The following is a 576,716-nucleotide window of genomic DNA, read 5'->3' as shown; positions in this document are numbered from 1 at the left end:
AAAGATATATATAGATGGACTAGCTTCCGCCCACGACTTTGTACGTGCATCGCCGTTTTTCCCCGTTCCCGCAAGAATTTCGGGAAATTCTTTCTTAGGGGACGCCTACGTTATGACATCTACCTGCATGCCAAATTTCAGCCCGTTACGTCCAGTGGTTTGGGCTGTGCGTTGATAGATCACTATATCAGTCACCTTTGTGTATTATGTATAAAATATAGATGTAATTGATCCCTGTACCCGCATGGATCACATATTGACTGAAGACTGAAGGTTTACTTTATAGTTACTTTACTTTAATATTTGTGTTGAGTCAACTACCGAGTAGGTAGTTAGGAACCTAAATTACATGTGGGTTTTCTAATATAACCAATAAATTAATTAAAATAAATTTTATAGGTAGGTAATAAGATGCATTTGTTTTCAATCAGTTTCTTAATGAATTTATCGAATTAATTTATATATTTTCTGGTCTTCATTGTACTTTATACTAGCTTTGCCCTGCGGTTTCATCCGCATTACTATGCTCCAATTGGCCCTAGCGTACCTAATTAGGGTCAACTCATCTAATTCTGTGACAAAACAGAATATGAAAAAAAAAAAACAGGTTAAACTGTATAAATTTTATTTTTATTTTTAATAGGATCATTAATCAGTCTTCTATTTATCATATGAGCAAGTGTAATCTTAACATATATGAATTATCTCAGCGTTAAAATGAGCTTAATCAAACCGCGATGACTTGTCTAATTCTGTGACAATCACTATAATTCGGTGATAGTACTTCCCTAATTCTGTTATAATCGAATTAAGCGAGTATTTATTATTTTTTAACACAAAAGTAACAAAAAAATAAAATTAATATAAAATATAACATATTGAAAGTAATAATTATGTATTTATTAATCAACGAGAAACTATCAAAAGAGGGTAACAATAAAAAACAATATTGGACTTTATAAATTGATTGTGTGTAGTGTGTACGGTCTCATTTTTGTTTGCATAATACAAATATAAATAATTAATAAAAATAATTAATGCAAATTTAAATAATTAATGTAATGTACTAACATAGTAATTAAGAAATTACTAACAAGTGGACCTATGTTGTTCTATTAATAAATAAATTATTAAATTATTATTATTAATTATTATACTTTGAATTGCGGATGTCAGGGTTGTTTCATTATATTTTCTATTTTTATTTTTGTCTTCCTCCATGCTGTCTAAAATAAAAAAATAACGGACTTTTTTAAAATGCTTGAAAGCTATCCTAATTTTTTACCTGAGTAAAAATAAATATTTTCTGACTTAAACTACTAACGTATACGTACTGAAGACAATTATTAATACACGAATTGAAAATAATAAAAGTTTGCTTGGTTAATTCGGTGACACTGTTTTGAGTTGCAATCTTGAGAATCGTTAACTTTTTGAACCCAGGAAATAAGGTATTATGCAAAAACAAATGAAAAATTACTAAAACCTTTGTCGGTATCAACAAATATATGTTTTTAACAATTAATTGTCAAAGTATCATGAACTTTAACCCACGTTTTCTATTTAAAATTAATTAAATAATGACAGCATAGTCGCACGCTACCGGTGAAACGTCAAACATGGCGGGCGCAATGACAAATCCCTTGATTGTTACTATTTCACTCGCACGATCTTAACAAAAATTTGTACACGAAAAGAAGCTTTATTACCCTACCATAGGGTTAATTTTAATGTATTGGATATTACTCCTATAACGCTGTGTAAGAGTCCAAACGTTGTATCTCCGAATTAAGTGAGTCACACAATTAGGTGAGTTTACCCTACCTATATGATGGGAACAGTGCCAGTACTCTGTAGCTTTCCTCTATAAAATAGACTATCTCACACTGGATTTTTTTTTTCAAATCGGATCCGTAGTTCTTGATATTAGCGCGTTCAAAGCTCTATAATATTTTTAATACAGATTTGATTTCTTGTAATGTTACGGTACGGACACATTGATCAGTGAAATATAGCCTGCCTCTCATACCAATCTCTCTTAATTTGTTTTATTTAGAAGCCCTGTAGACAATCAGTTTGATCAACATCTCCCGAACAAAGGCAGACGCTAGTCTCTAATTCGTATGTATAGATAAACTCTGGTAAATCTCCTCATTTTATTCAAATCCCCTGTCTCAGACCCACAAGTCGGTGGATCTTAAGTCGGTGAGACACTACAGATCTGATATATGGGGTTCTTTTATCAATCTTGATATGAATACTAATTTATAGCTTGAAATTACGTGCACCATTTTTTTAAGTTGTACCTTATACTTTACTCATCCATACTTCCATACTAATATTATAAATGCGAAAGTAACTCTGTCTGTCTGTTACTCAATCACGCCATAACTACTGAACCAATTTGCATGAAATTTGGTATAGATATATTTTGATACCCGAGAAAGGACATAGGCTACATTTTACTCCGGGATATAGGATAGGTTTTATCCTGGAAATCCCACGGGAACGGGAACTATGCCGGTTTTTCTTTGACTGCGCGGGCGAAGCTGCGGGTGGAAAGACAGTATTCTTATAAATTATATTATTTATTTTGTTCCATGATTCAAACTAAACTATCTGCTAAGTTGCCTGCTCTAACACAAAAAAATCATTCATAAATTCATATTTATTTATACATATTTTTGAATTAATAATTCTGGGTACCTAACTAACAAAATAATTTAGTATATAAAAAAATACTGTAAAAAAGTAATGTACATAGTAACTACATTTTCAACATTCAGATTAGTAACTAGAATTTTTTTTAACTGAATTTTTTTAATAGTACCTACTTAATAATGTGTGATTAGGCAGTAGGCATAGATACATTTATCCAACAGTAATCTATAAGCATAGAAAAATACATCTATATAATATATTGTGTTTTTAGGGAGGCAATATGAAAACAAAAGCTGTAAAGCTATTAGAGTCACTAGCAAAAGCTTTGAAAAACTAAAAGCGCTTTTATTGAAACTTGTAGTTTTGTTGGATAAGACTAAACTTTCACATCAGTTGTTGGAAACTTTAATTTGATGTTGTTAAGGTTTCGTGTTGATATCACATACGAGTTGAGAGTTACACGTACCTATTACCTACGTTATATTCACTTTCATGCCTGTGAAAAGTTATGCAATCTATACATATAATAAATCTGTAGAAGGGTTAATCTTAATTTTTCAGTTTTATCCATAGACGGCCTAGCCGTATTTGGGTCCAATAGATATTTATAAGATGTCATTGTTATAGTTACACAAAATGGAGAAATAAACCATCCACGCGAAGACCGACATCCGCGCAGACGGAGTCGCGGGCGTAAGGCAGTGTGTCTTATTTTTATGAATACTATTTAAATTACTAAAATAGATTATCACTCATATATGATTGTGGACGTCATAAATAAATATCTTTTTTCTTGTTGAAATCTATCTATACTTAGATTGTCCTTGACTTCTTATTCCCTCAGCTTCTTATTTTAATATTTGTTAAATATGCAATGAAGTTTATTTCTGGAATGGATTTTACATACAATATGTTGACTTTATGCATAACAAAAGCAAAATAAATGCTAACTGTTAAATGAAGACTGACACAAAAGTTTTTCACCACCAAAAGTTGTTTGTGTACAGCTCGTCACGTTATCACGTGACAGATGTTCCACATGTAAATGTTTCTCTCCTATTTCAGCCTTTTACCCATAAAAGGAAGTTAGCGTTCCCTTCAAAAAGGTTCATATTTCTGTCTGTATTTCATATTAGAATTATCTTATTTTGCATATTATTTAACATGAGGGTTTAGGTCTATTTAAGTATTGGTAGATGGATAAAATATTCAGAGACAACGGCTAGTATCTAACCGTTTTTTTTTCAGAAACATAACTTATATTCCCTTTTGAATTATTAATGTTCGATTTCATATTTTATAAACTGATTCCAGAATAACCCCAATCTATAAATATCACGAAACGAATCCGACACGATTCAAGTTGGAGTTGACAAAGTTTTGTTTGTTACTGTGTAATGGCTTTCCCGGATTGTAATCATAATCAAATATTATCGTTATTAAAATCTGTTTGTTTCATTCTGAATTCATCGGGGTAGTATTCAAAATGCATCTCGTATAAAATTTTGCTACGTATTATTGCAATTTGTTATACCCATATTTTTACAGATAACGGAATACAAAAGGTATAATTTTATGAAGAGCACTGTTGACATGAATATATATGAATTATGAAAATAAAGGATTGATATCGAGATATTCCAATTGTATGAACCATAAACCTACTGCTATAAAATAACAGACATTATTTCATTTTATTACAAACGAGCGACTGATTAATTGAGGTTGACATGTTTTCACCTTCATGAAATAAAACAACACCTCGAACATATTTGATATTTCTACTCTAAATTACCATAAAAAAAAACGGTAGAGTTTTGCGTGTCTTGAATTCAAATGAGTTATTTTATAAAAGTAAAATAATTTTCCATATGATCTTCTCAGTATTCTATTTATGGAAACAAAATGATTGGAAAATCTGCTCAGTAGAGGAGAATTAACACCTACTCTCGTATTCCACAGAGAGTTGTTAAAAGGTACAATTTTTCCAGCATTCATAAATATATTTTTCTTTCAAAGGACAATAAGTCACAATGAATATTAAAATTATGCCGACGCACAGAAATTTACGTTCCTCGATGTAATGAATCAAACAGGTAAATAATACTTGTGAAATGCACAGTAAATAGATCTATTTTTCCTGTATTCAAGCAATGTGGCTGCTACATTAAAAATCATTTTGTAGCGCATAATTTGAAATTAGTACTTTTACTTTCATTGATGTAGGTATTTTAATTTTTAATAGACCATATGACCACAACTTAAGGGTGTTAAGGGGCGTTCAATGGGTTTTCAGGCTTAATCTTGGGATCTCATTTGTGTCGCAATTCTCCAGAAGCCATCGGTTTACCGTTGATCCTCGGATTACAATAGATATCCGAACAACAATTTTAATTTACACTGTCCGTTGTAAATACGCCTTTTATACCGTTAACCTTAATCATTTTTTCAGTCATGATCAAATATTCATCTTGGAAATCTTTAATGGACTTCCGAATTTCTTTCGTTATATTATGAATGAATAACATTCCAAAAATACATTATTTTAGGATATAATTACATTGGTTCTTTTAAAAACAACATGAACAATGTTTTTGTAAAACATTTACTGTGTAATCCTTGGAGAAAAAACAGAAAATTGAAATTCATGCGCAAAATTGTTAATTGGGTTAACGAAAATGTTATGATAATCATTATTATGCGGTTTCACATGGGTGGATGGGTTATTATTCCCTTGAGGAAGGATGAAGATTTGGGTGGCTCGAACGCAAATATTAAACTTCAGGTGAAAATGACATCGCTTTTATTACAACTTGTGTCATATTGATTGATTTTTAAAACCCTTGTTTGATATTTTTACCTTTTCAGAATTATCTATTTCGACAAAAGTTTTAATCGATAAGAGATCGGGAATGTTTCAGTTAAAAGAAAAATATTAACTGGCGATGTGGTTTCTGAGGTAACAAACAAAAAATTTCTGTTGCAATGACTGTTGAATTATAAGTGTTATTAACTTTGCATTTATTTTCTTAGTAAAATAATAATTGAATATATGGGAAAATACTACTGTAACTTTACTCGATATTCATGACACCAGCGCGATGAATTTAATTTATCATTTTCGCAGTCACGTAAGCTCTCATATATGAGCATACGCGGAGAAAACCCGAATCTGTGTATTGAAACACATTACCGTAATTACTTCATTTACCCCATATGAGTTATGATTATGATGATATTAATTATGAAACTTTACCATAATAATCACGAATACTGCATGTATTGTTAAGAAAATTTATAAGACGGATAAATGTCTTACTAAACTAAGATAAAGAGTGTCATATCGGAAAATCCAAGACTTGGCATGCGATGCAGTGCTACGCTGATACGGCGCCAATTTAATATGTGAGCAATAACCTTTACGGTTATGCTTCAATTTAATTTAACATCTTCTTTATCGTCATTTGTTCTTTATAAGTAATTAATCCATTAATTTGAGTCAAATGTGTGAAAGTAAAAAAATCATTACTATTTATGTACTACGTCTACTAAAAGTGCATTGCGGATATTTAACTATCTACAATTCGCCAGCAAAAACTATATTGGTACTAGTTTAAACAAAAAGAGAACAGTGAGTAGTAAACATAGAGCCAATAAATGTCTAGTTGTGAAAAGTCTGTTAGGACTAAAATAAATCGCCAGCAATTTTAAACCGGAAGGGTTGATGAAATGTAGAGCGCACTGGGCAAATACTGATAACATAATTCATAAAGTTCTATAAAGTCATAATAATATGCCATAATCTCGTTACGTAATATTTTAGCGAAGCGGTGGTATTCTTTCATAAAAGTGGCTTCTGAATTTTACGACCCGATAAAGTTTTGGCATTGAGTGCGCGTGAAAATAACCGAATTAGGAAGTTCGAATCAACTGCCGATTATAGTCTTGTTGGTAAACATTTGGGGTTATTTTAACATTTCCTGCATAATAGTCTCGCCAAACTTATTAGACATAAGAATTTTAATATTGACACTGACTATACTCTTAGCACGCACAAAATTTTATTTGATTGATTAATTCATCATTATTTGTTGAAACGAACTAATCTCAGGAGCTACCGGTTCAAATTGAATAATTGTGTTTGTGTTATTATTCCATTTATCGAGAAAAGTTCTACAACGTGACGCTACGACCAATACAAAAGAGGATACCTAACAAAGAAATAGGTGAAAACTGCGAAACAATAATATCATTTATGAAAGCAGATGAAGTTCCATTATTAGACTAGTTTTGTTTACATTTACCCGTTTTGGGAAGGCTAAATTACAATTAACAATTCGAAACTAAATCAGTGGTGTTAAGAATTTATGTCAATTTATCAAAGTCAATGTTCAATAAATTTCGGTAGACGCCAAAGTAAATCAGATCACTCACTACACAGTAGTCAACTTGAATATATTGTAAACACTTGATGTCACCGAGGCACATTCTGTATTGTGTTTATTCGTACGTGAAATAAACGTATATATAAAATTATCATGTGTGACGTGGTAATTGGTAGCGTTGTGGTCATTGTCATGGCTAATGTATGTTTTCAATGGTGACAGAGTGTAAGTCCCTTAGAAACGCTCAACTCAACTATTCCAGTCGAAAGCGTGGTTCGGTCGAAGCAGGTCGCTCCCATGCCTTCCCGTCTCGGCTCCATAAAAATTGCTTACTAACTCTAGATAATTAAAGTGATCATAATTTATTTCATGTTTCAATTTCTGGAACTTGTGAATATTTGATTCGAATTTGAGAAAAGGTACGTACAACTTAGCATTTCAACTTTTGTGTATATTTGTTTGTTTTCTTTCAGATGTAGGCGGGTTGTTTGAATAATGTTTAATATTTTGCAGTTGATAAAATGTACAGACCTATAATATTAAATATGAGAAACATTATTAATAAAGGGTAGGTACCTACTTTGTTAGGCACACTGTTGTGTTCTAACTTTTTTAACCAATAAATGTAATGATACTAAATAAAATTCAAAAAGCACTATTAAATCATGAAGCATTATTTAGCTGTTATTTTGTTTTATTTTTTTATTTAAGAAAAAATCTTTAGCTTTGGGTAGTTGGTATAAAAGTTACAAATTAATAAGCGATTAAAGTATATAATTATGCCAAAATAGCTACCCTAAAAGATGTTGTTCTGCTCTATTGCCCCGTTTTCGTGATTTCTCTCCATAAGAACATTCCCAATACAAAAACGTAAAAAAATTCCCGAATTCGTCCAGCCGTTCTCGAGTTTCGAAACCCATTTGCGATTCATTTTTGTTATAAAAATGATACTTCGTTCGTTTTAGTGCTACCCAGTATGTTCGGATTGAATCTTTATTTTTTATAGATCAATTACATTTTCTTGATATTGCTTTTTTACATTGGCTACCTTCAGTTTTTTTTACTTTTTAAGATATGCTTAAAAGTATAACAAAGACAAAGCATAGAAGAAAAATAAATTTTAATGATTTCATTTTCAAGCTTGCGATCTGTTCCGGCATCTCTCGTAGTACATATCTAGCATATAACAGAGATGACGAAATATTCAACATTGAAAAGATTTTTGAGATCGGTCAAAAAAAACCAATTACTCTTCAGCTTCATATTATTATATACTTATCAGTATAGATTAGCATTGTTAGATACGACTTCAATGACACCTTCATATAGTACAAATTAATTTCATACAACAAAATCCAATATGGAACAACTAAAGTACAAGATAAAACCTTTAAAGATACACATGCTGAAAAGCTAAGCCTAAATATAATCAGTTGAACGGAAGTATTCTAGTTTCACGTCTCTCCTGCAGAGAAATCGGTGTCGTTATTACGGATTAAATAACTGAGGAAGGATTTTATTTTGATTTTGCATCGATCGCGATGTTTGCTAATGTTAAATTAAATATATATAAAAATAGATCATAAGACGGTCTCTTAAACGTAACTTAAAATTATAATCTGTTTTATATTACTCTAGTGTATAATTTTACGAGAATACAGCCTTATTAAGAAATTTTGAAATAACTTGGTACGGTCGCTGAAAAATGGGATATCAGTATGAATAATATAATAATAATATAATGAGTGTTTTAAATCCCTTTAAAGTATTTTTCTTTTGTTATGAATGAAGTATGTCATTATAAAAGTTATTTGAAAAATTTTTGTTTTATGAATGCCTACGCCAAGTTTACGCGCTACCACGCCTACTTACATGCAAGATATTTTACAACAAACAACAAAGCCCAATTGGATTTTAGTCAATAGTCTCGCTTTAACGTTTTTTAAGGACATTTGATTGCATCACAATTTATATTTAGCGATTTATTAATATGAATATTGAATACCTTTATACATCCTAGTATCTACAGTATTTAAAGTCTTGCTGCAAACTATTTGCAGCGAACATAAACAATTTTAGCTAATGGCATAAACTTATGCAGATGTAGTACATCATTCCATCACCTGAGCATCGTTGAATAATCTTGAGCTAATAATATTATAAATTCTATTTTTGATACAGGGCTAATTTTATAAATTTAAACTAATCTTATTTTATACAAACCTTTGGTTCACTTAAACTTAAACACAAACATTTATCTATTCAATTAGACCTCGTCTACCAGTAATTTTGAATCGACATAACATATTTTTACAATTTACCATATGCATGCATAAATCATAAAACATTCCTTTTTAAAAAACGATATACAATATTATTATGTTTATTTCATCTTTTTACGTTTAACAAATATTTATCTCGGAAAATGACATCTCTGTATTTACGGGCCCGGATGGAAGAAAATATTATTGCAAAGTTTATTTTGCTCTATTTAACACGCATAAGTATATTTGATAGTAGTGATCCGCCCCGGCTTCGCCCGTTATTATAGGACATTATTACACAAGTCGACCTAGTCCCACAGTAAGCTCAATTAAGGCTTGTGTTGTGGGTACTAGGCGACGATAAATATAATATTTAATAAATACATATTATATAGATAATAACACCCAGACCCAAGAACAAATAATTGAGTTCATCACACAAATATTTGCCCAGACCGGGGTTCGAACCCGGGACCGTCGGCTCAGTAGGCAGTTACTTTACCACTGCGCCAACCGCGTCGTCAAATGTCGCCCTGGTACATATTTCGCAATAAAAGGTAGCCTATGTCCTTTCTCGGGTATCAAAATATCTCCATACCACATGCAAATTGGTTCAGTAGTTTAGGACAGACAGAGTTACTTTCGCATTTATAATATTAATATGGATTACTGTGACGTGTGACGTCTCGTTCCTTCTACTCTACATACGTGGGCTTGTATGATATGCAAATAAATATTATAATAATTATTCATGAAAATTTGCATAAAAATTGTATCTAGGTACAATTACTTTCAGCATCATTCAAAAATGCCTTGAGGCTCTTTAAACTCTTCCAAATTGAGGGAGCTTCCTTCTTGGAAACGAAAAAAAAATTGTTTATTACCGGAAAAGAACATTTCATACTTTTCAGATTATAATATCTTGAATTAATTGCTTTTTAATACATTTTTGATATTAAAAACGGCACCTGATTACATGTTAAGTCGAAACAAAGTAAACTTGATTAAAATTGCATATTTTGATTACCACACGTTTTACGTAATAAAAACATTATTTTTAACAAATCTCGTAGTTTTAAAAGCAAGTTAAGTATAAGCATTGTTTTCATCTCAAGATGAGGTTGGCTCACATTCAATGCAGTTTCATCTAAAAATCGATTTTAGTCGTAAACGTGATGTCGGTTCATTGTTACTACTTTAATCTCTATGGGCCCTGTGTTGATAAATATGATACGTTTTTATATTATTATTTTTGCACTGGCATAGTTAATACGAAACCAAAGTACGAAACTTGATGGTCAGTACAAAACCTTACTTCTGAAACAAAAATGTTGTGTGGTTTTATGAATCCACGGTAAAAGTGAAACTTTTTTCACACTATAGACATTTAACTAAAAATTATCGTATTTGTACGATAATTATCGTACGTATCGTGCGTCACGCGACATGCGCTACACAGACCAAAAAGTTTGACACGATGTAATAAAAGTTTCACTTTAAAAAAACATTTGTTCTTGTTAAAGACTAAAGTCTATCGATTTTTGAACACACAATTTGTATTTTTGTATTAGTTATTTCTTAGGTTATTTCTATCAAATTCACTTCGCATTGCAGTAAATTGTGCTCTAGATTCAGATTCATTTATTTTATAAAATACGTGTTATACGAATAAATATCTTGACAATTTAACATGAACGCGATGTTGTGAATGCTATACTCAATAATTAACGAACCTAGTTTAAACTTTAGCTGTTTGATTCCCACAGAGCATTTCGGTATAAGTATTTCCTTTAACTGGTAACACAGACATAGAACAAATAGTATCTTATACAATCTATTTAATGAACTTGCCTTAGTAACCAACATTACCAACGAGAACTTATGTATTTATCCTCAAAATAGAACTTTGATGAAGCAAGTTGTAGGATTGTAGCTGAGCAAACGATAATAAGTTTTTCTTTGAATTCCTTCAGATGATAAATGAAATAAATGAACTGATGTATTTTGTTTTGTAATTTTTGTGCAAAAATTAGATAGTGGGTGTAAAGGCAGCTTGTAGCGTTGGCATATTTTGAGCCCACAAAAAGGAAAACTTTTTCATTTCACCGTAAGACGTAAAGAAACTGTACAAAAAGAAAGTTAGAAAACATCTGATTCATACATTTTTGCAATCACGTGTTGAAGAAAAATGAGTATTTACAAATAATAATGGAATATGAGCAGGAAAATTGAACGACAAAAATAATAAAGCAATCACGTTTGAATCATCAAACACAACTTAAACGAAGCCATTTATATGATAATGCATTATCGTCAATACTTATTCACGGGTACAAAATGATCACTAATTTTGCAATAGTTTTTCGAGTTATGCTATCAATATGCAATAATAATAAGTCTTACCATAAAAAAATTATGGATTTTTGTTAGAGTGTGTTAATCAATTTAATAATGATAATATTAAAATATAATACTACGCCATCAATATGTCTTTAAGCTTTGTTGCATCTAAACTAATGTTATGAAGCTGAAGAGTTTGTTTGTTTGTTTGAACACGCTAATCTCAGGAACTACTGGTCCGATTTGAAAAATTCTTTCGGTGTTAGATAGCCCATTCATCGAGAAGGCTTATAATATATAGCATAACGCTAAGACTAACAGGAGCGGAGCCACGCGGGTGAAACCGCGGAGCGCAGCTAGTAATAAAATAAGTTTGCTCCAACGATGTACAGATAAGAATAAAATAAAAATTGTAACAATCTATTTTTAATATTGAAGATAGCACTTTTAAGTGGCTGAATGGTATCATTTATAAGGTACCTACAGCTCATTATTATACCAGGTACTCTAGATTAGTTCGTAGATAATAATAACAGCTAATGAGAGTTGCAATATTACTTTACATTAACTCAGCAGTATAATATGGTGCATAATGCTAATAAAAGCTTGATCACAAATCACAATGTTATCTATCTATAAATTGGTTCGTTAACTCTCCTAAATTACATTCGAGTATTCAATTTTCTAAATTTTACCGAATATCTGTTATTTGATTATTATTATTTTTAAAATTTAAAACATGGAACTGAAAAAGTGGAGATTTATTTCATACAAGCCTCTCGATCCTGCTCGACCCGTCATAAAAACATAAATAGTTTTAATACTTTTTTCGCTCAGTAATAATTAATTTTCACTCACAAACTGAAAAATTAAGATTTTTTTCTATTTATTTTGCTAGGATAAAAAGTATCCTCTTTTATGCCCAGTATAATAAGTTTCATTTAAATCGAACCGTTAGTTTTCACGTGATGCCTGAACATACAGACAGACTGACAAAAATTTTAATATACTCTATATTTGGGTTCATAATCACATATTTGGGTTTGGTTCCGCCCCCCCCCCCCCCCCTGCTATTTATTTTTTCGATATTTTACATGTACAGAATTGACCCTTTTACGGATTTATTATACAGGGTGTCCCACTAAGTATTGGTATTCGTTGTGTGCGCGATGACAGCGCCCCTAGTGGCCGCAACTATTCAGGACTTGTCATCTGTCAAATCATGTCAACTAGATGATAAGATATTTTTGTGATATTGATTTTCGACTAGTTTTTCAACGAATTTGAAAAAAATAGTGTAAAACAAATAAAATAGGACTGTAATTTTGTAACGCTTATTATTATTATTATAGTGTACTAGGTTAAATTTCCTACTTTTTTCTCTTCACAGCAGCTATCCATTTTTGTCTTTGTTGTAATGTCCACTTTGATGTTGGAAACGAATAAAACTTGCATGAACTGCTTTTCCCATTGTTTTTACAATTTACGACACAGCATGTACTATGACCCATATCGCAAATTTTTACGTTTTTACTTAAAATTATAAAGGAAGTTATGAAAATAAAGCAATTTGACACATGACAGCCCAGAATTAATTCACATTTCTGCCACGTCGTGCGTTGCGATCGATTTGCCGTTCCCCACCACCCACTTCGCACATAGTCAATACTAAGCGTGAAGTGACTTGTAGTTTTGCATACACTGAACTCGTAAAAAATACGTAAACAACGAAATTACGTCAAAAATTTATGCTAATTTTTGACGTAAATTCGTTGTTTACGTATTTTATACGCATATACCGCTTCGCTAATGTGAACATTTTGTCTATGAAAACATAATCTTAAATGATAGCTCACGTGCTGGTGGCAAAGTTGGGCGGGTTGCTTGTTATGGGTGTACACATAGAGTTAGAAGAATTCATCTTTTTGAAAAAAAAGCGTCTGGAACTTTATAAGTATTTTTATAAACTCAGCGTATGCAAAACTATAACCTCCTTTGAGCTTAGTATACCAACAGTGGGACAGCCTGTATATGTACCTATAGATTTTATATGGGATGTCGTATATGTTTAGATTTTATATGGGATTCGCGTATCATTTAGGTATGTAGAACAGTAGAAAAGTATAGTTAATAGGGTTAGTATTCATAAATTATAAGAAAAGGAAATGTCCATTAACTCTACTTTAGTAGAACGTATAGTTATTACTTTTGCGATGCGACACTGCTTTTTATAGCCGTTGTACAACCACAAATCCTTTACAATAAACGACAATGTAAAGGTAATTTTATATAATAGAAAAAGAAAAGAGAAGATGTGTCCCAAAGGTCATTAGCGACTAGGATATTTGATTGTATTGTCAACCACATAGTATCTGGGTGTGATTATGAGATCTGAGGATTAACTGCAGAGTTTTGGTGTCGCTTGGAAAATTCTGATAGGAACGTTATCTAATTTGTATTTAGGTACTTGTTTGTTAACAATTCTTAACTATTAAGAAAATTTCAATTTAAAAAATTACCTTACCTTCTCGTTTAAAAAATGTAAATACGAATACTGCTGGCTGAAATAAATTTTGAATTTCATGATGCCAATTTCGTCAGTTGCATCTGCGGTCGTGTGTGGACGCATGGGTGCGATAGCGGCTGTTAAATTTCCACTAATAAATATGCAGTTAAGTTTCTGTTAAGATTATCATTTCGGATTTATATGTTTATAACAAACACCCATTTCTGAATGAGAAATAAGGTTATATGAAAAGATTTTTGTGAAAATTTGCCTTCAAATAATTGTTATTTAACCCATTTTACTTTCCCAAATTTAGATAACTAAGTAAGAATATGAATATTTAGTATCTAATTTTTATCTACACTAATACATAAAGAGGAAAACTTTGTTTGTTTGATTGTAATGAATAGGCTCATAAACTACTGGACCGATTTTAAAAATTCTTTCACCATTCGAAAGCTACATTATCCACGACTAATATAGGCTAGGTTTTATCTCGGAAACCCTATAGGAACGGGAACTATGCGGGTTTTTCTTTAAAAACGCGGGCGAAGCCGCAGGCGGAAAGCTAGTTTATTTATAACTTTATAAGTTCTCTCTATCCTACTGATATAGGTACGTTTATAAATAGAATATAGGCTATATAATATTAACTAGATCTCATAGACAATGCATAGACATAAATAAAATATATATTGAAAAACATTCAATGGATGGATAACCTTGTCGTCTATAATACTCTGAATGAATGCTATTTTTACCGTTCATGCTGGGGATAGAGAAGTAGTTACCAACTCCGTGAAGTAGAAACAATTAGCAAGATTTCCAGTGCTGGCTCGCTTAAGCAAGATAATAGGTCAAGGAGGAAACATTCCGAAAACTTGCTCAAAGGATTTCGATTTGGAACCACTTAGCTTTAGTGATTGCGTTTTAAGTTTCACAGTTTCTCTACAATTACGCGACTCTCGTTATATGTAGATACTTAAAGTGAACGAATTCATGTCTAGTTATTTAATTAATTGCTAGCAAAACCATTTTTGGAATGTGAAATAAACATATAATTGTTCATTAATTGTTAATTTCAGCGAATAATAAATGAAGGCCAAGATTATGATGTCCAATAAATCCAAAAACATGTAGGTACTTAAGAATAATGTAAGACATCTTTCCGTATAAATAAAGTAGGATTTCGTTGGTATGGATAGAGGTAAATAAGATGCTGAAATTTACGTTTGAAGTGCCCTCAGATGTTCAACACAGTAAAAGCGGGTTTCCAGAAAATAAGGCCGCAGTAATCGAACAATGTTTTCAAAAGCAGAAAAGAACGATTCATATAATATTTATATTTGTGTGAAATATATCCCATTGAAATTATTCCCTCAAAAAAAAACTGTTCCAAGAAACGTATTTTGGGATACAACTAGCGCAGACGATGAATAATATAATTGAACCCTTTCGTATTTATTATCTTCAATTACATGAGGGTTTGACCGGATCAATCAAAAAATTGTATTCAATTTATTAGTATAAGCTTCGATTTATAGCACCATGTCTGCAACTTGAGAAAACAATATTTTTTTATGTATTTTAGGTAGAAATAGTTTAAAATAGAAATTCCTTGAAAAGGACTCGAGAGTCCACACAAATTGTTCAACCATTTTAAAAGCTCTTTAAATGAAATTGGAATTTTTAACTATATGAAGTGAGTAGCAACGTTACGCTTACGCTTGGAAACCGAGGGCGGTAGACAATAAGGGAGAATGTTGGAGCGGAATAATTCGTACACAATAATCTTTATGAGCGGATTTTGCATTGTCTCTCCGAAACTTTCAATATACGTTTATAAATTTTAATTGTTCTTTATGTAATATGGGATCCTCGTTGATGGATTTTTTTAATTGCAAGCAACTTAAATCTAGTGTGTCTGCAATACGATTGTTTTCAGACATAACTCCTTCTATTAAATATACTGATTGATTAAATATTTTATTTTATATTTATAGACGATGTTTACGTAGAAATCGACTAAAATAATCGTTTTACCCACCTCAAATGGACTGTTTAATTATTTCTTGGAAGGTGAGGTTTTCCACGGTATAGCAACATTACTTGAAAACATCCCACGTATGTTACAAATACCATTACCAATTAGTTATTGAATGAAAAGGCATGTCCATATAGAGAACTAATTAAATTCGTACCCAACAAAACCAAAATCGTTAACTGTATCGTTTATAGTCTAAACTCTACGGTACTGTTATTTGTAATATTATGCAAACATTGACCTAAAATTCAATTCAGAATATGTCTCTGCGGTCGTCGATACCGGGTTTTCATATTTATGTTTCTAATTTAAATAAAAAATTCATGAAACATATTTTTGGTAATTTTATTTAATACTAGCTGTGCAGCTGTGCTCCGCGGTTTCACCCGCTTTACTCCACTCCTGTCGGTCTATAGCCTTCCTCGATAAATGGGCTATCTAACACCGAGAGAATTTTTCAAATCGGACCAGTAAGTAGTTCCTGAGATTAGCGCGTTCAAACAAACAAACTCTTCAGCTTTATAATATTAGTATAGATTGTGTTTCATGTTCTATTATTAGATTCATAATTACACCTGTATGTAAATCATGTCATAAAAATTGTAAGTTTAAGGAAAAATGCAGTATAAAAGGCATTTATTTATACGGAAGGCTAGAGAAGACATTCATAATAAACCCTTGTGATGCTTATGTTTTAATTCTGTAAACTTTTCATACTGTTATTTGTTATATTTAGATCAGGTTTAGGTAATAGTAAGAAGCATACTACATTACTGCAGCGTAATACAGGAATTTCAAAAGCTTCTTATTACGTTCACCTGTGTGGGTGCGAACTGCGAACTTAATAAGAACTAAGTAAACTAAGTACAGTAGAAACATGAAACTTAACTCGATCGTTTGTGAGCTGGACTTGGGTAACGTAATGTAGCTTTAGCTTAACTGTAAACATGAATTTTAAGGTTTTAAAGTTAGTGGATTCTTAGTTAAATTTCATATTTATGAATACAAATAAGTTAGTAATAACAACTGTATTATGTATAACGTCTCTACCGAACTGAATTGAAATGCTAATAATTGGATATTTAAATTCATTGTCATCGCTTTAACTTCTGTTTTTAATTTGAAATTTTTATTGGTATTATACCGTAAAACAAAGCTATTACTTAAATCAATATACATATATTTAAAACTCAAAGGTGACTGATATAGTGATCTATCAACGCACAGCCCAAACCACTGGACGGATCGGGCTGAAATTTGGCATGCAGGTAGATGTTAGGATGGAGGCGTCCCCTAAGAAAGGATTTTGATCAATTCTACCCCCAAGGGGATAAAATAGGGGATGAAAATTTATATCATGTTTATTTATCCTTTCCACGCAGGCGAAGCTGCGGGCGACAGCTAGTTTAATATAAAATAAGTTAGACTCAAATAAATTGTACTATTTTCCTTCTCGTAAAATTTTATTTTCTGATATTTAAAGCTACTCATGGAGATTATGAGGGTATGAAAGACGTTAACATAACAATAGATTATTGATTTTATAGAAACGAACCAGACGAATAAATTGAAAAGTAAAATGTTGGATATGTTTCAGTTTTGCACAAATCAAATCCAAGTTAAGCCATAACAGCATACAATAACGCTGGCAACCTGCTGTTCAACACATTGTCAGAATTGTCCATTGTGTGGAAGCTCTAGTTTACGTACCGTCTATAAAATTATATGATTCTTGTAACTCAGTTCAATATGCTCCTATCCCACCCATTTACTTAAAGAATATAAGACGAAATTTGCAAAGAATATTCCACTTGCTTTATTGTTATTCTATGAAGGTAAATGTAAATTTTCTCTCGAGCTCTGGGGGTGCATTGAGAAATTAACATGTCAGAGTTGATGAATACGGCCTATATTTAGGACAATATCACGTAAATATCAAGGGTAATGATATGGATGAAGGCAAGTGTGAAGGAAAAGCGTAAAACGAAAATTCGATTAGACGAGCATGGGTTAGCAATATTCGAGAACTTTGTTTCTATACATTATGATATCGAATAAGTTCAATAACAAAATTGTTTCAAAAAGGATACTAATTGAGATATCGTTTAAAGAGTTTACACATTAATTAGGCTTTTTATGTTGGAAATTAAAGTTGTTTAGGAATTAATCGAATTAAAATTTAAAAACAATGCTAATTTTATTTTATGTGTCCATATTATATTAGTTTTCTGATACATATAAAACATACATATAATATAATCTATATGCAAACAACTATTAAATAATAGTGTGAAAAAAATCATAAAATTTAAATTTATTATTAAAACGTAACATTTTCTTGAAAATTATTTCATAAACGGAAATAGTATGTATGAAACTTCGTCATGTAAGTTCAAACTGCATTTCTGTGTTTCATCTAGTTTTAGTATGACTTTAGAGTGCTTTACGTCTTTGAAGCAGCTAGTACGAAGATATTAAAATGCAATGTTTATTTCAAAATATATTTACTAACTAGGTACGTTCAAGTAGTAATTTATATGCAAAGTTTATAGAACTATGTATAATTATTTAAGTTGTATTTTATATTTGTGTGAACCATTATAATCATTTCTGTGATATATTTCATACTTCGGTATTTCAAAAATAATTGTTCTGTACTATGGCCCCAATTTTCGTGCTTTTTTTCTTCATAATACAAATAAATAAAGAAATAAATAATAAAAAAAGGTTCTAATGGAGAAAGTGAAGTCCCGTGTCCCCGTAGTGGGGTAAGGGGCAGATGCATTATGCATACATCTGTTTCACTGATCGATTTTCTTTAGGGACAAGTAGGTGATCAGCCTTCTGTGTCCTACCAGACGGAGACATTTTTTTTTTTTTTTCTTCGTCTCCACCGGGAATCGAACCCAGGACCCCTCGGTTCTACGCTCACGCGTCAACCACTGTACCAAGGAGGCGGTCGGTGGTTTTTCTAATGGAGAGAAGACACGTAAATTATGTTCCTTAACAAAACAGCTAAACAAATTGCAGAACTGGTCGAGCCGTTCTTGAGTTTTACGTTTTGCAGGACATTTATCTATTCATTTTTATTATATTAATTTTTTCCATATTCTCTAGCTCAATGTTATACTACAGCGTACATTTGCATAATTTTTTTCTTAAGAAAATGTCTTGAATTATTTATTCCCGTTCAATGAACTGATTTACGTCATTTAATAAATGAATTAAAGTTGTGTTGTCATGGTGTACATTATTATGTACCTACGCATAATAACCATATATATAGGGCACACATATATAGGGCATAGGTACATATGGATAATGTCATTTAAATACTGTTTTTATTCTATGTATAATGTATATCCTTGATTACTACTTCGCCATTTCGGGAAATGGCCATTCTTTCCATAAAGGAAATTGAATGTTGTTTCGCAATGAAGTGTTCAGTAGCAACTAAGGACTATACATATATACAATGGAGTTACATAATCCAACGAGCTTATTGCCCAACAATCTCACTCTCGCCAATTTTTCAATAGAGATTATTGCTTGCGTTCACGTTGTGACAGTTATATTATCAAGTACCATTTGTATTAGTTACATTCCTGTAGATAGAATAAAATAAAGCCCAGGAATTCAACTTATTGGACATTGAGCAACAATTTTGAAGACATATTATAGTTTAATACGAGGAGCTATTGCGAAAAACTTCTTCCAATATTTCCGTATAAAAGTTTCAAATGAAATTTCTATCAAATATTGACGTGCCACAAAAGGAATTTTGGAATGGATCGTTCATTTTTTGTGTCTTTGAAACGGGAGTGGTCAAAGCAAATATTGCGGTATAACACAAACATTGAATATTTAACTATAACTCTTTTTGTGTGAAAAATATATATGAATTTGAATTTAGGCTATATTTTGTAGTAACAATAGACATGAGGATTATATTTTATGAAAGGATTTTGTCGCGTAAAGCTTATTTAAAAATAAAACTACAAATATATTTTCATTAGGTACCTACAATCATAAAGAGTGTGTCATTATTTTTGACGTGACAACGTCTTATAATTCGATAGAGCCGGCTGCACGCACGAAAAAACATGACTCATGCGGCGTTACCTCGCTCTGAGTCGTTCCATGGCATAGGCTTGAAGTGCTAGCGATAGCGCGGAACGAGCGACAAAGAAGCACAATCGGCCTTAAGACGTTGTCACGTTCAACTATCGTCAGTAAACCGACTTTACAGACAACTATTTTTTTTTCTTTACAACCTAATACCTATTACCTAGTTTAATAGGTTTCAACTTTAATAACTTTATAAGATAATTATTATTAGCATAAAATAACACCTTAATGTAAATATAAAAACTTTGTACAGGTACAAAGCTTTTGAAATGGTGAAATATTTTATTCCCTAAGAAAATCCTCTAACATCAAAGATTTTTCAGATCCGTCGGGATCAGTCGGAATGAAATTGTGTTATAAATTGTGAATTCTGTTATTAGGATAAGTTAAAAAAATAAAGAAAAGATTGGTTTAACAAGACTGAATTGATGTAATCATATTGCTTGTCAATGTACATTAGTTAACTAAGGGCCGACATGTAAGTAACAAGTTATGTACTGTGAACTTTTATATTAGGTTGGTAATGCTGTACTCAAATCCATCTCCACCACAAGGAACTTTCAATGGAATTAACACTGTATCTCGTTTCTCATTTACTTTCTTTTAATAAAGCGGAAAACGAAAAACGAGCGCCTGACATTAACAGAAATGTACTTTAACGTATTTCTAGAGAATCATTTAAAATTTTATACATGTTTTTGTTTGGTTGTTCTCATTGCGCGGAATTTTAAAATCATATTTTACTTTTATTAAAAATGTAAATTGATTAAAATTTAATCAAGCTCTTGTCGAGTTTCAATTAGATTCCTTTGAGATATATATTTAAGAGCGAGATTTATTGAGTGCACCTAATTTTATTTGGATTCGGCAAATGTCGTATTTTCTTCAGTACGAGGATTTCAATCTACAATTCTGCATAAAACATTAGCTTTTAAGTGACAATAAGTGTAATATTGATGCTTTTATTCCTCGGTTGCTTTTTCAATTACAGATTTACATATTCAATGATAGCATCACTTCACAACGCTTCATTTTAAATGTATCCTATGCCATAAAATATTGTATACAGTTTATTTGTTAGTTGTCTCTTAACATACATATTGTTCTTATTAGTACCTCACATTGTTATTAAGTTCAATAGTGGCTACTCGACTAATCACTGCCAATCAATCTTCACAATATCGATTTCTTTGAAAAAGAATTTCAACGAGTTCATTACAGTAACAAAGGGTTCGTGTTCTCATTTGGGATGAATATTTGCTTTTCCAATTTTACTTTACTACTCTCATAGTTGATTGCTTTAATTTCATTGTGTTGTATTGTTGTTAAGTGAAGATTTCGTAATTTTATTTTTGCTAGAACAGAATCAAAATGTTTTACAGAGAGTAGGTATCTACTTACGCGTCTAGAATAATTAGCCGCCTGGCTTGCAGTTTGAAAAGCTCATAAAAACAATAAATAGATGATATAAGTTATACGATTAACTACTTTATACTATATACGATTAACTACTTTATCTGTAGAAGGGTCAATTCTGTACATTGAAAATATTGAAAAAATAAATAGCAGGGGGTGTTACTGGATCGATACCAAACCCAAATATGTGATTCAAAAAGTTTTTGTCTGTCTGTCGGTTTGTGAAGACATCACATGAAAACTACCGGTTCGATTACGATGAAACTTGGTATAATTATTATACCTTATTATCCTGGGCGTAAAATAGGATACTTTTTATCCTGGAAAAATACGTAGAAAAAAAATTAATCTTAATTTTTCAGTTTTATCCATAGACGTTGTTCTGTAAAACCGCGAACACACGTTGCGTATTATTATAGGCCTAGCCGTATTTGGGTCCAATAGATATTTATAAGATGTCATTGTCAGAGTTACTCAAAATGGAGAAATAAACCATCCACGCGAAGACCGACATACGCGCGGACGGAGTCGCGGGCGGAAGCTAGTACTTAATAATGTTGAGCATCGTGGGTTTAATTGCAATCTATGACTATGCAATTTTTTTCGGTATATTGTTTCCATTGTCAAGAAATATAGGCATATTTTTTTTTGCAAAAATAAAAAAGGTTGACTACAATTGATTGCAATGTGTCAATTCATGTTCTGGCAGTAGGTATTAGTAATGACGTCGTTAGCAACTATAACAACAGCTATTACTATAGCTTAATGGAACCACACATTAATCAAGGATTAGAAGAACCTAGTCATTAACCTTTATATAAGGACTCCGACCACTAATAAAAACTTTCCTTCCCACGGATATACTATTTTTGTATAATATCCGCAATAACACGTATATTTTTGGAGTATAATAAAGTTTTTCTACGTTGAATACCTGCCAATAGTTTAAATTTAAGATATTCACATGTGCAAGTAAAATTCATTGCTCCATAAATATTATTGATGGTCTTCGTCATCAATCATATTGACTGCTAGCATTGAATTGCCTCGTACAAACAAATGAATAAATTTATACAGCTTAAACTTAATCATAAAATACGTGTTTAATTTTGAAGCGTAGGTAAGTAGGTATTGCGTATATCTTATGAAAATAACAGCATTTAATTGATTTACATTTTTTTTGGGTCAAAAACCACAGTGTCATCACAGAGATGTAGACAATTACATATACTTTCGTTTCTTATAAATAATAATCTATTAAAAGTAAATAAATATGCAGTAGATGCACATACATCTGTTCCACTAATCAATTTTCATTACGTACAACTTACAAGTAGGTGATTAACCTTGTGTCCTACCAGACCAAGTCATTTTAACTATATCACAACCAGCTCTAAACTTGCGCGCTAACCGCTCTACCAAGGAACGTCGACAAGTAGATGAAATATATTATTAACAAATATACCTAGACATTATGAAGCACCTTGTCATTGTGAAACTTCCTTAGGTACATAAACAGATACGTGAGAGTTTCATAGTTGTCCAACTTATAATAACAGCCAGTAGGTACTTTGCTGCTATAAATTTAAAATGCAAACGTACATCATATTCATTGCAGTTTTATATGAAAACTTTAATGCTTCGTTATTTATTGAGAAATTGTTTCAAAAATTAGATCCGTTTACACATTTCCTGTGCATTTGTACAATATTTATTATGTAGTTATGTAGGTTGTTTACTAACTAGTTTTTACCAAATTGTGGATCTTTTTTAACTATACCTACATATTTAAATTTCTGACGGTAATTCATTGATAATAGATACCAACTTCGTATATGTATAATTTGTCGAGAATATTAAATAGAAAATAATTTTTCATTCAATTTCTAGTATTTCAGCCTGGACCATTACTTTTTATTTATAAAGAATATAAAACCCAAATTCAAACTTAATCTTACACGTAGTTCTGAACACATTTTCCATAATGCTGCTATTTTATAATGGGAAACGAACAACTATGCGAAAATAATATAACCTACTTATAAGAATTAGGTATTTGAATAATTTCTAAGCTCTAGAGAATTCTTAATAAACTCTGAGTTGGCTAAGCGCCCGTTGATAAGGTTAAGATATAGCTTGGAACTAACTGTGTACTGTTTTGTTTATTGCTGCAGAAACTTAAATTGATACTGGGTATTATAATTGTCTAGAAAAATAATGTCCTCTTTAAGATACACTTGGAAATGTTATTATTTTAGTAAAGAAGGATAATGTGATTATTAGGAACGTCACAGAATATTACCATAGATTTTAATTTAATAAGTGCAGTCGCGCCAACTTACGATAGAGCCAAAAATCGATTGATTAAAGTAGAAATCAAATGAAAAAAACATACGATTTCTGGCAAAATTATCGATCCAGTTTCAGTATTATTTCACATATTTTTCTAATACATTAGATAAATATCGCCCTTTATAAATTTATAAAGTGAAGAGTGATAGATCGATTATCGCCTTTCGAAGCATTCATCTTCGTGATGCAATTACCTACTATCTACAAAAGTTTCAAGTTTATCGGTTGCGAGTTACTTGATATTTGCAATAATCTTAATATATATAAATCTCGTGTCACAATGTTTGTCTTCAATGGACTCCTAAACCACTTAACCGATTATAATAAAATTCGCACACCATGTGCAGTTCGATCCAACTTGAGAGATAGGATAGTTTAAATCTCAAATCGTTTTAGAGAAGGCGGGCGAAGCCGCGGGCGGTAAGCTAGTCTGCTATAAAATTATACGTCAAGCTATTTATAGTGTTGAACAAATTATTTTGAAAGGTATTGTATAACTAGCTATTGAGAACTTGAACTTTCAATAATTAAAGTAACTAGTAACTTAATATACTACCTCTCTCGCTATACTACCTCTATAATTCATGCTGGATTTATAATAACTTCATTTTTTTATATAATATTTACATTTTCTTTTCACTACATAGGTAGTATAAAACAAAGTCGCTTTCTCTGTCCTATGCCCGTACGTACGTACGTATGCTTAGATCTTTAAAACTACGCAACGGATTTTGATGCGGTTTTTTTAACAGACAGAGTGATTCAAGAGGAAAGTTTTACTATTTGATTTATTAAGTTTTCGTCAAAGTGAGCAAATCCGCGGGTGGAAAGCTAGTCAAATTATATAATCCATTTACAACTTATATAGTATATTATTATGTTTAATAGCTTAGCTGTTAAATATTTATTCACGATCTAAACATTAATTATTTTCGCAGAGCTAATGTGAGACACAAGTTATTAAGTAAATGGTAATACATTTCTCGTAGTCTTGATTAAATCATTACAAATTCTCCTTTAATAGACCTGCTGATATTAAATTTATCTTAATAGAATAGATTGTATGGATGTAACGACAAGTAATTATTACTACGGTACCACCGGTACATTAATTGTAGGTATAATAAGTATTTTACATTATATAATTTGAATAAAGATATAAATTTTATTCGTTATTTTATTCAATGGGAAGTCGAGCTTTCGAGCTAAATGAAAAAGAAAACGCATTATTATAATGTTCGTACTCATAAACATTTATTAAAAGTATCTCATTTTATCTAGAATTAATTTAGTATTACGTACATTTAGACGCTAGCTTACCATTGTCAGAATTAATATAATACAATATTTTTTTTATCTTGAATGTTTCTGCAAACTAGAAGAGGTAAGTTTAAGCGGAAAAAAAGCTATTAATCAAAATGTTGAGCTTATAATATTTGTCCACATTTAATATATTTATTTACAATGGCAGTTTTTTTGTGTATTGTATGATCTGTCTAATTACTAGAAGACATTTTAATTTATTTTGTTATATAAATCGACTTATCATGTGATCAGTTTATTTATATGATCAGTATTCAGTGGATTCAACCTGCAACTGTAAAATAAATAATTAAAACATTTAAGATTTCTTATTAATGTTTACGTTATCATTTCTTCTTTAAACTTTAATAAATTCATTATTCGTCAAGGGAAGGCGATCCCTCACAAACTTTTGCGTACCTAATTAATACGCCCTTAATGGGAGCAATTTATTCGTTGCTACGAAGTTCTACAGTACCTATAATTTTATATTTTGTTTCAGATAAACCGCAGTGTATCAAATGTTCCAAAATGACTAACAACTCGCAAACGTTGTTGGATATATTCAACGAGATACTAGCTGCATCCGGGAACTCTTCGGATATAAACAGCATTGATGAAAGCAGAATACTCTCCGTGCTAAAGGAGCAGGCGTCGAAAGAGAGAAGTAAAGAGAACATTGGTTCTGTACTCGTGCAAGTTGTGAACGATGCCAAGCTTAATATTCCTATGAAACCTGATACGTGTGGTTATTGTGAAGGTGATTTCAGAGACGTTGTGGAAGCCTACAATAACATTCACGGCTACGTAAGCCTTATAGTAAGTGGAGTATATATTTAATACATTAAATTGTTAAGCAGACGTACAATAGGTATTATATTATTTACTTTTGGTATATTTCAGAATAACTACTTATTTTATCTCATAAATGCACATTATACCTACACGTATAAAATAACAAACACATAAGAAAAAATAAACCTTACCGTATGTTATAATCTCAACGTGGAAGCGATAAGTTATCAAATGGCTGTCATGTTAGTCTTAATTGTTAGTTACTGTGATGCTGATGTTTTGATTTAGATAGTGTCGATAACATTTTTGATAAGGGTAATAGAAACACTCTTTATTAGTAATTTATTTAAAGGTAAATAAGTTTTCCACTCACACTTAACACAAAGTTGAATGTGTACACGAAATTTGTATAATTGGGTGATTTATGAACAATATATTCATTTGTTAGTTGACCTTTTAAGCTCATCTTCAGTATGCATATGGAAGAAAAATAAACAATAAATATTCGATGAAGGCGTTTATCAGAGATCAAATCAAACCCACGTGTTTCAGTTTATTTATAAGCAAAATTAGCAGATATTTTAAAGTTGAGAATAATCTTGTTTATCGGATTTATTCTGTTATTTTTATTTAACCCCGAGTAAACTGCCAAGGTTGTTTTCATCACGACACGCGAATAGACGCTAAATATTAATTAGAAACAATGGCGCTATAGTTAAGTTTAGATGGCGCTAAAATCCGTGTAATAAGGTTCAAGTTAGCTCGGTATAAATTCAATTTATTACGTCAAATAAAACATCGAATGGTAATTCGTTTGCAAATCTGCCCACAGAGTTGTGATAATTCGACGTGACGATGTAGAAAGCATTTAATACGTATACATAAATCATTCTTATTCTGCTCTCAAATTTTTTGGACGTGTGGCAATAAAACTCTAACAGCCACCATATATTGTGAGACTAGGAAAAATAAACACAAAAACGAAATAAATTGAGTTCAATAAAATATATTCCCTGTCATAAACATTTAAGAACATATTTGTTGGTTTATTTTCGTTTATATTTCAATACTCAAAGTTAATAAAGTCGAGTTTGGAGTTTACTAATTAAAATAAATTATTCTAGCGTTATAATAATTAATAACTTCGTATAACTTAGCAAACAATGAGGACTAATATTACGGCTTGACATTATTTTCATTTTTGGACAAACTTTAGTTTAATTTAATTTAAAACAAAGCTTGTGATTAATTATTATGTTTAAATATAATTATCTTATTATTATTGGATGTCATTATATTTTCAAAAACATTTATTGGACAACTAGCATATCAAATACATTGTTCCCAAATAACATACATAATACATAATTATTCATCAAACATGGATACTGGATATCTCCATAGAAATCTATATAGAGGATTTATCTACTGTGATTTTTCTCTTTAACGTCGTAGAATATTGAAAGCTTTTATAAAAGATGTTTTACTGTACAAGTATTTATTTGAAGACCGATCTTATCCCAATGGACGCGTTTTTGAATGATTGGATTTTTACATTAAGTACTATCGCAACGGATATATATGTTTTAGTATTTATTTAGAAACCGATTTTATCCCAATGGACGCGTTTTAAGTTGGATCCTTTTCCACGCTTTCAACTGCCTTTCAACAACATTTGAAAGCGCTACTTGAATAAATACCTCCAACGTTCAAACTTTTGCATTTAACACATACACATGAACTGAAAAACGAGCATATAGACGAGGTGTTTCATGTTAAATGAGATAAAGTTTTTAGTTTATATTTTCTTTCATTTGATTATGTTTAATGCGTTCCGCCTCATAAAATACAGTACTCCAGAATTAATAATGCGCATGCAAATCTTCGCTAATTGTCGTATTTCCAAAATGTATTTCATTAGACTCAACAAATTTTACTAAATTATGCATGAAGAAAATGCATTTAACCACTCTATATACATATCGTCTTCGGACGCTCCGGGAATATGATAGTTAGGTACCGAACTGTGACGAAGATTTCTATGCGCATTTATATCGCTTTTGGAGTACTTTACATTATACATTTATTGTTTTTGAGTGGATCGATTAAAAATGGGGTTAAATATTTTATTTGAGAATTCAGGCATTCATATTAAATCGCTTATTAAGTAATTAAGTATTAAAGCAATGATTTAAACTCAGTTTGATTTCTAAAAATCAATGGCGAATATATAAATAATCCATATTATATCTAATAAGATAAGGCATGATCACAAAAAAGGAAAACGTGTCAGATTTTTTATAAATTACTTAATGGGAATCTAAAACACACCCCAAGTTTACATAACTTTTCAGTTATTCTATTTTTACTTGGGTTTTTGAGCAAAGGAGATAGAACTGTTTACTTTTATTGCTTATTAATTGTTACGTTCGTGTCCACGTAAATAGGTTAGCTGAGAATTTCCTCCAATCTTGCGTTGCATACAGCGATTTAGGCCACATAGCTCCTTGAAGACGGAATACCTGCTTCTGGTTTAAGGAGATTTTGGAAACACCCACTCTATTTGTATTGCGATTCTAGTGTTTATAATTTAATGTCTTCCCATTATATTATGTTCTTTTATATACCTTCTTATTTATAAAGTAAAATGGCAAGAAAATATGTGTGTTCGTTTATTTTCTAGTTGTTATTATAATGAGATACTTAGAAAAAATGTTGTGTGGTTTTATGAAACCACGGTTAAAGTGAAACTTTTTTTCACACTATAGACATTTAACTAAAAATTATCGTATTTGTACGATATTTATCGTACGTATCGTGCGTCGCGCGACACTACACAGACCAAAAAGTTTGAGACGATGTAATGTAATAAAAGTTTCACTTTATAAATTGGCTTTGATTATTCTATTTTACTTTCGGATTATTACATCAGCTACAACGTACAAAAGGAAAGAACCCACAGGCTGAAGCTATTATATTTAACAAGTTCTCTAAGACTACGCCCATGCTGTAAAAGTTTAATAGTCTTATAACTATGTTTCAAGGAGGTGTGTCGTGATAAAACACAAAATTATGTTTCCGTTAGTCACCCAGAAATATATCTGAAAATAGTTTCAGCAATTTTTGCTCGCTTCATAGGTATAGGAAAAGAAAAGGATATACTAAAAATGAAAAATAATAAGTACAGCTGCCATTTTTTTAAAAATGCTCCTCGTATTTATTAATTAGCCAGCTAGTTATATATTTTACTTTTAGATATAGACCGGCTGCAAAAATAATACCTACATGATATATTTATTTTTTATTTATTTATTTATAATCTTTATTGCATACAAAACATAAATACACACACACACAGACAGGACATTTGATGCAAAGGGCGGCTTTCTTGCTATACCTACAACGCAAAGTTTTAGTTTATTTCTTCATCTTTCAGATGGATTTTCCGCGCCATATATCTGATTCTTTCGATCGTTTGCATATTAAATGGTCGTTTAGAAATTATGTTGAAAGTGTTGAAACTTGAAAGCTCTCAACTAGATACCTCTACTGCAGAATTAAAATTATATATAAGTATAATAAATATAATATTTATTCGTGTATTATATCGGTTCAAACAGTCATAAGTATTTGCATCATTATAGCTTATAACCCGTTATTTACAGACATACAGAGGGTAAACAAAATCAATATTAACCGCTTCGATATTCCAACCAAAAATATAGATTAGTATAATAAAATTATATATTTTAACAACTTCTACTTCTTGCATTCATAGTATGATAAATGGCAGCTTCTACAAATATTTCTTTTTAATATATTTTATCCCACGGCATTAGGTAGTTTCTATAATAACGTTTTAGAAGAAAGTGAAGCCATTAATATTTTATTTATTTTGAAATAAATCTAAAATACTAGAATCACGGATGTATATAGATTAAATTTCATATCGTAGCTTGGCTAGATCGCCGTTAAATCTCAAATCTATATTTATACAAGGAAAATACATATTGACCTTTGAGTTAGCGTACCTAGTGGAATCTAATCAACCCGTATTTATTGGCTAGGTAGTATAATTTTTCACACCAGTAAACCCGTATGTAGGACACGTTCATTAAGGTCTCAAAGGACCAGATTATAAGACGTAAAAAGTTATAATAAATATTAATATAATTTGCCCAGCTTTAAATATCAGTAACATAAGTTATTTGCTATATTTTGTTTTTAAACATTGGTATAAACATCAACTAGTATAAATTGTTAACTAAAATTCGTTAAAACATTTTAGAGGATAGGATAGTTGTGTAAAATACTAGTACATATTTCACTTAATTTAATAAATAGTCAACTTACGTACAAACAACTGTACATCTTATTTGAAATAAATAGTCATTATGTTAAAATGAACAGCACGTATATTAAAATTAACTTGAAATTCATATTGACGTTTTCGGTTTTCTGGGAAAACCTCACTATCATTTCAATATAGGTACTATGGAATGAGAGCTCTATTGTGAATCGAGTCGACTTATTCTGAATTTTACATGATATTTAAACTGCCTAATTAAATTACCCTTTATTACTGCAAAGACACTACAAACTACTACAAAAATCTTATACTAATACATGCCGTTGACATTATTCCTTATTTATTCCTATATTATATTGTATATTATTTTAAAAACTAAACTACCTAAAGAGATATAAATTACTTGTCTCTGTTTGTCTATCTTTCTGTGTTTTATGTAAAACTTCTGTATGTGTGTGTAATAAAGAATAATATATTTAACTATCTCTCTATAAATCTGAGTTGAAGATACATTTTTAAAGACATTAGAAAAGTGGCCACAACGATTTATATTTGAAATGGCGCCATTTTCTTATCGTACCGTTTACAAACGACGTAGCAAAACGCATAACACTCACCATGTTTCGCTCAATAACCTCAGATAAAGCTAGATATTGTATTTTCTATTTATTTAAATAGTTCTATGTATCAACATTATCCCTTCTATCGTGAAGCTTTCTTTCTTGTTTGGATGATGGATGACCACGATGAATAGTTTAACTTGATACGATAATAATAAAATTAACCTTTATAATATTTGTAAGTATACATATTTTATATTGTTAAGCTATTCCAACTTAAAAGATTATTTTTTATAATATGCACTAGATAAAAAACCAACTGTTTATGGAAAGCAAACCACTAATGCGTGAAAGCATGAAGAAACATTTTTTTATTATTATTTTTCTGTAATAAAAAAAAGTTTATTGAAATCAAATTAGTACGTACCTTTTATGGAATATATGGATAATTGAATACATTACGATTGGTATGTGTTGTGAATTTCATTATACATACTTATGGAGAGATGCGACAGCTCGCTTATTAAATTCTATTTCCATGAATCATTAATGTATATATTGTATGCGCTATAGAATAGGTTTGTTGACTCCGATTGCATAATTAGGCATAATATATTATGACCAGTGTGATTCAATGCACGAAATTATAATTCAAATAAACCCTCTGGTATCATAGAGAAACCTTAAAATATTTAATGCTACTTTGACAGATTGGAAAATGGGATGTGACCTATTTACCTACCTTTTGTTCCAGAGGATAGTAAAGCTAAAGTGCCTTTCCTGGTAACTTCGTAATTATTCCGTAGGGCTTCTTTGCAACTGTTTCCTGTCTAGCCTATGCAATTTGTCAAATGCATGAAGGTATGTAAATATACCTACTCACATTCAGTCTTCATTCTTTGTTCTGTTGTCTTAAAATGTAAAGAAACCCTAGTATACGCAGAACATTGTACATTTTCAAATTGTCTACAATCATTGTATTCATTTTATACTCATTATAATATTCACCACTAATACTTTTGTCTGTGGTTAAACTCTAAAATAAAGTTTAAATAAACGCTTATAAACTAATTTTCTAGTAACGGGGTTCAGAACCTCTAACGTTCTATTAAAATAATAAAATTATTCCTGAATATTCACATGTAGCAAAATGAGCTTCTTAAAAATATGACGGTAATAATTATGCGGAGCTTTTTAAAGAAGCGACTGGCTCATAAAAGGGGAAATATTCGGTACTAGGGAAGTTGTCTAGAATGAGTATTATTTATTATAATAGGCATCAAAATGTCCGCTGTGCAAGTTACTGCTCGTGTAAATAATTATGAGACATGTTCGCTTGAATATTTGGTAGATAGTTGTATAACTTCCTTCGCTGTGAATATTTATGAGGAGTTCGTCTTATGACACAATATGCCATTTGAATTACTTACACACGAAAAAGTTGTACAAAAAGAAAAATATTTAGGGATGATTACTATCATTTTTTATAAAGTTATCATGTTAGGTTAAACAACCATCTACTTAAGCAATGAAAAAAAACTAATGGTACTTATTAACGATAATACTACTGTTACTGCCCGTTCTGAAACTCCAAGTGTAGGTGTCAGACTATTTTAATAACAATGTTAAGAAAAGCAAACACTTCAATCATAAATTAATGAATTCATCAGATTGATTCAGACACTGGAAAATCTGTTTAACAATGAACATAATATAATTAATTTACGAGATGAAGCCGTGAAGAACAAATACTTACCGTGTAATGTGCTGTGAAATATTCAACAAGAACAAATTGCATTTTAACCGTCCGCGTCTCAAAGGAAGCGTCGTCGCAGAGATTGCAACAACGCAATCAAGAGTCTCACAAATAGCGGGAAACTGGGCTAAGTTCATTCTACTTTTGCATTAATTTTCGTATGAAATTTCTATAGAAATTAGATATTTTACTATCAGTGGTTCTTTGATTAGCATTATAATTAGAAACTGGAATGAAGGGTTGAAACAATTTTTGTTTGACAACGGCTTGAAAGCTTAAAGAAAAAATGCTTGAAGTTTAATAACGAAGAAAGTATTAATAATTATATTATTAACTAGCTGTGCCCGCGACTTCGTCCGCGTGGAATAGTGACTGCATAGTAGTTACTACTTAACTTTTATTGAATAAACACGTACTACCATAAATAATTAAAAAAACTTTTAAGTAAAATTTATTACTATACTGAGCTAAAAAGATAAATGTCTAACTAATAAATTTTCTACGTAAAATTTATTTTAAATTATGTCATATCATTTTTAGGCACCAGGAGGGAAAGGAGCAAATTTATTTTCCTTCCTTCCTTGTATGGATGTTTTTGACAATATCTTAGATATTGTGCAGCAAATGAGTGCCGAGACAAACGTCAAAACGCAAAGGAATCGAATCCGCTATCGATACTAATTGACATAAGCGTACAGATGATGTTTTACTAAAGATTTGTTCACCCTACCAACGACGACGACGATCACGAACAAAATTTTCATCCAGTCGCAATTTAATAAAATTGTGCAAAACACATCATACGCTTATGACAATTATTATCGTAGCGGATTCCTTCTATTCCTTTGCATTTTGACGTTTGTCTCAGCGCTCATCTTTCCTGTCTCGCGCCTGTAGTAACTAAACCGTTTAGACTGTGCAATAAAAATTAAATTAAAAAAAAAACCCAACGCAACGAAGAAAAGTGCATAGAAAAAGGAATAAATAATTTCACAAACTTCCCGAAGATCTTTAAAAATAAATACCATTTTAAATATTTATAAAAATAAAAAAAACAAAGTCGTCGGGGCTGCCATACCATCATTATCATATTATCATAATTTTAAAGATCGTCGGGAAGTTTGTAAAATTATTTATTCCTTTTTCTTCATTGCGTTGGGTTTTTTTTTTAATTTTTAAACTTCGGTTTCTTATTTTCATGTAATATTTTCAAGTGAGCGAGACCTACCTTTACCTCCATAATACATTCCTACATCATATTGATATCTATAAGTTTGTTGCTCCTTGACACCTTTTAAGTTGTGCCGTAACCGTGCACAAATTGTAATGGACCACAGTGGCAAAAGAAGTGGTATATTTAAGAAAAAAATTGCCAAGCGCCGCGCCAGGCCTATGTGGCTTTGAGTAGAATTCAAAATTTCCAGGGTGTGGCTATCCTCTCGCTTCCATATCCCCCTCTTCTTTCACAGACTTTCAACCTTTCCATCCCTAGTGTAGTAAATGGCAGAACCGATTTTTATGTAAACCATATTATCTAATTGTACCTATATGTACACGACATATCCTTTCGTTTGATGCTCCATTTGGTTTATTTACCTAACCACTGTCACCCCTAAAGTGTAATAAACGGATGAACCGATTTCGATAAAACATTACTAATTGTAATTCACACTTGCTCTTTCATATTTTGATATGCCGCTTGAGATATTATTTGACCACATTCGATTATTGTTTATTCCCACTTTTACCACTGTAATCTGTGCTGTAATCTAATAAATGGAAAAACCGATTTGGATAAAAATAGAACTTTAACTGTACTTCACCCGTTATGCACTTTCATTTGATATGTCACTTAGGTATACTTGACAACAATCGTTTCTTTCATTCCAACTTTTACCAATATATAGGTATAGTAAATGGATGAACCGATTTTGATTAAATATGTCCAATTATACTTTACACGTCATGCACTTTCATTTCATATGTCACTTGAGTCAAAATTCATTTTTTTATTACCTAAAACTTTTATATCGTATATCAAATAAATGGATGAACCGATTTTGATAAAATTTGATTTATTGTTACTGATAGGTCGTTCGCTTCCATTTAATATATCACTAAAGTATATTCGATAACTTTAGTTATTTTCATTCCTACTTTTACCTTTATATGTATACCTAGGTATAATAAATGGATTAACCTATTTTGATATAATATTATGTAGTTTATCTAAAAACCAGCGTCGGAAAATATGCTGCCTAACAAAAAAACCGCATCTAATTACCTGCTAGCGAGCTACGGTGGCACAAACAGATACACACATAGACACACATAGCGGTCAAACACTTATCACCCATCTTTTCGGGGGTTAAAAATATTATAATACGACATATTTTAAAGGACATTTTATGTATAAAATTTACCTAAAAATAATCATAATTTTAATTTGACCCCTCCCCCCCTACTACCTCAGCTTACCCCCCCACCCCTACCCCACCCTTGGGGACTTTCGATATGATCACATGGACATTTTATAGAAATAACTTACGTTTTAACGTACACTGTATTATAATAGTGTACCATAGAATGCCTTAGCAAATGTTCGCCGTGAATACTTAAATGGTCATAACTTTTTTATTTATAAACCGATTGACATGAAATAAACACTAAATGTTAAATGAAGATTACCACAATATATTAATGAAAACCGCATTTAAATCGGATAAGCCGTTTCTGAGATTAGCGTGTTCAAACATACAGACAAACAGACAAACGGACAAACAGACAAACAGACAAAAAAAATTTTAACGACAGTTTTGGGTTGGGATCGATTTAGTAATAACCCCTGCTAGTTTTTTTTTACATATTTTCATTGTACAGACACCACTTTTCTAGAATTTTATTATATGTATTGATGATGATGATGATGACTGATTATGGATACATCATTTATATTTTAGAAGTTACCCGACACCCGATATAATAATTAATTATTACTTGACTACGGCGGCGGGTACTGAGTAAGTACTCATTGAAATTTCAAACCAAATTAGTTTCAGCAGTTTGTAGAGTCAGGTTGTGGAGAAATCAAGAATCTCATTTTATAAATTTCATTCTTATGATAATAATAACCTTGAGGAAGTCATTAAATAACGATTTTTGACATTGAAAGTATGTATAAATTCTTGCAATACATAATATCTTTCAAATTTTATTTTCTCGTTAACTTCCTGAATCGATGTAGATATTGAAATTACATTTCGAATATTGGCAAATAATTAATATACCTAGTATTGGCCTGCGAACTTTTTATAAACAAGTCATGATAAGACTTCGTTTCTCATTTCGTAAATGAAAATATATGTTGTTAGATCTTGTAGGACAATAAGCGAGGAAAAGGTACGAACGTAGACATCTGTTATCCAGAAAGGTTGTAGGTATATCTAGAATTGCTGGTATAATCTCATTTTTATATTCACATAATATTTATTACGTATTTATTAATAAAAAAACGACGTGTGGCACTGGGGGACTGCCGCGGTAAAGCTATTGCATGCTATGCCTTCAAGCCACACCTCCGCCCGTCGGAGTGGGGAGCGTGAGGTTTTTTCGTTACGGAATTTCTCGATTCGGTCCCCACGCTCAAGGTCCGCGATAGAAGCTATGCAATCTATAAAAAAATTGAGATTAACATTTGTTGTGTAGTGATTGTTTCGTGATTTTATGTTATTTAATAAAACTTTTTAAATGCAAGCCATGAATAGGTACATAGTTTATTTATTTATTTAAATAAATAAAAACAAAGTATCTCCTTAATTATCATTGCGCACACATGTTGATTACAATTTACTAAGGATAACGCAAATATGGTAATATCTAAAATCGATCCATTAACATAAACTTAAACGGAATCTTAATTTATAGTCTGTTTGCATAAGGCTTAGAATAATAGCGTCTATTACTCTAAAGGTCTAGATATATTATCTAGGTCTCTGTAACGTGAAAGGATAAAAGCATATTACGTAAGTGAAAGAAAATGTTTGTTGAAAATCTTGTCGCGTGAGCGGTGAGACACATCGATCTTTTAGTTAACGACAACTCCATTATTTTAAATTTAGTTACCTATATCATGAACAAGACGTATAACTTCTTTCATTGGATTTAGAACACGCTTGATTTGTACTTGTTCTTTATCTGTTTTGTTTGATAATATTGTGATACGATTACTATAGTTGAATTTATATTTTTGGTTTTTATGGCATTCAAATGCTTTATAAATATAAATTTTTATAGAATAGAAAAAATTCGATCACGAAGCGGGACTCGAACCCTGACCAACTGATTCGATTGCTCTGGCGGGTCACGAGTGGCTGAGTTGGTCAGGCATCCGCCCCAGAATGGCACGAAAGAATGCGGGTTCGAGTCCCGCCTCGTGATCGAATTTTTTCTATCTATACATATAATAAATCTGTAGAAGGGTCAATTCTGTACATTGAAAATATATAAAAAATTAATAGGAGAGGGTGTTACTGGATCGATACCAAGCCCAAATATGTGATTAAAAAATTTTTTGTCTGTATGTTCAGGCATCACGTGAAAACTAACGGTTCGATTTCGATGAAACTTGGTATAATTATACCTTATTATCCTGGGCATAAAATAGGATACTTTTTATCCCGGAAAAATACGTAGAAAAAAAATCTTAATTTTTCTTAATTTTTCCGCGCGGACGGAGTCGCGGGCGGAAGCTAGTTCTTTATAAATTTATACGATTACTATAAACAAAGTTTTAGAGCAATTGTTTATTAAATTCGGTCCAATGATAGTTATAGATAGTAGTGGTTTTAATTATAAGATGGTAGTTACCACATTAAATACTATTGTGGTATAAAATACAGTTTTGGTTAATTTGTGTTTAATTCTATGATAATTCATCATGAAATATAAATTGTATGACGAGGAATTTTATATCAAATAAGAGTATTTAATAAATCGGTATGGATAATTAAATATTATTGTAATTAAATATCATGTTAATAACAAGCTCTATCAAAATGTATCTTTGATAAAATATGTGTTGTATTCATTATATATTATATGGAACTGTTGCTATTGTAAACAAAAGGAAAATATGAAAATGAAATATCTCAATTTTTCCTAAAAGATTATAGTACCATCCTTATTAGTGAAACGTATTCAGTATTATTCGCTATGGAAATTATATAGATCACATTTGAAATTGCTGATAATATAATATCATCTCAATGCCATCTATCAATGCTGAAACATGTGCATTGATCGTATCGCATAGCTCTTATGAAAAATGTTAAGAGCGTCTTCCACGTGTAAACCTACGCAATATGGATTTGTTTACTAATTGTTGTTAATAAGAAATGAAAGGGAAGAAAAGCGTTATAAAATTAACATAAATGCTTAGTAATAGTGACCGCGATTCAAGTGATAGTGAAGGAAAAACGCTGACTCAAAGCTTTCCAGACATCGGTAACGTCTTACTAACACATCTATTATATAAAGATGTTTTACAGTAATTTTGTGTAGGTACAGTAAGTGTTGTATGTGCCTACTGAATACATTCACTGTTTTCAGCTGAAAAAGTGAATGTATTCAGTAGGCAAAGTAGTCAGTTCAGTAGAAAAAGTATTTTGATATTCTAAAAACACTGAACGGTTTTTAATTGCTTTATGTTGTTTCATTACATTTCAAAATATAACCTACTAGCTTTCCACCCGCGGCATCGCCCGCATAGTTCCCGTTCCCGTGGGATTTCCGGGATAAAACCTATTCTATTTCCCGGGGTAAAAAGTAGCCTATGTCCTTTCTCGGGTATCGAAATATCTCTATACCAAATTTCATGCAAATTGATTCAGTAGTTAAGGCGTGATTTAGTAACAGACAGACAGACAGAGTTACTTTCGCATTTATAATATTAGTATGGATAATTAATTATGATTGAGATATTGACCATAGCGCTTAGTAGTGATTGGAAATATAAATAGTGGAGACATTTACCAAATTAATACCGTCCCAAATCTGTAATATATTTACGGCATTTGTGTGTATTCTAAAATTATATTTTTCAGTACCTTAATCTATAAGATAACTAATAAATTAAATACACATATAATAATTAATAACTTAAGGTATTTATAATTTATTATTTAAAGTTGCTTTCGAAAATATTTTATTTAATGATTATAGTTTATCCTTGAATTATTGTGATAGGCAACATCAAATTTAATTATTTTACGTATAAATATCAAAGAACTATTCAAATGTAGGTCTTTGATACTATAATTATTTATTAATTAGTGTCTGTTCAAAGAAATTTGATTTCACGATCAAACGAAGCTTACTAACCATTAGTTCTATAATCCTCATTTTGAGACATTTCAATTTCAATATTTATAATCTAAAGAAAATCTAACATAAACCTAACAACGGACAAAAAGCGTGAGTAACGAAATATTCTATTATATTTTATGGACTTAATAGTAATCATCATAGTGCCTAGACATCATTTCATGTAGTTACATGACGAAATGAATATCCTACTGCGTTACTGTTGTTGACGCTATTTGAGTTTTTGATACACATTGTTATATTTTAAATGCTTGTACAAAAATAATGTCAAAACATTACGGTTTAAATTTTATAGAAAGGCTTTTTTATCAGTCACTATCCGTTATTTGCACATATTTTAATTGAATATTTATATTCTAGTGCTCACGGATCAAGTGTTATTTTCAACAATTTTATTTGAAATTCTCAAGCGTACTGAAAGCAATATCCGTTTAATATAAAAATACCGGCAACGGATAGCAAAATAGGATTCTACCCTAGATTTATGCTTTAGCGCTAGGTTCTGGTTTTAATTAATTACATAATATTCCATGCACGAAAGGATTCCTTCAGAATAAATTATTTTAATTCCATTTGAATACATATTTATATTTATTGCTGCTGCTGTTTTGTTTTAACTATGGAGAAATAATAAAGATAAAAGATAAGTAACGATGAATAATAAAAGCTTAGGAAATAGACAGACATCGAGCGGAACATACAAAGCGTTCTTTAATCTTTCAATAGCAATAGAATATTACTAAGTTTATTCAGTTTCAAATGGACATAGATTGGCGTCACAATACGTTTCTAGAAAGAAGATTAGTGGTAAATAGATCCATTTCAATAGGTAGATTTATATGTTATATTGTAAGTAGTTGCACAAACGTATATTTCTCCTTTTGCTCTAAGCAATAAAGTTTTGTGGTCTTTTTCGTGGAAACATTTAATTAAATCTACTGGTAACATTAATTGATTCCTAAAAAGGGCAGAAATTCTGAAAACAATTAGTACATACGCCTTAAATGTAAAGTAACTATATGAACCCAAATGTTAAAACAATGCCTTTTCTAGCAGTAGGTAGGCATTTATTTTGTACGCACTTAGCGTAGCGTAAGGTTAGACTGATTTAAATTTTAATAATAGATATATCTATTACATATAATCTAATAAAATAAAATTATTCCACCAACACTTTATTTTATCTTTCACTTCACACTCTATTGAAATAAATATTGTACAGTTAAGTTTTACAAACTAGATTTCCTGCGTAGCGAAAGCATTTTTGTGGAAAAGCTCGGATAATCATTTGAACTAGTTTCTGTTTGCTTTATTAGTCCTTTGCGAGGGACAAAACAACATTTTCAACATCTGTTAAATTTATTCCATAAGCTCCTACAAGGAATACGTAGGCAGTTTACTTTTTATCCCATTGATTTTTGATAACTCATCTTTTTAACCGTTACTTATTTTGCAATATACCTATTTTATGATTTTCTTTCTATGTATTGTTATTAAATGTGAACATTTATACAATAACAATACAAGTAAATTTAAGAAGCCGTTTTATTACACCATACGAACAGTTTTATAAATATTTATTAAAAATCATCGGTATTAGTCTACTTACACTCAAGGTATATCGTAGTAGAAAATACGAGAAATTTTATTCACCAACTCCAGATACACTACAAGTAACATAACCCAATGATCATGATTAGGTATTTCTTGTTACAATTACAATAAAATATTTTCAAAAAATATTTTTGAATTTATACTTCTTTTGGCGCGATGGAGAAAAATGATGAGAGTGAATTTACGATGCGCGCGCACACCGACACCTAAACTTAACAGCATGAAGTTAGTTCTAGGTGGTATGAAAATTGATAACTATGTTCAAGTTGTATATTCTAGTATTTTTTTCCATACACCAAAGAAGTATAACTTCTAACGCGTGTACATAAGTACACACACTTTTTTTTTTTGTTCCAGGTATGTACGATAGGTGTCCTAGCAAACACGATGAACGTGGCCGTGCTGACGCGTCGCGACATGGCGGCCGCTCCGATCAACCGCCTTTTGAAATGGCTGGCTGTTGCTGACGTCTTCGTCATGCTTGAATACGTCCCTTTCGCTATTTATAAATACCTGGTACTGGCGTTTGCATTTATTTTTATTGAAATGCGTTTATACTGTTATGCGCAGCTTTAAAGAAAACTTAGTCACTTGTAGAATTATTATTTTAAAGCCGGTTTACCTACTTCTGAAACGACTTAAGAAATCAACGTCGTCTTAATCAATTTAAGACGTTGTTAATGATCATCAATTGTGAATGATTATAAATCAAGTCATTCAAAAATATCATCACAGTTGACAGATATGTACTACGTACATAATATCATTCTACGACATTATTGAAATTTAAATTAATTGTAGAGGCTATTTATTCCTTATAATTTTTCTCAGAAAAGAATTCTGAATGATTCAATCTGTGCATAACGGAAACGGAATATTAAAAAACTTTAATATCTCCGACCTCGGAAGAACGATATGCACTTTTTCACTTTTATTTGATAAATCTCAATTCACGGTCGAAAAAATAAGAGCGCGTAAACTATTTTATTAACCTATAGGTAATCTATATGAATACTTATTAAATATTTTCAAATGTTATGCAATTTAATATAAAATTATGTTCTGTGCAATAAATATATGTAACACTATTCCTGACTCCTGTTATTGAAATGAAACTCGTATTTTAATAAATTCATGAATCCTAAGTTATAATTGTAAAGCAATCAAAACTAACAATAACCAATAGACAAATAAATAGATATTTAAACCATACGAGACAAATATTAAATTTCGTATCTAAAACAGCAAATAATGTTGAATTATGTACTGAATATTTATTTGTTATTTTAATTTCAGATACTTCCAGAGACGTTGGATTTTTCTTATTCGTGGGCCATGTATCTTTTATTTCACATGCATTTTGCCCAAATACTACATACCGCTTCAATATGCCTGACGCTCTCATTAGCTATATGGAGGTACATCGCCATAAAGTAAGTGCTTTTGCATCTATTTTACGTATTTCCATCAGGAATATAAAAAGTGGTCATAAAATTCATTCTAGAGAAAGCCGTTACGACGAAGTTAAGAGTTAAGTTTTTATTGTTCTCTTGGAATATTAATTTGATTTATAATGAAGTGAGGCAGCGAGAAAATGTATAACAATGATTTTTTTTCTTTTAGGTACTCTGATAGGAGCCATATTTTATGTACGGAGAGGCGCTGCAGTGTGGCCATATTGAGCAGCTTCATTCTACCGCCAATATTATGCATTCCCACGTTCATGGTGAGACCATTGCTTTAGAAATTTGCATTACTTTTGTTTATTCGCAAATATATAGCGAGAAGAATTTAATTAAAATAGCTATTGATATAGATTCCCGAAGAAAGGAAAGGGCTCATCTTTTAAATTAAAAAACTCAGCGCTAAAGTTTTTGCTATAAGTTCTAGTTAAATAGATGAGAAGATGACCGAACTGTGATAACTTAATTTTAAAGAAAGATTGTAGCTGTAGGGGGCTGTCCATTAATCACGTGAGGCTCGAAAGGGGGGGAGGGGTCCATCAAAAAATCACGAAATATCACCAGGGGGAGGGGGGGGGGGGGTAAAGTAATATATCACATGTATTTATTTTTTCGGCAAGCGCGCGAACGCGATACTCAGCCGAAAAGCGGCGTTACGTGTATTTGTCAAACGCATACAACTTTCCGCATTTCTTTCATTATTTTTATGTCATTCAAAAACAAACTGCAATCTTTCTGTCTACCTCTGAACGTTTATTATAGAAGCATTTAATTTTCTATAACAAAACTAGATGATACTTATACCAGTATTTTTTTATAAATAAAAAATTGATTCTTTGCAGGTACGAAAAAATACACGTGATATAGGGGGGCAGGGGAGGGGTAGTCTTAAACCTCACCACGTATCACCAAGGGGGAGGGGGGGTCAAAAAATACCAAAAAAAAAACATCACGTGATTAATGGATGGCCCTAGGTACTTTGAGAAAATTAAACGTAGAATTTATGTTTCCCTTCATAAATGAATTAGGAGATCGTAGATGTCACACTGTGATTTAATAGATTTGATGTTGTTTTAGTAGTCAAATTGTAAATTTTACATGTACTTGAATACCTATATTAATTAGTATTTCAAAAATATTACAAAGACTTAAATATGCTGTGACACATTCTATCGTATAGTTGCTATTGCACTTAATGCAATATTATAATTGTTCGCGCAAAATGGAATGTATCTGCTTTAAATACAATGTATGTAAATTATCATCGAATGCTTTCAATTTCTTTTATTCGGCAGGTATTTGACATCCACACAAAGAACATCAGCGACACAAATGGCCATGCTGATATCGTGTACCACGTCGATTCTAACAGCCAAGGCAGTTTATATCAAACCAATTTCTGGGTACATTCTGTTCTCATAAAATTGTTACCGTGTTCGATCCTGACTGTTATAAGCATGTGGCTTATTAGAGCATTGTACAATGCTAATCAACATCAGAAGAATTTAAGGAATTACAGCGCCTGTCCAGCTGCCGAGAAAATGGTCAAAAGACAGCACAAAGCCGATAAGAGAACGGATAGAACAACTAAAATGCTGCTTGCAGTTTTATTGCTTTTCCTGGTGACGGAATTACCGCAGGGGATTTTGGGCCTTATGAGTGGATTACTGGGGTCGTGTTTCTTTAAACGTTGTTACGGATTATTCGGCGAATTGATGGACTTCCTCGCTTTGTTGAATGGAGCGATAAACTTTATCTTGTATTGCTCAATGTCACGGCAGTTCCGGCAGACGTTCCGACAGTTGCTACTGCAGAAACACTTCGGCAGATTCCTTCCGGCGACTGCTTCTCACTCGGACACCCACAAGGAGAATACGTTAGTATATCTACATTATTCCTACTGCTTTACACTTCATTCACTTTGCTTATATAGATGCACCCACCAGTCATGAAGAAATCAAGTACGTACTTTGTGTCATAATGATAAATATTGAGATCGTCAATTCAAAGGATTTCTGCAAGCATGGTCACTCAAATTCTATGTAACTAATATAAATTAAGTCTATAAATTTAATTTATATGCTATAATGAAGAAGCTAGCTTTGAAATTATTTTCCTCCCTACAGGTACACGGAAAAGATAAAAAGATAACTACAGCAGGCCACCGAAATTTGAGTTACTATGTGAGTAAATCGTACATTTCTACGATGATTATTTTCGTGAATTGCAAACATAAAGCTTATCTAGCTTATATATTTTGTTTATGTGCCGTATTTTCACAATTTATTAGATTTTTATTAGCAAAAAAAGAAATTATCAAACTATAAAAAGGAAATGTGATTGCAAGAGCGTTTAATCAGCATGTACTTAATAGAATGTTACAAAGTATCATAACTTCGTGTCTAAATAAAATGAAAAACTAACACGTTTTTATTGATTCAACGGAAATATGCTTGTGCTATTTGATTACGGAATTATGTTCTTATAGTAAAATTATTATTATAATATATAGAAATACCCCTGCTAACTGCTTTGCTGTGTGGAAAGTACTTGAAAATTTTAGAAGTAAAAGTTACACGGCGTGTAACTTTTAATTTCTCATTTTGCCCTCTTGCTCTTTTTTTTTGTTTGTTAAAAACCTTGAGCCAGATTTTATAGGGCTTTCTTCAAAATCTGCGGATTTACAAACACCCTCTCAACCCTTATAAAATTAAGGCTGGAATATTAAAGATTCTCTCAGTGGATGACTTTATCATTAGAGAAATTCAACGTCTAAATTTCATACTTCTAGCTTCAGCGGGTTAGTTGCGGTGATTAAGAATCAGCATATTGTTTAATAAAGCAAAAACGTCAAGATCCTGTTAAAAAAATACCATTTCCACTTGAAATGAAAATTGGATGAATTTTCTAAATTCTTGCAAAAACTTATAACTTAAAAATTTTATATTTTTTAACTGCTCCTTCCTCATGTCTTCAATAATAGATAAAATTTATATTGAAGGAAGGAAGTGTTACTGTAGTTTTTATCAAATGGCGAATTGAAACAAATTGTGAAAAAAAAAGACAAACATTATTAAAACAATCCACAAGTGATGGATGAAGAAAGAATTCAAATAGGTTATGAATGTCCCTCCTTTTGTCACTTATTCGTTGGTCCTTTATGAAAAATTCCTCGTAAAGAACCCAGAATAAGGTACGACAAGTTGTCGAATTTCATTTGTCCTTCTTGTTGTCGTATTAAGGAAAAATTTCTGACAAATTACTCCGCAGTTAAAAAAAAAAAAACTTCATCAAAAATTATTTAGATGTAGGTAATATAATTATAAATAATTAGTATGTTTAATTGCCTTAGTAGGTGCATAATGTTTGTAATTTACAATTTCAGCAATGTTTTATTTCTTGAAACAATAAATCTATGCAATTGTGTATGCTTCGTAGCTAACCCGATCCCTTTGTCTAGTAAATCTGCTTCGGTAGTTTCGATCCTAAGTGGATAGCAAGATTAGCGGAAAATTGAGTGTTACCTTAGGTTACGACGACCGATTTCATCACTTCTTAGTGCATCTAAATAGTTAACAAATCTATTTACGTTAATAGGCTAGAGCAAGTTTTTTTTTTTTATTTACAGACGAAATATATTTTTTTATATGCTAAATTCTGAGATTTCTCATGTGGAAAGCTGAAAAATGAGGGACGCATTGGGATTGAAAGCAATTGCAGAAGTTTTAAATCAAAACATATAACTTCAGCCCTAATCACTACTTTGTTTCCGTCTTCCGCCGCCGAAATAACTAAAAGGCAAAAGTGACATCAGACCGGCCCCTTTTTAATTAAATAATGTCTCATGATATTTACAAGGCCATTGAACCTTATTTTTTATGACAATAACCTCTCAAATAGATCATATCAAATTCGTATTGACGATGTCACAAATAACCGAGCTATTAATACATCTTTATTGTAAAGATATCTTATGACTCTCTTTTGTTTCAGGGCAAAAACTTCAGTACCTTGAGGCCGAGCCTTGCAGGGTAATGCTCCCGTTGTGTGTGAACATTACCTGTGACGATACTGTTAAATACTCAAGAGTGAATGTGTTAAAAATAGCTTTAAGAAAGTTTTTATTTACGTAATTGATTTAAGAATTTTTATGAGTTGTGCATTGATTTTGTAAATATACATATTTTAAGTTTTTTATTATACACATAAATATGATGTTAGGAAATAATATGAGTGATTTGTTATTCTGCGAAAATTTGAACTTTTGGTATAATATGATGGACACAAACAAGTGGTAAAGAAGAGAGTTTATGAGTTAATGAATGTCGTCTCGATTCATGCGTCACTGTGAGCGCACACACTAAAATCGAATATGCATAGTGTAGGTATACGTTTTCTCCATTAGTTCGGCTATTGTTTACAAAAATGGTATTCTATGACCAAGCACAATAGAAAATTAATGAGCTATAATGTCATGTGAAAGGATAAAAAGGCGTAGTTATTTTCGAATTGTCGATTGTTATTTATAATCTTTTATTCGTTTATCTTACCTATATCATCGATTAAATCGAAATTAAATTAATTAAATTTGGCAGTAAATCATTATAATACTATCTATGATGGTCATGCTATTTAGTTCCTGTAGATATAATAACATATTTATTAATTTAATACTTTCCATTTTTTACATTTTGTATAATAGTTTACATGTATAAGCCGCAATGCGTTAAATAAAATTTAAAGCATGCGTAAGCTCGTCTAATATATTTATTAAAAAAATAATAGATAAGGGTTGTCTTTGTAACGACAAGCCAAATTAGGTATGAATAATAATGCTTATAGTTTGTTTGCCAAGTTGGCACAAAAACCTGAATGTTGTATAACTGACATCGGTTTTAACTGTCGAAATAAATTTAAAGACCGTTGTAATTTTTGAAAAAAAAAAAGAAAATAACTGTGCGATCGTAAATATGCGTGTATGTTCCCTTGGTTTTGTATCTGGTATGTTTTTGTAGTATGAAATATGTTGGCTTTTGAATCGTAATTCTTAAAATTATATTTGAAAGATACAATTCTTCTCATAATTGATGAAATGTTTGAGTTAGCTTGATTCAAATTACCTATTAGATAACTAAGCAAGTAGTTTCTAATTTCTAGTCGTTGCAACAGTATCTAAGAAAATGTGTAATTAATTATTTAAGGAAAAGATTTATATTTTTAAATAAGCTGTATACGAATAATTCTCTATTGAGTAAGCCATAATCCTAAACATTTTGAATAAATATATGTATGTAAAATGATATGATAGCGTTATATATATGTTTTTGTTTCTAGTGTTTATAGATAAGTTTCGAATAGTTGAGTACTCATACAAGCGTTTTTATTTTATTACAGAGCTTTAGTTTATAATAATTTGTGATTTAAATAATATTTATATTCACGATGTACAATATTTATTGTTAGAATATTGAAAATTATGTACCAATTAAATATATGTATGTACATAAACTTGTAAATTGCGTGCTCTCGATGCATTTCCTATTCCAACACAAAAACACGATTATTGTTATTATGAAAATAATTTATGGAATAAATAAACCCTAATACATATTCTTTTTACATTTTCTGCTTCGTGAGAAAAATAGATTTCATAAATTGCTTCGAGAGAACGCTATCAATCCAAGCAGGAAAAACCTAGTTGATAATTTGTATAAGATGTCTCCATGTCAACGAATACGTAAAAAATAAAGATAAGAAAGAAAATAAATGTTGAAATTTGTTTGAGCATTTTTATTTTTTCCTTTTTAAAATATGTCACTCATCACATCCAAGCTTACATTTCTTAATAATTATTAGTAATATTTCTGGGTAGTAAAATCGTCGCAAATGTTGAGTTTTAATGTCCAACAAAGGCCCAAAGACTGTTACTGCGACCCTTCCCCAGATAAATAGAAACTTAAAGTGAAAACAAATTACGTTTTGATATGTTAAGGAGGCTATTTGACCTATGGTTGATAGCATTTAAATCACGTTACATTTCATAAAATTATTTCATATAATATATCATGGCGTTTTCTAATTTAGTTATTTCGCACGCCCATAATATGAAGTTATTAAGCACTTACAACATTGATGCACAAAAACTTAATATTATTGAAAATATAGAGAGACTCATCAGAGACTCTTGCCCGAAATAGATTGAATATATAAGCCTGAGATCACCAGCCTCCTTCGCGGATATCATACGATAAGAGGTTTACACAATATAAATTTATAAAGCATTTGAATGCCATTACCAAAAATATCAAATTCAACAGGTTTACATAAGTTAAAGTATGTACTTTATACACAATGGAAATCGAAGTGTGTATTATAGAAATATATAAAAAAAATAATTCTGAGTCAAATAAATGCGTTTGCAGTGTGGTTGTTCATAATGTTTATAGAAATAAAACAAGAGAAAATCTTTTGAATATGCAAGGAAAGATGCAAGGTTATATTTGAAATGGTTTTGACAAAATAAGCAGCTCTGTCCCTACTAAATTATTATTTACTGTGGTGAAAACACAACAATTGTACAGAGACCACGACTTTAATTTCGCAGTTGAAACAACAGAATCGAAATATTTTAACGATTTTCATTTATTTAATATTATTCTCAAATTCAAACAATTCTATACAATGTCGTTGAACCCTCACAATAGCTTATAACTATAATCTGGCTATTGAAAAGATTAATATCAACCATTTCTTTTGATAGCTCATGACCTTGTGTTTATTTAATCTTTAGTTGCTAGGGCCCTCTCAGTGTGTCCATTGTAATATCATTTAGCTGACCTTAAACGAAAATATAATTTACTGAACTTGTTTCGTTTATATTCGTTATATTTCAGTAACAAATAGATAGTTATTATAAGCAATTATGTGTATTTATAACCTGCCTTTGTTATGATACTTTATTCCTACGTAAACTGGAGATCATTAAATATATGCCCATTCATCCACAATAATCTCATATTTTTGCTGTATAATATTATTATGAAATCTCATGTAACCGAAAACTCTATTATATCATAAAGAAAAAAATTGTAATTTGGTCCAATTTTAAACAAAGGCTTTTATTTTGAGTTTAAATTAAGAGTAAAAATAAAAAGTTGCGTACGCCTATACGAAGGTTATGTTCAACTATTGAATGCTATCTATAAAACTTATTTAATACCTATCCATACTAAAATTATAAATGCGAAAGTAACTCTGTCTGTCTGTCTGTTACTCAATCACGCCTTAACTACTGAACCAATTTGCATGAAATTTGGTATAGAGATATTTCGACACCCGAGAAAGGACATAGGCTACTTTTTTCCTCAGGAAATAGGATAGGTTTTATCCTGGAAATCCCACGGAAACGGGAACTATGCGGATTTTTCTTTGACTGCACGGGCGAAGCTGCGGGTGGAAAGCTAGTAATTTTATAAACTTATATGCAAAAGTGACTCTATGTTTCTGTTACGTTTTCTCACCTGCGTAGCTGAACAGAACTGGTATTAACTGTGATTACCTAAATAAAGGGTGGACTGTAATTTATACTCTTTGTGGTAAAAAGAATTGAACGAAGTCGCGGGTGCAATCTTGTTAATCGAAGTTAAATATTTTATAAGAATCACTGATGCAAACTGAGAAATTAATCGAATTCATCTTGAAAGGTCGTGCTCGTGTTTATTTTTTCTAAGTTCTCGGAAGCATAAAAATAAGCCCTTCTATACGTTGTAAAGCAATTTACAATCCAGTGAATAGAGATAAATTAAATTTAGACCTTTAGTTCTGTCGACTTTCAGCTAGGAACTGCCCACAACATCGTCCGATTAAAGTTTGTATTCAACCCTAATTTATGTTACCTATAGGGTAGGCAGCCGCAAACCAAAGCAGGTGACGTAGTAATAATTAATTAAAGCAAAAACTATCGCTGGATTTTTATTTGGTTTTATAATTAATTTAATAATAATTTGTAATCAAATTCTTGCAAATAAACATAATTTGAATTTTGAATTTGAATAGTATGTAGTATTTAATAATTGGTGTGGTGGGTCAGTAGGGAAAATCTAAACCGATTGCAGTCTAAAAGGATTCCGAAATTACGAGCGTGTAAAGGTTGATTACGAAATTTATCTGTATAATTTAAGCCTAGATCTTCCAATATGCCAGTGCTCTGGCAGTGGGAATGAATAAATATGTCTGTCTTTAAAAATAGCCCGGCAATAATGACGTTAATAAAATGGTCTGTTTATGGGCGCTATCGTATTTAGGTCACTCCCCAAAGGGTCAACGTAAAGCAATAATGTATAAATTAGATAAACGAATAAGAGTGCTTGAAATTCTCCACCTTACCTTTCCTTTCCAACGACACTATTATTCCTTTTTAACATGAGAAGTCCGACTCTTGTCGTACTAGGCTTTGGACATTCGACTCTAATGTGTATGAAAATTGAGTTGATTCATAGTGTTTACGTATCTTTCTGAAAGTTTAATTTATGTAATGAAATTATTTAGGTATCTACTCGTATATTCTTTATTTTGAATGTCCTGAAAATTTTAATGAAAATGTGTATGATTTAATATCAGCATTTTCAATGCTTTGTTCCTGTCTAAACATTGCAGTATTTATATGAGTTTTAAAATGAATAAAATTAAACTAGGATTTGTTGCCTCAGGGCCATAGGGATAGGATTTCATTCTTTTCATTACAGATAGTCTAGACTATAGTCGTTAACTAGCTATAATGTTACTAATGTTAGAGTTATTTAATTCCATTTTTTATTTCAAAAATATTATATTTTACACAAACGCAATTGAGCAAGCCAAGCATTATAATTATTCTAAAATAATTTAGTCTTGTTCCAACTCAAATGTTAACTTCGGAAGTTGTAAGGAAGGCTTCGGAAGTTGAGAAGTAGCAGAATATACAAAAATGTAAATATAATATTTCAGAATATATATAGGTACTTATTTTGCTCCATTATTTTAAGATATTATGGGTGAGAAAATATAGTAAGAAATAAGCTTTTTAATATCTAGATGAGTTTTCGTAGTCATTCAGTGATCACCTTGCTTCAATGATAACAAAATTAGCTCGCTCATATATTAATTTTGAGCTCAGAATAAAAATTACCGTTTTTCAAGAGATAGTGATGGTGTTAAACTATAAATAAGGTGTTAAACTATATCTATTTATGTTACTGTAAATAATCTTCGCAAGGAACTACGTTAAAAATTTACAGAAAAGGTAAGGATATGCGATACCTGCAAAATAAACCTGATACATATCATGTAAAATACATTTTAACTGATAAAACTTTGTACATTTTCCCAATTTGCATATATTTGTTTTAGTTTAGAATTGCATGCACCCATTAGCTATAAAAATATCATAAATATTTATGAAGCACAGTTATTTTGCTCAATAAAATGCGCCAGAATAAATTATTTATCATAATCGTCATGGTAATATTATAATTACGTGCAACGAACCCATTTTGTCCTTTCATCTCTTTAACATCGGTGTTTAGGTTTTCAATATCTAATAATTGTTAATAAGTAAATAATATAGGTCCTATAGTTTCATCCATATTCCATATGTCTGGGGATGGGTATAATAATAATATTTATTCAGGTTACGGATTACCTTTGTACGAATTTTAATTTATTTTCAGAATTACCAAGAAATCAACATTCGGTTGATTAAAATTAAAGGTATTCGTATAAAATGAATTCTTATTTCATCTGGTCTATCACAATGTTATCACAGATTTTATAATGGTAGCTCTCAATAATTAATGAAAAAATGAAATACAAAAAAGCACGAAAGTGGACTTTTAACTTATCACCAAGTTTATCTTGACGCGTTTGACACAAAAAAATTAAATAAATTATGTCAGAGAAGCGTAAGTAAGCGCATTATTTCAAACCATTGAACTCAAGTTGGGTGATTTTTATAATGTTGATTGGAATTTTTGCTGAAAAGTTAATAGAATGAGAGGTGCTTCTCACAGGTCAATACATTATGCATACATCGATTGGAGTAGCTAGCAGTGAAATTAACCTAACTTCTTCTAGTATGTTAGTTAAATGGTCAACTATCTACTAAACGAAAAGTATTAATATTGAAAAAAATAAATACCAAATTACTTACCAAAAAAAATAAGAACGTTAACAATGTCCTTATTTTCTTTGTAATTATTAAATGAATTGTCATAAATATGAACAAATGTTAATCACAAGGTTAATCATTGTATATTTATCTGCTCCTAAGAAGGTATTTAAGTATCCATTATTATACTATACATATAAACTTTCATGACATGAGTGACGAAAGAGTAGACTTTCGGAACGTGACAAACCTTCTGTTTCAAAAAGTTTTATTTAACCGCACTTGTTTGCAGAAATGACTAGCTATTTCTGTACAACTCTTTTTATGACGTTCATCGAAATGGTATAAAGAAAGGTTTATTTAATGTTGATCAAATGATTTCTACTATAACAGTTTCTTTCAAAACATGAGAAGATTAAACAAGGCATTAAAGTACAAACTAACTACTTAGTTATTAGTTATGAAACATAAACAGGGAATTTGCTGACTAAGCAAATGAATTACAAATGAAGATCCCTTTGTTCAACGTCAACTAGAAAGATGTCAAAATATTTAAAATGTGGTCTCGTATTTCTCTTCTATGATATTTTTAGAACCCCTTCAAAGTTAAACTAATGAATCTTTATAAGTCTAGTGTAAGACGTCTAGACTGAGTTTGAAATATCTCAGAAATCCTTCCCAGGTGTGAGGGTCTAGTGCTGAATAATGAATTTTGTTTTAGATAGTAGGTAATTGTTGTCTGAATAGGAGATAGCCGCGAGACAGTAAACTGAAATAGCTACAAAATCATATATTATGTGTAATAGTAATAGTAATGTTTTTTATAATGAATTATAGAAACAAAACGATTGGTATATCGTCATGTATTTTTAATTATGAATTTCAGTTAAATTAAAGATCCTTCGGGTTGAGAACCGATTCAATATTATTTCACACCTCATTATTATACCTCATATTCAGAGGCGGCTCGTGACAAAATTTTATGGGTGTTCACTTGAAATAAAACACTGAAAATACATGGTGTAAAGCAGTACAATTTAATTAAAAAAATACTTATAAAGGAAATGCATACGTCTTTCTTTTTGGTGTGCAAAAATATCTATAACTTGACACAATCTATTAACCTTCGTAAAATATGTATGTTTTCATCGACACGGTCATTGAACTCGCGTATTGACTTTCGGTACGCGGAATCTAGTGCTTTACGAATGTCTTGTCGTCCGATAGACGCCAATTGCAGTTCATTCGACAAATGGTACCTACCGAGATTGTGAATGTTTTTTCATCTTGATTGAAAGATGAGCTAAGTCGTCAACGCCCGTTTCAGTCCAAGCACTCTCACCTCCGCCGGCCGCGCCCGCTTCAAATAAAAGACACGGAAAACAAAATAGTTTGTTGCTTTCATGTTCATCACAACCACACAACCACGGTGTTTTCACATATTGTTCGGATTTAAACACACGCGTATATGCTTTCGTTTTTGTCGTACATTTTTTCGTAAGGTCAAGTTCAGGCCGTGGCGGTCCCTTAGCTTTCAATTCGAGCCGAATTTGTAACGTTTTAACACACTTTTTAATGAACGCCACATTATAATTGTCCATTTTAACACTCACAAGTAATACTGATAACTACAGGCTATTTCAACAGTCAACACGTATCTTATGATTTTAATTAGAAAATTCCCGAATAAACATTCGCGCGCGTGCAGTCAAGTTGACTAGAGTGTTTGTTTATATAGGCAACGTCGCGCGAAATCGCTGTCTTGTACGGGCGCGCGGTAAAAACGAACCGGCAACGTTTGCGGGAGCGGCGCTCCGAATTTTGCTATTTTTTCATAGAAAATCTTCTGTTTCACGCGCAGGACTCTGACAAAACTATCTCTTTCACTCCTATTGGATTTCGTATTAGAAATGGTACTAAATATTTTTTCATTGGAGCGCAATCGTGAGCGCTCCGCTACGCGCGTTTTATAATACAGTATTATACCTACAGGTGTATGGGATGATGGAATGATGGATATATTCATTGGTATTGCCGATAGTTTTTTACGATTACGGTTGATTTTAAATAGTAATAATTAATATTAATAATGAAATTAAGGAGTATGATTTTATTATAATTATTTATGGGAGTTCACTGCACCAGCGCTCCTTAGGGCAAGCCGCCTCTGCTCATATTTCGTCCATTTCATACCGACGCGACTGTATGTCAATGTGTCCAACAAGACTTATTAGTCTGAACGCGTAAAACCGGTGTCATTATGACAAAAGGCTTTGTTTTTTGTTAAAGGCGAAATTAAATTGCCGAAATATTTTAGAATTTCAAAATATTTCAATCGACCCAATATCATATTGTTTAAAATCAATATATTTTATTTGTTCTTAAGATCTGATTACTATATTCTAGTTTCCGTTTCCACGCAAGCTGATATCACAGATAGTAGTAATATCCGCTTTTGTGATTGTAGCGGAGGTCATTTAAAGAAATTGTCCGAGTGCATTTAGCAATTGTTTAGACTTGGCACCACGCCCAGCTGACCTCCGGACACCGGATTGCTGTTGAATTTCCAACGTTTGCAAGTCCATTCGCTTATTCCGAGGTAATCTCCGATAGTTGAAAACTTCCAACGTTGAATATCAATTTCCCTTTTCTTCAGTCTGTGGATGGATTTATATTCTAAGAAATGCTATGAATATAATAGAATATAAAAAATAATAACTACTTATACAATGATTCGTAGAAATAGGTATAACGACCCACCGGGGAATTAAGATTCTAGACAAAACATTTACGTTAAACTTTTAATCTTTTTACTTATACTGCTAAGCTATAGATAATGAAAAGAGGACGCCTACGTGAAATTATTATCAACACATCATGTATGCAATATCGTGAATTGCTTCGCGCCTCTGGATTCCCAATTGAGACTGTAGGCAAAGACTATCAAAATAGGAAGGAATTCAAATTAACATTTGATGTCCGGCTATTTCGCACATATTTTATGCAGTCATTAAACATTAGAGATGTTAATTAATTTTTAAGCTATTGCATAGCTTCTATCGCGGACCTGGAGCGCGGGGACCGAATCGAGAAATACCGTAACGAAAAAACCTCATGCTTCCCACTCCGACGGGCGGCGGTGTGGCTTGAAGGCATAGCATGCAATAGCTTTTACCGCGGCAGTCCCCGAGTGCCACACGTAGTTTTTTTTCATATAATGGTGGGAGTGAGTGTCCTCTTTGTGTTCTACGGCTTTGGCACCTATCATTCAGTTCTACATTTACGCGTAGCACATCCGATTCGAGCAGTAAGCAGTCTTAATATTTCTTTAAAATTGATAAAAGAAAACATTTAATATTTTTCATCAAATAGTCAATTATTGACTTATGAGATCGGGCGATTAAGGCATAATTGTTAGGAATAAAAAGCTTGAAACGTAAACGTTAAATGCTTATTATCGGGCACCTTGTATATTTTTTACGCTCTCATCAATTATAACTCTTTTAAATTTGAATTCTTCAACAAAGGAATATAATTCGAATAGCTGTCCTTAGATTTTCAGTGGCGCTTGTTCGAATTAAAACGGAATTCTACACGAATAGATCTTTTGAATCGGAAAGAAATTTAATTAAAACTGTTGTTACATTGGGATCATATTCAATTGGTCTTAGAATTTATTCGACGCTGGAATATTTTATTAACTAGCTTTACTATTCCTGTATAACATAATAAATTTAATTTTCTTTTCAATATTATATTTATTTTATTAAATAATGGAGAATAAAATGTATTATACAATGAAGAGAAGTTCTATCGCTTTATCATAACAACAACAACAAGCATTATATTTTTCAAAAAAGTAAATAAATTTTATATAATCTTCCACTTGCTATGCTTGCAGTTGATGTGGCTTTTAAATAGTACATAATATGTTCCATATTATGTATACTTTGATATTTAGGATGTTATATTGGAGATCTTTTATATCGTTATTTCTTAGGAAAATTCGATTTCTATAGGCCTTCATGTCTTAAAGATGAATGTGGTCTTTCAATATGACATGGTTGCCAAAATTCGAAGCAAGCTCCCATTTAATACTATTCAAGAACCGTTCGACTTCCTCTCGAGATTAATTGGGACTTCGCGATAGCCATTATTCTTGTTTTGGCCTCCAGTCTAAAATTATAGCAGCTTCAGTCTTCACACATAGATCACTATACGAACCTAAAACGCTTCGTTCTTATTAATTTTCTTGTTCCCATAATAATGCTTGCGCTTTTCAGCTACAACTAAATTAAATCTGCACTTATTTCATAAAGCGATAGGTATGTATTTGTTCTAAAATCATATTAATACGAATAAACCTGAAAGATTTTTTATAGAAACTTGCGATAAATTATACCTTTTAGAATTCTACGGTTTAGAACGAGAACAATAAAAAGATATGAACATAAAAACATTTTTATTTCACTATCATTTGACCTGCATTGCAAATTGCAGTTCTTATATCATGAATAATTTAATATTCACCACTTTAATGCCCCTATTGATATTCTGGCTTCATTTGTTTAGAGGCTAATTAAAACAATTGTAGAATATTATTTAAGTTTTACCTTAAAATAATAAGTCTACGGAGATTACAAAGCTAATACTTAGAGACAAATGAATTTAAATGTGTATTGCTGTCTGATATAATATATAAACCTCCAAAACTGCTGATTATAATTATGTACGTAAATATATTATTTAAAGGTTCATCTGCTTAATATTTTAGTGATTCATATAATATTTCGTTATGTATATATTAAGTACTAGCTTTCCACCCGCGGCATCGCCCGCGCAGTTTAAGAAAAACCCGCATATTTCCCGTTCCCGTGGGATTTCCGGGATAAAACCTATCCTATGTCCTTTCTCGAGTATCAAAATATCTCTATACCAAATTTCATGCAAATCGATTCTGTAGTTAAGGCGTGATTGAGTAACAGACAGACAGACAGAGTTACTTTCGCATTTATAATATTAGTATGGATTTACATATTTATATCCGTAAAAAATATGTAGGTCTGAACATTTAGAGCAAGCGCACACGAGCAACTTTTGTCTCCGCAACTATTTTGTATCTCGCATCAACTCTATGGGCTAGAGTTCACAAATATTATTTTGGAAAGGAGATAAACTTAATCATATTTCCCTTCCGTTTCCTAGCAAAGATTCTTAATTACCTGGTTGGTAATGGTTCCTGAACAATTGCAAGCATTCGTAACGAAAGGTAAAAAAATATGATCCATTTTATTTCAAAATGAAAACATATCACATATTCAGATTTATAATATATATATAAGAAATGATTAAAATGCTAAATCTACATTCAAGGATAAAATTAAAAATATATTAAAGGGTAAGAGGAAAAAATAAGCAAAAGTCAATTATGCGATCTGCATGGTATGAAATTGCCTTGTTTGAAAAGGTGAAACACGCCTGAAACATGGTATGATGAGATTTTCCTTTTAAAAATATGCTTTTATCGTCGTTAAATTACGTTATATTATTTATTAATTATCCGTTAATTGAAGCTCGTGTCCGTCCCTCGCTCGATCGGATTAAGCAAGCGAAAGATAGCTTATAATTTTTCAATACTCTTTATTTATTTTGGAACGGTTGAGTTGATTGTAAGAAATGAACTGCAGAATTGATTTATTTTAAGTCTTTGAATATTGATAATCTTGCCAATAGTTTCGCTCGTGTGAATTTCATGTTATCGCGCATTACCGGTTCATCATACCCGTGTAAACATTATATTTCATTCTCTTTGAATTTAGTTTTCGTTATTTACTGAAAATATTTTGACAATATTTATGGTAATGCTATTAAGAACTCAGATCAACACATGAATAAAACTCAATTAAGGAAATAAATATTTCCATTGTTTTTGGAAAAGTCTGTTAAATAGACTCATTCCTCCAAAATGCCTTAAAATTTAAAGGAAAAGCAAATAGTATCAATTTATTTTATTTCTTGTTATTCAAATATTTTACTATAGTAGAAAATCTTATATTTTTTTATATTTTATGTCGCAGACAGGTGTTATACGAGTAGGATCAAATGTTGGTAGAATAGTGTCTTTCAAAAGATTTCATTTTTAAAACTTACTAGGAACGTCTTTTCTGCTGTGTTATATCTTCTTTCTACAGAAAATAATGATTATATATAATTATTATAATATTATATATTTTGTTATGATTTTAAAAACACCCTGTTTTATATGTTTGAAGTTATCTGATATTATGCTCGTGTGATTTTATGACTGCGGTCTCTTATAAATAAGTCATTTTAAATTCAGCGAATTCATAATAAAAATGGTGTGTAGAGTCGTCTAAATTTTATTTAAACGCAGTTGTTTTCTATACATTTTCAGAGTTATTGGAGTTCATAGTACCTACTTATTTGTATATAAATTTTGTAGATATATAGTTATTATAACCTTTAACGCAAAGACAGCTAATCGGATCTGTCTCAAATTTGGTACAGAGGTAGACTATAGTCTGGATTATCACATAGGTACCACGTGTACAACTGCGGCCTTGAGCGAGTGTTCAATGTTAATATTCATCAATGGATCTTTTAAGACGCTCTAATAAATTGCAATGAGCGGGTCTACAAAGCGAGCTACTCGTTCTACGGGGACTCGACTATTGTACATTCAATGTCCAAAGTTTCTTAACTGACAATTATGCGATGCACAGCGGTGACGTATTTCACCCATACAATTTCAGCAAATTGATACCGACGTGGCTCTAACTTGCATTGCAGGATAAGGGATTCATCTAATTATATTGCAAACACTGCTTAAAAGAAATGATAATGATGTTGAAATCGAGGCGCAAATTATGCGCACTTGAATTGGCTCAGGGATGTAGAGGTACGGACTGGCTTCTCACTTTTCTAATGAGAATTTCAAAAGAAAAATAGGAATATCTGATTATAGGTCATGTTGTTGAAGAGGGTTGAGCGTGCCTCGAGTGCGACAGTCATCAAGTTTGAAGCACCTCGGTTCATCTGCAAGACGCCAGTACTAAAGTCGTATTAAATTCTTACAAAATTACGTTCTTTGATCACGCTTTCTCGCGTTTCAAATACAACAACCGAAATTCTTCATATTTAAGTAGAGTATTTATGTAAAACTGTTTAGCACGTTTTTTTAGCTAGTATGCATATCTACTGTTCATGTTAAAATATAGATCTCTATTTTATATTCTTACAACAACAACAATGACTATTTCTTTGAAATGAAGAATAATTACCTAAATTATTTTATACGCTACACGTGTTTTTTTCATAAAAAGTGCAGTAATTGTGTGTTTTTATTACGAGTTTTTTTATAATTTGTTATTGTATTAATTGTGTTTTTTACACAGAATTTTTATAACTGCTAATAACTTTATTACAACTTGAAGATATAAATACATATAATATAATCTGATTCCAATTATTAAACCACAATAGAAAGGCGTGAAAATACGGCTTAGGGAGGCTGAAACGAGAGACGGTAATGAGAAACCGCATAGTTACGAGACATAAGTGGGAGGAAAGCCGTAATATCACAGATTTCCCTGTATTTGATTTTACACTGTATTAGTAATATTTGCAAGATACAATAATCCTTATTAATATCTGGAATTAATTCATGTACCAAGGTACTATAAAAAAAGATGAAATTAAAATAAAATTTAAACATAGCTTTTGTATTCGTGAAAAATACCGTTTAGGTATATTCGATCAATCCTTAATACTGCACCCATAATATGCATTATAATTTAATAAAATATTCTTGCTGTGTATTCTTATCCAGTCTATAATCTTCTTTTATGTTTAAATTCGACATACCTACATATTTAAAATAATGCTAATATTTATATAATGTAACATTCTTTCGTAACAAGCATCATATTGATCTTATCTGTGCTTATAATTTATAACATCCGCTACCAGGAAAATAAAAATTATATTAAAATTAGTAATTACCTACGCCTTGATTGCTGAATGTAAACAATACTGATAATTTTAATTTGTTTCATTTTATATGAGAGACAATTTTGTATAGGATAATATTTAATGTTTATTTCATAAATTGACCGTTGATTTTCAGAAGAGGGACAAAATTAAAAACATAAATAATATCTTATAGAAATAGTTTATTAGTTCAAATTCCTGTTTTATGTCATTTTCTTAGAAGTCTAGGATAAAAGGGAAAATCATGTACAAATGGAATAACCGTAAACGTGATCCAGCCCTGCGGCTGGTCTTAAGTCCACATTAGTTTCCTCGGCCATTGCCGGAAAAGCAATCGGTCAAGGAAGGATTTCAGTTTCTTTCAGTTTATCTTTTATTTGGATACAGAGAGCTATTTTTGTTTACAACAAAAATTGATGGCCCCAAATTACTTATAGTACCTACTTACATATAGCCAAATAAAATTTATGATTAATTTTGATAAGTCGGGTCTCTTTTAATAAATGTGTTGGTTATACCGATACAAATTCATATAAAAATAGATAGTCCATTTTGAGTTATTTTCAAAATTATAATATACCTATTTCTACGTTTCGAAGAAAACATCATTTAATGTGAATAAATATTGTGAATGAATCCATTAAATTTGCACATGTACAAGTAGGGTACGAAATAAGATTCGTTAATATTATAACATATAGTTTCGGCAAAGCTGTTTGATTTCATATCTATTTGATGAAACCACTCATTTTGTTCATTTGCGGCGGGAGTCAGCTGGTGACAATATTCCATACGATACTGTATTGAACTCGAGAAGTAAATAAAACGAATTGGTTTTTGTGTCACGTATTGGAATGTGATATGAAATTCCATTGTTGCACGGTATACATTGCTGCTTTTAGTGGTGTCAATGTTAGAGCTAAATGAGTATGATACGTCATTGTAAGGTCAATAAACCGGGGAGAGCCTTAAAACGTCTAGGCGTTGCCGTGCCTCATTAACTGCAAACGAAATTATAATATGTATGTATTTTCTTAAGATTAAGACAAAATGTTATAAATGTTAAAATTTTTGGGCTCGTAATTACTAGTATTATAGAGAATTATGAATATTTTAATATTGTAATCTAATTTTTTCAATGAAACAACGTTTTTATTTCAATAGCTTTATTTAATCAACTATTCACATATATAGATAGCTCTGTATAATTGCAACAAAATTAGTATTTACTCGTTTCAAGCAGAGTATTTTTCAACGAAAGCCTTGAAGTCATTTTCATATTTTCCTTCAGAATCGTACTTTTTGCGCAGTTTCTCCCAATCTTCGGGCAGCTTCTCCATCACGGCTTTCATCACTTTAGCGACGAGGACCTTTTGTTGGTCAGTGCATTTAGCACACGACGTTTGCACTGCTTCAGGCGCCAACTCTGTAACATACAAGTTTAACAACCTTTAATTACAATTACAACATAATAATCTTTATTTTAAATTTTCATGAAAGATCATTCAAACTCGTTTGAAGTGGTCGTTTTATAACGATAATAAGGAGCTAGTTATGTGCATACGCTTTCATTATACAAGATTCAATACTTTAAGGAAAAATTTATAAGCCTCTCATGACAGGTTCCAAAACTTCTGGATGTTCTGTTAAGCTTTAACCTTTCAATTGAAATAACAATTGGTAATATGAATATTTACTTCAAAGAGTTAAATTGACTATCAGGAACATTATAAGCAAGAGTTGAAACCACTTTGTCTTACTAATGACACAAAACACACATTTCAATCATTAATTATTCCAATATGACCTACCTTTAATTTCGCTCATTTCAGGAGTGCACTTGCCCTCATCTTCGAAGCATAGAACATTTGACTTCATCAGCCTTTCGTTACCGATGAGCTCATCAATATTGAAGTTATTATATCGGTCACTGTAATGATCGTCAGGCCTTGCAGCCACGAACGCTACCAAGGCACACAGCACTGCTAGGAGTTTCATTTCTGAAAACATTGACATATCCGAATTAATTTTACTTTTTAACGACAAGATGTCTTGGTAATAAGGTGTTCTTAGAGCTAGCGCGCAAGAGCAACTTTTGTATCCGCAACTATTTTGTCTCTCCATACAACTCTATGGGCTAGTAAGAAAGTGCGCGCACATTGCATCGCAACTCCCCATAGAGATGATGGGAGAGAAAAGTAGTTGCGGAGACAAAAGTTGCTCTTGCACGCTATCTCTTAATTTTACTATTTTGTTAAAGATTTTCAAACAGTGCATGTTGAAGTTTTGAACAAAACAATTGTAATTACAATATTATCCTTTTAGCAAGTATCATAACAGAAATCGTATCGTCTTGGGTATTTGAGGTACCTACCTATAAAAACGCATATTTTATTACCATTACTCTGAAAAGGTTATTTCCCGGTTCTACGAGTATAACGTATTGTCACGAACAATTTACTTTATATCTTCACTTGTTTGTTCACAAAACAAAAGACGTAACGGAAAAGTTGTTTAAAATAGAATTAATTAAATCTTATTCCAACAGGCGTTCTAATGCGAAAATTGATTATTGTGAACCGGTCTTGGTGAGAGGTCAAATTTCAATTAAATATTCTGGTTTTGAACAAAATACAAGGATTCTCATTTTTATTTTATTTAGTTGTATAGTACAATCCTTTGACCTTCTCGATATCTCTTATGCTCAACGTCGATTTGAATTTTAATTAAAAAATCTGAATTAAAACCTAAGATTTACTTCCCATATATTGATATTCTGAGTGCATTGCTTATTAAGAAAGGATGTTTGCATCAAAGCCTTCAGGCTAAGCCATTAATATGCAGGTCAGTAACGCGTCTATTCTCAGAAGATAGAGGCAGTAAATACATGGGCTCCTAACATTCTGAACGGCCTCATTGGGACAACAATTGAAGTGGTTTATGGGGCTCTATTTTTGTAATTTCAAGGGATTCTACTGTAATCCGTACAGTGTACTTAAATATTTCAACTACTAATATTTTGAATATGTTGATGAAATCTGGTGTTTTAATTTAATTGTTAAGGTTGTATTAATTCAAATTCAAATAATTGCAATATTATTTACAAATAATAAATAGATATTATATGAAACTGAAATATCGCAATTTGTTACGATTTAAGTAATAAGTAAGTTAATAAGTAAGCTGCAGCAATAATAGAGTCATAGAGTCAATCAATGGCTCCATTTTAATTATTTTATCTGACTTTAAAATGAAAACGCAATGTCAAATATTTAGCTAGGCTAAATGAACATTTTTATGCAGTTAAAATATATAAAATGCAGTTAAAATATATTATGGATAAAAATCATATTATGCATTTAAAATCGTTATTAATTTTTATTTTCAACTCAGAGTATTTGTGATCTGCTTCAATGTGATCAAATATCACGTTTAAGTTAACCACTAAATACAAAAGTATTTCAGCCTCAAATCGCGGTTTTCAGAATTGTTAAACGTATAAACTAAATATTATACTTTAATACCCACTTGGTTAATATTTTATAAACACAATAATCCACAAAGTGAAGTCACAATGTTTATTATCCAACACACACTTAGCTTATGCTACTGCAGATGATTCTACGTCTTTATATATGATTGAAGTATTCCGGTCTCTGACTTTGAACTGAAGTTAATTAACGAAAATACCCAAAAAAACTTGCATTCAATATCATCGTTAGTCATTTAAGAATTTCATTTTTTCTCGGGAATATTAAGGTTTTTATTCAATAATTAATTTGGACTTTACGTTGTTTCTCGAAACATTATATTATTGTGTTTATGCACATGCAAGAATTAATGTGATTATGCAAACATGATTGAAATAAAAAACGAATTATTATTTTTGCAAAATATATAAAAATTTACTCTAACAACATCTAGCAATCCAGCAAAGTGAATGAAAAAAATATAGATCGATTTTACGTTAAGCAAAGTAAAATTTATTTTGATGAGGGTCGGGTTTACTTCTGTTTTCTAACAAAAATATATTACCATTTTCTAAAAATCACTTGACTCACGGGATGGCATTCCTTAATATAGGTATATATTACTCGAAAACATTTCAATAAAATATCTATATTTTCATGATCAAAAGGAACGTTCGTAACTAACAAATTACTTGTATAGTGAACACATATATCAATTGAAGATAAGAGGAAATATTGCCTCTTGCGAATACTGTATCGCACCATTAGAACAAACGTTTTTTGCATGATTGATTACAATTGATGGAAAAGTACAATATACAGACGACAACAGAGTAACGTCTGAGAGTCTTTAGAAGTTCATATCAGTAACAATAGCGTTCTTTGATATTAGTTTTTGATCTTATTCTGACAGTAAGGCCTTTATTTAAATTCATGAATTGTGATATGTAGAGGGTGTCCTACTGTTGGTATACTAAGCTCAAAGGAGGTTATAGTTTTGCATACGCTGAGTTCGTAAAAAATACTTATAAAAATTCCAGACGCATATTTTTTTCAAATAGATGAATTCTTAAAACTCTATGTGTGCACCCATAACAAGCAACCCGCCCACCTTTGCCTCCAGCACGTGAGCCTATAGCGAAGCGGTATATGCCGGTTGCGCGAAGCTAGAGAAGAAAACATGGATTTTCAGGAAAAATTTAGCAATAAATTTTTGACGTAATTTTCTTGTTTAAAAGTATTTTTTACGTGATCAGTGTATGCAAAACTACAAGTCCCTTCGCGCTTAGTATACCAATTGTGGGACACCCTGTATATACTTCCTCTACATACATAGTCTATACATTTAATATTTTCTAACCATACAGATTGATATAAAGGCGCGGGTGAAAAATTTGACTCTAAGGTATACCTACTACTATATAATATTGTACCAATATTTACCTAATAGCAATTTATTTAGATTTGTGAATAATTATTTGTTCACATTACTAACATAAAAAAATCAGTTATCATTAGTAGTTGTTTTTTAAAGGTTTGGTTAATTAGATGATCTCAAGGCCTAAACTGCAGATTTATGCATAAGATAAATGTAATATGTGTTTTTGTTAACAACTTTGCTTTTTATCTTGTGACTTTTGATAAAAAGTTATTTTTAACGCTTTTGCTCTCAATGCTGCAATTATGTTTAATGAGTCATCTAAAGTGAAGTAAAATTTACAAATTCTTTATCTACCTACAATTTGATTTGTATAACAAACTTAGAAATCATATTGTTTAAAAAAATTCAAAATTAACGTCTCAATGTACTTAGGTAATAGTGATCGTTATCGATCCAAGAAAATAAAAAGAAAGAGCTTTTTAATTAATGCTATTATATAAAGTACCTTACTATTAACTTTTTCCAGTTACACAAAGTACTTTTTGTTCTAGAATTTGAATGACACTCCTACACATTAATAATTTCGTTTGTCGCAAAACATATTTCTTGGGCTGACCCTTATGATGAAATCTAAATTGGACTTTGGCCACTTTTATATGGAGATGTGCGTAAAATATTCAAATGTGAGTGGCTCGCAAAGAAGAAAAAGCACTTTCACGCGGCCAAAGGACTACAATAATTATTTAATACATTACTATGTTCAAATGTGAACTCGGACAAAAGCGTTGGAAACATTTGCAATTCTTCTGTTCATTTCACGCCTCAATTCGTTTAAGTGTGAGATATATTACCTTGTATATAACAATAATTATGTTGACGTGCTTTATATACACATCTTCAGCGAAGCGGAGTAAAATTGGTTTGCAAGATTTCATGTATTTGCAATTATAGGTATGACGCTTTTAGAAAAAATAATCAATACACTTCAAGATATTGCCTAAAAAGTGTGCTAATTTGTTAAGCAACCACGTGCATTTTGCTCATATTGCATCATATAAAATCATAAAAATAGGCTAAAATAAAAATCGAAAACGAATTATTTAATAATGAAATTTCTGATTTTCCAAATAAAAAAATTTTGCTAAATTTTGGTTTTCAAACTAAAGCCCTGTAATTATTAAATACATATTTTAACTCAGAACTTAACGTTGCCACGCGTTTTCTTGACAAGCCGACGCTAGGAGCGACTCGCGCAAACGGGAACGGGATGACAGCAAAAGGGTCTCAGCACACATATGGGATCGGAAAGGGATCGTAACCGTATCGCCTCGAGCCGTTCAGAATGGTTTGTATTAAACTCCCTACTGCAACGCACACTAATCGGAATAGTAACGTAATCGCCTCCCCTCGGAACAGGCTCCGAACTTGCAATTCCAGCGCTAACGGCTCATCGTCCCCGCGCTTACGTCTCTCCGTCCCCGCGCTTACGTCTCTGCCTGCTACGACTTGCCGTACTTACCGTTTTTAGGCGTAACGCCGGTGTCGCCTAGCCGTAGCCGAGTTGACGTACAGGCGCTGCTGATACGCTTTCGTCACGTGCATACGGTAGGTTGACGCCTGGTTGACAGCGAGGCGAAAGGCGTTACGGTTACGATCCCTTTCCGATCCCATATGTGTGCTGAGACCTAAACAATGACAATGCAAGCAATGACTTGGGGCAAGATCGACCCTTTCTGACGCGAATTTTATCTGAAATCGTACACTTTTGTACACAGATAAGTGGAATTTAATTACTTTTGAAAGCAGTATTTAGAGATTATATTCAATAATTACTATGTAGAGTGATGAAAAAGTGATGAAAAGTGGAAATTTGTGTAGCATGCTTTATATTGCATTGAATCTATTTATATTATCATATTTCAATTTTAATTCTTTACTTTTTATTGTACTGTACTTCTATGTTGGAATGATTACTGCAGTTCACATCTAACCTCGAATTTACTAATTAAAAAACTACGAGTGACTGAATTCAGAAAAATATTAATGTCAAGTAATTCATTTACCTATGGTTCGCTTCCAACTTTGTTTTAATTTATTTTTTTATGTTCTACAAATTTGATATCAATCAGGTAAATTTGAAGTAAATCCATGTACTTAGTTCTTTTTGAGATTAGCCCGGACATACATACAGACAAACAAACAAAAATTCTAAAAAACAATATTTTGGGTATGGTATCTATCATATATTCATGGTATGTATCATGCCACAACTCACAAGTACTCTTTCAGATATTCAATGTACAGTTTTGACTTTCCTACAATTTTATTATATGCATAGATGTTTCTCAGACTACTTGAAACAATATAATACAACAAACTATATACATAGACTATATAAATATAATAAAAAAAAATTATATTGCATTTCCACGGTACTGTTTATAGTAGATACCTAGGTAAAAATAACGGAGTTTTTTTTATTAATACCAATTTTCGAAATTACTAGGTACATTATAATATTAAAAAGAATATATTAAAAAGATATATTATATTCACAAAACAAATTGTAACTCATAAAATATCTTCCTTGATTTATATGTAACGTGCAGTACGTACGTTGTACGTTGTAGAAAAACTACTAGTAGTGGAATTCTAGTGGAAAATATCAAGTGTTTGAATGTGAATGTCTAGCCTAAGCCGAGTTCAAGCGATAAAATATATTTTTTATTTATTTAACTACTAGCTTTCCACCCGCGGCATCGCCCGCGCAGTCAAAGAAAAACCCGCATAATTCCCGTTCCCGTGGGATTTCCGGAATAAAACCTATCCTATGTCCTTTCTCGGGTATCAAAATATCTTTATACCAAATTTCATGCAAATCGGTTCAGTAGTTAAGGCGTGATTGAGTAACAGACAGACAGACATACAGAGTTACTTTCGCATTTATAATATTAGTATAGATTTTATGTACCATTACATTACATAATATGTATTAAAATAAATAGAAAACATGCATAGCACATAAGGCAACCTTATCGCTTATCAGCGATCTCTTCCAGGCTGCCCAAGGTAAAGTATAATGAATTAATGATTTATAGGTACACGGGCGGCAATGAAAGTAAAGATAATAGAGAATGAACTAAATACATATTTGAAAAAGAAGAATACTCAAATAACTCGAATACTCAAATACTCGAATACTCAAATACTCGAATACTCAAATACCTAACTCGAAAATAACAATGGTTTTAATTATTTTCATAAAATATATTTATTTTTATTGTAAATTATAATATAACTGTGCTGCTTTTTGTACATAAGATGGCATGATTTGTTTAAAATTATTCAAATATTCTATTAATTGGATTTTATAACATTTAATGTTAGTTTTTTCATTTGTTTATTACAATAATTTATTAAGAGTGTATTTATTTTTCATCGTACGTGTTTTTTAATTGAATTACTTCATTAATTGTATATTTTAGTAGTTTTACATTTTAAAATTTGTATTATTTAGGTAATTATCTGGTTTTATGATAACAGCACATAATATTAGAACATTGTTTTAGGATATTCATTATTGACATAATTATAACCATCATATGTGCACAAATTTTGGTGTTTGCATAGAGATTTAAATCCAATGCATTCTTAAAAAAGGATAACTTTCCACTATAAATGTAAATAATGTTCATTCAGAGAAATCAATTCGTTTTCCTCTTTTGATATTCATGACAAGAAATAAATATACAATCTTTCCGAAGGGTCAGAATTTATTGTAACATCGTTTGCTTTTGACATAATGTGATAACTTGATGCAATATGATTGGAACTTGATGATGATTATATAAATCCAGCAGCAGTTTCCAGTATTCTAGATAAGATTTATCCGATAAACAGCACTCTTTATACTATAATATATGTAAACAGTTAAGTAGTTAAGGCAGTTAGTTCAATTCGTTTTTCAGAATATTCTTGATGTTGTCGACATTTTAAGGACGTGGTATGGAAGTTATTATTTTCTATCTGTCGTATATTAAAATATCGCTTAGTCAATTTCTGTAGATATCAGATATTATTGTGTACTTGAATAACTCGTAAATTTCATTCGTTTTTTTTTATAGTGGGGAAATCTTCCAAAGATACCCACGGCCCCCGGGGAAGGAGCCGTGGGTTATATCGGATTCTTACCCACTAAAACCCCACTGTGTTCCGTCGAGCCGCTTTAATGATGGGGCCGCGGGTATTGATTAGAATTCTTCCGTACCTACCAATGTTATTAAATCAACACTATCAAATGAATGAATAAGATACTTATAATAGAAAGTTTAATTCAGGACACAAAAATAACACACATATTTCAATTTATAAAACTGATAAGTTGTGATTATTTTCTTGGTTGATTAACATTTAGCCTACAACCTTCATAAGTCCGCAAAATTTTCCAAAGTTCATACAGTTCGTTTATGAATCAAGCTCATAATATTTTTTCTAAGGATTGAAACAAAACAATGTATTTTAAGATATTAGAACAATTGATATTGAGAAAAAATAAAAAGATATTTCCAAGGTCTCAACTAATTGAACAGAATATGAAAAATCTTTTTTTCAGTAGCCTTGTTTTGTTCACTAATAATAATTAATATTGTCTTATGATTAATTGTTTATTTTATACTACAAAAACTGGGTAAATTAATTTTTCTCTAAATGTGTTCTTCTATCTATTTTAACGCGTTAACTTTTTGTCCTTTCTTAAATTGTTGTCATTACGAATAATCATGATCACCTTTTAAGCTACGGATGTAAACAAATGATTCAGCAAAACTAAACGATTACAATTGCGTGGATTATGTGATTTTACGATAGTGCAATCTCAGTAGAGTTGTAAGCCAATTGTGAAAACGTTGTCGATAATTCAATAGCCTCTTGAGGCCGTTTAAACTAGATAGGAAGGTGACAATTTTCTCCGCTATCATTATTGTCATATCCAAGGTATCGCAAGACGATTAGGTAATTTTACAACAAAATACTGACATATTACATGTGTAGTGCAATCTTTTAATTATTATTAATTTATTTATCAACTGTCAATAAATATCCATGTCTATATAAAAAAAAAAAACAGAATTAAGTTGCTATGTCGATAGTTGGATCATCGATTAGTTTACAGCACTAAATCTCAGCCTAATGCTATTCGTGAGTTGTGCTGTTAGACAAGGCTAATTACTGACACTAAGACGGGCTCGTGGGGTCGCTTAATTAAGGTCGTCACGATAAGGGTTGCGTTGACTCAACGAAAAAGTTACACCCTACTCTCTTTTGTTAAATCCGCACTGTATGCTTTGAAGTTTTGGCACAGGATTGAGGTTCAAGGTCGATGTTATGACGGAAATGCCTCGTTTGGCGTCATACTACTGAATTTATCTTTGGTTTAACATTAATTGCGACGAATAACTTCGTGGGTATTTGTATTCTTTATCTTTAGTATGTTTTGTTATGTCTTAAAGTTACTTGAAGGTCGAACTCAGTACTTGTTTTGCTTCGTTGCTTTATTGCTAAACGACTCGTTTTGCTTGCTTCAATTATGATAGAGTTAACCAAAAGGCGAATAACTCTTATATGTTTGACATATGTATCAGCTTTCCTGTATATGTGTTTCTGTATTGGTCTAAATATTTATATCTAATTATTTGATAATTAATTAGAAGTTGTTTTTTGGGTTACATTAGGCTTGGGTTATATTGATAACTTATTGTCTAATGCTTAAAAGCATTCATTTGACAAAGGTATTTAAAATGATTTCTATTTCCACTTAGATACATTTTCACGGTAGGTATTTTTAATTTGTATCGACTTTAATCTGGTTATCCATTAATGCTCAATGAATATTGTTTGTTTGAAGTACTTATTAACGAGTTTTAGGTATAAAAGGTCGTTTTAATTTTTTGACAAAAAATATAGCTAACTCATTAAAAGTTTATAAATATCTGGTTGAATTAAGTTCATTTTATTTTACACTTGATCAAAAATTTTATCGTTTATTTATATTACTAAACGATTATTTATTTTTTTCATTTTCCATTTTTAAATATGATTTTGAGATACCTAATAATATTTATTGCTCATTAATATCTATGAAATCTTACAAATCAACATACTATTGTTGCACAATCTATGAATTCAATAAACGATGTTATCAAGATACAATGGTAAAAAATATACGAAAAGCGCATATTGAAACGCATTATTCCTCAAGGTAAAGGTAATTAGTGCAACAGAGAATTAATTATAAGTTGTTATCTATTCATAATAATTTTGGGTATCTCTCAATGTTAAATTAATTGCGATTTATTAATATACTAGCTCCACCCTAAGTTACTTTCCTGCAGAAAAAATTACGCTTATTACAAAAAAATGTGTGCGTGTACTAATGTACACACGTAAGAAGTGAAACTTCTTTATGACGTTATTTTTCAAAAAATAATTTAATATATGAAACTTTACAGAAATGCGTCATCGAATCACGCGTGGTAAGGATAAGAAAAAGATGGCGCGTAACGGAAAAATGTCACGCATAACGAAAAAATGTTACACTAAATTTATTTCCAGCCCCGATAAAAAAGTTTCACTTCAAAAAGTAAATAGTAGATTTTTTATTTTCACAACTTCAAGGGACAATAAACTTGAATATTCGATGTAAATTTCAGCTCGATACCTCCACGCGTTTCTGAGATAAAGGGATTTAACAGACAGACAGACGGACCTTTCGCTTAGTATCCATCCATCATATTCATTTTATTACACTTTTATAACGCCCTTTACAAGCATGTAATACATCAGAAAAAACATAACGACGAATCTTGTAGTTTTGAATGAATGAATGAATGAATGAATGAATACTTTATTTGCACCAGTAACAAAATAATAACAAAAAACCCAGACAATAGAAAAAAGTAGTAAAGTAGAATCTTGTAGTTAGTCTATCTATCTCCTAGTTTTCAGAAATGTTTAAAAATTGATGATTATATATCGGATATTGAGCTTTGATATCCTTTTCGAATTTCTACTTTTCTATTATATTTAAATTTCTTGTATAAAGTATATTTTCCGCTCGCGCTGCCATATTGGGAAAATGACATTGTAAAGCTGTTCTTGCCTTCTGACAAAATAAACTAAGTAAAGAAAATTTACAAACAATTCACGTCACAATATTTTTCGCAAAATCTATAGTTTCGATGTTCGAGCGCTTCGTGGGATATCTTTTTTTCACACGTACGCGTTCGTCGTAGGCATGTATTTTTTGATGATATTTCCGAGTCATTTTACAAGAATTTTCCTTGTAAAACGTAATGTAATGTAACTGTGAATGTAACCTACGCTGGGCGAACGAGCGAAGTGTAGTGAAGTATTCATTTTTAGCAAAGCATATGTGCGTTACCTATGTATTTATTTACGCAACGTAATATTTATATAATACGCATAATACGTACGTATAATATATATTTACGTTTACGAGTAAGTTAATCTTAATAATACAAAATAATAAATTTTTGTTGTGAACGTACCATAATTCATGCGAATGCTTTTTAGCCTTGTAACATGTACTTGTGTTTTTTTGTTCAGTTCTCAAAAATAACAATTTGCAAGAAACAATAGAGTTGTTTTATTACAAAATTCGAGCTTAATTGTTTTAAAATCCGATAATAGTGGAAAATAACTTAAACTTGGACAATAGTTTTTTTCCTTTAATATTCTAAAAGAGACCACAATTATGTTTATTTTTTATATTATTAACATCATTGAATTCACACACCTTGGAGAGTTCCATAAATCAATAATATTTTTTACCAAATTATTTTTCTAAAAGGTCCTTTCATAATTTTTCGTGTCTCTCGAATATTCACGATTCATTCGTTTATGAATACAGGAATAATTTTATAAAGTATTAAGTGCTAGGTAATGACCGACCCTTATAATTTAATTACGTCACGCTTAAACATCAACAACATTCGAGTCCTTCGATGTTCTTTCATAGGAAATTGATTGAAAAGGGAGAAGTTAATAAATAAATTAACGAATGCTCGTGACGCGTTCCTTATTTGTTTGTTATTGTATTTAAGACTAATTTTTAACATGCGTATTTTAATACCACCATACAAATATCATATTTATTAATAGTTAGTGTAATTTAATTTTTTTATTTAAAACATAACATTTCCATCATAAAGATTTTCCTATATAAAAAATCTAAAAGAATGATTTGTGCATAAAATGATTGAAATGTAGGAAGGTAATGAACCAAGAATAAAACAGCAAAATAAAAAGAAAAATATTAGATATAAAAATAAATATTGTATTTGATGAACACCTTGAATTTTCCACAGGAGTTTGTTTAAATCCTTAATAATTTTACACTCGTTATAATGTTTATTTTTAGGAGCGTGACTAGAGCCCTCTTAATTATGTCAGCTTCAGAGTTGAGAGAAATCTGTGTGGTAAAATAAAATTACATTAAAAATTATATTCCACTAGATCCTATGAAAAACGTATATTTAAAACAAACTTTCTACAGCGTACTTGCTCAATTTTTTTAGTACGTACTTAGTAGAAGTTATGTACGTTTGTTCAACTTTAGACAAACTAGTTAATTTAGTTCAACAATAAATTTCAAAAACCTATGTTGAATTTGTTTTCATTGTAAATTAAAGTTCCTTTTATAGGTAACTAGCGGACCGCCCCGGCTTCGCCCGTGGTACATGTTTTCGTTTTCTCTCCATAAGAACCATCCTCGTACTTCAAGAAATACTATAAAAAAGAATAATCGACATCAGTCCACCCGTTAACGCGTTATGCCGTGACCAAGGGAAATATGGTTTCATTTTTACTTTTAATTAGAGAATATTAATTATTATTACAGATACATTAATATTCACCGGTATTATGTGGTATGTACCAGTATTATCCAAAGTACTTGGAAGTTACGTTAGTTGGACAGATAGAGAATTGTAAAATACATGCAAGCAACGATGTGCAACGATGCGTCGTTAATATGAGATGATCTTCGATTTCCAGGCGATAATTGTAGTATAATAAAACTTAATTGTACATTCATATGACATTCATGTGAAATCGATCAGTGAAACAGATGTAGGTATGCATAATGCATCTGCCTCTTATCTCACTTGGGGACACGGGAAGTCACTTTATATGACGTAGTACAAGTAAAAACATGGAAACGTATCGTCAAGGAAAGCATTTCAGAAGGGATCGGTGTAACATCTAATGAGAAAAGTTAACATGTACCATTAGTTAAAAGCTTTGCGGGCATAGTTGTGATAGTTGTAACACGATACTTACGTTGTAAGGTTTATTAGCCATCAAATTCAATGAAAAGGGTCGAATATATCAGTTTATATACATCGAAATTAATAGAAGTTATTCATCTTAAAATATATGTTGGTATATAATAAAGAAAAATAAGTTCAAGATGAAACAATGAACAACATATTTTCAAAACAACACAAACTAATAATATTAAAATTTGTCACGCCTGCAATGACCGATAAACACCAATTGTTACACAAGGAATGATGTTATTATCTTTCGTTGGCCATGATTTCAATAAACGGTTGAAATCCGACCAATAACAGATAGCCAGGACAGGCCTAAGACATGCCTAGTAAGTAGACCACTACTACGAGTCAATTGAATATTTTTGAATCGAGATGGAATAAAAATCAATGAAACTTTTTAACAATTAACAATTCATTTTAAATTTAACCGCAGACAGATGGATTGTTATAATAAAATTTCATCCTCGATAAAAAGTTTTGTCGGGCTAAATTCAACAGCTCGACTGACCAATTTAAATAAAATATAGTTGAAGCGTAAAGCTATTGTTGTAATATTTATCTTTTACCCCGCGTTTTGCTAACGGGGCTTTATTGGGATACGATAATATCATGTACAATCAATTTACATATTAACAAATTCTAATTCTGTATGTATATAGCATCCTTGGCAAAATTAAAGGCGTTAACTGGTTTGTGTAATTAGAAGTCAATGGGCGTTACAGGGTATGTTAAATAATATCACGAAAACAGCTCAGTTATTACGTAATCTTGTAATTTTAACTCATAAATTAAGCAATAAACAGTATCTTTATATGATGGTGATGTGATCAAAGTTGTGATACTTTAGGAGTATTTATAAATGTGGGTTAAATCAAAGTGTAGGTATTCTGTATGTTATAAGGCTTCTTCTATTGATATTTTGAAGTATAATGAACATGTATATTATTACTAGGATTTCCCGACGATTTCAATTCGACCTTCTCATCTAAAGTCTCACCTTCATACGATTATATGCTTCGTGAATTCAACAAAATGGCATTGTAAATGTACAAAATATATCTGTATAAATAAGTATACCTACTTTTCTTAGCGGAAATGTACATTTGTGAATACCACACCCACTGCGTATAAATGTTTAGATAAACAATGTTTCTTATAAAAACTGAGCGTTACAAATGTCACCAATTTATTAAGACCGTGAAGACAAATCCTCTCATTACTTTTTTAATTCAGATTAGGAAGTCCTTTCTTTTTCTAAATTTATATAGAATAAACAATATACTTACTTACTTAATTACCACTTACTTACCAACAACAAAAATGCCAATTAAAATTTATAAAACCTTCATGAAATTAAATATGATATGATAAAAAGGTTCTTCATATTATGATGTTACTGATACATAAAAAGGGGAAATATGCCAACAAGGCAAATAGCCTTTGTAAGCGTCTCACGACATCCACGCGAAGCTGAGTAATAAAAAAAAAATATAAAAATAAACACTAGTTTATCATCCAGAGCAAAAGGTGCAAAACATATTTTGTCACAAAAATTTAGCGTCGTTACCCTTAGAGTGAGATATAGCGTGGGCGCATTGCCGTGTCTGAGCTGTTTGCACGTCAGGTGTCTCTCAAAAGGTAGGTATTGCAACCCACTCCTGCTTCGATTTTACAAAATAGAACCATGCAAAGTATTCTTTGTTGTGAGAATGGGAATCAAGAGTACAAATATATATTTTTAGATCATGAGGTACTTACGATGAAATGCATTTCACATCTATAGAAAGAATTTTAAGATACTGATCTTTCTTTCTTTTAGTTGTAATTCCATCAGCAAACAGAAAATCTATAAATATATTCTATTTAGGGAGATAGAACAGACTTTGTTGTTATTTACAATAATATAAAAGGTGAGTAATTTACGTCGGAGCGTGATAATTAGTGCGCCGTGCATACATCTGGCATCTGGAACGGAGCCAAGAGGAGGACCATTAATGTCCGCAATAATTTTTTTTTTACACACCCTGCTTTTGGCAAATCTCTAATACTATCATACTCACATATAATTATTATAGAAGAGGATCCAATTATCATTTTAGTAGACATTTCATAATTGCACACCAATAGCGAATATGAGAATTTTATGCCTTCTGAATTCGAAAATTATTATTTTATATCACACTAGCTTTCCACCTGTCAAGAAAAACCCGCTTAGTTCCCGTTCCCGTGGGATTTCCGGGATAAAACCTAGCCTATGTTAGTCGTGGATAATGTAACTTTCGAATGGTGAAAGAATTTTTAAAATCGGTTCAGTAGTTTATGTGCCTATTCATTACAATCAAACAAACAAACAAACAAAGTTTTCCTCTTTATAATAATGTGCAGACTACAGATCTAAATGAACTGTGTGATTTTGATAAAGGATATTCAATTCAGTTCTATTATAATATAAAATATAGTATTTAGAAAGGAGTTTAAAATATCAGTCAACAGTTTACAGCGTAGAGTGAAGCAATGAGCCCTAAAGGGTCCAGTTGTTAAACTCTTTTAAAGGGTCATTCAGTTACGCCGAAAACTTTCATTATAAAATTGAGTATATAACTATTGGATTTATTGTATCTTTTAATCCTCAACAAGTACTAGAATTCCTTCCTCCACTCATTGAGACCGTTATTGGACACTTGGGGAAATAATCGGATATCCTTATCTACAGGTTCGTTGTACATAATGTTAAATTTAATACTTTTATCCCATTTCACATGATCAAATGGGATTATTTTCACAATAATTGAGCATAAAATGTATATGTATAACATAATACTAAGAGATATTTTAATATACTCCAAGGGTAATTGTATCCTGTCCTGGAAAATGATCTCCATTTATGTCTATTTCTTTGTTACGAAAATATCTTTAGAATTCAATATATGTGGGATATTCTTTTTCCCAGAGATACTGAATCGAGCCTTGACTTCTAATGCTCGCAAATAGCTTGTTTACGTTCAGTTAGATACTATTTCAATAGGCAATCATTTCAAAATCAAACAAAATTATTTTTTCAACGCATAAAATATTCGAATAGATTATTAAATATTCTTCAATTCTTGAACTTGACTTCGATTTTCCTGCGTTATTTTTGCGTTAAAAGATTATTTATCTTATTTATCGATATTTAATTTGTTTCATCTTGAAGCCTTGTTTAGTTTTTTTATTTTTTAGTTAGTTTGTGCGTAGTTACGCACTAAACACAACCTGGTTTACAAATTCGAGTTCCAATAGTAGGTGATAAGAAATAGATGATGATATTCTTATCACGGATCGTGTTTGCACCCTGGGCACGGGCCAATTTACATTTTCTTCAATTTAGTGAACACCGACTGGAATTTCTTATTGATTCACTTAATAAAAAATAACACCCATCCAAGGTGTGAAAGTTCTGTCCTTCATTAAATTATTGAAGTTTAAAGATATTTTAAAAACTGCATGTTGTGAAAATTTTGAATGATAGCGTTTTAGTATACAACTTCTTTTCAAATTAATTCCATTTATTTTTCAATCGTTGGTTAAAACTTATTCTTCGGATAACGTATTAAACTATGTTATTTCAAAAATGCATTTTAATTGTCCGGATTTGACAGTTTGATGGTGACATTTTAATATTATCGTGTAATACTTTATTGGACGGATAAGTTTTAACCAAGGATTGAAAAATCGGGCCTATAGTATAATAATTGTTACTATGCTCACGGTATATCAATGGGCTTTAGTGGTATTAAAAAGATCTGCCTTAATATATTTCATTAAAACTAATACCAATGCAATTTAATTACTTATAAAAAAAATATCATATGTCATTATCATAGTATGAGATGAACCGAGATCGACCTCGTAAAGCTTTAAATTATTATAAATGTTCTATATCAAATGTTTCTATCATCGAATAAAAGTTCATTCCCAAATATAAATAGAAAACGAGAATCTCTACTATAGCTAGATTGTAGGTTTGAGTCAATAAACTGTTTAAATACTGGTAGATTAATTGTACTGACTCGGTTACAAATTTCCTCCACTGTTTTATCGTGGCCTATAACTTCTGCTGTTCAAATACGTAATTTCGATGTAATTAATTAATCTGTTTATGGTATTTGATACCTCAGTACGTATAATTGATTTATGTAAATTATATAGTTGATGATATCGAATATAGCTTTGTGATATTTGAAAAAATAATCATAAATATGGGAACAGAAATTAATAGCGGCTAATTAAAATTGAAACTGGGATATATAATTACAGTAAACAATTATATATATGCACAAGCATGTGTGCAGTGTCCATCATCCTAATAGTTTGCAAAATGTATCATGCAAAATATAAGTTAATTCGATGTTGGAAGGTTACCTAAAGCTCTTAAAATGACAATAATATGTGTAAGAAGGGAAACACGTCTTGTTATTGTGCTACAACTCATATCTTATCCTGAGACTATCATAACAAAATGTTGAGGGTGCTTATGGGCATAGCATAAGGTGAAGTGCCTTATTTATTTATTTATTTATTTATTATTTGCGATTCAATTAAAAAAGAGTTTCATAGAACCTTGATATAGTGTAAAAAAGAGTTCTGGCAAAAAAGTAGAGGCAATTTATACTAGTGAGCCAACTGAGGTTTCACGTTTAATAATAATTATTACAAATCATAACTACATTGCTGAAGTAAGGGTTAAGACATACTTTGTAATTATCCGTACGAATTGAAGGCTGTCTTTCTTATATAATAAACAAACAAATTATACTTTAACAAAAAAAATGTTGTAGACTAGTTTGCCGTTATCATAGTATCTCATATCACATCAGTATTTAATTATTTTATTTTTTTGACCTATTTTCTGATGGATTGTCTATATGTCTATAAGCAATAATTTTTTGAGCAATTTTTCATTGAGCCTAACTATAGCTTAAATAAAACAGTTATATTACTACAGTTCTTTCTATTTAATCGATCATTAAATTGCCAAACAACATTGGTCTAACTGTGTATTTACTAATATATATGTATCTACGATTAACAGCTGACAGTAGGTTATGCATGATCCGGAATTTCTGAAATCGGATTAACATTTCATCAGATTACTTCACACAAGCATACCATAGATAGGAAACTTAAGCTATAACAGTGTTAGTTTAGATGTAGATACCGATAGAAGTATCTAACGCTATTGGAGACTTACAGCGTTAGGTACTAGGTGTTTATTTTATAGTTATTACTATTGGTTCTCGTTAATTCTATGAAAATAGCCCGTAAACGTTGTTCAGGACACTATAAATTGCATTAAAGCTTAAGCTTTCGTAAACACACAGATTTGTGGTTCTATTTAGTGCGCTTTTTATGATCTCTTAGCATGGTCTTTATGAAGTTATAATAGGTTAGCATATTGTGAATAAAGTAAAAGTTTATATTGTTTCGATTTACAAAACATTCATAGCTAATAATTATTACTGTGACAGCGATCGCATTGACCGTAAGTCTTCAAAAAGTGACCATGCTCTTCATTAACATCACTCAATGACCTCCAGAACAGATTCAGCCGCTTCAGAGTTAAGCTAGAACAGAAAAGCTTTGCTTTTTTTATAATTAAACAAAGTAGTTTATATATAAAAGTAAAGTTTGTTATTAATTGAAGCTTTGTCAATGTTCTAACATAAATTAAGAAAATAAAAATTTAGATACGGTCGAAAAATATTTTCTTAGACTTTAAAATTCGCATTTCATCCCGGTACGAGCGAGAGATAAGAAGCTGTCAAATTAGTAGTTAATTGCGTTGTGTGTTAATTTATGTAAATAGGGCCGACTTAATTAACACATTACGTGTTTCGTCTTTTACGTGTTTCGTCTTTCTAACAATTCCCAAAACACGGATACCCTACCCTATGGGTTTAAACATTCTCCGGGATGTCTTCCTCTGATTTACAAGGCTTTACCTAGAGAGTGAAAAATGATCCGACCATATTATGCAGGCGGTCGAGCTCGCAATAAATATTACAGGTTGAAATATTATGTGTGTCAACACGATCTCTTGTATATGAAAATGGATTATTTCACGCTGGCATTTTTTTCAATTACCAAACAATATTATGTCTTTTTGTGAACACAGTCTATAAAAAAACTTTAACACCAGATTAACTTTATCACGCGAGTTTTCAAGCTCTAGGGAAAAGTATATTCGTATGGTTTTTTGATTGAAAGAACAATAAACATAAATATTTAAATACATACAGTTGTTTAGATTTATAGCTATATGAGTATAATTGATAATATTTGAAATTTTAACTGCTGAATATCTATCGAATTGTTTAATAATAACGTACAAATAGCTGGTAAAATTAATAGAGTTCTAGTAATTTTTTGTTGTGTAGTGGATTAGATTCTTATGTAAAAGGGCTATTCTCAATTAATTTTCCCATTGAGTGAAGTAAAAGATTAAATTGAGTGAATGATATCAGACGATAAAAACAGTAAATTAATCTTCTTCATATCCCGTTAAGTGGCCTAATACTTCCAAGCATTCGTAAAAAAGACCATATATCATCAGGATAACGATTGACTCATGTCAATCCTCATGTGAGTTTTGTGCGAAATAAAGTCTGTAATGAAATTTTACCTTCACAACCTTTTACGCCTAGATCCGAGACAGCGTTCCAACTGGCAGACGTCCAAAAGATTGATAGCTGCGAGGGTGTACTATTGCATAATGGCTTATATCTGTCAATGGTTTGATAGCAAAAAATTCATACGAAACCAATCGTAATTGAATTCGCTAGACCAAAGTACCGTGCAAAAGTCATTACATCGAAACGTCAACAGAGTCGACACAGAGTCGGTCGATTTTACTGTTGACTCGAACCGTTTCCGTCCTTTGTGTGAAGCTTTTTGGCCAGCGTTTGTACGACACTATTGTGATTAAAATCTAGATTCTGTAAAATGTAACAACATGTAGCCTCCAGGGGTATAGTTTGTGTATGTACTTGCTCTGTGACATATAAAGTTAATCACTTTCAAATACAACAACACATTACAATAAAAAAAAATAATGGTAATCTTTTATACATAACAACATAAATTGTCCTGTCTTCGCACAATCTGCCAAACGTATGAAATTTATATAAAGTTTTCTTCATTTATAAGTAATTTAGGCGTGATTTTTTTTAGTTTTCGTCCTCCTGATAATAATACAGAATACCTAATCGAAATCAGTCCAGCCGTTTAGTGTGGCAGCATGGCCAAGGGAAATGGGGAAAAAATTACAATGAACAAAGTGTTGGAACAAACTTACACATATTGTATTATAAAGCTGAAGAGTTCGTTTGTTTGTTTGCTTGAACGCGCTAATCTCAGGAACTACTGGTCCGATTTGAAAAATTCTTTCAGTGTTAGATAAGCATCGAAGAAAGCTATAGGCTATAATATATACATACGCTTAGACCAACAGGAGCGCAGTCACGCGGGTGAAACCGCGGAGCGGAGGTAGTTACATAAATGGTTGCGTTAAAGGTGGAAAATATTGCTATTGAGAGCATTTTGTGACATTATTCACATAACAAGACGCCAGCAAGAACTTTATACATTACTGCAAAACCTAAAAGTATATGATCCGCAACATACGCAAAAGAAAATAAAGTAACAATAGCAGTAATGTAACACGTAACAATGCAGAATGCCGTTAATCAGCAAGTCGCTGTGCCAAACGTGATGGGAGGAGACAATACGTCGCCAAACTGTTACTTAGTTCAATATAAAGTGAATTAGTTAATTTTCATTTTACTCTTTTAAATTTAACTCAGATTCGTGTTATTTTTGTTAGCTTAATGTAAATTGGCCTTTAAGTGTGGATTTGTGCCAATCAAAACTTGGATAATCTGAAAAGATTATAGAATGGCAAGAAGATTAAGAAATGGGTTTTGCTGTACTTTATTCAATTAATAAGATAAAAATAATCTTAATTAACGATTTACTACGAATTGTCATGTAAAAAAACAATGTTTCTGGTAAAAATTTAAAGATCCATAGTAAAATTATAAATGCGAAAGTAACGCTGTCTGTCTCTTTTTCACGCATAAACCACTAAACGGATTTGGATAACTTTGGCAGAGAAGTATTTTGAGACGTGAGAAAGCGCAAAAGATAGGTTTTATCCCGGAAATTTTCAAGGAAACGGGAAATATGCGGGATTTTCCATTGAATTACAAAAGACCCAAATCACATGGAAAGCTTAATTTAACAAAAAGCTCAAATTACATGAAGAGATTAATTTCAAAAAAGCTCAAATCACATGGAAAGCTTAATTTCACAAAAAGCTTAAATCACATGGAAAGCTTAATTTCACAAAAAGCTCAAATCACATGGAGAGCTAAATTTAACGAAAAGCTCAAATCACATGGAAAGCTAAATTTAACAAAAAGCTCAAGTCACGTTATAAGTTGTTAAAAGGGACTTAATCCGTGTTATATTTGTTTTATTGGGTATTCTTTATTATATTATTTGTTACTCTCACGCGAACATTATACGGATTTTGATGAAACTTTACAGTGATGTAGCTTAATATGTAGACTTTTATATACATATATAAGATATAGAAATACTTGATTTATCCGTGAGTTCTTCATAGAAGAAACCACGCGGTGTAGCTAGTATAAATTTCAATGGGAAACGACATAATCATGGGTCACATTAATTATAGCTTTTTCTAATAGCTTAGTGGTAATAAATCTATGTTAATTGTTAGGTTGTCATAGATTATTTAGACGGATAATTACATTAAAGTAAAAGCTTTTCACTAGGAGTAGGTACAAAATAATCATAAAATAATGCAAATGTAAGCTAATGTAGGTATGTGTATGTTAATTAGTTTAATTTAGTTACCTATTATTCATTTTTTTTGTCAAATTTTTAAGAGTACTAAATTTAATAGATTTTCAGTGCTTATAAGAACTAATTCCTTCTTGAACGGTAGTTATTTATTATTACTTCGTATGACAGAGCTATAGTATACGAGTTTACGAGTGTTGAGTTTTATGTAATTTTAAAGATGCAAGAACATTTTCCAAGATTCAGTTTCATTTGTAGGTACTCATTAAAAGCGTTATTTAGTTGTTACAGTTATTATCTATACTCAGCGTTTAGTAATGATCATATCTGTTATATTTTACTTGTAAAATAATGTAAATAAGACAAGTGGAAACGCGCTCTCTGTATGAAGTTTCCGAACTGCATATATCCCAGCCCCCCTAGACAAGTGGCTTTCTATTAGCGTAACGTTTGATAGAATAGATTATGAATGTATGAGATTGACGTAAGCTGTCGATACATTTATCTACAGCTTATGTCAATCTCATACATTCATAATCTATTCTATCAAACTATCGAAACTAACTAAACGAAAGCCACTTGTCTAACCCCCCAGGAGATTTAGATATTTCGATATTAAATAAAAACCTTTTATTTAACTGTAGAATATTGATTTATCATTGGATTTGATTTATATTAGAGGCTAATATTCCATTGTAAATTATAGGTATTTTATATTTTCTATTATACAGGATTATCATAAATTCTAGTTATCATTAAAGAGTTTTATTCTAGTAAATGCAGATTAATACTTTGAAACCTCAATTTCTGGGAAAAGTCGAAGGTTTTGTATGAAATCTCGTTAAGGCTTTATGAACCGAAAAGCTTAGAAATTCGTGCAGTATTCATTATTGAGCGAATAATATCAAAACCTTTGTATCATAATAATCACTTTGTTCTAATCTAGAATCTCTCAATTGGGATAAAATTTATCCCTTCATATTTTTCATTAAAAACCGACCTCTCCTGTAGCATTCAGGTAATCATTTACATACTAGGCATAACACACTTGCCCATAATTTGGGTTTCCCATACATTTCTATGTAGACCATACAAACGTTGGCGTTGCTACAGGTAATAAAGAACTATTTTTATCTCATAACAACGCTTCAATAGAGCAGTAGTTGAGGTGCCCTATTGTCAAGTGGTTATGCAACGGACTCCAGCTCAAATTGTCATTACAGATATTACGCAAGATTGCAGCACAATAAAGTCTTTCGAGTTTCGATACTTCTATTGTGTTATGAAATATTATGTTCTAACTCTATTCCACTATTCTTTATTACCACTTTTATTAGCTTTTGTAGATTTTTATTTGGCTCCATTGTAGCGATAAGCATTTGATGTGAATTATTGAGTATAAATAATTATCACAGAACGTTTAATTACTTTAAAAGTTATAACTTACTTGTTAATGAGAAAGAAGCCTTTTGCCTTCATACAATCACGACGGCGTTGTACCTCACTGCCTTATATATTATCCATCAGGATCATTTATGGTGTGTTTATGGTACATCAGGATCCATAAAAATACAAATTAATAATTATGAGTTGAATATACGCCCTGCTACCTAATTTAAACTTGCACACAACACTAGAAACACAAAGTTTACCTACCACTAAACTATACAAATTTAAATTTAAAGGGATCAGAAAAAGGGAAAAAAACGGACATCGTCTAAAAGATTAGGTACTATGTAAAACAAGATATATTTTATCTTCACTATCATATTTTTATGGTAGGCTGCAATTAGATAGACATAATTCTTCAATCATTTAATAATAATCGTTATTACTACACCCAAAAGCAAAATATACTTGAACATTTTACCAACTTAAATTGTGCTTCAATTTCTTCAACTTCAAGCAAACTTGAAATTCAGAAATACGAATGTAAGGAAATTACAATGTTCCGTCGAACGAACATTTCACCTTCAAGCACTTTAACTTGTAGGGGCTACAAAGAAAGGCATTTGTTATTGACGTATTTTATAATAATAGAATTGATAAAGCTTTGTAAACTCTCAATTTAAGGAATGCTTATTCAATCGATATGATTTTCTGAAATTTCCGCTATTACGAGTGTTCCTTATCGACTCTAATGAATGTTAAATTTTACTTGATGCGTCTTTTAAACACATTACATACTTAATCCTTAATTTAAGTACCGTTAGAAATAATTCAACTCATCAACACAATAATTAAGTCCCCAAGATTAACGTTAATTCGTGTATAATTATTGCTGTAGATTAAAATATCTTTCATCCAGGTAAAACATTTATTATTATCTTAAAATATGTACAATAAGAGTAATTAATTACATTAATTTTATAATAATAATGAGCATTAACTTGCGTTAGAAGTAAAACGCGTACAAGAGAAACGATGGGTTTATCTTTTAAACTACCTTAGGAGCTATAGTTTACTTAACAAATAAAAATTATTCACTGGTTTAACGAAAAATAATAAAGCTTTTCAAAATAATATATAAATACATGAATATTTTGAGACTAGATATCGGTACACCAAAAAGGTACAAGTACATATATTTTTGCAATGGAAATGCTAATGTAATTAATGGACGCGCTTTTTGTGCCAGTCTTTTTTTTATCTGCTAAATTAACAAAGTAATTTTGAGCGAATTACGGCATTTATCCTATTTAGTATATTCAAAACGATATTAGATATGCTAAGATTTCACCTGTTTACACAGAACAGTCAAGCATACATAGGAACTTGATAAAATATACAAACATACAAAATCAAATTTACATTAATCATACACTTAAAACTACATTAAATCTATGATACTTAATACAAATTCGTTTCAAAAATCCTCATTATTTACCCGTTTACATTTATACGTAATCATTTAATATCACGATAATATTTGTTTACAATTATGGAACAACTGAATGAGCCTATTAAGTGATAAAATTACTTATGGATTATATTAAATACATCGGTAATTACATTGTAAAACCACTTCATTGTTTGTGAAGAGGCAACTGATCATGCTGCGGTATTTGTAATTGTATTTGTGGTTGCTGACCGCTTAACTGAATACGCGCTACTCTTTGATAACCGTTCACAATAATTGTTTATTCTCCCATTAATAATATAATAATAAAGGTTAATTTGTTGAGAAAAAATTCAGATTTATTTTCAGGGTATGTAATATGTATGTATCAGTGCTTTCCCAAATCAGCCACTCTATGTTTATTGATTTTGTAATACTAGATACTTATAAAGGAAGTAATAATTGTGACAATAAGAGACAATATTTAAGTAGTATTTAAGGATCTTAAAACACCAATATTTCTAATTCGGTTCCATGATTAAAGTTAAATTTTAAAATTAAAAGTGATATTAAAAACAATATAACCTAATACCATCCTAATACATAGTTTATTGTACATGTAACGCCCTGAGATGTTATAATATTGTAGTGCCAAATAAATAATAAAAACCTTAGATCTCAGAGGTAACATCAAAGGGAATATCTTCTATCATCCAATTACATTGTTTGTTATAGAAATTGAAGCTTTCTCTGTAAGCGTAATCAGCTTCATTACGCATCTTTGAAGTGTTTAGCAAAAGTTATATAAAACTGAATTATTTAACGTCTTATGTATATATTACGTGAGATCTAATAGCAGATTATTTTCTAAACGTATTAAATACTTATAGGACGAATTTTAAGATACCCTATCTCAAATTATATACAGTTATTTAGACAAATTGCTGCAAGACGTATGCATGTTTCTCTTGTACGATCTTCTCTCACGGAACCGAAGTTTTCGCTCTGAAAAATAAACAAGTCACTTTATTGACAATATCGTTCGCTAAATTATAATAAACTAAAACTGTTATTATCATAAACAACCGGTTGTTTGTTTCTGTTACCCGTCCGAAAACAATCTTTAGTAAACAGTACTACGAATTCAGTCTTTTTGGATGCCAATCAATTTTTGGAAGATGTAAACAGGGAATCGAGTTATAATCATTGCCTTTGTAGATTAACAAACTGGAGATCAATAGATAAATTATTTATAAAGTGTGATTCATTTCCTTTATGTAAACATGAAATGTATCGTTTTAAATGTTTAATAAAATTAAATGTTGTATTTAAATTAAACCGTATTAAAATGTGTCTAATTTGGCAACTAAACATATTTAACTGTGCTGAGTTGCTTAACCCGAATTATTTGTAAAATAAAAACGTTTAATTGAAAAAAATAATAAATTTAGTGTTTTGGTTTAACATGAAAACTACTGAAGCATGAACAAATAACAGTTGAATCAGTACAATGATTACTAGGGTCGCGGACTATTCTATGAAATTCCAACAATAATTCAACACAGAATAATAAAGCTACATACGCATTGGTTGTCGTCGTTAATTATTTATCACTATGTACCTAGGTATTACTTATTCACATAGTAAATATGATTGTTTGAAACAAACTTATCATTGTATATAGTTCAGAGTAGAGTAGGTTTTATATTATTATATATGGTCCAGCTTGATGAATTACCTACACTAAAATATATTGTACAGTGATTATAAAAAAAGCTAATGGCATATCTTGGTTGAAAAATGAAAATCAATTTATTATGCCGATATTTTGACCGTCAATGGTATATTGAGTATTGCTACTCTTAAAATGTTGTAATGCTATAATATGAAATATACATACGTATTCAATCCATCCGAGTGAGATGGCTGCGGTGGCGGCCACCTATGTAAATGCGCGCGCCACATCAACTGACGAAAAGTCATTCGGAACTGCCTCGACATTGAACAATACAGAACAAAGTTAATGGCCCCGTTCAGTAGTGCCAATGCATCCATCAGCTCGCCAAACAGATCGTAGCACCGCTTGAAGAAACATCGTCCTAAAGCCCCGCTCATAAGACCCAAAATCGCTTGTGGTAGCTCCGTCACGAGGAACAAAAGCAGTACAGCCACTAGCATTTTCGTGGTTCTGTTTGTTCTCTTGTCGCCTTTGCACTGACGTTTTATAGACTTGTCATTAGCGCATGCATTGTTTATACGGATCCTCTTTTGATGCTCATTGGCGTTGTAGACCTCTCTTATTAGCCAGATGCTAATGACCGTCAGAATACAGCAGGGTAGCAATTTGATTACGACGGCATGGACCCAAAAGTTTATCTTGAATAATTGACCTTCTTCATCGGAATCTACGTGATAAAGTATCATGGGACCATTTGGTTCTAGCACAACCGCTGTGTGAATATCGAATACCTGTTGAATATAAATTGCATATTATTATTTGTATAATTCCAATAGAACTTTAGTTCCGTATTTACCTAGTAACCAGTAGTAACTAGAACAGCTGGAAACAAGTAATTAGCTCGATGTAAATAATATTTTTTATTATCTAACCTTAAAACAAATAGCAAAGCAAAAGCAAACTTGCAAAGTATATAACTTTGGAATTATATTATTTATTTAAAAATAAGAATTAATTCAATAGATATAAAGCGATGGATTAATTTCAACATGATTAATTGTTTTCCGACTTCCTGGAAGCGGTGATAATTTTTGATTATTACTAAATTTAACTTTGTAAATTGGGCCGTCAAAAGTAGTTAAATGTCCTCGTAATCGAAAACACGAACTTTCTTTTATCCTGGCGCTATTCAGAATTAATTTACGTGCCGGGCAATTCCGAGCCAACAGTAAAATAGTCACATTAATTCCTAGTATTCAACCAGAAAGGATTTGTCAATACCGACTGAAGAGCGCTAGATACCTATACTAATTAAAACGAATGTACGTATGAACAATTTTTACAGGAATTTATCAGCAAAAATAACAAATTCCACGAAAATTGACGGTTTGATACGTAGGTACCCTACATCAGACAAATATCGGAAAATAGGACAATGAAACGAAATTCATTTTTAAGAAGATTAATTTATTTTTAAAAATTTGACGGGTCCGAGCGTTGGGTCCGAAGGATCAATCGTTGCAAAAAAATAAATTGGTAGGCATGAAAATACCAATGAGGAAATAAATAATTGAACCATTCTTCGTAATCGTATTATTTGCACACAGTCCCAAGAATGTTATGCCTCATTAATTATTTTGGAACAAGGAAATCAGACTTATTGGAAACACAATCCAATTAATCAAATTAAAAGAACGTTTGTAAATTCTAAATTTTTCCGTACGAAGTACTCACCAGGAATGTGGGGATACATAGAAGGGGCGGTAATATAAAGCTGCTGAGGATAGCTGTGCTACATCGTCGCTCTGTACATAGTACATGACTCCTGTCCGAATACCTGATAGGAAATATAAAAAATCTGACATACAAAATTTTTACAGATATAAAAATACAAAATCTATAAAATAATATATAAATCTGCTTTTAAAAATACTTCTGAGCAATCTCCCAAACAAAATTAAGTGAAATTAAATTAAATGAATGATTGGTTTTGTATAAAATATTTCGTAATCGAAACCTGAAATTTGATACAATTAACAAGTTGAATCGAAATATTTATTACATTTTCCCGCAACAATAACACAAATAAATAACACCACAATATCATAAAACTTACAAATCTGTTACAAGTCTGCGATGGAGAGAATTCGTGAAATGGCTTTGTCATATTTTAATTTAGAACTTAATCTATTATTTCTTATTATTTTAGGTATTGTTGAGATAGTTAAACGACTCTATGATTGATTATAAAGATATTTTTTAAGTTATACATAAATATATGCCTTTGTTAATTATATTGCCACTGGCATGATTATAATAACCTATAAAAGCATGTAGTCAGTCAGTATTTTGGGCTAGCTAATCATACTTATTAACTTAATTATTATTAATCTGTAAAATCTTTCTTTTGACTGACTAAATTTTGTTTTAATTGGTTTTGAAGTGAAGGATATTGCGATTTCTTTCCTTCTTCTGCAGATTTCCTCTCAATCAAAAAAGTTGAGTTTACTAGCACGTTTAATTAATATTAAATATGATATTTGTTATTTTGTTTTCGAATTATATTTTCAGGGTCAAAATATTAAACTTTATGACTTAAACAAATGCTTTAGTAATATTAATGTCATGCTGTTCCTTCGAGACACTCAATTAATGTTGTAATTAAAATTATTTTTCATCAATTTTCCAGGAAGCAGCGATTGTATAAATATTAAAATAGTTGAAAGGAATTGAAAAGGATAGACCCTTTTGTGGATACAATTCATTCAGTTTATTCTGAAATACTTATGAGTAGGCGTATACACAGTTCTATTTGAAAGAGATAAGCAGGAAAAAGGACAAAAGATAAATAGAAATCGTATGTTATCTTTAGACCACTTTAATATATAAAGTGAGCCGATTGACGGTAAATCGTAGTACTTATCTACTTAAATAAACTTAGACGAATGTATTAAGGACTTTAAAGTGACTCAATCCCACATTTTTGATTAAAATTCAAATCTTTAGACCACTTTAATATATAAAGTGAGCCGATTGACGGTAAATCGTAGTACTTATCTACTTAAATAAACTTAGACGAATGTATTAAGGACTTTAAAGTGACTCAATCCCACATTTTTGATTAAAATTCAAATTGTATAATGGGAGTTAATGGTCGTTTACTTTCAAATTGTTTTCTCAAATTCCAAAATAGTAAGAATAGTTTTTCTATTTTCCTATGCTTAGGAATTGTAGAAAGATCATAAAGTACCTACAATGTGTCTTAACGTAAAAGATGCACAAAATCAATACCCTCGTGCTAAGCTAAAACAGAACCCAATTTAAAACACACATAGAGAATAAACTTTAAAATTCTAAAAGAATAAACTAAATCCACGTTTAGTTACAGATCGTGCCCATCAAACATTCACTTACTTTATAGCCACGTATCTCCAGATAGCGAGGGAAAGTGTCAGACAAATGGACGCCGTGTGAAAAATCTGTGCGAAATGCATGTGGAACAGGAGATATGCCGCCCACTTGTAGGGCATCTCACGTTGCCCGGGTAATATCTACGGAAAATATCGAGTTTATGGGAACCATTGATTTCAATTGACTATGGTTTATTTATATATTCTTTATTGCAGACACAAAATTTGACAAAAGCAGGATATTATGGGAAGCAATTGGCGGTTTAGCTAATTTTATAATTTGTAAATAAAGTAATTTAAGTTTTTATTTTATGATTCATATTATTTTATTTATAACTAACGGTACTGATAACAGATGTCTAACTGATGAGTTTACAAGTAAATTGATATTTGAATATTTCATTAGCAGTGAGAAATAAGATGGCATGTGAAACTTAAATTTACTTTTCCAATTATATTAAATACTAGATTTCCACCCGCGGCTTCGCCCGCGTTTGCAAAGGAAAACCCGCATAGTTCCCGTTCCCGTGGGATTTCCGGGATAAAAACTATCATATGTGTTAATCCAAGTTACCCTCTATATGTGTGCTAAATTTCATTGTAATCAGTTCAGTAGTTTTTACGTGAAAGAGTAACAAACATCCATACATACATACTTACAAACTTTCGCCTTTATAATATATATTAGATTCGATTAGATTAATACCATTAATATTCTTTAATTATATAATTTGAGTAACCCTATTTTATTAAGTAATAAAGATGCAAACCTCACTCAGAAATAAATACCAACACATGCAGTAAATGAATACAACTGCATTAAAATCATTCAACATAAATATTTGCTCTAAATTTGTTAGAGCGCATGAGTTTGTTATTACAGCACGCTGTAACGTGAACTTTGTGTATTTATTAAAAAACTTCTTGATACATAAATCAAATGGAATCGGTAGCTATTTATCTAGCGTCTAGACCTATAATAGATATATCACTTCGCATTATTGTTTATGGTGCAGTACTTTTCTAAAATTCTACAGTTTGTTTTACTAAAAGCAACGCATGACTACCGATAAATATGATCGATAGAACCTTTTGATTTATTGTCAATGTTTTAAGAACTATAAAGGATATCGTCTAGACGGGAGATATTGAAACGAGGGTCGGGTAATTTAATTTAAATACATTATTTGTTCTTACACTGTAGGTAATGGATTTCAATATTGACAATACGGACAATACATTGCTGATATTGTTTTACCAGACTCTGTATTATGATTGAACTCTAAACCCAATAGATTAGTCTATTGCCATTTATGTAGATCTACAGTCTACATGTATGTAAGAAATACAATATAACAATATTGTATTTCTTCTTATTCTGTTTAATAATTATTAATGTTTAAACATTAGTAAGTAAAACGCAATAAACGATTTCAATAAAACTATCATTTCTTTAGGTACCCTGAATGTAGGAAATTGTACACGTCCGCATACATATAAGAATAATATTACTTACCAAATATCTATAAATCGCAAAGGGCACATACTCCATCATAACGAACACATCAGCCACGGCCAGCCACTTCAGCAATCTGTTGATCGGCGCTGCAGCGAGGTCGCGCCGAGTCAGCACCGCTACGTTCAACGCGTTTGCTAGTGAACCGAAGAAACAAACCTGCCAACGTATTATACACTTTATTTTCACCGTGATAAGCTCTTATTTTGTACTTACATGTATATTGAATGCGTAATTATTAGGTCAATTAAATTTCATGGTAAAGTATGAACTACAGGCTGTTACGTCGTAGCCAGATCGTGTGGCGTAGCACAGCTACGTTGAAAGTTTAGATAAACAATCTCTGAGAGTCCATTCATATTCATATATTCATGAGGGTAAAACAACTTCGATATATTTTAAATTGCGTAATAAAATTATAATATGATTTCGTGCTTATAATAGAAAATATCAAAATAAATATATATTTACATGAATAAGAAACTGAAATTTTAATACAATTATTGAATACACAAATGCAATGCGTCGTTCACGCGGTGTGAAATTTTTTATCATCAAACGGTCTCTTGCTCATTAGGTATAATATTCACATTTATTGGCCTGAAATTATTTCTGAATAAAACAATAGTATAAGTTGGTCGGTCGTTTACTAATGAACTAAAGGAACGAGAATATTTGACACACTTTGAGTAGGTTCCTATACTTTAAATGTTGATTACTCAAAAGTTATCTACATTATTTTAGCGCTACCAAAAAGGAGCAGTTTGTTGATAAGGTACCTACTAACTACGTAATATTCTCGTTTTATTGTATCCAAAATTTACTTTTATATTTACATTTATTACCATTTTATACAATTATGTTGAAATATAAATATACATTTAAAAAAAATTTAATGGTCAAGAAAAAATCATAATAATGTTATTTTTGTTTCACGTGTCCTATAAGCCCTATTTATTATTAAAGATTTACAAATATAAATATTTGCTATAATTTAGAGGCTTCACTGGAATATCTACATACTCGCAATGGCTCTTTATGTCCATCAGCCACAATTTAGGGATACATTATTAGAGCTATGCGATACATATAGCTATCATTGAAATTCCACACTGAAACTGTATTCGATCCGACCTGAACACGAGTTTAACATAGTTTTAGTCTTAATGCACTAGTTCCTACTCGTGTATGTAGGCCACTCTATGATAACATATTATAGTAATACTTAAATAACATTCATATTTTCAGTGAAGTACTATCTTAGTTTTTGTATTAATTAAGTTATTTTTTATGCCAATAGGGCTTGATATCCATCAAAAAAACCGTTCAAAATTTTCTAAAAGACAAATATAATAAAACTTAAAATAATATAAAAGGGTTATATTTTTAGAAGTTATTTAACTTTGATTATGAATATCTTTATTTTTCAATACATATTTTGAACTTTAGCAAGTCAAAATCAGAGGAGAAAAGCAAAAGGGTCTTCGAATTATTTACGACTGACGCATGTGAACTTCAAACTTCAAAGAAATTTAAGAAGATGATGTAATTAGAAATTATAAACTTTGTCGTAATTAAATTATATTTCAGGTACAGATTAAAGTTCTACTGTGAACTAATCCATATTAAATTTAAAACAAATAAGAGTTTTGTGATGTAAAATACACACATAGCAGCGTAACAAATTCGTCTATCTGATTTACCTTTTTGGAAGCGCGAAATTCAATTACTTAATCTAAACTGAAATGTATAGTCACAGTTAATTTTCTCTCGTTCCATGCTACAATTTTATATACCTATCCGAATAAAAATTTACACCGTAAAAACATTTTATTCGTTATCTACTTAAAATATCAGAGGAAATTCGCTGCGCCAAACACGAATGTGCAAGATATTTATCAGCATCGCATCGCCCGGTAATGAGAATGGTAATCTAGATGTTTAAGATATTTTACGATATTTTTGTGTTTTTGTCTAGACGAAGGTATTCTAATAAGGGCGTACGTCAGCAATTTTAATGCGCATTAGCGTCTATCAAAGTGGTGGCTGTGACTAAATCCAATTATAGAACTTTCTAGTTGATTGTAGTTTACACCGAGGACTAGCGACTTGATTGGGGACCGTCTTAACAGTAAAGCCGTTTTGTGGTCGCATCAAACACCATCGCTCATTGGGACAGTATCCCCCTGATGTTGTAAATGAGAGGATTCTGAAGATGTTTGAATAGTTTAGATAACTCAATCACACGGATGATGACTGTAGCCGCTGTTTTGTAATTTTGTATGAAATTGGCTTAAATGATCACTCCAAAACTTTGGGCAAAGGTTTCTTGCCGACCGCTTCGTGTCAAAGGCGATTACAAGCATTTTTTTTATATTATAGGAATAATAATAAAAAACAGTGATGGAAAAGTAGGTACGAGTTATAAATGTTTTCCCTAATTTGGAACATTAATTATTAACGCAATATTCAGCATATAACCTTAATTTCATCCAGCTCAGAGACTCTTTTTAACGAAAGTTTATAGAAGTTTAAAATAACTTCATGGGAAGCTAGAGTTGCAAATAGGGAGAAAAGATAGCTGACTAAACAGTTGATCATAAATCACAGTCAGTCTAACGTGACTATGAAAAATATGAGAGCGGTGATGTCAATCCGTCGATCAGCGGAGCATCGAGATCATAGACAAATGGTTATAATTATTTCCTGTTTCATTAATTTATCAAACCATTATTCATTTTGATACGGAATAATAACAAATGACTACTGAAATGTTATCAAATGATATATATTTATTTAAGACACTTCATTGTACAGTAATAACAACAGATACATGGAAACAACAACAACAACATGGAAACCATGAACATAGTAAATGTTAAATAGACGGCATTATTGCTTAAAGCAATGTCTTCTAGACAATCATAAAATTTAAAGAACACGTACGATGATGTTTTTGTAAAAAATAAGGATAAAGAATAAAGATGTAAGAAATTAAAGTGCGACTAACGTAAAAATGTAAACAAACATCGTACTCAATACTTATGTAAAATAAATTGAAAGTAAATAATAAAAGTAGATCAATTACTCCAAATACATCAGCAAATAATCGGAAGGGAAGCATTAACGAGCTTAATTGATGTTATTTGATATTGTTGCTCTTGAAAACTTGTTAAGAGCCACATATGGATGTGTGTGTTTACAGCCTTTATTTACTTTACCTACTTCTACAAAGGATGCTTTTAGTTAAGTATTTGTTATTTTGTGCAAAGATAAAACTTTCAAAAAGAAAATCTGTACTCTCTTATAGATTACTAGTTTTTGCCCGCACCCGCTTTGTCTAAAACCTAATAAATTATACACTTAAACCTTTCTATTGAATCTGTGTTAAAAAAACTGCAAAATCCGTTGCGTAATTTTAAAGATTTAAGCATACAAAGGGATATAGAAAGCGACTGATTCCTTCCTTCCTCTTAATAAATTATTTACCCTAATATTTTTTTTTCCGTTTTCTTTTATATTCATACAAAGGAAAAGATCTAAGACTGACCAAAAAATTCGAAATCAATTTTTGACAGTTACAAATCAAGTTTCTTCGTCTTATTTTCTTATTCTTAATATTCCTCGGACCGTACTCAATTCAATAATTTTCTTCTTCAAAATATTTGGTACCTATATTGTTGTATTATTCATACCTACATACATTACGATTGTATTTTTTAACATCGCAAGATATAAATCACTACATAGTATAAAACAAAGTCGCTTTCTCTGTCCCTATGTCCCTATGTCCCTTTGTATGCTTAAATCTTTAAAACTACGCAACGGATTTTGATGCGGTTTTTTATAATAGATAGAGTGATTCAAGAGAAAGGTTTTAATACATAATTTATTAGGTTTTAGACAAAGCGGGCGAAGCCGTGGGCGGTGAGCTAGTTTATAATAGGTAAAAAAGTTTAAAAAGAAACGAGCAGAAACACCCTTAAAGTATCGCAAACAAGATAATAACTGCATCAAAATTCAGGGAAAAGTTAAAAATATCATTTGGAAATTGGATTTTCTTGGCACATCCTTGGCCTCTGTTTTGAAGCTGAAAACAAGTTAAAAAGCTTTTCATAATTAGTAGAATGTTATAACTATTTGCAATGAAGAATAATGTGTGAAAATTAATTAAATTTACAATTTAGGTTATGTTTTCAGTTGAAATTGACGCAAGCACTTTCGCGTGGGTCTGGTATCATCACCATATATTTTTATAGACTGCCCTAATTACCCTAATAATCATTTGTGGTTTGACCTAAGTTTCTTTTCAAATAATAGTGTTTTACAGTTGCGTATAAAAAGATAAGAGATATGTAGCTATTAAAAAAGTTAATTCTTCAAGTTACAACAGTATCTAAACTCTATCAATAAAAATAATTTCGAAAACTACTCCGAAAAGTATTCATGATATTCATGTTTTACTATGAAATATAAATATGACTTATTTAGATAAATACTAGCATGTATATATTTTTCCTGTCTTTAAGCATATAACCAACTATAAGAATAATCCTTATACCTTATTAATAATATTATTTCGCAAGGAGAGAAAGCTAGCAGAATAAATAAAATAATGTAAACAAGGCAAGTGTCTATTACTGTAAAAATCTAAAGAATGCCAAACTAAAAGAACCCAAAAAGCTTGATTAAGATTGAAGTCTCAAAGGGGCAGATGTATTTTACATACCGTATACTGATTAAAGAAGAGCTGGCCTGAAAATAAATTCGCAACCGTTTGTAGTACCTACTAAGATATTTACACTTTATTAAAATAAAAATAAGGTTTTGTTTTTATAATTACCTTATAAAATTAAGTTTTCCCGCGTTAATCTCTGGAACAGCTTAATCGATAAAATTGGACGTACACTCAATAAAAGATTGTTATTCATCACGAAATTCACGTAAAATCCATAGCAAGGAAAGTTTGCTTAAATTATTATAAACTAGCTTCCGCCCGCGACTCCGTCCGCGCAGGAAAATTAAGAAAAAATAAGATTTATTTATTTTTCTACGTATTTTTCCGGGATAAAAAGTATCCTATTTTATGCCCAGGATAATAAGGTATAATTATACCAAGTTTCATCGAAATCGAACCGTTAGTTTTCACGTGATGCCTTCACATACAGACAGACAGACAGACAGACAGACAGACAGACAGACAAAAATTTTTTTAATCACATATTTGGGTTTGGTATCGATCCAGTAACACCCCCTGCTATTTATTTTTTCAATATTTTCAATGTACAGAATTGACCCTTCTACAGATTTATTATATGTATAGATACTAAACTCGTAGATATACAGTAGATACAAAACTTTAACAAAATATAAACTCCTCTCAAGAATATATCAAGTTGCGGTCACGCCTTGTTCTGATCCCGTCTGTAATTTATTTTATGATCCTTGTTAGATAATAATTTAAAGACAAACATTTATATTCAGATCTTCGCTCGGTGTATCCTCAATAGATTAATTATTTCAAGCCTCATTGAATTTATAGTTTTTTTTTTGGTATAATTATATTACTTGTTTGTTAGTACGTGTATTACTAGTTCTATTAATAGACCACCTTAAAATTATTGTGTGGTCTATTTAGATACTAGAAAAAAAGGTTTATTTAGTTTAGACACGTTTAGATAACATCAACACATTAATGAAGAGTGTCATTGATTGATTAAAAAATAAATTGGTGAACAAACCCATCGATAAATTGATATTGCATTATCATTGACGAACGGACACACCTCTTTAATTTGGAAAAAAATGTAAGAGGACCTGACACTTTACTAATCATGGTCTCGCATGTTGTTGACAAGATATTGATTACATCGAAATTTACGTAATTCTCCCTGCAATAATCAAAATGGAAAAATTGCACTTAAAAGTTTTCTCGCTTTAGGTTTTATTTCTTTCATTCCATCGCAACTAAAAGTTAATTTTTCATAGGTCGTAACAGAAGCATTAAGTTAAATAGAGTTATAAAACTCGTCTGACAAAGATATTAAAGTATCATAACGTTAAACAAGTTAAAACGCAGTTGTTACATTCACCTAAAGTTAAATAATAGTAAATTGACAAACGTATTTATAGAAATAACCTTTTGATATTTTGGGCATTTATGAAACAATGGAAAACTCTTTTAGGGAAAACGTATCATTGCATTTTCAGTATGAAGTAGGTACATTGACAGCAGATGAAATAATACTTACAATGAGACTGATGTATCCATGTATGCTATTGTATGCCAGGATCAAGTCGCGTAGGTTGCCATCGCAATAATTGCAGCTCGGTTCTGCGGCCTTTGTCAAGTTCAATTTCGAGCGCCATCCGTCCACTAATTTAACCAATGTGCCAAAATCAATTGACTCGTGGTGAGTTTTCGTCGAGCGTTCCTTCAGAGCCGAGAGAAATTGTGACATATTAATAGTCTTATTCCCGTCCGTGCTTTCGGTCGCAAACAACATTTCCTCAAACAAATTCGTCAAGGCTTGTGTGATGTTGGATGTCGCGCTTTCTTCGTTGGCCATTTTCTCGAGTCTCAATAAGTATTCATAGCTTCCTTTGGTATGAAGAACATGTATGAGCAAGAATCACTGGTTTCAAGTGAATATCTCCGAGGAGCTGCAAAGAAAGCATCATCTTAATATTGTAACAAGATTTATGTACGAGCTATACGCTGCCGCTCGTAGGAACTTAATTGAATTTATAATGTTATCTGTATGTGTTTCATATAAGCTCTATTTTTGGGAATGTATACAACATTAACATGAAGAAAATTATAAGTGCTATTAGGGGAAATCAAATTTACTCCCACGAAAATAACGTGTCTGCGAGCCGCGTAGATAAAAACCTAATTAGTTTAGACTTTGAAATGATAAAAATAATTCAAGAGTATATTCTATACAAGAAAAAAATAGGCAACAAGCTTGCTTCGAAATAACTTCTCTCTGATATAAAATCAGTCAAAGAATTATGTATAATTGAAATCACGATTTGTAGAAGAACGAAATGAATGCCATACCCTATACAGTATACTCTCATCATTATAATTACATTGAACACTATTCGAACATCTAAATAAAAGAAAACAGGCATTGAAGTGCAAATAACACACGTTAAAATACATTACGTCTGTATCGGAAACTCAATAAGGAAACGTTAGATTTAATCTCGCATGAAAGCTTCGCTCTACAGATGTAGTAGAGTATTTTATCACTGAGCAATTTTTACACTTTATAAAAGAGACTATCTACACATTTTTTAATACTTGTAAAAGAGATTAGAAAGTATGTTATTTATTATATAAATAGATTAAATATTACAACAAAGATCCTAATAGTTTGAGCTTTCAGCTCACGACATAATGATGGATCATTTTCATGAATAACAAACTCTGTTATATTTTAAATATCTGTTAAATGATGTAGCGGTAATATTAAACTGTAGTTTAAATAATAAGCAAAACATAAATCTAACTTTTATGACGTATACAATCCGGTATATGAGTCAGGAGAATTTCGTCGGAAGTTGTAATTTTTCATGTCACAGATCAAATGAAAGATAAATCCCGCTCACTTTATATAGCACATGAATTATTCAAAATTATATACATACATTTTGTTCAGTCTATAAAAACATGTTGAATTAATGTGTGAACATATTGTTATGATTGGCCTTGTTATTTCAATGGCTCAGTGGGATTTGGGTTTACATACCAAAAAATAGGCTATGGTACTCTTATCTGTATTTGGCATATCAATAAAAGTAAACGTAAAATAATAATAATATTTTTTTGCCTCCAAAAGTATACATATAGTGTTTTTTGAGTTACCTACTTTTATTTAAATCTATAAAATAAATAAAATAAATAAATAAACGTTTATTGTCAACATAACACAAATACACCAGAGCATGAGATTTTACACAATATAAACACACACACACATAATATACACACATTAAATTTATCATCAATAAGTAAGTAAGGTACTGGGCATTTTCATGTTGACAAAAGGGACCAACTCAGTATTCGGCACGAATGATAATAAAACCATTCGTGCCACTGATTTTCAGTGGCCCCTAATGACACTTGGAGTTGACAATTACGAAATACAAAAAATAATATTAATAATAAAAAACGAAATTAAAACAAAAACAAAAATTAAACAAATAAAACACGACATTAACAATACTTGCAATTAAAATAGTAACAGAAATTAGAAAAAAAAAATACATTAAAACAGCCAAATAAAAATAAAAAAGGTCTAAAAACAAACAAAAGCTTTTAAAACGTACAAAAAATAAAATAACAATAAACAAACAGAGCATAGCATATTAAAATAAAATATATAAAAATATAAGAACTTATCAAAAAAATTGGCTAAACCTAATGAAAGCTTTAGCTGCCAAACTAAGCTTGTAATATAGCACTCGCTAAACCCACTCTGACCGTTTTATAATGTATCCTTAATGATAAGGTTCTTAATTATAAATGTATAAGCCTTAAGAAAGGCTATGAAGCAGCGAGTGCGTAAGTGTATGTGTGTGTACATGTGTGTGGGTGTGTATAAACACACACAACAGAACTTGAAATAAATTTTCTGTTTCGTCAAAAAAAAATTAAAATTTTACGCTTCAATCATTACTCCATAAATATTATTCGATTGTTATAAGCGTTTGTTCTTTTTGCCGGGCGAGGTCTTTTTCCTAGAAATTGGATCGAACTGACGGCTTCTATAATTCGTGTAATTTTATGCCTTCTAAAAATTATAAGCGGTCAAACCATCTGTTTATTTTCCAGTATTTCCAGAAACTAAATTTCATACAGCTTTGTTCAAAGCTTTTATAATTACTTAATAGGCGAATAATACGAATAAAACCTTTCGGCAAAAACAAGGTACTTAAACTAATATTTATACCCAATCATAGAATACCAATACCGAGATAACGCAGGAAACATGAGCTTTATATAAGATTTAGATGTCTGAGTTGAGACTAATAAATGGCAGGATTTGAAGGCCGATTAAATAAAATCAATCAATGCAACAGATGTTAAAAAATCTGCCTTCAATATTAGTATAGAATATATTATAGTCTAACGTGCCCATATTATAGTTCCTATAAACAAACTCACGTAGTAACAAACTTACAAAGTTTATATTGTTTAAATTGTAATTTATTAGTAAACATTAGTTTAAAGTAAGAAGGATGTGGTATTTATATTTGATTTTTTTTTAATCTGTTGCCTTTAAGATATTTCAAAATCAACCTTAAGCAACAGACTATAAGGATTAAAATTAGATAACTGATTGGAGAGCAAACTTCCTCACCTGTTACAGACATTTTCATTATATAATTTGCCGTGTCAATACCCATTCTAGAAATATCTTTATTGAACAAATTTATACGATTTATAATCAACGAAGCTATATTTATTTCATAAGACTATTGAATATCATTATTATTTTCTTAATTAAAATTTCGCAAGATCATATTTACGCTTCTACTTACTTTAGACATATTATGAAATATTAAACTGTATACAAATTAATAAATTTATAACTAAATTTAATACTTTTAAAGCTAGAAAATAAATTTATATCGAAGAAGAGAAACAAAACAAATGTAATTCGTAGTAAAATAATCGATGTTTCTTTTTGTGGTGATTATTTACTGACAAGCAGTAAAAAATATTAGACATGAAACTTCATACCTAAAATCTAGCCAATTCCTGTGATCCATAAAATTCTTCTTTTAACACTATTCTATATAACAGTGCAGATAAAAATATAGCGAGTTTACACCGAGGCGCCTGTTAGTTAACGTCGATCAATTTATTTGCGTTTTAAAAATAATTGCACGGAAAGCTTTCGCTTTTATTTTTTACTAGATGACACGACAGACGTCGTTCTGTGAAAAGCAAAATCGGTTGCGTTATATGATACGGGGATTGTAATTTTTATGAATGATTTTGAGAAAGCTATTTACCAAAAAATGTGTTGCTTCGTAGTCGTAATTGAGCTTTTCGCTTTTTTTATTTTATATACCATACGTATTATTTAGGTATATCTGAATAAGTAAATATATTTTCTAGATATGCTTTGGAATCGTTTTTCAAAACATCTGGATTTGTTTTTTCTATTCATCCAGAAATTACTCGAGTCTGTCAATAGGATTACTTTTTCGCCAAAAGAATCTTAGAAAACTCATTACTGGTTAATTTTCCAAGCCACCAATTCGAAACGTTTAACGTACATAAATCTAATAGGTTATCATAATTCTAATGTTATATAATACTAGCTGCTGCCCGCAGCTTCGCCTGCGTGGAATAGATAAATAAAGATGATACAAATTTTCATCCCCAATTTTATCCCCTTGGGGGTAGAATTGATCAAAATCCTTTCTTAGGGGATGCCTCCGTCCTAACATCTCCCTGCATGCCAAATTTCAGCCCGATCCGTCCCGTGGTTTGGTCTGTGCGTTGATAGATCACTATATCAATCACCTTTGAGTTTTATATATTTATAGATTTTAGTTAATAAATGTGTAGCCTCGTAAGTTTAGTTTATTTATAATAATATGTTTCAGAATAAGTAGACAAAACATACAATCATAACAGAGCTTTAGTATTGTTTCTTCAGATTTTCAAAGCACCGAATTCACTTCGTTCCCTTATTGTTTAGAAATTTTCTATCACATATTGTTTAGGGCAAATAGTAATGTACTTATGGCCTTTGTTAGTGTATACTTAATACACTAACAATGTCTAAACAAATGGAATATTATGTTTCATCTTCAGTTTAAATTAAATTGCTAGATTAAATCATAATTCTGAAATTGTAAGTAAACTGTTTACATGACTCATATAAAATGTCAGAATAACAATAAATTCTATGAACGCAACTATGAATTGTACATTGTAATAATATAGGTATTTTAAAAGGGTGAAAATTCGAAGAATACAAGAGGTTACAATACAAAATTTAAATATACAATGAGAGTTAATTTAAATATTAAATTATCATCAAATCCTACTGAATATATCTATCAATGCCTGAATAATTCTATGTATCTACATAATATTCTATGACAACAAATCTTATTTATTCTTGTTGTAACCACGTAATATTAAAGTTTATAGACCGTGTTATGTATTCAAAAGTAAACTGCGTTTATTACAAATTTTCAGAACGTACTAAACAAAGTACTTCTGTCGTAAAACAATAGGCTCTTTTTATGAGCTTGCTATGATACCACTAATAAATTAACCTGGATTAGTCTGACGCTGCCTTGTTTGGTAATCGTATTTCTTGGCGGTTTCTATTTTCGCAAATCTATATTTTAGTACGCATAAACTGAGTATTTAGACGGTCATAAATCTCTTTTATACCATCTTCAATTACTGCGTAATTGGTAAGAATCGTTAAAGTATAATTTTATTATTTTATTCGTGAATTTTTAATGAGATACGAATGTTTATTAATAGTCTAAAGTTATTGTCTAGACGTACCCACACAATACTCTTCTTTTCATGTGTTTGTAATTCAATTATTATAATTTTTCATATTTGGTTGGTAGTGAAACACTTATTAAATTTGGTGTAAGTAAACGATTATAAGAAAACAAACAATAAATGTTTCGTTATATGTTCCAGTGGTTCCAGTGTTTCGTTATATATGGAGATTTTATAAAACTTTTTTGTGATGTGTATCTACAACTTTGCTAATAAATTATATATTGTATAGTTCGTATTGATTAACCCGATTTTTGGCACAAATTCTGCTCCTTGGTAGAAATAAACAAACGTCCAAAAGCATCCGCAGTAATCAGTCAATAAGATGTTATTCAATAAAGGATATGAGACAATAGGACGAGAAAGAGGATTTTCTTCTATATGACAAAATAAAAACAATATTTATGTTTTATCCCATATAATACCATCAGGGGCAATTGTTCTAAAACAATGAAAATTCGATGTTTTTGTTACATGGTTTGTATGGCGAGCTCTCATTTCTCATGTTATAATACTTTTAACTGATTCCTGCCAGGTGACACTGACACATTTAATTGTTTTGTCTTCGTGTACAGTTGGGATAATCTATGTTTACGCGAGTGGTTTTAATTTAGAGTGCTCTTTATCAAGCGGACAAGCATGATAATGGATAAAAAATACCACTATAATTTTTGATAGCGTTTAATAAATATTTTACGTATATATTATATTTACCACCATCATAGCTTTATACTTCCATACTTTATTTCCGCCCTTTCCAGTTATATTTTCAACAACAAGGAGTACACCTTTTTCATACAGATTTATAGCTAGTCGTCGTATAAGTAGGTAGGAAGAATTCTTATAGAATACTAAGTAATATCAGTCTTATGAATAACAAATTGATCTTTTTAAACATAACAGTTCAATATAAAGTACCCTAAGGTCGTATACGAGTGGTTGCTCGTAAGCAGCAAGGCCGCCTATATACCAAAAAAACCTTTTGCGGAGTTCTAAAATATATACCTCATATAATATATGATATATCTGATATCACAAATATAAGATTACAAGTGGAATCACGTTCAGAGAAATACAATTTATATCATGTTAAGTTGCTAAACGCTACACTCACAACAAGAAAATAAAAATAACAAGCGAAGTGTCTCTAGTTGTAATAGTACGATAGTTTTATAATATTATCTGTGTTAATACTGTAATAGTGTGGAATATAAAATGAAAGGAAGAAGGAAGTCGGCGAATTGGAATGATGAAATAACGACTGCATCTTAGTTTAATAATATGCTGTTTATTAATTCAATATGCAAATCAATTCAGTGAAATAATGGAAACACAATAAGATCAATAATTCTATACATTTATGCCTCATCAAGAGTAAAGCTCTTTTATTTATTGCTCTATTATTAAGAAAATATTATTATTTTTTTATTATTTATAAACTATCAATGAATCAATGCGAAAGTAACTTTCTTTCTATCAATTTTAATGTGAACACGTTTTCACGGCTAAGCCACTGAACCTTTAAATTTGCTACAGATGACTAAACCTTAGGAAAGGACATAGGCCTCGCAATATGACAAAAAACAAACATTTTGGGAGCGAAACGAGGTTTGAAATATGTGTGGGAAACGGCTATCTGGGATAACGTGAAATATACGAGAGAATATAATAAAATATTTCAACTTCTTTGTGGGCACAAAATAAGAAATTCTTATTGTAAGTAATTCATTACATATTAAATTAAATTTGTAATAAATTATTTCAATTCAAAACGAGGACGACTCTTTGTGGCAAGGAAGTATCCATCCAATATACTCGGATTCTGATTTATTAATATTGAAGATTGCCGGGAACCATAATTAATTGCTATATCACTTTCACGAGACAGGATTTTTAAACTAGCTTAACGCCGCGGCTCCGTCTGCTTTGATGGTAAATTATCTCTTTTGTTTACCTCCTTCTTATTGATAAAAACGTGAATAATGGTTTGAGATTAAATTTAAGCAATTATTTTATATTGGTAAAATATAACGTGCAAGATGTACTTATGTATAGTAAAAAAATGGAAAATGTTAATTTATCTCCAATGTGTATAAAATTTTACATCCATACTAATATTATAAATGCGAAAGTACCTAACTCTGTCTGTCTGTTACTCAATCACGCCTTAACTACTAAACCAATTTGCATGAAATTTGGTATAGAGATATTTTGATACCTGAGAAAGGACATAGGATAGGGATAAGGATAGGTTTTATCCCGGAAATTCCACGGGAACGGGAACTATGCGGGTTTTTCTTTGACTGCTCAGGCGATGCCGCGGGTGGAAAGCTAGTTATAAATAAATTTAAATATCAAAAGAATTTCATTATGAACAATAGACATCACGTATCCCAGATTCATATCATAATATCACATCAAAGAGAAATTAAATTCTTTATAGTGTGCGATGTATTGGAATATAAAGCAGGTTATGAAATAATGTTATTATGTTCAAAGTTAATAAAAGTACTTTTTTGATCTCAAGACAAGAAAAATAATACGTATGTAACAAAAAAAAATACGTACCCAATGAAAATATCAAATAGTTATGGTCAGCGGATATGACGTAATTAGGTATAACTAAAAATAAACACAAATCACAATAAACAAAGTGCCAATGTCGCTACGGTCACACTTTCTTTGAAGATAGCTTGACAACCAAACAACAATCATTAATTATTGTCGTTTTATAAGCAGAAATTAGTTATCTTATGATTATACCAAATCCAGTGATGACTTACACAATCCAGGAAGCATTTAAATCTAAATAATTACCTCGTTATTCGCCAAACATTACAGCTAGTTATGCTAACTTTTCAAAGTAAAATTAAATATTTTTCTAACGTGATTGATTAAATCTAAATCTCGGTAATTATCACCTTATAACAATACATTCGAAACAATCATTACACTATTATAATAGATATATATTAAACTAGGTATAAAAATGAAACAAACTCACATTCATAGCGGATCCAACAAGATTTTTACAGAGTTCACATCACCAAGATCCACTTTTAGATTTTACGATCCAATATTGTTCATGTAACGGGAAATCTCTCCCGCCCTTTCACACCGCTCGCTAGCCACAGTCGAACTGAGTTCTAACAGTTGCTTCGGGAACGCGCTATCATTTTCACCTATTCTCAATTGGATAACTCTTGCATTAATTTGTAAAACTGAGCACTTAATTAATTCCGTTCGTCGAGATACGTTCATGCTTTCTAAAACATGGAATTGCAAACTTTTGCTGTAAAATTATTTCTAAGGTTCATAAAAGGCTTTCAAGCCGCGTATAAAAGGTGTGGAAGCGATCTGCATAATATAATAATAAAAAGCTTTGATGAAACCCTGTTATTATTTTTAATGTGAACGTGTTTGGTGGTTTCTAAATCCTTTACGTTTCAAAAGAAAGATTGATGTGCTTTTTATCAGGAATAGGTACGAATATCACGCAATCGAAACCGCGGTATCTAAGTGATTTATTTTTCAGGCATATAATATGCAATGTTTATTAGATAATAGAAGTTATAAATAACTTGATTGTGCGTTTATTTGAATCGATTTCACAATAAGATGTCATTTAGCTAGCTGATAGCTCAATGATGTCGTTAACAGAATCCGATTATAATAATTAATAATTCGATTAACACTGAGAATAATGAATGGGTTCTTAGCAAATAAATAAATATAATATGATTTATGGCAATATAATGGAAATGGGAATGCGGAAAAATGTTTTTTTTTGAAGTGACTTCTATAGGCGCGTTGAGAGTAAAATTTCAAGATCGCGTCTTTTCAATATCGTCACGTCTGCGTCATGGAGTAAGGCGACGATGTTGCTATCTTTGAAGAAAGAAAGAAGTTTCACTTCTGACAAATGTGATCGGCACACACGCTCCTTTTCTATCTCTACGCAAATACATTATTTTATAATAGCTCCTACATAGCCTTATTTAGTTTTAAATAGCATCGCACATTTATTATGCATTCATCCTTATTAACATTGCTTTTACAGTTTATAAAGGATTGTTTTATCCTTGAAAAGTGAAGCTTTTCTTCTGTATTAATATATTTTATATATTTATACACTATTAAAATGTAAATGTATATTTGTTTAACATAGTTTAAATTTAATTTGTTAAAAAGTAAATAATAAAAGAAAAATTTAGTTCGTGTTTATGTTTCATTATCGGCTCTTATCAAACGGCCACATTAAATAATAAATAAAATGTATAATCCTTTTAGCCAAACATTTTTTTTTCGTATCAAAACAAGTCAAGACTCAAGACAACATAAATATGTTGTATCATTTGTAGTATTACATTGAAATTGGATTGTTCCAGCACTTATTCCTTTGCGGGGAAAAAATAACAGCACTGCGAATCTAGCCATCAAAGTGTAACGTCGGGAAGTAAAATATGCTTGAATAATACGCGAGTTACTTTCAACACACATGGTTTTCCAAAATAAGCTCAAGATTAATGCCTACGATATGATACCTATTTATGAGAAACGATATAAAAGCTTTAGCAGAAATAATAAAGTTTTTATTGACTATAACGTACAAACTGTTTTGCTTTCTATTATCCTTTTTATTTAAAAAAAAACCTCAATTTTGAGTGAAGGATACATTCTTCTAAGTACAGAAAACATAAGAAGGTAATAAGATCTGTCAGTACCATTGCCCATTGATTTCCCTTTAAATTGAATGGAAAGGAACAAGGTTGCACCCTGTAGGTAATATATATTATATGAGCGTTATTTCCGCGATATTAAAGGGAAACAACCTTCGAGCATGACCCAATTGACAAAACAAGGATATCGGCGAAACATATCTGTACATATAATAAATCTGTAGAAGGGTCAATTCTGTACATTGAAAATATTGAAAAAATATATAGCAGCTGGATCGATACGAAATCCAAATATGTGATAAAAAAAAATTTTGTCTGTCTGTCTGTATGTGAAGGCATTACGTGAAAACTAACGGTTCAATTTCGATAAAACTTGGTATAATTATACCTTATTATCCTAGGCATAAAATATAGTTCAGGATACATCGCCCATTTTTGCAAGTGACTACTATCAAGCTGATTTTCCGTTTGTAGCTTTATTTTGATGAGACACCGAATAATTTCGTGTACAAAACTCTCAATTGTGGTAGCTAACAGAGATAACAAGGATAAAATTTTTTGATTTGATGGTTCTCAAATATTTATTACGCAATTTGTAGGACAATATGTCTGTTGAATTATATAAACATTAACTAAGTGAAAACAAAAAAAATCAGCTTGTTAGTAATCATTTATGATGACCTCGTTATCGATACACTTTGGAAAGGGGGACTCTTTGAACTAACCATAGATTTTGTAGGACAAATATTTTTTCGAATAATTTAGGTAATTATCTTGAGATTGAACAAAAAAAAAATCATTCAGTTAGTAATAAATATTTGAGAACCATGAAATCAAAAATTTTTATCCTTGTTATCTCTGTTAGCTACCACAATCGAGACTTTCGTACACGAAATTATTGGGCGTCTCATCAAAATAAAGCTACAAACGGAAAATTAGCTTGATAGTAGTCACTTGCAAAAATGGGCGATGTATCCTGAATACTATACTTTACGGATACTTTTTATAGGTAGAAAAAAAAAATCTTAATTTTTCGCGCGGACAGAGTCGCGGGCGGAAGCTAGTATAACATAAAAACTATGAAAATATAGCCATAATTACGACATTCCACTAGATTGCATACTTACAAACTCCGTATTTGATCAACATTCATAGAATATTCGATGTTATACATTTTATATCAGGCAATTATGCTTACAATTATCTGAGCTTTGTGGTTTCGATGTAAACAAAATACATACAATAAACATTTCTGTTGTTTTAATCGGGGAAAATTGCAAGTAAACTATTTCATAAGAACCATTCAAATAATTCTTCACTATAGTTTAAGCTTTCAGATTTATTTTTAAATAGCTAAAGATTTTCTGAGCTAGATTACGAGTGGCCGGTTGAAGACGCTTTAGAAATTTACTCAAATGCAGTAATACGCTATTTATGGCACCGTTCTATCTGGAAAATAGATTAATATTTTTCCTTTTTTAACCGACTTCAAAAAAAAAGGAGGAGGTTATCAATTCGGCCGGTATGTTTTTTTTTATGTATGTACACCGATTACTCCGAGGTTTCTGAACCGATTTACGTGATTCTTTTTTTGTTCGATGCGGGATGGTGTCGAATTGGTCCCATAAAAATTTTATTCGGATAGGCCCAGTAGTTTTTATTTTATGAGCATTTTTGTCTGTAGGTTTTGTAAATTTGTAAATTTTGCAAGTGCAAGTTTGAAGTCGGTTGTTTTTGACGCAGTTATCACTTGTTTCTTGGATTTATACGCGTTTTATGAACAAGGTGTTTGAGATAATTGAAACGTGAGCTTGCTGTTAGTGATTTCTGAGTAATAATTATATAATATATACATAAATTACATAATTTATTTGTTTATTTAAACAGTTTTGATAAACTGGTTTCAAAACTAGTTCCACAGATGTTACACACATCTTACACTAAGGTGTAGATGTGTGTAACATCTGTGGAACTGGTCAGATAAGTCTGACTATAGGATTAATGTCTTACTTAATTCCCTATTACTTTTTTGTTATATAAGGAAAAAAATATCTTTATATTGATACTTTTTCTTTCACATACACTTTTATAAAATGATAATTATTACTATTCATGTATAAAAGGACTCTCATATAAACCTAATCTAAAAACAACAACCAATTTTGAATGAATGAATGAATGAATGAGAACTTTATTGTACACACCAAATTACAGACATTACATAAAAAAGAATACACATAAATTGCACAATGGGCGACCTTATGGCTACAGAGCCATCTCTTCCAGGTAACCCAACCAAGGAAAGAAATGACAAAAACAACGAATACAGGTAGGTGGTGTATACTGAAGCACTGAAGCAATAAATACATAAAAATAAATAAAATAAAGTAACTATACATTTTGCGACATTAATAAATGTATACAATATAAATATATACATAATAATAATTATAACAAATAAATACAGATAAGGGAAAGTACATAAATATATAAGGTCATCACTTAATTAAAGAGATGTAGTAATTAAAAAGCAAGTTTTTGAAAGCATCGATGGATCTCGCTTTGCGTATAGCTATTGGTAAGTCATTCCATAGTCTAATAGCCTTCACTGTAAATGAGGAATTGAAAAATTTAGTTTTATGTGTGGGTACATTAAGGAGATAAGTATCACTGGATCTCAGATTTAATCCGTGATTACTTGCGTACTCAAAGTTGTTTTTTAAGTAGGGTGGGGTTCTGGGATCGAATAATATTCCGTACAACAGATGCAGCACATGAGCATCCCGGCGATATCTGATAGGTAGCCATTTCAACCTGCGACGATAAGCAGAGACATGGTCATACTTACGCAACCCGAAGAAAAAACGGATGCATAAGTTCTGAAATCGCTCAAGCTTATCAAGCTGGATTCCAGCTAGGTCACAGAAACTGACATCAGCGTAGTCGAGGATGGGAAGAAGGAGTGATTGCGCTAACAAAATTTTGGTCGGAATCGGAAGAAAGTTTCGTAATCGCTTAAGGGAGTGGTATGCCGCAAATAACTTTTTACTAACATGTTTCATGTGCTCATGCCAGGAAAGTGTAGAGTCTATATGGACACCTAGGTTTTTAACAGACTGACTGAAAGGGATTTTAGTGTCGTCAACGTAAACGGATGGTAAATTATCCCATACAATTTTTGACTTAAACTGCGGACTTCCAATAATAATAGTCTGCGTTTTGTGGGGATTAATTTTAAGGCCATACAGCTTGCTCCACCTAACGATAAAATCGAGATCAGTATTAGTTGAGTGAATGGCTGCAGGCAAATCCGACAAAGAAGAATGTATATAAATCTGGAGATCATCAGCATACATGTGGTACCGGGATGAAATGTTGCTCGTAATGGAGTTTATGAAAAGTGAGAAAAGAAGAGGAGAGAGGACACCACCTTGTGGTACACCTGCAGTCAGATAACTCCAGGATGAGATGGACTCGTCTAGCTTTATCCTCTGCCGGCGACCATGCAAAAAGCTACGAAACCACTCTAACACCGACGCAGATATGTTGATAGAACGCAGCACACTCAAAAGTACGTCATAGTCAATACAATTAAATGCATTACTAAAATCTAGCAATGTTAGTATCGTGAGCTGCTTATTATCCATACCTAACCGAATGTCATCAGTTATTTTTACTAAAGCAGTAGCCGTACTATGCCCGGGGCGGAAACCGGATTGTAGAGGATTGAGTATGGAGTTCGAGTTTAGGAAAATACTTAATTGGTGATGGATAAGTCTTTCAAGAACTTTGGAGAGGAAAGGAAGAATGGATATAGGACGGTAATCAGATAGTGAGCTAGCATTCGATTTCTTAGGAAGTGGGATAACATTGGCGTCTTTCCAAACTTCAGGGAATGTGCTGGACGAGATAGAGTGGTTAAGGATGTTGGTGATTGTAGGAAGGATGATGTCAAGGATAGGAACGATCATAGCACGGCTAATATTGTCACAACCGACAGCTTTAGAAGATATGGATAATATGTTCTTCTTAACATCGCATTCGGTGAAAGGTGAGATGTTAAAAGGGTTATCAGAAGAATAAGGTAAGGATGAAAGGAAATTAAGGGTAGCCTGTTTATCGACACTGTCAAACAGGACTGGAGGAGTGGAAAAGTGTGCATTTAACTGGTCGATATTCAGGTTCGTAGATGACACTTTAGGTTGTTTGCCTACTCCAAGCGTTTTAAGAAATTTCCACACAAAACATGGATCACCATTTTCAATGGATGAATGAATATGGCGGCGCTGTGCATCCCGGCACACAGTATTGCAACGATTCCTCAGTCTTACATACCTCTCCCTCGCCTCATCAGAAGGACACGATTTTAATTGAGATTTGGCTTGGTTTTTTAAGTTCAGTTGCGATTTAATTTCCTCAGTGAGCCAAGGTGCAGGCAAGTGTTTTAGCTTCACTGGACGTGCTGGAGCGTGAATGTCGTAGAGCTGCGTAAGAAAGGAGTTAAATAGCATTACTTTATCATTAAGGTTTTCACAGCATTGTACTGCATTCCAATCCATCTTAATCGCATCAGCACAGAGATTTTCATGATTCATACGACCAAAACTTCGCTGCATAGCAATTTGGGGCTTGGATTTGGGAGGACGGAGTTTGTAGGAAAGGAAAATAAGATTGTGATAGGAGAAGGCATCTGCTGCACACTGTCCATGCTGAGAGATAAAGTCTATGTTGGATACGATTATAAGGTCAAGCAAGGAAGGTGCACAGTTAGGGAAATGATGCGTGGGATTAAGAGGGAGGATGTGAAGATTATAGGAGTCCACAATAGATAGTAGTTTATTAGAGCGAGAGTCATTTTTTAGCAAACAGGTATTGAAGTCACCCATAATTATGGTGTGACTGTATGAAGGAGAAAGATTAAGAAGGAGATCATCAAAAGTAGGAAAATAGTCTATGGAAGAGGAAGGACTATAGATAACGCCTAATAAAATTTTAGTGTGGGAAATGCAGACCTCTAAGAAAAGGTATTCGACCGTGGCTGCAGGTGTGGGTTCTGGCGAAGAGCTGATAATAGTGAACGGCATGTGATTGCGTAGATAAATAGCGACACCTCCTCCGCCCCTGCAGGCACGATCGTTACGTATCAGATGGAAACCGGGTAAAGAGTAACAGGAGGAAGGTAAGGAGGGCTTCAGCCAGGTTTCCGATACAAGGATAGCTTGGACATTACTCGACTCGAATGAGGCTAGGAAATCAGTATAATGTGCCGGAATGCTCTGTGCGTTAATATGTACGACATTAAAAGTTTTAGAGGTTGAAGGAAAATAATTATTTAGTGACGTATTAAGAGGAATATAGGACGTACTACTGAGAAAACTTTCCATTGAACAGTCAGAGACTGATGGTAATGACACGAACTCGTCGCTCATAATGCTCTCATTGGATGACATTATTATACTTATATTACAAACCTTAATGTGTATATATATATAAATAAATTATCCTTTAAGTTTAACAGTAATAAGTTACAGTGCAAAATAATAGATACTATAAACAAAATTAAACACTAAATTACAAATGCAAAACAAAATAATAGGTATATAAAAGATGCAGTTACTATAAAATACTAATAAAATATATATATATTATATTTGCAATACTTAACTTGATTATAGTTTTTTTCTTAAATTAAACTAAAATTTTGAATTTACCAGAACCTTCCAGTATAATTTATAAAAATGACAACACCAAGAACCCTGTACACATTGTCAAATAACAACTGACATCTAACAACAATAAACAATATTATAAAGTTTGACAGCACTTGACATAAGACAATAAATATTAAAGATACACTTGCTCAATGTAAATAAACAATTTACAAAAGAAAATGAATAACAATTATAAACTATGCTTATGATTTATGAATACTAATATACTAAGTTATTATGTGCTCACAGATTTGAAGAATTTTATCTATACTAATTAAACTTCAGCCAGAATTACAGCATCTTCACCTTTAAAACAAATAATAAATCGCTATGATTGACAGTGATAGTGTTTCATACAATGTATTATTCTACTACACATTAAACAAACTAAATTTATGTTAGAAACATTATAGGTAACAGTTCCAAAAGAAACTATGACAATGGTAAAACTATGAATATGAAAAACTATTGAATGAATCAAATAAATATGTGTAAACTAAGAGTATGTATCATTATAGAAAACATATAAAAAGTTTCTGTAGAAAAGTAAGCATTAGAATAAAGAAATAACAAAAGAAGAAAAGAAAACTTGACCCAGTATCGTACACTTCATTGTTAAATAATAAAAGACATACTACTTAATTTGTTTTTGCACTCTTCTGGCCCTGGAGTTTTGTTGAGTCAATAACCTCTGAGAAGTGCAAGCGGAAGCAGAAATGGTTTGTCCCTCACCATCTAAATTTTGTGGTTGTAAAGCGTCTATGTCAGCAATTGTGCTTATTCGTTGGCGAACACCATCAGCATTGATCACAATTTTGTGCAACAGTAACGCAAAATGTTGTTATTTTTTCCAAAATATAGCAAGATACAGTTCAATATTTTTTCCATTAGTTAGGTACATTTTATTTTTAGCTTCCGTACTGAGAATCAAATCCCTAATCAATCGAAATGCGCGAAGTCGTGTTATATTTTGTTACATTAACTTCAAATACCTACTCTCTTACATTATTCGCGTTTCGCTTTGATTTCATTTGACTACTGCGAAAGGAAATACACAAAGAACAAATAAGAAATAACTCAGTGTATTTGTACCTTTAATGAATCAAATAATTGCAATTTCGTTAAGGAAAAATATGTTTTGTTTCACTTTGTATTATTATTTTTCTTTTCTTATAGGTACCGGTTGTTACATTTTTTCTTTGGAAACATGAACTGTCAATCGTTAGATAAAATTTCGATTTCCTAGAAAGGGTACAGCCGTAAGTGCTTTGGCGTATCCTTTCTGGTTTTTATTTCTGTTTCATTCCACTTTTGCCTTTTATCTGGCACTCTACGTTCGTTTCAGTAACTATGACATGTTGCCATTTTTCATAAGCATATAAGCAAATTATAATTAATTTCATATCCAAATAAGAAACTAATCATAATATGAATAATTGAAACTCAAGTTCGTATTCATACTCAGTAGCACAGAATATTTTAAACGTCTAGGCTATCATTTGGCATATATTAAATTATATTTAGTGCTCTTATTTTTTTTATTAAGAGCCAGCCTACGAAAGGGTTTATCCGTCTATATCGCGATAAATCCTTTAATACCATAATATTATGTTGTAATTCCAGGTATGACGCCGTTAGCACGTTTTGAATGTTCATAGGCGGCGTATATGCTTTACAATGCGCTATTAAGCTACTGCTCTATTCACATTTTTACGTCTCATTTCACATATACTTACGTTACAATTTATTATTTTCATTTTTTGTGTGAAAGTGACTATAGTATAGCAGTATTTTAAAGGGATTTTGTGGCTTGTAGTTATTAAATAGTTGATTTTCACAATAGAACTTAGTTTATTCACAGAGCACAATACTTCTCCGGGAGCTGGCCAAAAGAAGAAGGACATAAGCATAGTGACATATAGACACCAGAACCAAAAAGAAAAATAACCGAAATGGGTGCGTTAAATGTATACTTTAGCAAGTATAGTTCCGTAGTCATTGTCTACAGTGTAGCTACGAATTCCGTAGCACTTTGCTTAAGGTGCGACTAAGTTCACAAGTAACTTTAATTGATATTTTACTATTAGAGTAATAATACTAGTTTACAGATTTAGATTTGATATTTGAATTGAATGGGTACTGATTTATAAAATATTGGATGGATTTTTAAAGTTATTATTTTAGAAATATGTTTTGACACGCCCAGTATACAATTAATGAAATACAATAATATAGGAATATATTTTATTTAGCAATAATAAAGACGAAAAAAATTAAAAGGAGCATTTATAGAAGCATGATGAAAGGATAAAAATTGTATTGAATATAAAAAAAAATATTAATGGCAACTACAATAAAACAAAAGAAACAATAAAAAAAATCTAAATATAACTTTTCTTGTCATCTTTAAGGTCTTGAAGAAATATTGGAACTACGTTTGAGTGAAATGAATTATTCTCAACGGCTTTCGTATAAATTTTATTATTGTTTCTTAAACTTCGATTCCACACTAATAAACTTTATTATTTTATTTTCTTATCTTAGAATATAGAAATTAACTTAAAAAAATACAAAATCATCAAAAGCTATTGCTAAAGTAAGTTTATGATCCTTATTGACTTATTAAGTTTATAATAGATATAAAGCGTTATTAAGTAATAAGTAAACAAGTGTAGTGGCCATGAATTTAGATAGTACCTAAAGTGTCTACAAATCACTTCTGAATCCCGCGCGGTTTCAGCAGATTTAAAAGCTTTTCATAATAATCCGATAGTCTCTTACTGGGCATCGTAGCAAAACAACACTAACACTTTGAAAATAAACAAAAAACGCAGCTTAGCAGATGTGCCATATATCACGCGTGAACGTATTGTTTTTATTTAATATAGGCGAATAAATAGCTTTGCATCGTAACATGAAATGGGTAACAAATTATAGGTACATTTTTAGATTCGATACGTGAGAATTTTAAGTAAGTTATACTTACGTACCTACTGTTTTATAATGTACTATGATTTTATGTATTATTTACATACCTATGTAATCTGTTGTCAGTAGGAACTAGGTACCTAATGAATGAAGAATAAAGTTAAAATAATGCGACAAAATGTGTCAATAAAATGATGGGCGAAGAAAAAAATGTATTTGAGCGAAAAATGTTACATAGAATTAAAAATTCTTCGTCTTTCAGCTTTACCTTCATAAGCTTCTTTCAATAGTTTAAAACAGGGGTTCTATGGAAGTTCCTAAGTACTCTAACTTTACCCCAACTTTTATAAAAACAGCAAAGTCAAAAATACCTGAACTGGTAAAGCTGACAATATGTCTAAAGTTTATAATGCCAATAAATTATTGTATTATAACTAGGTTCTGGGTTATTAAAATTCTATCGTCTCATTCTAACGACTTTCAGTTTCAGGACTTAATTGTTCATATTGCTATGTACCTAATATATACTTTGTATACTAAAGAAAAAATATGGAATGCATTCAGCGAGTCGAAAATAACGTCAATATAGATACCGCCATGAAATCTCTAAAGACGTAAGAGAAGACGACCCGCTGCATGTTAATATAGCGTATAAATAGATATCGCACCTTCGGTAGAACAAGGGCACAATTACAGTTTTTGCAATTTTACAGGAGAGCCATTTTAAGATATTTGTAGTACTTAATGTGGTCTAGCTATGATAATAATTTTTTTATGGTTGTTCTGCTTTGTATGACATAAACTATGTACTATATTCTTTTAGGTGTATCGTTTACAAATATTAAAAACTGCTAGTTTTTTTTTAATAATATTTTTTTCTTAAGTAGGTGTACATTTGTGCCCTTGTTCCACCAACAAGAAAATTAATTTGTAAATATGGCCATATCTAAAGCTTTAAGTTAATAATTTTGGAATGATAATAACGTGTTTTTTTGTATAAATGTTTTATTTTCTTAAACACTTTAGAAAGCCGCAGTACTTTATCACAAAAATAGAGATCAAAACTTACTAATCAGCCATTACACATCTTCAACAATCTGAAACTATTATGTTTCCTAGCAAAATTCTTTGGAATCGCTTTAAAAATTGGAATAATATTATATTAAGATAACAGAACAAGAAAGAATCATAATTCAATTCCTTGACATTAAATAATTCCTCCTTTTTCGTGGCATTTTTTATAAGGCTTATGTATTCTGCCGGAGTGCATATTGAAATTGATATTGGGCCAGCTTTTTTTGCACGTTTTACATTCCAGAATGGACGGCATCGGCTTTATGCTGGGTCCCCTAATTTATGTATGATCGATTTTATAGGCAATGTGTTCACAGCAAAATAATACATTCCAAAAACAAATTTGAAAAAGAAAAATAATTATTTACGAATAAATATCTTACTAATATTATTATTTATTATGTAAACTCGAAAGTTTTTGAGGATAGATTTGTGGGTGTGAGGGTATGTTTGTTGTATTTTGATTGGCAGTCCTATCGTTTAAATTTCTAAAAAACTAACTTGTTTTTTTGCTCTCTACAGCAATTATCGGAATAAAATGTTACTTTTAAGACCATGGAGTATAACAAATCTTGGACAGACAAGGGCACAATTGTCTGAACGACTTTGTCCTCCCAATTTTTAAATCGTAAACTAGGCATAAGTGTGACAGATATGGCCTTGTCGTTCCAGAAATCAAAAACATTATAGGGCATATTTACATAAACGACGTTAGCGCTCCAAGTGACAGCTAGCTCAGTCCCCGCCGATGGCACAACTAACCAATGAGACTTTGTCTCGCCAAGAGAGAAACAAAATAGCGCCAAAATGACAACGCCACTATTTCAATCTGGCTGTTTTTTGTAGGAATTAAACGAATGTCTTTGTCCCTCCAGTTGAAAGGGCCTTTTTAAAGCATTTCTGCATATTTAAGTCATTTTGGCAATTTATGACAATTATGCCCTTGTTCTACCGAAGGTGCGATATCGTGTCACAGCAGCCAATCTACATATTATACTAGTCACCTGCAAAATTATATTATGAGCGTATGTATGCGTGCAAATACAGTTGCACTCTATTCATAACTCTCATAATCCTATGTGATGGAGAAAGATTAGGCAGATCGACCGCGTTCAGCATCTACTATTTTCGATATTTTGATGTTTGAATAGAAATACTTCATTAGTATTTTAATTTTTTAATAATTTTAGAAGCTTGGCAGCTCGATGGCAGAACAAAGGTTTTAAAATCGGTGAGCATCGATTAACAAACCTTCGCTTTGCTGATGATATTGTTCTCTTTTCCTCCACAGCCTCTGAGCTACAAACAATGCTCGAAGACCTGAGTGATGCAAGCCTCAGGGTCGGTCTTCAGATGAACATGACCAAAACAAAGCTTATGACTAACAGCACCAAAACCACCATCGTTGTCGAGGGTGGGTCGGTTGCATATGTCGATGAGTATACTTACCTTGGCCAAATAGTTTCTTTTCAAGCAAGGCAGGATCAAGAAGTTGCCAAACGCATTGAAAACGCTTGGAGAAGCTTTTGGTCGATGAAAGAGCTGATGAAAGGAGACTTGCCTCTTTCACTAAAACGAAGGCTCATGGACATGTGCATCTTGCCCATCCTCACCTACGGTGCACAGACTTGGTCATTGACTGATCGCCAAAAGTCCGCACTTGGGGTTTGCCAAAGATCAATGGAGCGCAGCATTTTGGGCGTAAAGCTTTCTGATCGTATTCAAAATAAAACGCTACGCTCAATAAAATTAACTGCGTTAAAAACAACCGACTTCAAAAACGGAAAAGTAAAAAATAAAAAAGATTTGATATTATTAATTACTACATAATATTATTTAGATGTGCTATTTATTAAATAGGTTTGATGTCGGTGCACGGGCTTAATACTAAGTGCTTAGTGTTTGGCACCGACTTCAAACCTATTTAATAAATAGCACATCTAAATAATATGTAGTAATTAATAATATCAAATCTTTTTTATTTTTTACTTTTCCGTTTTTGAAGTCGGTTGTTTTTAACGCAGTTAATTTTATTTAATACTTTTTAGTGTAATTTTCAACACGAATCAAACGAGCTCAAACTCGATAAAGTTGAGTCAATATATTACTGAGTTCCTATGGCCACCTTCCGATTCCATCATCAAATCAGCTCTATGTCATGATAATGTTTCATCGCTATCCAATTTACATACGTATACAAAATTTCAGCTCAATCGGTTATCGGGAAGTGAATCAAAGTTACTTGCTACATTCCAATTAAGTCATCGAGTACAGACAAAAATGCTCATAAAATAAAAACTACTGGGCCTAGCCGAATAAAATTTTTATGGGACCAATTCGACACCATCCCGCATCGAACAAAAAAAGAATCACGTAAATCGGTTCAGAAACCTCGGAGTAATCGGTGTACATACATAAAAAAAAAAAAAAAAAAAAAAAATATACCGGCCGAATTGATAACCTCCTCCTTTTTTTTGAAGTCGGTTAAAAACACAGATTGTCGACGTAGCCCATAAAGCTGCCGAGCTCAAATAGAACTGGGCTGGACATGTTTGCCGAATGTCCGAAGAGTTGTGGGCAAAAATCACCACTATGTGGATCCCCGACAATGGAAAAAGGCTGCGTGGAAGGCCCAAAATCAGATGGCGCGACGAACTGGACTCTCATTGCAAGGAATGGACTAAAATTGCTCACAATAGGAAAACGTGGATGAAGGGAAGAGAGGCCTTTGCCCAGCAGTGGGACAGCCATGGCTGAATAATAATAAATAATAATAAATAAAATAATAAAACAACTGGGCGGCGTTTCAATAAATCTACCATTTAGCTGGAGTCTTTACTAGAACAAATGTAGGTATTATATAGTGCCGAGGGGGTCGCGGAAGAATTCTAACAAATACCCGCGGCCCCCTCATTAAAGCGGCTCGACGGAACACAGTGGGTAAGAATCCGACATAGCCCACGGCTCCTTCCCCGGGGGCCGTGGGTATCTTTGGAAGATTTCCCCACTATAAAAAAAGGTATTATATAGTAGTATAAGGACATAATATGTAGATATGTACGCGTACATTAGACACGTACTTTGCTAAAATATGTAATCATGATATTAAGTGTACCTACGAATTGAATTTCTGCGAATCTCATAAACATAAAGTAAATAGTTAAGGTACTCTAAGAGTTCGTACAAAGGCGAAACGTATAGGTACCTTAAAACATTATTCTACATCAGACTACATAGTCTATGCCTCCTAAACATCTAATGAATGTCAAGTAGAGCCCTTATTTCATGGAAAAAATAAATGTTGAACATAAAAAATGTATGCCTCGTGATTCCATTGTATAAATCTATACTATCTATACTTATAAAACTGAATAATATTATTAAACTGAAGAGTTTTTGTTTGATTGCACTAATCTCAGGAATTACTGGTCCGATTTGAAAAATTATTTCGGTGTTAGATTGCCCATTTATCGAGAAAGGCTATTATCACCACGCGGGGCACAGCTAGAAATTTTATAATATATGCGGTATAAAAAAGCTTTGAAACTATCGTATTATTAATTACTTATTAATGACAATGTTGTTGTTAAGAGCAATTATCTTCTCAAAGATAATATATATTATATAATACAGAGCTGTATCGTTAAAATGAGTCTCCCGGCCCACAGGTGCGGCATCATTTTAACTAATGGCCTGCTAACAGAATTAATTTTGCGCCTACTTGTACATATCATTTTGCCCTTTCAGGTCAATGAAACTGGTATTCTAATATTAGACAATATAATAACTACATGCTATCTGATGAAGATATTAAGTACGTTTAGAATTTATAATTAGGAATTGAAGAAATAAGTAGTTGAAAAAAAATTCGTCATTTTAATATTAAAATTTTACATTAGTAAAGGTAACGTGACGTAACTTTGATGACCGTGTATGCGTCTTACGATTTATATGGAAACATAGCTATCCATTATCGGAAATAAGGAAGAGTTGAATATAACAAAAGTAAAAAGTAGTATTAAATGATCACACAACTTGAGATAGGTACCTAATATTTGTATCAAACAATTTTGATTATCGTGAAAATCATTATGCACGATGTTTCATTACTGCATCTTTACAACAAGACAGAATTAAGTCGAGAAGAAAAAGTCTTTTCACCCATCAAATGCTACTAAGAAATAAATGTTATTCAAACAGAAAACAATGCTTTGGTCGGATTTTTTTATTCACATTATTATTTTAAATTATATCACAAAATGTTGTTGTTAAAATCACATTAAGTATCCGTCATATGTCACCAATATTAAACGCTTCGCTTTAATGTGACAGCTTATAAATTGAATTAATTATAACGCGATCAAATTGTACATAAAGTTGGATATCCACCAATAAAATATGAATAAACATATTTCTATAAGACTCTACAATGCGAATAGTATAAAAACGGCTTGTCAATTTGCTGGTATTAAATGTAAATAAGGAACTTATTTATTTAAAGCTTACAAGCAACGGTTAAGAAGTAAGCCATTAAAATTACTGTCCTCTCATTATTTTTTGTAAACGAATCGTTTTTTCCTTAGTCCAAACAGCTGAAGTCGTAATGAGAATTTATACGCACAATTAGTCCTTTTATCGGCCATAAATTCTGGATAATACCTACGTGTCCATCTGAATCACACGAGGTTCTTGACAAAACTGAAAAATCATAATTATTTTTCTGGTTACGTGGTCAAAAATATTGTAAGAGCGTCCCTTTATAAGATCCCTTTTAAGCACATTGTTCCCTAAGTATCGGATGCTTGAAAAAGCCTCGACGGAATACTTTTTCTTCAATATTGTAAAACCATCTTTGTATATAAACATCGGCATTGAAATCGAGCGGAATATTTTATTTTGGTGCGGGGTTAGTGTATGCATTTTATAATATACAAATTTTGTGAATATTATAATATGTATTCTACTAATATTATAAATGCGAGAAAAAGTTTGGGAGAATGAATATTACTGTATTACTAAACCGATTATAATGAAATTTAGCAGACATATAGAGGGTAACTTGGATTAACATATAGGATAGGTTTTTTTTTTTAAAACGCGGGCGTAGCCGCCGGCGTATAAGTAGATATATGTGTGAGCAATATGTTGTGTTATTTGAACTTCTCGTTTCTCTTGATGCTTTATTATAATATATTATAAGATATATACCTTAATCAACCCTTTTTTAATTCTAATAATTAGATATTTTATAAACTAACAGTTCACATAAACTCAGATACTTGAAAATTGTAATGTATTGAGATCAATTAAATAATACTTTAGATCGTTAGATCGTTACCTAGATAGGTATTATTTAGGATAGATATCCTAAATACCTATTCAAGCCGTCCGGAAGATTCCTTAGCCTATAATGTCGTCCATTTCTCTTTGTAGAGCTCAATCCCACTTCAAGTGTACAAATCTCCGTATCTAATTAATGATTGTGGTTTCTTGTCTTATATCGACCACTTTCAGTTAAGCGTTTAATTTTTAGCTATTATTGCTTCTTCTTCTTTATATAGCTTTTATCCGCAGGTTTGTTCGCGTGGTCTAAAAACTTATGTAATTAAAAAATGCGATATCTCCTGAGATATTATTGGAAATCGAATTTCAATTTTACAAATTCGGTATTTAAAAGCAGTTAAAATTAAAGGGTTTTCCTTTATTTTGCGTGAGTGTTATATTTTTATTTTACGATGAATCAGGGAGGTGTCAGACGAGGGTCGGTCCGTAACCGCAATCTTTGTAAAATATTCGCAACAGGATTTAATGATATAAGTGATACAGTTACTGTTAAAATTATACTATTTAGTCTTAAAGTTAAATAAATTTAATTTCATCATTAATATACTTACTAGGTACATACTTTATTATGATACGAGCAGTATAGTGTAGGTATATTGCTAAAGTATATAATTTCCTTAAAATTTACTCAATACAAAAATCATAAGTAATTTTTGAGTAAAAGATAGCCCTAGCCGTGTCGAGTGTCAACAGCACTCCATTTCGCTTGTCAGGTTTGGAAGAAAATAATGATTATTTCATGGGACGTTTTCCTTATTTCAAACGTGTACAAGATGGATAATAGGTAGGTATACCTACAACAAAACGAGAAATGGGTAAAAATTTGTATATTTGATAGCTTAGTGTCTCTTTTTTATTTATCCGTGATCTTTGAAATATTTTAAAGGATTTACAAAATAGCTGTTAAGAAATGGAAAGGTAATTATGTTCATGTCATCATCATGTGAAACAAAAAATATTAATATAAAATTTAGTACTGGTAATTTCACAATACTTACATATTAACTAGCTCTGCGACCCAAACAGAGTCTTGGCTTCCGACACGAGTACACGCCACTTTCCTTGATCGCGCGCAGTTTCTTGCCAATTGACGGCCTCCAGCTTGCGTAGATCGGCTTATTTCACAATATTCTTTGTGAATAAAATAAAAGAAACAACAAGAACTGCACCAAGACAGAGGCAATTTACATGCACTAATATAGCCTATTTGTAACACAACACAAAGTTCACCATCTGTTCACCATATCGTGTAAAATAACGATTTTAATCTAAAGTTTAAATCCTTAAAACATAATATTTATTCCCAAGACTAAAATATTACGTCATGTTCCTTTTTCATGGGGATCGTAAAACGGATAGGAAAACCACAAAATTTTAAGCTCAAACGAGATTTCACTTATAATTCCGATGAAGCTTTAACTTAAAAGCTTTCTGAATTTATTTTCAGCCAAAAAACGGAACTAACCGTCTCATTTCGTTGAGTAAATCTTTACCGTTTGATCGAATTTGCATATTTTACTAGTTATTATAGTAGTTTAATGTTTTGAGAATACCGTACGCTTTTCGAAATGTTTACTGAGTTAACATCGACGTTAATATTAAATTACAGGCAAATATGATACCAGTTTGTTTTAAGATATATTAGGAATCGAATAAATAAAAAAAATAAAAAATAAAAATAAAAAAATCTTTATTTCACCTTTAGGATATACAATATTGATTATGAGGCTCTGGCTCTCTTGCTAGGCGTAGCCTGTGTTAAGAAAGCCAGTCCCTTCCCTTAATACATTGTGGTCTAGATAAAGGTTAAAACAAAAAGAAAATTTATACAAAGGCAAAAATTAAAAATAAAAGGGGGATAGCCAACCCAATGAATGTGTGGTGTGAGTGTTTGTGTGTGTAAATAAGATCTATTAGTTCGAATAATAATATTAGGATTGTTATCTATGCCTATAATCATTTTAAAGAATAACATTGAGAAAATAATATGAGTTTTAACATAACTGAATATATCCTTAGTTTTCTTAGGGAGAGATAAAATTTCTTATTAAAAGAAAATACTTATCACACATACTGTGAGTAAATTCTCAGAAAGTTTTTAGAAATATGTGGTTTAACCAGCTAACCTAGACATATATAATATAAAGTATGTATTCATTGCAACCATATTTTGCTAGTTAGGTGAAGAGCAAATCTTTTACCGCATTTAATGTAGAAGTTTATCAAGAACTCAGATGGTAATAATCCTCAACACGTGGAAGATACTCCTTCATTCTACGAGATTCCTTTCATCCATTGCTATAACTGTTCACATTTCTTAGAAAAATATATCTTTACACATGGAAAAGGAACTAATTTATATATCTTGGATGCTATGGATAAACTTAAAAACATAAAAAACACTACCCTGATATATTGCCTGATTAAACTATGATGAATATTGAATACGGTATTGATTTTTATATTATTTACACCCTTTCAATAATTTTATTATTCTATTGCTATTTCATTGGATGAGAAGAAAAACGTTTTAAATGTCTAAAAAAACGACGTGTGGCACTCGGGGACTGCCGCGGTAAAGCTATTGCGTGCTATGCCTTCAAGCCACACCTCCGCCCGTCGGAGTGGGGAGCGTAAGGTTTTTTCGTTACGGAATTTCTCGATTCCTCGCTCTCAAGGCCCGCGATAGAAGCTATGCGATATAAGATATAAGAAAAAAATGCCTAAAAACCTATATACTAATCATACACATGAAACGTGTAGATTTTTTTATAAAGGAGATCGGATACAAACAAAAAATAAATTCAAGGCTTTACTAGAATCATGTAAACTTATCTTGTGCTGTTTATTGGCTATGTGCGAAGTGGGTGGTAGGGAACGGCAAATCGACCGTAGCGCACGACGTGGCAGAAATGTGACTTAATTCTGGGCTGTCATGTGTCAAATTGCTTTATTTTCATAACTTCCTTTATAATTTTAAGTAATAACATAAAAATTAGCAATATGGGTCATAGTACATGCTGTGTCGTAAATTGTAAAAACAATGGGAAAAACAGTTCCTGCAAGTTTAATTCGTTTCCAACATCAAAGTGGACATTACAGCAAAGACAAAAATGTAGCTGCTGCTGTGTAGAGAAAAAATTATTTTTCACCAGGAAGAAAATCGCTAGGTATAATATACACACTCACTTTTTACACTATTTTTTTCAATTTCGTTGAAAAACTAGTCGAAAATCAATATCACAAAAATATCTTATCATCTAGTTGACATCAGTTGAAATGATTTTACAGATGACAAGTCCTGAATAGTTGCGGCCACTAGGGGCGCTGTCATCGCGCACACAACGAATAATGTCTTTCTGTCAACTCTGTATTTTTATTTATTTATTTACTGTCATTATAATGTGACACATCACGTGACTTCCGAACGACGTGTGATATTGAAGCTCATATCGTAAATAACTATGTTTATGTGCAGGTACAAGGCAGTTTATTGCATTTTTCGAGTTACGTGCGATCGGATCGCGTTATTATGAAGTATTCACACTCGAATCTTATATTATATCGCTATAAACACTAACAACAGGCGTTGTTTACAGATAATTTTATGGTGGAGATGGATAAAGCATATTAAGTAAAAAGGCGTAACAAAACGGAATCAGAAGATTACGTAAAATCTCTGTAAACAATAGATGCATTAACGTACCTACTATCTGTGTCATTCTGACCTTAAAATGACATTTAATTTTCACATCATATATATTTTACAGTAGGTATCTGAAAATAATCGAATACCAAAAATAGCTAATTGCTTAGAAATCTATACATTTCATTTCTTGTTTATGCCATTCATATAAATTGTTTGCGCCATTCAAAGTTACAGGTTTAATTGTAAATAATTGTACAAAGTGATCAAATCGACTGCGTAGTTCAAAGCCGCTGTTAATTTACTCCCACACCACAGATCAAACCGCCGAAGCTCCGAAACAATAATTCCGTCCGACTAGGCCTGGCCTCCTCCACACAAGCGACAGCCCAAGCCGAGGTTCGAGATCCCCGTCAAGGGGGGACGCCCTTGCGCATGTCGCTACCAGGGTGAACCTTCAGTTCACCCCCGCGTGAAGCCCTTTTGGCTAACATTGAGAGACACCTTACAAAAAAACAATCCGAAACAATTTCCTAGCACTACTTTCATAATTTAGTAGAAAATATCGCAACCCTTGTCAATTAGGGTAATTAATTTTATCTTTAGTTTCGGGAGACAGCGGTCAATTTACATATTATATGTACAGGGTCATATATTAGGGCTGCATATCACTCTAAATTATGTCAATGTTTGGTCAATTAACGTATACGTTTCAAAATAATACGTATACGTTTCAAAATAATACACATACGTTCAAAATAATAGGATGTTCATTTTATAACAGACTAGCTTTCCGCCCGCGGCTTCGCCCGCTTTTTCAAATAAAACCCGTTCCCGTAGGATTTCCGGGATAAAACCTATCCTATGTCCTTTCTCTAAAATATCTCTATACATAATTTCATGCAAATTGGTTCAGTAGTTAAGGCGTGATTGAGTAACAGACATACAGACAGAGTTACTTTCTCATTTATAATATTAGTATGGATTAGTTGACACCTACAGCTTAAGTTGCGGTAAATGAAAATTTTGTGCAACCCTTATTAGTTGTAAGATAGGTTTTGGATACTAAGCCTGTATTCTAAACTACCAGAAAAATAGAGAACTAAATATAGAAAGCTTCGAGGTTTTTAAATCTAAGGCTAAAAGCTAAAAGCTTTCTGTAAACAATTATTAAAAATGAATGACGCGGATGTTGAAAGTACAAAAGAGGAAAATTTTCACGTCATTACTATTTGTGTCACAGGATTTCAAATGAATAATTATTATTTTGCTCATGTTTGGAGAACTGGAAAGCATAATAAAGCGTATTACTGTAAATAATTTCAATAACATGAACAGATGTACCTATTAATGCTTTGTAGCATGTGTCCATATATTTTATCATAAATATTTATAATTTGACCGGTTAGTATTAAGTAGCAACGCATATAATCATTACAAAGATTTGTGTGAAGTATTCAACAGAAAATGTCTGAAGCATTTAACTTATTCTAAAAATTTTGTATAAAGCTAGGTACCAGGAAAATATGAATATTTGCCATAAATACCATGTTATTTTATCTGTGGAATTTCAGGGGCCAGATCAAGGTAAGGCCGCGTTTCCACCTGCAAGAAAACTTCCGCGAGAAATGTCCGACAGTCTGTCTGACTACTTGCAGGTGGAAACGCGGAATTAGACTTGCAAGTTGTTGTCGGACAGACTGTCGGACATTTCTCGCGGAAGTTTTCTTGCAGGTGGACAGGCGGCCTCAGGGTAGTTAGTTTTTTTTTTCACAAACGTCAAACAAACCTCGTCCTGAGGGCATTGAAACGTTTACCAAGTTTCAAGATAAAGGTTGTTTATCTGAAGTTGGAGGAAGATTTTTAGTTTAGTTTTAAAGTAAACCTTGTCCCATGATATACAACGATAGAAGTTTTTAGCAACATAACATCAATGTTCTCTAAAGATGTGTTAATATTTTGTGGACACACACTTCATACATACACACAAACAGTCACACGCACGCTGGTCGATAGGATGATTATATCGAATGTGAATGTTATTTATATGTAAGATCGCAAGTAGCAACCATTCAGTCTTGGTTGTAACTGTTGTGCGGTAAAAGCTGTTTTCAAGAAGCGTTTCTTTAATATAATGTTCAAACTCAAACTCAATATTTTATTATTCAATTAGACTTCTAGAAGCACTTTTGAATTGTCATTAAATATTTTTAAAATTTACCACCAATTCGGAAAGCAGTAACTATGGAGAAGATGATCTTAAACAAATAACACCTGAACTCTAATAGGTAGAGAGCAGCATTTAAATTATGTGTTAATGCGACATTCGACAAGCAATAAATGCAACAATGTAACATTGCAGTAGAATTAAAAGAGAATTCATAAAAATGCATTTCACAGCTACTAACTCACGGAGAGGTTTTTAAAAATAAACTAGCATTGTTTGTGCATAAATGCGAAAGTTAGGAAACTGGAAAATTGTATGCAGCTTCATAACTGTGAACAATTTAGTTGAAATTGTTTCCACAAAGCCTTGTTCATCGCGTGACATTGAAAATGATAAAACTACGTTGTAGCACAATATACAGATACATACAGTAAGGAAACTTCATACAAAATGTTCGATATGGCTCCCCCCCCCCATAAAGCGTGTTTTCGAGGGTATTGAGGGGGATCGATAGTAGCGGGTGACACATCCACAGATTTTGAATATAGTATGGAAAAAAGTTTAAAGTGATGTCATTTCACATTAAATAAATATCGATTGTTTCAGTTTGTAGCCCTTTCAATAAATATATATCTGTATCGTATCTGACTACAAGTTAAAAAGAGACTATTTTTTAATTTCTATAGATATGGCAGTATGAGTTTTAAATTATGTTGACATATTTTCTACCAAAATGATAGCTACAAATAGTACCTATTAGGAGTCCAGTCTGTTTAAAGACCGCATCTATTTTTTACGCAATCTAGAAGAGCACGAAAATCTAAAAAATGGAAACCTTAAAAAATCTTGTTTAAATTTATGTGCATAATTACGTAAATATTAGGGAAGAAAAAGATAGATATTATAATAATTATTGTATTTTTATCGATAAGTACGTGACTTTACCACTTTGTCAAGCACTAAGCCTGTCAAACTATTTTCTTTTTCATCCTAAAACAAAAAGGTTATATAAAAGGAGGTTCTATGTTCGTATAATAATAATTTTAATTTATTTTTGCATATTTTGTGTTATTTAATTTAATTTAATTTATCGTTTTAAAAATAATTTAGTAGGTATACCTACATACAAGTATTGTTAATTCTGGTTTAAAATAATTATTGAATACTTATATGTATCATACAAATATCAAGCTTTATAAATAATTTAGGTAGGTACCTACATTAAAATAGCCTTCGGCGTCCAAAAAAGACAAGATTTCGAAATATAGCACTGAAAAAAACGTACCTATTTACTTTTACAAGGTATATATTTTATTGAGATTGTTTCTTCTTGTAAATTCATATTTAGGCTACACCATTTTTTATCTCAAAATTACCACAAAGTCAACTGTGAAAAAAAGCAAACAGAAATATACAGGCCGAATTGATAACCTCCTCCATTTTTGAAGTCGGTTAAATATCAAAAAAGTAACAGCCCTATAGCTATACGTCATAATTTCATCGCAGGGGCTTAGTTTCCTAACTGTATGTACGTAGTATATATCTGTCAACTGTGATTGTAGTCTGTCGGTTGTTAGATGTAAAAATAATTTTCGATTAGTTCCAAAGTACTTAACAGGCAATTGTAAATATATTAACTTTAGATAGTTAAAGTATTTTACCATAATATTCAATTAAATTCAACAACCAACTTAACCAATACTTTGCGTAGTAGGTAACAAAATGCAATAATTGTGATACAGAATATAAAAAGCACTAAACTACTCTAACTGTTTGATTGATTCTAGTAAACAAAAAGCGCGTAAATGTTTTCAGCTTCCTCCAGTTAATTTAATCAAGGTTAACCAAATGTTTACAAAACTGGCTATTAATACTTCGTTAAATAGATTTAAAAATATTCAAACTCTTTAATGCTCGCTTTAGGACAATAATATTATGATTTTATGAAATCCTCTCTAGATCACTAAAAGTTATTAATAGATCTAAGAAAAGTTCAAGGAAATATTCTTATTATATTTGAATCAACAGCTTTTTAAACATTGTTTTTCTTGTGATTGGAGGATTTGATGCCTACACGTCAAAATAAAAAGTCGTGGGACGAAATAATAACCAGCTCAATAAGACTGATTATTTTGTTTATAAAGTTAGCTACGTTCTTTTTCTTTGAAATAATTCTTAACAAAGGCCAAGGAAAATGTTTTACACGTGGTAGAGGTAGAGGTTATTAAACCAAATTGAGTTAAAACCTTTTTAATTTACTTACACACAGTTGACATAGAAATAGAGAAAGAACCAAAAGAACATCATACTCAGTAGGTCAGCCGACCTAGACAAAATAAAAAACTTTTTATTTTGTCAGGATTATATATTATTTATAGATTCTACGTTCATATATTTATGACTATACCTAGGACACGGTTAAATATTATTATCTACATTACTTTTATTAATTATATTGCATTACATTCACAGTCCATGTTACTAAAATTCGTCGTTGTTATAAATTTATACATAAACATAAATTCAAATAACGCTACTAAATTAGGATTGATCAACGGTTGCTATCATTGTTATCGAAAATATTTTCGACCCGAAGCTCATTTGCAATGTGCAAAATGTACTACTATTCGACCAGAGCTTATTAACCTAAAGCTTCGTTCACGGGACACTTTATATTTGTCCCTAGTTAGAATTAATTAAGACAATTATCTACTTTCGGTGACGCAAGGGTTCCAATTCTTACGAGGTTTAAGAGGGTTAAATTCCCAGAATCGGAAAATAATAGGGTATGTGCTAAGTACGCATAAGATGGGAAACAACTTCTCTAGAGAAACAGATTTACATAATAAATACACCCACATTCAAAATTTTTCGTTGTTTACGCAGAGAAAGCGCTATTATAATTTATTTATTCTATAGTTGCTTAAATTAAGTAAACAATAAAATAATTATACAACTATATTATATTATATTTCTAATACCACACAAATCTTCTGAAAATACGCGTTACTATAAAACCAGAAACATATCTAAAAATAGATACTTGCCAATAGTAATCTAGACAGGTACGAAGTAAATAGTTACTTCATACCTGTCTAGATTACTATTCTCCAGGGTCGACCGATGAAAAATAGCAGTGCGGCGACTATGATTTAAATGTTTACGTATATGTGACGTAACATACTCGATAAATAGACCCGTAGGGCCGTAGCACAGCCCGTAGACAAATGATAATATTATAGGAAGGTAAAATTTAATGAGTTATAATTATGTTGTTTTGCTATAATATAATTATCGAAGATCGGGCTATTTCTTTATAATGTGTAAGTCGGATTTGATGAGTTGTGAATCCCGTAACCGTGAGAATTACTTACATAAAAATAGATTTTGAACAACACGTTAGCATTTAACCTCCCTTACATACTATTAAAATTCCCATTCAAATCAAATTAACTATTCGAGATATAAGGACGAATAAATAAAAAGAGTAACAGTGTGATTCCTTAAAAGTTTTATTATCACCCTGGTCAAAGATAACTTCACATATTATAAAATATGTATTCTTAAAAGTATACCTTCATGAAATAGGTATCAATGAGTAAATACAGTACGAGTTTCGCGTTCAATAGATTCCTGGCGAACATAGCTATTGCATTCCTTGATACACAACAGTGCATTAGGCTTTGATTAAATATTGATCATTAGACAATACGACCCTACATGTCTCCATATACAACTCAATTTAGATTTCAACTCAAACTCAAACACTTATTTATTCAATAAAGCTTCTAGAAGCAGTTTTGAATCGTTATAACATATTTTTAACATTTAAACTCATAAAATATGTGTGCACTGTTGCAAAAAAACCTTAGAAAAAAACGGTAGCTATATAGTTAACTCTTTTAAATTTCTAACTAAATCTTTAATTATCTTTATTTTAATTTTATAAACATTCAATATCCTCACAAAACAAAAATCAAAATATTTATTGTAGAAGATAATAGATACAACTTGTATATGAAATCATAGGCTCCTGAATTAATAAAAATCCGTCTCATTGTCATGTCATATTGTCGCATACCATCAGGCGACTCAGCTCAATTGCACCTTCACCTAAAAAATAACTAATACAAAAACATGTTTGTCACAACACCGCATCAAAACAGACCCTAATACTGCTAATACACCGAAAGCTCTGACAATTACCAGGATAGCGCCACTTTAATTTTGCAATTAGTACAGTCACTGCTAGGTACATCAGCCAGCGAATTTGCATAGTTAACAAAACAAACCTCATTATGCTACTTTTACACTGAGAATTTCGCTTATATGGCATTTACGAGTATGTAGCCAAACGAGTATAATAGAGAGAAAACGCTGCCAGAAAAATGTGTAAATTCTTTTATATTCCAATTTTTATAAAGTGTAATTTAAGTACAATCATGAATTTACAAATTTCTATAAAGTGCAAAGACTAACACTTCCTGTAACAGAGTCCCCAATCAGTATAAAGTTTATTTATTTTTTATCATCTATATTCGTTATATCTAAAAACATAACGGTTTATTAATTATTTACACAGATTTGTTTATTCCACGAATTTTCATGTAAAATTACAGCATTACGTATAATAAAGGAAGAAGAATAAGCAGCTAAATTTAGCATTATTCCATTGATTTTCCTCTTAATTAAAAGTTACTTTGTAGATATCCCTGCTGTAATCTTTTGAACTTTCCATAAAGCCTTCTCCAAAGCCGATTTTAATTGGTTTGACAAAAACATGGCTTTTTCGTAAAAGTAAAACAAAAAGTAAATTTTATATTAATTTATTTGGTAATACATCAAATGCTTCATATATTTAATTTTTTATAACATGTAACAATTATTGTAATTACTTATAGCTCAAACATTGATAATATTTACAAAATGTTGTGAATTATTAGTTTCCAATTTTATTTTATATACAAATGCTCTACCATTTAAATAACACCATTAAAATACCTCCGCTTATATAATTAAAATTATACAAGAAGAGATACGAAACATAAAATTATAAAATACAGATGAAAACACTTTTTCATTTAAAAATATTCAATGGAAAATAGGTATTACTCTTACTAATCGTATGAAACCACATCCTCGATATAATGTTTTAAAATTAATGGTTAAAAAAACTATTATTGAGACAAAATATAACGATATACTTTAATTTATATTAATATATAATTTAAAATGTATGCTATCCCATATTAATAAACCGAGCAAACAGTTACCGTATTATCCATCACAAATTAATATGCGTTATAATAGTGAATATTATTATAGTAGAGTCATTATAATAGGCAACATTTGACAGTTCAACAAAATTCAACAACATAACCTAGTAACGACGACATAGAATAACATGATATTTCGTTTTGTTAGAACTGCACATTTGCTTAACTTTTTTCAATTATGGTTACATATTTATAATAATAATGACCGATACAAGTAATTTTAAGATTTCATTTTACTGATAAACCATACTAAACATAATAAATAATTTCTGAATTGAGGAACTGACGTCGCTACAATTTTGTGTCAATAAACCTTTTTTCTTTTTAAATACCAGAGACGTTACTCTAAAAATCGAAATCTGACATCTAGAATCGAATGCATTGATTACTTGTGAATAAAAATCATCATAAATTAATAAATTCGATTGACAAATGTTTCAAATCCGTATCGATTAATTCACTTTAATCGATATTTTTAAGCAGGTTCAATTCAATTCAATTTTATTTTATGAATGGCAGTGCTGCGTTGCCACAATTTTGCCAATGTCACGTTGTGGATAGTTTTACATCTCATAGATTTTTAAGAAACTCGAATGTATCAGTCAAGCGCAGATATCTACAACAAAAAACAAATGACACACACAATATATAGAAATTACCAACACCAAGTTAATTTAATTGTTATAAAGGACGAACAGTAAACTAATTATGTACAAATTATAACATAAAATCTACCATAATTGGACGCTTGATAAATATTCATAGTTTTATTTTGTTAGTAATAATAAATTTAGAGATAACATAAACAAATCGAGTACTAGTTAATGAGAGAAGGGATTTCATGTTAGTAGGACGAGGAACGGTAGGGGGAAGGTTATCATATAGGGAAGAGTTCTTTGTACAGTTAAAAAAGATATGGTCCAGGTCAGCTTCATCAATACCACATTCACAAATTGAGTTGTCCCTCACCCTGATTTTAGCTAGATGCACTGGAGTACTTGCGTGGCCTAGTCGAATACGACAGATCGTAGAGGTAACACATTTGGGGATGTCCTTATATTTAAAAAACCATGGTTTTGGAGGAATCTCATTTTGAATAGAGCGGTAGAATTTGCCCTTACTTCTACTAGACATAGACCAAAAATCCGTCCATGTTTCAAAGAGTCTAGGCCGCGCAAGAGCAACAATGTCATGAGAGTAAGTAAGGTCATGAGTCTCTGATGATATATTAATGGCTGCTTTAGCACACCAGTCGGCGGACTCATTACCTGTGATACCACTGTGGCCAGGAATCCAAGCCAAGGTAACATCTATGTCATTTACTTTACACTCTAACAGGACTTCTTTTAATTTAATAATTACAGGATATTTCACCTTTGACCGAAATTGATTAGAAGTCAAAGCCTGTAAACAACTTTTGGAGTCTGTGAAAATAATCGATTTAGTCAGCTTATGAGAAAGGACATAGAGTACCGCTGTGGGGTGCGTGATAATGGATAGGTATTAATAACACTAGGTACAGTACCTTTTGTGATGCACAAATAACCACACACTCACAGTTTTAACGTTTATTACTCCACATAGAAGGAGAGAGACAATTATCATATACAAGCAACACTTTGGACATGAAAATACAAGAACAAAAAGAAACTGACAATGAGCGTATTCAATAGCTAAGATCGAACTAGTTAATTTTACAATGAAGAAACTTGATGTAAAGTATTACGATCTACCCGCTGGATCCGTGATAATTTAGTCGCGGCACGCATACTACGCAAATACCGCGACTATGTCATAAAATAATAAATATTATAATTATTTTGTATGAGTGTAATGTATGTCTGTATTTCTTGTGTTTTTGTGTAATGAATGTTTGTGTTATACTTAAATACGAATATAAATATGAAATAAAATATTTAAATACTTGTTGTGTGTAATAAATACGTATGATAAAATACATACACTAAAATATTGTGTGTTAGCCACACCGCTTCTAACAGGGCTAAAGCTTCGCCCACGAAGGTAGAAGTTACTGGTGGGCATTTACGACACAACATGATGGCGAATTTTGGCATCCAGACAGCTATACCCACGTTTTCACTATCAGAGGTTTTTGAAGCATCAGTGAAAATTGGAGTCCATCCACTCCAATTCTCAGCTAAAATGCTGTTGAATTTATGATTGGCGTCGGGGGATTGTTTCGAAATTTTAAAAAATTCAATATTCGGGCGAAAAAGAAGGGATTCAAAAGGAGAGCAAAAGATAGGGTTGGAGGGGGACTTATACAAAGTATAGGGTAATGCTAAAATGAATGAGTAGGATTTTAAGAGGGGGAACGATGAATTATTGTCAACTAAACTGTGTAAAATTTGTAATCTAGCAAGGAGAGGATGGGAAGAATTTTGAAAAAGTTTCCAAATGAATCTATCACACAAGTACTGTTTCCTAAAATGAAGAGGGGGGTCACCGGATTCTATTTGTAAGGCGTTAATTGCTGTGGATCTCATAGCACCTAGAATGATCCGTAAGCATTTAGATTGGATTCTGTCCCAAATTTGATTGCCGGATTTATTACATGGTTCCAATAAAAATGACGCATAATCAAAGTGGCTACGGACCACAGCATTATACAGGAGCTTCTGAGAGAAAGGGTGCGCGCCCCAGCTGACACCAGACAGCGCACGCAAAACGTTAACTCCTTTCTCACATTTCCCAGCAATGTAATTTGAATGGACTAAACCAGTCATTCTGGAATCTAAATATACTCCTAAAAATTTTACATTATCATGAAAAGGGAAGGGATCATTATTATAAAAAAGGTTTAAAGGAGGAACTAATCTTTTGCGGGTGAAAATTACACAGGAGCTTTTTGAGACGGATAAAGATAGGCCATGTGAATGTAACCATTCATGTAGGTAGTAAAGCGCACTATTTAAATTACATTCTATTTCAGATATAGAAGATGAACTGCAATATAACGCAATATCATCGGCATATTGTAAGATGTTGCAAAAACTATTAACAGATGACTCCAAATCATAGGTGTACAAGCTATATAAGAGGGGACTTAACACAGATCCTTGCGGGAGACCTTTCCAGATGGATCTAGGAGAACTTAAAGATCCATCAACTCTCACTTGGATTGATCTGTCCATAAGGAGATTGCAAATGAACCTTGATAACCTCTCGGGGATACTCAGCTGATGCAGTTTTTGCCTGAGTATTGGAAGAATAACGTTGTCATAAGCACCTTCAATATCCAGAAAGACTCCAGCAAGGAACTGCTTTTTTTTAAAAGAAATTTGGATATCCGTAGTGAGGATAGCAATACTATCTAAAGTGCTAAAGCCCTTGCGAAACCCAAATTGAGATTTAGCAAGGATATTGTTATTTTCAACAAACCATTCTAGCCGGTTTTTTAATAAAATTTCTGTTATTTTACATAAAGTGGAGGATAGGGCAATTGGTCGGTAACTGTTTGGATCTGATGGGTTCTTGTTTGGTTTAAGGATAGGGATTACAATTTGGGTTTTCCAGGAAGGAGGAATGAAGCCGGTGGAGAGGAAATAATTTACTAAATTAAGAAAGAATACCTTAGTCTTTTCTGTTGATTGAACTAAAAATGAGTAGGGAATATCATCAATACCAGGAGATGAATCTTTGAGTCCATCAAGGGCACATAAGAGCTCATCCATGGAAAAAGGTGAATCAAGGTTATTTGTAGGAGGAAGGGAGGAAGGTGAGGAGGGAAATAGGTCAGAGGCAGGGACAGTGGAAGGAGCTAATTTATTTATGAACTCATCTAGCCAAATGGAAGTATTGTTAGAGGTTAAGGAAATTGAGGAATATGACTTTCTAAACTTTTTAATTTGTCTCCAGACTAGAGAAGGAGGGGTTTTAGGGGAAAGGGATTCGCAAAAATTGAGCCATCCGGAACGCTTTTTGGAATTAAGAATTCTTTTCGCATTAGCTGAAATCTTTTTAAAGTTCAGGAAATTTTCTGGTGTCATACTAGAAATGTATACTTTTTCCGCATCAGATCTTTGGCGAACAATATCTGTACATTCCTGATCCCACCAAGGAGTAGCGGGTTTATAATGAGAAGGTTTTTTCTGAGGGATATTAGCATTGGCAGATGAAAGGATGGAAGATTCAAACTGGGAATAAACAAGCAATACATTATTAAATGAAATAGGGTGAATAAGATTAATTTTATTCTCCAATGAGTATGAATAATTAGACCAATTAGCTTTGGACAGGTGGAATTTTAGAGAAGGAACATAATGGGATTCGGGGATGTTATGGTCAAAGGAGAGGAGGATAGGAAAATGATCACTGCCATGGGAATCAGGGAGAGTGGACCAATTACAGGACAGAGATAAGGAGGGAGAAGACAAGGACAAATCAACAACACTTTTAGGGTTTTGATTAGGTAAAACAATATGAGTAGGGGAGCCATTGTTTAAAATGCATAAGTTGAGATCATCAAACATTTCTAATAAAGATACAGCAAATAGGTCGGATTTATGGGAGCCCCATGAGGTGTGATGGGCATTAAAATCCCCCAAAATTAAAATAGGACGGGGGAGAGAGGATAATATATAGTATAAATCGGGGATTAAAGAGGAACAAGGTTTCGAGATATATATAGATAAAACAGTAAAATCAAAAACTTTTGCTGCAACAGCATTGATATCCTCACTATGATTGGGAATAGGGATTTGGGAGAAAGGGAGAGATCTTTTAATGATCAGAGCAGCACCGGCATAACCGTCCGCTCTGTCATTGCGCAGGCACACATAATTAGGGATGGTAAAACGAGTCTTAGGAACTAACCACGACTCAGATATGGCAAATATCACAGGGTCGTATTCGTTAATAAGGCTTATGATTGAATTTTTCTTTGGTCTTACGCTTCTAGCATTCCATTGTATCAAGCTCTTCGGAGCCATTATTTAATCTAATAGTGTCAAGAATTTTGAATAACATTTCCTTCACGTTGTGCGGTAAGTCGACATCACTACATGTTTTAATGATGTCATAAAAGAATGTCAGGCAGGAGATGAGGACATTGCTCTCTCTTTGAGGTCTGGTAATTGGAGTAGTGCCAGATAAGGCACACCCATTTTGCGGTTCTAGTTGGGGATCTCGAACAATGTCATTATGGGTTGCCTTATCATAGCCTTTTCCAAGAGGAGCTCTGGGGCGAGGCATATAGAAAACGGTTTTCTTATAAGAGGAGGAGGTAGGGGAAGAGGACGGATTTTGAGGAGAGTACGTAATTGGAGAGGGAGGGATTTGACGGGTTGCATCAGCAAAAGATTTGCGGGACATGGGGAAACGTAGGGATGCTTCGGAATAGGAAATGTTTTCCTCAGACATAACATGTTTTATATTTTTCTGTCTAGAGTGTTCAGGACAAACTGGGTCAGTAGCTAGATGGGAACCTGAACAACTGATGCATGTAGCGGAAGACTCGGAAACATGACAATCAATGCCATCATGTTCCTTGGAGCAGCGGAAGCATCGAGGTTTTGCTCGGCATTGAGATTTAATATGCCCGAACCTGCAGCACTTCCGGCATTGTATAGTTGGAAGTTGGTATGTCTCAATGATTAGGGAGGATTTATAAAGGTAAACTCTGTCGGGTAATTTTTGCCCTTGTAATGTAAGAACAACAGTAGTAGTCGGAATCCATTCAGTAGTTTCGTCTGTTTTCTTTTTCCGATTGAGTCTTCTGGCCTTTAAAACGATTCCAAACCCTTGGGGAATCTCAATAGCTTCTACACATTCTTGCATGGAAATGTCAGTAGGAACTCCTCTAACTATTCCCATGCGAGAAAAATTATAAGTTGGAATGGAGGCAGTAAGATTGTTATTACTCAATATTGGATTATGGCAAAACTTGTTGGCGTCGTCAGCATTAGAGAATTCAACAGAGACTCGATTCCTACCTATCTTTTTAATGCCATCACGTTTAATATTCTTAATACCATTAGTAACTAAAAGTTGGCCTTCCTTTACAGATCTCAAAGTTGAACCAGAAGCAGGATCAGTTTCATTTTTACTTATGTGGACAAGGAATGGACCAGTGTCTACTTCAGAATACCTTCTTTCACCTTCAGATAACATAGGGTGAGTATAAACTGTCTGGATAGATGCCGCTATGGGATTATTATCAACGGAAGTCTTTTTTAATTTTGTAAGGTTAGATATATTATCGTCCAAATGTCTTTTCTGAGGAAGGCGAGCCTGTACATTTTGGGATGAATCGTTAGGATCAGGAGGATCCGGCGGATCCGGAGGGATATCCATACTTAGTTTAGTTTACTTACCACTAAACACGATACACTACAACCACCACCAACAAAAACAAAGAAAAATCGTAGCTTGAATGAAATATACGCCAAATAGAAAATTAAAATGAAAAAATTTTCAATAACACGTGCGTTCACTACCACAAACAAGCATCGATCTCCTTTTAAGCAGGTTACCTCTCTTCGAAGATAAAATTGATAGACGTCAAATGTTGCCTATTAAATTGGCTCGACTATAACGATGTTAATTTTCAACGATACGAATTTTATATACAGCAATCCTTATAATATGGAATTATATTTATTTACTTATATATACTAAGCGATACAATTGCGCTTTTTACAGGCGGAAGATCGTTGTTTTAATTTCGATTATTGGTAGGTGGCTACTCCAATATACCTACTTTTTTATATTATCCGGTCATAATTGTTGTTTAACTATATTTTCTTATAGTGAATGCAGTTCCATCAAGAGAAAGTAAACTATTACTGAAATCCATATATCTTAAAAATTAAAGCTTGTATCGAATGCATAATATAAAAAATAAAAATAGCTTATAAGTATAAATAGCTTATAGTTAAATGATGAAAAAAACGCAAGTTAATTCTCCAATCCGACATGTAGGATAGAATCTATAAAAAAATATCTGTAGGTACCGAAAAATATACAGAAATAGAATATAATTACAAATCTTGTACCAAATCTTCATACATTGTTTGATATCTTAAACCTGAATTTATTTATAAAATAGTTATTTCCATTTTATGAAGTGAAACTTCTTTAGGCGCATTGAGAGTAAAATTTCATGGTCGCGCCATGGCAATACCGTCACGTCCGCGTCATAAGACGATTTTGGTATTTTTGAATCTTGCCAAAGGAGTTTCACTTCTGACACGTGTGCTCGTGTGCTCGGCACGTGTTTTTTAAATGGCGTAGTTCTCTCGTTTACAAGATTACTTACAGAACAGCTCGTGCAACTCATCTGCCTTATAATTTAATTCAACATTTGACTTTCAATTGCAAACAATTGTTGTCTATTTATAAGTACATTTATCTTGTTAAGCGTATGGAACACATTTAAATACAAACATCATGTAATAGTCCTATACTAGCGAAAAATATGCAATATGATTAATAAATTCATAAAAAATAAACGACTGAATCCATTTAACAGACTGAATATAAAATGTTTTATTTGTATGTAACTAATCGTAATAAGGGTTTTTACTAATAATGTGCTGATATATATCTTACATAATAACTCCTTCAATGTTTTACCAAACATCAAGTTAATCGTATCTCGATCGTAATATTATCCAACACATCCAACCAACGGCCGAGACGAGGCTTAAGAATTAATCCACCAAGCTTCTATATACGTAATTGAATCTGACATGTATCACGTGCCTTGGAGATTTATCTAATTCCGCAATACTATTAAATATCTATATACAATAACAAATAACCCCGCCATCGAGTTTAAAACATTCTCGTAAAAAATACATAAATGCTACGAACAATAAGAAAGAGCTTACTAATTAGGCGCAAAAATAGCAATGAACATTCTACTCTTATCCTGTCCCCGTCCTCGACGATAGTCATTTGTCAACTCCGCTCTTATCTTTACCTAAACCTTTCCTAAAAAGGTTTCATACATATTATCAGGAACAAAAGGGACATCTGCATAACAAATATCCTCAAAGAACATAGTACTGTCGAGTGAGCACTATGCAAATTTATTTTTATATCAAACCCTGCTTTGTAACATCTAGGAATTTACGAGCATCCCAAAAATGTTAATTCTATATATTAAACTCATGAAAATTCCATTATCTCTATTTTGCCCTACTTTCTTTGGAATAGCTATTTTATACTGATAATGTATAATATGGTAAATAGATGGTCATATAAAAGCCCTCCCAAAATAATTCTCTCATACATTATAATATATCGGTATCTCCACGCATTCAAGGATATGGAATATTGGTTTTATCGGATTGTCTACAAGCGCCTTGGAAAGCGTACATCATGATTTATTCACTTCAGTATTCGTATTTGCTTATAAAATCATACATAAGTTGTTTGCAGTTCGGTATGAGAGCTCGCGCGTGGTTGCGGTGCACATTGAGCTCTTATGATTTGTCTGAACGTCGTTCTAAACTGTTTTGACATGGCACAATAAAGTATGAAGTTGATAGCGCCGTTTAAGAGAGCCAACGCGTCCATCAGTTCGCCGAATAAGTCGTAGCATTGTTTGAAGAAACATCGCCCTAACATACCGCTCATTAGACCTGAAACAATGAAATACGATGTTTGTTATTTTTTCTTGACAAACCATATTTAATTGATATTTGATGTAAGGAAAATAAATATTTATTAATAAATACCTTGAAGAGCTAACGGTACTTCATTAATTATAGAAACAAATTTGAATATTATGCGAATTTCTATAAAGGTAAAATCAATAATACTTGTTTAACAAAGCCACTTATGTGTATACCTAATTTAAAGTTAAATCCCGATAAAGAGGCAAGTATCTTGTTTGAAAAACAAAAGCAGAAAACGAAAAATTTCAAAACTGCTTCGCCATTTCCGAAAAATCTGAATATTTTTTCACTGTATCATATAACCATGGCCATTATCCATTGCAACTGCATAATATTATATCAACATAAGCATACATGATCAATACAGAATGCACAGATTCATCAAACAACGGCGATGCAATCAAATATTTCGACGCCATTAATTATACTATAGAGAAGGCTCGACTGCAACATGACAGTGACGTATTGCCTCGTATTACTTTCGAAGAAATGAAACATAAGCCCTCATTCAGTAATGCACGATGTTCTGGCTTGGATCATGGACGTGACTTTAATGTTATGAGACATTTCTTAATGCAAACAATAATCTGTTTCTATATTATGATATCTTACTCGTGATTTGATGATCAAAATGAATATAAACATACGTATATTTACTATATAAATAATCAACAGATTTATAGAAATGTAATCGAATGTAAGCAAAAGATGTAGGTTCTATTCACCTTAATACTAGTTAAATTGTAGAGTCTAATTTGATTTGAACTAATTGAAGTTCAAGTGTTATTACAGCACTGACATGATTCGATACTATTTTTAATAAACCTATTATTAAAAGCTCACCTAAAATCCCCTGTGGAAATTCAGTTAAAAGAAACAGCAGTAACACGGCGACAAGCATTCTAGTCGTCCTGTCCGTGCGTCGCTCAGCCTTCGAGCGTTTCGTGGATTTCCTTGTAAAAACATTCCCGTTGCCATTGACAACCGTGGCGGCCGGGCACGCGTTATATCCTTTGAGAGCTTTCTTTCTATTATTAGCTCTGTACAACACGCGAATAAGCCACGCACTAATCACTGTCAAGATGACGCAGGGGAGGAGCTTTATCACCACTGCGTGAACCCAGAAATTGATCTGATACAATCTGCCATCGTAATTGGAGTCTACGAAGAACACTTTGGACGGCCGATGGTCGATCGCGTAGTCCTGGTGGATGGTAAACACCTGTAAAGAATTTATGTTTATTTACTTAGTTACATTTTATTTAATCAGTATGTTCTAAGGGTAATTATTAGGTGTAAAAAATAAGTATCTAATGTAATCTATATAATATGTTAATATATAATTTCAACTTTTCAATATAATGTTTGTTCTCGTATTATTAGCTTCTCCACTTTGTATTTAAGAACTCAAGTACGAAAAACTTTTCTCTATATTTTTTACTCAATAACCGAACGTTTGTCAATTTGTTTATTATAGAAAATGGAGTCTATATTTTTCTTCCAATCGCCTACGAAACAATAAATATATACACTGCTCAGGTTTGTTATTGATCTCATTACCTTAAAAGTTAAACGTGTAGATTTTCACTTTAAAGTTCCTTAATGTAATTACGCGAACATATAGCTAGCTATTAATAAAGGCTGAACTTCGCGAGTAATTAATTATTTCCCGCAAATTAATCTAAAACCAGCTGTTAATTTAAGCGATAGAAGAGTATAAGAGTGTTTGGACAGTGGCCACAAGGCAATCGATTCATTTAAGGTGCGAGTGCTTAGCCTTGGCCGATAAACCAACTTCCAATAATTGTTTTGTGCCACATAACCTTTTTATATCTCCACTAATCGTCTAATTCAATCAGGAGAAACTTTCCATTCTAAGGATAAGCGAATCAACAAATTAAACTGATTACCAGAATAAATATAATGATTTCTGAATACCAGTAAAAATATTAATGACTAGATAAATAATACTAAATTGAAAACCGCATTTCGTGATTTATTCGATCTCATACAACTCGAAGGTAAAAATGTTTCAGCAAAATTTTAAGCTCGATGTTTTTTTATGATATTATATACTCCGACCTTTCGATCCCTGTTAAATCGGTTATTTAAAATAATAATTACATCCCATATTAATATATATAATTGAACCACGTCATGATATCAGAATTTAAGATTATTTTATAATATGGGTTTTAATTCGTAAGCTTTACCTTCAATCTCAAATGGTATATTTCTGTCAAACATTTTTTTTTCTTCGTTAATAGCAACATATTATGCATGTTACTGCACACATAGTTTTCATTAGCTTAAACTTTAATAATACGTTCTTAACCTAGATATTATAACCTTATTTCATGCTCCTGTTGATAATATTGTTTCTGAATATATTAATTAACACAACATTCAATGCGAACGCGACAAAACTATATTAAACAACACTATAACAGAAATTGCCAACAGTTGCGGTTTATCCGGGGTTGCCGATTCTTGTTCTTTAAATATTTTACATTTCTTGTAATTTGAATGATATTTATTACGTTTGATTTAAAAAATAGTTTATCCAGCTTAAAATAAATATGTAGAGTCATTTTTATTCATATTGAAATCTGTGGATTGATTTAACTAATGTCCATTGTTTCAATCTTATTGATAGTTTTGTTCTTTAAACATCCGAAGAAAGAAAGCTTTCGTGTTGGTTAAGATTTTAATAATAGCTAAAAGGTGTTTTTCATTTTTAAAATGTTCTTTGATTTTGACAAATAAAGTATGAAAAGATGACTCTCAAAGGATTTTCATGGAAAACGATCTTGTTAATATTTGAGTGAGAGTGAAGTCTCGTGTCCCCGTAGTGGGGTAAGGGGCAGATGCATGATGCATACATCTGTTTCACTGATCAATTTTCTTTAGGGACAAGTAGGTGATCAGCCTTCTGTGTCCTGCCAGACCAAGAAATTTTTTTTTCTTCGTCTCCACCGGGAATCGAACCCAGGACCCCTCGGTTCTACGCTCGCGCGTCAACCACTGTACCAAGGAGGCGGTCGGTTGTTAATATTTGAACTACCTTAATTCATGGCAACTATGCAAACCCACACTAGGCAATACAATATTATATAAATAACATGATTGCAAACCCTAGATTTCCTTTGTGTCGTATGGCTCGAATGGATGCATACACAATCCCTGGTTCGACTTGAGCTTAATCCAATTTCTAAAGCAGAATAGTGTGTAATTGCTTGTTAACTGGGAGGAAAAGTTACACACTAGAGAGGAGAATTAGGTTACTGTTTTAAATAAGGTTATGAGAAATTCTCCTAAGCCTACCTATTAGTTTTATTTTTAATTCTTTTAATTCTTCACAATAGCCGCCAGGTTAAAAAAAAAACGAAAAGCGATAAGATTTAAATTAGGAATTGTCCATAGACTAATAAGGTCCCACAATAAAAAATAATATCATACTGGTTGGTAATACTACAGACAAATAATTGACGCCTTTGTTTAAGAAACAAAAAGTGTTATATATTTTTCCCTAGTACCTATAGAATAAATTTCATAAATTACTATTATTGTTTGTCGTAACATTATTATTCCTCCGGTGCCATATATCTAGACACGCGGCAGCGTGTCAAGCCGAGTTCAAGCGAAGAGAACTGGCGAGCAGCAGCCGTGTGTATATTTACACGAACCATTTCGAGCCACTTTTCACCCCCTTATAACTCAAAAACTATTTAAGTTATATAAACCAAATTTGGTACATATCAAGAGGACCTCAAGATAAACAAGAACCTTAAATTTCATAAATACAGATTAAACAGTTGCGTAGATATTAATATCCAAAAATCGCAATTTTTAAGACTGACTGACTTATAGACATATACAAAACCTAACCCACTTCCAGATGACCTAGAAAGTTCAAATTTTGTAATCAACTAGGTAATAGTGAGTGTACAAAGGAAAAAATCAGAAAATAATGAATTTATTTGTATTTAATTTTTTTTTCAATGACATAAATTTTGTTTGTATGGAAAAATGGAAAAGTTTAAAAAAAAGAAAATAGTATATTCACCTTACTAGTCTTAAAAAATAGATCAAAACTAATCAGTGGCCGAAAAAAATTTTGAAATCCATCAATAAATGACTGAGATATAGATTATTGAAGTTTACATATTTTAGTACGAAACATCTGTAGATTCGAAGCGCCTCTGACATCACACTCACTCGCGCTAGTATCGCTTGGGCGGATTACTTCGATTGCATGATTTCTTTATTCAAAACTGTTATTAAACGTAAAATAAAAGAAAATTTTAATAAAAATATTGCCTTTATTGCTCCTACACTTAAAAATAATATATAATTTTACATATTCACATTTATTTATTCTTTATTTATGAGTGTTTAGTTTAGTTTTAATTTCAGTGTAAATAAATAAAATCTTTATTTTGCTTTAAACATGGTATTCAATGGTGATACAATTATATTAATAAAGCACAAACATGTTCAGCCAATACAAGCATGCAAAAATAATTACCATAAATGGTGTAGGTAATGGAAGAAGGCTTCGTCGAAGGTCGAAATGATTTAATTTGCGTAATATTAATATGAGCGAAACATCTTTAGGCGCGTTTAGAGTAAAATTTCAAGATCGCGTCATGGCAATACCGTAACGTCATGGAGTAAGGCGACGATTCTTCTACAACGATCTTTGCATTTTGGTAATAGTGTGTGAACAAATTCACGCTGGATGTTTAGAAAATCATGTAATCTTTTAAACAGAAAACGAGTTTAAAAAATTGCAGATAATGACGGGGCAATGTGCGCTGACATTCATAACATACAAGAAAATATAGAAAATAATACTAAACAAACCATACAGAGAAACCGCAAGAAAAAAAAATCGTATATAAAAAGTATTATATTTATAAAGTAAATCAAATTTGCAGAGTAATTTTCTGTACAAAAAGTAATGATATCCCACCAAAAACATAAATGTAAAAATTGGAGCCGAGTTCAATCGTTGACTTAATTTGCCAAAAAAAGAAATGAGATCTAAATGTGTGCCAAGTTCTTCAGACAGTCCAGAAATTTATTTACAAAGATGTATTAAGTTATTAGGTTGACTGAAAACTCAATTGTTTTATTTTCCCTTAGAGAACAATGTTTATTCCAAAATATAACTTTTTTAATTTGAATAATATAATTATTTTCACAAAGCAAACAACTAATGACCTATTGAACCCCATAATTTGATGAGGCTAGTTTTACATAGGTACTGTTTATATTTTGTGAGGTTCTAAAAACTAGCCTCATCAAATTATGGGGTTCAATAGGTTATTAGTTGTTTGCTTTGTGAAAATAATTATATTATTCAAATTAAAAAAGTTATATTTTGGAATAAACATTGTTCTCTAAGGGAAAATAAAACAATTGAGTTTTCAGTCAACCTAAGAACTTAATACATCTTTGTAAATAAATTTCTGGACTGTCTGAAGAACTTGGCACACATTTAGATCTCATTTCTTTTTTTGGCAAATTAAGTCAACGATTGAACTCGGCTCCAATTTTTACATTTATGTTTTTGGTGGGATTGAAAAATAGCGCCACCATTGTAAAATATTGCTATTGTGAACTCATTGTGAAATACAATCTGCTATTGATGTATTGTCATTCACAACTCATTGTTTTATTTAAAATATGAATGACTAGTAAATAATACCTTCACGATTTTTTTGTCAAGGAAAATTTGTTAACATGAAAATTCGTTCCATCCATGAAAATTTAAGTTTTTTTTTTTAAATAAAAATACGATTGTTAATTTTAATCAAAAATAAACACTTTTGAAGAAATGTACCTCGTTTTCAAATTCAAACTCTAAACTATATCAGTTTCTTAAAAATAAAAAGAGCCATACACCTTATATATTTTAAAACCGAAATAAATGAACTGTAATTACGATAGATATTTTTTTTTACAATTATTACAGTAGGTACAATCTAAAATTTTCACAGTTATTACAGTACAATCTTTTTTTAATTAAATGCTTCTACCAATTTATTTATTCTACCACAGCAAGATAAAATTAAAATGACTCACAAAATATGAAGGAATGCAGAGCACGGGCGGCAACAGGAAGCTGGTAGCAATGGCGATGGAACACCGCCGGTCCGTGCACAGCGACGGGCCGTGCGACGGATATCTGAAAAGCAGGATATTCATTGCATTTTCTAGGAATATATTTTTATTTAGGTCATCTTTTATAAAACTGTAATCGTTAATATCACGGTTTTGGCTTTGAGCTAATCAGATTTAGTAGGTACCTATGCACCGAGAATAAAATAAGTTTCTTAATGTAAAGAGTACTACGTTTTCCGTTTATAAGTAAACTAGCTGCTCCGCGCGGTTTCACCCCCGTGGCTCCCGTCCCGTTGGTCGTAGCGTGATGATATATAGCCTATAGCCTTCCTCGATAAATGAGCTATCTAACACCGAAAGAATTTTTTAAATCGGACCAGTAGTTCCCGAGATTAGCGCGTTCAAACAAACAAACAAACAAACAAATTCTTCAGCTTTATAATATTAGTATAGATATGTGTACTAGTTAAACTAAAACTACAGTAAATTGTTTAAATTAAAATAAACGTGCAAAAATTGTTGAATGAAATTTTGTATCGCTCTAACGAATTAGCTATTGAAACGGCTGTAACAAAACTAAACTGAAGGTATTATAATTTCTCAACTTTGTCAGAGCTAAGTAAGGCTGTGTTTTCACATAGACAAAGCCGGAGATAGCAGCTTGCCCGTCTAAATAATAATGTTCTAATTCAAAATTAATAAAGTTGCCGACTTCAATGTACAAGTTCAAACCGAGCTAGAATGTAATTTTGTGATTTAAGAGCTTTGACTCAGTTTGTATTTGAATCTGTTGTGGGCTACAACAGTTGGGGAACTTTGCTTTATTTACTTATTCAGCTAATTTAGGTATTAGTATTTTGACCAGATGACTAATAAAATTAAACTATTAGCTAATGAATCTCATTGAAATCATTTCAGTTGTTTAAAGGATTACTTCGTAAGGTACAAGCAACTTAATTCATATGTATGTACTGTACATTGTACAGGTAATAGGTACATAGGTTCGAGGGTGAAGCTCACTTGAAGTATCAGCTAATCGTTCTTACTCAGCATTTCAGCAATCGATCACTGACTTCAGTAAAAAAATATATTTTTATTTTATAACGTTACACATCTTTTACATTGGAATAAAATACATAATCAAACACAATAAAAACATTAAGGAATGGACTTATTGAAGTTCCTTCCCTAGAGTGTGTAAAAGGAACGTGAATTCAATTTGTACAGCAATTTCATTTCCAAGTCAAACAAACCGCTAAATATTCTTTAATTCTTTTGTGAGACGGCAATTCACATTCTTATTGCTTAGACAAAATTCGTGTAGATCCGTATTGAATAATATAGAAAGTTACCAACTATTCTTCAAATTCTTCTTTTCTTTTTAATAAATGAAACATTTAATAAAGTAAATTCCGAGCTAAAAAACTATTTCAAGCAATCTGCACTCCCATTGCGGTAGCTACGTGCTTCTAATATTTAAATTAAAATCGGAACAATGCCCGGCCAGTTAAGAAATCCAGCATTTAAATTTTATTTATTTTACTTGATCAGAACACTGCACCTCTATTTCTCACAGGAATAAGAAATGCTTTAATAGAGAATTGTGTGCAAAAAATTAAAAGCTCTTGAGAAAGATCGATTCCTCTGAAACTAAATTAGTTAGAGCGTTGCAGTACTACGAATTGTAGTATAGAAACTTGGGTATACTATAGAATATGAGCCTTATACCGAGTCATAAACATCCCGCCCCGGATTCGATTCTCAGTGGAGACTATTAAAAGAGATTGCCTCGATCTAATAACATAGAATACTGATTTTATAATTTCCTGTTAATTTAATTGATTGGAGAAAATAATTCTCGTATTTGGTGATGGTATAGTATAGTAGATGAATCTATAATAAACTAGCGGTCCGCCCCGGCTTCGCCCGTGGTACATATTTACGTTTTCTCTACATAAGAACCATCCTCGTACTTCAAGGAATATAATAAAAAAAGAATTAACGAAATCGGTTCAGCCGTTCTCAAGTTATGCGCTTACCAACACATTTTGGGATTCATTTTTATATTATAGATTAAGACCAGTCTTTAAATACCGATACATTGACTCATCGGATACTTTGCTCTACAAAAGTACCTCAATCCTGCGTATCCCACTCAATTCTAAATACAATACATCATGGCTGTGAGAAATAACCCTTTATTGCCTCTGACACACGACCCGGGTCCCACGGATCCTCTTTAAATAGATAACCTTTTGATATGAGGAACATAAATATTTGATAAGCCACTGCCAAATTACGGACTGTAAAAAGTTTCTTTGTGAACTGGTGGCAATTTAGCATACCATAAATTTCCAGGATTGCAGCGCACTTACAATCTATATGCGTCATTATTTAATGGATGATAAGTGAAGGACAATAAATACTCGTTGTGTGAAATTGTTCAAATATGTTATTTATCATAGCTTGCACTTTCCTCAATGATTATTTTTGATGATATAGCTAAAACTTAATAACGCATTCATTATAACAATGAAATAACTTACCTATAATCTAAATGTATAACTTAATGCATACGAAGCTAAAGAAAACACAACGAACTCGAGCACAAGATATTGAAAGTCAGTCAAATAAGTTCTGTGTACCTACACACTGTAACTGTAACGTTAAAATATGTACTAAAATAGTAACAAAGTTCAAAGAAACTCACTTGATTGCTATGTACCGCCAAATCGCCAGGGACAGTGTTAGGAGAATGGACGCAGTATGAAGTATCTGAGTAAAATGCATGTGAAACAACATATATACAGCCCAAGAATATGGTCTCTCTTCTTGTCCAGGGAAAAGCTGTAACAAAATGTATTAAATAAAGTTGTCATATTTATATGTACCAACTCGTATTATCTATTGCCTTGTTGTTTGATCTTTATCTTTTGTCTCATTGATCGGTTTTATTTTTGGCTATACCTGTAGGTAACCAGTAAATCTGTAAGAACCAGACATGACAGTAAGAACTACTAGAAAAAAGTACTGTAGTAATAAGTAGGTGGCTAGTAATATGGGGTAATACAGTAAAGAATTTGTTTCGGTTAGTAAAATAGGCATTTAAGTATTTGCATCTTAAGGATCTTCTCAAAAACTATAAAACCTTTAAGCTACCTCACTACGGAAACAGAAACAATGAGCTTGATTAATATATGGAACTGAAATTCCACGTGTATATTATTTTCAATTATAAGAGCCTTAAAATGAAATCATGCTAATAAATGCTTACTTTTTGCTGAAAGCTGTGCAATACTATAAAGCTGATCCCACACCAATCACACAATACACTGATTTTATATTTATATCCCATTATAAGCCTTTCATTTGCACAGATCCACATATAAACGATCAACATTTTGATGCTGCTTTTGTATAAATTTAAATCTATTAAATGTTTACTTTTATAACATAAAATATATTGAATACTAGTGTAGTATTTTTACTATTTTCTGGTTTAACAGCTTACCAAATATCGGTATATAGCAAAAGGTACGTATTCCAACATAACGAACACATCAGCCACGGCCAGCCACTTCAAGAGGCGGTTAATCGGGGCACCGGCCAGGTCGCGTCGGGTCAACACCGCTACGTTCAGAGAGTTCGCTAGACTTCCAAATAGACATATCTGTATGGAAATTAACATTATTTTAATATTAAGTTTTATAGCATTCTGTGCTTTATTATTATATTATACTTTTAAAAAAATATAACTAAATTAGAATTTATTCAATACATTAAACCGAAAGAGTAGTAAAAAATTGGATTGTTATGGCGGGATCACAGGTTCAAATCCCACCTCATTATCATTTTATTTTTAATTTGATAATCAGCAAGGACGAAAGAAAAGTCTCATCCCCTAGTACAAGAAAGAACCCTCATAGATTTTGGTTACGGGAACACCAGTAAAGTCTTACTAATGAAAAATAATTTGCTATCAACTGCGAACTAAATAGAATTAACACAGTGCACGAAAGTAAAACAAAATCATTAAAAAAGAAACTTACTAAAATTTTAGTTCATTATAGCATACTGCATTTCTAATAATTTTGCTCTATTCCTCGGTTTAGATCTACCTGCTGAAGTAACGTTTCCAGTTTATCGAGTCAGCACAATCTGATTTTATAATTCTCCGCTGAGAATAAAACCTCAGTGTATTACTTCGTCTATTGGATAAATCGATCAAACGAACGACTAACGACTAACGGATTTTGATGTTTTAAGCGATATATAATATTTTCTTTACTCTCTCTAAAGAAATGTTTATCGCTTATTATATATTTGTAATATTGATATTGTAAATTAATTATGATTTTAATGAAAGTTGAAATTCTTCAATATATTAATTAAAAACCCGATGAATAATAACGTGATTGCATGTAACTTGCGGAGAGTTGAGTGACCAATTTGCATTCCAATTTGCGATAAATTTACTGAGTTAGCATACGGTTTTCGTGTACACCACACACTATAATCATTAATTTATACTGGAACACTTTTAAATTTTATTACGATATAGACTTTATCTTATGTTAGAAGCACTAATGAATATGGCGCATGTAAACAGAAGCCAGTGTTAGTTCTCAGACCGCCAGTCCGTATTGGAGCTGTTTTCTATCCAGCTTTCGTTCAACAAAGACGGTCATTTAAATATTCAGATAAAGCTGTCTTCATCCGCTTCAAAGCCGGCGCTTATTTACATTATCTGAACTAAGTGAAATTAGCTACATCGTAATTACTCACCAACAAGCTGACGTATCCATGTATATTATTGTACGCGAGAATTAAATCCCTGAATTCCCCTGAGCAATAGTCGGATCGATCGCATTCTTTCACCACCGATATGTTGTATTTGTTTCTTAGACTTTCTAGAACTCTCAGGATTTCCCCGATGTTATTACTTTGATTTGTGCCTCTAAATTTGAGAAGTGAAATCAGTCTTGTGTCTTCTAAAGTGCCGTATGTGTCATTTCCACCAGTATAGGTCAGATTGCCAAACTTATGCCGAGTATCATCATCGGCTAGCATCATTGAATCCTTTGTGATTCACTTGACAGGTAAGCATTCAATTAATATGTTATGTAGTCCACTCTACATTTAATTGAACTGAACCCGACTTCATTCTGCGTATTTTAGTTTTCTGGAACAAAAAAAGCTTGCTATAAATTAAACGTAGTTTTCATAATATTTATGTACTCATGTGTTTTTTCAAACACTAGAAAATAATATATATGAAGCCTAGGTAGGCAATAAAACAAGGTTTTAAAGTTTGTTTTCCAACTTTTATAGAAACCAATTACGAAATTTGTTTGTTTATTTAAATTATAATAATCAACAGATTATTATAATTTAATAAACGTAAATATTTTTTCCAGTTTAATTAGAAAAAAATAATTTTAATTAATTAATTAAAATTAAATATTATCCACTTATAAAAAAGGCAGAAATTCTCAACAAAACGCAAATTCTTATCAATCCATACTAATATTATAAATGCGAAAGTAACTCTGTCTGTCTGTCTGTCTGTTACTCAATCACGCCTAAACCACTGAACCAATTTGCATGAAATTTGGTGTGGAGATATTTTGTTACCCGAGAAAGGACATAGGCTACTTTTTATTGCGAAATATGTACCACGGGCGAAGCCGGGGCGGACCGCTAGTAATAAATATATTTAAAAAAAAGTTTTATCTCCTTTTAAGTACATATAACGAATTAAACTTAATAGAACCGAGAACGTTTCAAACGCTAAACTATATTACACTTTCGAGGAAGTTCATAGAATGGGTAATATGAAATTTTCTCACGAGGTCAAAGTAAAAGTATTTCTTTTTAATTTAAAGTGAATTAAATTTACAATTTTTGTTTAAACTTTCTATGAAATATATAAGATAAGTACTTGAAATGTGAGAATTTTGAACTTCAAGACGACGCTGTATCGGATTATTTCGTTTCTATCAATTTAACAGAAAAACATCATAAATATTCTGTACAATTCATAATAAGACTCCAAATAATGAAATTCTTAATAAGCTCCGAAAATGTAATTTTGATTTTAATAAAGCATTTTGTAAATTGTATAGAAAGAGATATATTTTATTTTAATTATAATTGCTCAAAATGAAAATCGTATTAGGTATAGATTTCTTTAAACACATTGTAGGAGATTATATGCTTCATAGCCATAGAGATAATATGTACTACTACATAATTATTATCTCTATGTTCATAGCACAACTTACCGAAGTATTTAACTCGTTATCGCCCGAAAGGGACTTGGTCACGAAAATCTGCTGGTTTTCGAATTATTTGGCACAGTTAAACCTTGTTCAAATTGGAATATAAAAGTTTATAATAATTGGTATCTCTCAAATAATCCTAATGAGCTTCGCGATTATTCCAAATAACTTTTAGAATAATAATAATACCAAAGCAAACATAATATTTAATTAGCGTTAACGCTGTTAATAACTTCTCGCAGCCTTATCCTTTGAATTTGAATTAGAATAAAGGTTATAAATTACTGTGTTAATCCAAGGAATAAGTCATCAGCAAAACAAAATTCATCGAAATCCATCACCAATATTGACGTGAATAAATATTGATAATAATTAATCAAAGAAACAAGAAACTCACATTTATAGCAATAACATCAATTTAATCATGGTGGATATATTTCAGTCCCTGGGCGACCGCTAATAATAAATAAACGGTAACATTAGATTCGTATCGACCGTTCATTAAAGCCACGGTGACAATTCTTCACAATATCCCTCGTAAATCTAGGTCACCACACCCACCGATATCCCCAAGGAATAAATTAGATAAGAAAGGATTTCGTATGTTTTTGTTCTAAGAGGTGCATTGCAAAAAAATATTATATCTCATGCACCATACTCAGATTTTGTTAACTTTTCTGTTGCTTTATCGAACAAAATATTAATATGTAAATTTAATTATTGTATATTATGTTCTTTGATAATTATTTTTTAGATTCCGTGTATATTTAAAATACGAACATAATTCGTACGTATTCACGACTCAACAATTTAGAATGTTTGATATAAGACCGCGATTTATACCGTGAAAATCGGGAACATTCTACAGGAAAATTCGCACGATTGGAACTGCGGGCTGCACGCTCGTAATGTAAATATAAAGCCGTACCTAAGTATTTAATGTTTTATAATATTGTTGTATATTGTACGAGTTGTCGTAAATAATATAATAGACACAATCACCCGAAAAAGCCGTATTATTAATACTGAAATAAGCAAATTGAAATTAGCAATATTTTTTGTTTTATATAGCTGTTATTAAGGCAAAACAAACAACATTTCTTAGAATTTAATATTTTTTGCTTCTTAGTACTCACTAAGAAGCAATAAAAATATTCCGCCCACAGAATAAAATCAATACTTTCAGAATTGCCAAAACAAGAACTATTTTTGTTTATTTCAGTCTATTTATTTGACCTTAATTGTGAGACTTGTACCTAAGTGGTACTATTTACATAGACAGAGCACGTTTACTTGGGAAAAATAGCTGGTAAACTTACATTTGATACTACGGAACTTAGCGTACATCGTTTATAATGGAGTTTTATTTTCGTTTATATGCAGTCAAGCTGACATGAAGATTGTTTATATCATTTTAAATTCATACAAAACAAACATTTTTCATCACGAGAAAGAAAAACGAGCTAATTTCATCACACAGTTAAGCACTAAGTATGTTTTATATGCGTGTAATGAAGGTGGGAATTTACCGGTTTAGAAACGCGTTTAATATAGTTTTCCATTTACGCTGTGCTTGGCAGTTTGGCTTGAACTCCTGTGGGAGACGGATAACTGATGCAAGACCGTGCATTAATGGAGAGATTTAGATAGATTGCATAACTAATGCAAAATATACCTATATTCTAAAAATATATCAATAAAATTAGAATACTTTGAATACCTACTTTGAATTTCAAGATGTATTTCATAATACTCATGTATCCTTTTAACACAAAATAATTACACCTTATATACGATAAATGAACTAATCCACAAATACACACACAGAATTTGCCTGTCTCAAAATGTTAGATTAATTTGAAATTATAATAATTATGTATACCAATATTTCCTGCTCAGCGAAAGTAATTTTTCCGATACATCGCTGCTAAAAGTAAAATGATGTCGCATCTTCTAAGTTCTTACGAACATGAAGAAATATGTAGACATTGTTTCTAAGCGGTTTTCAGCTAAAAATCGGATTAAAATATAAAATTAATTGTCGCGGGCATAAACGAGAAAACTTTCGAGAAATTCCTTAAAGCTCTGGAACACGTCACGCTTAAGCGACCATATTTCTTTCATGAATAAAAATACTAAACTCTTCAGTCTTCTATAATTTTACACAATGCCTGGATTATGGATAAACCCTTAAATTAAAAACTTCCACACTTAAAATGAAATCTGTTTTTTTTTTTCTATACATTTCTGAAGGTTTTATTGGTTAATGTACCATTACCCGCTTTTCCTTTAACTTCCCTTTTCACAAATCATAACAATGTGATTTTCAATCTGTTTGAATAAAGTCTCAAGTACAATTTGAAATAGAAAATATAATTCAAGTTCTCATAGTGTTTCAATGCTGAGTGCAACATTTTTAAATTGAAATGCTTTATATGTCTTCCTGAGAAAGAAAGGGAATCCTAACTTAAACGCTATTTTAAGGGACAATAGATTTTGACATACAATGAAACGATTTTCTGTTATTGAACGTGAATTAATTGATTTCATTTGTTTTCTTTTTTCCTAAATGAACAATGCCAGTTGCCAGTGATATAAAATTAGTATGGCTGAGAGTTTTTTAAGAAAATTGTCCGAATTTAATACAATTTTTAAAACAATTAAGTAAATATGAATTCATACGACGTTTAAATTGCTTGTTTTTATTTCGTGCTCAATTCTATTTGCGACGCTTAAATTTTGTGAAAAAAGTGCAAACGATAACGATATTATAGTCTACCGAATCAATACAATATAATGGTTGTGAAAACTTAAACTTTAATACATGTGTATTGTGTAGGAGTTTGAGATTTAATTTTAATGTTTTTTGTTATACATTTGGGGACACATTCAAATGGTTAATAGGATTCTGAAAAATGTCCCACACTATAAATAAATGAGGCTTTTTTACGTTCTAAGAAAACAATATAGCTAATTCCCAATTTCAAGGTGTTGAAAATTGTAAACATTATTATTGTAATTCTAATCCATTTTCAACTCAAATATCACGGAATTTTTATCTATCCCGCGTCTAAAAGCGGTATGACGGGCCATTTAGTGGGATATAGCCGGTTCACAGCCGATCTGGGCAATATGATGATATAAAAAAGTTCAACCCAGGGTATATATAGTATTATAATCTGTGCCCCAGGTGAAACCTGGCGGGTTGGCTTGTTTTCATTAAGGTGCAGTAGCAGTATTGATACAAGTGTTATTTTCCCTGGAGATACAAGCACTCGATCATGGTTATTATTGCCGACATAATGTGGCCATCATAAAGATTAACTGAATGCATCCGATAGTATATTATTATGTTAGATATTTCAAATTCACCTATATTATTCGCAACAAGGGTGTTATTCATTTTCTTTGAATTTTCCATTTGTTTCTATTTAGGTATGCTTATTTTTGCTTTCCATGATTACTTCTAAGTATGCAGGACCTCTCATTATACCAAATTTATAATTTATTAGTATATGACAATCATTTATTGCAAAAAAATATAGAGCTAACTCACATAAAGTAACAGACATACCTACTTAAAAAATGTATTATTGTAGGTACCTACATAATGTCAATATAGAAAAACCTTCAGCTTTTTTATAATTCACTTTTTATTCGAACGTATTTATGTTGAATTTTCAGCATCACAGCCTCCACTGTCAATAGGTCACTAGGCATATGCGGAAAATCAGGAATCTCTTGCGAGTTGCCAATATATAACAGTATAGAAAGCGTATCATATAGATTATTTCTTATTTCTCTTTTACTAATTAAGTTACAAGTATCCGATTTTAATTCGCGCTGGAAAACTAAAACCTAATTTGTAAAATCGAGTCGTTTAAATTCCTCCAGAACGTTAAATTAAACTAATAAGAGCTAAAATTAAAACCTTATCGTTGTAGTATGCCATAAAGTCGACGGCTCCGTTCATTCCGAATAAAATAAAAATAGCTGTTAACCTTTATTTCTGCTACTTAGTACAGTGAGTATTGTTAGTAATGTTAAATCGAAATTTAACAGAACCCCGTACTCTTATCGTATTGTTTATTAATTTTGTAGTCAGTTGTGTTTGATTTTTGTTTAGAACAGATTTTTACCCCGGCTTATTACCACATCAAACCATTCTTTACACTATTTCGTACAGTATTCATTTTTTGTGATATCTTAATGAAAAACCTATTACTTATGAGTTATGACATTGGATAAATTTCTAAATAAAAATAAGTAGAGTATAAAGAACGAGTTTTTGAGATAAACATAAATATTTAACTTCTGACAATCCGAACAACGCCTTTCTGCTAGTGACAGCTTAATGCACTATAATATCTTTAAAGAAAATTAATGTTCAAAATACATCAGTATTATCATTTGTGAATACAGTTCAATCAAATTGAAACATCTGTAACAACAAACAACAGGTTTATATTTTATTCCTATAAAAGTTTACATAGATATAACGACACAAGAAGTTATAAAAGTTTTGTTTGTATATTCTACCTATTCTTTCTGATTTTAATTAGCATAGTTGATATCGCAAATTTCACTTTAAAACAAATTTCCCATTTAAAATAATTAGGTTGCCCGCATAAAATCTGGGCACAAAACGCCGGCATAGAGTAGAGAGAAGGGGTCGCGACACAGGTTGAAAATCACAAAGCATAAACCACCCGTGTAAATTATTAACCCGCCGTTAAAGTTTTTATCTCCGTCATCCGTTTCAACCTTGTCATATCCGAAGTCAGTGAAAACAAATTATATTCTACGTATGTAAATGAAGTTTAGACAAAATTGCTTTGAAACAGCTGCGGTGCGACTGAACGGCGCCGGTGTTTTGACAAGATCGTCAATTTATTATTACTCTGTGAATTAGTGACGTAAACAAAATGATTGACGTTTAATTTTACTTAGATTTTAAGTTTAGAAAAAAAAGGTTGAACAATTTTACGGTATATTTGAGAATAATCTTGAGATTCTGATTTAATTAATTACGCTTAATTAAGCACTCTTTAAACATATTTTAACCGAACTGCCAAGATTTTTATTATCCACGGTCGATCCCTAAACTCTCAAAAATTTCATTTTCGCATCATAGTCAGAATTAATTAATGTGGTAAGAGGATTAGGTAATATTTTATGATTATCAGTCAAATTTTAAAAACCTACTACTACCGGACTACGCCTACATAATAATTATAATGGTAGCTACTACGAATACGATTTTGATAAATAGATAGTTAAATAGTACTCTTCTCTATCTTTTTTTATTCTTTAATAACAGCTATGTATTATCTTATCCGTGCTACACAAGCGAGACTTCACGTTCTAATGTAATAAGAAAACTTTGTTCAACAAAACAATTTATTCCAACAATGATTCTTACTATTCATTTATACTCATGTTATGTTAAACTAAACAAGAATGAAATAAAAGAAATATTGACTAGATATAAAACATATCGACACTGCAATTAATGCAGTTTAGAGAGATAGATAAGATAACATAACATTGTATTTAGATAATATTATCTAACCCCATATCATCCATCCATATCCCCAATTACCTACAAATAATTTCAGAATATGTCATATTATGAAGGGTTCAAATATTATCATGAATCGATTTACATTACAAACGGTAGTCCAATTTGTACACATTGCTTCGTTAATATTTATAGAATATATTTCCCTTCTGGGAATTGCCTTTTTATATAGCGACTATCTAACCATTGAAAAGTTTTGTTTCCCTATATTATATTACTTTTAGAAATTAGAATCTAAGGGCGTATATATAAAAGGAAAGTATACAGGGTTACTTGTAAAACACCATCAGGCATCAACCTCGCAGGACAAGATAGTACAAATGTTAGGAGAGTACAATAAAAGCTTAAAAAATCATTTAAATATAATTTATTGCGTTATTCCAAAAGTCGTAGAACAAATGTTGTTACTTATGATGTTAGCTATCTTGTCCTGCGAGGTTGCTGGTGTTTTACAAGTAACCCTGTATACGCCCAGCCCATATATTCAATTGTATGACCATAAGCTTCTTTATCATTTTTGGCTCTTTGTTTTATTTAGACTCAAATAAATATTGTAAAGGAAAAGCTCCAATTCAAGGGAAGGATCTTAGATTTTTTTATACATATTGGTTGGACCTGTATTGTATATCAGATAAACATTACATAAAATTTTTGCGAAGGTATTTTGTGTATAAAATCTTTTAAATGTAATCATTTTTTTATTTTATTTAATACTATCTTACTGTACTGCCAATTATAGACAACCTGGATTTTTGAATATAATGAATATTACACATTATGATACCTCATAATGTATTTCGGTTTTATTGTGTGCTTTGTGCCCAATATATGTTTTTTTTTTCAAGATACAAAAATTTCAAAGACTAAAACGAATGGTGAATAAATATGAAAGAAAGAAAGAAAGAAAGAAAAGAAATTTATTGCCAAAAAAAAAACACAGCCAAACACATTATAGAATTTATCTTACAATTAGGCAAACGGATACAGCCTCAGCAAAATGCTGCACTAAAGCAGCGCTGATTTTCAGGCTGTACCGGCGATTGCGGTTCGCCTTAATATTAAAAAAAAATTAAGTCTAGGTACTTAAAATAAATATATAGATAAGGAAGTATATAATAATATAAATATCAATAATAAATAAATAAATACATATAATTTATATTACGGCAGAAACATATAAATAAGAATAATATAATATATTAAAAGGCATATATGAAATGGTACGTTAGCTCGTGAAAGATTTGGTCCAGTTGCAATGTCACTATATTTGGTTTCACGGAACTCGGGAATTCAAATTCAACCCAACGATGTTCTCTCTTTACTTTAAAACTACGTACTATTGCATATTCGAACCATTATTTGTTTCCTTAAAAAAATATACTCCTGCAAAATCGGCCTCGATAAATTTGTCGTTCTAAAAAAATGCTTCCAAAAATATAAAAGGTTCAACTTATAGTAATAGTTTGAGATATTACATTAACTGAAAGACGCATCGTAAATGTTTGTAAATGTTTAACATCAATATGTTTATAGTTAATTAATGTGTGACGATGATTGACAGGCATTCATGTAGACACCATTATTGCGTTCAAATTAATGATTATTTAAAATTTCAGTAAATATTAAGCCTCGGACTAGTAAATTCCCTCTTTTTCTGTCACTAATAGACAACGTACAGTAGGATACTTTTAAATTTGTATGAATAAAAATTAATTATGTGCAAAATCCCAACGACTACAGCAAGTTTGGAAATTTGTAATCAATTTGTATGAAAGAAATTGTTTAAAAAACGAATATAAAATTATTACATTGTCGCACGAATATTCTTTGAATTGTCTTACTGCCTATTCAATGTTACTCACACTCAGCTCGCACTCCTCTCATAATATATAAGTTACAATACAATAAGTTGCTTAGCAATAAGCAACGCTGCTTTGTTATATTTTGTCTAAAAAAGTTTTTACAAACAACCTTAACGTTCCTGTCAATAAAATTGAGAGATTATAATATAAATTGATTGAGAGATACTTACCATTACAAACGATGAGAGGCAACATTATTAATTAATGAATATAAGTTATCCTATTATGAAGATATATGTTATATGTTTGTCGTATGTAAGGAGTTATTAAAACACCTGCTGAATTTAAAAAGCTTTAACACAATTCCCAGATTTATCCTACGAGCTGTGACTAGCTCTTATTCATATATGAACTGAAATATTTTAAAAGTCGGTACGTGATTTTTAAATATTGGCGCAATTTAATAATAAAAGCAACCATTCAATCATTACCTCCGTTTTACGTTTTAAAAAAAGTGGACTCATTAATTAACTTTTATATTTTTTCTTTAAATAGATATCTACGATGTACTTACATTTAGATAAAATAGCCTTTATCATAGAGATTAGGCACTCATAAACGCTTTGTAAAAAGCTTGCAGATCTTATCAGAATAAAAATTGACTTTTTCGACATTAAAGAACCAGTTCGGAACTATTATGATTATAATAATTAAAATTAAAATTTTATTTTATATATTGAATGCATGCGATAACACGTGATTTATAAGTATATTTACTTTTCGACCATCTTTTGGCAAATAAAGACGAGTCCGAGTACTAACAACATATAAAAATATGAACTGCGTATTTTTAATATTAATTGCCATGAATTATTTATGTATGCAATTAAAATAAATTACTGACTGGATTAGATATGCTAACATGTGCGCTGGCGCGGTATCACATAACAATTTATGTAAAATCAGACGACCTTTCTGATTAACACGGTCAGTGGCAAAGTAAATACAACAATACGTATTTGTATGATAAAATCATTCTTAAGATGAATATTTTTGTGATTTAAGTGCTACACATCATCCTAAGATTGTCGTTACATAATCTTATCATAATATACAGGGATATGAAGGTTTTAGCATACCATTATAGTATGAGAACGAGTAAAGCTGGTCCTAGCATCGGATAATATCAAATAGGTGCATTCATATTTACATAAAATACTAGTGGCTTGTGGTCTCTTTTCCCACACCACCCAAACCATGTTTTTTTTTTCGTTTAATAATATGTAAGAAAAGGTTGTTAAGCATATTTTGATATTATTCATATTAGTATGATTCAAATATGACATAATAATTTAAAAAACACTATTAGGTAGAGTCGTCTTCATCTAGCACATTAGGTACATTACAATGTATCTAAATATAAAATGTTGATATAATGTGACGATTCTAAAGTGCTTCTTTTCAGAAAGGCTACGGTGTTATAGAAATACGTGTTTAAGTAGAACTCTCTCCCACTCACAATTTCCTTCAAATTTATATCTTACGAATATAAAGAGAATGAGCTCTTTATTATTTACATATAAATTATTAAATGTTGTCCGCTATACGCAATTTCGTTTGTTTCTTTAGAAGTCTAAAATTACATTTAAAAATGAACCGCTGAATTTACAAAATTGCACCAGGCTATTTTTTGTTGATGGCAAAAAATATGAAGTAGGTCATCACGCTATGGTAAAAATATCATCGTTTTATGTAGCTTAATCAATGTCTTCAGTGATTTATTAACATCTTACTTAAAGTTGTTTTTAAAAGGAAATTGAATATCACGCTACAAGTACTGGTGGAAATTGTTACTAACGTAAATATTATGTCAGGAGATGGTTTATAATTTATATATCTAGAAATGTCCGGTATAAAAATCGTGCTAGACGGGTGAAGTAAAAAGCTATACGCTATCCATAAACTTATCTGAACCAAAAGAAAACTATAAAAACTCGACGTTAAATGTAAATCACTTTTGCGCGATGGATTTTATCTCTAAAGTTTTGGATTAATTTGGCACCGTTTACCGCCATGATTTACGTTTTTACATAATATACTTTACTAGCTGTTCCGCGCGGTTTCACCCGCATTGCTCCGCTCCTGTTGGTCTTAGCATGATATATAGCTTCCTCGATAAATGGGCTATCCAACATTGAAAGAATTTTTCAAATCGGACCAGTAGTTCCTGAGATTAGCGCGTTCAAACAAACAAACTCCTCAGCTTTATAATATTAGTATATAGATAAGCATTGAACTCTCCACGAAACTAAAAGACAATGACTTAATTGAAACACTCTGTTTAAACACGTCGTTCCTTACATAGTTGCAACATGAAGACATATAACAATCTCAAATAAATTATTCAGTTTAATGGTATTTATGTTTCCTTCGTAATCGAATAGCTAATTATTTATGATAAATTAATAGGTACAAAAATAGAAGTCGTATCTTTGAGCCGCTTGGTTCAGAATCGGCAATTGTTTGATCACAGTACTAATAATAATAATCTACGTAATATTTATGCCCAGTTTATAAGTTGATTTAACTTGATTACCTTTATTGATTATCTCACTCCAAGAGTTACATTAAACAAAAACCCATGGGATGGGATATATCGGTCAATCTATTGCAAATGTAACAAATTCAATTACGAATCCTATTTAAGCAACCCTGATGACATTTATTGCCACTTAAATGCGTAGCGAGTAGTAAATTTAGTAAAATGTAGGTATTTTATTTATATAAATGAATTTTGATGAAAGAAATAATTTTGAAGAGAAAGCTTTAAATATGTTTGCACGGTATTTCTTATATTGAGCATGTATATTGTATATGCAGGAAGTAATTTCATTTATTAGAAAATGGTATTGTGTTTTATTTTTTTTTACTAATAACTTCCATAAACCATAACCTCCTTGCTACTAAAACGACATTTAAAAATACCTAGTAATACCTATGACAACTTATTTGTGGGATCTACATCAATGCACATAATATTATACCCATGAGATACCGCACTGAGCTATTTGAATAAAATAATTTGATATCTGCTATAACATAATCTGACGTTAATATGATTTAAAAATAGAAACATCAAGACGCATAAGTTATGATTTTGTAAATAAGTAGCGTGTCAGGTACAAGTGTATTGAACACGTTTCGTATAACGAGCAAACAATGCCAACTCTAGTGCTCATACGCCACAAAATTGACTGTAAATAATTGTAAACGTGAAAAAAATAATGCCTATTTTGACAGAGTTATGTAATACACATTATTCTTTTCGATTTGACAAATGAACGCGGTAAAATGAATGTTTTAACGTTTGTTAGTCCGAGCTTTCAAATATGGAATCAAGATAGGCGGTAAACGGTAATTAATGTGCTTCAATCTCAAATCAAACCTTTTTACTCATTGAAAATGTGTGTTCTTATAAAAGAAAAAAAGGCAAACACGTACACGTATCTATATGAGCTATAATGTGATATCGGGCTTTTGATAAAATTTGAAAAAAGATACATTATGTAATCTGTATCTATAAAAATGCTGAAAATATACGTGCGTTTTAAACACTTTAAATATGGCTCGAATCTCGCAAACGAAATTAGCCTGCCATTCGCGGTCGGGTAATTTCTACTCTATATCAACACTGAGCTTATTGCAGATAACTTATTTATAGCTAATTTACATAAATTAACTGCAAATATTCTAGTGTTACATTTCAAAGTGCTACGTTTCGATTAATACATATATACACAATCGCTTCAAAAATTATAGGCTATTAAATAACAGGCTGTTATTGCTTGTTAAAATCATGTTAAAACTTTACTTTGATCTTCCAAATTAGTTGTCATTAACAACTATTAACTGTTTTGAACTCCAATTAATTTTCCTCATATTTATAATTAACTAGCGGTCCGCCCCGGCTTCGCCCGTGGTACATGTTTACGTTTTCTCTACATAAGAACCATCCTCGTACTTCAAGGAATATAATAAAAAAAGAATTATCGAAATCGGTTCAGCCGTTCTCGAGTTATGGAATTACAACGAAAAGTGGCATTGATTTTTATATATTAGATTACAAATTGTTATTAAATACAAACACTATTTTTGAAACTCATTGTCGTCTATATAAATGCTTCAGAGGTCCAATGAATAAGGTTATTATGCTACGAAGTTTATTTTAGACTCTTATCAGTTTATCTACGCACAGTCCAACATACAATTGTACCTGGATAATATCTATCATCGTAAAACAAAAATAGACCCGAAAGTTGTTAGAAATCAGATATTTACATTTTACATGACCAGTTTTCGTTGTATGACACAAGGTTAACCTTTGAAAGGGTGAATTCAGTTTATGAGGATTGGGTTCAAATAAACGTCTATATTCCTTTTCTATATTATATTTTAATAACACTCTTAATTTGAAGGAAATGTACTATATTAACCACTATTTGCAGTTGTTCACCTTTACAACACATTGTAAGTACCTTTTAAATACGCCCATGGGAAGTAATAAGGAGTTATTATCATACGTATTATGTAACATAACATTTAAATTGTGAAGCATCATTCATTTAATATATGCTTTCTTCATATAAAACATCACATCATATAAGTTTATATATAAAACTTAAAAACAGATATTTAATATAGCACATACTTAACATCTACACTATCCCAATATTACATAGAAAGTTGCTATCTAGTTCAAGTATTGTTCAAAATATGGTACCTATGTGCAGCAGAAGCAATTTGAATGCTGTGTTCATACTAAGTATGTAGAATCACTAGAATCTGACGCTCAATACCCACCTATATCTACAATCTATATATTACGCGAGCGAATAGTTAAACTATGTGAATTTTTATGAGTAGCTCATTCCATCAGTAAAAAGCTGTTCCTGTTATATCTATTTATTGTGATATTTAATCTTGTAGGAAAGTGTTTAACAATCTATACCAAGGTGAATATAAAATACTAAATTTTCTACTATCTATCTATTTATCTCAGTATGAATTTTCTTTTTGATTTTTTTTTCTTATTGTTCCAAATATCATATCAATAAATTCGTTCAAAATTTAGATTATTTTTTCAATCGTCAATTGAACAAACATTGGCTGAGGAAATATACATTAATCGTAATATCACGCTAAAAAGCAAAAGCGGAACATCTCCCTAACTTTCGTTTACTGGAATTTTATTGAAAATCCTTAAGCTTTATTGACTGTCGCTGTCATCTAATTAAATATTTCAGAGTGATAATAAAAAGCGACCAGATTTTAGTGAGAGCCTTTCAGCTTTCTCAAGATAAAGGATTTCAATTGAATTTATGTGGACATTTGCAATGTTTAAATATATATCTATCCAATTATTTTGTGTTATAAAAAGATATAACATCCGATATATTATTCATAATGGTACCAACATTTAAAGAGTAAGCCAAGTGTTAGTATTTACTAATGTATTCCTATGAAGTATGTACACTATACCCTCTTGTCCTTTTTACCCTATTGAAGTGGTTTTTCCAACAAACAATTCGATTCGTGTTGAATAGACCATTTAATTGAGTATCCACGTCGTTTAAAAATCTAATCTCAATTCCTTACATTGCAGACCGAATTCCAAACAAAGAATAAAAACAAAAACATTGTATTCGTTGTATGGGTATTAGCAATTATTTCTGCTCAAAACTATTATTTTTAAAGAACAATAGATAAGAAAAAAACAAAATCTAAATCTTGTAATGTAAAACTTCTAGCAAATCTGTATTAATATAATTGTGAGGAGCGAATAAAATTAATCTCTAAGAATCTCGTTACAGAAGTTCAACAAGTTATTCCCTTGGAATTTATGTACATATCCAATATATATTATCTACTTAGCTATCTATTAATGAATTTTGCAGCATTCTTAGGAGTCTGAATCTATAAGATTCTTCGTAAACTAATTTTGCTGTTACATAGATTTAATAAACTGGCACTGAGCTAATTTGGAGTAAATTAAAATTATTTTATAACATTGTTATAGAGTTTCGGTGATGCGTACCTGTAGAAATAATGTTCCGAGACGGCATTTGATCAATTTTCCTATTAAGAGTTTTCCTTATTTGGGACTACTATTTTATTTGAAATATCCGAATCTTAAAAAAATCTACATGCCAGATACCTTTACCAACAGGGGCGTAGCTACCGCCGTATCTGCCGTATCAATTATACGGGGCCCCCGCGCCCAGGGGGACCCCAACGTGCGTAAGCAAAAATTACTAAAAACTTCCAAAATATTTAATTTGAATTATTTGTAAAAATTTTGGAATAAGTGACAGATAGATAATTCTTATGATATGATACAGATAGATGATAATTTAATTTCTTTTAATTTTATGCAAACATTTTTTTTTCTTTTGTGAGAAATGCCCTTCCTAAGGGCAAGGCACGCTACGCTTCTGTTTACCAACAAAGAATGTGCTGAACAATGCTGAATCCGAATCCCAAAATACACGAACAATCTTTTTTAAATCGTAGTCAAGAAAGAAATGAAGACATAGCTTACATAAGAGCGCTTGTTTAAATAACAACTTATAAAAGAACCACAACGTCGAAGCTACTCAACGTTTGATTGATCCATTGTGTAAGATAAATGATACATCATGTATATGCAGTGGTCGTGTTTCAGTGTTTGTTTTAACGGTCGGAAAGGTGGGAATTTTGTTGGCTTATGTAGTTCACTGGGTTATAATTTATACTATGGTTTTAATAAGTATTAATGTTTACTGTTTTTTCCTATTTATGTGCAATAAAGCATTTATTTCATTAATTCATTATTTAATCTTAGGTATATTATGTCAATGATTAGACTTTATACAATTGTGTATTATTGTATATTATGTGCAGTTGTGGTTTTAATATGTATGTTAAGAAATTTGTATAGATCGAGGATCTCCATTTTCATACTGCAAGATTTATTAGAGTACCTAACATAATTTTCGTGACAGTTCGTAAAGGGTGATCTCAAATTATTAAAGATAAATAATTTGAAGGATTTTATTTACTGAAAGGAAATGTTGTGTAAATCTTTTATATCATAGTGCAATGGAATATAAGAATGAAAGCAAAGCAAAATTCTAATTCTAATTAACAATATCTTGCAGCATTTCTTCGTATGTTTCTGTTAACATTTTTATCGCAATAAGATGAACAACCTTCTGTAAAGCTTCATAAAGATGTATGTAATTTATTATGTTTACTTTGCGTTTAATCTTTTATATCATAAAGCAATGTGCACTCAGTGCCACAGTTTCATTTATTTTTTATAGAGTAATTGTAGGAATTATAATAATTTATTCTTATTGAAGGAAAAGTCGCCTTACCATCGTCAATATCCATACAGCATTATACTAGGTATCACTAAAATTAATAAGATTATTTATTGTTAATAATTTCAAAGAATCTATCTCTATATATAAAGAAGAATCTAAGAACTGTAATTTGTAGACATTATTATTTGTAGGTATAGAAATAAAATGCATAGCTTATGCATTTACCTTGATTGTAGAGGCATGTGTGAAGTTATATGATATTTACAAAACAGTCTATAATCAAGTCTCTGGGCACTCTTATTTAACCGAAGTTTCCCAACGCCTGTGTAAGTTACGTAATAGGTTTTTTATTTGCACCAATTCTATATAGGTCAACTATATAATTAAATGTTTCTAAATTTTAATGCAAATATTCAGTATTCTGTTATTACTTTTGCGTATGTAATCAAAGGAGAACTGAAAATACTTGACCGGTTTTCATGGCACCTTGACGTTAAAGTTGTCCATTAAAATTTGATGTTCGTGGAAGAAATTTCAATTTCATTGTTAGTCTTAAAACAGCAGAATGTGCCAATCATTAAACCATTTATTGACTTTTGTGCGGTAAACATTATTGTCAAAGAACTGACCTATTTTACTGATTTATATTTAATATATATATTTTTTTATAATTCAGAAATACCATCGCACTTACACACCATAACCGCGTTTCACAAATGTATTAAAAAAATATTATTCTTTAAATATTTTATCAAACACAGTGTTACAAGTGTATGTTTACCTAACCAATATAAATATAAACCGCCAAAATTTTCACTGTTTATACAACTCGATAATGGCAAGAAGATAAAAAGAATATTACTTACGGATGTTTGTCTCGGCACAATACGAGCACAGTTTTATCAAAGTAAACTTGGGGGCGTTATTTCTATTTGATGAAGGATTCGTAGTAAGTGGAAATAAATTTTCATTTTATTTCGCGCTCTATGAGTGGGGCAGCCGAGTCGACCGCTGTATGTAAACTGACGGTAGGCTAGAGGCCTGTTGCTTTCGGACTAGAAACACGCTATGTCTTTATCGCTTCTTCAACTGTCTACTGTTTCATGTTCATAAATCATCAAGTCTGAAGGAACAGTCTCTGTGATAAAAGTATCAGACAAATTTCGTTGATATGTATCACAGATAATATAATACTACATTAGTAATATATGTAGGTACATACGTTTTACAAACCTACGTTGACGGAGTGCAAGCGTTTAAACATTGTTTTTGTTTATAAGCAATTTAAACGATTATTGTAAATAATTAGTGAGATTATAGAACAAAGTAAATCACAATTCGTAAACTTGATATACATTATCATTAATTATGATATAGAGCACACCTGTTACCCTTATAATTAACATATTAATGGCGTTCGTGTTTATATACCCTACAAAAGCACACGTGTGAGCATTTAAAATAAATTATGATTACTATTAAAACTAAACAGCATATTTTATTTGATAGAGAATTATTAGATAAGAATAAAATTATTAATTATTATACATATACTTAAAATATATATGTATTATGTTCACTTGAAAAATGAAATAATATCTGCAATTAAATTTTATCATATTATTATGATCCTTTCATAACATTCAATTGAGAAAATAAACAATAACAATAAAAATTAACAATTCACAAGTCTGAAAACATGGCATTTTGCAGATATTAGTAGCTAGGTAGGTATATTTAAATGCTACTAATATTAACGTTAGTTACTAGGTAGGTACCTAGTTATTATTCTGTGCTAATATGCACTTGTATAAATCAATCGAACTCTACGGGGTAATGTATGTCATTACACATTCACATAATCTCACTGTTGTAATGACTCCTTCATTATATTCTGTTTAGAAATTAAAGACTTTTTAACGGATTTTAAACGCGATTTATTCATTATATTATTTTTCCGACGTTTCGAACACTTTACAGCGAGCGTGGTCACTGGGAGACATGTTCTGTTTATTATCTGCCTTTAATAAAGCCTTCTACAGAGTTGTAATATTAGAAACTATAGATCGTGAACACGTACAAGTAATGGAATTTGGTAAAATAACAATATCGATATTATGTTATTTAGTTACTAATAAATAACAGCATATAATTAGACTCCATTGCTTATTTTTCTTTTAATTTATGGTTTACACTTTACTGGCTGATTATTATAACTTAATCACTTAGCTGATAATTATTATCAATCAATAGCTATTGGTATATATTAGTTACACGGGATGGATAACTCTACATAATTTTGTCAGTGATTTTAGTCAGACACTCCTAAATAAATAGTCTCCGATACATACTTTACTATTAATTTTAAGGTCTCAGGAGTAGGCAATAAGCACAGTCATAAAAAGTAGAACATAATATTTATGTAAGTACCTATTTCAAGCCATAAAATGGAATTTCAAATTTATTAGTTTATGGTTCTTGCGTGAAAAAGCAGTTAACTTCTTAGCTGTATGAACTTTCACATTTACAATATAGAGAAGAATTTTGCCGAGATTCAACACAAGTACAATTCTTAAATGTTGGCGACACGTGCCGTTAAAACCGTATTACAATAAATTTTATCAACATATTGCCAACCTCAAAGGTGTTCTTAATACGTTTGTAAGATAGAGCCGTGGTTTTACCCGCAGTGCTTCGCTCCTGTTGGTCTTAGCGAGATGATATATTTTGTTTTTAATGTTCTGTATATATAGCCTATAAGCTTTCCTTGATTAATGGCCTAATTTTTCAAATCGGACCAGTAGTTCCCGAGATTAGCGCGTTCAAACAAACAAACAAACTATTCAGCTTTATAATATTAGTTTAGATTTCACATATTTATATATAGAAATGTAAACTAATAAACCGTAATATTCGCAATTATTTTCTGAAAGTCATCGTCTGTAGTAACTAGTGTAGACTGTAGTACAACTCTCGTTGAAGTAGGGCGAAGAATATTTAATTGAACTCTATATAAATGTTCTTCAAAAGCATTACCTACTAGAAAAGCACAAAACCATCATCATAAGTTAAACATAAGTGTTAAATATTTAGCTCTCCATCTCCCGGGAGTTACTAACTTATGCGCTGTCACGCCCAGGCCCCAGGGACTAATTACAGAATGCACATATTCCTATCTTCTTCGTAGTTAACAAATCCAACATATTCTAAGCATTCAACTAGCTAGCTATAAAAATCTAAATGCCACAACACATCAACGATTGTAATAGGTAAATTGCAAACATGCAATACTAAATTTGTATATTTAAATTTAAATAGCAAATATCAGGTGATAATTTTTAAAAACGCTGTAATTTGAAGATATCAGTAAACTCTTGGTTATTTACAAGCTGTTGCACTTGGTGTTAACAAATTTGTTGTCAGTCATCGACATTAAAGAATACATCTACACATTACTGAGCTTAAGTCAGCTAAGTGTATTTACTAAACCATATACATATTATAAGTGTGTACAAATACCTCATTAGTATTATATTAAATATCATACTATTTCAACATGAAATATCTCAAGCGAAATGGTTTGTTTATTATTTCTTCGTACATAAAATTCTAAACCTTTTTGAAATTTTTAAACTCTCCGCTTTGAGTAAATGAGGAATATTTTCTAGCGCACAAGTATCTTGTAATACATACCTACATCTTCTAAAAGGCAGAAGTAATATTTAACTTGGTTTTGGTGGACTATTTTCTATTTAGTAGGAATTAAAAACATGACACGAACCAAAATCGACCATCGAATTCTGTTGGTTTGAAGCTACGTGCCCTGTACGGTAGATGATGATCAGAAATCATTTCATACGTGTATTGTGTAATGCTTAATGGTGTACGGTTTTACCATTTTAGAGGCGTCATTCTATCTACTTTATTTCGTATTAACTTCATTTTAGCTATACAAATACAAAGAAAAGGATAAGTAACAAGTTCAAATAATTAAATTGAATTCAGTGATTCCAGAATAAAGAATTAAGAGACAAACATAGATATTAAATATCTACTGAAAATTATATTTTAATTTTTGGAAAAAATGTACTATGAACAGAGACTTTCCTCTAATAAAAATCTCATTTATCATTCAAGATTAAAGTAATACAGTTTTATTGCATAATTCATTAAAGTACGTTCACATTATTCATTTTATGATTATAAAGTATGAGACAGACAAAGGTGAATATATTTTACATTTCATAAAAAGTGTAATATCTTATATACATATAACATAAGACACGTAATAAGATAACACATAAAGTGTAGGCAAATACAAGAGCACTCTTACATTTGGTTTAATTCCCTCTGAGATCTGCAAGAAAAAAGGGTCTGGCATCACTCTACCTTAACGTAGCCATTAAGCAAAGCTATCTGTGAAACAAATTTGAAATGCATTTCCCCAAACCTCCCAAGGGTGCATAATACCTACTTCACATTTTTATTTATACCTTTAACTCTATGTTGCTTAACATCTGTGACGTAGGTAAATTAGCTCTTTATAGAACAAGTCCACATAACAGTTGACACAAGCTATTTGCAAGAAATAATATCTTTTAAATAAGCATACCTTCATGAAAACATTATTGAAATTTAAAAGTTATTAATTTTAATCATCCTATACTAGGTACCTATGTACTAATTTGATAAGGGTGCAAGTTCGTACCCATAGAGATCAATGTTTGTTACTTTTTCTGATCAGATCGGATCCAGATCGAATCTCTATGATATTTTGTACAATTAATTAATGATTATAGGAACTTGAAGGTACACAATACAGTTAAAATAGTACATTTAATATGTACGTTATACGGAAACAACCGTGCAGAGGACGATTAATGTACAAATTAAACATACTTGCTATGATTGGAAGCTTCGAGAAGTTCACACAATTATAGTCCATCATATAAGTTGGCGCCATTTATGCGTATAATCGACACCGGTGGTGAAACTTGCGTTATTACTTCTAAACTCGACAGGGTTACCAAATTACCTTTTTGTCCATTGCTTTGTTTAATGAACGTTATTTATATTTATATCCCCGAAAAAGAAAATAATTTTTCTCATAAAATATTGTTAAAAAAATTTTGTATCATGAATTAATAAGACTTACGGATTTTGACTGGTACTTTAGTCTATATTTTTGGAACGAAGTTCCTTATCGCGCGTTGTGAAAGGGGGCTTTTTTTTTTTGTAACGGGGAGGAAATCTTCTAAAGATACTCTCTTTTGGGGAAAAAGAGAGCATGTGGGATTCCTACCCACTAAAACCTCCTCGATGGCCAGACCCAAAGCATGGTAGCGGGGACTCCGGGATCTCTCGTAGAACGCACCAGAGCTCCCGTGTGAAAGGGGGCTAGACGGAAAAAATTCTTACGAAAAGTTGTCACGACACTTTTTGCTAGAATTGTAACTTGTTAAGCCGTGCGGCGTGCGCGTGGTTTTCTGTCTGTCTCTCTCTAACTTAACACTAACGTTCCATCCGGATGTCCCTTGACATCGCATCTACGTCCCAGACCTCCTAAAATTGAATAATTATTACGAAGTATTTTTTTAGTCCGAGATAATTATACTAACGATCTCGCTACACATTATGCAACGTTACTTGCTAGATTTTCAATTAAGTCATCGAGATCAGACAAAAATGATTATAAAATAAAAGATATTGGGCCTACACGAATGAAATTTTTATGAGACCAATTCGAAACCATTCTAAATCATCCAAAAAAATAATCATGTAAATCGGTTCAGAAACCTCGGCGTAATCGGTGTACACACATTAAGAATATATTATATATACCGGCCGAATTGATAACCTACTCCTTTTTTTTGAAGTCGGTTAAATAGTACCTCCTTTTGATAGCCCTGTTCCACGTCGTGCATTGAACCGTGTCTATATACATAATATCCACGCTTCTACATATTTAAATCGCGTACTAATCAATAAAGAATCTACTCAAGTTCATATTTACATAGAATGCACGCCGCAACCAAACGCACGCATAGTACCTATAAACGATAAGTATAGTTAGTTCCTTTGTCATAAATGCGCGAGTTATTAATAGAGCGTCGGTACTCGGTATGTAACATAAAAGTTTATAGTTAGGTATCATTCGGCTATTGCATGTTTTGGCTATAATTACGTGTCTATTAATATGTTGTATATCGTTTTCTGTTTCAGTGTTAAGACGTCCACTGCTGTTGGAAGAGCTCCTCGAATATTTTCAGATCAACTGATCAAAACCTGCTTCCTACTTGCCTTTATCATATTAATATCTATCACTACTCAATATTAAGTACTTGGTACTGGTGAATCTAAAATTAATTTATGATTTAAATATTGATTGTAATTACCTGGTAGGTACTACAAATTTATTTTGTAACAATCTTCTTTTTTTAAACCTTATAATAATTTCATAATTAATGCGGCATCATCAGGAGCGCTTTTTTCGTTCGTTAAAAGCTCTGTCATGTCAAACTAAATTCAATCTAGAGCCCTATTAAAGTCCATATTTTAATAGCGTAAATACCTACATTATGATGTTAAGTTTCTCAAATTGATCCATTTAAAGAAACATTAGGTAGCTATTAATTTTGAAAATAATTATGTGCTTAACATTAAGATGAAATGAATAATTAATTAATATCTAATAATAATATATATATGTTAATACATAATTTCCACCCAATATTTATTTAGTTCAATAATTTCTCGTAGAAAACTGAAAAGTACAGAAATATTAAGCTTCAGATCCTGTTTACTAAAACCTCAATAGATTGCCAGTGACAGATTATACACAGGCAAAGACAGAAACAGTAAATACGCAACTACTATTTTTCCGTAATGCACCCTAATGTACCTACTTCCTACTCCTATATAAAACCTTCATGTTCCAAACTTACACTAGAATATATTATACTAGCTTCCGCCCACGACTTTGTACGTACATCCCCGTTTTTCCCCTTTTCCCGCAATAATTTCGGGAAATCCTTTCTTAGCGGATGCCTACGTCCTAACATTACCTGCATGCCAAATTTCAGCCCGATACGTCCAGTAGTTTGGGCTGTGCGTTGATAGATCACTATATCAGTCACCTAACACCTTTGAGTAGAGATAGACTAGCTTACCGCCCGCGGCTTCGCCCGCTTTCTCTAAAACGATCTGAGATTTATAAACTATACTATCTCTCAAGTTGGATCGAAGTGCACAGTACACATGGTGTGCGAATTTTATTATAATCGGTTAAGTGGTTTAGGAGTCCATTGAGGACAAACATTGTGACACGAGATTTATATGTATGTCGTGGTCATATCGTAGATTTGATCATTTCATGATATGAGTGGCCATTTCACGAAATGGTCGCATATCGTGAAATGGCCAATTTAGTTTGGCCACATCATGATGTGGTTTGGGCAGATCAATGATAAGAAATCGTTTCACGATATGGCCAATTAACGCACGGTTTTTTCATGAAATGACCAAAATTATTTGATCATATCGTAAAATAGTTACATTAATCGTTGGTAGAGGCGCTGCAAGCTCTGTGTTTATGTGATAAGATGGCGGCCGCTGGCGAAAATTAAATTATTCGCAGTTAAAAACTTCATAATTCGTTTAATAACAATACTTATTATGAAGAAAGTCATAGCAAAGAATTTACGACAAAGAGGTACGATTACTATGGAAAATGTGGATATCTTATATGTATTTAAGAAAAAATGCGACTTAAATAAAATAATTTAAGAAACTACTAACTACTATATTATTATAATTGTTTGTTTTTTAAAAAGCGATCCGCTTCTGGCACTCGCCGGCCGCTGCCTCGGCACGCTCGCTTTGCTCGCTCGGCTCGTGCGTTGTTTATCAAAGTGTAACTTAACCTAACCTAATTGTTTTCTATTGCAAAAACGATTCGCTTCTGGCATTCGCCGGCCGCTGCCGCGGCACTAACTTAAATGACATTAAACAAGTTTTTAGAATATAGTTATTCTGAATTTTTTTAATATTTTATGGACTCTTTATATTTTATACGATCTGGCCAAATGTGGATGACCAAATCGTGAAACGTTGACGATTTAACGATCTGATCAAACTATGTTGGCCATTTCACGATATGCGACCATTTCGTGAAATGGCCACTCATATCATGAAATGATCAAATCTACGATATGACCACGACATGTATATATTAAGATATACGACAATCCTACAAATGCTGTAAGACTCTACGACTCTACGTTCAGGATCTAGCTATATATTATAGTCGTTCCTATCTACTGCAAACCTTTTATATCGCAAATATTAAATATCTATTATATTATGCGGCTCACTCGTTGACGTATGCCTCGTTTGCCTTCCTTTGACTTCAAAAAGACACCATAATGTTGCTCCGTGTGCAGTCATTCCGTCCTCTGTGCACGGCTTAGGACTTAATTCAATACTCCGACCAAATGTAATTACATTCGGACCGTGATGGAGGAAAGCGATAAGCGCTAGGACGAGAATCTGTTTTAGGATAAAGTAATTTGTATTTTCTTTACGTGCTTCCCACCATTTTCAAAGAAACACTTGTGATGAAATATCTCCAAACATAATATGTTTAACCTTATAATTGCACGGTAGATATACAGGAAATCTATTTAGAAAGAGAGGTAAATAGACGATTAAATTAAGAACACTAATATTTGAATTACTGTTATCTAAGGATTTTTACTTACTATTTTACAAATGCGTAGACCTAAACTACCTACGTTGTAGTAGGTACGTTGTACTAAGTAGACAAATAGTCAGTGCCTACAATGTACTAACAAGTAATGTCAATTGTAACGGTTATAACAAGGGTTATAATATAGGAGGTAGCAACGTTGACAAGAGAGAATTTTAGTATAGTTGGTTCTTTGATATGCTGTTCCTCTTGCTATTTTGGTTATAGTCCGGGCTGTCTGGCTGGCCGCAGTGGTTGCGTTTATTAGTGCGCATCTTATCTGCACAGGAAAATATCCATAATTTAAAGTCATTTTTTAACGCGTAATTTTTAATCTTTTGCCTTTAGATAGATCCATTAGACATACATTTTTTATTGCAAGACGTTTTTTCGTTGTTAAATAGGTGCCAGACGCAATTTTTATTTCAAAATAATTAAAATATTGTATTTCTCGATAATCTCATAGTTATATATTAATAATTATATTCTTACTTATTATATTTATGCTCTGCCCTATTCCTCTCCTCAAACTAACTTCCTTCCGTACGTCTGGTTGTCTGGAAGAAATCGCTATTTAGCGATAAGACCGCCATTTGTTTAAATTTATAATTAGATTAAGTTCCTAGTTAAGTTAAGTCAGAGCAATAAAGTATGAATAAATAAATAAATAAATAAATAAAATATCATCGAAATAAGTGAAATTCCATCAACATGAGTCCCCGTGAAGGATCACTATGTTACTTGTACTATATATAATATTCATTTTACTATTTACAATTTTTTTGCAACAATCTACCATGGTGCCTCCTTTTCCCATCGAACCTCAAATAGGACGTTAAATGATTAGAACCAAATTCATATTAATACCCAAAAGTGTAGGTAATAAATATGAAAGCATCTATTAAAAATATTAGTTTACTAATTATTTAATATAAGTATTAAAAAAGGATAATATAATATAAGTAATAAAGTTATTAGTTACTTATCTTTTAAGCGGACTCATGTTGATGTAATTTCACTTATTTCGATGACATTTTAATTATTTTAAATAAAAAATTGCGTATGGCACCCATTTAACAACGAATAAAACGTCTTGCAATAAAAAAATTATGTCTGATGGATCTATCTAAAGGCAAAAGATTAAAAATAACGCGTTAAAAAATGACTAAAGTTAAGTATATCTTCCTGTGCAGATAAGATGCGCACTAATAAATGCAACCACTACCGCCAGCCAGACAGCCCGGACTCTAACCGAAATAGCAAGAGCAACAGCATATCAAAAACCCAACTATACTAAAATGACTTTTTTTAAAACGTTGGTAGCTCCCGTACCATTATTTTTAGTTACTGTGAAAATTGAGATTGGTATATTTTTGGGCTTTATAATTGTTGAGGAATTTTGGAATTTTCTATTTATATTTTACCTAGGTAACTACCTCAAAATCTGATCGACACTTTCATTTACCTTTACGTCTCTACATTTTAACGCTATTAATATTTTCCTTAGTAACTAGAAATTAATCGGATAGAAATAGGTATGTAACTTTTCTAGTAGCTAGGTTGAAAACTTGACAATAAATATGTTTTAGTGTTTCTGGATTTACCTACACTTTACCTTGCACTTTACTAATATTTTTTTTAAGCAGATGGCAAAGAAGCAAGTATTTTTTAATGTCGTTTATTAATTATTAAATTAATTATTAATTATTAAAATGTCATTTAAATAAATGTATTTTCTTTCTTTCTTTCAAAAACCCCAATTTCAAAGATGATTTAAAAGAGATTATCTCCGGAATATAGCCAATCGTGTTTGTTTACGAAATGATAAGTGGGTTGGTGGGTGTAAAGCCACCTACAAACTTCAGGGTACGAAAATAAGAATGTTTACGTATAATAAGACATAGTACTAACTTATTTTTAATCTTATAATTACCTTTACGTGGGTCGGGAGAAGTTACGAGCGTAGAAACATTGTTATGACTTGTTTTGGTATTTACTCTACCCACCTAGCTATTTGTTAATGAGCCGAAACGTAGGTAGGTGTAGAAAAACAGGAGGATAAAAAATTAATAGAAAATTTAAAATGATAATAAAAACATGTTAATGCAAAACTATATCATTTGGTAAGGTAGTTTTATTTTATTCTACTCTAGCTGTCCGCCCCGGCTTCGCCCGTGGTACATATTTCGCAATAAAAAGTAGCCTATGTTCTTTCTCAGGGTCTAAAGATTGTCTGTGCCAAATTTCATCAAAATCGGTCCAGTACCTAGTTTATGAGCCTATTCATTACAATCAAACAAACAAACAAAGTTTTCCTCTTTATAATATTAGTGTAGATAATATAGAAAATTTTCATAGACCTTAATATACTAGAGAGCTAGAGACCTATATTATTGTTTCTTGTTACTACTACTAGAGCTACAGAAAAGAATAGGAGAGGCAATTGTGGCCAATATGAATAAAGTTGGAAATTGCATCCCTTTCAAAGATTAGCTAGAGCCTAGAACCTATGAACTCACGATGTCGCCCTTGTAATAGATAAAAGAACTATGGAGCCTTTTTTCCAATTCAATGCCACGAATGTAGAATACTCGCTTTATTTTTGGCATTATGAATTTAGACAAAAATTCATAATAAATCCCTATACTTATACGTTCTTTTCAATAACCCGAACATAATATTGGTAGGTACCTATTTGGCTTGCGTGGCCGATAAAATTTTATTTTATTTATAACTACCTAGTTAGATACCTAATACCTATAATACTTATGTAGTTCCGAGTTCGACGACGACGAGTATAATATCTTCTAAAGCTAAAATTTTCTTCAAATCATCCACTAAGATGTGTTCTGTGACCAAGCTCTACACGATAGCCTCATTCATCGAAAATTATTTGTGTTTTATTATTTATGCCCAATTATCTGGGGGCACGGTAGTGCCCCCGCCAAGACGAGCCAAGCGAAAGAGAAGCGGACGGGCACTACCTACCTTTTCTCGAAGCGCTTCGACGTTTTTTTGAACCCTCATAACTTGGGTTTGGATTATGCTAGATCAACAAAATTTTCGGGATATATTGTCAATAGCGAACTTATTGAATATATTAAGTTTTAATTACATTAGCTTTTATACTTCAGATTTTATTTATATCTAAAAAACGCTAATTTCGTCACTGACTCACTGATGATCATCAAAATTCTTAAGGTACTTCCTAATGTCCTAGAAAGCTGAAATTTTGTATGTAAGCTAGTATTAGCACACAAACAACAAAAAAATTATAAAACATGTAACTTTCATCCCCCAACCCCTTAAACTAGGGGATGGGAGTTTGTATGAGACCTGTAATTTTAAATTAAATTTTGATGACGCTAGAGGTCTAATCTTATAATCTAAAACTTGGTTCCCCTAGATATATATATGTATAGGTACTCCTTGTTAAAAAAAATGAAAAATTTAATCGACATAATTATATTGAGATATATACTTCAGATCAGATCATATAAATATGAATGAATAGAAGTGTTGCGAACGTCTCCTGCCTCTTACGTCCATACAGTAGCTAAAAATAATAAAAAATTGTCCTTGACAAGAGAGTGGGCTATAAAAAAAGGCGTCTCTGATGTGCAAGAAATACACCCCAAAAAAAGAAGAAAAAAAATTTTTGTTACAAACAACTTACAAAAAGAAATGAAATCCCACCAAAAACATTTTCATGTAAAATGTTGCCAAGACGAGCCCATATGACTCGCACTGTCAAAAAGTTATCAGATCTCATGTAGAGCCAAGCTTCTAACACTACACGCCCTAACTCTACAAGGCCTAACTTCACAAACTCTACACCTTAGTCAAAATATGTGGCTTGGCCGTTCGTTACTACAAGAACTATTGTATAATACAAAAGTAATGAACAGTGAATTAATTTTTCACCTTACGCCGATGTGAATGTAGCGAAATGGCCAAGCCACATATTTTGACTAAGGTGTAGAGTTTGTGAAGTTAGGCCTTGTAGAGTTAGGGCGTGTAGTGTTAGAAGCTTGGCTCTACATGAGATCTGATAACTTTTTGACAGTGCGAGTCATATGGGCTCGTCTTGGCAACATTTTACATGAAAATGTTTTTGGTGGGATTTATTATTATATTTTAAGATAATTAATTAAGCCATTCAATATTTAAGCGTCTATTTCGAATAAGAATTCTGGTAAAAGCGAGGGCTGTGAAATGTTTCGATAGCCAATTAATAAACGGTGAATAAACTTTTGAACAACTCTTGATTAAAATTCATCGACAGCTAATAATTATAATAATATAAACTAAAACAAGTGTACCTATGTACTTAGTGTACGTACTTTTGATATTATTAAATAATTAATAGATTTATTGGTAGGTAACAAAGACTAAGTAAGAAATAGCAAATTGATGTTAGGTAGTAAGTAGTACAATCTACAAACCGATATATAGGTACCTAGTTCCATTTCCAAGATTTGTATCAATAATAATTATTATAATCGAATGTTATGTCTTAGATACCTAATACCTAGGTGCCCTATTATACATTATACTCTTTGTACCTAGGTATGCAGTATACACCTAACCTAACCTTCTGATTGGGAAAAAGCCAAAAAACATTTCTTATTTTTATCTTTTACGAAAACTACTTCTTTTCTACTACACACAACTTTTCTTTTTTCTTAAATAATTAAAAAAAAATTACGGAGTTTGTCAAAATAAGGTGACTTTAATAATAATTTTAATGGAGAATGGCAAACTCCCATAGGACTCTGGGCCTGATCGTTACACTGACGATTTATGGGTGATTAAATAGATAAAAATATACAGACTCTATGAATATAATAATTATAGATCTTTTCTATGGGATAGCAGAGATATTGGGATATTGATTAAGATCAATTTTGAATATAACGTTACTAAGGCCCTTCTGCCATTAGGTACGATACTTCTAGAATACGATACTCGCGTAGAATACTACTTAGATATTTGCTGGCTACCCGATGCTCGCATATTATGCGACTGAAAAATGACTAAATTCATCATTATTGTGCCTCGTTTTTGTGGACCGACGTTATAATAATAATAATTCATTTATTTATTGCAACAACAGTTATGTCGTTATGTCGAGCAATCAGCAATTCCAGTGACGAAGAAGCTCTTGCAGTTTTTCTTTTTTATAGAAATAGAAGACGCTAACGTAAGAGTAAGAAGTGATTCATCCATATATTGAAAGAAACATAAATTGTAGAGTTTTTGTAGCCGACCGAGAACTACAACATGATGATTAGATATTTTTATCTTTCTAACGAAGAGATACGCGCGAGAGTCGAGACGCGATGCAAAAGCGACCGACACGGTGAGTAGTGCTATACTAGTCACGGACGTGTAGGATACCAGTAGCGTAGTATGCGAGCCTACATAAAAATGTATGTGAGATACTCCGCGGCGACTAGTCTCCGAGACTTGCAGGATACTTGAATCGCCTATGCGTATCGTAATGGGAGAAGGGCCTAAAACTTCACTCAAATGTCAAACAACAAACATAAACAAATCACTCATCACTGACACAATTATGATTAATAATTTGACATTTTATTAATGGCCAGCTACCTAAATAAAAATGTTATAATTATTATACATGTTTTTATTTTATAGAATGATCTAAATAAATTAAGATATGTGTTAAAAATAAGTTAAGTTGTGCTTCTGATTTATAAAGCATTTGAATTCAATAAAATTAAAAATTAAATATAGACATTCATTCGTATTAATCGATATATTCGACTTTTTTACTCCTGACAACACTGACAATCTCTGCTTGATAAGACCGGTAGTCATAGAAATCTAAATAACAATGCCGGACGCCGGTAGTGAACACATTATCTTTTTTTTCAAAGATTTATTTTCCCATAGAATCAGAAGTAAATATTTTACCAAGAATTACTAAAAATAACATAATGAATTTTAAATATATTATGATTTCTGTAACAGTTAGGCCCAGTTTCGCCATTCTCCTTTATGAAACAGTTCATCAATCGAAATTTAATAAAATTAGTAATACTGCCATCTATGGATATTTTTGAATACCAATGGAAGTATCAACCTACACAAGATTGTAATAGTTCTATAACGTACACGAGAGGGCGCTATAATCGCTAGAGCAAAACTGTTTTTATTATTTTAAAGTTAAAACAAATTTTAATTAGATAATTACTTGTTTTATTTGTACCTAACTTTCAAATATTTATTTATATATTTGCAACAAATATTTATCTACTAATGAATCTATTACTTTTGAAACATTAAACTCAGAAAAAAATGGTTGTCTATGTTGTGGTCTATGTCATATTAAAATGGCTGCCTATAGTTATGTCCTGTCGGGATTTTGTATTCTTTGTTTATGTTGAAAAAATGTTTCCCATTTGTATTTTTTGACTCTAATGTGACATAATAAAATGTTAATGGATGTATTAGTTTTGAACATTCGTTTGGATTCATACAAGTGTGTGATTTGACATAAAACCAGTGGTACCAGCCTCACCTTGTAAAGAGAAAATGGGGAACTGTTTTAGTAGTACTGGAGAAAAGGATTCTAAAAACAAAAATGAACGGGTCAATACCCACGAAGAAGATCCAAGGCAATTTCAAACTCCAGTGCCAACTCCACCGCCAGATCCTATTCGATCAACGGTGAATCAGGGCCCCGATACTAGCGAGGTCGTTCCCACCCGAATATTTGTTGCCCTTTACGATTACGATGCAAGAACCGATGAAGACCTTAGTTTTAGAAAAGGGGAGCATTTAGAGATTTTGAATGATACACAAGGTGACTGGTGGTTAGCTAGAAGCAAGAAAACGAAACAAGAAGGTTACATTCCCTCGAACTATGTCGCCCGTTTGCAGTCCATAGAGGCCGAGCCGTAAGTAGCCATATAAATATTTTTATGCAATCGCTACAATAGTGAGCGGTTCCTGTGCGATTTCATACTCTCTACATGATTTTATAACCATTTGTTCAAACATTTTATGTCAGGAATAATTTGTTTACATACAGGTTACGACACATCATACTTTACTAGACGAATGTTTATTACGTTATCACTAGCTTTTTTATAAACTAGTTTATATATCAATTGCAAATACGAAGAGACCTACTTTGATACAAGATCTGTTATCTGGTTTTTCCAACAAATCATTTTACTATGTTAATTTAATATATGTGTATCTACATTATCAGTATATATTAAAAAGGAAACATGATTCATATGAAGTGAAAGCATAACTGGTATGTACACATTACAATGCATTCACACTGTATAGTGTGAATGTAAATAGAAAGGTGAATTTGTTCCAAGTATGTATTATAAAAATAGTCTGCTTATTTGAATTACTATTATCTATTTATTCAGATAGTTATATCTGTAATTACATTATTGATCATGTGGCTTACTGAAAGTGGTGAAAAATGAAGTTTGGATTGTACATCATTGGTATATCGTTAACAGAAGAAAATATGAATACACTACACAATTAAATCCTCGATTACTCAAATAGAGTACTTCAAATATTTATTTATAGTTTTGATACTGTTTTGCAAAGAATAATTTGGCATACCTACAGAGGTGCCTTTATTCAGGAAAATAGTAGCATGTTTATAACAATTATGAAGACCAATTATTGTGGAACCTTTTTATAACTGATTTCTCTCCGAATAATGAAGATGGTTGAATTATAATAGGAGTGTAAATATTTACATGATTTTTAGATATCTCGATAAAATAAATATGTGTTATAAACTTCTATCAATAATTATCAATGATTTGATGCAGTAACTAACTAACGATATAAGTACCCAAAATATGAACATGAGAAATCTCAAGCTTGATTTCAATTATATTGTCCGACTTCATTTTAGTTATGAATTTAAAGTAACTACAATGATGGTGACAAATACTGATTAGATTACAAACAACTTTCATACCATAGAATGTTTCTAAGAATCATTATGATATCTCTAATCCACTTAAATTAAATCTAGATTTGGAATTCTTCAAACTGGATATTTGGATTTATAATATTGTAATCTTGTCCTGATGACCCAGATGAAATGGTTTAAATAATGATGTTATGCTCACTTTAATGTATTGCTATTTATTTTCTGTGTAAACAAGGTGTAGTGAAAGTAAGAATTTGATTTAGCTGCATGTTGAGTTTAATCGGCAAATATTATTATTTTTTAACATGCATTTATTAAATTTTTTATAACTGTCTATGCTTATAATATGTAATTGTTTAGAATGTATTTTAATTAACTGTTAGTTAATTCCATCTAAGAAACCATAAATGAAATACAATGTGGCCCACAATAACGATTTACTTTTTGTGCATAAAATTGATATTCGCTTTTCACACTTTGCAAACACCTGGAGTGGTGGTAGATTTAACACAATAATAATCCAAATCAATGATAAAGATTCTAAAAATAAATTGTTGAGCTTCATAATTGATCTGATGATATCTAATGTGAACCCTTCACTCATCTTAAATGAATATTTTCCATAAGAAAATATACACTTATGTATCTTAAAAATAGCCAGAAAGTAAGAAAGCTCCATGATATTGCAAACCAGTAATATATAAACCAATTTTGTTTTCAAATGAAAGCTTATAACGCAGAGTGACTGTATTTAACCTACTTACTATAATTCTGATCTTTTAATCTTAACAAGTAACTTTGACAGAAAAAAATATAATTAATTTGCGAACATAACATTAGTTTTAATGTATATAATATTCAAAGCGTAGTCGCGTTTGCTAATTAATTTTTCCTGTCAACCTACCTCGCCTCGCCACCGGCGCCAACGCTTTTTAGCTCGTTGGCTATGAATTTTAATCCGCCTACAAATTCAAGCTACTCAATAGGTTATGACACTTTAAACTTTATTAAACCTCATGTTTGAATAAATTTTGCTTTCTTTCATTTGTTTATGCAATAATGTGAGGTCTATGAAAAGGCTTTCATGAAGTGAATTAGTGTGTACGAATTTAAATTAAAATAATTATCTTGTTTTGGATCTTGATTGTATTAACAAGAAATAATAAAGGTTGTAGTTATCATGTAAGATATTTGGCAATTAGGGTTTTTTCAGAAATCATGTTTGTAATCAATAGTAAAAATGCATATTTCAAAGGTAGCCGAACGAGTTTCCAGAAATTTTTTTATTATTTTTTTTTAGATACATATCGATTTCCAATACATCGTACGATTACGTGGTAATTCAACAACAATTGTGATGTTTATTTACATCGGAACTGCCTGGTCGGCGTGACGAATTATGATTTGTAACATATTTAATGTTTGTGTCCGATAAACACGAGCGACCTCGAATTGCTTCCGTTGGTGATAATACGCTCTGACGGAAAAGCTTTGTCGTCATTGCCTTTGTATCTCGGCAGGTAACCATTATGTTAAACATTTGAATTGCACGCATATTTGACTGACGAAATGCGTGTAACATAGTTAATAGGAGGAATATGATACGAAAATATCCATTCTAAATTCATGGAGCGCACATGATACGCATGGTTTTTTTATTTATTGAATAAAGCAGCCACTTTTATGTGATTTAATGTTTAATTATAACCAAATTATGTAGAAATAAACCTCGTCAAAATAAATATCGGTTATCCGCAATTCAATACATAGTTTGTATATTTTTAGATAAACTTATTACATTTTCCTATATTATAATTTAATAACATTAAAATTGGAATGGTGTTTTTAATACTCATTTTAAATTCAATTATGCAAGAGCCTCATGATAATATCAGTATTTAACCAGTCTTTAATTACGTGGAATGTGCATAACCATTTCTTGTAATGATCAGATTCGTAATGCTTATCCTCGTAGTGTAATTAACTGCTAATGCTTAGTTATAAAAACACGCATATAAGTTACACTAATTACATAGCCCTTTTTCATTTATACGATCACCGGTTGCGTCTGCACGCTTGGCCATAATTATTTGTATAGGCGTTATATTTTTATAAGAACCGGTACTGATCAATAAATGTATTATTAAATAGTAGTACAACACGGTTAGGTTATGTTTTTTTATGATTTTCCTCCTAAACTTTCATTGAATTTATTTGAAACCATTATTTTGGCAAAACTCTTTAATTCCTGATGCTGACTTCATTACTATGTGTATAATTTAAGGAAAGTCTTAGGTGTTATTTTCTTTTTCGGGATTTGTTACCTCTAACTTTCGACGGGGTGAACCGATTTTGATATACATATTTTTTTATTTGAAAGCTGGTGTCTGCCATGTAGTCATTTAAATTTGGTTTAGTTCTGACAATTTGGTTTGGTTTCAGATATTTATTATAAAATAATTACTTATTGCTCCTTAATATGACAAAACTACAAATATTTTATATTCAAAAAGGATAATCATAATAATCAATACCTATTTACAAAACTATAAGGTGATTTTGGCGTGCAAATATCTTCCCTTTTTACTTGTTTCCGCGTATTATCTATCGATTTGTCCTCAACGCGTAAATTGATACCAGGATTGCCTTCAAATAATAATTAAAATATCGTATTTCGCCGTGCACTGCGTAAGGTCAAAGCGTGAAAAATGCATTGAGACTATTGAGAGAATCAAGCCTGCATTTTAAACAATCCCAAAGAGGAAGTTAATAATATGAAATATTGTCATATGACAATATTTTAATAGCAAATGAAAAAGATTTGGGTGGAACCGCTTATATGGAACGTTTCTTCTAAATTAAAATTTACGTTACCACGCTACTGCTTACCTAACTTCAAAAGAATCGGATAAAATATATGTATATATGTATCTAGAGGTAATATAACGTTTGCCAAATAACAATGTTCTACAAAGAGTTAATCCTACTTTAAAGTAATGCAGTTAATTTTCCTGGGCTACTCACCGTTAATATAATAATTAATAAATAAACAAATGACATATTCCATGTGCATAATATCAATTATTAACATATACCTAGGTACGTTTTTAAAATTTAAATAAAATGCTCGGTCAACTCATCTTTTTCCTTTAGTTGGTAAGTAATTTTATTCATGAGAGTAAGTACGGATATCAAATTTAATTCTGTGAAAAGGGAATTTAATTATAGGTACTTGGCTATCCGTCACATAATCGATTTGGAAAGTTTAGTAATATGCAGTTAAATTTATTGCAACGGGCTCCTGGCCTAACTAAAATATCGTATTTGAATTTAGTGAAATGACTAAATAATAAATATTTGACACGTACCTAATTTGTACCATACTCTCCGAAAAATACGTGTCTCATTACTTCTCTTTATCTACTTACAGATCCTTTACGTATAATATACAATTAAATATCACTTAAAAATCCCGGTGGAGGCAAAAAATAATTTTCTTGTACAGGAAGCCCTAGTTAATCAATGAGGCTTATGCGTACCTTTTCCATCTAGCCCATGTCCCGTTAGGGGAATAGGCTGTTAATCATAACTCTCCTCTCTTAATAAATATGTCATCGTGATGCTCAGAATGAAAAATTGTAGGTATATTATTTCAGTTTAATTTATAAATCTCTAAATTTCGCCAGCTAGGTAAGGTTCTGTTAAACAATAATGTCTTACATGTTTAACGTAATTCTCTTGAATATGGGTAGAATTACAGGGATGCGTTTTCCTCGATAAACAAGCAAATTGTTAGGCAAATATTAAATCTGCAGAATTTCTTAGGATTCGTGTGTAGCGTACGTAGATGAGTTACAGTGCTTACCGTAGCTTGTTTAACGGTATTTGTGGTGGATATTTCAACTTCCATATGATTTAATTTCGTAACCAGAATCTGGTTACATATTATCAATCTCTTCTCGCTGACTCTTTTCTTAACTTTGTCTGATGACTTATTACAAAGGATCAATATTATGATATGAAAGTGATGATCTAGAAAGTGAGACGTTTATTGGTATTCCACGTAAAACCCGCTTAAATCATAATTTGGACATTGAATAATAATTATTCTGATTTTTCTCGGATAACACGGAAACGAATCGCTAGAATTAGCAGTATTTTTAGTAATATTAAGCCTTAGTGACCCACAATCCGCTTGAATTAAAAGTGCTCACATATTGTAATCAATTACTTGAATTCAAAAAGGTTGAAAAGAGAGCTTAAAATATTATTATATATTATGTACAATATCAATTTATACTTACTTAGAGTTGTATGTATAAATGTTCATTGTTTTACATTGATCTTTATTCCATTCTTTTCTTTATTATATGATAATATATTTATGAAAATTAGTAGAGATGCGCCGAATAGTGGTTTCACCGAATAACCGAATACCGAATACTATACGGTTAAAACCTTACCGAACCGAATATTCGGCCGAATTATTCGGTTCAATGTTTTGATGTGTTTTGATGCGTAAACGGATTCTAACGGGTCGCAACTCGCAAGTAGCTGCCGGCTCGGTGGCGAGCGAGCCTTACCTCACCGTCTGCCAGTGCCACCCGCGTATATCGCCCGCGCACTCCGTGCCGTCTCAGTTGTGTTGAAACATCGCACGAATACGTTACAAATTAAAACAAAAAAATATTAAAATTTTTATATTGTTTAAAAGTTTTATATTTTTACTTTAAGTTAGTGTTTGCAACATGAGCGGACGTGAAAGATCTCGAGCTTGGGACTTTTTTGATGAAATGCAAGATGACAAAACAAAAGTTAAGTGTAATTTGTGTGATTGTGTTATTTTTCGTGTGTCATATTCTATTGGGACTAAAAGCATTGTCTTCAGACTTCAGGATTTAAAGTATAATAAATATTAAATACTAACTAAGTGCTAATAATAAACATGATTAAATTATGTTGATGTAAATTTACAAAATAAACGTTGATTTGAAATGTAATGATTGTTTTATTTTATACTAGCTTTCCGCCGGCGGCTCCGCCCGCGGTTTTAAAGAAAAACTCGCATAGTTCCCGTTCCCGTGGAATTTCCGGGATAAAACCTATCCTATATTACTCGTGGATAATGTAGCTTTCGAATGGTAAAAGAATTTTTTAAATCGGTCCAGTAGTTTATGAGCCTATTCATTACAATCAAACAAACAAAGTTTTCCTCTTTATAATATTAGTGTAGTCTATACCTTAGGTTCAACACATTCTTCATAGGATTTCTTTGACTTGTGCAGTTTAGTATGACATAAATCATTCATAATATGAAGTTATTTATTTAGTTCTATAGCCAAGAAAGTAGAAACACTCATACCGAATATATTCGGCACCTAAACCGAATAATTCGGCCGAATACGAATAGTGAAAAAGATGCCGAATATGCCGAATACCGAATATGTATTCGGTATTCGGCGCATCCCTACAAATTAGCATTCGAAATATCGTGTTGGTCCTTCTCGGTACAAGTAACTTTCGAACTGGTGGTAAATTCATAGAAGTGATTATTATTGAATAATAATTAAAATTTATTGAAACCCTGTAAAAGTTAATTTGAATAAAGAATTAATTAAAAGAAATGTTCAGTGTTCAGCCTTTATTATATGTAGATATATTATGTATAGTTGAACGATTTAAATTAAACCTTAATAAACATGAGAATTTATTTTAAGGAGGAATATAAAACAATTTCCATGTTTGTTCATAACTTGTGTATACTAGTGAAGTGGCAGGAAGTCTGTCAATTCGGTGAATCACTCAAGTTCCATCACAATCGGCAACGATACTTTGTACGAGTATTGTGTTTGAGTATTACTATTAATACCATTGTACTAGGAAAATATATGTATCTCAGGAATAATGTACTGATACAATGAAGTGATTTATAATCTTTGTCTTAAATATCTTTTACTACATGTTGTTCATATGTTTGTCCGTCTGACTTCACACATAAGTAGATTTTTTCGAAATTAATTATTATAATGTATGAGTGTGAATGCAATGACTTTCGATGACCCAATTAATTAACCTGCGGATTTTATTTGACGATTACTCTATTCTCTGCTACGCGTAGGATAAACTACCACAAAATGCAAATCTTAACAGTTGTTTCCAAAGCATATCTGAAGCTGGCGAAATCACATAAACTTGGAGCTGATGATGCGACGCAGTTCCGGTGGTTTGTTGCTGTGTGCGTCAACCATAAAAGACAATATTCAAACGGTGAACGTCGGCAAACGGACGGACGTGACGTACTTAATGGAATTACTAGTTTCTGAGGAATTCTAATGAATAACCACCGTTAGAAATGTCCATGTTCTTATATGAAAGAAAATGAAAAGGAAATCTTGACAAAGTGCCTACGATAGAGTCGTCAAAATACCTATGTTTAATAAGGATGTAAAATCATCGTCCAATTGTAAACGTAATCTAACGTTGAAATTACTTACAAATTCGTATTAATTATAAAGATGATAAGGCTTTTATGGATATGAATAATGAGTCTAATGCATCTTATATAAAGGTAGCGTTTTATATAACTCGGAATGTATATTACCTATATTTTTAACGTTTCTTAAACTAGCGCGAGGTTACACAAAATGATCATAATGCATAGTTATTGCTGTATGAAACCTAACATGTACATTTGTATAAGATATATATGTAGGTAATATACATACTATATTAAAATAGTATGTACGTATTATAAATATAATAATATCACAGACGTGTGACTAGACAGATATTACTAATTTATTCCTGAGGGATCCACAATAATGTTCTTTATGATGATAGCGAGTGTGAAAAATGTGAGGCTAATAGAAATTATTAGATTCATGCATACAAGGTGGCTTTTTAAAACCTCAATCTCAATATCCATGGTTATCTTAATGTTACTATATTTGCCTGCGAATCGCTAGCCTGTAAACATGTCCTAGAAATATCATTCGAGTATGAGGGTCTAATTAAAGATTATCACCCGCAGATTATGCTAATGTAATCCATATCTTGTCCTATAAACTAATGTGCTGCATAATTTTCGATAGCCAGAAATAGTTTGTCATGAGATAAATGTTGACATACTTATTACGAACAAACAATCGTTTGTACTGGCTACTGACATAAACGCAATGCAATTCATAAAATAAACCGAGAAAAGTACACGTGCTTGAGATGGTAATTCTAAAGTCTAGACAATAGTCTGCTTATAGCCTCGTTGCATTGCAGTTATACTTTATGTGTAATAAAAACCATATAGTTGAGCGTTATTTTTATGAGCCTATATTTTAAATCTAGGTTTACAAAAATATCATCTTTTAAACCTACATAAATTTAGATCGTAACACATAGGCTGGATTAGGGACAGGCAGTTTACATTTATTGTTACAAACTGTCTTATTTGCCAGTAAGTACGACCTAGTATTTTCGGGATTCTTTTAGTTGGTATCAGCCAGAGGCTTTAAACATCCACAAGCAGCCTTAAGCTAAAATGGCACGGGCCAATTGACCTGACAGATGATGGTTGAGCCACTAACGGCTTCTAAAAACTTGCATTTCCTAGTAAAGATTGCCGGCCGACATCTCTAGAGGAGACGAGACAGGATGCGAGTTCAGCGCCCCGGTGCCGTCCCTAACGATCCGTTGTACAGCTTGTAAACCTACACTGTGTTAACATAAATTGTGGTTTTAACGCGCCCACTGTTTGCATGATTCCAATATACCACTACGCAAATTTTTCTTAAATATTTTTCTTAACCGTGCTACTGTAGGCACATAAATATTAATTTAAAAGTAATAAATTAGATAACCCTGCAAATTGACGCAAAATTAACGACAGGAATCTCGATTGTAATAAAATTAATGTAAAAATGAAGGAATTCGTGTTTTATATTGATTTTATGTGCTGTTTATTCAATATCCCTTACGTAATAGAATTGATTTGAATGTATAATGCGCTGGACCTTTCACAAAGCATTCGACAGAATAACAGTGAAAAAGATCAAAAGCGTGTGCGACTTTTTCTATTTGTATGTATCTTCATAATTTCTGTAATATTACATACTTTTTATGTCTGTTGTCTACGCAAACTTTGCCCTATACGATCCCCTTACACTTGTAACATATAAGTAGCGGTCGTTGCCTTATTGCATAAGTCATACATGGCTATTCACGCGACAGGGCGGATGATGCTCACCGATAAGTGGGGCTCTAGGCCCTCCAAGTTTGATCTAAGAGAGAGCAGTGGCCGAGATCACGTTCAATTAGGGTCATTGTAAGCGAAGTGTCGTACGGACGCGCGACGCACATCTTCACACGTAGCACTGAACAAACTGCATCTTCACGCTTACACGCTAGTTATATTGAAATCCGTCACAGAAAGTGATCGGTTAAATCTGTTGAAATTGGGTTAGACCCAAAGATTGTTAAGAAAACAAGATTCACTGTGTTAATTGTTGTTTGTCTTCGGATTGTTGTTATACGTACACACGTATTAAGGCTTCAATATTTTCAATTTTTTTAAAGCTTATTTTATTACAAAACATTCTTGTCAAAGTGTTGTAATATTTACATAATAAATTACAGACGCTGTAACTATTTCAGCCGTCAAATTCCTAGAATCATAGGCATATTTTCTAGTTATATTATAATTACATTGGAATGTTGAAATGAAGTTACGCATACGGTTTTATATTGGGTGCACCCAAGAATGTTGTTTTAGCCAATAAAATCGGTCCACCCCGTCGCCAAAGAAATTATAGCTTCCCTTCCTTAAGTGTAGAGGAAAAACGCATAGCACGCGCAGACGAGCGATTAGCTACCCTGGCGCCGCTGATGTATTAGCTCGCTACACGGATGTTTTGCGGTAATATTAATATCAACCGCGATCCACGATGTCGACTAGAAGTTTCTAATGCCTGTTTTTTTTATCACGTAATTAATTTATAATGAGACTTGGAAGTTGTTCTTGCAAATGATTATTCAAAAGCAGCGTTTATGAATGTTGCAGGCCGCTATTAGCGCCTATGACTTAATTGTAGGAATGTTTTCCCACAAATTTCATCATGTCTGTACCTATGAGTAGGTATAATATGAATATCGGCTATCCCTTTTACAATCAGTAGATATGTTATGAATATTTAGAGATTTTCATAGTGTCTAATGAAATGATGTTCTAATGAAATCGGTCCAACCCGTTGAATGTTGTATATCACCCGATGTGTTCATCGGGTGATATAATAGCAACAATGTAATTATTTAACATTGTTTGAAGTTAGTTATTATAGTATAAGCACTAGAAGTAATATAATTTAATCAAATTGGCTGTTTTGTAATTGGAAATGTATAATATAGACGCTTAATTAAGATAAAGACACTTAATTTAATTACTTTATAGGATGGCATTAATATATCTAATTGTCATTACTTTCACACACGATCCCAGTGGCGCCAATGACTACAGCCTACGATTATTTTTAGATTAGAAATGGCTTAACCGCTTTACGTAATTGAACGAGTCGCATGCGCAGCTAGATCCAGAGTATTTGCTTCTAAATATAGGCACAGAGGTAGCGTGCAATTATACCTTATTATCGCATGCTTCCAGTGGAAGGCCGCGTCTTGCCACAGTTATTAGTTGTTGCAGTTTCTTTAGAAAGTGTCCAGATGTGTCGAAACTGAAACAAGCACGTTGTGAACTGCAACTGACCTGGGATTCCAGTTAATTTAACGATTGTTTTCGCATAGCGCGCGTGCCTTAGGTAAAACCCCTAGTCTTATCCGAGCAATGTTTATTTTGTTCTAGGTATAATGGGACAGGCAAGGCTGTCGTGATCACTTAGTATGTAGTGTAAGACAACTATCCAAACACATAGCATTTGTCAAAATATGATTCCAGTTTTTATTATAGAGTAACTTTTATCCTTGAGGGAGGCCTTTGTCCAGCAGTGGACGGCTAAAACAACAACAACAACTTTTAACGTAATAAAATGTTCAAATCAAAACATATCGTAATTTGTATCGTATTTATTGATAAAAACTAAAAGAGGTCCTTCTATTTTTTAAACTATCCTTTTTCTTAAAATACATTTTTTAAACTCTTTACATTCAATAAAAATGTTCAACGTCGTCGTCAAATTTACAAAACCGACGTGGAAAAATATTTTTGGTACATTCTCAGAAGCTGCAAGTGATGGCACTTTCAATTATCACTGCACCGCACTATGCGCGCCCACGCAAATTATTATCGATTAATTTTTAATGAAATGTTTTCACTGTGCGGTTTTATGAATACTTTCTCTTGTTCCCAGTTTTAATTTTTTGCTTTGATATAATATCTATCTGCGCTACAATCTCCAATGCGCCTGTCATTCACGGCATTTTCACTGTCTTCTAATGTCATGTTATGTTAGTTGCTAATCCTAATTACGTATTGGAATTAAATCGTATCTGACGTTGCACTGCCAATTAATGAACTTATAATCGTTGTCAGCTTAAAAATAATGTAAAAAAAACCCTCGGCAATTGACGCACGTCTCGTGCAGGTCGGATCCTGGTACCGCGAATGTCCATCGCGGAGGAGTGATGTAAAAGGCTTTCAGTGAATTGGCCGGCTCGTAAATTTCCGCTGGCCTAGATTTGATTATTAGAAACGTCGACGAACGAACAGAGAAAATAATATTTTTTGCTACCTGCCAATTTATTGGTAATGAAGCGTAGCATGCGCGAGATGCGAATGCGACATACGTAAGTGAGAGTTTTGCAAAACCGAAACTGGTATATGTAGCGAGCACTCGCGCGTGAGTAATTGTTATTGCTTAGATATTGGTAATTGACGTGTCCGGTATGCCGTCTGAGCTATCAACAAGTGCAAGTGCTGTGGTGCTCTATTGTACCATTCGAAACTCAACTCTCGTGTTCACTGCGAGGATACAATGTTTCATAAAATTACTGCTCTATAAATATTAACTTGTAATGTGATGTATTATTCGTTTTCTCATCTGTATAATCCTATTAAACTCAAAACTCTACTAAATACATTTCTTGCATTCATTGCAATAATGTATAATAAAAATATCTAGAGCCTATCCTATAATATCTATACCTATAGAAAAAATAAAGCATAAATATCGACCCTTTTTAAAGAATTCATGACGAACGATTGATAGATACTAATAGATACTACGTAGTAACTTATTGTCAATTTTACAAAATCCGTTATTAATTGCCATTTAGTTGAAAGTTATGATTTATTACTTCCATCAAATAATCGACTAATTAAAATATTCAGATTTAACAAATGTCAATCACTATTAAGCTAAAAAATACAGCGGCATTGAAATGGTAAAGCTTACGCGTTTATTACGTGTTTCTACGTCACGTATGATACCATATTCGCGTCTTTGGTGTCCCATGGCAGGCCGCTAGGTCGTTCATCGACCCGCCACCTCGACTCCGCGGCTCGTGATTGTTTATACACCTTCATTATCCAAACAGTTTTCAGCTACTCCGTGACATACCTTTGTAATCATTATCAAATGTAGGTTAAGGCTCTTCATTCGTTTAATCACCTCAGTGTGCTTCTTTGTTATGCCTGAAATGGGGTTTGTACAGAGCTTTTGTGTTTTTTAATGTATTTCGTCAGAGTATTGTCCTGCCTTTATGTAAAAATATAATTTATTAATTTATTTTAAATACTATCAATTATACAAAAGCTAAAAATAATAACAGAATTAAGTTTCAGTGCAAATAAATAAATTTCTACTTGGAATTTATCTAGATATATCTCTGCCGTCCTTTAACTAAAAAGCCGTTAACCCTCAAATGGTCAATTTTCAGTTTTAAATGTAGGGTGACAAAGTTCAAAATTCTCTATCTTTCTGTCTAAGAATCATGTCTCTAGCATTAATAGATAAAGAGATACGAAAATATTGTGAGCCGTTAAGTAACACAATTTTCGGCGATTCCATAACTTAAAAGCGTCTTACCAACACTACTTCGCTAAATTTCCTTTAAAGTACCTTAACTGCCAAATTTAATAATATTTTTTTAGCTTTTTACTTGACTAAAGGCACGTCATCAGATTATACTTGACTATAGGGACGCAAACTGACTATAACTGCTTTGTGATATGCTTTCATATAACGATTCCAATGGAAATCCTTACCTTATTTGCAGTTACTCGCCCTTAACGCTTTTTTAGTTAAGTAAATTTATTTAGGAAAAATTCTAATTACACTTTTTTGCTTAGCTAAAAGGCAGCTAAGCCTTATTTTGTAGCTAAAAGGCAGTTATCAGATTCTGGTGATACATCCGTTTTGGGGATGAGTGTGATGCTGTAATGTTATCGCTCCTAAGCAGAGTACCGATTGCTTTTGATTTTCTTTTACAAGACGTATTGTTTCTGATCAGGTTTACTAAGTTTTATACAATCTAGCAGCTAAATTACGGAAAATATAACAAGTCAAAGTTACGAAAAAGGATATAGAATTATAGACAGTCTGTACTATTTATTAATGATATAATTTACCCCTTGGGTGGAATTAGTAATCGACTGTCAAGCAATGTACTAGAGATGGTGATACAAAAATTGTTATGAGTATACTACCTTTGACCCGCTGGCGGGGAGTCCATTTTGCCACTATTTCTATTTTTTCTTTTCTTTATATTAGATTATAAAGATTTGTATTTTTTTACATGGTAGCAAATAAAAGTTTTTTTTTTCTACCTCCTGCTATTTTCCACATATTCTGGTATAATATTCTTTTTGGAACCGTATGTTCTGTAATTTTCTGAATGTGGATGAAAGAGTCTTCTAAAGTTCTAATCATTTGATAAGCGGTTCAACATTAATTATTAAGAGAATCCCACATGTAAGAGCTTGAAGCCCTATTGAAACCAGATTTTTTTTCAAAAGCCTCGTGCACAAGTCTTAATATTTTTTCAGAAAACGATTTGTTTAAGCACATTGTTTGTTTTCTTATTTGTACTCACATATCCGTGACTTGTGTGATGGCTTATAATATTAAAATAACGTTATAATTGCAATTCTAAATGAAAATACGGTTCCAAAAAGAAAAGCGAGACGATTTATTTCAATCTTAACCCCTTAATGAGCCTCTGTAATGAAATATAATTAATAATTTGATCAAAAACTTAAACCTAAAAGCTTTTGATCCTTTTCCTATCCATTGGTTGACCTAGGGGATGTAATTCCCGAGAGCAAAGCCTCAGACAGTTGCAAATTTTTAACATAAGTAAGGTTAAAATTTAGTACAACTATTCGAATCGTAGTACAAAAGCATCCAAAAGCCCTTAACCGCTGATTATAAAGTTATTGAAATATAAATTAAACCGAAATTCATAGTTTAAAAGCAGGTATAGTAGCTTAACGACGTTTTAGGTAAGCATTTTATTAATAAATTAAAAAAAATCGCAAAATTAAAATAAAAATACTATATTACTTAGCTAAAAAGTCGCTATGGTATGTTAACGGCCGTCTTGTCCAGAAAAAAGTTAAATTTTTCAGATAATATGCTGAGCTAAACGAGAAAAAGTGAATTAAAAAATAAATTATAACAGTGTCTGGTTAAAAACTATTATTTATATATAATATAATTAAATGTCGATCGATGTATCTCTCAATAATTATTCTAAGTGTCTTAATTTTTACGAAATAACGATTTCCGTGTTTTTCGTCATTTACTCGAAACTCACTTCGTTGGCTTAACGGCTTTCTAGTTAAAGGAGGGCAGATCTAGTGACGTAAAAGAGGCCATAGTAATGTTGCTCTTCAAAGGAAGTCCGGGACCGACATTATCTATGATAACACTTCTTTCTCTAATTATAAAGCTATTATCACAGATCAGATATAGCAGATAATGTATATGAAACGACGCGCCGACACAAATGTGTAGTTTTCAATCTAAGGGTATTTGAATTCCATCGATTTTCCTCATTTAGGTTAATGAGTTCTGTTATCAATGCATAAATTAAAATCACACACATCGCGTACAAATTTTCAGTTTATGAATAGGTACGTATCTTTATGTACAAACAATTAATTTCCGTTAAATATATTCCTCACTGAGTAATTAACACTAATGAAGATTAGGTCTACCTATACGACGAGCGCAAACCGCAAGGTAAACTAGAATTATTTCAAATAAACTTTTATGTTTATTTTTAGATTAAAAGCTAAACGCGCGGTCAATCCGTGTTTTATGTAACAGCGTCGATCGGGTGCAACAAACTATTCATTAGCCGTTTATTCTTAGCGCAGATAGCTTCAATGTGTGCTATAATTGTCTATTTTCTCTCCTATCTATCTCCTAAGGGCATTGCGATATACTTTGTTTATCGCTAAGGTGCATTTTGTACTTTTTAGTCGTTTTGAGCGCTGGAAAATGCGGATCGCAGGACATGCGCAGGCGCCGACCAGTCGCGACGCAACTTTCTACGTTCGCGTCTAGAACGCGCTTAAACCGTAATCAGCAGATTGACGTACTTCGAGAATGTTGAGACAGGCAAATTGAGTTGCATATTATGCCGTTATTAATTTTCATTGCACATTATATTTAAATGTTTTCATTAGCTGATAACATTGCATTTCCAACGGTGCGTTTGCTTTCCGCTTGACGCCGATTTATTTGCGTAGGACCTATTATTGTTGCGACATTTTATACGCCATGTTATGTATGTAGTAGTAGGTAGCACTTGTAAGGTTGTTCTGTTAATTGATAAGAGGAAAAACCTAGCATGTGAAAATGTCGTATAAAATTTCCCAAACGGTATCGAGTTACTTTAACGCATTCGCTGAACAGGATAATTATTTAAATAAAGATAATATATCTTTATTACCTTCTATTAATTATTATTAATGCTTGGTTTATGAAGGCTTGTTACTTGATTTTAAATAATAAAATAATAATCGTGAAAACTGTAGTAGCTCTACGTCTACAGTAGTTACCTAATAAATGATTCATACATATTATAATACCAACCACCTAAATTGATTTTTATGCGGTGTTATTCCTCATGAAATTCATGGTTAATCTCCGATATGGAAACAAAATTAATCGATTACCGCTTCGTCAGTAGCCAGCTTTACTTAGTACACAGTAATCTTACATAATAAGAATATGTTTTTAAGTAAAATGCATATATATACTGTATAATTTAATTCAACTTATAAAGAAATGGTTCTTATTCGTAAGCTTTTTTTATTATGATACATTTCCTTGATGTTATGTAAATGAATATTGAAATGCTTTTAAATTCTTGTAATAAATAACGCTAATACACATGTTATGTATTGGCGACTTACTGTCTGTACATATTAATTACAATTGAGTTCATCGTATTGGTATGTTGTTTAATAGCTTCCAAGTACGTTGTAAATATTGAACAGTTTCATTTATACCGTAATTATTAAATTTTTCATGCTAAAGTTTCCTCCTAACGCTTAACCTGGTTCCATTGCAGTCTTTGTTTTGTAAAGGGTACTTCATGCTGCTAGGTGTGGTGGAGCGAGGTGAATGCACCCTTTACTCTTTGTTCCGATATCGACGTTCCCTCTTCCCTTTTCGGCACCCCTATGTAATGTCGCCGTTTGGCTTTTATGTTCTTTATCTGATTGGTGTATAGGTTTTATGAGGAGATACGTAAAATATTAAACTGCTATGGATATAAAAGTTGTCATCTAAAAACAACAGTGGTTAAATATTACGACAAGCAATAGGTATCTATAAACATATATCAACACCATCTATTAAATAAGTTTAGTATGTTTCTGTTATTTCTTTCCTTTGTTAGTACTTTATATGTATCGCTATTGTCTTACGAAACGCCTGCACAGAAGCGCAGTTAAAGCTCCACCAGGAAGTAAATGACAAACAAAAAACAATCAATAACATTTTCTTATCTTCGATAGATAGTGATACCACTTATTAAAGGTATGTGCGATTAATGTTGAGAAAAAGTGAGCGTCGTGTATTGGTCGGTGAGGCGCCGAGTCGTGGCGCCAATGTCTCGGCGTTGACTGTTTCCACGAAATTACTGTGCTAGCATTGGCTGACATAAATATGCACTGACAACCACTCAAAGCATCGTTGTTGTGCTGACAAGTAATTTCTATCAGCCAATTATGTTTAACAGCACCCTTTGTGTTGCACTCTCGATGCACATACAATGCCTGCCCAATTTGGCACGGTCAAGTTCACGTATGATTATTGCCAAATTAATTTCCGATAACTCGAACTTGAACAGTTTAATCAGCTATATGCGATTAGGATTTTCCTTATGCGTAAAATTATGGCCATGGTTTTAAGAAGTAACTTGACGTGGGTTTCAAAGAACTACTTAACATTGATCCTTGTCCGTAAGTTTACCTACCGTATTCGAAGAAACTGGTGTTTGAATATATGTACATCATATAATACCTACTTAAACACGAAGCTTTTAATATCTAGAATTTATAGCACATATTTATATTTTGTAATGTTTATACCAAAATTAAAGGATTTAACAGAATACACAAGATCCAGATCAGATATCGATACATTCCTCCAAAATAACTATATTATTGAAATTCAACACTCAATAATAATTTTACACAAAATTAAATACCTAAATACTGAAATATAAAGGAAACTTTAAGAAAAGTTCAAAAATCGATATAACATCAAATTACTTAGTCAATCTTTAGTCACAGTAGCTTGCACTGCATTTGGTAAGCCGAGTTTTTAACTGGTACAAAGATAAGCACCAATAACAATTGAACATATTTGGTCCGTTAACGTTACTTGACCCTAAAATTTGTTAAATCTGTTGACCTGATTTTAATATTTTACAATAAAATGACGTGACCTTTGTAATACAATTATCTATACATATAATAAATCTGTAGAAGGGTCAATTCTGTACATTGAAAATATTGAAAAAATCAATAGCAGGGGGTGTTACTGGATCGATACCAAACCCAAATATGTGATTAAAAAATTTTTTGTCTGTCTGTCTGTCTGTCTGTATGTGAAGGCATCACGTGAAAACTAGCGGTTCGATTTCGATGAAACTTGGTATAATTATACCTTATTATCCTGGGCGTAAAATAGGATACTTTTTATCCTGGAAAAATACGTAGATAAAAAATAATCTTAATTTTTCAGTTTTATCCATAGACGTTGTTCCGTAGAACCGCGAACACACGTTGCGTATTATTATAGGTCTAGCCGTATTTGGGAATTGGGTCCAATAGATATTTATAAGATGTTATTGTCAGAGGTACTCAAAATGGAGAAATACCCCTTCCACGCGAAGACCGACATCCGCGCGGACGGAGTCGCGGGCGGAAGCTAGTCTATAATAAAAATCTAAGAAATGATAGACATGTATCATAGAAGAAATAATTGCGTAGTTAGGTAAGCTGTAAGTAGGTATTCGATGAACAATCTTAAATTTATTTATGACGTTACACATCACAGTAATTGCCGTAATAATGTATAGAAACTACGAATTATAATTTATAATAAATTAAATGGAATCGAGAGAAAAATGTAGAATTTTTCCATCAATGAAGAATATTCTGTAATTTTATGGCACGATTCTAAGATTATTGGAAAATTCTTTTGTTCGATTTCAAGGTTTATATAACTTGATATAAAAGTTACCATAGGCTGTAAGTCGTATGAGCAGCCTACGGCTTTGTTACAGTGCGATACCGGGCAAAAATATCTTTATCCTTAATCCAAGTTTCTGTAGCATATACCTACAGCAAATCACAATATCTCTAGTATTTTTTTTAAATATTATGTACAAACAAATATATCTTTCGAAATAGTTTACATCAACACAGACTACTCAATTAATTTAGTTCAACGAACATTTACGTAATTTATTCCGTCATAGAAGAAGAAAAGGTAATTACTAATGTCTTTTCAAATAAATTATGTAAACCCAAAAAAAGAGAATATATAATATCAATTCAATAACACCATGACGTACAATTTTTTGGGAGTGCATTTTCCTGCCGGCGGGCCACCCCAAAGTTCCGCTAAACAGAAAGTTGTTCTTCGAAACGCTTTTGCTCGTTATCACATCTCTGAGGCCGTACGGTGACGTCGTTGTCGTCACTGATATTACACATTGTGTTGTGTGTATCTACGCGTGACGCTAGATCCGTTGTTTCAAATGTTCAAGTCACCTAATTAGTATTACGACAATCATCGCCAAGACCAAGTATAATGTATAAAAAAAAAACTTTTATTTTTCCTATACAGCCTCACAGTAAGGAGTTAACCTAAGTGACGGATTTTCACGAAGGTTATCTGCCAACACTTGATCTGATTCCATCCGAACGACGATATTGCCTCAAGTGCCTCCTTCCTACCTTTCAGTTAGAATTCATGTGTTAAAAGTCTTTGTCTTATACTATCCTTTGTACTTAAGGTTTGCTCTATAAAAAAATTTCCAAAATATATTTTAAAGCATTTAAGTGCAGTGTAAAGTGTGTGTGCAAGTAATACCTAATTAAGACAATAATATCAAAGTACGTGAACGTTCGTTTATCATAAACGTACGTAGTTTTTGTTTTACGTCAGCTTAATTCATTCACGATGTATCAAAGTAAAGCTTTTTTATATTATTTTGAATCCGAATTGGATAATGAACTTATTATGTACAATGATAATTTGTTTCGTTAATGATTAAAATACGAGAATCGAACCTGTTACAAATTATCCAACACTTCTTAGCTGTTACGACCTCCTACAATTGATCTTATTAGAAGCAAAAAGAGTACGTAATTAGACAATTGCTTACGTTTTGTTATTGAAATTATACATTAAGCCTTCAATCATAATAGTTGGATGTTCCTATAAGGTTCATTAAGTGTTCGGATAATTAGTATCTGATTTGTTTGTGTCAGTTACGAGTTGTGCATCCTAAGGTGCCCCGGCGCCAATCCTAACTGTTGAATGGCATTCGTGCATAAAGTTAGGTTTTATTTCTACACTACGTAATTCTTGTTATTCCGTTCTTAATTGCTGTTAAAGCTAATTGAAGCTGATTCTTAGATACATGCACTTAAACCAACAGTTTACTGATTAGATATTATCAATTATCATCAAGCATTCTTTGCACTTATTTAAACGCTCTTATTGTGAACAAAGCATTATAAATATTATTTCTGAAGGCAAAAGTAACTGCAGTGTTAATTATTGGCTGGGCATTGCCATTACAGATAGGTTAAAGAAAGAGGTGCATAAATTTATTGAATTGCGCTTTCATCTCGACAGCGACTTGATGGACTGCCCTGACACCAATAGGGCCTACACAAAGAAACCTAACTGTTTGTGACGGGATGACCTAACTCGGACTGAGATGTCTTATTATCTACTCCTCTTGAGTTTGTTATAAATCTTTTTAAAGTAAAATTGCAAGTTATACCTATGACTGTATTAGAAGTGTAACTTATTTAATTTACATAGAGAGTGCGTAGAATACAAAATTCTATTAATCGTTCAGTAGCAATAAACGATGTCCGCGGTTGACGATTGTTTTACAAATTTTGCTTTGTGGTTGTTACGTCTGTAATGCAGATCATGAATTGGTGTACTTGCATATTTTATGCAAATATAGAAAATTTGTGCATAACGTAACATAGCAACACTTCTGGTATATTTTTAACTCTGCGCGTATTTACATTGTTTAAAAATTAAGTATTACTTTCTAGTACTTGCTTTTTTTAGCTTCTGTTCCTCACGTCTATTTTAACCAAACAAATATAAGTTTAAAACATGAGTTAAAATATTTCGAAGCGCTTAATAGGTTACCAATACCGTTACATAATTCGCCCGAGGAGTGCATCAGATGGAAGTTGATGTATGATCAGAAAAGATGGTCGTAAGGTAGCGGGGCGTGCGCGGGCTGCGGCGGTGCGCGTGCGACTCTCACCGTCTTATCTCTCGCGACCTCCGCCGCGACCGGACGCGCATGAAAACCGCGCTCAGCGCCGCTCACACTCGCGTCGCAACGCGCTATGTCGCCCTTTAGACGACTAACTAGTGTATTTGAATATTTAAACTTGTTTTCTTTTAAAAGTGTGGGATGTAGCCCGGAAGCACAACAGTGAATTGTAATAAATATTTTGTGACAAATAATCGAGACTATTTTAACAAATAGGGAGAGTAATTTCTTTATTATTTAACCCGACGATGGTGTCTGAAGGGGCTCTGCCCGTTGTATGGTGTATGCGTGATAACCAACTTGTACCTCACCAGGTATCCGGTGTTAAATTACAAGGTGTTGTCACCGGGGCACACATAGCTGCTGTTACAGACTTTTTACGCATGGTAGCTGGTACCCCTATTATTTTACCCCATACGAGTTTGCCGGAAAATATAGACAATGATGTTAATCAAGAAAAGGAAAACACTACTAGACAACGAAAATTATCCATGCAAGTGGAAGTGCCTTGTGTTTTTCTATCTGAAAGTGCATTACAGAAGGCAAAAAGCCGACATAATTCTTTAGAAGAAAAAAAGGTAATATTTGATAATTCAAATATGAATGATGCATGTTGGAAAAAAGATAATATGTCATTTATGAATTCAACAAATAATATGTTGTGTAACAAAGCTATGATGGAAAAAGATTGTTTAAAAAGGCCTAGTTATTCCGAATCAGAGACAGAAAACATAACTCAAAGAATTACAAGAATAATAGATCTAGATAATTTAAATAACGAAAAATGTAATAACGACAAGGATGTGGAGCCTACTCAAAGGATAACGAGGATAATCGAATTTAAAGATAATCATTTACCTTTACCAGTATCCAAAGACATGGAAAATGAAGTGCCACAGAAAATAACTAGAATAATAGAATTTAATGATAATAATTTATTTTCAACGAATAATGAAGATACTGATGGAAATAATGACCAAAAAATAACGAAATCTACAGATTCTGCTTATCCTAGTATGGCTAAAATAATAGAGATGGAAAATGAAAAATCAAATGAAAGGAGAATTTCATTGACCAGCGAGCGCGAAATTAGTTGCGGGCTTGATAATTGCCATGAAGATATAGCAATGACAAAATTCAGGCCTCTGCAAAGAAGTAGGTTTAGTGTAGATTCCTCGTGCTCCGAAAACTCTTACGCAAATATCGAATCAATAAATAAGAGTTTACAGGATGATAAAAAAGAGGATAATTTAGAACCTATAAATGCGGATCCTCTGTTAGCTACAAAACCAATCATTCGTTCTCGTTTTCGAAGAAAAAAAACTTCGGTTTGTTCCATCGGGTCTTCGGACTGTGATGATGAAGTAGATGTAATATTTAAATCTAAGCCGAAATCTAGTCAGTGGGTGAGTCTGGATTGGATTCCACCTCATAAAGAAGAACCAGTGATAACGCATGTCTGTGATAAAAACGATTTCATATCGAAATGGATTGCGGAACAAAATTCCCAAAGTTCAGGAATTATACCTGATGAAAGAAGAAGAAGCCTGCCTCCTAAATCTAATGAAATTTATTTACAAAACATGAGAAGATTTAGCGATGGTTTGCAAATTTGTAAAGAGGATGCGGCCAGCGATTCACCTGCTACAGTGAAATGGAAATGGCATGATATTGTTAAACGACATCTACAGCTCTTAACAAATGATAAAGGTTTTAGACGACAAAGGGGAAGTTGGATGCGAACAGCCCGAAGATTGTCTCATTCAAACGTAAATAATAGTTTGGATACCTTGCCATTGGATACATATATGAAGCTGAACACAATGCCGTAAGTAGTTTTTTATCAGTACAATACCTTAAACCAAAGAAATTATAAACAACTGTTGATAGAATCGTTTCTAACCATCTGCGCCGGTCTACTTAACTAAGCGTGACTTGTTCGAAACTGGTTATCATCTTTTACTGACGCTCCTACGACTCGTGCTAATCAATTCCGATTTCCAACGTCGTCTAACTTTAAAACTCTTTACTTAACGTGCATTGACATAAAAAATGCACAGGTATTCTCATGTCTTTGTTAATTAGAGGTCGGTGGTACGATTTGTTTAAATAACTGCTAGCAAGTTTTCTAAAAAATATTGGCGGCTCCATAGTTCGTTTTAATAAATATCTATAACATATGAGGTTTTATGCTTTTAAAAAGCTTATTAAGGAGTGTGTGTTACGAGAGCAAGTCTAAAGCACGCACTTCCGCAAGGCCGTCTGATTAGAATGCAGGGAGCTCGCGTCCAAGGCTACGTCTGTGCGGTCGGTCGCTGCACCGGCTAACGTCTTCCTCCCGACAGTTTGGCGATTGGAAGTCAACTCAGGAAGTGAACCACGAAGGTGACACTAACGAAAACTGTATCTGACCCATCGGAAGCGTTTGTGCTTGGAATTCAACACATCCTTTGTTCGTGATTAAATTTTATAGGTTTCCTTAATTCCTGTTCAGAATAATTAGGAAACATCCGACGCATCGCCTTCTGGTATTTTCCAGACATTGATACACATAGTAATCAGATACTATAACAATGTAGTATTAGCTACGTACCATGAGTTTAACCACGAAAGCACGCGGGAAGTACCAGTGGTTATTGAGGCAAGGTATACGGACGTGCTGGTATCGGATTCACTGATCAGCCTTGAGGGTTACCTACCGACTCTAGTTGCACAATCTTTGCGTTCTTGTTTTCCTTTATATATTTTTAGCAATTGCATCTTTAAGATCGTGATTACTAGATAAAGCATATCGTTATTCCATTTAATTTGAATAAAAATCCTGAAACAAAAACGTTACAAATACCAGCGTACAATACTGTTATAGTAATTTAATACTGTTATACTTTTGTCTTCTTAAAGTAACTAATGAACCTTTAACAAAAAATTAGTAAATATTAAACGTGAGAAGATTTTCTTAACAGAATTTTGTTTTGAGTCAGAGAAGTTTCGCAAACACTTTTGTTTGTGAATCGACAACATACGGTCTATTGTGCTATATGTGTAAGACGGGTACAAAGATAACACATCCATTTCAAGCACAATCTTATAACTTTTTAGTTAAAATGTAGACAATGCTGATTAAGGATGTACTGCAAATATGTAAAATAAATCGTTGATACACTAGTATTTCTCTTATCACATTATCACTTAAACACAACACAAATTAGTTGATACATTATGATTTTATCATTTGATTGTTTTTTTATAAATGTGAATTTCAGTTTCCTATCAATATTTATTTCAAAACATCGTGTATTTTGCATTTATCTAAATCATTAAATTGAAAGTGTTGTGAATATTATTATTCAAGTGATTTAAAACGTTCAAAGTGTTCTAGTTTACTATGATACCAATTGATGTGCAATGTCGTAATGCCATGACGCTGTCTATAGTAATTTGTGATACAAATCATGGATACTTTGGTATTCGAGACTGAAAGAAAACGCGTATGGAATAAGAAGTAAATACAACTCTTGCTCTTACGTCCTTTTTCTTCCATAGAATTAACTAAATTCATAATAATATTATGGCAGCAATTCATCCAGTTCACTTTCACCGTATCAAATTATTATTTGAGTACTTAACGCCTCGCAAATTCACAATGCTGACGTTTTTTACGGACTCGACGAGTCACTTTCTAGATCATATACTTTTATTTTTCAATTTCTTATTATCTATCTATTACGTACATTTTTAGTGTAATCTTTTAAGGGTTCTGATTTAAATGTTAAAATTAAAACTGGTATTTCTCTGTTCAAAAACACGTGTTAGAAATTTACTTGCTCTTATCACAACGGTTCGTGGAGGTCGTCTCTTGCGAAAGAACAATGCAACAGGTTTTATGATTTGTTTTTGCTTTTTTACACAGCAACCAGCACTGGCCAAGAAATACTACGAGCCTTTATCGATAATATGATCGCCGTTTTGTTGAAATTTCTTCGTTTTATTCGTTTAAGATTAAAAAAAAAAAATTTATTTCAATTTTGATCATATAAACTTTCTTTCTAATAATTCTGTAGGCACTTTAATTCGGTAAAATATATTAGAAGGCATTGTTATGGACATTTGACATTGACATTTTTGGTCTATGGATACTGCAAAGCCTCTGATTGACAAGTTAAATACGATTCATCCGAAAATAAATAGTTATAAACTTAAATTTTGATTCATGGCAAGGACTTTGCTTGAATATCTTTTTATTTCATTGTTAGAAAAGTATAATGACTTGTATAATTTAATATGCTGTTGGTTTCTGATTAATATTGTAGTACACGCTTTTTTTAAATATTTCTGTTCGTGTCCACTACATAACATTCCAACCAGACATCTTATGACGAAACACCGTGTCAAAGCTATGAGCGAGATTATTTTTGCAATATTTTACGCATATTCATATTTCATACTATGTAAAATATTATAGTTGAATTAAAACACGATGTACCTACCCCTAATCATATACATAAATAATTTATTATAATTGAGCATGATTTGATTGTTTTCAACTTATTTATAAGCAATTATTAGATTAAAGTTATTGTATAGCTAGATGGAAAATATTTTACTGTTTTTAGATCATCCAAGGATGCCATACCGGCCTCCTGTATTCTTATTGTATCTTACAAAGTATAACAGTTTGTTACTTCGAACATGAATGATGACAGTAGCTTTTCGCAGTACATATCTGTTGTTTCGCACTACGCATCATCAGACCATTCTTGAACAAATGGCACTCATATTTTACGACTCATTGTGAACTTCGCTAATTGTCACATGTCGATTGCTACATTACCAAAATAATAATGTATGTACTTTGTATTTTGTTTTCCTGTTTACTGATCTATATAAAGGTAAGATACCTGTATTATCACATTAGAGCCTTTGTCAATAAAGAAGTATAAAACGTATGTTAGCTGCGGAAAATTATTAGTCATTTATATAGCGCTTTCCTTTGCAACTAAACTAATTTTAATCAGACATTGTTGTGACTATCCGAGTAATAAAATACCTTTTTTTTCTACCGTAAATGAACCTAACAATTTTTACCTAACAAATTTCCTTTAACCATATCTTCTGATTGTGTCAATTTTAATCTTTACCTTTCTTTATATAAGTTTAATTACACAAGTAATTTGTTTCCTTGAGTTGAAATAAAAATACAAAATCTGTAGTAAACTTCGTAACATAATCATTTTGCACATTGGCCCAGAGTAGTGTAGTAGTAGCACATGGTAGTAGTGTCGGTAGACCTAATAACTTAGTAAATTATGAACGTTAATTAGTGTTGCTCTTTGGCCCTAACATACCATTATGCTGCTATGTAACTGACATCAGCTTCAACAGACACACACGTTCAACTGCATTATTGTGAATAACGGTACCGTTTTTTATCTGATGCATAACCTCTAATCACGCGTCTAATCAATCAAAATGATGCATCTAGCATAACCCTTATATTGAAATGTTACTAACTGAAAATTGCTGTTACATGGCTTAAAAACTTTAAGCAATAGAGCACAAGCTTAACGTCTATGGGTCTATTGGGAAAATCTCATTGCGAATTCACTGTATGCCTTGATTTGCCTCAATTGTTATCCTTATCTTTTATTAATGGGTATAAGTAACGGACAAACGTACGTATATTGTGTGATTTTACCGTTTGCTTATTATGTTTAATGGGGTTTTTGGTTCACGAATCTCCTTTCATCTGAAACCTCGTGCACTAAATAATATTTCAAGGATTTCGGCTCCATATTGAGAACACGTCAAGCCCATTCTTCATAATGACTTAAACTGACCGGGGTGTAAAGCGCACCAATGAAGGAAAACAGTTTGAACTTCTCAATGCCAATGTTTATTGAGTCATCTTTTAATACTATGAAATAAAATCCACTTATAAAAACTTATTAACATTTAAATATTAGGTATAGAAATAATGATAGAATGAAGCTTGATCTTGACTCCAATTTTTTAAATCAATTCTTATTTCTTAGCATATTCTTTAGGTAGGTGTGGTGTAGAAACATTTGAAAAACCCAAAGAATTATATAAAACGAATAAACAAATATTGCGTAAACATCAAATAAATAATACGTATAAATCGTAATGAGTGTCATAGATGGTTAATAACTGGCCATCTATAAAACAAAAAGTGTTCACTTGAACGGAAATCGTCTCACAATAAAGCAAATACAATGGAAGCAAAATGCCTCTAATGCTGGATCATCTTATTGTTGCGTTAATTGCTGTCAATTACAGTAGCAATTAATGCAACTTGACTTTTGTACTGCACGTGTACATGTATGCGTTTTGGCTGTTGTTTTCCACTAATCCTACCATCATTAGAACTCCACGTTTATGTTCATATCCTGAACTGAAACCATTGTCCTTGAAGAGCGTCTGTTAACTGCATTTTTAATTTAAAATCTAGATCTAAATCACAATTAATATTGAAAATAATAAATGATAGATTTGGGATGAAAACATTATGCAATTTGCATATATTTGTGAAATTTTTTTACCAACAAACAGGTTCAGTATTAAAAGCTCATCAAGCCGCGTGTAAAGTTTATAATGAGATAACTCCCAGTAGGCTTTGTTGTTACATGCATAATATAAAAAGCTGAACTTGAACGTGTTTCCTAATCAAGTTCGTGGTAGGAATTAATATGGATATCTAATTAAACCAAGTAATGACTTCATTGTATAGATGAGAACAATATGAATTATATTAATTGCTCTTTACCGATTAATGAACGGAATTTTATAATGATTTCTATTTTTAAAATAATAATTATTAAATAGCCATTTATGTTACATAAAAATAAAATAGATCTATTACGATTTACGTCAACTATTGACATATAAGGATTATCTTTGACAACTCTAAACTTATGGCATACCACATAGCTGTGAAACTACTTGTCAGTTTAGCAAAATATCTTATATAATCGGTCATTAATTATTAAAATGCCATAAAACCATCGAACTTATCAAACTTTTATAAACAATTAGGACAAACTTGTATAACAAAGTGGGTGTCGTTGGTTTGCGAAATGACAGTCGCCGACTCATACAAGATTTGAGATGTCTAGGCAATAAAGGAAGGCAGCCATATTTGCACATTTCTGTTTGAACTTTCGAATGTATCGAACAGAAACAAATATAACGGCGAGTCCAAGGAAAGTTATGTTTCAATACTGAGAAAATATGTAACATCTATTATATTATGAAGTACTTTATATATATGGACTTCTTTAACTATCTGATGGTCGCAGTTAAATAGGCGTGCATTAGAGTTTCTTCGGAATGTAGAAAGTTGATGAAAATAATTTAAACCGACAAACAAGTTCAGATAAGTGTAAAAATAAATCTTAATTCTAGAATACTATTACTAGTCGTTACAATAATTTACGTGGCAATCTAAGAACTGGTTCTCGGTAAATGTTTAATTGATGAATCACTTTGAAAAACGCATGATAAAATAGCATTTGTTTACATACATTTTCTGATACAGTAGCGTAAAATGATAATAAACCATTCATTCATTGATCAAATTTATGACTTGAACAATAGATTGACGAATTTTGTCAACGAATATCAGTAATGATTCAAAATGTATAAGATTTCTCCTACACTTATAATGCAGGTCAAGGTCGTTCTATCGTCTGGTCCGACGGCCGCGGCGGCGCTTGCGTTACTGTAATATTCAATGTTTTATTACTCGAGCTACGGGTTTAATAACCGCGTAATACAGCAAAGCTATTATAAATAGAAGCAACTTTATCCTAGACATCACTAGGCTCTCATTTTATATGCCCCAAGCAGCGCTTTTCGATGCAAATTTATTACTTCAGAGATCACGGGTAAAATTGCAGCTAAATTGTTCGCTATAATTAGAAACTATTTCAACTCGTGGCCTTCTTTTAAGTTTTTTAAGTGTTTAGTTTCCCGTAAAAGTAATTTGAACGGTGCGGCATTTCAACCTACTGTTAAAACTGTGACCAATTACTATTTTTTTGTAACGACAACCTTAAATTATGAAAAACATTATTTTACAGTTCAACATTCTGAATTTTTGTTGTGAAATATTTTGAATTAATTACATAATATTTATATAAGGCCATGTCAGAATCCCTGCAATTACCGTTGCAGATAATGAATTAGAAGTATTAACACTCAAACCTTTTTCAAAAACACTAAGTAATTACTCTTTCTATTTATAAGTCTGTTTGTTCTATAAATAGTCATTCAATGTGTAAATGAGGATAAAATCAGTTTCATTAAAATGAATCAATTCTCTGCGCGTCTTCAGACCAGACCTTCGTCCAAGCAGTAGCAACAGATCTATGACCCTTAAAATGCCCTTAGCACGTGACGAGGCCTCGCTGGGTAATAAAATTTTCTATTCATAACCTTTCACAGTATTTTTATGATTATTTTGACATTGGTCTCCACGATAATTATCCTTTTAGACGTTATCTAAATCTAACATTGAATAAATAAGATCGTTTCTCAATTACATTGGTATTCCATTATGCAGTTCGTTGCTGATAAGGAAAGTTTTCATGAAGGCTGCATTGCAATTGGGTGATTGTTAGTTTGTAATGAGGGTGAAATCACTGTCTGTGTTGATCCACATTAACTTGTTAAAGTAGTAATCTGTATGATGTGCTACACTTTGCATAGAGTCGGTTCATTATTTTGTACGTTTGCAATTTGTATTTAAATTTTATACAGACTAAACACTCAAACTAACAATCTAAATTTCTTACTGTGTATGAATAACCAGACTAGTACAAGCGGAATAATCATAATATGATAAGGCTTGCAATGTAGACCATATAAATATCATTTTCAAATAGAATGGTGTAAAATTTGGAGCAACGATAAATTGAGACTAAGATTTATTTTAGATGCAAGCCTGGTCCAGGTTCACCATAACTTTTCCTGTTTCTCATGTTGTATATATGTAATTACCCAGTCACGGTTCGTCTCTGTGCTGATAAACATCGGATATGGCTTGGCCGTTTCCTTAATTGCAATCCAAGACTCTCCGTGCCGCTGCTTCATAATCCAATGAACAATTACAATCAACATTCAATCAGAACTTATCGTCACGAACGCTATAAAAACCTTTATGATTGTAAAACTGGGTACCTTCAGTTGATTGCTGTAAAAAGTTTTCGATTGTTGAGTATAGTATCATCTTGTCGGTTTATATGTATACTTTTACAATTAATGTGAATGCTTTTATCAACTAATTACTCCCATTGTATGTCGTTAAAATTATCTTAAACTGCTCCGTGTAGCAGGCTGATATTGAGCCATTAAAATATATCACAAACAGGTCTTGCAAGGATTGCGGTTTGAAGAATTCGCAACAGGATATTCATCTTATTATAATTTGTAATTTTTCAATCTGTCAAACTGATCTAATGGATTATAATATGTGTGGGGGATCGCTCGCTAGTCGCTACATTCGTGCATCTTTGGCCCGTAATTTGGCGCAATCCTGTGTGCTATTGTGAAGCGCTCTAAATTTTGCAATGATACGGCGAATTAACTTCAACGCAAACTGTTTTAACGATAGGTACACGTGATAAATATACGTGTACGGAATACGTGATCTGTATTAACTGTTGCACTAATTTGGATGTTTAAACATAAACATTTAATGTCATAGGTACTTAATTCTTACCATTTTAAGATCATGTATGGAAACATTCATTCTAACACCAGAGACATAATAAAATAATTTAAATATTATATACAAGCAAATAAATTTCCTTTATTTTATTATATTTTTTAAAATATTTTAAACTAGCTGTTGCCCGCGACTTCGTCCGCGATTAGGTCGTTTTTCGTCATTCGTCGTTTAAAAAAAATACGTGACACTTTATTTTAAAATTTTCTTAATTAGGTATTGTCTCTTATAAAATTTAACTACATTAAAATTGAACACTCTGATAAGAAAATCTTAAAATCTGAAGAAAACATGAATGTGGTTTAAATTCTACATTACTTAGTATCAAATAATAATCTAAATTAAATGTAGATTAACAGTTTGAGCACACCATTATAGAATATGTACCTAAGTATTAAATTACGTTAGTTTACATAGTAACTTTACTAAAAACACGATGACTATCTTTCGCGCTCGATACCACAAACTAAGCATGTTTGTGGTACGTGGCCCGCGTCACTTGACCCCCCGCGAGTTCCCCTCCGTTGCTATGCGAAAATACATTCGTCGCCCTACTGTAGGAAAAATTGTAATACTGTGGCCTGGGCGTTATAACACGTCCAGGGAGTTCCTGAGTGCCGATATCACCATCTTGAGGAAAAGCTTCTAATGTCGATTTAAAACTGCATACATACGAATTTACCTGTTCTAAAATTGTGAAATGAGTTCAGTTTTAAATTTGAGAAATATTGATTTCTTGTATTCCACTATTCGTTGTAGTCGAATACAAAATATATTTAAACAAACTTAGGTTGGCCTTCAGGCAAAAGGGATCCTATCAAATGGTAAACTTGACCTTGTATCTTAAAAGTAAGCATGAACGGATCTTCTGATAATTATTGAGCACCAAAGGATCATTTGAAACGCACTACTATAAGAGCGAATATTGTCTAATAACAGTTTACATTGCACCACAGAATACATAATAGTAGCTAAACGCTAATTGCACAGTATGTTCCTCTAAAAGTAGTGATTTCAAAGGTTCCGGTGTATCTTCAAACGAAAGCCGACTCGCCTTACTACACTTTAAAGCATTACAAAAAGAACATTTAATATCGCCTATACAGAAGATGATCTGTAATCAATTGTGAGGTTATAAGCAAACCCACTTTTATATTTGTCAGACCACACCACCGAATTCGTAGATTGTTTACCTCAAGACATTAAGACTATGACGAAATCTGTCTGCAGTAAGACGGGCCTCTCGCTATTCGTACGTTTCCAGAGACCGAATAGTTTCAATTCTTAATCTTTCATTAAACAAACTTATTAATCGTTCTTGTCTCATATAATTGTAATATTCGCGTCCCTACTCTAGTCATTGCTTATGCTCATGTTCATCTTATTATGATGCACCCTATCATTTGTCAAACGGTCTTCATATTGAGTAAGTAAAGTTTTTAATTGTGAAAAAATGTATTATGATTTACACTACATATTAACACTCTTTTAACATTTAACATAAAATATAAGTCTGTGAGTGTGTAAAAATAAATCCAGCTAATTACAAATTAAACTTATGTTTATAATTTGGTATACGACATGAAAATATATTAATTGTCAAGAAATAATAATACAGATAAATACTGAACATAAGTATAATAGATATTAAGTAGTATTAGTTAAAATATACTTTGACTACTTTGACTGTAAGTTAAAGTTTATTTTTACTAACAACATGTAAATGAAGAAGAAATAATAATTACCAACGTACTAACCTTTTCTATAATACTTAACACGGCACATTTTTCAAATTATCTTGCTCAACTCTACTAAAAAATTTGAGGGTTTTGTTGGAACTTTAATATGTAAAAACTATGATATATCTAAACTACAATACAACTTGCATGCGGAAATGCTCATTACAATTGTGAATCTAAAGAACATACTGTTTCTAACAACATACTGTTCAATTTTATTGAGCTGATGAATATCTTTTGCCTGGAAGAAATCACCGTCGCCTAACAAATATAATGTGTTTTCTTATAAAACCGTTACATAATTTATTTTATCTACTTAAATAATGAAAATGATATATTTATAAAATATAAAATATATTATGTAAAATGATTAAAAATAAATAAATGAAGCAACTACGATTCAAAGAAAACATCTTTTTCAGTGTGAAAATGCTCTAAGCAATCCTGGATTATGAACTGTATATCATGTACCTACTCTGATCCCAGTACGGTCGGTACGTCGATAGCCATAACGATAAATATTATAATCAGATAACCGCAAAGTCAAAAAAAAATAAAATTTTGACTTTGCGGTTATCTGATAACTTAAAACATTACTTGTAAAGTTGTGAGTGCAAAATTTACGTTTCATTTGGCAATAACATTTTTTTCGGTACTAAAACGTAGTAGTTTGATATGTGGTTGGCTGCCCCTCCTCTCCTTCCTGAAAAATATCCTCCAAAATTTCCCGAGATACTTCCAATGATTGAACCATTGGACGTTGGACATTAACTTCAGTCAAAAATTGACGAAGCGGATGATTACTAATTTCCACTTAATCCTCGCTGCTACTGTCTTTATCATCAAATCATCAATTTTCAAGTGGTGTAGTAAAAATATCAGCAGAAATCGTCTTCCAAAGGCGATATAATTTTATTAGCATTAAATCTGTAAATAAAAAAATCAAAAGTTAACTGTAAATCTATAAAAAAAGCTACTTACAAATAAAATTTTATCAAAAACTTCTGTTCCCAATGCACCTCAAAATAATAAAAGAATCATTCATTTCATTTCCTTTAACAACTTACCAACAAACAACAACAACTTACCTTTTGTGGGAACGCATGATGGTGAAAATTCACAAAACACGAAGATTGCATTTGATATTTTTGGTTTTATGGCATTCAATTGCTTTATAAATATCACTACATAGTATAAAAAAAGTCGCTTTCTGTGTCCCTATGTCCCTATGTCCCTTTGTATGCTTAAATCTTTAAACTTCGCAACAGATTTTGATGCGGTTTTTTTAATAGATAGACTAATTCAAGAGGAAGGTTTTAGTACATAATTTATTAGGTTTTAGACAAAGCGGACGAAGCCGCGGGCGGTAAGCTAGTAAATTTATAAAACACGAAGATTTTTAAAATTGTAACTAATGAACACAACAATATATTATTATACTCTTTGGAACACAATCATTAGATTAACTGTAGATAATGGTGTCTATTTTTACTTAAAATAATAAACATCTACCCTCACTTTAAAAAATGTAGTTTATTATTTACACGAAATATATCTTATAGGGAACGGAAGATATGGGTTAAAGAGTTAAATAAATAAATAACATAATTAAGTATATTTAAATTATTAATTTTTAACATTGTGTTCAGTAGTGTTAACATGTAAATTGATTTGATTTTTACGAAATCTCATAGATGGCGCTGTTACAAAATTAACATTATACAACTTACATTCTTTAAGCTATGTTTCTCTTCCCAAGTTACTTAAGTGGCATAATTTTTTATAGTGTCAATCTAGATATTGTCAAACAACATTTATATATGCGTCATTTGATTATTAATTTCCAATAGTTAACGTGTAAATTGATTTGATTTTTATAACATTTAATAGATGGCGCTGTTTCTAATTTGTCTTTATACTACTAAATTCATTAAACTGTTTCTCTGCCCAAATTACGTAAATGACATAGTTTTTATTTTGTAAAGCTAGATAATAGCATGGCTTACTCGAAACCAACATTTAAACATGAGTCTTTAGATTGTACGCTGTCGTAATACACGGAATACGTAAGAAAAATAAAGGTTCACAGCTCCTCCCCCGTAGGTGATAGCTTAATAATATGTAGCCTATAGCCTCACCCGTCCTGTTAGTAATATTCATGCAAAATTTGAAGTAAATCTATGCAGTACTTTTCGAGATTAGCTCGGACAAACATACAGACAAACAGACAAACAGACAAACAGACAAACAGACAAACAGACAAAAATTCTAAAAACTATGTTTTTGGCTTCTATATCGATTATAGATCACGGCCCAGGTATTCTTTTAAAAAAATATTCAATGTACAGTTTTGACTTTCCTACGATTTTATTATATGTATAGATACTTTAGAGGAGTTACCATAAAGGATACAGTTCTCTCAATACGTGTTGAATATTAGTTATAACTTATTACAAGTGTTGCATTGAAATTAACTGAATATTTTATCATCCTTGCATATAAGTAACAGTTTTTATAGTTTGTACAAGTATTGATATAAATTTTCCACCATCTTAATTGAGTCATTTTCAAAGGCGCCATTAACACATGACCATTGCCATTCAATAAAAATATGTACATTGTCGCATCCTTTCGAGATTTCACGTTAAAACAGCGAGCAAGGATTCGCGTGACACGGTCGCCAATTGAATGCAAAGTAGTCATTCATTCGTTGGTGTTGAGTCATCTAGCTTTCTGGACCTCGTGCTTTGACAGTTCTATTTTTATTAAATTCACTTTGTCTTACATACGAACATTGTTTAAGATTTCTTAAACTAAATACACCTAATGTGATATGCTATGGTCACTTACCTAAAACAATTGAGAACATAATGTGTATGGTTAGGTTTTATCCACAAGACATTGAACCTTATGGTTGTTAACACCAACCAATGTCAATATGGGCAATATACCTATCGGCTATCTCAAGTCTCGATTACCGATTTGCTTTCTATCGATATTTGTTTTAGATTTGTCTAGTGCTGCATCACGTACACAGATTTAAATATGTTAACCTTCTTATTGAGTACACTGTATGTAATGGGTTTTGTGGATTGCACATACTCAAAAGTCCGTGTCCGAGGTCTCCCAAACTACCTGTTCAATGAAATGTGTCGTTGCATTAATTTGTTTTGAATTAAAAGTCGTCCATCTAAAAAGGTTTAGCTAAACTGCTAAAGCTCTATTCATTTAGCAAATAAAACAAATTGGGTATTAGTAAATCAATCTAATTGAAGTTAATTCTTTCAGGTGGTACTTCCGCAAAATAAAACGAATCGAGGCGGAGAAGAAATTGCTCCTGCCTGAAAACGAACATGGTGCTTTCCTTATTCGTGATTCGGAAAGCCGTCATAATGACTTTTCACTATCTGGTAAGTTTTATGATATTTCTTAGAAATAAATAGTACATTTTAATAACACCCTATTCAATGTCAACTCGGTTGTGGTCTTGCTAGCTATGGATTGACGAAGACTCGTCAGCTTGAAAATTGTTAAAAAATATTTGAGTAGGTACTATTCCCCAGACTTGTTGCAATGTTAAAACAAAGTTGCTCTAAGGATGTCTGTAAATGTATGCATACGAGTTTCTACTTGAGACAAACCACTGACCTAATGTAAATATTTATATTTATTTCGGATGAAAGTGGCGCAGTAGGAAAAAGACGTAAAATGTCACATTGTACGTGACTGAAGCCGAGGGCATTGGCTAGGTGTACAAACTGTGCACTCGTGTATCTCGAATATTCGATCCTGATAGTTAACCGGTTTAAGTTTTTCTAAGATCTCACGTCGTGGGAACATGCGTGTAACCAAGGACTAGAGCGATAGATGCCCAACTCGTGACTAACGACCAATTAATTCAGAAGCACTATTTGTTCTCTTTTAGCGTCGTACTTTATACGGTTATTTCATCAGATATAATTATCATCGTGTTAATTATAAATGAGTTGGTTAAAAGTAATGACTACTTAAGATAGTACCTATAAATTCTTTATCTTGGTATTGGTAGTTTTTAAATTTTGAGAATTATAAATATGTACATAAAAACAAACTTTAAACCGCAATATCACGTTTTTATCGTCACACCTTACATCACGTTTGCATGCCATTAAAATATTGAAAAATATGCAAAGTTTTAAAACAGCACTTTAGCCAATAGAAGACGAAGACTACGTAGAAATGTCTTATTAAACTTTGCTCTTATTTCGAACAGATGGTGTTAAAGCTAATTTATTTAAATACCTGTCGGCGTTTATATCTTCTCAGACTGACGTTGAATTATAATGAAATCCTACATACAGTTCAGTGGCTCTCGCTTGATTTGTAACAATGCAGTATATTGAGAGACGAATTAAATTATATTGTTGCAACAAACATTATAACTGCAGACCACGTCGCGTCGACATTCTTACTATTACCTCATAATGTTCACCTCATCTTGCTGGTTTTGCACAAAAAGTAGAAGTAGGTCATATTTAACACGGACTACGACGCCAAAATCGAATAATTTTAAAAATGTATACGTAATTAACAACCCAGCCAGTTTAATCTTTTTTGTAGGTACATAGTACGGTTTTAATTAGTTAGCTTCAAATTAACACTCATTCATGGTAAATAAAATAATTTAAGCAGAATAATTGTATTTAAACTTATCGTTATTCAAATGAGTATTTTTTTTACTGAGATAGGTATTTACTTAATTTCTCTTTTTATAAACAATAAAGACCTGTATTTCACGTATTATTGGTATCAAATTCCAAGGCTTACCGCGAAATCTACATATTATACTCCCGAAGCTCGACCTTAACATTCATGCTACGGAGACGTGGTCAATACTTTTATATGAACATTTTAATCAATTCATGTATTAGTTTATGACATTTAAAAAGTATTGTAAAAACAATATTTCACACTTTGGATTATATATGGTCGCATATTGTTATATATATTATAATATTACTAGCTTATCGCCCGCGGCTCGCCCGCTTTCCCTAAAACGATTTGAGATTTAAACTATCCTATCTCTCAAGTTGGATCGAACTGTACATGGTGTGCGAATTTTATTATAATGGGGTACGTGGTTTAGGAGTCCATTGAGGACAAACATTGTGACACGAGATTTATATATATTAAGACTAGCTTATCGCCCGCGGCTTCGCCCGCTTTCCTTGAAACGATTTGAGATTTAAACTATCCTATCTCTCAAGTTGGATCGAACTGTACATGGTGTGCGAATTTTATTATAATGGGGTACGTGGTTTAGGAGTCCATTGAGGACAAACATTGTGACACGAGATTTATATATATTAAGATGTGTGCGCTAATTCTATATTTATTCATACCAAGTTATTTATATATAAGTTACCTATGTATATATACATGAAGAATTAAAAATGAATGCAATTTGACGATGTACGCACATTTTTCCGTGTACATCATTGCGAAACTAGGGAGTTTTTGTTGCACAACTTCTATATTTAATCACCGATGGTCAACTCGCATTATCGACGCTTTTCTATGTAAATGATGTTATGAATTCCGAAAATGTATGATGGGTAGATCCTTTTCATTTTTTTATATAATTAGCGTAATATATTATTAAATTGCTTTTGAGTAGTTCCATTAATATTTCACAGCCTCTATCATGACGAAAATATATCAACCTGTCTGTAATAACAATACAGGACACATCCTTTGTTAAAAATTTAATTAAAACCGTCTGTCGGGTGAAGATGTATTTTTTTGTTAAATGAGAACACACGGTTTTGCTTTTTTTTTTTGCAGAATAAGACGTCTTAACGTCGTTTGATATTCTAAACAAAACTTTATGGAAAATATTTTTCGGAATCCTAAATAAATAAGTAGTATGTATAATCCTAACTCAAATAAGGAACTGTGTTATTATCGGGACTTTAAAATTCAATCACGACCAAGAGAGTCCTTAGGTTTTCATGGAATTTAACTGATTAAAATTAATGCTAGGTACCTACTTGGTGCTACTATTATCTATATAATATGGCTAAAATTCATCATATTTTTGAATTGTTGACTCATTTGCCAGTTTTGAAACAGATCGTATAATATATTTTATGTTCATTTGATGAAATTTATAGATGCAATACATTTTCGAATTTTAATGTTATCGCCTTAGCAACAATATTAACCGCTAAAGGTCAGTATACCAGTCCTTAGATGTAGATGTTTATTATTTAATATTTATATTTACGCAACAACGAAAATAAACGTGTGTTGTTTCGGATACCACGAGTTTTTATGCATCATTCATTCTCTTTTCAATAGTACCTACAAATTATCTCCGTTGGTTCTGCATTTCCTAAAGAACGAATTTAAATTTCCTAAGAATTTACGAAGGTTTACGACTTTTAATGCATTTTAATGACCTGCACTCTCATAGGAATCCATATAGTATTAGCTGATGATGATGATACACTGTTTCCATATTCCATACGTTTCCATAGATTTGGTATTAACAAACCTCAATGAACAGTTCGCGACGGTGACACGGTGAAGCATTACCGCATCAGGCAGCTCGATGAGGGCGGCTTCTTCATCGCCCGCCGCACCACCTTCCGAACGCTGCAAGAGCTGGTGGAGCACTATAGCAAGGACGCGGATGGGCTCTGCGTGTCGCTCAACAACCCGTGTGTACAGGTTAGTTATATACAATGCAATACCTCCTTATAATTACGATTTCGACTTTATTTTTACACACACACATACAGAAGACCTTTCATCGTCACTTTTCGTGGTCAGTAGGAATCCGACATAACCCACTATACAAGATATACATATAATTATTATGTCCTCACAAAAAATCTTAGTGAAATATGTGAGGTTTTTGAGATTAAATATACTAATATGGTTAAGGAAACATCGTTGGTTTAAATATATTGTCGAATAAACTGATGTAAACAGTTTTGCGGAAGTTCGATATTTTTTGTTTTTAAGGCTGATACGTGAGCAAGTCCATTTTGCGACAATAGAACAATGGAAGATAGTGATTAATATAAACTGCGGAAAATGTTTGTGAACATCTTATTAAGAAATTTCTTATTAGAAATTATTGTATTGCTATACATACAATTATGTCAAATTGAGTTTATATTATATATTACTTACATAATAATTAATAATTGATTTAATTACGTAATTCTGAATCATTATAATCTAATAAATGTGATCGTAAATATGAATTGTCTAATAATAATAAACACGATATTCACGCTTACCAATCCGTGAACGTACATAAAACAATAATTTACACCTACTAATGTAAACAGTATTTATGGTATTTATTTGAAGGAAAGAAAGTGTCACTGATTTATTGAGCAATAACCAACATAATCCTCACAATAATAACAATTGAACCGTCAAGTGAACTCGTGTATTATTTATTATTACGCGTACACATAAATTGTGGAAGTTGGAACCCAATATTGTTATGGTCCCTGTTCACAATGGACAGCGTTGGACGAGTAGACGCAATCACAATAGTGTAGACGGCCAAAATGTCTGATCGGCCGTAATTGTAGATGTTTATTCGTAATCGCCATCGACGAGCATTTGTTGGGCCAACGCTGCCCATTGTGAAGAGGGCCCACAAGGTTAAAGGTATACGTGCAGCGATGGGCACATTGTACCCGTGAGAAATATTGGCCATCGGACGAGTTCCGACGGGCGTTAAATTCAGCGAAAGACAGACGCGCGCCTGGATTCTATCGGCTCGGGCCACGCGTGTCATTGTCAAGATCATTCTTTTCTATACGTATTAGCGATAAGTATTGTTTCAATCTCTTTTTAAATCGGGCTTAATGTTTAAATTTAATCAAAACTGTAGAACGTAAAAAAATAAATTTAATAAAAGTTATTTGCATGCATCTCTTAAGTATTTAAAATATGACAACAAATAGAAATTGAAAATTGCGCATAAGCCATGATTAATAATAATTAATTAATATCGATAAAAACAAATTCCCTACATAAATATTTATGAGACAAATGTCACGCTTTGTAAATAATACACATACGTAATATCTTAATAACACGTTATTAATCAAATGACATACATAATGCATGACGAGCGAGTGATTTACGCGACGATGCAGCTTTTGAAAAATGTTGCGACGTTAATTCTATCGGCGGAGTTTCCAATGTTATGCAATTTATACATTGAATAGTCGGCATTCCAATTTCCAGTTAAACTGTGACCGGCGCCAAGGCTGTGACCCCGCTTTCGTTACGAATCACATACATATACATGCACACATAAAACGATTACAAAATCACGGAGATAGCTCACATTAAATTCTTTCTAAGCACGCTAATTTGTTGAAGCAACGCGGTTGAAATCAACATAGAATCGAAATAAAGTATCGGTATAGATCCGGATTTAAACTAAGTTGATTATGGCGATGCTATTGTTTCAAAAAAATGAGAACTCTTTATGTAAACATGAATGCGAGTTCAGACAAAAATCGATAATTTTTTTTGGGTCTTAAAGAAAAATATTAAATTAATCAGGTGTTTAACACTGAATATTTATTTATTCTCGTTCCTTTTAAAATAGACTTGGACAATAAATGGATACAACAATTATAAATACCGATTCCGCACACGTGCAAAATATTTAATACATCATTGTCACGCGTATACATTTTTGACGTAAATGTTATTAGAAATAATGAGGGGTATTGTTCGTGTGCAAACTTTTACATGATTAACCTCACATTTGTTTTAATGATTCATTTGTTTAAGTGTTTTGTTTTACTTGAGGACAGTCGTTTCCGTGATTGTTAGCAGCGTTGATCAAATATGCGTATGTCAATGCAGTTCAACATTTTCATGTTCACGTTGTTAAAGAACAAACAAATCTAAATGTTTATTATATATTTTGTGTAGATAGATTTGCATCACTAAAAAAGAAACAAACGCAATGATTAATTATAAAATTTGCGGGTTTCACCAAATCCAAATTAATATGTAAGCTCTTAAAACCCGCCCAAAGCTCTGACCACGTTACAATCTGAAAGTTGCAAAACCGCCCACCCGGCTATGTTATTGATGTAAAAAATGCGAACGTATATATTATGTTAAAATTAATAAGCAAAAGTAAACTCCCTGGTTGTTCGGTTCCTCGATTTGAAAGTAAGACTATCACATCTACCGCGGATCTCTCAAATACGTCATTACTCAAAAAATACCCCGCGTCAGATTCAACTTAAAATTATTTATCGGTAAATAAAAGTAGGTCACACCAATTAAGCAATGCAGAATTCAATGTAGTTATCTGAGATTCTCGATCTTGACCCTTTGAGAGAAATGCATTTAATGAAGGGTTATTTAAAATACATTTTTAATATTGATAATGATTATATAAGATGATTTTGTATGCGACAATGATAATTTCAATTCGTAATATTCTCTTAATCATCTTATTGGCTGTGCGATTGATCCACGATCGAACACAACCATTAACCGATCGGTGACAGATTAGAATAATTTTATTTAGGAAAACCCACGTTTAAGATTTTTCAATGCCTTTCAGAATCGTTAAGTGATTCTAGTCAAAATGTTATTGTGACTTGATTGTGTAATATGTATTTCACACTTTTGCAATGAACTCTACATGATTGCGTAGACGTAGACAAAATGGTCTGCAAGTATTGGCGTCAGCAAATTTTAATGAAGTTTACTACTGTCAGTTATAACTTATAAGTATGGAATTAATTATTATTGCATAATCATTAGCTAGTTGAACCATTCAATGGGAAAGGTTGGTTGTTTATTTTTAAATAAATTAAATGGACAGCCGCGCATGAATCAGCGTCTCTCGTGTAAGTATACAAATTAATAATTTACTAACAAGGTAATGATATAACCAATAGAACTGTTTAAATCGTATATTCGATAACAGTAATTTTAAACGATTCGTTTAAGTCAAGATAAGTGTATGTTTATCGTCTGCCGATGTTTGCGTATGACACATCAAGCGGTCGTGCGCGGATTTGTGGTCTCTATTGCCAACGGGTTCGTTTCACGTGACGGGAATAAATATTAACCTATAATAAAATATTGCAAAAAGCACATACTTGCCAGCTACACGCTAAAATATTTTCTTTATCGAAGCTAATGGCCGTAGTAAAAATGGAAGAGCCTGTGAGAACTTATATACGTGTCGGGATACTTTTATAATGCTGGAAGATTTACTACTTTTATATATTCTTGGCTTTTAATAAAAAGAGCAAGGCGTGTTTATGTTTTTACATAATACGACTTATATGTATAGATATACTTGTAAGGGCGAGTGTTAGTTTTGGTGTTTTGGTAATGCTAAACATTGGTTTTAAAGTTTTGTTTGAAAAATGTAGATACAGCTTTTATCGATATTGAATATATAAATATACGAAGCATTTGTTACACATATGCGCAGACGCACAGCAGTTCTAATTCGAAGCGAAACTGTGTCAAGTCAATATCACATAAATATCACCATAACATATAAACTTGGTGTGAACAATGTTCAATATTGTTATTTAGCGCGACGCATTCAATTTAATTTAACGACTCAATAACTCATTGCATAATGAGCTGCGGCAGTAGGTCTACACTCTACAGTAACGAGTAAAAGTAAAGACTATGCTAATTTTCTAGCACTCGCTTGACAATGAACGTTTGCGGTCCATTGTTAAGAGTCACATGTTTATTTTTACCTGCTATAAATGGTGCACGTTTATTGGACGTCCGTTCACGCGACATCTTCACGGTGTATTAATATTAATACTTTATTGCATGTTCGCTCATTAATAGTTAACATTTCTAGGTAGAAATTGTTTTAAATCGCCGGGCTCTTTATATCGCAATCACGTTTCCAGTGAACGCGTTTTGTTCTTAATTGGATTCATAGTCATGATAATTATAATGTCACTGCTGCATGGCGTCACGTGGCCTGCAGTGTGTTAAGACCAAGACGTACCACATATTGATGGATCCAATATATTTTATCATAAAAATAGGCGTCTTACTACTCGTTGCTCTATTTTACAATGCATAGAAAATGCAGACAGCAATTTACAAAATAAAACAACAAAACTTTTAATTAAAGTTCGTTGCCAGTTTGCTTATAATCTTCTAGCTATTAATCATCCCTTATTGAAGCGAAGTTTTCTATAAAAAATACTTACCCATACATTAAAAGTGTGTTTTATGCTGATCGACATATAGCGTAAATCATTTAAACAATAAAATCAGGTGCGGTGACGTAAATGACGACATTTAAGGGCTCTCGTATTTGCTTTTTTCTGAGCCTGTTGTTGTTGGCTTTTGTGTCCAGTGTGAGTGAACTAGTTTCCTTGACTTGCTAACATATTATGATAAATAATAACGTTTTAAACAAAGATGAATGAATAGTAGATAATTTTATTCTTTAAAAAATATCGAGCCATAAATGTGGATGAATAACTAAAAAAAATAAAGTATAAATATGCATAATGCATATTAAAGCGCCATAATTATTATTGATTTAATTATAAATTCACCCACTTTACATACAAATTGTACAAGAATTCAGGTTACATTTTTGCTTTAATGAGCGATACATGTTTTAGTTTACTTATTCATCATATTATGCACAAACACAATATGTGCCTTATCAGGTTAAACAATAAGGAAAATACACAAAACATTATTCAATCTAAATCACAAATTGAGTCTATTTTCATGTGTAAAGTATCAATACAACATTGTCAACTCGCTTCCAGGTGGAGAAACCGGTGACAGAAGGTCTCTCGCACAGAACAAGGGACCAATGGGAGATCGACCGGTCCTCCCTGAAGTTCGTGCGCAAGCTCGGCCACGGCCAGTTCGGCGAAGTATGGGAGGGGCTCTGGAACAGCACCACCCCAGTCGCTATCAAGACCCTGAAGTCAGGCACGATGGACCCGAAAGATTTCCTCGCTGAAGCGCAGATCATGAAGAAGCTGCGGCACAGCAAACTGATTCAGCTGTACGCGGTGTGCACGCTCGAGGAACCCATATACATCATCACAGAGCTGATGAAGAACGGCTCGCTTTTAGAATATTTGCAAGGTAATATACATGTTCATGAAATTCTTCAGTTCTTATTTTGTCACCTTATCAATCACATTCTTGACTTTTCTTAAGAAGATTATCAATGTAAACTTTGATACTTACATAAATAATAATTGTATTGCAATTTAAATAATCGCATTAGCTATTGTCTAGTTATAATAACTCTGCCAGACAGAGATACAAATAAGTATGTAAGAAACATCTCCTTCGCGAATAATTTAAATCAATAAAGAAAATAAGTTCATATTATGTTAAGACCACTGCCCATTCCACCTTATCACTTCCATCTCGTATAACGTTTCGCAATTGCGCTATCTTCGTGATTAATTAATTGTCAACGAGTTGATAATCATTTTGCTACCTATTATTATCTGATTGAGATCTGTAATTATCTGATCGAATGCTACAATGTGACGGCCAACTGAGATAATTTGCTATGCCGGTGGAAATATTTTCTTATTAATTAGCTAGTCTTATTTTATTGTCTATTATTAATTGGATTTTATATAACCCGCAAAATGACCTCGTTTTTCTTTATAATTTTCTATTAGAATAAGTATTACGATTAGACGAGACACTAATACATATAAAAAGCATGGAAGAATTCTAATCAATACCCGCGGCCCCATCATTAAAGCGGCTCGACGGAACACAGTGGGGTTTTAGTCGGTAAGAATCCGACATAACCCACGGCTCCTTTCCCTGGGGGCCGAGGGTGGGTATCTTTGGAAGATTTCCCCACTATAAAAAAAAGGTATCTATACATTCATAGAAATTTCTTTGATCAATTTATATTTTTTGAAGTGAAACTGTTTTAGGCGCGTTGGGACTGAAATTTCAAGATCGCGTTATGGCAATATCGTCATGTCATGGCGTAAGACGATTTTGGTGTCTTTAAATCTTGCCATAGAAGTTTCACGTCTGACACGTGCGCACACACTTTCTTAAATACCCTTATTAATAATTCCATCTCCCGTTCCAGGCAAGGGCCGCGGTCTCAAGCTACAGCAGCTGATAGACATGGCGGCGCAGATAGCGGCCGGTATGGCGTATCTCGAGTCGCAGAACTACATACACAGAGACTTGGCCGCGAGGAACGTGCTCGTTGCTGAGGCGAACATCGTGAAGATCGCTGACTTTGGTCTAGCGCGGCTTATTAAGGTGCGTGCTCTATGGGTTATATGTGCTTAGTACGAGCTTGTATGGATAGGCTGTATGCGAGTTTTCAGTTTTGTATGGGCGGGAGCTCTATGAGTTTCTATGTGCTTAGTATTGTATGGGTGCGAGCTATGTAGGTTTCTATGTGCTAAGAGGTACCTACTTAAAAAATTAAAGGATATCTTGTTTCCTCTAGTTCTCCTGTTTGAACAATTTTGAAATAAACAGACGAAATGAATGAATGAAAATGAATTTTGGTATTATTATCGTATCTCAATCCATAATACTCGGGTACCATCATAAGGAAGGTACCCGGTCCTTTGGAAGGCTTACGTGGGGACACGGATCCAACACGCAGAGGCCCTTTAGAGAACTTTACTGTGTTGTGGGACACCAGCCGCAGCCTGCCCATGACTGCACTATAGAGATACAGTCCTAGGCAGTCCGCGGCCGATGTAGGACTATTTCGGAATATGGATAAACAAAATAAACTGGGCTATGGAGTGGGATGTTAAATGGGCCGGTATTTGGAGACTATTGGAAACTATGGCACCTGCCTTTCTACTAAAAGAAAGTAAAAATATGTTGGCAGGTGGTGACTCGCCCTCTCACTGTATGGGCCCCCGAAATAAGTCGCTGCAATAGTGCGACAAGGGGGCACCATATTGTGAGCAGCTAAGGGTGGAGAGGCATCCCTGGACTTTAAACTCCGATCACGCGCTCCCTGAGGGTCCAGCATCACGTGCCCACTCGCCACTTACGCTTCGCATCCACCATTCGAGCTAAAAGCTCTCGCGACTCCACTCTGGCCGGCCGGTTAAGGCAAGCCAGAGGTGGGGGTCCTGTCCTCGTCAGGCTTCACTCCGACCGGCCGGTGAAGGCAAGCCGGAGATGAAGACAGGGGCCTCCCCCGGGAGCACTCGGTTCCCGCGGGGTCGCTACTCCCCGACACCCCGCCACAAGGGGTCCTGCGGGTTGACTGATTGTACGGGTGGAATATCTATTATAACGTAAACAATAGATATCCCAACCGTGGGCGATGGGGTCGTCACATCCCTACGCCCTTATTATCGTTATTATTAATCAGTAGTTACTTTATCGAACCCCCATCCGGCTAACCGGCCACAAATAAAAATAAAATACAGCCAACAAAATAGTTCACATTTTTTTGCTTTAATTAGTTAATTGCACTGCTACAATTATAACGTTATTAACCGACTTCAAAAAAAAGGAGGAGGTTATCAATTCGGCCGGTATATTTTTTTTTTTTTTTTTTTTTTTATGTATGTACACCGATTACTCCGAGGTTTCTGAACCGATTTACGTGATTCTTTTTTTGTTCGATGCGGGATGGTGTCGAATTGGTCCCATAAAAATTTTATTCGGCTAGGCCTAGTAGTTTTTATTTTATGAGCATTTTTGTCTGTACTCGATGACTTAATTTCAATGTAGCAAGTAACTTTGATTCACTTCCCGGTAACCGATTGAGCTGAAATTTTGTATACGAATGTAAATTGGATAGCGATGAAACATTATCATGACATGGAGCTGATCTGATGATGGAATCGGAAGGTGGCCATAGGAACTCAGTAATATATTGACTCAACTTTATCGAGTTTGGGCTCGTTTGATTCGTGTTGAAAAATACACTAAAAAGTATTAAATAAAAATAACTGCGTTAAAAACAACCGACTTCAAAAACGGAAAAGTAAGAAATAAAAAAGATTTGATATTATTAATTACTACATATTATTTTTATGTGCTATTTATTAAATAGGTTTGAAGTCGGTGCCAAACACTAAGCACTTAGTATTAAGCCCATGCACCGACATCAAACCTTTTTAGTAAATAGCACATAAAAATAATATGTAGTAATTAATAATATCAAATCTTTTTTATTTCTTACTTTTCCGTTTTTGAAGTCGGTTGTTTTTAACGCAGTTATTTTTATTTATATTATGAAATTGGCTGCCAGGCTGTTGCTTAATATAATTATTTAGACTTAGTCATTACAGTATAAAAATTATTATGTGTAATAACGCTCTTCAACTTCAAGTATATTTCGACGTAAAATTGTTTAAATAGACAGACAAGTTTACCGTATTATATATCAGTCAGTCAGTTCAATAAATGTATATACTATATTATAGTATTAACGACATGGTTAGATATCATTCAGGCTATTTATTAATCAGCGCCGTTACATGCATAGGCTCTCTTTTATTAAACAGCTTTGTCTTATTGAATGAAATCAATATATCAGTGTATATTTTATATACCTGCAACGTACATACGGCACATACAACGAAATATTTAATTAATAAACCTATAAATACCCATAACTCACGTTAACAAACACACGTAAACCACACCAATTAAAAAACTTACATACTTTACGATGTTGATAAATTAAAAAATATCTTAACGTTGAAGCCATTGATCATTTTTTTTTATAAATAAAACTATAATAGCTGCATTTAACATATTTGCCTTATGTATTTCTCCAATGTATCATATCATCCGTGACGTAATTATATTTCTACATTATTCATCGAATAGTTTCGCGGAAGTGGCTTATGTAAGATGCGATAACGGAAATAAGTGTTATAGCCCATTGTACTCTTGCGTCTAATGATCTTCTATTTATATGTTTATTTACAGAATGATCTCATTTATCAAGATAAATAAATTAAAAACAAAGTAAAGACGACCTAGAAACTGTAACTCCATGATTTGTATAATATAATCATTGTTAGACTAATTACGTCGGTATTGTTTATACTGTAAATATTCATGTACGTAACTGGACAAAAACCAATATTGTCTTACTGACCTTAGTATATATTAAATTTTGTATGCATGAATAGCCTTTTTCTAATTATTGGACAGGTTGTTTACGCATCTTCTAATAAACGTTTAGTGTAGCGAACGCTATTCAGTGTTTTGTAAATATTTTTGTTTTCTCAAATAACTAAACGAGCTAAGTATGATTCTATGAAATAAAAACTGTAACAAACATAGGGATATATGCGTCATATATTATGTTTTTGTAAATATAATTAGTTCTAATCATTATAGTAATATCAAACTTTAACTATAGAGACAATTTCCCCCATTAAATTCTGCTCATTAAATGTACCATTTAATGAGCAGCAGATATTCATAACGTGCCAAAAAAATAAAATATACAGCCTCTAATTTATCGCCTGTTAATTGTAAATGAAATGAAAATGAAAAATTATTTATTTCAGCAAAAAACACAATAACAATACAAATTTAACTAGATTGATCAGTTAGTATCAATTAGATTGCTTTTTTGGTTTTTTAAATTCACAAAAAACAGCCGAAAAATCTGTTTATTTAATTATGATTATTCTCTAAATATCGTATATTCTTATTACACAGGAGGATGAATACGAGGCTCGCGTGGGCGCCCGCTTCCCGATCAAGTGGACGGCGCCCGAAGCGGCCAACTACAGCAAGTTCTCGATCAAGTCGGACGTGTGGTCGTTCGGCATATTACTCACTGAACTCGTCACCTACGGACGGACGCCTTATCCGGGTGAGCATTTTTTGTGACTTTTTGACGATTTTTTAGGTTTTTTTTTCGATTTTTTAAATAAGAAGAAAGAAAGGAGTATTAATTAAACTCCACGTCGTGTTTACGAGAAACACAAACACTAGAAAGTACAAACAATACCATTAATATTTTTTAATTACAAATTATTATCACTTAGGTTGATATTATATTTGGAGTATGTTATCTCCATATTATTTAATTAAATTAACTTATACGATCAATATCACAATTAGAGTTATTTCTGTTAAGTCTAACTTCCTTATAATTTTGTATTCATAGTGAGTATAATTAATCATAAAAATATAAATTATTATAGTAGGGAACTACAGTCATTATGGTTTGAGCGATGATGTCAAATTACGTGACAAACTCGTGAAAACGTCGCCTGTACATTGTTTTAAATTTTTATTTACTGATTCACTAGTCTATTATGTACTATTTAATAGTAAAAGTCTTTGTATTTATTTGAATTTCTTGAAAAAAATATTCGAGTGTTACATTAGCATTTTCAGCTTTATTATATCTAAATATAAACACAATATTATTATTATTCTAGCGACCCAAACGCTTAATAACTCAGGCCCCGGTCCCCGGAACCACAGACACAATAGAAAATCTATTGTGTCTTGGACCGATCGGGCCGCTTGGGGTCAATGGGTTAATAAATCAACGAATTCGACGTACCTACTACAGTATGAAATATTTATTTTAAAAAAAATTATTCGACGATAATGCACCAAGTAGAGCTAACTAATATATATGTACGTGTTGCAGGCATGTCGAACGCGGAGGTGATGCACCAGGTGGAGCACGGCTACCGCATGCCGTGCCCGCCGAGCTGCCCCGCGCCGCTGTACGAGATCATGCTCGAGTGCTGGCACAAGGACGCGCTCAAGCGGCCCACCTTCGAGACGCTGCAGTGGAAGCTCGAGGACTTCTTCACCATGGACAACTCGGAGTACAAGGAGGCGGCCGCCTACTGAGCCCGGCCCGCCCTGCCCAACCACCGACACAACGCACACGTTAGTTATTCATTTGACACGCTTTTTCTGAGAAATAAGTGATTACTTGTCGCAATGTTTCATACTTAATGTTATTCCGTTCCATTTTGTTTTATTAATAAAGTATACATCTGATATATTAATCCCTTTAAATCTAATTTATATTCTTATTTTTACTGATGTCATAAATATTGTAATAAAATAGGAATTGTTTTAAAAATATAGCTATCAATAATGTTCGTTTGTACGTGTCGAACATTCACATTTCATAAATTCTTCCAAATATTCACGTTCTGTGTCATCGTCGGTAAATTTTTAAATGTCCTAATCGAATGTTCGTTTAACAGGCCGCGAGCGTGTACCACATGCCGCCGGAGCTGCAGCTGCTGCACAACAGCGCGTCGCTGCAGCACCTGCACGCGCACGCGCACCCGCACGGCCACGCGCACCCGCACGGCCACGCGCACCACCACGTGCCGGTGCACTCGGCCACGCTGGCCCAGATGCCCGTGCACGCGGCCGCGCTCGCGCAGCTGCCCACGCACTCGGCCACGCTGGGCCAGGTGCACGCGCACTCGGCCACGCTGGGCCAGGTGCACTCGGCCACGCTGGGCCAGGTGCACGCGGCCACGCTGGGCCCCGTGCACTCGGCGCTGGCCCCGCTGTGCCACCACCACGCGCACGGCCGGGGCACGCTCGCGTACCGCGTGCCGCACTAGCTCGCACACACACACCCACACACACACACGCAACCACACATCGACACACTACACACGTATACAACACAATGCTAACGTTTGTTATATGGTCACGTAAACTGTGCTCAATGTTTGGCATTGTGATTTGTATATGTGTGCGGCTACATTTGCACTGTGAATTCTTTAAAATTTTGTTATACATCAATACGCAGTTCTATATTAGAAGTACGTAATAATTAACGGTAGTTAATTTCATGACAGATGACATTTAGTGTACATGGTTATCATAATACTTTTATGTATTCATAAAGGAACATGTTTATAGAGCTGTGTATTTAGATTTTTTTTTTCATATTGTGTCAACGTGCGCGTGCAATACCCAACACATTCATTGTCATTGTAAAATGAAATCATACGTCATTAGAAGTATAGAATTGATTTTATTATAAGAACGGCATATGATTACTGTAAGAGAGTTAACTTGTTGATATAACTTGATATAAAATTGTTACCATTATGGTATTAAAGCGTTGACATGAAGAACAATAATCTTCAAATATGTTTCATATTGAGTTAGATGAAAATAAAATTAGCGTCTGTAATTGAAATCAATCATCACGTCAGTAAAATACGATGTGCGTTGTCATAACTGATTTTCATCCTTAATGTGAATGTGATAAGGTTGAAAATCACATTATTTCAATAGAGGGATCATTAAGCAAGGCCAAGATAGCTTTATTCGCCCGCATTTGCATTTTCCTGTAAGCATATCTCTTTAGAAGCTCTTCACTAGATTAAGCTTAATTAAATGCGTAAATTTAAGCAGTTTTTCTCACTCTACTAAGAGATTTTAGATGAATAGAAAGAGATAAAGCTATGGCAAAATCCGAATACGGTCGTGTATGTGCGGCTTAACTCTTTTCATGTAAGCTAGATGTCGACATTCCTTTTATTTTACACGTCAAATACTACGTATGTTAGTATTAAGATACCGATTTTATAATAAAATAAAGGATTAACGTAAAAAAAAATACTGTAATTGTTTCGATGTGAGGGGAATAGAATTAAATATGCAATGTGCAAAGAGATGATATTATATAGTAATAAATAAATGGTATACTTGAAAATGTTTATGGTTGTCCTCATTTGTGAAGGAGCGCTTTATATGCATTTTAATTTAAGATTTTAGAGTGAAGTTCAATTAGAATTGGGTCAAATTTGCAAATTCATTAATATTCATACGTACTTGATTCCGTCTCGAGCACTCGACATAAATTATCATTTTTATATATTATATAACTTTCGTATAGCGGTTCGTATAGTGTTCGAATCTCTTTGTAACTCCATTGATTGTATCATCCTCACGTCGATATTAAACGCCCGCAATTTACAAAAGTATTTATAGTGTAGGTTAACTTTTATCGCACGAATTCTCAAATAAAAGTTGTTGTAGCGAATTACAAGATAAAAAGCTCGTATTTACTCGGCTATGATATGTCTGATATTTCAATGTTCAAGTAGCATTCAAGATTTTTATTCTGCATGAATGATGCGTTTATTGTCTTCGAATTGTGCTTGGATATTGAGTGATTAGTTCGTACCGCAATAACAACGAAGTTAGTGTGAGGATGTTGTGTGACGTAGCGGTGTGTGCGTGTGTGCGTGCGGAGTGCGTGTGCGTGTGCGGAGTGCGCGCGTGTGCGTGTCGGAGGATATTTAGGTTCGGCAGGGACTCTTGTATTGCGCGTATCGATTCTTCTTAAGGTCTCGGTTACGCGCCAAAGGATAAGGTATTTTTCACCTTCGTATACCATATTTAATGTAGATTAACGATATTGGTGATAGATGCCAAATAATCCTAATAAAGAACTGAATTTTATATGTATACATACTGATCGTTCTGAGGGTATTTAGACGTTAGACATTATTTATGTAATTTATGTAGCTTTTCTATCGCGTTCGATTAACGAATACATACATATTATTATTATTATTCTAATCGTAATGGAGCGTTCGTTATTATTGTTTCGGCGAGTTTCCTTCAGACGCGCTCGGTTCGATCGGCTCGCGATGCGGAAGCGTTTTGAATTTGATTTGTGCCAAGACTTTTAGTTTAAGCGAAAGTTTTACGTTGCCACGAATTGTATCGATTGTCCGACCGACGGGCGTCCGCTCGCGTGACTCGGGAGACGAATCGGCCTAAGAGTTCACATTTTGGATGTGTAGTTTTGTATTTTTATGTGTTAGATATATGATTAGTATTTATTGCAATTAGATGTTATTTATTGTCGGCATCATACTCATGCGTTATTCCCGCACGACCTTACGAGTGCAATATACCTTCGAGTGGCTTTGTTACGTACTGGAAACTCGATGAATATCGATGTAGCGAAACCGATTTTACATCCTCAGAACATTGGAAAATATTAGTTGAACGGTAGGCTTGAAATGTTATCGTTGTTGACGAATATCTAAACTGTTTGTTACCGCGGACAGTGCATTAGTCGTTTCCCCACTTGTGTAAATAGTACCAAATGTAGAGATAAAGGTTTACGAGTGATATTAGTTCGTTGGTGATTACGAAAGCGTACTGCCCAATAGAGGTCCACTGACTCTACCATTCCAATCGGATCGCAATCATTTTTAATATTATAGAAATTGTGACAAAACGTTTAGATGGTTGATGACATTTGTTGTATCACAGTTAATTATTGATAAGGTGGAAATTGAGTCGCACAAATTTAAAATAGCTTTTGATTAACTGCCTACTAATGTGGTGCCCCGAAATTCAAATGGACGTCACAAAAAATTTGGTCTTACCTTGCTACTCGTGCGTGAGCGAAGTATATTTATTAATTTTCATACATTATATAATATATTAGATTTCTATTCAATTTTGTGCTCAAAACTATTGGTATTTTGATAGATATTTTTTCAGCTTGGTTTCAAAGTAAAAAGGTGAAAGTTCGCTCACGACCAGTGGCAAATTTGTTTTATAAACGCACTGTGGATATAGCACTTGAATGTATAGAAAAATGAATGGTACAAGTAGATTTTGAACTTCTGTATAAACTTTTACTCATTCCGAGTATCCAGAAAATAGTTATATTTTAAATGTATTTTATGATCTTATTCACAGTACTTTGAGAATAATAAAAGTGACTATTTACTCTCCTACTGTATTATTTTGATAATTTATTTAGTACGTTAATATCGTCGTAAGTTGTAGCTGTATAAACGCTTTAGGCTTTACGCTTCATCGCAATAGCTAAGTTCGCGCTACGTTTTATCCCGATTAAGGCAATAATATAACGTATTATCATAATTTTAATTATTTTATTTAGTTAGCCAATTTTAAGTGTATTACTTGTAAAATTGCGCCATCACAATAAAATATGGGAGTGAATCAAATAGAGATAAGGCTACGTGAAAGTGTAACTTGGATATAAATGAAAAGCAGTATGATTTGTTTCTGTGTTACATGACATTTATGCGTGGTTTTACAGTAATGTACAGTTTAGCGATTAAAGACGGAAAGCGTAAATTCGAGTGCGACTGACGTTAGTTGATACTGATCGTAACGTGAGCTAAGGTCTTATTACCTCCGAGTATCAATTAATTATATTTTAATTGTCGGCCGGTGGCTCAGTGCCGTATCGACTTTGATCATTATTATGATTATTTGTTATTGCCCTACGGTCCGGCTTTTTTTCTTTTATTATGATAAATAATATTTATATGATAAATTATAATCATGCGCCGATTCGCCACTGTTTTACCGGTATTATTATTATGGTTATGATTATTATATTTCACTTATTTGTAAAGATTTTTTTAACACAACAATAAATATAAATGTGAAATATTCTTTGTTTTATTGTTTATTCCTTATCCCTTTTATAAAGATGTCTACATCTATAGTCTATACCGATAATAAAATTGGAGTGTCTGTTTTTAAAGTGTCTATTTGTTCCGGCTAATCTCAGAAACGGCTGGACCGATTTTGACGGGACACTTACACTAACTGTTGTTATAAGGAGTAACAATTTTTTATACCGAGGTTCTCACAGGAACATTAGGATTAAAAGGAAAAACATTCATGAAAGAGTTAGAAATAACTATTAATCCAGTATTTTTAAGCATTTCAAACGCCAGTCTGATGAAATTCCTAGTAATTTTTTGTTAAAGTAGGTACACTTTTATTCGTGGCGTTTCAATATACGTACCACAGATAAAATAAGCTAAAGGGGCAAAAAAATTACTCATTTACAAAATTTATGACCGTGCTAATGCTCATTTACAAAATTTATGACCGTGCTTAATCTCGAAATTTATATTATGTACAGCAACAGTCATACATATCTCTGAAAATTTAACTCCCTAACTTATCACCTTTCATGAGATACAGCATGCTGGCAAACAGCAGTCTCAGTAATAGGACCCCATTTTCATTTTCCCTTTGGCTACATAATCGTAACAAAACTAATAATTGCAACAAATTGTAATCGTAGAAAACTATCCCGTTCCCTTCACTTTAAAATAATAAATAAAATAAATAAATCCTTTATTTGCATTTAAACATGGTATATCCTCGCTACTTACTTACATGGAATTATCGAACGAAATTTCGTTACTTGCATGATGAAAATAAATATAACCACGATATGTATATACCTACATACATATCGTCTTCGGAGGCTCGGGGAATATGACCGTTGCTGAACTGTGTCGAAGATTTCTATGCGCATTATCAGTTACTGTACCTACATTATTTTTCAGACAATCTCGGTAATTCTTACTTAAAATAATTGAATACGAATGTCTTATTGCGATTGCGGCATGAGGTCCTGTGTTCTGTGATTGGCTTACACAGTTACTCTGTCTACGGCTTACACACTCGCTCGTCTTTAATTCTGTCACACATACTAAGGATATTTCACGACAAAGACCTCTAAAAGATTTTCGGCAAAATTTAACAACGGATCAATATCTTTACGAACACTTCCCAAGATCACAGGACCTCATGTCGCAATAAGATATTCGCATTCAATTTTAAAATTTAAAAATTCGTATTTTTTAGGAAAAATAAATACCGGGTTTCAGTAGTTTTTTTTTTTATAGGTACAACCACAAGTTAATAAGATTTGCGATAAGAGTACAAGTAAAATTATCAATCTACTTGCTTATATGTAATCTTCTATACCTGGAGCTAGGGATAAATCATAAAATAAAAAACAGTGTTCAATGTTCAATTATATTTCTAAGCTTTACACAGACATTCGATAACCTTCTTTTATGTTCTGCACTTAAAATATTTTCCTTGAGGTCGCACAGTAAAGTTGATTCTTCTTCTATTCTCAATATTAGATCTTCAATTTCATTCACATTGAATTTAACTCGTTTAGAACTAGGCTCGTTGTCGCTATCGTTATCAAAAAGTGAATCGATATCGGCCAAATCAAAATTACTTTTACTTTGACTTCGCTCCGAAACTGAATTGCATACTTGTGATTTCAAACACTTATGAGTATAAACATTTCTCTCTACATTTTCAAATTGATTTTTCAGCATTTTTATATCATTTTGAGTGTTTTTATACTCATTAAATTCAGTCAATACATCTTGTAATGAATCTTGCTGCACAATGTTATTAAATTCCTTTGATAAAGGACTATTTTTAATAACATTAAATACGTATTGTCGTAATGCAAAATCTGCATTAATAAGCACTTTTTCGAAAACATCATGCAAGATATCAGATTGTATATCCAAGTGATGATCATATAAAGCACAAAATGTTGGAAATGAAAGATAGATGAGATCCAGGTTTTCTGATTGTACTATCCTTGAAATTATATGGAGAATCTGTAAATAAATGTTCAATTACATCTCAAAGAATTAACATAGTGATCTATCATCTAACGAATTTAAATATAGCGTAAATATTTAAATACAAAAGTGTACAAATAAGTTTCCGCCGTTTTTTGACAAAAACATAGTTTTTTTTGTGAAAGCACGGTAGTTCAGGTTCAATAAAAAAAACATTTTTTTTTTCATAAGTTGTTAACCACTGCTCCGACGAAACATAATAGTATGACATTAACCGAAACAGATAATATTCATATCACTATCTGGCGAATACAGCAAGTGGTGTAGAACTTCCCAATCAATAAATTTTTTTTTTTTTAACCCTGGAACCGCTACATTATATTTTGATGGTTTTGATGTGAATATTGTCGAGTCAGGTGGCCCCCATGATTTTGCTTTATAGATTATCATAATGTATCCAACATATCATCAATATATTATTATTATAGGGATTGAATAGGGATATAGGTTATATATATAGGTTCTTGAATTAAAAACCCAATTTTAAAGCCGATTATCATCTACGAATTTTAACAGAATTTGTATAATTTGTCTAAAAACGACGGGAACTTATTTGTACACCTAATATTATTCAAACAGCCCAAATGTTTAAGAAAATGCCATTATTTGATCAATATTGTAACACTTTATATACCATTCAATTCTTTTTATAAATTAAAATTATAACACCTGTCGTTTTTTATTTTATTTTTAGGCATACATATTATACATTATTTACCTTAATTTTTACATGTTTCGGTATTCTCTCTCTTAAAGATTCAGTTAGAATAATTATTGCTTCAATAAATCTAAAATACCAAGTAGAGCTCTGATCAAATTCTTTATTATCATAGTTACATTTAGGACAAGCTTTTCCCCACATTTTATCTAATAAATCCATAATATTGTTGTCATTATTTTTACAAGTTGCCACCAAATTGATGAGTTGAATCTGAAAGGAAAATAGAAACTAACATAAGGCAAATATATAATATTTTTTTATATAAAATGTGATTTTATGATATTGGCTACACAACATAATAGAAGAATAAGAGCACTATATAAATAACTAGTATTCCACTCGCGGCTTCGCCCGCGTTTTCAAAGAAAAACCCGCATAATTCCCGTTCCTGTGGGATTTCTGGCATGAAACCCATGTCAAGTTACCCTCTATATGTGTGCTAAATTTCATTGTAATCGGTTCAGTAGTATTTGCGTGAAAGAGTAACCAACATACATCCATCCTCACAAACTTTCGCATTTATAATATCAGTAGGAAGGATTACCCAACCAGCAACGATGTCCTATAACAATAACTTAAAGCACTATAATAAAAAGCTTTTTAAATGACGTATAACAGTGTCGCGGTGACAAGCTTGTTGTATAATAGCGTTTAATGAGATGATTTTGCTCTATAATCATACACAGCAGATTTGTCCCATAACAAGGTGATGTAAACGTTTATATCACTATTTTATACGGCGTTTATAGAGCAGCTCTTATCCAGATTTTGATACAGCAATAACAGGGCGATATTATCACATAACAGCGCTGGTGGTCTCTTTTTTACAGCAAATTAGTGCAATAAACGATTCTAGGGTAACCTTTATAGTCCCATGCCTATAGAGGCGTAAAAAAATCTACAATAGGACAATTTAGTGTTGTAATGGTTTTCCTTATTGCTATTATAGCACTGTGAATCTTCATGGTAGCTGAAACTCCATAATAGAGCAATTAGGTGATATATCCGAGTTTTATATCACTTCTTTGTAACCTAATTGAATTATATTAGTGTTTTTCTGCCCATTATAACGCAGTGGTGTAATAGCTGAGTGGTCAGAGTTATAAGACTGATTTACTGTATAAAAGAGTTAATTATCTCTGTTATGTAACAAAAACGGCGTATTAATGTAGTAAAATGTGACACTTACGAGAGATATACGGCCTATAAGAGAGTTTCTTTCACTTTAAAACAACAAAAATCTGCCATATTGTCAGCACCGTATCGTAAATAATTGAAGGGTTCTATTTAATAATCATGGATTTAGAACATAGGTATGTAAGACAAGTAAGTAAGGATTGACACCAGACAAATTCAAGGTGAGGCTTCGAATACGGATAATGATTCCGTACAATCTGTTATATCCTATGAACAAAACAAACTTAACAGCCATCATGTGGTTTGTGATAATTCAGAGATCCCGAAGTGTCAAGCAAAACACTAGAGTCTGAATCTCTAGTGTTTTGCTTGACACTTCGGGATCGGAATCTAAAAATCGGAATTTACACTAGAAAATACAAAAAAAAAAGTTATGGGTTTTCTATTTACATCAGGGAACCCTACTAATTTAATCCAGTATATGGCATGACAGTTGTCAAAACTACGTTCGTTTGCGGTTGTATAATAGCCACGGAGTTGCTATTTGGCATCCTATACAGCAATTTGGTGTAAAATTAGTTTTTAATTACTTAAAACTCAATAATTCGAGGGGGGCATTAAAAAAACAGCGTAATTATGCATGTAATCTGTCAGTAAAATTTCATTCGCAAGTCAGTTTATGTATCTAACATAATTAACAGCGTAACAAAAATTAATACTCGACACCACGATGATGGTTCCTATAGTCATTTACTTGTATTATCAATTGGTACACGATTTACCATTTTGTACTATAATTGTAGCGTCGCGGTGGCTCGTACATTGCAACTTCGGGCTACAAAAGATTTGCGGTTACTCTTAAAACACAACTTCGCGCTGTAACAGCATCGCGGTTCCTTTTATATCACTACTTCGCTCTATAACAGCATCGCGATTCTATAAGTGTACTCTTCTATAGGTCCAAATGGCATCTGAGTTGCTGCTACAGCAACACAATACCATCAAATGGCTTTATAAATGCGCCACTTTGGGGTTTATACAACGTTATTATCACCCTTATAGGACTACCAATTAGCACCTCTGAAACGTTCTTATATCCCTTCTATAGAGCAACGATTTGTTGGTTGGGTAATTGACTATTAATATAGGTAACTATTAATCTTACCATACAATCAATGTCTTCATCATCATCTACTCTCAAACCATTGACCATTTTTTGTAACTTAACGAAAACTAATTGTTCTGCAATATACTGCACATTTGACGGCAAATTTGATATTTTTAAACCAATCCACACATTTTGTTTATCCAGTATATTATACTGCTTATATATTAACAATTTATCCTGCTGTGAACATTGTTGAAACAGTCTTCTTAATGTATATAGGATATATATTTTTTGTGGAGAACTATGGAACGATTTGATGTTTCCTAGTTTTTGATACACTTTTACTAAAGACATGAGTGTGTTGGAAAGTAATCTTGGATCACATGATCTGGAAATTAAAGGTCTTATCAGTTTATTACCATTAGTATTTTCAATGGTATCATAAATTACATAGTTAACAAGATTTCAAAAACAATTAGTTTATTAACAACTAGCTGTGCCGCGCGGTTTCACCCGCTTTGCTCCACTCGTGTTGGTCTTAGCGTGATGATATATAGCCTATAGCCTTCCTCGATAAATGGGCTATCCAACACTGAAAGAATTTTTCCAATCGGACCAGTAGTTCCTGAGATTAGCGCGGTCAAACAAACAAACTCTTCAGCTTTATAATATTAGTATAGATATTAAAGAGAAACATGTGCTTTTGACAACTGATCGTTTTAAAGATCGATATTCAAACGAATAAGCGTGGTTCTCATATATTTGAGTATTAAGAAATTACCTTAATAACAGCTCCCACAAGTTTGCCGCGAAAACAGCGCTATAACAATCTGTATTTAACAAAGCCTCAAAAATAATGCGCTCTAAGTGAGCAAATTCTTCAGAATTTAATGTTTTAGCAAAAGCCACTGTGACTGTTAACAAGTAAGCAAATAAACTGTATGTTTGATCTTCGGTTCCTCTCGCCAATTTTAACTTTAAACCCATGTTAAACCATGTGTGACCTGGAACACAACACATGAATAGTTTTTTAATAGTTTTAGTTTTCATAATTTAAAATTTATTACCTAAGTATATTACTTATATACCTACCAATAATACAATAATAAAGTTGGATAGTCTGTCTGTAATATTTAAATAACCACTTTTTATTAAATGCATAATGTGTACCAAAATAGTATTTTAACCGACTTCAAAAAAAGGAGGAGGTTATCAATTCGGCCGGTATGTTTTTTTTTATGTATGTACACCGATTACTCCGAGGTTTCTGAACCGATTTACGTAATTCTTTTTTTGTTCGATGCGGGATGGTGTCGAATTGGTCCCATAAAAATTTTATTCGGATAGGCCGAGTAGTTTTTATTTTATGAGCATTTTTGTCTGTATTTGTAAATGTTGCAAGTGCAAGTTTGAAGTCGGTTGTTTTTAACGCAGTTATTACAATAATTTTTGTCTATCTGTTCCAGCTAATCTCTGGAACGGCTGGACCGATTTTAACAGGACTTTCACTGACAGATAGCTGATGTTATAAGGAGTACCTCAGGCTATTTTTTATTGTGCTATTAGTAAAGTAGCTAGTATTATTAAGTTTTAATTGACAATATATGTAAGTAATTCTTTCATCTTTGCATTCAATTGTGCACTCATATTTTATCATAAAGTGTTAAAAAGTAAACTTACCTGAAGGTAGTAATGAAAACAAATGTTTCAATATTCGTATTTTTATATCTCCAACTTCCATATTATTTATATTCAAAAGCTTCGTCATTATTGCCGCAAGTAGTAAAACATATCCAAAGAATGCATCCCCTTGTAATTTGCTATCATTAATGTTACAGATACACTGTAAAATTTATAAGAATTATTTTTACAAATGGATACGTGTGTTTTAAGTTCTTTTTAACGCAAATAGCTGCACCATTTCCGGAGAATGTTAGCATATTTATAGACTAAAGTAGGTATACCATAGCCATAAGTAACGAAAATAAATCTAGAATTAGGTCGATATTGGGAAAGCGAAATTGTACAGGAAGTTGCTGATAACAAAGAGTTAACGTTATTTTATTTGAAAATTTTAAACCATTACATATTTTTAATACTTACATAAAGAAATTTAGTGTCATTTACAAGCTGGTTGAGAAGTACTTCCAATGAAAGTATAATATTTGATTCTACTTGTCTTGAAAGTTTTGATTTTTGTTTTAAATCCAAATATGAAGTGTTGAAGCTGCAAGAAAATATTTATACATATAAATATAATTTTCACCATATTTCATCTAATTAAATATCTTTTTACAACCCTGAGAAGTTGCCTTGATTTTTATTCAAGATAAAATGATTCTTTCATTTCATTTCATTCTCAAATAAAAAAAATAAACTGTAAAGTTCTGGTAAGTAGGTAGTTCTGGGTTTTATATTTTAGAAGCATACAATAAAGTACCTAATGAGATCCTTTAAACTTAAATATTAGGTATAGATTTTTATTTAATAAACATTTTTGAACTAAATCTAAATACTAGAAAGCTAAATAACAACACTTTTCACTTTAGCGCTCATAATATGTAAAAGTTACTTACGTAAACAAATAAATTAATATATCCAGTATGCCTTCATGATCATTACATGTCGCATTCTTGAATATATTACATAACTTCGATAATATTCTAATCCCAAAACTTGCAACTTTTACAGATCTCAATATAGCCTTATCATCATTCACCTGAAACATTTCAAATAAGGTCTAATTATTCAGCTAATGCTTAAAGAATCATGCAGCAAGAAGATCCTCAACTACCTATTGGCTATTAAAAACTTCAGTAGTTGGCATATAAAAGGAGTAGGTATTTGGGCTAAAGAATGTGAGATACTACGAGTTTGGCATATAGTAGGACTCAGTAAAGGGAAAAAAAGAATGATAGGTATAGCTTGACTGCAACCTATAGGTATGTGCGCGGCAAGGCGGGGGAGAGTACCGACTGTTTCGTTTCTTTCTAACTTCTAACTCGTGCTCTTTCTTACCCGGCCCGCCTCACCGTACATACCTAGGGCACGGTACAGCCACCGCGGTCAAGCTATAGTAATTAGTAGGTAGGTAGTAATAATATATATATAAAACTCAAAGGTGACTGATATAGTGATCTATCAACGCACAGCCCAAGCCACTGGACGTATCGGGCTGAAATTTGGCATGCAGGTAGATGTTAGGACGTAGGCATCCGCTAAGAAAGGATTTCCCGAAATTCTTGCGGGAACGGGGAAAAACGGGGATACACGTACAAAGTCGTGGGCGGAAGCTAGTAATACATAAGGATGATTTACGCTACACCATGTTGTGACCGGCCATTACAACGCCAAGAAGATAAATAAACAGATTTAGAAACTTAGATATTACCTCTAAACCTGTTTTCATATTGTTTCTTATCATTTCAATGAAGAGCTTTGTACACTTATTATAAATGTCCTTGTCTAACAAATATTTAGAATACTTTTCACATATTGCAGTATAGGCTTTCCACTGCTCTGCCATAGTTTTTACATCCAGTGTTTGTGCTACATCACCAATTTTTAGATTTATATCTAAAGCTGAAAAAACAGACTTTCAATGTTATTTTTTAGAATATGTGATACATAATAGTTACTTTTTTGAAGATTTTTGACCACCCCTCCCTCCCTTGTAAAGCACTTTTCTGTACCACAGTAACAAATTTTAACGTTTTACGAGACCCCCCCCCTAAATTGTGTTACATAATACTATAGTGCTCCCTTTTACTATCCATAACATAGATCCAAATGATTAAAAAAAGTCATCTCTACTGAGAATGATCTCACACAATGTAAGCCAATGAAATTTAGTTAATCTCAATAATAATTTACCTAAAGCACATTTATTCACATTATCTATTAAAAATACTAAAAGTGGAGTGATAGTGAAATAGTCAATACCTTCTAATAGGATATCCAATTGATATGTTTCACTTAAATCAAATGTATAGTGTTTCTCCATTGACATCAGATATGTTAGTTGCAGTTCATGGCAAGTTCGGAACAAGTCTTTTAACTGTTTTTCCACCTTACTTATATACACTCCATACAAACATTCACTGAAAATAAAGGTCAAAATCATATAACTAAACTAGATGCGATAATATATTTTACAAACCACATAATCTGGCTTTGCCTCGGTTGATCTGACTCAAAGCCTTACTTGATGAATATTATGAAGCTTTTGTTGGATTGAAAACACTAATCTCAGGAACTACAAGTCCAATTTGAACAATTCTTTCAGTATTAGATTGCCAGTTTATCTAAGAAGGGTAGAAGGTTTATATCACACTTAGAACAATAGGAGATAAATTTGTGGGGCATATTATAAATAATTCTGTATTGAAAATTTATAATCTGATTAATAAATCACCTGTCCTTGCAGTGAGTAAACACTGACAAAATAATATTTCCTGTGATGGTTGGATATGTCTTCATACTACAGCAAGCCAATGCAAAAGACTCTATTACATTTATTATATAGCTTGATAGCATTTGGAGTAGACACACTGCATCTTCTATGTGCTCACATAATCCTAAGATTTCCAAATTGGTGTCCTCTAATGCACTTGCTATGGCATTTAAGCACTGAAATTAATAAAGTAATATATATTATTTTCAGTAGGTATATATTTAGCTACAGAAATATTATACAAAGATACAAACTGTAATATCTATATATATAAAACTCAAAGGTGACTGATATAGTGATCTATCAACGCAAAGCCCAAACCACTGGACGTATCGGGCTGAAATTTGGCATGCAGGTAGATGTTAGGACGTAGGCATCCGCTAAGAAAGGATTTCCCGAAATTCTTGCGGGAACGGGGAAAAACGGGGATGCACGTACAAAGTCGTGGGCGGAAGCTAGTTACCTGATAAATGCATGTCTCGCAGTCACGTAATACCTCATTAAAGTATTTGACTGATATTAGTTTCTTGTCCTTACATAGAGATGACTTTAAACTATGTAATAAAGTTTTATATGTCTCTGTATCCATCTGTATGTTTCATTGAGGATAAATATTTTCATCTTATTATGATTTTATCACATTATTTTAATCTAAAGAATGAATGCTCTATCTATAAACAATAACATTAAAAATATAATTGAAATGCTATGTAATTCATTCATTTTCATTTTCAATGTAATGAACTTTCAAATAATTTAAAAATGTAAATAATAAATTTAAAGCGTTATGTAGGTATCTCATGAATTTATTATTCCTTTGGTTATGGTATTAAGTCATTATTTTTAAAAGGATACGTTATTAACAGCATTGTTGGCTTCAAAACTTGTTTCAGAAAATACATCCGAGCTTTGAGAATCGTCCATTTCAAATTTCAATGTTATGTGACTAATAATTCCACGAATTTCATTTGAATAACAGAATGCATTTAAAAATAATACAATGGCATATTATACGATTGTAATATAAATTAGAAATCAACATAATATCAACACCATTATTTACTTTGGAAGACTTTCCCCACTTTCCCCGTTCCCACTGAAAGAAATGTCAATTAAAAAATAGTACGTAACCACAGAGTACATAATAAACGTAGATAACTGCCATCATTGTGGCCGTGTCAGTCGGTTGTTTTATTTTGATTTTATTTATATAACAGATCATTGAGTGTATCTTGAGTGTATTGTTCACGTATTATTAAATAGGTATACTGTTCAGTCCACAGGTTCAATCCTTCTCTTGTTCTTCCGTATAAATTCCTTTTACCATTTTTACAAATTTAATATTAGATAACCCATTTCAATAATAATTCAAACCACCTTAAAATTTTTATTCATGCAATCCTAACTTAATCGCTAATGCGACTACACTAGCTGAAGAACATAAAGTAAAGTTTCTTAAAAATGAGATGATAACTTTTAATTTATTTTTGTAAATTCCCTGAAACAAAGGAGATTTTTGCCTCAGCAAACCCTATTTTATATCTGTGTTTTATATCTACGCCCCTCTGACATCCAACAGCCAAATGGCTAGCATTAGCAGCACAGGCTAGCAGCGGCAAATCTCTTTATCGCCGCGCAGCGCTGAACTGAAGTCTGAACAAATCTGCGCAGAAGTCAAAAATGTGGGAGGTGAGTGGGTTGAGGGACACGAACGCGTAGCAGGCAATGCACGCAAGTGCACGGTGCACCGATTGGTTCTCCCGACTCCTGTCTCCAGTTGGTGTCCAGTTGTTTTCCGTCTGTTGCACTGTCGACGACGCGACGTCCGGCGCGTCTGCTCTGAGTTGGTCTCGTAACCAGGGCCATTAAATATTAATAAAAAAAAAAGCCGGCTCACCGTCTCCGTCTAAACCTTAAAGGCCCTACTCACGGTTCAACACAACCAACAATCTGCTGAAACAATTTGTTGCAGTCGCGATTGAGCGTTCTCTACTCACGATTCATCCAACCCTCAATCTGGATGACACAATTTCATTCCGCGATTGCTTGCCACAACGTGTGCACGTCACGTTGATGCCTGGCCATGCTAAACCTCAACGCAATAATACGCATTATTAATGGATATACTAATTTATGAAATATAAGATAATTATCTTTGTAAAGCTTGTATTTTTTCCAATTTTATTGATAGATTTCAAGGGCTATAAAGTATAAACGGCTATAAAATATAAACATCTTCCTCAAATATGTAAAAATGTCTTTCCCGCGTTTATCTCAAAACCGCCATTTTGCGAGCGCGATTGAGCCGAGATTGGAGCAATCACAATACTCGCGTTTCAACACGCACACAATCTGCTGAGACAATTTGTCGGGTTGCTTCCGCGCCGATCCAATTCGCAACATGTTGGGTTACGCCCCCAACGTGCCCTCAACTATACTATTCACGACACAATCTGTCAGCTCACTGCAGATTGTGTCAACAGATTGTTACTGAAATTGAATCGTGAGTAGGCTACTTTAGGTCTAAACTCATGTCCTGAGCTCATGTCTATTGTCTATTGACTATTCCCCATTGTCGTGCTATTGTCAAATTCACTTCAAAGATTCACTTTTTCACGTGCAGTGCACGTTTGCCGGTCTTTATTATTTACATTTTTTATTTTCAGTAATATTCATTCAAAAATTGCTTCAATATTCTCCAAAACCGCTCTTTAGCGGTATGACATCATGGGTGAAAAATTAGTAGCAGCTCTAAAGCAAATAGAGCTAGAAACAAAAAATAAAGATCTTGTTAAAGCATGTCAACAAATAAGGGTTAGTTCATATTTTTATTGCATTTTATTATATAAATAGATTAAGTATAATTTTAAGAAGATTATTCAAAGATGATCTCAATATAAATAAATAAAATATTAACTAGCTATTGATTAACATTAAATTTTAATATTTAAATATTATATTTTCTTACCAACTTCATGAGCCTTTTGGCATTTCTACTTTATAAACATAATACAGAAAATGCAAAATACCTACATCTATAAATGTTATGAATAACACAAATACCAACATGCATAATATTATTCACTAAGAATTTAAAGTGCACGATGTGACTGCACGATGGCAAAGTGATATTATAGTATGGTACATATACTATAATATCACTACGCCTTATTGTCTTAAAAGAGGCAGATTAAACCCAACTGGGACAGGTTTTAACCGGATATGTTTTGGGTATGGTTATGATTATTATAATGATAATGATAATGATTATGATTATTATCGGGGCGAATCCAGGGATCCCAAAGCTAGTTAGAATAAAAATAAGTTAAGTAATACTTTTGGACTATTTTATTCATAATATATTATATTTGGGACATTTTTACAGTTCTCATTGGTGAAGCATCATTCAAGTACGGACAATTTAGTAGCAAAACTAGCAGAATACATTCTTCATTTCGAGGATGCAGTCATATTTGGGAAATATTTGCCTAATTTGTCACTTGCGCTAGTATCTTCTAAAATTCCTCTGAAGCCCGTTTTTTCAAGCAATAGTCATGATCTTGCTACGGATTGTGAGAAAACAAAACATCTTGAATATTCCATTGTATTGGCACATTTAAGTGACCACCCTGATGTGCTTCAGTAAGTATTTTTGTAATTCTTTAACTGTATGAACTTTTAAATGAAAAAAAAAATTTTTTTTAAACGAAGAAATTAATTTTCAAAAATAAAAATATATGTAAGTAAGTCAACTCATTATACCAATAAGATTTTCAAGTAAAACAGGACACTAAAATAAATTCCACACAATATGGTTTTCAAGATAATTTTAGGATTGAATTTTGACTTCAATAAAGTTTTCCCGCCAATTTGACAAATATTATTATTTTTACAAATATTAGTCATTTACATACCTCACATAATATTATAGGTGACCTATTTATATTACAGATATTCTCAAAAATATTTCCAAATCAATCCAATACCTCCATATGAAGTTTTCATACATCATGAAGATTCTTACAATGTGGCTCCTAAGAAACGAAGGCTACAAGACTACAGGCAAAAAGTATCAGATCATAATATAGTGTCATGCTGTTATAAATTGTTGAGAAAATTACCAAATGAATTTTCAACAAAATGGGATTGGACGAAATTTGTCGTAAATTTTAGCCACCATGAAAATGAAGAAATAAGATGGTGAGTAACAGATTTTAGCTTTGCAATGCCCAATTTACTAATTGAGGATCATTTTATGTAAAAAAACTTGAGGGGTGTCAAGACAGACAGACAGAGAAACATGCGCACGCCGCATGGCTTACAACTATAGCAAAAAGTGTAGTTACAACTTTTCGTTTTAATTTTTTCCGTCCACCCCCCTTTCGCAGCAATTGATAAGGAACTTCGTTAAAAAAAAAAAAAAGAATTGATATTATTTTTTTATAATTCTAGGATGGTCAAAGAATGCATGGTGATATTAACAAACATGACGGAAGCTCAATCAAAAACATTAAATAAAAATTTAAACATATCCATTGACACAGATATAAAAAATAACATGTCTAAAATAGATCAAACTATTGGGACGGGTATCGAGAATTTAACTGTAAAAACAGAATCAATTGTAAACATTGATGGAATAGTTTTGCCTATCTATGACAAGGATAATGTAAAACCAGCAAGTTTAGTGCCTGTTAAATCAACTATAAACAACTTGAGAAGCTTGGCCCTAGCAGTTGCTTCAGGTATTCTTTTTTATATTGAAATTCTATAATTTTTATTTTGTTCTATATTACTTGAATAATTGAAGCAATGAACAATTTTGATTGATTTGAAGGAGAATAAAAATCTTTCAAAATCAATCAGAGAATATTGGTTCTGAATATTTTAATTGTATATTTATAGTAAAGCCATTTGTATAAACTTTAACTCATTCATTTTTCAACCTTGAACATAGTTTACTTCATACAACTGATAAGAGTAATGAAAAAAAAATTTTTTAAAAGAAAAAAATACTTTTTAATTCAGTTTTTAAATACCCTCTTATTTATTGATATTCTATATAAAAAATGTATGAATTTTTTACATTCAGTTCTCATTGTAATAATTCATTTACGTAAATGATTCATTTTTATTTTTTTTTAATATAGGTAAAGCTCTTTCGCTAATGGGTCCTGTAGGATCTGGTAAGACATCGTTGGTGGAACATTTAGCTGCGATCACTGGCCGTAAAGGAGTCGCGTTTAAGAAAGTTCAGCTCGGAGATCAGACAGATTCCCGGATGTTACTAGGTTCTCATCAATGTACAGATGTGCCGGGAGAGTTTATCTGGGCTCCTGGTGTTCTTACAGAGGTTATTTATATTTTTTTCTTGCTTCAATTCGTTTTTTTATTATACAATTTTGTTCAAAAGTACAAAAAATTATATGCAGTGTGTACTTTTACATTTTACCGAAATGTTTTTTTAAAGATTTAGCGTTCATTTTTGTTTCTGTAAAAAGTGATTAAAAGTGAAAGTTTGTGTTGTATTTATTTGTAAAAGTTGTAAAAAACTTTTTTTTCTTTTTGCTTCAGGCTGTACTAAATGGTCACTGGCTGTTGTTGGAAGATATCGACAGTGCTGCATTGGATGTGGCATCTACACTGAGTTCACTTCTAGAGAGAAATACTTTGTGCGTGCCTGGTTTTAGAGATGCTTTGCCAGTTACACCAGGATTCCAATTATTTGTTACACAGCGGTAAGTAAAGTTTAAGCTGAATATTCATTTTTAAATAGGATTGTTTGATATTGATTTCTAAATATAATTTTGGTTGCGAAAGTATTCTAGAGTATTTTTCTTTCTCCTTTCAGCACAATCATTACAAATTATGGTTACCAAAAGAAGTTATCTAGCTCAAGTACTTTACTACAAAAGCATTTAACAGTAATAAATGTTGAACCTCTATCAAGGTCTGAGCTAAGTGAAGTTATACAAACACTTTACCCCAGTCTAACTACAATTAGTTCAAAGATGATAGAAGTGTTTATGATGTTTTCCGTTGGATGCCATGATACGTCTTTACAAACTACTGAGAGTGAAACGGAAAAAGCTAACAATGTAGTTATAATGAGAGGTTCGAGGCTCATTTCTACAAGAGATCTAATGAAATGGTGTGCAAGATCAGTTGTTGGTTTTAATGTCTCCAGCCCAGACTCTGCATTGAAAGTATTACAAGACGCCTTGGACATTTTTACCTGTTCAGTATCATCACCCGAAAATAGACTAGAATTATCCAAAAAAGTAGGCACGTGCCTCGGAATTGTAGAGACGAAATCTGAATTCTACTGTAAACATTACAAACCAAATGTTTCTTTACAACCGGATTCGTTAATCGTTGGTCGTGCTACAATTCCGCGTATCGAAAAGACCCTGAAATCTATAGATTTCGATAATAAACAAGTCGTTTTTTCATTCACTCGTCAATCTGCTTGCCTATTAGAGAAAATTGCCTGTTGTGTTCTTTCTAATGAACCAGTGCTTCTTGTGGGTGAAACTGGTACTGGAAAAACTTCTTCAGTTCAATATTTAGCGAGACAAACAGGCCATAAACTTGTAGTAATAAATATGAATCAACAATCAGATTCTGCTGATCTACTTGGTGGTTATAAGCCGGTGGATCTTAAATATGTTATACGCCCGATCAAATCTGAATTTTTAGACCTTTTCACAAACTTCTACAATGCAGATAAAAATAAGAAGTTTTTAACTCACATTGAGACATGTTACGATACAGAAAATTGGAATGCTCTGTTAGCATTGATGCAACAAAGTCATAAAGCAGCAGTGAAAAGACTTAATGATGAAAAAAACAATAAATTAAAGGCTTGGCTGGCTTTTGGATATAAACTCTCTAAGTTAGAGCAACAAATCAAGGCAGAATCTCGATTGACATTTGCATTCATAGAAGGATCCCTTGTAAAAGCTATGCAAGAAGGTCATTGGGTATTGTTAGATGAAATAAACTTAGCATCTGCAGAAATATTGGAATGTTTGGCTGGGTTATTAGAAGATAGAAATGAAAGTATTGATTTACTGGAAAAAGGTGATAAAGTTCCTATAAAAAGACATCCAGATTTCACGCTTTTTGCGTGCATGAACCCAGCAACTGATGTAGGGAAAAAAGATTTACCAGTGGGTCTAAGAAATAGGTTTACAGAATTTTTCATTGATGAATTAACAGAAAGAAACGATTTAATGTTATTAATAGGTGATTATTTATACCACATGAATTTAAGCGGAGCTGTGCTAGAGTCCATTTATATCTTTTATTCTTCAATTCGAAAAGAGGCCAAATTGAATTTAGTAGATGGAGCAGGTATGATTTATTTTCTATTTATATAATTTGGAACCTTTTATTGAATCTGTAATAAATTTAAAATTATTTTAGGTAATGCTCCCCATTATTCTCTGAGAACACTATGCAGAGCGTTAACTGCTGCGGCCAAAGCAAAATGTGGGACCGTCGCAAGATCTTTACATGAAGCATTTTGCCTTTCCTTCTTAACACAACTAGATAGATCATCTCATCCGATAGTCGAAGCCATGATAGCTAAGTATGTAATACAAAATATATTTATTTTTATTTTTGATACATTTAAATAGAGAAGAATTAAAACTAATTTTTTATTTGTAGGGCTGTTCTTGGTAAGAAAAATGTGAAAGCAGTCTTAAAACAATTAATTCCTGAACCTCAATGTCAAGGCCAAAACTATTTGCTCTTTGAGGGTCATTGGATACCGCAGGGAAAATTGGAAATCAATATACCAGAAGGATACATTTTAACTCCTACTGTAAGGAAAAATCTTCGAGATATTGCCCGCATCATATCACTGGGGCGTTTACCTATTCTTTTACAGGGTGATACCTCTGTGGGAAAAACTTCACTTATAACATATATAGCTAAAGCCTCAGGAAACTACTGCGTCAGAATAAACAATCATGAACATACTGATTTACAAGAATACATAGGATCTTATGCAAGTGATTCAAGTGGAAATCTAGTCTTTAAAGAGGGAGTTCTAGTCGAAGCTATGAGAAAAGGATATTGGATAATTCTTGATGAATTGAATTTAGCCCCTAGTGATGTATTAGAAGCATTAAATCGTGTTCTTGACGACAATCGAGAGTTATTTATTCCTGAGACCCAAGAAGTTGTTAAAGCTGATCCCAATTTTATGCTTTTTGCAACGCAGAATCCTCCAGGGTTGTATGGTGGCCGAAAAATGTTATCACGTGCTTTTCGTAATAGATTTGTAGAGCTGCATTTTGACGAAATACCAAGAAGTGAACTCGAAACAATATTGCACCAAAGGTGTCATATTCCGCCTACATATAGCAAGAAAATGATCGAAGTTATGGCGGAACTACAAGTTAGGAGAAGGGGCTCAGCCGCAGTACAAGGCAAAGATGGATTTATCACATTGAGAGATTTGTTCAGATGGGGCCAGAGATATAAACATGCTTCCAAAGAAATGCTCACTTCTGAAAAGTTTTATGACTGGGATCAGCATATAGCCGACGAAGGTTATCTTATATTAGCGGGCAAAGTGCGCCAAACAGATGAAAGAAGTATAATAGAGGAAGTAATTGAAAAACACATAAAACGAAAAGTCGATCCTAAAAATTTATTCAGCCTTCATCAAAATACTTCACCCGTGACTAAATCAACATTAGAAATGCTTTTAAGTAACCAACTCCAAGAATTTTCTCATGTAGTATGGACATATAATATGAGAAGATTAGCAGTTTTAATAGCCAAGGCATTTACTTTTAATGAGCCTGTGCTATTGGTAGGTGAGACTGGTTGCGGAAAAACCACAATTTGTCAAGTATTGGCCGCTTTAAGTCGCCGTCAGCTACTATCCGTAAACTGTCATATGCATACAGAAAGCTCGGACTTCTTGGGTGGACTTCGCCCGGTAAGACAATATAAAAAAGATGGGAAATTATTCGAGTGGGTTGATGGACCTTTAGTAAAAGCAATGGAACATGGCCATCTGTTCCTCGCAGATGAAATATCTTTAGCGGATGACAGTGTTTTAGAAAGAATGAACTCATTACTAGAACCAGAAAGACAATTAGTCTTGTCTGAACGGGGCACCGATGATAGTTCCGATATTGTGGTTATTTCAGCTGTTCAAAATTTTCATTTTATCGGAACTATGAATCCAGGTGGTGATTTTGGAAAAAAAGAACTATCACCCGCTTTACGTAATAGATTTACAGAAATATGGTGTGATCATGTCAGTTCCAGAGAAGATTTGCTAGAGGTTCTGGAAAAGAGTGTTAGTAAAGGAATAGTTTTGTCAAATCAAAAAGATGGAACATCAGGAATTGGAAATTCTATAATTGATTTTAGCTATTGGTTGAAAAATTCCGAAGTTACAAATAAATTTCCATTTAGCATTCGTGATTTACTGTCCTGGGTACAATTCATTAATGTTACTGTTGGACAAAAATTGTTAGACACAGCTGAGGCGTATGTGCATGGAGCATGCATGACATTTTTGGATTGTTTCGGCACCGCTTTAACGGGTCACATTGATCCTGAAACCTTACACGTTTTACGCAAAAATGCTATTAACTTCTTGCTCAATCAAATAAAAGCATTAGGTTACGAAAAAACTGACTTATTAAACAACATGTTGGTCAATAAGGCAATATCATTGACTGCTGAGGTAATTGATAAGAAGTTTGGGATTCATCCATTCCTTATCGAAATTGGGCCACACCACAATCCATTTGATATTCAGAAGTTTACGTTCACGGCTCCCACAACTGGTGCTAATACATTACGACTATTACGAGGCCTTCAGTTAAACAAAGCGATTTTATTAGAAGGAAACCCAGGAGTAGGAAAAACAAGCTTAGTTACAGCTGTAGCAAAAAGTTCTGGTCATAAAGTTGTCCGCATAAACTTAAGTGATCAAACAGTAAGTGTATCTTCACTCATTTTATTTAGTTTTTTTCTTCGCGTAAATGTAACTTTTTAATTGTAATTTTTTTTTTCAGGATATAACAGATTTGTTTGGTACCGACTTACCATCAGAAGACGGATCCTTTATCTTCAAGGAGGGAGCTTTCTTAAATGCTCTCCAAAACGGAGATTGGATTCTTTTGGATGAACTTAATTTAGCACCACAACCTGTGCTAGAAGGTCTTAATGCTTGTTTAGATCACAGAGGTGAAATATACATTCCAGAATTAGGTAAAACATTTAAAGTGAAAAAAGAAACAAAACTGTTTGCTTGTCAAAATCCTCTCAAACAGGGCGGTGCTCGTCGGGGCCTGCCCGTATCATTCTTAAACAGATTCACTCAAGTATATGTCGACACTTTGACGAAAGATGATCTTACGTTCATTGTTGAGGCACAATATTCAGAACTTTCTAAAGATATCTTACACAGAATAGTTGAATTCAATTGTAAGGTATCACATGAAATAACTGAAATTCAGTCTTGGGGACATAGAGGAGCACCCTGGGAAATGAACTTACGTGACATACAAAGATGGTGTGAGGCACTCATTGAAGATCAAAATGAAGGTAGAAAAGTGTCACCTGGAAAGTTTATTGATATGCTCTATGTTAATAGAATGCGGACAGAGGAAGATAAAGAGAAAATGATAACAACTTATAATGAAATATTTTATCCAGCTTATCCTAGAAGTGATGAACGTCCCATGTTCAATATTGATGGTAAGAACATAATTATTGGTGATGTAATTTTTCAAATCAACGATGAGAGGCTGTATAAAAACAGAAGATCAATTGATACAAATTTATTAGTTCTTAGAGACCAATTGCCAATTTTAAAAGCGCTAGCTCAAAATATAAAAATGAATTGGCTCTCTATACTAGTCGGACCGACTGCTGTGGGAAAAAGTAGTTTGGTTCAAGTTTTAGCGGATTTAACCGGAAATGAATTACATGTTATACCAGTCACCTCAGCAATGGATGTATCAGATCTATTAGGTGGATTTGAACAAGTCGACTACAACAGAACCTTGGAAAATATATATGATAATATTGAGACAGTTACTATCCGAATTGTCAGAAGTTTATGGTTGTTACAAGACTTCAAACTTTGGAAATCAAATAAGCTCTTGAGTGATCTTTTTGAGTTCCGTCAAATAGAAACAAACGGCGAAGCTAAAAACGCATTTAATATTGACATGAAAAAATTCAAAGAAAAAGTGCAGTTTCTATTAGACCATTGCTATAAATTAATTGAATGTAGCAACATTTGTGATCTTTTCACTCACGGCATAGAAAAAATAATAGGAAATTTAAAGCATTTGCAAAATAAAATCTTAAAACTGACATCCGTAAATTCGGGTGGTAGATTCGAGTGGATAGATTCATTACTTGTTAAAACTATGATTGATGGATCTTGGCTTCTACTAGATAATGTAAATTTAACGTCAGCCGCAGTATTAGATAGACTAAACGGTCTTTTGGAGCCAAATGGAGTCCTCAGTATTCCGGAGCGAGGTGAAATAAGCGAAATAAAGCCTCATCCCAACTTTAGGATTTTCTTTACAATGGATGCAAAGCATGGCGAAATATCTCGAGCTATGAGAAATAGAGGCGTTGAGATTTACTTGCTTAGACCTGATAATAGTGACCTAGGTCTCTCTGAGGTAATGCCGTATATGGATTTAGTGGCGTTATTATCGTCGTGTGGTTTGCCTAATCAATACCACGATATTTGCATTCGGTGCCATGAAACTATGACAGAGTTTGTGCAAGGTAAGTTGTACAATTTTGCCTAAGCTACATGTTTTAAACAATAATTAATAACATAATTCAATATGGCATTTAGTATGACATGAAATTTATTGTATAATACATATAAAAATGTGTTTCAGGTTTAGAACGGCCAACAGTTTCGCAACTTCTCCAAGCAGCGCATATAATACGACAACAACTAGTAAGGGGTGTGTCTTTCAAAACGGCTCTACTGAACAGTTTCTCAGATGTTTACATAAAACCGAGAAGTGGTAGTGACTTTGTTACCGATATAAATACATCGCTAGCTGAAATGAAGAATAATATGTTACGTGAGTTAGAAAATGAGTTGGGCACTGAAGAATTCCCAAATTTTGGTTCCAATGTTGTTAATCACACATTAACAATTAAAGGGCTCTGTTCCAATTCCATTTATGAATTAGCGAAACAAACTTCCTATACGGCAGTTGAGCAAATTACAGATAGCAACTCAGTGGACAATGCAACAATGCATGTAATATTTAGTATTCTAACTTCTTACCAAAAATGCTCTGGTGAACAATTGAAAACTCTTTACTATAGTTTAAATGAAGCAGTTTCAAATGCCAAGGATATCAACTTGAAAAATTTAACAAAGGAATTGAACGATCAAGCACTTAGCCATGTAAATAAATTAAATACGACATCGGAGTCATATAAACGGTTTTATCGGGAATCATATTGCGTTGACGATGGTATTGTTGCTAAATCTAACACGAGTTTTGCTTTGCTATATAATGAGTGTCAAAAAACTCTTCTTAAATTATCTCTTATAGAAAGTCCTTTCTCTGCTCTTCATTATTCAAATGCAGTATCAAAGAGAACTTTAACTGATGATTTTGTGGAATATCCCATATTAAGACACTGCCAAAACTATATAAATCTTATTGATGAGGAATTGCTGAAAGCAATTAATTTGGCATCTTGTAATTTAAGTGACCAAAATATTTGTGTGTTATTACAATTGTTAAATTGGCGAATAAGATTTTTCAAAACGTGTACAATGCCAATATTTACCATGCAAAAACGTACGCCAACCTTAAAAGAAGAAATTATACCTATCCTCCAGATCCATAATAAGTGGATTCAAAAGTATCTATTGGAAAAACTTTACAGCATGATTGGTAAATCTGATGAATTTATGAAATTCAAAAAGAAAATGACGGAAATGAAATTAAACATGGAACAGGAACATACGGAATTATCGAAAATCAGCAAGAAAATGAGAAAATGTTACGGACAATCAAAGCTATTTAAAGATAAACGAGAATATAACTTATGCAATGCAAGAGCTGCAGTTTATAAAGAAATCCATTTTGATATGCATCAACCAATTGATAAGCAATTCTACAAGCTTGATAGCATTATGTACAATGCTAACAAGACCTTTGCAATCGATATACCCCAGGAAGAAAGTATTAGAGAAATCGAAAGTAATGTAGCGAGTATCAAAGAAAAAGTAAAAGAACCGAGTTCAGAAATCAAACTCATACCACTAAATTTATATGTTGTACAAAGAGTTTTAAATGTATTGCAACCATATATGCCAGAGCTTTTGAGGAAGTTCTTTGCAACAGAAGATATTCTTTTGCGCACTAAAGAAACAAGTTGTCTAGATATTTTAGCAATTGTTACTGCTTACGGGAAAGTTACGAAAGGATTTCCACCAGCACTTATAGATCATTTGAGTATGTTGCTAGAAATGCAAAAGGGTAATCTGGATATAACTATCGAAAGGTAAGTTTAAGATATTAATTATAAACATAGTATCATTTTTTAAAGCATATTTCTTTCAAATCGATATTTTTTTTAATACATATATTACGCACCGATATAGTTGGTTATATTTTATTTTAGATTATCATCAATGACAACGAAATTTTGGGATGAGATTTATAAATTATTGGCATCATCACCAGCCGTTCATCCTTCGTTGTTTTTATCTGGGAATCATTTAAGTTCTGATGACGTCATGGAGTTGATACCAGCTAATACGCAAAGGGTTTCAATGAATCTGCCATTAATGCCATATTACATTCAACAGCTTACAATGTTGGTTGAAGAGGAAGGTGAGTTCTTGTTTATGCATTTATTTTCGTCATGAATTAAAGTTTATCATCGTGGCATGGATTTATTTAAAAAGAGAGCCTACATCCACCTTCGACAGTCTGTAACAGCCTCACAAAGGTAACTTTGCGAGTGCTCATGGGGGGTGGTGATCATTTATCAGGTGTAATACCTTAAATTCGTCCTCCAAAAAAATCATGTAAAGCCGACTTTAATTCATATGAATAAGGTTGATTTTAATTTGGTGTATATTCACTAGCTAGGTTAGTTCTTATAAGAAAGATGCTTTTGTTGCGATTTGTAAATTTGCTTTGATATTTGTTGAACTATCATCAACATTAACATTAAGTTACTTTTGAAGTGAAACTTATTTAGGCGCATAGAGAGTAAATTTTCAAGGTTGCGTCATGGCAATACCGTTTGGTATCTTTGAATCTTGCATAACAAGTTTCACTTCTGACACGTGTGCTCGGCACTCACGGCTCTTTTTATATAGGATTATAACATTTTAATGTATTTCAGGGTCTCAGCAATTACTAGCCTATGAAAAAGTATCTCTTAATAACAGAGTGGAATATTCTTTACAATTGGAGTCTATTTTAAAAATATTATGGAATAATATAGGCACCTTGGATATCACTGCCGCTGCTAAATTGTAAGACTACAAAATATTAATTATCTGGTATCACAATTAACTTTTAGTTTCTAAATTCAGTACATTTTTTATGCTTTTAACTTTCAGAGAAGCAGATGCTGTATTTGAAATGAAGAAATATGACCATTTAATTATTTATCTCCATTCTATTGTTGTTTCTAATTTGAATAATCCTATATTCAAATTAACCGATGATAAATTTAGTTTTTTGCTAAAACATCTTAAGATCGACTCCTACTTAATGGAAGCATTAGCAAAAGCCGATGGAATTAATAAAGAACTTAAAGAAGAACTAAACTTAAATAAACTCAATGTGACTAAAGTGAAGATATTAACAGCGCAATTATCTCTACTAACTAGTTTATTGTTTGTACAATTTATGGTAGAAATGAGTCCGATAGACCATGTCGAGAAGTATCGTATGAAAGTTAAGTATATTGAAGAAGACATACAGATGTTTAATGCCCTATTAAGTTCGTACTACGTTCAAGGTGTAATTGCGGGCACTATCAATGAAAATCGCAATATCGAAAAGTCATCTCAAGTGGCGATTAATTCTTTGAATAATGATACATTACAACAGTTGAAGAAAGTGCACCCACACTGCGAAATTTTGATGAATTTGAAAGAACAAACAGCGCTTAAAATTCATAAATACGCATCTGGTAATACATTCCGTCCTGATAAACCGTCCTATTGTAATTTTGTCAAAGTAAGTACAATTAATAAGGATTCATTTTGTTCAGTTATATAATTTATGATAATATAGCTACTTTTATGATATATTATTTAATAGTTATTCCAATATTTAAATTGTTTTTTCTTCTAGGAATGTAAACATTTCTCAAAGTCGATCCTCTCAGAAAGGACGATAATTACGGTATCTACAAAAATGATAGAGATTTGCAATTTACTTTACATAGATTTTATCGCGAGTAATAAACTGAATAAAAGTACAGTAAATAAAGCTGAGGCCGTTATTCGAGAAACAATATCATGGATGAATTCAACTAGAGCTTTCTATAAAAATATTGAAACTGTGTATGCTGAGGCCTTCCCCGATTTAGCAAAGCCTTTGCAGAGTTCACTCTCTCAAATTATACACAGTATAACCTCTTTGAGTGATGTGATGAGAGAACTTGTCCTAAAAATACAAAAAGGAGAATTTTTGCCTGAATTATTAAGGAGTTTGCTTGTGTATCCCAGTAAAATTGATGTTATAGATGTAAAGGAAAAACACCTTAATCGATATGTAACAAACCATTTCATACAAATGTTGAGACGCGGAGTAGGTGGCAAAACTGATTTGTTCAAGATTGAATCATCATGGATAGAGTAAGTTTTAAGATGTTCAAATCATAAAATTTATTTTGAAGTTTTACAACTTAATATCTTAATAACAGCATTTCTTTATTATGTGAGAAGATGTAATTGAATACTTTTCTGTTTCTAGGATATTAAAAATGAATTTATCAGAGTTAAAGATGAACTGTACAGCGATGGGTCGAGTCGATGAAGCGTCGATGAGCGCGGTGTTGAATACATTGAATGCAATAGTAAAAGCTTGGGACAAACAACGACAGGATATGGAAAGGAAGAAACAGGACGACGAAGCTTTATATGTCACTAAGTAAGTATATGTCTACGATATAATATAATGTTATCTATATAGGAAATACTTACATAAGTATTTGTAACAATAATTATCAAAATTACAGGTCTATTTCAAAATGTGAAGATGAAGACGAAGAGGCCACGGCTCACGAAGAAATAATGCAAATGTTTCCTTCGTATGCTGAGGACGATTTCGGAGAATTTAAACCGCCTACTTTAGAACAGAGGAAAGTAAAAGTACAAAATGCAGATAAACCCAAACTAATTATGACGGCAGAAGATGTGTCGTTGATATATAAGTGGCATTCGAATTTCGTTCGTAATGTGACCATCGCAGAATGGTTGACTGCTCCGAAAAAGATAGTGGGCAATGATGTCGTAACTCCTTTACTATTACGGTATCCCATATTCAGTAAAGTTGCTCAAGGATCGTGGGAAGGATTGGATGCGGTATTTGAACGTGAAATTACTCCTAGTCTGTTGGTGCTGTTATCTCATATTAAAGCTAAAGTTGATGGGCTCGGTAAGTAGTTAAATCCATTTCGACACATTTGAAAAAATCGCCTAACGTTTTTGCTAAAAAAAATTATTATGCTATAATTTGCAAGGTATCTTTTTTGCTTATAACATTTTAATAGAGTATAACATTTGATTTCAGAATCTTCCAATCAAAAAGTGGATTTCTATCGCTCACCCTGGGTGTCGGAAACGCGCGAGTGCTTACCGCTGCTTCACAGAGTGCGAGATAATACAAGTGAATTACTGGAGCAATGGCCAGACTTCCCCACTTTAAAAGACGTAAGAATGTTAAATATATTCAATGAATGCATAAACTAATTGCATATTTCTCCAAGATATACATATCTATTTTTTTTTTTTAGGTTTTTGTAAAAGGTCGTGACATCTTAAAGCAGTACTAATATTAGTGTGGGAAAGATACGGCGCTAGACGACTTATATAGGTCTGTCTTTGTCCCAAACTGGAACTAGCACTGCTTTAAGACGTCACCGTAACCGCCTTAAACTATGTATTATGACTTACTTAATCAGCATCTAAACATTGGTTGAATTTTTTAAATATCTTTATTTTGAATTGATGGTTTTCTTCCAGATAATGGTTATAGTGAACAGAATACTAAACTTCCCGATCTCAAGCCCCGTATCACGATTCCTCACTGGCTTGGAACTACTTCGCGATAAGATCGAAGAATGGAACAAAAATGCGCACAAGGGCAATAATATGATAGAGATATCATTATCTGTGGGCCAACAGATCATAAATTGGAGGAAATTAGAGATGAGCCATTGGAAGGAGTGCTTGAATAATCTGTATCAGAGGTAAGTTATAGAACTGTTAATTTGACGTAACCAATGTTTCTTGTTTCATTAATAAATTGTGTTACGTGCACAATTAGTTTACTTCCGATTCGTATTATTTTAACATTAGTAAAAAAACTCAAGAAATTTTCTACAAAAAATATATTATCAGAAAACGAAAGATTTATCATCAATTTTGTGTTAATGAAGAATTCTTAATAAATAATATGAAGTGTTTTCTTTATTGAGAATATTTATAAAAAGTTTTCAGAGCAGCATATTTTTTGATGTTCTTACCGTGTTTCATGTTATACATAGCATGAAAATAAATTACTCAATAACTAACCAGAATATATTATTGTATTCAAGGAAACAGTCGGACGCTCACAAATACTGGTTCTACATGTATACCGTGATCATTTCATACTTGGATCCTTCAAAGAATCTCGATAACCAACCAGTCTCACCAACAAGGATTACCCTAGTTCTTCGAGACTTTATGGAGAAATCAAACGTGGCTGAATATGAAGTTAGACTTGACATTTTGTACGCGTATCATTGCCATTTGGTGCATTTGCAACCAGGCGAGAGAAGAAGTATGTTAAATTATTGTATTTTTACAAATGTACAGGGGGCTGGGTTAAATTATTAGTTAGAATGTAATAAGAATGTACTGCGAATCCACATAACTGCCTAATTGATGTAGTCAGTTGATAACTAATCCATTATATCCATAATCCATATCCAGTTGATATTAACAATGTGAGGGTAGTTGGGTCAAACGTCGCATAAAAAACGTCTGTACCTCTAGCCACGATTCGTACGAATGCGCCACGGCCCACGATTCAAGGCAGCATTTTATACTATCCGACAGCTAAACATGTTTTAACATGAAATAGTGACAACTATAATAACAACTATTCATCCACAAAAATATTAAATCAAAAGTTACGTCTAACAGTATTTATATGACAATACTTAATAAGGGTAGAATTGATAGGGGGTAAAGCATGATCATCATTGTTTCATAAATTAAATTGTTTAATATTTAATTATACCTTCGAATATGAGAAATCATTGTTTATTCACATGTGAAGTAACTTGCGTTTCCCGTTATCATTTGTTATAGTTGTCACTTAGTTTTTATTAAATTTCGTGAAGACGTTTCAAAATTATGTTACACTTGATTATCTATTTTCAGATGAACTATTGTCAATAATATGGAACATACACAACTACTTTTCACAATTTTCTCCTCAAGTGAGTGCGTTCTTGAAAGAAAAACGTGCACCGATTGAGAAGAAATTACGTGATTTTGTGAAAATATGCACTTGGGACAGGGATCTTAGTTATTGGAGTGTAAAGGATACAGTTGATAAGGCTCACAAGGCTTTACACAAACATTGTAAAGAATTTGAGGTTTGTTTTTTCTCTTTTCTGTGCTAAAGTGTTATTTAATGGAATATTACGTGAGTTAAAGGTTTATGTAATAATATTCACCCACAGTATTGTGTACATAACTACAGTTGGATAGAAAAGAGTTTTGTGTATAGATTTACTGCAGTTTATTTAGTATTCTTATTTAATTTTATAATGTTGAGTTTCCTTTAATTCATCATATAAACCCAGGTTACCAAACGGCATTAAAATAACGTAGTATTCACTATTCATATTTTCTCGTACCTTCTACCTTCGTATACCACTATTCATATTTTCTCGTACCTTCTAGAAATTTCTAACCCTGTTAGTAGATACTAGTGGCGGGTCAAAGCCGTTAACTGTCTACGTATGTTTCATTATACTCTTATACATGTTAAAATTTATAATACCTATCGTATTTGTCTTCTAGAAAGTTCTAATGGAGAGCGTATCCAGCCTGCTCGTAGATACTAGTGGAGAAGTAAGCGAGCACGTGGGTATATGGGATAGACCGAAGCGTGTGGCCGCTAACAGTGCCCATAACGCACCCGCTGGTGGCGCCTATATGATTGACCCGTTGATACATATCGTTCTGGCGAGGAATGTTAAGGTAATTATATTTTATTTCAGTTTTAAATTGAATTTGTATTTTAATTTTATACTAAAGTTATGTACAATTATATGTGCTGTATAGTTTTACTTTCGATAAGTTTAGCATGACAGTACATTAATTATTTACTCTTGTTTACGATTATTTTATCTAATGGTTATAAGTGATATATTTTCATGCTAGCCATATCCATACGAGAAAAGGATAAAGGTAAGGTGCATATTTCATAATGATAATAAGTTGAAATTTACAACTTACAACTTGTCTACTTTTTAGCTCTCTTATGTATAATTAAAAATCTTTATGAGCCATGTTTATATCTCATTTCTAGAAATACTTAGATCAAGCCGATCAACCATGCAGCCTTATACCCGAGACGAGCTTATTGTCGAAAATACCTACTTTGCTCACTAAGGCAAAACAGCTTTGTAAAGATACAATGATTAATACCGGATATCCGTCCTTAGTGCAAGGACTTGACGATTTCATAACGCTGGTTATAGAAACCAGCACGCATTTGGGATCACTAGAGGTACGTCTCATCCCTGTATATGATTAAAAGTTTATTGTATTTGGTAAATAAACTCTTTTTTAGAATCCGAATGATATATTTACGATGAAACTAATAATTTGTAGGTGGATACCTCAGCTCCAAAAGACAGGCAGAAATCGCAAGCGAAGAACATTGTCCAACAAAAACGTAAAGCGCTCGCGGATCTATTCAAATACCTTGCGAAAATGGGACTGAATTATCGCACTGGTTTGGTGATATTAAGTGCTTCTGAAGAATTGTGCGACTTCACAATACCTCCAGTGGATTTGGACGCAGCTATGAGCTATTTGAAGAATCGGTAAGTTTCTTAAGTAGAACGTATAACTATGGTTCTATATCGGGTAGCTATTATTGCTATGCTTTGCAAAATATTTGAAATTTCTTTGGCAACCTGTTTCCCTGCAGTGGCAACAGAAATGGATTGGTCATTATAATTTCATGAACTATAACGGTATAAAAATCGTTTGCTGTGTACTTAGCTCTATAATTTTGTCCTAATCGCTCATTTATTTGTACAGAAATTGCTCAGTATTTACTTTTTTTTCACAATTTTTACAGGCGTTGCGATCAAACACTCTCCCTACTTTGGTCGGGATGTGAAAAGTATTTCCAGAAGAACATCGCAAGACATCGTTTAATGACAGCGGCTTTGCAGTCACCGCACGCTGACCTCGGTATACAGAATATAGAGCGCTGTAAAGGTTTTGCTGCTCAACTTATGGTATGTATTTAATTATATATATATATATATATAGATATCTCCACGGGCACTATGTTGATCAAACGTGCCATATAGTTAGTAATTATTTGATCCGTTTTCACTTGTTGATCCGGTTCGTATTTGTGGATCCATTGCCACACCACCGTCCGTATGTGGATCTGAACGGAGCCACAAGTGTCACCATCAGTAATAATAATAATTACGTGCGTTTTATACAAATCCACCTTTTTTGCGTTTTAGCTCTTGTTGATCCGATTCAAATGAGCCAATCAGAGCCCACCGAGCTCAGCCATTGGTCTAATTGTTTTTTGAATACATTGAATGAGTTTACAATTTTCAATTTGCTTGGCAATCCGTTATAGAATCGTGCTCCCTCGTATGTTGCCGTTCGCCATAATTTGTTCGGATCTTCGGGAGGGCAAGATAGCTAGCTCGTCTATTAGGATAGTGGCGATTTGATGTTGAGAATATAATATTTGTATTTTTTTTTTATGTAGCACTTTGCGGATGAACATACACGTATTATAAAAGTATAATTGTTTTAAATTCATTATTTTACTGTCGTCGTAGATTTTATTTGTAGAATTAAAAAAGGATAATTAAATATAGTTTTAATGATTTTATTTTGTAAAATTTGGAGTGGCGCTAATTTATTTTTGTAAGCACTCCCCCATACTTCTATTAAATACATTAGGTGCGGCTTTACTAACGTGTTGTAGATGGTGTGGTGTAATTTATGAGGAATGCAAGAAGTAATATTACGCAGAGATCTAAGAAGTGCTGATAATTTATTTTTTAGGTGGTCGATGTGATAATTCCATTTTAGAGAGCTGTCGATTCGCAAACCTAGGTATTTCTCGTGGGTTTTATGTTCTAATACAACACCGTTAATTTTAAGTGGAGCGTGTGGTGGAATAATTTTGTTATGAGCTTTGAATTTAATATAACATGTTTTAGATATTATATTTATTGTAAGTAGATTGCATTGAAACCATTTATTAAATTTATTTAAATCATTTTGTGCTTGCGCTATCATGTCATGTATAGAGGGACCAAAATAAAACAGACAGGTGTCATCCGCATAATAATGTTAGGTGAACATTTAGCTTTAAATCTTGTAAATTATTAATATAAATTAAAAAAAAGCAATGGGCCTAGAATCGAACCTTGTGGTATGCCACATGTAATTGGTAAGGGAATGCTATCGTTATCTATTTTAACTATTTGAAGTTTTTGAAAAAAGCTGATATTTTGACGGGTGACTTTTCGATTGAAAATTAGCTTGTTTTTTTGGTATTAATTAAAAATAAGGCGCAAAAATAAATATTTTCAATCAAAAAATTACAGTGTATTTGTTACATAATAAAGTAAGTTTCCACCAAATTTCGGAGAAAAAAAATTTTTGTTTGAAGTAGATAAAAATAAAAAATGAAAAACATGGTTTTTTGAATTTTTCACCTAAATTTTGAGGTTATGTGAAAAAATTGTAAATACAAAAGTTGTAGATCTTTTTATTACCTACAGCTTTGCCATTGAACGTTTTTCCGTAGGACTTGTATTTTTGTCGTAAATCGAGAGAAACCATTTTTTTTCTCTTAAAAGCTCCCCCCTCCCACTTCCCGAACTCGGATTGACCGTAATTTATTTTATTTTCATCATATTCCCCTCCTTTTCTAATGGGTTTCATCCGACTGCGATTTTTTTTTGTTTCAAAAATTATCTACTCTAGTCTATTCGGTAATTTGTGTTTTTACCTCAGAAATGTTTTCATGAATTTGTTTACTATTTGTTCATTTGAGCATACATATTTTTCAAGTAATGTACTAATAAGGCTCAACTCCGACCGAATATCCTTCATATCATCACTACATCCGTGATCCGTCAATACACTACCCTACACGTCAATAAATATCATAATCCGATAGTAAATATTGACGGATCACAATATGGATCTTACGTGTAGCGTTCGCCAACGAGTTGCTCTGATTCAAGAGGTAGGTTGTTATTTGTAGGTTGCATACTACTTGAGAATTATCACCGTCACTGTATGACGAAAGGTTCGTCCAAATATCTATCTTTTTAGTTTCACAACGTTTTCTATAAGTTTCAATTGAATTACGGTCGACTTCTTCAACTTCCATAAAACTCAGGAGATTTTTGCTAGCCATAATTTCATATCTCCATGTCAATGTCATGACATTGACATGACAAGTGAATATAAATGAACAGATCAACATACGACTTATGATTTGGTATATACACAGGGTATATAAAACGGAGTCAAGAAGTGTTTGAGCATTTCAAAATTTGAACCGTTACGGAGTCGAGTTTGTCTAGTCTAGGCGGATTTAGCAATGTATGGAAGGTTAACTAACTATAATATGTTTGTGTACGGAGCCAACAAATACTGTAGTGTTTACGAAAAATTAATCTACGTTACTTAATATACAGTTTCGTTTTGTCGGATCAAATAAAGCTGTAATTTTGATAATATAAATGGATCTGATCAACATACGACTTTGGATTTGGTATATAAAACGGAGCCAACAAGTGTTTATGGGTTTCTGAATTTCGGCCGTTACGGAGTCGATTCAGTTCAAGATCTTAGCAATAAAAATGTTGAGTATATCAATTTCTCCATGAATACGTTTGGCAACATCGCTCAAATATTTGCGCCGTTGCCACTCCGGGCAAGATCTATGCAACCGGAGTCGAGTAATAAGGGGGAAAAGGTGGAGTCAGGAATGCACCGGCAGTCGGGCTGGATCAACTTAGTGCCCAAGTTGGTATTTATATATATATATATATATATATTAACAGTTAATAGAAAATAATTATTACTTACAATAACACATTTATTAAAATAAATGTATTTCTTTTCAGAAACTAACAAACAAACAGAAAAAAACAATAGCGAAGTATTCTAGATACATTTGTGACCTACGATCCGTTGCTACGAGTATCACTAATGTTCTCGAATTAGATGATTTCGTTAATGTGTTCACACTTAATGATAAAATTGAAGTTCTCTCTGACTGTTATGGCAATGCATCCATTCTTCTCGATCAATTGAGTATTGTGCTAAAATCTTTGCCTGAAAAAGGATTAAATGCAAACTGCGAACCAGAATTTGACAGACTACTATCGAATTCACTTTTACCTCACTGTTATAGTGGCAGTGACGAATGGAAGGAATTATACAAGAAAATTAAAGCGATTATCAATTTAGTTGATAAACAAAGAACAGCTTTAAATAAACTGACAAATGCAGTTCCTAAATTCCTGGGAATCTATGATCTAATTCCGATGGTTTCACAAGTTCACGTAGATACGGTAAATGATGGAGTTATCACTTTAGGAATATTAAAAGAAAAAGTGAAAGCTATTCTGGAAGAATATAACTTTGAATTCAAATATAATGTTACTGAACAAGGAAAGTCGCACCATCCAATTCTATGTTGCTTAGAAGATTTAGAGAACTACCTTAACAGTACAATGCAAAAAATCCGTAAAATAGATAAAACCATAGATGTAGCATTGGAAGGGAATACCAAAGAAGGATTATTCAGACAAACCGAAGATATTGTAGCGAATATGCTGTTGATAATTCAATCTCTATATAAGAAACACTTACCTGTTGAAAAGAGCATGGATAATGTTGATGTTTTAGATGCAATTGATGAAATCATTGATGAAGGAAATAAGGAAAACAATGATAAAGAAGAATCCAAAGAAATTCTTGAAGATAAACATTTGAAAGATCTCTTACAGGATAAACTTTCATCTGATCGCAAAATACTACAATTAGAGGTGTTGACTAGTAAATTAAAGACTTTGGTGCTCGATTTCATTCAATACATTTCGGCCAAGAAAAATATTGAAGATGTTAAAACAGTTTTAATGAGGCTAGTGCCTATACTGGAACAAACCGTACTTTTCATTCAATACTTCGTGGCTCAACAGGTTGCAGTGCATAGAGTGTCATGCAAAATGCTGTCTGTTTTGTTGAAGATCTTTTCAGACCTAGCCACAAAAGGGTATGTTCATAATTTATTTATTTAAATACGATAGTTTAAACAAATTATTATTTTAAGGTCTGCTCACTCACGATAAACAAATAATCCTAATACTTATTAATTATTTTTTGTTAGATTCTGCAAGCCATCTGATCTAGATATGGATGAAGGTGAAGGAGAAGGTGGTCCAGGAAAACTATCAAGTGGTATGGGACTAGGCGAAGGGGAGGGACAAAAGGATGTATCTGAGAGAATTGAAAATCAGGTAAATTAGATTTTTTTTCGGAAAGTCTTAAGACGAAATTACGGGAAACATAATACCATCAATAAATCGTATTTAAATCCTAAAGTCTGAACACTAAAATGATAACACACAGATAAAAAGCGAATGACTAATGAAATAATATTATTTTCATATGTGTTTCATAAATGCTAACATACTACATGTTTTTGATTAGGACCAATTAGACGATGCTCATAAACCAGGAGAAGAAAAGAAAGAGGAGGACCGCGATTGTAAGGAAGAAGAAAAGGGTGTTAATATGACGGATGACTTTGATTCACATTTACAAGATGTAGAGCAAAAAGGTACCCACTTTAAATAAAATTACTTAAAAAATAACTAAAGTAAAAAACTATGTAAAATGTTTTTAAATATTGTATAATTTATTCTGAAAAAAAATTGCAGAAGGTGATTCGGATCAAGAAAATGATGATGATGATGCTGATAAACAAATGGGCAATACAGAAAATGCTGCAGACAAGTATGTTTAATTTTTGAAAGTCACATAGGTCTTCTTTAACTGCGCAATTTGGAGTTGTTCACAGAAAAAGATTTGATATTCAAGATACAAAATAAACTTTTTTTATTTTGTCTTTAGATAACTGGTTTTCCAGTTACAATATTTTAGAAACTCTTTCTCTCTCTATTTGTTCTTAGCTACGCAATATTTATTAGCATTGTAAAGTATCAATTTATGCAATTTTTTAAAGGTTAGATCAACAAATTTGGGGTTCAGAAGATGAAGAAGAAAACGAAGAAGAATCTAATAAGAAGGATAAAGAGGAACGTGGCAAAGGCGAGAGTACGGGAGAAAAGGAGATGGGTGCTAAAGACCAAGAGGAAGGAGTCGATGATGGCGATCAGGGTAAAGAGAAAAAACAGAAGAAAGACATCAATGAAATTAATGAGCCCGAAGTTGATGATGATCACGTGAGTTAAAACTTCGTTAAAATTGATATGAACTATTGCGAAAAAAAATATTGTGAAATTTAATGGTTGAATTAATGCTATTGATATTTTATAGGTTGATCCATACCATGGAAATCCACAATCGTATCCAGAACCAGAAGATTTTGAAATGCCTGAAGATATGAATGTAGATGGCGAAGAAGCTGAAGAAGATAAGGTTAGTAATATTATATTGAAATTTAAAAACTTTTTATGTAATTGAAAACATTTCTTATGTATTTTCGTAATTTATTATTAAGTATTTTATTTTAATTTTATTTAGGAGGGTGAAACGGAAACGGAAAATCCATTCGATATTGACGTGATGAAAGAGAATATTCCAGAAGAAGAACCTAAAGAAACAGAAGAAAAGGAGGAAAACAGGAATGGTTTGGATGTTTCCAGTGACGAGGAGGATGGTGGTGACGGTGTTGATGACGGCAATAAAGAGGTAATATTGTATTCAGATCTTAATCTATGAGTTCCTTTTGTAATAATAATGCATATAATACGGCAATTTCTAATTAATCTGTTGTAATTTAAGATATAATATGTTCTACACTTAGATAAAACTTCGCAGACACTGCATTTTTAACAAGAAACAATATTGAATTTGATATTTTTGGTTTTACGGCATTCAAATGCTTTATTTTTTTTATAATACAATTGACATTTTTGCAGAAAGAGGACAATGGAGAAGAGAAACATGATGAAACGTCCGAAGAAAATCAAGAGAAGGAAGATAATGATGACGAACAAACTAATGCCGATGAAACCATGGAAATTGATGAAACACAACCGGAAGAAGAGCAGCCAGATAAACCAGACGATAAGGAAGAACTTCCACAGAACCCGGAGGGAATAAACGAAGATGATAAAGCAGAAGAGAAACAGCATGAAGCCAATCCACAAGCGAATCCGTCTAATGAAGACCCGGCTGCGGCGGAAAAGGCTGAAAATGCGCAAATGGATAAAGGAACCAATGATAATGTGGAAACTAACGCAGAACAAGATAAGGATGAGGAGGCCGCGCCTTATGTAAGAAGATTTAATTTTTTTATATTATATTTAAACTTATTTAACGTTCATTATCAAAATACTTATTTAGATTGCTCTACAAGGTAATTTTACAAACTATTGACACGATCGAAAAAAAAACAATCTATCTATTAAAATATATAAGTTACATATTATGTAATATTGACATGATTTTAAAAGAGCAACTATGGAGTTTCTTGCCGATTCTTCTCCATAGATACTGCTTTCCGAATCGGTGGTAAATGTTAAAAATACTTATGTAATGACGATTCGAAAGTGCTACTAAATAGTAGTCTAATTGAATAAATAAATGTTTGAGTTTGAGTTTGAGTTTGAAATAATATTTAGAATGGTATATCACGATTGATAATAGGTTAGACTGTTACTCATGTAAAGCAATATTAAATTCCACAGATTCGAAATAACTATTTTTTGGCAGTGATTTGTAGCCATACTTAAATAATTAATATGGAGGCTACAAGCCAAGCGAACGCTACCCGCGTTCAGAACTGGTAGATAATTCTACTGTTTAATAAATAAAATGGCGATAAAAATACGACAAAAAACGGATTAATTAATTACCTATGTATTAATTATGTCACAACAACAGGAACAAGTACAAGAACAAGTAGGTGATGAGAAACAGTCGACGGGTCGGTCGGAGTTAGACAAAAGCGATAAAGGACATCGCGGTGAGAAACAAGCGGCCAAATCGGAAGCGTCTCATGATACGCAGAAGAAACATGAGAATAAGCCAGGAAAGACCGATCAGGAAAGAACGCTTGGTAAGTTTAAGGGCTTTTGTTGTAATCAAGTGTACAAAATAAATTGTCGATACTTTCTAGGAAAATTTTCACAATATTATTTAAATAAAGTATTATGTGTTTGTTTGATTTTGAATTATCGTATAGTTAAGCAAATGTTTCCGATTAAATTATATAGTTTGCACAAATCGGTCAACAGAATAAAAAAATTGTGTTTTAATATTTTTCATGTTTAGAAAGAACTATAAAATAACCAATTACTTCTGTTCAGGTGAAGTCAATGAAAAGAAACATAAAAAAGCGCACACACTGAACGTGGAACGTGAAGACGCGGACGAAGAGGGCGGTGATAACGAAAGGGAAGACGACCATGAGGCGGACGCCTATCAACACGTGAAAGAGGCCAAAAAGGATGATCTACAGGTATGTATTGATTTTTTGCGTGCATTTTGCGTTTTTTTAGTCCAGTAGAAAGATTTGATAAAAATAATCTTTTAACTAAAATTACGGCAAAATTAATCAAAATTTGTTCCGTGGTTAAGCCATCAAAGCCAAACAGATAGACTGCCTGACTTTCAAACAATATTAATTGGAAGTCTGCCTATCAAGTTTGGAACTTATTAATTCATTCTAGTAGCCGCTCAGTGGTTGAAATTCGACCATAACCATAAGCAAAAGATATTATGCGTGTATGTATCACATGTATAAAGTCAAATTTGTATGTTGAGATTTTCTCTACTTTAACAATTTTTTACTTTATAAGGCGGTAGATGCAGCCACAAAAGAGCAAGCGGACGAACAACCGACGTTAAAACAAGACGAGGAGGAAGCAGATAAACTGAAGGATGATGAAGAAGTTCCCATGGATGTTGATGAAGATGATATTCAGGTAAATATAACGTATGAAATTAGTTACTTTTTAAGTAGACGAAATATTTGACTGGCGGACAGTTCTCTACTTATCTATTTGTGTAATGATATAAAATGCCATTACGATTACGACACGAATATGTTTATTTTTAAGGTCATACAAATTTATCTTTTCCTTCAATTAACTAGGAAAAATGTAACCTAGATTTATTCACTATCCATATTTTACAGTTGTGTAACAATGTTTTTTCAGGTGGAAAAATCTGAGGAATTAAAACCGGAGAAGATGAAGAGCAACAAAGACAAAGACGAGGAGAAGTCTGGGAATAAAAAGGATGGTGGGGAGGAGACGACGGGAGAAACTGGTCTCGAAGTGGAAGGCGATGCCGTGCTCACTACCAGCGTGCCACGGGGACGGGATACTACTTATCATACGAGGTAATACTTGATTTTTTTTATGTCATAATAAATGCGTCTTCATTTGTGAGGCAGTTTTGCCGCGCGATTTGCATTCTATTGATCCATTCCTATAGATTGCACAATATTTTACTCTTTTAGCCACATGCATTGAATTCTTATTAAATGTATTCAATTTTTTTAACTCTAGTAGATTTCGTGTCGAAATGCATTGTTATTGTTAAAATACTGAAAAAAAAATATCAATGGTTCGGAAATCAGTTTCTGCAAAGAGCCAAAGAGGGAGAAACTGTAAATAGTTGTTCTTTTAAAATGATATCAATGTGACCAAATTTTTTTAGGTCCAACACACAATAAAATATTCTTTTGTATTGTACCAGACTCGAAGACTCATCCCACCCAGCGGAAGACATATCAATGCAGCAGTACATAAGTATGCGAGAATGGATACAGTCGGGTGGAGTAAAGAGCGGAGTACAGTCGAGTGCAATGTGGAGAGCCGCGTGGCGCGATACTGCAGCTGCTTCACGTGCTCTGTGTGAGAGGCTACGGCTTGTGTTGGAGCCTACGGGACGGTCGCGTAGAGCGGGTGAGTGTTGGGTACAGTCGCGTGCAGTAATATATTGCGGGAATATTATGAGATTGGGGGCCGAGTCACCTTCGTCCGTAGGAGTTTACCCGGAGTATGGATACCCTACACGTGGCCCCTGGGTGGTGCTAAACAGGTGACATGGTGGGAGACAGTCGTCGCGGCTATAATGACCACCCATCAGCTGAAGACGTGTCGCCAAGCGTCCGTGTTCCGACACGATGAAGCTGATGTAGCCTTGGTGAAGACGGGTCGAATCAGTTGCGCCTATACAACCTCGACGATTTGATGCACACTTACGTTGTTGCACCTGGGGACTAGTCATGGAGGGTAGCGGGATCCGAGGCACGGTTCACCGCTGGCCGACCGCTAGTCAGTAGGGGGCCCAAGTAGCGTGCTAGCCACATGTGAAAGGCTGCCCCGCCAACTAGCGAAAAATCCCAAGATGCGCCATAGTGCCGGTTGGCGACCGGACGAGAGGGCCCTATGGACATCCTTGGGGGGGCTCGGGCGTCCCCGCAGTCTCCAGACTAGTCCCCATAAGTGTAGCTTCTGAATGTGCGTCTCAGGTCTAGAAGTATAGCGCCTCGATTCACTGCCGTCTTCACACCTACTTCACTCTCCATTAAAATAATGAAAAAGACAAGGTACAAGAAAAACGTTGTACAGCGGCAGCACTCCCTCTCGCTGAAAGTAGACCTCACTAACATCAGAGGTCTACACTCCAACCTCGTTGCAGTCCACTTCCATCTAGAGACTAGCAAGCCTTGTATCTTGTTCCTCACGGAGACGCAGATTAGATGTCCGTCTGATCAGGCGTACCTATCGTATCCCGGCTACACCCTGGAGCATAACTTTAAGGCTCGGTCAGGTGTGTGCGCGTACGTACGTGACGACATCTGCTGTCGGCGTCTCCGTTACCTTGAAGACCCCCATTTCTCTGTACTTTGGATGCTGGTGGACACAGGCCTAGAGAAACTCATCTATGCTTGTGTCTACCGAGCGCACAGCGGAGACCAGGAGACGATCAGGCTCACAGAGTACCTAAGTGAGGCGGCGGATGCTGCTCAACACAAATACCCTTCCGCTCAGCTAGTGCTTCTGGGGGATTTTAATGCCCACCACCAGGAGTGGCTATACCCATACCAGTGCACTGACCTCGCTGGGAGAGAGACGCGTAAACTCGCTATAGCGTTAAATCTCACCCAGCTGGTTCAAGGAGCGACGCGGGTTCCTGATGTTGAGAGCCATACAGCCAATTGCTTGGATCTTCTGCTGACAACCGATCCAGACCGTTACTCGGTAGCGATTTCATCGCCGCTTGGCAGCTCCGACCACTGTCTGGTGAAATCTGTATCTGTCTACTCGCCGCCCGACCCCAGTCCCAGGGGCTCGCGGCGCGTGTGGCGATACAAGTCAGCAGATTGGGACGAGATGCGTTCTTTCTTTGCATCTTATCCCTGGCGGCCTGTTTGCTTTTCTTCTGAAGACCCTTCAACCTGTGCGGATGCTGTGACTGATGTGCTGCGGCAGGGAATGGAATACTACATTCCATTCTCCGATGTAGCCACGTCCAGCAAAGCTCAACCCTGGTTCAGAGCTGAATGTAGACGCGCTGAAGCGTTTAAACATGAGGCATATCTAGCCTGGGCTGATGCTCGACACCGCAAGGCCAAGGACGTATCTGAGAAGAAGAAAGCCTTCAACCGGGCCGCCAAGTCCTGCAAAAAGGCTCTACGGAAAGCTCGATTTGACCACGTCAGCCGTATAGTGAACAAACTGGCTTCTTACCCTTCTGGTAGCAAAGCGTTTTGGTCCCTGGCAAAGTCGGTTGAATCGAATTTCTGCCGCCCCTCACTTCCTCCACTGCTGAAACCAGATGGGTCGCTGGCTCACACTGCCACGGAGAAAGCGAACCTACTAGCTACTCTGTTCGCAGAAAATTCACGTCTAGATCCCGCAAGCGCCAAACCTCCCAGTCTACCTGGATGCGAGGTGAGCATGCCAGAAATTCGCATCCGTCAGACTGAGGTTCTGAAAACGCTGCGAAATCTTGACGTGAACAAAGCTAGTGGCCCTGATGGAATACCAGCCATAGTGCTTAAAACCTGTGCGCCTGAGCTCGCTCCTGTCTTGACACGCCTCTTTCGCCTTTCGATGATGACTGGAAAAGTACCGAAATCATGGAAACTTGCCAACGTGCAGCCTGTGCCCAAAAAAGGCAGTCGTGCCGACCCCTCCAATTATAGGCCAATTTCAGTCACGTCCATACTCTGCAAGACTATGGAGCGTGTACTGAACAGCAGGCTAATGGCGCACCTAGAAGCGAACGATCTACTCAGTGACCGCCAATACGGATTTCGCCGAAATCGGTCCACTGGGGATCTTCTAGCGTGTGCCACCTATATCTGGAGTGAGGCCATCGAGAATCATGGTGAGGCCCTCGCAGTCTCCCTCGATATCTCGAAGGCCTTCGATAGGGTCTGGCATGATAGTCTTATCGGCAAGCTTCCATCATACGGTCTGCCTACTGGTTTTTGCGCATGGATCTCAGATTTCTTGAGAGACCGGTCGATTCGAGTAGTCGTCGACGGTTGCTCGTCCGACCAATTGGCTATTAATGCCGGGGTCCCTCAAGGATCAGTTCTCTCCGCAACACTATTCCTGCTACACATTAACGATCTGCTGAAACCCGGTATCTATGGGTACGCAGACGATAGCACCGTTGTGGAGAGATACGCATCCAGCGCGCGAGCCAGTACGGCACAAATCCAGTCTCTACGGGAGGCGATGGTCGAACGCATGAACTTGTCCTTACAGGCAGTCTCCGAATGGGGCGAGGCCAATCTGGTCAAGTTCAATGCGACCAAGACCCAGGCGTGTCTATTCACCGCTAAACGGAGTCCATTCAACCTAACTCCGTCCTTCCAAAGTGTATCCGTACCGATAACTGACCACCTCGAGCTACTTGGTATCACCTTAACGCCTACTCTCAACTTTGGTTCATACATCGAATCAAAAGCCCAAGTAGCCTCAAAAAAGCTTGGTATACTGGCAAAGGTGAGGCAGTATTTCAGCCCGGGACAGTTGCTCAACCTCTATCAAGCACAGGTCCGTTCGTGCATGGAATACTGCTCTCACCTCTGGGATGGATCTGCCAAATACCAGCTGGAGACACTTGAGGCGATAGAGAGGCGTGCCAAGAGGCTAATAAACGACGATGAGCTAGTAGGCAAAAAACTCCAGAGCCTCGCCCACCGTCGCAGAGTGGCAAGTTTATCGGTTTTTTACCGGATACACTTTGGAGAGTGCGCTGCGGAATTGCACGACCTAATTCCGCCATCCCCATTTTTCCATCGTTCGTCGAGGCGCACAGATTCCAGGCATCGCCACATGGTTGACGTTCCATGTACCCGGACAAAGCGGTTCGGATCGTCATTCTTTATTCGAACCGCTAGGGACTGGAACATGCTTCCTGAATCTGTGTTCCCCGACGAGTACAATTTGGAGGTCTTCAAGAGGAGAGTGAACAGGTACATTTTAGGGAAGCGCGCTCCATCTTAGGCCACATCTCAGCTTACCATCAGGCGAGATTGTGGCCAAGCGCTCCCCTATTGTACAATAAAAAAAAAAAAAAAAAAAAAAAAAAAATTGGAAACAGTCAGGTGTAGTGAAAACTGGGGTATAGTAGCGTACAATTATATTAAAGGAATATTGTTACGATTTACGATAATAATGTAATGTGCTCAAGAAGACCAAAGTGACCCATGAGTTTTATGAGTAGTAGGGTTTCTTATTGAAAGCCTGATGCTAATTTTGTTTACGGACAGATTATGGTCTACAAAAATTATCTATTTTGTATCCTAAAGCAAACTATTTGCAACAAACAATAATTATAATTTTAAATAATTTTCCAGGCGACTTCCGCACGGGTCGCGCGATCAACATGCGCCGCGTGATACCATATATAGCATCTCACTTCCGAAAAGATCGAATTTGGTTGCGTCGCACAAAACCCGCGAAACGCGAGTACAAGATCGCTATAGCGGTGGATGACTCGAGCTCTATGGCGGATAATAGGAGCAAGGAACTTGCTTTTGAAAGTTTGGCCTTGGTTTCTCAGGTATGTATAAATTTCTTAGACAATTTTTACTAATAATAATTTTTGTTAAGAATTTTATAAACAGTACTTTTCACGTGCACGTGCATCTACTGAAGACACATAAAATCCCATTATAATCTGTCCAGCCATTAAAGAGTGTCACACAAAATAAATCCACTTAAAGATATAACATTTTATTAACCTTTTTCGCCGCTTTCAGGCTCTAAACCTCCTCGAGTCCGGCGACCTAGCCGTGCTCAGTTTCGGCGAGAAACCGAACCTCCTGCATTCCTTCAACGAACAGTTCTCAGAACATTCCGGGTCGAACATTCTAGAACAATTGCGTTTTGAACAAACTAAGACGAAAGTTGCCCAACTATTGGACTTCTGTAGTGTTATGTTCGATCAGCAGTCCGTGAGAAGTGACGCGGTTAATGCGAAGTTGTTGGTGATAGTTTCGGATGGGAGAGGAATATTTTCTGAAGGAGAAACAAAGGTCCTACAAGCTGTGAGGAGGGCGCGACAGCAAGGCATATTTTTGGTGTACGTGATCATTGATAACCCGGATAATAAGGTAATTTATATAAAATATCGATGTTTTTGTTAGATTTATTAGTTACATTGTAGAAATAACCAAATATTATGCCTAGACAAAAAGTATTTTAACATTTTATATTAGATTTGGAAATTATTTGTGCAATTATACCTAATTTCATTAAATGCCTTCTACAAATTCAAATTAAACGGGATTCTTAACTTTAAATTAATTAAGAATGATTATAAAGTGTAATTCTAATGCTAATCTTATTCGAAAAATAATTGTCTGTTATTAAAAAAAAATATATATTTTCGCAGCAAAAACGAATGATCTTCAATCGTAAAGTGCCGTATTAATCCATTTTATTTTGTTTCAGCATTCAATAATGGATATCAGGCGACCTCTACTGGACCCAGTGACGAACACACTTTCAGGATTCATATCATATCTAGATACATTCCCGTTCCCGTTCTATCTCATTTTACGAGACATGTCCGCTTTACCCACTGTCCTAGGAGATGCTCTGAGACAATGGTTTGAGTTGGCCGCTAATACATCCAGTTAAATATAAAGAAAATATATATTATATTATGTGTTAGTCATAAGTAAAGTCAAATTTTCTTAGTACATAAGGAAATAAATTTTTCTATATTTTTTTTCTTATATTCTTGCGTAAGGTACGGACTAAGTGTACAAAGTAATCAGTAAGACAGAAAATTATGTTTTGATTTACATGTTCTGCAATAAAGTGTTTTTCTCTAATAATTATGTGTTTTATTTCCTACCATATCACCATTCATTCTTGTTCTGTAACTTTTATGAATTGATAATAAGAACGTTTATTCAATATAATTTTGCTAATTTTTACGAATAAATTTATCTCCCGAAAATAGTTAATAATTTAAAGAGCAAAGATTTTATCAAAGATTATTTCGCCATTAAAAAGCTACCTTATCACCGAGTGTATATATTACTGAAAAATTGGGATGTTGAGCTTATTGTACGAAACTCATAAACTCAATTTATACAAGTGCATCGAAGCGTCAGATTCTTTACAACTTATCCACTTCTTTACGAAGCCGCACGATTACGTGCGCGAATGGCAGGCTACGCTCGCACTCTGTTACGTGAACCAATGGGCATCATCAGCCATGCTATTGAAGCACTTGCCACTGAACTGATGACGCGTAGATTCGCTAGTAGACACATGAATATGCGAGAATCAGAGTCGTATACACGCAGACGTGCGATTTTTGAAGAATACGCGTCTTAAGAAAATATTAGAATAATTGATATGTGCTTTACGCTGAGGAGATAAGGTTTAATTTTGTTTATATTCAGTTTTAGATAGATGCTTCGAGTATTCGATTCTGAGATCAGTCACATTTGACCGATTTTTTTTTACTTAAAATAAAAATAATTTATAACTGAAAGTCATTCAAATCTATTCCATCATTCTTCAAATATTAATCGTGTACCTAACTATTTTTTTTCTGTAAATATAGATTTTATGTTTGACAGACTACAGGCCAATGTTGAAAAAGTTATGGGTCATTAATTGAACCACCAGGTGACCTATCTAGAACGATATAAGAGCATAAAATAATAAGATTCAGCACTATGTCGTCACTTGTGCTGTCCACCTGAGTGCAGATGAGAATTCGAAAGTACAGGTAGAGATTTTTTCCCCTTGTCTCCATGATTTCTGTACGGCGTTGCGGAATAATGGATTAAAAGCAGTATTGAAATAGTATGACACAGATGCCGTACAAAAATGGTAGGAACTAAGTCGGAATTTATTTTTATTTTCCGACAATTGCTGGGGTAAATTTGGTCATTTGATTTTGTACGGCATCTGTGTCATACTATTTCTATACTGCTTTTAAACCATTATTCCGCAACGCCGTACAAAAATCATGGAGACAAGGGGAAAAAATCTCTACCTGTACTTTCGAATTCTCATCTGCACTCAGGTGGACAGCTTACAAGTGACGGCATAGTGTTGAATCTTATTATTTTATGCTCTTATATCGTTCTAGATAGGTCACCTGGTGGTTCAAATGACCCATAAATTTTTCAACATGTCTGTGTGCTGATTTACACAGGGTCAGTAACTGACTACAAATTCGAGGCAAATCAGTGCTGACCCGAAAAAATACCCTGTGTAAACAGATTTGAAGTCAGTACAGAGGCTTGAAGTCTAAGTAAACAGTTAAAGTCAGTCGCGGCGCCGAAATTCGAAATTCGCCGAAATTCGACTTGTCTACTGACCCTGTGTAAATCAGCACTTACTTGTTGTCAGAATTTGCTCACGATATAAAGTGAAAAAGGATCAAGAAAAATAAAACAAAGTGTAATTTAAAAAATATTCTTTTATATTTGTCAACCAAAATCTAAATAATAATGTTATGTTTTATCTAATTTGGAAACAACACAGTAATTACGCAACGTTAACATTTAGGCCTTATCCATAATTATAAATAACTTAACCATGATTTCATTAACTTTAACCAAATAAAGAATTATAATATAATGTCTTAGCAGTATGCATTCCAACGCAAACTACTTGCAAAACCTTAAAAGCTAAATTCTAATATACATACAAAAATACAGAAGAGGTCTCATTTGGTTTTCATTGACCTCGTGTACTGAAAGTTTTATCCTTTATCAAGTAATAATTTCCAATACCGGAACATTTAGTCACAGGCCACTTTATAGTGAGTAAATCTCATGGAATGCAATTAACAAAATTAAATATTTCAAAGAAATTCGACGTTATTCTTATTGTTATTTTTAATTAATGAATGAATTTAAGTTGAAATAATTTAAATCGAAATCATAAAAAATAAGCCTTAAAAAATATCAAAAGCATTCCATCAGTTTCCTCTTTTGGCAAATTAAGAATACCATTAAAAATGTAAGCCTACTAATAAAATTAAGCTCGTTTGCGTAAACCGTTCATATCCAGACCGTACGGAAAATTCAACAATTTAGTATCAAAATATAAACTATAATAGATTATAATAAAATATTAAATATGTATTGACATAACGCGACTACAACTAAGTAATTATAACACGTAAGAAACAGACAGTTCGTGTCTAACATCGCCCTTGTAACAAGCATATTAAAGCTGATAAAAACGCAAGATTTGAATTAATTATGTATGTATTTGTATAAAATTGTGTTTGTTTCATTATTGTATTAATAAAGATATTAAAAATATTCTCATAATTAGTCTAATTCCCTAATAATGCTAAAAGGCCTTTGTGTTAAGAAATGTACAATGATATTACAGTTAATTAATAAGCTATTTGATTATCCATACTAATATTATAAATGCGACAGTAACTCTGTCTGTGTGTCTGTTACTCAATCATGCCTTAACTACTGAACCAATTTGCATGAAATTTGGTATAGAGATATATTGAAACCCGAGAAAGGTCATAGGCTACTTTTATCCCGGGACATTATAGGATAGGTTTTATTCCGGAAATCCCAAGGGAACGGGAACTATGCGAGTTTTTCTTTAACTGCGCGGGCGAAGCCGCTGGAGGAAAGCTAGTTAGTTCATTATAAATAGATTAAAAATTAAATAATACATACTTTGTGCTTTGATGAAATACATAATTATAAAATCGAAACAAAAATGTATGTTAGTACGATATAAATTCGTTAAACTCGTTTTTTATTTATTAAAAAGGAGTGCCTATAACTACGAATTATATAAAAATTGGACCATAAATATGAGCAAATTGGAGTGTTCATAAATTCGTTTAATGTCCGCGTTATTTAAAGTTATATAAAAGAACGCCTATATATTTTGATTTCTTATTTGTTAATAAAAAAAATGTTAGATTTAAATAGTACTAGTTTTTGTGATATTAATACAAAATCAAAGTGCATCTAGTGATTTATTATTGACACTATAATACCATTGTACGAATCCCATTCAGTAAGAATATTCTTTAATTTTATCAAAACGTTAAATGCCCATCACAAAAGTACACAGATATATAATATAATAGTGTATTAATTAGTATAAATTTGTAATAATTTATAGACCTGTATACAATAAGGGTCTGCTCGGTTCACTTGGTCTATTCCTTGGACGAATGGTTGTTGTTGCTGCTGTTCTCTTCAGTCTTTTCACCGTCACTGTAGAATTTTGGCTGAAAACATGAGATAAATTAAAAATAAACTTAAGAATTAAGTAGTAATAGGGAATATTGGACAAAATTTGAGACAAAACAAATTAAGCTGTGAAATGAATTATTATCTCCACTAATATTATAAAGAGGAAAACTTTGTTTGTTCCATTGTAATGAATGGGCTCATAAACTACTGGACCGATTTTAAAAATTCTTTCACCATTCGAAAGCTACATTATCCATGAGTAATATAGGCTAATATAGTGATAATACGCTTAGACCAAAAGGAGCGGAGCCACGCGGGTGAAACCGCGCGGCACAGCTAGTATAATATAGACATATTTATATAACTATATTATTATTTCTATGCAGAATTATTATAAGATAGTAAAATGTATTGGGTAGAAACTAGAAAACATGCAAGTGAGAGGTAATCACATTCATGGAGATTGTATTATTTTTATGGAAACATGAAGGAAGTGTAAGTATAAACAATTAGAAAATAAAATAAATAGACAATCAAAAAATATGAGAGGCCAAATAAAAAGACTGTCGAATAGGTAGAAAATCGAAATAAAGTGGTAACCGAATATGAAACGGCTATGTAACCAAAAAATTAACATTCACTGCAAAAAACACACATTAAACAAAAAAAAAAACAAAACACTGTAAGTGGCAAAATGAACTCGAAACAACACAAACACTACATTCCTTTTAATACCTTTAAGAAAACGCTATGACGTGATATGGTGCCGACAAAACACAAAAAAACAATAAAAAATATTTAAGCATGACAACACTTGATCACTTACACAATTTAAGTGTGTACTATACGGTTGTCACTTTATTGCCGAAGCCGTTTTTGACACCGTTATAACTTGTAAAGCCCTAAAAAATAAATATATGAAATACACAGCTTCATAGCGTTTTTGCCTATTTTAAGGATCCTGTATCTCAGTGTATATTGGGCTAAAAAGCAAATAAAATTGTAAGAGAAATTTTCCAACACTGGTTTTCAAATTTGTTTCATATTCCGACTTTTTCCTCCTGGCAAGAGGTAAAGACACTATTATTTTTAACCCTTAACAATCCAAAACAATAGTATACCATCACAATAAATCATAGCGTTAGTTACCTCATCATGTTTCTCCTCAGCCACTCGTTCGTCGTCGTCATCGCTGTCGTCGTCTTGTGACGAGTCGCCGCCCGAGCCGGCCGCGTCTGCCACTGATTTCACTGCTGATACAAAACAATTGATATTAATTAAATTATGATACGTCTTTTGCTATGCTGTTTTTTATCTAAATTTTATTGATAATACTATTAATGTCAAAAAAATACATCTAGAAGATATAATTACTTACTTATATTTTAAGTGTGTAAATTACGAACAAAAATCCACAACGGAGAAGTTCTGATATGGTGTAAGCATTCTTGAATATATATTTTTTAAATTTATGTGAAAGGTTTTATAAATTTAGAAGTTAAATACTTTTACACTTCGATTCAAACTTAATGGCGGTTCGGAAGTTAGCTGCGAATGCACGAGCGGGCAGGTATCCGACTTAATGTTCCGGTAATATCTAAAATTGTTTTCTGGACATCCGATCGTTCGATGTTCCTTGCCACCATTAATTTTAAATCGTACTGTAACAGATATAAAAAAAGACGTGTGGCACTCGGGGACTGCCGCGGTAAAGCTATTGCATAGCATGCCTTCAAGCCACACCTCCGAGCCCGTCGGAGTGGGGAGCGTGAGGTTTTTTCGTTACGGAATTTCTCGATTCGGTCCCCGCGCTCAAGGCCCGCGATAGAAGCTATGCAATAGCTTAAAAGTGATTTATCTAATATATAAAAATCAATGCCACTTTTCGTTGTAATTCCATAACTCGAGAACGGCTGAACCGATTTCGATAATTCTTTTTTTATTATATTCCTTGAAGTACGAGGATGGTTCTTATGTAGAGAAAACGTAAACATGTACCACGGGCGAAGCCGGGGCGGACCGCTAGTTCTTTATATTGTTTATCACAATGTTTCGATCACTGTGTGTACTCACCGGGCGGTGCGGAGGCCGCTTGCGCCTGCGGCTGGTGCGCGCGCGCCTTGTCGCGGTTGAGCTCGTCGTAGCACTGCAGGCACACGCGCAGCGGCTTGTCGCTCTGCCCGCGCAGCACGAACCGCTTCGACGAGCACGGCCCGCACACCACCGAGCCGCACTTGCGGCAGTGGTGCTGGAAAACAACGACATTTATAAATATATTTTTTGATATTTTGTGAATAATGTAGTTATAATATTATGAAAACAATTACATGTTCATTCAGTACATAATATACAATTGATAATAAAGTTTAATAAAAGATCAGCTGTTATCATACAACTTTTAGGAAAGCACATAAAAATATTAAAAAAATCAACATACCCTTCTGTTTAAAACTGTGAACTGTGTCTTTTTGCAGTGCATACAAATATTTGCCTCATTGTCTGGTACCCATACTGCAGCATGCTCCGAAGGAGGCTGCTTTCCACCTAAAAAAAAATCGAAATTTAAAACATTTACTTTAATTGTACCAATAACTCAGGCCCCGGAACCACAGACACAATAGAAAATCTATTGAGTCTCTATTCTGCTCAAAGAACAAAAAGCATAGACAAAATTACATAAGGTACATTACTTTTTTTTAACAGATCCTCAATGCACTTTTCTATATGCGCCATCCATTCTTCTTTCTCTGTGGCTGTTGCTGCATACACAGCAAATGATTTTGATGCAGTGCGTATTAACCAGCCATTCCGGTATTCTGTAAAAAGTTTATTATTTAAGAGACTCAATGAATCAGTCAAAATATTTATTATTATGATACATTATGTGCTTGATAGTTTTGTCACATTAATTTCAATTTTATTACATTGTTTTTACTATAATCTATCAAATTAGAGCCCATTCTATCACTAGCTGATAATGTCCGGGATATGGTTAGGGAGCCAGGTACAAATTTGGTTAATTATTTCCTCTCAAGAGATAATTCGTCAGAAGCATCAGAGTATAGTATTATAAAGCCTCGTGAACGTCAGCTGGCGCTCGGTTGGGGGGGTGAGCGGTTGTAGCCTCCCACGCACGTAGGAAAAAAAAATTTGTCAAATTGTAGCTAACCCAATATCTCAACGAAAAAAAAAAATCAGCTGGTTAAAACATGGTGTATTATACGTCAGCTGGTGTCTCGAACATGAAAAAAATAAAATTATTTTCCGTGATTTCCTCTCAAACAAAAATTTACCTGATCAAACTCAAACTCAAACTCAAACATTCATTTATTCAATTAGACTACTATTTAGTAGCACTTTCGAATCGTCATTACATAATTATTTTAACATTTACCACCGATTCGGAAAGCAGTGATCTATGGAGAAGAATCGGCAAGAAACTCCATAGTTGCTCTTTTAAAATCATGTAAATATTACAATATATGAAACTTATATCTAACTACATAATATATCATAATATGCCAATGAACTGTCTTGTGGTTTTACGCGACAACCCTCCATGGGTTTTTATCGTCCATATATTCCTGAATATTGTAGTACGCTCTCTGAACTAATACATTTTTTATATAAGTTTTAAATTTAGAACTACTAAACTCTTTAATATTGTGAGGAATTCTATTGTAAAAGCGTATACCTTGACCCATAAATGAATTTTTAACTTTAGCTAATCGGAAAAATGGCATTTCAATTCTATTCCTGTTCCTTGTGCCATAATCGTGTCTATCTCCTACTCTTGTGTGTAAGTCGGAGCTTTTGTGTACATGCAAAATATTATTAAATATATACTGTGATGGTACAGTAAGGATACCAGTATTCTTAAAATGATCTCTTAGTGAATCCCGAGCACGTAAATTATATATAGAGCGAATGGCTCTTTTCTGTAAGATAAATATAGTTTCTATATCTGCAGCCCTGCCCCACAGTAGAATTCCATAGGACATAATGCTATGAAAGTAGCTGAAATAAACCAGTCTAGCCGTATCTTCATCGGTGAGTTGCCTTATTTTTCGGACTGCATATGCAGCTGAACTGAGCTTACCTGCAGCGGTGTTGACATGGGCTCCCCACTGTAGTTTCTCGTCCAATGTTAACCCTAGAAATACAGTAGACTCAGTAGGATGCAATACCTCCCCGTTCAAGGTAATATCTCTGTTCAACTTTTTTACGTTAGGAAGTAAAAATTCAACACAAGTGGTTTTTTTGGCATTTAATAATAAATTATTGGCATTAAACCATTCAGATATGTGTAAAAGAGCACTGTTCACTTCGTCAACATTTGGGTCATGCCTATCCACATTAAAAATTAATGAGGTATCATCTGCAAACAGAACTATTTCACACCTATCCTGCAAATAATAGGGAAGATCATTGATATATACCAAGAACAAGAAGGGACCTAAAATTGACCCCTGTGGAACACCAATGTTAATTGACGCACCGCTAGAACGTTCTCCATTAACAACTACAGTCTGTATCCTATCATGCAGGTATGACGCTATGAGGTTCTGTGCTTTTCCTTTAATTCCATAGTGATTAAGTTTACGTAACAAAGTACAATGTTCAACGCAGTCAAATGCCTTGGAGAGGTCACAAAATATCCCCAGAGCATTTTTTGAGTTTTCCCATGCTTTATATATATGTGTTAGAAGTGCAACCCCAGCATCTGTGGTTGAGCGCCCCTTTGTGAAACCAAACTGTTTGGTGTGCAGTAAATCATTAGATGCAAAATGACTACTCAGTTGGTTTAATATTAACTTCTCGAATACCTTACTTAATGTTGGTAAAATAGAGATAGGTCTATAATTGTTACAGTCTTCTTGATCGCCCTTCTTAAATAGAGGTATAACTTTACTAAGCTTTAGTAAATTAGGAAATGTACCATAGTCACAACACTTATTAAATATAAAAGCTAAATTTTTCGCAATATTTTCTATGATATTATTAACTAAATTTACGGACATTCCCCAAAGATCACAAGTATTTTTTAGATTAAGCGTCTTAAAGGCAGTAACAATATCACTAGAAGTTACGTGTCGTAATTCAAATAATGTACTGCACCCCGCAACATGGTCCCTCAAAAAGGTTTCTGCAAGTGCTGAAGACGAATTTAAACTATTAGTAATAGTAACAGGGACACTACTGAAGAATTCTTCAAAAGCAAGCGCAACATCAGCACTTTTGTCAATAACCCTGTCATTATTTACAAGTTTTATAGTATTACTTGATTTGCTTTTACCCATTTCACCATTAATAATAGACCAAACTGTTTTAACTTTATTATCCGATTCGCGTATTTTATCTCTGATATACAATCGCTTCGCAGTAAAACAAACAATTTTAAAAGTTTTTGAGTAATTTCTAACATAACTAAGAAAAGATGGGTCTTTATTATATGATGATAGCTTATATGTAACTGTGGATATATATATAGGTCAGCTGGCCGTATCTTGGTGGAAAAACCGTAAGCTGATACTTTGAAAGTTATTACATAGGAGTTAGACAGAAGCATCTATTGCCAATTTATATGCATCAACTGACTAGGTTATCTTCAACATCGGTTTGCATCAACTGACTGATATTAACAATCAGCTCAAAAATTTTCATCTGAGATGAAATGACATATCTTTAATTATTATCGTTATTTTTAAAAATTCAAGCAACACACGCTAGCATAATAAAGACAGTAATAAGGTACTTGGAGGTGGTTAGTTGTGCGCATGATCGGGGTACCTACTATGTACATTCAGCCACATCGGTAAACATGTTTTTACAAATATTATAAACTGCATTTAAAAATAACTATCATATCATCCAATTCACATAACTACCTAAAAGTGTAACAAATATGAAATAACCCACTAAAAACATTATTTAACTATAATTATTAAGAAAATAATAGTAAAATATATAATTAATAAAGTTATTACTTATCTTTTACGGGGACTTATGTTGATGGAATTCCACGTATCTCGATGATTTTGTTAATGTCTCATTATATTCGAGACACCAGCTGACGTATAATACACCATGCTGTAACCAGCTGATTATTATTTTTTGTTGAGATATTGGGTTAGCTACAATTAGACAAATTTTTAGCTGAGAGGAAATGAATGAATATACTTTTTTTTCTTACGTGCGTGGGAGGCTACAACCGCTCACCCCCCCAACCGAGCTCCAGCTGACGTTCACGAGGCTTCATAATACTATACTTTGATGCATTTTACTAATTACCGCTTGAGAGGAACTTGGTCATAAAATCTGCTTCTGGCTCCCGGACCAATAGCTTTTTGGACACTTTTTGATGAATTTTTTCATCAATCTTTTGTTATTGTGATTGGTGCATAAGATGTGGTTCCATATAAAGATTCTAGGAGGCTTCCTCATAAGAGTGAAACTTGAAATAAAGAATATTATAATTACACTCAACTTGATACATATCACATGTTGTTATGATTTTCTATGTTAATGGCTTTTTAAATAGGATGATTCATCTACATACATTTTAAAAATATAATAAAATATTCATTTCAGCTTTTAAGTACGGCACACACAATTGGACTCTATTAAATTAATATGCATAAGCTGTTGACTCACTGTCTAGTTCAGTCACATATAAACTGTAGAAATAATGATAAAAATAAATTAATATTTGTGATTCATGAACAATGACTCAGTCACATTATCTGAATGTGTATATAAATAAATTATAGATAGATGATAGCAGATTCGCATCCAGCGAATTCATTGAAAGGAAATAAAACTTATCATCCATAAATGCAAATTTAACAAGATGATCTTTGACCTTTGTAATAAATTTATTTTTAATTATATACAGATTGAACTAGAACCTAGTCAACCCTCAATGATAATAAAACATGTGAATTTGTATATAATATGTTTGATTTGATAAAAGAAATGCATAACATTAAAAATTATGATAGAAGCCGGGTGAACTAAGAGAAAACAGAAATTTAAAACATTCTCTTTTATTGATTATTCAAAATATATTCAAAGTTGAAGTTTTGCAATATCTTTATGAATCCATTAATATTCCAAATATGGCAAAATGCAAATTCAAAAAGATATGAGAAAAAGTCACTAAGTTACTTACGGCCTTCATCTTTAAGTGACTCCAATTTAACTTCTTCTAGTGGAATGACATGCTGCTTGTTATACTTCTTTTTGTTTATTACAATGTTTCCATACACTAATATATCATTAAATAAGAAGAATTGTCGGGCCTTTGGTTTTTTTCTGCACATTTTTGTTAGGACTCCTTCTCCTACAAGAACTCTGCCTTGTTCTGCCAATGGCTAGATGTATTGAAACAAGAAAAACATTTTTATTTAATCTTTAACATCGTTTATGAATCATACTAAAAAAAGTCTAATCTTATTGGCCTGATAAAAAATATTGTTGACATAATCAACAATGAATACACAATGTGTAAAAATTATTATATTGATAAAAATGTGATATCAACCGGCAAACCCACCTAACGTTAAGTATAAAGTATTATCTTGCCAAGTTTGTCGGTTGATAATTATTGATAAAACTCCGATTTACTTAAAGTTTGAAAGTAAATTTATACTTTCGAAAAATCGAGTTAGATTCAATAACATACCTGACCCGAACTGCCGAAACAGTTCTCCACCATAGCAATTCGTCTAGCATTAGCTTCACTATTTACTGAAAAAATAAAACTTTATCAAGTATATTTGCGGACTGCGGTGTAGTATTAAAGTTGACGTCAAAGGAAAGTAGTAAATGGACAGTGACAAAGATTATCCTCATTTAACTAATCAAAGGTATACACTTCGACATAAAGTTCATATTTAGGTCACGAATAACAATATAATTAATAATATAAACTATAATAATTATACCTAAACGATCCACCATTATAAAAAACTTATTTTTTTAATTTGAAAAGCACAGACAGGCACACTTGAGTACTCCTACGGTATCTTATGTGTCATTCAAGAATAATGTTGCCAATACATAATCACAGAATATAAAACATCACTGATTTCTACCAAAAATAATTATTATTTTTTTTTCTTAATTTTATTATTCATTGTTATACGTCATTAATACACAATCAGATCAATATGCACAGAAATAACTCATTAAATTGCATCTATAGAATCATTTTAGTTGTTTAAACCGTTTATACATACAGCTGTTGTAAATAGACTAGATATACATTTTTTTTAATAAATGTATGTAGTTTCTATCGATAAAGTATAACAAAAATTATGGATTGAAAGAACTATTTCAACAACAAATGTTGGTGATATTATAATAAATTGATACATAGTTTGGCTGTGTGGGCTGATATTACCAGTAACAGGGCAACTTTTTGTTATCTATTACCATAGACACGGAATGATCATGTGAGAGACGACTTCTTGTGTGATTTTTAACATCTGACAGGAGGTGGTCGATTATTTTATCATTATTTGTTCGCGAATTTTAATAAAATAAGCGAGCACAATGGTTTGTAAATTGTGTGGCCCTAAATTGTCGCTATGCGGCTTAGTTTTGAGTGTGTGGGGAGTTATTCAACTCGTAAGTATCAAGTTCTCGGAACATATATTTTGGATCAAAAATTTGCAATCTTACAATTCTCGTTTATATTTTCAGACTTTAATGGGCGTATTTTACCATTTCAAAGCTGTTGCCCTTTTAGAAGATCTTCCACTTGAGGAAAGCGCTACTGGGGAAGAAGAAACACTCGAAAGTTTCATTGCCAATGTTGAACATGGATATATGCAGGTAAAAATTGTACATAATTATATCATACACCTCTTATTTCTTGTTTGTGCTATGTAACAACTTTAAATCGCAATCCCTTGCAAGTTCTCAAAATAAGGCCAACTTATAATTAACATCAATTTGCCTGATTTTCATATGCTCAAGGCCTAATTAGCAGTCACATTTTTCTTTAATTACAAGGAAAAAGTTCGTTTTGCCTCACTATGGAGAAGGTGGCTGCACTAAAGAAATATTATTCCAGTGAAAGTGATATCTAAGACAATTACAATCTCAAATAAGTGTTTGGAATTTGAAAATAATATTTCAACAGCCATAAAGTATACCAATAAAGTGTGAATGCTAAAGTCGGTTTTTTGAACTTATTGTCATGCAAGTGATAAAACCAAGCTCCTACAAAACATCTCTTGGGGCAGCTAGTTGATAATAATATTGATCTGATTACACCCAAATGATTATTGACTCACTCAAACTTATAGAGTAGTGTTGTTAAATCCATATATATCCTACAAGACAATAAATAATTTTGCAAATATGTTAATTTATAATTTCGTTTATTAAATTATCAAATATGTTTTCCAGAACGCCCTCAACTGCTGGATCGCGGCTTTGTTATACTTTGTCACACTTGTTGTATCCGGCCACCAGTTTTGGATGAATAATCGCTCCTCAGTCAGCATGTAAAGTGCTGCTGTATGTTGTATAGTTCCATTCCATTTCTTTATTTGGTCAGAAAAGTAGAGTATCTACCAAAAACAATGTTATCTAATGTATGTGTGAACTACTTTTCTGCCTGAATCTATTTATTGTATATTGCTTATTTGAACGATAATAATTTAAATAAATAAAAAAAAAATGTTTGCTAAGGATAGTTTAGATGTAAAGACAGGTCTTTTTAATCAAAACTTAAATTATTTTTACCAGTAGGTATGCTAAAAATAATGGTCAGACACACAAAAATAATTAAAATGAGGTTTAAATGCTATTATAATAAAAATATCATGTCTCAAGATTTAACAAGAGTATTATATCTGTGAATGATTGCTATAATATGTTGTTGTACATAAAATATCTAATTGTAGAAACTATGTAAAATCATGCTGATTTTCTTGAAATAAAGGTATTAATGTTATTTATTGTTTTTATTTTATTGAAATAACTGAATTTTTAATTGTAATTATACAATATGTGAGGGGTACAAATATTTTGAAATTATATAAGAATGTCTAATAAAATGTTTTAGTTAAGGCAAAGTAGTAACAAATATTGCAAAAATATTTTTAAATACTTAAATATTTTTCCTGTTTTCGTATCCTGAAAATGTTTTGTAATTTAAGGATAATTTAAACATATTGCCTGTTATTATATAGGACTATTTATTAGGATAATTTAAATATGTTACCTGTTTTTGAGTGGGATTAAGAGAAAATCATGTTTTTGTAGACTTCAGAATCTAAACATATCTGGAATGTGGTATGTTTGGTTACAGTTGTTGGTGCTTAGTGGTTTTATTAAGTAAGAAAGTAAAACTAAGACATTATACACAAAAATGTTATTAGTTTTGTATCTAAACTTAGCATTAATGAAAGCCAGTTTGAATCTTATAGTATGTACTTGCTTATTTTTTTTAAATAAGCAAGCAACGGAGTACCTATACGCGTCAACTACTAGTAAGTTATCAGCGTCGTCCCCAGAAATGCCAGATTGTGCCAGATACTTGTAAATGTATTACCAAGTCATAGGGAACTGCACAGGTAACTGCTTAGAAACACCACGTAAGCAATGCCGTTAAATAAGTCCGTTGTGCGCGGAATGAAACACTTTCGAAGCGCGTAGTTGTCGACCGCCAACGCCCAACGGTAAAAGATAATATTGCGTATATTTTTCGTAAGTCTTTGTAAATATTAGATAGGTAAGTACCAAAAAAACTTCTTTAAGTTCATATTAATTATCTGTTGTTTTACATTTTAATTTAATTTCTAATCAAAGAAGAAAATGTCGTTTTCGATGTCATTCTAGTCATTTAATTATTTCAAAACGACTCGAAAGCTGCTTGATAAATGGGGATGCTTTTTGGCTGCGGTCTGTGTTGCATGCTCTTGAGCATTTGGGCTGTTGTACAACTGGTAATAATATTAATTAATATTTTCTACTAGTGTACTCTACCATATCCCACAGAAAATCGGGGTGACATGCGAATGCTGCTGTTTTTCGTGCGATGTGTGACTAGGCCCGTTTCTTTTCTTCACCCTTCCCAGTCTTTCTTTATTCTTGTATTTATCACTTTAGAAAATGTTCGGGCGGTGGTGATCGCTTACCATCAAGCGAACAACCAGCTGGGTTGCCCGCATAAAAAGGTTTACAATTATAATATTTTCTTTTTATAAGTCATGTTAGAATTGATTGCAGATTGTGATGGGTTTCCTTTTTAAAATGGAAGTAGTGGCTTTTATTGAAGAAGCAGAACCGGACCATCATGGGTACGAAGATTTTGAAGACTTTATGAAACAAACGGAAGAAAATTATAGTCGGGTAATAAATAGCCTTAAATCTATATATTTATACAATTATAATCTACCTTGTGAAACTAACTGTAACTATATTAAAATTTAAAAGCATGGGAATAAAACAAAGCTTATCTTATCTAGACGTGTTTGACATGTTCCAAAAAGATAGACAAAAATGGAATAGTTGTTCATGTATTGGAACTTCATGTGGTGAACCCTTTTGATGATAGGAACCGATGTTATATGTATAACATTAACAAGTTTCTTTTTAGCATTTGATTTTTTCCAGATTGCAGTCAACTGCTGGATTGGAGCAGCTATATATTTAGTTATGATTGGCGTATCTTATATGTGTATTAAAAAAGCTCAAGCGAGTGACAAAGAGGCAGCAGAGCGTTTAGCTGACGATGAAACATTTTGTAAATCCAAAATAAAGAAGATATAATTATTTAAAAAAAATGTTAAGCGCAAGAAGTCGTACATAAGAATTTAATTCGTTACCTAGGTTTAATACTTTGCGTGTGGTTTAGAAATGTTGAATAAAAAAGATGTTAGAGCATACATTTCTATTTTATTTTTAGTATTTTCGTTACTTAAAGAATTTTTTTAGCTTCGAGCACACAAGGTAAATATGAATAATACGAAAAAACGAAAAGTAAAATATATTTATTGGTTACAGTTTTTATAAAAGTCGATATGGCGGCCCAAAAATTCTTCCGTCTGATATAATCATTTCACTTCTTCTAATTTCCGGTCAAACGTTACTGTGCCAATATTAACGCTTTTAATTTCATCTTTGCTTGCATGAGCGTTTTCCTAGAAAAAAATAAAGTATTTTTTGAGAAAAAATACCAGAAAAATATATAATATTATTTTCATACATTTGTACAAAACGTAGAATAAAAAAAGAGCCTATAAAATGTGTACTATCGTACTTTTCTTTACCTGATTGGTATCTAACTCTTCGTCTTTGCCAGGTTGTGTCGGGCAAAGCCAGGGGTCGGCCAGTATCTGCGGTATTTTGGCTCGAATTTTCAACGGGGCCAATATTTTAGTGATTAACTTTCGACAGTCTACAGAAACTTTCGGTTCGCGAGGGAATGATACTTTGTTTTGAACTTGCTGAAAATAAATTATAATAAATAAATGAACAGGAATCGTCCATATCAAATTATACAGGTTGGTATTCTTTAAAATAATTATGTTGCAAGAAATTAGTTGTAGGTGCGCACCTTTAGCAACTGTGTGTAATTCGTATCGTCAAACGGTAAGCGGCCGTACACGATTGCGTATAAAACAACACCCATGCTCCAAACATCAGAATCTTGGGGTCTATAAGGAACCCCTTTGAGGATCTCGGGAGAGGCATAAGCGTAACTACCGCAAAACGTCTCACTTAGGGCAAATACTCCATTCTTGGGTTTCATATGACCTCTTGCAAACCCGAAATCGGATAGTTTAATGTTCAAACCATGATCCATTAGCAAGTTCTCGCATTTTATATCGCTGCAAGGGAAATAAACGTTTGTTAGCCACTCGAAAAAATTGGGACTCACTTTATAGAGTCCTCCTCAAATTGTTCAATTAAATTATTTGTCAGTATCGAATAGCGCAACGGATGGACGTTTGGACTTGTAATAAAAGGGGACAGTATTTAACCCCAGAAATGAGGCTGCAAATGCCATTAATTTAAAAAGTTTTGCTGCCAAGGAAGAGCAGAGGTTGAAAACACTAAAGTTAAACAATGCGCGAATTCCTATAATTATCGTCGTAATATATCATCCTATCATTTTGGGTGAAAATTTTTTTAGAACTGCTTCTTACCGATGGACAACGCCTCGTTCATGGCAATAGTCTACAGCTTCGACCAGTTGTTTGAACCAACGACGTCCCCTTGATTCATCGATGTGCTGGTCTTTACGAATAATGTCCAGAAGACTTCCATTTTCAGCATATTCCATTACAATATACACTCTGGAAATTTTAAATTATAAAGTGATGTAAAGCAACAGCTTTTGCATTAGAAGAAGTTTTTAGAAGGCAAGAAAACAAACAATCCTGCTCATAGGCCAATCATTCATAAGACCAATTATTACATGTGCGTTGCCAGATTCGATGCGACTGTCTATACAATCGAAGGAGCAGGATATTGCTATGCCACTTTTCTAGTAATTAACGCTAAATATGAATTTTAAATGCATTTGAATGTTTTTTTAACAGGCGTGGTAAATTTTCTTTTCGTTGAAAATACAGTACAATCTTCCGAGTACCTTATTAGTTATGAACATAACAATGAACAGCGCAATTATTTCATTTATACAACCTAAATTTTAACGTTATAACATCAATAGTTTCTAAAACATTATGTAAATCCTTGGGCTTAAAATTTAGTGGGATAAAATAGGATTAAATAAGGACAATAGTAAACCTATGCGTAGTTTCGATTGCTTGTAGGAAACGTATCAAGTTTTCATGCTTCAGACCCTTGACTACTTCAATTTCTCTTGGCAGGAACTTTTTCAAGTAATCACCCGGTGCTTGGAATTTACTTATTATTTTTATTGCAACTTGGCAGTTGTGTCTATCGCTGGTAGCCACCTAGTGTAGTGAAATTCTTTTATTTCATGAAAAACAATATTTTAACATTTGGAAAGGATTAGGAAATATAGAGACAATGACATGAATAGAAAGATCGGAAATATTTGAATGATGTAAATTGTAATACTAATTAATTATCAGGAAAAAACATACATATAATTCTACAAAACAATTTCACAATATTGCCACCCGACACAGTCCTACTTAATTGAAAGTTTAAGCGTAGTAGAAAACCTGCAACACGAGTTAATTGGACACCTAAATTCTTACCTTGACGGTGGCGTAAGAACCCGAGCCAATAGTTCTGCCAAGTATATATCCGTGAGTTTCTAGAACAGTCAATTTTCTTTCTGCTTTAGCCTCGACGCCGCTATGGACGGTTGCCGTGGGCTCCGTAGACATCTCGCCAAGGACATTGTCGTCAGCTCGTATATCTGGCCCTGGCATATCACAGAAATATTTGTATACTATTAATTTAATTTTATTCAGTTACATTATAATTTATTTAGCCACATTTTAAATATTTTTCAAGTGAATTTTTCATTCATGCTGTCATTTTGTTAGTCACGGACCGGGTGACAGAGAAATGTTATTTAAATAATATGTCGCTGTGCGTTCAAAAAGGCCAGTTGCGGGCGATAATTTTCAGGCTTTCTATACGGTTATATTTTTTGCCAATGTCCTTTTTTAGGGTTCCGTGCCAAAAGAGTATTTATTATTAACTTTCCAATTTTATCATACTCAAGTATATAAAAAAATGATTCAAATATTATTTATTCATGATAAGAGGGAGGATAGCTAAACAATTCCTTCTCGGAATTGTATACTATGAAGAAGTACTTTGAATTAATTGTTAAGAATTATTCATAAAAGCATGTATTAAACTCGTCAGAGGTCTTGGTATGAAGCAGTAATTGTGAAGTCATTCTTCATAAAGCTTTTAAACTCTAGTTATAATGTGCTTGTTGTAGCATTATAATAGATTTAAAATCATTCCACTTTTCTAATACATACCTCGATGGAACGTTTGATATTAATTTTATAATTTTGATCTACTATGCTTATGGGGCAAATACTTTTATTAAGATTAAAAGTGATTACTACTGTGTGAGTGATTACTACTGAGCATTCTCACTTTAAGGTAATATTTTGTTATCGATTTACCTAATTCTTCTTATTAAGTTATTAGGAGTGAAAAATCACGTTCCAAATACTAACCACGGTAAATTTAAAGCTTTGAATACCAACTCGAACGAGGTTCTAGAATGTAGACGGGCTGTGAGCATCCGCGAGGCGTCACATTCAACAATTAAGAGTTATCTTGAGTTAGGTGTGCGATATATCGCAGACTTGATTACTTTTTCTACTCCAGGAACTAATAAAAGTTGACCAGCAAACCGAGAGCTTGCGAGTCTCGTTTTTAATTGAAACACCGGACTTCCTACATAGAGTGATCAATGGTAACGTCGTTTTTTCTTTTTAATAGACAATGTGAGTGTCGATTACTGTTTTTAAGTGCCTGTTATACCTATTGGCTATTTGTATTTGAATGTAAAAGCTCGTCCAGACTGTCTGAATTCCAACTCGAGCATCAATAATGGAGTTGAAAGCAAAAAGTTAGGTTTAAATAAGTTATCAATTGTAACTTCAAGTTGGAGAAAGTTCCTCATCCATTTATTGCACTGGAGATGAAATAAATTTCTTGGTAAATTTATATTTCTTGTATTGTTTATATAGGTTAAATAAGCTAGATCTTCTTGTGGCTTTGTTTTATACGCTAAAGTTTGTTTTAATATTTGAATGTATTTTTTAAAATGTAAGTTCAACTGTAATTAATATACATCTTCTCTTCTTAATATATATAAATCTCGTGTCACAATGTTTGTCCTCAATGGACTCCTAAACCACTTAACCGATTATAATAAAATTCGCACACCATGTGCAGTTCGATCCAACTTGAGAGATAGGATAGGTTTTATCCCGGAAATCCCACGGGAAAGGGAACTATGCGGGGTTTTCTCTAAAAACGCGGGCGAAGCCGCGATTGGAAAGCTAGTATGTATATAAAACGCAGTACGTAGGGACATATTAAGAAGGTACTTACATAATAAATAAATACTTAATACTGACAGAAAATTTTCATATATTACCCCTTATTACCCTTGAAATATTTAACTACGTAAAGTTACGAATGTATTCCGCATTCATAATTTTAAGCAATTTTAAAGTTTGAATAATATATTCTCTATCTTTGGACTATTACGAACGTGCTGGGAAAAAGACAAATTGCCAAACATTTGCACAGTGAGAATTTAATTTGTAAGTTATTCCATCTAGGTACGGGTCGTAAAGGTGTTGCAGAGGCGTCCACAACCGACACTCCTTCCCTTGTTTCTCTAAACTGTTCTCTACAAGCACTCCTGTCAGTTTTACGAGCATAAACCAGCAACGCTTTACCGTTTCAATTAAACTCTGAATAATATATCGTTTGCCATTCTATATTTATGAGTTTAATTCCGATTATTTGGAGAACGCTTGCATTTTTAACTTTTTTTATTTGCAGAAGTTGCGAAGCGTTATTTATTGCTTGGCGGCAAATTTGTTTTCGAAAATTATAATGTACGTTCGTCTGTGTAAAATGTATGTTTTATCCTCTCTTAAATATTGGAATGTCAATAAAAGTTTATATTATTAATACGGTTCTAGTAAATTCAACTTTTGTACATGCAAAAATGTAAAATTTGTGTCTTTACAGGCAGCAAGTAGATAAGATAGGAAATTAAATTAACGTTGACGATATTTTACATTTCCTATTCAATTAATTTTCCCTATATATTGGATTTGGATTAAATAACCTGACAGTTATGTGAATTCATTACTTCTCGTAAACATAAAATTGAAATAAAGAACAAACAACTATCTTCGAAAAACATCGAAATTTCATTTTAATATTTTCGTCAAGCATCACCACGCTTTGTTTTGTGCTTCGTAAAAAGTCAAGTATGTACAGTATTACATTCCTGTTTAAACACGACAACAGGTAAGCAGACGAGGGATGCGTTCTGGGTCCCTTTCGTTATTTACAGAATTTTAATAGAAGCTCACGTGTAACTGTGCGGCTTTTTACATATTACAAGTCCGTGTAAATACGTGCGATATTTATTTAGGTTTTAATATTAAAAATGTATTCTATTAACTTTATACTGAGTAATGAATGGAATTACATAATAAACCGTGAAACCGTAAATTCATGAAGTTAATAAAATGCGATTTTCAAATGTTTTGTTAGATAAGAAAAATAAAATAATGAAAATAAATACCTACATCACAATATTATGAATATTACCTAATATTCTCTTAATATTATCCAAAAAATATTGCTATTAAATAAAAAATATAAAAATCCGACAAAGGAGTAGTTAGTACGTACTTATTATATAATACAAGTCATTCTTGCATCGTAGAGAGCTCTCCAATGTTGGCGTAGTACCAATGAACTGCGCGTCGTAGAACGTAGCAACTAGCTACGTGGCTACAGAGATGTCAGGTTTATCGCATCGTATTTAAAGGCTTTTTATTACTTATTTTAATTGTATACTGTATATATTTATTGAGGATTGTTCATTATTTCTTATTTACTATATCTGTTTTTATATAGTAAAGAATTCAATAAAATTGTTGAGGTTTTCATTACATTACAAGGCTTTGCATTACAAGGCTTGTATGTGTAAATTTTCACCATAATTGTACTAGTGAAATTATAATATAAATGACTTACAAATTTAGCAAAACCAGCAGTAGATACGTATTAAATTATAAACATATTAAAACCCGATTTACATTTCATGTAATTTTAATTAGTTTTATAACATAATATAGAACTAAACGACGTTATCAGAATAAATTCGAACATTCAAACCACGTAATTAAACACAAACCTCAAATTAATATAACGTTATGGTTATGACCCGACCAAAGCTTGTGCTATCTAACTAAAATATCAAGCTTGCAATGCATTTCTAAAATTGTTCACGTCGCACTGTAATTGCTATAATTAATTACCTTATTAATTAGGTACGTAGCATTTGTGGAAATATATGTAAACAAAGCGTTAAAATCGTTAATTGCCTACAAGTGCAACTAATTTATTTATTTAAACAGACAAATTAAATGTACTTTAGCACGCCTCATTACACGTTAATTAGAATTAAAGCAATAGAAATTGGAACTGGAAGTTTAACATTCTATGTAAACTTTTAAGATATTTTGTACATTGTTTCATGTTTCGTAGTTTATTTGTTATGTTATTAACTGGAAAGATATAAGTAATAAATATTTCTTTAACATATAAAATGTGTGTAATATTTTATAATCTCGACTTGACTTCACAGCACTATCGTATTTCATAGTGCACAACGATAAACTCTCTGGTGAGTTTAAAATTCTATGTAAGTGGTCTTAAATATATAAATATACTAGTGGTCCGCCCCGGTCCGTGGTACATATTTCGCAATTAAAGGTAGCCTATGTCCTTTCTCGGGTATCAAAACATCTCCATACCAAATTTCATGCAAATTGGTTCAGTAGTTTAGGCGTGATTGAGTAACAGACAGACAGACAGAGTTACTTTCGCTTTTATAATATTAGTATGGATTTATGTCGTGTGGTGATTATAGGTATTATACAGATTAAGCTGTGGAATTACTTAGGTGTCATGGTCAAAAAATGGCCTTAGCTCCAGATCCTCATATTATTTTTGAAAACTGCATCATTCCTCGAATTATATTCATCGAACTGATAAAAAGACACAGAAAAGAAATATGCCAATTAATATTTCGGTTCCTGAATTTCATAGAATTATAAAGGAAGATTTTTTTTCATTTATTTACGAATGTAGTCTTTTACAATGTGAGAGCATTTATTTTAAACATTTTTTACTCAATAATTGAGTTTATGACTAAGACATTTTTCTTAGAAGGCATCATAAATGTATATATTTATCAGTTGTTTTCAAAAGAAACAATTATTGTATAAAATTAAATTAAAATTGTTGCTATTATTTAATGTTATTTTCAAATAAAACTATTTAAATATTGCTTACATCTTGTTTTACAATTTTGTCTGATTTTTATCTTACAATAATGTTGTGTTTGTATACGGCGCATAGAAATATATCATTCTAGGAAATAATAACAAGGTTTAATCAAAGTACAAAAAGTAAATCACTGTATTTATAAAATTCGTTCATAAAATGTTGATGACTCACATATAAAAGCGAGTTACATAACATCGGCTTTAATTTTTAAACGTACTGGTGACAAGGTCCATTCCACCAAGAGCATCGAGTTATGATGATTGTAGTGGTTTTTTATGACTCCTCCTTTATTATAGAAAGTGGCGGTGAAGCCTGTCGCTGTCGTGATCTGCCATTTTGTCGCAATGTTAGATGTTTACTTGAGTGACGTTTGAGGATGCTTTTATTACTATTCGAGAACTGTTACGAGTAAGTAGGTATATAGGAGAGGTTATTAGATGTGGTTTTGCAATGAATTTGACATATACATTTGTTATTTAATATCAATGCGTCACTATATAACACACATGGATATAATGTTAAACTAATTAAAAACTCGATTGTTTCCTTGTCGAAGCCTAAATTCTACCAGCTAAACCCAGGAGGCAAATCCATGTATCTTTATAGTGAAGCAATTAGTTAAAATTTATCTGACCCATGTCCCTATGGATATTAGTTACAAACTTTAGTCCCATGTTAATTTAGAATACACAATATAACTGTTGTCTTAATGTAGATACTATGCTATAATATAATAAACGTGTGTAGCTAAGATTAAAGCAATATCAGAGAGTGCAGACTGCGGGTAATCCGAGGTTTGTTAAACATGGATTGTGGGACCCAATCGAATGTAAAAGGGTTGTTTGAACAGTACAATAATAGTCAGAGTTCAAGGGCAAGCAGGCGCCGATTTTAATATAAATATTATTGCAGTGCCTCGCTACACAGAATAACATTTGCATATTTATAAGAGCATGGGCCTTAGCAAACATGGAGAAATTGGCTTCAGAAGTCGGGTTTGTTTTGACATAATGGCCTTTTGTCGATGTAAGCCGTTTTCCCCAGTCATTACTCAGCCAGTGTCTGCTACGTGCGAATTGCCTTATTGCGGAAAGTTATCTTTTGTAGACAATATGCTCCACACTCAGCGTAGTTCAGTAATTTTCAGCGTAAACAAAGTGCGCCATTAGCTTCATGCCTTTTAATAGCTATTGGCGTGGTGTGATGCATTAAGGTCGTCGTCTTTTTTACATTTTGTTGCAAGTAAGAGCTTTTAAAGGATCGCGCAAATATTTATTTAAAATAGGATTCAGTGTTGTTAATGAAAACGTGAAAAATAGCGTCAATAAAATGCTTCAATATTGAGTTTAAGATAATATGATCGTTTAAATTCATAATATTGTTGAAGCAATATTATAACAAGAGTTAATAAAACAAAGTGATAGAACTCTTCCCAAATATTATCAGTTTAAATTTTACCCTGTTTGAATAAACTACAATATATAATCTAGTGTATGCGGAACTAATTTTTGAAGCGCACCCAGTAGGGTGTGTAAAATTGGACGTTGTAATTTATTTTATGGCTTAAGGGATCCTTAGTTACATATTCTCCCAAGGGATGAATGATTGTATGAGCTGCGTCAGCTTTTGGTTTGTTGACATCATTGGCAATTTGTTATTCGGCACTTAAATTTTATAGTCGTTTTATTAATATTATGATCCTATATTTAATAATGAGATGAAATTTCAGATTTAAGCAAATTATATTGAACTAGATGTGCGATATATATGGGAAAATTCCGATAAATATTCAGTTAGAACTGTGATTTTCTTCTTCTTTATAAAAAAGTCTATACCGATACATTAATTCAGTAAGACAAACAACTCCAATACAAATAATTTCGTCTGAAGTTAGATACTTTTTAATCGGTAAGTTAACGGTTGAAAGTCAAATTTTATCGATAAAATAAATTGCTACGAACCGGTTCACGTGTTGCTTTTAATTAAAATTGCGAGGATGTTATTTAACCTGCTTGCCAAGGTATCAAGTCTCATTGGATGACGGGGAAGGTTTTTGTTCACGCTTTCATTTACCTTCTTAATCGGTAAATTAATAGGGTTTAGGTACCTCTACTTAGTGAACTGCTTTTGCTTTGGAAATAGAGTAGTCAAAAATACATGTTGTGGAATGAAATTTGTAACTAGTAAACGGTATTATATTGTTTAAAATTCACTAGCTGTTTCAAAAATAGCAGTGACTCGTAGGTTTATCTGCTCAAATTAAACGGACTTTTATGGATTTTATCTTTGTTTTTAAAATATTATTAGATACCCCAACTTTTACATCCCTTTCGTAGAAATAAAATGAAGTAAGGTACATATAACTTTTGACAACAAAGTAGCAAATAGACATTTGGTTTATACTTACTCAATATGCCAATGTGGCTGGCCAGATTAAAGCCATGTCCCTTTCATGCAACCAATAGACATTAACCTCATATTATTACAAAGATAACACTCGTAGGTAGTAACATGATTTTAAATAAATTATTATAGGTATGAAACCGCTTCCAAAAGGAGTTCGTATGAAAAAAAAACCACAATAATAAATACACAACCATCACCCATATTTTTAGCAAAATATTTTATACAACTCATATAACCGATAAGTTTGATTTAACAATGGAATTTCTCCTTCTTAATTCTATATTGAAGAGACTCTTATATTCGTTATTTTATTATTCTCTAATGAATAAAATGGCATAACAATAAAATGCGAAAAATAATTAATTATTTCGCAGAAACCGATTATGCGACACGAGAAATGGTGCCGCGTCTACACAAAAGGGGAATCACGATTTTTATTCCATAAAAATGATTCTCAAAATGTATATAAATACTTGACTTCAATAAATAAATATCGGTGCGTGTTCACAAAACAGCACAGCGTTGGCTTCGTAATACGATATTCAATTTTCAGCTCCATTGAATTATAATTGAAGCATGTTAATGAATGTTTATTATTTTCCGTCTTTTGCGATGCTATTTACTATTTAATGACCCGGTTATTCTATTAAGAGATAATAAAAGCGTTTATTGTGCTCTTTAAATTATTAATTCATTATCATTCATGTTTTAACGGCTGTTACTAATTTAGCAAATAATCTATGGAACTATATTAAATGTTAGCGGCAGATCTCACTCTGCCAAGGTTGACTTCCCTCGGAACATTTAACAACATTCTTCAGACACTATAAAATAGCTTATAATCAACTGGATCGTGCTTTTAAATTGTGTAAGAATTTCATGAATTCTTATCTTTTTACAAGTATGTGATACTGATAGTATTAAATACATCCATCAGCTTTTTATGTATGGAATGATAAAGATGATAAGTAGAGCAAGGTCCTATATTCAAGTTTAAAACGAAAAAAAAACGTCTTCTACCTTATCACTTGGATTTAATCTTATTATTTATACAATAAAATTAAAATATAATATCCAACTTGAAGGAAAATTTAATATTTATCGAATTAGATAAGCATTAAGCGGATAAGGAGGAAAACAAAAAGCATCTAACTGAGCAAAATTTTTCCGTTAATTAGGTTAAGTAGTTTGTTCCTTTTCGCCACAGAATTAATTCTGCAGGCATTCTGTAACTGGATGCGATATCGCTGGAGCCCTCTTAACGGTGCGAAATTAACGACATCCTCTCTTAATAACCCCTTCTATTCTATTTTAGGAGCTACCAACCTCCGTGTAACCGTATTACCAACCTTGCACAGTAATTTTCTTGATTTTACAGCTGAATCTCATAGCCTACGCCAGGATTAATCTGGAACGCGACACGTAATTTAGTTCAAATTATAACCGACTATATTGGTGGAGGTTTCGATTTAATGGTAAACCGCTATAAACGGTGCATAGATGATGTGGAAATTTAATTATATATTTTACACTGTGTAATTATTATTTTTAATCAAATTTAACATATTGATTGTATGAACCAACGCAAAAGGTAAGTCAACTATCTGTTTTATACAGTAAAGTTAACGGTAAAAGGTAAAGTTACATGTTTAGAAATAAAAATTAAAATAATGTAAGTATATCAAATAATAGTAAATTAAATTCATAAAAATATTAATACGTTTCGTAAGTTTTAAAGTTATAACATATCCCATACTCTTTTTCTTGTTCAAGTACTTAGAACGCTTTCATGTAACGAAAGTTTTTCTATAATCTTAATTTGGCATAATTTGTAAGAACACGACCAAGTTTGAGTTTCATATGCAGTTTCATGACTTTTTTTACTTAAAAGCTTTTCCAAGTCAGGTAGAGGGTCTTAAGGAAAAAAATGTAAATTTAATTAACAAAGTTATCCGGCTAAAACACAAGTTTCGGAAGAAAAACGAGCGAACTGACACGTTAATTTGATTCTCTCGAATTACAACTGGTTGAGAGCGTGAAGCCGATCGTGCTTTGAATGTCAAGGGTATTCAGCCTTCGTTTAGGCCTATGTGAGTTTTTATAAACAGTACCTTATAAATACAGACTAATTTAAAGTTATTTCGAAAATTATAGAAGGAAATTAAGACTTTGGTTTAAATTTTACGATTGCATAAGTTTTAGTTTAATTATTTTATGGATATTTGTGTTACGTTACAACAATGTTACGTCATGCATCCTTAACATTAACGATAGAAAATAATACTATTAACGACACTGCGAAACTATAATAAATAAATAAATAAATCATTTATTTGCACCATTTTAACTTACAAAAATTTAATGACCCAGGCTCCTAATATATAATTTAAAATTATATTCATTGTACTGCATTATTATGTATTATATGTGAAATATCATATTCCAACTTAATTAACATAAAAAATGAAAAAGAAAACTCTATAACAAGAATGCAGCTGCTATTGTTTTACAAAAAATACTTATAAGCTTTGTGTGATCAATCAATGAAACAGATACTGACATAAAATTGTTATAGACTATCATTGTTTTGAAATCAAAAACAACATTTTCATGTAGGTATTGTTTAAATGTAGTTCCCCTTCTTCGAGCATAATATCCGAAACAGGACAAAAGGCAGTCACAGTGCGTCATACACTAACTTAATCACGTCTAATAATTTCTGCGCCAGTGGTTGAATACAGCGATATTAACCATTTCATGCGTGATGCATCGTATTCGAAACTTTGCTCGTAGATACGTCATTTGGCAAACTAGGGTTGGCTTACGGACTTTGATAATAAATCTGTTGCCACGAATTTACTGAATTTTTGCACAAATCGATCCGTGACACGAATGATAAGTTCCATTAATTCAACTTTGATGATGCTAACTTATAACTGATTTTTTTTGTAGATATTTATTTATTTTGTGACGAAAATTAGAATATATTATCAATTATGTATTATCTACATAATTTGGGTTTTTAAGAAGCTACATTTAAAATATTAGGTACACAGTAGCGGTCCATTTCGCATGTCGAACTTACATGTAGGTAGGTAGATAGCTTAAAGCACTCAGGAAAATTTAAATTATTTCTAGAAGTTAGTTCTTGAGATTAGCAAGATCAAACAAACTAATAAATAAAAATAAACAATCATTCCAGTCTTTATATATTTAACTATTATACGATTAAACCCGATGAGCACTTATGATAAGACGTATTACAGTCAAATCATAAGTACCCACAACAGTTAATTGAGATCTTAGCTTCAAATCAAATTCGGCATATACTATATTATAATTCCCGAATAAGGAAAATTGGGTTGGGGTTCATGGCTCAATGTGTTATTAAGTTATTACTAATATTTAGTATTGTTTATATTAGGTATAACTACATTGATGTGAAATTATTATTTCCTACCCTGAGCTTTGGATAGTTTTTCGAAATAATTAAATTTCTCATTAAAAAACACGTTTATATCTAGAACATTAAGATTGAACAATTTTCAGTGGTAGTGGTAGAGATTTTACTATTTCGATCTCTACAATACAGACTTTACAATAGATGATCCCTGTATTTATGATTTTGCATATATATTTGAACATTATTATTTTACACACTGTTCGCTAACAGAACGTAATATCCAAAATTTAATTAGACCCATAGGCCATACCTATCTTATTTACACTTTCTTACACGAGAATTAACCTTACAACTGCAAGACTAGATCATAACCAAAGTCACTTCATCGCTACACACGCTAAGCATCGATTCCGATTAAGTTATTCAGGTTATGTAGCATTTAATCTGTGATGTAGCGCTTACTGGGATAATTTCACGCCCGTGATATTAACTTCGCGTGCATCCAAATCAGTATAATTTCTACTTCAATTTATGCAAGTAGGTTAAAGATATCTGCAAGAAAATGTACCTATGTATTATTATTTAGGCTAAGGTTAACTATATTATAACGAGATTATTTTAAAGCTATTTTGGTTTATATGCATAATATGTTTTTATTGATTGACCTTGTTTGATTGATTGATCTCTGTGTTCTCGAGGGCTTAAATTTTTTCGAAAATCGGACTCACCGATTACCGGTCGGTAAGCTACTGGTTTAAAAAAATCCATTAATATAATTAAAATCTTACTTTAATTTTTACTCATTTAAGAGTAGACCGAACAGTAGACGATAAAATAACCAAGTTTCAATAAAACTACGTTTTTAATTGTTATTTAAAGGCTTAGGTAACATTATTTATGTTTCCCTTTATTGAGATCTAAGTAATGAAAGAAGTTAATATCGATGCGATATCCTGATGAAATGCTTGTTTACATTATATCCAATAAATAAACAAATCATAACCACTTATTGCTAAGTAGTGTTTGCCCCTAAACAATCAATATAATTGAATCAGTAATAGAATAGGTTGCGTTAAAATTTATTTATATGAAGGGAGTTGAAGAAAATCGTACTATCGGATATTGAAGTTACCCTCCGCGTATATCAAATGAAGATTTCTAAACTATTCGGAGCAACGATTCGATTGACGATCTCTGCACTGCGATGAAAGAATCTTGATATTACGTATATCTGATGTTAATGGATTGTTTCGGCTGGCAACACTCGTGGCGTAATGCCAAACTTATTTTAAGAGTTCGCGCTGTTGTTTTTTATTGGCGCTGATTGCTTTTTTATTTGTTTAGGTTTTGAAATAAAATTACAGAGTGTTTGGAGATGTAATAACGATGTTTCAACAATAAACTTTTATATTAACCTTAACGCTTAAAACATGCGTATTATACGTTATTTTGGCAGAGATTATTATATTTGTACACTTGTTTTAAAGATTTTTTTAAGCAAAATACTGCAGGCCTGTCTGAAGTCTGGACAAAATAGACGATTAAATCCGTTACTTATCGACTTTACCAAACCTGTGTAGAGTTGTAGAGTAGTTGGTAACTGATATTATTCTTGATCTTACGTCACATGCAGCGTTAAATGCAAGTATCAAGCTCTTTCAATCCGCGTATCAGTTAGGATCGATACACATGATTGTAAATGTAGATTGATTGGCTCGCGTCTTTTTCACAAGTCGAGCTGCACTCTCTATTATGCCGCTATTCTGACGATGCACACTCCACTCATTGCCTCTGAATTGTATTTAAAGCTGAATAGAGATGTATAAAGATTGACTTTCATTAGCTGTAGCTTGTACGAATGTTTGTTTGCTATTTTTTCAATTCGCTTTTTAATAAATCATTTGTATGTTTTAAGTAGTAGAGTATTGAAACGGTTCTGTTAAATGTGAGTTCGGAAAATGAATTTTTCTAAAATTTACTTATCATAATATTGTGTACCTACCTAATATATGCGATTGGTACCTACCTACTGTGATTTTGTAACGACTTATTGCAATAAGAATAAGAATCTAAGATTCGATCATCTTTAAAGAATGCCTATGTGATTGTTAAAGATTAAAAAAATAAGTTAAAGTTTAGTCTGGAAATATTTAATATTTATTTGAACAAAAATCTTCGCTTATTCTAACATTCACACTTTCTACAAAATTATTCTCTATTTGGTCCTTTAACTCGATTTTTACGCCAGCTAGCTATACGTTTATGCACTATATTCCTAAGTAGGTACTTTAAATATTGCTAGGATAAAAAATGGGGTCACTTGAAATCTGCCTGCCTGCGTATATGCTAAGTTGGTACCTGTTTGTGGGCTCAAATAAACACATATTTTGCATTAAAAAGTATATTAAATTCTCAATCGAAAACGTTTTTTTTTACTCATTTTTGCAACATGATATATATTTGGTTGAAAGCAGAGAATCATTATATTCCTTTTTTATAATGGTTATACATTTCGGAATAATTTCTGAATGCCTACAAATTCTCCGTATTAAGTCCGCTTCAAAAACAATGAGTAATTTCACCCCTAAACAGTGTTTTCTTTAAAGCTTCCAAAAATTATTTTAATTCAGGAAGTCAAGGAGCTTGTTATCAAGTCACTACTCCCATTCCCGCATGAAATATATGAAACACAAATCGAAGTTATTCACGCTACGTAATAAAAACATTGCAATACATATTTAAATTACAGTATGGCAAGCGTATGTAACATTTGAATATATCAAAAGTTTGCAATTTTACTATTTGAAATGAACGAAATTGGCTCCGTATGCAGCCCTTTGAATATTATATTTGTATAATGGTACTGATTACGACGATGATGTTACGATTACCTATCTCTGCCAAATTACACATTGGAATGGGTTTTGCTCCATACGTTTTAACGGATGTAGGGTAAACGCAGCTATCAACGACCCATCGAAAATCTGAAGGTATTACCGACCTATAAAAGTAATTCGAAATTTAAACGTTTCCAGAACTATTCTAGCTATAGATAGGCAAAGTTATACACGAATGTATTAATTGAGCATCGTATACTTTAACGTTAGAGTGAGTAACTGAGCAAAAAAGAGTTAAAATGCGTAAGTTGCTGCGGGGTAGCGTGGAAGCAGGACGTATCGTACTGTTCCGTTGTTCCTTCGGGTAAGTACTGTGAGTATCTTTTTAAGACATTTACAAATAAATGACATCTATACTTTAATTTATATTACTAAATGTCAATGCATTTAAGTGTCAACTTTTCATTTCTTACAACATTTTATTAATAAAAAGTAATTTGAAACGATAAAACTTAAAATTAAAATGGGACGGTGTTAGCTTCACCAGTTTAAGTCGTGGCAGGTATCAACGACCCGTAAGTCGGCAATGGCAGCAACGTAACTTTTTGTTTTATTTTCTTTTATGTTATTATATCACACTAACACAAGTGGTTTTATGGACCAGTTTAAATCTAAGCTATGAGTCTTCATAAAAATCTATTAGCGACTAAACTTTTTTGTCTAGTGTTGTGTCTTTTAGCGTTGTCAATTTATACAAAGTTATGATATTTTCGAGGATCCCTATCGAATAGTTACAGTAGTAAATCATTATTTTTTTTTTGTTTAAACAATATGCATTTGTTCATATTTTGTATGACATTAATCAATTATAATCTATTTTATAGTCTGATGGTCAAATGAATTAAAATAACCATTTTTTTATGGGTCGGTAATACAATTTAGGTTTATACTTACATACTTTAATACCGACCCATGTGGGTCGGCAATAGCAACTATAGGAAGCTATTACCGATCGAATATAGATTGTTTAGTTTCTCATCTACAAATTCAAATTCAAATTGCTTTATTTGCAGAATGTAGAATAAAGATGTTTGTATATACAGATAATATTGATCCTTAAACATTCCGCTCGTAATTGAGCGTGCAAATATATTTTTATTACTTTTATGACATAATAGGTGCCTATTAAAAATTATATTTTTTTTAGGTTAAATTAACATAAAACATATAATTAGGTATATTTTTTCCAGAAATATGGAGCCACGAAAGCGGCGAAAAGTATTCAGTAAAACACAACTCGCCGAAGCAATCAATCAAATAGCATAACGAAATATCCTAGAGTTTGAAATCCTTAATTTAATATATGTACATATATTAATAGTATTATGTTGATTAATTTAAAAATTATTAAGATTAAATTTTAAATTTTAAATTTTATCAAGATCGGTAATCATCATCATCACTAGCTTCTATACATTCCATTGCTGGAAAAATGCTTCCTCTCACATACGATCGGGAATAGCTGCATAAAAATCGTTAATAGCTTCACAGCCGTTTTTATGGGTCGGTAATAGCAACAATCGACTAAGTCACATTGTGAATTATTTTTTACAAGATAATCCTTTATTAGAATGTATTTGCTTCAATTAATACATTTTTTATACATAACACTAGCATATAAAATGAAATTATAAATCTTTAGAAGAACCAGTATACTTAAAAAATATGGTTGATTTTGAAATTGCCTTAGAGGGGTCGTTAATACCTGCGTTTACCTTAATATTGGGTATAAATGTTTTGGATATAAGTGCATGATATTGATGTAATTTTATCTCTATACTTTTATTATTATTTTACTTTATAAGTTTGAATATTACCCACAATATTTATAAACTATATATATATATATATATATATATATACTGTATATTACCTATACGATGTGGATGATGATGAGATGTGTTAAATGATCACTTGAAGGTGTACTATATTAGTACTTACATCTTTTATTATAGTAAAAATGATCAAACTATTCTAAATATATACAAATATACAATAATATGTTGTGAGTTTATATCTCTCAGGCAGGTAATATCCGGAATCAGGCAACTTTTTCGAAAAGTATACTCTTCCATTTGTACATTTTGTGAACATGTCAAAATATTGAATATTATAACGAATAATATGATGATATGAGTCAAAGATCTAAACACAATTCTGTATGTTTTTAAATATTTATATCCACAATAGGTATCATTTATTTCTTACCATAAAGACATACTTATTACGTAAACTTTAGGGTTTTTTGGAAAAGGTTGAAAACACTAGGAAAAATACGCAAAAAGCATAATCTTTGCAATCTTCTCATAGGGAAAAATAAAGTTACGTGCCCTGAGGCTGGTCAAAAACAATTTTTGCGAAGCCCCGGAATTCGTGCAACTGGAATAATTCTTTGTAAAATCAAATCTTTTTGTGATATATTTAACTTATTTTTTTGTTTGTAGTTATAGTTTGAAAATGTTTTCACGTTTTATTTTAAGTTTTACAATTAATGTAAAGCTCATCTATAGTACCTACTTCTCTCGATGTTCTAACGTATTTGTAAATAAGTTTAAACTGTTACGAACACTGCTTGCCTAGATACCATTTTATAACAAATAAATGAAAAACAATTAATCAGTATATTATGTAATAACATATTATACTGAAAATTGTTTAAATAAATATATTTAGGGCTGATTTTTCAATCCTCGGTTAAAACTTATTCGTCGAATAACGTATTAAACTACCATTTTAAAATGTAGGTATTCTTATTGCATGCAATTGACGGTTTACAAGTGACATTTTAATATTATCGTGTTAGAGCCAGCGCGCACGAGCAACTTTGTCTCCGCAACTATTTTGTCTCCGCAACTATTTTGTCTCTCCCACCTATGGGCTAGTATGAAAGTGCGCGCACGTAGCGACGCAACTCCCCATACAATTGATGGGAGAGACAAAATAGTTGCGGAGACAAAGTTGCGTGTGCGCGCTGGCTCTAATACTTTATTGGAAAATTAATTTATAATAAAACTTACCCGAGTTTTAACCAATGAATGAAAATATAATATAATTAATGCATTAGTAAAAAATGGCAAACATAAAATATATTAAGTAAAGTTTTACAACGGTTAAAAGTTTCGTTTAAAATTTAAGCTATCACTGCGCTGCGAGGTCATGAACGTTTTATGTTTTTTAAGAGTAAAAAAGCAAAGTTTTGCAGATTCCACGTCTTGTCTTTATATCTTCTGTCTGTTAAAAACTATCGAAATAATGTATACACGTTTTGTATATAGTATAACTTAAAGAATATATTGTATATTTGCTACGCGATAAAAAGTTAAACCTCACGCTGAAACATAATGAAACTTTTCATTTATATATTTACTAGCGGTCCGCCCCGGCTTCGCCCGCGGTACATATTTCCCAATAAAAAGTAGCCTATGTCCTTTCCCGGTTATCAAAATAACTCCATACTAAATTTCATGCAAATTGGTTCAGTAGTTTAGGCGTGATTGAGTAACAGACAGACAGACAGAGTTACTTTCGCATTTATAATATTAGTATGGATTTTGTAGGATAATTTATACTTCGCTCACATTTTATAACAAAAAGTTTAAAACATTCAAAATATGAAAACTGAATAGCCTCCTAAATAAACTCAAAAATAAAATGCAGTAAGAAATGAAATATAAACTAACACAAATTATTCATCAACCAATGCTTTACAAAATAAATTACTTAAAAAAAGTAACTAACGCAGCAACATAAAATATAAAAAAGTGGACGCAATAAGCAAGCGTCTGAACGTGTTGAAATTAATCCTAGATCAAAAGTTGGTGTCCGGTCTGAGCGGCCAGCCACTATTTACATTTGGTCTGCACCCTCATAAAAGTGCGTCTTTTTGTACTCACCACGTACTAATTTAGATTGCGTTTTGCGAAGGAAAAGTAATGCGAAGCGTCTGCCTTTGAAATAAAATTTAACGCTCAAATATGTGGACATGTGCGCAGTAAACGGTTGAGATTGCGCGACTAAATTTTACTGATGTTTCAATAAAATTTAAGAGATTTATTGCTGTTTTTCTTCTTTTATTTTTATGAAAGTTTTGCTTATTATGTGCTTTTTGAAAAGGTGCACAATTGATCGGCTTTAGTTTATAGACATAGACAGAATGCCGATTATTTTAATTTTTAAAACAAACTGAACAAACAAGTTCTTGTAGATAGGTATACTAATTTTGCAATTATGTAATACTGTTGTTATATCAATAGTAAATAGTAATGCACAATATACACTTAAATGAAAAAAGTACATCTAAGATTTGGTATGAATATACCTGATTCTATTATTTTATCTCTTTCTTTTATTTTATGTAAAGTTCAATGAATATCAAGAGACCGGGATTTATTGAAATTCCATTTAAATGCAATTGTAATAATAAAACAATCCCTTAAATTTTACACAAATAAAGGCACAGAATGCGCAGAGACTGTAAATAAAAAGTGGCCAAGCATATTTAATCGATGGGCTGAGGTCAACTCCCAGACAATGTAAATATCGCTCTTCAAACATCACAGGCTCATTCTAGTGCCTATATCTTATTACTCATGAAACAAAGTCTCGTAATTTACATATTATAGTAATACTTTATTAACAATAGTGATCAATAATATTAAACAGCTAGTAAAAAAAAAATAATCTTTAAATCAATCTGATTAAGTATATGCGGCTGATCAAAGTTACTCAAATTAAAAAAAAAATACCATTCTTACTAAAATAATCAGTATTAGTACATATATTTATAGGTAATTAACAATAGTTACTATTGTTTCTGCTATAAATATCATTGAAAACGTGGTTTGATTTTAACTTAGCTAAGTATTCATATGAAGGCTAAGTTAAAACAGAAAAAGCAGTAAATAAACGTTTAATTTATTCATATTTAGGTAACACATTATTTAGGTAAAACAATTTCTCACTAGCATACCTATTACATTATGCATGCCAACCTATAAACACCAACCCGAGTAGTTTATGGGTCAATATAAAACTGAAAAATTCAAGAACGAAAGACGTTTTTCTTATTTTAGATTTATACAAATTGTATCACGCACAAGTACTCAGTAAAAATTAATGGGCGAGCTCAGTAATTCCATAACTGTAATGTTCGCGCTATTTTCCCTTGTAATTTAGGAGTATATTTATAGATAATTTATACTGGCATTTGCCTTGACGTCTGGCCATTTCGTAATAGTACACTTTTAATCCAAAGGGTTCCTTCAACGCTGTATTAATTATAAGTAATTATAAGTAACTTGAATATTAACTGAATTTAAAGTGTTGAAGATAATAATATTATTTTATTGTTGTTACTCAGATACAATCATTTTATGATAAATTTACTTTAAACAAGATCGAATTCATTGGGCGAATCAATACATCCTTTTTTATTCAAAAGGATATTGACATTCACTATTATTTAAAGTAGGTTAGAATTGCGCAAGCGAGAATGTTATGTAAGTAATATTCAGGCAATGCTGTAACATAAATATGGTTAAGTATTAAGGAAGTAATATTATCCCAGTGCAGGAGATTAACGTAAAGCATTCAATGTTTTCTTCAGCGGTTTGCCAAGAACACAAATTCTGATTGAAACTTTTCCTGTCTCCGCTTATACCTATCTTATCCATGCTAATATTATAAATAAGAAAGTAACTCTGTCTGTCTGTCTGTTACTCAATCACGCCTAAACTACTGAACCAATTTGCATGAAATTTGGTATGGAGATATTTTGATACCCGAGAAAGGACATAGGCTACCTTTTATTGCGAAATAGTACATATTTCGCATTAAACGGTCGAAGCCGGGGCGGACCACTATAAAAAATTTATACGATAATATTATAAACTAGCCTCCGCCCGCGACTCCGTCCGCGCGGATGTCGGCCTTCTCGTGGATGGTTTATTTCTCTATTTTGAGTAACTCTGACCACAGAATACATAATAGTAGCTAAACGCTACAGAACGGACACTCTCCGCCTCCCGCCAAAATTAAACACTTACCTCACCCCGCACGATCAGACATAAAATGGTCCATATTTTTCTACAGGGACGATACGCAACGAAGATTGACAACATTAATCAAATTGACTTAAAGTAATTTTATTATTTTGGATTTGTGATTATCGTATTTCGTAGAAAATGGTAAGATATTGTGCTGTTTACGGATGTATTTCATCAGAAAAACGCGAATTTTTTTTTTACGCTAGTCAAAAATGTGCCAACCATAAAGCGTTAACACACACATTTGCAGTCTCTACAGTGTGACTGTCAAAACGATAATTTTGTATGGAGTGTCCGGGGTGTGCTCTGACAATGACATCTTATAAATATCTATTGGACCCAAATACGGTTAGGCCTATAATAATACGCAACGTGTGTTCGCGGTTCTACAGAACAAACGTCTATGGATAAAACTGAAAAATTAAGATTAATTTTTTTCTTCGTATTTTTCCAGGATAAAAAGTATCCTATTTTACGCCCAGGGTAATAAGGTATAATTATACCAAGTTTCATCGAAATCGAACCGTTAGTTTTCACGTGATGTCTTCACATACAGACAGACAGACAGACAGACAGACAAAAAATTTTTTAATCACGTATTTGGGTTTGGTATCGATCCAGTAACACCCCCTGCTATTTATTTTTTCAATATTTTCAATGTACAGAATTGACCCTTCTACAGATTTATTATATGTATAGATAATTTATACGAATATATGAAATTAATCAGTTCAAAAATATTACAGCTTTTTTAAGGTATTTTTATTTTTCAATTGATTTATTGCGACGTAATTGAGACAATCTGTTTTTTCGTAAAACTTTGATATGAAAAATAATCTAAGCAGTTAAAATCATAAATATGAACTATGCAATATCTTTGCTACGTCTGCCTCATATACTTTTTATAGTGCAGTTAAAATAATAAATAATAAGTATTCAAACATAATATAATATGTATTAAGAAATCGTAAAATTAATATAAAATTCAATAACGTACAAAACTCTCAAACAATTTCCATTCAATAATAAAATCTACTTTTACAAGTTTCATTTTATTCGATAACTGCAACAGTAATTGGTTTAATTACATACATCTTTAATATATAGTTCCTTTATCGGAACTTTAATAACACGATTTACCTCGCGAATTGAAAATGTGGAGTCAATTAAATGTTTTATTAAATTTCTCTTAAAGAGTAATTCTTACAAGTTTTTACTGCTCTATTAATACAGTGGGAGGCAAAGGAGTGCCGATTCTCGCGTCTTAACTTTTACTTAATTCAATCTATTTGTTAAAAGAAGACTCGAGATCGTGGTTGAAGATATCTAATTGGGTTGAGACGATTTTTGTTTGAAATTATAAATTGTTATACTTTTAAAGAGTGTTCGAGGAAGATTTTTGTTTAAAATAAGCGTAGCGTAATCTTATTCAATTTAAAGCTTTTTTGATTTAACTACATTATATAATCTGTACGAATATTTAATATGTAGAGTAGCTTTACTGTATCTCTATATTCATTACCTAATGTTACTAACTAAGAAGATTACTTATTGGATTGAATCAGCATAGCAATAATAACGAAAATATATTTGGCCAAAGGACTTGTCGTACATCGAAGATAATTCTATACAGCTGCACTTAGCAACAACACAAACACGCAACAGAAATGGGACGCAAAGGTAGAGCGGATAAATCGAGACAATTTTATAATTTATTTAATGCTAGATTTGGCTTTGCTCGCTTTTTCAATAATCACTCTATCTTTTAAAAAAATCTTCATCAATATCCGTTGCGCAGTTTTGTAGATTAAAGCATACATAGCAAGATGGGGATATAGGGACAGAGAAAGCGACTTTGTTTTATACTATGTAGTGATTTATACATTCTATAGAAACATCAAATTGTTAAATCTATTTATAACTCCAAATTCTTCAAGCGTTACACCCAAAAAATTGCGCAATTCTACATATTTTTGAGTACCTCCACCCTACGGGTACATAAAATGATGCTAGCCATAAACATTTTAGCATGTCCCAAGTATGCGATGGTTTATAATTTTTCTGTGCTCGGCTTCGCCGGAAGTATTCACTTACCTACTGACAAAAGCATATTAAGAATATAAATAACTCTATTAGAAGCGGTTCTGTACTACATTACATCGTTCATAGCGCGTTTTTTTAACATTTGCTCCGATAGGTCAGGTAAAGTTGGTTAAAAAGTTTGATACTGCAGTTGTCGGTTACTGTATTAGTAGGCATAATATTGAAGCGTGTTATTTCTTGCGAGATAATTATTATTAAATGGTAGGTACGTAGTTAATTAATTATTGCAATAATTACGACAAGACAAGAAGGAGTAAAACTGTACTGTGTATTTTTTTATTAATTGTAAGATATAACTTAAAGTGTCTTGTAACAAAAAAATAAAGTTGAGAAATAACTTTAGTACATAAAGTCTATACACATTTACGGATACACGTGCTGTGACCGCGAAATCGTTCCTTTATATTCGAGTTGAAAACTTGTAGCAAATGTTTGCCCTACTTGATGCATCGCTAATAAAAGTTACTTTCCAACTACACATGCTTATGGGAGTCATGTTATAAATGTTTATTTTATTGATTTTCACACGGGTCCGCACAACGCATCCCACTGGTACACTAACATTAACAATTACTTCGACACAGTTCCAAATTCTACGTATAAAATTACCAGTGAACAACTTCATCGTATTAATAATAATGAATACGCCAAGAACCCCCCGGTGTTGAACAAAAAAGTTTTTATTTCGGTAAAGTTACATTCTCCTTACTGTGCTCCGGGAGTTAGAACTTTGTGTTAGTATATTATTTTTTTATCCTCCTATCCGTTTCGCCGCACATTGATTTAGTTTACTTTAGTAATGGATGATTAATTTTATCGGGTGTATAATTAAAAAGTGTGCGAGTTTACATTTCTTTTTTTATGACACGTGTAGCTTTGATAAGCACATAAATATACAATAAAGAAGCTAAGTTAACATTTTGTGAACAAAATGTTTTTGTTATTTCGCTAAGTCACAAAAATATAGAGCACAAACAAATGGACGAGCAATTCGACTCTATCATTACGTGATGAACGTCAATTAGCGACAAAAGCTCTGGTTCAGATTTTTTCCGGAAGGGGGAATTAAAAGCTTTCTTAACGCATCGAACTCTACATCCCGTTGTTAGTCAATGTAATTGCGATCTCGTGGCGCCCTCTGCGCTAACGAATTTTTAAAAACCGAAAACTATAAACAAAGGCTCGGCGGGGGGCATTCGAGTTTAATTGCAGGTTTAGCGTTCATTAGGATATGCAATTTTTTAACGCGATTATGACGTCGCAGGGTCGAGGGTGCGTTGGGGTGAGGGGCTGCGTCACGTGCGAGGTCCGCACTCCGCCACGACGCATGCGAGACCGCGGGGCGCCGGGAGCGCATGCGCCCCCTCATACCCTGCCTCGGCCGTCAGTCAGCCGCCGGCCATCGCGCGCCCCGTCCGCTTTCACAGCGCCCAAACGTGCCGCGAGTGCTTTTCAAGTGATGTCGGCTTGTGACTAGTGCCATGCTCGTGCACTGTGCCCTCCTGGCGGCTCTGCTCGCCTCCGCCGCAGCAGCTTGGCAGGAAAACGTCCGCCCTAAGGTCTTCGCACAACTAGGTTAGTACGAAAGCTGCCGTCACGTTGTCAGATGTTACACGGACAGCTTTTGACAGCTTAGGGCTCACTATCGAGTTGTTGTAGTGAACGTTCGATGTTTACGTCGTTTTGTTTGACGACAATCGCAGCGCGCATCCAAACACGCCGTTCGAAGCTCTTGTTTATATTATTTAGGTCGATGTAATCAAAACACTCAAGTTTGTTAGTGTTATTAAAGTGCATCTATTCATTGAATTAAGAAACTCTATAGCGTAAGAGAGATCGTTTGATACGTCAGATTATAGGTTATCTTGGGAGGCGAGAGGTTATAGACTCGCGTTCTTATTGGAGCGTCGGCGTCGTGAGCTTTCGACACAGTACTTTATTTTGAGATATAAAACTCAGCAGTCATGTTTTTTGAGTAATTATCTCATAAGTATTAAAAATATATTATAAAATGTATATTATGTGTTTTGTTGTGGTGTGTAAAATGAATGTTTTAAGATTTAATTAACATTGAAAAGTACCATTATTTTCTTGTATTCAATTAGATAAATCTGTTAAAGTTTATTGATATCTGTAGTATAAACAATCATAATTATTCGTAAAATATAATATAGAGGATAGACAGAAATACGGGATACATTCCAGCAAAGGCATTGTTTCATATAAATCAAAAAGCTCCGCGATTTCTTGACATAGAGCTCGCACAGTCCGGCGGTAGAGGCACGCGATTCATCGTATGATAAAGCCGGAGGACTGTGCCTCTATTGTTTTATTGTGCAGCCTGCATTGCAGGGGACAGCCACGTGGCTCTCATTAGTGGATCACAAAGCGAAGCAGTTTGTTCTGCGTTTTGCAATGTTACGCTTAGATTGGCGACCATGCGAGGTTTAACGTACCGAACTAAATTTTGCCTAACTCCACCGAATGCATTTAATGTTTTTACAGCGTATTGTACAATGTGATATCTTTATAACAGAACTTTAGCATGGTTCGCTCGATTTAAACAGCGTAAGCTCGTTTTGTGGTTTCTAGTTCCGAATGGACTTGGTACTTGTATTCATGGTGTATTTGAATTGCGGTCACGGAAGCTCGTGCATCGTAAATATGATAAATAAGACCACCCACTGGGATAATAATACAGAGATGGACATTGAAATAAACTTAATCGAGATGTATGTTTATGTATAGCGCCTACAAAAATACGTCAACTTTACTTTTTTTTTGTACTAAAAAAAATTAAAACGAACAGATTTCATCAAAAAAAAAAAATACACTTTTAGTTAAGTGCGCGCGGTGCCTCTCGCTCCCCTTACATAAAGTATATGACTCGAATTGAGAATCTCTTGATTTGAGGTCGTTAAAAAAAGGAGGATCGTTAAATTTAAGCAATGTTAATATTAATGAACGGTTATATAAGAATGTATGTCGTACGGTACTTTAATAGGTCCAATTAGGAACAATATGAATTAAAACGTATAGGTCTAGACGTGTAGACTATAGTCCCGTCGCATATCCGTCGATTGTATTCTTCGCTGTTTGATTATAAATATTAATAAGCCAGTTTTAATCATTGCCATAAAAACACCCCAAGTATGAATCGAATCCATTAGCAGGTTTTATTGTTATTTTATTTATAGTTGTACGTATGTTAAGTGTGAAGTGTCGAATGATCTTCAGCAATTTGATCACTCAATATAAACTAGAGGGTTCTGCCCACATGATGTGGTTTTATACACGATCAAAGGCCTCTGTGGAAATTGGAGATACAGGATTCAATATAAATATTAAATAAAGCTCATTTCATTATACCTACGTTGTATATTAAGTGAGTATTTTTGCGTAATAATGTTACATACATTTATTAAATAATAATAATTTTACAAATTTATAGGACACTTCGACCACATGAGTAGAAAAATTTCTACTCATGTGCTCCGACTGACTAAATGTTTCAATACTTTGCAATTTATTTGCAAAAACAAAATAATAAAAAACTAAAAAATTTTCCATCCACGTGTTAACTTAATTAAAATATTCATGAAATATGTTTTCGGCTTAGATTGTACCTATGTACCTATATTTGAACCAAGAATTTAATTAACTTCCATCTCTATCGGAGTTTAAAAATGTTTTATCAAAAGAAAGTGTCATCGTTGTCTATGTAAGCGGCATGAAGATAAAAACTTGAAAGAGCTATATTACATAGATAATGTAGAAACTGAGCTGAGCTATCATCTATCTAGACTGGTTTGGCGTAGGTGTGCTACAAACCGGTAAAAGGGAGTTTCTCCTGTCAATGACTCATTAACCAGTATTGAGTCAGGTCAGTGATAGATTTTTCTTCGAGCCGCATACCTACCCATATATTGCACATCTTCATTTTCAATTACTAGCGAATTCAGAGAATCTTTATGAAAATTTAAAATAAAAAAAAAAATATTTTAAATATATAAAATAATTTAAATGGAAATTAGTAAATGCAAACGAAGTCGTTGTATTTATCATTGAACGAATTAGTGTGTCTTCAATAGTAAATGGGCAATATTTACAGTAATCCAAAATTAATAATGCACATGCAAATCTTCGCTAATTGTCGTATTTCCGAAGACACTCGAATCATTGAATCGTAAGAGCCCTAAACAACGAACTTGCATTTTACACCTTGTTCATAAGAAATAGAAGTCAATTCATGGTCATACACAATCAAAAACAAATCGGGCGGTAGGTGACGGTAGCCTGTCAGTCAAAAAACTCAAAAATCCGTCAGTTGTCTTTAAATATTGGTGGTGACTGCACGTGTTTTCTCTGTGTGGAATTATATAGAGCTGATATTACGTACCCTTCTTGGTTTTATTTTTAAAGGTGAATTGAATTAATCGATGAAATGATTTACACAGGTGATGGCAGTAGGGAAAGTGAAAATGAAGAAGAGTTCCGATGTATCTAAAATGTCAGAAATAAAGATAATCCCTGATTTTGATTTTTTTTTTTTTGTCATAATATTGAAGAATGATCAACTGTAAATACTTTTGAACTGAGATTTTAATGATAAGATTTACATATATGGTTTAAATATAAACCTGTGTTTGAAAACCATACTTTATCTACACTAATATTATAAAGAGAAAAACTTTGTTTGTTTGTTTGATTGTGATGAATAGGCTCATAAACTACTGGACTGATTTTAAAAATTCTTTCACCATTCGAAAGCTACATTATCCAAAAGTAACATAGGCTTTGTTTTATCCCAGAAATCCCACGGGAACGGGAACTATGCGGGTTTTTCTTTGAAAACGCGGGCGAAGCCGCAGGCGGAAAGCTAGTACAATATAAATTTTGTATTATTTTAACCTTCTTTTCTTTCATCATTACACCAGCTTCAGTAAGACACTTTAAAAGTACCTTCTATAAATTTTTCCAAGTAAATCAATCCAACAAAGATAATATATTCGCAATCGTGGGGTTATACTCGCTATTTACTTACAAGGAATTATCGAAACAAAATCGTTACTTACCTACAAATACATATTAATCTCTTTTAGCACAAAACATATAATTTGACTAAATTATGCATGAAGAAAATGCATTTAACCGCTCTATATAGATATCATCTTCGGACTCTCCGAGAATATGACAGTTGCCGAACAGTGACGAAGATTTCTATGCGCATTATTAGAAAAAAAAAAAAATTTTACTTTTGGATTACTGTACCTGGGTATCACTCTGTTGCAAATAACCTAGGTTACACCCAAGAAGCTTCTTGGTTACACCAGACAGACGAAATTGGTAATTTATATAACTATGTTAACTAGTGAAGTTCTTGTAAGTTATCATATTATCATTTTGTAGCTTCACGTGTTTTAAAAAGGACAAGGAGATTTATGTACTGCTCGTAATGGGTTTTCTGTATCTAAACTTCAATTTGATATTTTATACGGGGGCATTATGGTTTCAAACGCCCCTTTATGATTTAACTGCTCAGATTATAAGAACGTTTGAGTGTGCCCATAAAATAACTGTTCATTTACTACCTGAAGAAGAAATAAATTACTTACAGGATAATGCTTTTATATTGTGGAATGTTTAAAACGTGTCGCGTTTTGGCTTATACGTATTTATTGGGTCATTCGTCAGAACCAATACTCAGGGGAACTGTTATGTGGTTGGGGTGCATAATACTGTGACGCGATGTTGTTTATGATTGGACATTCTACTACAATTTATTAACATTTGGGAATGGCTCGATAGGGGAATAAACTCATTTGCCTCACGAATATTATGTTTATGATGTTATACTAAAAAGAACAGTATAATGGATAGGAATTAGGAAAATCGACGCCGACTACAATACTGATATTCCTTCAAAAACGATAGGGCAAGCAATGTGACCTTTGAGGAAAGTCCGTTATGTTTGTGAAAGTGGGTCGCAATTGTGATTAATAAAAATCGTACCGGCAACGATAACCGCTAATCAAAAAAGGACAAAAGTTCAAGCGTTCATCGACAATGCGATCGCTATTAGAAGACAGGAATGCGATAATAGGGCAAAACAAAACGTGCTTAGTGGTAACGTAATATGGTGGATAATGGTTTGTGTTTTGTATACAAAGATCAGCACGTTGAATATCAACCTTAATTTAAAGCAATAAAGCTTTTTTTGTAGAGTGACAACGATTGTTATGAATGACTTGCGTCGCGGGCTACGCACGTGCGTGCGGCGTTGCAAGCGCGCTGCTACGGTATAGGAGTGAGGGAGACGTACATATTGTAGGCGCCACTTGGTGGGACAGAGACGGATATATGACGCCTAACCTTACTGTCTTCGCCCAATTTGGGATTTAGTTTCCTATATTCAGTCCTGTCGGTTATTTTTGCACATAAGAGCTATGAGCTTGCCTGTAACACAATTAATTACAAGCCTGTGAGATATCGGATAAGTTGGGAATACGCCTGCAAAATAGATATTGCATTTCATAAATAACCGTTAACCACATGTGCATGACATTTGTTCCACGATGCATTTCCTCTGCGAGAGTTCGCTGTAGGTCTCATAACTTTCCCGAATATGTTATGAAGATTGGCCATAACTTGAACGTGCTATTACATTTTTTGGCGATATTGCTTTTCGAACCAAACACGAATATAATGGGATATGGTATCGGCTGTTCCATTCAGATCTGAAATGCGGAAGAATGGAGATGAAATAAAAGCAGTTGGGAATGGTGTTTTTATTCAACCTTTCCATATGAGTACAGGGCAAACATTGGTTTAGAAACGAAAATATTTGCCGAATCCTCCACGCATAATACAGAGGAAAGGCATTTTCAAAATGGCTGGGCAAGTGTGCCTAGTCCATTGTTATGCAGTTTTAAATCCGGATTAAAAAGGAAGCTCATAATAAGTCCTATGAGGGGAAGCTACATTCACTTCTCGTTGTGTTGCAACTTCGTTGTAACGCTTTGCTATTGTGCAATGCAAAATAGTTTACATTCGCCAACTAAGCATTAAGCTCATCTTTTGTTTCCATTGTCCGGATCAATTGCCGGTGTACGTTAGAATTATCCAATTGCTCTGTGCAAACAAGCAGTAAAAAATTATTGTTTCTACAATCAAAGCGTACCTATAGTACCTACGTCTAATTCATTATTTTTCCATATGAATTTGTCGGTCGGCTCTCAAAGGCGTATCTTTTTACTTTCATTATTATTTCACTTGCATAGTTTGCGACAAAAAGGTATTGGAATATGCAAACGCCCCCATTTGCAGCGAGTCGCATTAAAACCCTTTGCATTTGAAAAGGCTCCGATGAATAGGTAGGAGTCAATGGGTCGTAAGAAATGGGCCAGTCAGTGACGCAGGCTTGTAGTCAAGTGAAACGCACTTCTAGACCAGTTTATTGAGATCTTTAAATGTTAGCTAATGTTCTTGGCATCAAAGGCAGCGGCAGAGGCATTTATAGGTTACATACCGCAGTCTTTCTGTCTCGGTCTATTTTTAAAATCAAATTTGGTACTCGATATCGCTTCAAAATATCAGTTGGATAGGCTAAAACGAATATTGGTTTAGTTTCGGTAAATAGAAAAATAAAGTCTCTACAAAATTTCTTATCACACTTTTGTTGACACGTTGATAGTACAGCTGTTCTTATGACTACGGAAACGAAATCACTGATGTGTATTATACAGTATTTATAAAGTAAATTTGCATTAAGTGTAGGGGAGGTCGTTTTAACCTGGTAGCCGTCGTTCCATTAATGAGCCAGGTGGTTTGTACAATGTGAAAGTTAACAATACCCGTTGGCGAGGGTAGCTTACGTTCTATCGCGTGCTTTCTACATATACTCAATGGATTTTTCTATTCCATTTAATTGTTAAGCCGTCATATGGTTGATGTGTTACCATTGTGGGTGTCCTGGATTACGTTATTGTTATTAGTTTGAACTTCATTATTAATTCAGAAACAATAAACTTAATTGTAGCTAAGAAATTTATATTTCAAGGTATAAGCTTATGTGAATTTTTGCATTATTTTTATGTCATGTCATTAAATTGTACACGAAGTCTCTATAATAATGTAACTTCCTAATTACCTCAAAATCACGTATCAATTATTATTTGTTATTGTTTATGATACATTAAAATTAGTGTTCTTGTTAGCATATAAATAATGTAAATACCAGTGAAGTGTATTAGTCGAGGAGAGATGTATATTTAGTGATTTAAAAATAAACAAGCCGTGCGGCCGCTCACAGTCTACACTTGAACTTGACGTCGAGATCAATAACCGCTGGCGTGTTGATTAATTTTTATGAGTTTTAAATTATTTAATTGTAAATTTCAATTATACCACATTATATTATGTAGTTTGAAATGACGCAAGTCTTATTCAATGTGAGTTGCCGTTGGTTTTGCAGCACAAATTGGTGATCGTATCATTTTATATACTCGTTAAGGAACTAAGAATAGCTTGGAATTTTATTTCATGTCTTTTAAGGGTCATGTTCAATTATGAATGTAATACAGTGTAAAAGCAAACAGTTAGTTCCTTTTGATTTATTTGAATATTTATTTAGGTAAAAATGCCGCTTTTTATGCCTTTTAATTCTAACAATAAGTTTAAAGGATTAAACAATTTCTTCAATTGCTATCAATTCGCAAATACAAAATGAAGCTCTCTAGACGACAGACGTAATAACAAAATTCTCCTCAAATAATTTACAAATAATTGAGCTGATAAAGGGAGGTATCGTTTGTGAGAAAATAATGAGGATTCGAACCGTAAAATTATCAGTCACGGAAAATCACATCAGCGCGTTCTCACTGTCAGGATTTACATTCCATCAAAATATAATTTAGATTTTTCTCTTATACTTGATTTTCGGCACATCTTTAATGAAATATCGCTTTTGAAGTAGGGTTCCTCAATTCTCGAACTGACAGTCGTGACTGTGATTAAATAGTTACGTTTTATTTATTGAACTGTTTTTGTCGCAAAATATACGGAGTATAAATTGCGATTGATCATTTGCCGTTGGCAAATATCTACCCCATATGAATACTTTACTCTTGTTTGTTATAATGACCATCGTTTTTAGTTCATTTTCTTTTTACAAGCACAAACTAAATTGATAACAACGACCAATGCATTCAGATCGTCATCACGGATAGACGAATAAATGGATTAAGAAAAAAATCCTCAGGGAATGCGATAGTCTCTACTAAAGCATTCAATGCAGATGTTTAGCAGTGCACCGATCGATAGCTTAGACAGGAATAATTGAAGCAACCGTATCCCTTTCAGAAATAGAAACCAGTTCAAAGAAAAAGACGGCGCTAAATGCATCTTTCATTTAAAACGATTCACTGAAAAAAACTGTCCTGAATTCCATTTGCTGAGCCCACAAATTACATTATGGACTAAGGGTTGGAATAATATGAATTGTTTTTGTTTGCCTTTGTTTAGGTTAGAGTTGTTTTATTTGCATCTATTTTTATAAATTGTAGAGTCGTTTAAGCGGCTCTATTTTTTTAGCATACAAGATTACATGTATTGGCGCTATAGTCTGTGAAGTTTGGATTTTATTGTATTTTCTGTATTCTATTTTTCTACTATAAAGCTGAATATGTAATTTTTTTATCTAATAAAAGGAGTTAGACTAGGAGGATTGATCTAAATATACAATACTTATCAACAAATTTAATGCTTTTTAGATATTTAACGAAACAAATAAACAACAACACCTTATTCCCAACTTCAATTCAACAGCAAAACATATTCACATTTCCTAAAGTAATTTATAAATATAATTTCCTGCAGTAATTAATGAGCCCTTAAGAGTTCATTGGTTTAGCAAAGTTCCCGCTGCAAACTCGACTTACGCTTACTTACTTCGGTGACATTGGATTAGTTCGGAGTTCGCAAGTTGCCGATGTTACAGCGTGTCTAAGATAACGATAGGTTAATGGCATCCGTATTATGAAAACTTTGACGTTTGGATATATTTTGACCACATTATTATTATACGGGCAAATGTAAAATTGTATTTCGCGTTCGAAACGGCGTTAAGGGTTTATCTAGTGGTTTGGTAGTGACTAGTGAGTGTTATATTTTTTTCCTATAACGTTTAAAATTCAAGATACTGAAAATAGTGTCATAAGATTAATGTAAATTAAACAAATGTATGATTATCTAAATCTATTATATACTAGAAATGACCTAAAGTCTTCGTTAAAATGAATTATTATTTAATTGAATGGAGTATTTCATTTAGTTAACGACAAATAAGTTATAAATCAGAGCTAAACAAGGAAATATTTTTATTAATGTTTATGTGTCTTATAAAAAAATATATTACTTTTTACGATATGTCATACGTAATTGCTTAGGAACGGTTTCGGCCCCATGGGGTCTAACTATAGTACGGTTGCGCGATAATAGCCTTTATTATGAATTTCCGTAATAATATCATACTGTTTTATTGTTTACGTCTGGATTAACTACGCTGGGGCATGGAGTTGTCTGAATTTTTTCTCATTGAATGATTTATTTATGTGAATATCTTTCGTAAAGGCAGCTAAAAACTTGTATTGAGTTTATGTGATAGCCAAACTTTCTTGGAACAATTTAGCTTACTTAGAGTTTAGACTTTATAAAGCTTTAAGGTACAAGTCCGAGACGGGCCGCAGACCGCAAACTGCAACCGCAAACTGCAAGCGACACCACTTGTTTCTATGAACATCTATGAAATTGATTCCAAGCGCGGCAACACTGCTGCCTGCGGACGCAACGCGCAGCGTGCGGCCGCGGCGCGCAGCGACCGCAGACTGCAGTATGCAAATGCCACCTGCGCGGAAGTGACAAACTATCTTTGTCTTTTTTGTTTATATCATTTAGACACGGTTCTGTGCATTGTGCAGCCACGGCATGCAGCCGCAGTTGGAATAGCGACCGCAGGCAGCATTGCGGTAACCGCAGCCGGTAGCCACAGTGTCGCCTGCGGTTGCAGTCTGCGGCCCGTCTCGGACTTGTACCTTTAACTTAGTCAAGCCATTTGTTCAAAGCCTAAACGTTAGTAAATATTAAAATCGAAAGTTTTTACTGTTATAGTAGGATAGGTATTTAGGATATTCGCTTGTTTTGAGGGATAAGTGGAAGCAACTTTTGCGAAACTCTCTATTATGAATTTATTCTCTTTACTTAGGCTCGACCATAATTTTCTGGAAAACAAGTGAATATTCTAACCTCAGAGAGCTTCAGAAGGACGGAACCCTCGATGAGCAAGAACTCACATTTGACTGGCTTTTTTAGCGAAAAGCATGCATATGAAAATGTTCAATAGGGCTTACATACAATGAAATTGAAGAGGAAATTTTTTGCATTTTATTATTTTGGCAGCGTGTCAAAACTGTTATTTCCGTTGCACACCAATATAGTTTAATTCCCAAAAAACTCCAACCAATTAATTTATAACTACAAGCGCAGCACCCACTTGAAATAACTTAACAGCCGTGCGAGCGAATCTGGGTCGTTTGCTCTAGCCATTAAGTTTTAAAATTGCTCTATGGGTTCCGTATAAAAAGTGATTCCCACATGAATGATCGCGGAGCGAGGTCAAAAGTTCAAGTTGGTAAAAAACCGTATGCAGCAGCTGTTTGGCACATGATGGTTGGCGATGGAAAAACGTTTAATAAAACTAGGAGCTCGCTCGCTCATTTCTTTCATATTTTTTCGTCGGGACGTGGTGTTGCTATAAGAGTACGTCATTTCGAGCGGGATTTATTTTTTTGCAGAGCACTGCGACATATTTTAATGTGTCTTGACGGGAGTTTTATGTCTATCGGGCTATTAAAAGCATTTTATAAACTTGCTAAGATATTAAAATGGTATGACGGTAAATAAAAGTCAGGTAGAGTTTTTAAGTAGAGGTATTTAATTATGAATTTTTATATTATTTTGCAACTTCTCAATTTTGCTAAAAATATTTTTACTCTTATGTCACTTTCAATTAAATCTTTTAAGGAGTCTTCGTTTACAAAATTGGTTTGGATTTTGCTTGTGTCAAAATTTTTGGAAAACAATGTCGTAGTGTTCTTTAAAACTACGTGGAATGTGTAAACAATACTAAAGCTGCAAGATAACGAGATATTCTTGTGTAATGTAAAAAATGTTCATATTCAGCGGATCAATGCAAAGCCCCAAGCGGTTTTATTTGGTTTCGTGTAGGCAGCGTATCGTGCTGGCGGTTACAAAGTTCAACCAAATATACAGGCTAGATAAATTTCAAAGTTTGCCAAAAACTTTCAAACAAGTTTCAAACCTCTGAAGGTTTTCGGAATCGATAATTACGTAGCTATTCTGTTCAATTTATTTGCGAAACCTCTACGAATGGCAATTTCAATTTGGTTTCTAAATCTATACTAACATTATGAAGCTGAAGAGTTTGTTTGTTTGTTTGTTTAAACGCGCTAATCTCAGGAACTACTTACTGGTCCGATGTGAAAATTTCTTTCGGTTATAGATAGCCCATTTATCGAGGAAGGCTATAGGTAGGCTAAATATAAACAGGAGCGGAGCAATGCGGGTGTAACCGCGGAGCACAGCTAGTATATCAATACATATTGTGCGTGGGTGAGTATGAATTATATAAATAAGTGTACTTAAGACCGAGTTCATAATTAAATGATATCGATTATCTTTTCCTATATCAAAGAAGCTAATAAGGTTTAATAAGCACGTTTGTATGTTATCTAAACTTGATATTGAATACTTTTTATCTTTGTTACAAGAATTTATTAATTAACTCCCTTCTGCTTTGCGTTTATTCTTTTGCAGACTTGCATTGTTTACTGCTTTGCTTTTATTTATGATTTTAAATCAAAGGTTTAGTTAGTTTAATAAAGTAGGTTATGCCGAGTGATTTACAAAGCTTTGCATTTTATGTGTATTCATGTGACTAATTATTCACACATTTATTTATTTATTTATTAATTCTTTATTGCTTGCTATTGAAAGTTACAATAAAACTTAACCTAGGAATACATTCAAACAAATGGCGGTCTTATCGCTATGCAGCGATTTCTTCCAGACAACCAGACGTACGGAGAGAAATTAAATTAAAGGAAAGGAGTAGGGCAGAGCATAAATATATAATATAAAAATTTACATAATAAATAAATACAATATAAGACATTAAATACATATATATTTACAATCGAATAAGAGAAAAAAAATACATAATAATAAACATAACGGAGTATATAATATTAAGTACAGCAAGAGAGGTGATAATTGCGTAACATTACTTTAAAACTATTTAAGGACTGTGCATTCTTTATTGGTCCAGGTAAAGCATTCCACAATTTGATTGCCTGAACGGTAAACGAATTATCGTAGAAGCTTGTGAGATGTGGTGGCATTCGCAGTCGAAGCATTTCGGTAGACCGAACAAGTACATCGTTGTTGCCTCTAAACACAAATTTTTCTTTAAGATATTCCGGCATTTTTGGACAAAACAGAACCTGGTAAAGAAGATGCAGCACGTGTGCATCCCGGCGAAATCGGATCGGTAGCCATTTGAGTTTAGACCGAAACTCAGATACGTGGTCGTATTTCCGTAGACCAAATATGAATCGTATACAAAGATTTTGTAGACGTATCACTATTATTAAGTTTCAGGAAGGATTTACGTTTGAGTATAGTACTCAAACGTAAATCCTCTTCGTATGTGGATGAGTTATTTCATATTTGTATACTTGATGAATATGAAGTGTAAATAATTTTATTGTTTGGCTATATATTTCTTAAAAACGTTCCATATCATCTAAATTATAAGGGATAAAATCGTATGGTTGTATAGTGTATACCTATGTATTTCTTAAAAAAAGTGCTGTATCATCTACTGGATGCAATCGTGTTAAACAGACAACGTTTATTTCAACTGAAATATACGCAAGCATAAACTTTATTGTTTTAATTATAACCCCAAGCGTGTGAGTATATTTGCAGGCCGCAAATGACTTGTGGAGATCTTAGTTACTGCCATCCGGCCGTTTGATTGGCTCCCGCATTGTTTGTACAGCAACAGGACAATTGCACTTGCACTTAGCTCCACTAATCATACCTATTGCGACCCGAGGGGTCTTTGACTTAGAAAATGTCAAGCGTTATCCTTTGATTTAATTTGTACTGACTTACTTGACTTGACTTATGTTCCTGTGTCCCCTAGCTGGGGCAGAGGGCATCCACAGTGCTCCGCCAGGCGTTTCTGTCGAGAGCTTCCCTTTTGATTTCGCTCCAGGTTTTCCCGATTTTCTTGGCTTCGTCTATGACTGTCCGCCGCCAGGTTTGTTTAGGACGACCACGCTTACCAAGGAAAGCGTAAGCGTGATTTAATTTGTACAGTTGTTTTTATATTGATCATCACTTTATGTATCTGCTATAGGGACACAGATTTTCTTTTAGATGAAAATGAGTTAATTCGTCAAAATCATAGAACATGTACCTAATGTGTATAAATAATACTGTATAGTACCTAAGGGTATCATTTTTCAGACAAGACGTATCAAGGAAAAAGTGATGAAAGGAAATTCCAAATTCAATAATAGCCCGTAGATATATTAATTTCTAGAGATTTACTCCCTATCACTTTGGATATCAGGATCACAAAGACTTGAAACGTTTTCCGAAAGAAATGCTTCGTCAGGGTTAAAAATATCACAACGGTGGGATCGATAACGTACCTCAAGCGATTGTGGGCTGATCATTCTTTGGTCTGCGAATAACAAATGATACCAGCTTGAACGTCAAATACACAATGTCTTGTGGGTTTACATGAATTTGAAGATTTTCCGCCGAAAATAGGACACGATATAACTTATATAGATATAACTTAATAAACGAGTAAAAACCAACATAAGTACAATCGACATACACGTAACATAAGCATATATGTAAACTAAACTCTCTTTTTAAGATAAGCAGGTAGTCATGTAGTTATTTTTGTTATTTTCCATCGGACATCGAACCCAGGAATACAGGATCTACGCTCACGCCGTCAACCACTGTGAAACAAACATGCGGTGAACCGTAGCAGTTAATAAAATGTCTACAATTCACATGGTTGTATCAATTTCTTCAGTCACGCTAAGAATGTCTTCGCGAAGAAAATTTAAACGAATCCGTAAATAATACTCCGCTCGCATTACATAAAGAACCCTTAATCCTTACAGAGTGATGACACTGAATAATGTAAGGGATCTAATTTAAATGGTCGTGGTACACTTTTGCTTTCTATAGAATCGAACGAACGGGTATTCAGAAAATTTAATTTCCGTAGATAGATCGAACAATTTCGCTCCAATGTGGTGTTCGCAGACCGTAATTGGGTCAACCTGGCGGACAATGGACTTTGACAATGTTATTATTAGTAGATCTCTTATTCATTCGATCGCTCGATGAACTTATCAATCATTCCCTTTCATGAAAGTTTCGATCAAAGAGTTAAGAGATGAGAACATTGTTTAAGAAGTCCCTTTTCGATTGCGAGTTGAATTTCCAATAACAGTTCCATTCTGTACTTTCTGTAATTGAAAAGTAATAAAAAACTGCGAGTAAATTGCTATTGAGTCAAACGCTTTATGTACTTTTTGTGACCGTCTGCTTATTATCGCACTGCCATTACAAATACAACAAAGTTCGTACGTGTGTATGATTCTTTCAGACTGAAGTAGTTGCTTGTGTGGATTGAATGCTAATAGAATAAAATTTTGGCTAATCTAGTTAGTATATAATTTTGGGAATGAAAAAATATTTTTTAAATTATTAATAATAAATATATAAAACTAGGACACATTGATAAAAATATTGCTAAGAATAACACAATATAATAGGTATACGAAGTCACTACTGCATTGATAATATCCAATCAATGCTAATGAATGCAAATCATTGAAAGTGCTGATGAGATATCGTAGCTTATATCTACTTATAGCTTTGCTAATAAAGACTGACACAGGGCTATCACACAGTATTTCCTGACTTCGAGGAATTGACAGCTGTTTGTGGTTAAACTAACTTTCAACGCATCGAGAATCGGACAGTCTCTACTCCACCCTAATATTTATATCAGCAAAATATCTAATCGATGTGCTTGATCCCTATCAAGCATTTCTACGCAAGGCAAACTTTACACACAATACAGAACTAAATGTATACCCATTGGATTAAGCTAAAGTAGCCCGTATTCCGTTGCACTAAACATCTAAATACCCTGTGTGGTTTTTCATTTTGTTGCCAACGGGGCGTGGTTGTCTGATCCGTGCATACAGTTATAATTTCGCTCAGTTAGCCTTATTTGAAATATCTAATGGATCGCGTTGATAGCTTTGATTGTTCAGCATTGAGCCTAATAGGGTTAGGCGTTGCGCTTTCTACCGTGCACTTTGAAAGTATTCAGGTTAGATACGTGATCGGTCTAGATAGTAAATAGTGGGTTGGAGCGTTTCGTAGCTTCTTAGCAACCCTTACAATGTGAAAAGTTAGTCATACAATGGAGTTATTGTGGATCGGGTAAACAGAGGGATGGCAGACGGGTGCTGTGCACGCTTCGATGATTACCCCCTCGGCGGGACATACTGGTGGGGAATACGAACGGCCACGACGCTTTTTTATTTTTAATCCAACAGTGTAAGTCTGGGCCTTGGCGCAGGCTTTTTGTGTGAAAAGCTTAATTTAATAACAATTGATTCTACAGCGTTCGTTTTTTAGCGAAGAGAGATTTTATACTCACAATAAATAAAAGACTAAGCGAAATTCGCTGGAATATTTAATTAAGAATAATTTGTTTATGTTTATGAAATAATAGGTACAATTAAAATTCATATCGGGGCGGTGCACATTCATATAGGTAGAGCGCGAGTCTTATAAAAATTTATCTACTTAATTCAGGCGGACACAACGTGAAAATATGGAATTAAATAATCAGTTAATTGGTTTTCGCCTTACAGAGATTTTGACTATGTACTCAAGTTACGCCGTTAGTACACCGACGCATTCGCGTGCGGCAGTAGTAGTAGTATGGCAGGTTTTCGCATATGATATGTCTCACTCTAGCACATAGATAGATGAAATAGTTGCGTCCTTGTCAGTATTGTTTCGCAAGGAACTGCGAAATGGCCATTACACAGATGCATTGCGAAAAAGTTGCGAAAACATTGCTATTTACTAACGTTCCGCAGATATTTCGCTACGCAGTAGTTTCGCAGAGATTCGCTGCCGCACGCGAATGCATCGGTGTACAGCTAACGGCGTAAAAATGAAAAATAATATAAAATAGGTAATTGACAACATCATTATAAAGGCAGGCATCATTATTTCATTACTTATTGTAAAGGACACATCTGTCAAGTAAGAAAAAGGTACAATACAAATTACGGATATAATCCGTTAATTTAAGCCGTTAATCTTCCTATCATAATTTTTTTTTCTAAATCCTTCAAATAAGTAAGAGCACTCACTTATCAAACACGGCTCTAACAAGCTTGGTATCGACTATGAAATCTATCAAAATTCAGATTTGGTTGCCCCGTACGTAAGGTAAACAAACTAGTTACCGTATGTTTACAGCCTGTGTTGAGAGTAACCGCCGCTTTTGCAAATATCCGCCATAGTCTGACGGTTTTGCTTTATAATTTTTTTCTGGAATCTTGCAAAATACATAACATAATCGGATTATGGGATTCGGCGTAGGAAATGAACGATTTATCGTCTTATGTCGTTAAGAGATTCTCTGTAGCGTTTCTAAATAAGTAAGTAGATACTTGTCTTGAGCGATTAAAATACATTCGGATTAAAACCGCGGATGTGTTCCCACTTCTTAGCATATGATCAACTTTGATTATTATTTATTGATAGAATTGCGATATAAGAATGCATTTCTGCGCATCGCATTTTTTATTCTTGTTATCAATAATATTCACACACGACACAAGATATTTACATTTTACATAATTTTTTGTTTGAATCAACCTTTTTCGCAAAGCAAGAAAGGAAGTTAGAAAAGTTAAAGGTAGTAAAACAAGTGATTATAAGAATTGCGAGATATTTACAAAATGATAAAAGTTCCTGTCATTTATAGAAAAGTTTAAGCAATCCCGAATCAATATATTTGTATCCCTTCTATCTAAAAATAGCGCCAACAATTGTCCACAAAATGTGTCAAACTAAAACCCGAAATACATATACAATACAACTTTCACAGTTTTGAACGAGTGATATCATTCGGCAAATTGATCGCAGATACAAAAGAGTTCCTTCGAGAAACCTTTTACAATGACCGACCAAATGCCTACAAGTCTCATTCAATTGTATATCTGTTGATGTATTTGGAGTCCAGTTACAAATGGCGACCGCAGACATCAAAGAAAGAGTTTACCCGACGCTATATCAATACATCATTTAAGCGAAGTTTTTAATTGAATTGCGTGATGAAGCCTTGTAAATCGCATTGTAAACACTTTTGTGGTATCTCGTTCATGTCGTTTGAATCGTGTAAAGAATTCCTCGAAACAAATGCTATAACGGAGGGTTGAGACTTGAGAGCGCTCGTGTAGCGCTTGTCTGAGACATTTTTCATAACATTGCGTTCAGGAAAGCACAACTTTTGCCAGTATCATAATAATAACATTTGAGCCAACCTGTTTTAATTATTTTGAATATTATTCAAAACTGACCTCGGTTAGATACAATAAGCAGATATTGTATACTACAATAAAACTTCAATTAATGTTGTACAGAAGATTGATCCAGGTTCGAACTTCGACTTGATCGAAGTTGATACTATTGTTCATGTTAACGCCTTTCGGAATGACAATTCGAATAAAGGCAGCCCAAAAACGATAGCTTCATGATTGATGTAAATAAAGATTAAATTAGATTGTATCTGATAATTGAACTGATGAATGATTGTAACATAGAGCAAGAAGAAACTCCGAATTGAAAGTCAGGTTAAATCAGACGAGTAAAGTACACAAACAAAATGGGAAAAGAAATTATAACACTTCGAGAATAGTTTCCAAAGTTCGTAGATTATGGTTGCAACATCTGCTTTTATCGGTTTTACGTGGATAGTAAAGAGGAAAGGAAAGATAAGTCATTTCCGATAATCCGTTCAACCGGGGTATTGTTTGAATACGCCGGGTTGCGATAGCATTGTTCTTTTTGATATATGGTTATGGGATTATAAATTATACGTCAATTGTTTTACGATTGCGACGCTGTGATGTCTAGATAAATGGATGATTCAGCTGACGTAGAGCATAAAGTGCACATTGTTGTTTGAAAAAAAAACACACTTATGACCTCTGGGTGCCTACGCATCGATTCATTGATGCCATGCAATGTATATATACGTGTTTAACGGAAATATAATTTTATACGACTATTTTCTTGCCTTAAAAATATCGTCGCCAATCGACACTGGCACTGTAACAATAAAACATAATATGTAATTAGTATTATACAATAGGTTTCATAGGTTTATCTAATCACAAACTTATATTATCTAATTTCATATTATAAAATAAAAAAACTGAGAAACTTCACAGCACACATGACACAATAGCTATCTAGATGAAGCTATCGGCGAGAGTGTACAGTTGCAGTAGCATAAATCTTCTAAACGGAAACATCTTTATTCACGACGTTGTATAAAGATGCAAATGCGACTGAACTAAGGAAAAAGTCACGCAGCAAAAACTAAGGGCGCCCGCATCGTCTCCGTAGCACTTTGTGGCTTGCTATCTCACTGCACTTGTCATTTGTCCTCCATTTACTTTTGTTAACTTTCACAAATGTTTTAGACCGCTTAAATGCTCTCTGTTAAAAATATTAAAACACAGAGACGTTTGTGATTATTGAATTTAATATCTATTTCACCATATTCGTGTATCGTTTTGCTAAAATTCAAGTATATTTTAGTTACTTTAATGAAAAAATGAAATAAAACACATCTATTGAGTTGACTCTATGATGGATCTTGACTAAAAGATAACAATATAACAGTAATGCCAGTAACTATTTTAACTGAAAACCATATAAAATAACGTTCAGTTGCAGAGAATACTTTAATGCACCAAAGATATCATCTGATTCATTGTAGCTCACTCATAATACGGGTCACTAGCATTGACTGAAAGAACGCTGAGAGAATCTTATAAATCTCGTATTTAATGCAATTGAATTCACTCAAGTAATAAATTCCGCTCTTCGATCTGGGCCGTTTTGATCGGACAAAATGTAAGGCTCATTGATAAATTTGAATAAGGTAAGAGTGAAATGGCAGTTAAGACGTGATATAGCGCCTAGCACTATTCAGGTTAAATCTTTCTAAAAATGGTGTGTAATAAATTTTGTTCCAATTTGTACCTGCACATAATGTTTTTATAAAAAAACTGTATATGTGCTCTATTCCACAAATTACAAATTTTAAAGCTAATTCATAAACTAATTAATATTAAAAGACTTTTGTAGGTTATCTTTCTACAAAATAGTGCAAAAAATAAACTAAACATTTTATTTGTGTAAGAAAAATCACTGGCCATTGGTGGGGAAAGAAAAAAATTAAGAGCACATCGATTCAAGCTGAACTCGATTAAAGATACGATCTCTCGAAATACCGAGTTGTATTTTCACTATCGCTGACAGTGACTGATCACTGGCCAGTTCAAACACAGCCCTCGGCCTCTACCCATCTTATATTTTCTTCATCTTATAAGGAAAAGTCACTTTAGATATTGTCGTCATTCTTAGATGCAGTAAATCTAGTAATCTATTTCGCTGAACGTATCGGAAAAATGAATTCTGTAGAGTTTGCTATCCAAGTGACATCATTTATGTGGCAGCTTGTAAAAATGGTCGGATATTTGAATGGTAGTGTGCGAATTATGTCTTGATATATATGGGTTTGATTATATTTGAGTTTTAGATTCGTTACTTAAAACAAAACATGAGATAGTATTGAGCAGGCCTTGTGTTGGTAAATTTCAAGTCATAGTTCAGGATACATCGCCCATTTTTGCAAGTGACTACTATCAAGCTAATTTTCCGTTTGTAGCTTTATTTTGATGAGGCGCCCAATAATTTCGTGTACGAAAGTCTCGATTGTGGTAGCTAACAGAGATAACAAGGATAAAAATTTTTGATTTGATGGTTCTCAAATATTTATTACTAACTGAATTTTTTTTATTGTTCAATCTCAAGATTACCTAAATTATTACCTAAATTATTCGAAAAAATATTTGTCCTACAAAATCTATGGTTTGTTCAAAGAGTCCCCCTTTCCAAAGTGTATCGATAACGAGGTCATCATAAATGATTACTAACAAGCTGATTTTTTTTTGTTTTCACTTAGTTAATGTTTATATAATTCAACAGACATATTGTCCTACAAATTGCGTAATAAATATTTGAGAACCATCAAATCAAAAAATTTTATCCTTGTTATCTCTGTTAGCTACCACAATCGAGAGTTTCGTACACGAAATTATTCGGTGTCTCATCAAAATAAAGCTACAAACGGAAAATCAGCTTGATAGTAGTCACTTGCAAAAATGGGCGATGTATCCTGAACTATCAGCTTTTTGCCAACAAAAGCAAGAATTGAAATAAAATGTGCTTCACCAGCTTATATTGTACGTAGGTAATAATATATTAGATCCTTAATTTGAATATTTAGTACGAAACCCGAAACCACTACAAAGAAAGGCGCAGTATAAGAGCTGGCTGTATAAAAATATGCAAATGATACACGAACCATGACAAGGAGCTCATTAAATACATATTATAAAGTAACTAGCTAGAAAGTACTTAAATTGCCAAATGTAAATATACGTAAATGTACTGTTAAATTTATCCATAATTTATGAGTTTCTTTGTCTGAACTTTTTCGTATAAACATTGCTTTATGTGAATTGTAAAGCTGGAATATTAGTATCGTCCCTGAATTTTAATAAATTATAATAAAACGAAACGGAATGTAAATAAACATAATTATTCTTGCAACACAATACTATGGTGACCCGCATGTACATTGCTCCTTCACTCCATGCTTGAATATTCATTCTATGTTTTTTTTTATTCGTGCTTTGTCGTTCGAGTTGCTTAATAAAGTTTTTGCTAGGAACCAATTATTTGCCTTTTTATCTGTCATGGAAAATTAAGAAGGCGCAGCATACCTATAAAGTGATAGAACGAGTTGCCCAAAATCGAGATGCATTTCGAAGTACCTACTATTGACGCCCTTTGCCCCGGCTAGGGACCGTAATAAGTAAGAATATAAGAAATATGAGCAGAAAAATACTTACTAAAATAGTGGTTCTATGTTGTTTGCAAAAACCTTGTAAAAACAGTATTAATTTAGTTACCACATTTACCTACTACAAGCAGCCTTAAAAATGTCATAAGATGTCATAAAATTGGAGAGCAGTTACGATTCCCAGCATGTTTAATACAAAGTGATTTATTGATACCGAGTTAGCACTTAGCGGGCTCGTTTGTTAGTTAAGCGAGTTTAACTTAATTGTCGGTGAGTGTAAGTTCTAGTCTATTTACGATATAACCGCGTTAGCTCCTCGCCTACGTTGTTTAAACTTGCATAGTTCAGTGTAACGGGCTCCTAAAGTTTCCTAAAAGAACCTCTTCTTGGTTATAATTGCGGAGAAGAAAAATATTTGTCATTCCACATTTATCTGATTTTTTTTTTGCTAAGACCCGATGTTCCAAAGTTGCTACTATATCGCCAAAGAAAGCGGATGTGGATACGAATTTAAATCTTTTGCTCTACAAGAGACATGGTTAGATAATAATTGATAGATATCTTAATTTATTTGATTGTATTTTTATTATAAGTATGATTGATTACAGTTACTCTTTTGCTGATGAATCATGGTTAATCTATTTAAGAGACACGAAATCACGAAATGATATTATTTTCTGGATGTGAACCTAGAACCGGTAATGAATGAGTCACTCGTAGTGCACTCGTAAGAGGAAACGCCATACTACGTCATGCCGTCATTGCTTCGAATGGTGTGCAACTGTTTCTTATTACGTCAATCATGTTATAAGAATAATAATATAAATAAAATGCAGTTTGCGAAAGAAATTAGTATAACGTAGAAAACTAAACACAAAGGGCTCAAAATTTTTTACTTCTACAGACTTGTTCCATATTATACATTGTTATATTTTCAATTTCTAGGCCTTTTTCAAACTTTGAAAGACAGACATGTACCCAAATGACTGAAGGTTAGGATTCTCGTGGACTTAGATTACAAAATAAAAGACAGATGGAGCGTTGCCGAACTAAACCGAATAATTTATCGTCATTTTCAATAAAGCTATGTGTGCTGTCATTTCGCCGCTGCACTGTACGTACACGGTGCTTCTGTGTGCGTGTAATGTTGCCAGATATTGAAAAATTTCCCAAATTTTTCCCCGACTACAAAAAAAAGAGAGTTATGTTTTTCGAGTTTATGGATGTATGTATAATATTTCTTTGACACGCCCTGCAGTATAAACCGTTGGACCGATTTTGAGTTGTGAAGTTTCATTGCAATGATCTGAATTATTATGTTAGTGGCGGTAGTGACGTAGGCTAATATACATAAATGAGAAGTCAAGTTTTAATTTTTATTTAAATTCTTTTATTACATAAAGTACCTGCCTACTAAAGTTATATATGGACAAAAAAATTGTATTCAATTTTTTATTAAATAAATTACATAAAAAAAGTTTCAATATTAACTATAATAATTATATTATTTTTTATTTTTCATAATATATGAATACGAATAGCGGTAGTTTAGTCGAGAATACGGGACACTTTATTTTCATCATATCCATCATGGAGTTCACATAAATTAAATCGCTAGCGAAAACGACTATGACGTTTTTAAGCTTTGTAAAAGTAACAAAATAATGTATTATGCTTATTAAAATAATCTAATAATTATCATGAACCTGTAGTGCACTATACAAATAATCACATTCACGATCGAAAAATCCAACAGCATTACCCTGAAGATCCTTTAACCATTTTACCGTTTTACCAATAAAAATGGCAAATTCATTTCCAAAATACTGGCAACATACGTTGAAGTTTTGTATTCCTTCATATCTGTAAAATTATTATTCGTATTAAAGAAATAAATCAGCCAAATAATCTACAGAAAACCTGTGAAACGATGTTTTATCGTTTTTTTTTGTTTTCGGGAACAAATTTTACAGCGTTTTATTATCACAAGACGGCATTTTTTTACTAAAATTGCAAACCCTTTTTGACGTATTGCATGACACTATAATGCGCTATAGCACTGGTGCAGCGACGTATTTGTTTTTGATTTCGTATTTTCTTTGACAAGGGCGACGGGCGGTTGTCATGCTCCATCTGTACTTTATTTTGTAATCTAAGCTCGTGGAATTCTTTTATAATTCTTGTTAAATACACTTACAACTCTACCTTTGATATTTAGCCTTTGTAATGTTTTTTTGCTTTTAAATAAAAAGCAACAACAAAACATAATACTTGACAGAACTTGACTTGACAAAGAGATAAAAATCTAGGTATTCAACAAAGGTTCGAATGATTCGACAAGGACATAAAAATCTAAGTAGATATTCAATAGCGGTTCAAACTAGGAAATTTAAATAATAAAATTATACGAATAGATTATGGGTATACCGTATATTATGTACTTTCAAACATGTGTCGGTTTCGAAGAATAAAGTCGATAGTTTCCGTCCTCACGAGATTTTCCTCCGTCCGGGAGTCACGTCACTGTCAATCTCTTGACTGACGTAATTTGACATGACATACTAAATATTCCAGCACACCTCAGTCCTAAGAGCAATTAACCTATAGAGTACTTGTATCGAGCGTATACAATTTACATATATTTGTTTCTCTCTATCTAAAGAAAACGTCGTATGAAAGAATGAGACAGCTATAGACAACAAGCTACGTTTCAACATAGTCATGGCACCATTTTTACGATAGGTACGTATATAAATAGATAGAAGGTGATAGTGATGGATGTGCTTCAATCGATAAAATCGTGAATGTATTTTGCATTTACGGTTTCGTGAAATAATAAATAATAAAAAAACAAAACTTATAATTAATTTCAGTTGAATACATTATTTGTTTAATCCTACGTATATAATAAATGCGAAATTATGTGAGAAGGGATGTTACTCTTTCACTGCGGAACCGATTACAATGAAATTTTGTACATACACACATAGGTTAGGTTTTATCCCGGAAATCCCACGTGAACGGGAACTGTGCAGGATTTTCTTTAAAAACGCGGGCGGAAAGTTAGTACATTATAAAAGAAATTTTAAAACTTGAAATGTAATTTAAAATAAAGAAGGAAATGATGATAAAGTTAAAGGAGTGAGGAGAAAGGCACAGTCAGCATGAAGGAATCATGCAGCATTTTAACAAGTTAATAAAAGGACAGTCTTAATGAAAACATTTTCCTAACATCCTACTAATAAATCGAAAGTTTGTGAGGATGGATGTTTGTTACTCTTTCACGCGAATACTACTAAACCGATTACAATGAAATTTGGAAAAATTACTTTTGATCCCGTAAATCCAACAGGAATGGGAACTATGCGGGTTTTTCTTTGAAAACGCATGTATATTAAGTATGTATTTCAATAGTAGTTTCTCATCTATGAGAACTGTCATTTAATCAACCGTTTAATTTTCACATAGTTACACATTTAAAGTAGGTAACTTATGTGTAAAAAATTTCAAAATAAAAATTCACTCTCTTTAATCAAATGTATTTATTATCTACAGGAACAAAAAAAAAACGTAAGCGTAAGATTGCACAATTCTTCTAGAGTATCCATCTTGATAACACGTAGGCTCGAAATGCAGTGAACACAATATTGCAAATTGTGGCGGCGTCCAATCAACTCATGTCTCACGTTTTATACCCATTTTTTATTTAGCTCTGGAAATCTAAAACAAAATGAATTTATTAATAATCTGAAAGAGAAATTAATAAACAACAAACGAAAACTAAAACACATAGTGCAAATAAAACAACCACGTGGTATGTTTTATTTTCCTGCGGTAAAAAATTTACATCTATTATTTGCAACAACAACTACATATAAATCTGATTTATGAAACAAAATAAATAAATCAACGTTAATATGAAATAGATTTTTTGTCATAAATCGATAATATACGCTAGATGTGTTACAACACTACGGTGGTAAACAAAATGCCAAACGTTAAATGTTAGAATACAAAAGAAAAATCTTTCGTTATCTGTCGAAGTCGAAGTTGTATGTTGATCACTCTACTGTCTCCACGTAAACGTAGATAAATGTAATTGCAAGTAGTTGTATCCCTTCAAATTCACATTATATAGCCAGGACTGCAAATCAATAAATGCGATCATGATGAAGTTAAAAGTCCCTCTATTAATAGCTGATAATATTAAAAGTTTAAATCAAATGACAGACAAGATTTTGATAAATAGGTGCTACGATGTTAATCAAACTCCTCGAAACTTGGCGATAATATTAGTTGTAAATCATCAACAACTTCAACCAATTACCATACCGCCAAGGCGGCTAAGTGTGATACGGTGTCAAGCCAGATTACAACTCTAATCCGTTCGCAGTTAATTAATAAGTTATTACTGAAAATCTTGTAGAACAATACACTCCTAATTAATATTATTACCGCGACATTTTAACTTTATTGCTTGTTTGTCACGCAATGTCAACACCGACCAAACTTTTGGGTATTAGCATATTCGGTAAATGTCGTCGTAGTTAAGATGTAGAGAAATAACGAAAGCCCCATTACATAAATGTATAAAGTTTGCGGTGTTAAATTTTAAATGCAAAAAGTTCGTTGATTTGGATTGCTGTGTTATATGTATGCTCTTGATAATGATAATTCTAATAAAGCACAGATAAAGTCGCAGATGCTAGCTAGTGTTGGGTGAAAATTAATTTGTCTTTACATATGCATCTTGTGGAACGTAGCCAAGTGGTTAATTCCTGTATAAATTAAGTGCTTTAGTATTGGATACATTACTTAGTATGGTTATCATTTTAAAAGCCTATTCCTTTGTAAGTATAATTTGAAGCGTTTTGTACATCTTCTATAATATAAAAATGAATCCCAAAATGTGTTGGTAAGCGCATAACTTTAGAACAGCTGAACCGATTTCTTTAATTCTTTTTTTATTATATTCCTTGAAGTACGAGGATGGTTTTTATGAAGAGAAAACGTGAATATGTACCACGGGCGAAGCCGGGGTGGACCGCTAGTTTATTATAATATAAAATATGAGAAAGCAACTGTCAGGCTGTCTGTGTGCCAAGCAGAAAATATAATATTACTCGCGATGGATTTTTCTTGATACAAGAACATCTACTTATTTTACGGCCAAAAGTATCTCTTTTTCATAATGCAATAGCAAATTTATATTTTGGGTAAAAATTACAATATTAACATTGTTTCATCATTCTTCATGTTCTTATTATTATTTTGCGTCCATGCGCAGTCAAAGTGAGTTGCAACTTAATGATTAATCCTTAAAAGTTTTCAACGACTCTTATTTCTTTTAATTATATCATAAATGCAGTACGCAGTTTATTCTGAAGTGCGATATAAGAACAATTAAAATTGAATGCAGAACGTCCCGGGCATGGTGACGGAAACGCTTCGTTAGGCGGCGGAACCGTGAGTCAGTTGCAGCCTTACACCACAATGAAGAACCATTCTATATTTATGTTACGATTTATTTAAAATCGTTAGCAATGCGAGAGATGATTAGCGTGAATTTTATACATAGTGAAATAGGTTTAGAATTATTGATGAATAGTGTAAGCTGTAATACGAGATAAATTATTGAGTGCTTTTCTTGAAATTATCTGTGACATTATGTTACTTTTCGTTTATATACTGTGTTCTGTGGCATGCTATAGGTAATTGTTAAGCTTCGCAAACTATAAAACAAATATTTCATACTAAAAATTTTCGAAAACATCGTAGCACGTAGCTCACAACCGGATTGTGACAAACGAAAAAACATGACATGAACTTATACTTTTTTCGACTCAACCCCAAGTCTTAACATATTTCATGCGGAATAAATTCAAAGGACAATTTATTTAACAAATGTTTCACAAACCCGCATGCACGCATATTTTAAATCGCATGTAATTTTTAATTAGAACTTAAACCATACTCATTACGTGGAGGTCATTGACTGGCCCACACCCCGTATTTCGCCACACCCACGTCGTACAATATTTGTTTGTTTTCAACGTTTACTCAGTCCTTTTCTACGACATTTTAATGGGAATTTTACAAAGAATTTCAAAGCGACTCTTGAGCTCCAATTTCACTTGTTTCTTTGTAATAATGTTAGTGTTTCTCTTCACGCTATCTATTTATTTTTATTATATAGAATTCTATTAGGATAACTATAAGATTACGAATAAAATTCTATCACAGATCATAATTAATAAAGTTTAATAATTGACATAGGAAGCTATATTTTAATTAGTTTAATGTAAATGAAGAATACTTATCAAGTATCTTTCATCCGAGCTCGGTTACATAACTTTGAATCACAAACAAATAAGGGTCTAAAACAAATCTCGCTGAATCCAGGGTGATTTAGCGTTCGTTAGTTGAATTGAGACGTTTTTGTAAAGATACAATCGCGTAAATAACTTTAGACGAGAAAAATCACCCGCAATTTTGTTAGACTAATAATTCCCAGTGCGCTATCTCAACGAAGATAGCAGTTAAATACGCTAAATTGGTCCATCTCGTTCCTGAGCCCAGTTTTATGGCAGCTTATATCTTCTAAGCTTCGTACTTCCTGCGCTGATAACATCGATTTGTTATCATTGTTTTGTATGGGCTAATAAAAGTTTTATCCTTTTCATAAACGTTAAGCAATTTGTCGTGAGTATGTTCTTGGCGTAGACTTTAACTCTTATGTCCGCATGAATAAAAGTCACTGATAATATTATGAGGCTATTTTGAAGTTTATGTATATTTTCTGTCCGGATATATCTTGAGTCGTGTATTAAATAGGTAGATGGTAGGCTCTTTCTGTTTGTTTAATAATAATTGACTTAATTTTCTTGAGTCTGTGGTTTTGTTTGAGTTTATGGATAAGATTACAAAGAATTGAAGTAATTAATCAAGTAAGCCAGCCACAAAAAGTTTCCACTTATCTTGAGGAGGATCTTTATTGAAATTCATTAATGACATTTTTATCGTTTATGAAATATGAACGAAAGAAAATGAAATTCGGCGGAATTATCATCGCTTGATGGTTTTTTTATGCAATATGGATTGTATGACATTTTATTCATATATTTCCTTATCTATATAATCTTTAACTTATAGGTACATTTTTGATATGAACTATACCTGAATTAAATTCATAAACCATAATTCATATCAATGGTATTTGTACACATAGCACTTGTTTACCAAAAGGGAACAACTTGTTTATGGAATATACACAATTCTGTCCGTTTAAAATAAATACAGACAGTGCAAGAACAGCGTCATTTAACTGCATTGCATACCCTTCACAATGTGCTCTAAACACTGCACATATCGAGACACTTCGAATCGCACTTAAAGCCGCACTAAAACGCTAAATGTGTTTCTATCCTTGAATTTTGTTTCGTCCGTATGGCAGGGTTTTAATTCCTGGGAGGTCCCCCTATACCCGCAGGCGTAAACCAAGAATGAAAGAGATATTGTGCGTTTTCGACACGTCACCCCACGACCACCCTTCCCCCTTGCTTGCTATGACGTCACATCGGAGACCAACTAATCTTCCTAATTGATCTTTTCTTTATAAGTTTCATAATGATGTTGGCATAAGCTTGATTTATAACGCTTACTGTGGATAGCAAATTTCTTAAGATTGTCATTTGAAAACTGTCTAGACAAGAATATTTGAACCCATAAAATCTTTCTTTTTAAATTGAATATGTTCAAATAATAGAAAAAATCTTTAAGGTATCGACTCTTTCATCATAGTTCAAATATAAACTGATTATGTTTTATTTCATGTTATTTCTTGATTGAAAATAATATTCCAAAACAACAATCGGTCGGATCGGTATACTTATAAATGCAAGTGGGCGAGTTTGGCGAATAATTTGCGGCTTTGAGATGTTCGCAGAGTTAGTTAACTTATGGCTAACTTTCGACCGCAATCTTGGTTAGGATTTCTGATTATTGTTTAGCAGGCGCAAGTGCACAACTAGTATTGGATTATCGGTAAGACGTCCGACACAAGAAACTGACGCAACTGGGAACAAACTGATTCTCTATCGCCAATTATTTCGTTAACTCAGTTTCAATGAGTTGGAATAACATTATTATATTCTGTTATAAAACAGCTTCGTTTGGGAATGAATTTTTCGTATACTTTGATGTACGTATCTATAAATACGTAGGTATATTTATTTGATATTGTGAAATATTTTATTTTTAATAGGTTAAAAAAATATTAAAACAGTAATTATAGAACTTGATGATTAATTTGCTAGGTCACTACTGCGACGCCATTCGCATAAAATGAGAATTTCAGGCGGGTTCACAACAAAAATCGGTCGAGTGGAACACTAATTATTTTTTTATGATAAAAGTTTAACACTATAATTTATCATACTAGTTACCTACCTATTTGTAAGTATAGGCGTAGTCCGATTAACATGTAAGTTAAAATAAGAGCTGTTACTTTTTTTCTATATTTAAATCGATTCACCGCCTTATGAACGTGAACACAAATAAGCAGTCCGAAGCTGCAATACGCAGGAAACGAAAAGGCCGTCGGAATGTATAATTATTAATTGGGATAGCGCTGAATAATTTAAAAACTTTATTCAGGCAATAATTTCCGAAAATCATGTGGTGTTCCACATCGTATCGCATGATTTCACTTCATTAATTATGAAAGTTTTTGCTTTTAGTCCGACGCTGTTCGGTCGTGAGGGATAAAAATGGATCCTCATTTTATACTATATTTAAAAAATGGCAGGATTACTCCTGTCAGTGTTCATTAAAAGCTACATTTGTTACCATTATAAGCCGTTATGCAACCGATATCGAGATTTTTGTTAGGTTATTTTCGATGGTTCATTGGCTTTTTTAAATATTTACCTTTTAACATTTTATTAAAAAGTTACTAAATTTATTATGAATTCAAATCAATTTATTTATTATTTTCCTTTATATACCACAATACAATAAGTATGCTTTTTTAATAGCAATGTAGTAAACCAATTATTTTCCTACTGCTTTTTACTTGCAATATAAAATCGTTAAACATTTATCACACGTTTTTAAATGAACAACATAATCGCAAGTAATGAATTGACAAAAGAGTTAATTACTTGAAATTCAACTGTTCGTAAATCAATCGCAGCTTGACGTGTTTAAATTCACCTTAATTATATTGTGCACTTCATTATTTCTTTCTTTGCGAATTTATTTTTAATTAACTATGAATCTATAGAGACCTAATTAACGAATATAAGATAGAGAATTATTATTATATAAATATTCCCATATTCTATAAATTATACTGGATAATATTATATGAAGTAAGGGAACAAGACTTTAGTACTTAGGTACCTACTCTATTCTCTTAGTTATATCTAACTTTACTTTTAAGCCAAAGTTATAAATAAAAGGAAACAATAGATTAGACCTAATACCTATTCAAAGTACCAACGATATATCCAGGGCTATGCACACACACAGAATCATATTTCGAAATGTGATGCCTATAGCCTTAGTCCATTACTTTGTGTAACGGGATGCGTGCAAACAAAATGGCTGTCCACTTTGACAAAAGCACAATAGCCGACATGCCGATAGCCGCCCGTTGCAAATTGCGATAACGCGTATAAACAATGAGGCTCGCTGTATCGACCATTTTCACACTGATATTCAGTACAAGACTGAAGTAATTATAGCGAAATGGCCAACTGCGAGCGCTGTACGATGCTAATGGATATGCTTTCGTTGTGCCAGCTGTACAGGGCCCAAAGCCAGGCATAGATGACATTTATTTTGGATTACGTGTCTATGGTGTATTTTATATAGATAAATTTTTTGGATCTCTATACACTATTAAATAATGTGATTTATTTTTTAACGAAGAAGTCATGTTTAATGAAGGATATTTTTCTTTGTTACAGGTAACGACAAACAGCTTCGTAATTCTAGTACGGCTGCATAAATTAAGGAAACCGAAAACAAAACCAGCAGCTGATTGAGAAACGTGTGCGATACGATCGTGATCGGTTCAAAAGAAGTCAGATAAAACAAGTCTGAAAAATGACGACCTATTTAGTTTTAAAGAGCGTAAGAAATAAGCGCACGTGTAAACGCCATATTATAGGACTCATGGTTCCGTACACGATTCTTTCTAACAAGTGACAGAATAAAACACATTCGCCGCTACCACTACGTGTCTCATATTGTACTTCACTTACAAGGCGTCCTTTGTTTTGGCCGTCCCGTACCTCCATTTTATACGCCGACGTCACGTGCAAGCTACGATATAGGAAACGTGATGTGTGTCAAGTGTAGTATTAGTTACTGAATAAATAATCGCGTGGTTGGCAGACGCGTGACGATTGCTTCCCTCGAGGCTTGGCCTTCCGAAACTTGACTATCCGCAGTACGAATTGTTTGAGCTGTAGCGATGTTGACTTACATTATTGATTCTTTTGAAAATTGATGTTTGCTGCCTTTGTGGAAACCAATAGTTTGAACGAGACAAGTTTACGTATTTATTGTATTGTTGTTGCTACGAGTGGGTTGTAACAGTCGATGATGTTTGTTGTTTCTCTCGTAACGTGCCTTTTTTTTTTTATAGTGGGGAAATCTTCCAAAGATACCCACGGCCCCCGGGGAAGGAGCCGTGGGTTATGTCGGATTCTTACCGACTAAAACCCCACTGTGTTCCGTCGAGCCGCTTTAATGAGGGGGCCGCGGGTATTTGTTAGAATTCTTCCGCAACCCCCTCGGCTCTCTCGTAACGTGCCTAACATATTATTATATCCAAGTTACATTACATAAATGATGTTTTTTCACCATACTTATATCTTGTAGCGTATGTTATACTGATGACATGTACCTACTTTAGGCCATATTATACAAAATATCATAATTTTTTATTTCAGTAAAATAGTTATGTTTTCGAAATCATCTAAAATTGTTAGATAATTTCATCTAAAATTATTATTAGAAAATCTATATACTATACATATAATAAATCTGTAGAAGGGTCAATTCTGTACATTGAAAATATTGAAAAAATAAATAGCAGGGGGTGTTACTGGATCGATACCAAACCCAAATATGTGATTAAAAAAATTTTTGTCTGTCTGTCTGTCTGTCTGTCTGTATGTGAAGGCATCACGTGAAAACTAGCGGTTCGATTTCGATGGAACTTGGTATAATTATACCTTATTATCCTGGGCGTAAAATAGGATACTTTTTATCCTGGAAAAATACGTAGAAAAAAATTAATCTTAATTTTTCCGTTTTATCCATAGACGTTGTTCCGTAGAACCGCGAACACACGTTGCATATTATTATAGGCCTAGCCGTATTTGGGAATTGGGTCCAATAGATATTTATAAGAGGTTATTGACAGAGGTACTCAAAATGGAGAAATAACCATCCACGCGAAGACCGACATCCGCGCGGACGGAGTCGCGGGCGGAAGCTAGTGTTCTAATAATTTTAGATGTTAGTTCCTGTGTATCTTTTTCTTTTGGAATCATAATTTCGATATAAAGTGTTATTTTGAATTTTCTTGTAGGTCCAAGTTTTAGTTATAGTTAGGTTTACAGTTTGTACCAATTAAGGCCGTGAATAGTTCTGCGAATAATATCAATTATGTTAAATTCTATAGGTACGTAAGTAATTATCATAAAGGTACAAATTAGAACTTTAAAATAACTATATCATATCGCTTTTGAATATCAAATTAATGGCATTGAAAAGGTCTAATGATAAATAAAACAGTAATAAACGCATTAGCTTAATTACGTGCTAGGGCGAGTTTATACCACGGTTATAGTTTTGTTAACCAGCTAATGACCAACAGGTGTACTTTTATTGACCTAAGTCCATTTTCCTAATTATATGTTTGATAATTTAACTCTTTGCATTGAGAATGTAATTGTCATATTATTGCTTTACCAAGGCTCCTTTAAATAGTAGGTGTAAGTGTTATTTTGATTACGGTAATATTTGTTTGTTAGTTAAAAGTCCTTAAACACACATAATATTTTCTCAAATGCAGGGCCGATATTAAGCTTTTTTCATTATGATAGAAATATTATGTGAAACGTGTCCATTTTTATGAAGACCTGATACGATTATTTTACTAACATGACCTTTTTGTTTTAAACATAATTTAAATAAAACAATTCAACACATTTAAATTCCGGTTTAACTAATTTTTTAAACATGAAATATTTCATATCCATATACAATCTATAATAACGCAATAAAATATGAATTATCGTTGCCTGTTTTGTTTGAGTATAAAGTATGCAAAAATTACTTAGTGATCTGATTTTATTATCATTCATGCGTGGATTACTAAAAAAGAGTTTCAGACTGGTTACTATGCAATTGTATTACGTATCTATAGATGGCACGTGATGTATGTAAGGCAATTAAACTTGTATCTGGTCTTATTTGACACTTCATTACAGACATTGTTTTTATAAAATATAAAAGTAGGTATATAATACTAAATCACAAAGTTACAGCTTTAATATGTGTAACGGGGCGGCCTTATCATTATCGGGGCGGTCTTAATAATTATTAAGGTTAGAGCAATGAAACCAAAAACAAAAAATCCAAACTTTAATGTTGTATTTTTAATCTACGAAGAATGTGACTATTCACTGAGATCGTCGTGAGATCACAATAATTATTTCTAATTACTGTAATCTTTTCCGCTTCATCATCATCAGTCACCATTAACTATCTATTAAAGCTTTGACGAGTACTAACTTCCTTACTAATAAACTTTATTACCATTGGTAACCATTGTTTTGTCCCCAGCACGGGAGTGAAAGGGACAAAACATTGGATAAAAAAAGTTTATTACTAAGGCCCTAAGTATTTAGATCAATGTAAGTAGCTGCTGTAGTGCTCTCTGACGGGAACAAAGACGGGTTTTTCGATGGCCACTGTCTTCACAACGGGGACGTGTACAGTGTTGTACACAGGTACAGGCTTGATGACAGGGACGGTGTGTACCACGGGCACTTCTCTCACGACGGGCACGGTTTCCACATGGTGGTGGTGGACTGTATGCACTTCGGATGGGACGTGGATCCTGATGCTGGAAGACGGAATAAGATATATAATATTATTTACTATGATTAAATAAATAAATAAAATAAAACAAAATAAGCCTTTATTACTGTTAAATATTTTACAATAGTTACAACTTTAGTATCTTTTATTTACAATTTTCTTAAACAATTACTTTTTTCTATCAATGGGTTTCAATAATTAACAGATATTATGATTATGACGTCACAAAATATGGAGAAGAAAAACTGAATGGTAAAATTTAATTTTTTGATCAAGTGATGAACTAATTCAAGTAACGAACATTGTTCATTTACATATTTACTTAATTTATTTTTCTCATGTTTTATTTTGAATATTGTATTGTATACAACGCAACCTAATAGATAAGACGAATACAATATATTTATCAACTCATGCGGTAGGATAAAACTCAATGAATAAAAATATAAAGCAAATTTATACGACACAAATACATTGTCGCATAGAAACTTGCGAAAAGCCGTTTTGCAAAAGAAATCGGATCTATCAATTCGAATATTTATTATTTGTTCCATTTAGAATTCATTATTTGTTGGTAAATTATACGTTTTACTCAACAATATTGCGATGGAGAGCTTAATAAACCTCCAAATCCCTTTTTGTGTTTAATCGAATTGTTTGCATTCGTTTATTTTAGCCAACTGACTACAACACATTGATAACGTTTTATTTGTTCAAAATTTTCATCCAAAAAATCACGTGTCTTTTCAGTTTTATATTTTATGTAGGTTACTTTAATTTATTAACTCTACATAAACCTTAAATTCATAATATAATCATAAACCGTGGTTTATCGTTTTTAATCACTTCGAAAAAGTACAAATACTATGATTTTATATAAAACAATAAGATATGTATTTCTGGACGACCATAACATTGTGTTAGTGGAATAATAATTTATAATACTCACGTAGAGCGAGTACTTCACATCTAATTACTCCCTAGTGTCTCCATGTGTTCTTTCAGAATTAATTACATTGTATTAATATACACTTTATAATAATACACACACAGAGCAGTGGTGGCTCAGTGGTGAGACCTCGGACTTCGAATCGATAAGTCCGTGGTTCGAGACCAGGCGAGCGCGCAGGAAATAAATTGATTTTTCAATTTATCTGCGCATGTTGTAACATCACCACTGCTCGAACGGTGAAGGAAAACATCGTGAGGAAACCGACATGTCGAAGAATTAAAAAAAAAACAAAAAGTTCGACGACATGTGTCATCCGCCAACCCGCACTTGGCCAGCGTGGTGGATTATGGCCTGTACCCTCATAGGAGGCCCGTGTCCCAGCAGTGGGAACGTATATGGGCTGATGATGATGAATAAACACTTTATATAAAACTTACTGAGTTCTGTGAGTTCCGAATGTGGGATCTGGTACAGGGTTCGCAAGGCACAGATGGCTGGTGACTATGGCGGCCAAAACTAACTGTAATAAAAAATACAATCAATATTTCTTACGTCATGTTATTTGCCTAGTTATTAGTTGATGTCTTTAAGAGGTCCAACAAGGTATATTAAAATTGCTTTTTTATAATATTACTAGCTTACCCCCCGCTTTCTCTAAAACGATTTGAGATTTAAACTATCCTATCTCTCAAGTTGGATCGAACTGCACATGGTGTGCGAATTTTATTATAATCGGTTAAGTGGATTAGGTTGATTGAGGACAAACATTGTGACACGAGATTTATATATATTAAGTTGTTGTTCAAGTAAATGAAGAGAAATTGAAGAGTTTCATATTTATGATTTGAAATATATAAATTCACTTCTTGAATCTAATATAACAAATAATTTGTCAAGTGTCTCCCTTTGCTTTCCATTGGATTTGTTCCTTAAATCGTTCGTAGTGTAGGATTAAGCTCTTGTTAACAATGCTTCACCACATTCTTATCTTTTCACTAAACCACTAATCAAAACAATGATTACGATCAATCTTATATCAATCACATATTATACAATAAGTACTCACAGCGATGTTGCGGTACATTTCGGCGGTTGCTTGATTGCGTGTGTGACGATGCGTATGCGCATCGGTTAATATCTACTACGGTTGTGCAAGACCTTCGTCACGCTACCTGCTCCTTGCAATGCTATTGGGGTTTTGTGAACACTCCAGAAGCAAGGGTTAATCCATAAATTCAATGATCTAGAAAGGCCGCTGCAATTTGAGTTAAGTCTCATTTGTTCATTCACGCGGGATATACAAGGACAGGAGTATTGTGAAATGCTCATTTGTATATTTTATGGTCGATTGACTTAATTGTTGAATAGTTATAGGTCACTGTATGGATAGTGCATCCATTCAAATTAAGAGCGCATCAAAATTTGAGTGCGTATGACATTGATTGAGAGACCCATTTTACATAATATTGTACTTATTTGATGTTTTGTTTCACAGTGTTTCATTGTGTAAATTGAGTGTATTATAGTCATTAATAAAAATTATATTTTTTACATAAGAAAAGTTTATAAGTACTAAATTGATTAAACAACTTGATAATTATTTGACATTAATTAGAAATTAAACGCAAATTTAATAGTCAATTAATGTGTATTGATTTCCAAATAACCACATCCCTTTGCCGTTACCTACGATAGGTACAATACTAACTTCTATGCAAAAGGAAAGTTTTCTCGTCACAAAGTAGATAATAACAATTTTATTCCATATTGTGTTTTCTTGTAAAAACTGTTATCACTTTATAACATCACATTTCTATGTAAAACGCTCGAGATTATTCCGACCCGCTTTTCTGTATTCATAATAAACCAGTGTATCGAGTTTACTACAATAACTTTTTTTTAAAACATCTATCATAATCATGAATATTATGAATGAATAATGATTCTGTATTTATTAAGAACACATTTAAATGAAGGAAATGCTATCGTGATTAAAATCTATTTTATATGGCTGCAATTGAACATTTATGGTGGACTAGCTCATCGCCCTCGGCTTCGCCCGCCTTGTCTCAAACCTAATAAATTATATACTAAAACCTTTCTATTGAATCACTCTATCTATTAAAAAAACCGCGTCAAAATCCGTTGCGTAGTTTTAAAGATTTAAGCATACTAAAGGGACATAGGGACAGAGAAAGCGACTTTGTTTTATACTATGTAGTGATTCTCATTAAAGCTACAAATTGGTAAAATGATAAAAGCGTATCGGTCTAGGCCATTGTTAGGTATTAGATACCAATATTGGATTCATGTATGCATTAGGTGAGAGCATTAAAATTACATAAGTATCAGAATTGCGATTTAATTGCTTAATTGATACTAAGTAATTACAATAATTTATACTGTTACTGATATCTTTAATTCATTTTTAAGTACATAAATCTAAAAAGTGCTTACATTAAGAGTGTAGTAACAGGTAAGAAATGTTTATATAAATAATAAATTTTATAAATATCTAACTTTTTCCTGTGCAATCTTATATCGTTAAGAATAAGAATATCATGGTTTGTTTTCTGGTCTACTTTTACTTATACTTTATTATAATTTGAAATTATCTTTGGTGCGTTTAGAAACTCTTATCTTCTACAATAATAATAATTATTGTCTTTATAAATAAACTCCCAATTCTGTCAATCGTATGTGTCCAGTCTGTATAGTTTAGCACTAATCAATTAACTTAGTTGAAAACATGATTACATAATGTTCCCTAACTTCATTATAAATTACGGAACAGTAGGAAAGAGCGGCAGTTTCATAGCTAATAACATTTATCAGTAGCACTGCATTTAGTAAATTAGTCCACGAGTTCATATTTCATTACAATCGATTAGCTAGTTGTTTAATTATCCGTGTGTGTATCACAGTGTTTCATTATATTTGGTATGCTTTAGTTGAATGTAGTGGTTGCTATAATATCATTTATATGAATACTAGGTTTCCGCCCGCGGCTTCGCCCGCGCAGTCAAAGAAAAACCCGAATAGTTCCCGTCGCCGTGGGATTTTCGGGATTGCGTCATTTTCCCGGGATAAAAAGTAGCCCATGTCCTTTCTTGGGTATCAAAATATCTCCATACCAAATTTCAGGAAAATTGGTTCAGTAGCTCAGGCGTGATTGAGTAACAGACAGACAGACAGACTTTCGCATTTATAATATTATTTATACCTAGTATGGATTATATGTCGAGAAACGTCTGGTATTGCACAAGCGACTTGGCGATTTAGGACTGCATTGCGTTGATTAATTAAATAAACGTTAATAAATTGTTTAAACTTGTTTTATTGAAGCAATATATTTAATATTTTAAATATAAAATTGATAGAATACTTACTACGAAAACTTCTTGCAGTCGCCTTTGCATTTAGTACAGTCACAGTTGTATGGTAGAGTATAGGGAGAAAACTCACATAACACATAAATATTAAAAATATTTGTAACCAATATATTATACAGATTACACATGCAGAAAGCTTTGTATAGCTAGCTACATTTTATGAAATTACGGTAACACATTTCGACTAAACACTTAATACATAATATCAGACCGATCAAACAAATTTCCCCAGAGGGTCTTATATTAGAACTATTATAACATCAGTTTAACGGGAAGTTATGTTGTGACGCCCGATCGCACTCCATTTTGGCAAAATTTGACGTATAATGTCATGTAATATATCCATAATGACGTTTATGCGATGGGTATTTATGTAAATTCCGTTTTTTGTACTCTTTACGTAACGTGTTGTAGGTTCTATTTTCGAAGAACTTGTTAAGTAAATTGCAGACAGATTTCTTAGTAGTTTTTATTGTTGCCAAATTTAGGTCAAGGGCGGTTCAAGAGTGAGTTATAAATAGACCCTTTATATATTTCATACCTTTTTTCTTTTTTTGAAACATGTCAGATCAGCCTTTATATGTGAGACTAAAAGTATAAATGTAATGAAAATCCACGGTTTTTAAAATTATTAACTGAACCATAAAAACGTATTGGGGAATAATTGTTACAAATATTTATGAACAACTCTATAAACGATTAAAAAGAAATTACGTACTTCAAGATAAACAATTTATAGGTACATATATAAATAAGGAGGTATTAATGACACGCCTGGCCAATTTATGGACAAGATTAATATTGATTTATGTAGGATATACAACATAATAGGTATTACAATTCAGATTTCTTAGATTGTTACTTACTATTTGTTAAAGGTCACCTTGTTTAATCTCACAAAAGTAGAGAGCTATAACGATTATGTAGTTTATACGTATTGTGTTTTTTATGAAGTTGTAAACAGCTAACATATATAAACCTTTCGAAGCTCGTAGTAAACACCATCACAAAGTTTTATATGCTTACCGAGAAGTATTTTTCGTATCTTTATAAACATCATACAAACTTAGCCAAAAGACGTAAATATCAAAGTTTACGCGACACATTAAACATAAAAGTTATTAATAAAAGGTCGTATTTGTAAAAATTGTATTGTTCGTTTTATTTATTGCTGTTTATGGTTTGTTATTGGTAAGATAACAAGATCATTTTTAAACGGAAGATTTGTATCTTTACTTTTTAATTGAATTTTATTTTTAATGAAATTTATGTTCAAAAATTTTATATTTAAGTTAACGTGAATTACATCGCCACAATACGTGAAACCCGAAAAACACGATAATTAAATTCACAATATTGTCAAAAAATAATTTAATTCATGCATACCAAACTGAAATTTACGTTTCAGTTTAAATGGAGAATTTCCATCACGTACAAGTATTTTGTTTAAAAGTGTCCCTACAGTTTCACAATTTCACACGATATTCTCTGTTTAGATGTTGGTAAGGTCGTATAAAGGTTGTCCCTAGATTCCACCCACTATAATCACGTTACGTAGAACACTTGATATTTGGTTAATTAAACCTATGTAATAAATTATGTGTAACGTATATAAATATTAGATGAAATAATGTTCATTAGTTTGAGACTAACAATGATAAATTGTTGAAATGGGCTTAGAATACGTTACCCGGTTTATAACGATACAATTAAGGTCAATTTAATTGACAGATTAGTTTGTATTTCATGTTTTAATTAATAGATCTAGATTTAACAGGATATTATGTGATATAATGTTAATTTGATTATGTCTATGTTACTCTGTACTTCTTCAGCATATATCCTTTGATACAGCGCCATCTAGTTCTAAGCTTAGCAAAACTTAAACAAACCTATTATAGAGTTTGAAATTAATCTTACTTTACTTCGACGTTCTTCAAATAATATACAGTTTCATATTCAAGTCAGTCAATAATCTTAGGTATTTCATATCGAATAGCTTAAAAAAAACAGTTCATCAGTTTCTATGCGTGAAAAAGAAAGAAACGTATGCACTTCCATTCTTAATACCAACTTCTGCATATAATATGTCTAATGTATATGGATTAAACATAAAACATAAAATAAAATATGAGGATACGGAGGATGACCGCCTCATTGGTACAGTGGTTGACGCGTGAGCACACCCCGGACACTCCATACAAAATTATAGTTTTGACAGTCACACTGTAGAGACTGCAAATGTGTGTGTAAACTCTTTATGGTTGGCACATTTGTGACTAGCGTAAAAAAAAATTCGCGTTTTTTTGATGAAATACATCCGTAAACAGCACAATATCTAACCATTTTCTACGAAAAACGATAATCACAAATCCAAAATAATAAAATTGCTTTAAGTCAATTTGATTAATGTTGTCAATCTTCGTTGCGTTTCGTCTAAAGACGTCGTTGGTATCGTCCTTGCGGGGAAATGGGTACCATAACATGTCTGATCGTGCGGGGTGAGGTAAGTGTTTAATTTTGGCGGGAGGCGGAGAGTGTCCGTTCTGTAGCGTTTAGCTACTATTATGTATTCTGTGGCGTGAGCGTAGAACCGAGGGGTCCTGGGTTCGATTCCCGGTGTCTCGGTCTGGTAGGACACAGAAGGCTGATCACCTACTTGTCCCTAAAGAAAAATCGATCAGTGAAACAGATGTATGCATAATGCATCTGCCCCTTACCCCACTACGGGGACATGGGACTTCACTTATATGGATTAAACCACCGCTGTGCTTTCTAAATGTCACATATTTAATGAACATAATCCATGATAAACACGATACATTAAGCATAAGCCAAATTAACCAAAGGTAACGTTATTTAATTTCCCCAGCAAGGTTTAGAACGCATCTTTTATTCACGCCACCGCAAGTCATTAATATATTCATATTATGACAGTATTCCGTTCCATGCTTATAAAACCCTGTCTTTCCGTAAGTTCACTTTGAGACGATGTCCTGAGAGGATTACACTTTTAATCCCTCGCAGGTCACTCGACTAACGTCACGTGGCAAAGCCTCTGTTTTTATTACACTATGTTTCTGGATTTTTCGGTGCACATCTGTGTATTATGGGCATATGTATGTACGTATTTTTCTTGGTTTTATTTTTGCTCGTACCTAATATAAATGACACTTGAAATTATATTTGACACGCTTGCCTTCTCTGGATTGTATTACGAAAGATATTCTTTTGAAATTGTAGAAAAACGTTAAGACGTTTAGCTCGTATTTTTTTGCAGCAGTACAAGTAATATTATTATCTACTTATTAGTATTCTTACAATTTAAAACAGGTACCTTAAAGTAGATTTCTAAAACTTAACTTAGATAATATATCTCTATACCTAATACTTTAACATCAAGACTTAATTCAGTAGTTAAGGCAGTGAGATTTATGCCTTAGTAATTAGCTATTTGAATACGAAACGACGTAGAGTTTTCATATGCAGATTTTACTACCAGAATATGATTACTCCGGCCATTACATATGAGTTAAGTTCCTCGTCAGTTCAATGTCACCCGACATTAATTCCAGATATCGGAATACTTGGAGTTAGTCGTTAAATCCGAGTTATTGCCGATCGTGACGGGTCCCGTGTCTCGAGCCAATAAGCTCAGTAATGGTCTTGCCAACTATTGGCATCTGAAGACGAAACTTCGTATGGCTGAGGCAGTTTTGGACTGACTCCGGCCACCGCAATAACCTTTAATTGATAATGTTTCGCTTTTCAATCCTCGAGGGATGTCATAGAGTTTTTCTGACAAGTTTCTTCGATGAGAATTCGGATATTTGTTGTATAGATACAAGTAGTATCTATATACTATGTTGCTATTTATAATTTTTCTAAGTCCCCTCTAAGCTTTTTGAAATGGTAATTTGTAAATTTTACTTCATTATTTCTTATCGTTATAAATATAATATGCGAATAAGTGGAGAAATTAAAATATTTTGAACTTAATTATAAAATAATTAATTCAGGTACCTATGGTATTAAAAATCTTCATTTCACAAAGTAACACATAATTCTGTATAATCTTGCAAGTAACTAATGTAACGTTTGAAATGGATTGTTCTTACGAAATATAAAAGTACATAAATACTTCGGCAGTAAGAAAAAAGTTACAATCCGAAATTTAATGCGTGTTCGCTAGAGGCACTTTCTCCCTTGTTTTATTTGGAGAGGGCCGCTCCGAGGCGTAAAAACGACATAGTCGTGGTCGAGTAGTGTATAATAAAATGTCTATTTCAGAGGCATATAAAAAGGCCTTCAGACATCCGAGTATCGCAGTTACATAACACGAGAGGCATTATTCGTGCAGAGTCAACTTGCAAGGATATCGTAAAGATTGGATGGCACATAAAACTCATAAAGCATTGAGTTGGAATTGCAAATATCTCACTGCTATCACTCTTGGACTCTTATATTAATGACGTTAGATTAGGAAGAAACGGAAGTGAACTTACTTGTACGAATTTTATTGTAGTTTAGACAAATTTCACCACGATTATACTTTTTGAACACTTATGTAGAGTCACTTCTTAAAACGACTCTACAGTGCAATTTTTTTTTGCAAATCGAAAGGGGTACCTACAAAATATTTCATTGCTTTGGTCCTAATAATACATTATTTAGTATAGGGTATCATATTATAAAGCCTATTCTCTTAGACCGTGTTAGTGCCACGTCTTATTTTTCGCGCGATATAATCGTATATGTAAAGCACAGCTTAATTATCCGAAGTTCTTAGCTCCTCTGCCGGGAATGTACGTCATTATCATATTATAATTCGGTAGGAACGTGAACTCGTAATTTGATATTTAACATGAGCCTGACAAGTGACGTGCATTGCATGCTCACGCTATGTATGAGGAGGTGGAATGCATATTATGTTTCTAGCATAGTCATAGTATGTTTTGACAGGTCGAATCGTACATAGGTAATAGACCGTATATTGTTAGACAATGACCTTATATTTTGTTGCTTTGAGAAAAATTTGTAGTAATTATTAAAAAAAACCTAAATATGATGTTTATATGCAATATGCATTGATAGCTTTATTATTCTCGTCAAAATAAAAAAAAAACAGTGAAATTGTTCTTAGAGAGTAAGTTAAAAGATTATCCAAAAAAAAAAAACTAAGGAATGATATGAAAATACAAAAATAAACAATCACATTACTTTTATTCATTATTTTATAGCCAATTATAATTCAAAATTAAAAGAAAACCGACATGAAATATGAAATGCAAAACTAACCACGCGCTATCTAGGCTCACTATTTCAAATGTTAATTTAATTTTCCACAATGGTCGTGTCTGAATAGCAAAGGACAAGTCTAGAACAAAAAATCCACTCGAGTGGATCTCGTAATTTCGCTAATTAACTTTCTGAGTCACGTACAAATTAAGATGGCGAAGAAATATTCAAGTAGAACGTTTTTAGCAAATGAAGGACTAACGCCCTAAACGCTCATTTGAATAAGGACGTGATGATGTTTTTATTATCTTTGTTGACGTCATACTTGGTGTGGATATGAAATTCGGTTCAATTAATCGTCTCGACGAGAGTGTTTTGTGTTCATTAATTGAGGAGTAATTAGGAAACCGCTAGTAGGTAAAGACAATGTAATATTTCCTTGATTTATTTCATAGTACACGAATGCGTTACATGCTCTATGTGAAAATATTTTTGCCATACTGTATATATGTATATATTATGTTAATAAATTGTAAATTTGATTATGTTCAATCAATTAATTGCAAAGCGTTACATTTATAATTTAAAGTTTACACTATAGTAATTGTTATGAAAATCCTATAACAATACTCTTTTATACTTTATAATTTACCTGCCAAAATTAATCACAAACATTGTTAAATTAGAACGTTCATTAAAACGCTAATTTTCGGTTCAAAAGAAAGCATAATTAAATTGCGCTATTAAACGTATGTCAAATTAAAAGAGCTGAGACAATATCAAACGTTCATATGGCACTAATTAGGGGTATTGTCTGAGGTCTCTCAAGGGTAAAGAATTATATGACACAGGGATTTTATTCTACTTTATACTCGATCATTCTGGCCATCGCTGTCACCGTTGGATGAAGGTTGACGTAAAATTTTAATATGCCACCGAGAGCCAAAAGAAAAACGTGTCTGGTCACCAGGAGGGCTTGTCTGTGTTTATGTTAAACAAAATCCATATATATAATTATTGTTATATGTAGTAGCTTAGTTTATTCAACAATATCTTTATTAATTATATCAAAAATTATTTAAATTTTTCATGTAAATTGGAAACCTTTTTCGATTTAAGTAAAACTTTAACGAACAATTATTAAAACATTAAACTTATTAGCAACTATGTATGTATGATACCTATTTACTTATATTAATTGTTTGTTTCAGGTAAGGAATCGCGACACAATAATATGTAATCATTACTTGGGATCATTAGCTTGGTAATATGAACGACCTTTGAGACATTAAAGAACGAAACCTTCAAAGCAAAGTTATTATTTAAATAAAGTTTAAAAACCTTATTTGTTCAATTTACCAAAAAAAGAAAACGTACAAATTAAAAGAGACAGTAATCTTAAAACGGAAAGGCAGTAATCTGTTTAAATAACCGTAATTGAATTGTAATACCATGTCATAGTACACGCGCAGCGTTGTTTTTGCAAAAAAGAGTAAATTAGGTTTGTTCAGTTCTTTGAGCCACAACTCCTCTGGGTCCGTAAGCGGTAGTTAAGTAATAATAAACCTCCTTGAAGTCAAATTACTATCTGGGGCAGTTAGCTAATTACACATAGGAATAGCCCGTTAGTACCCTTATCACGTTTATCCGAGCCCAAATAAAGCAAATGGTGCCTAAATTACAGCTCCGGGCTTTACGCAGTGAGGATTTTATTCTGGGTAAGTGTGATTCTGATTTATGTGGCCTGTGGTCACTTTACGCGGTTCGATTGTCTTTCAATTGTGTTTGTTGGTGATATGAGGGTGTGACAGTATAACGATAGCAGTTTCAGATTAGTTTGACTGACCATTAGCATTAGGAGAGAAAAATGTTTTGTTTTTATGCTGGGTCTTTTTTATATATTTTAATTGTAAAAGTAGTGCTTCTGATTGCATGTTTGTTTATAATTATATGTTTATTATTCTGGTGTTGTTTTCAAAGTTGGTACAATAATCAAATAAAAAATAAATCTTTGGTCTTTTATTAAAAAAGTATTCAAATTGTATTTATTAATATTCATCCCGGATTAAAGTTCTGACATTTTCATTATGCTGTGTTGCCTTCATAACTGATAACAAATTTAAAATGTATGAGCTTAGTTCAAAAGATTTATATGCCAAGAAATGGTTGGCAGGACAATGGAGTTATTCCCTTTGTAATTTCACAAATATTGCTTTGTTTTGGAAATTTGGTTGGAAAATGGAAAGTTTGGGGCCTTCATTATATAATATTATGAAGAACCCAATTAATTATATAAATATGGAATTATTATTCTTACAAGACCAATAATTAAGTTCGGTTTTATAAAATCTGGTTGGATCACTAACGCATAATATAACGAATAATGATGCTGTTAAAAAATAGCAAACAATAAATTCAGCTGTAGAATAAAAAATAAATAAATTAAGAAATGTGCCATATTACAGAGTACCTAATACGAGACACCGTACCTCGTATACAACAAATACAAAATATCAATAATAACGCCGATGAATGCATAATTAACATAAAGGAGACGTAATTAACAGAAACGTGTTTGCCGCTAAGTGTATCACTTATACTTGATTTTACAAATGAGACATCTCAAGACTAGCTCAAGTTATTGGCTTTATTACGCTGACACGACGCTTCAAAAACCTCCCTTCTGAAGCATATTTGAAAACAAGACAAAATGCGAATCAACCGTTTATGTATCACATTCTGTGCACAACAGGGTTTAATTTTGTTTAACACGCTCCGGTGAAACTTGATAGAATTTCCTTGTACGTGTAGACATCTTTCATGTGCTCCCTTTTAAAGCGTGACGGCGATGTGGATAAAGTGCATTTCGATATTAAAACTTTGAAACTGTTTTGAAGTTGTGGTGCGAAAACACGAAGTTTGGAATGTTTGGATGTGCGTAATGGTGGCTTTTTGACCACCCATGATACAGTTTAACATCTATGATACACCCGATATTCAATACATTTATACGATTATTTTCACTAGGAGTTAACCTAAATACCTAACCTTAAACCAACGCTTTCTTTTATAAATATGGTCTAGAAGAAATGTTGTTACTTTTATTAAAATATGCTCTATGTTTATTCTATAATAACAAATTCCCTCATAGTTTAGGTATTGAATTGTCCCTATGAAATCACGCTTGAAGCAGCTGTATAAACAATAAGACGTTAGTTCTAATGTTTAACGAGAAAATTGACCTGTAACTGTATGAAAGGTTTCTCTGAAGATCTTACAAAGTCGAGCTAGTTGCCATACTGTGATTACCCTCGGGACTTAACTTTGTTTATATATGTTAGAATTGATTTCTCTGTGTAATAATACACTGATATTGATTTTATGTCGTTAGTAAATGTTTGATGCTTGTTTGCTGATTACACGTATGTAAATTTCAATTTGATTTTAATGTGAGTTGTGAAATTTATAGTTGAATTTTAGGTGCTTTAATAATAACGTGGCATATCTGGTAATTTCTATGAATTGTTATTGTTTAGTTCGTTTTGTTGTTTGTGTATTATTTCTCCTATTTCATATAACATAATATCTACTTTAATTAAATACTATTGTAGTGTTAAATATAAATTGTGTTTTATAAAAACTGTTAATTTACTATAAATTCTTTACATCATTATAACTACAAAATTATAACGATCACATAATAAAATATTAACTAATAATAATAAGTAGATCATATATATTTGAGTAATTTATTATCCAACGTTTATATAACGCTTATATATTATATCACGTAACAATCCCGTCTGATGATTTTATTATCTATTTAATTACTTTACGATAATTAATCGGTTATAAAAATGAACAGTGCATTGTACAGAATTTACCGCTTCACGATTTTCTAATACACATGCTCCAAACTTTCTTTTATATCCAACTTGGACTTATTATAACATCTTATCCCTTTACATTACTATTAACAAGACGTATAGAGCTATATGAAAACAGATTAGACGCGGAGTTTCCTTTGATGGACTTATTTTAATGGATTTCCCTGTTCGCAAACTTTCTTATGATCACTTAATCTACCAGTGAGATATATTTTTATGTGATTTATGAACGTACGACGCCGCGGCCGCCCTGACTAGACTATAGAAATTATTTTAATCTACATTAGATCCTTTTTAATCTAGATGTTGGAGATTTTATGTTTATGAGTCATTAAGTAGCTTTGCTAGATAATAACCACCATTAACATTTTAGGAGCTTGTTTTTTTTCTGGAAGTTTTATCTCAAGATTATTTCATGCTTTTGTTATAATACAATAGTTATTTTAGTTGCAAACATATTAATGTGAAATAAGTGGATACAAAATTCTGTTGTTTTACATCACAGTTTCAATTTTGCACCTGTAAATGTTAGGAACTACCACAATTGAATTCAAAGAAACAATTCCATCTCAATATATTCGTAAGCAATTTTGCAAATGTTGTAGGTTTAGTTCGGAAACGTAAATCCCCACAGAGTAGATGTCGCGTCTGTCCGGTTAGGACTAAGGCTAATGCGAGTGTCGTGTCTGCGGAACTAATAGGGCTTAATTTAACCCTTCTATGTCCTAGACGTCGTAAGACCCGGCTCGGTTATTGTTTAAACCTGGTATTAAGATTATTGTGCTAAATTTTTAGCTTAAAGGTAATTTAGATCAATTTAAAGTTACTGGCGATATTATTTTTTGTATTTAAATTTTCATAACTGCTGTCGTTAAGACTTGTAATCTCTAAAACTTAATTCCGTTATTTCGATGTGTATATTTTTTTCAGTTTATTTATTCAACTATTATTGTAAAATATTATAGTAATAAATACAGTAATTTTTATAATTCTCTACATATTAACATAATTTTTGCTCCAGCTTTTGAAGAAAAATATTGTTAATAAACCAATGTTCCAATAATAAAAATATTATATTATGTCACATCCGCACATGCGGAGTAGACTATAACCTAAACTTACTAACACTTCCTGCCTTATTATAAGATGTATAATAAAGCTAATTTCGATCGGCTTTACCATAAAATTACCTTAGCCAGCCATCGTAGCTATTCATAAAGGAAATTCGTATTAATTTTATTGTTTATTAGCTCATATATTTCCGATTCATATAAACTCTAATCTCGCGCCGTCCGATATAATCCAACAATAATTTTGTATACTCATTTACTCTGTCTTGGTCAGGACGGCTAATTTACTGTAATGCCTACCCTTGTCTGCATTAACCATTAACTTGTGACATGCTTAATTCGCTAAGTGCTGTGGTCAGGCCTTTGCTTAGCCCGAGACGACCGACTTATAAATCTCTAAGCAACTGTTATTTGTAACGCAAATATTACAATAACAAATTTATTATTTAACGGCAATTTAACGGTAGCAATTGATGAGGATTTCAATATTGTAGCGCGTTTTGACAGTTTGTTTATATACTAGCTACTCGTCCCGACTTCTACAAAGAAATATACATTTGTTTTTCATACTCATGTAACTCATGATTAAGAATTAAGGCATAAGAATTAAGTATAAAGAACCTATTCTATCTTCTTTATGTTATTTTTGTTGATTTAAATGAGCTATGCGAACTTAAATATGAGCGTACCTAATGTACACTGCATAAGGAAGCATAATGCATATATTATCATAGATTATTATTAATTAATTAGCATTTGATTATAACGTGATATGTGATCTAATCAAATTGGTTCATCAATCAGTTGGCTTCTCCGTGAAATTTATTTTAATTCACATAACCAAAAGGGTTTTTTATAAAGCTTAAAAGTTAAAGATTCTTGTAATAATGCTTAAGACATTTCTACTGCAGCTTAAAATAATATTAACATTATTATCAACGAGACCAACCACAGTCTATATTAAAATATTTATACTGTGCCAATACAATGCACAGTGATAGCACAGTCGGTGCTATCATTGTATTGGTCTCTTTAAATTAATACTGCAATATTTTATCTAAATACCGTCTAAGGCTGTTTAAATTTTAAAATTATTTGTACTAAATGCGATTTAGGGTCGCTCCACAAATTTACTATGTACATTAATAAACAGTTATTTGGCGCGGAATATCTCCCTACAATAACATTAAATTGAATATTCTTTTCTAGAATTACTTTTAAATGGAACAAAGAAATAATTTCACAGAAGACTGAGCAAATATATTACACGAATTAGATGTTTATCTTTTAAAACAGTAGAATTGGTTTGTAGATTCTTGATAAGAAACATTTTGTATTGTAGAGCGAATATATATTATTAAAACGTTATTAGGTATCTAATTTAATTCGTCTTAATGTACTGGACACTCTTCACATAAAATTTGAATTTAAAAGTAGAATAATACTCCGCTTGTTACCACAAAGCTATGCTTACCTCGGTCAAGCTGGTGTATTAGAATCCACAACAAAAAAATGAAATCCAAAGATCACGCTCTATACAACTAGTGTCTCAACAAAGCATTATATCGAGTCCAAACTTTAAAGATTCAAAGGCAAAGTAATCGAGTCAGTTTAACACCACGGTGAGAAAAAGACCTCACCAACATGATGTCACTCAATCTATTTCCTCTATTATTCACCACGGCTTGAAAGTGGCGGAAACTAGCAAACTAGATAAGTTTTTAAAGGACGAAGTTAGATGAATCTTGACTGCATAATGTCAAAGATTAAAAGTTGTTGATTGTGAATTCTTAAAGGCTTCATGATCAGAATTGAGATGTTCTGATCCGTTACAAAATTGAGGGGGATTAATTTTAGCAGTCGCAGAATATACTCCGTTAATATTTTGTGTGTGAACTATAATCTGATTAAAAATAGTGTTATATGATATTGAATGTGACAATTTATAAAGTTTAAATTAATTTTCTGCAATCATTGGCTTGATTTCCATAATACGGTAATAATGAAATTACAGATGGGACTGTATACAAATATATAGTTATATAAACTCTGTCGATTCCTTTTTTTATGAATAGAACATATTATAATTATTATTTTTTTCTTGGTTCTAAAAATGAGAGTCAATATTTTACAGCACCATTATATTTGTACTACTAACACAATCTCAAATATTGATAATAAAGATAATCTTATATGTCCCTATTCAATTTACACGTAACATACAGACAAACAAATTTATCGAAGAATTTATTCTTATTAGATTATCTGTGACCAATCATTAATTGCTAAGTTTTTTTTGACAAAACTTTAAATAAACGTAATTAAGCTAAACATTACTATTTCTAGAGAATTGTACTCGTATTACTCAGCAAGATTCACTTACCTTTACCACCTACCTAGAATTAGACTAGCAAGAGAGATACACTGAAATTCGCGAATAGTACTTGTGAAATTGTAGCAGACTTGTGGAATGAGCACAATAATTCAGACAAGGCATATCTAAGGGTCGTAATTAACACAAGCTGCCCTCTATCAATAACACATTAGCATGTAAAAGCTAATGGGTTGTGTGTGCTTCTAATTGGGCAATATATTGTGGGGTTTGTCTTTTATATACAGCGCTGTTATCTTCCGCTCGTTAAGGAATTATGTCTGATTATAGTTGCGCGTTCTATTTTTGTTAAAAAGGAAAAAAATATGGAGCTAAATATAGTACTAATATAAATTATAAAGATGTAGAGTCACGATAATAGGCTCATTTTTAATAATAAATACTTGCATTTGATATTCCAATTCTTAAAAGGCAAACGTTAAGCATCATAGCTGCTTTAGAAGCTTGGGGCGTACCGTTCAAAATTAATGTAATATGTAGTACGTTAATTCCTAATGACGTGCTAATTAATAACTCATAAGCGTGCATATATAGTGACTATTAAATATTACGAATGCGTCCGATATGGCGTACGAAGACGTTAGGATGCAGGTATTCTCAAAGGGGTTGCCAAGTCGTGCAAGTTGGAACACGTCAATGGGCCAAATTGCAGTATAATATAGGCATGGCACGTCCAAGACAGGACAAACTCATTAAACTTGCTTCCACCTAACTCTAAGTACGTAAGAGCGTTCTTTGTTAATGTTTATTCAGTGTACAAGTGTTTTGGGTTAGTGGCGACATTGCGTGTGTTCATTAATACTGATAGAGCTATATTTTGGGAGTTTGGTCTTTTAAATGAAGTGGCAAGTATATACTTACATTTTACGTAGCGAAAAATCACTCGTATTTGAACTTTGTCTTGTAATAATTGAAGTGGTCAATATCAGTACCAAAAAATCCCTCGCATTGGATTTAAATAACGTCAACACAGATAATTTAGTTACGATACTTTATGATTGCATAGTTTCGCAAATATTTGATATCAGTCAAAGGTTATGTAAATATACACAATATCTAAGTTTAGACATAAGATACCTCGTACAAATTGTAGTATTTACCGAGTTCCGGGTAGCTGGACGATGCTCTGGTCAGCAAATAAGCACAAAATACGGTCCAATCAATACTTCAACAGTATATTCAAGTTGCTCTATCATATTTGTTCTGAATATTTAATTCTAGCTTATAACGTTACGAGTTGTTGAGCTATAGAATAACAGACAGTAGTTATTTATATGTTTTAGCTTATTAAAACTTATACAAAAAATGCTAAAACTAGAACTTTACTCTAAATGTTAGATATAAAGTACATCCAACACGATCAGAATAAAAGAAAAAAGCAAACATTTTAAATTAAGATAAAACGGTAGCAAATTTTCCTAAATTCGAATGTAAAAGCATCTCTGAAAACGGATACAATTTTTGAAACATGTTTGCATTAGGAAACGAAATATTCCGTTGCATACGAAAACCGCGATGGTTGCCTTTGGCCTCAGTACTCGTATTACGAAATACACGCTATATGGATGTTCTCAGGAGCTAAGGTACTAGGGTTACATAAACCTCTGGGTATGATCGTTGGGAGTTTAATGACCGAGGGATGATGTTTTGGCTTTGCATAATATGATTAGCGCGGATTTGCTGAAGTGGAATCGGCCCGTGTTTACGACCTCCTCCCGAAGTCATAAAATTTGATAACACTTACATTTACATATAATGCAAATTTGGTTGTATGACAAAAATTAAAGGGTGTAATGTACCGATATTGCGCTTCCGTTTAGAATAATTTGATGGAATGATAAATTAAGTTTAATGGGATCCAAAATCAGTCAATTTATTTGAACTGTCAACGATAAATAAGTTTTTTGGATTGAGCCTTTACCTTATCCGTTCTAGTTTTGAACAAGATATAGGTACTTCGCTCTTATTATATCAAAGGCCGATCCATGCGGAAAATAAATTCACAAGCATCCAAAAACAGTTTAAACATTAAAAATTTCTATATACAGACTCTCTTTAACATTCAAAGCCAATTGTACCTCGTCTATTTGTATTGCTAGTTGTCACACGCACGATCTTGGCCACTTTGTGTACTCACGGTCCACTGCTTCAGCCAACGGTATGGAAATCACTCGGCCTGTGCATATTAAGTTCTAATCTAGTGCTCTGTTTATGGTTTATTTATGTAAATGATAGCGGCCTGTTAAAGTTTCAGTTGGCAGTTGAGACGGTCAAGTGGAATTTGTTAGATTTATTGCACGTTCTACATTCGCTTCCTTTACTTCTGTGAAAATGTAGTTTAGGTAAGTAGAGTACTTCATTACATCTTTCGTTTGCAATTTATGGATCATCGTATTATCATTAAAAATAGAGCACAGATTCATTAAAATAAAATAGTCGTTTTAAACTGCAAGCTTCGAGGATAATTCCCAAAAATTCCCTATAGGACGTCATACATTCGGCAACTATTTGATGGGCTATGTTCATTCTAGACGTTTTGTTACATCGTTAACCATCTCCAGACGAGCTTCTTCATTTGCCTCTTACATAAATATTTCACTGCAACACGTCCACTGCAACACCACATCTACATTCTACATTCATAAATATACAAAATGGGAGCACAATGGCGTATTCCAATGGGCAGCAATATAAGCCAGCTTCACGTTTTCACTTAACAACTCACTATGAAAGTCATTCCGAAGACGTCGGCCCGTGTGAATTATTTAGAGTACGCCTCTAGAGACAGGGCGTTAAAGTTTCACTCGGGTCGAACTAAAAAGTTTTACATAAGAATATGAAATTACAGTTCGTTAAATGGAACTTTTAGAGGTGATCGGACGTATCTGAATATTAATTAACTTGTGTATTGACATTTCCATTAGGAATGGTTTATTTATTCACGATCTATTTAGGTTACAACTTCAGGTTGAAATTATAACTAAGCCAAGGAAACTTAAATAATAATATTAATTAATGAATTTAATAATTCTTAATATCATTGCATTAAAGATGAAACTGGTAAAGTTTTGGCTTATGGCATATTCTAATAAATGCATGACTAGCCGTATTCAAAGAGTAATTGCTAGAATTAGCTACTTGCTGTTTCGGTTCCTGAGAAACCCTCTTTCAAACTAACTATTTGATTCAAAACTGCCGTTGAAGATAGACCAGTTGCAGATTAAACTTCGAAACATTCTAAGTCAAACTTTTCACAACGACATTATCATTAAAATGGACAAATTTGATTTGAAAGTAAACCAAATGTAATATCAACGTTAAATAAATAATCGTATATTTGATTCAGGCATAAAAGAATAATTAAACTATCGTTCCACCTATTCACAAAGCCAAAGCGTGGCTCACGGCATAATATTGACATTAAAGACAATGAACTCCAATTAGCTTGCCGATCCATCTTTTGTATTTAAAACAATAGCAGCCAATTTTAATTTAGAAAATTTACCTTAATACAAAAATAATTCCAACTGAGTTTATTCTACGTATCGGAAATGCCATTTAAACGTGTTTAAACCGTTATCCATCTGGTAATTTGCTCGAGAGCCCATGACGGTGGATTTTCTTTATCAAATTATTTGTATTGCAGCTTATACCGAGAATCTTGTGAATTAATAGGCTGAAATTAAACATTTGTATTTGTATCATGCCGTGATTTTGAGTAAGTGGTAATAATACCATTATCAGAACCCATATAAAACTTCTTGGATTATATCCTCGGGGCATTCAATGAAACCTATATCGATGGAAATATTGAGTTGAAACTCGTCGTCAAATGTATTATTTTAATAACAATGGTGACAAGTATACTTAAAATACCTATAGGTACTTATTTTATTATTTTGTCATTTCAGTGAAATATTGAGTGTAGGAACTAAGAAGATTTAAAAATACTTCTATGAAAAGCAATTGAAGTTTTGTTATTTCTAAGATACATCCATAATCTTCACACCCATCAAAATCACATACAAAATAACACCGAAGAACCGTAATCATAATAGAATGCATAGATATGCTATAAATTTTCACGAATCCCGATCCAATATAAGATTTCCAATACACTTGTAAAGAGTAGAGAAGTGTGACTCATCGGTACGCGCTGGGATTATTCATTTCCCTCCGATAAGTGGGAAATCTTCCGTTTGCAAATTAAATATTCGTTTCTTGCCTCCCCGGAGCGAACGAAATTGTTATGAAACTGAGTTATTGGATCATTGTTTTTATTACATGTCAGTGAAGGTATTTATAATGTGGAAATACGTCTGGATTCAATCATAACCACAATTGTCTTTTTAAATTTACCAGAGAGTTATTTCTCACAAATTCTGCCGTAGTCTGCCTATCCAGATATGAGCGGAAGCTAATAGGCGCAAGTATGAATATTGGTCATCAATTGCACGTATTATATTGTTAAGTCACACTATAGCTTAATATGAATAATAATTGAATACCTAGTTCTAATTTGAACACGCTAATAGTAAAAGCATTGATTTTGAATTCAAAATGTGCCCGCAATATAAGGCATATAAACCATTGTTATTTATGTTTTGTGTTTTATATTATAGAGTCTGGTGCGAGCGATTTTCATCCTAAAAGCTATTTTAGAATAATTCCTCTCCATTAGGCGTAGCAAAAGCGTCGATATCCTGCCGATTTCGTATTGAGAATATTCAATTATGCTTATTTTAAAATGGAGTGGATCTTGATGAATTGGGGGACCGTTAAAACTCTGTAAATAAAAATAAATAGTTTCTAGTAATTTTTTTTAAATCGAATCGTCATTTTTGTAGAAAATTATTGAGGAAAAAATCATGACTGTAGTATTGAAGTACCTTAATAATTAATTGATGAAGATATTTACCTGTTAGAGAATAAAAACGAATCTTTCGTATATCTTTATTCTGAATATATCACGTAGTTACAATATATTGTATTCTTAATTCCCAGAACCATGTTCTATATCCGTTTTGCTGGCTCGTTCAAGAGCAGTTGAAGGACTGTAGCTTCGCTGAAAAATGCTTGTAAAACAAAAAGTTCAATTCGGTGTCTCTCGAAACCTCTCTGAGAGGTACTAAGAGGAATATATGAGCATACGCTTACAAGGAAGGATAAAGTTGAAAGCGCTTGGTGTTAGCAATCTTTATTCGTCTTGTAGAAACTATAGCTTCTTAGAATTGTTCGTATCGACGTTGGAGATTATGTGAATTTCAATTATGTTCTATTGTTGCTTTTGTTGTAGAAGGTTACACTGTCCATACTTGTAGGATAATAATTTCGTGGAAATTGTTGTGGTTAGTAACGAAATACATTTCAATAAGAAAAAACAGGAGTAACAAAAATAGCTAACCGACATAACTTCGTTGACATCATATTATTATTAAATTGCGTTGCAATTTTATTATATAATTTAATTATGTAACAACTTTTCTTGTAAATAGTTGCTTTCTTAAGAATACGTTATTGTTCTCATATTGAATTTACACCTAAATATGCTTTAGAAAATACCGTCACGTGTCCACTCTCAGTCTGGATAAAACTACGTCCGCCTATAGACTGGGTATCTATCGAGTCTGGGCATTCAAGCCTCGTTTCTAGGCAGGCTTAATCTGAATTGTTGGCTACGCCCGAATAGTTTTACGAGCAAATCTTTATTGCGCCCGCTTAATTTCGCTCAACTATGCGCTGGGCGTGCGGCTAAATGAATTTATTACGCGAATCCTACCTCTGAAAATTATTTGATTTTTCACTTTTATATTTAGCAATAGAGCAATCATTTTATTGAGATTTTTGTATAACCGAAATAGTCGGTATGAATCCGAATTGTATGTTATTCACGGCTTTTTTATTTTTGTGTTTGTGCATTATTGTAGTATTTGAACTGTGTATTTGAATGACTGGTATACAGGGTGTAATCGTTAAGTGTGCACAGGCGATTATTCCGTAACTATTGCAGATATCAAAAAACTTTAAACTGATATCGAAAGTACTTAACCTAATGAGTAAAATGGCCATAATATTTTTTTTTAAATAAAACGAGAAATCTCCAAAAATGTTACATTAAACGCTCCCATACATTTTATTTCCCATACATTTTGTATTCATAGCAGATTTTCGAAGTGATGTCCTCATTGTGCAATACAATGAGGAGCTCTATTTACAGTTTCTAAATGAACTTCCCTTCAAATTTGCGAAGTAATTAAAGCAGAAAACCAAAAAAGAAAGAAAAAGCTAAAATCTTTCATATTAAATGTACTAGGTTGATCCAAAAGTAATGATAATTGGGTATTTCCTGTGCACATAAAAATATTAAATAAATGTTTTTTGCTTGCTCATGTATTCACTAAGTAATCACAAAAAAATCATATCAACAGGCCACGTTTCCAATTATTTACATTAATTTGAATGTGAACCGTGCGTGCCAGAATGTTTCCCGACGAAAAGAAGAAACAACGATTCGACATGTAGAGGGTAAATTTCTAAATTTTTAATGATATCAGGATAATTTTTTGTCACGTTTTGTGATAATGGACGTTACCCGAGTTCACCATGTTTATGCTGAAACCAAAAAACAATCAATGTCCTGGATGCGAGCTTCCAAAGTGACGATGAAGAAATTCATAGTGAAAATCAGTAGGTTAGATTAAAGCGGTAGTTTTTTGGGACGCTGAAGGAATAATTAAGGTGGAATATTTTAAAAAGGTAGCCACTTTATTGGGTTCTTACTAAACAGACCAAATTAAAAGATTGCGGTAGGTCAGTAAGGAAAAGAGACATGGCAAACTGCGGACCTGAACGCTGTTTCACCAAGACAACGCACCAGATCACAAAGCGTCAGTTGCGATGGCTGCCATTCAAAAATCGGCATTACAAATGCTTGAACACCTACCCTATTTTTTAGATCTAGCTCCTATTTACTTATATCTCTTTCCTCGGCACAAGGAACACTTTCTTAGCAATAAATTATTTTAAGACGACAGCGAAGTGATGGCCGCGTGGAGGGGTTTTTGTGGATGAAGTCAAAGTTTTTTTTTTTTAAGTTTAGGAAAAAAAATATTGAAGTATATTTTCTAGTTAGAAGACTATCTAGAGAACTACATAGTTATTATAACTGTAATGACCTTGTTTAATATTGATTATCATTACTTTTGGATCAACCCATGTACATGGGATATTCGTATCTCATACTAAATGTATGGGAGGGTTTCAAGTTAATTTTTTAGATATTTCTCGTTTTATTTTTAAAAATTTATTATGGCCATTTTACTCATTAGGTTAAATACTTTCGATATCAGTTTAAAGTTTTTTGATATCTGTAATAGTTACGGAATAATCGCCTGTGCACACTTAACGATTACACCCTGTATAGTAGTTCTATAATATTGTGTTATATGAAAATTGAATCCTCTGAACAAGGCTGTTTATTTATAGCTTACAAAAACAAAAGGTAGAGGAAAATGGACAAATGGATACAAGTGGTTTGAGTAAACAAATATCCAATTAGCTGTTAATTACTTACCTACGTCTAACATACCTTACTAAGGTAAACATTCTTGATGTTTGCTATAGATAGATCCTTTGTAAAGTGATGAGCATTATTTAAAATAGCTCAAGGTGTTACACAGATTTCCTTACACTCTGTCCAATACATTTTGTTACAATCTGTTGCCCTTCCTCTCAAATCAGTCGGTATTCCTCCACGAGATTAAATCCAATCTCGTCGAAGCTTATCTGGTATTGGATAAACCCGTATTGTGGTGCATCGACAGCTGAAAAGATTGACTCCGATGCGTCCTGGCTGTGTACGGTTTATTCAAGGGTATTGTTTGATATAGGATCATTTACTTGTGAATGAGTTTTAAATTGTAGGTTGTAATAAGTTATTCGTTTGCGTTAATGAGGATTTATTTTTTAATTAATCTTCTCCTGTCCCACTGAACTTAATTTAAAGTAGAAGAGTTGGTATTTAAGAGAATATTTAATGTTAGATAATATGAAAAAAATTCTTCTCTCAGAAAGCGATGTTATAATATGAAAACTCATTTTTATAGAAACTCGATTCTTTATTTTTGAGGTGAATTTCAAGTTTTCATTTAACCTTAGCCGTTTTTTGGTTAAACTGCAGGACAGAGAATCAAAAAGGCTTCCAAAATGACTACATAAAACCAATATTTCGTTTATTATCATAGTTATTTATTAGGCAAATGTAAATTATGACTTATCGCAGACGTTCAACGATTTATTCGTAGTCCCTAGGCAATTTTCAGGCTACAATTTTGACTGCGACCTTGTTAACTATCGGAGAGTCATTGAAACTTATTTTCGATATATTCGATAATAGAAAAAAGGATCCAATTATTTATCTACAGTGGTATACTTTCAGTCCTGAATAATAAATGTTATTTCTATTCTTCCCAAACTTGCCAAGTACTGAGCAGAAACACCGCCATTAATTTTCATAACATTCCCAATACCACGAAACGGTCAGCCGCTAACAAGTTTTTAGCCGACTTCAAGCCATTTTGAATCGATCGTTCTTTATTAATCAGTGAGGTCAATTTCGTTTGCTTCCATGTTAATGTTCCTTGTGCATGTTGTGTTGATGATATTTCGCAGCTAATGTGTAGAGAATGTGATGAGAATAAAAATGGGAATTAAAATTAACGAACCACTTTTTCGTTATTACATTTGCATCGTACAATTAGGAAAGACGTGGAAAACAATATGTTGCTAATAGTAATGAGTAAGTTTTTTACGTATATTTTCTGTCTCTTATTATTTACAATCGCAATATGTGGGTACCTAATGTACTTAAGAAGTCGTAGCATAATGCTTTATATTTATAGTTATCTTAATACGATGTTATCATATAAATACCAAGTCTACGAGCAGTGCTAAGATGAGCTTCCGTTTTCTACAAATATTAGGCTCGGATATATGTTTAATCTATAATCGTTAACTTGAGGAAATTGCACTGAGCTTATCTAACTTCTAGTTGTGAAGTAATTGCAGTTGGTAGTTACATGAATTATATTAAGCGAGCAATTTAACATACCTGTACTTACTACTTTAGCATGAAAACTTCAAGTACTAAGACAAAGGTGTACTGATAAGTTCTCAACTACTTAATCCAATTTATTAACCGACTTCAAAAAAAAGGAGGAGGTTATCAATTCGGCCGGTATATATATATTTTTTTTTATGTATGTACACCGATTACTCCGAGGTTTCTGAACCGATTTACGTGATTCTTTTTTTGTTCGATGCGGGATGGTGTCGAATTGGTCCCATAAAAATTATTCGGATAGGCCCAGTAGTTTTTATTTTTTGAGCATTTTTGTCTGTAGGTATTTGTAAATTTTGCAAGTGCAAGTTTGAAGTCGGTTGTTTTTAACGCAGTTATCACTTGTCTGTATGCATAATTTGTATTTATTGAATATTCAACTTTATTGGATGAAACTAAGATGTACTTGTGGATGTATCTTTTATAGTTTTAGTGCTTTTATTGAATTTTAATGGTAAATTTACTACATACATTTTTTAATAAACCTTCCAAAAGTGACTTACTAATTCACTTTAATATAACAGTTTTATTAATGTGTGCACCGTTTTAGGTACTTATTTAAAAATTATATAAATTAAAAACATCTAAATAAAAGTCGTTTATTTGTTTCTAAATACCTCGGGGAAATAAATTTGTTATATACCTAAACATCCTGTAACAAAATAATTTATTGATACCAAGAGAGAAGTTATCTTACATCTTGTGTCAATCACCTGTCAATTTGGGTTCGTATCATCATGAAAAAATTCCTTCTTTCCTTATTTTTTACCATAGAGCTTATTATAAAATCCATAGAATGGGCAAATTATTATATGTTGATATCATTGTTACATATATAATAATACTAGCTTTCCGCCCGCGGCTTCGCCCGCGTTTTCAAAGAAAAACCCGTTCCCGTAGGATTTCCGGGATAAAACCTATCCTATGTCCTTTCTCGGGTATCAAAATATCTCTATACCAAATTTCGTGCAAATTGGTTTAGTAGTTAAGGCGTGATTGAGTAACAGACAGACAGACAGACAGAGTTACTTTCGAATTTATAATATTAGTATGGATGTTTACTGTATACACTGTTTTAACTTTTGTGTAGCTTTTGAGTACTCTTATTCTAATTCTGGTATCAAAGACAACGAATACTTCGAACGTCACAAAGCGCAGACAAATAAAAAAAATTGGCTAACTTCGAACACAAGACCGCTCTATTCTTTTCGGTAACAGCTGATGTCTAGTACAAAGGCAAACTTACAGAGATCTAAATTATTCACTGCTTACATATAGCAAAAACTCGGAGACAAAGTGTCTTCCCGATGCTCCAGCCCTTCATTAGGAGGGCCTTGGAGGGTGTAACTCGTGTAGTGCCTCTGACACACCCTTGTCTCTTTATGGCAAAGGACTTACATTTTGCTGCAACGAAATTTTTCCTTGTTCACAACTAGTTAATAAACGCAGATCCTTGTATCGTGTACGGGCGTTTTGCTGCGTTTTACCGCTAATTAAATATCACATAGGTGTACAAAAGTAAAGCACATCAAATATTTATATAAATGTTATAATATATAACGTGGCAATATATTTATGTCCTTTGTGTTTTGTTAACAATTTTTCAATATTTATGAACGTGTTATGTAGTTATTAAGTATGTATACACATTATTACGCTGTGAATAGAAAAATATCGACAATAACTTTCGCGGTACTAAATAAAAGAGCGAGCATTAATAACATGATTCCACACCACGCAGTAACGTCTGCAAAATCAAATATAGCGCATAAAATAATGCTAAACTATTCCGCCGTAGCCGTAATTCACATTATCCGAGCTGGCTGTATTTTCTCATTTCACATAGCTTCCTCATCTCTTACATCTTCATATCGATGTAACGTAAGCCTTTGACATTTTTTGATCACGACCCTGGATTGTTATCTCAATATTTTTTTACGCGACGCACACAGCATACATATTCCCTCCCCGAGAGGAGCGATTTCCATATCCTTCAAATATATCAAAATGTTCCGAATATTTTATGCTGTCGGTATCTAACAGGCGTTTTGTGCTAATGTTTTCGTTTGATGTATAGCAGTCAAGAGCACTCGTGGTCTAAATATCTTACCATTATGTATATTGTGGCTACATTAAGATGTAACGTCGCAGAAGGGAGGCTCTTACCGTTTTTTCGGTCGGTAATCACGAACCAGATTGCTCTGTCACAAAAGTACCCAGTGTCGCATTAGATGGGGAGTTGGTTAGCGCTATACGATACTACGTGTACAATTTGTGTTGTGCTGTGTGCTTGTGCTGCGAATGTATAGGTGTGCAATTGTTTGGCGGTGAGAGCTATTTACAGTTCAACAAACCTATCCTTTACGTAGTTTATGAAGCAATAATGTAGAATAGAAGCATTTCGTTGATATTATTTATATTAACTCCATCGTAATTTTCGAGAAACCACGAATTATGTTAGATTACAAAATGCATAGGTACTTAAAATAATATCAACTGTAATAAACAGGTGCAAAATGCGGAATAAATGTCCTGAAACTGAGCATTCACAGTTGCTAGGCGCAATTTGCTTACTTACCAAGCCAGGTCGGCTATTTCGTATAATGTCGTAGCCACAGTAAAGTTAAGTAATCGTCGTAGCGCCGCCAACATTCCTTCCCGCTGGCTTCTTATTTTTTGGCATGGTTTCAAATTAAAAGCGATAAGAGTGAGCCACACTTATGGACGCTTTCTACCGAGACAAAGGCTCCATACGGCATAATGCCACGCTTTTTGCTAAATTATACGTTACATGGTGTTTTAAAAGGAATATAGGAAACGATCGTTGTTTTAAAGTTTCGAGAATTGGTACGGAATTTTAAAAAGGTGTGGATATTGTTCTGTTTCAAAGGAAAGTTGTTTCTGTTGGCGAATCATTGTTGGTGGGAAATTGTATTTATCCACATGCAAAAATAAACTGATGTATATTCTCTTTTCTACAAAATACATTATTAAAGCATGAATAATACAAACGACGCCATTTCATTAATACATACGTTATCAAAACTCAATATTAATACCCAAACCAATATTATCATAAACTGGAGTCACGGTCTCATTATGAAAAACACAATTTACAAAAATAACGAAGGTTCAACGAATTTCAAAGTATGTGTCCACTTACAAAATGCCAGCTTTCATATTCCTGCAATAAGGGAGGTGTGCTGACCCGACTGTATGATGCACAAATTTAATTTTAATACGGGTACCAAGGTACGATGTTACCCGTAGTGTGGATTACAATAGTGTGTAGCTTTTTGTTTGGTTTCTTGCGATTAACTTGTTTATTTACCTTTGTGGATGTTGTGTGTCGAATGTTAAATAATAAGCGGATATTAGAACTTTGTTGTTGTTTTTAAAATATTGTGGGTTAGTTCATGGTTTTAATTAGTGTTTTGTAAAGAGTAGGTTTTGAAGGGATAAGCTTAGTAATGTTTAAGTAAACATTTGTCTATTAATATAGTAAATTATTTCTAGTATTTAGAAAGTCTTGTCTCTGGTATTTAAACTGAAATCTAATTCTGAGATTTGCAACAGAAACATTTAATTAAATCTTATAAAAGTGTTTTTCGTGAAGAAACTCTGAAAAAGTAAAGAAAATCGACAAACGAAGGATATTTAGGTAATTAAAACTTACAATCGCTCTTATTTTTTCTATATTAACCGAAATTTTTCTGACTTGTTCGCAAGTCCAACAAGAACTTTCATGTAAAATTTGATGGCGTTTTTAAATTGGCCGTCCCATAATAGTCGTCAAAATTCTTTACCCTAACAATGGGAATAAATATTCGCTGCAATTTCATGAATTGTCGTCGGCAGTTATTATTCGGCGTGTAAGCGGGTATTTGTCTCTTCGGGACATGGCTGGTTTTGTCCCAGAGTTTCCCGTAGATTCGTACGCTTTGCTGGATTCTTTCATAATACGCGGTTGGTTTTACGCTTTCGCTTCAAACTGTTCGCTCGAGTTATGAATAATATTTTGCCTTGCAATTTGCATTACGTTAATTATTGTGCATTTCGCTATGACTTTCGCTTTCCCGTCATTGTATCTTTCACTGCCAGTGAGTCTGTACGGAGTTCTTAAATAGATGCTATTCAGATGTGAGCGTCGCTTATCAACAGCTATTTACTCGGATAAACTTTGCTTAAATAGGTCGCTGGCTTTGAATTTCTGACTGTAACAAATGAAAGATAGGATAGTAATAGCTCTAGCATTTGAGTTTGCCTTAATTTTGAGCAAATGCGCCACGTTGATGACGGATAGAAGTTGATTTCATTTCATGTTCATTATACACGTTCAAATATGACTTTTAAAATTAATTTTGCTTCGAAATGTTCAAGTTTGCTTATTTTTTAAAATCATAATTATAAATACTGACTATAATTCAACGATTTATTCGATAAGTGTTACAAATCCCGTGATTGTAGACAAAGTTAAAATCAAACTTTTGAAAACATAAGATGAGTTACCATTTGAAACGTTGAATCAGGTAATAAAACAATTCCTTTTATTAACATCAAAATTACGACTTTGTTTACATCACGAACATTGTTATTTGTTCTTAAAATTTTATGATCGTATTAAAAACATTAAGAGGGTAATAATTAAGAATATGGTAGAAAATAGCTTAGAAATACAGACTTTTCCTTTATATGAAGTTGGACCTTTGTAGAGCTTATATTGTTAATGAATACTTAGATTTCAATAAGGCTTCTAGATAATATATTCGTATTTTTTGAAGCTCATAAATTATACACTACGGCTGGGGATAAGTGGGGTCTATAAGTAATCCGTCATCTTTATATCTACGCAAATGCGTGCTTCAAAATAATGAGATCCATATTATAATAGGTACAGAGGTATATAGGTATAAAGCAATCAAATTGATATCATAGTATACCTATGGTAATACAATACTATCTTTATATATTATAGAGCAATGATAATTCAATACTAAATATAAACCAATAACAATGAATCTAATCAATTTCAAAATTCAATAACAAAGAAAGCTTGATAAATAATGCATCAAATCAATCTAAAAAACTCCGCTAGAAAATAGAAAATAAATGCAAATTGATCTGTAAAGCTTTATCTTGAAGGAATGCATACTGGAAATGCACTCGATGTGTTTAATCCAGAAATCCGAGTCCCTCTTTGGATCTCTAAGAATGCGGAATGCTGGGGAAGAACGATTTATGAAAAACGATCGGTAAGTGAAAGGTAAAGTGAACCTCCATATATACAATGTACATACTCGTATAGTGTAATGTCTCCTTTGTTGGCTTCGAGTATTATGAACGTGGTGCTTTATATTTATCAAGTGCATTTTGAAATTAAAGGGGCTTGGTGTAAGAAAATGTTGTAAAAGTGGTTCGTGTAATTTTATACGACAAGTATGATGCCTATATATCATTAAACATACTCTATCTAATATCACATTACTACGTTAACTTAAACATTAAAATGATTATGCATACATATTCGTTCGCAAACATACATCTAAACATGAACAGTTTCATGCTTATTTTTCTCTAAAATCATAAGTTTCAAGACATTCTTCAATTTAATTTGATTCAAAAACACATAAAAATTGGGGGCTGTATGCTGTTTCCAGTTTCCAGTTTGTCCTGCAACATATTAGTAAATGATAATGAGATTAATCGATTTTAATACTCTCTTTAACACAACTTACATTGACAACAACATATCCAACATTCCAAATTGCATTCACAAAAGCTATGTATTGTTTATGAAGACCAATAAATCAAGGGTCGTACCCAAACAACCGACGGATAAAAGTTATGTAACAGCACACGCACACGAATTTATACAAGGCAGATGGTGGAACGGGGATATAATCCATCATCCGGTGCGGAGAGGCGGCGTGAGAAGTGTTCCACTCACGCCGCCCCCCTAGGAAGGTAGACCTGGCGGCCTCCCGCCACATTCGCGCTGGGCCTGGAGATAGGCTGCCGCTGACGGGTCTGCGGACGCGGTTCTACCGAATACCCGCGGCCCCGTCTATAAAGCGGCACGGCGGAACACAGTGGAGTTTAGTCGGTAGGTCCCTGCACTCAGCAGGGTGAGTCCGACATAACCCGGGGCTCTTTCCCCGAGTGCCCTGGGTATGCTTAAATGCATTCTCCACTATAAAAAAAAAAAAAAAAAAAAAAAAAAAAAAAAAAAAAAAAAAAAGGTTGGATAAATCTAGTATCTTGAAGGCGTTGATTATATTACATACATAAATATAAAAAATAGGACGTAAAATGATTTCAATAATGAAACGAAGTAATAAAATCAGCTCAAAGTTCCAGATCAGGTCAGATACCTAAGTCTAATAAGTCTCTAATTATTCATTTTTATGGTATCTACAAAAAGAGAGTAAGAATCCGTAATAATACAGGTACATACATATAAAACAAGCTATAACAATAGAGTAAAGGAATCGTTTCATATATTCTCTCTGATCTTGGTCACCACACAGACACAGATTAAGTGTGTCAAAGTAAACCAAGGATCGCAATTAAAAGGTTCGCCCATTAAATTCCCGAACTTTTTACTTGAATATCAAACAGCTAATTATCACTTTGTAAAATATTCACGTAACACGAGAGTCAGTTGTCTTCGTTTATTTTCGACTCCTTTGAGTATATTTCGTCCTTTAAGTGTTCACCAAGGCGTGTAAGTACGTGTAAACAGTGTTTTTCACCCCAAATTAACGTTCTATGTTTACCGAGCACCTTGAAACAACCTTGCGATGTGTATGATACGATTAATTGCGAGATGTCGTCGAATGTTTAATTAATAAAATTTTGACGAATATTCACGTCTTTCATCCATTTCCTTCTGTACAATGTTAATTAGGCCAAATCAAAATTTTCATCTACCTTTCATTATGATTCTTATGAATTTTAATTCCGTATTTAATATTATCTATTATTCCGTATTCATGATGTAATACTATAGATTAATGGTAGGTACGCAAAAAATTATGCTATGTAATGGCATAATTTTTTTGATACTAATACTTTTTGATAATTTTTTTAATAACTTCTTTCTCTATAGAGAGAGTAATATATCATTATGTGTCTGTATATTATCAAAAAGGTAATTTAAATTAAATTATTAATATCTACATACAAAATAAATAAGTATTTAATTGTAAAAAAATAACACTAATAAGTGATCTATTTAAAGCGATACAACCTTAACCAATTTGACAGAAACCCAAAACGATTTTACAATTTTCACCATCAAACAATCACAAATTCGAAAAAAATATTTTCATTTTGTGACTAGTTGATCCGTCTGCAGCTGTAAAGGGCTGAATAGCTAACGAGCTAGCCCAGGAAGGAGAATTGAATTTAATTTTTGATTCTGTTTGCTTGTTCACGACTGTTATATCTTAATTATTCAATGGTTCAGACGGCGCATTGCAACGTGCGGCCGGCATATTGGATGAATGAGTTATATTCATAACACAATATTGTACTTAACACATTAATATTCAATTGATGTAATTTTAATATAGAGCTCTTTCTTGTGCTCGAATTTGGTTGGAATGATTGAGTTTTACTTACACGATTATATGCATAACGTTTTCTATTTATGTGTAAATATATATAAATAAATCATAAACGAACTTAGGATTCATACTGCGATCTTTATTTATTTTATTTATTTATTATTTACATCAACATTTTATAAACATTTTACGCATATAGTTAATATTTATCATAAATTAATCTACCTATCATAAATTGATATTTGTATCAAGAAGAATAACTATGAATACCATGTAAGTATATTTTTGGATAAAATTGAGAAATGGGCATGCATTTAAATAATCAATGCATAATATTATATTTGAAAAAATTACTCATAAAATTTACGTTGAGATATTATTTCACGTCAATAGGGTCAAAGGCCTTTGATATCTCCTAATGAAATACCAAATATGAACAGACATAACATTGATTATAATGTTTCATGTCAATTAAATATCTGAACAAAAAGAAATGCCGAACATTATACGAAACAAAATATCCCATCATTTCTCTTCAATAACAATCACTTTTTATCTCAATTACAAAACAATAGCTTCTCAACATACGTCCAGACACTTCATTTTATTGATCACAGGGTTTATTGAACTCAATTGCCGCCTCATTGCGTAACCGTTCATATTGAATCACAATACAAACGCTCCTTGGATCAGAATGTATAAAGATAAAAATATTTACATGTAGTAACAATACAGGAATAATAAAAAACTAAGAAAAAAATAAACGTAAAAATAGTAGGTAGTATTACAAATGATATTACTTACAAATTAATACAGAATAATTAAAGAAATATAATTCATTAGAAAGAACTATCAAATTACACCTACATTTTTAAAATATTACTATTTTTTGTTTTGGCTGTACGGAAAGTTTCCTTTGCCACGCTTAATACAATTTTATCCAGAGCTAGCAAATAACAAAGCTTATGCATTAAAGATGCAATATTTTTATCAGAATAAATAATTCATCATAAAAATATGACTGGGGATTTTTTATATCGATGTCAGAGTCAACAAAAACAACTGTTGAAATTGCTTAGTCTTTTATATTTTATATTGCAAGAAATCACAACACTCAAAATTGAAACGTGGTATACGCATGAATAGAAAAACGGCCGGCCATTTTTATATTTCGCGAAATACAAAACCGTTACTAACACGGATTCAAATATACTACGCTGGCCTTGTTTATTCTCTATTCAAAATTTCAATCAAAAACATTCTTTGTTTACAGAATGTTGTATGGATAAAAATACTGTAACTTCTCAAACGTTTTACTAGATTTACTAACGTGTTTTCTCATAATACCGTTTCCATTTTTAAAAACAAATGTTGATATTTTTTTGCATTCGGTTACGATACATACCAACTTACTTAATGTGTTGATATTGAGTTTAATTTCAAAAATGATAATTGTTCTTTATTAAACTAGAAGTTCGTAGCAAAAACATTTTAATTACTTATAAAATTTAAAGCAAATAGCCTTATAAATGTTGCCGGCAAAATTTTTTTTTAAAGAGAATTTCCAATACGATACTGTTGTAACCATGCCGATCATTCCAATAGCTGAATGATTACGCAACCCATTCTTTCAGTCTTTGATCAAGTATTTAACAATGTTTCATTAAATGGGAATATACACGAAGGGCTTCGCTTTAGTTATTCGTACACGCGATGTCTCTTGGCTATTTAAATTGAATTACAATTTGGCCTATTTAATTCTTCGCCTTCATGTTTTTGTAATAAGCTATCGCATTGATCTTCAAATATGTAGGACACAATGAAATTACGAAATATGTAAATTGTCCGCGGTAAGTTTACACTATAATATTTTCAGACATTAATTCTAGGGTAAAAATAAAAGTGTATAAAGTACATGATTGTGAGACTAAAATCGTTTCTTGTAATAACGAACGAATTTGTTTGTTTCACTAAAAAGTAAAACAAACAAATTCGTTTCAGTATCAATCTCTACGATATAAAAACATAATCTTAATAAAATATAACATTCGTATTTATTACTGAGAAATGTCTTATTACAACAATATCTGTATAACATAACTCACGAAAGGAAAGCCCCGTCACTTGGAAACTAGTTAAAATTTAACACCAAGAATTAAATAATTAATTCTCATAATTTAATGCGTTCATTTCTCATTCGGAAGTAGGCGTTGTAAATTTCATGGTATCCGGCATCACTTGCCATTAAACTAAGGTATATTAATAGCTCTGTTTCAAAGGTTAGGTTCTTGGTATTCATTATTCAAGTACAAATGGCATTAATATTAAGGACATAGGTAATGGACCATTTAGAATCATATTGTTATTTATTTAAAAAATTGAGTTGTATTAAAAAAAAATATGTAAGGTTTTTCTTAAGTTAGTTTAGTGAGAGTTCTCATGATATGATACTTCAATGGTATGATATTATTTACAATATATAGCTTCGAAAATATCTGACTTAATAATATTATATACTTATTATATTATAATACTAAGCTTGTCCGCGTGGGTGTGGATAAAACGCATCCATAATTTGCAGCATTTTTTATTGAGTCCGCTACTATCTGTTGTAGAGACACGTTATAAAGCCTATTTACTCGATATAATTAATATCGGCTATACAGCACAAAGATAGTGCATTTTAAAATTAATTGGTCGTTATACGATATAATATTATATGTTATTTTCCGCAATAAACTTTAGGCTCATAGAAAGCTTGGAACAAAATATGTCAACAATGTTGATTGGTCCATAGAAGGAATTTTCCGTCGTGTAACTCAAAGAGTTATTAACTTTAATTTGTCATTGAATATAAATAAAAGCGTGGAGCAATAGCCGTGTATGCAATAATCCCATGCACAAGGATTGCAATTAGGCCTCAATCTACGCATAGTTTTGCAGGAATTTCATTTATAACCCACCTCGGTCTCAGCTCTATTGAACATTCCTGCACTTTCCCGAAGTTACTAATTGCGAGGCGGAATAATAAAATTCAACGTGGACAGTGATATTTTTCTGCTGACCGCGACGTTATGACCGACCCTCTTTTAATAAAGGATTGAAGACACTTCACAATCTAATATGTGGATTACTTATATTAATTCTAAACGTATTTCTTTGTTGGTATGTATAAGCAACATAATTACCCCTGTATTATGATTTGGGTTTTAAATGCAGCAGCGCAATAAAAAGACAGGGAAAGAGGGGGTTTACAAGGACCCCTATAATCAAATGCCATCTCCAATATGACATCGTTTACAAACCCTCTATTCACCCTTTGAGTCATTTAATTGTATAATGAAGTAATTTTTTATCACTACTAAAAAGTATTTTACCACTATAAATATAGTAAATTAAACTATAAATATAATAAATATAGTCAATTCATAACTAAGATTGATTATTCATCAATGCATATGCATTTTAACTCATATTAATTAATATATAATGAGCAACTTAAATTTATGACGGTCTTATGCGAATTATACCTAGTACCCATAAAATAAAGTCGCTTCCCGCTGGCTGCTTGTATGTCTCTATGCTTAAATCTTAAAAACAAGAAGAAAGTTTTAGATGTACAAAACGTGTATAATTGCAACTACGCGAATCCTCGGCTATTAAACCAATAATCTTAACTGATGTAGCACATTGTGGATAAAGCATTCAATAGGTAAGCAGTTATATCGATATCCTTTACTTAATAAAGGTCGGAGTTTTTCCAAATTGAATGGCCCGCGACAATCAGAACCGTCCGCAGATCATATTTCAGCTCGAAAGATAAACTCGGACAAAAGAAAGGAATTCTCTCTTACCCAATTGGGTAATGGGCCAGCTCCATCGTTATCTCCACCCATTATTTCTGTTTGAAGGAAGTTGTGGTGTTCTATTTATTACAAACATTGAAATCTTTAAAAGATTCCCGATAAGGCTTGGATTACTTTAAAAGAATTGCGGGGGTGGAAGATTTGGAGGGATAAAAGCTTTTAAGTATATGTTTTTCAAATATCCTAGCAATAATGGAACCTTTAAAAATTAGTTAATATTCATATAACAGCTCTATATTATATTTATACAAATATTTAATTACCAAAAACTGCTGCCTTTGTTGTACGCCATTGCCCGGAAAAAAACAGGGACAACAATCCGTTTTACAATAATTTGCTAATACAAATAAATGTTATTATCTATTACAGTATCTATTAGCCTTCATAATTTAATTGAAATTGTGCTTTAAATATACTGTAGCTTAATAACTCAGTCCGCAAAAAATTAGAATCTTAACCGAGTCAGCACTTGCAATAAAAATATCACAATTTCAGTGCTTCCAGCTTTATATGACATTATACTATTCCTTAACCACTCTCTAGTCTCACTCGAGTTCATAATAATTAAAAATTATGAAAGTAATATCTAACTTAAGAACTATTTAATAGTTTAAGTTCTTCGCTATTTCAAGAAATAAAACGGTTTGTTAGTTTTCAGAACATTAAAGAAAAATACGCTCGAGTTTCTTTCAAAAGCATCGTATTTTCCGACGACTCTCGTTGTAAAACCAGCAGTTTGAAACTTTGTCCCTATTTGTTTTTGTGATGCACTTTACAATAATTCTGTTCTTTATTAAGCCAAAGCGCTTGTGGTTACAGCCGTTGTCAAACCTTCAATCTGTTGCTCGCACAAAATTATTCAATTTAAATTATGTTGTATTTATATTAATTTATTGCAAAAAGAGAGACCATTTCAAGAGGGTTTATTTAATTATTTACTATAAGATATACTGTAGATAGTAGTCCGTTTCCGTTTCGACCTATTTGTTGGATAAGTTTCACCACACACTTATATACAAGTCTATTATGAAAGACCATTTCGATCATTAGATATGCATGTAGAGGGAAAAAAATACATGATTTAAAGCACAAATTATAAGATTTTTATTTGGCTTGATGTAGCTACCGTATGCAAACGAAACAACGATAAACAAAAGAAAAAAAATAGTTTGTTCAAAATAAAACAACCAATTCAATATATTATCATCTCCACACCTGCATTGCTCTAAAGTTCAATTCATTTGTACCACCATCACATCAAAAGCAGGCCAAGCCGCGGGCGACACCTACTTCGTTAATAAGAATGGCGTATAATCCGTCTCCTTTACAATTGATGAAAACCACATTACTTTTTAATTTAAAACGGCAGGATTCATTGCAAAAGAGACTTTATTACCCAGCGGTACGATTTTGACCCGCACGGCCTTTGAGGGTGGCATTTTTTATTCATTCCTACGGATTCATATGGCTGTGGAGTTTGGATGTTTCTTTTCCCTTACGGTTGATCTAGAAAAATAGTTTCGGCTCTTGTTGGAATCCTGTGCATTTAAAATAACCTTAGGGCTAGCGTTGGAAGAACGTCTCTCGAATTTATTAGTCTTTGTTTCTATAACAGTTCAATGACTACATTTAGAATCTGAGTAAATGGTATTTTATTAAACATACTATAAAACTATGAGGTGAATGTTTATTGATATTTAAAGAAATAGAGATTTCATGAAATTTTGAATGTTATTGTTTTCTATTGTAAATCTAACAATGGGTTTTTCATTGTTTCAGGTATTCTGGAGAAAAAGAGCTGTTGCTAAGGGAACTCTACTGCATTTATATCCTATACTTTAACACTTTTAATGAAAAAGAAATCTATAATATAATACCACACTGTAAGCTGCGTCCCTAATTTCAAAATATCAGCCCAGTAGGCTTTGTAACAAACGAACAGCGTCGCAAACTTCTCTCTTTATAAGTACGGTTGAAGACCCTGAACTTACTACGCAAACTATTGTCAAGAACATGTGCTATTATTTGCGTCTCAGTGACAATTTGCTCGTAAGACCCCAGTCCGGTCACTGACAGCCTGGCTGGCTTTAATTTTACGCTTTATGACTAAGAAACCGAGCAATAATGCTAGACATCCCGTATATCAAGATTTTCGTACCTTGTTAGATCGAATAGTCTTATAAATACTTATTATACTTTATGATATTTGATCTTGGATAAAGTTTATAGTAATCGTTCACGTTTTAATTAAACACATTGTTTCAGTTCATAATGGAATTGATATAAAATAAATGTAATTGCTTTTGAATTTTAACTAAGCATTTAGAAGCAGAAATATCATTCCAAATAACGTGAATTGTTCACGATTAACTATTGTATTTTAGAAATACATCGCTAACAATTTAATAAAATTTAATTATTGATAACTGGGTATCTTAATAATTAATCGTTATAATAATATATTGCATAACTGTTATAAATGCGCATATTTTAAGAGCCAAATGAAATATAAGGGAAGATAAGCTACCTCAGGAGGCTTCTAAGTTTAAGTTGACATCTCACATCTTTTAATTGACGCAGCACCTACTGGTATACAAAAAAAACTTCCGGTTTAACTGTCTATAAGGAACAATAAAAAGCATAACAGCTGTTTAACAGAAATAACAAGATACCTTACCTCTTAAATATCTATGTCTAAGGCTCTAGTTATATAAGAGGTGTATATAGGAAAAGTGTTTGATCATCGACGCGACGCAGCTGGAGGCTTGACTTAAGAGCATTGACGTCTGCCAAGTGTCATGCTTAAGTGTGGTCTATACGTTTCTATATATATCATATTAATTCGTCTGGAATGTAAATTAGTACTTAAGATGTTACGCAGGTTGGTATAATTCAGCTTTTTGGCTAGAACTGTTTTAGCTCTTTCAAAAGTGTCGCAATTCATAGAATACAAAATAAAGTAAAGTAAATGTGGCAAAAGCCCGGTATTCTAAAATATTTTACAAAATACTTACTGTAGTAAAGAACAGGTTTTTATAATTAGTAGGCCGAAATTGTGTGGGTTCTGTTTTTATTTTTTTATATTAAGAAAGAGCCCATAGAAAAAGGTGTATTAAAACATATCGAGCTTAAAATTTGTCAAATTAAGCGTAAAATATCTACCTTTATAATTTCATTACGTGGAATATTTATCGTTGTTTTTGGCGCATGAGCAAAATATTAAAATTTTTAACATCTTTGACATATTTTTCACTCGCTATTTAAAATTAATGTAGACATAAATAATTTCATTATTATATTCATAAACTTTTCTCCACGTTAAAGTTAATTAGCCGTATACTTTACTTTTATAGTAGACCTATTATTAAGAAAACGGTATCGAAATATTTTACGAATGTCAAAAACATTTTGCGTTGACATCATTTTGTTACACAGTCGTGGCTTTTTGACAAACTCGACGTTAATGCTTAGATCGCATGATCTTGCTTGGAAGTAATTAATTATTGTAAAGGCGTCGAACCTACGGTTTTAGTAACGTGCCATTTTAGTTTCCGTTATTTTATATATTAAACATTCATTTTAGAGTGCGACTAGCTTTTTGGTTATTCTATTAGAACGATTAATGATCTTCTTTGTAAAAATAGTTATGCCTATTGATAACCGAAAGCTCGGATTATGATAAAGTGCTTCTGCCTTTTGTGTCACATAATTTGATGTTATTGGAAGTCTAATAGCTGCTTAAACTTACCACTAAAGGAAGGAAGTCTCAAGTAGGTGGGTATTGAAAAATATTATATCTGAGCTTTTTTCTTCACATTTTGTAAACTCCAATTTCACATACCTAAACATTTATTTTTCACTCGTAATGTCATTAGGTGCCGATTTATTAAATTTCTGTAGCATTCTTTGAAATCTGATCATCGTATTTGCTAATTACGTAGCACAAAAAAATTGTGAAATTTCAATTTCGCTAAAAGCTCGTTAAGAAACTAAAAAATGTACACTTCACTTTTAATTTCGAACGGCTCTTTTTAATTCACAAAGTAAAACTTGTTCGAAACAATAATGTATGCAGATTGCCCTCGTAGCTTTAAATTGAATAATGTAAATTAGTACTACGGGAAGTTGAAGACAGTTATCGAAGATGTAAATGAATCACGGCGCGTGCGTTGTAAAGAGTTATGAGATTTTGGACGAAACTTCCATCTTGTTTGAGCGTTTAAAACTGTTAATTACCTCATCCAGTTTTTATGCTTTCAACAAAGAAGTACAAACTAGCTATTATTTATGTATAACTAACTACCAACCTGAATGCATGATTGTTTATAATAGAGCCAGATTAGGAATAATAACAAATTTTAGGTTCACTTCTACATAAAAATAGATTACTTACTTTACCAATTTTCGGAGAAACTATCATTTAAGAAGATTTGCTTTTGTTCACATAAAAACAGTTAATATAGGACCTGCGATGTACAACATTGACTCAATACCAGCTCTAAATTGTAACTTAGCAAACAGAATTCTGAATTGAGTGTTCATTGCCCAAACGAATTTTAACGAGATGAACAGTGGAGTACCTGTTCAATTCAATGATCTTCACTAAAAGTCTATTAACTCGAGCCATTCTGTGGGCCTCCGTCACAACGCAAATATTGCGTCTTTTTGTGCGACGTGTCGGCAGTACGTAGGCACTCCTTTTTTCTGCACCAATAGCACTAGGTTTTCAAACCAGTTACAACCGCTTTCAACGCAAAGGGACGTTACGATTGGATAAACAAGCAATGTTTGTCGCAATCATTCGCTCGAGTTTGAAACGGGCGAAACAATAAAATATAGCAAAGTTTTGTAAACGCAATTTCCGTATCATTGATATGCCTATTCCGGGAACGTGGGAAAATGTATGTATTTGTGCAAAATGCGAGAAGAAATACGTGTTCGAGTTGAGCTAACTTTATAATTGTCAATTTGGGCTAAAATGTTTTTTATTATGTCACTTTATTTTTATTGGGCGTAAAGGGAAAACATTGGCGTTTCGAGATTGTTTTTGAGTATTAAGTTAATTATATGTTACGATGTTGTTAATATACATTAATAATACTTTATTATTAATACATTTTAGATTTCTTTGAAGCATTCGACTTTGAAAGATTAAAAGGATTAGAAATTATAATCTTACTAAAACAAAGTAACTAGGTTTATATGTTAAATACATGAAAGTTAATTAATTCATGTTTATTATAACATCGCTATGCATAGAGCTCACACTTTTGCTATTGATATTTGCTTAAATCCGATCGCAGCTTATTTAAAGAAAACAAATGAGGTTGGAACACAACCAGTTCATGATGCAAACAAGGCATATAATTAAGTTAATATGAAGTTTGATTACAGCAAAATGAACAATTCAATTAGAAAATGCATCAAAATAAACCGCCTACCGTTTTCCGAAGCCAGCGAATAGGGTTCCACCCTAAAGTAGCGGTCGTTGACCCTGATCCGGCTCTCATGTTACTTTCATTAGAAATTCCTATATCTGTCCTTTTTATTCATGTGCTGCGATCTCTGTGATAAATAAATAATACCGACAAATCATTTTTCATATCACACGACACGCTGTAATTGCTACTGATTATACGTGTAAAGGATTCCACGAACGCTGTTTGTGTTTTTAAGCTAAATTTTTAACAGGCTCAGTGTTTTGAATTTTTTATAGGTTTTACTTTCACAATCGTAAAATAAAGATAAGTGAATTCCAGTCATATTAAGATACGTTAATATGTAAAATTGTTGTTTTGTATTAATTAATCTATATATATAAAACTCAAAGGTGACTGATATAGTGATCTATCAACGCACAGCCCAAACCACTGGACGTATCGGGCTGAAATTTGGCATACAGGTAGATGTCATAACGTAGTCGTCCCCTAAGAAAGGATTTCCCGAAATTCTTGCGGGAACCGGGAAAAACGGGGATGCACCTACAAAGTCGTGGGCGGAAGCTAGTTTGATATATTTTTGTTACCTTACTTAGGTCATCTATACTTCTATAAATCTTATCTTATCTAATATTATAAAGAGGAAAAGTTTGTATGTATGTATGTATGGTTTTCACGCATAAACTACTGGACCGATTTCAAAAATTCTTTCACCATTAGAAATCTGCATCTTCACTGAGCAACATAGGCTATATTGCATTTTCAAAAAAATTAGAAATCCTTACCAAAAATACAATAATGTAATCCAAGGTGTAAAAAATTCCTTAATGCGGAATCTATTCCTCGAAGTATGAGGATGGTTCTTTTGAAAAAAAACGTAAACATGTAGGTACCACGGGCGAAGCCGGGACGGTCCGCTAGTATATGATAAAAGCAAACCAATGTATGCGTTACCAAAAAGAAATGCAGGGATTTGGGGGCTACAGTGAGTTCTAGAATACGGATCCGTAATTCCCGTAATGTGAGCCTTGATAAAACACTGCTACAGTTTTTACTGGAATCCTCAGCTAGGGTGACCCAATTCCAGCAAAAACATGCCGTCTCCCGCATTGTCACTGTTTTGCTAAAAGAGTAGGCAAAGAGATACATTATGCAGCTCTGATTCCACAGTCTCCTGACATAAATATTGTAACATCTTTGATCGTGTTTTGTAAACAAAGTTGAAAGAGCCTACACATTAAACGGCTCACACTAAAAGCGTAGCCGTGTTCGGCAAATTGAATCAATTTGCAAAATAATCTGACGATATTGTAGACGCCAATAGGCGTCTGCGGAGTGTGCTGACGATGGATACTCGTTTGGTAATTGATGCGTGAATCGTTACTAAGCGATTCCTTACTTATTGCTCTGTTATTTGAAGAGCTTTCTTAGCCTAATAAATAGTTACAATTGATTATGTTAAGCGGACTCGTCGAGGTGTAGCAATCAATTGTTGTTAGAAGTAAATTGGAAGTTGAATGTTAACGTTGTTATTTGGGAATAGTTAGTTTTATTGTGCGTGATTTAAATAGCGATAATGCACTTTTTATTTAACTAGTTTATAAAGTTAATCTCTGATAAGTATTTTCTAAAATAACTAAGTTAATTTCCATGTATAGAGTACATAAATAAAAAAAAGTGTAGGATATTGTGTGCTTTCGCTGCAAGGCTTTTTGTTCTATGTGTCAACTTCAGTTGCTTCCAACTTTATACACACACTACGTATTGTCTGTGGACAACCATGTAGAAAAAGTGTAGAAAATATAAATAAATATTGGTAAACTATGTCAGTAGATAACAATTAGGACATCAAATAACATAATATTGAAAAATCACCGCCTAAACTATTTTTTTTTCAGTCTAAGGAGTAACAATGAGCTTTTACATTTACTCTTGATGGTTTTTACAAATCTACCTGTTTAATCCCATAAAATAATCCTTCATACAAGGCTATTCAGTAAGGGGAGATTGTACTTATAAGTAACATAACATACAAACGCAGATTTGCGGATGCAGATTTTTTAAATACACGCTATACTCATTATTAACCCATATACTAGGAATTAATTTCTCTCAACATTTTTCTATTAGTTATGATTAAATGCTAATGCACAATAGCAATAAAAAATTTGGTGCAATTAATTTTGTACCGACTTTCATAAAGCAAGCAACATCGCTCAGAACGAAACGTTAACCCTGCTATTAAAAATTGACCACCCGAACGAGAAAGTTCCCCCATGAAATTAATAATAATAATTTCCCTCAGACGATGGCGGATTTCGCATGACAAAGGACCTGTTTCTCATTTATTTTGGACAATTTTTGTCGGCCATTGTTCCTCTCCCTTGCAGGCTTGATCTTACTGAATACATTGCTGGGTCATAGCAGACGTTTAAATGGAGCAGTTAAGGACCCTTTTATAGTACTGTGATACTTGAATGTTGACTGGAAGACCATAAAATAGCAGACGTAAACAACGCTCTGGCTGAAATTTTTATCGAGTTTAAAAAAAAAGTGTACATCTATGGCTAGTGCCCTGTTGGCCAAAAGCTATTTTATGGTGTTTCAATGGAAAATTGCATAGAATTCTGATAGGCTGTTTTACAGAGTAGCTAACAAAAGCTTCAATTCCAGAAATTCTCGCGTTCGCATATTCCTTAGAAACGTCGTCTATAAATAATAAGACTGAATATAAATTTAACCTTCATATATCATTTACTAAATTCTTCAACATAAGGGACATATAAAATGGATATTTTAGGACGTATTATTTTAAAATGCTATAAACGACGACAAAAAAAAACAAAACGTTTTTTAATTAGGCCACAATGAAAAAATAATTACGCCTATCTCGGCATCAATCATGGTGCGACACGATATCATTGGCGCGGTTTGAACAATTTCCAATGCGGATCGTAAGCCGATTATTATCACGATAAAACACCAGGACACCCCCCTTCCTTGGTCCGGTTTTATCGGATCGCCTGTCAAAAGTGCTTCCAATTTATGTACTATAATCCAATGGCGAGGGTGCCGAGCATTTTTGTGGTTGGACACACCCGTCTGAAAGTGTTTGAATAAATCTTAAATATGATTATGGAGTTAAAAACATTTTTTCTTACACTATTTAACAGGTATACTCGTATATTCGAATGGAAACTTTAAAAAAAGAAAAACTAATTTTTGGTATCGCTTTTATAAACTAGACTATTCTAGACCCATTTTAATAGTATTCAGGTGTCCTACTGTGGCCAAATTGGTTATGATTTAAAATTTAAATAATTAAAGCAAATATTAATAAGTACCTATTAAATAAAACTATTAGGAACACAAAAAGCTACGTATTCAACTACCAGTCATCAACTACATTAAAAAATTCAAACGTCAAACTTTTTACCCAAAGAGCACTCCATCAAAATTTCAATCGCGGTTGAAACTCGTTGAAAACCGCTAAGCTTTTAGCGTTTCTAAATAAAACAACGTCTGCGTTATTTAGGACGCTCGGATATTGTCAAAAAGTGATGCACGTTTAAACAAGTCAAAGGAAACATTGCCATGTCAGCCATCACACAATTCGTAATTAAAATTCTGCCACCTAATCTTTAGCTAACTTAAATTAAATTATAACCTTGATACACTTTTCTTATTTATTACACGTACAAAATGTTGTTTATTCTCTTTGTTATTTATACCGAACAAGACTTAAGTATTATATATTCTTTTGACGTCATTCGTCGATGGAACCAGATGCTGGCATGTGCGTTTAGCCATGCTTGTGACATGTGTATTTTTAAATTCTGGGTCAAGTTATTCATTTCGTTCTTTCTTGGTCCAATAGAGCAACGCAATAGCACTAAACAATAGTTTATAATTAAGAAATAGCAACGTATTGAATGTGTTAATATAGTTTATCGCTATGCCGTCCAGTACTTGTGTCATGTGTGTGTCCTAGCTGTGTGATAAAGAATGTACTCAATATAAGCATTACCTAATAATTTAGGGTAAATATGCTACTATCTATAAAAATGCCACATTGGCCACATGTAACGTTGTTAAAAGTCACTAATTATTATTTGTTTTACAACAGAGAACAAAACCATGAACATTATTCGTTATATGGAGAGCCAACCCATTATTTCAGAATTAATAACTTTTTAACAAAATCATTATCTAATAGTGCTATTAATCTAAGTCTATCTTTATAGAAAACTTAAATATGTGTTGTTGTTTCTAACTTTTATAACAGTTTTGGCGATCCTGATAATAACTATCTTGTAGGAAATATGGGTTGTACTATCCAGTTTCAAATTTAACGTTTATAAATGATTTCTCTGTATACAATACTGTTTAAAATTTCATAACAAACACATAGAGAGACCATTATCCTTTAAACAAAATCTAATTCAGCTTTAAAATAAGACTTGTGAAATTCTACAGTAGTATTTCCTTTGGGATATTGCAAAGCTGTCGGCAACGTCTTGAAATAAAGCGAATAAAACACTATCTTAGAGACGTAAACTTGGAAATATAATACAGAAATGTATTTTAATATGATCCATTTTGTAAAATCTTAAAAGGACTTTAATTTGCTTTGTTTACCCCTTGCAAGGAACAATTCCATGTAACATTTATTCCATTAGCCGAGACCTACAATTTCGTAAAAGTTTCTCATCTTTTCTAGGTTGATTTACGAACCGCTTAATAAATCATATATTGAGGTTACAGGCTTCTTAGGCTATGTAATATTTCACTGATATTCGACTAATACATATTTAGCTCACTTATAGTTGTTCGAATATTAACATTATTGAAAAAAACACATTTTATTAAGTGCTCTCTACATGACGGCTATCAAAGGGGATCATAACAGAAGCCTAGTGAGAATGGAGGAGCTCTGATATTTATTACCAAGATTAATGATACACATCTAGACGTATAAACATAATATACAAGTCGTGTCTACGGATTCGCGTATAGAAATTGTTTTGATGATTGATTCACGTCAACTTCCTTTGTGACGTTAGTCTTTCTTTGCAAATAAGGAAAAACGAGTTTTTTTTATCTATCAGTTCATAATAAAATAGCATCATTCGATATTATATTCATTTTAGCTAAGCAGTGTATTATATTATAAAATAACTGGCAGCGTTATATAAAATGTGAAACTTTCTTTAAAAAAAAGGTCTCGTTAATGATCTTATGAACATAATGACCATTAATCATTATTAACGATTCGATAAGCCTACCTCATTAAGCTTACGTCGTTATGCAGTTTACAATTACGTTAAGCCTTCATGAATAACTCATAAGAATTAACTTCCAATATGGACAATATTGTTCAATATTACAATCACCAAGACTAACTTTAATACGTAAAGAAGATAAATTAACGTAGTCAGATTAAAGTTACCATAAAGTACTATATCATCTTTAAAACAGTTCGAAAATACGAATTTATGTTTCCCGTAAAGCGCTGGGAATCAAATCGGGCACCATAAATGCGAAAATGAGGTGTGCTGTAAAACCAAGCACTCCCAGCGGAGAGCAAATTTTGTAGAAAATTTGTCCGTGTAATGACAGCGATCGGCGGATACTGAATATATTTTGATTTCGTGATCCGATTAATAGAGGTTTTAATTTAAAATTTCGTTCGCACTGATTCTTTTGTTCTTTATTTATATCGACCATGATACCAGGTGGAAAATACGAATACTTTCACCAAAAAAAGGATTGAAGTAATGTTTACTATCTGCATTACTCTCTTTACTGTGCCTTTTTAATTCAACTAAAATGACATAACATTGACCCTAATATAGCATTGCCCGCTAAACAGTGTCCAAAACCCGATTGGGCAGGCAAATCGCTGGCACCGCAATCCGCACACGGCATCGAAGCGCGTATTTGCACGAATACAGTGCGGTCTAGCTCCCCGAAATGAATAGTCCAATTTTCCGCATTTTCCACCATTAACAACATCCGCCCCGAATACGGGTGACGCGTCCGCAAATAATGGACACCCGTATAAATGTCTAAAATGTTTGCGATATCAAAAAAGGCTTTTTAACACACCTTTCTGGTGAGAGGTGCGTGGATGCGGCACGGTTATGTTTCATTAATGTTAATGAATACTTAATGTAAGTTGCTGTACTGAAATATCCTGAGTGTTTGTATTAAAAATAAATAATTTTATGGAATATGTTGCTAAGCGAGAGTTAATTTTATATTTGTTTTTGAAAATAATTTTTCCTACAATTATCGTTCTAGCAATTTCAATGTATTTATTCTATGTCTACCAAGAAAGTATAATATTGACACTATCTTATGAAGATATAAGGTATTCTACTGTAGAACTATAATATTTCACAATAATGTGAACTAAATACACAATACAAACCGGCACAACTGTTCCCGACAATTTAACCGGAAAAGATCAAAGAATAAGAAGAGGACCAAATTCTATTCAAGTTCTCATCGATCGATATTTCCAAAAGGGGACGTCCCTAACCCTAGATAAATTAACATTAAATAAAAGCACTCATAACCGCTTCGTACAAACGATAAACATGAAGGAAGCCGGCAGTAACAATGAGGTTATCTCAAAGTGGCAGTTGTTTAAGGTAACCTCCATGTAAATAGAATATTTTGCAAGTTTTCTAGCGCTTATCTCTTAATGTGCACGAAATATGAAGGTTTTCCGATTCGCTTAAAGGGGCAACTAGTGCCCTTGTTATCTTTGAAATTTATTTTTAAGAGTGCTACTGTTGTATTTACTTTTGTACTGTACTTTTGTATAACACTATAGTGTTGTAGGGATTTTTTATACATAGCATGAATATATAAAAATAAGTTTGATTAATAATTATTAGTTAGAAATAAAGCGCAAAAAAGACAAATTCCAAGTAATTGCAAATCGTAGTCTTTCATTTTATTCTAAAAAAAACGCATTGTGACAATTACGCTATCGTCAATAAACTTCCAAAAACCTAAAAAAAAAAGTTCGATTGACTGTCAAATCCGTACGCCATCACCAACAGACTAGCACACCCGCGAAAATACCATAGACAAGAAAAAAAAACAACCGCAGTATATTTTTAATCTGTGCCTTATGGCGGGTACGCGCAACAGTGTCGCTTTGATTTTCCGCAACTGTGACCACGCTATTGATTTCCACTGATTTCGAGGGACGATGCTCTTTCCCGTTTTAATCGCGGGGTTACCGCTTTGCGGTTGGCTTAGAAGCAAGATTCTCATGTTTGCTTTGTTTTAAATTGGATTTTATACCGTGAGATATTGGTTTTGTCATGTTATTGTTATGGACGTTTCATTTCTGTTTTGATTTGTTGAGGATTTAAATTTTTCATACACTTTTATACTTTTTTTGCAAGCAGATAAATAAAAGTCATAACGTATGTGATACAGTTACCAAATATATAGTTTGTAGTACTTTTCTATTGAATATAATGTAACAGCGAAAGATGTTAGTTTATTTTCATTTCATTTGTGTAATACTTTATCTTATCACTTATTACTTTATCTTTAGAAGCATATTGAGAAAAAATGTACTTACTACAGTTATTATTATCAAAGTATGTACCTACGAAAACCTAGATTCGATTCTTTTGTATTAAGTTTCAAACTATTTTCCCGCCTGAAAAGAAGGAAAATCGGCCAAGTGCGAGCGCGTGTCCTGCACACCAAAGGTTCCGTTAGCGAATAATTGAATTAAGTATATCTACTTAAAAAATATTATATGTACTGATATAATTAAGAGTACAATATTACCCTGCAATTTACAACATTATTTTTTATTGATAGAAAATTCACAAACTGAATTTAAAAGCGTGATTCCTCAATTTCTGAGATTTTTATTGTAACAATAAATGCGTGATTTATATTATAGGGGTTTTTAATTGTAACAAATATTATACGTCGAATTCTAAGGTTATTTATTAATGTTCTGAGTACTGAACCCTAAAAATGAACACCTTTGTAGTAAGGAACTGAGTGAAAGAAAGAATAAAAGGAATCGAGTTAATTTATAAATTGTATTCGATTTGTAAAGGTTTTATTAATACAAAAGGGAAAGGAATTTAATAAATTACTTCTTTGCTAATTGAACAAGATTATTAGTACTTTAAACTCGTAATTAAATTTTATTTACACTCAATGTATGTCAAATAATGTTAAAGCAATGGCAGTAAAAGATCGTCAAATAAAACAGAAGCGGTAATTTAAAAGGCAAATTTAATTTTCAACGAGAAAAAAAATGTATCGAAGTCCAATACAACGTAGGAATCTAAGCATCTGCAATTCCCTCCTAAGTGTTCTCTATAAGCGCTGAACGGCAGCCAATGCAATTTTTTGCTCCGAAAAGTTCGCAGCCAAAGTTTTTCGGCTGCTCCAGATTCTTTGTGCACCTATTTCGCTTAACAAGCTGTCGATAAAAACTTCACCAGCGTTACGTAATTAGTGTTTTTGCAAATTCCAAACCCTAACTTGGTTACAGGTTCTAAAGTTATTTATATTTAACGATGGAGCTATTAATCTTGGTCGATAAAACTAGCATAAAAATAGCATGTTATTTTTAAAACTATGTTTATTTCATATTGGTTATTAACGTGGCTCTACATAAAATATTATGTTTTACATTAAACATAGTTTTGCTTTGAGCTTTTTATTTGTAATTATCAAAATTTCTAACTTATTGATTGTTTTACTGATGGCGTTTATGAAAAAAATAATTTATACTTATTCCACAAATTTTCCTTTTGTTTAACATAGTAGAACAAAAACGCAGATAAATCATGATATTCGGGGATTCTATATCCTCAACTCTAAAAGTTGTAACCAACGCCGATCTCGACGATAGGAAATCAAAAAGCTAACCCGCAGCCTCTGACTAGAATACAGATGCCTGTTTTAAGATTCCTTGCGAAGGACACTCTATTATCGTCTCGAATCCCAGAAGGGTAGCAAATAGTCGCTGCAACGCTGACGTCATAGTTGAATTGTTTGAATGGTGTTGGAGTGTTGAATTTGTAAATATTGGTGCGTTTTGAGGGAGTCGATTCTCTTATAAATGGAGTCATTCGCATTGTGCAGGGGAGGGTTAAGTTACATACTTGTAACTGCGGTACTTATTGACCACTTTAGATCCGAGGGTACAATTGCTTTGTCAGTGGCTCTGCTTCTGAATACAAATTCGTTTCAGTTCATTCGGTTTCAAGTGACTGTGTGTTCACAACTTGCAAATACGACTTGTATGTAGCTTGAATGTTAATAGTTTTTATCAGTTTTAGAAGATTTGAAGATACTCTTTCTTTTTCAAATTTGTATAAGGGTTACATATATGCAATGCGATATTTGTTTTGGTGTGAGTTTTCTTTTTATATATTGCGACAATTAAAGGAAATGCAGCTGATTAATTTATCTATGTTTGAACATTAACCCAAATTGCAAATATTCTTTTTTAGTAAAAGCTTAGAGAATCTTTTAAGGATCACATTCTAATTAACCAAGGAAGTTTTAAACAAACATCACGCCAAGCGAAACAACATACGTCAACTTTGTTTAATTATTATTGGAACTTAATTACCAATCCTTTATTATAACGATGAATATCTAAAGCTTATTTTTTGTTCGTTTGCATTAACCCTAGATCACTACCCTTCGTCGATTCGACGACGCGTCACCAAAAAAACCGCTATAACTTTTACGCGCGCGACCGTATGGTTTTCTGACTTCAGCTAATCTCAGCCAACCCGTTGCGCTTGCGATGGACGGTAGTGCTTTGTGCGTGGAAGGTCCACACGCGCTGTTCCAGCAACCATGGCTCGTCACATCGACGAAGGTTAGTATTAACGTAACTTTTTGTACTATTTAGTTAAGTTAAAATTACGTTATTTTATCTTTTATAATGGTGCCTATTATTTTATTTTTTAGATACGATTCATATGTTATTTTTAGAAGTTGAAAGCGATGATGAAAATTCATCTGCGAGAGAGCCTGAAGACCACATTGAGGCTGAAGAGGCATGAAACGGAGGGTGATGATGAAGTTTCTACTGTAAATAAAGGGCAATTTCCAGATCAAGATTATGAGGCAAGTAGTACTACATCTCCTCACGTTCCACTAAAGACGCCTAACACTTCAGCTGACCCTAGCGATTTGATTATAAGACCATCGCGTACCATTCTTCTTGGGAAAGACAAACACATTTTATGGTCATCACAACAGTCAAGGTCACAAAGCAGAAGATCTTCAAAGAACATAGATACATGACACGTGGGCCTGTACGCTTTTTTCAAGATATTTTAGATCCTCTTCAATGTTTTTCAGGTATAATTACTGGTGACATTACTGATACTCTGCGGAACTCAATCACATAAATTTTAAAAATGCCAGCAAGAAATAATGTGAAAGTTATAAATGAGTCTGAGCAAAGTAATGCTGCTAATGTGCCTCCATAGTAAAATAAAATAAACATCTATGCTATATGTCCCTCCGTAAAGCAAAAGTAGACTAAAAATAGGTGCACTAGGTGCAAAAAATCGTTGTGTGAGGAACACAAACTTGATGTGTGTCACAAATATTTTAGATCCTAAGCTATTATCAAAATTATATTTTTAATTAATTTTCCAGATATTATTTTTGTTATTAATAGTCTATTTCGAGCATTTAGAGGATTATATTATATGTACGGAATTTTTCAAAAAATTTAAGAATGTTCATAAAGCGTGTAAACTGTGTTCTCATTTTGATGACTGTTTGAATTAAAACTATGTTAAAATAAATATTTTTATATTTTTATATGTAGATTAATATATTATTCTTAAAATAAAAACATAACTACAAATATATTTTTTTAATTAAACCCCTAAATCCCCTCCAATAAACAGCGTAGTCGAAACGACGAAGGTTAGTATTAAACGTCGAAAAATAAGGTTAGTGTTCTAGGGTTAATTCGTATTGGCATCATCTGTAAGTAATAGCGTCTCGTCTCGTATATTATTATCATTTATTGAATTTATCAAGCCCTAATCCCTCTTGTGATAAATTGACATCCATTACAGAATCAGTATCAAGTTATATTGTAACATTGTTTGTAAATAGCTTAAAAAGTATAAAATGACGTCACATGTGAAATAATTCAGTGGGCAATATTATTGATGAGCACTGGTATGAATTTCGATCTCATTAAAACTGTCCGATATCATCAATTAAAAATGCTTGAAATACATCAATCAGATGCACTTATATTGTTTTCATACTGTGGAATGCTTTTATGTTATAGAATAAACAGCAGAGGACTGTAAATATGAAGACTATTCATTGAAAGGAGCTTTATGAAATAATTTAAAATATGTACTTACTTTAAAACATATTTCTGGAGTCTGTATTATATATTATATAAATTTACGATAATATTAAAGATAATTCAGATGAAATTTGACTTTTTTCAGTGGATAATATGGTCTGAAACGGAGAATTCATCATAACTCCGCGGTCGAAATGAAAATGTGAACAACGAGCAACTACAAGAATCACACAGAACACAAACCAAAATTGTATGCAGTTCTGAAACATTTCCTTTTATTTTGCAAACTGAACTTCGCTGAATAAATATAGATTACTATTGACTATTAAAAAGACAATGTACACAGCGGGCCAGATGCCACAATTAACTTCCACCCGACGTAATTAAGCGCCGTACCTTGATAAGAGATTCAGATTGTGTACTGAATGCAAAAAAATGTATCGAAAATTTAATATTTGTTTAAAAGACCTGTTTTGAAAAAAAATTGCTGATAACGTTCATAGTAATTGAAGTATGAGCGCATTGCAACTTTGTGAACCATTTCTATGTATTATAAAATGATTTTTTAAATTATATGAACTCAATGTTCCCTGGTCGTTTTCAAACGCATTTGTCTTCATTTAAAGCACTAAATTTTATAACGGTAGATAAAATAAACACTCATATTATAATGTAAATGTTTTTGTAGACGCTACACAAATATATAGGACGCGGTTGGTGCGAACATTGGACTCGAAGGATCATTTTGCAAAACGCAATTAAACTTTAACTTCATTACTAAAAATACCTTATTTTCTTTCGTTCAAAAATGGGGCAGCCATATTGTTCTCTGGCAAGTCAGGCCTATTGTGTCTTTGAACAATAAAAAGCGTATTTCACCATTCGGCCATTGTAGACGGCCGTGTCACAGTTTTTCTTTTAATAATTGGAATACGGAAATATTAAGTGCCCAGGTTTAAAATGTTTTGAATTATCACCATTATTTTGGGTATCATTTTTCATGATGGTGGTATTCATTTTTAAGAGATGTCCCGTAATATATGACCGTAATTATAACACACTTTTAACAAACACACTCTACAATCTGGCTATTAAAAAAATATACTTACTTAATCATTGTAAACAAACACTTATCAAAGTCAATTCAAACTAAAGTATATAAGTATAAATATTTTTATAAGTTATTTGAAACAAGTTCCTTCAGGTATTGTAAATTCTGGAAATAAAATTGGCGCAAAGACTGGAAGCCATGTTATTTTTCGTCAGAACCATCTTTTGAACAGGTGGGAACGTAGAAACGCTATGTTTGCTCAAATAACACAGTCGGCGAATATAAAACGTACCTAGAAACTTTGTCATATAAAAACTATGAGTTGACAAATTACTTAAGTACACATTGTCCTGTAATAGAGTAAATACATGTATGAACATGTTGAAGCTAAAATTCCAGCAGTAATGTGGAAGGTTTTTAACTGCAATTTTTCATTAATTTTATAGTATATAAGCACAGTAAAGAATTTTACAATGCTTTAATATCAAACTTGATCAATTTTATTTTTCAACATAATGACACAATGCCTCAATTGAAAATAAAAGACGAAATAAAAGTAACGAAAAATCCCAAAAAAACTTTATCAAATGTTACATTTGTATAATTTGTACGGTATGCATAGATTTTTCTGCAACAATTTATCTAAAAGCCGTAACACTCGATGGCAACAGACACGTCCGTCTTTGAACAGCATTCTGGCGTAATGCCAAAGGCGAGGGTGAAGCAGGGTCATCCATGCACACCTGCCAATACAAAATCAACTTTAGTACATATAATCAACGTCCAATTTCCATTTATAGCTTTTTTCAGTATCACTTGAAATTACCTTTTTATACCAAGGCTCTATTGAAAATGCAATAGAGTTCAGAATTGTATCGATATTATTCAAATACGCCAATCTTCTTTCTGATTTCTGTCTTCGGTGTTCGTTCCGCTTATAATGCAAGTCGATATGTGAGTTGTGGAGGGCAAGTGTAGAAATATTTTTTGTTATTGCGCAAAATATGTACCTCGTGTTTTTGAAGAATTACGGTTATTGCTTTATTTTCCTTTATGTGTTCTTTACATATTATACAATAGTTACAATACACTTACATAATATACAATACATTTAACATAAATCTATTTTCATACTATCATAGAAAGTAAACAGAAGCAACGCATGAAAGTCTGATTATTATTATTAATTTAATCAGATTTACATGCATTACTTGAAACTGTTAAATTTTGAACATCATGGGTAATACGTATATAAAGCACTTTTACCAATTTTACAAAATAAACAGAAATTCTGCTATCGCGATTCACTATTTCGGTCTACTCACCTGAGCTTGAGTTTCTCCTTATATTCCTAACCGTTTTCTATCTGATTTCTTGCCAATACCATTTAAGTAACCTTTTGATAGCAGTTTTTCTCCGTACTATACCCAGTATTCATATTTTTGCTAACCTTTTGTCTGCCAACCCCACAGCAATACATACAGGCATATGGTGTGAAGCTTGGCGCAGCACTGCAATGCAGGTACCTGGTACATGACATGAACCATCATTTTCCTTTTGTACGCCCGACGGGACACGCTTAACAAACACGAGTGATTTTAAAGGTTGTGGAATTATTTGCGAACTCAATCGAGTAAAGGTTTTGGTAGAGTCTCTAAGTGTAGGTAGTACGTGCATATATGTTAGTTCACTATAAATCAACACATTATAAACCTATAAAGAATAGATAAAGATTATTTATGGCATATAGACTTTTCTTGAAAAGCATAGAACAGAAATCATAAAAGACCGAGTTCTTACACACAAACAAAACACTGTTGTACTAATTTGCAGATAATGTGATTAAATGTCCATTTTGAAATCCAAAATATCCAAGCAGTCCCACTGAATACTCTAATTAAACTAATTAGGAATTTGTGAAGAGTCCGTACTCTCCCCACTTCACTATAAGTGTTATTACTACAGTTCGCGAGAGCTCCCTAGCGGAATTTAATCAGAATAAAACGAAGGATTACTCTAAGTAGAAAATCCCTACAAGTGGTAAATAGTTGAAAGGAAATGAAATTTTATTATTCCGTTCTATTTAAAACACCTGTACGTATTCGGCATGATATTTGCGGTATTATTTCTCTGTTAGGCATTCGACATTATTGGCATGGAATGCTGGAAATTCTGGAAATACAACGCCGCTATCGAAGTGTTTGTATTTGGAATACTTCGCACGTGAACGGTATTTTAAAGATTGTTTCTTGTTGTATTGTTTTAAGGTGTAATTTGTATTGCTTGAGTTTGGTTAGGTTGACGTCGATTTGTGCCCGCTCTAACTCGAGGTAGGTAGTTGGCAGGCTGCCAGCAGCCGGGTGGTATTCCCGCTCCGCCAGCAGCCTTCAGCCACAACGCTTTATCTATTCAAAATTGAGAGCAGTAATAATAAAATTGTCTGGACGCTTTTCAGAATGTCGGCCGCCACCTCGTAACTAAATTGAAAATTTCTATTGAATGCTCTTAGCGTAATTGTGATAAAATGTATGATTGTAATAATGTAGTCGAATGCGAACATTTTGTGTAATATAGTTAAAAGACAATCGCGGAGGGTGCTTATTCTGGGAAATAATGATGGACCTGTGTGATGGACTAATATACAGCTTCGTTTCAGAGAATAAAATTAAATTTTCTTTCAAAGTAACAGTGTGCGTTATTAAAACGTCAAACGTCAATGTCGATATTTAATTAATCTAAACACGCTAGAACAATGGGGGACTATTTTCCAGAATCAACGTGGTCAACAATTAATCATTGGACTGGACGTGTCAATGAGAGTGACCACAAATTATGTACGCGGAAATTAAATTTTGTCTGGCTGTTATATTAAAACAGCATGTTACATCATCCCCGGATATTGAGGTAGTTACTGAAAATTTGGTAAAGCTTATGAGGCGTGCGTGGAAATGTATTGTTGTGTGAGCTATCTATAACATATAATATATATCCAGTATCCACTTATTATTAATTATATAGAATTGTGAAGTATCTCTATTTTCTAATTGATACGTTTTTTTTTGAGTGAAGCACGGTAGGAATTTTAAAATTAAAATAGATAGAACCTCCTTCCCTAAGAAAACTTGCTAAATCATTAGTTGAGTTTGTTTCCTAACGTAGCAGTATCAGTACATACTAATGAAGATGTACATAATGCAAACTTGACTTTCTCGTTTTTCTTTAAATAAAATAACGTTTTTAATAAGTGTTGTTTTATTTTTCCCAGCAACTAAATACTTATATTATGGAGAATAGGTACAACTTTTTGAACAATATTTAACAGAAAATATTTTTAAAAGCGAGCAAAAAATAAAATATAAAAACATTAATTAATTCGATACCGCGCATTTCGCATAACGTGATGCAATTCATAAATATTTATGAACGCTCTCAAATAAGCTGCTCCATCCATTAAATAATAGTTTTAAACATTCCCCGAATTTGTACGCGTCACGGTTGAGAACAAACTTTGAACAAAGCTAGGCATAAATTTACCAAATGGCACAAACGTTTTTTTATCAAAAAATACTGGAGTTGTCGTAGTTTGCCTTTTGCACCAATAAATCGGTGGCTTCATAACTTTATCCGACCGGCTTATGCCGATATACAGTATAGATATTCTTTTTAATTGGGTGATTCTTTGAGACTTATGCTTTTCATCAGTTCTTTGACGGATTTCATGTTTGTATATTTTGTTCGAAGCTTTTTGCATCGAATATACGTTTTAATGTTTTTAATAATTAATTCTTGATTGCATTAAACTATTTCAAGAAAATAGAGACATGCATAAATATGAAAAAAAAAATGCATTTTAAGTGGTCTTGTCTTTATTTTTTATACGTAATAACCTTTATTATTAAAACAATGTAGGTATTTAATAATAACGTCTTATTACAAAAATATAACCGTATAAACAGAAAGAAACCATAAATAGGACATGAGTATAAAGATTCATCCTGTTTATCCGAGAAACACTAGTAACATTATCTATTAATAATGTTAAAAGCAGGAATCTTCCAAGTTAACCTTGCGAGCAACATATTCAAACTATAATTCATTTCAGTTACAAGGAAACACAAGTGAAACAAACAAGTTTCGGTAAAATATTTGCGAGGAAAGCCCAGTTTTTCTTTCTGTAGCCACTTTATCCTGACAAATGGTGGTTGCATTATTGCGGCCTACAGACCTGAGAGACCTTGACGGAACAATGTATTGTTCGAGATTTTGTTTTATTTCACGCTACATTCACTATATGTTTAATTAGGTGATTACGTACGTATTTTTCTGGCGAATGCCTTGCGGTCAGAATTCTCGGGACACTTACACTAATGTCAGTCGTTTGTAGGCTTTGTCGGAATGTTTGGTCACTTTCTTGTGATGTATTTCTGGGTACGGACAGACTATTAATTGTTAGGAATTTAATTGTTGTTGCAGCCTCCGACAGACATTTTGTGATATTTGATATTTGTGATATTTGTGGTTTTGCCAGTTCAAATTGATTATCTACCTACTACGTAATATTAATAAACGATGTTGTTATTTTTAAAGTAAGGTGTTAAGTTATATAATTATTGCACCCTTAATGATTAAAACTTGGTAACGTAATGCTATACTACATTGATAAAAGTGTAACTGTTTTATAAAAAAAACTAACGACATGTTTTCGAATAGCTAAAAGATAACTCAAAGGTATCTGAAAATCCAATCCTATCATTTTTGTCACCACGATCAGAGTATTTACATGCAAATCCAATTCCTTGGCAAATGCAATTACTAACGAAAACACTACTTCTTACGCGAACCTAATCTTGTTACGTACTATTTTCTCTTCAGTATACGGAACCAAATTTTATCCGTACAACACATTTTGCTACATAATAGAACTTAGCATAATACACCTGAATATCTCTTTTAAAAATAACAAGCAAAGTGATCATGTTTACGCTTATAAACAACTTTACATTTCCTTTAGAATTCTCTGATAAAATAACAATGCTTCGCTTGGATAGAAAATAGTGTTTATGTTTAACTCTATTGCTATTTATTTTTCCATCTTGTTTTATACTTTAATTTATAATTCCAATCTACTATCATATTATGAATTATAATTAAATATAGCACAAGTGTATTTGTCTACCAAATTTCATTACCACCGTGTTACCACCCTCTCAAACTCATGCCGGGATCCATTACAAATTAACGTTGCATCTGTCGACTTAGCGCTCAATTTATTCTTGATAATCTGTGCATTTTTCGTAGCTGTCAAGCTGTTGACATGACATAATCCCTTTTCCCACCGTCTAGTTTAATGCGTCTCAGACAAATTGAATCAATAGCAATTGATTGTTTCCTTCGTATGCACTTCCGTTGGATTAAAAGAATTTCTCGTATCGAAGTAGATAAGATTAAAGAGATACTTTCAAAGGATCTGCATTCTGCATACGGATTGCAATTATGTGGGACATGTATTTAATTAATGTTTGAGAACTATTCGTTTGTTATTGCACCGTATATAATTCATTAGTGCTATCTATTTTATCCATTATTTATCTTATTATTAGTATAATTTTTATTGCGGGAATACGTGATAATATAATTAATTCTCTTGATAAATTAATATTTCTTACATTCGTCGTTATTGAACCTTATGAAAACAACCTTATCTCGTTATAGCACATATTATTCAGTTTATAATATGTAATTCAATAATTTTGATACTAGGTAACTATTTAAAAAGAAAAACCAATTTCTACATAAATTGAATTTTTTTTATATTAAATTATGTTACCAATTAAAATAACCACAGAATCCTTTTTTTTGATCGCTGATGTATTTATTCGGGTTTACGCGTGTATTGATGATGCACGATCCATAAAATTTCGAAATCAAAAAATTTACGTGACGTCATTATGCTCTCTGCGTGACGTGAATATAATTTCAACTAGTTTACATAATATTTATAAGCAGTTTTCATTCATACCCAATACCCATGTTTCTGTGTGTGAAAATTGAAAATAAATTTCAAATTTTTGTATGACTTACGACTTAAGAAATTTTTTTTTTCACCTAGTTGATTTGCTCTACCTCCATAATAAAACTAAAATATTGAATGAAATTGTATGCCTAATAGATTGTTAGTATACGTACCTATTTGCACTTTACAAAATCAAATCATTATTATTTTACAGGTTGCGCAATACGCATATTACAACACATCTTTAGGATAATACAGAATTACACATCGGATTCTTGTTAAAAAAACACTATTTATCAGTCAATTACCTCTCAAAATAACATAAATCTTGTGTCACCTTGTGGGGAATGGGGCAAAATGCACATCACATCCTTTACAACGATAGAATTATTAACGGGCAAGTAGGTGATCAGCCGTCTGTGTCTTACAAGACTTTTTTATTTTCTTCACTGAAGCGAACCAGGGACGCAGAGAATGCTAATACTTAAGAAAAAGATTTATCTAACCTTAAGCGTTACTATATTAAACAGAAAAGATTCAATTATAAAGAAGTAGCACCTTTTAGTAATAATAAAACAATTCTTTAAAATCAAAATTCCGAAAATTTTGGACATCTTCATAAAATTTATTAAGAAATGTTATTCAACGACCTTTTCACAAACTCAGTTCATGAACTCCGATACCCTTTTACTAAATTAATGTGACCTAAGCTAATACTTGAATGGTTCATAAGAACAAATTAAAAAGCTCTGAATATCCTTTAAAGAAGGGTCAATATGTATAAAATTAGGCATATTATGTTGTTTTCCATTTAAAGGTTCTTAGAATTTTGATTTAAACAACTCTTTCGAAAGATCCAGAAAGGAATAAAATAATTAGTGAAATAAACTCAGCTTACAGAATAATTATCCATATAAAAATAATTTTATTTAAAGGGAAAAAGCTCTTGTTAAAACGCGATTAGATCCTTTAGACGTTATTCCTCGTAATTAATGTTAACCTTATCTTTTATACTGAAACGAAATCAATAGATGTTCCACACAAAGTGAACTATTTATGCTATGTTATAATATAGCATTATTTCTATTCAAAAATGAATATTACCAAGAATAGTCGAAAAACATTTGAGTCGATTTGGTGTAGCAATATATCATCAGGCGCGTCTGAAAAAGGCAGCGTATGAACCAAGTTATTGCCAGTGTTATAATATATTTGGTGGGTAATTTATTTAGGTTTTATTTGCTTTTGTCCGCGAAATATTTGGAGACCTCACCGCATTTCTGGCTATGATTTGTTTTGTTGTACGATTGTATTTTTTCCTTATCTGTGCTACAAAAGGGAAAATGCGATTAATTCGTTTTGTACAGGTATGTTGGCTTTGTGTTCGTTAATGATATGTCTTGTGGCACTTTGGCATTCAATTAGGTACTATTATAGTGCCCAAATATATCATCACATAATAAAAAAATAACTTAAGAGAAGATATTAGAAACGAACGTGAAAAATTGTGATAATTTAATCTTATTGTTACAATCTTGGGATCCTTAGAAGTTTCAACAGATTATTTATTTTGTGTAAAATACGTTATTTAAATTGCCAATGACTTGACAATAATTATAAAGTATTACTTTAAAAGATCAACTAAAAATCTCGTCTCGCATCGTACTTCACTTTTAATGCTTTTACAACGTAAAATATTCGTTTCGACTCAGTCTAATTACCATTTTAATTAATATCTATTTATTCTTCAAAGAGATACTAATTTATACTTCTCACATCAGATCAGACGTCTGGACCAATGAATTAGCGAGGTGTCCGGCCGGTCACTCGGATAACACGTTCAACCAAGAATTGACGGCGAGACGAGTCGAACTAAATGTAACGGAAAATTGAATAAAAGTAAAAAGGGTACAAAGCCCTGACCCTTAGCTTCGAAAATTGTTAAGTTATTTTTCTTTAATTATAACTGACCTGAACGGTGGAACCTGACAACGTCGGTATTGGGTATCGATAATTAAAATCCTTTAATGATCAAAATGGCTACCGTTGGGTATTGAAAATAAAAAATTATTATGATTTTCAAAGTTTCCTTGTAATATTCTTTATAGGCATTGACATTTACTTTTGTACCTACATTTTTGAGGCCAATATTACGATCTTAAGTAACTTAAGTACATTTTTTTTCAGAATATTCAAAGCTTTAAGCAAGTCTTATAATTTCATTTTAAAATGAGATACTGAGAAAGTAATTAACATTAAAAAGCTGTTCTCAATTGTCATTTTGGGAAAATTTCAACTGAATAAATTTTAAAATACTCTTTTTTTTTGGTAAAAATATAATTAATACAGGTAGTAACAGTCATAATAGTAATAGAAATTTCTATGAGTTTTAAAATTACTAAGTAATTTTAAAACTCATAGAAATTTCTAGAATGTCTAAGAACAAGCCGCGAAGAAATTGTTTACGTAATCCAGAGGACAAAAGTTCCACCGTAATTCTTTATCTCACATTCTGTACCTTGAGCCTTGTTATCTTGACGAATGGCGTCGGTATTGCCTACCTCGGCTTACCTTTACGCGATAAGGTACCTTGTAACCTATGTGTATGCTCTTTTTGTCGAATTTTGTTAAGTTTGCAGATTATTTGCTAGTTCTTAATGTGGGATAAGCAATTTTTCTTCAATCGTTGATGTGGGTCTGTATAAGCTGTTATATGTCTGTAATCTGTCTTCATATTATGGAGATTTTTATAGCAAAGTCAACCTATTTAATGAAAAACAAGTATAACATACATTTAAGGTCACATTTGAATAAATTATAAAATAAATTACCGAACTCCGAAGTAGATATTTAATCTAAATAACAGAATATCTCTTTAGTGAACACGATGAGTTAGATTAAATGTTTCTCACAATATATTATCTATTACATAAAAAAGAGCATCCGAGTACTAACATTATGAATCCTTTGGCATCTAAATAACAAAAACTTTTCGCATTCTATTCATTCTTTATGCCGCTATGCGTACAAATTTTGGCAAAACAAAAGTTGGAGTTATTTGAGGAGCACACAAACCATAAGTTTGGTTACTGCCATAAATTAAGGACTTAAATCCTATATTTCGAACATTGTCGTGTTCAAAACGAACCAATTCTATACCGTTGAGCCATGAATAATTTTGGCAACATAGTGGTACCAGTCTGCGACGAACATCCACAGCTAAATGGGCTGATAATAAATCTCAATGTCCTAGGATTCCTACGAGATTACCGGCTAGCACGCTAACGTAAGATGCAATTAATTCTACGCATATGTTGTCTTGAAGTTACGTCACTATGCACACATGCATGTTGAACTAACAGATTACTTAGATAAGATATAACGTTTGAGCTTGTGCTAGTCTTATGATATTTGCGGAATTTGCTATGCTTTTTATGAGACTTGGCATGAAATTCTACAGGGAATTCGCATTGTATATACGTATGGGTGCATTGTATGTAAGTGTTTATTGTATTATTTCGTTATAAAGAAAATGTTAAATAGAAATGGAGTTTTTGGGTGATAATTTTTGGAATTTAAGATATTTATGTAATCTCAAAATATAGCTTTTCTATGTTTATCCAATTTACTCTACACTCGAATTTCAAATGCAATGTATGAGTTAAACTTAACGCACTTTTCCAGAGATACTAAAGCGAAGCTAATTAAATATTTGATGAATTCACGTTATGAGGTAGCAAGAACCACGAAAGTATATTTACTTTTAGTAATGCCATGGGAAAATTAAAGCACGGCGAGGAGCTGAATAAACGAACCACTTTAAAAGCCTTAAAATTCATCCCTTGAAATGTAAATTAGTATATAAATCCTTAACAACTTTACATATTTTGTCAAATGATAATTTCAATGGGAAATATAGAGATAGATCGTGTGATTATATCACCAAAAACACGGAAACACGGAAGGTTTTAAAAAGGTAAACAGTGACACAAATGAATGGTTCCAATATAAAGGCTTAAACAATAAAGCAATAATACATTCTGTAACGATACCCACTGCAGCATTTCCAGTGTGTTGGTCTTAGGGTGTTCATTAACCATTGAGTCCTATGCACTAAGGGTCTACTCAGCCTGAATACAATTATCCGCTTCGAAACAGTTAGGATTAAATTTTCAGCTCCAATGAATCTCGTATTCCGGAATTCCACGACGTTAATGGACAATTAAAAATAATGACGATATTTTAATGATGATATTTTACATGTTGGAAGGGCAATTGTATAAAGTGGCATGAATAAAACAAAGGAATAGAAGAATTCGTCTCAAACGACGTCGATTTAAATTGTAATGTAATGCGAGTTATATTTGAAAACAAATTGTTGACATGAAATTATGTAATATAAAGAAGATAAATGTGCCCATATATTAAATAACATATTCAAATAATGCTTGTCCATTATTCTGAGAAAACCAAAAGAAAGAAGCATTTTAAGAAATCTCCAATCTTCTGATCTTTCTTCCAACAACATTCTTACCTGTTATATTAAAAAATATCATTAAGAATTAGGTCTTTATTTCACCGCAAATAGAGAAAATAAATTTTTGTAAAACAATTTAGAACATAATACAATCCACTGGGACGATGTGCAGTTAATCCCATTAAGTAATATATTCGAATATGAGGGGTACTGTTCAATTAAGCATGCTATTAAATTCGATCCCTAGATGCCGACATATCTATTTCAAACCATATATCAAATGTACCACATATATGGTTATATTTAGTATTGTATGATTGAAGGTAACATACGTAACTCTTTAACAATTTGAACTTAATTTTTAAATCAGTCTTAGATAATATTTAAAGGAAATACGTAATGTAAATCACATTTCAATGATAGTAACATTTTACTGTTTAATAAGGAAAGGATAGTCTCTGTTTTTGAAATAATTGGCGACTAGCAAGAAAATCTTAAAATTAGCTACTATTAAATTGAGTGAAGCTTTTTGAGCGTTAACCTTTCATCTCAAACTATATCGAATTCCCGACCTCCGATATGTCAAGAGCAGAATCCACGCTGCACAAAGGAGTAACCACAGGGAGTAACGTATTATACAAGAGTCATTTATTTTAACTCTATTCGTAAAATTTGACACCAGAAAAATTGGAACAAAAATGTGTTGGCGTGAAAAAATCACATTCGAATATTGACACAATACTTTTTCAATATTCAAAATGCATATCTACAGTTACGTTTTACTATAGCAGTTATACCATCGTATGTTACTTCAGCACTTGTTACTCGTCGCTCATTGTGCCGGCCCTATTGTTCTGCCCAAATCAAAGATGGCGGCGCATTGTTAGCGTCCCCTAGCGGTTCTTAAGGGAAACTCCAGTATTTCGGCTATGCACGTCTTTGTTTTTCCGTTTACTTTGCTACGTATAATTACTGAGTAATTAACGAATAGGTCGTGAAATTACTCGTGAAAATTATATGGAAGTGTTATTTTCGCGTCTATACCTCGTTGCTCTTTTGAGCTTGTTGCTACAGGAAAATTTTAAATATTTCTTTGATATACAACGAATTTTTAGTGTGGAAACGCAATTTGAATATGAGCATTGAAACATTTATGATGTTCTCATTACCTTAATTAGAAATGCATTGCAGTGAAAAAAAAAACACAGGTTTATTGAATGTACTAAAAACTTCACTTAAAGAAGAGTTTTGCTTCAACTAAGTAATTTCTTATAAAGTAAACAGCTTCACTAATCATGGTACCAAATTTCACCCAAACTGAGTTTGTCCACATATGACTAGATATTTGGCGTGAAGATATTTTTATAAGAACAATCAATATAACACTCGATCAATATAACAATCAATATAACAATCGACTTCACGTACATGGAATAGTTGCCCAATTTATGTAAATTAATAGAAAATAAATTCTATTCAGGACATCTACTCTTTACGTGACCTAATATATACCTTACTTCTACATTACGTATTTTGTGGGTTTACATAAAATAAACAGCAATAAACAACTCAGTGTATGCGTAACACTTCCAAATTCTAATTTATTACTTTTACTAATTCAGTCTCAATGGATACGCAATTTTTCGCCCGTTATCCCCCTTTCTGTTTACCCCCACCCGTTGGACGTGATTCGGAAACAAATTCGTACATTCGTTGAATTCGGTATTTGTCCGGGACAACCCAGTTCGAATAAGATGGACAATGTTATTGTGAGAATCTTGTTACAATATAATAAATGTTCTGTTATGATGTCGAATTATTTACGCGTTTATCAATTATGGAGGGTATTACAGGTGTTTATAATACGTGGGATATAAATAAATAATATATGTTTTTGTTTGTATTTAAGAAATATTACGCGAAACCGATCGTTATGTTTCCTGGTAGATTATGTTCCATGATAATATTATATAGTAGCATCATAGTATCTTGAACAATATCATCATGATACATCTTTATTAGCCCATACGTGTGATACGCGTACTTTAAATTATTTTTTTCTGATATTAAAGCAAAGTAGTCGAAAAAAACTAGACGTATGCACCAAAACATTGTCACCATCAAATACGCCTCCCATAATTCTATAACGTGATCTTCCAAACAACGGGATTGGATTCCATCCCAATACATTCCGATACAATACTACCCTCAAAATTGCAACACGTTTTAAAATATTGACACAAAGCTTTGTTTCTAAAATGGAATAGTTTATATCACGCAGCGATCTGACATAACATACGAAATTTACTGCGTCCCAACGTCGACCCACTATAATCCAATTACGGAACGAGTTATTGGAGACCATTTTAACCATTTTCATACAATACAAGCCCATTCCATGTATATATGGAGTAATTATTATTGTTTAGTTAGGAGGGGTCCGGCGAAATGCGTCTCACCTCAGCTTAAATTAATGGTAAACTAATAACCACTTTACTGCTCCAGTCTTAAGACAGATAATCGCGTTCGTTCCTCTTACATTATTACTTATTAGTATGAGGTCGGTTTAAAATCTCATATTTAGAAATTAGTTTCTTCCCTCGGGTGGTTGTGATAATGTTACTACTAATTTCATGCAAAGGTAAAGGTATATTCCAACTCATTGTATTATAATGAATAGGGTATGCAAACTCCATTAGATTTGCTTAGCTTGATGTTGATATATGAAATTAAATTGAATTTACGAACAAACGTTAATTATTGATTTAATAAAATAGTAAAGTAACGAGAACTTTATCTTCACTTGTTAATAAATATTGAGAAAGTTGTTTTAATAGAGCTTATATAAATAATAATAAATAAATTGTGCATCTACCTATTATATCAGAGCAAAATAAAATAGAAGTTTATTAAGATATACTTTGATACCAATATGCTTTGAATTCTTTATCATTATGCTGTTATTCTAAAAATTCTCTAACAAATATTTAATACTAGCGGTCCGCCCCGGCTTCGCCCGTGGTACATATTTCGCAATAAAAGGTAGCCTATGTTCTTTCTCAGGGTATTATATTATATATATTCTCAGGGTAGATTGTCTGTGCCAAATTTCATCAAAATCGGTTGAGAGGTTTAAGCGAGAAAGCGTAACAGACAGACAGAAAAAGAGTTACTTTCGCATTTATAATATAAGTAGGGATTTATTGAATAGCCGTAGGTAAATAAATAACGATAATTTATTCACTAGAATTACACCAAATTCCGTGATATTCACGGTATATGCGATCAAACTCACTCCGCTATGTACAGTAATTACGGGGTTATACAAGACACTGCCATCAATATCGCCTATCCGAGTGCAAGGGTCCAAGACGTAACCGGGGGTCAGTTAAATAGCAAGCATAGCTGTGAAACTAAATAAGCGTTGGTGAGGATTTATTGTTTGTAATTCAAAGCTCAAAGACCATTTGTCAGCGACGCCTCTAGCTCGGTTTGGAGGTAATTGAAAACGTATTGTCTACTGTGACCCTAATTGGATTTGAGATGCGTTACAGTTGAGAGATAATTTTGGAAAAATAAATGCATATTGTTGTATTTTTGTTTGGAAGTTTAAAAATAATTGCGTTTATTTGTGTTGATGAATATCATTGATAACAAAGTATTTTTTCCCTCTGAAATGACATGTATCCTAATTTCAAAATAAAAATGTTAATAGAACATAAATATAACGAAAAAAGGTAAAAGTAAGAATGTAGAGTTTGGGCTCCCTGCTTAATACAAGTTCTAAGAAATGTAATTATCTCTCCTAAATAAATGTATTCTCCCCAAATAAGCGTATTAAAATTAATTATCGTCTCATTAAAATATCTGAGAGATGAATCAAGAACTGTACCAAAAGAACTTTCATACTCTAAAACCTTAACACTATGCAAATGCACGTAATACATTGCTGACATAAACCCAGTATAATTAAAACTATTATATCCGACGCGCAATGATCCAACACAGAATTAAAGTTCCGCCAAACTTGTATGAAACTTCCATAAACTGTCTGCTAAGTTTATTTGCTGACAGGACAGGTAACCATTAAGATTATATCAAAGGAGTATTTGAAACAAACATGTTTGGACGAGGCACGAGCCGTATAAAGAAGATAAGGGGCGATAATGGGAACAATGGTGTTGGGACGCTAATTTAAACGTAGTCTGACCCTGTTATCATGTTGTTACAGAGTTTGTTGTACGGAATATAAGGTATCCTATTGTTAGCTAAAATTGATGAAATACAAAGTAATGACAACTTTTATATAGTGAACAAGCAATTACAATGTGGTCAGTAAAAAGTAACCAAACCAAAAATATGTTATTTATTCTTTTCACAATTTTAGGTACTTCATCTGTTTTTTTTTTGTAAGGTGTTTCTCAATGTTAGCCAGAAGGGCTACTACATTTTAACGCGGACGCGGGGGTGAACTGAAGGTTCACCCTGGTAGCGACATGCACAAGGGCGTCCCCCCTTGACGGGGACCACGAACCTCGGCTTGAGCTGTCGCTTGAGTGGAGGAGGCCAGAAGGGCCCTAATCGGACGGGACTTCATCTGTGCTATATGTCTTTACTACGTACAAAATACCAAAATTCTGTGTTCACGGAAAGTACCCGGTAGGTTTTGATTCCTTGCGACCCTTGCGAATAACGATATGACGATTTGCAGCAAAAACGACTGTGTACGTTTTAAACTTCCTTACATAATATATAACATGTGTAGATATTGCATAATAGGTATGTATGTGCTTTTATTCACGTACCTTCAAAACGTCTAAGCGAACATTCGTTTGTATCTCATTTACAAAATGTGCTTGAAAATATAAGCTTGCTTTTGAATGAAGTCCATTAATGTTATATAAAGTACATACCTAATGTATGTTTTATCAAAAACTGCAAGTGTACTTTGATAATTTATAGCAAGTAACATAGAACCTATTAATAACTCCTACATTTGACAGGCTTCCAAGAATATCTTGTGAGCCCTTCAAGATGCTTTTAGCAACTTCCATTTTAAACTTCAAATGTAAATACAGATATATATCTAATCTCATACGAGCTTTGTTTGGACGTATTGTTTATTTATCATGTTTGTCTCGTTGACAGAATGTAATTCTTGATTTATTTGAAGTGAATTAATTGAAAGATAGAGATAGAGTTTGAAAACGTAGCAAATGTATTTTAACAATATATTTTTATTTGTTTCAGGTATGCGATGCTGAGAATTATGGCTATATATGAGTCAGTTGACATTTTGTTCTGACTTAGAAGATGACGACAGAAGTTAGAAGAGAAAAGAGCGAAGATTTTTGATACGCGGGACGAAAAAATTTTGATCCTTTAAAAACTTACATTATTATAGTTTAAATCTGCTTTCTGTTTTACTTCTTAACTAATCTTTTCTTGTTGTCTACCGCACCATTAACATTAATTATGTGATGTACGAACTTAAGAAACATAACAAATACAACAACGACCGTCATTTCCAAAACCCATTATTCAACTACCTCGGCCATCAGTTCAAATAAAGATAGTTGAAGTATAATTCAGCCATATGATACTTAGCGTACGTGCTATAAACCTGCATAATAGATCTGCATAACGACTACTTAAACAATTTGTGAAGCTCTCGACATAAAGACAAACACGCTGACACTGGTATAGGGTTGCAACGTGTCATTTATTTGGATTCCAGGAATATTGTATTTGGGTTTGTGTTTAGTTTGATAACAAGCTGAAATTGTGTAATGTGAATACCTACTGAATTCAATTTCAAATATAATGGCATTGTTTTGTAGGATTCTCTACCATTTTTTGGAAAAAAATTATTTATAAAAAATGGGTGTGATAAAAGTTTTTTAAGAGGCAATAAAATGTAATGAATTTTCTTTCAGTAGTAATTGTAGGTATACATATAATTACTGTTGGTTTCAAACATTGGTAAAATGAAGACAATTTTATTATTTTAATTATAATGTGCCACATAGCACATTTAATAAAACTAATATCTACATAAAATAATCAATATATAAGTATAAATAAAGAATCTTTGAAGATAACAACCCTAACCCAGAGGCTAGCAGGGATAGCAAAATCACTCACATTTCGTCTCAGACACTTATTAACAAAAGCAAGCAATTAGAGCAGACACTTGACTGTTTCAAATCTCTAATATTTGAGTGGCGTTTAATAATACTCTTCAAATAACAAGACAATTTTTTATTACAATTATTTCTTAGGGAATATTTTTTGAAATAATTATGTGTCCATTAAATTCACATACCTACTGTATTTACAGTACACATTGCAGCCTTTGTATAAAAGCCTTTGTTCAGATTTTGACCGAATTGTTAGTTCCAGTACTATTTTCATAATTAATTTAAATAATGATTCTACTAGTGCCTGTATTTTCCAGCCTTTATATCTCGCTAAAAATATCATAATGAGCAATGTTAATCTATACTTAATAATATAAAGCTGAAGAGTTTGTTTGATTGTTTGTTTGTTTGAACGCGCTAATCTCGTGAACTACTGGTCCGATTTGAAAAATTATTTCGGTATTAAATAGCTCATTTATTGAGGAAGGCTATAGTCTATATATTATATCACCACGCTAAGACCAACAGGAGCGGAGCAATGCGGGTAAAACCGCGGGGAACAGCTAGTATTTACATATATGTAGAGCTAGAATCATCCACATCTTGAATATAGTTTATTATTTACATTTGTTATTAAATATAATATTTTACTATTTTAGTACCCAAATACAATCATTTCTCATTATATTAAGAGACGTTACCGTAGCCCGTAAACAACTTCTAAATATACGAGTCAATTCATCAATGCTATTAATTATTTAATGCTCGAATCACAAATTGCAAAATAAACATCATAAACATTCACATTAATATCATAAAGCAATAAAATTGTTAGGGACTCGTTAAACATAATGCGCGTTATAAATCCCACAATCTCCGATGGCAGACTGAAAACACAATTATTTGCGAAATAACGTTAACTGTGATCTGTATAAAGTATTGCCAGGAAGTTCTCTCACAAATGCTATTACTTGCGACTTTTTTCCTCGAAGGCAGCGCAAGGAAATCGTTTAAGTTAACTCGTTTGCCTGTGAAACTTGCCTTGTGGTCGGATTACAAAGATAAAACTAAGTTCGGGCCGTCTATTAAAACTCCAATTTTTGTATTACATTTTTTTTCGTTATACAATTTTCGCAATCTCGATCATAGATCGCATTACAGTGTCTTGAACGTGGCAAATCAAAGAAATATAAATTGAACGCTAATAAAAATAAATGGTTTATAAATAGCTTTTTATTTTTTCAACTACCATGTTATACTTGTGAGATCTTATTACAGAATGAATCGAATCATTTAGTATTCGTTACTTTATTCATTAAACACTACCTATATTTTGTACTAACGAACAACACAACACAAACAGCAACATAAATCGATAAAAGAACAATATAACCCGCCGCAAAATACAGGTCCAAATGATAAAGCCGCAAAAATTTGTTAATTAAACATTTAATATGTACAAAATATTGCTGCTATTGTACAATATGGCCGCAAAAATTTGGCTCGAAACCGCGGACATTGAAAATTTGCGAATACATTTTCAGTACCTACACATCATTCCTCAATCGGAGTGTCGAAGGGTGATTTATATTCAGAGGCAATTTGGCGGCTCTTTTTATAGCATACAGCTGTGATGCAGCTTATGTGTACATGTATTGATTTTACCATCTATGTTCTATGTGGAATGTGTATGAAGTTGTACAGCTATAGACGTCGAGATCGTTAGACTGTGCTTAGAAGTAGAGTATTTTTTTTATTTGTATATATGCTTAGAAGTAGAGTATTTTTTTTATTTGTATATATTTTTATTTGTATATATGCTTATGTTCTCGGGGGAGCCTCAACCCCTAGAGAACGCGTCCCCAGGTGGCGGATAGGGGAATGCCCTTCGGGTACCATAACAAGTATTTGAAGGGTAGGAGTTAAGATACAACTCCCGCGGACCAAGAGGCCGGAGATGAACACTTCGTTACCAAATCCCTACTGCGAGCTACTTTGGCATAATCGAAGGACAGGTCGTAGTAGTGCTGTGTACTTGGGTTGGAGTATACAGTAGAGATGGCGGCGGAAGAGCCCTATACTGGGCCAACGGCGGCGCTCACATCTTGATATAGATGACAACCTTGGTGTCAGGTGGCAACCGGCCGTAAAATTCAAGCCAATCATTTTCTCCTCGAATCATGAAAAGTAAAAAATCAAGAAAGGGCACTTCTGCTAGGGCGTTCCCCCGAAGCGACGATAGAGTGAGTTTATGTGATATGGATGCGAATAAAGAAGAATATACTAGGGGGTCCCCCGGAAGCGACAAGCAAGTAGAATTAAAAACAGACAATAAACCGACAACCCAATGTAAAATAAGATTGGCTACATGGAATCTAGGTTCCCTTACTGGAAGATGTCAAGAACTGGCTAAGGTTTTGCAAAGAAGAGATATAAATGCATGCTGTATACAAGAGACGAAATGGAAAGGCTCCAAGTCCAGAGATATTGGGTTAGGTTACCAACTGATTTATCATGGCATTAAGAACTCCCAGAATGGTGTGGGTATAGTCCTAGACTGCAATCTAAAGCAACGAATAATAAAAGTGGATAGAAAAAGCGACCGTCTAATTGCTGTAAAACTCGCCATGGACAATCAAACACCTCTAAATATAATTTCTGCATATGCACCCCAATCCGGATGTACAGAATTAGAAAAATCTCTCTTCTGGGAAGATTTCGATGATCTCATGAGCTTAATACCAGATCATGAATCAAAGTACATAGGCGGAGATCTAAATGGGCACATTGGTGAAAAGGCCGTAGATTATCGAGATGTTCATGGTGGCTATGGTTATGGCTCTGTAAACAGAGAAGGAACATCTATTCTGGATTTCTGCTCTAGACATGGTTTAGCTATTGTTAACACTTGGTTTAAAAAGAAAGATGAACATCTAATAACTTATAAAAGCTCTGGAAATAACACCCAAATTGATTACATTCTCTGTCAAAAGTCTTCTCTAAAAAGCTTTAAAGATTGCAAAGTAATCCCGGGAGAGGCACTGACTTCACAACATCGACTTCTGGTATCTAAATTTATATTGCCCAAAAATATTAAAATCAATTATGATAGAACACCTAGAATCAAATGGGGCCAACTATACTCTGATAAGGGTAAACAGCTCATTACATCTATTATTAAATACTTAGAAAACGATCTGGCTTTAAATTACAACAATAGTACAAACGTAATGTGGGCAAATTTCGAAAAGTTTTGCAAGGAAGAAGCCTCAAAGCATTTGGGAATATCGAAAGGTGGAATTAGTACCAATAAAGATCCTGCGTGGTGGAATGACAATGTCAAGGAGGCAATAAGAGATAAAAGAGAACTTTTTAAGCTTTGGCAACTGACAAAACTGGAAGAAGACCACAGAGAATACAAAAAAGCTAAAAAAGCTGCGAAGCAGGCTGTTGCTCAGTCAAGGACAAACGCTAATGAGGTACTCTATCAAAGATTGGAAGACGCAAAAACTGATGTCGAGGTTTTCAAAATAGCAAAACAACGACACAAGGCGACGTTAGACATTAAAGTAAATAAATACATCCAAAACGAAGAGGGACAGTTGTTAACATCTAACGAAGACATCAGTAATAGATGGAAGCAATACTTTGAAAACCTTTTAAACGAAGAATTCCCTAGTGAACCCTTACCGGAAATCATCCCAACTGTCGGACCTATTCACGAAGTAACGCTAGAGGAAGTCAAGCAGGTTGTTATAAAAATGAAAAACCACAAAGCCGTTGGCCCAGACGAGATACCTGCAGACCTCTGGAAGATAATTGGACCCCTAGGCTATGAATGGCTAGCACGCCTTTTTAACACCATATTGTATACGCATACTATCCCTGAATCATGGCGACAAAGTTTCCTGGTACCTATCTACAAAAATAAAGGTGACATCAGAGTATGCAATAATTATAGGGCCATTAAACTCACCTCACATACTTTAAAAATATGGGAAAGAATTTTAAATTACCGTCTTTTAGCATTAATTAATATATCCGAAAATCAATTTGGTTTCACTGCAGCAAAATCAACAAATGACCCTATTCAAACTGTTCGAATTCTCATGGAAAAATATCGATCTAACCGAGAAGACTTACACCTTATCTTCATCGACCTGGAAAAAGCGTTTGATCGTGTTCCTAGAAAATTAGTATGGCAAGCCATGAGAGCGCAAGGAGTACCAGAGATGTTTGTAAAACTCATTCAGGATATGTATAATGGCGTAAGTACAAAAATAAAAAGTGCAGCTGGGTTCAGTAAACCTTTTAAGGTAAACGTTGGAGTCCATCAGGGATCGGCCCTAAGCCCACTTCTGTTTAACCTCATAATGGATCTGCTAACCAAAGATATTCAGCCACCTTTGCCCTGGTGCCTTATGTATGCGGACGATATTGTACTGCTCGACCATTGTGCACAAAATCTGCAAATAACATTGGAATCGTGGAGGCATGCTCTAGAAGCTAATGGATTGCGCATAAGCAGAAATAAAACAGAGTACATGGAATGCATCTATAACCCTAACACTAGACATCGTAGCACTATAAGTCTTCAAGGAAAACCGCTTAACAAGGTATCACAATTTAAATATCTGGGGTCCATGATATCATCGGATGCCAATATTGATGCTGACGTTACACATCGAATCAATGTGGCTTGGCAGAAATGGAGGAGTCTGACGGGAGTATTATGTGATCCAAAGATGCCAATAAAGACCAAAGGAAAAGTCTACAAGACCGCAGTTAGACCAGCTCTAATGTATGGCTCCGAGTGCTGGGCAATCAAAAAAGCTCAAGAGCGAAGAGTTCATGTAAATGAAATGAAAATGCTTAGATGGGCGGCCGGCGTAACTAGACTTGATAAAGTGCGCAATGAGTACATCAGAGGAAGTTTCAAGGTCGCTCCCATCTCAGAGAAACTCACTGAACAGCGTCTAAGATGGTATGGACACGTAATGAGGCGTGAAGAAAACCACGTAGTAAGGAGGGCACTAAACTTGCCAAATAGAAGACGGGGTCTGGGACGTCCCCCCGCCACCTGGTGGTCTACCATATCAAAAGACATGGAGAGAGCCCAATTGAACAAACAGACAACCCAGGATAGACCATCCTGGCGCATGAGAACGAGGAGAGCCGACCCCAAATAAAGGGATAAGGCAAAGGAAGAAGAAGTATATATGCTTATGTAATTAAAATTGAATAATGTTTATTGATTATTTTAACCCTCTTAGCATATTTAACACAGAAGGAAAGAAAAATAAAGAATATAACAGAATTCAAAATAGTCATAAAATATCTGTAACTATCAATAAATTAAGCGATCTAGTTATTTCTTGGGGATGAAATATAAATACCGCAATTGCATAAAGTTATTTTGAGTTTGTACAGCAACTTATATTATTATAAGATACGCATTGAAACTATTTTTAAAATATAAGATTATTGTTAAAATTAATCAATAATATAAAAATACAAAAATAAAACAATCACTCGATTTTAAGACGTCATTTACACCTAAATCAGTGAGTTTATATTTGGACCCACCATTGGCCTGAATCCGTAATTAAAGTAAAGGTAAATAACACCGGCAACATTTCACGTGTTCTCATCTCCAATAATTTAAATATAATTAGACAGACGGACGCTGCAATGACTTTTCTGTTTAATTAACATCACGAAAACACTGGCAGATCATTTCTTAGTTGAAAATATAATATTTTATTTTATACAAAAATGCAAGTAAACAATATTCAGAAAGGTATATTTTATTTATTCTTTTCTCTTTAAATAATATTTTTGATTATAATAAATATGTCGCTGTAATTTCTAACTAAACCTTTATTTTAGCAAAATCACTGTTCGCAATGGACTCAATCACATCGCTTCTAATATAATGCACAGAATAATACTGAACACTAAATTTAATTATAATATATATGCACGCTCTCAAATGTCGTATTTACCTACTACGAATTCACTAAAGATAAATTATAAATGGATGAAATAATATTCCAGATACGCTTATAATAATAAAAGGGATCTTTTAACGAACATATATTTTTATGAAAACTTAAAGCTCACAGGCGTAAATACGAAGTGAATGAAATAATATAAATAATAAATTGTATTTCAACCCAGTGTAATATTATAAATTTTAACAGTTAATACCAAAAATATAAAAGAATAAAACAACCATAAATAACAAATATCCTCGTCTTTTCTCGCTATGATCACTTGCAATACTTATTTATGGCAAAGAAAGTTTTGGTAGATGGTTAAAATGCCATAAATTACGCTGTATCTCCCAATCTCACCGCCATAATCAGACCGTTTATCTCACACCGCTACATTAACTACGAAAACTCTAACATCTTGAAATATTCCTTTCACTGATATTAAGATTCATTTAACTTTTAGTTCTTGCTCATCTTTCCTTTACAGAAAGACGAGGGTTTTGTTTTTCGAGTCTGGTTTGTGCAGCATTCAGAAAGTTAAAATAATATTTGGGAATTACATTGTAAATTCATTCATTGTAACTTCCGCGTGTTATTATTAAATTATTTGGTTAAAAATAAAGACTATAAGTATTTCGTGATTTGATTGATTTAGTGATTGTATTACAAAGGTTGCCAAAAATGAGTAAAGTACATAAATCATAACATTAATTAGTTTTTTTAGCCTTTTTTCCAAAGAAAGACCCTTTATCCCCCTTGAAGATCTTGCATTTCCCCTTCCACTTAACTTAGGCGAACATTTTAATATTCGAAATTAATGAAATGACATCGCAATAAAAAGCACCAAATCGGTGGACACTTTAAAAATATAACACACTTAAGACCCCTATAGAATCCGATCGGCGTTCAGACACGTTTTCCGTTCACTTCATTAAATATAGCCTAAAAGTTCATCGCGTTGATTTTATATTCAATTTGCCGCTTACGGGGACCGCCATAAATTTTTTATGGCTACATAAAAAATCTCCCGTAGACTGCTACGCGGGAAAAAGGCAATCCGTAGCGTTCTACGTTTGCGCTACGCCGCTACCGTATGAATACGCATGCATAATTTATTAATTAACTAGCTGTTGCCCGCGACTTCGTCCGCGATTAGGTCGTTTTTCGTCATTCGTCGTTTAAAAAAAATACGTGACACTTTATTTTAAAATGTTCTTAATTATTGTCTCTTATAAAATTTAACTATATTAAAATTGAACACTCTGATAAGAAAATCTTAAAATCTGAAGAAAACATGAATGAATGTGATTTAAATTCTACATTACTTAGTATCAAATAATAATCTAAATTAAATGTAGATTAACAGTTTGAGCACAACATTATAGAATATGTACCTAAGTATTAAATTACGTTAGTTTACATCGCGACAACTAAGCATGTTTGTGGTAATACTGTGGCCTGGGCGTTATAACACGTCCAGGGAGTTCCTGAGTGCCGATATCACCATCTTGAGGAAAAGCTTCTAATGTCGATTTAAAACTGCATACATACGAATTAACCTGTTCTAAAATTGTGAAATGAGTTCAGTTTTAAATTTGAGAAATATTGATTTCTTGTATTCCACTATTCGTTGTAGTCGAATACAAAATATATTTAAACAAACTTAGGTTGGCCTTCAGGCAAAAGGGATCCTATCAAATGGTAAACTTGACCTTGTATCTTAAAAGTAAGCATGAACGGACCTTCTGATAATTATTATTGAGCACCAAAGGATCATTTGAAACGCACTACTATAAGAGCGAATATTGTCTAATAACAGTTTACATTGCACAGTATGTTCCTCTAAAAGTAGTGATTTCAAAGGTTCCGGTGTATCTTCAAACGAAAGCCGACTCCTTACTACACTTAAAGCATTACTTAAAAGAACATACTACGTTAATATCGCCTATACAGAAGATGATCTGTAATCAATTGTGAGATTATAAGCAAACCCACTTTTATATTTGTCAGACCACACCACCAAATTCGTAGATTGTTTACCTCAAGTCATTAAGACTATGACGAAATCTGTCTGCAGTAAGACGGGCCTATCGCTATTCGTACGTTTCCAGAGACCGAATAGTTTCAATTCTTAATCTTTCATTAAACAAACTTATTAATCGTTCTTGTCTCATATAATTGCAATATTCGCGTCCCTACTCTAGTCATTGCTTATGCTCATGTTCATCTTCAAGAGATCGAATAATATTATGATGCACCCTATCATTTGTCAAACGGTCTTCATATTGTACGGTCATAAGTTTCAGATTCTCGAGATAAAATATGACTGTCGTGATCAGTAGTGAGACGTAATTCCCTCTCAGTGAGGGTTTCGGTCTCACGGGATTACTATCCCGTGAGAATAAATAAATATAATGTGTTTTCTTATAAAACTGTTACATAATTTATTTTATCTACTTAAATAATGAAAATGATATATTTATAAAATATAAAACATATTATGTAAAATGATTAAAAATAAATAAATGAAGCAACTACGATTCAAAGAAAACAACTTTTTCAGTGTGAGAATGCTCTTAGCAATCCTGGATGATGAACTGTATATCATGTACTCTGATCCCAGTACGGTCAGTACCTCGATAGCCATAACGATAAATATTATAATCAGATAACCGCAAAGTCAAAATAAAAACATTAGGTACTTGTAAAGTTGTGAGTGCAAAATTTACGTTTCATTTGGCAATAACATTTTTTTCGGTACTAAAACGTAGTAGTTTGATATGTGGTTGGCTGCCCCTCCCTTCCTTCCTGAAAAATATCCTCCAAAATTTCCCGAGACACTTCCAATGATTGAATCATGGGACGTTGGAAATTAACTTCATTCAAAAATTGACGAAGCGGATGATTACTAATTTCCACTTAATCCTCGCTGCTACTGTCTTTATCATCAAATCATCAATTTTCAAGTGGTGTAGTAAAAATATCAGCATAAATCGTCCTTCAAAGGCGATATAATTTTATGAGCATTGAATCTGTTAAAAAAAAACAAAAGTTAACTGTAAATCTATAAAAAAGCTACTTACAAATAAAATTTTATCAAAAACTACTGTTCCCAATGCACCTCAAAATAATAAAAGAATTCATTTTATTATTTCATTCTAAAAGTCTAATATAATAGTTACCAACAAAAAACATGAATTGCTATCATTAATAAAAATAAAAACCTATAAGTAACAACTTACCTTTTGTGGGAACGCATGATGGTGAAAATTCACAAAACACGAAGATTGCATTTGATATTTTTGGTTTTATGGCATTCAATTGCTTTATAAATATCACTACATAGTATAAAAAAGTCGCTTTCTCTGTCCCTATGTCCCTATGTCCCTTTGTATGCTTAAATCTTTAAAACTTCGCAACAGATTTTAATGCGGTTTTTTTAATAGATAGACTGTTTCAAAAGGAAGGTTATATAATATAATTTATTAGGTTTTAGACAAAGCGGACGAAGCCGCGGGCGGTAAGCTAGTAAATTTATAAAACACGAAGATTTTTAAAATTGTAACTAATGAACACAATCATTAGATTAACTGTAGATAATGGTGTCTAGTTTTACTTAAAATAATAAACATCTACCCTCACTTTAAAAAAAAATGTAGTATATTTATTATTTACACGAAATATATCAGGGAACGGAAGATATGGGTTAAAGAGTTAAATAAATAAATAACATAATTATATTTAAATTATTAATTTTTAACATTGTGTTCAGTGTGTTAACATGTAAATTGATTTGATTTTTACGAAATCTCATAGATGGCGCTGTTACAAAATTAATATTATACAACTTTCTTTTTAAAACTATGTTTGTCTTCCCAAGTTACTTAAATGGCATAATGTTTATAGTGTCAATCTGGATATTGTCAAACAACATTTATATATGCGTCACTTGATTATTAATTTCCAATAGTTAACGTGTGTTTGATTTTTATAACATTTCATAGATGGCGCTGTTACAAATTTGTCGTAATACTACTAAGATTCATTTAACTGTTTCTCTGCCAAAATTACGCAAATGACGTAGTTTTTATAGTGAAAAGCTAGATAATAGCGTGGCTTACTCAAAAACAACATTTAAACATGAGTCTTTAGATTGTACGCTGTCGTAATACACGGAATACGTAAGAAAAATAAAGGTTCACAGCTCCTCCCCCGTAGGTGATAGCTTAATAATATGTAGCCTATAGCCTCACCCGTCCTGTTAGTAATATTCATGCAAAATTTGAAGTAAATCTATACAGTACTTTTCGAGATTAGCTCGGACAAACATACAGACAAACAGACAAACAGACAAACAGACAAACAGACAAACAGACAAACAGACAAAAATTCTAAAAACTATGTTTTTGGCTTCTATATCGATTATAGATCACGGCCCAAGTATTCTTTTAAAAAAATATTCAATGTACAGTTTTGACTTTCCTACGATTTTATTATATGTATAGATTTTCTCGAATTTAAATACAATTTCATACTTTTGATAGCGAGCTTATAATTCAGACATTGGGCAGTGATAAATTAATATTTACTTGCGAATGTAATAAATCGTGAGTTATGAATCTTATGCATTTTGAAGAATATCGAATAATAACAATATATTGGCGATACGAGATGATTGATGGTTATTTACAAGTCAGTCATATGAAACAATTTAATTTTCACCACGAATCAATTATATTTATAAGCTTCCGTTGAGTATTAGCAAGTTGGTAAGTTTCAAAACAAACATAGTCGAAATACATCCTTAATAAAATTATAGTATTATCTCGTTAGACGTATATTGTTAAGTACTTGAACAAGAACTTGAACAGACGTACATTGTTAAGTACTTGAAACATATTTAACGAATCATAAATAAGCTTGTATAAGTCGCTCGTGTGCCTTTGCGTGAATTTCTAAATAATATAGAATTATCATTCCTCTCTCGCACGGTAATCCCTCTTTCAATCCAGAGGACTCAAGCATTAAGTACTCGGAGGCTTTCATATCGCGACACACGTATGAAGACGTATGTATATTGTATATATGTAGTATTTACGTACTTCAAATATTATAAATGAATATACATAATGTTTTAGTGATCTATAATTTCATAAGCCAGCGCCTGAAAACAAAAGGACTGAAGAAAAGTCATTAATCTTGTCTGAATGGTCGAGTTGGTGCACATCAATTTTTAATTTTTTTTATTGATAGTGTGTACAATAAATGAAATAAAAATATTAATAAGATAAGAAGATATAATTGTTTAAATAATAAATTGTCTTAATATCTTTCAAATGCGCATACGTAGTTCAAACGTTTTCCATGGTATTAAATAGCAATACAATAAACTTAACTTGTAATTGTGTTTTTTGAAAAGTACTTTACATAACGTTATGATGCAAATTGCAATGCACTTTACAAAATGTTTGTTCATAAAGGCCTAGCACTTATACAGCTAGTGTAATAATGTTTGTTTCGAATGCCCAACATCTGGAACGTGGTATGGAAACAGTTCCTAGCCTGTCACTTGACCTACATTCTATCCATGTCTTCTATAGTAGAATTTTCCTACTCAACGACGAATATCAAGCCAAAAACAATCATAAACCCAAACCACCAAGGTTGAAAGTTCCTCAACATTGCTTCCAGCTCAAAGGCGACTCCCCACGCAATTTAACACTTTGTTTTTCCTTCAAACACGGTAGAATATTCAATGTCGGCGGGAAATGAGTCGGATGCAACTACTGAGCGACTCGCAACTTACTCTCGTACGTAATAAGATTCAAATTTAAAGAGAAATGACGAGGACTGATATGAATTTTTTATCCCGTTTCGGCCTACACTAGCAACAATAATACGTGTAATCTAAGCTATACTTGCCTGCGATCTGTTTACGAACTGAAAAATTTAAAAATTTATAAAAGGGTTATGGCGTTTTAAATCGGATTACACCCACATTATTTCTGTGTTAAATTGTCTAAAAATAGATTGTTTTTGCGTTTATGGTGGGCAATGGAGCAAATTATAATATAATGATGAACTTTTAGAGCTTTTTGAATAATTTATTCTATCGGCTTACGGCTATCTGTATTATAATTATGAATGATGCAACAAAATCATAATATTAATTAACGATGCTCCAAATGAAGGCTACTATTTCATGAGATTTTTTTAAAGAATTGGAATACTATAAAACTAAATATCACACTCTACTATTTTATATAAATTTTCTTTAAATTCACGATGATAAATATGTTTATTATGTAATAAATAAAATAAAAATTTAACTTGAATTAACGGCCATGAAACATCTTGGTAATATTTTAGACTAGCTTACCGCCCGCGGCTTCGCCCGCTTTGTCTCAAACCTAATAAATTATACACTAAAAACCACCTATTAAATCACTCTATCTATTAAAAAAATGCATCAAAATCCGTTGCGTAGTTTTAAAGATTTAAGCATACAAAGGGACATAGGGACAGAAAAAGCGACTTTGTTTTATACTATGTAGTGATACCAGTGTTCAGATTACAAGAGTTTCTAATTAATTAAATAATATCAAACGCGAATAACTTTCATCATTTGAACTAATCTGTGATTCAAATAATTAGTATAGTTTCAGATTTACTTTAAGACATTAATATAATTAATAAATCGCATTTTAACACAAAAACGTTAGTATGAAGTGAAATTCGAGTAAGGGAGAAAGTTCTGAGGAAATTTGTTGTGCGTTGATTCAGTTAATGTTGCTAACTTTTAATTGGTTTAATATTTTGCCCTTTCTAATCGCGATGTAGGTATAAAGAGTTAACTTTTTCAATTATCGTCAAGTGAACTTGATTCACTGAGATTAACGGCTCGTCTTTATTTTTGATCTTTTAATTAATATTCAATGTTTACAGTAACAGATGATTTGTATTCTTTTAAAGCTCCCTTTGAAAATTCCCGACTTTTTTTTCTAGCTGTTTAGTTCCTTGAACACTGTTTTACTACAACAAAATTACATCTTAATTTTGACCAATAGTTAAAAATATTTTTTCCAAAATAATGCAATATAAAAAAACCTGTTATATTCCGACATAGTGGTTAAAAAAGGTCATGTTTTGTGTTAACGAAATGCACTATTTTCAGTCACGCTTATCTCACGTACTGATTAAAGGAGTGGAGATCTAGTGGCGCCCTCTTGTAAATTAAACCGTAATTAGTCAGGGTCCGTGACCAAGTGATTTATACGTGTTTTTACGGTAAATACTCTGCACTAATGTTAACGCAGTGACCCTTATAATAACTTTAATTGCAATAGTTGCCGCAATTTCATTTGGGATACGCATAAAGGTATATATACATATAATACGCTTTGAAAGGTAAACATTGTAATTAACACACGAAATCGGTTTAAAGAACTTTATTTATCTCATAAACAAGAACAATAAAATATGATCTTTTACAAATATGAGAAATAAAAATTTTGCAGTTAGTATAAACACAATCAGCTATCGAGATTAGTTAAGTATGTCTTTAATTTATAAAAAAAAAAAAATGTTAAAAGCTAAATAATACATAACTAAATGGTGTTGAGCAAACTTATAATCTTTATTATGTTGTAGCATGATGGTCTAAAATAGTATATCATTCAAATGTTATACATTTTCAGAGCTCAATTATAGGAATATTTGTGGATGATTTTCTTTTTAATTTTTACTACGTCTGACCACAAGTGACAAAGATTTTTTTCATGATTTTTAACAAAAAGTTGTTTATGTAATTATAAACAGTCACTATGTAGTTATAAGCATATTTTATAGAATGGTCTATAAATAAATTAATATTAATATATTTTTAAATCTCTTTCACGATTTGCTGAATGCGCTATCATCGATGACTCTATAATTAGTATAAAGATATCTAGTCACTGAGATTAGACACGATAGCATAGCGAGCAGCAACCTTTATTATAAAGAGAAGATAAGTATTTTATTATAATATTTTTTGAGTATTATTAGAATTATTTTACAGTACCACTGGAATCTGGTTATTTAATTCTTAATTTCATTTAATTTTAACTCATTGTGTTTGATGCTTACATTTTGTTCAGCAGGTGAGGTATTGAAGTAAAAAGTCCTTTTTAATATAAAATCCTATGCCTATGTCCTGCAGTGGACGTCCTAAAAGGCTGGAACGGAACGGAATATAAATCCTCACTAGCACAAAATAAAATAGAAATTCAAAGATCGTTCATTAAAGCATTATTTGTCTCAATTATACCAGCCACAGACTAAATAATTAGTGTGAATGTAGCGAACGTGCTTGGTGGAAAGCCAAGTTATTTTTCTACGCCCATCAGAATATACGATGGATTTGCTGAAATAGCATTTTAATTGTTTTTCAGGTGCTGTTGCATGAAATAACAATTTAAACAGAAATCTTGACAGCGGTGAAATTGTGGGTGAAATCGTACTATATATTTCGCATTCGAACAAATTATTGGTAAAATAAAATAATAAATAAAATAATAAAATAAAGTTTATTTGACTCAGAAACACAAACACATGGAATACACAGATCTAATTTGCAGGTACATACATTTTGTTACAACCAGAGTTTAAACAATGACCCCTATGCTAGGTTAAACCTGTGTTATAGGGGTCATTCATACATATTACAGTATTATATTTATATGTACATTACAATATTCATGGTATACATAAGTTCAGGTGAAAGTATTACAAAAAAAAAGGAAAAAACAGCAACATTTTTAGATAAAATTATAGTTTTTGATTAATTAATGTGTGCGCGTGTGTGCATGTGTGTGAATGTGTAGATGTGTGTATGGATATGTGTATGTTATATATTTATTGTGCTGTGAAGGAGATTCTCAGAGTCGTCATAGTTGAGCGTTAGAAGAAATTCTTTTAGTTTACGTTTACATTGGTAGTTATTAAGGGCGAGTAAATTTAATTTTTTATCAAGAGTGTTGTATATTTCTGTGCTTAAGTAAGTATAGAAATTTTTTGCAAATATGAAAAAAATAAAAACCGATAAAGTGTATTAAAAAAAACCGATATAGTGTTAAAAATGTGTTAAAAAAAATGTGTGTTAAAAATGAAAACCGATAAAGTGTATTAAGTAGTAGTGTTTATATAATAATTCTTCACTTTATTGTTTTATATTTTTATTTTTTGATGCACAGAAAAATTAAAACAAATATCGACCAATTAACATTTCCAAAGCTGTAAACCTTTATGCATTTTCTATTTGTATAAAAAATGATTGCAATTTAGTGAAACGTCAACGGGCCATTAACCCCGCTTGCGAATGAGCGATCGGAGCCGACGTGGCTCAAACAGAGCGATTCAGTCGCGAAATTAAACTGTCAGACGCCTGTTGTTTGCTCACTTGTTTAATATTATTAACTTGGCTGTTTTGCTGTCTTGTTTTGAATATGACAATACGCGATTTTTTTTATCTATTGATTTCAGTATTAAATTATTACCAGTGGTTTAATTTTTATGTGTATTTAGATAATTTATGGTACCTTCTTGTAAAGTTAAAATTACACTTTTTTATGCATAGTCTTATAGATCTAAAGAGTCCTAATTAACTAATATGATAATTACATACTAGGAAATTGAATCTAATAATTTATTTGTAAGAGAAGTGCACAAATCTCTTAAATAACTGGTCGAACCGCAACCGAAACAGCCGAGAGAAGCTAAAGAGAAAAGAGGACCTAACAAATGAATTGCAAATTTTAGTGTATTTTATTGTTTGTTAACCCATATTTGGGGCAAGTGAACAAGTATATGAGAACAGGGGTTTATAAAGCGATACCATCTCGGGGTGTCCATGAATATTCATCCGTGCACCTCGCTCTTGTATTTTTAAGGTGACATGTTGTGTCAAAGAAAATGTCGCCGTAATTTTTTGCAGGGCATAATTAACAGGATTACGATATATTTTCCCGTATTCTTGTTCCTGTAGTATATTTCCTGTAGCTTGCAGTTTCTATCTTTGTAAATATAACTACAATTTTAAATGTAATTTAAGTTTTATTGTTTTCGTTTTCTATTTCAAAGGTCTCAAGTTTCTGAGCTCGAGTTACATAAATCAAACATCAGAACCGTTGAATAATGAGGGATCTTTCATAGAATTCGGAAACAGTACTCGTGTCCATTAACTGTTATTTTACTTTGAAATGTTCGACTTTTTAAATGTTTGTTACAGACAAGTGTTTGTGAAAAATAACAGTAAATAAGTTCACTATTATTTAAATCTAATGTAACTTATACAAATTAGCTCTGATCTTTGTAATGTTAAGTATGTAGGTATATTATAATGCGCTACATTATATTATTACAATATATACCATTAAATTTAAAATACAATTAACGAGATATACATAAATAAAAGTAAATTATAATTAAAAAAACAATATCTATCATATTTTTCATAGTTTAGCAAGTTGGTCAGATGAAATTACGCCTTAGCCCAGTTTCAGATGAAAGGCATTCTCCCCACGTGTCTGCGAAATAAAAATGGCGTCGTCATGGCGGACACAAAACAGACCTATGCAGTTTCTTATTACTCATACTCCCATTTAGTAAATTGTGCTCTTGTTGTTGTTAATTTGACGTGTAAGTTGTTTCGTAATTAAATTTCCCGGACATATCTACGTTAGTGGTTAAAAGAAAGACGTTTTTTATATTTTGTTGTCATGCTATTATCCAGTTGTGCAGTATAATAGAGAGAAATAGTGACATAACATTATGAGGAAGATAATATGATATTTGTAACATTAGCAATTAGAAATAACCATAGGAAATAACACATTTAAAATGTTACACGAACCAAGTGAAAACATACTTTCAGAACCTAGTTTGTAGGTACCTAGTTTATTTTAACAACAAAACATTTTTTTTACTTTTTAAGATATGTAGTTACTTCATTTCATATTAGCGTTATTGCACTTCGTAAAATAAGTACAAAGGTAGAAACTGTAGATCAATAAACCTATCATATTAAGTATTCCATCTTGATACTCTTTTCAAGCCACACATTTTCTTGTATAGTCAGCGAATGTCATGAAAAGCTGAATATCATTAAATGTACATCTCTATCCCAAACCCATCGTTTAACCTTGTCCAATATCCATTCAGAATATTGGATAAGGAAGATACAACATACGTAACATAAAACACGCATAGAGCAGAGACTATTAAAAAAAATCTTTGCATTGTCTATGGTTTGTTCATACTCTGTGCAGTTTAATCATAGGTAGAGTTATAGAAGGTTTGTCTGTGGTCAGTAAATAACCGATAGGCTATCGTTGTACGCCAGCGTCGCTGGGAACGCTTAAAATACGGCAGCTCTGGGCGCGTAAAAATGACCCGTTTTATGTACCGTGAAGATAGTGTGTTGTTTATATCCTCTTGGATGAGAATTCACGTTGTATTTCATCATTTATAAGTAGCCAACCAAACAAGTGGAACTTTCGGATAGATGATCAATGCAAAATTATATATCTGGAGTTAAAACTTAAGATCGATTATACAAAAAACGAGAGCAGACATTTTTTTTTACATAACTATCATCTTCATAACATCTACTAAGAATACAACACATTGCTAAATCTTATTGAAATAATTTACAAAAACAAAGTCGCGTATATTCATAAGTGTAGCTTAAAAAGCTTTCATTGTTTTATTGCACCAATAAAAGGCTACCCTTAATTGATTTCGTCCGTTTTAAAGGACATAGTATTTAAGAAATACACACCAATACATATAGAGCTAGATAATGTTATGATAATAATTGATATTCAATGTTCCTCTAAACTTTTCAATAGTAATTATTAATTCTATACGTGTAAAAAGTCATTGACTTTGATCCACTTTTGTTAAAACAGTTTTCCTCATCCTTTAAGAAACTATACAGTTGGAGCTTCGTAATTGAATCTGCATCCACAAGCACGCCACGGCTCCTTTAATTTGGGTAAGTGTTGCGGTACAGTCAGCATATAAATCTTATAAATCTCTTTAAACTTGGGAATATTTTGTGTGGTCTGCAGTTTCAATTTAGTGCTCTAAATTACTGCAAACTAAAGAGCTTTATCATCCGCTCGTATCTCATTTTGTTAATACAAATTGTGATATAGAGTTGGAGTTTAGTATAACTGTAATTTGTACAATAATTAAATATATTGATTTTTAAATATATGATGTTATTTTGTCCATATTATTGACTAATTTTAAAACTAGTAAGTAAATACCTACTCAAAAAATGTAGAGACAAACAGTCAATTTATTTAAAATTCATCATCAATGATTTATACATCGAGTACAAACTTAAAACAATATGATACGTACTTTATCAGCTACTTATAGTGCTACATTACAAAAGTCTCTCGGCGGCATTTTATAATCAATATAATAAATAATATTAAACGAAATTGTTTTTGTTATCTGTACCAAATTTCGGACGCGAGGCACGTCCAGCGTGGACCTGCTTCAGATAGATTATACTGCCTTTGTCGTAAATTTTACAACTTTAAAAATTAGCCGTGCAAAACCCGGTATGGGCCTGAATTCGCTTTTCTGTTGTGATAAATTAGAAATAGCTTCTGCTATAATATTGCGATAATTAATCACACAAATTTGATTTCCAGAGCAGTGACATATAACGATTAATTTGAAATTAGCAATTGCGTAATTGCACATTTTGGTTGCATGTGATATTATTCATTTATGAATATGTACTTAAAATGGCTTCCTTCGCTTCCACTGCGATTTACGAGTGTAGAGCAGGATACGTTCTAGCGTAGTGTATAAATAAATTAACATCGTAATGTTTGTGGAAATGACTTAAAAGTCATGTGTTTTAAAGTGCTCTACAATACATATTATAAAACAGAGTTAGGGAACTTTCGAAGAGGCGTTTTTGAGAACAACATTACTCACAAAAAAACCTCTCTTATACGTATATTCCAATTAATTTAATATCACACTTCTCTTATTCTTCGATCTTACAAATTCACTAAAAAATCACAATGATTATTGATATAATTTATTACCGCCAATATCATAAAGATTTAATAAAAGGGCATCACAAACTAATTTAAAGTTTAGTCATGACTTATAAAGTACTATATTATCGACTGTATTTTTTGCAAAACAATACGCTTTTCATAGCATAGTCTTGGTTACTCTTTCGGTTGAATAAGGTCAATTTTGAAGTTTAATAACAAGGGAGCAGTAAATTAAAGATTTAATATTACAGGAAGGCAACAGCGAGAAACGCGGTACATCTCTGCGTAGTGGTTTAAGTTTAAACTGAATCTACTGATTATTACTTGCTTTTTTACCATTATTAATAAAGAGGATGATTTTTTACATGTTTTTTTAAGTATAATTTTTTACTTACATAAAATTATACCTAATTAAATTGAAGATATTAAATCTGTTTAATTATTATCAATAAGAAAAAAAAATAACCAAAAGAATACGATTATAAAGCGTAAGGTAAGTACTTGGAATATCATGTATAGGTAGGTACGCTATATTTCTGAAATCATAAATGACAGAATCACTGTTCTTTTCAACATCTGTGTCTTCATTCAACATATTCCATGTAACAAAGATGTTCACAGCATCTATCTCATTCACTATAAACTATTGACTGTCTTTATTGGATAACGTTTCCAATACATAAATCGTCTTCTAACCGCTTGTTACTTAATCCCCGCTCTGAAATACATAGCTGGTTATTTATAGAACACTGCACTAACTTATTACTGGCAATGCTGAGGGAATATGCCGTATGCGGTTTGGATGATAATCGTTACTAATATTTTGTCTGGCTTTATGAAAAGGATAAGCAAGACCAATCATAAGAGATTTAAAGTGAATTTAATGTTTAATTTTATAGCATTCAAATGCTTCAATTTTTTTTTTAAGAAAATATCGATCACGAATCAAGATTCGAACCCGCGTCTTTTTGTTAAAGTTATGATTCCTACTGTAAAGCGTATGTATGTAATATTTGAATAGGCTTGCAAAATTCTCTGACCTAATTTAGGTTAAAATGGTTTAGATATCATAAAGTTTGTCATCTGAGTATCATATGAGTCCATGCAGGGTGAAATTACCGACAAATTTTGTGATATACATTGTTCTGTGTACATAAACAATACCTATTGCAAAACATGATATTATTATTATTAATTAAATTTTTGTGGCTAGATGTTTTAGCAAAGTGCATTTACAGCATAGTATCTCGAACACATTGCGATTGCAAATAATATTAGTGTTGTATATCTTATGGAAGATTATCATTAGTAACACTGGTAAATATCTTGTGTTTACTTTGAGACTTACAGATAATATAACTATAAGATTACGCTATTCTTTGAAAAAAACTTCATACAGAATTTCTTTGAACAAACAGAACCCAATTTATGATATTAAAGGTAGCTTTACCCACTGCCTTTCATCATAGTTGTGTAGTTTCTTAAAACATTCATTATAAGTAAATGCTACGAAGGTAAAAGGCATCGAGTTTTAGATATTTGTTTACATATTTAAAGAAATCCCTTACTTATTCAGCGTAATAAAAGAGGATTCTGGGGTCGAGATTTTCGGTACCAATTCTCTTGGCATCAATATTTTTATTCAATTCGGAGAGCAATATTCCCGAATTCAATGCAAGATGGTGTTTTTATTACGCTATAATATTAGTGAGGTTTTTATTATCCGTATCTCGTAAACAATTGTTTATAAATTTATGAGTGGGTTCTTAACTTTTTATTTCGTTTCAGGTAAGATTTCGAGGAAACGATTGGAGAGCCTGGTATGAATAATAATAAGTAGGTATCATAAATAAGGCGTAATGAATCCAATTATTTATATATTTATTTATAAGTATGTATTAAAATAAATTGAATGCAAAAACGCTTATTACTATTCCCAGGCTTACAAGTGCTCGTGAATAAGGCATTATAAAACAATAAATAAATTAATTAATGGTGAACTTACAGCCAATTAATTGTTATTGCTCATGTTCTCCAATTCCTAAATAACTGATCACTCCCCTTGATTTCCGCAATACTGTCAGCGGAAATAAACTATAAGTCCTCGGTAATAAATCTTTGTATTCATACGAACCGTTCGTTTGAAAGGCAGAATTCCTGAATAATGGGCGGAATTTCGCGTCATGGACTAAAGCGTAAACTATAATAGGAACAGCAATAACCGACGGCGTAGTAATTTTATTACTAAGACTGTTATATCACGCGCCATGAGTAAATAACTGAGAACTCTATTCAATTATTGCAATGGCCTTTTAGAATCACTCAATGTGTTTATGAGCGTAATTTATGTTATTGAACTAACACTTTAATCATATTTTGTGTGAGAGATGAAGTAAAATCGCCATAAGGGAAAGGTAAAATATATTTAATTATCGATACAAACTCGTTAACAAACAAATTAAATAAGAAAGTAAACATACAATATAAAACTACTTTATTACTCTGCTGGCGGTTCGGCCGGGGCTTCTTCGGCAGGTGGCTCTGCCGGGGCTTCCTCAGGCTCTTCCTTCACTGCTTCTATATCACCCTCCGTGGGAGCGCCCTCACTTGCTGCCTCCGTTGGTGTTTCAGGTGGAGGAGGAGTCTCAGCCGGCTGTTCTTTTTCCATTACCTCCGGTTCAGATACAGGTGTCATTGGCGTGGGGCTAGGTGGTTCTTCTTTAGGAGTCTCAGCCACAGAGACCGGCGGCTGTATTTCTTCCACCGGTGGGGGTGGTGGTGGGATAGGCGCAACTTTCGCGTGAGGCACCTCCTCCTTCTTCACAACCTTCCCCTTCTTTTGCTTACGTTCCAATGGCAGATATAATTTATAATCCTGTGGCAATTCTTCCTCCGAGAACAATCTCTCGCTAAAATAAATCCTCCTCAAACGAGCGTTTGCATGAATTTGCACGCGTAGGGTTTCAATAAACTGTGTCCCATATGCGCGCCTTGTGAAATCAGCCAAATTGAACTGAATCTGATTCCATCCTCCCGACAAACCGATCGGCATGCTCGTACAGAAAGGTTTGATTTTCGTCGTTGATTGAAAGTTTGAAATTCTAAAGCGTCTCCTCAAATTCTTGTCATCGAGAATGGTGATTTCGAATGAAAAGTATCGCTTCAAGTTTTTTACTATCATGACGAGAAAGGGTAATTTAATACCCAACACTTGATTTCGCTTCGGACAGGTAATGAATGTGGTTGCAACATTTGTACTCACAATTTCTAGAACTATGGAGTTAACTTCCGCGTCGGTTAATCGCTTTATGTGGCCATTTTGAACTTCCATATCCCATATTGCTAACGGGTTTGAACCGCAACTGTAAAATATTGATAGTAAGCCACTTTGATATGTATTTTTAAACATTGTGCAACATTTATTTTGACAATCGTGTAGTGGTCGACACTTTTATGACACAAAATATTGGTTGACACTGGTTGACACTATGATTATGGACCTTTACTTGGAGGATTTATATAAATATGACGATGACGCAGGTACATAATCGACCTTAGTGTATTTAGTGTATGTACCACAGTATGTCTACGTAATATTTATTTGCAATATTTCTTATCCAGGGAAAAACTATTTATTCCTATATTTATATGATTAGTCAAAAAGATCCTTTGAAATTTGATAATTATTCGGCCAATAAATGCTTATAAACTAATCAGCCAATATCGAGTATACGCGGGCTGTACGTGAATAGCCATTGTTACTCGTATAGGAAAACCTAGTGAAAGTTTGGAAACAGATATCCCAATATTTATTATACTCACCTGATGTCCATTTCTCAAATAAAGTGTAATGATACAATATAATATCTCCTTTAAAATATGACCCATTTTATTTTAGCAAGAAATCAGTTTAATTGGATATAAAAGTCTAATAAAGTAGGTAAACAAAAAAAGAGAAATTTAATTTAAATTTTAATCAAAGTCACGCTATAATTAAATTAAGTTAACAGGTTCAATTACAATTAACATATTATACTTTATAACTACGAGATAAGTAATTAATTCAAAGGATAAAATCTTATTAAAACTTATTGTGTTCTATTAATTATAAAAATAATTATGTTATATATCTCGTTGGTTATGGACTGTAGTAGGAACATAATTCACATAACTGACTGATTCCTTTATTATTATTCTGGTGTAGTTTCAGTAACTGGAGGTTCTCCTTCTGGTTGAACCGTGTCATTTTCTTTAGGCTCTTGTTCTGGGGCAGGAGTTTCTGCTGGTTCCTGCTCTTCAATCGCCTCCGGTGTGACTGCAGATTCTGTGTCTTCTTGTGGGATTGGCTCTGCAGCTTCTATTGGTTCTGTTATATTTTCTACCGCTTTATCTGAACCTACATCATCCTTTTCTTCTGTACCTTCAGGTCCTTTGATCACCTCTATAGTTTTAGATCCCCTTCGAGACTGCTGCGATGGCACTTTTTTAATGGATCGAACGGACGTTTTAGAGCCCCTTACATCTTCAGTTCTAGTTTCTATCTTAGTTGAAGATGCTGCAGATTTAATTGCCTGTTGTGACGTAGATTTTTTTGTATCTGCTTGTATTTGAGCTGGTTGTTTGCCCTTTGCCCCTTTTGAAACTAAGGGAAAAAATAGTTTATATTCGGCTGGTAATTCATCTTCAGGAATCAATCTTTCAGCAAAATATATCCGTCTTAAACGTATATTTGCGTTAATCTTTAATCTTTGCACTTCAACGTACTGCTTTTTGTACGCGCGCCGAGTGAATTCCGCCAGATTGAATTGTATTTGATTCCATCCATCAGAAAGACCGATTGGCATTACGGTGCACAAAGGCAATATTTGGGTGCTGCTTTGAAAATTCGATACGCGAAATCGCCGCCTAGTGCCCGTTTCATCGAGGATTGTTACTTCAAACGAAAAATATTTTTTCAAATTCTTCACTATCATCACCAAAAACGGCATTGTTATACCTAAAACCATATTGCCTTTTGGACAAGTGATGTAAGTTGTGCTAACATTACTTCCGCCTATTTCTAACACCATGGACTTAATATCTTGATCCAAAAACCTTGAGATATAGCCATCCTGCGTGAAGGTGTCCCATATCGCTAATGGTTTTGATCCTACGCTAAAAAACACGGTCAACATACCGCGCTGATACGCGTTTCTATACATTTTAAGTTATATTTATATTTAAGCTTCAATAGTTAATTATTAAAATCGTATTTTAATTTTTCTATAATATTTGACACTTCTCTGACAAACGCGCGAATATAGTTTATTTTAAATGACATTAAATAAAAGCTTAATCAATCAAAAAAGGTTATAAATGTGGTTATAAACCATTCTCAAAAAATATTTTCTGTTGAAACATTATGAATTGAATACCTAGTTTATGAAATATTATCTTCATTTCTAAAGTCGGAGTTTATGGCCGAACGCTCTTGAAAGCGACGCCGGCGGAAATTACTGCTTAGATGCTACCTTCACCATACCTATCTTTTATCATTTTCTAAATTGCGATCAATAAATTTCTTAAGTCGATACGTGCTTTTATAATGTGAAAAATACGATAAGTAGTTCAATTTGATTGCTCATAATTAATGAAGTAACTGTACCTTAGGCTCTTTCTATATTTACGTCACGCTCTGCAAATCCTATGTTACACAATGAACGTCAAAAATAAATGAGAATGTCAGAAGTAACAGAAAAACTCCCACTGAATAATGTAGAAATAAAACTTTTAAAAGAAAAGCTGGCTTTCGCTGTGATTTATCTTGCCATTTGTCATCCTCGACACTAGAAAAATATGTCACGCAAGGCCACAACCAACGTTCACACACAGCCTGTTACGAAAATAGCATTTTTGTCGTTTCTAAATCACGACTTTCCTCTGTCGCGCCCCAGAGACGAGCGCGCCAAAAAACTATGGCGGACAAAGAAAGAAATGGAATAGCGCCTTTTGACTGAAATGATAGGGCACTCTGCTTGTTTGACGCGTCCTCAGCTAATAACGTGATGCGTTACAGTCTGTGGATATACTTTTTGCCGCGCAAAAAAGCCCATTTGAGCTTTGTTTTGTTTGGGGGAGATTCCCTCTGCTATGGTACTTACAGTTAAGATATCAAGGCCATTCTTCAAAACTAATGTCATAGAAACATGTGCACGATAACAAAAAAAGTTAGCAATATAAAAATTTATTGCGAGTTTTGATAGTTCGGTCTGAAATAGTGAATGCTTTTTTATTTTAATATTCGAAGCAAAAAGCGGCAATACGATATGTATATTTTTAGCCAGCGACTTTCATTATTAAAGTTCAACTTTTCGAAAAAATAATATTAGGTATTCTGTTGATATTAACAGAGAAACAAGTAACAATGTCATTACAAAATAACAATCACACAAAAGTACATTATACGTTTAAATATACTACCTAAGTAATATAAAAAGTACGATGAGGTCACTGAAAACCTTTCCTGAAATTTTACAATTCGATTCAAAACCATGCAGAGACTACCTATAAGTAAACTATTGCTCATCCCAATCGCTAAAGCTAGAGAATTACCAACAAAAGTGCGTTCATTTGATGAGAAAAATTAGAAAGAGGAAAATCGTTTCAGCGGCTCGTATTTACAAAGCTCATTGCTGCGCCCAACGAAGCGTGGTCTGCATAATGTATCGATTCGGCTTTGTGTGCGTTATTTACAACCAGACTGTGTATTCATCCGGAAATTGGATTCGCAAAAGACACTGTATAAATAATCCATATTATCTTAATACGTCTCAGCGGGTCGCGATGGATGGCGATGCGCTTTCAATAAATATACATGAATAGACTTAGCATTTGCTGTTTCGAAGATATCTCGAATTTTCTGTGTAACATTTTCTTACCAATCGATAAATAATAGAAATTTTACTAAAGATCTAAATCAAAGATCAATTTTATCTCTCACAAAAGTTTCATGTAGGCAACATATTAAAATCTCAAAGTTTTCCTAATTCAGTAGTAACGAATGAGCAACAAACGAATCGAGGACATTGTATCGAAATTAATATCCCGGCCAGCGGACAATTTGTCCAGCTTGCTCCCGGAATGTGGATAATTAAACGGCCCGTGCCTCATACTGAACTAAAAATATTTGTCGAAAGAATCTCCTCACATGCCAACTACGTTACAGTGCAATTACGAAAACTACGGGCAAAAATTTTGACTCGAAATAAGTAAAAAGAAAGAAAGATCTTAATTACAATTTTACATTTATGCCGATATCAAATCTAAAACCTTTATTACTTTTCCATGCAAGTATGCAAGATGTAAGGCAATCCTGTAAAACTATTGATCCAAACAAAACCGCTTTTCTAACACGATCGTCTTATGTTCTCAGCATTAAACACCAATACAGAGGTTCTATGAACAGAATTTATACAAGCGTTATCAATTGCAATCAAACGTATCGCCTTTCAACAGAGCTCCACCACAGCCCTTATAACATGTACAAAGATTTCCGCACTCAATTCGCATAACACAGAAATAGAGACATTTATCTCTTGTTCCCTTTTAATCCGACGCTTCGTTGCTACTTCCATAAATCTAAGCATCGATTAGACGGACAGTGTTTGTCGACGGCGAATAAATTGCTATAACGGCGTGTCCCTGCTGAATCTATGTTAGGGTATTATGATGGAAAATGCGAAATAAGTCGGCCAATTTGCTCCGGGATCGATACAGCTTACAGCACCATCAGCTTGATAAAATAATTTATGAGCTCTAATATTCCGTTTAGCTGGCCAGCGCTTCAAAATTCAAAATGGAGAAGGAAACTATAACTCACTTGTGTTTAATACCGCTTTGTATATTTTAAAGTGGACTTAGTTAAATACGTCATTTGTTTATTTCGTGAAATGATGTTGAAACACAATAATTATGTTGGAAGTGAGGCATTTTAATTTTTAATACTACTCATTTTATTTAATTAGGGGTTCATTATTGGTCTTGCATTTGCAATATTATAAATACATGATTAACAAAGCAATCGTCGATAGATATTTTACAATTTATGTAACGGCAAGCCACGAGCAGCATACAAATGATTCGCACCCCAAAAGCTCTGTGTTTCTTCTATTTCAAAACAATTTTTCCGAACACATTTTGTGTTCCAAATCCGCATCGCATGACGTATTGTTTATTGTATTCCATGGAACTCTTTGAAATTCGCATGCATAAGGATATATTAAGTATTTCGTAGGTTAGTTTGGTTACGAGCCAGCTACAGCCGTAAATATCAGTCGTTGGAATGAACACAAAGGCTTAAAACTCATTCTGCCGCACACTGGAACAATATTTCAGCGCAGTTGCAAGATTTGCAAAGATACAAATATAATAAATACAAGTTTACCGGCTTTGTTTTGTTCTATAAGTGCCTTGTGACTGGCGCAGTCGCTTCTTGATACTAGAATATGATGTTGAACGGAATAAAGCGTTAAGTGTTGTTTTGTTCTTATTCTATCTATACTAATATTACAAAGCTGAAGAGTTTTTTTGTTTGTTTGTTTTAACGCGCTAATCTCAGAAACCACTGGTGCGATTAAAAAAATTATTTCAGTGTTAGATAGCCCATTTATCGAGGAAGGCTATATGCTATATATCATCACGCTAAGACCAACAGGAGCGGAGAAATGCCGGTGAAACCGCGGGGATCAGCTAGTTTTAAATAACATTCGAGTTCTGTCGCTATTGCCCTGTTGGAACAATAACAGCTTATTATCAATTTGTTTTAATATACAGCTGATTTGCAAATAGATTATGGTGAAATTTATAATTTTAATTCAAACACTACCTTTTTAGTATGAATTAGACTTTATGAACTTACATCAACACTTGTAGTTCTACAAATAAAATCAAAGTGAGTTTATTATAGTTTTTTTGTTTGTTACATATGTACTAAAAAGTTGAGTACTAAAAAGTTCCATTAAAAATTGAAACCCTTCTTCTAACCCTTAATTATTTTTATCCGCCTATGGGCTTTGCATTTAAAAGTTATTTGTTAGAACCGTATCGCTGTAAAAAGTTAATGATATGTGAATAACCGTAGGAAATCCTCTTGTAATTAGTAGAAAATTTAATGACTCGTGTAAGGCTGAGCTTTATCAAGAAGGGTCAGGATACGACTTAATTCTATCAATTTATAATGCGATCTCCCTTACTACAGAATGAGAATTCATATTATAAGAAATGTTTTATGTTTTTGTATAATAATTTATATAATGGGTAGTTTTTTTATATATAATATGAGGGGTAAAATTTAACAAAAAATATTTCCGTTTCATCAAATATTTAAATGATAAATTTAAAAAAACAAATAAGTATTATAATAACCCTTATATTATTAACCTGTAGTTTCAATATCATGCTGTTCCTATTCAACTTACGAACATTATAAAATTTTATCATCTAAACGTTTAAGTTATAACATTCCATTGCACACAACATTCAAAACGTAATCAAATAAAAACGTAATTGCGTCCTAAGAAGGCACTCGCAATCCGCAAAACGTCGTAAACACAAAAAGGCCCCGGAATTTTCATCCGGCAAATGCAATTTTCGACAATAAAGTGCATATGGTCCATTAGAGATAGTAAGTGGAGGCAGTAAACAGCCATGAAAGGGCTATTACAGCTTTACATTCACACTTAGCTTTATTGAAAATCTTCCCGCTTCAAACATTGTTTTTGAAGTTGAGAAAACAATTTTATCGTGAACTGCAGTTTAATACACACACAAGACACACACATTATGATTGTTATTTCCAATGCATGTGTTATATATATTTAAATCCAAAATACGCTATTTAACAAAACAAGTTTTGTCTTCCAGCTTGAAGAACTTCTGTTCATTCTATCACAGGGATTGTGTTCGCCCTGTACGTATGGGGCAGATGCGCTTATGTATTTTTCACTGATCGATTTTCTATAGCAAGTAGCCACAGAAGGGCCTATTTTCCTTATATCGAACCCTTAGTTGTGACGCCGACGTGCTTACTATCATCCCACATAATACGGTCAGAATTTTATGAGTATTCTCGTCACTTATCTAAAAAATAAATTAGCATTTGATTGGCTCAAAAGTTAACGATTTATCATTATTTATTAGTGAAACTTTATTTACTAGCTTCATCTTGCAACTCGTAGATATATGTATCTATCGTTTGCAACTTTTTAAAAACATACTATAATTTGTATGAGCGTCAATTTTAATACAGTTCTAATGTTACAGTTTTATTATAAGGACATAGAATAACCAAGATCCAAATAACTAATCACACAGACATCCATATAAATTGGTAGGATGATACTAATTCAAATATACATAGCTTCTGTAAACCATACCTTCCCCGTAGTGCTATCAAGATTCCTTATACAATATGTATACAAGGTAGCTCGCCATCGTTTCAAAGGAAATCCGTTCCGCCATTAAGAGCCGAAAGAAAAACATTTTATAAATATTAGAGGCGTTTCAAGTCTGAACTTAAAGGTATTAAATTGATTCAAAGTTCCCTTCGATTTTCGACACGTTTATCCGGGATAATCCATAGTATTGACCGCTTTCTTTATTTTCCATTAAATGTATAACAGACGCTATTTTTTGAGATTATTAAGAACAGGGAAGAATAGTGAACGTATTTTTATCTATTGAAAATGATTTCAGTTATATCAATGGCAATGTTTTGGTGTTTTGATATCATTGTAATAATTATATCAACTTCATTCAATGTAGACGTAAATAATTACATTCAAATAGTTTGTCTTAAAACAAACAATTATGTAAATTATACCTAATTAATTTATTTTTTGAGTGACACACGTCACTTTTTACAACAACATTAGGTAATTAAATGAATTTAACCAATAAGGTAATTAAAATAAACACTATTATATTAAATCAAGAAGCTTATATTATTAACTAAATTGAGTAATAAATGAAACAAATAAAAAGGTTTATTAAAAGAAATGTAATAAACGCTGACTTCAAATATAATGAGGTACATAAGAGTAACGTGTAAAGATATCTATCTATAATATAATAAATGTAAAAGCTAGGAAATAAATGTTATTATATTCCAATTGACAAGATGAAATAAAAGACAGAGCTTGACAAACTCCCAGATATTTTATATTATCCAAAATTAGTAAGCCACGTGCGACAGATCATAAGAAGCATTGCAAATCCAAATGACTCACAAAGAATACAGGAAAAAACACAAATCGGGAAGCGAAAGAAACGTAGCACAATTCCGTTTCTGAAATAAAAATAATTTTCCTTAAACATAAATGATTCTCGAAAAATGAGGCTCGATAAGATACGGTGGAAGGCCGGGACGGTCGCGATGTCTGGCGCAAAATTTGTTTAACAAAATTGTGTTATACTTTATCAACACTAATGGTTCGCAAATAGCTCCGCCAATCGTCCTACACCCTTATATCATTTGCACGTTGCCAGTTACATTATTCAGCATTTCACATTTTAATATTCAGGTGACATATTTGAGTCTCCTTTCAATTTTTTCCCGCGCCTTTCGTACCGCTGTGAACGGAATTTTGAACGCTACTTATTGATGTTCGACTCTTAATCCTAACATATCACGTCCTTTGTAGGGTGTTCCATTTATATTTTATCGGTAGCGCCCCTTTCCTTGTTCTCCTTTCGACCAATTTATTGCTTTTGATATCCACAACTGAGGAAACTAAATCGGTGAAACTTTACTAAATTGCACTATTTTATACAAAAAATACAAAAACTTAAAACTCAATTAAATAAATGACCGCTGATATGATTCCATTAGAAAGAAAATATTTATATACAGAAAATTATGACATATCTAATTAGATATAGAACTTTATAGAAGCTTTTTTAGATACTTTTTACACTTCAAACTTTCATAAACCATAAATATGATTATTTTATATTACAAAGTATAATTAAAACGCAGTATTAAAAGCATAATTATGTACCGTTATTATACAAACAACTAGGTTAAACAAAAAAAAAAGCAACAATGATGTCTCATACAATCTCGATTCATTACAGCCCTACACCAGGAGCAAATTGTTTTTTGCCAACAATATTTCACTACGGCCACAATATTGAAGCCCATAGTACTTATTTTCGAAGTATTTATGGCTTAATAAATTCCAGTACGGTAATTATAAAAGTCATGATGGCTATTCATAATGACCGCGAGCAATTTACGTTTTTTTGAACAATAATTACTTCCGAATATTTTAGAAAACTTCGAAATTATATCCCATTCAGTCACGAATCCACAAGGACAGTGGAAAGTTAATGATGTAATAAATAATGAACGTTTTCTTTAACAAAGGTACTGAAGTTTTAAATGTTTCAGCGATTTATAAAGACATAATTAGTACTAGATAGGTATACGAACTTTTGTATACGTTACAGAAATCTTTGGCATTGTTATTTGAATTTTGTAAATTTTCTGAATTTCAATAAAAACAACGATATTACAAAAGTACGTATATATCTAGTAAATAATACCATTTTGGATACATTGAACATTAATAACCATAGAACAAATCATATGGATGTTTTCAAGCGTAGAGTGAACAGTTACTACCTTCTAGGGAAGCGCGTACCACCATATACCACATCTCAGCTTAACATCAGGCGAGATTGTGGTCAAGCGCTTCCCTATTCACAATAAAAAAAAAGTTTATATTTCAATGTTATTAATTTTATAAACATGTACTCTATCGCTTCTGCTTCATAGCTGGCATGAAGGAATAAAACCAAATACGAATAGCAATACATTGCCAGACGTTTTCATATCTCATTTTAAATAAAACAATCAGAAAACATCCTGATATTCAATGGCCTTGTTTACTTTACGATCGACAACGTCAGCACTTATGTATTCATAGAATTATTAGTCTACCCTCTTACTATTTTCTATGACACAGTTTCGCGAGGCGGGTCAAGACTTCTCTAGTTATTTTTTTACTATTTTTACGTCTGTTGAATCTGAGAACTGAATTGCTAATGAACTATTTACTTGAAGAATACAGAGACTACAGACAGGAATTGACCTAAATTACGATGTTTAACTTCTATTCAAATTATTTGGGCGTTTGTTTGTTGGATAAAACATACTTTTTATGCTAGATTAACATATTATGAAAGTTATTTAGTACCTATATATAGACCAATTTCTGTATTTCTAAATAAATTTAAATGATAATTAATTTAATTTGAAATGCGGATTAAAAATTGCCTTCTTTTTATAGAATTCTTCCCAACATTATGCGCACAAATTTTTTCACGTCCTACGATCCTTAAAAGTATTGGGTCCGAAAAATGCATGTCATGGTGGGAATTAAGAAAAATCCCTGAACCGAGATGTGACATAAAAAGGTCCTACCGTTTATTTGCATCTATAAATCAGGGTCCGACAGATAGGGTGCATGCTTGCATTTATTGACGATTCCGGGCCATCTTGGCCCCATGGACCACCCTTGTTAGACTCTACTTCATTTATATAGATTTACGTATACGTCAGTGTCTGGAAGATTCATTGTTTTGTAGAGCCAAGCTGAAATTAATTTTTAGTTAAATTTATGGTAGTGATAATTTTTATGAAGTTTCAATTAAACTCCGAATGTCGGACATTAAACAATCGTATTACAATCGTACTTTTCAAAGATATTTCTAAAAAACACATTTGATTCATGTTTATTTTCTATCAAGAAATGTATCAAATGAACCACTTTTCGATTTATCAAAGCTGAACAGTGCACAAGTCTAATCAGTTTCATTCTAAGAAAGTTCTTTTCAATCCTCGATTTCTGTGCCATAAAGGTTGCTATTTCGTATTTCAATTAAGCCGTGACCTAAATCAGTTTCATATAAAGTAACTGACAATTTTTCCACGTCGGTGGTGCTTGGATCGCGTAAATATGAGCCAATTATAGCAGCCATTTCACGCCACTTATACTTACGTGATGAGACTTTAGATTTTAGAGAATTTATCCCTAGATTTATGGAAACCTGATAGCAACAGTATTTGATGCACGGAATAGAAGACGGGTTGCTGCAATAAAAAACTAAGTTTTCTGTTCGATTAACATAGTTTAAAAACCGTACAAAGTATATATTTACTATTGAAAGAATATAAAAATATAAGTACTTTATGTTATTTTTTTAAGCTATTGCATAGCTTCTATCGCGGGCCTTGAGCGCGGGGACCGAATCGACAAATTCCGTAACGAAAAAACCTCACGCTCCCCACTCCGACGGGCTTGGAGCCCGGAGGTGTGGCTTGAAGGCATGCTATGCAATAGCTTTACCGCAGCAGTCCCCGAGTGCCACACGTATTTTTTTTTACATTCCATTACTATGCAGTAGATAATATGAATCTTACATCAGAGAAAATGATATTTTTGGAATTTTTAATCAAACATTATCATCTTCCATCTACGAAAGAGCGGGCTTTCAATAAACAGCTACGGAAGTAATACAGACGGGGTTTTTATTCTCATTTCGGGACGAATTTTAATCCCATCAGGATTAGACGGAGCTAATTACATTATCATTACGTTCGGCACAGCGAACCGTTTTAGTGTAACAAACAAGCTTCGTTATGCCATGCTATATGGAATATTTAAGCGTCATGGCCCGCCGGCTCACAAAGCTTTCTGCCAAACAAATTCTGTATTCGCGAGAGCCTTTCATTTTGATGGATTCACATCATGAACGCGTATGAAAATAATTATTTTTATATTAAAGTGAATGCGAATGTTCAAAAACCGTTCGGTTATTTGCGCCGGATGTTGCTGTTATTTTTAAATGTGTTGTGTCCCGCTTTGGCGGTTGTCGCTCTATATATTTTATGCTGATAGCATATTGTTGCGTACAAAGTTTCATAGCTAATGGAAGAACTCTTCAATGGATCAATTATATTATAAAAGTTTATCAAGTGTCAAATAATAGAAATAATAACACATTTGTGGAGAATTGTGCGCGCTCGAAGTTATTTATAGGAACAAAAATTAAATATTCCTTATTCATTTTGAAATGCTGTTCAGTTTAATTTTTGCCAAGTTATTTGCCAAATCTGTAGCTGACTCTCACAGAGCGCGGTTAACGGCAATTTACGTATCAAATCGAGTGTGAACGAAATCACTGTTTTGTAATCGTGCGATTTTCCCGCTGTTTTTCTTACTGACAATACAGCCAACATTTTTCCTCCCTCTCTTGAACACTGCATCTGTAAGAGACAGAATTAATACAAATGTTGGCGCCAATTCTTGGTTCAATACGGAGGAGTACTTTATGGTAAGAGGGAGACAGAAATGGAATTGAAAATCACGAGATACTCTTAAACTGCTCTTGTTTATGGTCAGATATTCTTTGCGCATTTTGGTTGGCCGAAAATATAACTAGTTTCTTAGTAACTCATCTTCTAACTCATGCATTTATATGGTTGCATAATAACTTAATATTATGAACGTTATTTTCGTCGTTCAATGCTGTTACACAGATAAATTATTCATATAGTAGACCGTACGTCTATTGGTAATCAAGTAGTTAATTACATATATCCTATACCATTTTTCTCTTTTTACATTACCTGAATACTTACTATCTTTTTACATAATATTATGTTTAAAGCACTGATGCATGGAAACAACCTCCGCTTGTTCAATTTCTTACTATCTTTTCTCCGTCTTAAAAATCAACTCTCGTTCGTATGGTGCATTGAACGTCGCTTCAACCCTCCAGCGTTTCCTTTAATCAAAGCTAAAAAAAAAGTTAACACAATCAATGACTAGAACGAAAACGTTTCGCAAATAGAAAAGCAAACAGCCTAGACAAAGGGGACCGTCTCGTGTGACCGAGGGTTAAGGCGCCAAGGTAAGGTCGAAGATAACGCTAGAGGGTACGAAATCTAATTTGCAAATGCATTCCCTGCCTTTCAAATCGCAGTGACGTGTAGCCCGGCTTTACATTTTTAAACAGCGACCAAGCTCTGATTTCAACGGTGCTAAATTTTAGCTTTGTTCGCATGTTCTGAATTTTAAATGCTCACATTATCTTCAGCCTATGGTGCATATTCACCATTTTGGGTGTTAAAAATATACATTTCGCTTCGCCAAAATCGGTTGAGTGCTTCCGGTTATAAATGATGATTATAAGGAGTTTAATGCGTATTTTTTATACAGCTTAAAATATATAAATTGTTCAAATCATTACGCTTCAAAAAGACTTTGAACTCGTTTTGAATACTTCTCTCCCATTCAATTGATGAATATAGAATTCAAATAAAATAGTAAAATATATATTTGATATAATATAAGATATAAATATCCAACAATATTTTAATTATAAGTACGATGACAATAGTTTGACCCGTACAATACGTCATAATACACAACGTTCGCCTTTCGCGGTCCGCTTAATAGCGATCGGGCGAATTCCAGTGGAATTTTGGCAGTGTTCACGGTCCATTGCTGACGGAAATTACGTTGCGTACCAACTCACTCTTTTTGTTCGAGCAATGTATTGTATCGATTGTGCTACGTGAAATGTGCCGATGTAGGGTCTGAAGGACACCGGATCGTCCCTCACATTTCATTTCTATTAACACGAAAGGATATTATAGTTTGTTTGTAGAAGTTATGTTATATTGGATACCTTGATTTCGGATAATAAATTGGATGGTTTGATTGTGATTGATGGAATATTTATTATACAAATATTTTCAAAACAGACTTGAAATTTTAAGTTCCAATGAATTAATTGTTTTAACAAGAAATTTCATATGAAAACGAACCGATAAAAAAGACGAAAATACATCTGTCTGTCGTGGATATACATATATATTAGAAAATGTAGAGCAATATGCTTACATTCGGGTCATAAACATCATGCTTAGACCAATATAAGCGGAGCAATGCGGATAAAACCGCGGGACACAGCTAGTCAATTATATTTTTCTATCCACAGCTCATGACAGCAACTTATCACTAAAATCTCTGCTAGTTGGATATCCGCGCCCACATCAAGAGTCAAAAACTTGTGACATGTCCTCGGGACAACTTCACTCAACTTCTACATTAGAGATGAAGTTTTACGCCAGACTTATTCTCACTACTCGTGAAATCTTACGAGTGGAACAAATTTGTAACGAATGGTGTGGATAAGTATTACTCTGACTTTCCGTATATGGTCTTAATGATAGCAATATGTGAGTAATGGTGTAAATTAATGGCTTTAAAATATAGCTAAGCAGAAGGTTGTCTAAATCCCGGAAATTTTCTGCCACTAAATGTATTTCGAATGGTGTGAATAAGTATTACTCTTATATAACCGCGCGTTTAAAGACAGTAATACAACTGTAATAATGAAAATTAATGACTTAAATATGACCTTGGTGCTGCAGCTTACGCGACGAAATGTTGTCTAAATATGCCAGTAATTTTTTGCCTCTAAACGTATTTTTATATTGCTAGGTATTTCGCTACATCCATTCAGACCCATTTATTAAACAAACATCCATTCATAAAATCGTTTGTAAGTAGTACAATTTATTTTAAGCGTCACTATTAAAACTTTAAAGGTGCTTTCTATTAGGTATATTTCATTTAACTCATTTTAATTAAGAGAATCTTCATATTGTTTACTTTTGTTCGAACTAAAATAACTATAACATTATGCAGTAACCTTGGTACTTCGTCAATGTCGTTCAATTTTTAAAGATGTATTATTTTTATGCTATATTTTTTCATTCATTACGGTTTTTTTTGAAGCCATATTGAACAATTTTATATTTTTATATAACTTGCTAAAGCTTGCAAGCCGCGCTTTAGCCTGCGTTCTCCAAAATATAAAAAATTATATACTTAAACCTTCCTCTATCTATTAAAAAAACCATCAAAATCCGTTACGTAGTTTCTAAGGTTTAAGCATACATAGGGACGGACAGACAGTGAAATTTATTTATTAACACGATTAAATTACCTTCAAAGAAATTTGAGAAAAACAGCTACAAAATATTAAAAGGGTACAAAAATCCAGGATCACTTCACTACCCGAGCCAAAGGACATTTAACTGAATAAACAATGAGAATCTCTATTGAATAATTGAAAAAGATTTATATAGGCACAGTGAAATATACAGTGGGAGGGATAAGATACTGTTACTGTTTTTGTTATTATATCTAAGAAATACACGATCCTTGTATAGGATAAAATTGAATTCGTTTCCAGAAAATTTAACTCTAACTTCATATTCAATAAAATTAAAACGCAACGCAGTTACCGTAATATTTATTATGTTATAAGCTCTGTGATATTTATTTATTTATTTATTTATTATTATAGAATTTCCAACAAAGGACACAGTTCACGTTTATTACATCTTATTAAAATACATAATCTACTGTACCTTTAATTACAGGAAATTACAGCGTTCAATGTTCATTACAATTCAACTACAATTTGTCATTTTATTAAAAAATATTAGGTATATAACAATAATAATTAAAGAGCAGCAATAATATGTAAATTTGCTGAAAAATAATATAATATAAATTTAAATTATTTTTTATAATATAATAATAATCTAAAATTTTAATGTAATAATATTTTAAATGTCAAAGTGCTTGAATATTCCAATTAAATTCATTACAATTCATTCAAACTCCTTACATAAAATACATTTAATAAGAAGAAGACAATAACAAAATATTTCTATCACTATCACTATCACTATCACTATCACTATCACTCATTACAAACTCTGAGGATCAACGATTTAAATTCCGTTAATGATTGACCGAAGATGTCTATGTCTCCCGAGATGCCCGTGAACTTAATGTACTCGTGGGAGAGTCTCACTATGGGTGAATTTTTGCCTAGATTTGTCCTGTATGAGGGCGCACTCAAGAGGGAACGGGGTAGACGAGGGACTCTAGACGGTACATTGATACAGAGCCTACTAAGTAATGCATATAAAAATAAGGAAATTGGTCGCACTTGACATCGTGTTTTTAAAACTAAAAATAGTTCCTCCATTTCTTCTCTTGGTTTCTGTCAGTTCTTTTCTCATTTTTAAGTAGATAATATGCTATAACTATAGACTCTCATTACGTGAGTTTTCTGTTTACTTTGTCCCTTAATCTAAGCTTTATTTGGAAGCCTAGTCGACCAAAGAGTTCTTTGAATTTGTATACGGTACGTTACCTTATTCCAACGAACCATACCATACCACAAATTCCATATATCTATATACAAACATAATACATAAACAACAAATTAATTCCATTACAAATTACAACAAACATTGTTTCCCTAAAATGTTCTTTGAATTTGCCTCGATTTCATAAAGAAAATATAAAAATACATATTGTATGGTACACACTTAACGTACATTAAAGGCGCATTTCTTTAGATCTGTACATACAAATTATTTTTAAAACGTGACCTTTATGAAAACCTGTAACGTAATTTTCTTTGCTCCAATTTTTATACAAACGAATTTATATTTTTGTTTATATTTATCCTTAAGCTTAGCCGAAGGATTCGTGATTTGATAAGAATTTGTGTTCTAGATTTAATTGAATTTTCCATTAAAAATGTTATTTTTTGTTGCAGGTAATAATCATCATCTGAGGATTAGACAGAGGCTCTCCATTATAATATACTAGCGGTCCGCCCCGGCTTCGCCCATGGTACATGTTTACGTTTTCTCTACATAAGATCCATCCTCGTACTTTAAGAAATATAATAAAAAAAGAATTATTGAAATCGGTTCAGCCGTTCTCGAGTTATGCGCTTACCAACACATTTTGCGATTCATTTTTATATTATAGATTAATAGCATAGGTTAATTTTATGTTATTCAATAAAACAAAATAAAAGCAGTTCAAAACTTTATCATTGTATTACAGTTTCGTTAATGGCACAGTAAGTACTTACGCAATCTGGCATGGTATCCGCATCAGTTATTCCAAAAGATAATATGTGATTTGCCAGCATTTTAAATATAAATTAAAACGATGCATAATATTAGGTAACATTATATTTTGTTAAAATAACTACACCTAGGAGATAGAAAGTCCTCCGAAGTAAGACCCCTTCTCTCCTACCCTTTACGTATCTTTGTGTATTTAAATAAAAATCTTATTAAAACTGCATCTTTAAACAGTTTTTGTGACATACTTTTGTCCTCTATATTATTCAACAGTATAAGTTCAGAATAATGAATCTGCTTTTCGGCACCGTCGTTATGTTACAAAAGCATTGGAATCAGAAGTAAAAAATGTGAACCTATTAACATTGCAAAGTGGGAAGTTTTTAATGATCGTTATAATATTTTAGGAGCATATCTCGGTCATACTTATAACAAATGGATTCATTCTATTCTTGAGAAAAAGAATAACTTATTATTATTTGTGGTCATACTGGGCATAGGCCAATAGGAGTTTTAATTGGAGATGTAATATTTAAATCGAGGTGAAATTAAGAAGAGATATTAATGACAATTAGGCAGATGTATTTACACATTTCTATTCCCTAAATAATTCCATAATTTCCTGCCCTATACAAATACTATATGACTTACTCAACTGATTACATAGATATGACTGAATTTCGTAAAATTTAAGCAAGCGATAAACCTTAAAAAGTAAAAGCTTGCGTGTTTATATTATTGAAATATTATCAGAAAATAATGCCATTTTGAACGCTCAACACTTTACATTTGTATAAAACATCATTCCAGTTGATCATTCTGTAAATATCAAATAACTTGGTGCTGAGTAACGGCGAGCGAAAAATTCAACAATTCGCTCGAATAGCCGCCAGCTATCTGTATTGCGATATCTGGTCAATAAACAAAAAAAGCCTTATATTAACACATGCATTTCGCGCATCTCCATTGCAATGAAATTTTTATCGACGTTGCACTGCGAAAATCTTTTTTATTGTACCACTCGTCAGCAATTCGCCTTGTTAAAACCGCATGCATTATGTATAAGTCGTAGAATTCGGATAATGTTCTGGGGTGCAATAAACCTAATGGTGGTTTCTTATCGGTCAAGATTAGGCGACCCCCGTAATATAGTGTGATATATTGCTTTATTTGTCAAATATCAATATCCGAAGCACTTACGAAGTTGATATAATTGAATGTGAAATGGCGTTACATGACATGTGTTACTTGACTGTATTAATCCATTATGAATAATGGATTCTGATAAGCTTCTTAATATAATGTCGTGGATGTTCTTAAGTTATTTAATATGTTTTGCCGTTTGTTCTTATAAACATTTTATTGTTTTTGTTTATAACTCGTAACAAACTTTGTAATCAGCAATGAAATTGAAATGATTATTTGATAACATTTACGAGTAAATAGCTTTTAAAATGTTATTTGTCTTATTGAATAAGTACCAAAAAGGTGTTTTCAGTTTTATAGCAACTTTATGATGATTTGCGAGTGTAATATAAGTATGTAGAGATAATATTTATTTAAGTATTAAAGTTTATATTAATTTCTTGTTTAAGATAACTATAGGAATAATAATATATATTTTATTGGCTCCGTCTCTGATTTATGTTTTTTCAATAATAGGTAATTTTAGATGGAACATCTTTACATGTTTGATGTTTGTAAGCCCTCTGATTCTTGAATAGAATTCTGTAGCTGACCGAATCAATCGATCCATTCCTTCACCTACGTAATTTAATCAATACATGAATTCAAAATATAAATAATTGCCATGCACAGCTTGTTCCCGTGGTTGTCAACAAACACCAGATGCTCGTTATGAATGGTATCAATCACTCCCTTGTATTTCATTAGGGTTCAGATGTATGGTTGCACTCGATTGACGGATTAGTGAGGTAATTGCGGTGTTGCGTGATGTTATCCCTGATGAAAGGGCGCAATGGTCTTTGTTTTGTGCGATTACATCGCCCCCTTAGTGCTGCCATAAAGTTAGAAAATTTAATTGGCTGTAAACTTCAAAGTTAATGCCTATCTTTGCTAACAAAGATTTTATGAAAAGTAAAAGAAAAATTCAGACCTATCCCATAGTCACCCAAATAGATAACAGTTAGGTTCTTACATTTATTTTAGAAAACAAACAAATTAAAACTTTTCATCGAAAACTTTATTACTGTAGGCTTCAGAGTGAGTTTCATGGAAATACAAAAACATATTTGACATTTGTTTAATATTTATAAATGGACAAAACCACGGACAGTATAAAATAATTTTTAGCATACTTTCAAATAGCTGGAAACACACAAACAAAGCAATCTGAATTTCAATGAAAGTTCATCACATAGTCGTTGCGGGCTAAATCTAATATTAATAAACGGGGATATAGCGAAACTGAATTTCCAAAACTTGCCAGCTCGCACACAGATTTGCATAATATCGTGTCTGACACTAATACAGCAAACTCAATATTGGCGCACCTGTGACCGACACACGAAGTGTTGTTCTGGACAGTGATTCACGTCACCGTTCTTTCACTGTTACTTTTTGTAGCTGTGATTTGTAACGTGATGATATGTAGCACGATTAGGCCTTTAGAACAAATGCAACGATGCCTTAAAGATACACGGGTATTACTATTTCACGATTATTTTCTGAGCTATTTATGTCCAAATATTTAATGCTCATGCTCTGCCAAAGAATTACTAACACATGTATGTATAATAAAACGCTTGTACGCAGGCTTATTTTATGCCAGAAATAAATATTTATTGTGTGTTGACCTTTACCTGAGTCAGATATTTATAAATAGGTAGTAACTATTTTCAGCATAATGCAATTAGACAAAATCGCATAATGTTATAAGATAAAAATATAACGAATTATACGTAATATTTCGTACAATTAATATAAAGCTTAACTATAACACGCAAGGATAATTTACTTTAACAAAATAAACAACCTTTTTCTCTGTTATTTGTAGCTGTTAACTTTAACGTTATTGCACCGCTTTACATAAAAGAATGCGTGGATTTGCCTTTTATCGCTATTTATGTACGTTTTATGCATTATACGTAATACTTTTTAAACATCTTCTCCCTTGGGTTAACGTTAATTTGAAATTATTATCTGTACACATGGTAAAGATAAAGTTAAATTCCAAACAATTTGATACAATTTTAATTGAAAAATCTTTAAAATTACATTTGTATAATATTCTATTGTACTAAAAATTGTAGGTACATGTTGTGTTTTCTTGTCACCTTTTTTTGCTTTAAAGCTTTACACTCGATATCAATTCAACAAATTAACAAAAACAATAATACACCTTTTACAAAAGTTCAAGAATTAAAAACAAACGTTTACCCGCTACCGTATTACACTAGTTATGAAGCTTTTAAAACAATCCAATCTGCGGTGTCATTCGAAGTAAGAAACTAGAAATCTTCAAGTCGATATTTCCGAACCGTTTCGCGGCGGTGGGTAAAACGAGCTGCGGAAATTCCCCGACTTGTTACTCTATCGGTTCTTCTACAAACTTACTCTGGTAGTGGAGTGACACTTAAAGCTGGATTTTAAGGCACAACTCGATCCTGGATTGGGAACAGAGTTTCTTAATATCGAATCCTGCAAACTAAATTTAATTTTACAGAATCATACTAGATTGGCTTGTAAAACTACGTTGTAGGATATGCTATTTTACGTTATCACAGTTACGAAAGCTGTAGCACAAAGACTCTTCATTTGTAGGCATGATCCTTTAAAGATATTAATACTTAGACAATAATATATCGACGGATATCTCTTTAATAAATAATATGCCAAACCTAATCAATTTATAAGATAGAGCTGCTCAGTTAACAATAAACTATAGGATATTGGCGCACATAACGATATCTCTTCATTAGATAGGTAATAATATATGAAATAAAACTTAAAGACACAAACATCGTCGTAGAAAGCAAATGATTCCCCAGACATACTATGTCATGCGAAACTTTGACAAAAGCGAAAAGTAAAGAACACTAATAATACTTATCACGTCCTAGTAACTCTAAGAAGCTAGTAGCAGTGGTGAGCGCTAACTGTAAACTTAACAAAGTCCGCCAAAGTACTTGGGATTCTTATTTATTTTCTTTTATTCGGTACCCAAGAACGGACTCGAGAGTTCTTGCGTTTTGTAAATATCTGCTCGATATATTGGCGATCGCTTTCGCTTTATTTTGAGACTATTTTCTCGGTAAGTGAGAGGGAAATTCTATTTGAACGTTATTTTCGAAATAAAATCTTGTTTGCATACCAATAATGTTTGATTTGTGACACGAGCTTTTGAAACTGTAAAAGTATTGCATTTTTACTACCTACTTTACATACATTTTGTTACATTTTTTCAAAGTCACAATATAATATGTTAGTCGTAAAGTATATTCTTAAGACATAACTTATTATATTCTCTTTCTTTTTCTGTTGTTCTGTTTCTGTGTTTTAATATTATAAGTGCCTTATATGTGTGTAATTTTGCTTTCTATTTCTTGTCACTTCTTTTTTCTGCCTTTCTTTTACATCTTGTATATAAAAAAAAAATTAACATAGCCTAGCAAAAAAAATGTGCAATATAATCTCATTATTCACGGAACCGCCTCATTACTTCTAGGTCAGTTAAGCTTACGTTCAGCTTTTTAATTGTACTCCGCCCGCCTGACCCTCACCGAGGTCGCTTGTTTTTCACAATTTACCATCTCGTTAACCTCCCGAATTATAACTCTATTCAAGTTATGAGCGATAAGCGATGTAAAACTCGCTCGTAGTTGTCAATTTTCTAGAACAATTCAAGCTTACAATACCATCAGTATGACGTTAAAATAATACTCCTTAATTAACTCCCATTTAGAAATCAATTCTTTACATAAAATGTTTTTATTGGTTTATATCGATAAAATCACCATCTTTTTACAAAAATAAATCGTTTATATTATAAATATCCCACAATCATTTTGGTTTCACTCACTCGAAGTGAATTTTCTCAACACGTTTTTACATAACATTTATCTAATAACTCTACCGCTTATAGCTTGTGACATACACTATCCACCGGCCATCTTTTATCGCCAACGCACATCCAAAATCCAAAAGGCGTAATATACATAAAAGGGGGCAATTAAAGCCATTTATCGTTTACGCTGTCATAAAGTGAACGGATTTATATCCGACGTCAATTTTTTCAACAGAAATCTTTAATAAATAGCCCGATACTTTTTTGTTTGGTTGAAAATAATTAATAACCCGATTTTATAAAAATATCCCGAGAATTAAAAATGTTTTGAATAAAAAAATAAATTCTGGATGGCGTATTTTTTTATGTTAATCCTTGACTCTTTTCACGTCATTCATAATAAAAGTGAGACACTATTAATTGAAATATCACAAACAGATCGTATTTTATGATATTATTTTACAAAAATTATAAAAGCTCCTTTGACGCTCCTTTGACGCTCCTTATACATAAACAAAAGCAATAGATACAACACGTTGTAACAAAATCTTTTCCCTCTCCAGAACATTCATTTCATTATTTCATTTAAACACATCTAAAGTAAACCGTATATAATTAAACTTGTAGAAAAAACAGCGATCCATAAAAACGAATTGTGAGTTAATCCCATTGAAATAGGACTGTCTCGATATGAGATATTCTAATCCACATTAAGTTCAGCCGGGCAGATATGACAAGGAATAATCCTGCGCTTAATTAGAAAGGTTACGTAGTACGGTACGGTTTTCATATTTTCTTATATTTCAGTGGTATGATTCTTTTTTTAATTAAATGGTTGTGTTCATAAAATAGCATTGTTAATGTCACTTTAAAATGTATGTAAGCTCAATAAACATTTTTATTTTATATACGTACCTACATGACATTTTATATATTATGACTATTAGTGTTACCTACATATTGTTATTTAGCTAACCTCTCTGTAAACAGCGTTGAATAGTAGGAAAAGGAAAGAAATGGATACAGCTTCAGCTTTATTATTCAAAGAAAATTTATTTCAATTATAGAAAACTAAAGATTGTAACACTAATATCGATATTAAAAATTTACCCTTGCCTTTAACCACTGTTAAATTCCCTGATAATTAAGAAATGTCCATTACTTAACATTAATCTCTATTTATAGTTTTGTTCAGCGTCAAGCGTAGACCATCCCCAAGGAGGGGTTTTAATTTATTAATAGATTGTTTATAACTCCGCTAGAGGCCGCCACGTCCTAATAAATAGATCACCCCTAAAATAATAATACGTTTCGCGAACACCCTGGAACATAAATTTTATAGGATTAAAGGGGTGACGTAATGTCGTCGGTTTATCGTCGATGAAAATTTTGGTAGTTATTTTTATGTGCCATCGCTTTATGACTGAAATATGTTTATTTGGACGAACTTTTTTCTTGCTGATTCCAGGTTTCGATTCGCATTTGTTTTTAGATACGGATTGCTGGTTAAACGAAGTTTCCCTTGAAATATCAGATTCGTTTTTCATACTCAATTCGTCTTTGTGCGAATTATATGGAAAATGACTTCTTTCTCTTTAAAATTATAAGTTATAATGAAATCTAGGCTAAATACTTAAATAAGTTTCCTTGAATCAAAGCACATTAAACAATAATAATTTAGCTCTATTCTTGAAATACTCCATCTATTTAAAATGTGCTTAAAATGTCAGTGGTTACTTCTGGAGAGGTGTCGAAGCGGCGAGAAAGCTATTAATATACAGTTTCATAGTGAACTTTGATTAAATATTCCGTGCAATATCCAATTCTCACAACGTAAGCAACATTTGTTGGGAACAGAAACTAGGAAACTGTAAGCGTCACAAAGTAATACATTGGACGAAGTTTAGCACTTGAGGCGATACGCGGACTGCACGCGACCGTCCAACAATTCGTTATATTAGTTTAGGATAGCCTCTTTTAGATAAAATTCCCTATTCTAGAGTCCGGGTGTTTATATACCGCTTAACCCTTTGAATACGTGGGATGCATAGATGATGCTACAGCGTAGACCCTTCGAGACGAACTGATGTTAATCTACTAGCAAAGCACTGATCAATTGGCAAACCTGTATGATTTTCACCAATCTAAAGATGCGGTAGAGTGGAAAGACTGATAGGCGAAACTACTACTAATTGACGACTCCCAAAGTCGTATTCCTACGTAGTACCCGATAAAATCAATAGCAAAGCCTTAACTTGTCTAAATTGTAATCTCTTTTCTCCTTCGAAGTATCCTCTATCACAAAAATTCATCAGTATGTCAACAGCAAATTCTATAAGACGTTAAGATTCGGATGTAAATAGATTTTTAATCAATTTACTCTTACCGCGTCGGCCATTTTGCAAGGCGATCGCCTCCGGTTGGCTGGTCTGAATTTAGAATGAACGCACAGGCTTGGGGCCCATCAATCATGGGACGACTGGCCCGTGCCCCGACGTTTACAAATTATGATTGAGATTTATGCCCCTTGTCCAGAAGGTGGGAACGTCTCTAACGACCAAATAACTGACTAATTAATAACTTCTATTACTTCTTCTTTACCATTACTTGTTACGCTCGTCTTCACTACTGATAAACATGCGTGACCATTTTGTGAATTAACTTAACTCCGTACTTCGTAATAAGTTTCATTTGCTACCTACAAAAGTTCATCTGATTTTTAATGAGATAAAATTTCCACTCTAGATTAAATATTACGACAACACTACGACTTTACTTTCCTGAACATTTATATTTTCCAAATTAAAATTCATATCATTCAGATCTTTATTCTAACTCTCAACTAAGTTAAGTCAAAATATAATGAGATGCTCAGCAGTTACGGCAACTTTTCCATTTCTTTTTATGTAAAGTCACATAATATTTCTCCTTAGTGTTAATATTAGCCTTAAATGTTAATAAAAAATGCTTATTAAAAAAAGCAGATTTTATTTTTATACCCACTACAAATCGCAAGTAATCCCCGCAATTTTACTTAACCCGTAAAACGAAACCGAACTAGCTGATAAGCGCATGAGAGCGTATTTTTCTCAAGACATCCGAAGTGTGCGAACCCTAGAACCTTTGTATAACCGGTAACACTATCGAATAAATGGTTCAAGAGTACTGCATTGTTGGGCTATCTCAAACGACGTAGTTGAGCCCCGATAGAGGATTCCATTGAGCTGCTGGAAATCGATATGCTCTTATCAGGAGTTAGATGCGAGGTGTTCTGAATTATCACGGCTTAGGGATTAATAATTTATATTGAACGCCGCTTTGTATGGTCGATATGTAATGGAGATAATGTGATCAATAGTTCCGTGCACGCGGAATATCATTTTAAACGTTTGTTTGTACCACTATAACTCGTACGATTTAACTTGAGGCTGAAATGACGAATATGCGATACTTGTTTATCCTTAAAAATATTACCCAAAGTAAGCAACACTGGTACTTACTTAGACTTAGACTTTGAATTACATTCTATTATTTTATTTATTTTGAAAAATTACGTCATCGAATCAGGTCTCAGGTTAATTCGTATGGGTTGTAACTGCGCCGCGTTGCCCCACCCACGTTAAATGGCATATAAATTATGTTTTCTTCGTGATAATTAGGCGAAACACACTATGGACTATAAATCAGTTCCAATACATTCTAATTATAATAAATTACAACTAATTTAATTTCAAATTGCATTTAGTAAATATAAATTAGATGTAATAACGAATGATAATATGGACATGACTAATTATGTTTGATTATTATGCATAAAAGCTTCATCAATAAATTGTTAGTTATAGGATAGTGCGTGTGATAATTTTACTATAAATTATGTTCGAAATTAATTTACATTATTTTTGACAATAATTATCGATAAAACTTGTATAAAACTAACTGATTCGCAGCTAAGCATTTACACTTATCTTCATATCCACATCATCTACACGTTTTGATCAAAACATCTATCATTGAAGTAGGATTGCAAAAGAACATATGTTTGTAACGCATAATTTTTCCAAAATATAAGTCACAGTTTAAAAGTCACATTAACTTACATTCAACTCTGTTTCCGTATACATAGATGCCAAATTCGTGCACATCAACTGTTCAAAAAGATAGTCATATCAATACCTCCAGCAATCGTTACACACAGTTAATTCGAGGCAGCATTGAATACATCAAGGTATTGGAGTGCTAAGCTGATGCGCTTACTGTGATTTCCAATCCCGATTGCGAGTGACGCACCAACCACAGTTGAGAGCATGGCTAAGTGTTAGTTAACTAACATATGAATCTCTAACATATCTATAAGATTTGCTTAACAGTTGACAAAGTATGTAAAACTGTATGGTATCGCGCATGATGGTTTCATAAGCCATGTAGGTCAACTTAAAAGTAGTTCAATAGAAGTGTAAGATTGGGGGAAGATTGTAAGAACACTAGCAAATATTTCACGTAAGTATACAAAATTACATGTCATCATGGCATTATCAATATCCTTATATCAACTACCTTATATCCTTTAATAATCCACCTTTTTCCTACAACAACGTATTTCAACGCAGCCTTAAATCAGGTATTCCCAGCAAGATTTGCAATTTGCGTCATATTCGAACTATGAATAATGGCTTTCAAAAATGCTGTAAGAATATCGATCCACTCCAGTCGACTATAGCAAATGCAGGAGCCATTGTGCTTCCATTACGGAGCCCCCAGGCGACAGACGAACGGATAAATATTCATGAGAATAATTCGACAGATTCCCTTAACGATAGCACGTCAAAAAGCGGACAGAGTCGCGCGGCTCGCTAACACCGCAACTCGATTAAACTTGCTATCTGATCGGCATGTTTTTAATAACTGGAGAAATCTATTTAGCCATTTTATTACGCTGTAGGTTTGTTAAATGTAAACAGACATTCTTTTAACAGTTTTTCTTTTAAAAACGCATAAGAATGCAATTTTTCTAACGAGAGTATTGATTATTATTTATTATAAAATAATAAAGTCTAATTATTTTATTAATACAAAAGACTAATTAATCAAGCTATATAATTTACGCGTTTAGTATATCATTGCTGTTGTTCGCAGCCGGATCATTTTAAACTAATCACTTCGTTTAGTAGCGCCTTTCAAAATGTGTAACAATAAATCTTAATTAAATAAACTGCAGTAATTCAACGATATACTTCAATTGCTCTTTTTAAATTTCTCATACATTCAACTGATATCTGCTAACTAATTCATTATAAAACACTTTCAAATCGCAAAACAAACTTTTACCATCCGTTATACTTTTGACATAAAGGTGCGGTTTCAGACAGAGCTGCGGGCGGTCTCTAGCGATCAATGGAAACTATTAAAAGTGTTCTCTCAAAGTTTATATTGCACACTAAATGTTTTATTACCACACTGTGAAGCATTCAGTAAATTAACGATAACCACTAACCGTAATCGAGAATTGTTATAATACTTCATAAACGCCGCGGAGTGCGTTAAGTTTTTATTTGTTTTATATCATTTAGTATTATATGGCTGGAAATTGTACACAACCGCAAGCATAAGCCTTTCAGCTAAAAGAAATTATATCTTGAATACTTACAGCTTTTACATGCATTACGTAAGCGAACGAGCCTTCGCTTCTTATCGAAATAAATTTTAGGTTTTCTTCCTACAAATGTTTACCGACGATTTATTATGTAATGATGTATTATTAACATATAATTCTTCAAGACGGAAAGATCTACATGCTCATAAAAAAATATATAATACATCCGACGTTATTAAGAAAGAGTTAGTGGAAACATAGCAATTAAAAGGCGAAATTTGTAGATTATTAACTTTATGTCATTACTGAATGAGTAGCTCTATATTCGTCGCCTACTTCATTTTAAGGCTAAACCCTTCTTGGCTAAACCTTTTAATTAAAAGCAAATTATAATATTCAATCTGAAAAACGAAAGAAGAGTAGGTACGAATTAAATAGGTTTTATAACCTAAACATTATTAGGTATTATAAAGCTTTAGATAACTAAGTAACCAATAAGTTTGTATATCCAAAAGCCTATAACTACAATTATTACGCGACAATATTTGGCACGTAATACTCCGCTCAAATAATGAGATAATATTATTGTATTAGGATTACGCATTAACGAAATTGGCTCAGCTATGTAGGGTATGTCGACAAACGAACATAATAAACTGTATAAGGAGTTCTAATATAGCCTTATTAATATATTGATAACGTTAATGAATGGCAAGTCTGAAAAAATATGCTCATAAAAATGCACAACGCGTTTCATCCTTCCCTTCATCTCTTTTAAATATCATTTCTTTCTAAGAAAAATTAATTTATACTTAATGTTTTATTTATACAGAGTTTTATAAAATAGTAAAGAGATATTATATTGAGATTGTCACTAAAAATTAAACTAATACTTGACTAATAATAATTCAATGAAAGGAAATGATTATTCTAACTAACGTTAACACGAGTATTTCTTTTTTTAATACTAGATATTGTGACAATTACAAAGGAGTGATTTAATTTAGAAGTTACCTTGTTTAATAAATTATTTATCGTATCGATGATATTAAAATCCAAAAGGACATATACCTAAATCCCAAATATTGCTCATCTAAAGTTCATGAAGTTCCCGAATAATTTCCACCACGAAAGTTCGTAGGAGCCATTGAAACAAAATGGGACAATGATTTTACGGTCCAATACCTTCGATATACCGCAGGCCTGGTCTATTTCATATATTATATACGTTAGGTTTAAGGCTAAATGGCTAGGACAGATTGGCTGCCTGCCAGCCGCTGCGGTATGTGGTCCTTAAGGACTGTTATTATTATATTATAATGATTTCTGGGTGTACATAGCTTGACCATAGAGCAGCCATAGACTCAACCACATCGTCATAGGGTGCGGTATCTAATCTTTGATATAATGGCCCTTTTGTTTGTGTGTATAGCCTTTATAAAATTACTGAGCCTTTGCAAAATCGGCTTGAGTTTATTATCAAGATTACTTTGATAGAATTTTTCCTAGAAATAAAATAATGTATGTAGTGTACTGAAATACACCAAATTCAAATTCAAATTTTTTCAAATCCAAATTGCTTTATTTGCAGAATTTATTTATTTATTTATTTATTTATTTATTTATTTATTTACGGCATACGCCAAACCATACATATATTAAACTTAATTCTAAACGCAAGCAATTTTTTCTGTACGACAGCTTCAGGAAAAAAGTCGCGAGCAAAGTCGACCATTGTTTCTCTCTTTTGTTGACTTAGAGAAGGCATTTGACAGTGTTCCTCGTAAGGCTCTATGGATAGTACTGAAAAAAGTAGGTTGCCCAGAGAAGTTTCTTCGAATGATAAGGCTCTTTCACGACGACATGAGATGTTGCGTCGCTGTTGGTGGAGAGCAATCAGATTACTTTTCTGTTAGCTGTGGTGTTAAACAGGGTTGTGTTCTTGCACCAACACTATTTGCAATCTACTTTGCAGTCGTAATTAAGGACTGCATCGAAATGGCTTCTGTAGGAGTAAGGATTAGGTTTCGAACGGATGGGAAGCTCTTCAATTTGGACAGACTGCGTGCTCGTACTAAAGTCTCTCATACCATAATAACTGAAATTATGTATGCGGATGACTTGTGCTTTATAACGGACTCTTCTGACTCTCTTCAAAGGCTCATGACTGGTCTTGGTGAGTCATGCAACAAATTCGGTCTCAAGATTAACGTCCGAAAAACCGAAGTAATGTCATCGGGTTCAGTGAACCGACCATTGAATATCTGCCTCCACCAAGATGTCCTGAAGCCGGTAGGGAAGTTTAAGTACCTGGGTAGTATCATATCTTCGACGTGCGACCTTGAATGCGAAATAAATGCTAGAATTAACGCGGCGTCGGCTGCTTTTGGTAAGCTGAGACGGAAGGTACTTTGCTCTCATGATCTGAAAGTGGCGACAAAAGTGTCAGTCTATAAGGCTATAGTATTGCCCAATCTTCTATATGCATCGGAGACTTGGTGCCTCTATCGTAAACACATACGCATTCTTGATCGCTTCCATTTGCAGTGCCTTCGAGATATACTAGGTGTTAAATGGTCTGACCGAGTCAGAAATACAGAAATACTTCGCCGCGCTAACACCGCCGGTATAGAAGCGGTTCTCATGCAACGACAATTACGTTGGTGTGGCCATGTACTCCGAATGCCTGAAGAAAGGATAGCTAAGCGTATCTTCTACTGTGAGCTACAGGAAGGCAAACGTAAACACGGAGGGCAACTGCTACGGTACAAGGACGTGTTAAAGCGGCACATGAAAAAATGTGGCATCGATTCCTCCAGATGGGAATCTCTGGCTGATGATCGCTCAAAGTGGAGACACCTGTTAAAGCAAAACATCAATGCTTTCGAGGAAGATCGTTGCAGGGATCTGGATGCCAAACGCGATGAGCTCAAAGCCCGACCACCTGTGGCAATTTATTATAATTATCAAGGAGGTGTTTTGACCTGCCCTAAATGTGACCGCACATTCCTCGCTAAAATTGGCTACATTAGCCATCTCCGAGCGCACGACAGGGCATTGTTGACCCACCTTAACGACGACACATAGCAGTCGCTGTAGCCGAAATCGGCAAGGAGCGATTATTAATTCTAAACTTATCACTATAACCTTAGTTCTAGGTACCTCTTACATTCTTCACCTATCATTCCCATCCCTGACACAAACAAATCATATACTGGTGCAGAATTGAGGATTGAGTTCAGCAGCGAAAGCATGCGAGGCACCGGAGACTGCTGGCGTTGAACCGTGCGTGTGCGCCAAGCAGCTAACAGTTGGTGGCTTCGAGCCCGTGTATAATTATCAGGCACATTTAGCCGTAAGAGCATTTCTAATAAATCATTAGAATCTATTTTATTGTATAAAACGTTAAGAGCAAATTTAACAGTTGATAGACTTCTACGAAGTTCCAGCGAGTTATAACCCAAACTACCCAGCAAGAATTTTGTGGGATACAGATATGGGTAATAATTATAACTTCTTGCATACAAGGACCTTAAGAATTTCTTTTGCACCTGCTCCAACATAAGGATATATTTTTTCTCGTAGGGACTCCAGACAACGGAATTCGTCTCTAGAATACTCCTAACAAGATGTATGTACAGAATGTAGAATAAAGATGTTTTGTAGATACAGATAATATAGATCCTTAAACATTCTGCTCGTAGTTGAGCGTGCAAATCCATACTAATATTATAAATGCGAAAGTAACTCTGTCTGTCTGTCTGTTACTCAATCACGCCTAAACTACTGAACCAATTTTCATGAAATTTGGTATGGAAATATTTTGATACCCGAGAAAGGACATAGGCTACTTTTTATCCCGGGAAAATGACGCAATCCCGGAAATCCCACGGGAACGGGAACTATGCGGGTTTTTCTTTGAGTGCGCGGACGAAGCTGCGGGGGGAAAGCTAGTATATTATAAACTACATTATACAATATTATATCCCACAACACTTATAGATACACTTATATAAAAAAAAATATTATTAATTTATGTCCAGATATGATATCCATTAAATTTAAATTTCTATTTTTAATTTGCCAAGTCACATAAGTATATCATAGAATTGCTTTGTGATGAGCGAGTTTATTAACCTCGACCGAAATATATGTACAGGTAATGCTTTAATAGAAAGCCTGAATATAGGTATATTTATCAATCTATTTCATTATTTGCAACTTAACTTAATGCTTAAAAAATCCTTATTGGGATAATGCACAATTTTTTTATATATTGAAATTTCATATTATAATTTTTATCCTAAACTCCTTCCATAAATGAATGTACGCATTACCTAGAATATCGTGTGAGAGATAACCGTAAGCTTTTACAGACGTGTTCAAATGATCCCACTATTTATCGTGAAATAGAGGTAATAACCCCAAATTAATTAAGCACAAAATCCAACGAGTACGCTGCAGTATATAGGTGCGGGTTGGGCGAACGTTAATCTTAATGCAAATTTGTGCCAACCGTCTCTAATGGCGCCCGTATTTACTGTTTACATGTCTTATTTCACTGCTAATAATTTGAATACTTATCTAGGGATTTGCTAAGAATATAAATGTACTTATGAGATCGTTACCTCGGCTTTAGATTATGAAATTAGAGTGATTTCTTTTTGGTTTTCTGCTTGTTGTGGATATGAATGAATTAAATGTCTTTAAGACGTATTAATTATTCTTATAAAATTTACACTCATATTTTCGTATATACTGTTATTGTAAATACATTCAATATGCAAGTTGTTTAATATGGTATAATTACTCTCAACTCTTTCGCGGCTTGTGTAAGTTTATCATGAGTCATCACATACAAACATTTACCCAAATGTGTGGCGATCGTCTATGCGCATAGCATTGGATATCTGGCCAAATATGCAGCTAATATTCCAAGAGCACCTATCGGGAGTTTACGAAAACATTCCAAGTATCGTTACGAACGTTTAGCGTATACAAATGACCGAGGTGATTACCATGATGTCTAATAGCAGTATTACTTCCAATATGTGAAAGTGACGGCGTTAGACTACCTACATGCTGGAAAAAGTACTATTAAAGTGAAACTTCTTTAGGTGCGTTAAGAGTATAATTTCAAGGGCATGTAACGGCAATACCGTCACGCCATGGAGTAAGGCGATGATTTTGGTATCTTTGAATCTTGCCAAAGAAGTTTCACTTCTGACACGTGTGCTCGAATACCGTCTTTTTTAAGACATCATGGTACGGCAGGGATAATGTGAATTTTTTAACAATTTCTGCGTTACTCAGCAACAGTCTCCTTCTGTCATGTTCGACGTTTTCGCTTCATTACCCCGGGGCACACAATGCGTGATTCCCGTGAGAGGAAATTATGGAATTTTCCCAACTTCCCTGCGAAATTTTATCTTTATAAAGTTATAAGAATGGCATTTTAACAGGGATAAATATTTATCGTTTGGGTAATGCTTAAATGTATTCTGTCATCGTCTAAATAAATTCCGAATTTGAAGCTGCAAATCATATTTAATGGTGTTTTTTATCGTACAAAATACGATATTTTTTCAATGACGCTGTAATTTTTGTAAATTTATAAAACTGTAACTAAAACTCATAGTTAGTAAGCAATTAGACATAATAATAGAATGTATTGATTCTTCTGTGTAGATACTGATTTTGTCCGTCGATACAATATTAAAAGAAAAATTTTCATGAACTATGAGGATTCCAAAAGGCATTCCAAATATGTCTTATCTAATAACTTAAGTTTAAGTTTTTTGTTTAGTAGATAAATTTTGTAACTTTAATTACAAAATGTATGATAAAAAATTATTTACAATATCGAAAAATGCTCTCGTTTTTTGCGTAAAAATGGATTGATCTAGTTTATAGTTTACTATTAGTTAATAGTTTATATTGATACGATTACAGAGATACAGTGTTTATATAACGCAATAACGTTCTCCACGTTTTGTTGTGTTCGTGTTATATCAAAATCAATTTATTCATAGCTCATATGAATATACTAGCTGCGCTTCGCGGTTTGACCCGAGTGGCTCAGCTCCTGTTGGTCTTATCGTAATGATATATAGTATCTATATACCCTATAGCCTTCCTCGATAAATGGGCTATCTAACACCGAAAGAATTTTTCAAATCAACCAGTAGTTCCAGAGGTTAGCGCGTTCAAACAAACATTTCAGCTATAGATAGGCCGTTCAGAGCCAGGAATGTTGACCGGTTTATGCAAACTTAAGTAAAGCCAAAGAAATAGTTACTTTTAGATACCCAGATATATATATTTGATTGTAGGTAACAGCCAAGGTTAGAATCAACGAAACAATACAGGCAATAAATAGATTGAATAACATTGTCTGTTTACGCTCAGAAGTATTCGATAAAAGTTTTCAAATCAAAAACTTTACCGAAGTGTTTTTCCATTTCGTAAGTGAATTTTATTGGAATAACAAAACCATTGTTCGCTTTGTGAACGATTTTAAATAGTCATTTTTACAAGAACACAATTTCCTTTTATATGAATATTGAAGGTTACTTGTTAGTTTCAAATATGTATGTCTACGAACTTATTTTATTCTATTGTCTTGTGTAAGTTCTTTCAGTACTTAACATTTACATACTTTGAAAATAATTTTTATTGTAAGTAATTATACCTGTTACTAAGTATGCCAGATATTGATGACAGAATGAAATAATTGTATTGATTAAGTCTTCTAATTTTTATTATAATTTATAGCCAAGCCAATCATTATTCGAACTTAATAAAAACAGAGCTAAATACTATAAAAAGATCCAATCCGTTGTGATCCAATCCGTTGTAATAATCATAAATTAAATATTTATCGTCTTAAATTATTCCACTAAATTATTTCCTAATAAATAAATTTGTTTACGTTTAAAATTTCAATGACATAAAATAGACGTTAGAGCTGGTAATTAGATAGACAAATAGTTGAAATTATATCAATTTTCACTCGTCTCGGTTTAATTGCATCATACTGATATGAAACGATCTAAAAATCAAGGAAATGTAAGGTATTTTTAGTCAGCCGCGGTCGGGTTATTGAATTAGCAAGCGCATTGCGGTCTTTCTCGGACAGAGCTTGGCAGGTTTGAACAAATTGTATATTGCTGTATAATTTCATCAAGCATGGCGATGCTAACAAAACTTTATATAATCTTTTAGGAATGATAAATTGTAAACGTTTATAAACTCTATGTTCAACTCTATGTATGATTTTAAAAGACAAGTACAACCTACATGTATCGTTTCTTGCTTTGTGATGCATTTTGTGAAAATATATGTTTTTAAAAATAATAATCAAAGTTTATTCTAAATCTATTCTTATTGTTGCTTTAATTTGCCAAAGCTTGCTTCTGACCTATCTTTCTACGCACCTTGCATAGATAATGCATAATATGAATACAATTGAATTAAATTAGTTTATTGCAATCATATAGCCCTATAAGCCCATAGACATAAAAAATAAACGAAAATTTTAAAAAGCTTTTTATTAAGCTGATCACGTTCAAATTCGCCCTTAAACCGCCTAATGAAATAAGCAAATCAATCAATATAAGTGCTTCGTATTAAACTAAATTCGTTTTGAATGAACTTATACAATGCGTATTACGATAATCGTGATTCAAAAGCATCCCAGTGACCTTATAACCCCGCTATTTGAACCCGCAAGTGCGACAGATGTGAAAATTAAAAACACACCCCCAGTCATTTATTTACATCACGACATTTGACTATTAATACTGGACTTTAATCCGCTAATATACATTTTGAATACGTCACTATTCATTACATTCAAGCAATAATGCACCCAATTTCTGAGCAGTTAGGTAACTTTTCCATTGTTCTATTGTAAAGGCGTTGTTTTTATAACCCTTATCACGGTGTACTTATAAGCTTATATTGAATGTACGAATTTTCCAACGTTTAACTAATTACGAAGCGAAAGCAATAACAGCAGTTAAGGCGTTACGGCCATATTTAAAAATTATTACTTTGAGAATTTATTTGTCTTTGTGAATAATGCGTATTATGTGCGTTTAATGGATGTGTTAATTACTGAATTGTATAAATAATGTAAGGTTTTTAATAATGAGATATAGAACTAAGTTTTATTTACGTATGTTTTTGTCTCATTAGATAGTACAAGATTTATTAACTTAGAAACATCTGTAAAATAGAGAAATAAACATTTAGGTTTACCGTTTATTAATGGTTAGCGAAAAGCTGCAGATAGTACGAACCTTGGCTAATTGCAAGCATTTATTCATGTCCGTTGTTTGCAGCTAAATTTGTCCTGCGTAGCCTCTGCGGTCACTGCAGTCGTTAGCTCTATGTACCGAAAACTTTATTTAAAAATATTCCTAAATTAAATATATACTTTGAAATTTGAATAACTTTCAGATTTTTATTTTTATTTTTGTAATGCTAAAATCACTTGCATTGCACAGTGTTAATGTACTTCTTATTTTATCGCTTATATAAGTAATAATTCAAAGATTATAATTTATATGCCATCGTTAAACCTTAACAATTCATAAAACGCATTAAGCATATTTAATTTTGTTTGTTACAGGTACGTCTGGCGGGCAGCTCTCCAATTGTTTGCAAAGGATTGAAACGAATTTTAAAGTTATAAAACATTAATAAAACCTCGCGGAAAGAATAAAACAACACTCAACTTTTCCGCAAAAACGGAATAAAGACTTCTTCGCTGAAAATAAACGTAATTAGACGTAGCGTTTAAAATTTAAACGTAGAACCATAGAATATTCCATCTTCAAATCACAATTTAAGTTTTTTTTTTTACTCTTTTTGAGTTGCCAGATCGTTTATATTTACTCTTTAGATAGGTACTTCTTAATTTTTCGTCGGCCAGTTTTTCTATCGTTAACGACGGTGAATTTGGAATTGCAAATGGCGCTAATTGCCCGATAGAAGTTTGCATTCGCACTTGAGACTGATTGTTGAAATATTTAACGATTCTAACAGCGGAATAATTTAACGTAGCTCCTTTGATGCTACTTGATTACTTTATTGATTTAAGCTAGCTACTTTTAGGCTTAATAATGGCATAATTTATTCATTACGAAGTCGTACAAAATTAGCAGGACGACGATAAAGTTGCCAGATCGTAATAAAGTCGTAACGTTTTAGTTAATCGTCCTTTAATTATGTATTACCTTAAGAAGTATTATATCATAAATAAAGAAGAATATCAATATCTTGAGGATTACTTATAATAGGAGTCAAATATTCTTAACATCACTTGAATTTGAAGTGGAATCCGTCGGTATTATTTCTAAAATTCAACTAAATTGGTATCCTCTTATTTCAAGAGAACCTTTTCTCACAATGAAGGGATTGAAATGTAAATGAGCTATAATACAAACTTTCAGCAGTGACAAAAGACAATTTGAATTTGATCGTTAAATTTTTCTTTGATATTTCAAAAATATCATTTAAAAGGATATTGTATCGGTTATTATGAGTAAAATGTATTTAAAAATATAAGTAACAAAGTGCGTCACGTTTGTAATACCGTACTTTGCAATCAGTTAAACCAATCAGCATCATAAAATCATTTATCACGAAACCCTTAGTTTATCAGCTTTCTTACAACTGTAATCCTCCCTGATTTATATCGGTCTGATTGCTTTATATGCATTAAACTGAAGGACTTATTTGCATTAGATATCCCGGATTTACAACCTATCACTAAAATGTTCCGGAAATACTACTGCGATTAAGCTAGGGAGAAATTGCACTACTAATTTGAATTGATGAAATAAATGAAAAGGGATTTCGTTGAAACGATTATAAACATTCCCCTGAAATAATAATCACAATTCGACTGCAACATTCCGTAAATGTCATTGATGAATTAATTAATTTAGTTTTTATGTTATAGTCTGTGGCCCAAAACTTTGTGACCGCACCATGGCACGAGTCATGCAACAATATCCGACAGATGGCGCGCCTGTGTTGCCAACTTAATCAATTACTGTTGACCCTTGGCACATAACCAATCAATGGGACCGCTGGTGTTGACCTCCATTTCAACTAGAATAAATCATAAATATTCATTCTAGATATTATTATCTACGGTTACCAATAAATTAAAACATATTTTTTTTACAATTTCTAAAAGATATTTCTTTGTTCAAATAACCGTGCATTTAGATGTTTATTATTGTAGTGTCGTTCTGGAAACTTAGAAGAATATTAGCACTGAATTGCAGTTAGTGAACCTCTATTGTACTAAACGTTCTCTTTGTTCAATGTTTAATATATTAAAATAGTAGAGCGAAATGAGCTGCTTGTAAAAACAGGGTTGGAAATAAAAGGAAAACTGAACCATCAAGAGTCGCATAATTAATGAAAAAATTCAATTGGAGATAACGAATCGCTTCACTTTTTGTAGCGTGAGCTGATTATTTAACATCTTTGTTCTATTAGCTTTTTTGTTCTATGTGTGTTTAAATTAGATAGAGCACCCTAAAGATAATGAGATTAAGAATTCCATATTTGAATTAACGTTTTAAACTTTTGTCAGTATTATTTTAAATGGTTCCTTAGTTGTTTGAAGTTTAGTACCTACACTAAAGAAAGTTCGTAACGTTTCGTAAACTTAGAAAATTTACTGTTAAATAAGTTAACTAACTTGTAGCTAGAAAAAAAGCATATTTATTTGTCTACAATTTCGATATTAAAAAAAATATTTTGCCTATTGATAAATAACGAAATATACACAGAATATTATAAGATATCCGCGTACAAATATAAAAAAATAATTGTCTTAGCACAAGGTCCACTGCGAGTCTTTTTAAAAGTTTTAATGAATTTGTAACTAGCAAAAGTTTTTTGCGATTGTTAGAAATTCAGTTGTACTTTATTTCATTTCAGCTCGTAACTGCCGTAATTAAATGAGTTAAGATATTTTTTATTAATATAATAAAACTTTTGCATCAACACACGGTTAACTCTTCTAAGTAACTTATTTGGCGATTTAATGAGAATTAAATAAAAACTACTTTTCATTATGTAAATTATTTAATACAAAACAACATATTCCAATTTACTTCAACAACAACTACAGATATTATTATCAGATGAACAAAATTCACAAAATAAACTACTAATCGCAGAGCAATAAAAGTCATAGACCATAGCTCGAATTAAAACGCTATCCCATGTGATTGGCTCATCGATTGCTAACCTTTAATTAATCCAAAGTCAATAACATCGATTAATTCCAGAGTGGGTTGATTACCACCACCGCTTGGTCAGCGAAACCGTAATACGATTGGATCTAATCATACCCTCTCTTCACTTTGGTCACGGTAATCGTATACGTGGCTAATATAACTAATTTTTAGTATTTTGTATAAGTTTATCGTTCGACGACGTTACTACATTTTAAGACTTGCCAAAATACAATGTTCATTAAAACGATCATGTACATATCTAAACTCTAAAATTAAAGTTAAGTTAATAATAAATATAATTATGAAGAAATTGCTTGCGTTTGAAGATACTCTACAATACGATGATATGATACGTTTGAAGTAAATTTTGCATTCAATCGCATTCATAAAAAAAACGTTAAAAAATCTTCGGATCAAAGAAAATCTTATCAGTTTTCACCGAACTTTTTAACAAAAAATATCTATTTCTTTTTAAAGCCACATCAAAGTAATGATCCAAAATTCTATGCCGTGAACAGGGAGCATACAAATTGTTTTTATTTTTACAGTTTTTCAGCGCTTATCAAATTCCTTTCACCTACATGTTCAAACATTTGCACTGTAAAAACAGCACAAACCCGTTCAAAGAGATTTTCTAAACCTCTTCTATTTTCATGTTATAGTTATTTTAATGTGTTGTCCTTTTCGGTTTTATAAATTTGATTACCGGGCCAACGATGCTTCACTGTCACTTCTAATATAACAGATGCACGCCATATAATTGAATGTTTTGGTATGAAATTTGGTGTCATAAAAAAGCACTTGCACGATATTAACATGAAAAATGACTAGATTTCCGTGAAGGCAACGTGGAAAAACATTAATTTCGACACATCGCCAAACGGAACCCCTGGCAATATCTATCACCGTGTATTTGCATAGAGGGTGATCAATCTGGGATGAATTCTTATATCAAACCGTACAGCGAATATAAACGTCGAATCATTGGCTGACTTATTGGCCTATTTTTCGGGAGGCAGATATTATTTGGTTAAGCATTATCATAATTTCGGTGCCATTTTTATTGAAGTAATATTCACAAACATTTTCCAGCTTCAATATTGTTTTTTTTATATATATATATTATGTCATCATTTTGACGTTGTTTTGTTTGTTAGTTGATATTATGAAATAGAGATGGTTTATATTATGCTACTTAGTTATCTAATTTGGCAAATTAGTCGATCCAAAAGCACATTTTGCAAAGTTTCGTCTTATTAAGAATTTTTTTCAACAAATGACAACACATTAAAAAAGGTTCTATAGTCTAATTACACTATGTTTCAAGATTGAAATATTTTCAAGTAGGACGAAGATTTAAAAAAGTACACATACTAAACACAGAATTTTAATTTTCTTTCACTTTTTGTTGTAGGTATTTTTCACTTCTCATGTTATTAATAAATGAATAAAAATGACATTCTTCAGTTTCAGGTGAGTCTAACCTCTAGGCGAGGGACTCTAAGGTACTCCAGTATAAAACTATAGGAATGGTTGTTGTATTAATTAATTTATGAAGTTATTTTCAGTTATCAAATTGGCTGAAAAATTAATCATTGAGTGTAAGTAATAAGATTGGATTTCATTTGAATTTATCAATTCCAAAGCCGTGACGTAGAGTTGTGTTTGAAGTCACTTGTCGAATCAAAAGTTATTATAACAATAAAGACATCTCAAGGGAGATGTTGATGAATGAAATCCACTCATTCGAAGCCTAAATTACAGATTTTAATTAATCTCGAGCTTAGCTCAATTCTCCCAAAACAAAATGATTCATTGGAATTAAATTCACGTTTCGTTTCGTTTATTCTGTCCGTTAATTTGCTCTGTTTTATTATGATTTATGATTTAAACATTTTCAAAGGTCACTTCGCACTATCTCTTGTTTTTATTTGTTAATTTTTTGTTTATCGCCTTAAACGTTTCATATACTTACATGTTATCTATAATCTTCTTATTCTTATCGTCCGCTACCACACGAAAATTTACGTAGAAAATTACAAATTTAATTCTTTTGAAATACACGTTTTAGTTTCAGAATTCATTTTAGAATGTGTAGTTATACTGTAAAATTTTCTGTAATAAGGACATGTCTATTATCATCAGTTGAGTATTATTACCTAAATTTAAAAAAAAAACAACAACAAAAGCGTTGTATTTTTGAAATACGGAGCAATTTCGTAGTTTCGTGTGGTGGTGGCCCGAATGCTTTGTTCGTTGTGTCGTAAGCCCAGTCATTGCTTGCACTGTCCTCATTATTTGGCCTATTTCTTGTTTTTCTTTTACAAACGCATTGTACTCAATGTCCATGTAGCATAGAATTAGATCGATGTGTAAAGAGAAATAGTTGGTAAAATATGTGTTAGATTTTTTACAAATAATTTAATAGACATTACCTTGGATTTTATGCAGCAGTAAGTACCTACTATGATTTAATTATTACACGACTATAATATATGTATTTGTAACTTTGTATAAATACATATGTATTTATATATTTATAACGAAAATGGAAAACGAATATGCCCACAGTAAATAATCGTAAATCTGATTATTTTTAAAGATCATCTACTTTTATTTTTACTCTGTAACTTTTTATATAATCTGTGTCCGTATAATCTTTTGACGGTCATGGCGCGAACGCAGATTTAATTACACGACACAGGCGCATTATGGAACTACTAAAAATTTCATAAGACCCTCTGCTCGCGAACCTCAAAATATTGATCGTACCTCTCTCTCATTCATGCCAATGTGACGAAGCCCATTTCGGCACACTTCCACACACCGCACACATGCAAACTTACTATTAAAAATCGTTTCGTGGGCGTCATCGAGAGAGGACATTAAACAATACGCATGCGCGATGACTTTGAAAGCGCGTAAAGCGCTTTATACCCCACGAACCATTAGACTTGCACAATAGGGCAAGCGCTCTCAATGCTAAAATGAAACAAGTTGAGTTCCATTCAAAACCTGAACTTTATAAATGAGAAGTAGCCCGTAATTGGCAAGTAATTTTGGTAGTAATTCAAATGTATATTAATTCTGTTGTCGACTGGGGTGTTTTGTTAATTTACGTGTAATTAGACGCCTAAATGAGCCTGATTGATAGAATTGCTTGATTTAAACTTAGTGGTAGGTAGAAAACATATTAATTACATTAAATATATCGAATTCAATAGTATTCTTGTAAGGTGAATGAATATATAGAGAATGTTATCAGAATTAATATTTTATTATTAATTCCAGAATTAGTTTCGCATCACTTTATATCAATGTATGGAAAACAAAACTATATACACTCACTCAGGTTTATACATATGCATTTTACAATATAAACAAACAGTTACACCAAACAAGGAGTTTTAACAAAATATCTCCGCAATCCGTTGATTGTTAATTAATTTGAGATATTCACGTCACGGTCCCGCCGCAATAAACAATTATTAATGCGTTGCTGTGCGCGCATACGAACTGTTCGAGTTTAAAAGAGTTCGTTAATTTCAAGTGGGGTCAGATGCGAAATGCGCAACGGGGGCAACATAATGGTTGGGGCCCTACGAAACTCTACATACATATAAACTTACGTAAGCGCTACGTCTTACGATACGTCGTAGTTCTAGCATACACACATCAATTAAATAAATACAAAAATAAATACGCTACAAAAGTAAATTAGTTATACAAGTAATTTTTTTCTGAGACAAGCTCTAATGGTAAATTCTTCTACAAATTAATCGTTTGCTACGCCTGCCTATGGAACTTTATTAGAAAATTTTTATATTTTCGATAACAGGGCCTCTAATGGGGCCTTTATTACCAATAAAACTGTATCTGGTAGACGCTGTAAAGCCTACAATGTCAGACGAATTCGTTAAAATATTTCTTCGCATGCCTTTCTGCAATTAACTTTATTGGTTACTGAAATGTGATCCAAAAAGTTGTTACGTATAAACAGTAATTTTAAATTGATGATATTTTCCCTTTGTGTGGAAATTTGAGATATATTTTAAATGAGAGTTCTTTGTGATTTAACTTTTAGTACAATTAAAAAATGAGAAAAAGCTGTGTGATATTTTTTTTACTTTAATAAGTTATATTAACTTTCAACGTTATTACATTTTTTTTCGTATGTTTTTTGTTATGATAAACTTTACTAACATCTCTAACAAGAAACATCTGCTGCCATATATCAAATAATCTACACCTTCATACTTCAAAAAAGGCGATAAAATTCATATGGCACACTAAACGTAAACATTCGAAAAAATACAACCGAAATAAATAATGTTCTAAAGTTCCGCTTCCGAGGCCGCGCGAAAAAAATCAAAATGTCAACGCACCATAACCATCCAACACTGTTAAATGATTGGCTCTAAAACTGCCATAAAGCTGTCCTCCGAATCACCTGTAAGGGCCAATCGATACTTATAGCTTAAATTGGTTAATAAAATATTTTTTACCGTTCACACCGCTGTAAAAATGTCAATTGGTATTAGGGAAAGCAGTGTCCTATACCCAGAGAGCTTTAAGCATTCGTTTAATTAAAAAGCCCACGATTTAATTGGAAAAGTATTCATTTACGGACTCTTTTGTTCAGTCCAGTCGTGATTTATATTTTTGTGGCGATGAGGTCGATCTGTGAATAATACTGCTTTTTTAGGACCTTTTAAATAATGCTAATTGTGTTTACGCGCACAAATATCGCATTGTGTTAAATTGTAATCAGTTTAAAGGAACACCCACGAGGTATATTTATAATATTAAGATAATGTAAATATTTTCGTTCCATGATTTATTTTAATTTAAGCTTAACCTAATTGTTTTCTGCCTAGTAATATTTTCATCGAATTTCATTTTAACACAACATATTTTTGAACCCGAAATTTTGTGTCAGTGTTTCGGGTCGTTGTAACAGGATGGCGGTTCTACAGGGGTCTTAGTACGCAATGACAAAAAGAAAAATGATGGTCAGAACGCTGATACCGGATACCTTAAGATACTATAATGTTTTATATTAGAGAATCTTAACATAAAATATTATAGTACCTATCTTCACCGTGTGTGACGCGCTTAAGTCGGAACAGAGAGACTTAAATTCTATTTATAAACGCACGTATTAAAACGAACATAATGAAAATTGTATTCCATTAATTTATATTATACATCGTAGATAATATGTAAATGACTAGGAATATAAACTGTGAAATTTATATCTCTATTTTTTTAATTAAAAGTTACTAAAACCGAGCCAGACTTCTTGGCAACGACTTTCATCTGGGCTAATGGAGGGTAGTTTACCGGCACATAAAAAAACTTACAAGAATTATAACATAGATTTCGGAGTAACAACGTAATATAAGGTCTAACAATGAGTATTTTAGTATTTTCTTACAAATTACCATAATATGAATTCATTTTAATTATCGGTAAGAATTTGAACAAAAAATAAGGATTGTACAATGTACAGTTTTATCAAGTTTTATTAATATTGTAGTAACTAAACTAAAATTAAACAAGAAAAATAAAATAATTTGGTTTTTCTAAAACATACAATTGACGATATAAAAGTTCTTGTAAACATTAAAAGGCTGCTTGAAGATTTCCTGATAACTAATTCTATCGCATGAACTCTTACAACCCCAAAGTGAAAAAGGTTGCAAACCTATAGGGTTTGTGATAAAGATAAATATGAGATTTCACAAATATGTAGATATAATATAAGTGTTCCTGGACTGTTTCTCCTGTAGATTAAAATCACACACAACATTTAATACCATTGTGAACCGATCAGCGCCGCTGCGATAAATACAACCGCAGCGGCTGCCATATTTCTGAAGTTAGTTCCGACGGCGACAAAATATCTGCAAGTCTAATGGCGAAAGTTGCATCGGATAAGAAGTCATGCATAACAAATGCAACCGAACTCGTCGCGGACGCATCACATTATCGCCGGCTGGATAATCTAAGCAAACTGGCTTTTAAATTAAACACGAGGACAATATACTACGTACATACTGAACGATCTAAAATTCAGCGTGTATTTGAACTTAACAATAATGATGTTATTGCGTAATGCAGATAATGTTTATTTATTTATTTAAATTTAAAGTATTTGTGTACTGAACTGCCAACAAAAAAAATTACAAATTTTTTTGTTTATGTTTGAAAAGTATATGAATACAACAAGGTATAAACAAAAGAATATAGCTGAGTAAAATACAAAATGGCGTGACCTATTAATTAAATAAGGCTTTACTTTTAAAGTAAACAAAACTATAACAATACGTTCGATTGTATGTACTTATAGTCCTCATTTAAAAGTAGGTCATTCCTTATAAAACAAATAGGAATCGCAATATATATCACAAAAAGTGTCAACGTTAAGTGCACAGGTTGGTGCTAGGTATAGCTTTTATTTCCAACACGCGTGCGGCGCCGTAGTTAGAAACTAGGACCCTGAGGTGATTCCTGTCTGGACACACTACAGGATAATAGAGGGTGCATTGAACTTGTTTTTCAAGCGTTTTACCGAGGCACTGAAAGAGTTCATGCCGGTTGAAAAAATATTACACACTTTGAAATTTTATAGGGAAATTTTTACGGAGCGCTGCACTGTTAGAGAATTCCGGCTTTTTGAAAATCTTTTTCGTGTCAATTTTGTACAACAAATACGAAATTGTGTCCTTTTTATTTATTCAATTTTCGTTGTAAGTTTGAGTTTTTTATCCATTATTTGAACGGTAATGCGATCGATTAATCCAGCTTTTATAAAACGCCGTTAGCAAATATTGTACTCTGTCCGTGCCCCAGGCACTTCGCCACTATGAGTAACAACCCTCCCTACAACCCTGCAAAGTGCAAGCATGTGAATTCACTACTCAGAAATAAATTTAAAAGCTCGGATATTCAAAGGTATTCGGTATATATTTCTCTCTGCTAATGCGTCTCTGGGGCGGCAAAATTGTAAATTTTCACACGTATTTATATGGTTTATTTTAAGTAGCTACTAATTGAAATTAGTGGGTTTTTTTGAACCGCGACTGCGACACAATGTTTCGTTTTATAATTTTATATTAAAATATTGAAATATAAACTTAAAAGTCTCACAAGTATTACAAGTTAACATATTATATAGGTATCAAAAATAAAACAAAAATAGAAATGATTACACGTTATAAAATGGGCAATATACCGCAATTTCCTGAAAACTAAAATCACGTGAATTTAGAAGTATTACATTTGAGAGAAACGTTAATACTATTGAGATATTTTTGTTTTGCTTCCACGAATATGGCGGATTTAAGGATTCGCACAAATCGATATGGACAGGTGACGTGAATATACTCGTTGAGCTCGTAACAGAAAATTCCACTGTGTATTTTTATCCAGTACTTTCAATAGTGGCTTGAATTTAAATTTTGTTAGTGAAAGCTCGATACAACTTTACTAATAAATTTAACAAGAATGACCCCCTTATTTGTAGATATTATAACATGCCATACTTAATTTTGTACAACCTTAATTAAGCCATCTTGTTCCTAAAGCCATCTTCCAGGAGTCCACTATCTCACACGGAAATACATTTTCAAATCGGACTATCTGTTCCTGAGATTAGTGCGTTCTTAAACAAACAACCAAATTATGATCGCACAAACAGCAAAAAATATGTAATAGATCAATAAATGCACTCTAAAGATAATCGAATACAAGATATAAGACAATCATTTTATAAGCAGACGATTCTACAAACCACTTATGAAATCCTGTATCCATATTTTCCCATACTTAGTCCATATACTTACGCTTATATGAATGATCAATAGCAACGCAATGCAGTGTCTTAATTAACCCTAGAATACTAATATAAATTTACTACAGCTTAATACTAATGATCGCTCCGGAGGCTACTTTTTAAATAAAACTGTGTAATATATGTAAATTATATCAGTTTTCCTTATTTTTATTTATAAAGGTAACCTAAATTAATAGGCAAACCTCTACCTTTGCAAAAACTAAACTGAACCATTCTTCTTTAAAATAATTTTTTTACTAAAACCTTAAAGTCATTAACATTTTTTATTATAATATAACAGTCTTTGAACAGTCTTAAAACAAAAAAAATCTTCTACATCTTATTTTTTTTTTGGAATCATTATACTATTGAGTTTATAAACTTCTTAAAAATCTAAATAAAACTTATGGCAACATTACAGTTTTGTCTACAAACTAATTTGAACTCAGACATATTTTTTGTCACAGGAACTGCAGTTTGGAGAGCGATGTTCCAAGCAGTAATTTTTATTGTTATGTTATGGCTATGTAATTATATGTTCAGGGGTTCTGGTCATCTAGTAAAATATTTTCTAAGTCTTTTTCCCGTCGAAATTCGACGAAAGAAGGATCTGCCACGCATCGTCAGAGTCATAAGGATCCATTTCCAGGTGGTCCTCAGTTTCACTGTCAGAGTTCTCATTTAGTAAAAAATCGGCTATTTGTTCGTCGATGAGATCCATCTAAAAATAAAATTAACATTTCGAAAGTTATAACATAGCTACATGCTAAAAAAATCGCTAAACAAAAAATAGTTACCAAAAATTAAACTTACCGTAAATACTAATGATCGCCTCCCAAGCGACTGAGTGCCTTATATTTCGTAAACAAAGTATCCGAGCCTGGCCCGCTTGCGTTGGCTACTGCGGCTCGGAGAATACCGAATTGGCGTGAAAGCACAATATGCTTCGCGGACGCGTACTTGAAATAATCGGAAAAAACTGACCGCACGCGGCCTGTCAGGCGATGTTTAGTATTCTAGGGTTAACCGTGCAAGTCAATTTACACAATATCCTATTACTTGCTCTGGTAACACTTGTGTTGATCTAACTCAATAATACACCTAATTAATATTGTTAATTTGAACGGAAATGTGTGTTAAAATTATAGTTTAATGTTTAGTGGTGATGAAATTTAATGTATCGAGATTTATTTGATTAACTTCGTGAATGTGATACTGGTATCCTTACTGTGTATGTCTCGTTGGTTGATTTTTCACTCAATAAGAGCTGAACCAATATTGAGACATTTAGATATCTAGATAGATTTGCACCATGTGGATGTATACCTATAATATTATATGATTAGTATAATGAAATTTGATCAAATACGCTAATCAATGCGAGGCTGTACACGAATTGTCAAAAGGTTATTTTTTAATATTAAGCATAAAAAACAATATCAAAACGCAGTAACACAATACACAAATATTTCGAGACGGAAACGTTAACAATTAGCGTAAGGAAAGATTGATATCGCCGACGTTCTGTCACAAACCACCCACTAGATATCACATTGTGTTCATTCATTAATATTCAACAAAATCTGGAACAAAACATCAGTGTTATTCATAGCCTTGTGATAAAATTACTGACAGGAACAATAAATAAATCATTACAATCTGTATGTGCCAATAACTAACATGTTATGTTAACATACGATTTCTCAGCAAAATAAATATAAAGGAAACCCCGTTAAAAAGAAATCACATGTTTTTGATCTAAAAAATAAACCCTTTATAACGTTACGCTTACGTTACAGATGAAACATCAGAGCACACCCACTCATTCTTACACGTGCTCAGCTTTAATTAAAAACGCCGCCCCATTTCTTCGATACTCTATGATTCTTTGTCCCGTCTTCCTGAGGTATTCTATATAAAAAGGTAGACAACGAAGACTAGACGGCCTACGTCGCCGATGGCAACCGGCGTAATCAACGAGCTTTGTACCACGAGATGGGAATTACAGATACGCAGCAAGTACTGCTCAAGGGTGATAGTATGCGTTCCATATATTCATATTGCTAGCGCTAGGCGATAGCGCGTGTTACTAAGATGAAGTCACAAGTTTTTAATTATGTTACTGTTATTTACGCTATTAATTATTTAATTTTCATTTAATTTACAGTTAGGAAACAGTTATTCATATAACCATAATTATGATATCTACAACCTTCGATTACCTAAGACATGAGAATACTTAAGTAACCATAAAGTAATATTATAATAATGATGTAAATTTCGGCAACGATCCAAACGAGAAGGAATCGCATTATTAACTATATCGATAGAAATATAGAAGGACAATACCAGATTTATGTAATAGAAGATGTTATATTTAAATCAGAGTTCATACAATAAGCTATCGCCCGCTCTGAACGCACTATTTAATAAGCTTAATCATACCTAGATATAATACATCTTTATTAAAAATGTCTATTTTCTTGTAAATAAATAAAGGATAACTAAATTTTTTATTTCAAATATTTTTATTATCCTATAAGTTGAACTAAATTCGTTCATTTGTGCTTGAAATTCTTTATATCTGCACATAATACGGTATTATGATCCACCAGCACATGTTAAAGCGGGTTTAGTTGAAAAATAAAATAGAATATATAAAATGTAAACGGGGCACAAGCTTTCAGATGCTTGAATGCGGTTCATTCACACGCCTTTGACGTCATAAGAGGCAATGCCACTGCTTTTGTTCTTTCTGTTTTACATACAGAACAAATAGATACTAAATATGTACTCGTATTTGGAATTTAATTATACAATATACATGTAGTATGGGAATGAGAATATTTACAAAGATTCCTCAAATTAAATTACCGTAGATTTACACCCGTAAACGCACCATAAAATAAAAATAAACTGATATTAGGTAGTTAATCTTGAAAGCAAATTAAATATATGGTAGGTACCTCAGATACACACTAAACATAGATTATATTTATCATATTTTATAATAAAGAACCTTTTAATTTTCCTTTAATCTTCAACGTAAAATTATTGAAAAGGAAAGATGATTCGCAAAATTTTCTTATTCAGAATGTTGGACGACATAGAAAACTAAATCGTTCGACTTACCGCTTATTATCTCCATTCAAACTTAACGAATGGAAAACTTTTTGAACTATCCCTGTAATTAGAAAAAGCCGAGTAAACCTTTGTCTACGTAAATCACAAACCTTTATTGAACAAATTTCAATCGAAAATGACAATTCGGTAAGCTTTTATGCTCAGAGTATACTTGGTGTGAAGAATTTGCGGAAAAACTTTTTATCAACATCATTTCGATTTTGTAAGACATTGTTATAGTTGATGACGATATATTTTTTTTTAATGTATTCGAACAGTAAAATTAAGTATTTAAGTACTAATAAAACGCACCTACAGTAAAGAATGGAATAAATGAACTGGATCACGTAAAAAAAAAGGACATATTATAAGTTCACACGTAGAGTATGTATTATTTAAACACATATTCAAAATCTTTAACACACAATTTCACATCTTTTCTACAGGAAAAGCTTTATTCCTTCAAATCACCTCGTTCTTCCATAAAAGATTAGCAAAAACAAGCACTATCAATACAATATCACAGTTAAGTAGTTATAATCCCATGATACTGTACATTGACACTACTGGTATCGATAGTGAGGCGTGTTTACCAACGGGTGATAGATGGAACCGCATTAAAGACAATCCATCTTCGTTGTTGGAATGACACCAAACGTCAACTCGAAGAAAACACTGAGAACCATTGCTTGATATTTACGATTATATTGAAACTAATTCTGAGGGCTTAGGAATCATTTATGGCCTATTAATAGGCCAAATTTATAAATTTGGATGAAAGTATTTTGAAGTGAAACTTCTTTAGGCTTTCGTTGTGAGTAAAATTTCAAGGTAACGTCATGGCAATACCGTAAGGTCACGGAGTAAGACGACGCTTTTGGTATCTAATCTTAACAAAGAAGTTTCACTTCTGACACGTGTGCTCTCCACACACGCTCTTTTCTATAGTGAGACTGTCTAAACATTTGAATATCAATAAAGAAAGATTGCATAGATATAATAATCTGAACATTATCTAGGAAAAACCTTCCAAACATTCACTGATTTCGTAGATGCGAATTTAATTAAATTTAACCTTCACAAAAAGCGTCTTAACAAGACTCTTCGTGACTTTAAATCCAACGTTAATTCGTACTAGGATAGATAACAACATTATAAGTGAACTTAAAAGATCTTACCCACCCCACTCCTAGTGAAACCCCGATATTTTTATCTTTAAAATGAATAACTCGACTTCAGAACTTTTTCGTAGTAGCTGAAATAAATTTTTCTTCTTACAGTAATATAATAAAGTGTTCATAGCGGTTTCACGGGAACCGAAATTAAGTTATTCCTTACAAGTTAGTGGTGATATTGTGAGCTATCGATAAAGTTAAATATTTCAAAACTTATTTCATTATCGGCTCGAAGTGCGGCAAAATGTAGTTCAAGTTAATTTGAAACAATGTTGACTACTTCATTATCAACTGATTTTATAGTGGAAGACTTTTCGGCGTATTATAAAGGTTTATGTATTATCACAAAATATTTTAACAGGACAAAGTATCATGTTATTTTTACATGAAAATTGCCGCTATTTGTAAGCTTTTTGATTTGGTAATTACATTATACCTTCATGAAGCTTAATGGCTATATTCATACATGAATTTATAACACAATAGAGTCTCATAAATGTGGATGCCAATTATATATTATCTATTTATGTTTTTGAAGCCGTAGACATAAAGATGTAAAAGTGTATTGACTATATTTTGGGAATAATTGCCTAAACTCAGTTAAGTATTTGTATTAACAAATACTACATTGCATTCGTACTTACGTTCGCGCCTATCAAAATTTCATAAGATCAAACTGGCTGGTTTAATACATTATTGATATGAGATATAAAAAAAAAGTCAACGTAGCATTTTCCACACAGGAAGTATGTTGGGCGGTCTCGAACAGCGGATTTATGGCGCCACTTCCCCTTCCGCCTCCCCGCAACCCCCTCACATATCATGGATGGTTTTTTAGGTGAAAATGTTGCCATTTAATCGCTCTTTAGTATTACTAAAAATGAAATATCACATACACAAGTGTTGCAAGTATTTGAAGATAACAAAATGGGTGCTGCCTACGCATTCGTTTGATACGTATGTTTTCAAACGTAACATGATTTCTATTTTTATATTTTAATATCAATGAATGAATAGAATGTCACAATGCTATTTTTATTTTGATAATAGCGGTCCGCCCCAGCTTCGCTCTTAGTACATGTTTATGTTTATCGCGTATCATAAGAACCTTCTTAATAAAAAAAGAATTAACGAAATCGGTTCAGCCGTTCTCGACTTATGCGCTTACCAAAACATTTGTCGATGCATTTTTATAGTATACATTATAATTGTTTTCAATACAAAACTACTTACATACAAACTACATATACAATGTCTCTCCAGTTGTAAACAGTCTCTTGGCAAATACGAGCAGACCATGTATGTGCAAATGAGCCCTGTAGTTGTCCCTGATTGGTTGATTGATCATATATGCGTGCAAGCCAATATTACGGACATTATTCGACAATGTTAACAGATAATTTATGATTGAACTGAATAATCCTTGTGATAATACTGAAAATTAGGATTAGTTTCAGTTAAAATAAATATGTGAATTTTTTTTAAACAAAATGGCAGCATTGATTTTTTTGTGTGGTAATTTTTTAAATTAATTTAAATACCAAAGCATGAGTATGCACAGAATGAGTGAACAGAATGACAATGTTTAATTATGATCCACGAAGTCGAAGAGGAACAAAAAAGGTATATAGGCATATGTAATAATTATTAATGCAGCCAATTCATATTCAAATTCAATATTGTAATAAAACAATATTTCTACTCTACTAAGCGTTGGTAACGTTCAAACGAGGCATGAAACATTGCTACATTTCTGTGACATCTTCAGTAAACTTTGTCTACGCTTTGCAATAAAATTGCTCTTTAAAATTCCCTTTAAACGCATTTTCAAGTGAAAAGGCATTCATAGAAAATTCAAGAGGTCTGAAATAAAGTGTTGGGGCATTGAAACGTATCAGGATGTCAACATAGACTCGATCGGTCTTGATCCGATAGTAATATTGTTTTGAAATTCCCTTTTATCACCTATATATAACCAAAAATATTTTTAGTACTTGTAGAATAACTCAATATAAAGATAGGAGAACGAATCATACGTCTATTTACTTTAAATCAAGAAGCTTTAAATACATGACTTAAAACACAGTTTAAAATGACAAAAACATCAAACAGCGTACCAAATTATTTTAACATAATAAACAAAGAAAGTCTGCAAGTCTATCTTTTTCAGAACGACTTGTACCCATTTCAACTGTTGTCACATACTCAAAGCAGACAGTTTTAAATAGTAGAGTTATGTCAATATAAATTTAAAAGCAATTTTATATTCAAACATCAACAAAGTTACAAATGAAATAAGTTCACTTTACACGGTCTGGTGAACTGAAACATTTTCTATAATATATAACTTACAATGTGCAAAGTCGATGACTCGATAGATAACTATTGTTTGATTTCTCTTTGTCTAATACTATGATTGAAAATGTTTTAATAAATGTTGAAACAATATCAAAGGATTGTGGATTCATATTTGATATCTTGCTTTAAACATATTCTAAAAATAACTTAAATGAATACGAAATAATTCTCTTTTTAACTTTCTTTAATTTTGCGTCTTAGCATTCATATTCAGGTTCACCTTTTTTCTAAGTGGAGAAATCATTCATGTACCCACATTACATGGGCATTAAATAATAATAGATTAAGACGCCAGTTAAGGGCCCTTAGTAGGTGAAAACGGCAAAATGGACTGTTTTCTATGAGCTAGAATTGAAAATATTGAGGTTTTATCGCACTGAAATTTCTAATATCTATTACAGAACGTATGTGTGATGGGATGACTGTTTCCAAAACACGATTGGAAAAATTTTGCTCGATAAAAAAAATTCCTGAAGTTACCTCTAAAATATGATATAAATGCTCAATACAACTGTAATTTACGATAATAATTCGTATAAAATCACAAATACATAGGTATTTACTATTTACCTTCCCGATTTCTTGACTGTTTTAGATTTCGAAAATACTAAATATTTTCATTCACTTTTTGATAGAAATGTGAATGGCGCTTACGATTTTTAGTTTCGAGCACGTTGATTCCATACTAAACGCGGACCCCCTCACCGCTTACCTCAGGCCCGAATAGCTGAATTTTCGCTGACCGCCTAACCCCCCTTAATGACCAACTTAGTCTCGAAGCTTGTTCCTATACACTAGCTGAATCTCCAAGAGTTCTCTTCTTTATTTACCTGAAACAGTATTGATTTTCCCAAAGCACAGCGTACTTCATACATCATAGGCGTAGCGATTCTGTCGACACTCTGACCCAAATGAGCTGCCATTTGGCGCACCGCCCGTCATATCTTCTATCGCTGCATATCAGCCCCCAAGTTGCTGTTAAAATGATTTCCTATCATAATAAAAGCCAACTCCTTGTAATCTAGCGAATGTTGTATTTAGCGCAGTTTAGGCGTTGCCAAATGCGTTCATTTATTTAATATTGTAACAGATTTTCCTACTTTACCACTATATGGGAAGTAATCGCAGTTTTCTATTTAAACTATGCAGAAGTAGTTTAATGCTCATCAATCTCTTTATTAAGTAATTATTTAATCATCATACAACGCAAAAAATTCTTAAAATAGAATAAGCTACATATTATTAATATGATTTTGTTACAAAAATGGCTTTAAACATGATTATTTTACACAACAAATTACGTGAAATTAAAACTCTCAAGTATCATTACATATTTCCCCGCTTATGAAAGTAAATTTAACAAAAGATCCTAAATGCGGGTAGAACTCATTATACTCTCTCAACTTGCTGCGGATTAGATTTCACTCCGGGCTTACCTTTAAAATCAGCGTCAGGTTAATTGATTTGCTTATTTTAACAGTTCATTATAAATGTTTTAAATTCCTGCTTCTAATCATTAAAACAAACTGGGATGCGGCAATTGAAGACAAATATTTTATAAAACTCACATTTTCTAGCTCGGCTTTAACTACTTTGTATATTTTATCTTCGTAATACTTTACTTTTAACTGAAAAATGTTACGTATATTTAGTGAGACATAAAACGAACACAGAATTAATAAAACTTTATTGAAAATTATAATATAATTAATAACAATGAACAACAAAAAATTCTTACGACTTTTCTAACTGAGTACCTAAACATAAACTGTAATCCATTAATTATATTATCTTTAAACTAGCTGCTGCGCGCGGTTTCACCCCCGTGGCTCCACCCCTGTTGGTCGTAGCGTGATGACACATAGCCTATAACCTTCCTCGATAAATGGGCTATATAACAGCGAAAGAATTTTTCAAATCGGACCAGTAGTTCCCGAGATTAGAGCGTTCAAACAAACAAACTCTTCAGCTTTATAATATTAGTATAGATATAAACACTGGGAACGAAAGTGTTTAAATATCACAGATATTTATTCAATGAAAACTTATTTAATATAAACAGAAGTAAGGAAGTTATTGTTAATATTGGTATCCCTTGAGCTTCTAACCGAAATCACAGTTAATTTCGAGAAATTTCAATTTTCTGAATGAATAGTTTAAACATCTGCTTCATAATTTTGTTATAATCTAATATAGTCTTTGTTAGAGGTAATACTTGTTATTTGTATTAAAACACGAAGTCACGAATAATAAAATAATTTTCAATAAGTATTACTTCATAATGAGAAATGAGAATGAACATACATTAATAAGAATCTATTCTTAATTGACGAAATCAAATCAAAAATTTTTTTTTTTTTATTTATTTTTTTTTATATCTCTCTAATCGAAATGCTTATGGCGAACTAATTTAAACATTAAAAGACTATTAAACTTAACTCTCACGTTGATACAAACCCACTTCCTTCGTCTAGACCACTAAAACATTCAATGTTTCCAAGTATCAGATCGATACGAGCTTTGATAAATTACTGGCCTTTGGACATTTGCCAATACGCTATTTATTAAGTAACATAACATATAACTTCTTATTTGAACTTTCTATTGGTATACTTAATGACGGCTAGCTTCTTGGCTATAATGGATTACATTTTAGCTAAAGAACGTTTATTATGCCCACATACTGTTTGATGCGAAATAAGTCAATATAAAGTGTATTGAGTGCGTTATTCAACCTTTAATGTACCTCATTTAATTTATATTATTTTTCTTACCATAGTAAAGGATAATATGGACACACGGACACGAAAAAATAGTTTTTAATTTATACACAATTAGATAGTATTCAAATTATAAAAAAATGGTACATTTTATTAAACCCGTTGTTAATTACAATACTTAAAGGATATTTCGCTTATAAATCGCAACAAAGCAGTCGGGATGCTATTATGCTTATATAAACACTGCCGTGCAGCGATTTGCAATGTTTGTCTCTTTAACGAAATCCCAGCAGAGTAAACTTTCGACTGCAGGTCTCATTACAAACGCTTATTAAGCGCCTTTCTCGTAAGTCGGGATTAGTGATAAAAACGAGCTATTTACTATCATTACACAGCGTAGGTACCTACACTAGCTAAAACCTTTCATTGGTTGAATCGACGGAGTTCAATGTTTTTGGCCTAGAGCATACTAGCTAAAACCCATTGGTGTTTGCTTTTAAATTGGTTGAATCGACGGAGTTCAATGTTTTTGGTTACCTTTAATAAACATCTGTTAGGTATATTACAACTTAAACATTTTAAATGTACATTTGTTATGCCCAGTCAGGTTAATTAGTATTTGCATTTAAATATAAATATTGGTTTGTATCGATAGAGTTCAATGTTTTTAGTTACCATTATAATATAAACACAAGCCGATGAAGGCATAGTAAGCTCTTTTTTAAATTTACGTCTGCTAAATGCAGTCAGGTTTAACCTTTAAATTTTTTGAGTGCTAATTATTATTTTCTTAAATCCCCGATAGTTTGACATAAGACCTATTCTAGCTTCATTTGTCATTTATTGCCTTCTCTACCATAGTAGAGCAAAGCTTTCATACATAATTTGGTAGGTACAGTATATTATTATTTTTGGTAATAATATGCAGATTATACCTCAAAACAATTACTTACCTTAAAATGTGTTAACCGATCACAAACATCCACACATCTATATCTTTATATACCACGTAGCATTAACACGTTCTAAGTCTATATTCAGCAATATTTATTTAGGCAAATAAATCGCGTCAGGCGCAAAGCTGTTCGTATGCAGGAAATTAAAATCCGCGTCAGCTGCGAATAATGAGACCGACATTACTTACCTGCGAGATTTCTTGCTAAATTAACGACGATTTAGAAATGGGAATGAATTTTTCATGTTTCTACGTACGAGCGAGAATTTTATTTCTGCCGCGCTGAATTGATCAGAAAACTTAAGTTGAATCCATTTATTGAATATTTTTACGTGTGACACACTTTGGTTAGGGATAAAAGCAACATAACATTGTGAAATTTATTATTAACAAGAAGCTTTTAAAAAGGATATAAGATTAATCGATTTATTTTGATGAACATATTGGCACGTTTTGAAATCGTAAGCAGATTTAACTGAATCAAATTCCAAAGCATAGGTATGACTGATAAAACACAAGTTTAATATTTTTCTAGAACATTCCACGATAAATATTTAGGCGCAACACCAAAACCTCGGTAAACGGCGTCACAGAAATATATAGCCGACATAAAGAAGATTATATAACGTAACATTAATTTTATAGCCCTAACATAATGTTATGGTCCCACGGCACATATTATGTGCCCACCGTTCGTTATAAAATATTACATGTTCATACATAATATCTAAATGCAAAATTTCATTTGCGATATTACCTACAAAGTGAAATGATATTTGCAATTCGCTTTAAATCAACAGTGAAACACAATCAGTTTTCATGTTTCAATATTATATTGCGATATTTAATAAACACGCGTGAATGAAAATTCATATTACTGTTTTTTACCAAACAATTGAAATAAAATTGCCAACTATCATCATATAAGCATATAAACTGTAACCTAATTGAAGAATAATATTATGAATAGAGGAAAGTACATAAATATTTATTATCTATTTCAGAAGCCTCTATTCAAGGCTCAATCCATGTCTTCACAGTGTCATTTCATTTTGGCAAGATAGGTATAACACCTTCATTTGACCTAGTTTGTGCTATGCTAAAGAAAACGCCCTATTTTTGACTGCACTATAGGCCCACTATTCTCTATTTACCATTATTACAAAGTAAGAAAATTCATTGAAATCACAAAACTTATTAATTTCCTAAAATTGTGGCCTTTCCCAACATTTCCTTGAGTAGTTTATAATATCATTCAAAGTCACACATAAAATCGACAAAAGTGATAAGAGTATAAAAAAGTGAGTGACTTAGATCTTTGAATCAAATTAAAAATACTACGAACAAAACGCTATATATCTTATCTTAGTCATGGACAAAGACTGACCTATATTTGCTTCTAAAGAAGAGATCAGAAAGAACTCGAAGAACATTAAAAGTAGGCTTAAATCTTTGCCTGTAGGTGACTGCACATTTGTACGTTTTTATGAAATCTCAATAAGTACAAAAGACAAACTTGAATCGGCAGATTTAAACTTGCAAGACTCAATCTATTGAAGTGAAAAACTGTTTAAAGGAAAATGTGTTCTATAATGCTGTATCGCATAGTACAAAGTGGCTTGGTGAATAGTGCCGAGGGGCGGGCGGGGGGTACAAGAGAGTTGTCATTCGCAGAGACTTCAGGCGCAGACTGGAGTTACACAACTTGTCACCAAGCTTTATCTCGTTTTAGCTTTTTTAATAGTTTGCTCTAGATATAAAATCGATCCATTTAATTCACAGTTAAAGTTACTTTTACTAGTAATTCGATCTCGTGTACCGTATTGGATCTGTTTCTTTGTTATTTTATTCAGTACTTACTCTTACTACTTAGTATATTATGACTGTAGGTAAAGGGATTATGAATGGCGTAAGTTTACACGTGTGATTGCGCTAAAATTACAATAAAACATAATATATACATTCTATATATATTTTTTTTTTATTCATCAAAATACTAATTTATATCAAAGAAATAAACACTCCTGTAAAATAAGAATCATACCTCACACAAAATAAAAATTTCAAAGTATTTATTGCAAGACATAAGCCGTAAAATCATGCTTTTAGCCTTTACTCCTACATTAGGTAAAGACCAACACAATTTCGTATTTATAATGTCTGTAACTTAGTACTGGCAAAAAAACCTGGTCCCTGAATAGACATCATTAGAAGTGAAATCAACGTTTAGCGTTGCTTTGTACACCGCCTCCTGCAGTTAGTAAGCTAGGCTTAACAGCTCACAGATTATAACCAGCTTGAAAAGTCTGATACCAGATCAGCACTAACTACATGGATGTAAAGTATAATAAAGAATTTTATAACTAACTAGCGGTCCGCCCTGGCTTCGCCCGTGGTACATGTTTACGTTTTCTCTACATTAGAACCATCCTCGTACTTCAAGGAATATAATAAAAAAAGAATTATCGAAATCGAGAATTTTATAACTAACTAGCGGTCCGCCCCGGCTTCGCCCGTGGTACATGTTTACGTTTTCTCTACATAAGATCCATCCTCATACTTCAAGGAATATAATAAAAAAAGCATTATCGAAATCGGTTCAACCGTTCTCGAGTTATGCGCTTACCAACACATTTTGCGATTCATTTTTATATATAAGAAGACTAGCGGTCCGCCCCGGCTTCGCCCGTGGTACATGTTTACGTTTTCTCTCCATAAGAACCATCCTCGTACTTCAAGGAATATAATAAAAAAATAATTATCGAAATCGGTTCAGCCGTTCTCGAGTTATGCGCTTACCAACACATTTTGCGATTCATTTTTATATTATAAGACTAGCGGTCCGCCCCGGCTTCGCCTGTGGTACATGTTTACGTTTTCTCTACATAAGAACCATCCTCGTACTTCAAGGAATATAATAAAAAAAGAATTAACGAAATCGGTTCAGCCGTTCTCAAGTTATGCGCTTACCAACACATTTTGGGATTCATTTTTATATTATAAGAAGATGTATAGTATATTAGAAGGTCAATTGTAAGGCTGGCTTTAAATCAAAACATTTATTAATGTTGAAATTATTAAGGTCACACGAGCTCCTGGTTTTAGTAACTTTGCAAAATAATGACATTTTGTTATAGACATTAAATATAAAAGGTATCATTATTGGGCACAGTGTGTGACCTAATTAGGCTTTACCTTTTAGTAGCTAAATATAAAATTGTGTTTACCTTTTCTAGAACTTTATACATGAAATAATTTATATTAGTTAAGTTTTTATGTCTATCTTCGTTTTACTTTTGAAACTACACCAAACAGAATTATCTTAACTCTAACATCACATACAATCAATATTGTAAATAATAAGCAAATAAAATACATCAGAAATACGTTTACCCCGACATCAAAACCGCCAATATCAAATATTGATTCTCAATTTGAATCTTATCATCACATTTTCCTTGTATCTCTGAAAACAGTATTCAATTGTCAACACAAGATCCATAAATAACCGCTAATAAAAAGAAACCGCAGTTCACACACAAGATTTCACTCTAATGGTATCAAATGCACGTCAAGCCATTTAGCAGAATCTATAATAGTATTGGAGAGCTCGAACAAAGGTTTTGTAGTGTGTAGGTAAGATTAATCGACGGTACTCGGCGGCCTGCGCCGGAAAAGCATCCATATCTGTCCAATAGCAACCATTTTGCGCTTCCGTTCAACAGTAAATATGTATTTGCTTTAGAAAACGCGGTGACAAAACTCAGTATTTTAATGGCAGTAGTCCAGCTAGATTGTTGGCACCATTTGCCTTACTTTGGAAAATATGATACGTAATTATTGGCTACTATACCAGGTGAAAGGTAAGACGTTAGACGAATTTAGACAGGAGCTTCTACTCATGAAACTGAACAACTTTTGTTCTACAACTTTGCTGAATTCGTAAAAAAAATTGGACTTTGTAAGACGCTAATCAGCTGACCGATTTCCATAGAAAGTCCAAATTTTTTCTACGATTTCAGGAAAGTTGTAGAACAAAAGTTGTTCAGTTTCATGAGAAAAAGCTCCTGTCAAAATGCGTCTGACGTCTAATACCAGTCACCCTGTATAATTATTTCTCTTAAAGTAAATATAATTGATATGTGTGCATTGCAGTACACACACAATATTATAATGTGATATACCATAAATTCAAAGCGATTAAATTGGTGAGACAAGATATAAAGTCCTATTCTGAAACGCAAAAATGCAACAAAATAAGATTTTACAATATATCCACTTAAGGTTGAGGCGGTGCAGTGGTGCACGGGAAATTAAATCAGTGCCACCTTACTTACTTGCATAATCCGGCTACATTCGCATTTTACGGTTTAAGAAGCTCTTCTTTAAGTGCCTGTCAAAGCTTTTAGGTTTCCATTGCATATACGTTGCTGTTGCCAAAATTAGTTCTTGGAAATTTGCAGAGAATTGAATTGATACTCTTAGGATTATTTCATAGAAACAATTGTTTTAGAGACTATTTAATATAAATTGGGAACAAGCTTTCTGAAACAACTTACTTCACATAACAATTAATTGCTGTAATCAATTCATCTTTTATCAGGCAATAATATATTATACATAAATAAATGAAAAAGATGTTCATTTCATAGCAGAAGTACCGTTCTATCGATGATTGGTAAAAACTCGGCAGCACACAACAATAGAGCATCACAAAAGATCACTTGACATCGTATCACGTGGAGAGTATCAACTCGTTAGACCTTGTAAAATACAAGCTATTTATATTCAGATTATCTGTTTTCATAATTCTATCAGAATTTCTTAGTCGATGCTCCTTTTGTGCGCTGCTTTCAATATATTTAAGGATTAATTTATGTTCAAAGGGCCCCGCTTATCGACATAGCCTACTTTCTCCCGACCCCTATATATGAGTAGAGCTTAGACGCACTTTTTTTTTCAATCGTTTGATTCTATATCTAAGCACTGAGTTGTCAATGAACAAGAAGCTTTATTGACATTATAGAGTCTTTACAAGTGTCTGAAATTAATATTTCGAAGCAAATTTTTTTCACGAATTCAATTTCTAATATTGCGTTACCCAAGCATAGAAATATGAGTAAAATATGCCGTTTGCATATATTCTATGTCACCGTACCATACACGAACTAATCCGAATTGAAAAGCAAAACAAATTTGGACCGCCCCAATGAACTTGTAAAAGTGATGCAGAACGTTAGCATATCTCTAAGCTCGAATACAAATAACGTATGATGTATCATGTACGTTTTTTTCAAAATGATCGTTACCCATATGTCACACAAAGACGTGCCTCATTGAAAGTAGAAAATTGGCCCAGTCACGTTCAGAATCAGTAAAGAGCATAACAATAGTAAAATTTCGGGGACGCAGCAAATTTTTCCTTGTATTGTGTAGGGTGATAAGATACGAGAGTCGTTGAACTGTGAATGGGTGTGACCATTAGAGTTAACGAGCTAAGGTAACGGGGACAAAATCTCATGACAATGCCCATGCGATCTTACATGGCGTATGTGACGCCTCATGGTGACACGTGGAAATTATAATGGAGTGAATTCAACTGCTTTTGTGGTGCTAATCAAAATAAATGTTGTAACAATAAACACTGTTTTATGTAAACATTGATAAATCGAGTTTAAAGTTATAATTGTGAGCGCAGAAAGTTTTGAATAATATCCAAACTTAATATTATAAATGCGAAAGTAACTCTGTCTGTCTGTTACTCAATCACGCCTTAACTACTGAACTAATTTGCATGAAATTTGGTATAGAGATATTTTGATACACGAGAAAGGACATGGGACGTATGATAGATTTATATAGATAGCGAAGCCGCGGGCGGAAAGCTAGTCTATTATTAAATTACTAGTTGACTATTACAAGTTTACTAAAAATATTGTCACAAAATACACTAATAACACGAATAAATTTAAAAACAACAAGCAATTTAAACTGAACAAATCCTAATTACATTTCAGCGCAAAACTGTTTATTTTATAAAAGTACACCTAAAAATGTACGAGGAAAATGTTTCATAAATTTTAACAGTTGCTGAATAAACAAAGATATCATGGTGGTGTTTGTTTGAATGACACGCGTATTTTCCAATCGGAACATCACGAAAGAGAATAAATAAAACTATGAATTAAAACATTTCGAGGCTGGGGTTTTGGAAAACTCTCATGGCTTTAAATGTCGACCGGCGAGTTTTGGATCAATCAAAACGCAACTTTTCGATGGATAGAAACCGATCAATGCTGCATCTGAATTACTCGCTTGGTGTTATAGTAGTATAGTATATATAACGTTTCGGTAGAAATAAATAAGATACTTATTATGTTTTGTAGACTAAAGAAAACTTGTGTATATACGCTAATCTATTATTCAATAGCCAACACCTTATATTTCTAGGTAATAAAAAATAATGTCTCGAACATTATATTTTCCTTAACCATTTCCATTCACACCCGTATTTAATAGAATAACATTTCTTCAAATCACACATGCATCAAAGTACTAAAATCACAAACGCCTTGCACAATTAGAAGGAACTATTTGTTTAAGCAAGCCCACGACTGCAACAGTTCTTGGAATGAAGATAGATGACTTCTTACCCCGCTTTTTGTTTGCTACTAACAAGATTTTACAACTTTTAACTCATTGCTTTGTAGTGAGACAAATTTATTTTCAATTCTACAAGAATACACGAACTTTTTTATTGTTTTAAGATTGCTTATGTGCGTCTATTTACCTATTAGTATGTATTTCATACATTTGTTATTAATATTACTAGACAATTATTTTAAAATTGTGTATTAGACCGCGTTAACAAGAAAGAAACAATATAAATACATAAAAGATTTGAGTGTTCTCACAAAGCATAAAAAACTAACCAATCTGAAGCAAATATAAAATCATTGATCTCTCTCGGAATGCATTTTATCTATATTACATTCTTTAAAAACTCTATCATAAAACTTGAATCGCATAAAAAGTATGGATAAGATCCAAGTTCGACCATTTTCTTCTATGAAAGCCTGTTTTTTCCAGCCGTGACGATAAAAAAGGAAGTTATACTTGTTCAGTAATAGTTATTGTGGTTGTGGAATCTGGTACTTTTGAATACAACGCGTTGTTCGGGCCCGTCGTTTGTTTTGACGATAATTCGCTTCGTAATGGGGTACTTATATACTTTATTTTAGAGAGAATAGCTGGATCATTATGTGACTTTATGTGACGTAAATAGGATTTTACAGGAGAAATAAAAAATATTAAGATCGTTTTTATCGACAATCATTTCATAAAAAAGGTACATTAGCAAAGGCACAATGCTCTCTGCTACTTCGTTCATTGCATGAATAGTAAACCCTTAAGACGTATGAATTAAGCACACATAAATTCTTTATACCTGATTATTGGTATTCAAGTAAACTATAGCTTTCAAAATCTAATACAAGAACGTGGCAGACACACACACTGGTTAAAAAGCAAAGCCAAAACAATCACCTAATATAAAACAATTGGCCAAAAACGAAAAAGCTCTCCCGAGACCAGCAGAATATTCTTCATACTCAAACTCCCAAGTACTCTTCTATAATTTATATTCAGGTGCAACTTCTTAAAACTTTACCAACAGGTGATACTCTCAAGTAAACTACGATATGCATCACACCAAGAAGGAGGTAATTTTTCAAGTTAAGTCTTGTGGAATTAACCTGTCGTAGCAGCTGCAGGGAAGTCTAGACTGATGCATGCTATAACGCAAATCAACTTAGCCTTTGTAGGTCACCTAGTAACTTAGAACTCCCAAAGGAAAGAGCTTGTTTCACACTCTTATATTAAATTCAGTGCATATTTATTCTCGTGAATTATTTAAGAGTTACTTTATGATATTACGTTTAGTATTCTACCCAGTATTAGATTGGCGTTCTTGTTAGTGGAAAGGCTTTGTAAATTTGAACTAAAAGAATCACAATACATATTTAAAGCGTGATTCAAACACCAATTACATATTTCGATATAATGTAATTTAATATGAATTTCAACAGATTTAATTTTGGTTATTATAGTCCTTTCCACCTAAGATGATTTCTGTGACACATCGATTTTTGACACGTGTAGAGATGTCTGTACTGAAATCGTATCAATTGTTTCCGATAATCGATAATATTTTATATGGAAACGAAATCGATTTGAATAAAGTACCAAAATTAGTTTTTTCGGCATTTCGCCAACAATTAACTAAGGAAACTTAGCAAACAACAGCAACAAAAAGTCAACAATAACAATTAGTAACAATAACAGAATACCACGTAAAGTATCAATATAAAAATGCAACTTGTATACAAGGCTGACGCACTCGTACAGACGATTGACTCGATTGACAAACGATCACAAGATGGGCGCCGATTATATGATTTTCCAACTCTATGATTTTTCAACGATCCATTTCATGTACAAGAATTACGTAGGTATTATATTTTTGTGTTATTTTATTTTATTTTTCATTATATTTAACTAAACAATACTGTTTTTGATTTATAAGCTTAGGATGTTTCATTTTTATATTTTTGGCAATAATGCCGCCATAAAAGAAAAATATTATGCACTAAAATTATTTTGGCGTTTTAAACATAAAATACGTAATTCGGAACACGATGAAGTGTCACAGGAATCATCATAGCTGAAAAGGACTAAAATGTAACCAAACAATTACAATACCGATTACAATAACCCTTAACCACAAACCAACACGGAAACTACATAAACTTTGTTAATAATATATGAAATATCATATATTTTGTTCATATATTGAAATATTGCCTGAAAATATAATCGGATTACTATAGCAAAGAAAAAATCGATACACGAAATATTATACGCACGTTTTCTGTTACGTAATTAAATAGGCATAATTTAGTTCAAATTTACTCTATACCTATTCACAAAAACACACATATAAATCTATTGTATACGTTCCTAATAAACAATGTAACGTAGAGAGCAAACAATTTCAAATAACTACAGAGATAAAAAGCTTAACAACCGGCCATCTTATCAATCTGGACTGGATTGGAAGTTGTAAGCCGCGGACCGACTTGGAGTTTTTAACTTCGTTTGCTGACAGATTATACCGTACTATGAACATTTCGACTATATTTGTTTTGACGAAAAATAAATCACGTTATTTTCCTATTATTTAATATGGATTTGATAAAAGGTTTTAAATTATCGGTAATTTTAAAATATTAATACAAATTGGTGACTAAATAATATGTTTCGTTTTGGAACTGAACTCTATTTATCTTTTATTTTACCGTTGTGTAATGTGTGTATAATTTCATTGTTCAAATAAAAAAAAATTACAATATTTTCTTATTTAATCAAGTAGGTACCTATGTAAACAATCGTTGATTATATCTAAATATATATTATGCCTAGGTTATTATTTATTTAATTAATTTTTGTTGGGTATAATTTGAAAAGGCAAAATGAATTATATTTATTAAAAGCAAAACCCCACATGCATTCAAAAAGACAACCACCTAAATCCTACTTCAACATTACTCCTTTGAAAAAAATAAATTTAATAAATTTAATATCGTAGGCATAAAATAAAATAAAAATAAGAAAGCCACAAGCCTCTCACCGCCAGCTGTGCCGTGCTCCACTAATGAATTCACTCTAATTAGATTTTTAATGTCCCCTCTGAGGTCGATTCTGTGTCGCTTCACTTTATTATGACGCATCGTATTATATTATTTATTGCCTTTTATCACTCCTACGCCCTTTATAACAATTGGGCTTTTTGTACAGATCCTCATTTGCAAACCTACATATTGGGTTATGTGGAATTATATGTAGGTACATTGTAAAGGCAAAGCTTTAAGGCTCATATGTGTATTGGCGTTTGGTCTATAAATAGATTTAATTGTTTGATTGGAAAAGGTGCTTTTTTATACGTTTGAGGTATAATAAAATTTATAATGATTGAAATCCGTATACGTTAATAATAATCGTACATAAAACTAATTTATATGAACTAATATGCTCAAAAACGAAATAAAGAGATATCAATTTTTATATAATAATGTAATTCCATTAACATTGCTATTTATTTTGTCCAACCAGGTGTAATAACAAATGATTGAAGCAGTAAAAGGAACATTTAATTTCAGTTTCTTAGAAATAAACAAATCTAACAGCGGATAAATTAGGCGAATTGAATGAAAAACTAAATTGGAATTTTGAGCTAACTAGAGGAATTTATAATTATTGTACATTTAATATAACAATTTTTTTTTCATTATGTAATTTTTGGAGAATAAAATGAACGAGGGTGAAATTTTAATCGAAATACTCCGAAACGCAGTATGCCATTAATTCGATCAAATTAAAAATGACACAAAATTTAGCTCTATTATGTATTTGGATGAACGGTACACGGAAATTATATAAAAAATGAATAATTATGACCTACATAAATTAAAGCGTATTTTTAATTGCTTATAATGATAATTATACGAGTTATACTTTACGCCATTGGCAATTAAAATCATAACTTGGTCTCCCGCAACTTGGGGATGCAAATTAAAAACAGGAAAAAGCAATAACTCTAAATTCTGTTTATATACATGAAAAATAGTAATTGCAAAGTAATATAAAATACATGCTGACGTTTTACCAGGTCACCCTTAGAACTTTATAGGGTTATAAAAATAGAAGGACCCATTCTAAGTCCTAGCAAAAAAAAATATTAAAATCGGTCAAGCCGTTTCCGAGGATTGTATATTGTACTAGTAGATGTGCCCCGCGGTTTTACCTAGCCTATGGCCTTCCTCGACAAATAGACTATACACTGAAAAAATTTTTCAAATTGGTCCCGTAGTTAATGAGATTAGTGCGTTTAACCAACCAAACAAACTCTTCAGCTTATTAGATTAGGTTAAATAAGATATATTCGTATGACACCGTCGAAATAATAAATAAAAAAATAAAAACCTTTATTTGACTCTCTCACAAGGGTTTAAAATTTGACAATGAGTGAAAAATACACATAAAATAAAAAATACACAAATGAAAAATACACAATATGAAATATTATCGCAAAGGAATCCTCCGATATAATCTGCGATGCCATAGTAAGTTAGGGTGTTAGATAGTTTACTGATATCGTTAGAAGCCGCAGAACTATCCGATAGACGCCTTGACCCACTTCCTAGAAGTCTTATAGCTGACCCGACGGAATGTTATAGAAGACATTACAACCTTTGTTATAGCAAATCTATTGAATGTTGAACGCATTATCAGTTCCTGGAAGTTAATAGAGAGATTAGAAGTTTCATAACGATATTTGTTAGTACTCATTTCTTTATATTATTGTACAAATTCAATATTTATTTATTTGTCTTGGACTATTGATCGAAAATTACCATAAAAAATGAAAAAAAAAATGTAACAAATCAAATTTTACAAACGTCGCCCCGTCGCCGTCTTAAGCTCAAAACGATTCGTTCCAACCATGTTCCAACTAAGATAATACTTAAAACAACAAGCCAATTATTTTTATTTACAACACATAATAACAATTAACAATAATAAAATTAAAATCGTCATCAAACTTATATGAAAATGAAAAGGTATTCCCGGGTTAAATATCTCCAGATATACCACAGAAAAAAAAACACACTAAATAAGAATCGCGATTCTATTAAGATCAGAATCAATGATAGCAAATATCTATTTACATCACGTAAATGTCTACAATCTACGTCGAAGAACACTTTGACGTCTCAAGTTCATTTCATACTTCGATATTGAGTTTTATGAATACTTTTACACGCACTATTGGTTCTCTTGTAAAGTACGAGATATTAAACTTGCTGAATTGACTGTAAAATCCGTCTGAAAATATATTATCGTAATTGTTTTTTGATACTCTTATTATTGACTGCAATATTATATGATTAATTTTTTGAATAACCTAAATATAGAGATATAAAGTAAATAAGATTAAGTTATTCTAATAGGCATTGAAAGTTTTGTACACAGGAAGATGAAAAATCGAATGATTAAAAATTTTAAACATGCTCATTCATTTCAAAAATATTTTCACTAATATTGACCTCATAGACAATAAAAAAGAACATGTTAGTAATCTAATAAATAGTAATTTTAATACCAGATACAGATACTTATTTCTCGTCCATTAATTCATACAATCTAAACCTATCCAACAATTATAATTGATCACATACGAACACTAATACAAAATTATCATTTATAAGTAGATTTAATTCGCAAATTCGGTCACCAACGAGGTTACATGATCATGTAGCTAATTACATAATGCTAAATGATAGGTAATGTTCTCTTATTATGATAATTGGCACTGTCATAATTATTACATTTTGGCCATGTACATTTTGATGATGTTAAAGTCTAGCACACCACTATAACAACGTTATAATATATAATATCCCGTTTGTATAAAATGCTTGGGCTTATTTCAAAATTAAATTAATGGATTAAGTGTATTTTTTATACCTATTCAAGTTTCGAGTATATTTTTTTTAAAAAGGTTAAATATATCTTCTGCTCTACCTCTCTCTATTCTATAAGAAACATTAAAAAAGAGAAGTTTGTCTTTAATTAAAAATTAACTAAAAATGTATTATTTCATCCTTACAAAGAAGACGTTTAGACATATTCTACAACAGTTACAATTTTAACAAGGCACCGCACATTCAAAACCCCTAGGCACCATATTATAAACCACTTTTCAGTGAAAAAATTACACGTCGTGATAAAGGAACTACATATATATTTCAGTGCACCTATATAGCAATAGATCCTAGATATAGTCATAAAAGTAAGCGTTTAACGCTCAAAAGTAGTTAAGATACAAATTGCTACTGACTCCGTAATGGAAATGTAAATTTTTCCTCGCCTCTAGAATAACGTAACAGTATATTAATGAGATAAAATCGAAAACTTTTACGTGGCTTTTAACATAATTGGTATCATATACCTGAGTTAAACCGCAACTAGTACAAGTAGTTTTATACAATTAAAACTTTATAATTGTGCAACTCAATTATACCGCTTTGTGTAGGTGTAAAGATAAAAATGAATACTTTATTTTGCATATAAACGATTGCTGAGAAAATGTTTAGTAAAATAACGATTGGTGCGGTTAAGGATTGTGTGAACTTCGACTCTTTTCACGGTTAAAACTGTATCAAAAAATGAAGCCCACGAATCTTTGATAAATTAAACCTAGACTTGTATCTCTTTTAATTTAATATAAATGATAATTATCCCTTTATTATGTATATTACGTAATTATATAATGTTGATTACTGTTTTCATTAAGAAATATATTATATCTGATATTTTATTTTAATTATTTATTTCATGATATCTATGTATAATATATTTATTAAAAACATGTACCAATTCAATTTCAACAAAAATTTAACTTGTGTTTTTAATAATAAATTATTTTAGTGTAATACATTGCCACTTTTGTTACAGGGATCGACGACACGCACAAATTCCTCGGCAATGAAACACACACAGATTACTTCAGACTGTTACTACGGGACGGAAATTATCTTCTGGTTGGTGGGAGGTAAGTTAACAATAAGTACAAAGTAGAAATTTTACCAACCTGTTAATGTACGGTAAATTATGTCTAAACTACATATATTAAAAGTCCAATTTCCATTTAACAAAAGCCTCGTATAACGCCTATATAATTCCACCTAATCGAAGTCAGTCTAGTCGCTAACTCGCTATTTTAAGATTTAATTATTAATTAATAATGTAAGACCTCCGTCTTCATAGTCATTGAGTATGAACATAATTACTACGATTTTGCTAATTCTACGCTTAACTGTAGCTAAATATTCCCTTACAGAATATTACGGTTTGTTGAACGCTAATTAAAACTAAACTTACATTAGAACAAGTAATCGTTACAACAAATAGGTCTTAAGTAATTTCACTTTCACAAGAAAACGTAGAAGTTAAGAAACTTGTGATAAATTTAAGAAGATATTATGTTCACTATCTTGGCAACAAAGTGATACTTCGTTCCTTTACGTTTATAATAATATCTAGGTTCAATGAGTAAATTATAATGAATTCAATTAACACGCACCAATATGTCAATAAATTGACGTATGTTATCGTCTTTATTCATGAACCCATAATTAAAGGTTTCAATTTTCGATTTTCCTCACGGAAAATAACGGAGTCTCAAAAAATGAGCAACAAATTAAAACACTCTCGATTACAAAAAGATACGATGGAATAATTTCATTTCGAGAATGAACAATAAAAAGGGAAAATATTTATAAGTGTCTGAAACAATCTACTTTGTACACTTTATTTTGATATTGAAAAAAATAAATCTCATTCGATTCCTCCTTTGTTTCTTCATTTCGGGAATGTTTATGTAAGTATATTCTGTAACAAAGAGATAAATGGAACGAGTTTCGTGATTTCAATGGCTCAAAGTAAATAATGAATATTTAATAATAGGACTGTCTTACAATCTACTCAGAACTAGACTTGTTTTAATCAGGAAACTCCCCTTCTGACAACATTTAGAATGTTGGCGAAATCATTTTCATGTTCCTGTTTTTTAACACTAAAATTTGAATTAATATAAACTTAATGAAGTATAGATATGATGAGATGAGCTTTAACTTTTAATAAAATATTTTAGAACTACTCTTTAAACAGTATAAGATATTTTATACGATCAGAATACACCTTCTTCCTAGTTAGATACTATTTGGAATATGTGTAAACTACAGAGACCGTCGAGTGCTAAGCCAAAACTGGACTTCACTCCACCTTTCTAGTTGAGATGCGATCACTTCAAGAATTCAAGACTTCCAATCCGTAAACTTAGCGCCCAACTTCCTTAGAAATTCCTTCTTTAGTATAAAATGTATCCTTTAGGTTCTTTATAATATGTTATTAAGTATAAATATGGCTGTTTTTTATTTATTCATTTTTATCAATCCTTAAATCTAATAAGTTGTAAATCAATATTTTCCTATAAAAAAGTTCAAAGACATTCAAAACCGAACCGTTAACCGCAATGTTTAATGTAGTTTATTTGGATTTAAATCGAAGTTTCGTAGACACCTTTACTCAAAGATGCCAAGTTATACATTCAAATGAAATACTTAGCTATTTGTTTTTCCAACTCCACTTGAATTCGTAAAGTTAGGGTACCCTTAACCGCAGTCTGAAGTAAGAACGTGCTGTATCTAGAGCTAAACCAATGCACCCACTCCATCCCGCTCCGACACTCGGACTAACAAATATGGCTCTCTCTTTTGCATTTATAAAGATTTTTGGTTCGTGTTCGGATGGAGGCGAGACTTAAAAGCACCCCTCGCCCGGCCTACACTTTATAACGTGTTGGGGCGGTTTTTATCGATACTTTTAATGACAAAATAAACTACATTGACGATGCTTGAGCACCCTAATATGGAACTGAAGTTAAACACAAATAAAGTTTATTTGATTTTTATATGCGACTTTTTATTTTGTTGGCTAAGGGGATAAACATACACACGATTAAGATCACTACTTTAATCTTTTATATGTTTTTGCAAATGACGAGTTATATAAATTTTACAAAGGCAATTATTACAGCTAAAAAGTTCACACTTTTTATGTTACAATCCAACTTTCGTTTGTATGCAAAAAGATATGTAGGTATATCTTTGGTTTATTTTATTTCAAATGACTGTCTTTATAAATACCCTGCCAACTGCTCTGAATTTTTACACGCTTACATCATCGACATAATCCGGGCCATCACTAGAGCACAAAACACGACACATCTGCTCAGCCCGCGCTACGGCCGTCCTGTTTTGTTTGTAACGTTACAAATATATTTCTTTGTTCATAAATGATGCTCAAAATGCATTCCAAATTCAAACAACGCTGTTTATTTTGTTTGTTTACAGCTTAAAGTCTTGCTAATTGCAGCCTACTACGGTACTGTAAATAATGACTCCATAAACTTAAATATTGAAATATGCCTCGTAACAAAGCAGTGGCAGACTGGTATTTTCTCATTGTAAGATTACGAGTACTTACGCTACGTAATTTATTAAAACAATACTATTTTTTATGTTTTGTTGCATAATACTTTATGCGTATTTTATGCATGTCGAATTACTTTGAAATGCGTTTTCGGTCTGAATATTTTAAGACAAAAAATGGATTTGAGGCAGTAATTCTGTTTTATATCTTTTATTTAGCGAAAATTATAAATTGTAAAAAATAGATTTAGGTTAATTTCTTTAATGGTGATTGTTGATGATGATTCATGAACATGAGATAGACACAAGCTTCAACACATGGAGTTACTCGACCTATGTAAAATTGTAGACAATAAAATATAATTCTATTGTGATTGAACAATCATTCTTTCATTGTGACTTTCGATGCTTATATTTGATACACTAATTAAATAAATTTTAAAATTAAGTTAAAAAATTTATAACTCGACATGGTGTGATAAACTGAAACTGAAACTCAAAGTATTTTATTCGTGTGAACTTTTACAAATGTTTATGAATAGATCTCTGTAAACTCTAGAAATATTATTATTTGTTCCTTAAATACAATCTTATCTAGATTGTATTTAAGGAACAAATAAAAAATAAAAAGCGTCAAGCTAACAGATTAAAAATGGTCTACTCAAGCAGATGAGAGAAAATTTTAAATTAGTTACAAAAATACTGCAAGAACGTTTTAAAACCCAGAGTTCATTGTTCAATCCAAAGCCGGAGTGATGTAATAAAAAGCTTATAATATTATCCTTTAAAAGAATAAGATCCAAAAAGTCGTACAGAAGGTGTCGCGTCGCAAAAGGAGCAAGGTCAATTCTATTTATTGACCAACAACTTGTTACGCTGTTTATTTGGTGAAAGTATGTTTATTCTCCTAACTAAATAAAGTTAGCTGAAACAGAGATATATTTTATAAAAATATTTTTTTTTTTACTGGTACAATTTCCATAATTTGCTAATTCCTCTACAATACAAGAAATTATACATATTTTTATAAAATTTTGTATATTCTTCTTTATCTGTCTATCCCTTGAATAAGAAATTTGAACGTCTCAAAGAAAATACCTATATTATTTTTAACTTGTAGCAGTTCTACGAAATATGCTACGCTGCTACGTTCTTTATTTTATCTTAACGTCTACGTTTTCTTAACTTATAAATATTTACATTATATATTAATGCAGTAACAACCGAATAGTTTTACAAGCAAAAAATGAATTTACAAAATATAATCAAGGATATCGATTACAAAATGTTATTTTTTGTCTGTTTGATATCAGAGAAAAAAATCATTTTCTGGTGCCGTCATTTTTATCTTGAGAATTGTCCTATTTATAAAACCAGCTTAAACTCTATTCAATCCAATTTACATTTATTATTTGAGAAAACAAAAATATGTAACGCGAATCCATTGCTCACATACAATAACTTCAAAAAGGTATAAAATTCATCAAATTCATATTGCATATGGAGCTTTTTAATGAAAGAATGAAAGAAACTTCAATTAAAACAGAAAATACCATATTTTATTTACAAACTTTACAATTGTACAGTTCATAAAGCAACAGAGCCCATTATTCTCAAATAAAATGCAATAAAAGCAGACTACGTCGAGTTTAATTAGTTTAAAATAGAACTCACATAACACAACAGCAAACTATCAAGAAAGCGTGGCATGCATGTAAAAGCCGGAATGTAGGTCAAAACTTATGCGGAATTGTTGTTTTTTTTCTAACTTTTTATCTACAAAAGTACTAAACTGAAGGACTTGTTGCAATACAAATTACAAATACGCTTTCAACTTTTACGTTTAAATTTAAAAAATCATGTTCACCTTTTGAAATGTTTTCTTTGTATTGTTGTGTTCACATGTGTTGTTTATTTTTCTTTTGAAATCTGATTTTATAGAAGCTTCTTTAATGAAACTTAAATATCAAATGGGTGTATATGGATATAAAAACGTCGAAATAAACACACTTACTACATTAATAATAGATAATAAAACATGCACGTGTGTATTACATTCATTACGCTAGGTTTATATTTTTATGAAAATAACTAGATTTCCGCCCGCGGCTTCGCCCGCGTTTGCAAAGGAAAACCCGCATAGTTCCCGTTCCCGTGGGATTTCCGGGATAAAAACTATCCTATGTGTTAATCCAAGTTACCCTCTATATGTGTGCTAAATTTCATTGTAATCGGTTCAGTAGTTTTTACGTGAAAGAGTAACAAACATCCATACATCCTTACATCCATACATCCATACATCCTTACAAACTTTCGCCTTTATAATATAATATATTAGATAACAAGACAGATTTTACATAAAACCTTTCTATGAAAATATAAAAACAGTTTACAAAACTATTATCAACATAGTGAATATGCGTTGCCTTTTATTCTTTGGGCTAAAAACATAAAGAAAATGATTATCTTTAATTATTGCTACATCTCCACTTCAATTATACCTATTTATTTTTAAGAGGGTGAAGTATATAAGGGTGATCAAATTCAAATAAAGAAAACTTATAAGCTCTCATCAACGTATGGCTTCGCTAATAACTTTGTGCGCTCTTTGATCACTTGAAACTTATTTCATCTTATTATTACTAAGCTAGAGATAGATTAAAATCCTAGATCTCCAGGGATATAAAATGTGATGAGATCCTTCGTAGAAAATATATCCTATTATAGTAATAATCTACTGGAATATTTTTATTACACGTGTTTGAACTCGAATACGCATCAACAGTTTTTGATTGAATTTCGATTTCTTATATCTATATCCATACTAATATTATAAATGCGAAAGTAACTCTGTCTGTCTGTCTGTTACTCAATCACGCCTTAACTACTGAACCAATTTGCATGAAATTTGGTATAGAGATATTTTGATACCCGAGAAAGGACATAGGCTACTTTTTACCCCGGGAAATAGGATAGGTTTTATCCCGGAAATCCCACGGGAACGGGAACTACCTATGCGGGTTTTTCTTTGACTGCGCGGGCGAAGCTGCGGTTGGAAAGCTAGTTTCTTATATTTCTATCCAATTTTAATATAAACTTGAAATAAAAAATAAGTAGATTATCCTATTTGTCTAGGGTTTTACGGTTAGTAAGACATAATACAGAGCAAATAAGTTTAATGTACCTTCTTCATCTTAATGTAAATCAATCAAGATTATCAATTTGTGAAGTGATCACGAACTAACGTAAACTCATTTCACATTGTGGCCTGTGGGTCATCCCTTTAAATTTGCATACAACGCGCAAATGTACAAGGTATATTTTTCCACAATTCAATTAGGCAAAACCCACTCAAACGGATACCTAAACCTCAACACATCCAAGTAATTTCGAGAGTCGCCAGTTTCTCCAAAATGTTATTCGTGTCGTGCCTCCCACGTAATGTTATTCTGTAGGGTGCGAGCCTTTTGTGCCCTTTTAACTAAATTAACGCAGTATGCGCGGATGATAACAAATGTGTCGTATACGAGCTTTGTTTGACCTCAGCTAGTGTTGGTACTTTTAGCCCTTTGGAATGTTCGATATTCTCATTTCGTGGGACGGCTCATAAATTTAATGTAAGGATCGGAAAGTTGTTTCTATAACTCCATTCTCGAATCAAATTCTCAATAAAATTGTTGTAGGTTAGGAAAAATATGGTATAAGTGTCTATTATTGTTATCCATCCATCTATGTTTAAATGCAAAGTATTACCTACTTGCTATCATGTCACGCAGCTCCTATAACTTAAATAAAAATGCATTACTCCACGAAAAAATAGCCCACACTTTAACCCTGCTGTTCTTTTTATTTTGTCCGTTACAAATTTATGACTATACAGCACAATAAAGCATAAAATAACGCGCCGTAACAGACAAAATATGTAAAAATGAATACGATGGCCAGCTTAAATTAAATTCAGCAGTATAAAATGTACAAAACTAGCAGACAACGGAGTTTCTGTCCGGTAATTGAAAATTACAAAACGTATGTACGGCTTGGCTTAATTTCGTTCATTCCACGATTCTTGTTCCATTTTATGTCACATCGCCTACGAAACCTGAATCAACAAGCGATGTTTCTAATAAAACCGATTGGATCCTCAGATAACTTCGTTTTATATTAAAGGATAGAAAAGCAGCGTGTTTAGTAAATAAAATTTATTTGAGTTCTGAGTTTTATTCAATCAAAAATGTACTTATTGTGTTTTAAATTTCATAAACAATTATGTATTAATGCTGCCTGTGTTTTATTTTTACTTTATGTTATCTATATTGTTATCTAAGTAACATAAAACAGTAAAGTTCAAAAGCACAATTATCACAGCATAATAATTATTCTGTAAATTTATAAATTTTTAAATTGTGTACAAAGCTTAAACAGCAACAAGTCACGTTCGTAGCCAACACATAAACCGTATTAAAATTGCTATGAAGAATTTAGATTAACAAAACTGCTTATCATGTTAGCACATAACTTCGCATAAAACGTACCCTTTCATAACGCTGTGAACTTCGCAAACTTTCATTAATTAATTTTACATACTAATTTTATCCACGAAATTATTCAAGCTAAAGATTTGATCGTGGTTTTTATGTCTAGACTAAGTTTTAATACTGGCCTGTTTAAAATGTGTCTTAGGCAAATTCCTGCATATAGAAACAGTATAGAAATAAGAAAGAGCAAGGGATGGATCCTCGACCAGTCTCAAGTGGATGAGGTGAGTGTTGAGTGAGGTTGAGTGAGATCTTTTGTTCCTCTGAGCTAGACTTAACATTGGCTGGTCTTTATCCGCATTGGTTGTCATCGAGAATTTATTTTTAGTACTTATTTATAGTGAATGATTGATTAGGGCCTTTGCAGTTCGATAATAATATATCAAGATACAAAGATGAACGAGTAACTTTTAAAAAGTGATTTTCAAACTTATCGGTAGGCTGGTTTTTCAGTATCTAGAACATTTACTTACGTTATCATACTCAGAGTTCATTTTTATCCAAATATGAACCTTTGAAAATAAACACATCATTAACATATATTTCTAAACGAAAACCCGCACCTTAACTCGTGTACTAAATCGATAGCTAAAAAAAGAAAGCCCACATTAACTTGCAAACACGCAATAAACCAGTACTTATTTAGCATGTACGCCTGAATTCTTAATGTGGTTCGTGGTAAAAAAGAAATTAAGGTAATCATCGCATCAATCACGGGAGCTCTCCCGAGACCTCCGATGTTTGTTCTGATTTCTGCTCATTTGCCCGACCATCACTCTTGGCCTGCTTAAATTATTCCTTCCTTCCTTCTTCCCGCGTTATCGTGTTCTGGTGCGATCGCTTGCTAGATTTCTTCCTATCTGATTTGTGGAAATTTTTCCTTGTAATTTGTCTGAATTACCTTTATTAATAAGCTATGGAATTGCGTGATCATTTTATTAAAGGATTTCGCATAAGCATTATGCTTTAACAACTGTAACTTTAACTGTAAACGTTAAATCTGGCTTTATAGTATTTTACTTGAGATTCTATGTTTTAAAGACATTGTATCCAAATTACTAAGTAACTATATATTAATCTTTAAATGTTAGATGTTAGTAGTCATTTGAGAAAACTGTTATGCAACTGAACCAACTCATTCAAATAATTTATAGTTTTTGTTGTAGATGTATTTCTTTGTTTTATAAAAGATAAATTTTACTGTATTTTGCGGTTGCTCAATTGTAAAAACTGAAACAAAATTGAATTAACGACGGCAATTTATCATCGACGTTCTTATTTTCACGCTTTTTATTTCATTCCTTAAGTGGTCTCAGTAGAAGTATGAATTTAATTAATTTGATACCACGTCAATAGAAATTATTATTTTTATGTTTTAAATGTGAACCATACTGTATGAATAGTGTTGATGGAAGTCTACATAAAAATATTTCCGCTTGCGAGAGTAGCGAGGTATAAAGTCGATAACTTTTGCTTCTAAATAACGGCACGGAATGAAACGAGATTTTGTTTTGACAACTTTGGTTCATATTTTGGAATATAGGATACAGAAATAAAGGCAGTAGAGGAACGAACCAAAATAAAAACTCGCCACGTCAATATCAACCAAACAAAAAAGCATTTCACACAAGAATAAACCAAAAACCAACGGACTACAAGTAAAATATAACAATAAATCTCATACAGCGCAATAAAGAATCATTTTCAACGGAGAGAGATGAAAAGACCAGGTTTATGCCAGAACAAACAGCCTACCTTCCCTAAACCGCTCTTTTGATTAAACAATACAAGAGTTGTAGACGCAATCCGAGTCTGTGGAACTTTATTCGAAGTGCTTATTTGTTGTGGCCTAAACAAATAAAGTAGTTTGGGGAAAACAGATCAGTTAACTCGCTAAGTGTATAAGGCCACCTAGTGCCTCGCTCTATTACAAACTGGAATCCTTGCAACGCTTATTTTCTAATTTATACGCTTGTTTTCCGAGTTTTTAATCTTTTGAAATCATTTACTTTTTTAACTGTTAATAAAGTTTTATTTATTTGTTATAACGGTTTACTGGAATATTTCTATAACTTTTCAAATAACTGTCATCATGTCGATGTTTATTAAATACTATATTGTTGATCATTTACTAATTGAGGTAACTTTTACAACAATTTGTATCCTTTACCATATTTTACGTGTTTTACTAACACCGATTACGAACGATTTTCTTTGTTTCAGCATTCACGTGTAGTACTGGGAATAGTTTTGTCATTATGTTAATTTCGAAATAGCTATCACGCAACATTTTGTTTCCACCATACTTATTCAATGTATTATTACATCGGAGTAATTACTTTAATTAAATAATCTATACGTAGGTAGTATATTACGGCTATTACCGCCAAAGGCTGTCGATACACGTGTGTTTATTAATTAAATAAAATAATACCAATACACGTAGTAATAATACAATTACTGTTCTCGGAAGTAAGGTAGCGTTTATTTGCAGTATGAATTAACCTTTGATTATGTGGTTAATAGTAATACACGTGGAATTATTTACGCGTGTAGAGTTTATTTACATTGTTGGTTTTATTTTGATAATTTATTAAAATACAATATCTCAATAATAATCAATCAATAGCATATTATAAAGTATCGTTGCTAATTATTCTAACTTCTTCACTCTAAGTAAATTTCTTGCTTTTCATTATATTAAACACTCAAGCCCAGCTCTATAACACATATTAATAATTATTATTTATTGAAACTAAACGGTCGTTAAAAATAAACATATTGCTGATAAATAAATGATGTGACAAAAGGCGGTCTTATGAAAAAAATAATTAATTTCCCTTAAATCACACCAAAGACTCATAAATCAAAGTAACGTTTGACGAAACAATAAAAGTAAATTGGTTTTTGTAAGGGTTTCAATAGGACCGTCATGAATTTTAATTGTACAGCGAGGGAGATCGTATTTTTAAGATAGGACGAATTTAACCCTAGCTCACTAAACATATTTCTGTGTTACTTTGTCACTAAACATTCGACTTACAGACGAACAAATTAAAATGCATGTATTTTATTTATTTGTTATATTTAAGTGAAATAATTAACAACATAGCCAAGTTAGTTATCTAAATATTATTATAAGAAATAAGAAGGTCTTTTTTTCCAATCTTTGCAGTCATTACATCTAGGAATTGTGTGCTCGCCGCAAATTGTCTTTCTGCATGAGTGGCATGAGTTTTTAGTCATTCTGCGTTTTTTATATGGACAAAATCGGCATATTTTGCGTTTATTTGTCCGTCCTTGAGACGTACTAGGGAAAACATCATCGATTTTTAGAATATCTTTTATGTATGTTTTGATATTTTTCCTCAAAGTTGGTGTATTGTACCGTTCCTGCAACCATGGTTCAGTTAGGCCATCTTCCATTTTTTGAATGAAAGTTCTTAGTTTTAATGGTTTTTGACGCAGCCTCACCATGTTAGATACATAAATTACATATTAACTATGCATAAATTTAGAATATTATAAAATATAACCTAAGGCCACCTAGGTCTTCCGATTGTTGAGCACATATGGTCAACTGCGTCGACTGCGTTTTTGGTGCTATTATAGCTGTTGGCGGCCTCCTGGCTGCGTGCTGGTATCCTCGTCAGAGACTATTATCCTCCTTATACAAAAGTTCTCCCTCTAAAATTGAATTCTTGGTCAGAAGACGTATCAGATTCTTGTTCACTTTGATCAGTAGCGATTGCTAAATCTCTCTCTAAATTGTCTTCGCCTTCGAAATCTGAGCAACGAAAACCATCCAACTGATGTTCAAGTGTCTCGCCCTCTTTATTGTGGCTGTCGCATTCTTCAAGAATACTCAATATCTTCTCCTGATCTCTCTCTGAATTCATGTATACAATAAAAGGAAGGTTAATTTTTTTAATTCGTATTATTCCAAAAACTATTAAAGGAAACAGTATACATTACTAGCAAAAAGGCAGATAAACTTTCTACAATAAGTATTATTCAACGTTTATTATAGATTGGTATCAATAAACAATAAAAAAATCGATTAATCAAAAATACACCTTTGTTCACATTGCACGCGTAGTCACTACACATTCGTCTGTGAGTTGAATATTTTGCTATAACTCCGGAACTAGAAAGCGTGCGTCCGCGTCATCTCCACACGGGTCAATAAATTGCCAATCAGGAAGGTACTGAGAGGGGCGGGACGAGAAAGTGTTGGGAACATACCTAAACATCGAACGCAACAGGTGCCGGTCGACTGTGAGACGAATGATTAGTGATCTAGGGTTAAGAATTTTTTATTATTCACTATCATTGTATAGTTTAATAATTAGCTTGATTTTAGAATGATAGTCTACAGGTAAATATAAATTACATGATTACCAAAATTCCTGAAATATGTACCTACTTAAACACGATATTTCGTAAACAACAATAGTTTATATTGTAACGTAATATAATCGAACATGATAAATCGAATGAAATAACAGACGAATGTTGTTTGTAACAATTGCAATAAATCTCGAAAGCGCATTTCCTTCGGCCGTTGTGAACTTTACCAATATTACCAGCGAAAAACACGCAAGATGGCGGACGATTGTCATGCGATATTTTTTTCTTTTGTTTGATGGATTCGGATACGTTGGAACAAGAAAAAATATATGCATTATTATTTTTACTCTATTTATTTAATTATTTCTTTAAGGCTGGTTGCAGAGCTTGACCGACCGTCAGTGCGTACCGTCGGTCCTGACGACACGCATCAACAATTATTGTATGACTATGACACTAATGCGCATGACAATACGCGTGCGTTTGGTCGGTCTAGCTATGAACGGTTTTATGAATTTCCATACATATGACAAGCGCGACTGACGTACGCACTGATGGTCGGTCAAGCTCTGCAACCAGCCTAAAGCTTTGCCTTAATTAAAAACACGAAAAATTAAAGTTAAATCTTATGCAAGTAAATTCTGCTTGATATAAATATTCAATATAAATGAAGTCACGATTCAAATATATTTGTATCTGGCTGCATCTGAACCTGGTGCATGCCGTGCATACGTGCTAGGGTTGCCAAAAACTTAAATTAAAAACCGTTAAATTTCCAGTCAGACGACGATATTGTTTGGAAATGGTTACTAACGTCAGTGTGCTATATAATTTTTGCAATATAAAATAATTAATTAATAGTTAATTATTTCTAATTTTCTTCATAACTTTAATAACTTTTAAGAAACAATTAAGTCAAATTAATTTAATACAAACTGCCAAATAATTTCGAGATAAAGTTGTGTATAAAATTTCACAGACCGCTATTAATATTAATTCTATGCATTTCTGAAACGTCATCATTAATTAAACTGTAAGGGCATTCACAAAGGGACGGATACCCGAATTTTTCGCAGCTAGCAACCCTTTCACTCCAATGTTCTATTGATATTGTTCTAAACGGAGCTCGTAAAGTTTTCCAATATCGAAACAGTGTCGAGTGCATGCAAATAAATTGCAGTGCCGGTTTTTGTCGGTTACTGCTGAAATTCATATTCTTCGACTGCGCTGGCTAAAATGCAGATGCGGTTAAATAAAATATGTTTTAAGTGTCGTTGACCTGAAAATGCTATATGTATGCTATATTGTTCTACCCTTGTTCTGTAGTAGGGAATAAAATGTTAAATTTAAATTGGTTTGTTTTGTAGAATAAACAACAGATTTGTTTTTTTATTTAAATATAAATAAACAAATGGATGAATTGGAAAATATTTATGACACACAAACATAAACGCGCGCACACACACACACACACACTCACAACACACACACACATACACACACACAACACTCACACAACACACAAACACATATGTAGGTATATTATTTTATTTTTATTTTTTTTTTGTTTTTTAAATTTTAAATAACAATAAACTTATGTCGTTCTCACTACCTAAGCACAAACTCTTGAATTATGTATGTGAAACTTATTTTTGTAAGTGTATTTTGGTTCCGAGGGCGGGGACCTGGTGATCTGTGATACCGGTTAAAACCCATTTCAGACACCAGCTCCTCCAACTCCAGCTTATTGTTTATAATTTTTTGTATGCATGTATATTAAGATTGGGAATTGTGAGGAGAAATAAATAAAATATTTAATTTAATTTAATTTAATTTTAATTATTATTAAAAAAGTAATTTAGTATATATGAGTACCTAATTACATAATGTTATATTTTAGAATTATTTCATAAAATTCAGTCGAGTTAAAAATTACTTCTTCAAATTTACCGCTAAGAATAACAAAACGCGAAAGATATCAGGCGCAAAATCTACCCCGAAAAGACGCTCTACTCAAAGCAACGCTTTTATAAAACTACATTCAACAAATTATAGCAATGAATTGTATCAAATTAGAGATACGTTTACCACACCCCCGTTCGGTAGTTCTGCGCTGATTACAAATGAAAACATCAGATCGAAGGGGGATCCCCATAGCGGAGATAAAGTCACATTGTTTAGCTCTCTAACAGTAATAATTTATTCTTTCGACATTGTTGTCTCCCCCACTGTTCTGCTTGTTTTACTGCACTGCCTACGGTTTATAGGAGCCGGCTAATCCCAAGGTATTTGTGCCCGTCCTGTGCTCTCCGGCTTGATAGCTTACACAATAAAAGATCCGTAAACAAGGTTATATTTTTTTAAGTTCCTTTGTTTTATAATTGGCTCCGAGCTATGATGTAACCGTGGTGCCGTTTTGATGTTTTTAAATGTGTCTCATTTGCTTCTCTTTTCGTTTAATTCATGTTTATTTAAACTTCATTTACACAACGTATTACAACCACTGATAAAAGTCATTGTAAAACAAAATACTGATGCTAAATACAAAATAAAATTTAACTTGAAAAAAGAGGATATGCTTTCTTATAAATATTCGAGGCTAAGGGTAACTTTCCATAGCAATTTTTCCGCCTCGCCTCACTCCTACATTCATACCTACACTGTTCCGCAAATAACGATCAAAGGTTACCAAAGAATGCAATAACAAGATTATTATTTACTGTCAGTTGTGGCATTAGTGAATTGATTGGCTCATCCCACTTCGTTAGCTAACAAAAAACAGTTATCGTATAAAATATAGATAGGGTCCGAAATCCGCAAATTGGCTCCCCTATACTCACCAAATTACAGGCTATGCTTCTTTTGTATGAGCCCCTTGGAAAGGGAAGGAAATAGATTACTGTATACCTACATACATATAATAAACTCATGTATAAGGTCCTCACTTTTTATGGACTACTGTAATGCACAAAGAAAATTTTTTGTCCAATTTACAATATTCGTGCATTCGTTTTTAGATGTGTTATTACCTAAACAAAGTATACACACACAATTCGGTTTCAAATCTGCACTTCTTTAAATTGCACGAAGTTCAATCGAATTTCGTCATGCAAAATACAAGAAGTAATCCATACGTAGCTGTCGTACAGTTCTTTGGAAACACTTCCTGGCATTACATAATCATGCAGCGTCATACCAAAACGTATCTTCATCGCATGCATAAGTAATTACAACAGCATATTACAAACTGCATGCAGAAATGCAACTTATACCTCACGATGGGGACCGCAGGCCACTCAGGGCCACTTTTGGCTACGACTGTTGCAAACTTTCTCAAAACTTTTCTGATTAAAACCACGACCGTATCGAATAATTAACGTGCACCAGAACTAATGTCTTGAATTTTAGTTTTAACGCCTTACGTTTGAGTGTTTTAATGTAATTAAAGCTTTGTCGGTTTTCAATTTTTAACCGACTTCAAAAAAAAAGGAGGGGGTTATCAATTCGGCCGGTATATTTTTTTTTTTTTTTTTATGTATGTACACCGATTACTCCGAGGTTTCTGAACCGATTTACGTGATTATTTTTTTGTTCGATGCGGGATGGTGTCGAATTGGTCCCATAAAAATTTTATTCGGATAGGCCCAGTAGTTTTTATTTTATGAGCATTTTTGTCTGTAGGTATTTGTAAATTTTGCAAGTGCAAGTTTGAAGTCGGTTGTTTTTAACGCAGTTATCACTTGTGTATTTGCAAAACAGCCTCGAATAAATGGAAAACCCGATAGATTTCTATAAATATAAATAAAAATTCATCAATTGGAATAATCCGAAAAAGAGTTTGGAGCAAAGTTCGGCATTCGTTTGTTTTTCTTAAAGAAAAATCGAAAGAATTTCAAGAATATTAAGATAAACACCTCCATTCATACCATGAACTAATAACAATAAAGTATTCAAGCATCCAAAAGTATTTACGAAGTAACCAGACAGCTTTAACGTCTCACCATTGAGTCTGAAAAGATGAATCGTAAAATTAATTTCTCGAAAGAAACTGCGCAATAAAAACATGAAACTGCGATTAAAGTTAAGAAGAGAAGTTCAATTGCGTTATCAATTTACATTCGAGACGGGCGTGAGTGTGTCTGTTAAACCTCAAATACATTATGTAGTCACCGGCCATCGGAATTGTTGTAATTGGCAAAGTTTACGCCATAATTTCTTTATGAAATTTCGTCCCAAATATCTTAATTAAGGGGCGAGAGTCCTTTGGCAATTATGTCATGACGCAGACATGCTCTGTTTTAATAAATTATGGACTTGCGGCGTCATTTAATAGCTTTAGGATTATCACATACAATATATTAATATCTTTCTACGGTGTATATTTTACGCTGTGGTTTTGGTCTATGATTTATTGAGTTTATGATATTTTAACAAAAGTTGCTATGAGTTGTTCTTGCTATGAGAATGGTAGGAGGTGGTATAAGGAGTTGTTAAAATAGCAGAACCCAAGGTTAAAATAATTCCATAATACAAATAAGTATGTTCTGGAGGGAATATCAATACCTAACAGGACGTGTGATATCATTAACAAAACTTTACAAAATCGCAACAACCCTATAAAAATAATGTTAAAAGATAAATAAATGAAATCTAGAAGTCGTAGGTATATCATATATTATCATTAATACTTAATAATTTCTCTCATAACGGAAGATACAAATAAAACAGGATTTATACGAGATAATATAAGGTTAATTAAAAAGCTCTTCTTATAATAAAATATTAGCGAACATTTTCCTTATCTGAAACAACATTTGTTACTTAGCAATAATACGGAAAATAAACCGGCAAATATTATTGAGGACTTATTTACTAATTAGCTTCTAATTACGTCACGTTGCCTCTGGACACGTTGATTACATGACAAGTTTCTAGAATGTTCAACTTGCATCGAAATCTCTAAAGTTGGACGTTTAAAACCACGACAAACGGTCCCTTAGCAACTATGAGCTCTTTATTCTGAATTGTACCCCTATTTCCGTAACCAGAAGTGTGGAACAAAGATAAATATTATATTTTTCTTGTTCCACATTTAAAATTCAGATTATAGTTTACGATTTTGCATTTTTATTTAAATCGCTGCAACGTTGTAGTCGTAATACAAGGCTTTTGGAAGAACTGTGCTACGATATAGCAATCATCCACGATTAGGTAAACTGAAAGTAAAACAAAATAAAAGCTTCTTTTTCAATCTTAGTAACTAATATCAGCTCTATCATTTAATTTCCAAGAAAATAGCAAATAATTGAGACCCAGAATTTCAGTAATTATATATTAACCGTTTGTTCCAGAAATGTCGTGTACAACCTCAGCTTAACAGATCTCACGGAGCAACGGCGCCTCGTGTGGTATTCAGCAGAGAGTGACGTGCAAATGTGCGTCGTAAAAGGAAAAGACGAGGTAAATATTATGTTTTATCTAATTATCGTTAATTAGTACGTGCTTTTATAATAGTAATAACAAGGTAAGGCTGTTTGTATTTATTGTTTCATTAGGAAATACAGGATCAATCAAATGTATTGGTAAAAAGAAGACTACCTACTGCTTTAAAAAGAGAAGTAGTTTTCAAATTAATTTCTAAACATTTACTACTTATACATCTACATATATAAGTGTTTAAAAATATGTTTTATAACTTGAAAACTAAAATTGCTATCAGCAGTTAAAGCGATTAGTAACATCCCATTCCAATTATAAACTCATCAATCCAAGAGTTTAATAAAATATGTTCTAACGAACTAAATAAACTTTTGAAGCAGATATTTTCTAGAATTCCCAACATAAAATTGCTTTATTATAAAATGGTTCCAAGTAAAAGAGCATCAAATCGCTTATACGTCTCTCCATACAATAATAAAACACAATTCTCAAAGAAATTGTCTTCTCCGAGACATCGTAAGAACCATAACATTATTTTAGTTCGAGTTAATGAGCAGTCTTCTCTCTCTAGTAATTACACTACGATTGTGATACGTTAAAATGGAAATTCTTTTATTATTTCACGTTTGTAGCTAGACACTGTAAGGGTATTCTTAGCTAAAGGTACATCACTTTCACTATTCACTACATAGTTTATATAAGACGTGCGTTGCTTTTTCTGTCCCTATGTCCCTTTGTATGCTTAAATCTTTTAAACTACCCAACGGATTTTGATAAGTTTTTTTAGTAGATAGAGTGATTCAAGAGCAAGGTTTTAGTATATAATTTATTAGGTTTTAGACAAAGCGGGCGAAGCCGGGGGTGGTTAGGTAGTTAACTGAATGTAAGTGTAAAGTTATGATATAACAAGATTCATTAAATGAAACACCGATATGCAGATATGATTACAAATGAAATTTTCGAGTAGAACACTTTTCATAATACACTAATGTTTTTCAAAAATTAGAGTATGAAAACAAATTAACACCAAAAGTACATAATAATATTCAACGATGATAGGATTAAAATGGTTTCATTACTCGCACAATTATAAATTTCGGAGAATAGAACGTTAAAATTAATTTTCCGTTATATTTATGGTTATTAATTTTGTGTATAAACTTTCCATCTTTAGCATTGAAATATTGGGTCGTTTGAAATTGGTAATTGGCAAATCTATTAAGCGAATGTTACAAAGGACACGCTTGTTTAAACTAAAAGGTTTGAGTTTAGTCCGCCATTGATTGGGCTTGCATTTGGAAATTCAGGCTTCAATGGCATCGCTCGTCTTACGGCCGTCAGACGTGACTGTCCTCTGGCTTCAGCTGATTTGTTCGATTCTAGTTCAACTTCTCGAGTGAATACCTAAACGCTCAAATGTAAATCTTCATTTAGACTCCACTTGGACGTCATGTAGTTAAAAGCTACGTTGAATTCAGTTGAATATCGAAGTGATGTAAGTATTGAAATAGGGTCAAATATAGATGTCCCCGTTATTTGCATATAAATCTTTTTTAATTTTGCATGTTCAGTTTATTTACTTTTATAAATGCTAGGTTATTAAGCATTTTTGTATTGAATCTGTTTGTTTTACCCATACATCCCCAGTTCAAATGCAATTGAAAAAGCTTAATACATAATCCATGCAAAACGAAGCATATTGTTCAAACACTTTCACTTTATAGATGATATATAAATACTTATCGAACACAAGCCTTTAATAAATATTTGTAAGTGATTTACAACGTAAACTGGGATCGTTCAGACCTCACTTTATATGTTACTTGATGCCTCTTGGACAAAAGCAAAGCATCATAATGGTTATATACGATCAATATTGGCTCTTAATGTCGTTTACTATCTGAAGGCAATATAATAATTTTATTACTACGACCTAGTTTATGGTCTTTGGTGAAGGCCTTTATCAGCATCTAAATCTCCTATGCATGTAGAGTTTCCGTTTTGTATAGACTGTTTGTTTTAATTACAAATGAAAGGTAGATCAAATCTGGACAATTTCTATTGAGTTCTATTCTTTATCAGAATAACCGTAAGAATTGGTATCAGTACACGTAGCGTTCATCATATTATTTATACATTCTAGCTCGAAACCCCATATTTCTTCGACTATTAATTTCAAATCAGACTTCTACAGAAAAATCGTAGTTCCTTAGAACCGTTGAGTTTATCAAATAATAATTGATATTATTATGTTTAAAGATTCATTTTAGTAATGTTTACCTCAACAAAACCAAAATTATCTACATAATAATAAAATATGTATTTTAGATATATTAACCAAATTCCAACAGGCAGCACAGCTGTCAAATGTCCACCGGTCATTGTGAATAACGTTCACATCCGAACTGATATTCAAACGTTGAATTATTACACTTGAATATGTTCCATATAATAATATCGTGTAAGACCTAAGTCAATATACGCATGTATTGTATCAGACAATCCCATTGTTGATGAGCGAACGCCTGAGCCAGCCGCAAGCCGTCAAAATCTCCATTATCTCAATTTAATATACCGTCGTCTTCATTGTTACGGATTAGTATGAAAGGTGTCACCGTTGATGTGATAATCTGGGACTAACAATAACTTGTTAATCTATCTAAATCAAGGCCAAGCTTTGTTTCGACGATCAATGATACAATTACTAATACACTACCTACAGTATGGGAAACAATAAAAACAATATCAACTCTTATACTTTTTTAACAAAGACAATATTGACGTTATTTGATTTGACTTTCGCCTACACTCTGAATGTGTTCATAACAACTTACAACACTCGTCGAAAAACTTTCCATGGAAAGATTACATTCTTTTAATTGCTTTAAGGACCATATAATAGTCAATAGCTGAACGATAATCAGAAAAGAACTGCTCTACTGCATCAAAATGTATAGAAAACTACGCCTGCAATCGCAGTGCGTTAAATTTTAAGTCAATCGGATCGAATCAACAGACGAATATCCAATCAAGTGGACTCTGAGTAAATCCGGATGAAACGCGTGACGGACTCTGCGCATGCTAATGTAATCTGCCATTGTATAGCCCGTCTTGTAACTCGATATAGCATTGATAGAATACTCCATGTGCAATATAAGACGTATGCATTTACATTTTAGACGCTAAAATACGATTTTGCAGATAAGTTGATTTATGTGAAAAGTAGAAGTAATAAGACTAAATTTAATAACCACGAAAAACTTATTCGTAACAATTACATTATAATCCTTTTCATAACTACGAAAATCATAATTCCCCTGTTACCAGGCGAAATTATAAAAAGCGTTATTAATGAAATCCCGCTTAGCAGCAACAAACAAGAATATTATTAAGATACGAATTATATTTTCATTTATCAGATATAATTACAACAGTTCGTGAAACTGACGAGGCGTAGAACAACTTAGCAACACTTGTGACTTTTGGCAAAAACAAGCCAAATTGTTTGTGACACAAGTTAAAGGAAAAACATAACGTTTCCTTTCCTCCTCTATGCAATCTGTGCTTCCATTTTCCTCTTTGTTTAACAAATATATACTTGTTTATCTTTAACTAATTAGTATGAGAGATGTTTATTTATAAATTAACAAGGTAATTTATAAAACTATACAATCCGTATTGAACTATTGATTGGAATGAAAAAAAAAATATAGGTACTTACACGACTAGGGAAAGAAAATGGATCATTCATCATTTATTAAAATGTTTTGTTAACAAAACGCAAATGCTAGGTATAATATAGCACTTGAATTTTCACTTCATAACAATCAAGTGAATATTCAAGAAATAACAGGCCAATATCTAGTATTTAAAAAGGAATAATATACCACTGTATAAACTGAAATAAAAGATCCGCTAACTTCTAAATTATTCATAGTCTACGTTCATAGTTTTGCATTCAGCGTACCAACTTTTTAACCGAAAAATATTTTTACAGGAGAGCTGTCAAAACTACATTCGCCTGTTAGTCTCGTTGGGTCCCGGCAGATTGCTTATCTGTGGCACAAACAGCTTTAAGCCGGTATGCCGGGAATATGGAGTGCAAAGGGACTCTTATCACATGGAGAAAGAAAAATCCGGCCAGGCTGTCTGTCCTTACGACCCTGAACATAATTCTACCGCTGTTTATGCAGGTTGGTTTTGTACTGTCTTTATTTTTATTGCCTCTTTATTTAACTTAAGGTAAGTGATGTGACTCTATGTGACCAACTCACATGATACGACCCGTCGTTCGTCGATCGCAAAAGACTGGGAACGATATTTATTAATTGTGATTATTAAAATCTTTATTAGAGAAACCTTAAATACGGTTTTTAATTTAAAAGTTACATTTACTTAAAGTTCGTTATTACCCTTAAAGCTCGTTATTTCTCTTCAAGTTCTAAAAAGCAAAGCAACAATGTTCTCTAATAATAGAAACATGACAAAGAGAGAAACAACCTACGCAGTCGCTGAAATATACACCGTCGTTTACCAGTTGCTAATGGTACTGATAATATTCTACGAATGTTTGCGCTCCGATAAATAAGTCTATTGTACTGAAATCGGTACTATGATACTTCCAGCGATAAAAGGAATGGAAAAATTCCACGTACAAATAAGCTAGGCGTCTAATAAGAGCCTTATTTAAACGTATTAGCGATAACTACTTACACGAACGTAGTAGAAAAACTTTCAAAAGATACGGTAACTAATTGCGGTTAGGGTAATTTGAGGATTATTTATTCAACCCAGTCTGGGTAAATTTTCTTGTTATTTCTTGAACTACTTTACTTGTAATTCTCTTCGAATTTACTGAACATTAATAATGAATTTGACTGGTGTAATTACTTTATGAAACAAATCTAAGACAATATTATTAAAGCTCGATTAAATCCATGAGAACTCTACTTTTCGCAAAAAAACTTTTCGCCTAAAATCACTACCAAGTTGCCATTATATTATTATCCAAAAGTCACAACGGCAATAATTAAACGGTAGAAAAAGCCGTGTCAAAACTTATCTCTAGCAATTCCTCTTACAATTTGTCTCATTCTGCAACATACGTAGCGTCCATTCAGGCCCATTCCGGCCGAATAAGCCTGGAATGAATGGGCAAAAACAAACAGGTCAGCATGATTAACGCTGACGTAAGGCGATTCGGTCACTATTCAATCTTATGCACATTTACCTTTCATGCTTCACCGTTTAAGTGCACTGACTGTACGTTTCATTTCTGAACAAAGAATTTTGTTTAGAAAATGAATAGAACTTTTTTAACAATTGCAATTGCAATTACTTAGGTACGTTTACGGCATTTTAGCCGCAATGGGTTACATAACAAAATCAATGAAATATATAAAAATCATCTAAATTAATGTACTTTTTGTGTTAGAAAGTACCTATATTAATATGCGTCTAGAGATTTTTATTCGAGCAAATTATAAAAGTGTACAAATAGCGGAAATCTTTTTCAGCTATTGAACATGCTTTCACAGTCTGCCGACATACAATGGGCAGTCTTTGTTACGAAGATAGAAATCCCGGGAGAAATATATAGGTATATAGCTATTACTATGTCGTCGCATATGTTTCAAAGTGTAAAGACAATGCCTCGTTGAAATATCGTACTTCCTTCTTCTTTTTAATCTTTATAAGTTAAACCGATGGATTATATGCAATATTAAACATGTTCATGTATTTTATCTAATTACGTTTATAAAATTTTGAGGTTGTATATTTTAAGGAACTATGTAAAATATTTTAGCTCATCATAATAAAACATGAGACGAAATATGGATAAGTTATTTCGTATACAAATTTAAAAGTATATCAATACAAATATACATTACCTACGCAAACCTGCATTTACGGCGGGAAAACAAATATGCAAACAGAATATAAGCGTAATTTAAATCCACATTATGTTACCAAGACACGTGAATTGGCCTGTCTGCCTACACTCGTAAATATACACCGAGGAAAATCTCCAACAAATCCGCTGTATTTAGTTAGCTGTATATCTATTGTGTTGAGTGCACACAAGTATAAAAGTAAGTAGAGATTATCCCAAACAAACAAACATAATTTTCTTCCCTTACCTTAGTAACACGTATTGTATGGACGTAACACACGTTAGCTTATTATTTGCGTTGACTGATGGAATGATCAATGTTAATGGATGTAAGGGTCAGACAATGGAGTATTTGCATTGGCCCGGGTCGGGGCCTTATTAATAGTAATTTTACAAAATGCCATTGTTGAACTTGTAATGATTTCAAGATGTTAGTTCCCTTTGAGATGTTTGAAGAGGGACTAGACTGTGACCGTGAATTTGTGTCTCTCTAACAATTACCGTTTAATTTATTGCTCTAAAATTTATTTATTGAACTTGTTTAATACCCATTGTACTTCTTGAAAATCATAACATATTATAAATGTATTTACATATATTTTAAGCAAATATGAAACAACACAAATGGTAGTTCAAGTACCCTGTTGATATTTTTTTCCCAAGTTCTTTCCACAGATGAGTTCTACCGCCTACCTCACTAAATTCCAAATCGATGAGAAAACTGAATGACTGAGTATCAAGCCGTTATAAAAGCTTGCATAATATAACTGGGATGATAAACAAATACTCGAGTGTTGAAACTCTCACCCCATACATTTGTGCAACGAATCTTAACATCATCAATTATGCTTTTGTCCCTTAGTCCAATTTTCTTAACGTTAACTCATCCCCTTGCAAATTCCAAAACGATTTATCACATGGAAATCAACAAAAGGCGCCGCGTAAATATATTCTTGATGTGACAAGAAGATCCATAAATATTGCTATTTACGTTTAATATAAAATGACATTGATAACGATTTATAACTCCAACTCGTACGCATTTATTCATTCGTAGACGTTATTTTGAGCCGCATTTAAAACGTTAAATTGTGCTACAATTAGGAACCTTATTGCACAACTATAAATTTATCCTTTTTATATATAAAAATGAATCTTAGAATTTTGACTACTTCTAAGATTAGTAAAACATAAATATAAAATTGACTAAAGTAAGACTAAAAATCGATGCTTAATAAGCATGTTACAAAGCTTTCAATGAATTCAAAAGTGCGATGATCAAATCACGCTCACACAAATCGAATGTATTATTAAAACATTAATACGGTGCAGATAGCAGACATCCATTAGGACAGCTACGGTTAGTTATTCACTATTGATCGGTCCAATTAAGCGGAGAGGGCCCCATGGGAACCGGCCGGTCTTGCCTCAATATGTAACACGATACATACTGCGTCGCAGTCATTTGCTAACGTGAATTTTGCACCTAAAAGCAGCGTGGAACAGTTTTCTTTAGTGTTTAATTTATAGTCGTTTGCAGCTCTTCTTGATGTGCTGATTATATGCGATTCAGGTCATAAATATATAAAAAATATACTTAAATTTTAACGCGTTGAATTGAAAAGCTGCTTTTTAATTCTGATCTCTACGCAAAGCTGTCTTTTGTACATAATTCTGAATTTAAAACAAATTGTTTGTAAAACAATCTCTTCTATTAATGTATTCAATAACTTCATAAAAGTTTTTATGATAATAGTTTTTCTTTTTTTTTCTACGACTTTATAAACGTAGCCAATAGCCGTAGTCCACTACGTTCGTAGCATCCGTATTCAAACATTAAATTACTAACTAAGCTATGAATGTTGAATTTTTGAAACACGACCTAGAACAAAATAAATATTTGAACCTAAAAGTATGTAATTGTAAATCAACACCACTGAAATGAGAGAAAATAAAATTAAAAAAATATAAAATAAATGCTATACTTTATCTTGAGCACGTTCAAGTGTAACGCAAGAACGACCATTTATTAAGATTACACCTCTAATTCCGAAATATTGGGTAGCGATTACTGCAAAGCTTTGCTGAACTCAGGCACTGCAATGCGGTACATTGCAGAGTACGCGCTTCAATATGGCTAGCAATGAATCAAACCCAAGCACACTATTTTGATATTTACGACAACACAATACGGCTTACAATTGAATGTGCCGTATGAATACATTGCAGCACCATCTGCCGTAGGCTGTAATACAGGAGAGCACGGAATATTGACGGAACGAAATTTTTCTACGATTCCTGTAATTTAATGAAGTACCCAATTGGGGAAATGAAAATATGAATATTATTTGGACGAAAAGCTTGCTATCAGTGTCGCTTGCAGATATCTCATTTCATTATTGTTACAAATAATAATATGTATTCATATTCCATAATTATATTCAAATTCATGAGCTTTAAGTAGTACACATTTAACATCATAATTGAAATTAAACCCAACTGAAATTAAATTGGAGCTAATAAATTATGTACAAACAAACTTCATCAAGTTCTATTTTCAGACAAAACGAGAAGTTATTTATAAATAATAATAGTTCAGTAAGTTCAAAAAGGTATATAGACGTAGTGAATACAGCTAATTAAGGCCTGGCTCTACGCCGGTCACGTAAGCGTGCTGGCGTGTTTCACTGCATTACCACGTATTACCGAATCCGCCTTTTTAATTATTGGATTTCAACGGTTTAAATGGAAAAGGCTTTTCAATATAAACAAATAATTCCCGCTGCTAAAGGAATTAATGAAGCTTTCTCCTGTTCTCATGTATTTTTAAAGGTTTTGGCCTGTAGTGTATACAAATCTTTGATTTGATTTTTTTTCAGATGAATTTAAACTTTTTTGATATTCCTAACTTTTGGTACTTAATTTCTACAGCAACCTATATCCTTATTTGTGGATGTGAAATGCTTTAAAATATATTTTAATAAGTTGGTATTAACATAATATTATTTAAAACAGATGGAGAATTATATTCGGGGACGGTAGCAGACTTCAGTGGTATGGAACCTCTCATATATCGAGAACCACTACAAACGGAGCCTTACGACTCTATGACGTTAAATGGTAAGAAATAAAATTATTTTATTACTCAATAAACTAAGTACAATGAAAAATTCTAAATTAACATTGACAACTCTTCACATGCATGCAATACAACATGAAATAGTAAAAAAATATTGTCTGAGATATTGTTTAAAGCATTGTGTTAATAATTGTAGACTTGAATCACCTAAATCAGAAATCAATTTAAACATTTCGTTGAAACTATACCACACTATTCCACCGATATAGTTTACAATCACCTCTATTTTACCGTTTAAACTCATTATTGTAATAATGTCGGTAAATTGCAACATCTCGTGTAAGCTTAAACAATTATTGTCTGTTGATTATTGCTTCAAATGCCGCCAAATACCGCCATCAAGCCTGTAATTAAATTTGGAACCTGTCACATTGACATTTGATGCGATAAATCGATAAACAGGATTAGTCTCGCATTTAAATTATCGACACCGAAGCGATAGGGTTACAAGCCTAATCACGTATGTTTACCCATGGCATTAGTACATTAGTATGGCGTCCTTAGGCTAATTGCATTATTTACTTTTATTCCAGCTCCCGATTTCGTCAATTCGTTAGTACATGGCAACTTCGTGTACTTTTTCTTCCGGGAAACGGCGGTCGAGTACATTAATTGTGGAAAAGTAAGTCGTAAGCCGCAATACTATAAAGCAAAACTTTTATATCGAAACTATGTTTTGATATTATGACGATAAATAAGATGATTAAACCGTAATATTAAACTTTTTTTTTTAATTATTCAACACAATTTTCATTTCAATTATTGAACAAGCGTGGCAGCTACAGATCCAAAATGTAATATATAAGAAGTAATATTTAACTAAAAGTAAGCATAAATATATAGGAATAAGTATATGAAGAAAATTAAAAACTAAATATGTACGTAAATACCATTTCAGGCCGTATTTTCACGCGTGGCGCGAGTATGTAGAGACGATAGCGGAGGCCCGCATCGTTTGAAACAACGGTGGACCTCCTTCCTGAAGTCGCGCCTCAATTGCTCCGTCGCTGGAGACTTCCCCTTCTATTTTAATGAGATTCGTAAGTATTAAATGTATAGGTTATTTTCGATTTCGAAACTAACAGATGTTAATTATAACTATACATATTTAAAGTAACCATCCACTAAAACGATGTGGATTGTTCACTAATACCCATAAATACAGTGCAAATTTAATTAAAATACGGAATTGTCATATTAAAAGATTTCAGATATAATTTGGATCTACTTTACTTAACAAATACATATTGTACTGAAAAAATATTTTAAACTATCGGCAAAAAACAAGACACATCTCTTGGCACTTCCTTTAAACCACTTCCAACGTAAAATGTTTTTCAGAATCAACCACAGAGCTAATCGAGGGGGTCTACGGGGGTCTGAACGCCCAGCTGATATACGGCACCTTCACGACCCCTCCCAACAGTATATCCGGCAGTGCCGTCTGCGCGTTCAGTATGCAAGACATCGCAGACACCTTTGAGGGCACTTTCAAGGAGCAGAGCGCGATTAATTCTAATTGGCTGCCTGTAAATAGCGCTAAGGTAAGCGGAATGTATCGATACTTATGTAGCTTAGCTACCTTTAACACGGTATACCGTAAACAGATTCTATATGATAAAGAGATAAAATTACTTATATCTTGACATTAAAAATGTGTGGTTCTAGTAATAGTCAAGATTGTAATACCACAGTACCTAATACGAAACATTCAGACGGTAACACGAATTATCCATTCTTAATTGTTGATCTCCTGTTAAAAAATGAAGTAAAGGCTTGAATATAACTAACTTATTTTTAACCAGTCATTTAACTATAAAATAAATTATGTATAGTTATTCTAAAGAAACGCACAAAAACAAATTCTATTTTAGGTATCATCACATTTTCGGTTTTTATTTCTGTATCTCGTTATGAATCGTCAATTTTTACGACTATAACACCGTTTCGGAATATTGCTTCCACCAACATGAAAGTCAGCATTAACCCTTTTATGATAGCAATTTTAAAATTGTGTATCAACATAATGTTATATAAACATTCTTTAATAATACGGTTCTGTATCAATTATGCAGCGATTTAATATAACTGTTTAACATCAAGCCAAGTAAACAAATAGCAAAAATCTCTTCGAGATTTCAATCCTCACTACAATATATAAAAAATTCGTCGAAATTTTTTCGGATAGATATTAACTAATGATTACGTATCGTTAACTATTTTGACGCTCTCCTTTAAACCAGCATTTCTATAATACCTACGTATTATAGGTTCCAGAACCAAGACCTGGCACATGTCACAACGACTCGAAGCAACTTCCCGATCAAACACTGAACTTTATCAAAACACACGCACTCATGGACGAATCCGTGCCAGCTTTCTTTGGCGAACCCATCGTTATACGCACTAGTTTCCAGTAAGTTAACTTTATTATATTTTAAATATCAAATAATTTCCAATATTTCATATTACAATTTCGTAGAATTCCAATCTAACTTTCTAATAAATTGATATCAATATCTAATATTTCTATTTTAATGATATTTCCTAATATTAAAGTTATTTCTTCCTTACCAAAAATATAATATTTCGAATTTATTACCTAGTCACATCTATCTACATTGTTAATATTTCAACTACTGTTAAAAACACAAACAATACGATATGTGAAAATAAATATTTTTTTTATCTTTTTTCAGCTATCGGTTTACACAGATAGCAGTGGATCCTCAAGTGAAAACACCAGGTGGAAAGGCATATGACGTCCTTTTCATTGGCACAGGTAAATAATAAACAGTTGTTCTAGTACATGCCTTATCAAATCACGACAAAAATAAAAGAATATTCGACGTAAAAAATTAGACCTGTAAAACATCATTTGCCTTTGTTTTTTTATATTTGTCTCTCATTTGTTTAAAAATTTTCAACTCCTTTTAAAACAATCGGTGTTTACACATTAGATTACTCACTAATATGATACAATATTCTTAATTATATTCACATTCCAGACAACGGCAAAATAATAAAGGCGATAAACGCAGTATCATACGACACTAATAAGCGCGCAGCTCCCGTAGTCATAGAAGAATTACAAGCGTTTGGTGCGGGTTCGCCCGTGCGTGCGTTACGCGTGGCGAGAGCAGGACGAGATGCGGCCAGGCTTATAGCCGTTTCAGATAAGGAGGTGCTCAGTCTTCGGCTGCATAGATGCTCTAGTGACAAGATCAGCTCTTGCTCGTGAGTATTTGGTCTAAAGAATTACCTACGCAAACCAGTTTGCTAAAGCAGAGTAGTAACAATAGTGAGACAGGCATCCCTCCATGTGCATACTCCAATATATAATTTACATACGTATTCGTTAGAATCAATGATTTATTTTTAGGTACCGATTCGTTTATTGAAAAGTAGTTCATTTCCTTTTCTAAATACTGCCCGACATTATGGCATCATACTACATCATAATATACTACAGCACCACCATGCCATATTTTGGTAATTTTCGATCACTCAAATAACCCTAATCTCTATAATCCATTACAGAGAGTGTGTAGCGCTCCAAGACCCATACTGCGCGTGGGACAAGCAAGCCGGCCGGTGCCGCGCGTACTCGCACGGAGTGAGTCGCTGGCTTGATGAGAACTCCTTCTACCAGAGTGTGAGCACTGGGAGCCATGCGGCTTGTCCTCATAGTGAGTATCTTAATTAGTATTTCATTTTGGAAAGTCACCAATTCTATTCCCCAATAATTTTAAAAGTAGGTCTTGATTAGTGTTAAAGATTTTTTTTGAAAGTACATAAAATTAATCACAATTTTTTTTACATCAGTTTGCGGTTCGATTTTGGTGGACATCAGATCATACAATATTTAGAACTCAATTTTTTATCAATATGTTATTCTTTCTACAGGTAAAGATGCAGGAGCAGTTGGTGGTCTAAGCTCTGGTTTATATGACGATGCTAGAGAAAATAAGGGAGAGGTCATTAACATAGTACAAGATAAGGAAGGCAAAGGCAACAATAATAATAATGAAGGTAAATAAAGACACAATTAATATTATAATTAATAATATTTATAAATTTATACACAATTAATAGACAAACGAAGTCAAATATAGCCCACAATTTTGTATGTAACGAAATTTTCACACTGTAACAGAAATATACTGAATGACACACAGGAATAATATGGTTTTCTGGTGATAAATAATTTTTTGAATCCGCCCAGAGACATCACTCAGGAAACTAACATGTAGTGATGAAGAATTTTTTTGAAACATGCAGCTTTTTAATTATATTACAAAAATTCGAAAATATTATTTTTTATAATAGTAATATATACTATAAATATAACTCCCCATTACCCAGGTCCCGAAGTATTACAAGCAGATCCTCCACCCGCCGCGTATTCAGTAGAAACGTTAGCTCTAGCGGTTGCCGCGGGTGCGCTCGCAGCGCTCGGCGCGGGCTTCGCGGCGGGATACATTTGTGGGCGCCGGTGTAAGAAGGATGACGACGATAACATGCCCTATCCGGACACTGAGTATGAGTATTTCGAACAGCGGCAAAATATTAATAGGTTAGTATCGAATAGAAGAAAAAGGAATAAAGCTATTGATAGTAGGTACCTACATTAATATTTCGTCAGAAATTACTTACCCTTCTATAGAATTTTATTAAAGTGGGCTTAAATAGTTCGGCATAAAAATAAATATTTATATAGATAGTATAATAAAATAAGCATTACTTCTCAAGAGATGATTCAATATTGCTACAAAGCCTATGATAACCAAATATGTAATTGAAAACGAAATCCAATTTATAAATTTCACGGTTTTCTTATAGATTAAGCAATCAATTATATTTAAAGTACATCCCTATACCAAACAAGTATCAAAAACAATCATGTATATTCTATAAGCTAGAAATTAAAAAACATAGCACAAACACACACATTTTAAATTAACGTCTTGTTAATCACTACTTATTAACATCAACAAATCTACAGGATCCAAGCGGAACCAAAACTCCTGCAACAAGTGGAAGAAGTAACGTACGCAGAGCCCGTCCTCGCGCCACAACCGAAGCCCGCGTCCCCCCGCGCCACGCTCCGCAAGCACCCGCCGTACCACCCGCACCACGAGACGCTCTTCCAGTTCCAGCCGGACTCGTACCGGCGCGATAACTTCGGCACGCTGCGCTCGCACCAGGTCAATGTCAGTTGTGTTCCTTTTTTAAATTCGCTTCGATTCGTGTTGACGGGAGAAAAAAATAAAACTTGACACTGGCATATTGCCATAAAAGAAAAAAATGTAAAACGAAGTTTTGTTGCCATTTGAAAAAGGAAGAAGAATAGTATAATTTATTTGTTTTAAACGCGGTGTAAGCGAGCATTTGCAAAAATATTTTAATGATTATTGTTGTTTGTTATAAAGTCGGTATTTATTTGATTTAACGCGAATAAGAATAAGCGCATAAAGCTCTAGATATCTTTTTAACGAACCAATCTACGGAAACTATTCTGATGCATCATTATGCATTTCACGCTACATTTATTGTAGTAGTAAATCGCTATTTAGCACATTGTTGAACACAGTTTCAAACCCAGCCCCGTCAACACGGAAGTAAACTAACATTTATTAATCTTTATAATGTGATCAGCCAATACAATAACTACTTCATTCATTTATTAACAGAATATTATTGGCTATTCACACTTTTATTACTTAATGGCACCTGATCAATGTTGTCTTTTATTCTATCACATTACTTGAATATCAAATCAGCAAATTAAAGTACCTACTTTGAAAACCTAATTTACATAATATTATACTCTTTAGTATACATGCATGTGCAAACGTAACTGAATGCTGGTTTGATGTGCATTATTCATAATATTTTAATATTTCTTTACTATTACCACCTAATTTATACTAATCATTCATAACTCATTACTCATCAAGCTTTCCATTTTAACCCTGCAACTTACAATTTAATCATTGTCTTGTAACCATTGCTTTCAATTGGAATTATTCTGAGTTTTATAACCAAGTAAACCTGATTCAGAAGTCTCATAAAAGCACATTCTTTACCTAACTATTATGAAAAAAAATCTATAATAAATGGAACATATACCATTATTTAACACTAATGGGATAAAAAATACTTGGTATATAAAGTTCAGTATGGTTGCATATCATCACTAACGCCTCATTAATTTCATTTTCTCTGCGGCATGTCAGTTAACGCAGGAATATTCGGACCGCAGGGCGATGGCTACCGGCGCGGCAACGACAACGGCTTCTCGACCACGCGTTCAGTGAAAAAGGTGTATCTCTGAGAAACAAGCGGGGCGGATTCGCGCGACCAAATGCCTCACCATCATAAACATAATACGCACCACCACCATACTTTGGGTTAGTTTTCGGATTTTTTATGAATTATTGATATATTGATTATTGAAATTGATGCGGGTAGGGAAGTGCACTATACTCAGGATTGCTAAGAATAAGGAAAACTCAAGAATACTCGATGATATGATATTATGGATTGGTTGGAAAGTATCTTAGTGTAGATTTTGCTAAACCAGATAATAATCTCTGTACCAAATTACATGCATACCATTTTACGAGAAAAAGTAAAGTTAGAGCTTTCCATCAAACACTAAAGCAAGTAATAAAACATACATCACCGCTATTCCAGTGTCGCAGCGCAGCAGCGGTTCGGGATCAGGGACCGCGAGTGGGTCGTCGTCGTCGCCCTCGCCGCCCTCCTCCTCCCCCTCGCCGTCGGGCGAGCGGCCCCCCACCCCGCCGCCCCCCGCGCCGCAGGCCTGCGCCTACATCTACCGCAACTAGCGCGCCCGCTCCGCCCCCCCGTGCGATACACTCGCCCCGCTCCCCGAGCTCCTCAGAGAGCCCCACGCGTGTTCCAAATTCAAAGACAATCTTTTTTGTGCATGGCAACTCGCCAGTGACGTATCGAACGTTCCAGTTCAAAAGACATTCCACGAAGGTGCGTGATTGTTATTCGATAACGGATAAGTTGTTGTTGTATCAGATATGGACTGTTGTAGCGAGAACCTCTCGAAGTTTATACTCGATAACGACACATTGTTATACAGTTACAATATTGATCTCCACGTCATTTACTAATCTTAATTACTACATGAAGTCCAAAATGAACGCACACATGTGTTGTATCAGTTGGTTTGTATGTCAGTTTCTGTTTAGATAAAATATTGTAAAATCAAAATAGAATGTTGCCTGTTCGTAAAAAAATAATAATTAAAAGTTCACATTTACAAACAAATCTATGGAGATCTCGTGAAAATAACTGTATGAAATCAAAAAGTGTATTTTTTTTAAGACAGAATATTATCGATCGCTGTACGATAACAACTGTAACAAATTTGTAGATTGTTTAGAATATACATAGTTTACTTATATTTTAGGTAAATTATAAGTTTTGTTGGTATCATGTTGATAAGTAGTTAGTATGAATAAGTGAGGATCATTGCAAGTTTTCATTTAATTAATATATTTTGATATAATATCTATCATTAACTTCTGTCTCAAGAAAGGTGCAATCAATTCACAAATCTACCGCATCTTTATAGGGTTAAGCAAGGTTTTTACTTAAATATAAAGTTATTTAATTTGGCAACACTATATCATATTATTTCATCAAGCGACTGCCAAGTTAACAACGAAGTTATAGTGATTTTATAACTACTGTTTTGAAATATTATTGCAGTGTTGCCAAGTTATGACAAGCAAGTTTACAAACACAGATATGTAATGACTAATTGCAAATATATACCTTGTAAAATAATGTAAAGTTCTGATATTCATTCGTAATTAAAGTGCTTCTTATGGATGTATCTAGTTATAGAATAGAAATCGTTTTGACTATTCAGTAATGTTATAGATTTAGCCATTATCTAATAAATAGCTATTAGAGCGCGAGCATTACGCGGACGCCACCTTAGATTGTTGGTACGACATTTTGTAAAAAAAAACAACACTGTGATCAAACGATCCTTGTACATACATTCTGTGCAGGTTAAGACACGCCGCCATTTTGTTACAAATTGACACGAAATGTCGACGCATAACCTAACCTATAAAATAACTTATACGATTCTAAATGTTAACCATAATTGTGGGCCAAACGTTTAAATTTCAGTTTCAAGATGTTCCTGTTGCTGTTTTATAGTTAAAAGAACTTAGCTTCTCGACACTAGGTAGTTTCCACAGTGTTCGATCTTGTCTGATTGTTGACAATTGAATGTATGTAAACAATGTCAATTGTATTTGTAATGACCTAGTGCCTAAGTGTGTGTGGCAGGATAGTTCTGTATGCGGTGATAAAAACGATTTATTGTCGAATTCTCAAATGTAACTCCAAAGTTTAGAATGAGAAAGACATTAATAGAAAGACAAAATGGCGAATTTATGTTGAGTTTCGTTTGAGAATTCGGACTTTAGTGAAACGAGCGAGTACTCATAATTCAACCTGCATACCGCCAATATTCATGTTAAATACGAAACAAAATTTGTGTTAGGTCTGATCTATGTGGCACATCAAACAGCAGAGTCATGCTAATAAATTTACTACAACTGCCGGCTATCTATCAAAACAATGGAAAACGAAAATCCTTAATGTGTTTCTTTAATTTGAGGGTAATTTGTGGGAATTTTCTAACTAAATGAGTACTTGTACGTATCACTAAATAAAATGTGCAGATGTTCTTTGGGACTGATTGTTGCGATCATAGAGTAGAGTAAAGAGTTACAATAGTTATAATGTCCTAATGCGAGGCTCGCGCACACTTCTGTACCATTTCATACTCATAATGCCTCATATATAATTAAAAGTTTAGCTACTGCAACTATAAGTAAATGGCTGCAGAAATTTGCGCTAGCTCTTGTATTAAATATAGGACATGCTTGTTTAATATAAAGTATACATTTTATACTCCTGATATAAAAGTGAGATGGCATTCTAAAACCTTAATAATCTAATAATACAATACTCAAGTTTGTAACATTACGTTTACATACCAAAGACGCCATTTTTAAGATATAATTATTTATTTCTAGTAGTAATTAATTATATTGATAATTGTAGTTGTTACTTTAATTATGATCAATGTAACTGCCAATTTTCGTATTTGATAAAAATTAACGCACAGTACTTTTTTTTGTTTTTTAGTTATAATATTTCAATAGTTGCTTTAATATCGGCGTTATACGAGAGTAAATTTCTGTGAATTTTAAAATAGTGTCCATATAAATGTCGAAAGATTTAAATATTCAGTATCCTTTGACTGATGGTAGGTAATCTACTGTTATCAACTGTTCTGTTTTAAAATTCTAAGAAATTTAAATTTTATACATACGTAAGAAAGGCTAATATTTAAATGTATATAGCAAGATCTGTAATGTAATTTTGTCGAGTAACTACCTAGGGATAAGCGTTAGACATAAGCGCAAAATTTTGAAGAATGGATTGTTAAGAGTTGTTTTGTAATAATAAAATGATAAAATGTACAATAACCATTTCTACGTTCAAAACTGAACCATCTTTTTATACTCGTAAAACATGAACATGCCTAGAAGTCTTATATAAGCGTAAATTATTTATTAATTATTGAAAATTATATTAGAAGTATGATACGTATTGTAGTTTATATTATGATAGACCGCTTAATTTTATTTTGAAACTCGAAGCCTTAGTGTTAGAAATTGAAGACTTTTATTATACCTAAATAAAATAAATTGTAATTACAGAGGATTCAACATAATAAAAATCCGAAACTTTTATTAACGTATTAATAAGGTATAGCGCGTTTACATCACATTATCTAACCATCACATAGGTTCTTGTATATTATATATTTGTTATATTAATTTCAGGAATGGATTAATCGGAAATCGCACGGTGAATCGATAGTTATTTTTGTCAAACCAATGTCAAACTAATACCGGTGACAATTTCACGGTCCTATTTAAATGTGTTTCTTTATCTTTTTTATATATTTAATTCTGTTAATAGTAACAAGGCTCTCAGTATGATTTTTTTTTATTGAAGTGAAACTTCTATATCAGGTTTGGAAAAAAATTTAGTGTAGGTACTTACGTAACATTTTTTCGTTATGCGTGACATTTTTCCGTTACGCGCAATCTTTTTCTTATCCCTACCACGCGTGATTCGATGTATTTCTGTAAAGTTGCATGGTATAGTAATTAGTAAATTTATTCCTTTAAAAAATAAGGTCATAAAGAAGTTTCACTTCTTACGTGTGTACACTAGTAGGTACACGCACACATTTTTTTCCTCAAAAAGACAGAGATACCGTTGGTTTAATATGCAGGTAGCTCTTGATAATATTTAATTCAACATTAGGTACCTACTAACTTCCTGCTTTAATTTTTCTCTTACGTTGTTTCGTTTTGAATGTGCCATATTCAAAAAAAATAACTATCGCAACGCTGACATGGAGTAATGTTTTGTAATCGTCGTGTGCAATATTTTTCTACTTTAGTCTCTTATAGCTATCAGTCATAACAATTATTGTGAATAAAACTTTGGGAAATCAGTACTATAAAAGTGCCTAAATAATTTTCATTGCGACAGTAGAATACCCTCTCCATTAACCTTTTAAATCAAATGGCCTTAGACGTTTTTTTTAGCGTGCCTTTAGCCAACTAGTTGCCGATTATTTTATTTGACGATTAGGTATGGATTATTGAATACGACCATATTTAAACTTGTTAAAGAATCTATATCCAATCGTTATTTCAAATACAGTGAAGAAAAATAACAAGTAATTTGTATTGATTTACCATACCTTAAAATCAGTGCTAATCTCATATGTAATCTGTTAAGACCACTTTGGTTCGCTTTTTATGGCCCAGCTCCACGATACTTCTTACATTCATGTAAGAACGACAAAATATAACCCTAGTCGATGCAGAGAATGCTATTTCTCAAGTATTTCTTTGAAAAAAAAATTAAAATATATGAATTATGTTAGTTTGTTGTTTTTGTGTGCGTGCAAGAATTATCGTGTAGCCAGAGCTTTAGATACTCCATAGGTTAAGTAGGAGTTTAAAATGCAGAAGCAAACGCAGTGGATAGAACTGTTACACCGTATTCGCTGCTCATATTAATTATTTATAGAGTGCAATTTTTATAACTAGAAAAAAATAGAAACGAACACTGACTTGTGAAATACAAAATGATTTTGATAACCAAAGAATATCAAGTTTGTATTTTTCTCCTCACTGTTTCAAATGTTATGATCATTTTCTCATTAAATATTATTAATATATGCTAAATATTTTAGCAAAGGATAAAATGTATTCCTTTTCTTTAGTAAATAAAATATTGAAACTTGCATGGTAATTTTATTTAACTTCCTTTGTACGCCTGGATATGAAGATAGGCACAGAACTATAAGATAGGTACAAATTTTGACATGCCTAAGGAAAATCATGAAACAAGCACTACACTCCTCATGATTGTGGTAACATAATAGTGTGATAATAGGTACATAATATTAGTATAGATTATTTTGTATTAAATGCTGGAAATATAGTTATGTATACCAATTCGGAATCTTAAAGGTAGAATCCACTATTTGATAGAATAACTTGCGCGTTCATTAAATGACAACATTCAGTTGAATATCTAGGCCGAACGGTGATTGAGCAAGCGTCAAGCGTCACTCAACGTCCAACTGGATTGTAACACAGACCTATATCCTATACTAGCTGACCGCCCGCGGCTTCGCCCGCTTTCTCTAAAACGATTTGAGATTTAAACTATCCTATCTCTCAAGTTGGATCGAACTGCACATGGTGTGCGAATTGTATTAAAATCGGTTAAGTGGTTTAGGAGTCCATTGAGGACAAACATTGTGACACGAGATTTATATATATTAAAGATATAGGGCGAATACATAATATAATGCTCGGCATATTGTTGAATGACTAGCGCAGCGCGTTCATCAAGACGGTTGCGAGCCAACGGAGCTCCGCTTCGCAGGGCTTCTATTTCAGTGTAGATAAAATAAAACGAACCTAAATAACGTTCAGTCAAGACTGTGTTGAACATTACATTCAAAAACTATATGAGTAACTATAAACTATTGTCCTTTATGGAATATAATATACATTATACATATATGTGCTATTGATCAAAAAATTCCACAAAAAATTCAGTATAATATAATTATTATGTTCTGTGTCCTTAGGCATTCATTTAAAATATATCGTCATTCAATGAACGCGCTAGTCGATCCTGCGTAGAAATAAAAAATAAAGTATCTTAGCTTAGTAATAATCGTACTACGGGAGTGATACGTACGATGCACAGTAATCTCATCCAAATTTCACTAATCTAGACGGTCTATCTACATTACATTTATTTATAAATCCTTTAAAAATTGACATTGTCCAATAGGCTTAACCTCTGGACATACAAAATTTAAAAAAAATCACAGTCGATGTCACTGCATGATTGTCAAATCTGAAGTTTCGAATGCGGAATGTCAGTGTCAGAAACACATGTTTTGATTAAAAACAAAAAATACACAAATAATTTTTTAGGAATAAAGTAATATTTTCAAATAGTTTTTTATTGATAAAGTAATTTAATGTATTGTCAATTCTAGTTTTATATTATGGCTGAAAATATTGGTGGAAATAGTTTTTCCTTTAATTACAAGAGTGTAATCATTGATGAAATTGCTTTGAATGGTTTGGAAGGTATCGGGTTTGATTACCTGTGGAAACGCACAGAAAAACGTTTAAATTGTTCTTTAACACCTAAAATTAAGTGTAAATTTTGGAAATTTATAACATCTACAAAATGCATTACCTTTTACAAGTTGGCTTCCCCAGTACCTCTGCTTGAAATTTTGGACAGATTTTCAATTATTGATGAAAACAGTGGACAGCTATTAGACCCGGTAATATAAGTTTCTTTATTATAATTACAATATTGTAAGATATTTAACTTTAGCATAGATAGGTAATGCTCAATGTATATTTAACCCATTGAGCCCGAGGGGCCCGATAGGGCCACGACACAATAGATTTTCTATTGTGTCTGTGATTCCGGGGGCCGAGTTATTACAACTATAAATGAAATAGCTTTTTTATATATATAGTTTTAACTTTAAATAGAGCTTTTCGTTAGCAAGATAACTTGAGATTATGAGATGTTTAACCTTTATTCATGAATTTATCATCCTGACGTGATAAAATATAACCATCTTGATCTATTAATTATAGGTACATGCCAAATTCAATCAAATTGAACAACAGATTCATTCAAATTCAAACAATATATTTGATTTAACCCATTGACCCCAGAGCGGCCCGATCGGGCCACGACACAATAGATTTTCTATTGTGTCTGTGATTCCGGAGGCTGAGTTATTAAATGACTGTACTAAGTACTTACAATATTTAGTTACTGTATTCTCACAAAATACCCTCAAATACATTTTTTAGTACTTATACATTATTTTTCTTTTTATTTCCAGCCAGAGTACCTTGACGGCCCGTATGAATATTGTCCCATAGAATATGAATATGGATCATGTGCTAATTATAAAACTAGAAAGATTATACCCCAAGAGAAATTGCAATCAAAATCCTATGAAGAAGTATTTGAACTATACGGCCATAGACTGGTTATGGTCGCATCATTGGAGGAACGAATGCATGCTCTAGCTCCACACATGCCTATGTCTATATTACTGTATTTAACTGCTCTTCATTATTGCTTATTGGAACTAGTCGGTAAAGGCAGGGAAAATGTAAGTACATATTCAAGTTTAATATTTAATGGAATTATAAAATCTATACAGTATAAATATAGCAGACAACTGGCTTAAGAACATAGCCTCTTTGTTATATGGCACCATTTAATTAACGGCCTGAATAACTTTTAGCGTTTCAAAAATATAAAAAATTAAATTCTTAAGAATGATTAAAACTATTACCACAATCTATACTATTATTAGCTGTTCCGCGCGGTTTCACCCCCGTGGCTCCACCCCTGTTAGTCGTAGCGTGATGATATATAGCCCATAACCTTCCTCGATAAATGCGCTATCTAACACTTAAAGAATTTTTCAAATCGGACCAGGAATTATATCATCACGCTAAGACCAACAGAAGCGGAGCCACGCGGATGAAATCGCGGAACGCAGCTAGTATTGTACAATGCTTATCTTATGAAACTGTACTGAGCTAAGACTGCTCCCGGTTATCATTTTATATTTATTTGTCTCTATACCCTTATAGATTTCAACTCATTTGTCTATACCAGGGATGGGGAAACTACGGCCCGCGGGCCATCTCCGGCCCGCGAAGGCTTGAAATCCGGCCCGCGACCATCAAACAAAAATCAAGAGAATATCTCGTATTGTTAGTAATTTCATTCTCATTGGCAATGGCCAGCTTGCATAGAACAATCAATTGTTTGGTCAAATGGGTCGTGGCATGTGCTGTGCATGTGCGGTCCGAACGTCGGACACCCCTCCCGCGCGCCCACCTTCGGATTCCCGTATCCACGCCGCCCGCGCCGCACCGCCGGCCGCCGCAGTCCCAGAGTACATTTTTTATCCGCAGTCGGAGTTTTGTCTTACTTCAGATTGCATGATTGTACGCCGTATATTCTTAATTACGAAACTACAACAGTCGCCTAACAGACGGTGAGTGGTGACATTTTTAAATCCACAAGGTAAGTTGTTATCATGTTGTTTGTATGTAAATTCTGAAAACAGTTAGTTAATATAATAATATACAAGTAGCATAAATTTCATCACATTTTGTGTCTTAAAATGATTTAATTGTAAAATATGTTTGAGCGATGTAGTGATGTTGGTTTTCTTGTTTTGTTACAGCAGCAAAATGACGACCAAAAAACGGAAAGTTGATTCTGAGTGTCGAGTTTTTAAAGAAGAATGGTCATGGAAATATTTTTTCACAGAATTTAAAGACAAACCAGTTTGTCTCATTTGTAATGAAACAGTTGCAGTTTTTAAAGATTTTAATTTGTCTCGACACTTCTCAAAAAAACATGCAAATGCGAAATATTCGTCTATGACAGAGGCAGAGAGAAAGTCCTTTGTTGAAAGGCAAAAAGATAAGTTACGTGGACAGCAGAACATGTTCACGAAGCAATCTGATACTCAGAAAGCTGCAACACTGGCAAGTTATGTTGTAGCTTACAAAATCGCAAAAAGCAATAAAACTTTGTCGGATGGTGAGTTTGTAAAAGATTGCATGGTGGCTGTAAGCAACATTATTTGTCCAGAAAAAAGTAAAGAGTTTCAATCTTTAGCTTTATCACGGAGAACGATAACTGATCGAATTGACGCCATCGCTGCACAATTATCGTCACAGCTGGAACAGAACTGTAACGAATTTGAATACTTCTCTCTAACCATGGACGAGAGCACAGACGTGAGCGATACTGCCCAATTGCTGATTTTTATTCGAGGAATTGATTCAGAATTCAACATAACCGAAGAATTAGCATGCTTACAATCCTTGAAAGGAAAAACCACTGGAAAAAATATTTACGACTCTTGTTTTGAGGGTCTTTCAAAGTTTCACTTGCCTATGGACAAATTATGTAACATAACCACGGATGGAGCACCAAATATGGTGGGTAGCAATTTGGGGTTTATGGGTATATTTTGCAAAGAAAACCCTAATAATAATGTATTATTTCTGCACTGTTTAATACACCAAGATGTGTTGTGTAAAGCAGCTATTGACATACAACCCGTTTTGAGTGTGGTTGTTAAACTTATCAACACAATACGTTCACGGGGTTTGATGCATCGACAATTCCAAGCATTTCTAAAATCCACCGAAAGCGAGTTTTCTGATCTCCTCTACCATACTAAAGTGAGATGGTTAAGCTGTGGCAATGCATTTGAGAGAGTGTGGAACTTAAGAAAGGAGATTCAAGACTTTCTGACGGTGCAAGGCAAATGGGACGACTTTAAGATCATGTCTGACGAAAATTGGCTTGCTGATTTCGCATTTTTCACAGATTTGCTGTCGCACTTAAACAAATTGAATACAAAGCTTCAGGGCAAGAATCAATTCTTAGATGAGCTTTGGGGACATTTAAAAGCCTTCAAATTGCAGCTTAAATTGTTTTGCTGTTGTATAGAGAAAAATGAACTTACCCATTTTCCCAATCTGAGCAGTATATCACCTGTCTCAAACGACAAATTAAAAAGGTTCGCTCAACAGCTAAAGAAACTGCACGAAGAATTTGAGAAGAGATTTCAAGATTTTATGACAATTGAGCCTTCACTAAATATTTTTTCGATGCCTTTTAATGTCAACATCGATGAAACACCCGCCAACCTCCAACTTGAACTAATTGAGATGCAATGCAATACCCATTTGAAGCAACTGTTTCTTAACACCAGCAAATTGGAATTTTATAAGTCCATACCTAGGACACAATACCCAAATATAGTTGCCCACGCCCAAAAAATAATGGCTATGTTTGGTACAAGCTATTTGTGCGAACAAACTTTTTCAATAATGAAATTAAGAAAAAATTGTCATCGTAATAGGCTTTCGGATGACCACCTTTATTCACTACTAAAATGTTCAGCATCACAAATGGAGCCGGTTTATGATGAAATCATGCAAAAACAAAAACAGTTCCACATGTCACATGTCCCCACAAAGACCAGCGCTCCTCAACCTTCTACTTCGCAGCTAACTTAAAAGTTTAATTTAATTACAATTTCCAATTTCTTTTTTATTCCAATAATTATTTTGTTATATTGTACAATAAATTAGTGTTTCAAAAATACATATCAATATTTTTATTTCGGTGATTATCATAGCCAAAAATGAAACTACTTGGCCCGCCATGTATTTCGTTAGTATTATATTGGCACGCCAAGGAAAAAGTTTCCCCATCCCTGGTCTATACTAACCTTAAAACCTTAGCAGTTTTAATCTTTAATCCCTGAACTGGTTCCCACTTCAGAGCTGAAAAAGCTAGTAAAGTACTTCACTTTTGCACTTAATTATCAACTTATTACTACTTATGCAACTCAATTGTATGATATCTAATAATAATCATAACAACCAACACACAACAAATATGTTCAAAAGTGAACATATTTTTTTTTATAATGAGGGTATTTGTGAAAAACTTGTTTTGAAATGTTTACTTTTTTTTTATTTATTTATTACATGCTCACAATGATTTAATAATGCTATTTATTCAGAGAATTGAATTTCCAAAAATATTTTGCAGGGACAAATGACAGTTGGAAACACTAACGTAGGTAAGATAGTTAAAGAGCCGAAATTCCTTTTCTATAACAGAAAACACTTACAAGACTTAGATTTGGTTAGAGTGCGATGTCTTACCCAAGTAATAGCAGAGAAAGGCACGAAGAGCTTAATATTGCGGCTGACACGATTTCACCAACCTGATATTCTGTCTCAACCAAAACTTGGTAAAATCTTTGATTTAACTCAATACCTCATGAATCAGCCTAAATTCAGTGAACGAAATGAAGTCATCATACGAAAAGGATTTTTGACTCCGCAGCAAAGTAAACGACTACAAAAAACTGTCAATATTTTCGATTTCGTAAGTGTTGTTTTCACACTTTATTTCACATACAAATTACGAAATTATTATCTTTTATTTATGAAAAATTTGCTTCGATAATATAAGATACTGTATTAATTACTTATTATTTTCCATATTTTGAATTTTAAATTAAATCTCATAAGAAAATAAATATAATCTACCTCAAATTGATGAGCAATCTTGTGTTTCAGGATGATAGAGAAGGGTTAAAGAAGAAGTGCATAACGCTCATATCCCAAAGTGATGAGTCCTCTCAATCAGAAGATGAAAGTCCTGAGCCAACGTTACAATGCCAGTATAAAGTTGGTGTCGGCCTATTGAGACAGGCATATGAAAGGTTTCTGGATGCTGGGTTAAAAGGTCTCACGCAAATAGAAATAGCCCAGTTACTTGGTGTTGAGTTCTACACTTCTAGAACAATTTGTCGGATTTTTAAACTCAAGAATATTGTACAGGAATTTCTCGAAGATAAAGGTCGTCAGAGAACTGCTAGGTATGTATAATTAAGAAAAGCTAAAATGTATCTTAATTTAGTATAAATGAACTATATAAATAGTTTTTTTTTTTATTTCGACAGATACATAGCTGTAGCAGCAACAAACGAAATTAACTTCAAATATGCAGAAGAGAAAAAACAACTTATGGAATACTTAAACAAAAATAGGAAACGCTGTATTTCCGAAGAAGACAAAGGTATTCCCGAAAAACGGGCAAAGCATGATGTTGATACTGACAGCATTGATAAAAAAATAATTGAATTGAAAGTCCTTGATGGCCTAGAGGAGCATTGTAATAAATCATTACAAAACGCTAAAAAGAAACCAACACTACGACAACTAAAATTTGCTACTGGCATTTTAAAAGTAATAAAAGATCGCTGTTTCGTAACTGGATATCAAACGCTATCCACGTTTGTTAATAAGGAAACAGGAGAACCTCCCATGGATACGAAATCGTTAAAACTAGTCATTCAAAAGCTTATGACAGATGGACACTTGAAAGTGTTCAAATTAAAGTTTTCGTGCCAAGATAAAGAAAGATATTCCTTGTTCATTTGTTCACCAAATATTAAAAAGACGGACCCCCTTGTAAAATCACACTATAATGATATTTGTCACAAAGCAAAGCTAAATTACAAAAATCCGATAAGAAAATCCAGTCAAATTATAACTCGACCTCTTGCTAATTTCACCTACCCGCGATACTTGAAAATTCAAAAGTTACATGAACACATTATATCAGTTGTACACTTTAGTGATATGAAATTTAATTTCGCACCAGGGTTTACTTCTTTGCATTATATTATACCGGAAATGACCGTCGAGTTAGCTTTAGGCAATATGACTTTCGCAGGCGAAACAAACAATATTGGGCAACTAAAATTACAAGCATTAGAACAAAAAATACGTGATGCTCCTGATAGTCTCAAGAATAATTTACTGTATTCAAAAAATTTACACAATTCTATAAGAAACAGTTTGAAAATGCTTGCTGTTCTTGGACTAGTTCAATTAATTAATGAACCATCATCATGCGTCACTGATGATGGTGTGTACGTGAATTTCGTATTCTATGTTAATCGTCACGCTAAAATATTAGATACATCTGGCGTATGGCCAAGAACTAATGAAAACGCGGCAACTTTGGAAAAATCCTACTTTTTTAAAACATTTGACGACGTAATTAATTATTGGAATGATGTTCAGGTAATCAGTTTGAATACATCGATAACAGGACTTAAACGTGAAAAATATAAAGGTGTGTACCCATTACGTGACGAAGCTGAAGTCGTACAACATGATAATGGTAACCGATACGGCGATGGGTTAGGTCCTTGTGGATTCGACTCGTCTATATTTATGGACATACCTAGATTATGGCGTACATACTGCAGCCGAAACTACAACACAAACATCGCAAATCTTTTGAAACCTCACATTAAATATAGAAAAGGTTGCAAGCCAGGACCGAAAGAGGAGGGAAAAAAAGTTATCAGAAGGAGAAGGAAACTCAATAAACCACCTCCGAAGCCCAAGCCAGTCGACATACAACCGGTGAAGAGACCTAGAAATGACGCTGCGGTCAAATGGACAAAACTGGATGACCAAATTTTAACTCTGTTAAAAATAGTTATTATTATAATGAGCCCAGTACCAGGATGTATAAAAGTCAGAAATTTAGTTGCTAAGACTCTTCTTTCTGCGATCGGTCCGACAAAAGCAGCTTCACTGTGCCATCGACGATCAGCTCACCTCGAAAGTAATCCCGAACTAATGCATGAAAAAATGTGCATAATAAATGAGCTTCGACGTCGACCACATTTGACCCAAAAATATGAAGGCCTTTTAAAAGTTCTGAGGTTGAGACATCATGCAAATTTGCTTAAATTTGTCAGAGAATCAAAAATACCAATTATGGAGTTACTCTGGATAGTATACCAAATTGCTAAAAACAAACCATACCTACATCGGATTCCGTGCGTCGCTTCGAATTTAGAGGAGTTTAACAAAAGTTTTACAATCACGGCAACTGCCACCCAAAAAATTAATAGCATGTATAAATCATCGATAGGCACTGATCCAACTTTAGCGTCACTAAAAGAGGGTATTGTCCTAACTATCATGACCTCAATAGATGAAGAAAATACAAAAGAAACTGCAAATAAGATTTATTCAATTTTTAAAAACTATCCAGAGACGCACTTGCGTGCTACCATTGAAGAGCTTCGTAAGTGTGGAGCAATCGCTGCAAGAGAAAAAATATTTAACACTTACTTGAATAAAGTACATATAAATGATATTGTTCAATCATGTTACAAAATTTCATTCTCTTACAAGCGAAGATGGATAAATCGTCTCTGTTCACAATTTGACGAAAAATTATATGCAATTATTAATGATGAAATTCCTCAAAATGGATTAAAAGGCTCGCCCACTGTGAATTGTATATTTTTTGAAATGCACACTACTGGCATCTTAGATATCATAACAGTAAATGTGCCAGTAATCATCGGATCTACAGGATCGCTGATTCAAGAAGAAAAATTAAATATAATTGACATGGAAGCTAAATATAAGCTGAAATCAGGTCTTGTTGGCTGCAAAAATATTTCAAAACTGAAAACATTTTCAGAATTATACCAAACCTGTAAATTCGAAGAACACTGCGCCAATCTTGAAAGGTACGTGTTATTTTATTTTCTTATCTTTGTTGTTAACCTTCTCGAATTGTCTTCTGTCTATTTCTTTTAAGCTTTTTCAATAATATACCTACCATTGCAGTTAATTGGCTAACTCCTCAGTCTAAATAAATTTTAATAATTTTATATGATGTCTATAAATTATGTTACATACATGCCTTATTGCTTAAGACGCTGACAAGACCCAATTTTGTTACCAGTAACAGTGATTGTGCTCTCGTTTACTCCCATACAATTGGACAGTGTGCGAGAACGAGAGCGCAATCACTGTTACTGGGCGGGGCCAGGTCGTAGAAGAACATATATGATTTAAGGAAAAGTGTAGGTCATATGAGAAATATGACTCGTTAGAGGTTCAGGTATGAATATGTTATCTTCGTGTTTTAAATTGCAGACCCGTACGTCAAAAAAATAAAGACATAGAATCGTTTAATGATGATTTTATGACCAATCTTTGCAATTATTTTCTATCGAGCCGATTTCGTCCAATTATGTATCGAGTCCGTCCACGGTCTTCGAAATATGATGAATATTAACATATATTTTTTTTGATGGGCTAGAATAAATATCTTGTCTTAAAAAACTGCTCAAATAATTTCAATTTTAAAAAAATTGGGTCTTGTCAGCCCCTTAAGCATATTAATTATTCAGAGTAAAATTTATGTTTTATTATTTAAAATTCATTTTTAGATATAATCAAGTAAATTATAACATTGAAGACTCAAAAAAACAACCAAAAGACCAAATAATTGTCTACTTACAAGGAAAAAAGGAATATGGCTGCACTTTTTCAGAACTTCAGGTAATAATAAACAAGCAACACAAAAAAGTATTCAATTTATTATATAGCACCTATCTAAATACCTTACATATTAAAAATCTAAATACCCTATTTCAGAATATCACAAATTCGGACAGGAAATGGCTAATGGTCAAACTACAACATTTGGAAGAAAAGGAAGTCATCAAACGCGTCGGATTTTACGAAAATAAAGTTGTGTTGAAAGAGTTCGCGAAACCGTGGCTCCTTGAGATAAATGAAAATATTTATATTTTACCTACACCTTGGTTAGATCTTGAGGGGAAACTACGTCGAAACATTTTCATGAAGTGGTGCAGCGTAATCATGAACAAAATATTTGAATGCCCCGGCTCCTCTTTGGAATTTTTATCGAACCTTTTTGAATTCATAACTACTAGAGCTGTACAAGATGTGTGTATGTTCTTGGAAAAATGTGAATGTCTCACATTGAAATGTCTTTCAAACGCTTCTGTCGATCTTTTCTCAGATGATGATGTTGCACCAGAAATGTTAGATTTTAATCCGTATGATCCTCCTCAGACTATATTAGCATTTCCTCTTAAAAATTCGTTAACTACATTTTCATATATCAAAAATAAAATTTATAAAGCAACTTTAAATGTACAGAATGTTTAATGATCATTGTTTTAAGAGTTAATACTGTGTGATAGTATATAATCTATACTAATATTATAAAGAGGAATGGTTTGTATGTATGTATGGTTTTCACGCATATACTACTGGACCGATTTTGATGAAATTTGGCACAGATGATCTTTAGAGCCTGAGAAAGAACATAGGCGAAATATGTATCACGGGCGAAGCCGGGGCGGACTGCTAGAGGGAAACTCGTACTATTATCACGTTTTATCAAATAATAAAATTACAATGTCTCAAAAATTGTTTTATTAAAACATTATCCTTTAGATTAAAACGGCACGTTAAAATTAATGGCTAATTAGCCACATTTTGACGTGCCATTTTAGCTAAGAGGATAAGGTTCACTGATCTCTTTTTCACTCACGATAGTTATATCATACCATCTCACTTGCACGTCTAAATAAAGTGTGTATTCACGTGTCGTTTTGGAAACCAACTAAAAATAAGAATTCTAGCCCCATAAAGAACGTCAAAATTGGCTTAGATCAATAAGTAGGTAAATGATCTAAGTTATTAGGTATCTATTCAAAGTTCAAACAAACTCTAAATCAAAATCTACTTTTGTATTTATATAGCATTTGTGTATATATTTATTTTGATGTAAAGGCAAATGAAATAAATATTAAACAATTTTCATTCATTGGTAAAATGCACGGATCTTTTGGCGATTGGTGAATTTCGGAACTAATGCCGCCATAGAACGTCATTTTGATGACAGAATGTTGAGTGTGTTGTTTGATGCTGTTTGATGCTGATAATATTAGTTCAGGATACATCGCCCATTTTTGCAAGTGACTACTATCAAGCTGATTTTCCGTTTGTAGCTTTATTTTAGTTTATTTGGATGAGACACCGAATAATTTCGTGTACCTACGAAACTCTCGATTGTGGTAGCTAACAGAGATAACAAGGATAAAAATTTTTGATTTGATGGTTCTCAAATATTTATTACGAAATTTGTAGGACAATATGTCTGTTGAATTAAATAATCATTAATTAAGTGAAAACAAAAAAATCAGCTTGTTAGTAATCATTTATGATGACCTCGTTATCGATACACTTTGGAAAGGGGGACTCTTTGAACCAACCATAGATTTTGTAGGACAAATATTTTTTCGAATAATTTAGGTAGGTAATTATCTTGAGATTGAACCAAAAAAAAAATTCAGTTAGTAATAAATATTTGAGAACCATCAAATCAAAAATTTTTATCCTTGTTATCTCTGTTAGCTACCACAATCGAGACTTTCGTACACGAAATTATTGGGCGTCTCATCAAAATAAAGCTACAAACGGAAAATTAGCTTGATAGTAGTCACTTGCAAAAATGGGCGATGTATCCTGAACTATATATTTCCCTTTAGAAACTTATTTAACTTGTCCCATTTGTCCCACAAAAATAAACTTGTGTACTTTATATAGTCCATTGAATAAAAAGTTCTAGAGTGCGTGAGTTAGTAACGTAAGATGTTTCTTCGGAAACATGTCAAGAGTCCCTAGCTAATAAACATACTAAAACCCCGGGATACTAGGAGGAGCCCCGGAGTGGGGGGAGGGAGGAAAAGGTCCATTTTTTTTCATTTTTCGCTTAAATCTCAAAAACGGTACATGTTAGAGAAAAACTTTCAAGGAAAAGTTGAAAGGGCATAAAATTATCTACAAGTTGTACCTAAATCATTTTTTCCTATATCCTACCGTTTCTGAGTTACACGCAGTAAAAAATGATTTTGGCTCAAACAATTTCCCCATACGATCAAAAAATATTTATTTCTTCCAAAAAAACTCAAATGTGCATCTTGTGACCGGGTCTGATAGATTGCTCTTAATTAGTTTTATAATTGGTAAAATAAGCACATTCCTCCATGGAAGCCTTTAGGAGGAATCGATTGTCAAAATATTATATTAGGGTAGTTTGAGTTACTGAACTTGATCTTTTTATTTTTTTCTTCCAAAAAACTCAAAAGTGCAACTTGTGACCGGTACAGATAGATTGCTCATAATTAGGTCCATCATTGATAAAAAAAACAGATTCAACCATGGAGGCGTTTAGGAGGTATTGAATTTATTAGAGTTGTTAGGTAAAATAAAAAGCTTTCGAATTTTTCACATTTTATGGGATGTAGCTCGAAAACGGCTGCGAATAGAAAAAAATTATTTAGGTACAACTTGTAGATAATTTTATGGCCTTTCAACTTTTCCTTGAAAGTTTTTCTCTAACATGTACCGTTTTTGAGATTTAAGCGAAAAATGAAAAAAATGGACCTTTTCCCCCCTCCCCCCACTCCGGGGCTCCTCCTAGTGTCCCGGGCAAGGTCCCGTTCCATTCCCAGTGATCAGAGACAAGTTTTTTTAGAAAAATTTGGCACCACCAAAACACCTCCTTCTTTGTCGACATGTAGCAGCAGACTGGATTTACGTTATACATGTGCCATCTAATCAGTTTGGCCCTTGGTTTGGCCAGAAAAGACTTTAATTTTCTAAAACAAAACAAGTCTTAAATGTCATGCACACACACACTCCACATAAACACACATTTCTATTTGGGCAAAGATAGGCTGGAAAGGCAATGTTGGAGGATATGACGGTAATAATTAAAGAATATTAATAGGAAAAACTCATTGGTGAAACCGCGGGGCGCAGATAGTTCATGGATAAATCGACCACTCACATTCACAAAAAGTTCATAATTGCCTACCTACCTGTGGTACGATTACGCAAACCCACAAGTGTTGGACCCACTTGGACCCTCAAATGCATATAGCATCATGAGCCGCAAACATTTCTATTTTGTGCGAATGTT

At 32.6% G+C, this 576,716-nt stretch overlaps 18 protein-coding genes and 1 long non-coding RNA gene across 27 annotated transcripts; 9 read left to right on the top strand and 10 right to left on the bottom strand.

The window, feature by feature from the left end:
* Nucleotides 1-7,330: 7,330 nt before the first annotated feature.
* Nucleotides 7,331-47,608, top strand: LOC123698994 (G-protein coupled receptor dmsr-1-like). 2 transcript variants are annotated; one of them, XM_045645845.1, is made up of 8 exons: nucleotides 7,331-7,465; nucleotides 25,901-26,217; nucleotides 41,171-41,329; nucleotides 42,110-42,246; nucleotides 42,437-42,539; nucleotides 43,572-44,152; nucleotides 44,403-44,459; nucleotides 46,270-47,608. In XM_045645845.1, the coding sequence occupies exons 2-7, from the start codon at nucleotides 25,930-25,932 to the stop codon at nucleotides 44,425-44,427; spliced, it is 1,293 nt and encodes a 430-aa protein (XP_045501801.1). In that variant the 5' UTR covers nucleotides 7,331-7,465; nucleotides 25,901-25,929; the 3' UTR covers nucleotides 44,428-44,459; nucleotides 46,270-47,608. The 2 variants fall into 2 exon arrangements, with proteins under 2 accessions (XP_045501801.1, XP_045501802.1); XM_045645846.1 differs by lacking the exon at nucleotides 44,403-44,459.
* Nucleotides 47,609-61,585: 13,977 nt separating this feature from the next.
* LOC123699007 (allergen Tha p 1-like) lies at nucleotides 61,586-64,045 on the bottom strand. Its single transcript, XM_045645866.1, has 3 exons — nucleotides 63,959-64,045; nucleotides 62,242-62,430; nucleotides 61,586-61,856 (listed from the first exon to the last, which is right to left on the bottom strand). Exons 2-3 carry the CDS (start codon nucleotides 62,426-62,428, stop codon nucleotides 61,666-61,668), a joined length of 378 nt encoding a protein of 125 aa, XP_045501822.1. The 5' UTR covers nucleotides 62,429-62,430; nucleotides 63,959-64,045; the 3' UTR covers nucleotides 61,586-61,665.
* Nucleotides 64,046-87,085: 23,040 nt separating this feature from the next.
* LOC123698993 (G-protein coupled receptor dmsr-1-like) lies at nucleotides 87,086-107,608 on the bottom strand. Of its 2 annotated transcripts, XM_045645842.1 has the most exons (7): nucleotides 107,501-107,608; nucleotides 99,194-99,605; nucleotides 92,943-93,101; nucleotides 91,431-91,567; nucleotides 89,751-89,853; nucleotides 88,239-88,807; nucleotides 87,086-87,343 (listed from the first exon to the last, which is right to left on the bottom strand). In XM_045645842.1, exons 2-7 carry the CDS (start codon nucleotides 99,509-99,511, stop codon nucleotides 87,322-87,324), a joined length of 1,308 nt encoding a protein of 435 aa, XP_045501798.1. In that variant the 5' UTR covers nucleotides 99,512-99,605; nucleotides 107,501-107,608; the 3' UTR covers nucleotides 87,086-87,321. The 2 variants fall into 2 exon arrangements, with proteins under 2 accessions (XP_045501798.1, XP_045501800.1); XM_045645844.1 differs by lacking the exon at nucleotides 99,194-99,605 and having other exon boundaries at nucleotides 107,501-107,589.
* Nucleotides 107,609-135,804: 28,196 nt separating this feature from the next.
* LOC123699017 lies at nucleotides 135,805-141,795 on the bottom strand. The gene is made up of 2 exons (XR_006752480.1): nucleotides 141,656-141,795; nucleotides 135,805-135,936 (listed from the first exon to the last, which is right to left on the bottom strand). It is a non-coding gene; the product is annotated as an uncharacterized LOC123699017 (long non-coding RNA).
* Nucleotides 141,796-141,879: 84 nt separating this feature from the next.
* LOC123698995 (G-protein coupled receptor dmsr-1-like) lies at nucleotides 141,880-172,126 on the bottom strand. Its single transcript, XM_045645847.1, has 7 exons — nucleotides 171,989-172,126; nucleotides 154,880-155,276; nucleotides 153,606-153,764; nucleotides 152,805-152,941; nucleotides 150,056-150,158; nucleotides 144,809-145,187; nucleotides 141,880-143,929 (listed from the first exon to the last, which is right to left on the bottom strand). The coding sequence occupies exons 2-7, from the start codon at nucleotides 155,165-155,167 to the stop codon at nucleotides 143,706-143,708; spliced, it is 1,290 nt and encodes a 429-aa protein (XP_045501803.1). The 5' UTR covers nucleotides 155,168-155,276; nucleotides 171,989-172,126; the 3' UTR covers nucleotides 141,880-143,705.
* Nucleotides 172,127-186,216: 14,090 nt separating this feature from the next.
* LOC123698983 (tyrosine-protein kinase Src42A) lies at nucleotides 186,217-237,639 on the top strand. Of its 2 annotated transcripts, none has more exons than XM_045645825.1 (8): nucleotides 186,217-186,794; nucleotides 222,587-222,708; nucleotides 225,846-226,009; nucleotides 231,115-231,442; nucleotides 232,428-232,606; nucleotides 236,009-236,165; nucleotides 236,958-237,205; nucleotides 237,532-237,639. In XM_045645825.1, exons 1-7 carry the CDS (start codon nucleotides 186,430-186,432, stop codon nucleotides 237,164-237,166), a joined length of 1,524 nt encoding a protein of 507 aa, XP_045501781.1. In that variant the 5' UTR covers nucleotides 186,217-186,429; the 3' UTR covers nucleotides 237,167-237,205; nucleotides 237,532-237,639. The 2 variants fall into 2 exon arrangements, with proteins under 2 accessions (XP_045501781.1, XP_045501780.1); XM_045645824.1 differs by lacking the exon at nucleotides 186,217-186,794 and adding an exon at nucleotides 207,828-209,642.
* On the top strand, nucleotides 237,550-237,903 carry LOC123699283 (putative uncharacterized protein FLJ46204). The gene has a single exon (XM_045646208.1). The coding sequence runs from the start codon at nucleotides 237,550-237,552 to the stop codon at nucleotides 237,901-237,903; it is 354 nt and encodes a 117-aa protein (XP_045502164.1).
* A 5,219-nt stretch (nucleotides 237,904-243,122) lies between these two features.
* Nucleotides 243,123-251,817, bottom strand: LOC123698985 (uncharacterized protein C1orf112 homolog). Its single transcript, XM_045645829.1, has 11 exons — nucleotides 251,654-251,817; nucleotides 251,152-251,366; nucleotides 250,680-250,837; nucleotides 250,129-250,319; nucleotides 249,314-249,456; nucleotides 248,841-248,964; nucleotides 248,418-248,580; nucleotides 247,519-247,741; nucleotides 246,795-247,125; nucleotides 244,490-244,702; nucleotides 243,123-243,747 (listed from the first exon to the last, which is right to left on the bottom strand). The coding sequence occupies exons 1-11, from the start codon at nucleotides 251,777-251,779 to the stop codon at nucleotides 243,124-243,126; spliced, it is 2,511 nt and encodes an 836-aa protein (XP_045501785.1). The 5' UTR covers nucleotides 251,780-251,817; the 3' UTR covers nucleotide 243,123.
* Nucleotides 251,818-253,807: 1,990 nt separating this feature from the next.
* LOC123699012 (midasin) lies at nucleotides 253,808-286,283 on the top strand. The gene is made up of 41 exons (XM_045645870.1): nucleotides 253,808-254,004; nucleotides 254,576-254,832; nucleotides 255,142-255,390; nucleotides 255,643-255,935; nucleotides 256,341-256,543; nucleotides 256,765-256,928; nucleotides 257,042-258,546; nucleotides 258,619-258,784; nucleotides 258,865-261,163; nucleotides 261,243-262,980; nucleotides 263,100-264,735; nucleotides 264,856-265,067; nucleotides 265,588-265,720; nucleotides 265,808-266,432; nucleotides 266,550-267,055; nucleotides 267,174-267,350; nucleotides 267,439-267,857; nucleotides 267,993-268,132; nucleotides 268,445-268,671; nucleotides 269,020-269,246; nucleotides 269,852-270,069; nucleotides 270,500-270,679; nucleotides 271,011-271,211; nucleotides 271,316-271,530; nucleotides 271,791-271,953; nucleotides 274,837-275,990; nucleotides 276,105-276,234; nucleotides 276,428-276,557; nucleotides 276,658-276,733; nucleotides 276,963-277,182; nucleotides 277,277-277,378; nucleotides 277,484-277,651; nucleotides 277,882-278,238; nucleotides 278,849-279,023; nucleotides 279,274-279,425; nucleotides 279,766-279,891; nucleotides 280,126-280,310; nucleotides 280,670-280,878; nucleotides 284,796-285,001; nucleotides 285,201-285,554; nucleotides 285,895-286,283. The coding sequence occupies exons 1-41, from the start codon at nucleotides 253,918-253,920 to the stop codon at nucleotides 286,081-286,083; spliced, it is 16,173 nt and encodes a 5,390-aa protein (XP_045501826.1). The 5' UTR covers nucleotides 253,808-253,917; the 3' UTR covers nucleotides 286,084-286,283.
* A 3,287-nt stretch (nucleotides 286,284-289,570) lies between these two features.
* LOC123699000 (pleckstrin homology domain-containing family F member 2) lies at nucleotides 289,571-297,685 on the bottom strand. Of its 4 annotated transcripts, none has more exons than XM_045645857.1 (9): nucleotides 297,602-297,685; nucleotides 297,340-297,404; nucleotides 296,827-297,028; nucleotides 292,346-292,471; nucleotides 292,093-292,199; nucleotides 291,729-291,903; nucleotides 290,805-290,908; nucleotides 290,482-290,557; nucleotides 289,571-289,690 (listed from the first exon to the last, which is right to left on the bottom strand). In XM_045645857.1, the coding sequence occupies exons 1-8, from the start codon at nucleotides 297,615-297,617 to the stop codon at nucleotides 290,498-290,500; spliced, it is 855 nt and encodes a 284-aa protein (XP_045501813.1). In that variant the 5' UTR covers nucleotides 297,618-297,685; the 3' UTR covers nucleotides 289,571-289,690; nucleotides 290,482-290,497. The 4 variants fall into 4 exon arrangements, with proteins under 4 accessions (XP_045501813.1, XP_045501814.1, XP_045501811.1 ...); XM_045645858.1 differs by having other exon boundaries at nucleotides 290,805-290,905; XM_045645855.1 differs by lacking the exon at nucleotides 290,482-290,557.
* A 416-nt stretch (nucleotides 297,686-298,101) lies between these two features.
* Nucleotides 298,102-299,622, top strand: LOC123699010 (ribonuclease kappa-like). Its single transcript, XM_045645869.1, has 3 exons — nucleotides 298,102-298,286; nucleotides 298,362-298,493; nucleotides 299,073-299,622. The coding sequence occupies exons 1-3, from the start codon at nucleotides 298,212-298,214 to the stop codon at nucleotides 299,172-299,174; spliced, it is 309 nt and encodes a 102-aa protein (XP_045501825.1). The 5' UTR covers nucleotides 298,102-298,211; the 3' UTR covers nucleotides 299,175-299,622.
* Nucleotides 299,623-300,555: 933 nt separating this feature from the next.
* Nucleotides 300,556-301,490, top strand: LOC123699008 (ribonuclease kappa-like). Its single transcript, XM_045645867.1, has 3 exons — nucleotides 300,556-300,616; nucleotides 300,900-301,022; nucleotides 301,287-301,490. Exons 1-3 carry the CDS (start codon nucleotides 300,557-300,559, stop codon nucleotides 301,440-301,442), a joined length of 339 nt encoding a protein of 112 aa, XP_045501823.1. The 5' UTR covers nucleotide 300,556; the 3' UTR covers nucleotides 301,443-301,490.
* A 157-nt stretch (nucleotides 301,491-301,647) lies between these two features.
* Nucleotides 301,648-304,186, bottom strand: LOC123699013 (testis-specific serine/threonine-protein kinase 3-like). The gene is made up of 6 exons (XM_045645871.1): nucleotides 303,866-304,186; nucleotides 303,426-303,595; nucleotides 302,822-302,971; nucleotides 302,230-302,503; nucleotides 301,943-302,119; nucleotides 301,648-301,813 (listed from the first exon to the last, which is right to left on the bottom strand). The coding sequence occupies exons 1-6, from the start codon at nucleotides 304,040-304,042 to the stop codon at nucleotides 301,727-301,729; spliced, it is 1,035 nt and encodes a 344-aa protein (XP_045501827.1). The 5' UTR covers nucleotides 304,043-304,186; the 3' UTR covers nucleotides 301,648-301,726.
* A 22,762-nt stretch (nucleotides 304,187-326,948) lies between these two features.
* On the top strand, nucleotides 326,949-561,787 carry LOC123698986 (semaphorin-1A). Of its 2 annotated transcripts, none has more exons than XM_045645831.1 (18): nucleotides 326,949-327,118; nucleotides 495,423-495,428; nucleotides 525,699-525,795; nucleotides 542,472-542,580; nucleotides 546,557-546,752; nucleotides 551,468-551,572; nucleotides 552,125-552,213; nucleotides 552,490-552,631; nucleotides 552,933-553,135; nucleotides 553,862-554,007; nucleotides 554,291-554,373; nucleotides 554,600-554,828; nucleotides 555,132-555,280; nucleotides 555,498-555,623; nucleotides 555,957-556,167; nucleotides 556,597-556,798; nucleotides 557,857-558,004; nucleotides 558,291-561,787. In XM_045645831.1, exons 1-17 carry the CDS (start codon nucleotides 327,025-327,027, stop codon nucleotides 557,926-557,928), a joined length of 2,259 nt encoding a protein of 752 aa, XP_045501787.1. In that variant the 5' UTR covers nucleotides 326,949-327,024; the 3' UTR covers nucleotides 557,929-558,004; nucleotides 558,291-561,787. The 2 variants fall into 2 exon arrangements, with proteins under 2 accessions (XP_045501787.1, XP_045501786.1); XM_045645830.1 differs by having other exon boundaries at nucleotides 556,597-556,804.
* LOC123699009 lies at nucleotides 360,563-363,122 on the bottom strand. The gene is made up of 3 exons (XM_045645868.1): nucleotides 363,053-363,122; nucleotides 362,424-362,506; nucleotides 360,563-361,059 (listed from the first exon to the last, which is right to left on the bottom strand). The coding sequence occupies exons 1-3, from the start codon at nucleotides 363,068-363,070 to the stop codon at nucleotides 360,843-360,845; spliced, it is 318 nt and encodes a 105-aa protein (XP_045501824.1). The 5' UTR covers nucleotides 363,071-363,122; the 3' UTR covers nucleotides 360,563-360,842.
* Nucleotides 413,654-414,756, top strand: LOC123699006. 2 transcript variants are annotated; one of them, XR_006752477.1, is made up of 2 exons: nucleotides 413,654-413,844; nucleotides 413,937-414,756. XR_006752477.1 is itself a non-coding variant. In XM_045645865.1 (2 exons), exons 1-2 carry the CDS (start codon nucleotides 413,770-413,772, stop codon nucleotides 414,273-414,275), a joined length of 390 nt encoding a protein of 129 aa, XP_045501821.1. In that variant the 5' UTR covers nucleotides 413,654-413,769; the 3' UTR covers nucleotides 414,276-414,756. The 2 variants fall into 2 exon arrangements, 1 of the variants encoding a protein (XP_045501821.1); XM_045645865.1 differs by having other exon boundaries at nucleotides 413,961-414,756.
* On the bottom strand, nucleotides 454,553-455,483 carry LOC123699257 (cilia- and flagella-associated protein 20-like). Its single transcript, XM_045646176.1, has one exon. It carries the CDS (start codon nucleotides 455,462-455,464, stop codon nucleotides 454,553-454,555), a length of 912 nt encoding a protein of 303 aa, XP_045502132.1. The 5' UTR covers nucleotides 455,465-455,483.
* Nucleotides 456,246-457,256, bottom strand: LOC123699032 (cilia- and flagella-associated protein 20-like). Its single transcript, XM_045645888.1, has one exon. It carries the CDS (start codon nucleotides 457,254-457,256, stop codon nucleotides 456,246-456,248), a length of 1,011 nt encoding a protein of 336 aa, XP_045501844.1.
* Nucleotides 561,788-564,186: 2,399 nt separating the features above from the next.
* LOC123698979 lies at nucleotides 564,187-574,156 on the top strand. Its single transcript, XM_045645819.1, has 7 exons — nucleotides 564,187-564,567; nucleotides 565,147-565,422; nucleotides 568,911-569,252; nucleotides 569,447-569,748; nucleotides 569,833-572,436; nucleotides 573,145-573,256; nucleotides 573,353-574,156. The coding sequence occupies exons 1-7, from the start codon at nucleotides 564,280-564,282 to the stop codon at nucleotides 573,890-573,892; spliced, it is 4,464 nt and encodes a 1,487-aa protein (XP_045501775.1). The 5' UTR covers nucleotides 564,187-564,279; the 3' UTR covers nucleotides 573,893-574,156.
* The last annotated feature ends 2,560 nt before the right edge of the window (nucleotides 574,157-576,716 follow it).

Source organism: Colias croceus, chromosome 17 (genome assembly GCF_905220415.1).
Source record: "Colias croceus chromosome 17, ilColCroc2.1".
Lineage (NCBI taxonomy): Eukaryota > Metazoa > Arthropoda > Insecta > Lepidoptera > Pieridae > Colias > Colias croceus.
The sequence above is the reverse complement of the archived record's forward strand: the minus strand, read 5'-3'. Positions and strand labels throughout refer to the sequence as shown.

Bases quoted from the DNA above. Each gene is read 5' to 3' on its own strand.
- LOC123698994 (XM_045645845.1), top strand. From the start codon at position 25,930: ATGACTAACAACTCGCAAACGTTGTTGGATATATTCAACGAGATACTA. The intron at 42,247-42,436 runs GTAAGTGCTTTT...TTTTTCTTTTAG, and splicing joins TGGAGGTACATCGCCATAAA to GTACTCTGATAGGAGCCATA. The intron at 42,540-43,571 runs GTGAGACCATTG...TTTATTCGGCAG, and splicing joins TATGCATTCCCACGTTCATG to GTATTTGACATCCACACAAA.
- LOC123699007 (XM_045645866.1), bottom strand. From the start codon at position 62,428: ATGAAACTCCTAGCAGTGCTGTGTGCCTTGGTAGCGTTCGTGGCTGCA. The intron at 61,857-62,241 runs GTAGGTCATATT...TGTATGTTACAG, and splicing joins TGAAATGAGCGAAATTAAAG to AGTTGGCGCCTGAAGCAGTG.
- LOC123698993 (XM_045645842.1), bottom strand. From the start codon at position 99,511: ATGGCCAACGAAGAAAGCGCGACATCCAACATCACACAAGCCTTGACG. The intron at 93,102-99,193 runs GTAAGTATTATT...ATACGTTGGCAG, and splicing joins ATGGATACATCAGTCTCATT to GTTTGTTTCTTCGGTTCACT. The intron at 89,854-91,430 runs GTAAGTGAATGT...ATTTCCTATCAG, and splicing joins TGGAGATACGTGGCTATAAA to GTATTCGGACAGGAGTCATG.
- LOC123698995 (XM_045645847.1), bottom strand. From the start codon at position 155,167: ATGATGCTAGCCGATGATGATACTCGGCATAAGTTTGGCAATCTGACC. The intron at 152,942-153,605 runs GTAAGCTGTTAA...ATTTTGTTACAG, and splicing joins TTGCTATATACCGATATTTG to CTTTTCCCTGGACAAGAAGA. The intron at 145,188-150,055 runs GTGAGTCATTTT...AATTCTTTACAG, and splicing joins TCTGCATTCCTTCATATTTT to GTGTTTACCATCCACCAGGA.
- LOC123698983 (XM_045645824.1), top strand. From the start codon at position 208,063: ATGGTGTCTGAAGGGGCTCTGCCCGTTGTATGGTGTATGCGTGATAAC. The intron at 222,709-225,845 runs GTAAGTTTTATG...CTCAATGAACAG, and splicing joins TAATGACTTTTCACTATCTG to TTCGCGACGGTGACACGGTG. The intron at 231,443-232,427 runs GTAATATACATG...CTCCCGTTCCAG, and splicing joins GCTTTTAGAATATTTGCAAG to GCAAGGGCCGCGGTCTCAAG.
- LOC123699283 (XM_045646208.1), top strand. From the start codon at position 237,550: ATGCCGCCGGAGCTGCAGCTGCTGCACAACAGCGCGTCGCTGCAGCAC.
- LOC123698985 (XM_045645829.1), bottom strand. From the start codon at position 251,779: ATGGATACAGAGACATATAAAACTTTATTACATAGTTTAAAGTCATCT. The intron at 248,581-248,840 runs GTAAGTATTAAA...TAAATTTTACAG, and splicing joins ATGACACTAAATTTCTTTAT to TGTATCTGTAACATTAATGA. The intron at 247,742-248,417 runs GTAAGTTTACTT...GTTGTGTTCCAG, and splicing joins GTTTTCATTACTACCTTCAG to GTCACACATGGTTTAACATG.
- LOC123699012 (XM_045645870.1), top strand. From the start codon at position 253,918: ATGGGTGAAAAATTAGTAGCAGCTCTAAAGCAAATAGAGCTAGAAACA. The intron at 254,005-254,575 runs GTTAGTTCATAT...ACATTTTTACAG, and splicing joins AAGCATGTCAACAAATAAGG to TTCTCATTGGTGAAGCATCA. The intron at 275,991-276,104 runs GTATGTTCATAA...ATTTTTTGTTAG, and splicing joins TCAGACCTAGCCACAAAAGG to ATTCTGCAAGCCATCTGATC.
- LOC123699000 (XM_045645855.1), bottom strand. The intron at 292,472-296,826 runs GTAAGTAACTTA...AACTTTTTACAG, and splicing joins GTCACTTAAAGATGAAGGCC to AATACCGGAATGGCTGGTTA. The intron at 292,200-292,345 runs GTAATGTACCTT...ATTTTTTTTTAG, and splicing joins TGAGGATCTGTTAAAAAAAA to GTGGAAAGCAGCCTCCTTCG.
- LOC123699010 (XM_045645869.1), top strand. From the start codon at position 298,212: ATGGTTTGTAAATTGTGTGGCCCTAAATTGTCGCTATGCGGCTTAGTT. The intron at 298,287-298,361 runs GTAAGTATCAAG...TTATATTTTCAG, and splicing joins TGTGGGGAGTTATTCAACTC to ACTTTAATGGGCGTATTTTA. The intron at 298,494-299,072 runs GTAAAAATTGTA...TATGTTTTCCAG, and splicing joins TTGAACATGGATATATGCAG to AACGCCCTCAACTGCTGGAT.
- LOC123699008 (XM_045645867.1), top strand. From the start codon at position 300,557: ATGCTTTTTGGCTGCGGTCTGTGTTGCATGCTCTTGAGCATTTGGGCT. The intron at 300,617-300,899 runs GTAATAATATTA...AATTGATTGCAG, and splicing joins TTTGGGCTGTTGTACAACTG to ATTGTGATGGGTTTCCTTTT. The intron at 301,023-301,286 runs GTAATAAATAGC...GATTTTTTCCAG, and splicing joins CGGAAGAAAATTATAGTCGG to ATTGCAGTCAACTGCTGGAT.
- LOC123699013 (XM_045645871.1), bottom strand. From the start codon at position 304,042: ATGCCAGGGCCAGATATACGAGCTGACGACAATGTCCTTGGCGAGATG. The intron at 302,972-303,425 runs GTTTACTATTGT...TAAAATTTCCAG, and splicing joins GCAATCGAAACTACGCATAG to AGTGTATATTGTAATGGAAT. The intron at 302,120-302,229 runs GTGCGCACCTAC...ATTTATTTTCAG, and splicing joins ATTACACACAGTTGCTAAAG to CAAGTTCAAAACAAAGTATC.
- LOC123698986 (XM_045645830.1), top strand. From the start codon at position 327,025: ATGCTCGTGCACTGTGCCCTCCTGGCGGCTCTGCTCGCCTCCGCCGCA. The intron at 542,581-546,556 runs GTAAATATTATG...ATATTTTTACAG, and splicing joins TCGTAAAAGGAAAAGACGAG to GAGAGCTGTCAAAACTACAT. The intron at 552,214-552,489 runs GTAAGTCGTAAG...ATACCATTTCAG, and splicing joins AGTACATTAATTGTGGAAAA to GCCGTATTTTCACGCGTGGC.
- LOC123699009 (XM_045645868.1), bottom strand. The intron at 361,060-362,423 runs GTAAGTTTTATA...TCCGTCTTCCAG, and splicing joins TTCGGAACTCACAGAACTCA to CATCAGGATCCACGTCCCAT.
- LOC123699006 (XM_045645865.1), top strand. From the start codon at position 413,770: ATGGACGGTAGTGCTTTGTGCGTGGAAGGTCCACACGCGCTGTTCCAG. The intron at 413,845-413,960 runs GTTAGTATTAAC...TGTTATTTTTAG, and splicing joins GGCTCGTCACATCGACGAAG to AAGTTGAAAGCGATGATGAA.
- LOC123699257 (XM_045646176.1), bottom strand. From the start codon at position 455,464: ATGTTTAAAAATACATATCAAAGTGGCTTACTATCAATATTTTACAGT.
- LOC123699032 (XM_045645888.1), bottom strand. From the start codon at position 457,256: ATGTATAGAAACGCGTATCAGCGCGGTATGTTGACCGTGTTTTTTAGC.
- LOC123698979 (XM_045645819.1), top strand. From the start codon at position 564,280: ATGGCTGAAAATATTGGTGGAAATAGTTTTTCCTTTAATTACAAGAGT. The intron at 569,253-569,446 runs GTAAGTGTTGTT...CTTGTGTTTCAG, and splicing joins CTGTCAATATTTTCGATTTC to GATGATAGAGAAGGGTTAAA. The intron at 569,749-569,832 runs GTATGTATAATT...TTATTTCGACAG, and splicing joins GGTCGTCAGAGAACTGCTAG to ATACATAGCTGTAGCAGCAA.